Source organism: Triturus cristatus, chromosome 8 (genome assembly GCF_964204655.1).
Source record: "Triturus cristatus chromosome 8, aTriCri1.1, whole genome shotgun sequence".
Classification (NCBI taxonomy): domain Eukaryota; kingdom Metazoa; phylum Chordata; class Amphibia; order Caudata; family Salamandridae; genus Triturus; species Triturus cristatus.
In genome coordinates this window covers 1057796206-1058372921 of record NC_140591.1, presented here as the reverse complement: position 1 = coordinate 1058372921, position 576716 = coordinate 1057796206, and the positions used below count along the sequence as shown (strand labels likewise).

General features: G+C 45.2%; 1 protein-coding gene across 1 annotated transcript; it reads right to left on the bottom strand.

The window, feature by feature from the left end:
- Window positions 1-117320: 117320 nt before the first annotated feature.
- Window positions 117321-530552, bottom strand: SLC9A4 (solute carrier family 9 member A4). The gene is made up of 12 exons (XM_085622597.1): window positions 529992-530552; window positions 494055-494518; window positions 440433-440692; window positions 365574-365791; window positions 355386-355588; window positions 333431-333517; window positions 325255-325325; window positions 314789-314947; window positions 227314-227410; window positions 180209-180340; window positions 150950-151037; window positions 117321-119653 (listed from the first exon to the last, which is right to left on the bottom strand). Exons 1-12 carry the CDS (start codon window positions 530203-530205, stop codon window positions 119349-119351), a joined length of 2298 nt encoding a protein of 765 aa, XP_085478723.1. The 5' UTR covers window positions 530206-530552; the 3' UTR covers window positions 117321-119348.
- Between the last annotated feature and the right edge of the window lie 46164 nt (window positions 530553-576716).

The window sequence follows — 576716 nt, the reverse complement described above, 5'->3', positions numbered from 1 at the left end:
TCTCTGCCTGCTGTCACAGGGAGGGTTGCCCATGTTGTCGGCAATCCGACGGAGTGAATGGCTAATGTCCCTTTGCACCGCCAGGAGCTCAGCCAGTCTTGCCTCCATCTGTCCTTGGTGTTGTTGTTGACTGGCATGTTGCTCGGCCTGCATGTTCTTGACCTCGTTGAGGGTCCCCTGCATCTCTGTGAGTCTTGACACTACCTTGCTGATGCCCCTGGTGTCACGCCGGTATGTGTCCAGGATGTGGCGTATATGGGACATACCGGTTACCTCAGCTGGCTGGTCAGGTTCGCGCCTCCGCCTGCCTCCACTCCCACCACCCCTGCCCACTTGAGCCTGGCCTGCCGTTGTGGGCACATCGGGTCTACGGGACCCCTGAGGGATGGCATTTGCAGGGTTGCCTGCCTCCTCCTGGGTGCCCGAAGAACTTTGTCCCTCCTGGTCAGACTGGCTCTGTTGTTCAGTGCGAGCAGGGCTCCTGGGTGTCTCCTGGGATGTGGCAGGAATGGGGGTGGTGGTTGGCACAGATGTACCTTACGCAGGTGCTGCAGGGGCTTGGGCACCAGAAGGGCCAGGTTGGCCGGGGTCATCCACGGAGTGGTGAGAGTCGTCGCTGCCGGTGGGGTCATCTTCACGCCGAGCCGGGGACAGTGATTGTTCCCCCCAGTGTTGGGGGGAGTTCCGCGACGTTTCCCTGTGTGTGAGAGAGAGACAATGTTAATGCTGTTTCATGCAACATCCATGTTTCATACATATTCATGTTGTCACAGTTCCTCCAGGTAGTTGGATGTGCCTAGCATTCCTCTCAATGTCCACTTGGGGCTGGGTATGATGCAGGGGACAGATTGAGATGTTCTCCTGAGTGTTTGACCTGTAGAAATTAGGCTAGGATGCTTATTTGGCTATGGATTGGTCTTGTGTCACATGTCAATTGTGAGAGTGTGTAAATCCGTTGCCTGCCCCGGGGGTGTGTGCTTGTGTAAGGGGGGTGTGGGTGACCGGGCCTGCTGTTGGGTGTAGTGTGATTTGTCATTGGGTCTCCCAGGTGATGTGTCTGTCCCCTCATGGTGAATGCTGGCATGACAGTGAGTGTGAGTTCCTGTGCTAATTACCTGTGCTTGTGGAGTTGGTGTTTGAGTGTACAGTGGTCCCAGGAAGGCCTTGTGCTGCATACAGCAGGGCCAAGTGTCAGCTACCTTGTCAGTACTTTGCCAGTCCCTGTGCATTGTGCATGGGTATGTACCTATGCCATATGGGCTGAGGGCATTGGTGTCTGCTTCTCATTTTCACAATGTGTTGTGTGAGGCCCACCCTCCCAGCCTCCCGGACATCCAGTCTTGGGTTTGTGGTTGGTGTAGCCTGGGACATGGCATTGGCTTGATTTGTGAATGGTGCATGGAGACGTTGGTGGCATGAGCGTGGTTTTTGAGTGTGGTTGTGTGCGGTGAGGGCTTGGGGGTAGTAGCGTGCATTTAGTGTATTTGTGGTGTGGATGGCATTCCCCCCATGTTACGTGAGTTGTTTGTATACTCACCAGGCTCTGCGACTTCTTGGACTCCGTGTACTCCCACCGGCGGAAGCGTGGCCATCACCTTCCCCTCCCAGGGATGGTAGTGTACGGGTCTGCGGGGCAGCCCGCCTCCAGTGATGTGACTCTGGGCGTATTCCTCATTCATTTTCCTCTTGACTGCCCTGCGCAGATCGTACCACCTGGCTTGGCATTCATGCCTGGTCCTTCGGATGGGCGCAACAGCATTCACCTTATCGACGATCCTCTGCCACAGGCTGGTTTTTTGGGATATGCTGGTCTGTCTGACCAATGATCCAAACAGCTGTGGCTCGACTCTGATGACTTCATTGACAAGGATCTCCAGCTCCGCCGTTGTGAACTTTGGATTCTTGTCTGTGGGCATGGTGTGGGGTGTGGGTGTGGATGGTTGTGGGTGTGTGGGTGTGAATGTGAAGGTGTGTGTGTGAATGTGAGTGGGGGTGTTTGTGAAGGAGGTTGTGTGAAGGTGTGTGAATTAAGGTGTAGTTAAGGGCTCAGTAAGGTGCAGTTGTTTGTGTGTGGGGTCTGGCAGCAGTGGGTCTGTTGCAAAGGCTCATGGGTTGTGTGTGTGGGCCCTTTTTATTGGTCCATTTTTGGGTGTGGCTGTGTCTGAATTTTGGTGGGTGTGTTATAAGAGGTGGTTGTGAGTTTGGGCCTCTGTTTGCCTGTTTGGATGTGCCAGGTCAGTCTTTGAGAGGTATTTTGTCACATAGACGTGTTTTGTGGTGTTGTGCGAGTCGAATTGACCCTCCTTGTGCAGTTTTACAGTGTCCTGGTTCTGTGCGATTATTTTTCACGTAGGTACGGTCTGTACATACGCGATGCTGGGTGAGGGTGCTGGGGTACGGGGTTGGGGTGCTGCGCGTACATGCGGTGGGGGTATGGCGTGTACAGGTGCAGACCTGGGGTACCCACGTACATGTGGGGGGTACGGTGCGTACATGCGGGGGTACGGCGCGTACAGGTGCGGGCCTGGGGCGGTGGGGGTACGGCGCGTAAAGGTGCGGGCCTGGGGTACCCGCGTACATGGGGGGGTACGGCACGTACATGCGGGGGTACGGCGCGTACAGGTGCGGGCCTGGGGTACCCGCGTACATGGGGGGGGTACGGCACGTACTGGGGGGGTACGGCGTATACAGGTGTGGGCCTGGGGTACCCGTGTACATGGGGGGACGGCACGTACATGCGGGGGTATGGCGTGTACATGCGGGGGTACGGCGCGTACATGCGGGGATACGGCGCGTACAGGTGCAGGCCAGGGGTACCCACGTACATGGGGGTACAGCACGTACATGCGGTTGTGTATTCGGACGGGCGGTACGAATCATACTTGCGTGTTCGGACTTTGTTTTACGATTTGCACATAAAAATGTCCGGCTCCCTCTCGTACACTTTTCACGAGGCCATTCGGACGTAAAAAATTCCGACTACCTCTCGTAGACATTTCCCGATGCTATTTGTAGGTATTTTTCACGTCCGAATCGTACTTGCCCGTTTGTACGGTACTTGTACGATTCGTACGTAAAACAATACGGATACGAGTCGTACGGTAATTTTTTTTAACGGATCGGAATCGGCACCATAATGAGGACCTATATGTCAAAATTGCATTTGAATACATTATATGAAAAGATGCTAAATTAATACAAAGGTGTGATGTTCATATCATTTATTGAGACATAGTATAATAAAAAACTAAAATGTAAATAAATAGCAAATCATATAACGTATTTTATATAAATATTAAATAATATTTTTCTAACATGTAACATTTTTTTCCCTGGGTTTATTGTTCAGTTCAATGGCACATATTGTTCTGTTTCTGTTTTTACTTTTGTGGTTGATATGCAGGACGGTTCGTTGTTTTTCAAAGTTAGTGTAGGAAATTTAAAACATAACATTTAAATTTTTTTTTAAGTTATTTGAAATTAAAGCCACATTTTTACTTTTTTGGTTATGTGTTTTTAGAAGGTTTGGAGGCTTCTCAGAACGAAGGTCATGTGGCAGCAGGTTTAAGATGGATGTATTTAATCCAGTACTACAGCATTATTTTTGGAATTCATTTGGAAGCAGTGTAAATTTTTAGGTTTATGGTTTTTTTTAACAGAGTGTCTGATGTGGATGTTGCTTTTTGCCAATGCTTCCATTCACATTTGTGTATTTCTACTGGCTTTTTTTGGGAAACTATTTTGTTGTTGGAGAATAGATTTTTTTCTGGCTTAAATAACCAAAACATTTTTTTAAACTACTTGCGCTTTATGAAAGTGTTTTTTTAGACTTCAAATCCATACATTTGTAATAATTGAGTTTCAGGTGATGGTTTTACATGTAAAACCATGCCTTTTCTTGATTTGTTTCTGTAGATGCTAATTTGTACATATATGGATTATTGGAGTATTGTTGATTCTTGGTGACACATGGGGCTCATTAGGATGGCGAACGGAAGCGCCTCCATGGTGCTGGTCGTGGCGGAAAATGTTCTTGTACACACTCCAGCGGCGGTCCACGCGCCCGCCATATTACGATGGGCAAACATAGCCCATTTTCCATCCACTGCGGAGTTAAGTGGACCGGCAGAAATTTGCACCCGCCACCTGAGGGAGCCAATAGAGACAGACTGCAGTGTAAAATGACGTCCCGTCCGCCGTACAAATCACGATGCTGCAACCAGCCCATCACACTGCAGCGGAGAATCCACCCACCTGAAGATGGCAGAAGCACGACAGTGGAGAGCTAAACCCGACTCCCGGTCCCCTCCACCCGCTCCTGACCGCTATGGATCCAGCTCTTCAAGCCTGTCCGCTGCTGTACCTCATCCACTACCAGCAATTAATACACTGTCGTGGACAACGCAGCAGGTACGCAAATACACAACTCCGCACACAACAACAACACACAGCTCCTGTGCTAACATACGGTTCCTGTCCACATCAAAAACTCTGGTGGGGACAGGAACATATGCTCCAGTGTACCCACACATTTCCTACCTGTCAGAAACTCACCCCTCCGTATCTGGGTCACCCATCAAACATGAAATCCCTGCAATGTCCCAGGAAAATCATCGCAGCGGTGAAGACGCGGGAAAACCTGCGCACAATGTAGTAGGCAGGGCGAGTGCCAGGCATGTGCAGTCCGGACAGATTCACAGGGCTCCACCGTCACCCTTCTGGCAATAATTATCACACACCCATTTGGGCACATGCTGTGTGCTCTTCCTGTGCCCCCGTGCACAATTAATCAGCTAGGTGTAGCCAGACCTCACACATCAAAGGACAAGGGAGATTGACTGGGAAGTGGGGGGTGAGGAGGAACATCCTGCACAGAAGCACAGGGGCTGGACAACCCTCCTCCTCAAACCTACCTTCCACTCATGTGAAGCAAACTGAGCATAATTACAAAATGAAGACTCGCACAGCATATGAACATGCACTGTCCATGCTGCCTGTCAAGTCACCCAGAAGCACCTCACACTGACACACAGCCACATACTCATACCATAGGTCGGCACTAATGGAGGATAATAAATGGGCCAGCCACAAGTGAAGTGGACAGTGCTGGAAAACCATGGAGGAAGCCACATAGCATCTGTACATCACATGCAAGAAAAGGAACATATCACACAACCCTTAGGCCATCAAATCAGACATGGGTGGCACAGTGAGTGAAATGAAAGCAAAGTGACGTCTGTGCAACAACTTAGGGATACATCAACACAAGCAATACATAGGCACAGGAATGATAGAAAGTGTCTGAAGCCATACAGTGACCAGCCACACATCTATGTCAACTTGACATGTGTATTAGGCCTGGCCGAAAATTTCGTTCCGTTCGCGGAAATTGCGATAATTTGACATTTTCGCGTTCCGCGGAGAGCACAAAAATGTCAAAATTTCCGCATTCCGCAGCTTGGCGATAATTTGTTTCTTGCTCGCGCTGTAAAATAATACATTCTCGCGCGCGCGCGATCGCCTTACCTGAATCCCTGCGTCCGCCGGCAAGTTTTCTTGATCCGGTCGCGTTCTCCATGAGATTTTGTATTGTTTTTAGCCATTTGCGCTGTCTCGCGTCAGTTTGCGCCTGCAGTGACGTCATGCGTCGCGCGATCACGTCTTTCTTCTCGCGATCATGCACCGCGAGACAACTGAAAACAAGATGGCCGCGCCCACGAGCAACCACATGGGTAAGTTGGCGAGCCGCAACCATGCAGAAAATCTCGCGAACATGCGGGAAAAAAACTTCTGCATCTTCGCGATATTTCCGCGTGTTTGCGATCATTTTTAACATTTTCGCGATAATTTGCGAAAGTGGATTTCGCAAATTCCGCCCACCCCTAATGTGTATGTCTTCAACACAACACACATGGCTCATTGTCACACTCCCTGACTGTCAAACACAAGTAGGACCTTCACACATTCCCCTCCTCTATCCACCTCACACCTGCAACACTCAACACCTGTGAAAAACACACATAATAGTTAAATTGATGTCCTGTGAGTTCACTGACATCCAATCACACTCCCTGTGGTGCATCCACAAATATCAGACTCACTCTCAGGGATGCCTGAACCAATAGTGACAAAAAAACAATAGCCAAACACAAAGCTCACAAACAACATTCAGAGAAGTCCAACAAGCCCAGACATGTGCAGCCAAATGGTGGAAAGGCAATGTGGCCCTAGACAGAACAGGAGTACACAACATTGTCTCTCAGGATCAATGCACAAACACCATACCCCAACACAAACAAGAATGGCATCATCAAAATGAATCATGAACACTAACTGGGATCAATGGGACAAATCAGCTAACACAGACAGAGACACCACACCAGTCATTAAGTGAACATGGTGTCATAGTGTACCAAAAGCATGCACATGCAGAATCCTGACAAGTGACAGGTCAAAAATAGGAGGACAAACCACCATTGTGCACTCAAAACAAGCTCACGAAGAAGAAACCACCTTCCTGCGGGAACTAGTCATAATATCGAATTAAAAATATTGAATGGACAAAATATTGAGGTGCCGATTCGGATCCTGGAGAAACCGGGTACGAACCGTCGGTCGGAGCTTTTTCTCCGTCCGACTCGTACCCGGGAAATAAACATTACAAACATGCAACTACGATTCGTATGGAAACACCATTTCCGTACGAATCGTACCAAACACCGACCGATGATACATAAAGGTCACAGTGCATAGCCTGAAAAGCAACAAGAGTAACATCTACAACACAAGGTACATATGTAGTCCCTGCAACACACAGTTTGTTGACCCACCATGCCACTGTTAAAATATGGAGAGCATGACACTATAGCAAATAACTTGATATCAAATTGTACAGAGGAGCCAGGCTCTGGGGACAATCTAGCACAGCATCTGCGACACACAGCGTAGCCAAGAAAGGGATGAGCAGGAACCATGTCTATCAACTCTTGGGACATACTGCAAAGGTAATACTGAAAACCATGGCCAACATGACTTGGGCACTGCACCTTGAGTGTTTGGCCACACAAACATCACACACTGGCCAGACTGAGCAAAGAGACTTCAGGTTTGGACATGTAGGCCTTGCCCGCACCAACCCCCCCTACCTGAGACAATGTGATTGAGACAGAGGAAGTACTTACACCTCTTAGTCTGGGATGTCCTGCAATTAATCCTGATCGCACACAAACTACCCCTGGTGCGCCTGTCCACATATATCACTGACAAACAACCATCATCAGATAGTTGTACCAAGACACACAGGCACTGGCCCCTGTGAGTATGCACCAGCTAAATTAGGTCACCCTGTGCAGTGGACACATGTAGCACAGTATACGTGAATGCAGATGAGGCCAGGGTACTATGCCACAGGGCCCAAACTATGCTGAAGACACAGAGAATGTCCACATTGTCTGATGACACACATGATACCTAGGAAAAGGTGCCCCAGGGGACTGTAGTGGCCACACTACTCCATGGCCCTGGATGGATATGACTGGAACACAAGCCACCATCCCTGCACTATGCATATCTCACACTCAAGCACAACATTCGACATGCAGGCAGTAAGGCAGTACACATGAAACACACACTCCCATGTCGGGACTCAGCATCAGTGCCAACTAACATGGACCCCACAATGACAGAACTGGCCAGGGCACAGGCAACGTGCAAAAACCTGTTACACACCACCCCCACACATGATGCTGCAAGCATTGGGCACTTGGAGTAACTGCCAGCCTAGATGACCTTGTGCAAGAGTGACTACACACAGACCAGGGAACACATGGCAAGGAGGGGAAGGGAGGAAGAACAGCACCGCTTTACTTTGGGGAACAGGATATGCACTGCACATTTAAACCCTGGCAGTGTATCTATGCAACTGCGCACTTCCAAAAGCTGGTCACACACAACAAACACACATGTACCTACCCCCTTCCTGCTGCTTCTTCTCCAGTAAGCGCCTGTCCAAGTCGGTGAAGACCACCGCCAGCACACGCTTATGGATGTGGGTCAGACGCCGGAACCAACGGTTTTTGTGGCTCACAGGTGAGTCCCCCAGCAGGACCCGTGCGATCCTCCGTGTCCAGCACCGGATGTCCTGCCAGCGTTTCCTCACCTGGGCTAGGCGCTGCTTCCGACCCTCCGTCCTCCTCACGGCACTGACGGCTTGCTTCCAGATCTCCCCCTTGGCACAGACGCCTACCTGTGAGGATGCAAAAGTGACAATACATCAATCCACCTTATCAATGATACAGAGACACACATATTACAAATTATGCATGTTTGAACAGGCCATAGTATGCAGCCAACTCATTGCACCTTTGTCATAGTGACATCATCCTCCTGGGAATGGGCAAATGCAGTAGGTGCCATTGAAAGTACACAGGTGGCATGAGGGGTGCAACACAATCAATGATGCAGGCTCACACTGTGCATCCCAAGCTACAACAGGAATCTGAACAGTACCCCTAAGCAGTCACATGCCCCAGCCCAATTAAGCTACCTCAGCAGAGTACACAGACACACACAGGCACTGAACAATCACCTGGCATTGGCAACTGCTGCTACAAACCTCACTCTGCACATGTGCCACAAGACTGGGGGTGTCACAGATTTGGGGCTGTCTCAGCACGGCAGACATCCAGCACAGCTCCCTGCTCACATCAGATGGGCAGGGTGTATCCATCCCACATGCAACTGGGGTGCAACAATCCACATATGCACACACCCACATGACAGGGGACTCACACACACACACCAATGTCCAGGGGACGACCACATCATTTGGACACTCTCACCACAGGTACACTGAACAGACACACATCTGTGGGTACTGGCACCTGTCACCCTGGGGGAGCACAGACTCACATCAGGACTGTAGAAACAACATTTCCAGGAGGATTAGGCAGTCCGAAAGCGGCATGCACCATGCAGTGATCGTCACAGTAAGCACCATGCTAGTGCGTTGTGCACACAGGATCTACAGCATGCTCTGCATGGGAGACATGAGCCCTTCCCCTCGTGGGAACCACTATGAAGAACCCTGCATGTCTGTCACACCTGGACACAATGCCAGAAGTCACAGTCACAAAAAGGGGCACAGTTTAAGCTAGTGGAGTCTGCACTCACCTGCTCCCCTGGTCGACCATACAGCATGGTGTACTGTGGGAGGATCACATCCACCAACGCCATATTCTCCTTCATGGTGAATGGCTGGGCCCTCTCCACAGACCTGGACATGGTGCCAGAGGAATCACAAGCAGCAGCAGTGTTGTGGAATGAAAGGATGTGCAGGCAAGTGCTCTCTCAAGGGACCTGGCTGCCTTATATCTTCCTTGCTGGCCTGCTTCATTTACAGGAGTACAGCGTGATTGGCTCAGTCATATTTGTATCCTACGTGTCCTCCAATCATTTTAAAACTACCCCAGTGACAGGCTTTGCATGGTTTTAAAATTGAGCATGATGTAATGTCAACAACCACATTGCAACAAAGTATATTGTCTCCAACCGACTTCTGCTGGCCACATGATGCAAAATTCAAACCTGAAACTCGGTCTCCATGACAACCAGCATGCATTTAGGCCCCTATACTTGTCCCTCATGTGTCCCCTATGTCAATCCTATGTCACAACACAGGTACGGTGCGTTTCACAGCCCTAGGGCACCCCAAATGCATTGCAACGGACCGTGCACGCGTGTGTACGGTCCCCATCACTATGGGAGTGCTGGCGTATGCGTACGCCATAGTGATATGGACCGTACACGCGTGTGTAGGGTCCCTATCACTATGGTGGTGCTGGTGTATGCGTGTGCCATAGTGATACAGACCGACCCTACACACGCGTGTGTACGGTCCGAACTACTATGGCGTACACGTACGCGAGCACCCCCATAGTGATAGGGACCGTACACACGCGTGTGTACGGTCCGAACTACTATGGCGTACACGTACGCGACCACCCCCATAGTGTTAGGGACCGTACACACGCGTGTGTAGGGTCGGTCCGTATCACTATGGCGTACGCATACGCCAGCACCACCATAGTGATAGGGACCCCACACACGCCCTCAGAGCGTATGTATGGTGCGTTTCACACCTGACAGTGGTGACAGGCGGCACACAGGAAGGAATTGAGCTGTCATACATGGCCAAGGCTGGACATCAAGGCATTGTCTGTGCAGTACTACATGTGTCGGGCACAGGTGGGTCAGGCTGTGATGTGGCACCATACTCCTGAGGTGTGAAGCTAATTACAGTATGATGAGCTGTGTACACATGTCACGTGTGATGGTGCCCTATGTGCCACACATCCCCTTCACTCCTTTGACATGTGTTTATGTAGTACAGACTTGGTGGGCCATGCGTCACTGGCATGGCACAGTCACCGACACCCGCAAATGTCCCCTGATGCCAGGTACACGGAATGTTACCCCTGACAAGTGAATGCCCGCGTTGCACGCTGTAGCTATGTCATGTGTGTGTCATATGTTCCCATAGGTTTGCTGTAGGTGTTTGGTCAAATGCATCTGCAGTTGCTGCAACCAACATGTGTCTGTGTGTAGATGGGCATGGCACACTGTTACACACACCAGCACACATGTGTAATCCGACGTTAGGTGTGTCTGTATGCATCGACACGGAGATCCAAAACAAGGACATATCTGCATACTCTCAATGTATGTGTGATCAGTCTTGACATGTAATCCTTCATGGCAAGGTGTGTGGTCTGTCCTTATTCTATGACATGTGATCTGTGCCTCTAGTGTTCCGCAACCTGTCTGTACAATAAACATCCTTCTTCTGCACATATTTGGATGTCTGTAACTCCTGTAATGCATCTGCCTGCTCACTTACACTGGCCCACAGCTAGTTTCATGGCATGGCATATTGAGGTTGAGAATCAACGTTTGTAGCTGGCTCTTGGTAGGAATGTAACATGCCTGGCATATGTGTCTAGGGCATATTGCACAGACCTGACTCTGTATGTAGCATATGTGTATTGCCTGTTGAGCATGTGCTCTGTACATTGACATTGGTGGTGTACTGTACTCACTCTTCGTTGTCCCTTCTAATTCACTGTTGGGCTCCGCCTCTCCCTCGAGCAATTCCGGACTTGGCTGACCTGAGGGAACATGACTGTATACGCCGCTACCGCTTCCCCCAACGCTTGATTGAGGACTTGACGACACGGCTGGCAGCACACCTCCAACCGCTACACAGGTATCCTACTGCACTGACACCCAAGATGAAGGTGATGGCAGCCCTACATTTCTTGGCCACGGGTACCTTTCAACATACCATTGCCCATGTCGGTGGCATGTCCCAAACCATGTTCAGCCATGTTCTGCATGATTTTTTAGAGGCCATGTTGGAGCACCTGGATGAGTTCATTAAATTCCCAACTCCTGAGCAGTTGACAGCTGTCAAGCGTGAGTTCTATGCCCTGGGAGGGATGCCCCATGTCATTGGGTCCATAGATGGAACACATGTGGCTTTGGTACCACCACAGGCACAAGAGGTAGCCTTCCGTAACCGCAAGCATTACGACTCCATTAATGCCCTTGCGGTGTGTCTTGCCAACATGGTGATTTCACATGTCTGTGCTCGTTTTCCAGGATCAGCACACGATGCGTACATCATGAGGAGTAGCAGGGTGCCTGAAATGATGCTGCAGCTGCGCAACGAACGAGCATGTATTGTTGGTGGGTATACTCTGGCAGTCCTGTATTTAACGTCATCTTCCTGTCTTACTGCTTCTCCTGACCCACTCTTGTCCATGATGTTTCCATGTAGGGGACGCTGGCTATCTCAACATGCCATGGTTGATCACGCCTCTCCGCAACCCCAGCACGGCTGCCGATCACCGCTACAACAACGCCCATGGGCGGACCAGGCGAGTGATAGAGAGGATGTTTGGCCTCCTGAAGAGCCGATTCCGTTGCCTCCACAAGACCGGTGGTGCACTCCCATATGCACCGGTGAAGGTCTGCAAGATATTCCTCGTGTGCTGCATGCTGCACAACATGGCAGTGGAGAAAGCTGTGCCACTCATCCTGGATCAGGATGAGCAGGACCATCAACCCATGGAGGATGAAGGGCTTGGTCACGAGGCAAGTGATGTGGAGGAGGAGGAGGCGGTAGAGGACATGCGGAGTCGACTCATACGCAACTTCTTTGCTTAGTGGTGAGTTCCAGTGTCTGAGTGTGCACGCATTGGGCTGTGTGTGGCAAGTGTTGCAATGTGTGTGTCCATCTGCATGTCTTCCAAGTGAGTCAGAGGTGTGTTTGGATGTGTCACTCGAGTGATGGTGCAATAGAAGAATGTTTTTTCAGAGTCATCATTGTCACCTAGCATGTTGACAACCTAATACGTGTCGAGTACATGCACATGCATGCGGATGTGCTTCTTTTGGCTGACTTCTGGTGTGTCTCCCATCCACAGGTACTTGCGCATGCTGTCTGCTGGTGGCATTATTGTGCTCCTGCCATTCCTCATGAACACAGCAACATGTGCTGAATCAGCGTTACATGCACGGACAAGTTCGAACAACACCTTCGGGTAAGGGATGCCGCACTGCTTTTTGGGTGTGGTATTTGTTTTGAAAGTGTGTGCACTGCTCCTGTTCATGTTTGGATACTTTACATACATGTAGAATCACCATGGGGCACATGACATGGAGCAGAATTCACCTGAATTGATGGTCAGACTTGGTGGCAGTCATCTGTAATGGGATTGTGGATTGTGATGGAGCCATCAATGTGTGTAACACTGCCCTCGGAAACATACGGGTTGCACCGGGTTGACATGGTGTGTCAATTCCCCATTAGGGGCTCAATGGTGTATAGCAGCCTCTCTGTGAGCAGCAGGGGGTGTTTAGCTGTAACCCGTCACTTGTGTGCCAGTGCCATGGATTTCCAGCATCTGTGGTGGTAAGGGGGGTGCCAGTGTTGGTCCCACGTGTTCATCCACATGACCTGTGTATGTGTTGACAGAGTTGCATTAGCATTCCGACACACATGAGTAATAAAGGTGTCCCTCTGCCTCCAAGGTGCCTCATCTCTGTCAATGGTGGTCTGTTGCCACTGTGCATGCGGCATGTCTGGCATTGTTCTCAGAGATGGTGCATATGAGTCTATGTGTAGAGTAGCAAGATGCAAGCCGGTTGTCAAGGATTAGATTCTGTATTGTGCATGATGTCCATGGCTGTGTAGGTATTGTGGCATGTCAGTCTCCACGACGGCCACTGTGCTGCATGTGAATCCAGTGTGTGTGTGTGTGCCATGTTGAACCAGACATTCCTTCCTTGACATACACCTTTTGCATAGTTCCTTCCTGAGATCCTTGTCTTTGTGTGCTACTTGTGGCATTGTTTCCTTGACATGGCGCATGCTGCTACAGGCCCTGCAGCAAGGGCACCCAGTGTCCACGCAAACGAGCTGGTGTTCATCATGGATTGCTTGTTGACATGTGCTATGCTGATCAGCAGCATCTGTGCCTCATGCGGCAGCACACTCTGCATTATGCACAAGATCCCCAGTTTCATCCACCTCAAGGCAAGAGAGAGACCATCCCCCAGGTCAACTATGACATCCGTGTCTAATCCTACCCTGCACTCTACGGACATGTGCATTAGAAATCCCATGATACTTGTCCACATCCAGGGTGCATCTGCACAGCTCTGCTACTACATCCGGCGACCAGGCCACATCAACGTCAAACAGAGATGGGGGAGTGGATCACTGCCAGCTGCAGGATGACCTTCTCAATCCACGCACACACTCAGAATGCAGCCCACAACCACAACACAACCTTGTGGCACTGTGATCCAACACCCAATTGTGCCATCTCCATGCATCCAACCTTGGCCGGCCCACCATTCTCCACATCCACCTGACTCAAGCATGCAGGACATGGTTCTGCCACGTGTCTACACATACCTGGGACTCCCACCCCAGGACACTCCACATGATTCCTGACCTCTGCGCATGACTGTTGCTCTTCTAAATGGGTCTGTGGGCACAGTTGTGCGGGCACCCCCTCAGCTGGTTGGGCCCATCACTTGTGAGTATGGTGCTCCATGTCTGTCTTGGATGGTACATTGTGACCCATGTGTGTCCTGTGCCAGACTCAGACCCCAGGGTATGGATGTTTGGAGTTACTTCTGAAATCAGGCATGGTTTGACTTTACAACACACACATGCAGTGGAATAATGCAAACTGACGGCATCATCTTGTGATTGTGATGATTTTTATTGGTGCTGGGGTACGTGTTTGGGGGGGTGACAAGAGGTGCTTGGCGGGAGTGTAGAATCCAAAGTTCACAGGGGGAGTTGGTATCCTGCCATTGAAAGTCATCAGAGTCTGTGCCACAGTCTTTGTCAACATTGGTCAGACAGTGACCAGCAAGGCCATGTGGCAGAGAATGTCAGTTGCTGCTGTGCTGCTGTTGGGCCAGAGGGCCAGGTGCCAGGCCAGGTGACCTGGGAGATGGTGATGTTCCGCTGACTCTCACGGTCTTTTGCGTGGACGACCCACCTTCCTGCGGGGACCCTCAGAAGCTGGCCTTGACGATGCTAGGGACGCTCCGTCAGATGAATCCTCCTCCCTCCCTGTTTCTGGTGCTGGTCTACGCCTGGTGGCACAGGGAGGGTTTGCCAGGCTTTGGGCGATCTGACGGAGTGATTGGCTCACGTCCCTGTGCACCACCAGGAGCTCTGCCAGTCTTGCCTCCATCCATCCATGGTGTTGTAGATGACTGGCATGATGCTCGACCTGGAGGGTCTTTATCTCATTGAGGGTCTCCACTACCTGGTCGATGCCTCTGGAGTCACGCCGGTATGCGTCCAGGATGTTTCTGACGTGTGACATTGCCGGGTCCTGAGCCAACTGGTCAGGTTCGCGCCTCCGCCGTCCTCCACTCCCACCACCCCTGCTCACTTGCGCCTGGCCTGCCATTGTGGGCACATCGGGTCTCCGGGACGCCTGAGGGATGGCATTTGCGGTGTCGCCTGCCTCCTCCTGGGTGCCCGGAGAACCTTGTCCCTCCTGGACAGACTGGCTGTGTTTTTGTGTGCGGGCAGGGCTCCTGGGTGTCTCCTGGGATGTGGCAGGAATGGGGGTGGTGGTTGGCACAGTTGTACCTGACGCAGGTGCTGCAGGTGGTTGGACACCAGAGGGGCCAGGTTGGTCTGGGTCATCCACGGAGTGGTGAGAGTCGTCGCTGCCGGTGGGGTCCTCTTCACGCAGAGCCTGGTCCTGTGAGTCTTCCCCCCCAGTGTTGGGGGGAGATCGACGACGTTGACCTGTGTGTGAGAGAGACATCCATGTTTAATTCATTTTTGATTTGGCACAGTTCCTCTGGGTGGTTGGATTTGGCTAGCATTCCTCTCACAGTGCACTTGTGCATGGGTATGTCCCTTGGCCACAGCTTTCGACACTTTACCTATGTGTGACACAATCTTAGTTGATGCATCTTTTGGGAACGCAGTCAGCAGTGTAGTGAGCGGGCGTAGCAAGCCATGCAGAGCCGCCTTACGTGTTGCACTGTACGTGGCCAAATGTTGTTTTTCCATGCTATTTGAGAATGCAGGTAGGTAACTTAACAATTTGTGACAGGGTTCTGACAAACACAGTGGGTGGGTATACTGGGTGTAAGGTTGTGTTTGTGCCTGCAGCACGGATGTACTCGTGCACAGATTGACACATGGCCCAGTGTTTATCGAAAGTTGAAGGGGGGGTTCACGCAGTGCCAACCCTTGTCTACATGCACACAGTCCACCTGCTGACAAGCGGACATGGCCACACCACCCAAGGGTTATTTGGTCTCCCTCTGTCTCCCTTTCTCCCTCCCTCTGTCAGCCACCTCCCTCTGTCCGTCTCCCTCTATCTCCCTTTCTCCCTCCCTCTGTCATCCTCCTCCCTCTGTCCGTCTCCCTTTCTCCCTCCCTCTGTCAGCCTCCTCCCTCTGTCCGTCTCCCTCTGTCTCCTTTTCTCCCTCCATCTATCAGCCTCCTCCCTCTGTCCGTCTTCCTCTTATCTCCCTTTCTCCCTCCCTCTATCAGCCTCCTCCCTCTGTCCGTCTCCCCTTCTCCCTCGCTCTGTCAGCCTCCTCCCTCCTTCTGTCTGTCTCCCTGTGTCCACCTCTGTCTCTGTCCCTCTCTCTGTCCCTCTCTCTGCCCCTCTCCCTCCCTCTGTGTGTCACCCTCTGTCACCTCAGCCCAGCTTCCTGGGCACACACAGTTTGCAGGTCTTTCAAAGGCCATTGGCTTGTTCATGTGGGTTTGTTTCTTCTCTGCCGGCACCCATTGGCCGGAGTGTCTGAGTCTGCACTGCTGCTGTGGCGGTGTGTGCTGACACTCTTTCAGTGTGCTGCGTCTTCATTAGCTGCTGTTATGTGCAAATTGTGCCTTCATACCCATGTCGTCCTGCAACACGGCCACCATTAGCAGGCAAAACAGTACTGTGTGGGGACACAATGTTTGGATGGCTGTGCCCTAAGCCATATGGGCTGAGGGCATTGTTGTGTGCTTCAGAGTTGCTCTATGTTAGTTTTGAGGCCCACCCTCCCGGCATCGGGGACATCCTGTCTTGTGTTGGTGTTTTGTGTGGCCTGTGACTTGGCATGGCCTTGCTTGGGGCATGGGGCATGGAGGCGCTAGTGGCATGTGTGTGTTTTTGGAGTGTGGTTGTGTCCGGTGCTGGCTTTGGGGGGGTTGTGTGCATGATTGGTATTTGGGTTGTATATGGTGTTCCCCCCATATGAGGTGAGTTGTTTGTGTACTCACCAGGCTCTCGGACTCCTTCTAGTCCGTCTACTCCCAACGGCGGCAGCGTGGCCATCACCTTCTCCTCCCAGGGATGGTAGTGTACCGGTCTGCGGGACGGACCTCCTCCAGTGATGTTGGCCTGGTTGTGGTCGTCCGTCATTTTGCGGCAGACCGTTCTCCGCAGATTGTACCACCTGGCTTGGCACTCATGCCTGGTCCTTCTGGTGGCCCCAACAGCATTCACGGAATTGACTATCCTCTCCCACATGGCAGATTTTTCAGATATGCTGGTCCGTCTGACCAATGTTCCAAAGAGCTGTGGCTCGACTCTGATGATTTCGTCGACAAGGACCTCCAGTTCGTCCTTTGTGAACTTTGGATTCTTGTTAGTGGGCATGGTGTGGGGTGTGGGTGTGGATGGTTGTGGGGGTGTGGGTGTGGAGGGTTGTGGGGGTGTGGGTGTGGATGGTTGTGGGTGTGTGAGTGTGGTTGTGCAGGTGTGTGTGTGTGAATGTGATGAGGGTGTGTTTGTAATGGTGGTTGTGTGAAGGAGTGCAAGTGTAAGCTGTATTGATGGTTGAAGTATGGTGCAGTGCGTTGTCTCTGGGGTCTGGCAGCAGTGGATCTGTTGCAAAGGATCATGGTATGTGTGTGTTGGGCCTTTTTATTGGTCCATTTGTGGGTGTGGCTGTGTTTGAACTTTGGGTGGGTGTGTTATAAGGAGTGGTAGTGGTTTGGGCCTCTGTTTAGCTGTTTGTCAGTTGCAGGTCAGTGTATAGGATGTAGTGGCCTTGTTGGATATGTTTTGTGGTGTTGTGTGCCTCGAATTGACTCTCCTTGTGTTTTTTTGGTTTGTCCTGGTTCAGTAGGAGTGTTTTTAGCGTCTGTACGGTGCGTACATGGGCCATGTTGTTGTACAGCGCTGTCCTTTGCTATGGCTTAGTACGACTCGTACATGCGCGATGTTGGGTGAGGGTGCTGGTGTGTGGGCCTGGGGTAGAGTGCGTACGAACACGGGCAGGGTGTTGGTCCACACCGTCCATCGGTGGTGGTGTTTCTCACCGTACATACAGAGGGGGCTGGGTGTAGGGTCCGTACATACACGGATGGGGAGTTGGTACGCTCCATGCATACACGGGTGGGGGTACAGTTCGTACATACATGGGTGGGGGTACGGTCCGTACATGCACGGGTGGGGAGTTGGTACGCTCCATGCATACATGGGTGGGGGTATGGTTCGTACATACACGGGTGGGGGTACGGTCCGTACATACACTGGTGGGGTGTTGGTACGCTCCATTCATACACGGATGGGGTGTGGGTACGGTCCGTACATACACTGGTGGGGTGATGGTATGGTCCGTACATACACGGGTGGGGGTACGGTCCGTACATACACGGGTGGGGAGTTGGTACACTCCATGCATACACGGGTGGGGGTACGGTCCGTACGTACACGGGTGGGGGTACGGTCCGTACATACACTGGTGGGGTGTTGGTACGCTCCATTCATACACGGGTGGGGGTACGGTCCGTACATACACTGGTGGGGTGTTGGTATGCTCCATTCATACACGGGTGGGGTGGGGGTACGGTCCGTACATACACGGGTGGGGAGTTGGTACGCTCCATGCATACACGGGTAAGGGTACGGTCCGTGCGTACACGGGTGGGGGTACGGTCTGTACATACACTGGTGGGGTGTTGGTACACTCCAATCATACAAGGGTGGGGTGTTGGTACACTCCATTCAGACACGGGTGGGGTGTGGGTACGGTCCGTACATATACTGGTGGGGTGGGGGTACGGTCCGTACATACACGGGTGGGGTGGGGGTACGGTCCGGACGTACACGGGTGGGGTGGGGGTACGGTCCGTACATACACGGGTGGGGTGTGGGTACGGTCCGTACATACACGGGTGGGGAGTTGGTACGCTCCATGCATACATGGGTGGGGGTACGCTCCATGCATACACTGGTGGGGGTTCGGCGCGTACATCCGCGGCCGGGGGGCGTTTTGCGCGTACATGCGGGGTCTGTGGTGGGGTGTTCGGCGCGTATGCGGGCACGTGTCTCGATGGTTGCTAAGGGAGTTCGGTCCGTACGGTGTTTTTTCCATACAGTTGTGAAATCGAAAGGACGGGAGTGATCGTACTTGCGCGGTCGGACTTCATTTTTCCGATTCGTACTGTAATTCGTCCGGGGATGTGTCGGACACAATTTCCGACCTGAGGGCTTGTGGGGAAGTGTTCCGGATGTGATTCGTATGCAGTTTTTCCCATGCGAATCGTACTTGGCAGTTTGTACGCTACTTGTACGATTCGTACGGAAAAAATCCGGATCCAATTCGGACGGGGGACATTTTTCCAGGATCGGAATCGGCCCCTGAGTTTTTAATATCGAGTGGACAGGATATCGACTTCCAAACACATAGTGGTTAAGACTATCGACATGCAGGTAAGAAATATTGATTTTAATAATATCTAAGTTAGTAATATCGATTGTCAAGATATTGTTGTTAATAATAACAATTTGTTTTAGTGTTTTGTATGTTAGTATTTGTGTTAAAAGTATGGATATATTTTGTAATGTGTGTTTGAATTTTTTTAGAAGTAATGAATTTTATGTTAATTAATTTTTGCGTAATTTAATTCTGTAGCGGGTTGTGGGTTTATTGGGGAATAGAATGGGAAGTAATTTAATTATAATACATTTTTTAGGAATTATTTAGAATTAATTAATAATATGTTGATTACTTTTTGGGTAATTTAATTCTGTAATGGGTTGTGGGTTTATAGGGGAATATGGTGGGAAGTAATTTAACTGAACTACATTAAGTAATTATGGTATTAATTAATAATTTAGTATTTAATCATTTATATTTTTAATTAAGTTAATGAATTTATTATTAATTAATTATACGTTGATTATTAACAACTAATAATTAACTGGTAATTATGTTAATTGTGTTAATTTATTTATTAATTGGTAATTAATTAGATATTAATTATTAGTAATTAATTTGTAAATATTTTAATTGTTTACTTTTTTTATGAGCGGGTTGAGGGTTGATAGGGGAGTAGGGTCGGAAGTAATTTAATTTTAATGTAATATTTTTTTTATATAATATTTATTATAAATTATTTTATAGTGTTCATTGTGTAAATTAATTTAAATTTGATGGTTATTAATTTTATTGTTAATTGTTATTAGTTAATTAATTAATTGTTAACTAAATGTGTTGATTTATTAATATTTTACAATATTGTAGGTGACGTTTATAGGGGAAAATGGTGGGATGTAAATTAATTACGAAAAATTCCCACACGCTATCCAACACTTTCCCTACTGTTTCATTTGCTGGAGTGGAAATAGCAATTTTTACCCTCCCGCTATCCAAGTCTTTCCCTACCGTTGCACTCACTGGAGTGGGAATAGTAATTTTTACCCACCAGCTATGTTGCACTCACTGGAGTGGGAATACTAATTTTTACCCTCCCGCTATCCAACATTTTCCCTACTGTTGCACTCACTGGAGTGGAGTAGTACATTATTCCCACCCGCTATCCAACACTTTCCCTACTAATGCACTCCCTGGAGTGGGAATAGTAATTGTCACCCATCCGCTATCCAACACTTTCCCTACTGCTGCACTCACTGGAGTGGGAATAGTTATTTTTACCCACACACTATCCAACACTTTCTCTACTGTTCCACTCGCTGGAGTGGGAATAGTAATTTTTATCCACCAGCTATCCAACACTTTCCCTACTGTACCACTTGTTGGAGTGGAAATAGTAATGTTATCCTTCATGCTAAGTAACGTATTTAGGGGCATATCAGCAATGAGGCGATAAAAAATTAGCACCGCTTTTGCGTCTGTTTTCGGGCGAAAAGCGGCGATAATTTTATCATCTAATCAGCAAGGTCACGCTATCGCGTGAAAGCTTGCTTTAGCACCTGAATTCTGAACGCCCAGCTTTGCACCTCTAATGAGATGCAAAGTGGGCGTTCCTGCGCTGACATGACTGGAGAAATGTCGCTAAGCGACATTTCTCCTATCATCAAGCCCCACGCTATAAAGCATAGCGGCAAAAAAAGTAGCGATAACCCCTGTTATCGCTATTTTCATACGCCTGCTTCAGGACTGACTTAGCCATGATATCCTATGGAAGGTGGATATCATGGCTAAGTTTGCCTTGCACTATCATCAAGCTAACGCCAAACTTCGTGACATTATCGCTGACTTTCCAGCGATAATCTCACGTTTGGCAGTTTGCGCTAGGATTTTTATCGCTTTTGAGATAAGTGTTGCTAATAGCACGCTATCTCAGCGATAAAAATCCATGTTAGCTGGCGATAATTATCCTAGCGCTAAGTGCGCTCAGCGATAATTATCGCCGGTCCTTGATGATATGCCCCTTAGTATTGTTATATTTAATATCGATTAAACTATATTTTTTAAAATATTTATTTTAATGTTTTAACCTTCTCATATTTATTTATTTTTTATATTAATATTATACGATTATGTATATATATGTGTAATTATATTTTAAATGATGTTTGTTACATTTTATAATTAAACATGTTATTTATTTTTAATAATATGGAGTTATTATATAATTTAAAAAAATGCATGTTTATTTGTTTTTACATTACATTTATTATTTATACATTTTAACATATTTTAATTATTTGTAAGTATGTTTTACTTAATTATATTTAATATTTAATTAATTTTTTATAACTTTTAAGACATTTAAAAAAGTCGATATTTTAGCAAACTATATTATTTACAACGATATTTAGGATTCAACCTTTTTGTACTTTCCTGTTTGTAGATAGGAATTCGATATTATGTCACTTGATATTTTCTTATCGATATTCTGGCAGCTCGATATTTTGCTCCTCGATATTCAGTAAGTGATCCCCTTCCTGCATGTGACAGACCCACAAGTAATGCACACTACACTTGCAACACACATCTGAATATATCACAATGCACAAACTACTCACACCCAATGTCATGCAAATAGAACATCACACACAGATAGCATCTGTCAGTAGAAAGAGCCAATGCAGGCCAAACACTGCATACATCCACAACAAAAACACAACAGGTGCACACCAATTCATCACATTGCAAACTCAGCTGGAAATCAGGGAGATGCACACCAGGCAAGTACAAGACAACATACACTGACAGCACTGCATGCACACCAAGCAGTGTGTTCACACCATCCAAACCAGTAGCACACATATTTGAGTGCAACACCATGAACTTCCACAACACAAATCATCACAGCACACAGAGAACATCACACTCAGGAAGGGTAGAAGTACCTCAGCAAACACACATACAGCTTACCCATCACCCACAGATGCACAACTCAAGGAAACCCAGATGCACCCTACATGACTAGAGGACTGTGCTGCTCAAACATATGCACTGCACATGAGCAACCATGACTGCAAAAATAGGAGAAGAAAATAACACATAACTAATTAGGAAACTGTCCTGAGTGGCACATTGCTCCTGTACACAGATCAGCCTCACACAGCATAGTGCCACACTATGAAGTGGTGGGGAGACATGAGATTGAAGTGGTGTGTACTTCAGTAGTGGACAGGTGAGGAGTGTACAGTACACAAACACATAGACAGTACAAATAAAAAGTATGTACATATGTGCATGAGAAACTGCACAGGGAATGGGCATCCAAAGTGACAAACAGCAAGGTCATTGGCCAGCCCATAGTTGAAAGTATGTACATGTGTGCATGAGAATTTGCCCAGGGAATGAGCATCCAAAGTGTCAAACAGCAAGGCCATTGGTCAGTCCATAGTTCAAAGTATGTACTTGTGTGCATGAGATACTGCACAGGTAATGGGCATCCAAAGGGACAAACAGCAAGGCCATTGGCTTTTTTAAATTGGTGCCAATTACAGTGATTGCAGTGGTGGAGCACGCCTACCACGGGATTCAAACGTGTGTTTTACTACCACTTTTTACCCATTGGCAGAAGGGGCATGGGCATTGGCGGTGTCACACTGAGGGGCCCAGGCAGTCACTACCGCAATCGTGTATTTTTCATTGGAACCAATGACTGTGATTGCAGTGGCGGTGCACACTTACGGCACCTATGGACACATCATGCTGTAGCAATGGCAATGGCCAGTTCTCATCATTGAACAGTAGACATTTACTATGGATCATGCTACAAGATAGGCAAATTCCCCTCCATCCCCTGTTGTCCAGGTGAACCCCCCACATTGGTCTCCTGTCCCAGCTTCACAGGGGTGTGGGTGGAAGTTGAAGTTGTGGGTGAATCTGCCTTAGAGAGCTGTTTGTGCTGACTCTTTGCAGGCACCAGCTTCACAGCAGGCAGGGCAACTGTTTGTTTGTCTTTGGGTGCAGGTGTGGGGATAGGAGTGTCCTTGGATGGGGGTGATTTGGATGAATGTGACCCTGAGGCCTGATTCTTGGCCTGATGTCCCTGAATGTCACGTGAAGGGCCTTTGCCTTTGTGCTCCTGTGTGCCTGTTTTTTGTTTTGGGAATGCTGTCTGTGCTCTGGGCCGCTTGAAGGGCTGCTGTTGTGTGCTGCGTGTGGAGTACTTGGCGCCTGAGGGCTGTGGTGTGTGGTCACTCTCGTCAGGTGGTGCCACTGGCAGGGTGGTTGGTGAAGGGACTGGAGCTGGACTTTGAGCCTGTGACAGCTTAATGGCTGCCGTCACTGTAAGGACAAAGACTGGACAGTTCTGTGTAGCCAACCCATGTCAGAATGAATGCCCTCGATGAAGGCAACTACCTGTGCCAGCTTCTTGTCATGATCCTGGAAGGCATTCAGGAGAGTAGTCTGAACCACACACAGCTGGCGCAAAAGGTCCACTGCCTCCACACTGAGGGCAGCAAGGGAGACAGGGGCAGGGGCAGCAGTGCCTGGGGGAAGGACACTCTACCCTTCCTAGTGCTGTGGGCATGGACAGCACTAGTGGTAGTAGCCGGGAGGGTGGGCAAGAAGAGGCAGATTTCGCACTCCCTGTGGCTATCAACATCGAGGAGTCACCGCTGGAGTCAGATGATGTTGAGGATGGTGTTTCTGGGCATGATTCTTCCAGGGCACTCCTGTCCCCCTCCGAGGCGCTTGTCACATCAGTGTCAGTATGCTCATGTGTAGCAGTCATGCCACTGGTGTCCGTCCCCTGTCCTTCCGTGCCCTCGGTAGATGCTGCAATAGACAGAGACGTAGGTTCAGTATAGTGCCATACTCACAAACATCATATGCAAGCAAAGCACAAAACTAGAATATGATACCCCCATGTTGCACACCACCCTGTGCAGTCTGCATGTGCAAACTTACTGCAAAACTCAGAAGATGCATGGAAGCATGCATATTTGACATTAATGACCATGTGACGTTCACACAGCCAAATACCTGGTATGTGCCTCCTTGTAACCTGACATACTGATCTCTGTAAGCATACCTACGTGCCTTTAGGTGAGATAAATATACATCTCAACATTTTGTCTCAGTCACATATGGAGTCACTTTAAGGGGACAACACAGATACTGACTCCAAAATGTCCTTTTACAATGGCCATGAGCTACTGATGTCCACCATGTTGTGCTTTGAAGCACAACAACCGTTGCACATTGGTGTGAGATGTGTAGTTCTCACATTTCCAAGTCAGGCACTGCACACATCGACAAATGCACACTAAGATGATGCACACTGCTGTTCACTGCCCGGTGATGTCTATGACACCCATAATGCAGCAGATGTGATAAGGCCATATCTCATCTTGCAATGTCAAGGGTCATTGTATTAAACACATGAGAAAGTACATCTAGCGAAAATGCATGACAGCTGCACTAAACACAGAGGCCACTTAGAAGCCATTGCATCACACTAGAAACATCACAGAGTTCTTCGCTAGCTCAGGGTTGGGATACATGCAGTCACTCACACCCAAAGTCACCCTTCGCAGAATACTCACCTCCAACTTGCTGCTGATGGGGCCTCAAACGTCCATCCAGCTCTGGCTGTGTCACTGCCAAGATGCGGGCCATTAGTGGTGTCATGCTCATGCGCGCCAACCTTCCAGTCCGAGGGAGCAGCCCCAGCGTCATCTCTGCCACGTTTTTGGTCATCCAGCAGATGTCATCCCACCTCTTGTGACAGTGTGTGTGCCATCAGTTGGAGACACCCTGAGCCCACACCTTGCGTGCAGTGGCCCTCCATAAGGTCTTACGCTGGCAGACTTTAAGCTGCAGGCATGGGAGACAAGAAGAGGATGTTTCAGTGACACTGTGTTATGTACTATTGTGTCTCAGTACAGGAGCATGCAAAAACATAGCATACCTATACGGAAATGTTGAGCAGAGACCATACAGCATGACACGTAGTACATTTGCATCAGATAATCACATAGAAATGTATGCAGGTATGAGGATGGACACAGTACAATGCCATCTCATATACATGCAGAATGCCAGCACAGAAAGCAATGTGAAGAAGGCCCTTATCTGTGGTACAGTATGTGAGCGAGCAAGACATACAATACATTGGAAATGAAGTGTCGGGCAGACGCACTGTGTCCAACACAACACATCCCTCAATGTCCTTGGCCTCCGAATGGCTCACTGTGTCATGGAGGTCACTTTTAGGGACATAATCTTAAATTCTCACACCCTTCTGACAAGGTCTGTCTTTTGCAATCCTCAGGCCTAAAATAGCTCATTGAGAAATAGGGTGGCAGACAACACACATGTTTCACTCTGTCCATTTACTGACAGGTCCTTGTCAAATTGGGCAGTATCTGTGCAGGACAGGGGGGACTCACACTGAGGTTAAACGTGGGCAATCAGAACATTCACATGCATGTACAATGTGAGAGGGCAAACAGTGCCTACACATGCAAGTCAGTACACATAATGAAAACAATGGAAGGATGATGTTTCCGAAGTACATTAATCTGATGTGTCATAAGTGAATTTCCACTACGAGTGTCACCCTCAGGCATTTCAATCTTGTGCATAATGCACACATATCCATGGTGGCAATATGAAAATTGTACACACATCTTTCAGTACCCTCTGGACGAAACACATTTGTAATGTCACAAATGAGCATGTGAACACCTCATGGACCCTGACATCCATTAGCACAGGCAATGTTTGTTCTGACTTCCACTGTGCAAACCAACAGTGTTACTGTATGGCTGCAAAAACACTGCATGTCCCTCCCATCCTTAAATGCAGCCACGGATCTGTGGAAATAAGGCTACACACCTCAAGGACATGAAGCCAGCATGCTAGGCAGTGTATCACACAAACATACACTCACAGGCACATACTACAGCAGAGCAACATCATGTGAGCACTCTTTGCACTCTCCAACTTTCACTCTGAAACACTTACCATTACATCAGGAGCATCATATAGCCTCCCATACTGTGAAAGCACCTCGCCCACCAGGACCTCCAGCTCCTCTGTGGTGAAGGGACGGGCCCTGATGTTCTCAATTCTTGCCATCACGGGGACCAGGAGACAGGAACTGCAGCAGTTGTTGGTGAAGAATGACAGTCAGCAGTGCCTGGATGTAGTGGAAATGTGTGGCTCTCTCCCAGACATATATAGCTCCCGGGGGCTGTTTCAGTGGTACTCAGATGCTGCAATTGGTGTTCCAGATCAGCTTTTTTCAAATATAACCAATGACCGGCCCGCGGTGACGGTGCACGCCTAGCACGATTTTCAAATGTGTATTTCATGACCGCGATTGTGGTTCCCATTGGCTGAAATGGCATGGGCATTGGCGGTGTCACACTGTGAGGCCCAGGTGGTCGCTACAGCAATCGTGCATCTTTCAATTGTACCCAATTACTGGCCCCACGGCGGCGGAGCACGCCTACCGCGATTTTCAAATGTTTATTTCATGACCAGGATTGCGGTTCCCATTAGCTGAAAGGGCATGGACATTGACGGTGTCACACCGCAGGGGCCCAGGCGGTTGCTACAGCGAATTGGCTTTTTTAAATTGGTGCCAATTATAGTGATTGCAGTAGTGGAGCACGCCTACCACGGGATTCAAACGTGTGTTTTACTACCGCTTTTTATTCATTGGCAGAAGGGGCATGGGCATTGGCGGTGTCACACTGAGGGGCCCAGGCAGTCGCTACCGCAATCGTGTATTTTTCATTGGAACCAATGACCGTGATTGCAGTGGCGGTGCACGCTTACGGCACCTATGGACACATCATGCTGTAGCAATGGCAATGGCCAGTTCTCATCATTGAACAGTAGACATTTACTATGAATCATGCTACCAGATAGGCAAATTCAATGCTAGTGCGACGTTTAACTCACTGATGACTACACTTGCCATGTCAGTGCACAGGATTACATGCATTGGCATGTGCTCCCTCACATGTCACTTATGATGTTGCTGTGCATGTACACAGATCTGTAGTGTGATGGACTCTCGAATATGTAAACATGTCAATGTGTGAGATGGCTAAGCAACCCACAGTAATGATGGACTTACTACATAATATGCCTATTTCACTGTGTAGATTGCTGAGCTCATGTTGATACTTGTTATTTATGCACACACTGTGCTCATTGTGTTGTTAATGTGTGCCCTGTCCTACTCACACAAGAAGGTGTGGCAGGTACAGCAGCTACGTAGAAGCCAGCAGTGTTTCTGTTTCAGACGTGTGCTGTGTCAACTACTCTCAGGGCTGGTGAAACAAGATGTCGGATTGTACCATTTTCCCTTCACATAGTATGAATCTGTTTTGGGGGTACTCACTATGTACATACTGAACACATGTACACCTACTTTAGATCAAGGTGTCTCTGCATGTGACTTGTGCTGTAAGCTGTTGTTTCAGGCCAGTCATTGTTGGCGCTGTGTCAGTCAAAACGTAAGATGTTGGACACATCTCATAGGGGAATTGAATTGACATGTGTCCCCTTTTGTCTTATGTAGGAGGCGACCAAATGTGCATCGTCCATTCACATTGCTTGAGGACATGGAGGATGAGGACATCATAAGTAAATTCTGTTTGGATCGACCTACCCTTCAAGACCTATGTGGTCAGTTGAAGCCCCATCTGAGGCCTCACAGAACCTATCCGACTGCTTTGACACCAACATGCTCTTTGATGGCTGCCCTGCATTCCTGTGCAACTGGTTTATTGCAGTACACAGTGGCCAGCGAAGGTGAGATGTCTCAAACAATGTTCAGCATGGTACTACGTGATGTCCTGTCCGCTATGATGACATATAAGGACAGCTACATCCATTTTCCCACGAGGCATGAATTGGCAGCAGTGAAGGGTGAATTTTATGACCTTACTCACATCCCTAATGTTGTTGGCGCCATTGACTGCACACATGTTGGCCTGGTTCCACCACAGGCACGTGAGCACATATACAGGAACAGGAAGCATTTCCTTTCCATTAATGTGCAAGTGGTATGCCAAGCGGATATGATAATCTCCCATGTCTGTGCCAGATTTCCAGGATCAGCACATGACTCCTACGTACTGTGTAACAGCATCGTACCACAACTGATGGCAAATCTGCATCCGGAGCATGCATGGATTGTGGGTGAGTAAGCAGAGTCAAGAAGTGTGCTGTATGTGTGACAAATGCAAAAACAACAGTTGATGGACAGAATGCAGAACAAGTCATACATTCACCCCAGTGCAGAGATCTGGGCCTAAATCCATCGTTTTTTTGCACACCATGCCATTCCAGTTTGAACCCAGCCATATGCAAATCAGTCTTGACCCTGTGCCTCATGGGAATAGTCCAGCCCGAACTGCCAAGCCAGGTCCTCCCTGGACTGGAAACAAGCATCCTAGGACCGGTTTCAGGGTTTCACCCCTCTTCAGCCAGGATAGCTTGATTCCAGTGGCATGGAGAGCACGGGACTCACGTCTGACCATACCGGTCCCACTCGGGTGACAAATGCAAAAAAAAACAGTTGATGGACAGAATGCAGAACAATGTCATACATTCACCCCAGTACAGAGATCTGGGCCTAAATCCATTGTTTTTTTGCTCACCATACCATTCCAGTTGTCCTCAGCTACAGTTATATTACAAAATTGGTCTGTGTATCTCTCACCTAGGTGACTCTGCATATCCCAACCGGCCTTGGTTGCTGAGCCCACAGAGGAATCCTAGGACCCTGGGTGAAGTCCGCTACAATGATGCCCATAGGAGGACACATTGTGTGGTGGAGCGTACTTTTGGTCTTCTGAAGTCTAGATTCCGATGTCTGGACAAGATGCGGAGGTGCACTGCTCTACTCTTCCCAAAAGGTATGTCAGATCGTAGTTGCATGCTGCGTGCTTCACAACCTGGCCTTGCGCAAAGAGATCCCCCTGCTTCTGGACGATGATGAGCAGCAGATTCCCCAGCCTGCAAACCCACACGTGTCCAGTGATGAGGATAGTAGAGAGAAGGAAGGTGTCGACCTGCGTCAACAGCTCACCAACCGCTACTTCCCTTGAGTGTGAGTGACATAGTACAACAGTGCCATTGTCTGCGGTCTTTGATGGTAGTGAAAAGGCCTAGAGGAGCTTTTTGACTGCTGCCTGTTGTTGGCTCTGTGCTGATGGCTGATGTTTGTGGCACAGTGTAGTCATGACCAGCCACATGATGTCTATGTTGATATTGTTTCTCATTATAATGTGTGCTGGTTTGTGTACCTTGATGACTAGCGTTGTGTACTGGCTGTGATGCTTACTCTATACAAAACCAACTGATAAAAACAGCCTACTGCACTTTGGGAGCACTCACCCACGTGCCCTCAGGGAGAATCTTCCTGTAGGGCAGTTTGTGCAGATTCGCAGAAACTGCGCAGACATCAATGACTACAGAATAGAAGCAGATATTCTGTCAAGAAACTTAGAGGAGAGAGCATACCCTAGAAGGATTATTGAACGAGCAAAAAAGTGATCTCATAACACCCCAAGAGAGGCGCTGCTGGAGTCCAATCCAAAAGAAGAAAAAGAGACACTAATCTGTGTTACAATGTATAACACATCTTCAAACGCAATCAAAAAGATTATAAATAAAAAATGGTCCATCCTGACCTCTAACGAACTCAAGTTTTTGAAACCTATGTTTTCATTCAGAAGAAATAGAAGCATAAGAGATTCATTGATACACACAGACTTCAGAAAAACTTAAATAAATGAACAACCAACACTCTGGAACCAACAACTGGTCACAGGCCAGTGGATCGTGTGTGGTATGTTATTTGACCGAACATACCAAGGAGATAGATCTAGGTATGCACCACGCATGGGAACAATGAACACACACAAATGGCAACAGCGAAAGAGTAATTTACTTAATCAGGTGCCTGTGTAATCTCATGTACGTGGGGATGACAGGAAGGAAAGTAAAGGTCCGCATCAGCGAACACAGAAGCACCATAAGGCGTGCAATCACAGCGACAAGACTAACAGCCCACTCCGTTGACAAGCAACATACAGACATGGATCTATGGTGGACAGTGATTGAGAAAGTGAAGGGAGAGGGTGACATCACTAAACACTATTAGAACGCGAACAACGCTGGTTGTACAGGTTGAAAACCCATGTTACGGGATTAAATGATTCCATCCCGTGGAACCAATTTAACAGGAACAGATAATCTGGCATGAAACCACACACGCAGAATATGTCAGATTAGATCCCCATTCCTTTTTTACAAAACCAGATGCCCTATTACCTTACACTGATAAACCGATACATCTGTACCCACTCAAAATAATACTGGGTGGAGGGTGTCCCAGATGCCTCGATTAGAAAATACTAAATGAATCTGGTTGTTTGTCTCGAGCTGCTTCCCCATTACTTGCATTATAGTGATGAAGGAATAGGTGCATGGTTAAAAGGAAGAGACAACTAATACTTAAACATTGTTAATTGGGCTAACGGGGTGCCCCTCGTTTTGAAAATATCAGCCCCTACACAACAAATCATCTTATTTTAGAAACTCAATGAGCACGGGAATATAAGAACCCTTCCGACACCTATGGCTGTGCCTACATCTAGTTGATGGGCACTGGAGAATTGGAAAGTTTCTTCTCTTTTTTCACACATAAGGTTTTTTCTCACAAAAGGTTTTTAAATGGTCCCTGAGGAGTTTGCGCATGCTCATGCTCTAAAAACAACTACATTTCCCATCACTACCCATGTTAGGGTGCGACGCGTAATTCGGCTCAACTCCACTACGTTTTTTCCAGCATGCTACTTGCATGCGCTATGACGCAATCACGCTGAACCCGACGGTGGGCGGCTCAACGCACTGACAGAGAAATGGGTTCCTTTAAAAACAGCGCTGTCCGGTTCGTTGGTTCTCCAAGTGGCTGGGACCTTTTGCAAATAGGACTGACAGTGGGGCAGGACCCTTGATGGCGTGAGTAACCCTGACCACAGAGGTTTGATACAGGTACGAATCGGCCCGTTTTCGCCAAGGAGCAGGACGATCCGATTTCAAATCACTTGTTTTCTTTTCTTTTGTTCCCCTTTCCCTCCTTCTTTCCTCCATTACCTTGTCCCTCCCGTTGCTCTCCCACATCGATTGTGGCGCCATATACTGTACTGGGTGTATAATTTACGACATGCCTTGTGGAACCCGTGCACTATATTAACTCCAGGGTTTGACTACAGGGCTACCCCTCTAAGTGAGGTCCAGCGCAGAGTGGATCCTCTCCCAAATTGGGGTAAGAAACACCATCAGAGTGGAAGGGACGAGTTTCTGATATGGTGACTTTTGTTGGCAAGAGTGTATGTGAGCGGTTGACACGAGAGTTTCACCTAATGTTACACACACTAGTGTAATGCAAGATGACAGTATGCGTCAAAATGCCGCCACCACACGGCTATAACACAGACATGAGTGTTCATCAGAGATGTTATTCAACGGATACACGCAGTCATCAGACGTGTAATGTTGATGATTGTGTCACCTTAGGAATGTCTATTCACGGGGATTCTAGCACAAATGCATGACACACAACCCTATATACTATGAGTATATGATATTGAGGTGGTTATTATGTTGTTGCTGTTTTTTGTCATTCTACAGATGGAGTGACGGCAAAAATACATGCATAGATAAGGAGCAGCTCTCTGCCCCTATTAAATTGAGTGTAGGGAAATCCCCATACCTCTAAACTTCCAGGGGGTCACAGCCTTTGCCCTGAAGAAAGTCCAGTACCCTTTATGGGGCACCAGCGGACTGAAACATGTTGGCAGTAGGGTCTGTCGGAGGCATGCAGAGGCGCCAACTTGAAAAATTCAGGTTTCTAGTCACATTTTTGACGTACCAGGGCGCCTCTAGCACACCAGCTAGCACTACACATACATCTTGCTGCTGTGCTCCTAAGCGGGTAGAAACTTGAATTTTTCGAGTTGGCGCCTCTGCATGCCTCCGAACCCGAGTAAAAATATGTCTGTGATAGGTTCTGTGACACACCTGCGCTGTAGTTCTTGTAAAGTGAGATTGGTATCAATGATCCTCTTCCTAGCATTTATACCTTGTTCTTTACTAGGTTGTCTTTTATCTTTGTTTTTACAGAGCGCTGCTTCACGCCCTGAGTTGTCACCAGGAGCGTTGATACACAGTCCCGATCTTTGACGGGTAAGCTGTCCATTGGTATACCTTCTGGTACCCACTGCTGCAAGTCACAAATTTTCCTAAACCCTTATCCCTGTGCTGCATTGACGCTTGCTTGTGGTATGTTTTTTCTTGTGTTTCTCATAGGTACTGCATTTAGAACTCCTGCAGCCCCACTTCCCAATAACTGAGTGGTAGCATCTGTTGGAGGTATCGTTCTGATTACATGCAGTTGCATTGTGTTCTCATCTGGCATTGTTTAATGGTGCAGGAGTAGCACATGGTCCTGAAGAAAGCCCTGATCACAATTCTGTGATTTATAATGGCTGAAACATGTCGACCACCTTTGTTTTAATCTTTGACATCCAACGATACTGAATAAATATATTTTTCGTTGGATAGCCAATTTTAACTGTTTTTTTGCACTCACTCTGCACACTTTCCGTTAGTTCACCACACTTAGAGCAGCTTTAGTCTCTGTTACATTTAGCCTCATTAGGTTATTAAGATCCTTAAAACATCTGTGAGCTCCTCCTTCTCTAGTTCCCTCAGGAGTTGTAGCTCGTTAACCACACCAGGCTGTGGTTAACAGGAGGCCCCAGATGATGAAGCATGCCACCACGGTGGGTGATGGGACTGCGTCCTCTTTTTGAGGACTTTCGCAGGTGCCATTAGCATCTGATTTTGTGGTTCAGGAGAATTAGTTTGACATTTGTAGACCCACAGATTTTTTGTTGTTTTCACTTACACATAGCATTCATTGCTGTGCATGATTGTGCCCTGAATTTCTTCAACATGTGAATTGGTGAGTCAAACTTTAATTTCTGTGACAGTTACATACGTTTAGCTGTCTTCACACTGGAAGGGGCTCTTGGATCTATGCCAAGTTGGATGACATGTGAGGGCTGGTGTGGTCATATGGCTCCATGCTTTTTGAGGGGGGCAGAGTGCATGCCTACCTACCTCTTCTGTGACACTGTTGAGGGTAATTGCTGCCACATGGTTCTGGGTGTGGGGGGTGTACCATTCTGCTGAGCTTTGGGACAAAGTGGCCTGGTGGGAGCTGTAGTGCAGGCTTCCCACCCACAAGCACCCCTCCCTGTTAAGATGGCTACCTACCTGTGAGTTTAAAGTGAGCAATGCAATGGCTGACACATGGTTATGGGTGTGGGGTGGAGTACTCCATCCTGCTAAGCTTTGGTACAAGGTGGCCTGGTGGGAGTTGTACTGATGGCTTCCCACCAACAAACACCCCTCCCTGTTAAGATGGCTGCCTCCCTGTGAAGTGGAGCAGAGGAAGGGAATAGGCTACACATGGCTCTTGGATGGGGGAGTGTTCCATCCTTCAAAGGGATGGGACAAGAGAGCATAAGATGGCTTCCCACCCACAAACACACCTCCCTGTTAAGATGGCTACCTACCTGTTAGTTTGATGAGAGCAATGCAATGGCTGCCACATGCTTCTGAGTGGGGGGAGTTTTACATCCTGCTGACCTTTGGAACAAGATGGCCTGGTGGGAGTTGTAGTGCAGGCTTCCCATCCACAAACACACCTCCCTGTTAAGATGGCTACCTACCTGTGAGTATGATGTGAGCAGACCCCCCCCCCCCGTAAGGATGGCTACCTATCTGTGAGATTGAAGTGAGCAATGCAATGGGTAACACATGGCTGTGGGTGTGGGGTGGAGTAATTCATCCTGCTCAGCTGTGGGACAAGGTGGCCTGGTGGGAGTTGTAGTGATGGCTTCCCAACCACAAACAACCCTCCCTGTTAAGATGGCTACCTACCTGTGAGTTTGATGAGAGCAATGCAATTGCTGCCACATGCTTCTGGGTGGGGGGAGTGTTCAATCCTGCTGAGCTTTGGGACAAGGTGGCCTGGTAGGAGTTGCAGTGATTGCTTCCCACCCACAAACACCCCTACCTGTTAATAATGCTACCTACCTGTTAGTTTGATGAGAGCAATGCAATGGCTGCCACATGAGTCTGGGGGGGGGGGAGTGTTCCATCCGGCTGAGCTTTGGGACAAAGTGGCCTGGTGGGAGTTGTAGTGCAGGCTTCCCACCCACAAACACTCCTCCCTGTTAACATGGCTACCTACCTGTGAGTTTGATGTGAGCAGACACCCCTCCTTGTTAAGATGGCTAACTACCTGTGAGTTTGAAGTGAGCAATGCAATGGCTGACAAATGGTTGTGGATGTGGGGTGGAGTACTCCATCCTGCTCAGCTGTGGGACAAGGTGTCCTGGTGGGAGTTATAGTGATGGCTTCGCACCCACAAACACCCCTCCCTGTTAAGATGGCTACCTACCTGTGAGTTTGAAGTAAGCAATGCAATGGCTGACACATGGTTGTGGGTGTGGGGTGGAGTACTCCATCCTGCTCAGCTGTGAGACAAGGTGGCCTGGTGGGAGTTGTAGTGATGGCTAACCACCCACAAACACCCCTCCCTGTTAAGATGGCTGCCTCCCTGTGAAGTGGAGCAGAGGAAAGGTATAGGCTACACATGGCTCTTGGATGGGGGAGTGTTCCATCCTGCAAAGGGGTGGGACAAGAGAGCATAAGATGGCTACCAACCTGTTAGGTGAAGGTGAGCAATGCAATGGCTGCCACATGCTTCTGGCTGGGGGGAGTGCTCCATCCTGCTGAGCTTTGGGACAAGGGGGCCTGGTGGGAGTTGTAGTGCAGTCTTCCCACCCACATACACCCCTCCCTGTTAAGATGGCTACCTACCTGTGAGTTTAATTTGAGCAATGCAATGGCTGGCACATGGTTGTGGGTGTGGGGTGGAGTGTTACATCCTGCTCAGCTTTGGGACTAGGGTGCCTGGTGGGAGTTGTAGTGCTGGCTGCCTGTTCACATGCCCCCATGGAAATATTGCTAGCTACCTTTGGGGAACATCAGAGGGAGTAAATGTTGAATCTGTGAGACATGTGTTGGGGAGCATGTGGTCCACATGAGTGCATTTGGGCCTAGGATGTGTCTCTTTGTAGCTGTGCAAGACAGTACATGGCAGTGTAATGGGAGACATTTGTTGGTACTTACCAGCCTCCACTCCCCTGGGTATTTCTGTGAGACTCTCTGGATGCAGTATGGCAGGCACCTTTGCTGGAGCGAGGTTTTCCCTAAGATTCGTATACCTCCTCCATTTTGTCGTGTTTTAATTAAAATGAATAATTGATTAATATTAATAGTATTAAAAGTTTGCCGTGTTTGATTAATCAATATCACTGATTAGAAAATACACGTGGGAATCGCATTTGCATGGCCTGATTGATACGTAAACTAAATTTCGTACGCATATTAATGTCAGATATTTAGTATTGCATGTTATATGTTGCTTTTGTGATGTGGTTTGTGAATCGTGCTTTAAATTGTGAGTATAAACCGCAATGCGTGTTGCTTTTGCTAGATAGATACACACACATAAAGGGTTTAGTAAGGGAATAACATTTTAATAGTCATTTCCATGTATTAATTATGTTTCGTGTCTCTTTGCTTAAGTTGACCTTTCTGGAGTGGCCACAAGATGGCTGCCATCCCTATTTTGACGGACAGACGAGATACAGAAATCACTAAGTGAAGTGCGCCTGCGCTAAAAGATGAGCAACAATAACCTCGTCCTGACCCCAGGCAGACTGCAATTGTGAAGGACACACTGGGAGGAATGCCAATCCTCAAACAATGAACTTTTAAAACTACGAATTGTTATAATTGATGACACCATGGACACAAACCCGTGTGGGAATGAACATACCCTGAATGGATTGGAAACTGTTTCAAATTTACTAATTAATTGAGGATCACATTTAATGAAACATTGAGCGTATGTGAACTAGGAAGAATGATCCTGGTTCAACCAATCAAATTGGTTTTAAAAACATGTATTGTAACATTTTGTTGTTGATTTTACTATAAAAGAAGTAGATTAGAGAGGGCTAGAAGCTGCTACTACTACTGCTACTGCGGCTGCAACCTCTTGTCGTGCTTTACTATTTCCTGACGTTATGCTGACGGAGAGGACGGTGACACTGCTGGACAGCTGCTTACCAGAGACTCTGACGGACTGAGCAGATGCCCAATTGATTTACGAACTGATTGATTGCTTTATGGGCATAGAGACAATAGATCTGAATTTGACATAGAGGACGCCATTTAGCCAGATTAGGTAAATATGCGAACCAAATTATTGAATGCTTAAAGTTTTCCTTATGCATTATTTAGATAAATATTACAAAAACATTTAAACTGTGTTGGGTTATTATTATTTAGAAGTGTATCGATGCATATTTTGTAAAGATGTATTGATGTATATTGTTAGAAGAATTAAGTATCGCTCTACCCAGCAACTAAGCTGATCCATGGCCTATAGCATGGGAGGGACTGCTAGGTAGTAGGTTCGAGACCCTGGTGAGGTAGGGAGGAAAAAGGTGATTTTGTCATTACTCATCAGGTGATTGAATTGATTGCTTGTTTTTGCCCCTCCCATCTCCAGCGCATGGAGTAGAGAAAATAATTTCTCTCTCTCTCTCTCTCGGACCATTGATCTAAAGTAGAATGAATGATTGGTGTTATGGGCCCCACCAGTGAATGAATGAATGAATGAATGTGGTTGTTGGAGAAGATCGGTGGTCTGTGACGTAGAGAGGGGATTCTTGGTATTCAGCTCTGGAGCACCTTCTCCTCCCATTCGATGAATGTTCGTAGTGGAATGGGAGGGTCACTGCCAGTCATCTGAGCCAGTTTGCAGTTCTTGTTGTTCCGCTCTTTCACCTTGGTCTTGAGGTCATTCCTCCTCTTCCTGATCTCCTTCTGGGAGCGTGGGATGGTTCCTACTGCATTGACCTTGTTGACTATCCACATTTTATTTTTGGTGGCTAATGGTGTCTGTTGGACCAGGTTTCCAAACAAATGTGGCTCTACTCTGAATACCTCATCTACCATCACTGACATGTCATTGTCAGTAAATTTGGGCATTTTCTTCTGTGACATGGTGTGTGATGTGCAAATGGGTTAAAGGTGCAGGTGTTAGGGTGGTGGTGGTGATGTGTGTGGTGTGTGAGTGGTTGTGATGGTGTGAAGTGTGCAGATTTGCCTCCCCTTTGTGCTCTGGGGTTGGGCTCTTTAGTGGTGGAGTAGCGCAAAGGATTCTGGTCAGGGAAGGGGCTGGTTTTATACTCAGCTGTGTGGGTGGGTCAAAATGGAGTCTTCCTGTCAGGTGTGTTGTGTGAGTTGACCTGGGATTTGTATTTTTTTGTTGCCATGGGGATGTGTCATTGGGGCATGTTAGGTGTTTTTTGAGGCTGAGCCAGATTAATGGGCACACTTGGTAGCCTTATTGTGTGTTTGCTTTCGACCGCCATTACTCTTCCGGAGTGACCGCGGCGGTCGGAATACAACAGCCCTTCCACCGGCTCTCCCATTCATCAATAGTTGTGATTGCGGCGGTCGAAAACAGCTGATCATTCAGATGTCAGTGCAATCATATCCTAAATGCGGCAGTTTTGGGTCTTTCTGCAGCAAATCCGACCGCCGCTGACGGATTTTCACCTTCTCCGCACGCTCCCGGCAGACTTTCGTGGAATCTGCCAGCTGCGGTTGAATAACTCTGGCGGTTCATCCTAATCTGACTGCCGGTTTTCCCGCGGTACATGCGGGCGGTTAATTTCTGCTACCACAGCGGTCAGAATGGTTTTCCGACCGCCATCCTAATCGACCCCATAGTTTCAAAAAGTCTCTAAGAGTTGAAGGAAGAAGACAACTACAGGTAGAAATTCTAAATTATTTAAATTTGGTAAAACAAAAATTGAAAAATGCCAATTGAATTGTTTACTATTGTTAAAGCAGGCATGCAATTTAGGGAAATATTGGTGAGCATTTGTAATGTGATATGTATGCAATTCTGTCCAGGGAGTCTGAAGCCACCATCAATAAAAATGAATTTAACTCAACAGTCTCTCAAACATTTCTTTACACTTTTCTGATATATGTGGGTTCAAACTACCTGACAGTAATTGTGTTAGTCTCATTTCTTGGAAACATTGTTTCTTCTTCAAAATTTCCCAGAAATTATATCGGTTTGGGTGAAGTTTGCCAATGGATTTACTGAATGAATTGTGCCATCCCTCAATGGAACTGTTAGTCTGTGCATGTCCCTCTGAGCAGGTCGTGTAACAGTTCCACCATTCAATGGGAAATCTTGGCTTCCTCCTGTGACCCGACCTGCTTAGATGGCCAATTCATGCATCTTCAAAATAATTTAGTAGTAGTGCCAATTTTTCTTAATTTTGTGTACAATATTATGATTCAGGAATTGCTGAGTAGTGCGTGCCTACATCGTCAAGAGAAAGCAAAGCATAAGGCAGGAAGTTTTTTTTTAAATCAAAATGAAGTTTACTGTTTGATAAGTAATCTTCAACTAACATGCGTTTTAGGTTTTAGGCCAATATGCCTGCGAAAAGTGAAAAAAAAAATCATTGAAAATGGGTGGTGGGGTAAATTGTTGTAATTGTGTTAATCATTGATAATTCAAAGACGATTATTACACTTTTAGGACTTTTATTCATTGTTTTGGATTTTATAACTGATATTAATTTAATGTATGTTGAGGATTGCTTGTCAGGTAGTAAACTATAGACTAATGGGACGGTCGATTTATTCATGCTAGCATGAATAGTGTAAGTTTGGGTGAATGGATGGGGTGTTGATTTAAAGGAACCATTCATCTTCCAAAGTTTAATATTTTCAAATGTTATCAGGTTACGGTTTGTGCTAAATATCAGTATTCTTTTTTGAGGGTTTTCGTTGACATGCAGTAGAAAAGGTTCTTCAGAGAAAGTGATAGTTAATTCAGTGGGATGTTAATGTCAGAATAAGTCAGTGGTGTTATTCGTCGAGGATTACTTGCCCGTTTTTTTGTCTTTGTACCATTCTTCTAATATTGGAAATTTCGGGCCTACTACTGGCTACATGCAAGGGAATGGTTTCAGATATCTGTCTCAAAGCTGAGCCACAAGGCTCATTCGAGGTGGATGCAAGTTCTTAAATGTTTTTAATGTTTTCACTTCCTTCAATCTCCATTGCAGAGGCAGGTGTCTGTGCTCAGTTGTACTAACTACGGTGTTTTCCAGAGTAACCGCTCTGCCTGTGGAATGGGATGAAAAGTTCTGCATGCACCTCCAATGACACCTAGGCTAATTTAAACTGTGCTTACAATAAAAGTAGTCAGTATACTTTAATAGTCTGTTGCCTCTCTGGAATTTCACATACTTTTCCTGATTAGCTGATGTCATTGATATTGGTTCTGTTTAAAAAGAGAAATTGAAAAATGTATACATTTCTGTTTTTGCTGTATTATTATAGCTTTGTTTTTCTTTATTTGCCTGTTAACATTTTTTAAAATGTTCTTTTCATTTTTCTGTGGAGAAAAAAAAGAAAGTTTAGATACTCTGTTGAAAAGAAAATATTTATTGTTAGTTATTATTTTAACCTGGAAATTGTTTTTTGTTATGGATGAAAATTGTTTATTTTGTTTACCTGGACATTGGTGAGTTGTTTGTTTTTGAGGGACGTTATAGTTGGAGGTGTTTCTACTTTGAAGTTTTGTTTAGGTAAATATTTATTTCTTTAAGTCTGTTGTTATCTGTTCCATAAAGAACAATCTAATGTATTAACTATTGACTAACGTTGAGTTTTATGGTGTTTTTCTTACTATTTACTGTTGATATTCACAATACTTACATGACTATTTTTGTTTTTGTGGTTTAGGATATGTCTTATAGTTTGATGTATTTCAAGTTATTTTGTAGATAGCTATATCTGTTTTAATAGGAAACAAAATACATTTTGTTAATTTATTTGATAAAGTATTTATTTTATGAATTTGAGAGTCTTGTTTGAGTTAAATATTTGATGGTTTTACACTACAAAATGTATTCTTTAGTCACTGTCCAGCACCTGTCCTGAGGTAAGTACCGGGTGGAGTTAGAATAGTGATTTTGCCCCCCTAGTCACTGTCTAGCATCTTTCCTGAGGTAAGTATTTGGTGGAGTTAGAATAGTAATTTTGTCCCTTAGTCACTGTCCAGCAACTGCCCTGAGTAAACTGTACAGTGGAGTTAGAATAGTAAATTTGACCATAGTCACTATCCAACACCTGTCCTGAGGTAAGTACATATTGGGAGTTTGAATAGCTATTTTGAATACTAGTTTCTATCTAATACCTGCCCTTCGGTAAGTATGTGGTGGAGTTCAAATGGCAATTTTGCCTTTTAGTCACAATCTAACACCTGCCTTGCGATAAGTTGGTGGTGGAATTAGAATAGGAGTTTTGTGGTATAGTGACTGTTTTGCATGTATTAGAAGTGATGTATCTGCTGGTGTTAGAATAGTAGATTTTCTCCCAGTTACTGCCACCACTTTCTCTGAGGCAAGTAGGTGGTGAAGGAACAATAGTAATTTTTGGTCATACTAAATTATTAGTATTTGCTTCTAAGTGTACACCTAGTTATTTTTTATAGTTAATGTTTAGGAATTGTTATGTGGGAGAAAATATATTGCAACATTTTGTTAATTTCTTTCTTTCCTTAGTTACATAAAATATATATTATGTTGGAAAGATAATATTTTATAAATCTGTAATATTGTTTTATATAAAATAATTTAAAATATACAAACTCAGTGCGTGTTTGTCGAGCCAACTGTTGTAAAATCGATATGTCATATAACTAACTTGTACAAATACTGTTTTTTTCTTGTGAAAGTTCTACTCTCTTGGATGGGTAGATGCTCTAGTTTGTGGTAGTAAAGTCTCACTTCATTAACGATCTTTGTGTGGTAAAAACGCAATCAGTGTAGTAGTGAATGTAAAATGATGGGCAGCACTTTTGATGTGTTTGGTGTGGTTGATGAATACTTAAACAAATATATGTGTTGGAATGTACTTTTTAAGTTGTTTTTTATTGTGGCTGTGTAGTTTAATATTTTGTTTATATAAAGAAACATTTATTCCACTTCCTGTTTTACACCAAGAGCCATTTTTATTTGGGAAAGTTAAAAAGAAGGGGTTAAAATAAAGGTAGGACTAAGTAGCAAACGTTCCATTTGGGAACACATTTTTTCAATAATGGGTATATTGTGTTATGTTTGATTTATGATGTTGATTTGTAGAATGTGTTTTGGAAAATATTAGTTTGTAAATTTTTAGTTATTTTTAGAATTTGTTTTAATCTTTTAAAATGTTGTGACTGAAAGTACTTTTCTGCATTGGTTATAACGAGAATGTGATACATGGTAATGGTATGCGTGGGAATTACATGCTTAATGATACTCTATGTATATGACTAGTAGTTTGTTTTAAGGTGCAAATGTGATTTGAATTAGTAAGTGTGTTATAAATACTGCATTGTTGAGATGTGCATGGTAAAGGCACTAGTTGTTCCGTCATATATCGGTAGGGATACCTTGCCGCCTAGGCATGGTGGGGAGTGCTAGGGGGACAACCCCTGGGGCACAAAACCTTTTTTGTATTGCTGCTGCGGATCCACTGATAATCTGAGGTGACTTTAAAAAAAAAAACAACAGCTCCTGTGCTTTTTAAATATTATCCCACCAAGGTGGGCCAAGGCTTGGTGCTTATATTTTTCGGGGGAAGGAGGGCATGCAGTCCCCCTCACCAAGCCATTTTTAGGCTCTGGGTATGCCATCCCCAAGGGCTGCTGTTCAATAAATGGGAAGGGGCATGTGGCTCCCCTCCACGTGCCTTTTTTAGGCCCAGGGGACTCCATCCCTTGGGTTCACTTTTCTTAAAATTGGGAGGGCAGGGCTGCCATCCCCCCTCCCTGAACCATTTTTATGCTCAGGGAACTATATCCCTATGGGCAGATTGTTTTTTTTAGGGGAGGGGGTGTGCCATCCTCCTACCCTAGCCTCATTGAGGTTCCGAGATCTTCTGGGTCCAAGATTTTAATTTTGGAGAGGGGAGCTTGTAGCCCACATCTATGAGGTGTGGGGTGACCTTGCTGACCCCATACCCCAGGGCCCGTTGAATGATGTAATGTCCAGAAGACCCCATCCACACTTCTCCTGCTGTGTTCTCTGCCTGGTAGATTGCTGGCAGGAAATATAAACTTTATTCCCTGCCCACACTCTCAAGGGCAGGGAACACAAGTTTTCTCCAACCTGGCAAAGCAGAGAAAAAAGCTGCTCCAGACCAGATGGGAGCAAAGAGTTGGCTCCTGCTAGTACCCAGAGTCAGTGCTGGCAAGGGAGTTAGCAATGTCTACTAATTTTTATATTTTGCTGTTCTGACCCTTTGATAAAGCCTGTAGTTATGCTTCATTTAATATCACAGCAAACCCAAATGGGATGATGGACGGAGTGTTGAGCATTGCAAGCACTCAACCCCAGTCAACTGATCTGGGTTTAATCCATCATCATTCTTTAGCTCACTCCACCACCCCAGTTTAGACATGCGCAATATGCAAATAAGTCTGACCCTGTGCCTCATGTGAACAGTCCAGCCCGAACTGCCAAGCTATGTCTTCCCTGGACCGGAAACAAGCATCCTGGGACCGGTTTAGGGATTATAGTCCTCATCAGCCAGGCTATCTTGAATCCAGTGGCAAAGTGAGCAAGGGACCCACGTCTGGGCATACCCTGCCAACTTAGGGCGAACAAAGCAAAACCAAAAGGGATGATGGACGGAGTGTTGAGCATTGCAAGCACTCATCCCCAGTCAACTGATCTGGGTTTAATCCATCATCATTCTTTAGCTCACTCCGCCACCCCAGTTCAGACATGGCCATATGCAAATCAGTCTGACCCTGTGCCTCATGAGAACAGTCCAGCCCGAACTGCCAAGCCATGTCTTCCCTGGACCGGAAACAAGCATTCTGGGACCAGTTTCGGGTTCATAACCCTCATCAGCCAGGCTATCTTGAATCCAGTGGCAAAGTGAGAAAGGGACCCACGTCTGGGCATACCCTGCCAAGTTAGGGCGAACAAAGCAAAACCAAAGGGGATGATGGACGGAGTGTTGAGCTTTGCAAGCACTCACCCCCAGTCAACTAATCTGGGTTTAATCCATCATCATTCTTTAGCTCACTCCGCCACCGCAGTTCAGACATGGCCATATGGAAATCAGTCGGACCCTGTGACTCATGGAAACAGTCCGGCCCGAACTGCCAAGCCATGTCTTCCCTGGATTGGAAACAAGCATCCTGGGACCAGTTTCGGGTTTCAGGAGGACCTGGCTTGGCAGTTCGGGCTGGACTGTTCCCATGAGGCACAGGGTCAAGACTGATTTGCATATGGCTGGGTTCAAACTGGAAAGGCATGGTGAGCAAAATATCGATGGATTTAGGCCCAGATCTCTGTACTGGGGTGAATGTATGACATTGTTCTGCATTCTGTCCATCAACTGTTGTTTTTACTTAATATCACAGCCTTCATTGACAAAGCCAGTAGGTCTGACTTTCTTAAAATGACACTCTTTATATTGTTATATGACATAAATAGCAATTTGCTACTGTGGAGGGGTTGGGCCCTGCACCCAACCCCACACCATGCACAGCCAAAATCACACCCAAAGGCAGCAGGACTAAAGGTAGGGGGGTGTAGAAACTATAATGGTTGGGCTGGTACTTTAGTGTGCTACTACCTCCAGGGGATACAACGTAGGGTTTAGTTTTCCCCCAATGTGATATCATCCCCTTCTAGTTCTGTAGGTCAGACTGGGGTATAATGCATCAACATCACTTGCTTTCACCTGTTTTGAAATGTAAAATACACAATATTGCATTTTGCTCAAAATTATTTCTACAGGTTTTACATGTCAAACATGTATGATACTAAGGGCTTCATTATGATGGCAGTCGGATGAGTGTCTGACCACCATTGTTTCAGGCTCAACATCATCCGACAAGGACATGGCAGTCCCGACAGCCCAATTACGATACAACCACTGTGTAGGTGGTCGTAAACATCCCCTTTTTCATTGTGGCTTGTACTGCACCCAGAAAAGAACTGCAGATCCGTGCGCCAGGCACCAAGTAGTGCCTGGCACACAGTGCATGGATGTTTGAGGGAACACCACATGTGCCCCCCAGGCCACATCGCAGAGGCCTATCAGGGAAGGGGTCCTACTAGGGGCCCGAAAGTCCCTTTTGGACAGCCTTTCCATGGCAGTACGACCACCATTAAAAGACTGTCGGAAAGGGACACCGTAATCCCTATGGTGGTGTCTGCGCAGGCACTGCCCCCATTGTAGGGATTACGGTCCGACTGGTGCGCAGACAGGCTCCTTGAGCTTGTCTGAGGCATCGGTCTGACCCTCTGACCCCTGCGAGCAGACCAACCAGATTGTAGTGGGCCGGTTGGACCGCTATCCTGCCTGTTTGGCAGACCTTCACCGACTGCCTGTGAGTGGCAGTCCACCCGACATCCTAATTAGGCCCTTATAGCAATTTCGGCTGGTAGATTGTGCAATTGTAGGACATTTTGCAGAAAAAACCTAAACCAAATAGAAAGTAGAAAAGCACAGCATCAATGTACTAGACCTCTCCCAAAATGGAATAGGCACAAACAAGACTTTTACAGTTTTAAACCTCCTAGGAATAACAAGCCATTTGATAGTCCTACCTCTCTACAATTTCAGTCTATAATAATGTGGCCTAACGGCTGGAGCTGTCTATATCAAAGCCGGGGAACCAGGTTCAAGTCTCGGCAGGGCCGCTCAACATCCTGTGATTCTGGGCAAAGTGCTCAATCTCCCTGTGCCTAATACAAAACCATAAATAAATGAATGTGTCTGTCTGTAACGCAACTGGTGTTCATGTAAAGCGCTCTGATACCTTCGGGTCTAGTTCGTGCTATAATAACACTAAAAAACCAAAGTAACCTTGCTTTGAACAAACAACACAATGTTTTGGGATTTTTTATCCGATCTTTTTGGTAATTAGCTTTTGTGTTAGAGCGTATCCATGTTGAACTAACTTGTGTTCTCTAAACTTTTTAGATTTAAATTAACATAAATATTTCATACTATTGCTTCTGAAAAAAATGATTAGCCCATTTTTTAGCTCAGATTTATTTATCACCTAGACTTTTTCCTTTTAGAATCATCTTTTATTTTCATCATATTTTACTTGGATTCTAGCTGGAATAAGGATTGATTACCTTTGTTTAAAAACATATCTATTTGACACGTTCTCTAGTTATCATGCTGAATTGTCCTCCCCTTCTACCTAGGTTATTTGACTACTGTCTTCTTTATTGGAATTTTATTATGACATTAGGAGCTCATGTCAATCTGAATGAATTGCTATGTGTCATGAAAAGCACTCACTTTGCAAAACACTGCTCCCTATAGATCGTGTTCTAGCTGTAGTAACTTGGTGGGTGAATTCAACAATAGCTGCCAGAACTCAACCCCTTGACTATCTCAGTTTGGGACTGATGGTTGTAATTTGTAGTATTAAGTATGGATTAATGCAATACCAGAATATCGTAGCTAGAATATATTAAGGACCAAAATATTGAGGGGGTAAGTATATAGAGGTAAGTATAGGTTTCCTATTCTTCAAAACATATCTAAGTACCAAAAATATTTATATTTCATCAGGGAACATATAATATGGAGTTTAGTATAGGAAATGTTAAAGAGCAATTATTTGTGGTGTCAATAATATATACATGAAATTAAGGTTAATGTGATCTGAAAAGGCAATAACGCTATTGTTGATAGTTTCATTTCTGAAATCATCAGTGTGTGCAAAAAGGGACCTACAATTGCACCCACCAACAGTCACCATCTTTATAAACAGTACTTGTAACTCAAAACTGTACATCACTTTCAATACACCATATTCTTGCAAAGGAAACATTAGAAAAAAGGTTTAACTGCCAACAAAGACAAGCATTGGCATAGCCAATAGGTCTCGCCTTTGGGACCTTACAAGTGTTTAGCCATGCAACAGTTGCGTAACTAAATACTTATAAGGTCCCAAAAGCGAGACCTATTAACTATGCAAAAGTGAAAGTGATCGCGATCAGACATCAAAGTGGCCGTGCGGCCGAAAGTGAAAGTAATCGCGGTAAAACGCGGCGCGTGCGCCCGCGCACGTGCACTGTAGCTCTAGGTTGGCCTGGTAGCACTTTTTGGAGCCCTCTCAATAAGTCTCGCCAGACCAGCGCATGCGCTGGGTCAGGCGAGACCTAAAAAACACATGACGTTGGTGGCCCAGAAGGTGGAGACGGAGCAAGCCTGGCCACAGCTGTGATGAACACAAAGTGGGAGGGCAGCCAGAGGAGAGATGAGGAGAGGGCTGCTGCTGGAGCGTGCCGGGCAGGCTCTCCCCTAATGTGGAGACCAAAATAGTGTCTCTGATGGGCCGGAGTTGAGCAGGCGGGCCGTCTGGCCGTCCTCTGAGGTGGTAGGAGGCCAAGGGGGCAGCCGTGTCAGACCTGCCTGGTTTAATATTTAATCCCCCCACTCGAGGGGCTGCAATGGCCGCAGCAGCAACAGCGAGCCCTGGGGACACATGAATACTGGTTGACTGAGGACTGGAGAAGCTCATGCACTGGGTAACTTGCTGGGCACTATGGCACAGGCCATATTGCAGCGGTCTGAACTGCCCAGGCCAGACCAATTCTGCTCAGTACAGCTGCTGGCGAGTCAGGGCACAAAACATCTAAGTCCCTCCTTGCACTTTCTCCCCCCCCCCAGCCTGTAGATTGATGACAAGGGGTAAAAGATCCTGGAGCAATGGGGAAGGACCCGTGCACTAAAGAGAGGGGCTCAAGAAGAAATGGTGGAAGCGGAGAAAGCTGCATACACACAGGTGGAGGGTTTGGATGCCCTCATGGACTACACTACCATGGTCCCGAGATAGAGAGGGGGATTTGTACCGATCAAGAAAGATCTACACCAGCTGAACTTGATATACTCACTCATTTACTAGGCAAATTTGAGGGTTGTGCATGGGGACAAGGCCAATTTCCTTCTATGGGTGCAACAGGCATTGAACTGGTTGGAACAACAGGGCCTGTGGTCAGTCCTGCCACCCCGCACACAGGGGAACACAGGATGGTGACCAGCGCCTGCCAGATATCGGAAGGAAAAAAGAGCTAGGGATTTGTGCCTGACAAAAAAAAGACATGAACGTGTCCACATATGTAATGCAACTGGTGCTATGTAAAGCGCTCTGATACCCGATTCGGGTCAAGTTCGCGCTATATAAAACTCAGTAAAGTAAAATAAAAATAGGTAAATAAAGGAGCAAATGAGAGCAGAGCAAGAGAAGACGGTGCAAGAGGTCAAGAGCTATAGTTCCACTTGGCCAACAAGAAATGGAGAGCACTGGTCTCTGAGAAAGAGAGCAGCAGATGCAAACACAGAGACTGAGCCGGATTTGGAGTAAGAATGATTGCTGAAGTTCACCCCGATGACTGCAGCAGAGCTTGGGTAAGGGAATCTCAGCTGGTATTGGAATGCTCACCTTAAGCACTGTTGAACTGGGCATGCTGCTTAGGAGTGAGTCCGCAGGTGGGCGGATGCCCACCAGCTTTGGTAAGACTTTTAAGTCACACTTGGGCCCCGGTTGGCATAGACCTTACCAGATAGCAGCCCAGAACAAGGTCAAAACTGCATACATTGCCAGGCAAAGGTGCATTTACAGCAAAGGGGATAAGGCAGGCAAACTGCTGCAGTGGATAGGGAGCAAGGAGTGAGAGGGATAGCATGGGCCAGAACTTATTCTGCAGTTGGGGGAATTGGTGACACGAAGTGAGTGAGTAGCAGAGTCGTCCAATACTAAACTGCAGGCCTCGGACAAGGAGGTGCTAAGTAAGCAGAGATAATATATGTGACTCCTACACAGCCGACCAGCTGCAGCCCAGCCAAGGGCAATTAGAATTTGAAATGTTGTTTCTGTCAGAGGTTTAGACACAGCTAGACAGGTAGACCAGGGTACAAGGTGGGGATGGGAGGCAAGAGAGCTGAAACCACCATGACACCAACACAACACATGATGTTGCTCACTTGGAATGTTAATGGGCTCGGCAACAAGGTGAAGAGAGGCTTGGTTAATAAAGCACTCAACAGGTACAAAGCTGACATAGTGTTTTGGAGCAAACACATATGCTAGATAGCCAGCAACACAGCTTAGTGAAAGGACAATATAGTATGGCATGCTACGCACACTATACTTTGGTTCTAGGTGAATGGTAATTCTCCTTAAGAGATCAATACCATATCATGTGTCCGACACATGGATAGATACTAATGGTTGTTATGCAGCCCTGACGGGTGAATGGGAGGGAGATACCATATTGTTGCTAAATGTGTATGCCCCACCAGGACTGCAGGTAGCAATGCTAAAAAAGCTAGAGAGTATCCTAACAGAAGCACCACAGGCACTTATAATCCTCGGGAGGGATTTTTACTTAGTTATGGACACATATCTGGAAAGGCTGAGCACAAGATGTGAAAGAGTGGAGACACAGGGGAACCTGGAGGGGTTTATGCAGGCACTGGGGTTGTACAATATCTGGAGGGCCCAAAACAACCAGGAGAAGTGCTACCTGTCCCACTCACATGCACATGATAAGCAGTCTAGGTTTGAATACTCCCTTACCCCAGGAGATGCACTACACAGCTTTACAGAGGCCAAATACCTGGTGCAGGAGATGAGTGACCACTCCACTCTGCAAGTCACATACTGCACTGATAGGCTGAGGGCACCCCAGGACTGGCGGATGGAAACCTGCCTCCTCACCATTAAGCAGTACGTCCGGAGACTGGAAAAAGCCACAAAGCTTTTTTTAAGGAGAACAAGGGGACAGTGCAGAGCCTGATCACAATGTAGGCGGCATACAAGGCCACGATCAGGGGAGTTATTATCTTGAGTGAGGAAAGAGACAGAAGGGATTAACTCAGTACATTTACCTCCCTGGAGAGGGAGCTGATGCAACTAGAGAGAGACTATGTTGCCTGAAGTACTCCCCAGCTGAAGAGGGATATAGATTTGACATGGAAGGTGTACCAGATAGCGCCCCACAACAAGGTCAAAACGGCCTACATTGCCAGGCAAAGGTGCATTTACGACAAAGGGGACAAGGCAGGCAAACTGCTGGAGTTGATAGGGAGCAAGGAGTGGCAGGGATAGCACGTGCGAGAACTTATTCTGGAGTTGAGAGAATTGGTGACAGGAAGTGAGTGAGTAGCAGAGGCATGCACTACTAAACTGCAGGCCTCCGACAAGAAGGTGCTGGCTTTAGATAAGGACTGCCCAGAGTGGAATCTCAGGCCACATCACAGAAGGGGGCTGGAGGTAGACATGTCGGTGGAGGAAGGGGCACTGGCAGTGGGGCAAATGCAAACAGGGAAGGTCCTACCCCCAAATGGGATATCCATAGAGGTATTTCACAGAATGACCAGATGATAACGGCCCCCTTGCATGCAGCATATGTAGCTGTGCTTAATCTAGGGGAATTGTAGGGGGATCTGAGAACAGCAACAGCTGCACTAATCCCTAATGCCAGGAAGACCCGTGACAGGTGTGAATTGTACAGGCTGATATCTTCTGTTAAATACTGATACCAAAATCCTAGCAAAGGTGCGAGCGATGTGACTCCGAATGGTAATAAATGATCTAGTACACACGGATCAAAACGGGTTCATGCCGGGCAGTTCAAATAAACTGAATCTACGGTGGCTTAATAACAAGATTGCTGAGGTGGAGAGACTGAGGAAACCAAGAGTCATAGGGCCATATTACCAACAAAGGGGCATATCAGCAACAGACAGCGATAAATATCGCAAAGCGCGCTTAGCGCTTTGATATTTATCGCTGCCTATCGCTGTAATTTATCGCCTGGATAACGCGTTATTAACAACGCGTTACTCCAGGGCGATAAATTTCACATCAAAAGTGGCGTTATGCGGGAATATCGCTGGTAAACCAGCGATATTCCCACAGCGATAGAAGAAACCTTGATGATAGGGAGATGTGGATTCAGCCACTGAATCCACCTCCCATGTCATAGATAGGATAGTCATGAAAATTAGCAGACGTAAAATACCGGCGATAACAGTGGTTAACGCTGTATTTTACATCGCTAAGGGTGTCCTGGGCCGTATTGTAAATACGGAGTAGGGCAGTTACAGATAATTTTCCCTTAGTTTTTGCAGGGAACGCCTACTTTGCATCTCATTAGAGATGCAAAGTTAGGCGTGAACTAAACAGGAGCTGATTCAAGGAAACACGCGATAGCGTGCCCTTGTAAATAATGCGATAAAATTATCGCCGCTTTTCGGCCGAAAACGGCCGCAAAAGCGGCGATAATTTTGTATCGCCTCGTTGTTAATATGCCCCAAAATGCGATATATATAGCAAAACGCGCTTAGCGTTTCCTGTTATCGCTGTCTATCGCTGGATCACATCGCCCTCTTAGCGGTGTATTATCAATGCTTTCCTAAGAGGCGATGTGCAAACCAGCGATAGCAGTGAAAAACCTGAAATAGCGGGAGAAATCCTGCGATAATTTGACAGCGATAAGAAAAATGTTGCAAATACGCAAGTATGTACTTATGCCATCGATCCACCTTCCATTGACAAGACTTGTAAGTCAAGTTTTAATGAGGTGTTAGATTCCTGCGATATCCGCGGTAAGCGGGACTTTTTACATCGCTTCGCTGGTGTTGTTGATACTGCGAAGTTGTGTTTGCTACAGTTTCCATGTAGTTTAAGTCGGGTACGCCTGCTTTTCATGTCATTAGCGATAAATATCGCTGACATGCCAAGCAAGTAAAAAAACAGCTGCTATCTCAATAAAACAAGCGCTAAAGCATTTTAGCGATTGCTTGATAATAGGGCGATAAAAATATTGACGCTTTTTCGGCAAAAAGTGCCGCAAAAGCTACGATATTATCCTTGATAATATGCCCCATAGTGTTGTTGGATTCCAACAAGGCATTTGACTCGGTGGAGTGGCCCTACCAGTTTGGGATCTTAACTAAAATGGTGTTTGGTCCTAAATACATTAGGTGGACACAACTGTTGTATAATAGACCCAGAGCTAGGGTGAAACTTAACTGCCACATTTCTGGAGGCTTTCAGGTGGAGAGAGGCACCAGACAAGGGTGCCCATTGCGCCGATGCTCTTTGCTTTGGCGATAGTTGCACTGGTGGCGTAGGTGCGCAGAGATGCCCAGGTATAGGGATGGGATAGGAGGAGCGTATTACATTAGCAGTCGCCCGCCTGCCAAAGCAATATCTTCCAGATCTCTGGTAGGTACTCTGGCTTTGCTTTTAATTGGGAAAAGTCCCTACTGTACCTGGTGGGGGGAGCCTGGAAGGGCACTGCCTCTTCCACAACAGCCCCAAAGAATCAAATACTTTAGAATTTGTATCACTAGAGAAGCAGCTGCCCACTTTCAGGCAAATTTGCTGCCCATGGCTCAGCAATTGGATGGGGTCGCGAGGCACTGGCACACACTGCAGCAGTCTATTATGGGCAGGGCAGCTATGCTCAAGATGATTGAGCTGCCCCAGCTACTGTACATCCTCCAAAATTGCCCGCATTCTCCCCAATGCCTTTTTGCTAAGGTGGATGTGCTGGTCGGAACTCTGCTGTTGGTGGGGTCAACCCCAGATCGTAATGAAGGTCCTCCAGCAACCCAAGTACAAACGGGGTGTCACGATTCCAAATATTAGGAACCACTATGATGCGGCGCAGGTTGAAGTGTAGGATGATTGGGCTTGTTGAGTTTGGGATGACCCGCTGTTTCATCTAGACAGACAGGGAATAGGAAACCAGTGCTATCTTCATGCAATATATGGGGGTAGTTAGATCAATAGGGGGGACCAGCAACAAACATTGTGATGGTCATGTGATGCAGAATGCACAGGGAGATGAGGTGGGATATAGGGCTGACCCCTAAAAACCCAGTGTGAGAGGGGACCAGCCTGCGAACAGTGGCTGCACTATGGGGCTTTCAGTCTCACCGCACTTGCTGATATCTGGGAGGCAAATGGTGTTTTTCCATTTGATTACCTGCAGAAAGAATGTTATATCCTAGTAACGCAGTGGCTGAGGTACTGACAACACTGGCACGAGCTCCAGGAGTGTATATCTAGTGAGGAAGAAACTCAGGAGGACTCCCCTCTGGTGGGGAGTCTATTGGATGACAAAAATAGGAAAAACTCATATCACTGATGTAGTTCACACTAATGAGAAACACACAGGGCTCCCTCACGTAACTGCAGGGTAGATGGTAACAGGATGTGGGTGAGTTGGACGAAGAGAACTGTCAAACGAGACTAGTATTTCCTGCATAAGTTGTGACAAAGACAAGTTACCACCTGTTCCAAATCAAAATAGTCCACGGGCCATACTGCACAAGGGTCGTAGGGGCACGTGCATCAACTTAAATACCGATCACAAATGGGCCGATTCGCAGAATGGGCCCCATTGCGAACGGTATTTAGGCACTTGTGATGCATCAACCCAAAACCCATTCGTAATATAGGTAATCGCAAATTTAGCGATTACCTAAATTGTGAATGCTTTTAGGGAATCGCAAATTGTGATTCCCTATTTGGGATGCATCAAAGCCTTTCCTAAATGACACTTCGCATGTAGGAAACGCTAATTACCATCAAATGCACGTTGTTGGCAATTAGCAAAAACTTTGAAAAATGCACAAAAGTGCATTTTTCAAAGTGCCATGTGGCGCATATATGTGCGCCACATGAGCACAGATGCCAAATTTGGGGGTGCAGCAGGGTGGCCTTTAAGGCCCCCTAATACACTTTAAATTGTATTAGCAATTTGCGAATACCTATTTGGTACTCGCAAATTGCGAATGGCTTCCCATTCATTCCTATGGGCCTTTAGGCCCATAGGAATGAATGTGAAGGCATTCTTAAATTGTAAATCGCAATTTGCGGTTTGCAATTAAGGAATGTGTAGGAATCGCAAATATTTTTGCAAAACCTACATGGATAGGCAATTGCGATTCTTTAATAGCGATTCCTTAATAATAGCTATTTAGGAATCACAATTGCCTAGCTTGATGCATGTGCCCCTTAATGCACAAAATAGGGAGGGTGGAGAATGAGCTATGATTTCAGGAATGTGGAATAGAGGGCACACTGCTGTACACACTATGGAGCTGCTCAGACATGTGCTCCTTCTGGGAGGCAGTGAATGAATCTCTAGAGGATGCTACAGGGTACCCCTGGATTTGCAGGCCAACCTCACACTACTAAGAATATGGGATATTTCCGACAAATGCACGTTGTTGGCAATTAGCAAAAACTTTGAAAAATGCACAAAAGTGCATTTTTCAAAGTGCCATGTGGCGCATATATGTGGGCCACATGAGCACAGATTCCAAATTTGGTGGTGCAGCAGGGTGGCCTTTAAGGCCCCCTAATACACTTCAAATTGTATTCGCAATTTGCGAGTACCTATTTGGTACTCGCAAATTGCGAATGGCTTCCTATTCATTCCTATGGGCCTTTAGGCCCATAGGAATGAATGTGAAGGCATTCTTTAATTGTGAATCGCAATTTGCGGTTTGCAATTAAGGAATGTGTAGGAATCGCAAATATTTTTGCAAAACCTACATGGATAGGCAATTGCGATTCCTTAATAGCGATTCCTTAATAATCGCTATTTAGGAATCACAATTGCCTAGCTTGATGCATGTGCCCCTTACTGCACAAAATAGGGAGGGTGGAGAATGCGCTATGATTTCAGGAATGTGGAATAGAGGGCACACTGCTGTACACGCTATGGAGCTGCTCAGGCATGTGCTCCTTCTGGGAGGCAGTGAATGCATCTCTAGAGGATGCTACAGGGTACCCCTGGATTTGCAGGCCAACCTCACACTACTAAGAATATGGGATCTTTCGGACCTGACGCAGTATCGGAAGATCCTGGTTAACATGGGATGCATGGTGGCTCAGCGAGATAAAGTCCAAAAGTGGGGTGATGGGTCCCCCCGATATCGGTGCAGGTTGACTGGCATTGAGCATTGCATGCTGCTGGAAAGAGACATATACAATGGAAGGGGATGTCAGCAAAAGTTTAAGAAAATTTGGGGCACCTGGATAGTGGCCAGCACATAACAGACCTGATGAATGCAAGGGTGGGAGACATTCCAGTGTGGGGAGTTCATGGGATGGCTATCCTTACAAGCTGAGGGATCCGTGAATGACATGCATCAGTAAAGGGAAGAAAGGTGAGGCACAGTTGTCCGATGCGCAACAGAGATTAGGGATCAGACTCAGCCTGGTTGCTATAGGGTAATGGGGAGATGGTGCAGGATGGACTGAATCGTGTAGAAATATTACTATTCAGAGATTCATAACAATTGGTTACTTTAAGAATAGAGAGGAATAAAGATGGAGTTCAGCACCGGACAACAATGTACTGGCTGCTATGGCTTACGAGTGCTTTGGTCAACCAATGTGCAAATTAATGACTGTGATTTGTTGTTTGTTCTGATTAAAACCGAATTTGATAATGTACAAAGCCCTGATGTGCTTGGACTACGCTTTGATACTCTGTCAGGAAAGAAAAAACATATAAATGGGCCGATAACGGTGTCAGGTGGAAAGCCTTCGACCATCTGACAGAGGCTTTCCAGTTTCCACCCGACATCAATGGTTTCACTCAACCACCGTATTACAATTATGGCGGTTGGAGGGAAACCTGCGGGGGCATTCCTCTGAGCATTGAGCTTTGGAAACACTCATAATCCCATAATGGAAGTGACTTTGGGTGCCCCTAGCATGGCCCCCTTTCTCCCAGGCACTCTGGTGTGGTGCCTGCCACATGGTACAAGGATGTTTACATTTTTCAATGGCAGCTTGTGCTGCGAGCCTTTTCTGCTGACTGCACAAGCTTCCAATGAAAAATGGATGTTTCCGACTGCCATTTGTGCGGTCGCATCCAAATTGTGCGGTCGGAACCACCGACCTATGGTCGGGCGGTTCCAATCGGCAACAGTGTCCGTCCGCCCAACATCACAATCAGGCCCAAATTGTTAAATACAAATAAAGATTGCAAAAAAAACCTTTGGATTTAATATGAAAAATACAAAATGGAGAACTTAAGAGGTTCAATGTGAAAACAATATCTGGAAGATCGTGATATGATTTTTACTTATATATCTATATTTTACACTAACTATCGTTAATGCTAAGATTAGTTTACGCCTTGATTTTTTTCTCCTCAGTACTGATATGTAATTTGAAATTCACAAATCATTTACCGTCCATAACTTCTTAGCCAACCTGCCTCTCTTTGAGTATGCTCAAATATTTTTCAAACAAAAGCTTTCTTCAACCTATTAGCTCGGGCACAATGGAATTATGTGAAAAACATATGAATGCTCAATTTTTGTACAATACAGAGACTAAGTGTCGATACGCCCTTCAAAATACTAACATCTTTATACATCGCTTTAACTTCATTTTTAAATGTTCCCTTGGTTATTGCAACATTTAATCCTAAATCATTCAACTGATACTGGTACAGTGACCCCTCGATGATTTTTACATACAAATCCTTGTGGGAAGCTTTTGTAGAAGTTCCCAAAACGCAGCTGTCAAAGATTTTGAAGATGCAGATATTATTTTGCTGATAGTAAATGTGATGTATTGATCTTACAATTAACTTATCAAAATAAACCTTAACAAGATGCAATCCTGCTTTAGGAGATCAATGCCTTAAATCCAAGAGCTTGTGTTATTAATGGAATTCTAACATATCAAAACGGGGAAAGAAAAATCAACTGAAATACATTGTGTAGTGTACATTGTGCAGTATAATAATGTCTTGTTAGCCTTATTAGAAAATGCTTGCATTTGACGATCAAATTTGGATAGCCTCAACTTCTAAATGACTGTGAAGGTTTGGCATATTTTTATTGTTGATGAATTAAAATTGATACAAAATGGATAAAAAACATCTAAAAGCATGGGTTCACATTTCACTTTTCAGAGGTTAAGGAAGCTTTATGCCAAGAGTCCATACAAATGATTACTGGTAACCTGAACCTCCCTGAGCTTCTAGATGCCATGATGACTTGCAGCAAACCTGTGTAGGTTAATGTTGCAATGGAGTTAGTCTTCTAAAGCTATTTTCAGTGGGTTTGTTTGCTTGAACCAAACAGTTTGACAAACTAAAATAGCATGGTCACTGTCCAGGCAAAGGTCTACTGAGCTGCCATAGCTGTGCACCCCTTATTTGCAGGAAATGGGATGAAGCCAGAATTTGCATTGGTATGCTAATCCTGGGCAGGTACAGTTATTGCGTGTTAGGTTTTTGCTTTCTACCTTTCACATACTCTGCAATGACTACTACCACCCTTGGGGGCCCACAGACCTTTCTGAATTCTTGGATAGAAAACATAACCCAGATAATTTCTTGTCTGCTTCATCTTGCTAGAGGGGACAAGAAGTAGGGATATGGAGCCCATGTAACACTTTAGAAGTGTTGTCCTTTGAGACTTTGTTGGTGTTGAATTCTTTTAAGACTTCAATAAATGGTTAGATTCTAATATGCACTCTGAAGAGAGCTTCGGTTTCCCATCTTTTCCAGCAGTAGAGCATATCATTTTTTATAGTAGTCATTCTAAATGTTAATCTGATAAGGATAAGTCTTATATATTTACTTCTATACTGATGGACATTTTAGGTGAGCATACTGAGCAATAAATAGTTGAATTAAAACTCTATATCCAATCGCATATCATTAACCTACCACCTATACAGTCCTTTTTTTGATCAAAATGCCACTGTTTGCCTTTGATGGATTTATAGAATGGAAGTTCACCCAGTTATAGCAGGTTAATGCTTACGGCCTCATTACGATGTCAGTAGGAAAACAAACTGACAGACTCAATGTCGGAATCGGTTCCAACTGACTCGCGTTAGGTGAGTTCGGCTGACCTATTACAATGGTTCCAAACACTGTTCGCAAAGTCTCCCATCGACTTCAATGTGTTCTGACTGTCAACACAGGCTCCCATTGAAAAAATGGGTGGTTGCAGAAAACCTTGCACCCTGCGGCGGGCACCCCATGGTGTCTGCACGCTGTGAATGGTTTGAAAGGGGGTCCCTTGGTTACCACCACAGGCCCCAACTGTAGGCCTCAGGGTGAAGGGGGCTTGCTAGGACCCGTAAAGTCAGTTCCCGACAGCCAATACATGTCGGACAGACCGATTCGGAAAGGCTGTCCGAATCCAACATTATAATATGTCGATCGGAAACGTGGCCCGTTGAGCTGTACAATTTTGCTCCGACCGACTCGGAGTCCCCGAAAGCCGGTCAGAACCGATTGGGAATGACCGAACAGTTACCTTTCCATTGAAGTCGGTCAGTCAGAAATGTTTCTGAGTCGCTCTGAAACATAGTTTCCGACATGGGTTAGGAAAATCCAAATGCCGTTTGGAGCCTCTCCGACTGACATCGTAATCAGCCCCTTAGTGTTTTAAAACTAAATTATATTAAAAAAATTATTCAAGAGAAAATTTTGAATGGAAGGAATGCTCCACCATCGTAGGTTGAACTATGTCAAACAGATTATGGAATAACCAGGGCAGGGCTTTCACAAGGGGGGAAAGCTAGACTTTGTGGCCCAGGGCCACGCTTTTTAGGTGCCCTGAATTTTTGTTTCAATATATATATTTACATTTAAAAAGTGGACCTGTTAATTAGTGATGCATCTAGCAATGAAATACTCATAAGTGACTTTGAATACTGTGTTTCTCAACCCCAAGGTGTACTTCTTTCGTTACTTTCAAGCTTTTTCTTGGATGTTAAACAAAAGAGGCGCCCACAAAACCTTTGGGCTTCAACCTCACAAAAGCTTCTAATGTATCTGTATGAGGGTGAACATAAATAGATGTTTTAAGTCAGTACCTTTGCTTATTGTATGGATTTGAGAGCCATTGCTACTAAAGTGTACCTTAATGGACGTTAGTACGAAAAGTGTGAATCAAATTCAGCAGAAATATATTAACTCCCATAAGCATAGGCTGTCCAAAAATCAGATTCTTATCAATCATATCAAATACTTTTGTGTAGTCTTTGAAAGAGCTATAAAGTCTCGGTGCAAACTTGTCTATCATATTTTATCCATATCCAGTAATTTCTTTGGAATAATGCTGCCACGTAAATGTCCTATTTTAATTAAATATGTAACTATTTTGTGTGTTGATGTGTGTCTCTTCCTACATGAGACACAGAAATGGGAGGGACCAATACCAAATTCAATACTTTTTTCCACAGTAGGTTTTTGGGAGGAACTAGAAAAATTAAATGGTGCCTTGCTTTGGTTTGGGACAGAGCTACATGGGTCATCTCTCCATTTTGGAGCAATGGACTATGTAAGGCTGCTCTACTCTTCTGTGAACAGGTGTATGTGTTTGTAAGTCATTATTGGTTGGATGACCAAGTTCTTCGAGAGAGAAAAGGTACTGTTATTCTCTATTTTGAGTTTTTCAGGAATGTTAAATGCAGTGTTAGTTGGACAAGCACATTGAATTAGCTTAGCTGAATGATTCCAGTGGTTCACCTTAACTGAGTTCAGTTTTGTAAGCATCCAGCATTCTCAAAATATGTTGGTCCTTTTTCTAATGGATTCTTGTTAGGCCTGACATCATTGGCATGGTTTTCACCCTACTGTTTTGCCTTTAACCCTCCTGTTTGTTGACCTAGTTTTTGCTGGCTTTAGGACTCTGTACACTTTACCACTGCTAACCAGTCCTAAAGTGCTTGTGTTCTCTCCTTAAAACATGGTAGAATTGGCTTATATCCAAAAGGCATATTACATTTACTTGTTAGTCTCTAGTAAATTGGCACTACCTGTACACAGGGTCCGTAAATTAAATGCTACTAGTGGGCCTGCAGCACTAATTGTGCCAACCACATAAGTAGCACTTTAATCATGTCTAAGATCTGCCATGGCAGCCTGTGTGTGCAATTTTAAACTGCCATTTTAACCCGTCAAAACAGACCTTTTTCCAAGCCCAAGCCTTCCTTTTTATACATGTAATTCACCCCTTGGGTAGGCCCTGGACAGCCCAGAGAGCATGGTGCAGTGTATTTAAAAAGTTGGGCATGTACATTTTAGTTTTACATGTGCTGGTAGTAATAAACCCTTACTTTAATTTTTCAATTCTGCTAGGCTTACCTCTCTCATAGTCCACAGTGGCGGTGCGTCCATTAGGGCGCTGGGGCGTAGCCCCCCCGCCCGCAGCGTCGCCCGCAGCATCGGCGTCTTCTTTGAACTTAAGTAAACTGAATCAGTTTACTTAAGTTCAAAGAGGAGAACTGACAATCATGTCAGTCAGCATGACGTCGCCCGCCCACCCGGGGGTGGGCGGTCCGACGTCATGTTGACTGACATGATTGTCAAACAGACCAGGCAGGGGCAACAGGCAGCACAAGTGCGCATGATTGGGGAAGGTGAGCGAATTTTCGCTCCGTGCCCAGTCATGCGCACTTGTGTCTGCTCTGGCTGGCGCATGCCCATTAGGAGACCGAGGGTTGAGCAAATGCTCAAACCTCGGTCTCCTAATGGGCAGGCGGGCGAGCCGTAACCGTGCCCTAAGCCAATCCTGGTGCTGCTGGCAGTGCCAGGATTGGCTGAGAGCCTGAGAGGGGCTGTACCGCTGTAGGCGCCAACGGACGGACCCGAGGCGGCGCGGACGTGCTCAGGAGTCAGACCTCAGGTAGGATAAAGATTTTTTTTAATTTATTTACATCCCCCCACGTGCGATACCCCCCCCGCGCAACACATACCCCCGCGCGACACATACACCACCCCCCCGCCGCGAGCCGCAACTGGGTGCACTTAGTGATTGATGGTCGAGAAAACTCAACTCTACTTCTCTGCCTCAATTTAAATGGCTGTGGTAAGCAGTTTGAAATGAATGTTACCGAGTTTTCCTGATTAAAATAGCGGCACTTTTCCGCTCGTTCACACCTTTGTTTTGCTGAAGATAACAAGACCGAGAGTGGGCGTTAGTGGTCCTGTCCTCCCAAAGTTCAGCCCCTCTCTTGGGAGGGCAGCGCGTTAAAGATAGAAGCCCAGCTTGCATGGCTCTATCCAGGAACAATGGGCACCGACACGCGCTCCGGCACGCGCGCCTCCCGGCTGGCGCCTGCACGCAGGAAGCCCTCGGACGTGGAGAGCGGCTCAGCGGTCAGCATACATCACAGGCACCGTAGGTATCGGTGGAGAGCAGACTGCTGCAGTCTGACACGTTCACTACTGAGGAACACACGACGTAAACTGTGTAGGTAGGGAGGAAATGGGCCTTTTTGGTATGTTTAGCTCCTTAGCCTCTCGGATGTGGCTGAGAGGACTCTGGCTGTTGGCACCGCTTGGTCTGAGCATTATCATTGCTTGCGGTGGGTTACTTGGTGTTTTAATCTCAGGGTTTCAGAGCTGGCCGAAATACAGAGAGCGTGTGTTTATTTATATTGCCCTCCCCCCCTGTCTAGTCACTGATTCCCACTGGTGAGTAAATGTTGGTGGTAACTATATGAAAATCTATACTGATAGCACATATGCGAGAGTATGTTCAGTTAATGGCACACTGCTGTATATAACTGCCAGGTATAAGCAGTTTGTAATAGGCAGCGCAGCCCGATACACAACACTACACACCATGTGCAGACGGCGCTAGACCTACAATTCTGTGCCTATACTACTTAATAGCCCTTGCTGGGTAAAACGTTCTTCTGGGTACACACAGGTCAGCCCTTTACACGCTGCCGGTGCACAGCGCTGGATACACACACCTGTGGTAACAATTACTAATTAATCAGGATATTAATCATCTCTCCTGCTCAGCATCTCATACCTTGTTATAAATGACAGCGCTATATCAATAATCAGGAGTGCACGCACCTGGAGAGGCAGATGGACTGCGGTATTGTGTTTAAACAAAGCCTTCTGAGATTTGCTCTGCTTTATTTACTCCTGTTGGTGCTACTGGCGGCGGGCACGTTAAAAGCATAAATAGTTAAGCAATGCACATGGCTGGAAGTCATGAAGCGCTGCAGCTGACTGCTGCCTTAGCTATGATCCAAGCAGGATATCTATATTCGCTTTTATGATGTTGCACATGTAAATTAATTTTTGTCTGTTTCCTGTTTCACATAAGTTTATTTTTTTCAATAATTATTTTCCATAAAACCAACATTGGAATGACTGAATTTTTGCAGGACCGAATCAGAATGCTATAAGGGTGTTACCATTTCCACTGTTGTTTTAATGCTTTGTCTATATGGCACATTATGGTCACTGTGAGCAATGTAATTGAAGGAATTCTCTGTATATTGTTAAAAATTTTTTTTTTTTTAAATAGTATCACAAATACCTAGACTGTAATAATTTAAACCTATTGAGTGCAGTGCAGCGAAGGGTAAGTGATGTCTGTGTGAGTGCAGGTTGAGCAGTGTGCCTGTGAGAGTCCAGGGTGAGTGATGTGGATGGGTGAATGCAGGCTTAGTGATGTCAGGGAAGGGTGAGTAATGGGTCTATGAGTGTAGGGTGAGTAGTGTGCCTATGTGAATGCAGGGAGAGTGATGTATCTGTGCAAGTGCAAAGAGACTTGTCCGGCTACTCCCAGAGATGTGTTCACCAAGCCACCTCCTTCTCAAATTTGCTTTAGAATGCAACATTTGCCCCCCACTTTTTTCAATATTTTCTCGGGGGAGACCCCCTGAACCCCACCGTAGGTGGTTCGGGGTCGCTCGCCCGCCACAGTATTTACGCCCACCACTTTCAAATGTCAACAGCCGCCCCTGATAGTCCAACATTGGTGTTACATTATTACATCTAGTAAGTGATAATCTCCAAATGGAAGTCCAGTGACCAGTTCATGTTTGGTGTCTTTGGGAGTGTAATGAAAAATCCTGTGTTATGGTGAGGTCGAATTTTAAATTCCAGTTTTCAAAATGCTACTTTCAGAAAATTGGCAATTTCCTACCATAATCATTAAGTGTCTGCAACCTGTCTCTGGGTCACATGACTGGGTTAGCTGACAGTTGAGCTTTGTGAATTCCTCATAGACAGTCACACACAATGGAGATCTTAGTTGTACCTAGATGGGCCTCCCTGGCAGAATGGGAGGGTGGAGCTGGGCAATGTCCTACTTACACATGAATAGGCTGTCTTGCCTCCACAATAACGTCTGCATGCCCCTTGTAGTTAGTCTGGTATCAGGGCAGGGACAGTTAAATCAAAGAGAACCCTCTAGTAGGTTTTCCTACCTCAAAGGAAGGCAGAGGTGTAAATATTGGACCCCAGAAACCAACACTTAAGTACACTTCTGGATCTGTGGATACTTTGCCTGGAACAAGGACTGCTGTGGTGTCGAAAGCACTGCCACTCTGCTGGACGGCTGCTCTGAAGGACTGCTGCTCTGCTGTGCTGACCTGCTGCCTTCTGACCTCTTGCCTGGGTAAGAAGGACTGGACCTACATCTGTTGAACCCAGGACCCAAAAGTGACTGCAAAGGCTAGTTGGGTGGCCTCCAGTCCAGAGCCTCAACAACAGAAGACTCCAACAACCTTGACCCCAGCACTTGCATACTGTCATCTGTGAGTCCTACACTGTCTAATGGTACCAACCCAGTCCTGGGCCCTTGGAATTGTACCTAAAGGAGATTTGCCAGCCCATCTGTGGACTCAACAGAACAAATGCATCTCCTCTGCTTCAAGGTTCAAACTAGAGCAGAACCGATCATCACCTCTGTTGCGAGGGTTCTCCCAGCACCGGGCTTGCACATCGGCCTCACAGCGTGCATGGAGCTGATGCTGTGTGAAGCTTCACCAATGCAGGCACTCAAATGCAATTCCTTCGTCCACGGCATCCTCGACAGCGACGCAGGCTCTTGCATCGCAGACTCACTACTCTTCGGGACCAACACAGTGCCTCAACTGCATCATACATCCTCGACTCCAGACTTTGCATTGTATGTTCTCATCAACGGTATCCTCAACAATCACGAAGGTCCTTGCATCGCAGCTTTGCAGCTCCTCACACTGATGCATCGCCTAGGCTGTGCGACACATCCTCGTTGTGAGACCTCGCAACTCTCCACAACCGGGATTTGAGGTACTCTTGTTCAGCGAGCCTAACTGTATCCCTGTAGCTGTGCTTTATCGCAGTTGGCCTAAACTTGTGACTTTGTCCCAATTGGCGTGACCAGATATCCATAGTTGGCGCTTTGCTCTTTTGGCGCTATTTTTACTAAAATCTTTAAAATTGCATATCTACAGTTCTACTAATTGAGTTTTTGTTGTTTTGATCTTAAGTTCTTTATTAAAATGTACTTTATGTTTCTGAAGTGGTGTGGGATTTTTCTTGTGTTGTGTTTTAACTTTATTACTGTTTGAATTGCTGCATAAATACTTTACACATTGCCTCTAAGTTAAGCGTGTCTGCTCTGTTCCAAGCTACCAGAGGGTTGAGCACAGCGTAATTTGGGGTTTGCCTTTGCCTCACCCTGACAAGGATTGTGATTGTTGCTTGAGTATGGTTTCACCCCTTAACCAGTAACCACATTTCTTACATTGGGAATCAGTGGTGAAGTCTAGCACTTGTGTTTATGCAGTGCCGTACGTTAATTTTGTGTTACGCTAAAATCCAAGATAAATAATCTGAGACCAATTCAAGTTTTAAATTTACTCTGATTGGCCTTTAGCTTTATCCAAATTCACCCTTACTCTAACTGGCATTTTGTGCATGTGACTTCAGCTGTAAAGACAGAATTTGAGTTCCACGATCTGGAGAGCTACACAGTGGCTGAGGTCAAGGTGTTTTGCAAGGAGAGGGGGCTGCTCGTCAAAAGGAAAACCAAGAAGGTAAAGCTCCAAAAGGCTCTAAGGGACTGGCAAATGTTCACCAGTTGCCAGTCACAACGGAGGACCAGGATGTGGAGAATGATATGGAGGAGTCAGAGCACGGTCTGGATTCCAGCCCTGCAATGAAGCAGTCGGTTGAGGGGGGTGACTTAACCCCCAAATTGGAACTCCCTGCCAAAGCAGAGAGCAGAGTATCTTCTTAAGACCTATCCCAAGAGCAGCTGTCAGACAAAGCAGAGAGGGAGTTTAGGCTGCAGATGCCCCAGTTAAAGATGGAGAGAAAAAGACTGGCCATGGAGGCAGAGCACAAGAAATTGAGCATGGAAGAAAAGAAACTGGCCATGGACAAAAGAATTGCTTTTGAGGGGTTAGCTCATGAGAGGAGCCGCAGGCAGGCAGGCTCCAGCAGTGATGGTGCCAGTGTACCTACAGTGCCCTCTGGAGACAAGTGGGTCCATATTCTTGAAGCCCTGGTGCCTGACTTTGTGAGGGATGACATTGGCAAGTGGTTTGAGCCTAATGAGGAGGCTTTACAGATGCATAGGGTCTCTGAGGAGGATTGGGGGGATAGCCCTTGGAATCATATCCCTAGTGAGGAGAGAAACACCCAACTAGCCACTCAGAAGGGGGCAGGATGAAGTATCGAGTGAAAACAGAAGGTATGCAGTTCCTAGCGTTAACGTAAGGTGTGACAGAATAACAAGTGGGTCGCACAGTGGTGACAGGGAACTATAGTGAGAAGCAGGAGTAAAGGTTACTCCTTATTTGGAAAAGAAGACCCTCACACACCCAACAAGCGGGTGTCTTGCTTCATCACCGGGTCTTTGCTCCTTATCGGGCCGGCGAGTGCAATGCCCGATCAGGCACCTAGTAGGGCCTTCCTAGCGGAGATCTTTTATTCCAACGCCGGTGAGTGATGTGTGTGTGGGGTTGAAGAAACAGTATTAAGACATATGTGAGTGTAGGTGCAAATGGAGTTAAAGTGATTAAAACAGGGGTAGGTGATCCACTAAATAATTTTAATGCAGTGTGGTCACCATCCTGGTTAAAAAACCACGAGTCTTTACCGCAAACCCACCGACAGGAATAGCCTACTCCTCTTTAGCAGCTTTAATCCAAAAGCATTGAGGGAAAATCTGCCATTTGGGCAATTCTTGCGCATCAGGAGAAATTGCAGTTCTGTGACGGATTACCAGAAAGAATCAGGTATGCTCATGGAAGATCTGCTTAAACGAGACTATCCTCGCCATGTGGTAGCAAAGGCTCGCAAACGAGCCAGAAACAACAACAGGGAGAGCTTGTTGGACATTAACATCAAGGCACCTGATAAGTCCATCACATGTGTCACTACCTTCACCCCGGACTCCAACAGGATCAAATCCATCATTAAAAAACACTGGGGCATTCTTAACACCGGCGATTTGGATTTACAGACCCCCATATTTGCATTTAAGCGCACGAGCAACCTTAAGGATCTACTGATCCATACTAGACCTAGGAAACCTATCCACAGTTCGCAAAGAATGCTATGGGATCTTCCCCCAGTCAAAGGGCACTATCCCTGTGGGTCATGCTCCATGTGTGCCCAAACTCTCACCAACAAAGAAGTGACATTGCCTAACGGTCTTACATGGAACATTACCAAACACACAAACTGTAACTCTTCGAACTGTGTTTACATGATGCAATGCCCATGTGGCCTTCCCTATATAGGCATGACGACGCGCCCAGTGAAGACTCGTATGTTAGAACATAAGAGTAGCTTCCGATGCGCAAAAACCAATACTAAAATGACTACCCATTATCATCTTGAACGTCATCCTCCAAACTCTTTCAAATGGATTGTCCTTGAATCACACCCTCAAATGTCAAAGAGAAGCCTCTTCAGACTTGAACAACGTTGGGTCCTGAGATTGGCCGCGGACACTACGGGCCTTAATGAGGACATTCCGTGGAGTATGCTGACCTGATCTCACCAGTTTTCTTTCCTTGAGTTACTACTTCCTCTTGACTGTCACCCTCATAAAATAATACCTTCTTTTTTGCAAGTAAATAAGAGTATCCTGGTGTATGATGGGGCACTGTTAATATGAACTCCCCAGCTGCTTCATATAATTTCCCAGCGGGCCACTCTGACCCCTATGGAGTCCTTTTCTTAACCCGAGTGCCTCCTACACTTTGCCACGTTAGCCGGTGTTGGTGTGCGCCGTCCATTATTGACGGGGGTTTGCCTTCGTGCGTTGTCATATTGCCATGACAACGAGTAGGACGCGCAGCCCCGTACGTTCTTTTGCTGTTAGCGTTCTAGCTAACGCGGCGTCAGCACGCTCCCGTCTGACTCCTGCCTCTCGCGTGAGCTTGCCGGTGGGGGCTGTTATACGGGCAAGGCGCGTTTAGACACCACCAGTCTACAGCGGCTGGCGCATCACTAGGTGGACGGCGTGTATCGAGTAAACAGAACAGTGAGTACTGAACTATTGACCCTGAGAGCATCGTCTTTGTCGGTCACGCTTCCATTTTTCATCCTGTTTTGTATGGTTTCTGCAAGCGCATTCTATGTACAATTAGCGCACCACGCTGGCCACACGAATTCCATGATCAGACTCACTTCCTCTTGTTCCCTCGATCACTGGCGTGTTCATCCATTATAGCTCGCACAATGTTGGGAACTGGCTTGTTTAATTAGTAACACTCGGTAATTTGGCAGCCTCATTGCCATAGCTCCCCCTGATGGTGTCGAAGCGGTCACCACGGAGTCTATTGCCATGTGTTATTCGAGTAGCAAAGCTTGGAGTGACACTGGTATTTCCGCTTCACGGACTACTCCCAATGATGTTGGATACAATTGCTCTACTACCTGTGATTGTTCTATTTATTTTCTTTGTTTCCCTCATCCCAGGACGCTATAATTTAGTGTGTACTCCTCCCAGCCTTATATACAGCACAACCAAGGAGGGTGAGTTCCTTTGGATGAATTATTTATCATAATGTGATTTATCTAACATAAATTGATGGGTTCTGGCATCAGTTATTGGATATTGTGCCTCTTTTATATATTTTTATATACTTGCGTTTGGTTTCTTTACAAGTCCTCCATACATTGCTCACCATCTATGCATGCCACGGTTGGCTTGACACCACTATTTGTCCTAAGTAACCGCTGATGCAATGCATACATTGTTTTAACTTTATTTGTTGTTTATGCTTTCGTTGTTATTTTCTTTCTCTGCAGGTGTGCTTTTTAACTACGGTACCACACTTTTTTAGGGTGCTGTATGCGTGCTCACTACTCTGTCTCTTATAGACATTGGGCACCACCAAAGAGGTGTAGGTAGCCGCATTTATTCCCTGGTCCTGATGAATTGCCATTTACTATATACAAAGGCAAGAAACATGTTGACCTCTTGATCACGTCAGCACATACACTCACTTAACTATTGGTGTCACATGTGCAGACTGTATATTTTTTAACCAGGATGGTGACCACACTGCATTAAAATTATTTAGTGGATCACCTACCCCTGTTTTAATCACTTTAACTCCATTTGCACCTACACTCACATATGTCTTAATAATGTTTCTTCAACCCCACACACACATCACTCACCGGCGTTGGAATAAAAGATCTCCGCTAGGAAGGCCCTACTAGGTGCCTGATCGGGCATTGCACTCGCCGGCCCGATAAGGAGCAAAGACCCGGTGATGAAGCAAGACACCCGCTTGTTGGGTGTGTGAGGGTCTTCTTTTCCAAATAAGGAGTAACCTTTACTCCTGCTTCTCACTATAGTTCCCTGTCACCACTGTGCGACCCACTTGTTATTCTGTCACACCTTACGTTAACGCTAGGAACTGCATACCTTCTGTTTTCACTATTGCTTGGGCATGTATGCTGGACCTTGATAACAATAAAATTTATTGTTATTTTTTCAAGCCCTCTTCCCCCTCGATTTGTTTAATACAGGATGAAGTATCCCCATGAAGGAAACCCTTGTAAGGAAATATGGCATAATTCCTGAGAAGCACAGCCAGAAATGTAGGGACAGACAGAAGATGACCTGGCAGTCCAGGATGGATTGTGTGGATTCCTTTTTGCAAGGCACTGGATGGTTGGGTGAAAGGTAGTGAGGGGCAGGGTCTGTACAATTTGTTTGCAAGAGAGCACATGTTCAATTGTTGTTTTGCAGATCTGCGCCAACACCATTAAGTTATAGGTAGGACCATGTTTATATAGGAACAGCATTTTTAGACTTCCCTATATATTTGGCACAATTTCAAATATCTTCACAAAATGTTAAAAATAAGTGTACCATTGATACTAGTTGTGCATGGAAAATGGAAAAGTTCAAGGGTATTAGTGAAGTGAGGGCCAAGAAAAAGGGGGGTAAAAATAGTGTGGTTTTCATGTGAATTCCCATAGGGGTTTTGAACATGACTGCAGCCTGAACTTCTGGATTGAATTATACCAAATTTGACAGAAAGGTAGATTTTGTTCCAGAGGTAATCCTTTATGTTATTTGATGTAAATCTCTTCAGTGGTTTTGGAGATATTATAGGAAATCCGAATTTGAATATCTAGAGGTGAAAATCCTTTGCAAATTGTTTGTGAATTCACGTGCCAATAGCACAGCTGGGATTGGCTGGATGCAAACTAAGTATAATGTTGCGGCCACCATTTTACATGCAGATGAATGGTCCTCGCGGGTGAAAAAATAGATAATGTAGTGTAAGGGGGCAGGGTAGAGGAACCCTGACCCCCTGAGTGGTATATATGGGTCTGTAAGGGACCTCTAGTGGAAAGAACATGCCCAGAAATAGTTTTTTTATTCCACGTGACAATATTCACAAATCCAAAACCAAAGGGGATGATGGACGGAGGGTTGAACATTGCAAACACTCACCCTCAGTCAACTGATCTGGGTTTAATCCATCATCATTCTTTAGCTCACTCAGCCACCCCAGTTGAGACATGCCATATGCAAATCAGCCTGACCCTGTGCCTCATGGGAACAGTCCAGCCCAAACTGCCAAGCCATGTCTTTCCTGGACTAGAAGCAAGCATCCTGGGACTGGTTTCTGGCTAATCAGTCATCATCAGCCAGGCTAGCTTGAATCCAGTGGCAAAGTGAGCAAGGGTCCCATGTCTGGGCATACCCTGCCAACTTAGGGCTAACAAAGCAAAACCAAAGGAGATGATGGACGGAGTGTTGAACATTGCAAACACTCACCCCCAGTAAACTGATCTGGGTTTAATCCATCATCTTTCTTTAACTCACTCCACCACCCCAGTTCAGACATGGCCATATGCAAATCAGCCTGGCCCTGTGCCTCATGGGAACAGTCCAGCCCGAACTGCAAAGCCATGTCTTCCCTGGACCGGAAACAAGCATTCTGGGACCGGTTTCTGGCAAATCAGCTGTCATCAGCCAGGCTAGCTTGAATCCAGTGGCAAAGTGAGCAAAGTGCCCAGACGTGGGTCCTTAGGGCACGACTTATAGTTACTTGAGATATCTACAACTATAACTGGTGAATTTAAGTGTTGTTTAGAGTTTAAAACGTTTTTAAATACTGAAAATTTCACTGACCTATAATGTTACTTTAACCTTTGTTTCAATATATATATATCTATATATATACATATATATTCACTTAAAAAACCATAGGTTTCACACAAGTTATAGTTAGGTGGACATTTCACTCGTAAAAAACCAATGAAATTCCCCCATTATAGTTAGTTCAGATAACTATAACTCGCGCGCCCGCAATCCACTGCTCATGACGTCACATATTACATCACTCATGACATGGTCAGTGGCATCACTCATGACATCACTGATGACATCATCCTTGTGATAGAGTGGCGGTCGCGCGAGTTATAGTTATCTGAACTAACTATAACGGGGGAATTTCATTGGTTTTTTACGAGTGAAATGTCCACCTAACTATAACCTGTGTGAAACCTATGGTTTTTTAAGTGAATTTGCAAGGTTTTTTAAATGCTAATTCCTAACTATAACGTGTGTGAAACCTATGGTTTTTTAAGTGAATTTGTACGTTTTTTTAAATGCTAAGTTATGTATTTATTATTATATATATATTTTTTAAGGTTTTTCACCGTGCGCGCACCGTGCGCACACAGTGCGCTTCGTGCACCGTGCGCGCGCTTCGCGAATTTTATAAAAAAAAAAAATGTTTATTTCACCCTTGGGGGTCATTATGTGACCCCCTGACACAGGCTAGGGGCTCAGGAACTCTCTTCCCTGCCCCCTTTTCACGTTTTCACCTTTTTTCCACCTTTCCTTTTCAGTGCGACAGACAAGATGGCGGCCGAGACTTCCTGATTTCGACCGATTCGAATGTTGACTGACATCTAACAACCAATCAGAATTACGCTTGCGCACGTTAGGGTTTTCTCAGGAAATACTGAACAGATTGACTCCTGATATGCAAAAGGCACTTCCCTGACCTGAGGACTACCCCTTTGCCAAATTTCAAGTAATTCTGTTCAGCCGTTCGGGCTGTACCTTCGACTAAAGGTCCTATGGGAAAATGCATGGGGAAAACGCGTTTTGGGACCCCCCTTTTTTCTTGCCCCCGCTTGATGAATCAATCCGAGACTTTCAGGGTAGGAGCTGAGCGGAGCGCCCTATTCGTTTTGAAAATTTCGTGAGGATTCGTCAACCGGCGCCAAAGTTATTCAAAATAGAATTTTCAGATTTTCTATGGAAACACGATCCTAACTATAACTATCTACTGGCGACCGCCAGTAGATAATATATATATATATAAATTCACTGAAAAAACCATAGGTTTCACACATGTTATAGTTAGCGGAAATTTTACTGATAAAAAACCAATGAAATTCCCCCGTTATAGTTAGTGCAGGCAACTATAACTCACGCGACCGCAATCTTCTGCTGATGCTAATACTGTATTTAGACACTTATTTGCCCATGTCTTCTTCCATACATTTTTAGCTATACATATATTACAAATATTTTTTTTTCATAAAGACACATATGTCATCAGCAGAAGATTGCGGTCGCGTGAGTTATAGTTGCCTGCACTAACTATAACGGGGGAATTTCATTGGTTTTTTATCAGTAAAATTTCCGCTAACTATAACATGTGTGAAACCTATGGTTTTTTCAGTGAATTTGCAAGGTTTTTTAAATGCTAATTCCTAACTATAACGTGTGTGAAACCTATGGTTTTTTCAGTGAATTTGTACGTTTTTTTAAATGCTAAGTTACTTTACGCCATTCGTGGCGTGCGCGCCCACTTAACGCAGTTCGTTCCGTGCGCGCACGGTGAGCTAGATGGGCCATGTACGCACGATGCGCTTCGCGCACCGTGCGCACATGGAGGACATATGATGCACTTCGTTTTGAAAGGTAATATTTTAATTTTTCGTGTATGTTATAAGCCATGCACAAATGGTGCCCTTCGGGCACCATTTACACATGGGGTGGAGAGAGTGTGGATAATTTTTTTTTTTATTATTTTTTTTAAAATATTTTAGTTTAACTCATCTTTAATAAGCCATGCGCAATTAGTGCCCTTCGGGCACCAATTGCACACGGGGTGGGGAGAGTGTGGATAATTTTTTTTTGTTTATACTTTTTTACCGTACGCGTACGGTAAGTATAATCGGCGAAATTAGCGAAAAAATAATAATTCCGTTTTTGGCCTTGGGGGATCTTTGGGGACTCCGTCAACATTGCTATGTGTGTGGGAGCTGTCTAAACAGCCCCTTTACATGTTTTTGTGCTTTATATTTTAAACATCACTCTCAGTGCGAGAGAGAAAATGGCGGCCGCCGCTTCCTGGTTTCGGCCGATCCGAATGTTTACTAAGATCTAAGAGCCAATCAGAAACGCGCTCGCGCACGCCACCGTACGCGTACGGTAAGCGTACCATAAGCGCACCGTAAGCTGGCTCAGATATATATATTGATTTAAAGGCTATTTTCTCAGAATCTACTGAACAGATTTACACCAAACCTACAAAAGGCACTTCCTTGACCTGAGGACTACCTCTCTGCCAAATTTCTAGTAATTCTGTTCAGCCGTTCGGGCTGTAGCCCTGTCTAAAGGTCCTATGGAAAAATGCATGGGAAAAACGCGTTTCAGGGAAGGAGTGGAGCGTAGCGCCCCACCTATTTTGAAAAATTCGCGAGGATTCGTCGACCGGCGCAAAGGTATTCAAAATAGAATGTTGCGGATTTCCTATGGAAACGTGGTCCTAACTATAACTACCTACTGGCGACCGCCAGTAGGTAATATATATATATATATATATATATATATATATATATATATATATATATATATAAAACGCGTTTTGGGACCCCCCTATTTTCTCGGCCCCCGCTTGACGAATCACCACAAAACTTTCAGGGTAGGAGCGGAGCGGAGCTGGCCAAAAGTTTGGAGAATTTCGAGAGGATTCATCAACCGGCGCCAAAGATATTCCCAATAGAATGTTGCGGATTTCCTATGGAAAATAGGTCCTAACTCGCCAGTAGATAATATATATATATATGTTATCGACGTAATTGTCGATAACATGAAAAGTAATTGTTGAATTGTAGAAACATCAAAAAACGTAGTATCAATGTCAGGAAATGAATGTGTTAAAATGACAAAGTGAAATACCTCTTCTATGCCCATTGATTTGTGTGAACCAATCACGGAGCACGTTACAAGTTTAAAAGTGTCTTTGCCGCTAAACACCGTTACCATGTGAACAAGACTTGCAGGAGTTGAAACGCGTTATGGTGGCATCTAAATAAATAAAAAATGATTATTGGCACTATCCTGTGGTCCGTGTCCCTGTGTTGCTGCTGAGAAAGCTGAGACGCTGTGGAAATCGCGAGATATGTAAGCCGGGAGGTTTCACCCGGCTCTACACGGACCCCCGCTACATCGATTGGTCGACAACGGAAAGAGAAACCACATCCGGAGCTTTGGCAAAGGAAATACGAGGAGAGTCCGGAGGGACTAGGATTGTCTGACCCCCCTACAACGAGCGATTCAAGTCAAAACCGTTACCGAGCTGTGACCGGAAGAAGCCGAGTCGGAGGACGCGACGGAAACCGGTAAATGCAAGGTAGGCGAGACTACGAACGGAGTGCTAATAAGGGGTTAGCGGTTGTGTGCCACGAACGCGGATGGGACGGTATTAACCTGAACAAGCAAAAGGCTTAATCCCAGAACGCGTGATTAATATCACAAAAATCATGATGTCCGGTGACACGTTTAAGGACAGAGAAGCGGCGGCTTTTAACATGTTCACCGATGCAGTAACTACGGAAGCAATGCCACAAATCAACAATGCAGAAAACAGCAGAAGTGGCAATACTCTTAACGACAAATACAGACAGCTAGAAAAATGCATGCGCCAGGAGCAAAGTAAATGGTGGGAATCAAAATCTTTACAAGGCTACATCGATGTGGGTCGAATACCACGAGGCCTCAGAATATTCATTGCCCCAAGTTACGAGAATCCAAACCCAAAAATGATGCAGGAATGGGCACAATGCAATTTAGAATCATCCAGAAATTTGGTCCTAATCCTAATTAAATACGCTGAAATTGACCGCACCGCACTATTGGAACAGATTGACAAACTCAATGAGGAAATCTCAAATTATGAAAAAAATGAGGCAAACCGAACGCTAATTGAAAAACTACGAAAGGAAATGTTAACACGCTTGAAAAGAGAGGAGGATAAAATAAAGGAAAGGAAAGCCTATAAATTCATAAGAGATAAGAAAGACTATGAATTGGGTCAGATATTCACTTTCTCTAGAAAATACGATTCTCTGAGAAGAACCAGGGCAAACCAAAGGGAAAAACAAACAAAAGACACAACAACAAGAGATAACCTGGTTACCACTACATACAATTCCGATTTAAGCTCCGCAATAGACAAAACGGTGGGAATATCAGAACCGGTACCGGAGCCAGGTGATGAGATAAATTTTTTATGTATGGACAGAAGGCAAACCCTGCGCCCACGAATCCAACCGATGGAAAATCAAGAAACTATAAACGAAGGCAGAGGCGCAAGGCGAGAATACGGGCCATCAAATCCCAGAAGGAGAGGCAGGGGACGATGGATGAGAAAGTGAATTTAAACGATGAAACCAAGCAAACAATGTAAATGTAAATGTGCAGGAATTTATATAGCGCAAATCACCAAGCGGTCTCTAAGCGCTTGCTTAGGGAACCCGTCCTGGTATTCCCCTGTGAGATAACCCAGCAGGGCATCCGCAAGGTGAAAGCCAGGCATCCCGCCGCGAGGGGCCCATGTGGAGATTAAGCAAGCTATTGCCCAGAGTCGCAGAGTGTGAACCCATGAATTGAGTATGCACTGGAGCGAGAATTATCGAGTCCATGGACATTTATGGACTCAAGACCCAGCCGAGCCGGGAATTGAACCCTGGTCCCGGGCTGACCTCTGCTTCCAGGTCTGCCTCCTCTAACCAGTGAGCCACACTTCTCCACAATCATAAACTTATCTGACATTGACTTAACCAAAGCGGAGGAGCAAATTCTAAGTTTAGGCCTATCTTTCTGCCCGGAAAGTAACTTCAATTATTCGAGAACAAGGATGGATATTTACAGGAGCATTAGAAAACTAAAATTAAAAAAACATTTTCTACTACAAGAAAAAGAGAAAACAAAAACAAAAAAAGTAAATCCTGAAAATCCGACAAAGACAACAATAATCGGGGCAACTGAGGCCAATCAAGAAAATATACTACTGGATACCCTCAACGACCTATGGAGTGAGGGTAATGTACAACCCGACAATGATCTTATGGCAGGGCCGGACAGTAATATAGGAAGGGAAGGAGTGGAAATTCCATCACCTTTCAAACCCAAATCCACTTTTGTACCAATTAGTCAGAGAGACTCTATTGATGTTTTTAATGAACATTTAATTGGGGCCATCAAAAAATTACATCACAGGGTACGAAATGAAAAAATGAGATATAAAAAGAGTACAGCGGATTACAATAAACTAATGTCAAAATTGAGCAATGAACCCTCTATAGTTATACGAAACTCGGATAAGGGGGGCAACATTGTAATCTGGAAGAAAACGGAGTACCATAAGGAAGCACTATCACAACTCAATGATGGAAAATGTTACACTAAAATAAATGGAGCAGATCTGAAAACAATATACCAGCAGTACAATGTGAAACTATCAAATTGGAGAACTAAAGGCCTTATAACCAAGGATGAATACAACTTCCTAAAAAATGACAGCCCAATAACAGCAGCCATGTATTTTATTCCCAAGATCCACAAGAACAGAACTCAACCACCTGGCAGACCAATAATATCGGCACGTGGAAGTTTACTGGAACATACCTCACAATATGTGGACTATTACTTGCAAAGTCATGTACAAGGTTTAAAATCTTACGTAAGAGACACAAGTGATTTCCTTCACAAACTGAGAGATATACAATGGCAAGAGGACTATCTAATGATGGCATTAGATGTAACATCGCTCTACACGAGGATTAAACACTGTGATGGATTACAGGCACTCCGATATTACTTGAGTGGTGGGACGGCAAAATTAACTCACCACAGCAAAATGTTAATAGATATGGTTGAATTTTGTTTAAATAACAATGTTTTTATGTTTAACAACATGCATTACCAACAGTTAACAGGAGTAGCGATGGGAGCCAGCTTCTCCCCCAGCTACGCGTGTCTACACATGGGCTGGTGGGAGGAGCTGGTCCTGGCCAGCGAATTCAAGGAAAATATGAAAGATAACATTATCATCTGGTTAAGATTTATAGATGATTTGTTTATAATCTGGAAGGGTGAACAATGCGAGGCAGAAAGATTCCTTAATTCAATTAACAACAACAACCTAAATCTCGAATTTACTGGCACTATTAATAACTCAGCTGTTAATTTTCTTGATACTACCATTTACATTGATAAGAACAAAATTCAAACCAAACTTTATCGCAAAAAGACAGCAGGCAATTCAACTCTGCACAATTTTAGAGCCCATCCTCGACACTTAATTAACAGCATTCCCTATGGGGAAATGCTTAGATTGAGACGTATCAATAGTGACGAGACAATCCTCAGACAGGAACAAACACTTGCCAAAAAAAGATTCCTTGCCAGGGGATATTCCCACAAAACTATAGATGGGGCAATAGCAAAATCTATGAACAGTGATCGCCTAGACTTAATCAAGCCCAAAGCAAAGTCCTCAGTAGTAAATACTATGGAGGATAGTGACAAAGGTGAATTTCGTTTCATTGTGGACTATAACAACCAACATAAAGAGCTACGAAAAATCATAATGAACAATTGGCCACTCATTCTTAGCGACCCAGTCCTAGGTGATTCCTTGCCCACTAAAGCATCTATCACATACAGGAGAGGAATGTCTATGAGGGATAAACTTGTGAGTACAAGCCCAGAAGTAATTGAATCTTGTAGTTGGCTCAAAACACATTATGGTTTTTATAGATGTAAAACGTGCAAGGCATGCCAGTTAGGCATAAACAAAACTACATACACAACACCCTTTTGCAAGGAGGAGGTTAAAATAAAAAAGCTACTTACCTGCAAGACGGAATATGTTATTTATGTTCTAATATGTCCTTGTGGGCTACAGTATATCGGTAGCACCAAGCTACAAGCACACAAACGGATTCTTCAACATATTAGAGCCATTAACAATCATGACAATACATATCCGGTAGCCAGACATTTCCGTGAACACCACAACTCAAGAAGTCAGGATTTAAGATTTTTCTTAATTGACTGAATTCCACCAAGTAGACGGGGTGGTAACAGAGAGGTTAAATTAAGAAAATTAGAAACCCAATATATCTTAAACCTCGACACAAAGACCCCAGGTGGTCTTAATATCACGGAAGATCTTTATACTTGTATATGAATAACCTCCTACTGGTCCAGCACGAACTCCTATAAACCGATTAATGACTTCAACAATGTATAGAATTTTATGGAATTTTATGAGGAATTTTAACATATGTGAAATTTGGTCATTGTAAATATTGGTGTATATATATTGCTTATTTATGTATTTATATATTTATATATTTATATATTATATATTTATTATGTATTTATATATTTATGTTTATATTTACATGAGCGCGATTTTGCACCATATATTTGTGATGTATGTTCGGGTACCACACCAGTGTTTCTTATGTGAATCACATACATATTCACCCATGCATCTTTCTAACCTGTCAATATTAGACACTACTCAGGATAAGTTCCGAGTAAAATCAATTTGGAAATGTCACAATATCCAAAAGTAAAATACTTCCAATAGTGACATCGGTGAAACTAAGAATAATTTACATATACATATAAATTTGTAAACAAAGAAAAATTTAAATTCTTTATTTTATACATGCACTGACACATTTTACTTCTCACCAAAACAGCACTTTAAAGCACTATTTGCACAATTTTAAATCACTGGGCTTCTTTTTTCAAACTATTGGCATTGTATACGATGAATTAGTCTGATAAATTGCAGGTCTATTAGGATGATGTTTCAAAAATGAAAACCGCATTTATGCAATTATCAATCAACAATTTACAATGAAAAATAGACGTAATTGTCGATAACATGAAAAGTAATTGTTGAATTGTAGAAACATCAAAAAACGTAGTATCAATGTCAGGAAATGAATGTGTTAAAATGACAAAGTGAAATACCTCTTCTATGCCCATTGATTTGTGTGAACCAATCACGGAGCTCGTTACAAGTTTAAAAGTGTCTTTGCCGCTAAACACCGTTACCATGTGAACAAGACTCGCAGGAGTTGAAACGCGTTATGGTGGCATTTAAATAAATAAAAAATGATTATTGGCACTATCCTGTGGTCCGTGTCCCTGTGTTGCTGCTGAGAAAGCTGAGACGCTGTGGAAATCGCGAGATATATATATATATATATATATATATATATATATTCACTGAAAAAACATAGGTTTCAGGGGCGTTATACTTAGCTGGACTTTTCACTTGTACAAAACCATTGGTGGCCATCTTAGGAGATTTATTTGTTATGAAGTTTCCTAATTTCCTCATTTACTGCAGTCTCCTCAGTAGGAAATGCTTTCAGTTTTTTACTTTGATTCCATCAAGAAGGTATTCAGATATGTCACACATTTGCCATAAATTCTGAATGTTAGCACTGTAGTTGCTCATTAGATCACTGTAGTAAAGCTACTGCTCACCACGGAAGTCTGCTGCTGGTATTCAAAGTGCATGTTTCAGTCTGCATGTCAGAATTTTTTTATGAAATAGAAGAGGATTTGAGAAGTCAAAATGTGCCCTAATTTTTCTTTCTGCAGAACTAATCATAATTTCTATGGCAAAATGAACCCCCTCATTTGGTCCTTTGTAAATTAAATGTTTTAAGTGTTACCACTTTATTCCAATCAAGATGGCTTCAGGTGTGCCATACTTTTGTCATAAGTAAGACAGTTAGCGCTCTAGTTGTTCGTTAGAACACTCTAGGACATTCTGTCATTGGGCTATACTTGGGCTACATCTGGGTGATATTTGGGCTACATTTGGGCTCTTTTGTCTCTGGTGGCCATCTTGGGAGATTTATTTGTTATGAAGTTTCATAATTTCCTGCAGTCTCCTCAGTAGGAAATGCTTTCAGTTTTTTACTTTGGTTCCATCAAGAAGGCATTCAGATGTCTCACACATTTGCCATAAATTCTGAATGTTAGCACTCTAGTTGCTCATTAGATCACTGTAGTAAAGCTACTGCTCACCAGGGAAGTCTGCTGCTGGTATTCAAAGTACACGTTTCAGTCTGCATGTCAGACTTTTTTTATGAAATAGAAGAGAATTTGAGAAGTCAAAATGTGCCCTCATTTTTTTTTCTGCAGCACTAATCATAATTTCTATGGCAAAATGAACCCCCTCATTTTGTTTCTTTGTAAATTAAATGTTTTAAGTGTTACCACTTTATTCCAGGCAAGATGGCTTCAGGTGTGCCATACTTTTGTCATAAGTAAGACTGTTAGCGCTCTAGTTAGAACACTCTGGGACATTCTGTCATTGGGCTATACTTGGGCTACATCTGGGTGATATTTGGGCTACATTTGGGCTCTTTTGTCTCTGGTGGCCATTTTGGGAGACTTATTTGTGATGATGTTTCCTAATTTCCTCATTTACTACAGTCTCCTCAGTAGGAAATACTTTCAGTTTTTTACTCTGATTCCATCAAGAAGGCATTCAGATGTGTCACACATTTGCCATAAATTCAGAATGTTAGCACTCTAGTTGCTTATTAGATAACTGTAGTAAAGCTACGGCTCACCAGGGAAGTCTGCTGCTGGTATTGAAAGTGCATGTTTCAGTCTGCATTTCAGAATTTTTTAATGAAATAGAAGAGGATTTGAGAAGTCACTCAAAATGTGCCCTAATTTTTCTTTCTGCAGCACTAATCATACTTTCTATGGCAAAATGAACCCCCTCATTTTGTTCCTTTCTAAATTGAATGTTTTAAGAGTTACCACTTTGTTCCAACCAAGATGGCTTCAGGTGTGCCATACGTTTGTCATAAGTAGGACTGTTAGCGCTCTAGTTGTTCTTTAGAACACTCTGGGAAGCTGTAGTAGAACACAAAAGAATCAACTGACAGTCTCTGCCCTTGTTGGATGTACATGTTTTACTGAGAATGTCAGACTTCATTCTCACATGACTGAGAAAGATAATGTGAATTTACAGAAAATATGCTCTCAGTTTAACTTATAGATAACCTTCCAAACCTCTGTGGGAAAAGCATGAGAAAATAGTTTTCTCTCAAACATGATTCATGATATCACAGAAGAAGGCTTTTTCACATGGTAAAATCACCTTAGAACACACCACAATTCCTAAAATGAGTATGGTACCATTAACAAATGATTTATAATGTAACTAAAGTCTTCAAACCTTCTATTCACTGCAATGCTTTTTAATGAGGTGCTATCATGTATATTGGTCCCAAGATGGCTGCCAACACTTCTTGGATGAAGTGCTGACAGCCAATCAGATCTCACGATGAGATGTGTGGTTAGGCTCCGCCTAGATATATATGTGAATTTACTTTTGATTTTCTCAGGAACGACTGAACGGATTGACACCATATATGCAAAAGGCACATGCCTGACCTGAGGACTACCTCTTTGCCAAATTTGGTGTAATTCCGTTCAGCACTTCAGGCTGTACCTTCGACTAAAGGTCCTATGGGAAAATCAATGGGGAAAACGCATTTTGGTACCCCCCTTTTTTCTCAGCCCCCGCTTGACGAATCACAGCGAGACTTTCAGGGTAGGAGCTGAGCGGAGCCCCCCATTAGTTTTGAAAGTTTCACGAAGATAAGTCAACCGGAGCCAAAGTTATTCAAAATAGAACTTTCAGATTTCCTATGGGAACTCGGTCCTAACTATAACTATCTACTGGCGACTCCCAGTAGATAATATATATATATTTATATATATATATTACCTACTGGCGGTCGCCAGTAGGTAGTTATAGTTAGGACCTATTATCCATAGAAAATTCTTAACATTCTTTTCCCAATAACTTTGGCGCCGGATGACGATTCTTCGCGAAATTTTCAAAACTAGTGGGGTGCTCCGGTCAGCTACTATCCTGAAAGTTTCAGGGTGATTCGTCAAGCGGGAGGCCGAGAGAAAAGGGGGGACCCAAAACACGTTTTCCCCATGTTATTTCCTGTAGGAAATTTTAGACACAGCTACAGCCCGAACTGCTGAATGTAATTTCACCAACCTTGGCAAAAAGGTAGCCCTTGTTTCAGCAAGCACCCTGTTTTTTAAATGGTGTAAATCCGTTCAGTAGTTCCTGCGAAATTCAAAAAATAGAGGTCAAAAAATGAATTTCCCATAGGAAACTTTAGACACGGTTACAGGCAAAACTGCTGAACGGAATGACACTAAATTTGGCAAAAAGGTAGTGCTTGGTTCAGAAAGCGCCCTTTTTTTCAATGGTGTAAATCCGTTCAGTAGTTTTCAATACATCTATCCAGGAAGTGTTGGCAGCCATCTTGGTGCAATGCTTTTTAGGTCTCGCCTAGCGATGCAGCACATGCGTTGCTCACTACACAAACACCACTGCACTGCCCTAAACCCTAAAACACTACCCCAGCATGACCCCCTACACTGCATGAACACCACTGCACTGCCCTAAACCCTGAAACTCCAGCCCCGGCATGACCCCCTACACTGCCCGAACACCACTGCACTGCCCTAAACCCTGAAACACCAGCCCCGGCAGGCCCCCTACACTGCCCGAACACCACTGCCCTAAACCCTGAAACACCACCCCCGGCAAGACCCCCTACACTGACCGAACACCACTGCACTGCCCTACACCCTGAAACACCAGCCCCGTCACAACCCCCTACACTGTTTGAACACCACTGCTCTGCCCAAAACCCTGAAACACCAGCCCCGGCACGACCCCCTACACTGCCCGAACACCACTGCACTGCCCTAAACCCTGAAACACGACCCCCAGCACCACCCCCTACACTGCCCGAAAACCACTGCACTGCCCTAAACCCTGAAACACCACCACCAACCAGCAAGACCCCCTACACTGCCCGAACACCACTGCACTGCCCTAAAACCTGAAACACAACCCCCTGCATGACCCCCTACACTGCCCAAACACCACTGCGCTGCCTTAAACCCTGAAACACCACCCCGTGCACGACCCGCTACACTGCCAGAACACAACTGCACTGCCCTAAACCCTGAACCACCACTCCCTGCACGACCCCCTACACTGCCCGAACACTACTGCACTGCCCTAAACCCTGAAACACCACCCCCCACACGACCCCCTACACTGCCCAAACACCACTACACTGCCCTAAACCCTGAAACACCACCCCCAGCACGACCCCTTACACTGCCCGAACACCACTGCACTGCCCTAAAGCCAGAAACACGACCCCCAGCCCGATCCCCTACAGTGCCCGAACACCACTGCACTGCCCTAAACCCTGAAACACCAGCCCCAGCAAGACCCCCTACACTGCCCGAACACCACTGCACTGCCCTAAACCCTGAAACACAACCCCCTGCACGACCCCCTACACTGCCCAAACACCACTGCACTGCCCTAAAACCTGAAACACAACCCCCTGCATGACCCCCTACACTGCCCGAACACCACTGTGCTGCCCTAAACCCTGAAACACCACCCCATGCACGACCCACTACACTGCCCGAACACAACTGCACTGCCCTAAACCCTGAACCACCACTCCCTGCACGACCCCCTACACTGCCCGAACACTACTGCACTGCCCTAAACCCTGAAACACCACCCCCCACACGACCCCCTACACTGCCCAAACACCACTACACTGCCCTAAACCCTGAAACACCACCCCCAGCACGACCCCTTACACTGCCCGAACACCACTGCACTGCCCTAAACCCTGAAACACGACCCCCAGCCCGACCCCCTACACTGCCCGAATACCACTGCACTGCCCTAAACCCTGAAACACCACCCCCTACACGACCCCTACACTGCCCGAACACCATTGCACTGCCCTAAACCCTGAAACACCACCCCCTGCATGACCCCTACACTGCCCGAACACCACTGCACTGCCCTAAACCCTGAGACACCACCCCCTGCACGACCCCCTACACTGCCCGAACACCACTGCACTGCCCTAAACCCTGAAACACCAGACCCAGCACGACCCCCTACACTGCCCGAACACCACTGCACTGCCCTAAACCCTGAAACACCACCCCCTGCACAACCCCTACACTGCCCGAACACCACTGCACAGCCCTGAGACACCACCCCTTGCACGACCCCCTACACTGCCCGAACACCACTGCACTGCCCTAAACCCTGAAACACCAGACCCAGCACGATCCCCTACTCTGCCTGAACACCACTACACTGCCCTAAACCCTGAAACACCACCCCTAGCACAACCCCCTACACTGCCCGAACACCAATTCTCTGCCTAAAACCCTAAAACACTACCCCCTCCACTACACAAACGCCACTGCACTACCCTAAACACTAAAACACTACACCCAGCACAACCCCCTACACTACGCAAACACCACTGCACTGCCCTAAACCCTAAAACACTACCCCCAGCAGTACCCCCTACACTACCCAAACACCACTGCACTATCCCTAAACCACTAGCCCCAGCATGACCCCCTAACCTACCCAAACACCACTACACTACCCTAAACCCTAAAACACTCTCCTGGCACGTCTCCCTACACTACCCAAACACCATTGCACTACCCTAAATCTACCCCAGCACAACCCCCTACACTACCCAAACACCACTGCACTACCCTAAACCCTAAATCTACCCCCAGCACGACCCCCTACACTACCCCAACACCACTGCACTACCCTAAACCCTAAATCTACCCTCAGCACCACCCTCTACACTACCCAAACACCACTGCACTACCCTAAACCATAAAACACTACCCCACCACAACCTCCTATACTACACCAACACCACTGCACTACCCTAAACCCTAAAACACTACCCCAGCATGACCCCTACACTACCCAAACACCACTGCACTACCCTAAACCCTAAAACACTACCCCCAGCACAACCCCCTACACTATCCAAACACCACTGTACTACCCTAAACCCTAAAACACTACCCCCAGCATGACCCCCTACACTAAACAAACACCACTGCACTACCCTAAACCCTAAAACACAATCCCCAGCATGACCACCTACACTACACAAACGCTACTTCACTACCATAAACCCTAAAACACAACCCTCAGCACGATCCCCTACACTACCCAAATACCACTGCACTACCCTAAACCCTAGAAAAGTAACCCCCACCCCATGGCCAATCCCCCTCGTGGTTCCTCTCTCCTCATCGTTCCTGCTTCATGTCGTCTCTGAGGGGCGGTGCATGTCGTTGTGAGGAAACGGAACAGCCTCTGTTTCCTTACAACGACATGGATCGTCTACATTTTTTTAGAACTCATGGTCATTTACCATACATACCTTTACAACAAAATTTGTTGTAAAGGTATGCGTGGTAAATGACCATGCGTTCTAAAAAAATGCGTAGTAATGACTTTGCGATGTACAACACATGCATGGTAATACATGCGTTGTAATGGTATCAGGAAGTAAAAAAGTTGTTGTAACGGCTGTTTACTGATCGAAACTGGCCCCTGTTCTTCAGTGAGTCGTTTATTTGATAAATTAGGAGGAAGGAATGTGTTTTTTTTTTACTGAAATGTGCATTCCCGGCTGTTGTATTGTGAAAGTGTCCGCGTGGCCTGGTTTCACTTCCGGTGAGAGAGTGGAAGAGTCTGTTTGGACCTAAAGGGGTTCTGCTGTTGGACGGGGCCGGCGCGACTCGTCATCAGAACACACAGCTAATGGAAAGTATTGTCCCCGAAGTGTGGAGCAGTGCCATGAGAGGTCAACGAGTGTGCGTTCCACCGCAGTATGAACGTACTGCGTGACCCATGTGCTGCCTCCAGTGTACGGAAGGCAGAAGCGTCATCCATCGCAGGTCCTCTTGAAGACCGTTGTAGCACTAATTCTACATTTTGGAACTAGGGCATTTTAACCATGTTGTTCCTGCCAGATACAAAGAGAAGATCCTGTGTTATTCAGTGCCCTCGTTACCTTTTCTGTGAGTAGTGGTGCTTGTCACTTCGCTGCCCCGCCGGTGCATACGACTGGGCTCCCCACCTCATGTGCCATCTGCAGGGCCTCTGCCCTCGGATCACTGGTTTCGGTTTCTGGAACATAAACAGTTGCTCCCAAAGGCCTAGCCTGAACACTTAGGTGAATATCCCCTGAGCTAGCATTCCGCAGAAATTCTTTCCTAGCTCTCCCATGTCGACGACGATGTCATAATAGCACGGCCAGCTCGCGACACCGTATGACATCATAGGAGCCATAAGAGGACCTCGTCGGCGTGCTGACGTCAGTTCCACCCATTTTTTCCGTGCCACCGAGGTAAACAGGTGGACCGACACATTTTCACATGTATACATAAAAAAAAAATATATATATATATATATATATATATATATATATATATATATATATATTATCTACTGGCGGTCGCCAGTAGATAGTTATAGTTAGGACCTATTTTCCATAGGAAATCCGCAACATTCTATTGGGAATATCTTTGGCGCCGATTGGCGAATCTTCGCAAAACTTTCCAAACTTTTGCCCAGCTCCGCTCCGCTCCTACCCTGAAAGTTTCGCGTTGATTCGTCAAGCGGGGGCCGAGAAAAAAGGGGGGTCCCAAAACGCGTTTTCCCCATGCAATTTCCCATAGGATCTGTTGTCGCAGCTACAGCCCGAACCGCTGAACGGAATGACACCAAATTTGGCAAAGAGGTAGTCCTCAGTTCAGACTCGTGCCTTTTGCATAAATGGTGTGAATCTGTTCAGTAGTTCCTGAGAAAATTAAGGTAAAAAAGTTAGTGATATCTATGGCCGCGCAGGATCCGCGGATCCTCCACGCACCCTCCCCGAACCCTTCCGAGCACGAGCTGAATGCTAATTGGCTGCCAACACTCTGAATCAGGAAGTGTTGGCAGCCATCTTGTGCCTCGGTAGAACCGAAGTACAAGAAAGCACAAAAACAAAGACGCAAAACGCAACAAGGGGGCAGGGTAGAAACACCCTGACCTCCTAGGCCTGCTCAGGGGGTCCCACAAGGACCCCCAAGGCCCCAAAATCGCAGGATGCGCGTAGGGTCCGTGCATCCCGCTAACGGAAAAAAAAACGAAGCGTGGGCTCCCGCGCTTCGTTTAGATTTTTCCCCCGGGGGGGCCAAGTCCAGGTGGCAATATGGTTTTATGCTGGGGGGGCCACCGGGGACCACCACCACAACCCTGGGCTTATGTTAATGTATGAGGGGGGGCTCATGGCCCCCCGCAGCCCCGGGGACCACCACCCCCCGGGGCTTTTTTTTTTTTTTAAACCCTGTGTGGGGAGAAGCTCGAGCTCCCCCACATGCCCCGGGGACCGCCACCTCCCCGGGGCACTGAATATGTAAAATAGCGGGTCCATTACGGACCCCCAAGCCCCGGGGACCACCACCCCCCGGGGCTTTAACTTAACCCCCTGGAGCCAATGATGGCCCTGGGGACCGCCACCCCCCAGGGCCGGCTCCTGCAGTGTCCCGGGGTGCCCACCCCCCGGGACACTGCTGTTTGCTATGGCAGGGTGGGAGCCTCGCGGCTCCCGCCCTGCCATAGCAAACTGCTTTGGTATTTGGAAGAGACAGCAGGAAACCTGCTCTCTCTTCCAAATACCAAAGATGATTGCTTTTCCACACGGGGAGCAGCATGTTAGCTGCTCCCCATGTGGAAAAGCAATGCCGGCTTCCGCAGGACGCGGAGAGCTGGCGGGGCTGTGGGGGGATTGGGGCCCCAATGGAGGTCAGGCCCAGGGGAATGGGGTCCTCGGGGCCATAAGTGGCCCAGGAGGGGGGCCATGTGGCCCCCCTCCCCAAAATTGTTTTTAAAAAAATGGCCCCAGGGGATGGGGTCCCTGGGGCCATAGGTGGCACAGGAGGGGGGCTATGCAGCCCCCCTCCATAAAAAAATATATTTTTTAAAAAGGGCCATGCCCTGGAGGATGGGGTCCCCGGGGCAAATTATGGCCTGGGGAGGGAGGCCACCCGGCCCCCTTCCCGTTTAAAAAAAAAAAAAAAAAAATCAAAATTGGGGGCAGGCCCTGGGGGATGGCATCCCCAGGGCCAAAAAAAAAAAGAAAAAGAAGGGGGGCTACACAGCCCCCCTTCTTAAAAACAGAGGGGGGGAAAGGATCGGGCCGGAGGCCACGCCCCCTCCTTACACCACTCTGCAAATGCGCCCCCTGGCACGTTTGCAGAGGGGCAACGAATTCCCCTTCAATACTGGGGGTCCCTGGGGGCCAACTAGCCCACCAGGAACCTCCAGTATGCGCCAGGGGGCTGCGTTGCAGAGAGGTGTAATGAGGCCATGCCCCTTTTTACACATCTCTGCAACGCAGCTCCCTGGCGCTTACTGGAGGTACCTGGTGGGCTAGTTGGCCGCCAGGGGACCTCAGGATTCAAGGGGACTTAATCTCCCAACTTAAAACGCGCCACGGGGCGCGTTTGCACAGTGGTGAACGTAGGGGGCTGGGTCTGAGGTGATACTGTGCAAACGCGCTCTGTGGCGCGTTTTAAGTTGGGGAATTCATTCCTCTTCAATCCAGAGGTCCCCTAGGGGACAAATAGCCCACCAGGTTCCTCCACTAAGCACCACAGAGCTGCGTTTCAGAGTGTTGTAAAAAGGGGTGTGGCCTCTGAAGACCTCTCTGCAAGGCAGCTCCCTGGCGTATACTGGAGGTACCTGGTGGGCTAGTTGGCCACCAGGGGACCTCAGGATTCAAGGGGACTTAATCCCCCAACTTAAAACACCCCACGGGGCTCGTTTGCACAGTGGTGAAGGTAGGGGGCAGGGCCTGAGGTGAGATGTGTGCAAGCACGCACTGTGGCACTTTTTAAGTTGGGGAATTATTTCCGCTTCAATCCTGAGGGTCCCTGGGGACCAACTAGCCCACCAGGTACCTCCAGTAAGCGCCACGGAGCTGTGTTGCAGAGTGTTGTAAAAAGGGGCGTGGCCTCTGAATACCTCTCTGCAATGCAGCTCCCTGGCGCATACTGGAGGTACCTGGTGGGCTAGTTGGTCCCCAGGGGACCTCAGGATTGAAGAGGAATTAATTTCCCAACTTAAAACGCGCCACAGGGCGTGTTTGCACACGTCACCTCAGGCCCCTCCCCCTTCCTTCACCATTGTACAAATATTCCTCTAAAATAAGCCGAACTATGAATTCCGATTTACTCACCTGTAATCAGGAGAGAACCCAGTGCTGCATCTTTTAGCCCAGCACTGACCCTGAAAAGTAATTCTAAGCATACTTACCAGTAACTTGTATTTCCTTCCATAGGAATCCATTGTGTGGTTTTCACCAGAAAATTTTCTGTGTCCATTTTTGAAACATACAAATATTCCTCTAAATTCAGCCGAACCACGAATTCCGATTTACTCACCTGTTATCAGGAGAGAACCCAGGGCTGCATCTTTTATCCCAGCACTGACCCTGAAAAGTAATTCTAAGCGTACTTACCAGTAACTTGTATTTCCTTCCGTAGGAATCCATTGTGTGGTTTTCACCAGAACATTTTCAAAGTGTCCATTTTTGAAACGAACAAATATTCCTCTAAAATCAGCCGAACTACGAATTCTGATTTACTCACCTGTTATCAGGAGAGAACGCAGGGCTGCATCATTTAGCTCAGCACTGACCCTGAAAAGTAATTCTAAGCGTACTTACCAGTAACTTGTATTTCGTTCCATAGGAATCCATTCTGTGGTTTTCACCAGAAAAGTTTCTAAGTGTCTATTTTCACAAACTAAAAATATTCCTAAAAAATCGTCTGTATGACTTAAACACATTCTTTCAACTGTTTATAGGAGGTTGGCCAGTGCTGGATCCAGGATCCACCACTGAGTAAGAAAAAGTAACGATAACACTACTTACCTGCTAAGTGAATTTTCTGCCATAGGATAACATTGGTGATTCTATGGGAAAAAGTTTCTAAGTGTCAACTTTTAAAATACAATAATATTCCTTAAAAATCACTACTATAACCAAAGCGCTTTTATTCAACTGTTTACAGGAGATGTCTAAGGACTGAATCTAGGATCCAGTCTTGTGGTTGGAAAAGTAATCCATAAAGTAACTAATTGCATTGAACTAGAAATTCACATTGAGCTCAATGTTGCTTTGTGTTTGAAATTGTGTTGCCCATTGCAACAACTGTAACTATTGTACTTAAAAGTCTGTTGCCTATTTGCCAAGTATTTAAACTAAAGTAATTCATTCTGAGAAAGTATATTTTGTATTGTAATGTATAATGTAATTATAATGTAATTAAAAAATATATATCTAAAAATCAATAGTTTAAAAAATGTAGTAAATCAGTATAAAAAAAATCAGTATAACAATTAATACATTCAAAATTGTCATTTAGAAAACCTTTGAAATTCACTGAAAAAACCATAGGTTTCAGGCCTGATATAGTTAGGAATTTGCATTTAAAAAACCTTTGAAATTCACTGAAAAAACCATAGGTTTCAGGGGCGTTATAGTTAGGAATAGGCATTTAAAAAACCTTAGAAATTCACTGAAAAAACCATAGGTTTCAGAGGCGTTATAGTTAGCTGGACATTTCCCTCATACAAAACCCTAGAAATTCCCCTGTTATAGTTAGTTCAGCTAACTATAACTCGCGCCCCCGCAATGCACTGCTGATGACGTCACATATTACATCACTCATTACATGGTCAGTGACATCACTGATGACATTACTGATGACATCTGAAATGACATCATTGATGGCATCACTGATGACGTCATCCATGTGATAAATTAGTGCATCTTCTCACACCCTTTGATACACTCAATCAAAATTTCAGACGTCCATTCTCAAAACCATAGATACTCCAATACCAATAACTACATACCCACTCATTGACTCTTAGATCTACACACACATCCACTCACTCACCTGTACAGTCACTCATACTTACAGTCACTCAGTACAGGACTATCATATGCATTTATACACCTACATAGACACTCACACACCACCAATCATCCATAGAGGTACTCTCACACCTAGTCAGTCATGCAAATAATTAATCACACTCCCAGATACTCACCTATGCAGTTATACACACACAAGTTCACTTACTCATACAAATAGTACCACATTCTTACACTCTTATACAATCACTGATACAAGGACACACTCATCCATACAGCCACTCTCACAATCACACACGCTCACATATACCCACTTATATACTCTTACACACATATATACTGCCTTTAACATATGTAGTTACTCACACATGTACCACTGAGATATACATTCAATCACTAACACACCCATACATACACTCACCCAACCATACAGTCCATCGCAGATGCACTCTTAAAACCATGCACCCATAGAATCACCCACTCACACATGTATGCACAGAGTCACACACACCCCGCCCACACAAATGCTCAGGCACCCAAACAGATACTCAGACAACCAATCAATAACCCATAGAGACACTCATATAGCTATTCACTAAACCATGCAGCCGCTTATACACCAACAGACAGACAGATACAAACATTCACACAGTTTAGTCACTAGTCTGCAGTAAGATACGTTTAATGACTCACTTATACAGTCAGTCACGCACCTACTAAATCATCCATTCACACACTTATACACCCACTCATTCTTCCATAGCTTTTTCCCTATATATATATTAAACATATTTAAAATTTACAGAAACACACACTCACTGGATGACGTCATCAGTGATGTCATCAGTGATGTCATTTCAGATGTCATCAGTGATGTCATCAGTGATGTCACTGACCATGTCATGAGTGATGTAATATGTGACGTCATCAGCAGTGCATTGCGGGGGCGCGAGTTATAGTTAGCTGAACTAACTATAACAGGGGAATTTCTTGGGTTTTGTATGAGGGAAATGTCCAGCTAACTATAACGCCCCTAAAACCTATGGTTTTTTCAGTGAATTTCTAAGGTTTTTTAAATGCCAATTCCTAACTATAACGCCCCTGAAACCTATGGTTTTTTCAGTGAATATATATATATATATATATATATATATATATATATATATTCACTGAAAAAAACATAGATTTCAGGGGTGTTATAGTTAGCTGGACTTTTCACTTGTTCAAAACCATTGAAATTCCCCCGTTATAGTTAGTTCAGCTAACTATAACTCGCGCGCCCGTAATGCACTGCTGATGACGTTACATATTACATCACTCATGACATGGTCAGTGACATCACTCATGACATGACTGATGACATCTCAAATGACATCACTGATGACATCACTGATGACATCATCCAGTGAATGTGTGTTTTTCTGAAAATTAAATATGTTTTATATATGTATATCTCAAGGTCGATGGAAGAATAAATGGGTATATAAGTGTCTAAATGGATGATTTGTTTTTGAAAAATTGATTGTGTAACTGACTGATTAAGTGTATCATAGTGAATACATGGCTTAGTGAGTAATGTTTAAATATGTAAATATCTGTATCAGTCTCTCACTTTGTGTATAAGTGGCTGCATGGGTTGGTGAGTAGCTACATGGGTGTCTATATAGGTTATTAGTTGGTTTTTTGAGTATCAGTCTGAGTGTCTGCATGGTTCGGTGGGGGTTATTACGTAGTGCATAGGTGCATGAATGAGTGACTCACTGTTTGTATGTGTTGAACACAGCATGTGTGCAGGACTGTATGGGTGGATGAGTGTGTGTATGGGTGTGTTAGTGAGTGAATGACTGTCTCAATAGTGTTTTTATGAGTAACTACATATGTTTTAAACTAGTATATGTGACTATTGGTGTATATATGTGAGTATATGTGAGCGTGAGAGATTGAAAGAGTTCCTGTATGAATAAGTATGTGTTTCTATAAGTGATTGTTTAAAGGACTAAGTATGTGTAAGTTTCCGTAGAAGTAAGTGTGGTGGTGTGTGTATAACTGTATATGCAAGTAAATGTATGTTTGATTCTTTATTAGCATGAGTGACTATGTGTGTGAGTAACTCTATGGATGAGTGGCATTGTGTAACAGGATGTATAGGTGTATGAGTACATATGATGAGTGAGTACATGTATGAGTGACTGTATAGGACTGTTGGTGAATGAGTGGATGTGTATGTGGATCTTAGAATTACTGAAGAGGTTGTTGTAACTGGTATTGGTATGTCCATTGTTTTGAACATTTTAGTCTCTATTTTTGAATGTGTGTATCAAAGGTTATATTAGGGTGAGAGGAGGTCTGCCACTCTATCACAAGGATGATGTCATCAGTGATGTCATTAGTGATGTCATTTGAGATGTCCTCAGTGATGTCATGAGTGATGTCACTGACCATGTCATGAGTGATGTAATATGTGACGTCATCAGCAGTGCATTGCGGGCGCGCGAGTTATAGTTAGCTGAACTAACTATAACGGGGGAATTTCAATGGTTTTGTACAAGTGAAAAGTCCAGCTAACTATAACACCCCTGAAATCTATGGTTTTTTCAGTGAATTTCTTTGTTTTTTTAAATGCTAATTCCTAACTATAACGTGCCTGAAACCTATGGTTTTTTCTGTGAATTTCAAAGGTTTTTTAAATGCTAATTTCTAACTATGCCTACAGAGATAGGACATGTGAAGAAAGAAGAAAAAATGCACAGAAAGAAACAAAAGAAGTGCAGAAAGAAGCAACAGAAATCCTCAAATACGAAGATAAGTGCAGGAAGAAGGATAACGTGCAGAAAGAACAAAAAGAAGAGCAGAAAGAAGCCTTGTTGCAAAATCATCCTGTACCCTCAACTTTTTCAGACGGATACTGGTGGTAACTGAGTCTGACTAACCAGTCCTAGAGCCAGTGCTATGTTAAAAGACACTTAGAATACAGTGAAAACACCTACATACACTAGGGAACATTATGCGTTGGGGTCCCCCTGTGATTAGCATGACCTCCTCTGTAAGCCCCTAGTATATAATAGGGCATGGGGATTAAAACTACCTCTTAAAAAAGGCCACAGGGCGTTTTTGCACACGTTAACTCAGGCCCCGTCCCCTCCCTTCACCACTGTGTAAACACGCCCTGTGTCCATTTTTAGTTGGGAGATTAAGTTCATTTGAATCCTGAGGGTCCCTAGGGTCCAACTAGCCCACTAGGAACCTCCAGTAAGTGCCACAGAGCTGCGTTGCAGAGAGGTGTAAAAAGTGGCACGGCCTGGACCACCTCTCTGCAATGCAGCTCAGTGGCGCATACTGGAAGCACTTGGTGGGCTAGTTAGCCACCAGGGGCCCTCAGTATTGAAGGGAAATTATATCCCCAATTTAAAACGTGCCATAGTGCGTGTTTGCACACGTCACCTCAGGCCCCGTCCCCTCCCTTCACCACTGTGTAAACGCGCCCTGTGGCTGTTCTAAGTTGAGAGATTAAGTCCCCTTGAATCCTAAGGGTCCCTAGGGTCAAACTAGACCACTAGGTACCTCCAGTAAGCGCCACAGAGCTGCGTTGCAGAGAGGTGTAAAAATGGGCTTGGCCTCAAAACACCTGTCTGCAGCGCAGCTCCCTGGAGCATACTGGGGATGCCTGTTGGGGGCGCGTTTGCAGAGTGCACGATGCCAGTCTTTTATTTATTTTAATTTTTTAAGAAGGGGGGGCTGTGTGGTTCCCCTTCTTATTCTAATTTATTGGCCCTGATGACCCCATCCCCCAGGGCCTGTCTCCTAATTATATTTTTTTGACCCCAATCCCCAGGGCCGGCCACTGTTTTTTATTATTTTTAAAAAATACATATTTATAGACACACCTAGGACATGCTGGACAAACCGTATGTACCTATCACCATGACGATTTGCGAGATATTCATTAAAAGGCGACTATGCATGCAATGAATCCACGTGGAATGTATTTACACCACTAGTGAAGCTCTGACATGTCTGATGCCCTACCGTGCCTAATCCCGGTAGACACCCTTGTCGTTTATTTATACAAACATGGGTAGCTATTGACGGGCACATTTAATACACATGCACACCAAGCCATTCAAAGGGGATTCGACAAAAATTCGACCAAAACTATGCAAGAAACCCCCCTCACGGTTAATAAAACACACATCCACTGCCGGATGTGTAATACTTTTTATTTTACTCTCTGGAAAGGGGACGAACATCACTTGAGAGTCACAGCGCGCTCCTGACAGAGCCCAATGCTGTGTTACACCCACCATTGCCTGCCGAGTGCCACACACCTCTGTGTTGTATTCCACTAGCTAGTGCATATGCTATGACACTCTCTAGCCCATGTGCACTGTAACACCACCCCGTGAATATGTCATGCCACACTTGTCTTCGCACGGGTTATATTGCCCCATCTAACGTGCGTTCCTCGATGCCTATGTTATAACGCACATTGCTATGCCATACATATTACAATCTGGGATCCATATCTTTGTCAGAGTGCATATGCAACATTACACTCCCCAGCACAAATTTTATATTACAACTTTAGAGACTAGTTAGGTTACACAACACTGCCCTGTGCATATTACACTCCAAGGCGCATATCGCATAGCACGCGCTAGTGCCTGTGCTATCTCGCGCTCTCCTATGAATCTGTCATTGCGCACAATGTATTGCATATTATATTTCACGCCCGGTTCATCTTATATCACACTTTTTGGTGCATAGTTTATACCATACACTATATCTAGTTTTCATTTTCAATCGTGCTCTCAGGACTATGTTCTATATAACACTGTGTTCACCTACCCTTTTCACGGGCATTACATTTTGCGATAGGGGGTGGAGGGTCAGGGGGTGTTTCTGCCAAGTGAGCCCAGAGTCACAGTCACAAACGTCCTCTTCTTCCTGAATAAAAGTGAGATTATGCTGCATACTTGTTCATATTTTAAGTAGTTCGCACAGACTCAATGTTTTAAAAACAATAAAGTTCCTAATACCCGCCTTCTCTGAACAGTTAGCTTGCTGCCCCATCCCCCTCCTCCCTATCCTCTGTTGTGTGAATCCATGGACTAGCCTCCTCCCTCCTGCCATGCATGGTCTGATGTGCTGCCACTGCCTTCAATTTAGTATGATGTACCAGTCCACTCCTCCTGTCCTCTATTGCCCAATTCTATGCCCCATCATTGACCTCCTGCTTAAAATCTGTGCTTAGCTTGCTGCCCCTATTCACCTTCTCCCTGCCCTCCGATGTCTTTGTGCATGCCCCTGCTCCATCATTTTTGCCCACCATGTTCCATGGACCTGCCACTCCTATCTACTCTGAGTGTTCTGTTGAGCTGCCACTCCCCTCCCACCTGCCTAGCATTGTCAGATGACTGTAACCTGTCCCTGCCACCTCCACCCTGCCTGTCCACATGCCATGCCCCTATTCCCTTCCTCCTGTCCTCCATGGTCCATTTTACTTCTACACCCTTCTGCCCTCCCTGGACTGTTGTGCTGCAACTGTTCCTCCTGCCTGCCCCACGCGGTCTGTTGTGAGGCCCCTTCCCCTGAACTCTCTTGTCTGTGCCCAGGTCCTGACCCTCCCTTCTATCCTCCATGGTTCTTTGTGCATGCCCCTGCACCCTCCTTCTTTCCCATCATAGCCATTGTGCTGCCACTAACCCTCCTGCTTGTCATGCATGGTCTTCTGTGCTGCCACGGCCCCTCCCACCTTCCCTGTGTGGTCAGCTAGCTGCCCCTGACCCCCTCCCACCTTCCCTCCATGGTCTGTGTCTATGCCATCATAGTCTCACTGTTGCTCTCCATGGTGTGTCTTGCTTCTAGTGCCCATCCTGCCTGACCTCCATGGTCATCTTGCTGCTCCTGCCCTGCCCCCATGCCCCCAGCCCTCTGTTTCCATGTGCAGACCCCTATTCCATCCCTCCTGGCTTGTCTGTTCCATTGTAATGCCCCTGATCTGTCCCTCCTGCCCTTTATGGTATGTTATGCTGCAGCTTTCTCTCCTGTCTGTCCATTATGGTCAGCTAGCTACCATTGCCTCTTTCCGCTCTCTTCTCTGTTGTCCATGTGCATGCTCCTGTCCCCTCTCTATTGCTTTCTATGGATTGTTGTGCTGCACTCTCGTCCCGTATGCCCTGTGTGGTGTATGGTGCTGCTGCAAACCCTGATGCCTGCCCTGTAAGGTCAGTTTGGTGCTCCTCTCCATGTCCCTCCTGTCCTCTGTTATCCGAGTCCATGTCCCTACCCCAATTCCTCCTGCCTACCATGATCCAATGTACCATATTTGCAAACATTTTGAACTTGGTAAGAGGGAGATTTTGAAAAAAAACTTGGGTATTGATTTTCCCCTTTGAGTTACATTGAAAAAGAGGAGATTGTAGACAGTAGACAGATCAAATAAAGCCCATTTGAGCTTAAAAACATTGGACGTTTCCTGGCTGAATCGGGTCTGTTGGCATGTATGGTTGTACTACCACTGCCTCTTCCTTCTGCCCACAATGGTCTATTATATTGCCACAGCCTCTCTTGCCAGTCCTGTATTGTTGGTTTGTTGCCCCTGCCCCCCTTTCCACTGCCCTCCATAGTCTGCTGTGCTGCCACTGCCCTTCCTGCCTGCACAGTGTGCTCAAATTGTTGCCTCTGCACGCTCCTACCTGCCTTCAATTTTCAGAGTCCGTGCCCCTGGCCTGTGCCTCTCAACAGTATCCTAATGAACAACTAGATTGCTAACATTCTATATTTATTACAAAAGTGTGGAACGCATGACGTCATCTTGATGTAATCAAAACTGTAATACCTAGAGCATTTCCTTTAGAAATATATGAGAGGGTCTTATTTGCATAAAAATTATGGTTTGTGCTCTAAAAAACTAAAATGAGGACATATGTTCTGAGTTTTCCAATAGCGACAAAGCACTTTTAAATTATTTGTTATCTTTATGTTTTTGTATCCAGTTGACTACTTGATTAAATGTTGCACTTAGGGGAGAGGATGTGGTGTTACTTCCAGAGCTGCAGACTTTGCAACTGGGGAACCAGGTTGGAGTTTCTGCTTCAGCTCGACATTCTGTGATTCAGGTCAAATCACTTAATCTCCCCATGTCTACAACCAAAATGAATTTGTTCTTGTGTGATGTAACCAATGCTCATATAAAGCCCTCCAATACCTGACAAGTCTGCACTATATAAAACTGCAAAAAACACAAAAAATAAAGAGTGTTTTGCACACTTCTCTCATTGGGCTACATGTGGGCTACATCTGAGTGATATTTGTTCTGCATTTGGGCTCTTTTGTCTCTGGTGGTTATCTTGGGAGATTTATTTGTTATGAAGTTTCCAAATGTCCTCATTTACTGTAGTCTCCTCAGTAGGAAATGCTTTCAGTTTTTTACTTTGATTCCATCAAGAAGGTATTCAGATATGTCACACATTTGCCATAAATTCTGAATGTTAGCACTCTAGTTGCTCAATAGATCACTGTAGTAAAGCTACTGCTCACCACGGAAGTCTGCTGCTGGTATTAAAAGTGCATGTTTCAGTCTGCATGTCAGAATTTTTTCATGAAATAGAAGAGGATTTGAGAAGTCACTCAAAACGTTCCCTAATTTTCTTTTTGCAGCACTAATCATACTTTCTACGGCAAAATCAACCCCCTCATTTTGTTCCTTTTTAAATTAAATGTTTTAAGAGTTACCACTTTATTCCAATCAAGATGGCTTCAGGTGTGTAATACGTTTTTCATAAGTAGGACTGTTAGCGCTCTAGTTGTTCTTTAGAACACTCTGGGAAGCTGCAGTAGAACACAAAGGAATCAACTGACAGTCTCTGCCCTTGTTGGATGTACATGTACTGGAAAGGTGACCGTCACTGGGCATCTAGCGCTTGCAGCGCGCACACGCTCATCTGTTGGTTGCTCTTATTGATTTTAAGCTTCCTTGTAGTTTATTTTGGTTCATTCTCATTTTCGTTATTCCTTGCTTTTATCGCGGGGTTTCCCTTCCCTGGCCCTTACCTGCACTGTAAAATCATCAAAACATGCACCGCTGTTTTGGCGGGCCCGAGCTCAAGGGGCTCCCGCACGCACTTTGGCCGCCATCTTGGAGCGGGTTGGGACGCTCCTGCAACATCCAGGTGAGCGCTCTAGTGCTCCGACTGGAAAATCTATTTCAGGCGCCGAGTCCCTGTAGGTCAGCCTGGAAAGGTGACCGTCACTGGGCATCTAGCGCTTGCAGTGCACACACGCTCATCTGTTGGTTGCTCCTATTGATTTTAAGCTTCCTTGTAGTTTATTTTGCTCCATTCTCATTTTCGTTATTCCTTGCTTTTATCACGGGGTTTCCCTTCCCTGGCCCTTACCTGCACTGTAAAATCATCAAAACATGCACCGCTGTTTTGGCGGGCCCGGGCTCAAGGGGCTCCCGCACGCACTTTGGCCGCCATCTTGGAGCGGGTTGGGACGCTCCTGCAACATCCAGGTGAGCGCTCTAGTGCTCCGACTGGAAAATCTATTTCAGGCGCCGAGTCCCTGTAGGTCAGCCTGGAAAGGTGACCGTCACTGGGCATCTAGCGCTTGCAGTGCACACACGCTCATCTGTTGGTTGCTCCTATTGATTTTAAGCTTCCTTGTAGTTTATTTTGCTCCATTCTCATTTTCGTTATTCCTTGCTTTTATCACGGGGTTTCCCTTCCCTGGCCCTTACCTGCACTGTAAAATCATCAAAACACGCACCGCTGTTTTGGCGGGCCCGGGCTCACGGGTTTCCCGCGCGCACTTTGGCCGCCATCTTGGAGCGGGTTGGGACGCTCCTGCAACATCCAGGTGAGCGCTCTAGTACTCCGCCTGTCACTCCTTTATAACATCACTTCCGCAGCACAGCGGTCACGCGCAGCGGTGAAGCACCTTCACTACGCCTGAGTCTCGCCAGAGTCCTGCCCGTCTGCGTCCGTCAGCGACTCGGAGGCGACGGAGCGGCGGGAGACTCTGGCCAGACCTGGCGCCCCGCTAGGATGATTTGTTATTCTTCATCCATTCTTCATGCTATGCGGATTTCCTCTCGCTCCTGTCGGTCAACATTCCCGGGACGCTACAAGGGGAAACGATGTTGCCTGGGTTGTGGCTGGTCGCCTACTTGGGCTCCGGTGGCCGCCCGCCGACCAGATGAGGCTTGTGCTATCCATTATTGCCTTTTGCTTAACACCAGATCATTAGGCAGCCATGCCTTGGACATCTATGATCTGTTGGTCAGGGAAAGCCCTTTATGCCTTCTACTGACCGAAACTTGGTTGGGTGAGGCGTCTAACCCGGACATCTTCGCGGCCATCCCTCCGGCCTATAACATCTTCTGGCAGGATAGGGTCAAGGGTAGGGGAGGGGGAGTAGCGGTGGTGGTGAAGAAGAGTGTTTCCTGCTCTCTTCTCCCCCTGAATCCTCTCTGTGGTTCTGAGGCTCTTGCTTTCTCGCTTAGATTGTCCCCGCACCAAGCACTGAAAGGGCTACTGGTATACAGGCCTCCAGGTCCTGTGGGTTCCTTTTTCGAGGACCTGCAGATGGCCTTTTCCGAACTGGCCCTGTCCACACAGCACTGCTTGTTGGCGGGTGACTTTAATTTCCATCTGGATGTGGAGGATGACTCAGACGCAATCAGATTGATGGACATTACGTCTCCGCTGGGTCTCGCACCCTTTGTCACGGGCTCCACCCATGAGAGGGGTCACACTTTGGACCAAGTGTTTTCTTCGACTCCTCTTGTCGACATCGATACTGTGCCAGTGCTATGGACTGATCACAGGTTGATTAAGTTCTCTATACCGGAGGTGGTGTTCCCACATAGCGACACCCCTATACAACCTAGTTCAGTCTCAAGGGCACTGCACAAAGTGACGCCTGAGATGCTGGCGCAGGAGCTGGTGGACCATCCGTGCTCCCTCACGGGTGATCTGGAGCGGGACACCGAGGCCCTGCAGATCTGGCTGGCAGAAAGGCTGAACGATCTCGCCCCTGCAGTTGCCCCTCGGTCCACGGCCAAACGACTATCCGCGCCGCGGTTTACAGAGGCGCTTCGCCTGTCCCGCTGCCAGTGTAAGGTTGCGGAGAGGGCCTGGCGCTTCCAATATGACGAGGATGCTAAACTAGCCTATAGGGCGGGAGTGAAAGTGTACCATCGTGACATCTTGTGTGCGAAGAAGGAATACTTGGCCAGGGGATAGAGGCGTCTATGAACTCCTGTAAGGAGATCTTCACTGTGGTGAGGGAGTTCACGACCCTGAGATCCAACGCGCCCCTTCCAGCGTCATCTGACACATGGGTCTGTGATCTTTCTAGCTTCTTCACTGAGAAGATTAAGGCCATCCAGGCCTCTTTTCCGGAGAGGTCGGGTGAGGGGGGGTGCAGCATTGGGGTGGGATCTGTTTCATCGTCCATGCCAGCTGTAGTGCTGGAGGAGTTCCCCGCTATCTCCTACGAAGCTTCCCTGATGCTGCTAACCAATCTTAAATCTGGTTCGCCGTTGGACCCCTGCCCGGCCAAATTTTTGGCCAGGGTGGCATCGGTGGTGAACCCATTGGTTAATCCTCTCCTTAATGCCTCCTTGAGGGAGGGAAGGGTCCCATGCGCCTGGAAGAGAGCGATGGTGATCCCCCTCCTGAAGAAGCCTGGACTAGATGCCGAGGTGTTGGCCAATTATAGGCCAATCTCCCTTCTCCCGGCCCTAGCTAAGATCACTGAGAAGCATGTCCATGGCATCTTGTCTGGTTTCTTAGAAACCAACCATCTCCTGCATCCATCACAATCCGGGTTCCGTCCCAATTTAAGTACTGAGACGGCACTGTTGGAGGTCTCGGAGGTCATCCGGGAGATGCTGGATGTAGGCGGCAAGGCCATGCTTGTCATGCTAGACCTGTCGGCGGCCTTTGACACCGTCCCCCATGAGGCGCTTCTCGCCAGGCTTTATGACATCGGTCTTAGGGGGACGGTGTTCAAATGGTTTACATCTTTTCTCGAGGGCCGCCGCCAAACAGTCTGGGTTTCTCAAAGCACCGCAGAGATGCCGCCATTGGGAGTCGGAGTTCCACAGGGATCTGTGTTGAGCCCGACTCTTTTTAATATCTTTATGGCCCCTCTGGCGGCATTGGTGGAGGCTTTTGGGGCCCAGATTGTATCCTATGCAGATGACACTCAACTGCTCTTCACATGCGGGAAAGATCAGGCATTCGATGGAGAGTGTATTCGGGGCTGTCTGGGGATGGTCTTTGACTGGTTCCAGCGGAACAGCCTTAAGGCCAACTCCAGCAAGTCAGAGATCCTGTTCTTCGGATGCACCGCCGACCCTGAATGGCAGGTCTGGTGGCCTATGGATATGTGTCCCCCTGCTCAGTCTTCTTTGGTCGCCAAAAACCTGGGAGTTAAGCTGGACAACAAGCTTACATTAAGATCACATATCCTTGGTTTGGTCGGCACCTGTTTTGGCATTTTGAAGATGCTCCGCAAATTTCTACCATTGCTCTCTGAGGAGCACAGGCGGATCACCGTTCAGGCTCTAATAGGCTCTAGACTGGACTACGCCAATGCCCTCTTTCTGGGGCTCCCGGACTATTTGGTCCAGCGCCTGCAGGTGGCGCAGAACGCTGCGGCTCGCGCTATTTTTGGACTCCATAGGCGAGCGGGAGCTTCGGGGTTGGTGCAGGCGCTGCATTGGTTGCCTATCCGGAAACGGATCATGTTTAAAACCTTGACCCTGACGCATAAAGCTCTGTTTTGCACAGGGGCAAAGTACTTGCAGCGGAGGTTGACTTTTTATCGCCCAGCCCGCTCTCTATGATCAGAAGCTCTATACCTGGCCTTGGTGCCACGTGTAAGGAAAGCCCGTACTGGGGGGGCGTTCTTTTAGTTTGAAAGCTCCCCAGCTTTGGAACTCGCTGCCTCTGGTCCTACGGAGCACGTCTAATTTGCTTCTGTTTAGGAAGAGCCATAAGACCTGGCTTTTTAATCTTTAGGTCTTTCTCTTCTGACTTTTTTCGTTTTGTTTCCATGTTGTTATGTTATTCTCGCTGAGCTGCAAGTGAAAAGCGCCGGAACACTCTGTCGGAGTAGCCGTGCGCTATAGAAATTCTATATAACATAACATAACATAACATAACTATATAACATAACATGTTTTACTGAGAATGTCAGACTTCAGTCTCACATGACTGAGAAAGATAATGTGAATTTACAGAAAATATGCTCTCAGTTTAGCTGATAGATCACCTTCCAAACCTCTGTGGGAAAAGGGTGAGAAAACAGTTTTCTCTCAAACATGATTCATGATATCCCAGCAGAAGGCTTTTTTCACATAGTAAAATCACCTTAGAACACACCACAATTCCTAAAATGAGTATGGTACCATCAACAAATGATTTATAATGTAACTAGAGTCTTAAAACCTTCTATTAACTGCAATGCTTTTTAATGAGGTGCTATCATGTATATTGGTCCCAAGATGGCAGCCAACACTTCTTGGATGAAGATGCTGACAGCCAATCAGATCTCACGATGAGATGTGTGGTTAGGCTCCGCCCAGATATATATGTGATTTTACTTTTGATTTTCTCAGGAACTACTCAACGGATTTACACCATTTAACCAAAAGGCACAACTCTGAACCAAGGGCTACCTTTTTGACAAATTTGGTGTAATTCCGTTCAGCAGTTCGGGCTGTAGCTGCAATTAAAGGTTCCTATGGAAAATTTCATGGGGAAAACACGTTTTGGGACCCCCCTTTTTTCTTGGCCCCCGCTTGACGAATCACCCCGAGACTTCTAGGATAGGAGCGGACCGGAGCGCCCCACCAGTTTTGAAAATTTTGCGAAGATTCGTCTACCGGCGCCAAAGTTATTCCAAATAGAATGTTGCGGATTTCCTATTGGTCGTAGGTCCTAACTTTAACTACCTACTGGCGACCACCAGTAGGTAATATATATATATATATATATATATATATATATATATATATATATATATATATATAATATATTTGTAGAAAGCAATCCTCACAGATCAGTAGGGCAAGAGAAGTTCATACACAGCGTTCCACTTTTAGATTAATTTTATTCAGCATCGGATTTTAACCTGTTTACGTTAGGTGTTTAAACTGTGTATTTACATATGAATAGAGACTGCAGTAATTAGGTCCATGATTTCATTTTGTACCCCTTTCATAAATTAAAAGCAGTGAACATACAAAAGGATGTGTCTGGAAAAGGTGATAGAATTAGGCAAAATGATATCCTTGAGACCCAGAGCAGGCTCATTGTTCTGTTTGTTGTGGTTGAAAGAAAGAGATGCATTGCTCTCAATATGGTGTCTACTGTAACTTGAGTGTTAGCACAATTTGTACTCACAGGAGACAGGAGTGTCAAAAGATCATTGCAATGTAAGTGCCTTTGAACGCCCTTGAACACTGAAACTGATAATTAGGATTCAGAAACGGCTGATGAAATGCAAGTATCAAATCTCACTTATTTAAAGTTTGAAAGCTCTATTAATCATAATACATCCAGAACATTATAACAAAGCCTAACAATTTAAGAAATCTAAATACAAAGAGCCAGGAATAAAGAATAAATGGTTAGGTCCGATAAACTGACGTTATCAATGTGCCAAATTATGAATAGTGTAATATTGTACAGAGCTGTGTTTGTCCTCCTTTTAATTGTGAACACTGCTGAAGGGAAGGCAAACACTTTTACACGCAGGCTAATTTATACACTGGAAAAAGAAGTGAACTTCAACTGACCTAGCGCCATTCGAGTACTGAGAAAAACAAAAAAGTTATGGATGGCATTCTTAAATTCATCCCAGCATTTATGAGCATTCGGGCAGCCTTGTTGTTTACCTTATTTTGCTACCGTTGTCATTACAAACACCAGTCATTCAGTGGGGAAGCCTGGCCTGGGCTGCTAAACAAGACCTACTTTTCAGTTGAACCCTGGGCCAGTCAAATAGATGCAGGTCGTGGTCTTTGGCAAAATGACCTTCAGAATCCGCATGATATGGGCTGTCCAGCACCTAACTTCTAGACAATTTCCCCACAAGCATACCAGGTATGATTCTGCCATGCTGGGCGAATAGGTCGTCTCCTACGTCACTATTCCTGTCCAATATAATGGAGATTCATTCAAGCATTCCCTCTCTTTCCTTTACGCTTCAGGGGGCACGGAAGCCGGTTTATACTTGTGTAATTGATTTACGTTGTGTCCGTATCTTCAAATATAACAGGCCTTAACATATTACTAAAACAACTAATAACTTCTTCTTACCAATTTGCAAGCAAATACAGTTAGTATTCTCCCAAAGTACACAATGCCGTACTATGCCTAATCTTTGCAATGTACATCTACGTGACTTTGTTTCAAATGTCTGTATGTCGTTTTAAAAGTTAATCAGGGCTTCTGCTCTATCGTTCTATTCCTGCTTAAACACAGTTTGCTAAAGAAAATCTCCAGTTCTTTTATCTGCAGTCGACCTGATCTACATTTTTGCAAGTCAAAACGTTTTTGGACACTCATAAAATGTTGTTGACACTTCTTCATTGAGAAGCATTTAAAAGTAATCCAATGAAAGCAGGAGAGTGATTTTCTGAATGGGTGGAATGAAAAGATATACCAATATTACATGGGCCTGCAATGGTTTCTCTAAGGTGGGAAACTGTTGTGGTAAAATACATTCAAAGGAACACGCCCACCAATCATACGCTCGTAGATATTCTGACAAAACCTAGGAGTGTGCCTGGAAATGTTCATATATTTGTGTGCATGATTATTTATATAGCGTTTTGTGAATCACCGTCAATGTGTAAATTGTGTAGATTGATGCATTATAGTTTCACGAAGTATTTATCTCTGATATCAAAATGCTTGTTTCGTATTATATTCATGTCGAAAATGCCCAATTGTGACAAATCAAAGAGTTGGTTGCCATTTGTTTAGGTTTGAAAATGATAGCACTTCGCCGATGTACATGTTATGGCACATATTATGATGATATTTCCTAAACTTGCTAATTGGCAATCTTGAACAATATTTCCAAGGCAAATTAGTAATTCTTTCTCATTCAGGGGCTGGGAAAAAAAACATTTTGCCTGCATTGGAAATGCAAAAGGTTTCGAAATTGTTTGAGTTAGGACTGTTGGAATTAGAAATGGCAATGTCTTTTAGATATATGTGGGGTGAGGGAGGGATCACAGACATGGATAACTATGCATTCAACAATACAGCGATTAAATGATTCTGATCGTCCGGCAGTGGCAGTAATGCCTTCAGGAGGCTGTAAACTACAAGAGGCTGTAATAGATTTGCAACTCTGAGTTGTCATACTGGACTGTAGGAACATTTGAGAAACAAATCTAGTTCTCGAAGAGCAGTTTAGTCTAATTTCCAATATTTTATACAATACCAAGTGAAGGATGGGAACAAACTCCAGGTCTTCTGTAGAAAAGGCAGGCTCTTTTTTTCTTTGAAGAATGGCTTCCCTTAGACTGAGTCCACTAAAGGCCACATATTTTCTGCACCCTTTGATTTCCAGGTCATCAGTGGTGGTGAAGTATCTGGCTATAAACACATTCGAAGGGCACTGCTTCAAGCTTAATATTACAAGGTATTGGTAATAAGAAAGCCTGTTAAGGTATGGCATGCTGTTATGAATACAATTAAATAAATGTTGAAAGGAGGCAAGCTGCTCGTATGAAAACATGAAGGACATAATACCCACTGCCTGAAATGACATTGTTATAAGGGCACTGGGAACAAACTCCTCTCCTAGCCGTCTGGATGAAAATGATCTGATGTGGTGGAGGTGACAAGCTGGCATTCATTTATTGACACAGTGAGAAAAAAGGTGTCTACAAAGAAAGGGATGGAGGCAGGGAGGGAGAAAAATATGCTAACTACAGATGCAATTTTAGATGCCACTATCTCTAACTGAGAAGGAAGAACATGTAAAACCATTAGAAAATTGATTGATTTACAAAAGGAAATTCACACTTGCAATTCCCTACGCATGAATTTGCACTTCTAGGCTGATTTACCCACTCGTATTTAATAGAGTACCACAATTCTGAATTATTATAATATCACACACACACAAGGACTACTGCATCCATTCAAAAGAATGCAATGATTAAAACTCATGGGTGCCATCAAGGTAGTATAGTATCCCTGCATAGGTTCTTGACAGGGTAGGGACCAAATGGGGACAAGCAGTGAACACTTTACAGTGAACACCAGGGGCATGAGTTGCATCAGGACGAGGTGGAGGCAGGACAACAAAAAAGGTGGTGATGAGGGCTTGACGACACGTCATTGAGGCAGTTCTGGCTAACACTTGGCTCTGTTTCTATCCCTTGGACACGGAAAGCCCTAGCTGGTGGCGGTTTAGTGAAGTCAAACATATGTGTTTAGGTGAGAAGGCTGGTGTTCATACTTCGGTCTAGTGTCTTAGCTACTACTTAAAATAGCTACTAGTATCTACTCACAGAAAAGTGCACTTTGCATGCAAGATAAAGTAGTTCTGTTATAAAAAACAGAAGTGAACAATATGAACTTCGTTCTAGCAGGACCTGTTGAGATATTTTTTTCTTGAAACAGGTAGAAAGGCGTGCATATAGGAAGGTTTTATCCCAACTGCTCTGGCACCCACTAGCATCAACTGAGCACAAATTCTTTCTAGACGGTGGTTTCAAAGCACAGATCGCAATAACAACACTGACTGAAGTTGGAGGAAGGTCCAAATACTATGGGCCTTGGGAGCGACACGTGAAATTGGCATTGCACAAAGGATCACAAGCATATACCCGCATATAGACTCTGAGTATGCTGATTGCGGTAAAAGCTTTAGTTATGCAAATATAACCAGGCAATCTCTGCTTTTTATCGACTCGAAGTGAAGGCTTTCAACCCTTCAGTATGACTTTAAAAGTGAAGGTGTGTGTGCATGGAGCCACTCAAAACACTATCATGTGTGAAGAGCTGTTCAGAATTCCATTGCACGAGTAGCGGGAGGAGCCAGGGAAACTGGGCTTTAGCAAGACCAATGCAGACGGGAAGAGAGGCCATTTTGGTTGGCCATCACACTGTACACAGCTGTGATAAGTGTGTACAGTGTGATGGCCAACCAAAATGTTTGCTTAGTAGAATCGCTCGGGATGGAGCTAAGCACACAAAGGAGGGACATTGAGACCAACGCACCAATAACAACCCAGCATTTCTGAAGGGCACTGATGTCAACCAGTGGCAATCAGTGGGTGTGCCAAAAGCCCAGAGAAGAGAAACAACAGGTCTTACAGACAACGCAAGTGCTGTCGTGGCTCGACCTAAAAAAGAATGCTTTTGGCTGGCATACCAGCATGGGGGTAATGAAAATACCCCTCCCAGAGTCTAATGAGGAAAGGGAAACTGCTTGTAGAATTAAGAGGATTGTCGAGGCATAATGTATGCCCCTTGCCCCTTGCCCCTCTGCCCTACAGAGCATGAACTGACCGCCATGAATGTTTTGTAATGCTTTCACCCCTTTAGTATGATTTTGATGGAGACCCAGGACCAAAGACAACCTCACATCGCATCCAGTTTAGGAAAGAGCTGAAGACTAAGTTCTGTAACTGTTTAGCGATCTTCACGTCAACAGAGATCTAAGCTAGGCAGTGTTGATGTGTAGGTCTTGTCAAAGCAAAAGGCACCAGAACAGCTGCTTTTTCTTACTGCTCTGGTGCCCCCTTGCCCCTCCCCCTTTGGCCTGATCTGGCTGAGGGTAGTGGCATTCAGTAAATGATGAGATTGTGTCAGTGAAATGATGATGCCAGTTGCATGACTGGCCACCCATGAAACCAGTTCCAAGTTTCCTCACTAGCATGGAGGGGCAGGAAAGAGCCTTGTTATCCGTGTTCATAGAGAAGTGTCCCACAGGGACTTATCTATGGAAAGCTGAGGCTCTCTATTCCTCTCCTGTCGTATAATGCACCAGGCGATCACCTGTTGCTTCCATTAGACACCAGGGATGACTTGTTGGATCAAATAGTGAGGCGCAGTAAAAATTTGCATGACCTGGCACCCTACCAATAGAATTCCTCTGGGTTTCTGGCTGCACATTTTTTCCAGAATTATTCAAAAATAAATTAATTATATTTGATCAGTATTTACATTAAAAACGGTTGTGAAAACCTTTTATAATCAAAGAGAAATGTTTTACTTTATATATCCTTCAATATAAAATTATATGTATTTATTTGTTCAACTATTTTAAATGAATGAATGTAAATTAACATTATTTTATTAGGGGTTTAATTTAATTCTTTATCTCTATCATTTTTCATCGGATGTATAGTGAACTGCCATTAGTTGGCCATGTGTGCTGCTGGACTAACCACTGTTTTTTTTGTGGCAGTAGTACATTTACTCATTTGGCTCCACTCACTTTAGAGTAACTTTACACTTCAGTTTTATAAATAGCCAAAAGATGTCAATCAAAAGTGTTAGAGTAAATTACTCATACGTGTAATTTACCTTTGCGAATAGCTCCATCTATGGTTACTTGATTAGTAAACAGGTACATATTTGTCTTGCTTGTAACCTGCTTCCCATGTTCATCCTCCTACAAAATGTGGTGTATGTTATGTCCACAATATTTCAAGTGCGTGACAGTCAATGGATTGCACAATACAGTGGGCATGATGTATGGCGCATATTGACGGAGTGCCCTGTCTGCCAAACCTTATGGTCTTACGGCCCATGTCTAAATCAGGCCCTTAGTCTTTCAGGAAGTTCTCTTTAGTGAAATTAGGAGAGTGTACCCCAGCATATTTATTTCAGTGTTCAAAAGACCATATGCTCACGCTATCTGAGGAATGGATCACAGGTGCATCCTCAGACTCCCCAAACTTAGTTCCACACAGTGGAACAAGTTGGATTTTGCACACTGAGTGCACTTAAGGTGCATGGAAGACATGTGTTCCTCAGCCTAAGCAAGCTGCCACTGGGAGGCATTAGTAATGTTTCACCCGGCACCTGCACAGTATTATTCAGGACCCTGGGAAAGACAGACTTGAACAGATAGTCAAAGCTTAGCTTAGACTCATTGTCATTGGGATCTCTTGTAGGTAGAAAGCAGATGGTCAATTAGGAGTGACACACAGATATTGACACCAATAAATGCTGAAATCTTGTAGGTCGAAAGCAGATAGTCAGGTAGGTGTGACACACAGATATCGACACTAATAAATGCTGAAATTGGCTGGTAATACGTGTGTATTGCCAGAAAGTGTGGCTGTTGGCTGTGACATGTGTGGATTTTGGCTGGTGGGAGAAGTGCTTGTAGTTGATGGAATGTGTGAATGTTAGCTGGCAGTATGCATGGCTGTTGGCTTTTCGTATGTGTGTAGTGGTTTTCTGTAGGTGTGTTTTTATGCACATTGGTTGATGGCTTGGTGGGTGTCACTGTGATTAATATTTCACTCATGTGGGTGCAAGAATGCGATGAGCTCTTTAATGGCTGTAGTTTGTTGATATGTGTTGTGATGTTTGCTGTGTTGAGCCCTTAAATAGTGGTATGGTAGTGTCCTACCAGCGCAAGGACTCCCGAGTAATCATGCCCCACACAGGGAGTAGTTTTACACATATTTATTACACTGCATAAAAGTCAGAACTCAACATTCTAAGTCTGCCTTCAACGTATTATTCCAACTCCTACGTCACAGGCCTACAGTGTGCAGCGGGAACCAAAAGAGTTCTAGCATTCTTTTATTTGGGTAAACACTAAATCTCCTGCTTTGTTAAATAACACCTTTAAACTTTTCAAAAACAGATAAAGAAATAGATACACGAAGAAATGCATAAAAAAACACACAGATGATCATAAATATACCTGCATTCAATTCAACTAATCGTCATGGCGTGTGAATCACACGTCCTGATCAGGTCACTGAAAACCGAGAGCTGGCAGTAGAAGTAGAAGTGATCTGCACAGGGGAGGTCGAATCATCAGCAGACACAGAGTCATCAACAGTCTTATGGGACCCAGTCTTTACACTGACATCGATGCTTTGTGAGTGATGGACCACATGTCGCCATGAGAGGGATCTCTTGTACGTCGCTTCCCAGGGTGCTGGTCAGTTACCATGTGTCCTTTGGTGTTAGTGATGGTAAATGCTTCAGCCTCAAAAGGAGCATCAGACTTTCTTTTTCCGGGTTGTCTGACAAGCACACCATCTTCTCTTGTTAAGGTGACATCTTTTACATGGCGTCTTCTGTCAGCATATATTTTCATTTTCTGTTTGTGACTAAAGTCCGTAGTATGAATGTCTTTCTCATTCTTAGATCTGAGGTCAGTCCATAGGGCAGCTTGGTCGTCATGGCTCTTTTAAACATGAGAGTCCCAGGGGCCAAATGGGAATCTCGAAGGGTAGTGTTTAAAGCAACTTTGAGGTCGAGCTTCTATAATGCAGCGCGCTGAACAGCTTTCTTTACAGTCCTTATGAGCTGTTCAACCAGGCCATTGGCCTGGGGGCAAAGAGGAGTGCTTTTTTGATACTTTATGTTGGAGGGAGGACCACCGGGGAGTCGGGGAGACTACTCCAGGGCACCTTCCTACCGCAAAGTTATAGCCGAGCGCCGCTGAGAAGCCCCCTAGGGGAGGTCCTTCTCCTATGATCGTACTAGGCCCAGTAATACCACCACACAGGACTCTGTATCAGTTGCTTAACTTGGTTCTTTATCAATAGTAGTACGTTCAATATTTACAGTGGGATCGAGGGATCCAGTAAGAGTCTCAATGTCTTTAGAGGGATAGGGTAGCGGGACAGTCTTAGTACCAGCCAGGTACGGGAAGGCTCTGCGCCAGACCTTGAGTGCTGGTCTCAGAGCGGCTCGGACGTGGGGAGCCGCGACGGCGTCTGCAGGGCTCGGGTGGTAGTTCCGCTTGGGTCGAGCCGCGACACAGTCAGCAGGGCTCCGGTGGTAGGTCCGCTTCGGTCGAGCCGCGACGAGGTCAGCTGGGCTCTGATGGTAAGGTTCAACAAGGTCGGGCCGCGACAGCGTCAGCAGGGCCCCAAAGGTTCGTGAAGGTCTTTAAGCATGGTGGAGCCGCGATGTCGTCAGCAGGGCTCCGAGTGTGGGTTCAGGATGAGTCTTCTTCCGTAGGGTCAGCCGCGATCCGATCAGCAGGGCTCTTGACTCCAGGATACAACTGTTGTCCTGTTGTCGGGTCGCCCCAGATATAGGACTGGAGCCCTTTGATGTCCGGACCCTTGCGCCCGGGGGGGCGGAGAGGCCGGGTAGGGAGCGGCCAGACGCCCAGCAGGAGAGACGCCAGGCCCCAGAGAGCTGTGGGGCGATCGCACCTAGGTGTGGAAGGACGGTTGGGGGTCCCATCGATACTGCCCTCCGCCGGGAGTGGGAAGGGTTCACGTGGTATCCCCCTGGCCAGGGGTTGGCATCTCGATGTCGGGCCTCGCTGGGACCGAGGCCGGGTGAAGCGGGGTCACGTAGGTGGTTACGTAGAGTCACGTACAATCCAAAATGGAGGAGCCCAGAGGTGCATGGGACCTCGTGCGGCTTAGCGAGGGGGAACAGGACCACGCCACGAGGCCGGCTCCAACACTTTATATTGAGGTAATTTAGAAAATCTTTGAATTCTCGACTATTGAAAGGTGGGCCATTGTCAGATTTTAAGATTGCTGGTACACCCCATGTTGCAAAGATGCCATCTCATCTTTGAATAAACCTTTCACATGCTGTGGATGAAAGGTCTTCTACCAATGACAAATGGGAGTATTCATCAAAAAAGACTAGGCGATGATGTCCATTCTCAAGCGGACCAAAAAAGTCAACAGCAATTCTCTCCAAAGTATAATGTGGCAATTCATAACATGTTCAAAAGGTGCTGAATAACTTGAGATGAAAGTAAATTGCATATATGACAAGTCTGTAAGTCTTTTTTGACCCTTTTGTTGAGATAAGGAAACCTGGATAAGGATACCAGGCTCAAGGGCAACGTTGATCACTTGTTGTCGTATACTCTTGGGAATGACAATTTGTGTACCTCTCAGAATGAGACCTTCTTGAGTCACAGAAAGTTAATTACTTACATTTTTGAACTTCAAACTCACTGTCACTAGCAAGAGGTCTAGAGTGCTGGTTGCATGACTGATGAGCAATAATGTCTTTTAACTTTAACAAATCACTATCTTGGCTCATGGCAGTGACAATTTGTTCTAAAGGAAAGGCAGCTGGTGTACTCAATTTCACAATAAAATTGATGTAGGCCTCCACGGTCTTAGATGGAGTACCAGGGCATTGCAATGGCACTCTTGAAAAATAATCAGTAGGATTCTGATCTTTACCTGGATGAGGAAGAATTGCATAGTTGTATTCTTGTAACATCCAACCCCAACATTCAATTTGAGGAGGCACGTTAGCTTTGGCTTTGCCAATATCATCAACAGTGCATGATGATCAGTCACAACTGTGAAAGGTTTCCCGTACAAGAACACATGGAAATATTCGCAAGCCCACACCACTGCCAAAAGCTTCTTTCTCAGGTTGTGAGTAAGCAGGTTCTGTTTTTGACAGGCTTTTACTGGCATATGGCACAATATGTTTCTGGGCGTTTGGCTGTCCATTGTGTGGTGCAATGATTGCACCTAACCCGACAGGACTAGGGTCAACTACAACCTCTGTATGAAGTTTGGGATCAAAGTAGGCATTTTCAATGGCACCCTCCACAGCTTGCTTTTTTTGGAAGCTCTTCTCACATTCACATAACCAATAAAAAGACACATTTTGCTTCATCAGTTCTCATAACAGTGCACTGACCATAGCAAGGTCTTGTATGTATCTAGAACAGTAACTGGCTGTTCCAAGAAATGATAGTAACATAGAAATTTATTTTGGAGGATATGCAGAAGACAGTGCTCATGTTTCATACCCCGATCAGAAAAGACATGGCCAAAGAATTTCAAACTTTTCTTGTAGAAAACACATTTGTCAGCATTCAGAGTTAAGCCTGCATTATTCAGTAAATGATATACTTGAATGGGAGCTTTGTCATGCTCTTTCTGTGTGGCTCCAAAATCCACTATAGTTAAATGCATTTACTACAGGCTGTTGACACGTCAAATGACGTTTTGCAGCAAAGGATACACCAGAACTCAATCGCTTAAAGTAAAACCGATCAATATGAGTGAAAAACTTTGTAATTTACCTGGATTTTTCTTCAAGTTCCAATTGGTGATATCCTTTATTTAAGTCGAGTCTAGAGAAGAACTTCACACCATTCAATTGAGTTATCATATCAGAAATGTGTGGACCTGTATGTCTCTCTCACTCAATTGCCTTGTTGGCCTGATGCATTGCAACGCATATGCGTACAGTTCCTTCACTGTTTCTTTTAAACACTACTACAATGGAAGAAACCCATGGTGTTGGACCAGTAGAGCATTCAATGATGTCATGTTGAAGCAACAAATTAAGTTCCTTATCAAAAGCTTCTTGCAAGTGAAACGCAATTCGTCTGTGTCTTTGAGCAACAGGATGAACATCCTCATTGATATGTAACTTTACTTTCATTGTTTTGAGTTTTCCTAACCCATGAAATAATGAAGGGAATTTACTTACAGCTTCAAGATGAGCATTCATATTGTAGTTCACTGATATCAGTCCCATATCAGCAGCAGTGTTGCAACTCAACTTGAAGTACATAAATGAGCACTTGTGCCACAGTTGTTTCATGTCTCATCATGGCTACAAATGAACCTTGACTTTTTTAGCGCGTTGAGGCAGCCCATGTGTATACTTCAGTTTTTTACTTCGTAAGTTGTGGTAATGGAGATTACCCTTGATATTTTTCTTCAGGCATGATATTTACTGACACACTGCTGTCCGCTTGAATGTTTTTGGTGCTTTTTCATGTTGATTTTTCCCCATTTTGAGTATTTCCTCACATTCAACTAGCCCCACGTGTGCATGCCTAACTGCAGTAAACATAGTCATTGCACAATTGTCATTGTCACTTTCACTGGAGACTGATACTGAGGAGCTCTTTGTTGATGATTTAGATGACAAGCAACTTTGTTTGGTGTTGATTTGTCTCAGTTGATGTGACTACTTGGCCTGGTGGGAGTGTGTCGAACATTACTGAGGAAGCATTTGGCAGGTTATTTTTTATGTTTTGTCTTCGCCTTACAAGTCGTCCTGAAATGGTTCGCATTAGCACAGCGGATGTATAGCTGTCCAATGGTGGGACATTTACCTTTGTGTGGAAAAGACAGTCCACATGTGTAACACATTTTCTTTTCTGTGGAGACATCGCTTTGTGTACCTCTGCCTTGTATTTTGGCTTGCTTTTCATGGCTGACACAGTTTGGGCGCCTCCGGCCTCCATGTCCAGCTGAGTCGCTTGGCGATCAGCACACTCTTCAGTGTGGGCAGCCTTGGGGACTTGGTCTAAACTTGGAGTTTCCTTCAGCATTAGTCACTGAAAATAATCTGACAGCAATCCATTGATTAGTCTGAGTCGGGTAGCTTCCTCATCATTAAATTAATTGAATTTACAGTGCTTTACCAGACCATCTAATCTCTCAACAAACTCATCAATGGTGTCGCCTGGTCTCTGGCGTTCTTGACTGAATATGCACCTTTCATAATCCCTATTTATCACTGGATTAAACTTGACTTTCAAGGCTGTTTTGGTCATACATCACTTCACCTTCTTGTGGTATCTTTTTAATGGCTTTTCACTCCTTCCCCAGCCATGTTCCTCAGTTGCTTATAATCTTTTTATAATCAGTTGCATCTATAAAAATCTCCAAACGTCTCTATCCATGCATTGCATCTATTGCCAATATTGTGTTTTTTAGCAATATCAAATGCAGGTGTCAGTTTTAAGAATGCAGCAGCCGTATATACATTTGTGGACAGTGATGGTCTCTCAGATGTTTTGTGTGGAACTTGATCAGGCAGAGTTTCTCTAGCACCCTGTGATGCGCTGGGTTCGGGTCAGCCTTAATGACTTTTGCAGATTGGATTTTGCCCTGGCTCTCCCTCGAAGCTCCTTTCTTGATGGCAATCTAGGGAGTTGTTCTGAGCCCCTGTACAAAAGCTTTGGTGGTGGTCCGCTTTGTTTGGGGACAACTCTGCTAGCACAACCCCTACCCTCTTTTTTGGGGCCACTCTGTAGCACGCTATGTTATGACTCCTCTCTTTAGTTGCTTCAGTAAGTAGATTACTCTTGTACACCACTAGTCCATGAAAGCAGATAATGGTATTATATTTGGTTAGCTTTGTGTTCAAATGTTTCTTCACAAACACCTGGTTATCTCTGCTTCAAATACATTTCTGCTTCACATGAATTTTAGTTTGACTTGTTCTGAACAATTGCTGTACGCTCCTTTCGTAACTTGGTTGCATCTGCTTTAGCAATCTTACTCCATATAGTGTATGGCATTAATTAGCATAATGGCGCAGTTCCTTTTATTTTCAGCTGTTTCATTCAGTACCTGGCCGCTGACATATCACCTTTCAATGTTGCTCTCCTTATCTTTAAGCATTTTACACACACTGGGATTGCGGTGAGACTCCAATATTGTCAGTGTCAATCCGCACTTCGACAGTGGCACACATGCCACGCAAGAGCAGTTTGCTGGACCACAACAAACTCTCTGCAAGAGTGTTGTCAAGGTACGGGGTTTGTATCCCTTATCTCATCTCCAGTTGTAGCGTCCTACCAGCCCAGGTACTCCCCAATTACCTCGAAACACATGGAGAGTAGTTTTAAACATCTTTTTTTCCACTGCAGATAAGTCAGAACTCAACAATCTAAGCCTTCACTCTAAAGCTTATTGTCACAGGCCTACGGTGTACAATGGGAACCAAAAGAGTTTCAGCATTTTATTATCTGCAAGACACTAAGGGGCAGACGTACACCCATTTTTTGCAGTCGCAAACGGGAATTTGGCCCGTTTGTGACAGCAAAATCAGTCAGCCCATTGTACAAACCATATTTTGCGAGTCCCCAATCTATTAGCGACTCTTAAAATATGGTTTGCAACTCGCTATTAGGAAGGGGCGTGCCAAGGGCGTCCCTTCCTAATAGCGAGTCTAACTGCAATGTATGATTGTTTTGCGAACCCATTTGCAGTTGCAAAATACTCACAGCGTACCACCCTTTTCAAAAGGGTGATAAGCCACTCGAAAACGGGAAGGGGTCCCAAGGAGACCCCTTGCTCTTTGTGAATGGGTGCGAAAATATTTTTTAAGAGCAGGCAGTGGTCCCAGGGACCACTGCCTGCCCTTAAAAAATGAAACTGAAAAGTTTGCGAGTTGCAAATTAGAATGTTCGTACATCTGGCCCTAAAAGTATGACTGGCTCAATGTGTCTTTCAAGAAAGATGTGTGAATGGACTGTAAACTAGCTGTTGACATGGGTTTACAGTTCGCAAACTGTCAGTCAAGGGTTCATCTTTCTGATACTCAAATTATCTTATTAACAGTAATTTCTTCATTTTCATAAGATCATTTGTTTATGGAATTTTTTCACCGACCCTTTCACTATGCTAGATCCAACAAGTATGACTCTGTACTTGAGTAGTGTGTTTGTTTGCAATAATAATTAGAGTTGCGCCTCCTAAATGCCATTCCTACATTGATGCCAGTCTCACCTAGGGACACTGTGCTGCAGAGGTTTTCTCATCAGCTGGGCTTAAGAAGATTCTATGTTTATTAAAGTTCAGCATCTCCTAGAGTGTTTGTAAAATTCTGTTCCAAAGTGCGCTATGGGATGGCTATCGTATCTTGGCTCTGAGTCAGTCATCTCCAAGGGAACAATAACATCACTTGAAGCTTTTGAATACTAGTCTATTGTGGTGTGACTTGCGTGGATCCTACTATATTTTCTCACCCAGAATGCCCCGGCAATGTCCATCTTTGGTTGTTAAAATCACATATTTACCTCATATTTTTGAGAGGGAAAATTCTGTGGGTATCCACAAAATTTCTAACATCCAATGTTTCCACACTTTCTGTGAAAAGAATGGTACCCTACTTTAGTGGGTGGGTCTGGTGCTCTCAACAGGAAAGCCCCTCTAAACACGTTAGCTAACATTTTTTTAAATCAAAGTCAATATTTTTCATAGAAGTGGGTAGCTCAGGATTTTAGTCTCGGCCATCACCCAGAGAAGCCTAAAAACCAGACAATTCTGAAAATTAGACACCTATGGGAAACCAGTTTGGGGAAGCAAGAAGTGTGGGAACACAGAATGGTATAACATTTATTATTACGAACTGAATTTCTCACTATTATTGGCTTCCAAATTCAAGCCAGTGTTCAGAAAAGATTACATTTTGCAAATTGCCCTAGAAATCATATGATAGCATGGGTAACCCCAAATTAGGAGGTATGCAAATACTCGCTATACATAAACATTTCAAAATACCTAGGCTCCATTCATAAACATTTTTCATTCATTGGAATTTACCATATGAATTGCTGCATGGTCACAACAAAAACAAAAAATCATAACAAGCTGCAGCTCAGTTGTTTCTCTGGGTATCACATGTTTTTGGGCATCCAACAAACACTACATATCCTTGCAACCAGAAGTGCCTCATAATGGATTGTTACTTTTGTAAATCGACAATCAGGGCAAGAAATTACAAATGAAAAGTTTGTCACTAATTGTATTTTTTTCCTCCTCCTTTCCATTTTCATATTTCAATGATTAGTTTGCTTTGGAAAACTATTAACAATCTTCACAAATCAGGCAAGTAGGTTGACACTGGGAAAAATAGGAAACATGGAGTACCACTCAGAAAATGCAAAAACTGTAAGAAAAGGTTACAAAGGCTTATGAATTGTAAACTGTCACAAGCATCCAAAAAGGGCTCAAAACTGGGCTGGGGGATTTGGGGGGAAAGACCCCCAGAAAAATTATTAACACTACAACATGATGAATTAACAGCCCACATTACACTTTAAGAAACCAGCTAACTCTCTAATCAGTTTATGACTGTACACTGGACCCTGCACAGCACTTTGCTTCCTTTTGGCCTATTTCAAGCCATACAAATACCACATCCCATCATTGCCCTGAACTTTCCAGACTGAGGGTAGTGAAGGCCACTATCTTGCTTTGTTCTGGACTTCCATAGGGACAACTACCACTAGTACTAATCCACCAGGCTTTGTTCCTTTCACACAGACAGAACGCTCCAACCTGTTGGCCTACCTCTTCAGCCCCAATGTCTGTGTCCTTCTGGCAATTAGAGGAGGCGACACTATTCCTAGAATATTTAGCTATGTATGATTGTTTTTTTCCTTGAGTGAGCAGATGGCATCACAATACTTTATATAGTTATTGCTTGCTGGGAGCAAGTGGGAATTGTGGGCCCAGTTGCATTCCTCAAGGAAACATTATAAAATGGCAAATGTATCTCAACTAAATTCTTATTTCAGTATTAAGTGATCTGTACTCATTAAAAGTGGGAGAGCAAGCCATTTCTAGAGACGTTTTGGTACCTGTAACTCTCCTTTCAACCCATGATTCCGAACTATACCAGCCAGCTAATGCATATTAATGATCCAGTACGTTAATGATAAATCGTGACGTCATGCAGACTTCAGATGCAGAGCAAAATCAATACAAGTGTACTCTGCTTGCCTCCTGCTTCTTGACTACAAACATTACAAAATATGGTTCTGTTAAAGCTTAGAACTCTATCGAGACATTTGTCCATTCAGAAGTTCAAAGTTGCTTTTAGGGTTGTTTACCACTTTTACTTCATTTCTTCATTGTAGAATGTTCGCAAAAAACTGCAGAATAAAAGTTGAATTAAGTATTTATTACAAAACTGTGCAGAGCTCTGAAAGGGTTGGTTCCTCAAGTTAAAAATCTGTAAACAATTTTCTCAATGTATGCAACTCAGTGTTTCAAGAAACGCCTCCCAAAAATAAATTACTGGTGGCTATTTTTTTCTTATGAATATAATATTAAAATAGGTAGATGTTTATGTTCAGTCACCTGTCAACAAATAAAATAACACAAAAAAGCTTTTCGGAAAAATTCAAAATGGCAGATATCAAAAATTTCTATAATATATATTTCTTTAAGGTGACTCTTTGCATAGTATTTTAAAAAACATTTGGTTTGGAAAAGTACGGGGGTCTCAGATATGCCTTATTGGAATTCTGTCATCTGGGAAAGTCCTGTTTTCCTAGGCAAAGAAAGCTGCAACTAGCATGATCCATCTTTGAAACAACGGCTTCTTCAATCCTTACAAATCAATTTCCTCTGGTTGTTTCTTCATCATCACCTTCATCAGACTCAAATGGCTGTATGTCTTCCTCCTCCAGAGTGTCAATCCATTTTTTAGGCCTTAAGGCTTGGTGCCTTGATCTGGGACCCTGATTTTGATGATATAAATTTCTCCTTTTGGGGTCAGAGTTATATAACGGAGTTCTTTCTTGTTTCAACTCCATCTCTGATTGCTGTTGCCTCTGGTATGTTCCACGAAATGGCTTTAAACTTGCAGTCTTATTTCTTTTTACAGAATCAAATACTGAGCTTGAGTCACTGTCATTGTCACCTAGAAATGGAAAATTGACATTTGATTATAGTCAAATTTATCCACACATCCACGTATTTCGAAAAAAGAAAAAACGCATTTGTAATAAATAAGTAGACCAAGGAGATTAACATGAAAAGTATGCTACTTTTTTCATTTACAATGTCCCTTCCAATTTATAAAAACTTTCATGAATTACTGTTACACCACTGAATGAGTTAGATTTGCTTTCCAATGCTAAAAGATCTACATAATACGTAGTGGCCTATGGCATAGCATGAACAGTTTATTGGAGGTGATAGTGAGATATACAGTGGGCAGGCGCAGTCCGTGGAGGTAACAGCCGTGCGGCAATGGGGCCAGGTGGGGGGATTTCGAGGGACGATGTAGAGGGAAAATTAAATAAATAATTACTTTTGCCTCGTCATCGTGCGTCGGAATACCGATGTTACCTGCATGGGCCAGGGCTGACAGCGGGACATTTATTTTATTTTATTAAACATATTAAAACATGCAGACACCTATAGGTATCTCAGTACTAATCATTTGTCAATGGCTCAGTGACAAATAAGACAATATAAAACCAGACACTACATTGCAGGGCTAACTGTGAATAGCCAAATTTTCATTACTCCCTGAATTTCAAAAAGCACAGGCTCTGTTTGCCGGTGCCACAGAAAAGAGTGGCACATCGAAAACAGGGCATATTCACCAAATGTGCATTCTCTGAACTCAGGCAGCATCTGGGCACATAAAGTGAGGATTCTTTTGACAAGTGATTTGGCCTCTTATCATGCAGTGCACCAGACATAAGGATCTAAACATTATCCTTTCTCTAACTGGGAGCCACTTTAGCCTAATTAATGCAGGGGTGGTATTTTCATATTTCTTGATATCCAGAATCTGTATAACTGCTACATTTTGGACAAGGATTCTCATCAGTCAGAACCATGGATGTGGATTTATAGTAGTGCAGCCTGGCAGACACAAATGCATTTATGATTTGAAGTTTCTGAGGTAAGTTGAAGAGACAAATTATTATTTTCCAAACCCCCAAGAGGCAGGTTTATTTCTATGACTTTAATTTGGTCTTATATAATCAGACTTGACTACAATCTGAACCCAAGGCTCTTTGAGATGTGAGCTGGGGAGGGTTTTCGACCAATTGACGGAGGCCAGAATGCATGATTCTGGATTGACATCTAGCAAAATGGAAAATTGTGTCTTTTCCCGATTTAACTTCAAGTGATTTTGCATTATACAGCCTCTTACACATGCCACGTTTGTAGTTTTGTGGCACTCATACTAGGGTCCTTCTCCACTATGAATAAGCTTTGCATGTTGTCCGCAAAATAATGGATCAAATTTGCCAGTTACCGATTGAATACCACGGTGAAAACACTGGCCCCTCTGGTACTCTGTACAATAGGAGTTTTATTTTGGACACATAGGGTCCTACTTCTACTGGATGAATCGATTGGACAGAAAAGTCTGGAAACACGTAAGTGCATTACCACTGATGCCAAAAACTTCCAGTCCTTCTTATAGCATCTAGTCCTCAACAATGTCTTGTGCTGCTGATAGACCCTACAGAATCAGGGCAATTGAGATATCTCGAGCAGCGTGCTGATGTAGTTCATCTACCATGGATGTAACTACACTTTCTGTGCTATAGTCAACTCGAAAGCCAACCTGACCTGGATGGTCAGGTTCAGCAATTCACAAAAGAAAATGATAGCAAATTAAATACTGCAAGCTCTAGTGCCTTAGCAAAATATGTGGAGACAAGGTCCTATCATTTTCCAAGAGGTCAGGTACCAGAGTAAGTTTTTTTTAAATTAGTGGTAAGATTCTAGTCTTTTTTTAATTTACAAGGCACCAGACCTGTAGTCAAAGACAAGTTTATAATAGCCAGAGCAGCAGAATGTGATTTAATCATAAGTCTCTATGGAGCCTAGTGGGCAACAAATCAGCTCCCGAGCAGGAAGCCCAGCTGCCCTTGATGAGTGTCAGGCAACCCTTACCCTTTTAAGTCAGTATTTCCCAGAAGGTCACAAGTCAATTTTTTAAGGGGTCACCAACGTCCTGGCAATAAATAATGATGCCTTTTTATATTCTGTATTTATCTGTCACATTTGCTGCACTTCAGAGAAAGAGGTCAAATGTTAGGCTATTTTTTCTGCTGCTTATTTTTTCACAGGGAGAATGGTGTTTACAAACTCCCCCCACTTTGCAGTCAGAGAAAGAAAAGTGTTATAACCTCCCATACCTTCCTTTCTCTACCTTCCCTCCCTTTCCTTTTCCTCTCTCTTCTTTCGTTCCCTTCCCCTCTCCTTTTCTTACCTTGGTTTAGCCCGCTCTAGAGGGCACCTTAGAACGTTGGCATTGTTTGTCTGTGGAGAGCAGGGACCTGACTTGCAATAAACTGCACTGACTCGCACTGCGTGAGTGGAGTAATTCTTTACATTTTTGGCGACGATTTCAGCTGTGCAGGGGACAGCGTCAGTGTTCCTCCCCTGGCCTACCTGGCCCCTCATTCTCATACAAGCTCTCCGTTCTGCCTTCTTTGACCGTCGAGGACTTCCTTCTCATCGCTGCTTGCCTCCTCCCTCCAGCGACGAAAGTGCCTCCAGCGTATACCGAGCCTCCAGGGTAGTGTCCCGCCAGTGCTTCGGTTTCAGTCAGCAGCTCATTATGCGCTCCTCCTCAGCGCATAAGCAAGCGAGAGCACGGTGTTTTTTATCCTCGATCTTTCTTCCGGCAAGTGTCCTGCATGGCGCATGTTCAGCGGTGAGAGAACAACGTTTTTAAGCATTGTGTCCCGCGTCGCGCATGTGTATTGGTTGGAGGTTTGTTTCTCCTACGTCTTCGCATTTCTTTTCAACATTGGGTGAGCAGTGTCCTGTTTCATTGGTGTGGTGCTGCTGTACAAGGTATCGATCTGTGCCTATGCTGCCTGGAGGATCTTCTGGATGACGTGTGGTGTTTCTGGAGTGATTCTCTGTCAGATTCCAGCACCATTTGGGCTGCCCTCATGCGTATAGTGAAGTTAAAGGTGGAATTTCGATGCTACGCATTGGTGAGGTTGTTTTTTCCTTCTGCTAGACTGCAATTACCAGCGTTGGTGGCGTTTTTCTTCAATTTCTTCAATTTTCCAGTGTTTCCCTTTACTAGTCCAGTTCCTTGCTGGTGGTGTTTTTTTTTCTTTCTCGTTTTTCTGTGCCTGAGTTTTTGGTGCCTTAGGTTCAAATTTTTACCTCGAGTGCCTCCTTGCTCCATTTTCTAGCTCTGGTTTCAAAACAAGTTGGACTCTTACGTTTTCACGCTGATAGGCTCAGCTTGCCTACAGTTTCAAAGTACTATCAGTATACTTTTCATCAACATTGAAATTTCATTTGCATCTGTGCCATTGTTTTGTAGCTCCTCTACCCTGTATGCATATTACATTGCGTTTTCTTTAATTCAAATTTGGCAATTTTTTCTTGTAGTCATGTCTGTTACAAATATGAGCCAACCTCCTCCATTTTTAAATGACGAGGGTGAACCTGAAATTCCTTGGGACAGATGGGTTAAAATGCTACACTCCTATTTAATTGCAATTGGAGGGGAGAAATTTTCTTCGGTAAGAAAACAACATATTCTCCTGCACAATTTGGGTACTCAAGCGAGAAAAGTTTATGAAGATCTGGCAGATGAGGGAGATGGAGGTGAAGGGGATGATGATGTTTTTACCTTTACTTTAAGGAAATTGGGGTCCCATTTTAAGGACAAAATTAATGTGGTGTTAGAAAGACTCAAGTTTTTTAAAAGGGTACAAGGAAAAAATGAGAAAGTAACAGCATATATTGCAGCTTTGAGAGGTCTTTCAGCTACTTGTGACTTTGGGGCACTGACGGATTCCCTTATCAGGGATCAATTAGTTCGCTGCACCAATGACCACAAAGCGCAAGAGAGACTTCTAACCCAAAATCCTGATTTGGAGGAGGCTGTAAGCATTGCTAAAGGTATTGAGCATACTGCGTATTGTGTTAAAGAGATGAAAATTAGTAAAGATTCCTCCCACGATGAAAAACAAGTAAATGAAATTAAAGAAGAAGAGGATGTTTTAAAGGTATCAGATATTCACGCTGCAAACAAATCTAAAGTTAAGAAAGATAATTTTAAATGTTTTCGTTGTGGAAATGCTAATCATCTTGCCAATTTTCCAAGGTGCCCAGCAAGAGGTGTATGTTGCAGGAAGTGCAATAAAATTGGTCACTTTTCTAAAATGTGCAATTCCAAAGAGGTTTAGAGTGAAGTACATTTGGTACATGAGGAGCATGTTTCTGTCCCAAGGGTTAATAAGTATATTTTTCAAGTCCGTGACCGAGAGTTAGAGGGAATAATTAATTATCCCATTTGTGAGATTCCTTTGGATGGCAAGCGAATTAATGCATATGCGGATTCTTGTCCGCCGTATACTTTATTTGATGGAGAAACATTCAACACATTGTTCCATAATGGTGCGTATACACTTGAGAAACCAGATGTACACCCTGTGGGATATAATAAAGAACCCATACCTTTAAGAGGCATGGTGAATATGTGCATCAAATTCAAAGATAGATGTACTTATGGTAAAGTGTACATTACTGAAAAAGGGAGCAACCTACTGGGTTGGAAGCACCAAAAAGAATTAGGGATCATTCTTGACCCGAACAACAAAGAACAAGTTTTACTTGTGGACAGATCCTTAACGGGTTGGGGAATATGTGAGGAATTCCCTGAGGTATTTTCTGCCGAGTTAGGGGTACTAAAAAATTATGAACACAGGATAAGGCTAAAAAAAGATGCAGTTCCCATTGCTCATAAAACTAGATCAGTGCTTTTGCTTTTGCGAGAACCTCTTGAAAAAGAGCTTGAGAAATTGGTGAAGCAATGCATCATACAAGTGGTTGAAAGCTCTGAATGGTTGGCCCCCATTGTGATCACGTCAAAGAAAAATAGCCAAGACATCCGCATGTGTGTTGACCTTAGGAGTTTGAATTCTAGCATATGGGTGGATATATTCCCTCTCTCTAAAATTAATGAAATGTTATCGGTCATAAATGGTGCTAAATTTTTCTCAGTCCTAGATCTTACATCTGCTTATTATCAAGTACCTTTACAACCTGACTCTCAATCCCTAACAGCGTTCACCACTCCGTTTGGCACATACAAATTTCTGAGGTTGCCATTTGGCTTGGCTTCTGCCTCATCTGCCTTTCAGAGAATAATGCAACACATTTTGGCAGACATAGATAAGGCCGTATGTTTTCAAGACGACATTCTTATCCATGGTTCTAGCGCAATGGAACATGATGCCAATCTGAGAAAGGTGTGCAATAAACTGAGAGATGCTGGCCTTACTATAAAAAAACAAAAAACAAGTGCAAAATTGGGCTAGCCTCAGTTGATTTTCTAGGACATACACTCTCAAGCGAAGGAATTAAATCAAAAATGGATTTGGTTGAGGCCGTTGTAAAAGCTCCTGTTCCAACGAACAAGGAGGAAATCAAATTGTTCCTGGGTCTAGCAGAGTACATGTCTAAGTTTGTAAAAAAAATTCTCAGAAATAGTACAACCCATAAGAGATCTATTGAAAAAAGATGTTAAGTATGATTGGTTACCCATTCATGATCAAGCATTTTCTAATATTAAAAAAATGATTGTTTCAGCTCCTTGCATAGGTAGTTTTGATTGTACCAAAGACACTATTTTGACCACAGATGCCAGCAACAAGGGCATCGGTGCCACAATTTCACAACTTCAGAATGGCAAGGAAAAAATTATAGCCTTCGCCTCAAGAACTCTAAGAGAGGCAGAAAACAATTATTCTACCATTGAAAAAGAAGCCCTTTCCTGTTTTTGGGCCACTAATCACTTTAAATATTTTCTATGGGGTCTACCGTTCAAATTGAAGACTGATCACAAACCCTTAGTTTCATTGTTTTTTTCAAAAGACATGGAAAAGGCTACACCTAGAATTAGTAGGTGGTTAGTTTCTTTACAAAATTTCAATTACTCTATAGAGTATGTGCCTGGGAGTAAAAATCAGGTTGCGGATTTTCTCTCTCGCCTCCCCATTGACACGCCCAATGAGTGTAGCGTTGAGGATTTGGAGGTTCTGCAGGTATCCATTCCAGCAATTCTGGAGGATCAATGGAACTTTTCTTGTAAAGGAGATGTCACACTTAATGCTGTAAGTGAATTAATCAAGAAGGGTTGGCCCAGTAAATGTGGAAATCTTGCCAGTAGTTTGCAACCTTATTGGAATGTAAGGAATTAACTGTCTATTGTGGGTACTAATATTTATAAGGCTGAGAAAGTCATACCACCGGAGGTCCTCAGAAAACGCATTTGTGATTTAGCTCACGAAGGCCATTTGGGCAGGAGTTTAACTAAAAGCAAACTACGTTCAGGTTATTGGTTTCCTGGTATGGACACCCAGATTGAAGAACTAGTCAAGGGTTGTCATGCATGTGGCATAAGTGATAAAACCAAATGCACAAGAAGAACTCCACTTGTACCGGTTCAAGTTCCCATTAAAGCTTGGGAAAAATTGGGCCTAGATATTATAGGGCCATTACAGGTATCAGGTCTGCTAGAGAGATTTATTTTTGTTTTGGTGGATTATTTTTCAAAATGGATTACCCTCAAATGTGTTAATAAAATAGACACCAAGGCCATTAAAATGTTCCTATCTGACACATTTGCTAGTGAAGGTATACCACATACACTCATTACCGATAATGGAGTTCAGTTTGTTTCGGAAGAAATTAAAGAGTTTTTGGTTAGCTTAGCCATAAAGCATGTTTCCACCCCGTTGTATTGTCCACGCGCTAATGGGTTGGTTGAACGCTGCAACAGAATGATAAAGGATGCATTGCAGTTAGTCATAGCTTCTCACAAACCCATAATTCAATCCATAAAAGACATGATTTGGTCACGTGCCATTACTCCAAACAGTGTAACAGGCTATTCCCCTTTTTGTCTTTTGAGAGGACGAAAACCGGGATCCAAACTTACACCGAACTGGTTGTTCGAGGATAATTCTTTTGTCTGTAATAAGCAAATTACTCAAGAAAGGATACAGTGCCATCAGAATAGGTACAAACAACAGTATGATGAAAGGTGGGGAACCAAGTCATATGAGTGGAAGGTTGGCCAAGAAGCTTGGGTGAAGAAACCGATTTTGGGTGCTAATAAATACGACAAGTTCTATGGTCCGGAAAAGATTAGCGAAGTGGGTAAGAACACTGTTGTAATGGCAGATGGTAGGAAATGGAGCATGGACAGACTATTTCCTTATGCTGCGCAAGCCACCAGTAACAAGCCTACTAGCGTGTCATGTGATGGACCAAGAAGCATGGTTTCAAGACACAGTTACAGATCAGTAAAGGCACCAGGATGGCAGAAAGACTTTGTTTTGAAATGAACTGCAGTATTTTTTTCCTTCGGATATTTCCCTAAGGGAAGGATGAAGTTTCACCGGGATGGCAGGAAGACTTACTTTTGAAATGAACTGCAGTATTTTTTTTCTTCTGTTAATTTTCCTAAGGGAAGGATGAGGATTAGCAATCCATTGTGCTTTGCACGCGTGGGTTCGGATCCCATCCTCGTCGCCAAAAAAATGTAAAGAATTACTCCACTCACGCAGTGCGAGTCAGTGCAGTTTATTGCAAGTCAGGTCCCTGCTCTCCACAGACAAACAATGCCAACGTTCTAAGGTGCCCTCTAGAGCGGGCGAAACCAAGGTAAGAAAAGGAGAGGGGAAGGGAGGGCTATACCAAGGGAACGAAAGAAGTGAGAGGAAAAGGAAAGGGAGGGAAGGTAGAGAAAGGAAGGTATGGGAGGTTATAACACAAAGTAAAGTAAATTATGTGACAATCCTGCTGGGGTAAATGGAGTGTGGAAGGACAGCTAAACAATGTTTTTTTTTCCTAATATATATCGAAACTTGAATACCTGTAAATGAACTGTAGATTTTCAGCAGTTAGGCAAGCAAAATGAAATTTAAAAAAATTGTACATCAGTGTTATTGAAACAAAGGGGCTTATTTATGAGTCCCTCCGTCACTTTTGCAAAATATGCTCCAAGTTGCTCCCTATTTACAAAGTGATGCATCTAGGCAGATGTGTTACTTTATACCTTCCTCAGGTATAACGTATGCAGGGTGGGCGTTCCCCCGCAAGTAAGCCTTGTAGAAGTGGCGCAGTGAAATCTGGTTGGTCAGTCGGGTGGACCAGGGTACCCCACACGATCGATCTTGGTTCTCGCAGCTGCCCCGCCCATCTGATCGGGCGACTCCTCATCTAGTGGTCACCGGCTGGGGTCCTAAGAAGGCGAAACCTTGAAGTAAATCATTTTGTCCTAAGAGTCAGCAGTGGAGAATAACTTGACTCAACCTGTGTGCACCAGGTGAGTGATTTAATTCTTGAAAAAATTGTGCCATTCTTGAACAGCACGAGCCTATGGGCTGTGTCTCGGTACAGTCTCCGGAATGTCTTGGTGCAGTTTTCGAACTGTCTTGCTTGAATGGCACAGCCGACAGGCTGTGTCTTGGTACGGTTTTTGGGCTGTTTTGGTTTGAACTTGGTGGATTTGTGGACCCTTTTAAAAGACACAGAGAGTTTGTGAACAGTCTACCAGGCCAACTGGAAATTTGTCCCACCCTTGAAAAGGTCTGGGACTGTTTGCGAACAATCTGCCAGGCCAATTGGTAATTTGGTCTACTCTTGAAAAGGTCTGGGGCTAGAGCCTGTCTTCTTGAACTTGATACAGTCTCCGGACTGCAGGGAGCGGTTTCCGGACCGTTTTGGTTCGGTTCTTGAACAATTTCATATTATTTATCTTTTCTTTTACTATTTTTAGCTGGTGTTATATTTGTCCGTTGGGGACAGCGTATGTGTCTTATAGTAAGATTCCTTGTTTAAGTAAGTTAGGATATTTTGGATGTCGATGTTATTCCACTGATGCTCGACTGGAAGAGAGCCAGCCTGCGCCTTCAGAGGGTTTCCCAAATTTCGACGTATACGTCAAGCATGGTATTGGCCCTATTATGTTTAGCACATTGTGGAATAAATATAAGAGGGACAATGCTGAGTTACAATGGCCACTTACTGGCTTGTTTGATGAACAAAAATTGAATTTCTTGCAGGACAAATTGTTTGCCAAAAAGAGCAGGCAGTCAATGTTTGATTCTCTAAGAGTATGGCAGAAGGAAGCGAAGCAATGGTGCATGAGGGCAGAGAAAGAGGCCCGAAAGAGACAGACGCAAACTATAACGCAGAAAGCAGTGGCCTATGAAAGGGAAAAGATAGAGAAAGGCATAGAATGTGCAGATAGGAAGTTTGGATTGCAGACTGATAAATGTTATGTTACTAGAGAAGAAGGTGATGTTTTTGTTGAAGAGCTATTGGATTCTCGCCCTCCTCCACCTTATGCTCGTGAGCGAATATACCCACAGGTTCCAACATCTCAGACCCCGGCCCCTGGTGCTGCTCTCTCTAGTATTTCTGCTTCTAGCCAAACTGCTTCAGCCCTCACTGCTCACGCCGGTAACAGGGGCGGGGCCGTTAGGTCTCCTGTTCTGTCTATCTACCGCTACACCCCCTTTCACTCCTAAAACACTGTCGCCTTTCATGATGATACCTGTCTCCTCATCTGCCCTTTCTACCTCAAGTATGACACCCCAAGCATTGCGGAATGGCGAGGCCCCTGTACGTGGGATACATGAAGGGAATTGGGCGGCAGCACAAGACCGTATGGAGAAAGTGTTGGTGCGTTCTGTAGTGGGTGATGAGGAAAAGCAAATGGTGGTGAATCAAGCAGCTCAGTGGGCCCGGAATGCGATCAATAGTGTGGAAGATGTGTGGAGTGTGATGAAAGATTATGAGCCCTTCATTCAGCAGCATGCTCTAAAGCATATGTTGGCTGCGTTGATAGGACTGTGGGAGGAGTGTTTTCAGGGTATTGCACCGCAGATCATCTATGACATACGGGACAGGGTATATGCTGCTGGTGTGACTCCCAAGGAGTTTTTTAGTAATGTAACAACATTGGTGGGTTACCGGGGCAGATTGCTTCAAAAGGTTCCGACGATAGGGACACAGCATCCCATGAGGGAGATCTATCCCATTTACCATCTTGAAATACCAGAACTGCGCGACTCCACGGACACTGTCATTAGGCCAAGAGTCGACGCTCATTTTCCAGAACAGTGGATCTATACTCCTTGTAAGAGGAGTGAGGTCCTATCCCTAAAGAGCCAGCTGCTGGACCCTCGGAAAAACCCTACTGCATATTATAAAGAATTGACGGAGGCGGCCTCCTCCACAGTGATGACATTAGCTGATATTGAGTTATTTTTTGGTCTGCTGGTATCAGTAGATATATGGAGGCAGGTTCATATGCAGGACCATGCACTGGAGTTGGGTGGCACATGGGATGAGATCAAGGCTTGGGATAAGGAGTGTAAGCCCGGCGAGATGCCGAAAGCGGAGCTCCTAGCTTTGCCGAGGCATATTATCACTTACATGCACTCCCTTATCCCGCCACGACAAGTGGATTGAGATAAGTTGACTGTGTGTAATCAGAAGAAGGACAAAAGTGTGTTTGATTTCTTTACCAGATTTGAAGGGGTGTTTTTAGACTTTAGTGGTCAGGACCTGTCACAGGAGGGTGGTGTTTGTTTGTTTGTTAATAGGTTTGCTACTAACTTGCTTCCTGAGATTGCAACTAGGTTGCAGGCTTTGGAAAGTACTTGGACAACCTCATCCCCATCAGTGACTTTGAGCATGGTACAGTACTACGAGCATAGAGAGAATGAGGACAAAGAAAAGGTGGAGAAAAAGTCAAAGGATTTGAAGACAGGGTGTTGATGCAGCAAGTTGCAAGGGGAAGTGGAAGAGGTTCGGCTTTGGCCCAGCAGCTTCCCCAGTCTAACGGGGCGGTACTTCGAGTGCACCCATTGGGCTCACCCAGTGTGCAAATTGCAAGCTGGAGGGACATTGGCAGAATGAGTTCCCAAAGCTGTTGCGGAAAGGTGAGGCCCGAGAGGTCGGGGGGAGATGCAATCAGAGAACACATCGTCTAATAGACAGAGCGGGAACTATTTGGATGACCCCGAGGGAGGCAGTACTATCATGATGACTATGACATAGATGAAGTGACGGGGATGTCTCACAGCTAGGATAGCCAGGGAGAGGGCAAGGGACCAGTTCCGGTGCCTGTAGATCAGCGCGGACCCTATGTCACTGTGGATTTACAAGGTACAACAGAGAACATTTTTGTTGATACAGGGGCTATGAATAGCTCTGTTTCCCATTTACTGGTCCCAGGGGCAGCTCTGTCTGGCCAAAACAATGTTTAGGTGGGTGTCTCGGGCGTGCCAGTTGTTAGCCCCATCTCCAAACCACTTGCTTTGACTAATGGCCCCTTTACGGTTGATTCTCCATTATTGTTAACGTCAAATTGTGGGGAGAATTTGTTGGGATTGGATTTGTTAAAAAGGTTACATGCGACAATTTTTTGTGCTCCAGACGGTGTTTACATGACTATTGGACCGCAAATGGCCCGTGCCACAAAATGCCTCGCAAAGGATGCCTCCTCCCCGCTGACTTTAAAGATGTGCCACATACACCATGGGCTACAGGAGACGCAGATGTGGGGTTACTCCAGATCCCACCGGTCTCCATACAGATTAAGGACTATGCTGTATTGCCACGTATTCCCCAATACAAGATATCACAGGCAGTAGAAAAGGCCTTATTGCAAATAACATAGGATTTGATTAAGTCTGGTGTGGTTGAAGAGACAGTGGTGAATGTGTGTAAAAGCCCTATTCTTCCTAGACTTCAAAAGACACCCTTGGATTCTTCTGATGCTCACCCTGATGTTTACCGCTTTGTAATAGACCTTAGAGAGGTGAACAAGATAGTGGTTTCCCAGTACCCTGTAGTTTCAGACATTACCACGATCTTGACAATGATTCCCCCATCAGCAAAATTATTTTTCGTGATCGATTTAAAGAATGCTTTCTTCAGCATTCCAATCCATACAAATAGTAGATATCTGTTTGGATTTGCAATAGCCGGCAGGAACTTTACATTCTGCCCTGCTCCACAAGGCTATACAGAAAGTCCTAGTCTCTATAGCCAAGCTTTGAAAGCTCAATTGGATTCTTTGGAACTTCCCCCTGGTAATTTTTTTTTTTTTTTTTAATTTTTTTTTTATTGTTTGCAGTTTGAATACATCAATAGAAACGGCATCAGCATATATACATGAAAAAATACATGAAACAAAATCAGCACAGAGTACAAAAGGATAAAATACCATCCGATAAGACTTATAAAAGCAGATTTTTTAAGATTTATGAATCTAATTCGGGGGGCTACCCGTCATCTCCCTCCATGTTGTAATCGGGGCCCACAATTTCCTACCAAAATCTCTCTTTCTCTTGCCTTTCTGCTCATATATACGACTCTCTATATTATGGATACTCAGCAGTCTTGCGAGCCACATTTGGAAAGAGGGGGCCAAAGTATCTTTCCAGCCTGACGAGATTAAAATCCGTAAAACCGCCACCGAAATGAAAACCAGCGCTACCTCACTTTGAACCAGTTTCTGCTTGTGATCACAGCCCAATAACATCAAGGTAGGAGATAGATCGATCTTATGACCTAGCAGCCCCTCCCAAAACTTACAGATTTCTCTCTGTATTAAAGACAATGAGCTGCAGTAGAAAAACATATGCAGAAGGTCAGCTTGCCCAGCATTACATCTGGGGCATCTGTCGTCCCCCCTGACCCCCCAAACGAATAGTGTCGCAGGGGAATAATAAAGATTGAATACTGTTTTATAATGTTGGGCCCTCAAATTGGTGGATCTAAAAACTTCTTTATTCAGGGATATGGCTAAGTCTAGATCAACATCCGGATCTCCCAGTTTCAGAGCTAAGATTACCTCCATTTTTTCTAGATCGTCTTGTAATTCCAATACGAATTGCTTATAAACCCCTTTAATTTTTTTACACCCGGCCAATAACAGTTCTAATAATGGGGCCTTCTCCATTAACAATGGCTTTGGTCTCAATGCCTTTAAGCACCAAGTGACTTGACCATACAAAAACCAATGCGTGACCGGAATGCCAAACCTTTGTCGAATGGCTTCAAAACTCAATGGTTCATAAACACCCCATATATCCCCGAGGGTCCTAATGCCATAATTCTTCCAGATCGATAAATTCCTGTCGGCTCCGATATACGGGAGTAAACTTGAGTTACACAGGTGGAGATAACAGTTGACTTTTGGGATTTTGCAAAATTTGGAGGCAGCCTTCCAAACCTCCCAGACCCCTTCCAGAATCTTCAAGCGGGGCCTTTTATAATACCTACGGTCCACTTCCCGCCACAACAACCCCCTTGCCTTTTCCCCGATTAACACCTCAACAATGGACGGTAAATCCTGAGCTGGTGAAGTGATGACACCAGAATCACTCTCTTGTTGAAACAAAATAGACATTTGTGTCATGAGACATGACCAATGATATAATCTCAAATTAGGGAGAGCCAAACCTCCCCTTTCCCTAGGCAGTGACATAAGGTTAGTAGATCGTCTAATCCTACCATATTGCCAGATAAATTTTATAAAAATAGATTCCAATCCTTTAATTGTAGATTCATCCAAAAATAATGGTATAGCTCTAAACAGGTAAAGGACTCGAGGAAAAAAAGACATTTTTAAAACATTTACCCTCCCAATCAAGGAGAGGTGCAAGACATCTATCCTTTTTAACTCTTTCACTATAGATTTCATAAGAGGAGGGTAATTTTCGGCTATTATTTCCTTAACTGATGCGTTGATCTTAATCCCCAGATAAATTGCGGAGTCCACATATCTCGAATCACTTTTAGCTATATTCCTAGTACAGATTATTTGAGTTTTGGACTCATTTAAAATATAGCCCGACCGCTTACCAAACTCTTCTGCTATTTCGACCAGGACCATGAGCGCCTGCTGGGGATGAACTGTAATAATTGCCAAATCATCGGCGTAGGCCAAGATTTTGCTGGTACGGCCATTACAGACCACTGGACTGATCCTGGGAGACCCCAAAATTTTCTGGATTAGAGGGTCAATGTATAAGGCAAAGAGAATCGGGGAGCAGGGGCAGCCTTGCCGGGTACCTCTCCTGATATCTATCCTCTCCGAGCTCTCACCCATAACTACCACCCTTGCAACCGGATTCACATACATAGCTTTGAGAGCTCTAATAACTATCTCCCCAAATCCTCTACCTTCCAATAGACCCCAAAGGAAGTTCCATACAACCCTATCAAAGGCTTTTTCCGCATCTAGCAGGATCATGGCCATCTCCCCTCCCCCTGCAACCTGAGCGTCAAATAACGCTATAGCTCTTCTAATATGATCGGTAGTGCTACGACCCGGGATAAATCCATGTTGCCAGGGGGAGACGAGACCGCCAATGATCCTGCCGAGCCTCTTAGCCCAAACCTTTGAATAAAGCTTGGCGTCCGCGTTAATAAGCGAGATTGGGCGATAGGAGCCAAGTTTCTCCAGGGGTTTCCCCTTCTTATGAAAAACCACAATATTGGTTTCCTGCCAAGAGGCTGGGACCACTCCAGTAAACATTATTCTATTGAATAAATCAACTAATAATGGTGTAACCACTGATTCAAGACATTTACAGACCTCCAGGGGAATCCCATCAGGGCCGGCGGCTTTACCGGAGGCTAGCTCATGCAAAGCCTCTATAATCTCTCCCCCGCTGATATCTCTGTCCAATTCCTCCTTTTCTAGGGAATTAAGACGGGGGCCAATATCCACAACCTCACCCCCCTGATTACCATCCCGTGTTTCCTCGTCATACAGGTGTTGGTAAAAGTTTTTAAAAGCCTGTAAGATCTCCTCCGTCTGCGTGAGTTCCTGACCATTTACTTCAATCCTAGAGATGATATTCCTAGCCCTCCCCTGCCTTATTTGTAAGGCTAGAACTCTGCCAGCTAGCTCACCTGTCTCATAGCGCTTGGCCTTGGTAGTCAAGTACTCTCCTGAGGCTTTCTGGGAGATCAACTTGTGTATTTCTGCTCTATTTTTTAACAGTTCACACTGGCTCTTCCTACTGTTCCCTCCCCCAGCTATCTCTCTCATATGCTGTTCTTCTGTGTCAGACAAAATACCCACTAATCTTTCTTCTTCCTTCTTATCCTCCTTCCTTATCCTTGCACCAAAACTTATAGTTTCCCCCCTTAAGGCCGCTTTAAATGACTCCCAGACGATATTCCTGAATGCGCTAAATCTATTGGCAGCGAAAAACCCATCTGCCCAATTCAAAATGTGCCCTGTATATCTCGAGTCTCCCAGTAATTGTCTCTCAAAGGTCCATCTGGTCCTGACCCGTTCAAAACCAGGCATTTCATATGACAATATCAGCGGGTTATGATCTGACAATATTTTCGGAAATTTTGTTATTCCAACCCTGCTAATTTCACTAGCTGAAATGAAGAAATAGTCTAACTTGGTGTACTTCTGATAAGGATTTGAAAAATAAGTGTAGCCCGGTTTTAGAGGTTCCTTTGTATCCCAGACGTCTATCAAGCCATGAGAATTAATAAGGGCTTTTATTGCCCTATAAACTTTTAGTTTTCGACCCTGGTACAACCCCGAATCACTCCAGTCAGCTGAAATATTAAAATCACCACACATGATTATGGGGGTAGGCCAGGAAGCTAGTTCTAATTCCATTGAGTCAAAGAGATCCGGATCGTCTTCATTTGACCCATAGACTACACAGAGGGTGGGACCACTTACTAATTCGACCAAAACCCATCTACCACAGCCATCCAACTTGGTCCTTCTAACCCCTCCCAAATGTCTTTTGGTTAAGATCGCAACCCCCCTATTAATTGAAGTTTGAGTAGAACAGGCTGCTAACTTGAATCCACTGAGAAACAGCAAATTCCTCTTTGACCATGGAAGGTGGGTCTCCTGGAGACAGAGGATATCAATTCTATTACTCTTTATAAAATGAGCCAGCCTTGTGCGCTTCCTCCAGTCATTCAGCCCACCTATATTTAGAGAGCAAACTCTAACGCAAACCATCTTGACCCAATATTAGAACAACATAATTATCCTGCCTTTCGGACTGCTTGTGCTTCTGTATCATTGATGCCAGAATCTTACCACAAAAAAACCAAGATGAAACAAACTGCATTTTAAACCCTTATTCTCCCCCTCATTAACCGCCATACCCCCAACACCCTTCAACCCTCCCAAATCTCCCTCCCTTCCAAAGAGGATCCCGCCCCTTCTGCTGACCCTCCCCCGAACCCTCCTAAGTGAAGCGCTCAGAATAAGTCTGAGCATGTGATGATGCTGCAGTATGGGTATGTGAGGACATTCACTGAGAAACAAAGACAATGAACCCCTTATATGTCCTTACTTTGATAGTAGCTTCCTATTTTGTTAAATCAAGACAAACTACAACCCAAGCCTCCGCCTAAGTATTTCTCCCACAAGCTCAGTCCAGCGCCTAATCGACTTTCTTGTCCAAAGAAAGCAGAAACTCCTTTGCTTTAACTTCTGATGAGAAGAAAAAGGTTCTCCCATCAAATATCACCTTAAACTGAGCCGGATTGATAAGATAGGCTTGAATCTTCTTCTCCTGAAATGGTTTAATCATTTCCCTCAAGCGCCACCTTCTTTCCACAGTCGTGTGGCAGTAATCCGGGCGAACAAAGAAGGAGAATCCATTGCCACTCCGTCTAGCATCCGGTCTGGCTTTTTCTGCAATAGATTGCCTCAATATAAAGTTTCCGAAAAAAATTAATACTGCTCTGGGTTTGTGGCCTTCTTTAGCATTGGTCCGAGGCTTGAAAGGGGTGCGATGAACTCTTTGTATCTCATTAGCCCAGTTCCAGCTTGAAAGTTCTGGGAATGCTTGTTCAAAGAGTTTGATGATGAATGCCTTTATATCCGACCCTTCCAAACCCTCAGGGACCCCCAGGACCCTCAGGTTATTCCTACGGAGCCTGTTCTCCATCTTCTCAACTTTCCACTGGAGATCCGTAACCTGAGAACATTGGGCATTGACTTTACACGTTGCCTCCGCTGCCTCAGCCTCCGTAGATACCACCCTCTCCTCCAGATTCGAGACTCTGTCCGCCGTATTTGTACATGAACTTCCCCCTGGTAATGTGCTGTTGCAGTACATTGATGACCTCCTTGTGGCTTCGGACACCGAAGATGGTTGTAAAAAGGCCACAGTTAAATTACTTTTACATTTGGCACACCATGGACACAATGTGTCACTTTCAAAATTTCAATATTGTCGACAGGAGGTGACCCATTTAGGTCACCTACTGTTGAAGGAGGGTCACAGACTAACACCTTAACGCATAGCTGCTATTACTAATATTCCTGTTCCTACGACCCAACTCAAGGTGCGCGCATTCATCGGAATAACTTTGTATTGTCGTCACTGGATCCCTAACTATTCCTTACTAACGAAACCCCTTCTTTACCTGACCTCCAAAGAAGTGCATGAACCCTTGCCTTGGACATCTGCATGCCAGCAAGCTTTTGAGCAATTAAAGGTTGCGCTTTGCTTTGCTCCTGTACTTGGTACTCCTGATTACGAGAAGCCTTTGTGCTTTATGTACACGAGGCAGATGGTTGCGCGCTTTCTGTTCTAACACAGGGTTTCAGTGGTGAGTAGAGACCCTGCGCATATTTCTCTGCTATTCTTGACAACGTCGTCAGAGCTCTCGCGAGCTGCCTGAGAGTTGCAGTGGCGATGGCGGTTTCTATCAGACAATCGGCAGGGCTAGTCCTTGATACTGATCTCACAGTAATGGGACCTCATGTTGTGGACACGCTATTGAATAAGACAAAGACGCAGCACTTTACTAGTGCGCGTCTGACTCGATATTGTTTGAACCAGACATTACCATCAAACAATGTGCTACTCTGAACCCAGCCATATTACTACCCCTCCCTTTGGAAAAAAAGGACAATGATGTCAATGATTGTTCATTTCGGACTTAGGAAGAAGCGAAAGGAGGGGTCGACCTGACTGATGTTCCCTTACCTGACCCCCAAGGGAAACTATATGTCGATGGCTCTTGTTTCAAACTACCAGATGGGACTACCCCTGCAGCTTATGCAATCACAACATTACACACTGTAGTTGAGACATCCCGTATCCCATACCAATCGGCCCAAGCTACAGAGTTGGTTGCTCTCCTTAGGGCTTGTGAGTTGAGTGAGGGTCTGACTGTCAATGTCTACACCGACAGCCAGTATGTCTTTGGGGTGGCCCATAATTTCGGGCGCCTCTGGGCACAGAGAAAGGGTTCTTGACCTCACATGGATTGCGAATACAGAACGGCCATTGATACACAGATAGTTGTCAGCATTGACACTTCCTTATAAGTTGGCAATAATAAAATGTAGCGCTAATAAGTCAGTGACAGATGACGTTGAAAGTGGAAATGCGTTTGCAGATCAGACAGCTAAGGACACAGCTAGATCAAAGATGAAAAAGATGTTCGTGGCAGGTCCTGCTAGGTTGGTTCCAGACAATGGAATGTTCGAGGACACATTAGAAAATGTCAGGGAAATACAGAGTGATGCGATCGTAGATGAACTGGCAATATGGGAGGAGAGTACAAGGTGTTTGGATGAGGATGGGTGCTGGACTGACCTGTCTGGTTAACAGAGATGGTTGCTGCCCAACGCATACGTGCTCCCTGTTGTGACCATGGCCCACGGTCATGCACATATTAGCGACAAAGGAATCTGTAAACTACTGGACCCAGTATGGCAGAACGATAATTTCTCTAAGGTAGCCACACACCTAGTGAAGCACTGCATGGTTTGTCTGAAACATAATCCTGGAAAAGGCACTCCTACACCCACAGGTAACTTTGCACCCCGTTCCTTCCCTTTCGAGGTTCTCCAGATGGATTTCATCGAAATGGAACGAGTTAACAATTTGAAGTATGTGCTAGTAGTGATTTGCGCATTCAGTAAATGTATTGAGGCTTACCCCACTAAAGAGAATACAGCTGTGGCGACGGCGAAGGGACTCTTAAAGGAGTTCTTTCCGCGCTATGGATTGCCACATGTGATCTGGAATGATAACGAAAGTCACTTAAATTCAAAAGTCATTGAATTGGTGTGCAAAGGCTTGCATATTAAGCAGACGTTTCATGCAGCTAAGCACCACCAGTCAGCAGGCCTGGTTGAGAAGTACAATGGTACTCTCAAACTGAAGTTAGCAAAGATTCAAGAAAGCACAGGATTGCGATGGCCAGATGCTTTACCTTTGGCTTTGTTATCTATCAGGGTGACAGCGCATTCTAGAACAGGGTTGTCCCCATATGAGGTGGTCTTTGGGTGCCCTGCCAACGTCTGGGGTGTCCCAAGACCCAGCGAGTGCCCTGTTTCATTCCCTTCTCTGATGTCTGACTGAGATGGGCGCAGACAGACAAAGAAAGTGACGTGGCCTTGCTTGAGGCGATCCTCACAGAGATAAGGGCCGCCCAAGATACTCCTGCTTCTAGTGCACAAGGATCTGAGTTTCAATGCCCATCTGACCCTGAGTTTCAACCCCTTTTTGTTGACAAGACAGTGCCTGGAGTTACCAGGTATAAACTGCGGCCCGAAAGAAGTACGGTGCACCAGCAGAACAGTCCAGGAGTTAGGGAAAGACTTGAGCTTAGGGCATAGTTGCCGTGCCTAAGGTGCCTGTATTAGATTAGAGTGAGCTACACTGGTGCACTGCCCTCGACACTGGACAGGATTGTTAAGGGTACTTGCCCAGGAAGGAGGGTGCCCTATCCTGAAAGAGGAGGATTTGTTTTCCAGCAAGGGCTGCGATCGCGCAGCTTCCCCGTGGGAGTGCTTCATAGCACCGTCGTTGATGAACAATAGAAGCCTACCAGCGAGGCTCTAGACGGACGCTGGGTGACTTGTGCCCCTCTGGTCGGTTGTATTTTTGTGGCTCCAATTCCTAAGGTTTCTTTCTATGTATCCATTTGGCCATTCAGTCATGATGGAGGAACTGCCCCTGGTGGTTCCTCCATTACAGCAGAATGGTCCTGTGTGGTCTAGTTGGTCTACTGGGAGTAGGGTAGTAGTGGTAGTAGTCATCCTCATAGTAACGCTAACACTATTTGGGGTGGTCTGGTATTTAGAAGAGCAGAATCCTGTGCACACCTTGATAGGGACTACCCCGGCTGCACCTGAGCACCTCTTTGTTACACTGGCCCCGCATAAAGACAGACATAGATAGACCTATACCGAGAATGCTTTCCTGCAGATGCTTCATCAGGAACACAGTATCACTAATGCCCCTCAGTTATGCACAAGAATGATTTACTGGTGTCATTGCCCCTGTCATACTTGGGTAGCTGTGAGGCATGGTTCCAATTGCTTTCTATGGTATACATGCACTATCATGCTGACGCTATGAAAATGGTACAGTCTGATTACGAAGCAGTGTTGGAGCTTATAGTGATACATCAGGGATATACCCCTGAGGCAGATGGCAAGGAGCGTACCCTACATCCTGAAGCTTACATGAACATTTTCATAGCTAATGAGAATGTCACTTTGCTACAAAATGAAATGCTGGATTTCCAAGGATATAATGCTACTGAATACTTTAAATGTTTCCGGGAACAAAATATCACTGAAGACAAAGCCATGCCCCTCCCTGTGATCATTGCAACAGCTAGTTACTGTATTGAAGGCTCAGGTAGCATTCCAGTAGGACAGAGCAGTTGTAACTACACATACCGATTGAACACTACTAGTAGCCCACCTTTGCTTACACCTCCGAATGTATGCTTCATCTGTGGGGAACAGGCTTATACATGGGTTCCCAGGGGATGGTCTAGCCTGTGTTATGTCTCTTTCCTCTTACCTCCCATTTATTTTGCACCGTTTAATTATCACAAGGATCACAGCCTACAGCGTAGGGATCTCCATTTGCATCGAGTTAAAAGAGTTGTCAACCAAGACGATATTGATCAGACAGACACATCCCTACAGCAATTTACTGACATAATGACGAACATTCTGCCGTTTTGGGGTCCCATGTTCAATAGTTCTAATAATTGTCGCCTTGTCAGAGTAGTTGAGGGAGTTATTAATACTACTGCAGGTTTATTGACTAATTTTACAGTTGAGCTTCAGGCTACGAGCTCATTGCTCTTCAAAACCGGATGGTTTAGGTGTCATTCTTGCTGATAGGGGTGGAGCCTGCCACATCATCGGCAGCAGCTGCTGTGTGTACATTCCTGATAATGCCCCTAATGAGTACTCCTCAATACAGAAATTACACATACTTGCTTCAGATATCCATCAGGATAATGGTTCATGGTCCCTCACAGGGTGGCTTTGGGGTCTGCTGACATCATGGGATTGGAAGATACTACTAGTCCTACTATCTATCGCAGGTGTCATCTTTACATGTTGCTTATGTATTAATTGCCTTCCATCCTGTTGCACCTATTGTGGGAGTAAACTCACTCCTATCCCTAATTTGTCAAGACGTGATAGCAAGGTCTTTACTATGATGATGCAGGATATCCAAGACATGATGCTCATTGATGAGGGCATTTTTGAATACTAATTGGATTTTGATACTCATGTGTTGCTTTATTCTCCCTTGTAACTTGAGTGGCTATACATTTTCAGTCTCCCCACTTAGAATTGTAAAGACCCTAACGGATAGCCTCAATAAAGCATTTAGCCACCCATGCTAAAAGGAGGGTATGTTAGGTTTGAAAATCCCATTTCTGAAATGCACTTGTTTCATGCCATATTAGGTTAGCAGTGTGTGGCTAAATAGACACCATTTGTATTCACTTTATGAGACCCACTGAATTATCCACGTAATGTGCAGGCTTCAGTTAGCGAGTGTGACTCCATTTTGTATTTCGTAATCCCTGTTAGGCTGCTTAGGCTCTGCCCGAAGTAGGCCTCATTATTCCGTATTGCTTGCCTCAGCAGAACACTGTACGTATTATTTTCTCTTCTGTTCAAGGATGCTTCCCGACTTACTAATAAATAGGCCATTCTGTCCTCGCATACCTATCCGCGTGTGTAGTTCTGCTCCCACGTTAGGAGACGCTGAGACTCAGCACTGTAACCTTGAACTGCAGATAGCATGTACCCATCTGGCAGGTGGTAGCTCATCCTTCTGTGATGCCTTTGTTCATATTCGGCCCAGGTCAGTAACTTTCCACTGTGGGCGTGGTTGGGAGTTCTTGGGAAGAATCATTATTGTTGCAGACTGTTGGGGGGTCAGTCTCTCAGCAGACATCTTAGAGTGCAGGTCAGATTGGACTCCTCTGCAGAGTATTGCTAATACAACATGTTTGTACTCTCTACTGTCTGACCGACTCTTCATTCTGGGAAGGCATAGCAGGTGGTTGTAAGTAATCCGGGTGGCCACTTCCTTCAGAGAGAAAAACAACGGTACATGAATAAGGTATGCACATACAGTAATAATGCCTCCAGAATGAAATTAAAAACATGCTACAAACACATGCACAAGGGGTTAGTGCAACTCAAGAGATGCATGGCCAGACAAATATAATAAGCAGACTTGTGACACACGTGACATATACAAAACATACTGGTGTCATTGGTGGTAACCAGCCACCGTAGAAAATGGCGCAATCGAACTCACCTAATTCAGGTTCAAGTCACACCTCATCAATAGTTAGGCAGAGCAACGATTGTTACAAAACTTAATGTCATGCTGGTTTTGAGGAGAGAAAGGGGGAAGATAAAAAACCAGATGGGTATAAGCAAAGATGGAAGGCTGCACAAGGATGAGCATCCTGTCAAAGGGGCATAGGTCTCTGGTGCCAAAGGGGGGAAGTGGGAAGAACAGTGGGGACCACTTACTTACAGTTTTTCTGGAAAACAGTTGCCGGGAACCTACCCCTAATTCTGCCCCGTTGGGAGGAAGCAAGGTGTGTGAAGCAAGTAGGTTTAAGCAGCAGGGAAACAACCCAGAAGTCGAGGGACATGCGGTGGCCATCTTTGAAGGGGGTTGAAGCTACAAGGTCACATGTAAAACTGCGTCAGCCATCTTAGAACATGGAATGCATGTGGCATCCACAGGTCGATAAATAAACAGCAGCCAACTTTGAAGGGGTAGAAGCTTAAAGCTATTGATTAAACCTATGGCGGCCATCTTATAACGTGGAATGCGCATAGCATCCAAAAGGTGAGTACTGTATTGGATGGGTAACGCGTGGGCGTGTATGCGCTAAAGTGTGCCCACCCTTGTGGCATATCTTGAAGCTAACGCAAATGGCAATGTAAAAAGGGGTGAAGGAAGTACCCAATTGACCAACATTATCAGTCCGCAGGCCGAAGTCAGACAACCATAGTGGGACACACAGTTGATGCAGTGGAGTGATTTCAAGTGGGTGAAGTTTCGGCATTGGGATGTAAACACTGACATCTCTACATGTGATAAATACCGATGGGATGTCATGATAGTTATCACACCTAAGAGGTGAAGAAGGGAGTCAACATGGCCATGGTGATAGGGACTGTATGAAGCCAGGCTTGGTTATTGTGGCAAAGTAGATTGTGTTCAAGGGATACTAAGTCCCCACTGATGATGGCTAGTATCTGCAGTCAGTGAAATCATCTGCATGCAGTGGGAATCAAGAGGGCAGATAGCGGGGGGAGGAGGCTTTAATTATTTACCTCCCCTTGGAATATCCTCATTGAGCCCATCTCTGTCGCAGGATAGTCTGAAAATTCTGCGTTGCACTCTCCGGCAGAGACCCTGTTTGCTAAGATTAGGGTGGGCCTCAATCACTGTCCACCTTAAGCTATCAGGTGCATGTCTCTTATCTGTGAAATGTTGACAGAGTTTGGTAGTTAGTCTGTTGCAGCGTATGTTGCTTCGGTGCTATATAATCCTGACCTTCACTGCCCTGGTTGTCATACCAATGTACCTCTGTTTACAAGGGCAGGTGATGGTGTTCATACAATTGCTGATGTTACAATTGGTGTGAGATGTTTTGACCCATCTAAAATTAGGCGATAGCTGTAGTTCTTTGGTTCTCTCAGTAAGAGGGCACACACAACACGAGCCACACGCTGAGTTACCTATGACCAGCGGTAGACCCCATAAAGTTGGTTGGTTATTGTGGCGTGCACCAGGGTGGGGAGGTGTGTGGACCAAAAGGTCCTTTAAGTTGCTGGTACGTTTGAACGCAAACCTGGGAGGGGCCAGTGCCAGGTTCCCTGTCTGTGGAATACCTCAGTTCTTTCTAATGATCTGTTTAATCATGTTTGAATGTGGCGTGAAGGCCGTCACACAGGTCAGTATCTCCTCCTCAGTTTTGGGTATTTTCTCGAGTAAGGCCGCCCTGTTATTGTTCCTGGCCCTCTTCCTGGCAGTGTTAATGCTATGTACTGGGTAATCCCTTTGTATTAGGTTGTGTGTGAGTTGTGATGCCACATCGTCATAATCCCGGGTGGTACTGCAATTATGCCTAAGGTTGTCCCTAAGAGCCTTTGGATGATGGCTCCCATACAGTAACAAACTGTTACGGTCAGTTGGTTTTTTGTGGACCGTGGTGTGTAATCTACCCTCCGAGATGGTGTTTGTGAAGCGGAAGTACAGGTTAAGAGTGTTCACCCACCTACAGAAATCATTACATGTATGTACATCCCCTTCCCGAATACTAAGATGTTGTCTATGTACCTTCAACGTAGGAGTATGTTCTGGAAGAATGGGTTGGAGATGTCGAAAATTCACCTTGCCTCAAAAGCTGCCATGTACAGGCAGGCCTGGCTGGGTGCAAAGGTGCTCCCCATCAATGTGCCCTGTGTTTGGTGATAAAGTTACCTTTTGAATTGAAATACATTTTGGGTCAGTGCTAAAGAGGCACACTCCATAATGAAGCTGATCGGTGTGGGAGAGACCCAATCAACTGACCACAGTGCTGCTTCCACAACCTCAAGTGTAGCCCCCTGTTGAATGTTTCTATATAGGGACTCCACATCGAGTGTCACTAGTAGTTGGATCTCCTGGTCAGTATCAATAGTATTGATAAGTTGCAGGACGTCCATGGTGTCCTGCAAGAATGATGGGGTTTTCTGGACCACTGGTTGGAGGAAGTGGTCGCAGAACCTAGAGAGGGGTTTGAGTAAGGAATCAATCCCGGAGACAATTGACCGTCTGGGTGGGGGAATCCAATTTTTATGGATCTTAGGGAATACATAGAAGTAAGGTACCTTAGGTTCTTTCTTGACCAGGAAGTCCGCCTCATTCTTGCTGATCCAACCCTCAGTCTCAGCAGTGTGCACCATGGAGTTGATATAAGTGGTTAAAACCCCTGTTGGGTCATGATCAATGGGGGTATAATACTGGTGATTGGATATTTGCGCCAAGCACTCTCTATCATAATCGTCAGTGGATAAGATCTTGTTGGCTGATTTGATCGTGATAGAGGTGTCATTAGCTAAGGTGTTAACTACTTTTGTTTCAACATAGGAGAGATTGTAGAAAGGTCATTTCTTATTCCCCTGGGTTGTCTCCTTTAGGACTGCCTGCTCAAAAGTGAGGGTCTCGTGCGGAATTTGGCCGACATGAGGAGGGAATTTAGAAGGGTTATGTAAACCTGAGTCATACCTTGACTGTTCCGGTTTGCTCTGGAAGAAGGCCCTTAAGCGTATCTTCCTAAAGAACTGGTGTAACTCAGAGGACTCCCAGAAGTCGTCCTGTTTGGGGGTGGGGACAAGCCCACGTCCTTTTTCTAGGATTTCTGTCTCCGTCGTTGTCAGAGGCCTGGGGGATAGGTTCACTATTAATTTTGTTTGCCTGTCTGACTCGGTTGTTGAGGTGGGGCCTGCACTGTACCCTCTTGTTGCCTCTTCTTCGTGCTCTTCCTCTGCCCCAACCTCTGTCTAAAAAGGAAGGGGAATCAGAGGTTGTGGGGAGAATTGTTATGGTCCATGTGTAAACATGGGGTATTGCCTATAATGGGGGCCTGGAGGGCCTTGGAACTGTGGCCCCTCATAACTGAGGAACGGGGTTTGAGAATTGCATCTAAGCCCGCCACTCCCCCAACTGTCAGTACTGGAGTTGCAGTTAGATGAGCCCTGTCTGCGAGAGACCCGACTCTCATCTGATGAGATGACTCCCCCTGGCGGGGTGCAATCGTCCTTGAGGTAAGGGTACACTTTCTCTTTCTCAGATTTTTTTATGTTCTTTTGCAATTTTATGATTTTCTGTTTCATTAGAAACTCCTTGTGATTGGTTATGTCATTGTTGATCTTTGCCAGTTTATTTTCGTATGCCGATTTCTGGATACTGGTCTTTAATGCTTCCTCAGCGATTTGGATCCTCACTAGTAGGGCATGCCCCAAGCGTTTGGCGGTGTTGATTACCAGAATCAGCCAGTCCCTGGTTCATTTCCAAGCTACCAGGGACCATTCTTTTTTTAACGTTGCATTCTCTAGGAACAGCCTGGGGAAGTTGCTCACTAGTAGTCCATTGAGGCAATATTTGCTCTCAAATAATCAGTCATGATGGCACGATGAAGGGAGATCTTGACCCACTCTTTTTTCATAGCTGTGAGTGACAGCCAGTTGCCTCCCTGGGTACCCAAGGCACCACTATCTGTTCCTAATAAAGATGGTGTCTGAAGAATTTCTGCCATCATGTCATCTCCAAAGCTCAGGCTTTGGTTGTTTTCCATCGTGAGGAGGGGCTCTCAAAGGCAAAGGGGTCCGAGAGGAAGACTTCTCCTATGGGGGAAAGTGAATCCCACGGTTGTTACCGCGCTCAAGTACTCAATACAAATGAGGGAGAAGAGGTGCATATAGGTCCAGCATACAGGCCCCAATAAGTACAATGTAGCACCGAAGGAGTATGCAGTTCCTATAGGGTGGGGAAAGAAGAGAAGGAGGCTAGGTTGGTCAACATCCTTATTCAGTCGTGGAGTGTGGGTGTCTCCCAATTTGGGTAGTGGGGCCCTCACACAACCATTTGGGTGTCATGCTTCATCATAGGAATTGCTCTTCATCAGGCTGGCGCTGCAATGCCTGATGGGCACCCTTTGAGGTGCTCTTTGTCGGAGATCTTTTTTTCCCACCTGGATGGACAATTGTTTCCGGGATTGATTCTTTACTCGAACCCCTCTCCAAGTTCTGCAACCACTTCCTCTAACCAGTGGTCCAAAAGACCCCACAATTCTTGCAGGACACCAGGGATGTCCCGAGACTTATCAATACCATTGACACTGACCAGGAGATCCAACTACTAGTGACACTTGATGTGGAGTCCCTATATACAAACATTTTTGAGGTTGTGGAAGCAACACTGTGGTCAGTTGATTGGGTCTCTCCCACACCGATTAGCTTCATTATGGAGTGTGCCTCTTTAGCACTGACCCAAAGTTTCTTTCAATTCAAAAGGCAACTTTATCACCAAACACAGGGCACATGATGGGGAGCACCTTAGCACCAAGCCTAGCCTGCCTGTACATGGCAGCCTTTGAGGCAAGGTGCATTTTCAACATCTCCAACCCATTCTCCCAGAACATACTCCTATCGCGAAGGTACATAGATGACATCTTGGTATTCTGGAAGGGGGGTGTACAGACATGTAACGGGTTCTGTAGGTGGGTGAACACTCTCAACCCATACTTACGCTTCACAAACACCATCTCTGACACTCGTATACCATTTCTGGACTTGGAGATAACACTGACGGAGGGTATATTACACACCACGGTCCATATAAAACCAACTGATCATAACAGTTTGTTACTGTATGGAAGCCATCATCCAAAGGCTCTTAGGGACAACCTTCCGTTTGGGCAGTTCCTGCGCCTTAGGTGTAATTGCAGCACCACCCGGGATTATGACGATGTGGCATCACAACTCACACGTAACCTAATACAAAGGGATTACCTTGTACAAATCATTAAAACTGCCAGGAAGAGGGCCAGGAAAAATAACAGGGAGGCCTTACTAGAGAAAATGCCCAAAACTGAGGAGGACATACTGACCTGTGTGACGACATTCACCCCACATTCGAACAGGATTAAACAGATCATTAGTAAGAACTCGGGCATCCTACAGTCAGGGAACCTGGCACTGGCCCCTCCCAGGTTTGCGTTCATACATACCAGCAACTTGAAGGACCTTTTGGTCCACACACATCCCCGCCCTGATACACGCCATAATAACCAACCAACTTGATGGGGTCTACCTTCGGTCACAGGTCACTCAGTGTGTGGCTCGTGTTCTGTTTGCCCTCTTACTGAGAGAACCAAATAACTACAGCTTTCGCCCAAATTTAGATTGGTCCAAAGGTCTCACACCAATTGCATCACCAACAATTGTATTTACACCATTACCGGCCCTTGTAAACAGAGGTACATTGGCATGACAACCAGGACAGTGAAGGTCAGGATTATGGAGCACCGAAGCAACATACGCTGCAACAGACTAACTACCAAACTCTGTCAACATTTCACAGATAAGAGACATGCACCTGATAGCTTAAGGTGGACAGTGATTGAGACCCACCCTAATCTTAGCAAACAGGGTCTCTGCCGGAGAGTGCAATGCTGGATTTTCAGACTATCCTGCGACAGAAATGGGCTCAATGAGGATATTCCGTGGGGGGAAGTAAATAGTTAGAGCCATCTCCCCCCACTATCTGCCCTCTTGATTCCCACTGCATGCAGTTGATGTCACTGACTGTAGATACTGGCCATCACCAGCAGGGACTTAGTATCCCTTGAACATGATCTACTTTGCCACAATACCCAAGCCTGGCTTCAAACAGTCCCTGTCGCCATGGCCATGAGGACTCCCTTCTTCACCTCTTATGTCTGATAACTATCATGACATCTCATCTGGATTTTTCACATGTAGAAGTGTAAGTGTTTACATCCCAATGCTGGGACTTCACCCACTTGAAATCACTCCACTGCGTGACCTGTGTGTCCCACTATGGTTGTCTGACTTCAGCTTGCAGACCGATAATGTCGGTCAATTGGGTACTTCCTTCACCCCTTTTTACATTGCCAATGGCCTCAAGATGTCCCACAAGGGTTGGTCACACTTTAGCGCATACACATGCCCTCGTGACACATCCAATAGAGTATCCACCTTTTGGATGCTATGCGCTTTCCACGTTATAGGATGGCAGCCATAGCTTTAATCAATAGCTTTAAGCTTCTACCCCCTTCAAAGTTGGCTGCCATATATTTATCGAACTGTGGATGCCACATGCATTCCACGTTCAAGGATGGCAGACACCATTTTAACCGGGAGCTTGTAGCTTCAACCCCCTTCAAAGATGACTGCTGCATGTTCCTCTACCTTCCACTTCCGGGTTGATTCCCTGCTACTTAAAGTCACTGGCTTCACACAACTTGCTTCCTCTCAACTAGGCAGAAAGAGGGGTATGTTCCCGACACCTGTTTTCCAGGAAAACTGTAAGTAAGTGGTCCTCGCTGTTCTTCCCCCTCCCCCCTTGGCATCAGAGTCCTATGCCACTTTGACAGGATGCTCATCCTTTGGTAGCCTTCCATCTTTGCTTATACCCATTGTGTTTTTAACTTCCCCCTTTCTCTCCTCAAAACCAGCATGGCGTTAACTTTTGTAACAATCGTTGCTCTGTCTAACTATTGATGAGGCTTGACTTGAACCCGAATTAGGGGAGTTCCATCACGCAATTTCCTATGATGGCTGGTTACCACTAATGAGACCAGCATGTTTTGTATATGTCACGTCTACCACAAGTCTGCTTATTGTGTTTGCCTGGCCATGCACCTCTTGAGTTGCACTAACCCCTTGTGCATGTGTTTGTGGCATGTTTTTAATTTCATTTTGGAGGCATTATTACTGTATGTGCATACCTTATTCAAGTACCGTTGTTTTTCTCTCTCTGTTTTGTATCTCATTAGGTTGGTCCCATGATTTGTATTATTAAGGTACCTTATTGATAGCTCATCAGAGTGATTAGTTCATTTTCCATAACCAATCACATGTGTAGATAGTCCTTCAAGATAGGTTCTGAAGAATTGCCGAGTGATTTACACACATAGGGAAAGAAACATGTTGACCATGAATCGGCACATATAGACACCTCCGAACATTATAATCGGCTGTATCCCTATTCTGTTTTTAATTGAGACGAGTGGGCTCGCAGATTGAAATTTATTTTGGAGCACAACCTCGCCTGATTTTATTTCTTCTCACATCTACACCACTAGGCCCCTTCCACACACCTCACCTATAAGGCTGTGTGATGGCCCCTCTTCCCAAATTGGGAGACACCCACACTCCACTACTGAGTAAGGGTGTAGACCAACCTAGCCTCCTTCTCTTCTTTCCCCACCCTACAGGAACTGCATACTCCTTCAGTGCTATTAATTGGGGCCTGTATGCTGGACCTATATGTGTCCCTTCTCCCTCATTTGTATCGAGTACTTGTATTAATTGTAAAAAAGTTTTCAATCTTTGGTAATTGTTTGCATGCTTCTCAATATATCCTAAATATGCACTACTTCACTGCTCATTTGTCATCTATAGTCACTTGAGCTGTTATTTACATCTTTCTTCTGTCCACTTCATCATCAAATTTGGAGCAATGGGTCAGCTAAGTTGAGTCTCTGTCTATCGAGCACTGTCAGTGATGGCATTTTGCATGATCACATGTTCACATCCACCCACAAATAAGAGCACCTAAGTTTACTTTGCAATGTTTTTTTCTCTTTCTAATAGTTATCTATTTTTGATTTTTAAATGATCATTGTATATATAGACAATGCCTTCATAATGTTATGTAATGTTGTTTGGCATATTTAAACTGCTTGTTCACCTAAGTTTCTTGGTATTCTGCAAATAAAACTAGAAGCAAATGATTTAAACTTCACATGTTACAAATGATGGATTACAATTAAAGGTCCTGTGGTACCTTGGCTCATCAGGCATACCTGTGGACTGTGGTTCAGACTGGATAGAGGAGTTAAAATATTATTTTCATCAAAATTTTACAAATTCAAATTGTTAGTTTTTAAAAGTTCTGAGACATGGAAATGTTGTTATTAAGACTAAGCTTGTTTGAAAATTGTTTGTTTAAGCTATACTGCCCTGTTCTGGAGAGATATTGTCCCTAATGCCCATGGTGTCACACCTTCGTTACATCAATAGTATGTGCCTGGTCTAGGGAAAAATAGAGTTAGGTGTCATAAATTAACATATTACCTTTGAATGCAAATCTCATTGCCTCTTCTCTATGAGAAAATGATCTGTTATTAGGGAACGAGAGGTATCGCTCATTTTTGGCAGTCACCTGTAAAAAATATGAAAAACACAAGTATTACATTTATGACTATATCATTAAGACTTAGGCACATCAGGCTGTGGGGTTCAAAGTTAAATCCCCTTGAATGTAATTGAATATGTGACGCTTCGTGTGTGTGAGTTCCAAGAAATACACCTTTAAAACAGAAAATGGTTTCAGACTAAAGATGATGGTCATCAATAGACAAAGAAAAAGAAATATACTGAGGTGAGAAATATTTTGTTAAAGTACGGAGGAAAAATGTGGAGGAAGTATATTTAGATAATCTACTTTATAGCAAAGTTAGATATTTACATAAATGAAAACAATTTGGCAGTATTGCTTGATTGCTGAAATTTAAGATTTCAAGAAGAACTGGGGCTTGGATACCTCTGAGAGCATGTAACTACAATTAACCCCTTACAAAATCATAGGTTTGAAGGATTCACACAAACAATTTACAGGTATTTTGCCATTCCGGAAATACACATAATGCTAATCCTGCCAATGGTAGGAGCAAGTACCTTAGCAGGGGTGGGAAAATGGCCACCATCCGCATATTTCATGGGTATGCATTTGACGGATATTCTTCATAGCATAAAGTGATGATAATAAAATACCAGTTAAAAAAAATAGACAAATACACATTTCCACAATCTGTACTAAAATGAATTTTCCACAAGGCAGAGCATTCACATGATGCCAAATATAATGGAAAAATCATTTACTAGAGTTATTTCAGATCTACTTAATCCATACTCTTCTCTTAAATTGAGATGAGGTGTGAGTGTCACTTATTACCACCTAATTTATTTTTGCTTTGCAATCCTGTACACTTACAATAGAATAAGCACATCCATAGATTTAAGTTTATGATCAGTTTAAACTTTCAGTGTATGCCAATGATACTCTGATAACAGAACACTTGTCCACAATACCAGCCTTCTTTTCAGGTATTTGTTTTTAAATAAAGTTTAATTGATAAATGTTACCACTGCATAAACTGTGCCTCAGATTTCTGTTTGAAAGTTATAATTCACTTTAGAATGGTTAAAGTAACTTATCAGATGTTTGGTGCTCTGGTTCCCTTAAATAAACACATTAAACCTGAATGATATTGAAATAAAGTAAAACAAATCTGACAAACAAATGGGCTCTATGTGTATTTTCTTGTTGGGTAGACTGAACACAATTATGATGATGCTCACTGCTGCTGCTATTTATACATTATCAATGAGGACGAATAATTTCCCGTGATTCTTTATTTTTTAAAGCATCAATCAGTCGCTTCCTGAAGTTGTTTGGAAATTGAATGCAAGTGTTGCTTTTGAATGGCAAATGTTTTACACAGAAACGTGGTATACAATTCACAGATTTGTATATGAATCAATCTGCATTTACTCTTCAGTTAACCTGGTTTAGGTTATATTATACACAGGATTGGGTTTTGCCAACATGGGTTCATTTGTCGAAATCTTTATCTCCTTTTTTCCTATAAGGACATTCTCTTTGAGCCTCACAAGCCGAAATCAATTCAGTTCCTGCTACATGTAGGTTACTCCCATCAATTCTTCTGTTTCTTCTTTATGACAAAGATGAGTTTTAAGTTGAATCATAAGCTAGAAAAACAATATTAAATTTAATTATAGGAATGTGTATTTGTCTAAGTCACAGCGTAGGTGTACTTATGAGCTCATTAATTGTTGCAAAGTTAATATTTGCTGTCTTTTCTCTAAATAAAAGAGCCTCATAATCTTTGCAGTTCATTTCAAAGGGCATATGTTAAACTAATAGCAATTATGGTTAAAATTAAGGATTGACTAGAAAATGGTTAGAAATCACAGCACAGTGTTGGTTTATTAAAATGTGGGATTCTATCTAGTTAAAAATTGCTCCAAGGCAGAACATTTAAACATCTTCCCGAATGCAAGGAGAAAGGTAGCGTAATCATCCAGACATTAATCTGATGTATTAATTAATGGATGAATGGCCCAGTCTAAGGCAGTACTGACGTAGCTGGTAAGCAGAATCAATCAATCAATCAATCAAAGACATTTATAGAGCGCGCTACATACCCGTGGGGTCTCAAGGCGCTGGGGGGGGGGGGGGGTGCCGCTACTGCTCGAACAGCCAGGTCTTCAGCTTCTTCCTGAAGGAGAGGTGGTCTTGGGTCAGGCGCAGGTCGGTCGGGAGGGAGTTCCAGGTCTTGGCGGCCAGGTAGGAGAAGGACCTTCCTCCTGTAGTCGCTCTTCGGATGCGGGGGACGTCGGCGAGGGCGTGGTTGGCTAATCGGAGGAGGCGTTTGGGAGCGTAGAAGTTGACTCGGCTGTTGAGGTAGCTCGGGCCTTGGTCGTGTAGGGCTTTGTGTGCGTGGGTGAGGAGGCAGAAGGTGATTCTTTTGTTGACGGGGAGCCAGTGGAGGTCTCTCAGATGTCCGGAGATGTGGCTGGTTCGTGGGATGTCGAGGATGAGTCTGGCTGAGGCGTTCTGGATCTGCTGGAGTCTCTTTTGGAGCTTGGCGGTGGTACCGGCGTAGAGGGCGTTGCCGTAGTCCAGTCGGCTGGTGACGAGGGCCTGGGTGACGGTCTTCCTGGTCTCGGTGGGGATCCACCAGAAGATCTTCCGTAGCATGCGGAGGATGTTGAAGCATGCCGATGAGACGTTGTTGACTTGCCTGGTCATGGAGAGGGAGGAGTCCAGGATGAAGCCCAGGTTGCGTGCATGGTCTGTCGGTTTGGGTGCGGTGCCCAGGGCGGGAGGCCACCAGGAGTCGTCCCAGGCGGAGGGCGAGGAGCCCAGGATGAGGACCTCCGTCTTGTCCGAGTTCAGTTTCAGGCGGCTGGTCGTCATCCAGTCGGCTGCCTCTTTCATCCCTTCGTGCAGGTTGGCTCTGGCGGCGGCGGGGTCGTTGGTCAGGGAAAGGATCAGCTGGGTGTCGTCGGCGTAGGAGATTATGTTGAGGTTGTGCTGGCGTGCGATGGCCGCGAGGGGGCTCATGTAGACGTTGAAGAGGGTGGGGCTCAGCGAGGATCCTTGAGGGACGCCGCAGATGACTTCGGTGGCCTCTGACTTGTACGGTGATAGACGGACTCTCTGTGTTCTTCCGTCGAGGAAGGAGATAATCCATTCCAGTGCCTTGTCCTGGATTCCGATATTGCTGAGGCGCTGTACTAGGGTGCGGTGGCAGACAGTGTCGAAAGCCGCGGAGAGGTCTAGGAGGATGAGGGCCGCTGTTTCTCCGTTGTCCATCAGGGCTCGGATGTCATCGGTGGCGGCGATGAGGGCGGTCTCGGTGCTGTGATTGGCTCGGAAGCCGGACTGTGAGGGGTCGAGGGATCCATTCGTCTCGAGGAAGGCGGCCATCTGCTTGTTGACGGTCTTCTCGATGACTTTGGCTGGAAACGGGAGGAGCGAGATGGGGCGGTAGTTCTTGAGTTCGGTGGGGTCCGCTGTGGGTTTCTTGAGAAGAGCGCTGAGTGCTACCTTTGTTCCATCTTGTTTAAAATCTTTAGCAAAACGCACTGGATTCCCTGAACAAAATGGTGCCTAAAGGGACTATGGGCCACATGTATGGAAGTTTTTTGCATTCGCAAAAGGTGTGAGTAGGTAAAATCGGCTTTTGCAAATGCAAAATAGCCTTTCATGATGTATGATAGGCTTTGTAGTTGCAATTTTAGGTAATAACATAAAATGCGATATCTAAAATTGTGAGTACAAAAAGGGAATCGCAAATTGTGATTCCCTTAGCACATGTATGAAGCATTTTCATAAATGCACAGCTTGCATCTGGAAAATGCTTCAAGTCGACGGTAACCATGTGCAAACTTTGACAAATGCCCAAAACTTCATTTTCAAAGTGCCTTGTATCGCACACATGACCCTAGATTATGTGTTCACTTTACATGTGCACCTTTATTTTTTTGAAGGGTGCTTCGCGGGGAGCCTTAGGCCCATGGGCAACCTTGGTTTTGCATTAGCTATTTGTGATTACCAATTAGGTAATCACAAATAAGCTAATGCAAATCCGTTCGCACCTATGGCCCTTTCGGCCCATAGCAATTAATGGAGTAATATTACCTGATGGCGATTCGCTATTTACCGACTCGTTGTTAGGGAATATTAAGAAATCGCTAAATCTTTGGTAATTCCTTACATACATAGCATTTTCTGATTACTATATACCAATTCAGTAAAAATCGCTATTTGGTAATCGCAAAATGCTTATTTGATACTTGTGGCCCTATGTTAGTATAACAAGACCTTAATGCTAACATCTGTTTTAATACAAAACATTAGGGAAACCCAGAATTCAAGCGAACCTGGGCCTATAGTAATATAGGAAACAATTGGACCAACTGACCTATATTTACAAAATATCTTTGTACCACACCCACATTCAATAAATTACAAAAATAATGACAAATTATTGAACATTTATCATGAATTTTATATTGTCAATTCATTCATATTTAACAATGTCAACGGTTGCTCCAGTGAACGTGTAATGAAAATAGGTGCTCATGGAAGTACCCCTGGTGGGACGGGAATGGAAAGTTATAGGTACAGATATTTTCAATTTGTACAAGAATTGGAAAGACCTGTCTAACAATATAGAATTGCTGACTAATTAAAATCCCAAGTAGCAAGACGCTATCAATACGCTTTACATCATCCACATCTGGGCATCAATTAAAGTACAGCTCAAGTTGTAAAATAAATGTATGCCTTGAAATTACAAAACTTTGTGAATTTGTGGCAATATTAAAACAAGCATGGACTCCTGCACTTGTTTTAAAAAGGGCCCCCATATGGGCCAGTCCCAGGGGCATGCAGAGCTTCATAATAAAATGGAGGGGCCACAAAGGGCCCACTCCAAGGGCTTATTAATGCCCCGGGTAAAACCACCTTCCCGGGGTTAAGGTCAATATTAATGTAAGACTGCCTAGTGGTCACGCTGCAACCCACGCTCTCCAACTATTCACAGCACCTGCAGCCAGGCCCAGTGCGCTGCTCGGTGCTCAAAATAAGCGCCAGCACCTTCCAGTTGGATCAATGGCTGTGGGCCTCCATCGCCTGCATGATGCTGCGCAAGATGCCCACTTCAATTGTGAGTACCTCGTGAGGAAGGGGTAGAGTATACACTGTGTATACATAGAGTGTGACATGCATGCACTGTGTACACCCTAAATGTAACTCGGGGGCGAGGGACCTGCTCACTGCACAGCAAAGACAATGAAATGCAAGCAGAGTGGTAAGGCCTGCAGTGTGTGTATACTCCAAGAGTGAGACAGTAGATAATGTACTGTGTATACCCCTGAGAATGGTATGCATACACGGAGAACAAAGGGACTTCTGCTCTGTATGTATTATTATAGTGAGCCAAGGACATACATGAGGAAGGGGAAGACACTCACTGTGTACAAATTAAGGATACTGGGGTACTTGCACAGACAGGGATTTGTGTACACGTCAAGAGTGGGGCACAAGCCCAGTGGGGAAGAGAGATTTATAACATGTACATCAAGAGAGCTAGAGACATACTCGAGTGTGTCATGTAAGCACTCCAGGAGAATAGTGAGCATTTACATACAGGGACTTTTACCATGAATACCCAAAAAGTAAGGCATATGAGCTGATGGGAAATGATATTTATGCTAAGTACACAGAGAGACATGGGCAAAGATGAAGGTTGACAGGGAATATCATTTGGATTATTTAGAGAGTGAAGAATGAGCGTAAAGAGCAGGGGCGGTTCCTTTGTGTGGACGTTGGAGCATCGCTCACTGATTATTTTGTCCCTGGGCCCATCATGGTTTGAACTAAAACTAAAGGGTTGTTAGCGGCACTTAGTTTACAAAATGTAAACCTGCGGCACGGCGGCAGTCAGCAGTCTCAGCTGCGGGTGTTACCTGACATAACTCACTTTAGTCTGCCTGTGTGTGGCATGCTTATGGGGGTGGGGTTAGGAGCAGGACTCAGGCACATAGACAGAGCAGCAATGTACATGACGGGTTGGCCAGTGCCTCTCCCTGCCCAGCCTGACATGTGCAGTCTTGAGGGTCTCGCCTACACAATGAAAGAGCCAGGGGGATCGAAGCCACAGCCCCCTGGACTCCTAAGGAACGGCCAGTTTTCCTTGCCAGGCAAATCCAAGCCCTGCTTTAGCAGCGCCTGCATTAGCTGCTTTAGTGGCTGTGTCTCTAGGCAGAGAACATGGAGTCTGTGACTAGGCAAGACCAGGACCATGGGGAGCATGTTCACAAATCACTGCATGGCTTTATTGTGAAGCTGTGCAGTGATTGGTTTTTGCTGCCCTAAATCAGCCTCTCTCGCCTTCCCCTCCCCTCAGAGCATGCATGCCATTGCTGATTGCAACCAAGGAAGGGAGTGAGAGAGACTTGGGAGCACTCAGAGTCAGAGAGCTTTGCTTGACCTGACCTCGTTGCCCTAGGAGGCGTCTTGCACACTACTTCATTGGTCGCCTGCCCTGCAGGCAATGTGAGCTGCCGTCTTGAACCTGATAATACCGGCTGGTCGCAGACTAGAGTCAAACTCGTAAAAGAGGATTCAGTGAGTACTGACTACTAGTTGTATATCATTGTCTTCTTGTAAGTATCACACGTGTGCTGTGCAGTCATGGCCGTAATGGCCAGAGCAGAGTTGCCGACTTTGGTGTCTCCAAAGCCAGCAGCTCTGCTCTGGCCAGATTGCACTGTACACCAGATCGCACGATAAATGTTGAACCATCGACGCTGAGTCACCTGCAGTCTCCCTTTTCGGATTTATACCCACAATAATAAACCAGGTGTTGGAGGGTTTAAATCACCCTGAAACTGAGCCAGGTCGCAAACTTCCTGCATAAACGGGTCTTGCAATGGCTGGAAGGGCAGGATGATTTTCCATCATGTAGCAAAAAGGGCACTGTTCCACTCCTAACCTAATATACTGTCTCAACAATGCTGCGACTCGAACCTGGTTCACCTGAAGGTTTGGGTATTGACGTAATCGGCTCAACATCCTGTGATTCAGGTCAAATCACGTAATAAATAATCACCAGTCCCCGTGCCTAACAAAAACGTAATTTAAATTATGGACTTTGCTAAGTCCACTTTTGAAGTTTATGAACAGGACTGTGTAAGAGGACAAGAGGACACTACTGTATGCTCTGTACTAACTAGCGCACTTTTGTAATGCCGGCTGCAGTCGCACTCTTACGTGCCTTCGGGTTGTATTCCTGCTCTGTAAACACCAACACTCGTTGAAGTGTAGAGTGACTCTGCACTTCAAAGAGTGTTAGTGTTTATGGAGCGGCAACGCAGACTGGTGCAGACAGAAATGTTTCTGAAGCCAAGCCCTGCCAAGCACCGGCTCTGAGCAGTATACACGCTGCATGCCAGCAGGGTCTAGCTTAAGGGACATAACAATAGAAATGTTTCTGATGCTAGGCCCAGCTGGCACGCGGCATGTATACTGCTCAGAGGTACGTGGCAGTGCCTAGCTTCAGAAACATTTCTGTTTGCACCAGTCTGAGTTCTCGCTCTATAAACTCTAACAATCCTTGAAGTGCAGAGTCACTCTGCACTTCAAAGAGTATTCGTGTAAACTAGGTGGAAGGGCATCCCAAATTCTGTGATTATACTGAAAAAGCAGCTACCTATGTTCTTATATGACATTGCCTTCTCTTTATTAATGTAATACCTGTATTTTCACAATTGCTTTATTAACCTTCTTGCTTTTGCAAATGTGCTTGAAAATGCACCATTTGCCACCTCTTTTTTCAAAATTATTCTCAGGGGGAAAATCCCCTGGCCCTCCTTAGGTCATTTGGGCTCGCTTGCTGCGCTCACTTGCCGCGGTATGCTCCACCGCACATTTTGCGACACACTACTTTCAAATGGCACTAGCCACTGGTATAGAGAGGAGTTGGCATTTGCCACATATACCGAGAGAGATATGTGTACACAAGGGACTTTTGAGTGATGCACAGGCACAAAGAGGTACGTGAAGATGGACAGTGTTTCTAGAAAGGGCATGGTAAGTCCTTAGCAAGTGACAGGGCCATTATTGCCTGGATCTGCACATTCTTATCGAGGGCAAGTATATAGGCTGCACATATCCACCTGGACAGTTTCATCTGTTGTTTACATCAAGAGAGGTTGGCACACACACAAAGGTCATGTGTTCTGTATTTCCAGAGAATGAGGAACACACAGAAGTTCATATGTTGTGTATGTTGAGGCAAAGCGCCAATTCATAGGGAGTCGTTAGAGCGTTGAGTGTTTTCGGAGCGAGAGGAGGCAGGAAATTAAACACCTGGCAATTACACAGAGCAGTGAATACATGACAATGGGCACATACACAGCGGAGGGATGTGCTCTGTATACTTAGAGAAACACGTATATAAAATGGGGCAGGAATATGTGTTGCTCATCAAATCCATCACGTAAAACAGGCAGATATGGTACATTTGGTAGCTGAGTAAAACAGATTCCACTTGTACGTACACGTGTACAGTAAAGCAACTCGTAAATAAGCTACATTTCCCTCTAAAATATCTCATTCTACCACAGTATCCACAGCACTTACAAACCACATCAAATCACATCAGAACAAGATATGAAAATGTAATCAGCACAGCATGTGAAAAGAGGGCTTACTTTACCATATGTACACCAAAAGAGAACATGATTGTGATACATTGTGCTGACAGCCTGAAAATTCGATTTCCTTAAATATAATGTCCCTACAACCATGTTTTTTTAGTGAATTTCTACATGTGTTTAACTTTTCAATCCTAGTAGTAAATTGTCATCTTTGAGAGTGGCTGTGTGGGTCTGTGAGTGGTTCTGTGAGTACTTGTTTGGGTTTGTGAATAGGTGTGTGGGTGGTGCAAAGGATTTTGGGCATTTGCGAACTAAGGGTATTTAAAAGGTAGAACCATGGACTCTGCTCTCACAAGGAGACAACAAGAAAGAAACCACTTCTCACAGTGACTACACATCAGATTGTGCTCAACAATGAATTCATCCCCATTAAGGATTTCATATAATTTTTCAAAATGGAAAATAAGAGGAAACACACTAGCTGTGCCTTTGCCAAGCTCAAGAAGTTAACATTGTTTGTGGTTTACTGAAGAGGAGCTTCAACTGGGGCATCTGCTACGTTTATATTTGTAAGAGCTTCCCGTTGAGGTATAATTTCTGTGAAATCTGCACAAGGGCCCAATTCATACCACGTTTTTTCCTAGAATAGTCCCCGGTTTTGCTGAAAATGCCTACCCACCTAGAGTACTTTCATCTGGTAAGTGCTACCTCGTTGGGTAAATGTCTTGTGCATATTCTACATTACAGCTGCATAAGGGCCACAAGGTAATGCTTCAGTGACATTTGCCAAACCTTAGTGAACAGCGCAGAGCATGTAATGGAAGACTCCAATGTGTCTGCTGGCACAGCCAGGTTCTCACACATCTAGCCCAGCACCATAGCAAACCCCTTATACAATCAATCAGTCAGGGATTTATCAAGCGTGCTACTCACCCGTGAGGGTCTTGAGGCGCTGGGGGGGGGGGGGGTTGGGCGGCTCCGAGGTCATCCGAAAAGACAGGTCTTAAGGTCTTCTCTGAAGGCTTGCAGTGTAGGGCTTCATCTGATGCTGAGGGGTAGTTTGTTCCAAGTCTTGGCTGTGATGTAGGAGAAGGATCTGCCCCCTCTTCTGGCTCTGTGGATGCTGGGGATTTCAGAGAGGGCTAGGTCGGCGGAGCGGATGTTTCTCTTAGGGGCGTGGAAGGAGATTCTTTTGTTGAGGTACTGGGGTCCGGTGTTTTGGAGGGCATTCTAGGCATGTGTGAGCAGCTTGAAGGGAGGGTTTAGGAGGGCGGGGGGCCACCAGGTGTCATCCCACACGGCTGGGGTGGATCCGAGGGTGAGGACTTCCGTTTTCTTCGATTTGAGCTTCAGGCCGCTGCTGCTCATCCAGGATGCGACGTCCTTCATTCCTTCCTGGAAACTGTGCCTGGTGAAGTCAAGGTCCTTGGTTTAGGAGAGGATGAGCTGGGTGTCATCGGCGTATGATACTATACTGAATCTGTGTTTTCTGACGATGGTTGCCAGGTGGGCCATGTAGATGTTGAAGAGTATGGGGCCTTATTGTACACTAACCTACCTGTGTGGTCAGCGATAAAGGAGTCATGTGAATCCCTGTACGACTCGGTGGATGACATGATGATGGAAAGCACACGGGAGCCTCAAAAGGAACTTATCTCCCAGCATAGCACAAAGCTTCATGGATCCCAACAGTATAAAAAGCTGACTGTTTGACAAGACAGCACAGCCTCAGTTTACGCTATTCCACCTAGACGAGCATAGGCTTCAACAAACACATTCATTTGAGGGCAAAAACCATCCTCCATAAGAAGCCCCTTACCCCTCAGCGTGAGGATGCCACATGCAGCCAGAGATTATAAAAATCAGACATCACATCAGGAAAAATATGAGTGGCCCAATCCAAAATAACTGCCCTGTCTGCGAGTCAAGCGATTTTGGTGAGTCACAATATTACCTGCATTCTTCACTTGTGTGAGTCAGAAACCTGTTTCTTGAATCCAGAAAGAACACTATCTCCCCTATGCTTAGAGGAAACAAAGTACTGCTTTTACTATTTTGGTGATCAGAACTTCTGCTTTGTGTCAATGAGAGTACTGGAGACAAAAGATGGGAGGCATCATTTGGGGCACCATAGGAACAGATCCTCTACAACTTCCGGGGACCTAAGTCTCACTAAGTATAGCTTTGCAATAATGCAAAAATGGATCAAATCTATTTTGAACTATCTTAGCTGCTTGGATAAAAGGGAAAGGAGCAGCAGGTTTAATCCAAATAAAAAATTTGCACAAGGAAAATAAAGATGGAACAAACAGTTGTATTTCTATTTTGCTATGTTTACATAATGAGAAATGGGGCGAAATACTTTTTCTCCAATTTTAAATGTGAAACATAGCACTACATTTTATACAAATTCAGGTTTTCTCTGCTGCATTATGCCAAAAATCTATTAAATCAAAAACCCTATCAGGATAGCCGTATATTGATGCAAAATTATTTTGCCCTAAGTTTTACTACTGCCTAGTTCAGGTAATTCCATTCTGCGAAACTGCAGTGGCTTCATGCATGTTTTTATTCAACCCACTGATGGAGCAGGATTTCGCACAAAGAAACCTGCTCGGATTGACACCCCATAGACAATCATAAAAGTGCATATAAACAATTCATTCGTTAAAACCATAAAATATTATAAACAGTACATAATTATGTAAAATTTCCGTCATACAAACAATCACAATGGTCTCCATGGTTACAAAGTAATAGTTTTCCTGTGGCTAAATACTTTTTTTTAAAAACATGCCTATCCTCCAGGTTCTGTGTACATCGTCTAGGAGCTGCAGCGCAAGCAATGCAGGACGACATTGTGTCAGGCCCAGCTCCTTTAAAATCGGGGCAATCCAAACTTTCCTCAGGTTACTGTAAAACCTGCAGAATAAAACGACATGTATTGTCGATTGATCCGAGAAGTTGTCACACGGACACAGTCATAATGTTCGCAACCAATCATTCATACCTGGGAAGCTCACTAGCCTGTTGAAAATATTATATCTAAAACGGGTTAGTAAGAACCTGTCATAGCCACCAGGTACAAACAGTAATACTAAAAGAGGATAAAATCAGTTGATTATACTGAACAGTAGGCTTTAAGCTCTCGGTTGCTAGTCTAATAGAGTCCAGACAAAGTAGTCCCTGTTTTTTTAATTCCTCTCTACTGATCGTTTGCATAGAGCTCGGGTTAATGTAATATTCCGAATGGCTGAGATCAAGCATAAAATTTCTAATAAACCTCAGCCACGGGATCAGTGACGCTCCTTCAAGTTTTAATATGTCTGCTAAAACATCCTGCTTTAGCTTGGTCTCAGGTTTAGACCATATTCTGTGCCATAGGAGAATTGGCTCCATTTTTATCAAGTCTGAGATAAATGGCAAACCTAGCTCTGAGTGACAGACATATGCAGACGTGCTACTGGGGACAGCTAGGATATATCTCAAAAAGATGTTCTCCACCATTTGGAGTGACTGAGTCTCCGCAAAACCCCATACTGCCGCTCCATACATAGCTGCAGAGACGGATTTTGCTTTGTAAATCTGAATGAGTTCCCGCGGTGGTCTTCTCCCTAGTTTCCTCACAAAGTTTGCGAGGGCCATCGTTGATCTAGCCATTATACGTTTTTTTGTCGTGATGGCTCATGTCCAGGAATCATTACGATCAAACAATATTCCTAGGTATGCAAAGCTTATAGTATGCTCTATTTTCTGGCCCTCCAGGAACATGTCCCTACATCTGTGACTCCCGGGCCCACATCTCATAATGTAAGTCTTAGAGATATTCACCTTAAGATCAAGTTGGCCCATACACTTAGTAAAACTATTTAAAACCCTTTGTAGACCTACTTGCGTGCGGGGCATTAAAACTGCATCATCTGCGTAAAGAAGTGCAGGAATGGGATGTGCAGCTATTTGTGGGAAGTCGTGATTGTCCTCAATTAATGCCTCTCATAAACGATTAACATAAAGATTAAAATGAAAGGGGGCCAGGACAAAACCTTGCCTGATCCCTTCCAAATGGGGAATGAGGCCGTGCATTCTCCACCTGTGCCAAAGCGTACCCGCGCCTTGGCATCGCAATATAGGCATCTGAGGATATGGATAATTTGTGTATCTACCCCTAGCTGATCTAGGATAGCCCACAGATCCTCATGTCTCACAGAATCGAAGGCGGTGGTGAGATCGACAAAGGCTAAGAACAATCTACCTTTTTTCACTCGCGTGTACTTTCCTACTAAAATAGATACATTTAGACTCTGGGCCACTGACCCCAGTCCAGCCCGAAAGCCATATTGCATATCGGCCAGAATGTTGTTTTCCTCCGCCCATTCACTTAGACGTTCCAGTATTATGCGTCCGGTCACTTTAGTCAGAGCATCTAATAAAGAAATAGATCTATAACACTTCGGGTCCTGACGATCCCCCTTTTTAAAAATTGGAATGATGGTAGATTCCACCCATGTAGGTGGAAAGGGGGCGAGGCAACTAGCATTTAAAACCTGGGTGATAATTGGTCCCCATAGTTCAGTGTTAGATTTAAGAAGATCTATGGGGACCCCATCCGGGCCCAGGGCCTTCCCCCCTGAAGAGCACGGGTTACCTCCTCCAATGTAAACCCAAGATCAGAATACATGGTCACAGGATTAATAACAATTTCCCCAAGTGTACTCGCGAAGGAGGTAACACTATTTCCATCAGTATTGTACACCCTTGAGAAGTAGTCAATCCACTGGTTCTCAGCAATAGCAGCCTCTCAGATGCCCCCCCCTAGAATTCAAAAAGGGTGTTTTTATCACCCTCCAAAAAGCCGAGCTATGACCCCTTAAGGATGCTTCATGGAGGGATTCCCAAGCCTCATTTCTCACTGTGGCTTTTCGTTCCCTGAGGGCCACTCTATATTCCCCTCTTACCCTCCTTATATTTTCGACATTTTTGGGAATCTTATGTAGTTCCCTTTTCAAGTTAGAGTAAGCCCGAGAACACTTTGAATCAAACCACCCACAAGGGTTTTTTTTGTTTTTCAGTGTAACAAATAGTGAATCTCTTACTGCCTCAGATATTAACTCAAAAGATGAAAGAATGCCAGCTGGAGTTACTGCCTCCTCCAAACACAAATCGATGGCTGAGCTACACTTGCATATCACTTTTCTGGTAATAGCGACAGGGTCCACTTTCGACCATCGCAGATTATAGCCATTTATCTTATTAATAGTGATGTCTGATAAAATCTGGTCTGTTACATCATGCCTGTGTAGCTCGTTGGATGGTGTTAAAACTGAGAGACACAGTGGGTAATGGTCGCTCAGAGAATTATCATCCACATGAAATGAATTCAATCTATGAGCATGGCTATTTGATATAAGAATATAATCTATGGTAGTGTGACAACCCCTACCATTAAAAGTATGGGACATAGGTGCAGATTTGTACATTAATTCATTAGCAAAGCCCAGATTCATACTAAAAATCAAGTTATTATACAAATCCTCCAAAGGGAAATGATGGAAATGGGTAATGCCAATACCTTCCTCTGGCACAACGCCACAAGTTTTCCCTCCTTCGCTTGGGCAAAGTGCGCAATTAAAGTCACCTACCATAACCAACATCATGTCTCTGTGATGTTTCCTATATACAGATTGCAGGCTGTTATGTAATTGCATTAAGACATCTCTCACTAAGGCCAGAGGTATGTTATTGTAAAAATTGATCAGTAGTATGCAATAATAACATCAACATGGATTAACATTAGTTGGTAATAAGGTTCCCTGGTAATAAACTCTACCTTTTTCGTTTCCAGCCTATTTGATATATACATTCCAAGTCCCCTTTTTGCTCTACCGCTAAGCCCTTTGATAGCTGGATTGTGAAATGTCTTAAAACCATTAATATGGATTGGCTCCTTTGCCCACTTTTCTTGCAAGCATAAAATATTAAATGTCGTTATGAATTCCCCAAAAATGGGATTCAACTGTTTAGACAACAGACCAGCAACATTCCAGGGTACTATTTCACAACATACTTTCTCTATAATAATATTTTGGGATGGTGTGTCTGATAAGCTCACTAATTCACAATCTCTGCTAATTGGAAGCTGTTCTATCATGGCAATACTTCTAGGTTCATTAGTAGCCTTAGTACTTAAGTACATAGGGGCCATGTCCTGAGCCTCCATAGTATAAAGGGTTTGTTGGTCTTGGGCTACAGGACCCCCATAGTACCTACTAACAGTGCACGGAAAAGACTAACATGCATATCACATGAACACGAGGGGAAACAGCTTTTACGCATGAATACACTGACGTGAGAATAATGCATGAAAACTAAACCGTATTTACATTGTGCTTTGAAAGAATGGAGAAATAATGCATGATTAGGCAGCACTTTACATCTTGTTGCACCTTGCTTTTAAATTAATGAATAATGCCGCTTTCTGCTTTAGCTTCTGCTAGGAAAACAATAACAGGGAATAGTGCAAAGGTGGGTGGTATAACAGTGAAAAGTACATTTCTGTGTAATTAATGAATGTCTATGTTCAATGTGCTATAGTGAGCCGGATGGTTCTTCCATTATTCTTAAGTTGGCCTGATAGAGAAGGGGCTGGAGTGAGAGCAAAACATGTCATGACAGAGCAGCCAGAAGTGCTGAATGCTGCAAAGAAGGAACAAGAGTTCAAGAATAACCAGCACTGAATATATTGTTCGTGTGCCAAAGGATGTTACTAGCCGTGGGATCAAAGACCACTTCCGCAGACGTAGTAGAAGAGGCAACATGAGAATATTTGTGAACGTATCGGACATTATATTAAAAGAACGAGTCGAGTCAAAGTTGATGTAAGTGGAAGGGAGGTCGGACAATAGACATGTGCAAGTAATGGTGGTGTGACAGACCACGTCCTAAGTCCACCAATGAACTGTTGAGTTTCCTGAAATGTGTCAACTGATATGGGATGGAAATGAAGGTTTTAGGGTCTAACTGGGGTGCCTTTAGGGGTGTGGTTGGAAGCGCGTCTTTCCAGATAGCTGTTAGAGAGGATGGATGCGTCACTGTCCGTCGGTTTGCAGAGAGGCCTAGCTGTTCCTGTCTGTTAGACCTGTCAGCCCTTTGGGTGGTCCCTCCTCATCATTATTTATTTTGTCCCACTTTTGCCTCAAACCCTGTTAGTATTTTTCCTTTTTGGGAACCACCAGACTTTTTAGTGTTGATGCAGGGTCAGGGAGCCATTTTCCCTACCCCTGGAACTTCTGTCTGAGGGCCTGAAACACAAAATGGTGGCCACCCATTGTCACCTGTGACATCACTGGAACCTACTAGTACCTTCCAGAACATTCTAGAACCCTGTGACAGTGTGAGGCAGGTTTAGAATGTTGGGAAGCCAGCTCAGAGTTGGCAGTTGGAGTTGTCAGTTGGCACCTGACTGGTGAAGGGAGAGCAGCATAACACTGAGTGAGGAGTGAGGCAGCAGGGGTGGAAACTTGTGCCTGGAGTGGGGTCCAGAAACCCACCCTTGATACTAGTCCCTACTGACTGAGCCCAGCCTAGAGCCCTGTGTGGGATAAAGTCAAGAAGAACCAACTCAAGGACCTGAACAGCCGGAACAGGCCTTGAAAGTAAAGAACAGCAAGTTCCTGACCTGTCTATTGGTATCTTCCTGGAGTCCGACGCCGAGAAGCCTAGAGACCTGGGGCCGGAGGTGAAGAAGCGGCGCTGACTGGAAAGCAGACGTCGTACCCGGAGCCGCCAGAGGTCGAGAGAGGGCGCCGACGGAGGTCGTGGAGACACCAGAGGTCGAGGAGGAAGTCACCTGAGGTCGAGTGTGCGGCGTCGACGGGGGAGTGAAGTCCGCCCTCCGGAGTCGCCGGAGACCGAGGTGAATCGTGCCGGAGGTCGGGAGTGGAGATCGCACTCCGGAGTCGCCGGAACCTGAGGAAAGGAGCACCGGAGGTCGGGAGTGGAGATCGCACTCCGGAGTCGCCGGAACTTGAAGGGAAGAGCACCGGAGGTCGGGAGTGGAGGTCGCACTCCGGAGACACCCGGAAGTAGGGAGATCGTGTCCCTGTGACGCCGGAGACCGACATCGAATCGAGGCTGCCCAGCGACATCGAGCCGAGGCCGTCCGCCGACATCGATCCGGAACCACCTCACGGCGTCGACAGGAACTGACATCGAGCCGAGGCCGTCCACTGACATCGACCCGGAACCGCCTCCCGGTGTCGACCAGAACTGTCATTGAGCCGAGGCCGCCGACATCGAACCGGAACCGCCTCACGGCGTCGACACGACTCCAGCGGCGCCGGAACTTCATAAAAAGGGCAGTAAGTGGAATAGAGGGCGCCTAAGGCCCTGTGGAGCCCTAAGAGACCATCCTAGGGGCTAGAGAGGTGCTGGAACCAGCTTGATAGTTCCAGGGGTGAGCTGAGACTAATACAGAGGGGTTGTGTAGTGTGGGAGAGACAGATCTCTAGATTCCCCCTTGATCTACCTCAGTTTAGGCCTCAGCCTTGTTCAAGCCAAGTAGTACACCCCTCGGGTCATCCAAAACTCTACAAGCTGGGATTGGGCCAAATCATCCCATAGTACCTCAGGAATGTGAACTGATTTTCAAGTGTCACTGTTGGCTTTTATTATTTATTGAGAGCACTGTATTTATTGTATTCATCCTATTTATGGTCTCACAGTATTTATTGCCTCACAGTATTTATTGTTTCACAGTATTTATTGTCGCACAGTATTTATTGTCTCGCAGTACTTATTGCCTCATAATATTTAATTGCCCTATATGTAATGCACTTATATTTATGCCTTGATTATTTATGATCTACCTTATTTATTGAATCGTTGAAGTATTATTTATTTGACTCACCCTTCCACAGGAAAAGCCTTGTGTACTGTGATTGTATTATTATTTATTTAATCAGCAACTAAGAGAAAAGAAGATAAAGAGATATATTTTCAGTATAAATTTTAAGGTGTAGTGTCGTTTTTGGAACGGATGCACGCATGGTTATTGTGTGGGTATGACGTATGCTTAGCACGGTGCCTGACCCCCGACCACTCGAGCCAAGCTACCACAGTGTATGTCTGGGAGAACACCACCACCCTTCCAGTGTGGGGGTTGTATTTCCAACATAATTGGTGTTCAGTGGTGGGATAGAGCTGTGCTTGCGTCCACTCGACAATAACTGTGGGTAGTCCATAGGCCTACACCGGGAGTTTTCTCAAAGCGGACTTCCTAATTCTGAGTTTTGTTTTTTCCAAATTTACTCTGGTGGTGGGAGGAGGTGTTACAAAAGGTACCCCCCTGCATAGCTTCTGTAAACACCTGTCTTCTATTCTGAGTGGGCAAAATGGAGTTTGTGTTGGAAGATTTAGAAACTTACACTGTGGCCCAACTCAGAGAGTTTTGTCAGCGAGAGGGGGTGTATTGTCCCCCAGGTGCCAAGAAGGCTGAACTCCAGACCAGCTTGAGGGCTTGGGGGGAGGCACGACGGGAAAGTAAGGCTGAGCAGGAGGACAGGGATGGAGAGCCTGTTAGCGAGGGGGCTGGGTTGTACCAACCTGAGGTGGGGAACCTGTTAGCGGGGCCCAGAACACTTTCCAGGAAGGGCAGCACTGTCTCTAGCGGTGGCTTATCAGAAGTAGAATTAACTGACCGGAGGGAGAAAAGACAGCTCACATGGAAGTTGGCGGAGCTGGAGAAAGAGAAGGAGGGACAGAGGATGGCTCACGAGTTGAGGCTGAGGGAAATAGATCTCCAGATCCTACAAGTCGGGGCACACACTGTTCCTAATGGTGGCAGCAAAGACAAAGAAATCACCAGGGAACCCAAACCCTATCTGCCAAAAGACATAGTAGCTAGCTATAGTGCAGGGGATGATATTGCCAAGTGGCTAGCGGCCTATGAGGTCTCTTTAAGGGCCCATGGGGTGCCAGAGAAGTACTGGGGGGGGGGATTGTATAGATACATGCCTCCAGCTGGCAGGGATACACTATTGGCCCTGGAGCCGGATGAGCAGACCCACTACCCCACCATGAAAGTGGCGCTCGTAAGAAAGTTTGGACTAACACCCGAGAAGTACAGACAGAAGTTCCGGGGTAGCCACAAACTGGGCACACAGAATTGGGTGGATTTCCTGGACTATGCAAAGAAGGCATTAGAGGGTTGGATTCAAGGCAGTGAGGTGAGGGACTACGAGGGGTTGTTTGATTTAATGTTGAAGGAACACCTGCTCGAAAAATGTTTCCCTGAACTGCGTCAACACCTGGTGGATAGCAAGCTGACCAATCCCCGGAAGCTTGCTGAGGAGGCGGACATTTGGGCTAGTACCCGGGTGTCCACAAGGGGGACTGGAGGGGATACTCAAAAGGCCGGATAGGGCGCCCCCCAGAAGAAAGAGGGAGGGGAAAAGAAAAAGGAGTTCTCTAAAGGCCCCCAAAATAACTTCCAAGGAAAGGGAACAGGATTCACCCCTAGGGCTAACCCACCCAGAAACCATAATCCTGGCCAGAGTCAGCAGCCAAGGGTTGTCCATTGCTTCGAGTGTGGTGGCGTCGGACACTATAAGGGAGATGCGAAGTGCCCGAAAAGACCACCCCCTCCCATTGGAGGAAAGGCCCCCGGAGTAGCTAGTGTAGTGCTCGGGGAGGAAATGCCCTTCACTAAGGGAAGGGAGTGGGCGGGTGTCACTTTAGTGTCCCTGGGAGAACGGGAGATGGTTCCTAAGATCCAGGTGCCCGCAAATACCATAAAGTATGGGCAGTGGGTCACCATCAACGGCCAAAGAGGGGAGGCTCTGAGAGACACAGGAGCCAGTATGACTATGGTACGTAGCCAACTGGCGTCTCCAGAGCAGGTAATTCCCGATGTACTCCACCCAGCCGCGATGGCTGACGGCAGAACCGGCCACTATCCGGTGGCCGAGGTTCCCTTTGAATGGGAGGGGGTTGCAGGTTCACTTCGAGTTGCCGTAAGCCCTGCCGTGCCGGTCGATTGTCTACTGGTGAATGACATGGAGCACAATGCTTGGAAGGAGGTGGAATACCGGACTCATGCTGAGATTCTGGGTACACCTGACTGGGCCTGTGTTAGCACAGGGTCCGCGACTACCCGGAGAGGGAGTTTGTTTTGACTGGAGCCTGGAACAAAGGCACAGCCGGCTGCCGACCAAGGGAAGAGCCGAGGACAGGAGGAGCCTGCCTCGGCATCCGCGCCCCGTGTGACGGATAGGCCACCGGAGGTGGTGGACCAGGAGTCCGCGGTGGGGGATGTTACCAAACTGGAGGACCTGCCCATCCCGGCCGAGTGGCACGTGGAGGGAGGGCCGACCAGGGAGGAATTCTGCCAGGGCCAGAGGGAGTGCCCTACCCTTGAGGGACTGAGGCGACAGGCCGAAGCCCAGGCAGCAGGGAACGTTGAGGGGAACTACAACCTTTACTGGGAGGATGGCCTCCTCTACAGTGAACCCAAGGCACCCCTACATGGATCGTCACGAGCCTTAGTAGTCCCTCAACGTTACCGAGCCTTCCTACTGGAATTGGCTCACGAGATCCCCTTGGCAGGACACCTGGGGCTAGACAAGACCTTCGCCCGTCTTGTCCCACACTTTTATTGGCCTCAAATGAAAGTGTCGTCCGATACCTACTGCCGGACATGTGTGTCTTGCCAAGCCAGTGGGAAAACAGGGGTGAAGCTGAAAGCTCCCCTGGAACCACTTCCTGTCGTTAGCACCCCCTTTGAAAGGGTGGGCATCGACATTGTGGGTCCATTAGATCCGCCTACTACAGCTGGTCACAGGTTTATCCTGGTTCTGGTGGATCATGCCACACGGTACCCAGAGGCTATACCTCCAAGGACCATTACAGCACCTGTTGTGGCTAGGGCCCTGATGGGAATCTTTACCCGAGTGGGTTTTCCCAAGGAAGTTGTGTCCGACAGGGGGACCAACTTCATGTCAGCATACATGCGGGCCATGTGGAAGGAGTGTGGAGTGACCTACCGGTTCACAACTCCTTACCACCCCCAGACCAATGGTCTGGTGGAGAGGTTTAACAAAACCTTGAAAGGCATGATCAGAAGTCTGCCTGAAAGCCTGCGGAGGAAATGGGATGTCCTCCTACCCTGTCTATTGTTTTCCTACAGGGAAGTGCCACAGAAGGGAGTGGGCTTCAGCCCCTTCGAGCTTTTGTATGGGCACCCTGTGCGTGGACCTCTCAGCCTGGTGAGAGACGGATGGGAAAGAACTCCCAGAAAGCTTCCCCAGGACGTGGTGAGCTACATGCTGGCCTTCCGGAGCCAAATGGCTAAGTTATGGAAGCAAGCTTCTGACAACTTGGAGGCCAGCCAAGCAGTAATGAAGGCGTGGTATGACCACAACGCTCACCCGGTGGAATTGGAGCCTGGCCAGAAGGTGTGGGTGATCAAACCAGGAGAGCTTAGCGCTCTCCAGGATCGCTGGTCAGGACCCTTTGAGGTATTGGAGAAGAAGGGTAAGGCTACCTACTTGGTGGATCTTAAGACCCCTCGTCAGCCCCTACGGGTGCTGCATGCAACCGCCTCAAACCCCACCACGAGAGGCCCGAAGTCATTTTGATGATGGTGACTGACGGAGCAGAGGACGTGGAAAGCGAGCCTCTCCCCGATTTGTTTGCGTCTCAAGAGAAGGATGGGTCGGTGGAGGGAGTGATTCTCTCCCCATCCCTAACTCCTGAACAGCAGGAGGACTGCCGCCAGGTCCTGGGACAGTACTCTTCGTTGTTCTCCCTTGTTCCGGGTAGGACTCACCTGTGCATCCATGATGTGGACACAGGAGACAGCCCACCTGTGAAGTCCAAGATCTACCGGATGTCAGACAAGGTGAAGGCCAGCATTCACAGTGAAGTCACTAAGATGCTGGAGCTAGGAGGGATCGAACCTTCCAGCAGCCCCTGGTCCAGTCCGGTGTTGCTAGTACCAAAAGCCGCACCACCGGGTGCCCAACCAGAACTGAGGTTCTGTGTGGACTACCGGGGACTGAACTCAGTAACCAAGACTGATGCTCATCCGATCCCAAGGGCGGATGAATTGATTGACCGGCTGGGAGCTGCCCAATATCTAAGTACCTTTGACCTTACTTCTGGGTACTGGCAGATCTCTCTGACTGACGGAGCTAGGGAAAGGTCAGCCTTCTCCACGCCCAAAGGCCACTACCAGTTCTGTGTGATGCCCTTTGGGCTCAAGAACGCACCTGCCACGTTTCAGCGTCTGGTGAACCAGATCCTCACTGGAACGGAGAGTTTCTCTGCTGCTTATCTGGATGACATAGCCGTCTTCAGTAACAGCTGGGAGGATCACTTGCGTCACCTGCAAGCTGTTCTCCAGGCCCTGAGACAAGCTGGTTTAACGATCAAGGCCAGCAAGTGCCAGATCGGGCAGGGATCGGTAGTGTACCTTGGACACTTGGTGGGTAGGGGAGCGATGCAACCCCTCCAGGCGAAGATCGAGGCCATCATGGCCTGGGAACCCCCCAAGACTCAGACTGAGGTCCGAGCTTTTCTGGGCCTCACCGGATATTACCGCCGCTTCGTGAAGGGATACGGTACCATTGTGGCCCCCCTCACAGAGCTTACGTCCAAGAAACAACCTTGACGGGTAGTCTGGACGGAGGCTTGTCAGCAGGCCTTTGTAAAGCTGAAGCAAGCCATGTGCGAGGCCCCGGTCCTACGGGCCCCAGACTTTTCCAAGGAGTTCATTGTCCAGACGGATGCATCGGAACATGGCATTGGGGCAGTGTTATCGCAACTCAATGAAGAGGGTCTGGATCAACCCGTGGTCTTCCTATCCCGGAGACTACTTCCCAGGGAACAGAAGTGGAGTGCAATAGAACGTGAAGCCTTTGCAGTGGTATGGGCTCTGAAGAAGCTGCGGCCATACCTGTTTGGCTCGCACTTCCTAGTTCAGACCGACCACAGACCCCTTCGTTGGCTGATGCAGATGAAGGGGGAGAATCCCAAGTTGCTAAGGTGGTCTATCTCCCTACAGGGAATGGACTTTCAGGTGGAACATCGGCCTGGAGTGGACCACGCCAATGCAGACGGTCTCTCAAGGTATTTCCGCCTTAGTGATGAGAACTCCCAAGGGGTTGGGTAGCTCTCCCCACTTTCAGCTGGGGGGACGCGTGTTAGACCTGTCAGCCCTTTGGGTGGTCCCTCCTCATCATTATTTATTTTGTCCCACTTTTGCCTCAAACCCTGTTAGTATTTTTCCTTTTTGGGAACCACCAGACTTTTTAGTGTTGATGCAGGGTCAGGGAGCCATTTTCCCTACCCCTGGAACTTCTGTCTGAGGGCCTGAAACACAAAATGGTGGCCACCCATTGTCACCTGTGACATCACTGGAACCTACTAGTACCTTCCAGAACATTCTAGAACCCTGTGACAGTGTGAGGCAGGTTTAGAATGTTGGGAAGCCAGCTCAGAGTTGGCAGTTGGAGTTGGCAGTTGGCACCTGACTGGTGAAGGGAGAGCAGCATAACACTGAGTGAGGAGTGAGGCAGCAGGGGTGGAAACTTGTGCCTGGAGTGGGGTCCAGAAACCAACCCTTGATACTAGTCCCTACTGACTGAGCCCAGCCTAGAGCCCTGTGTGGGATAAAGTCAAGAAGAACCAACTCAAGGACCTGAACAGCCGGAACAGGCCTTGAAAGTAAAGAACAGCAAGTTCCTGACCTGTCTATTGGTATCTTCCTGGAGTCCGACGCCGAGAAGCCTAGAGACCTGGGGCCGGAGGTGAAGAAGCGGCGCTGACTGGAAAGCAGACGTCGTACCCGGACCCGCCAGAGGTCGAGAGAGGGCGCCGACGGAGGTCGTGGAGACACCAGAGGTCGAGGAGGAAGTCACCTGAGGTCGAGTGTGCGGCGTCGACGGGGGAGTGAAGTCCGCCCTCCGGAGTCACTGGAGACCGAGGTGAATCGTGCCGGAGGTCGGGAGTGGAGATCGCACTCCGGAGTCGCCGGAACCTGAGGAAAGGAGCACCGGAGGTCGGGAGTGGAGATCGCACTCCGGAGTCGCCGGAACCTGAAGGGAAGAGCACCGGAGGTCGGGAGTGGAGGTCGCACTCCGGAGACACCCGGAAGTAGGGAGATCGTGTCCCTGTGACGCCGGAGACCGACATCGAATCGAGGCTGCCCAGCGACATCGAGCCGAGGCCGTCCGCCGACATCGATCCGGAACCACCTCACGGCGTCGACAGGAACTGACATCGAGCCGAGGCCGTCCGCCGACATCGACCCGGAACCGCCTCCCGGCATCGACCAGAACTGTCATTGAGCCGAGGCCGCCGACATCGAACCGGAACCGCCTCACGGCGTCGACACGACTCCAGCGGCGCCGGAACTTCATAAAAAGGGCAGTAAGTGGAATAGAGGGCCCCTAAGGCCCTGTGGAGCCCTAAGAGACCATCCTAGGGGCTAGAGAGGTGCTGGAACCAGCTTGATAGTGCCAGGGGTGAGCTGAGACTAATACAGAGGGGTTGTGTAGTGTGGGAGAGACAGATCTCTAGATTCCCCCTTGATCTACCTCAGTTTAGGCCTCAGCCTTGTTCAAGCCAAGTAGTACACCCCTCAGGTCATCCAAAACTCTACAAGCTGGGATTGGGCCAAATCATCCCATAGTACCTCAGGAATGTGAACTGATTTTCAAGTGTCACTGTTGGCTTTTATTATTTATTGAGAGCACTGTATTTATTGTATTCATCCTATTTATGGTCTCACAGTATTTATTGCCTCACAGTATTTATTGTTTCACAGTATTTATTGTCGCACAGTATTTATTGTCTCGCAGTATTTATTGCCTCATAATATTTAATTGCCCTATATGTAATGCACTTATATTTATGCCTTGATTATTTATGATCCACCTTATTTATTGAATCGTTGAAGTATTATTTATTTGACTCACCCTTCCACAGGAAAAGCCTTGTGTACTGTGATTGTATTATTATTTATTTAATCAGCAACTAAGAGAAAAGAAGATAAAGAGATATATTTTCAGTATAATTTTTAAGGTGTAGTGTCGTTTTTGGAACGGATGCACGCATGGTTATTGTGTGGGTATGACGTATGCTTAGCACGGTGCCTGACCCCCGACCGCTCGAGCCAAGCTACCACAGTGTATGTCTGGGAGAACACCACCACCCTTCCAGTGTGGGGGTTGTATTTCCAACACTGTCCCTGTCCCGCTCCCGGTCCTGAATCTTTGTTCCCTGACTCTATTTCAGGGGACCCCCACTATCCCCATGGCCAAGGGAGTGGTATTTCACAGATCCATTCGGTTTGTATTGTTTGTATTATTCTGACTCGTTTCTTTACATAATTAATTTCAAATTTATTTTTGTCTCTGAAACTGATGTCTCTGGATCTATCCACTCCTTAATGCGCATTTTGAATTAATGATTAGACTGACCGTGTTTGCATATGCTGATGTTATTCTCTCTCACTCTTGTGGATTTCATTGTTTGCGCTGTGACTGTACTGTATGCAAATGAGCAAAATATTTTCAGTTGAATATGAGATAAATCTTTATTAATCTTACAGAGAGACTGTGATTATTTAGGTGACTAAATAGTTAGTTAGTTAATATACTATCATTAGCATCAACTATTCAACTAATTGGTCAATCAACTGAGAGGAAAGAAAGTTGATGTACAGGTTTAGTTACGAATCTAGTCATGTTATAATAATCCTGTGAAAGAAGCAAATCTTACGTCAATAAAACTTGACCCCCAGCGCATCAGGGATTTGTGTGAATGTGTATGGGCCATTTGAATGTTATCGAGTATTGATCCCTGATTAGGTATCGCGCTGGATTAGTTTTCTGGTAGCAGAGGATGGCTTAATTATTGATTAGTTTGGTAATGATTATTGATTATTGATTATATGTTCTTAACATGAAAAGTTAGTGTCCTGTTCTATGTTGTCAAGAAGTACAGGTACGGAGCTACCTGAGGAATCCCGGGAAAGTAATTAGCCTAAAATAGGCAGAAGAAGAGTGTGGATAAAGAAATCACACCGCAGAAGTACTTTGCCTGTTGTAATAATGCCGAAGCTATGGAGGGCTATAGGTGTTATATTTAGTTACAATTTCGTATGTGAGTAGGGTGTCTTGGATAGCAAAGGGTCCACTTCCGAAACTTTGGCCTTATCCCCAGGGAAGTACCAAGAGTGCTCCAGCATTGGTGAGTTCAATGGGTGGATGCGTATGCATATTTGATTGACTGTGAATAACTTTTATTAATGGATAAAGATAAGAATGAACATGGAGTGAGTTTTTTTTTTTTTAGTGGCATACCCCATTCGCTGGTAGTAACAGACTTTTCGAAATAGGGCTAGTCTAAGAAGCCACAATGGATTCTATATGCATGATAGGACATTTAAATTGCTGGAGGCTGATGGGCAGTTGCCACCTCCCTGACAGTTACTCATGTTCTGTTTCTTGATGGTAATGCATCATGCGGTATATTGGCATTTACATTTAAGATGTTTATTGGATGGATTTGAGTCATGGTTCAATGGAGTGGGTTCCTGACGTCTACTGGCATGAGGTTGGGTGGGGGAAGGGATATGGGAATGAATTACAGATTGGTTTCTCTTAGGTTGCATTGCGAAAAGTTGGTTGCTGTACTGTGCTACACTTCTCCACTATTGCTACATCGCTCCTTTACTTCTACCAAGGTAATGATAATGTCTTCTGACTTGGCTGACCACACCTGCCTCTCCCTAATCACATGGAATGTCAAGGGCCTCAACAACAATTAGAAAGGTAAACATGTACTTCAATACCTAAACAGGCATCACAGATGTTTCTGCAGGAAACCCACCTCCCGAAATCATCAGATAGTCATTTTGCAACAAGTTGGGCCACGCACCGTTTCTTTTCAAACTTCAGCTCGTACGCCCGCGGTACAGCGATATTTATACACAACCGGCTCCCCTTTCACTTACACAGCTCTGACTGCGATGCTGACGGCCGCCACATCATAGTGACAGGAAAATTGCTGGGTTACACCATCGTGCCGGTATGTATATATGCCCCCAACACTGACAGTCCTGACTACTTCCATGATCTTCAAGCTCTGATTTTCTGCTTGCACGCAGATCTCATATTGATGGATGGAGATAATAATCTCCTATTACACCCAACTTTAAACAGCTCCTCCGCCGCCCCAGGCACCAAGCCGCGAGCACGACATGCGCTAACAGAACTGTGCGACTCATTGCATTTGTTTGATATCTGGAGATGCAGCAACCCCACGGTTAGTTCTTACATGCACTACTCGGCCCAGCACAACACCTGGACCAGGCTTGACTATTGGTTATGCTCCCCAGGCCTGGCGACATTGTACACCTCTACCACGACGCTCCCTAAAACATACTCTGACCCCTCCCCAGTGGTATTATGGCTCCGTATCCCCAAACCTGAAGGTCACGAGCGGCAGTGGTGGTTTCCAGGTAGAGCCCCGAATGATGACCTATTCTTCAATGAGATAAGAGAGGCCATAGTTGAATATTTCAAAATAAACACAGAATCAGTAGACTCCTGTGCAGTACTTTGGGAGGAATGTAAAGCCTACATCAGGGGTGTTGGCATCTCGAACCATTCTGGGGTACTGAAGGATCTAAGGGGGACACTAGCTCACTTAGAGCAACAGCTCGATGCTATTGATCACACACAACTGCACTACCCCCAACCGGATGATACCAGACGGCGCCTGGTGCTACTCACAGAATTCTGTGAAATGGCAAACAGGCAAATCCATTTTCTGAGCAAATACGCAACCGCCCGACGATACGGCGAGGTGGAAAGACCCGGGCGCACTCTGGCGCAACTTTTGAAGCCCCCATATGGCAAATTATACATTACAGAACTAAAATCCCAGTCAGGGCAACTCCTCACGGATATGGTCAACATCAGAGATGAATTCTTTACGTATTATAACACATTATACACTTACAAAGTTACGCACGACTCAGCCGAGCAGGAAGACTATTTTTCAGAAATAGCCCTTGTGTACCTAGGAAAATAGATGCAAAACTTCTTAGCAGAGCCATTTTCCACTGATGAGAACATCAGCGCTATTGAAGCTCTCAATGGCTCTACCGCATCTGGCCTTGACGGCTTCACGGATAACTTTCACAAAGCTTACAGAGACCTACTGGCCCCCACGCTGCTCGAGGTCCACAATGAAGCCTTGGAGCGTGGTGAGCTCCCACCATCGCTCCATGAGGCTGTGATTGTCCTACTCCCTAAACCTGGGAAAGACACACTGCTTTGCAGCTCATACAGATCGCTATCGTTATTAAACTTAGATTACAAAATACTAGCCAAGTAGATAGCTTTGTGCCTCTACTTGCTGCTGAACAAAATCATCTCTCCCGCCCAATCGGGATTTGTACCTCATCGCTCCACTTCTCTAAATTTAAGGACGCTGTTGGCGGTTTTGCACCGAATTAACCCTGAGACCCCGGCAGCGGCAATCCTTCTGGACGCTGAGAAGGCCTTTGATTCCCTGGAGTGGGCGTTTTTTTTTACTATAATGCGTAGGATGGGTATGCCCAAGGGTTTTATTTTGAGGATGGTAGTAATGGAGACTCTGAGAGTCTCCACCCACAACGGTGGCCAATGGAAAGAATTTCTAGTTCCTTCAGTGGCAGATTTCCCACTAGCAGACTCTCCTTGACTTTCTCCATTGTATCTGCCTAGGTTGGTGTTCTGATACCATGGCTGATCCATGGAATGTGGTATGCTCTACAAAGTGTTTGTAACTATGTATGGGCTGCACCCCTGTGATTACAGACACCTGCAATGGATTTGTAATTTGTAAGTTACATATTTTTTTTATAATATTTTATATAGTACAATGTGTACTGCGACCTTATGGCTAGAGCGGTCACCCTCGAAGCTGGGGAACCATGTTCGAGTCTCGGCAATGATGCTCAACATCCTGTGATTCTGGGCAAATCACTTAATCTCCCTGTGCCTAACAAAAATAAATGTGTCCTTCTGTAACAAAACTAGTGCTATGTAAAGCGTTGTGATACCCGATGTCTCGGGTCTAGTTCACGCTATATAAATAACCCCCCCCCCCACAAAAAAAGTGTAATCATGCTTATCATTTCTCCTAGCTTGATGTGGATTCAGTATTTCAGCTAAGCCATACACAGTTACATGTAGCACATGCACATGTTATTCCTTTGAGTGCTGTCACTTCATGAAAATTGTATTGATTTTACAGCTGTATAGTTCTGATTGGCCACAATTGTATTTGTATGATAGTTTTGGGACTATGTGGTACAGTGCTGTGTTTGCATGTGGGTGCATGCGATTTCCAGGTGCTTTGCATGGCCTTTTGCAGTCAGGTACAGAGTGGAATTTGTCATGGAGTTACAGCTATGCGCATATACATTTATGTATTATTGGTCAGTTTGGTTATTGATGTATTCGCAGGAGGCGTGTTTGTAGGCAGACAGACCATCAACAGTGAATATTACTTATAACAAGTTACCAGTCTCTCCCTTGGAAGGCTCTGGGCTTTTCGCTTGCTCTCTCTCATGCTGTTGAAGCGACGCACGAGTATCTCCTTACTTTGCCTTTCACTTTCTTCATTAGGCAGATTGTATTTGCTGTACGAGAGATTCTGAAATGTAAAAACATAACTTTAAATTTTGAATTGTTTGATGAGAAGGAAGAAATTGACCAATAAATCTCAAAGCAGAGGACAAAAGATAACGCGACGTTGACATTTTCTCACCCTCGCTAAATAAGTTCCTGTCATTGTGAACCTGTTATGTTAACATTTCCATATATTTTTACAGCTGTAGCTTTATTGATTTTCATTATTTGCTTGCACTGTGTATTATGTCAATGTTGTTTAACAACAAAATCTATATTTATTTCTCCATAGGCGTTGGCTACCTTTGTCACCATTTGAACTTTAGAACGTTCTGAAAATATAACTATAGGGGAAATGTATTAGACTTTCCACTAAGTTTGCAGCACAAATGTGATGCAAACTCAGTGCAAAGTGTTGTGTAGGGATTTACTTTCCAATGCAAATCATGATTCGTATTGAAAAGTTACATAAAGTGACGCAAAGTAGTGCTTTGTGTTACATTGGTGTTCGCAGGCAACCACCCATTGGCAGGGGCGTAGCTCCAGGGGGAGGGGGGTATGGAGAGTTATACTCCCCTAAAAAATGTACTCTGCAGTTTTTAGTTGGGCAAAAATGCTTTCAGTCAGGTAATGTGAAGTGTCTGTCTAATTGCACCTGGGATTTATTAATAATCTTTATTGGTACATACATAAACAATAATTTGTACATACAAAAAGCAATTATAATGTGTCATCAATTTTATCATTCTAGATTCTCTGCATTATATGACTTGCTTCAATCTTAACTAACAGTGAAACTTGTTACATCACAGTATCCCTGCTACAAGCCCCGGTATGTCTGCCAGGCCCCCCAAATTTTCTCCCCTTTCTTGGGGCACCCTCTACTCTTGTATATCATAAGTTCCGCTTGCCAACACCAGTCTAGATAATTTTCCCATTCCTCCACTGTCAGAGTGGCGGCCACCCCCCATTTCTTTGCCACATTGCGCTTTGCCACTACTGAGGCCAGAGGCGACCATTGCTTTACGTGGCTTGGCCAATCATCATTTCCTGCGGTTATCAAAGGGAGCCATTTTGGTTCTAGCGGAACTTCCATGCCCACCACTTCTGTCATTACTTTGGCTATTTTCTGCCAATACACCTGCAGGACTGTTTATTCCCAGAGTAAATGACAGAAGGATCCCTCTGACTCACATCCCCTATGACACAGCGTAGTTTCGCTACGACCCATTCGGTGTAAAACTGACCTGGGATAATATACCCTACTTAGAACTTTAAGCTGTATCAGTCAGAACCATGCATGTATCGCAACTTCTCTTGGGCCTTGGAGCGCCTCTACTCATTCCTCGTCTACCACGGAGCCCACATCCCGCTCTCAGACCGTCCGGAGAGTACCCACGGGGTCCGGGGCATTAATAATTATATTTTTATAGAGTAAGGATAAAGTTTCATGCTGCAGTCACTCTATCAATATCCTGTCTTCTAATGGTGAGGCTGTTTCCAAGGTCTCTCTTTCCATGATATATCGTTGCAGGGTGTGTCCTAATTGGATGTATTTGAGCCACTCCCCTATCCCCATATCATACTCCACCTGTAAATCTGCAAACGTGACGTACGCCTGTCCTCTCCAAATGTCTCCTAATGTCTCTAGCCCCAACGGCTCCCATCTGGCAAAACCCCCCAGCATTCGTACTCCCCTCAGAAGGTCACCCACCCATTGGGGTATCATTCCTGTGAGTTTACCCTCCCAACCCAAGTATTTTTTCGCTGCAGACCATGACTTGACCACTATTTTAGTATGTGTTGGGAGGTTCCTACCTACTTGCTTGGCGTACAGTATTTCCTGTGGACCCTTCGCTCCCATTGCCAGCCTATCTGCACTATATGCTGGATCTGTATTATCCTCAAACATCCAACCATTCATATTCACTATCTGAGCTGCCCAATAGTAAATACGGATGTCAGGTACTGCTAGGCCACCGTCGTAGACCCCTCTTTGGAGTTTACTCAAGGCTAAACACGGGGCCGCCCCGCACCACAACGTACAGAGTTCCGAGTTGACTCGTTGGAAAAAGTAGGGGGGCACCTCATATGGAGTGTTTTGCAATGCATATAACAGATGCATGAGAGCCATCATTTTAAACATTTCCGTCCAGCTTATCAACGTCAGGGGGAGCGTGCGCCAATGTTTCGCATCTGCTATGAGTCTATCGAGCTGTAGCCCCGCATTCTGTCAATAAAACTATTGGGGATCCTGTGTTATGTGGATCCCAAGGTACTTGAAACCTTGCTTTTGGATGGGTACTACACAGTCAGGGTAGGGGCTTCACCTGCTAGGGGGTATAGGAGTGAAATGTCCCAGTTGATTTGGTATCCCGAATATTCTCCATATATGCGGAAGACTTGAAAGATGCTGTCAACTGAGTGTCTCAGCTTTCTCACTTATAGCAGAATATTGTCTGCGTAGAGCAATATTTGGTCTTCCCACACTTCCCCTATCAGTATCCCCCAAATCAAAGGGTCCTGCCTTACTCATGCAGCTAGTAGTCCCAGGGCGAGCCCCAACAGAATTGGGCATAGCGGACATGCCTGTCTAGTACCTCTCCGTAGGGTGAACACAGTGGCTTTAACCCGCACCCTGGACAGTGGCTGTGCATATAAGAGCTTAACCCATCCGATAAATTTGGGACCCACAGCAAACCATTCTAACACTGCGAAGAGGTATTTTCATTCCACGCTATCGAATATCATGCTGACATCAAGAGACACAAGGACTGATTGCTCCTTTGGGCATTTCTCCGTTATGTGGAGTATTCCAAACAACCATTGAAGATTTAACCTAGTGCTCCTATAGGGCATAAATCCAGATTGGTGTGGTTGGACAAGGGCAGTAATCACTTCAGCTAAGTGCATGGACAAGATCTTGGCGAGCACTTTCAACTCGTAGTTGAGTAGTGAGATTGGTCTATAAGACCCTCATTCTGTGGGTGGTTTACCTGGCTATGGGATTACCCTTATCACAGCTGTCCTTTGGTCTGGCGATAATAAACCCTCCTGCTTTGCTTGGTTGAACATATTCAGCAGGTGTTCAGCAGGTACATACAACATGACTTCATACGTTTCTACTGGCAGGCCATTTGGTCCTGCTGCTTTCCCGGATTGAAGGTCTTGAGATGCAGATCTAATTTCCTCGGCTGTCAGGTCTCCCTCCAACAACTCCCTGTCCTCCTCAGTTCATCGCAGCAGGAAGATGTCGCACAGGAGGTCTCTACAATCCTCCTCTGTGTTTTCCAAATGAGATGTGTAGATTCCCTCATAATATTTGGCAAACTCCTCGGCTATTTCCGCCCCGGTTTTTTACTTGCCCCTTGTTGCATCTTGCAGCCCTAGGACCCAACTTCATTTCGTCTGTCTCTTGTCCAACCAGGCCAACAGCTTATTGGGCTCTTCCCCTACGTCATAGAGTTTATGCTGTGTGGCCAATGGCTGTGCCCTTGCACTGTCTTCCGATAAGTCTCTTGGTTCTTGTTGTACCCGTAGGTGCTGCCTATTTCTGATTGCTTGAGGGTCGGTTCATAGTACTCGGACCTCCAGACTTAATGTTTCTTTTTCGAGGGCAAGACATTTAGGATATTTTTCATTCTTAATGGTGCCTATTAATTGCTTGTGCACGACCATTGAGGACTATTTTAAGTGCCTCCCAGAGGCTCACTGTGGATTTAATTGTTCCTATATTACCCTTGATGTATTGCTTTGCCCCCTTCCGTATGTCCTCTCTAAAGTCTTCATCCTTAAGGAACTAAGGGTCTATTCTCTGTGGCAATGTGTGGTCTCTTACTTTGCCTGCTAACTTTACCTCAACTGGGGATTGGTCGGATATCCCTCGTGCCACATGTGTGGCATCCCTAAGTTCCCCCAGTCCAGGACCCTGTGTGATAAGGTAGTCAAGCCTCGAAAGGTTTCCAGTCGCCAACGACAAGTGGGTATATTGTTTCATGCTTGGGTGCTGGTATCTCCAAATGTCTCCCAAACCCATCGCCTCCAGGAATCACTTCAACTAACCCCCCATCACTCAGTGCCCGTCCCCACAGGACTCCCACCGGCCACATCTAGTTCCGCTGACACAATATCATTCATATCACCTCCCAGGACCAGCCTCCCCTCTGGCAGCTGCAGTAACAGGGGGCCCAGTGCCTCAAGAGTGGTTGCCTGGAGCCCCTGGCGGAGTACACTGAACACCAGTTGAGTCTTTTCCACTCCCAAATATGCTCACAACTCTATATCTCCCCAGAACATCTGTCCATATCTTACTTTGGGTAAAGGGGAACACCCATCTGATCAAAATTCCCACTCCCCTGGAACCAGATGTGTACCCCGCAAGTGCCATCAGAATGTGTCCGTACCTATCCAATGCCCTGCAATAATTTCCTTTAAGATGTATCTCCTGTAAGAGAATCACATCTGGTGCGTGCCATTTAATAAATTGCAACACTTTCGACCTTTTTAATTTGCCGTTGAGGCTATTAACATTCCATGACCATATATTCACGGAGGACTGGGTCCATCTATGGACCGCCATCTATGTATATATTTTCTGACAGTGCCCTTTTCCCCATGCTGCCACTCCTTTCAGTTGCAGACTTACGCTTGCTCCTTTTATGTAAATCTGTGATTTTATGCCTAACTACAAAATCACCCCCCAACACCCCCACCCACCCTGCTACCCTGCTTTTTAGGTCATGGAAACCCCAACTCTCCAGCCCGAAGTGCGACTGTCGCCCCTGAACTTGCATAACAGTTCTAACTAATCAATTGGGGGGTGTTCGACCCAACAGGACCCACGGTCAATAAGCTCTGCTCTACATCCTTCCGCTCAGGCCCATTCCCGGCTGATAGCCTCTGTAAGTCTCAGTGGGGAGCTCGCCTATAGGCATCCCAGTCAGGTCTTGCTATTCCTGTGGGCCCCTCTGGAACTGTCATAGAGAGCAATGTCAAATTGTTTCAGTCTTACCTCTGCCCGTCTCACCCTTCACTATCCTTGTGCCGCTTCTGCACAGGACGGGCTCGCAGGCCCCGAGGTCGGGGTCTTCTGGCCCCACCCACCTCCTGTCTCGTCGCCTCCTTTATTGGGTCCACCTCTCCGATTCGGGTCTTTGCCTTGTCCCCTGAAACTCTACGCCAGCCCTCCAAACACTCCCAGGTGTCCTCTGGTCTTTCCTATGGCTATCACCCGCAGTCGGGCCAGAAAGAGCATCATGTATTTTAGGTCTCTGGATCGTAGTTCCTTTTTCACAGGCTCAAAGCTTTTGCTTTGTCGCTGTACTTGGTGAGCGGAATCCGGGAAGTACCTAATCACAGTTTTTTCATACGGTAAATCCCCGTGCCTTCTGGCAGCCTGTAGTATTGCATCTCTGACTCGATGATTGAATATTCTGGCGATAATTGTTTGTGGGGCTCCAGGTCTAGGAGGAGGTATCGGTGCCCTATGTGCTCTTTCTCATATTGAAAAGAACTTCGACAGGCGTGGGGGCTGTAGCTTGTTGGCGATGAGATCTTCTAGGAACAGATCAATGCTAGGTCCCTCTACTCCTTTGTGTACCCCGACAACTCGTATATTGTTCCTTCTCGCTCTCCCTACTTGAACCTCCAGCCGCGCAGCCATTTGAGTTGCCTGCTGTGTTAGGGAATGTACCTGTTCTTCAAGACGCTTCGACTTCAACTGAAGGTGGGCAATATGAGTCTCAGTCGTAGACACCTTCTCTGATAATTTGGAAAGGTCTACCCTGATAAGGGTGGCTTCTATAGATACTGAGTCTATTTTTGGCTCCATGGAGCCTTTGACGTCTTGAATCGCCACCATTATCGTGGTCAACGAAGGGTCTTCCACCCCTCCTTCCTCTTCCACATCCGTTGTGGGTCTTGTAACTGCATAATTATCCATTTTATTGGATTGAACTGGGCCTGTGCTCCTGGGCGTCCCCATCGTCCCTTTATCTGGTACCAGGGTTCGCAGTTGCCCTTTGTTTGGGAGGATCCTCCACGTTTGCTCACTTCCTGGTAATATTCTTTATGGTCCGGTGCCCCTTCAGAGCGCTCCCGCACCGTGGCACAGGTTGCCCCACCCACCGGGGATCCACACCTGAACCAAGTCCCTAGTACTGGTATAGGGGGCTTTCCTGATCCTATGGAGCTATTTGTGGGATTATAGTGACCTGGATATATGTCTGGGGTCCTTCCTGTGTGCCCTGTATATATACACAGCCCATACACTCCAGATCTCGGTCTGGGCTGTGTGCTCCTACCCCGATGTGTGGCAGACTGAGACTTAATCCCCAATGCTAGGGCCACTGTGGAGCCTCTTTAGTTCCTCCTTGGCTTCTCCTGTCTACGTACTCATTTAAGGGATATATATTAGCTGATCCCCGGTGTTTCAGCCCGCCTCCTCTATTCTGTTTTTCAGCAGTCTTTTATGTGCTTTTATGGTCCCTCACTGTAATCTTCCTGCTTGTTCACCACCCAGACTTTACTTTGCCAGCCCAGTCACGTAGTTTACACCCTCTTCCGCAGGTCCCTTTGGAGGCCGGCCAGGACCGAATCACACACGGAATCCTTTCCGGGTCCAACGCTAGAGTGGCCCACACTGCTGCGTGCCCCGGTGTGGGCCACAATTCCCGTAAGGGGTGAAGGACAACAGGCCACGATCCAGTGCTCTGGCCCCACTCCTCCTCCTCCAATGGGATTGGAAAGATCCTCAGCGGTCCGTTCGTCCCAGGGCCACCTACCAGGATGCGGATTGGTAAGCCCCCGGCACCACTACTCGCCGTCTCCACAGAGCCCCTCTCTACCCGCCTTCATGTAGAACGTTGCCGCTGCAGTACATTGCCGCCGCATTCCCACTTTAATGCCAGGCCACGGATGATCTGTACGATGGTAGGCAGGCGCGGCCACTTCACTTACCACTCACTTGACTCCAGCCTCCTCCAACCTCAGCTGCGGTTCGGTTGGCTTCCCGGAGCTCCCCGCCACCAAATGGTTCCAGCAATCTTACATTATTTTAGTGTAGCATCAGGTTGCGTCCCCCTCGGCCACCGCCCTAGGCCAAGCCATCCTTTTTTGCAGTTACACCAGATTTTATGGACAATCGGGTCAATGTCCGCGGCGCCGGGAGGACGCCCCTTCACCTGAAGTGGATCCCCAGCTAAAATGTTTTCTCTAGAGGCCAGGATAATTATGGATTATAAGGCCTGGACCGGAGCTCGCCTACTCTGCGGCCATCTTGGTCCGAGGTCAGGCCACGCTCCCCTTCACCTGGGAATTTTAAGTGCTCACACTGAAAAAAACATACACACCCACTCTCTCGTCTATGTTTTGAAGGCCTTCAAAAAATGCTGATTAGTTTGAAAGATTTTGCATTCAATTATCCTTAGCAATACGCACTCCTCTCTCTTACCACTGTCCCTTAAGCCCCCCATGTCTTGCTTCAGATATATTGTGATTTAATAAGTTGTCCCCACGTGGTTGTTGGGACATCTTAAGCTCTCACTCTCCCCCTCCCCCAATCATACTGCCCAAGCTACGCCCCTGCCCGTTGGATTTAGCAGAAATTCCTATCTTCTATCATTTGTAGACACGCATTAGCGCCAAAAACATGATGCCTCCTCGAGGCAGGCGTATTAGTGGAGCATGTTTTAAATGTCCCCACATTCTTCCAACTTTTCATGTGTGCTGCACTGGCATTTTTACATGGCAGTCTAAACTGCGCCAGCCGCTGTGGGAGAGAAAGCAGCACCATATCTTAGTAGACATGACACTGTTTTTCTCCCTCTCTTTGGTTTCTGTGCCGTTCTGCCAAAAGCTAGTACATTTCAGTCCTGTAAAAGGGAAAATTTGCATAGTCCCCATGACAATTATTTAATTACTTTGTTTTTAATGAAGACGGTTTTTTGTGCAAAATTACCCAAAATTGTTTGTATACAAATTCTTATTTACACAAAGTACTCGCAGACATTTTGGTGAAAGAATTATCTTTCTAAAAGTCTATAATAAAAACAAATAAACACGTTTAAAAAAAACTATTTTGGGTGCACCTATCAGAAGGTGTTAAGCAGCTGACAGTGTAATCCAAATAGCAAACATAATGTGGAAATATATTTTTGTAGGGGGTTCGGCAGTATCGTGTAAAGATCTTCACTTCAAAAGTATGACAGAAAGGAGAGCAGGAACTGTACTCTGCTGTACAGATCACACACCTGTTGCACATCGTGTGTGACTTCTTGATATCCATTGTTGAGTTAGACAACATTGTTCGAGGAAGGAAGGTTTCCTTTGATCTTCTGTGTACCCAAGCCCTTTTCACCTCCACAGATTTTTAATTGCATTTACTGTATTTGGGAATGAAAATATACAATATTTCTACATATATTTTTATTTTGGGTACTAGACCTAAGGAAGAAAGGAACAAAGAGAGGAGAAAGTAACCCGGGCAGAGCTGGAACTCATTATCCATTATTCTGAGTCAGGGCTAGGTCCAAGTTCAACAGTAATTTTATTTTCAGTTTCGTGAGGGACAAAAAATATGATTAATGTACTGGTGAACACTGGAGAAGAAGAAGAATAGAAGGACAAAGACAGATGTTGGATCTTGCCCTAAGTGAAATCTAGTACGCCTGAAGTTTGTTATGGCTAGAAATCTTTTATATTGGTTCATTATGTCACATCCTTAATTCCTGATATGGCTGAGGCAATTACTTTGTGAATGGTAGTCAATGGGTCACAAGCTGTGTGACACGTTTACACCCACAATGTTACATCTTTGCATATAGCCAGATTTCAAGGAATTCAGAAAGGTGTTTTTGCATACGCCGGAAAACATGTGACAAAGATACGTTTCTGGGTGTATTTCAGAAAGTTTTTGAGAATTCCTATTGCCAGCAAAGCAGGAGATTTCAACTTGGGCATCTAACGGTCCATTGTGAGCAAACATGCACGGGGTTAAGCTAGCATCTTTATGTATTGGCGCAATATCTTTTTTTGTTTCTTCCTCCCTCCCTCCCTCCCTCTCTTTTCCCCTCCCTCTCTCCCTCCCTCTCCTTCCTCCCTGTTGAGAAACACTCTCTCAGCATGCCCCATATTTTGTGTTGGTTCCCTTCCAATTCTCACAATGGAAAGTGATTTACTCCTGGCCTATGCAGGACTACATGTCCAGGCATTCTCAAAGGTGAGATAGGTCAGAAAAAGGAGAATACCCACACTTCTTCAAGTTTCCGTGTTCCTAAACTTTCTGAGACCTTTTCTTTGAACACTCACTTTGCAACCCTTGGGTGGGATTTACTCACATAAAATATGACACCATGCACAGTGGATGAATAAAACCATTTATGTTTGCATGGTAACCTTTTGAATACCTTGCACTCATAAATCCAGCCATTTTGCATGCAAGTCTGACTTACATACACAAGTGGCTTTGTGAATCATGCCCAATGTCTTAACATAAAATGCATGACAGGTAGTGCATGACTTGCTTGATTAAGCAGCAGTAGCTTCCTTGCCGCATTTACGCGCTCCTCAAATTAAGCAAAGTAGTTTTTGTATAACAATTCATTCATCAGTTAATTGGCTGTTACTTGGAGTTGTCCTCTCAAAATGGCGGTTTTGGCCATTCAGAGGACTCCATCTGTACTTTTCTTCTTGAAGCCTTCTTGTTTGGCAGCTGCTGTTTTTTGTTGTCTGAGTGAGAGTTGTGGTGATATCAGAAGAAGAGCTTGGTGAAGAATGTTTCACAAGTAGGGCTGAACAACTTGTATGCAATGGCAATTTGGTATGTTTGATGAGTACCCTCTTACCGTATATGACATACTATGCTAGGCCTACTTAAACCACATGTAAAAAGGTATCAAAACAGAAAATGCTCCTAAGGGAATGATGGAACTTGCAAACTTTCTTCCAAATACAAGCTGTGGCCTATTTGTCATGTGCATGGGAGACAGCGTTTACAACGCTGTCAGTACCACACGTGTTGATAATTACACGGATGTTACATAGTCCGAGTTGTTACCACGCATGGCATTACATCGCAAGTCGTTTCAACGACTTGCACTAGATGGCGTGCAACACCTGGGAATGTGTTGGATTTTAAGTCCAACACATTCCCTGCTGTTGCGCTAACTGGAGTAGGAATAGTAATTTATACTATTACTAAGTCCAGCGCGCCATCTAGTGCAAGTCGGAGAAACGACTTGCGATGTAATGCCATGCATGGTAACAATGATCCGCGTTGTAACCTACTGCGTGGTATTTGCCCGCGGTGTAACGTCATATATTCCATGTGCTTATATGGAGTTCACCTGTCGTCTTCCCAAGTGCATGTGTCTAGGCGCACATCTGTGGTTTAAGAGACTGTGGCCCTAATTGCCAATGGCCTGGATTTCGGAAAATCTGACTCCAAGGGGGTCAAGATTTATCAGGTACAATAAATAGCACTTTGAAACGTTTTTGGAGAAGAACGTAGATTTTGGTGCTTACTGAACCGAAGTGGCCATTTTTCCCCCAATATATTTCAGCAAGTTTGACATGCGGAAATTTAACTAGGAAACGTTTTGAGGGTGCATTGGTACCCGCAAAACCTATATTTCTGGTATGTGTGGCATTTACAGGAATTCTACAGGACACTAATAAGGATGGCCTATTTTTACTGTTGTAAATGTCTTCCTGAAATTATCTGAGTTTATGCCACAATTCTCACTGGCATGAAGTCAATTTCCTTCCTCTACCAGTGTGCCATCAGAGGTTTGGAGGTATAGGGTGAGTGGGTAGGGAAGGCAGATGGGCATAGTAGAGGTTGTGTAAGGGAAGGGTATTCTCTTAGTTAAAATGCCATGATATAGGCTGTTCAAAGCAATGTTTACAAGAACACGCTTGTAAAGAGTATCAGGATTTTTAGTACCTGAATTAATCATCATTATTGCAGAGAACTGATAGGATAATCTCACGCTATCCCTTTTTGGGTTAGTTCATTTAGAAAAAATGTGTTCTTTTTAGTGCGATCCTTTGTTGTTTCACCTCACAAACATTTCATAAACTGACTAAATAAGTGATACATTACCTTGGAAAAGGAAACAAATATTTACATCCACTTAATCTATCTTGCTTTTGTTAATTTAGGGTGAGATTTGCCATACTTCAAACGTGTTGTTCTACCTCACCAATGATATGCAATATACACCTTTTCATTTTTACCTCTTTGAACAACATATTCCTATAACTTTGATGACCTATGTGCATCTTATGCAAGGATTCCTACAAAGTCCAAATTTATTTATAAATAATATTTAGCTTTCTACAGAGTAAACGTAAGTTTCGGCGTGATGTCAGAGGGGGCTCCGGATACACCTTTCCACCATTTAAGCAAAATCCCCATCCCACATAAGGATAACGATGCAGAAAAGTGTAGGCTCCTCTTAAAAGAGTAGAATTTAGATGTCGATTATTTTAGTTTTTGGCTTTATCAAGAAATGTCACGTTCTCCAATGGGGAAACAGAATACAATTGTTAGAAGGCGACCTCAGAGGGGCCCCGAGGGGGCCCTGACTGCCCTGAGACCCACCCTCAAGGTATCGTAGCCAGGCACTGGCGGGAGACTCCTCAGGGGAGGAACTTCGTACCTAGGATCGCACACTCGGTGCCACACGACAGAGAGACACCACACAAGGAGTTCTTAAGAGCAAATCTTTTCAGATCGGAGTGGTAGGATCTTTATGATCAGCAAGGCAGATATATACAAGCAGAGCATGGGCTCCCAGAGTCTTGGAGGGGGTTAGGAGGTAGCGGGACAGTCTTTGGGGATATGGATCAAATGCAGGAGCGTACCCGGCGCACAGCTCACAATCCTCGAGCTGGGGGGTACGCTTGTTGTTGTGGGGTCCGGCGGGACCAAGAGAGTCTGTGGGAGCCGCGAGTCACTCAGCAGGGCTCGGATACAAGTTTGGTGGTCTTACGATCTTCGAGGAGCCGCGAGTCACTCAGCAGGGCTCAAGCACCAGTTCGGAGGTCTTACGATCTTCAGGGAGCCGCGAGTCACTCAGCAGGGCTCAAGCACAAGTTCGGAGGTCTTACGATCTTCAGGGAGCCGCGAGTCACTCAGCAGGGCTCAAGCACAAGTTCGGAGGTCTTACGATCTTCAGGGAGCCGCGAGTCACTCAGCAGGGCTCAAGCACAAGTTCGGAGGTCTTACGATCTTCAGGGAGCCACGAGTCACTCAGCAGGGCTCAGGTGTTCCAAGGCGAATCTGCCGGACAGTCCCAGAGCACCCCTTGTTATAGGGCGACTCCTCTTTGATGTCCGGAGTCTGTGCAGGCAGGGGTCTTGTCACCTGGGGGGACGCTTGTCGGGGTTTCCTGCCATTGTCTTTTGATCCTTTCAGGGCCGGGTCGGGAGGAGCCCCAGACACCCAGCAGGCATGGAGCCAGCCCTCGGGGAGGCCGGCAGGTCGATCGAAACCCACCGTCCCAGGGAAGCACAGAGGTGTGATAGAAACTGTTCCTCCCTCTCTCATCCCAAGGGGAGCGTGATGTCCTCCAGCCGGAGTGGCGCCTCTAGGCCAGGGTCGCGCTGGGGCCGGGCGGCCATCTTGGTGCATGAAGTGGGCACACGGGCCCGGTGTGGCCGAAGGGCGGAAGGCCACGGACGGGGAAGGCTGGGTTGGGTGCGTGCGGGTTCTGGTGGGAAGGATCGGCGAGGCCGTGGTTTTAGGGGCTGGTGTGAGGTGCAGGGGTCCTGTCTAGCTATGTTACGAGGGCCGGGTCTAACACGCGTCCCCCCCAGCTGAAAGCCGGAGAGAACTACCCATCTTCTTGGGGGTTCTCTTCGCTGAGGCGGAAGAACCGGGAGAGGCCATCGGCGTTGGCGTGGTCAGTCCCAGGGCGATGTTCCACGGTGAAATCCATCCCCTGGAGGGAGATTGACCACCGCAGTAGCTTGGGGTTTTCTCCTCGCATCTGCATGAGCCATCACAAGGGGCGATGGTCGGTTTGGACCTTAAAATGGGTGCCGAACAGGTAAGGGCGTAGTTTCTTGAGGGCCCAGACTACGGCGAATGCCTCTCGCTCGATGGTGCGCCATCTCTGTTCCCTGGGCAATAGCCTTCGGTTGAGGAAGGCTACGGGCTGGTCTAGGCCTTGGTCCTTTACCTGGGAGAGGACTGCCCCGATGCCATGCTCGGAGGCATCAGTTTGTACCACAAACTCTTTGGAGTAGTCGGGGGCCTGGAGGACGGGGGCAGTACACATGGCCGCTTTCAGGGCCTCGAACGCCTCTTGGCAGGCAGGGGACCATTGCACCTTCTTGGGCTGCTTTTTGGACGTGAGTCCCGTGAGGGGACCGACCAGGCTGCCGTAATTCCTTATGAATCTCCGGTAGTAGCCCGTGAGGCCCAGAAAGGCTCGGACCTCCGTTTGGGTAGTGGGGGGTTCCCAGGCTAGGATGGCATCGATTTTGGGCTGTAGAGGGGCGACCTGCCCGCTTCCGACCTGGTGCCCCAGGTAGGTTACCGAACCTTGCCCAATCTGGCATTTGCTGGCTTTCACGGTGAGGCCTGCCTGGTGCAGGGCGGTCAGCACCCTCCGAAGGTGCTGGAGGTGCTCACTTTACTCAGAGCTAAAAACTGCGATATCGTCGAGATATGCGGCACTGAATTTTTCCAGCCCGGCCAGGACTCTATTTACCAGTCGCTGGAAGGTGGCCGGGGCATTTTTCATCCCGAAGGGCATCACGCGAAAGCGATAGTGCCCATCCGGGGTGGAGAAGGCGGACCGCTCCTTGGCTCCTTCTGTGAGCGCAATTTGCCAGTAGCCGCAGGTGAGATCGAAGGTGCTGAGGAACCGAGCAGCCCCGAGCCGGTCAATGAGCTCGTCGGCTCGGGGAATGGGGTGGGCATCGGCTCGGGTGACTTTATTGAGTCCCCGGTAGTCCACGCAGAAGCGGAGTTCTGGTGCGACCCCGGGGGACGCTGCTTTTGGGACCAGGACCACGGGGCTGGCCCAGGGGCTGTCTGAGGGTTCGATTACGCCTAGGGTCAACATTTTCGAGACTTCGGCTTGGATACAGGACCGGACCCGATCAGGGACTCGGTAGGCCCGGTGTCTCACTGGCGGACTGTCCCCGGTATGCACGTCATGGACACACCAGTCGGTGACCTTAGGGACCAGGGAGAAGAGGTCCGTAAACTGCCCTAGGAGCTGGCGGCAATCTTCACGTTGCTGGGGAGTGAGAGACGGGGAGAGGTTCACTCCCTCTACGGAGCCATCCTTCTCTTTGGTGCACAGGAGATCGGGGAGAGGATCGGACTCCTCCTCGGACCCATCATCAGTGGCCAGTAGGAGGCTCAGCTCCGTTCGCGCAAAGTGGGGCTTGAGGCGGTTCACGTGGAGGACCCGGAGGGGGTCCCGGGACAACTGGACGTCCACCAAGTACGTGACCTGGCTCTTCCGCTCAACCACTTTGAAGGGCCCGGTCCATTTATCCTGGAGGGCGCAGGGTTTCACAGGGGCCATGACCCATACCTGCTGGCCTGCTGAAACTTGACCAGAGTGGCGTTCTGGTCGTACCAGCGCTTCATCTCCTCCTGACTCGCCTCCAGGTTGGCCTCGGCCATCTCTCGGAACCTTCTAGTCTGATTTCGGAGGGTCAGGACGTAACGGAACACATCTCGGGGGGGGCCTCGGGGCGCCGCCTCCCAGCCTTCCTTGACCAGGCTGAGGGACCCGTGACGGGGTGCCCGTAGAGTAACTCAAAGGGGCTGAACCCCAAGGATTTCTGGGGAACTTCGCGGTATGCGAATAGGAGGCAGGGGAGCAGGATGTCCCACTTACGCCGCAGGGGCTCTTCCAGGCCCGCGATCATCCCCTTCAGAGTCCGGTTAAACCGCTCTACCAGGCCGTTTCCTTGGGGGTGGTACGGGGTGGTGAACTTATAGGACACCCCGCATTGTTGCCATAAGGACTTCATATATCAGGAGATAAAGTTGGTACCGCGATTGCTCACGACCTCGCGTGGGAAACCCATGCGGGAGAAGATTCCCATCAACGCCCGGCCCACCACGGGGGCCGTGACGGTGCGCAGGGGGATGGCCTCAGGGTAACGGGTGGCATGGTCCACCAGGACGAGGATGAACCGGTGCCCTTGGGAAGTTGGGGGGTCCAGGGGCCCGACAATGTCGATCCCGACCCGCTCAAAAGGGGTACTGACGACAGGGAAGGGTTGGAGGGGAGCCTTGCTCTTCCCTCCGCTCTTCCCACTGGCCTGGCACGTGGGACAGGACTTGCAGTGGGCTCCTATATCTGCTTTCATTCTGGGCCAGTAGAAGTGGGTCACGAGGCGACTGTACGTTTTGTCCTGGCCCAAGTGGCCTGCGAGGGGAACATCGTGGGCCAGGCCCAGGAGGAGGTTTCGGAAGCGTAGGGGTACCACCAGCACCCGGCCGGACCCTAGCTCCACCAACTTCTGTTCGCTGTACAGGAGGTCATTCTCCCAATACACCCGGTGCGTCCCCGTCTGGTCGCCTGCGGCCTGGGCCTCTGCCTGTTGCCGGGGCCCGACCAGGGAGGGACAGGTAGCCTGCTCTCGGCAGAACTCTTCTCGGGAGGGGCCCCCCTCGTGGCGCCACTGGGCTAATTCGGGCAGATCGCCTAACTCGGTGACTGGGGTAGAGTCGGAAGGCGGGGGTTCGTCACTGGCGATCGACTCTTCTGGTGGGGGAATGGGGGGACCCTCGGCTGGGACCATCCTATCTTCAGGGGTCGGGGCGTCGTCGACTTCCCTCAGGGGGGTCAGTCGAGCCGCCATGGATCGAGTGGTGGCGCACACCCACTCAGGGAGGCCCATCATCCCTAGATGGGTCTTGCGCTCCACTTGTCCCCAGGGGGAACTTTCCAGGTCGTTCCCCAGGAGACAGTCGACGGGCTGGGGGGTTCTCACTGCAACCTTCAGTTTACCGACCACCCCTCCCCACTCAAAGGGCACCATGGCTACCTTACATAGGCTTTCTGTGTTGTCGGCTGAAATGACAGGGCAAAAGACGTTGGGGAGGACCTGGTCTTCGTGTACTAAATGGCTGAGGACACCGGTGATGCTGGCCCCGGTGTCACGGAGGGCTTCTACTTGGTGGCCATTGATCGTTACGAGCTGCCCATATTTCTTGGTGTTAGAGGGCAGGAGGATCCCAGGGACCATCTCTCTATCTCCTAATGATACTAGGGCCATAGCGGCGGGTTCCCATTCCTCGGCCTCCTCAACCTCCTCCCCCAGGGCTACATTGGCAATCTGTCTAGCGGGGGGTGCTGCCTGGGTGGTGAGGGGGGCCATGGGGCATTCAGGGTCGTTGGCGTAATGCCCGGGCTTCTGGCAACGGAAACAAGTGATGGTTACCCGTTGCCCCCGTCTAAGGGGGGGGCCGGATACAGCTGGTGTGGGTGCCGGGAAAGGTGGAGGTTGGGACTTTGGGGGACTAGTCTGGGACTCTCTCTGCCCTCCCTGGTTTCCCCCCCCTCTCTGGCGGGGTGGTCCCTGACTGGCTCGGGGGTACTCTCCTACAGGGCCCCGGGAGACCCGGGTATTGGTCCAGTGATCCGCCTCGACAGCCAGCTTCCTTGGGTCCGTGAGCTTGCTGTCAAGCAGATGCTGGCGTAGTTCCACAAAGCAGTTGGCCGCCAGGTGTTCCCACAACATAAGGTCGGTTAGTTCTTCCAGGGTGGTTACCTTGCTGCCCTTGATCCACCCATCGAAGGCTCGGCTGAAGAAATTCACATATTCCACCCAGGTGGTACCCGGGATCTTCCTGCAGTCCCGGAACCGCTGGCGGTACATCTCCGGGGTGAGGCTGTACCTTGTGAGGAGGGCCGCTTTCATGTGTTCATAGGAGGTTTGCATGGAGGTGGGTAGGTCGAGCAGGGTGTCTCTCCCTTCGCTCAGGAATCGTCCCCATAACCCAGCCCCCCAATCCTTCTGCGGGACCCGATGGGAGGTCATGGCGACCTCGTAGGCCCGGAACCACTGCTGAATGTCATCATTTTTGTAATATTCTTTGACCACATCCTTGGGGATGTGGACCTTCGGCTCCGTCGGGGCGGCCGCCTCCCGGTTCCCCGGGGGCCGCGTTTCTTCGCTTCTTGCTTTCAGTTCTATTTCTTTCAGGCTGCGTTCATGCTCCAGTTGAAGTCTCCTTCCTTCGTGTTCCCGTTGGAGTTTCTTCTCTTCTAGTTCTCCTTGCACTCGCATCTGTTCCACTGCTAGCTTTTTCTCGGCTAATTTCAACTCGCCTTCAATTTTGAGTTTGGCTAATTCGAGCTCGTGATGGCGACTTTTTTCTCTGTCTGCGAGTTCCTCCGGGGATAGCCCCCCGTCTGGAACGAAGCCTCGCACCTGGTTGCTGCTGCGTTCTCCTTGGGAGGGTCCCGCTTCTGGGCGGGAGGCTCCAGAATCCACCCAAGCTTTCAGTGCCTTTTGCATATCTTCTTTGGTGTTGAGACCAGTGGTAGCGATTCTGAGTTTCTTACAGAATTGTTTTAGTTCTTTGTGAGTGTACTCCTCCAGCTGTTCCACCTGGAACACGGTACTGGCGTCGTTTTCTATGAGAACCACGGCGTTTCCTTCTGCCATCTTTGTCGGTAGTGCGTCCGCCGTTCACGGTACGATCTCTAGATTATGGGCCCGAATCCCGTCGCTTGTCACCAATGTTAGAAGGCGACCTCAGAGGGGCCCCGAGGGGGCCCTGACTGCCCTGAGACCCACCCTCAAGGTATCGTAGCAGGGCACTGGCGGGAGACTCCTCAGGGGAGGAACCTCGTACCTAGGATCGCACACTCGGTGCCACACGACAGAGAGACACCACACAAGGAGTTCTTAAGAGCAAATCTTTATCAGATGGGAGTGGTAGGATCTTTATGATCAGCAAGGCAGATATATACAAGCAGAGCGTGGGCTCCCAGAGTCTTGGAGGGGGTTAGGAGGTAGCGGGACAGTCTTTGGGGATATGGATCAAATGCAGGAGCATACCCGGCGCACAGCTCACAATCCTCGAGCTGGGGGGTACGCTTGTTGTTGTGGGGTCCGGCGGGACCAAGAGAGTCTGTGGGAGCCGCGAGTCACTCAGCAGGGCTCGGATACAAGTTCGGTGGTCTTACGATCTTCGAGGAGCCGCGAGTCACTCAGCAGGGCTCAAGCACCAGTTCGGAGGTCTTACGATCTTCAGGGAGCCGCGAGTCACTCAGCAGGGCTCAAGCACAAGTTCGGAGGTCTTACGATCTTCAGGGAGCCGCGAGTCACTCAGCAGGGCTCAAGCACAAGTTCGGAGGTCTTACGATCTTCAGGGAGCCGCGAGTCACTCAGCAGGGCTCAAGCACAAGTTCGGAGGTCTTACGATCTTCAGGGAGCCGCGAGTCACTCAGCAGGGCTCAGGTGTTCCAAGGCGAATCTGCCGGACAGTCCCAGAGCACCCCTTGTTATAGGGCGACTCCTCTTTGATGTCCGGAGTCTGTGCAGGCAGGGGTCTTGTCACCTGGGGGGACGCTTGTCGGGGTTTCCTGCCATTGTCTTTTGATCCTTTCAGGGCCGGGTCGGGAGGAGCCCCAGACACCCAGCAGGCGTGGAGCCAGCCCTCGGGGAGGCCGGCAGGTCGATCGAAACCCACCGTCCCAGGGAAGCGCAGAGGTGTGATAGAAACTGCTCCTCCCTCTCTCATCCCAAGGGGAGCGTGATGTCCTCCAGCCGGAGTGGCGCCTCTAGGCCAGGGTCGCGCTGGGGCCGGGCGGCCATCTTGGTGCATGAAGTGGGCACGCGGGCCTGGTGTGGCCGAAGGGCGGAAGGCCACGGACGGGGAAGGCTGGGTTGGGTGCGTGCGGGTTCTGGTGGGAAGGATCGGCGAGGCCGTGGTTTTAGGGGCTGGTGTGAGGTGCAGGGGTCTTGTCTAGCTATGTTACGAGGGCCGGGTCTAACAACAATTTAGTGGCAGTTTTTGATATACCTTCCTTGATGCAAATTCCTTGAGAGTGGGGTGTTGTTCAATACATCTTATCTTATCATATCTTGACTTAGAAAGCACATAGCTACCCTACGGTTTCCCAGCGCTGTGAAACAGAAAGCATGCACCTACATGTGGGCCATGTGGATCTCATTAATTAGGATACAGCCAGGTTTTCAGTTGTTTTCTGAACTTTGCCTCATCTAACTCCGTTATTAAACTGACTGGCATTGAGTTTCACAGCTCAACTCGGAGACAACAGAAGTCCTCTTCCTTGCACCTACCTCCTCAGCTTGGAACAACACCTAGTGGCCCACTGCCCTCGGCAACCCCCCCACATCCACGGATCACAGCTGGAACCTCGGCATCATACTCGACTCTTGCCTCACCATGACTCGCCAGATCAACGCTGTTGCCTCCACCTGCTTCAACTCCCTCCGCATCCTCCGCAAAAACTTCAAGTAGATCACCCCACGAAGCCAGAAAGACTGTCACCCACGCACTCATAACTGGCCTACTGGACTACAGATATGCCCTCTATGCTGGAATCAACAAATCCCTTCTACACAAACTCCAGACCATCCAGAACTGGCCAGAACAGACAGACTCGTTCTCGGCATCCCACATCACCCAACACCTGCGAGACATCCACTGGCTCCCCGTCAAGCAGAGAGTAACCTTCATGCTACTCACCCACGCCTACAAATCCCTCCACAACACCAGACCCAAATACCTCAATGAAAGAGTCTCCTTCCACGTACGCCAAAGGAAACCTCCACTCTACAGACCTCGCCCCAGCAGAAACCCCCGCATACTGTTGCATCCCACCGGAGTGGAAAGCGGAAGAACACTGCCCTAACACGCTACGGCGCTACACCGCGGCCGTAGCAGATCAAACTATCATTCCCATGAGCCTCGGCGGTGCTGACGCCAGTGACGTCAGCTCGCGCATGAGGCGTTTCCTTCTTAGAGCACCCGGAACTTCAGAGAGATGCTGATTACTCGTTCGTAGGGAGCTACAGCAGAGACGGAGGCTGGTAAGGGTGCTTAGTGCACCAACATCTTTCTTGTTTGTTCTCTGGACATACGCTGTGGGCTCTTTTCCTTGTGGTGGCATTCGAAGGGGCATTTCGCTACTTCAGCAGGTTGCTCTGTTCGCAGAACGCTTGTTGGTTCCTTGTGGAGCAGCTCATTAGTTGCCTGTCTGAAGTCTCATTCGAAGGGGCACTTCGCTACTTTGGCGGGTTGCTCCATTGGCGGAACGCTTGTGGGTTCCTTGCAGAGCATCTCATTAGTTGCCTGCCTGAAGTCTAAGACAGGAACTCCCTGATCGGCATGTGGTACGGCGACTCTTACAGGTTGCTAGGGGTCTTGGTCAGCACGTCCTGAAACGTTTTTCCACGTTGGCGAACCGCCATCGGTTCATGCGGGGGAAAAGTGCATTCTAGAGCCTTGACAATACACACTGGCTCTTTAAGAAGAAGGATCCTCCAGTTTCCTTCAGTAACTCAGCCCATAGCAATTGGCGAGTTCTATGTGTCTGTGATACAGTTCAAGAGTGAGTGAGACTGTGGAGTACTCTCCTTGTGCGCTGTTGGGTCCTCAAACCTCTGTTCAAAACGTATTGCAACAGAGGGCCAATCCCTGATTCCTGATATAAGTTGGGGGACTTGTAGCTAAGGTTCATTACTCTTGTATGTTTCTGCACCAAAAAATGGCTCCCCCTTTCCATCTAATGCAACTGTGAAATCACCAGAGCAATACGCAATAAATCTCTGCCTGTAATTCCTATATGCACACAGAGTCATGTTTTCACATTAGTCACAAAACGAAATTTCTTTGCCATTTTGAAAGCACACTTACTACTCTTTTTTTTGGCAAGTGATAAACACTTTTACAGTCTGTCACATTATGAATCCACTTTTCAGATTCTTAAAAAAGCACATGTCCAAACTTCTTTTTCAGACCAGCACCATGTGTAACCTGGGTGACTGACTACACTCCAGTAAGGGCAACCAGCCTTAGTGATGCTGAATGTATTTGCATTACTGACTGAAACCTCAAACCCCACTCGCTTGTGAATACTGTGCATGATTCCACAGGGTAAGCAGCTGGGTGTGTGCTAAGAGTCTGCTTCTGCACCAAAAAATGGCTCCCCCTTTCCATCTAATGCAACTGTGAAATCACCAGAGCAATACGCAATAAATCTGTGCCTGTAATTCCTATTTGCACACAGAGTCATGTTTTCACATTAGTCACAAAACGAGATTTCTTTGCCAATTTGAAAGCACACTTACTACTCTTTTTTTTGGCAAGTGATAAACACTTTTACAGACTGACACATTATGAATCCACTTTTCAGATTCTTAAAAAAGCACATGTCCAAACTGCTTTTTCAGACCAGCACCATGTGTAACCTGGGTAACTGACTACACTCCAGCAAGGGCAACCAGCCTTAGTGATGCTGAATATATTTGCATTACTGACTGAAACCTCAAACCCCACTCGCTTGTGAATACTGTGCATGATTACACAGGGTAAGCAGCTGGGTGTGTGCTAAGAGTCTGCTTCTGCTCCCAAAAATGGCTCCCCCTTTCCATCTAATGCAACTGTGAAATCACCAGAGCAATACGCAATAAATCTCTGCCTGTAATTCCTATATGCACACAGAGTCATGTTTTCACATTAGTCACAAAACGAAATTTCTTTGCCATTTTGAAAGCACACTTACTACTCTTTTTTTTGGCAAGTGATAAACACTTTTACAGTCTGTCACATTTTGAATCCACTTTTCAGATTCTTAAAAAAGCACATGTCCAAACTGCTTTTTCAGACCAGCACCATGTGTAACCTGGGTAACTGACTACACTCCAGCAAGGGCAACCAGCCTTAGTGATGCTGAATGTATTTGCATTACTGACTGAAACCTCAAACCCCACTCGCTTGTGAATACTGTGCATGATTCCACAGGGTAAGCAGCTGGGTGTGTGCTAAGAGTCTGCTTCTGCACCAAAAAATGGCTCCCCCTTTCCATCTAATGCAACTGTGAAATCACCAGAGCAATACGCAATAAATCTCTGCCTGTAATTCCTATTTGCACACAGAGTCATGTTTTCACATTAGTCACAAAACGAAATTTCTTTGCCATTTTGAAAGCACACTTACTACTCTTTTTTTTGGCAAGTGATAAACACTTTAACAGTCTGTCACATTTTGAATCCACTTTTCAGATTCTTAAAAAAGCACATGTCCAAACTGCTTTTTCAGACCAGCACCATGTGTAACCTGGGTGACTGACTACACTCCAGCAAGGGCAACCAGCCTTAGTGATGCTGAATGTATTTGCATTACTGACTGAAACCTCAAACCCCACTCGCTTGTGAATACTGTGCATGATTCCACAGGGTAAGCAGCTGGGTGTGTGCTAAGAGTCTGCTTCTGCACCAAAAAATGGCTCCCCCTTTCCATCTAATGCAACTGTGAAATCACCAGAGCAATACGCAATAAATCTCTGCCTGTAATTCCTATTTGCACACAGAGTCATGTTTTCACATTAGTCACAAAACGAAATTTCTTTGCCAATTTGAAAGCACACTTACTACTCTTTTTTTTGGCAAGTGATAAACACTTTTACAGACTGACACATTATGAATCCACTTTTCAGATTCTTAAAAAAGCACATGTCCAAACTGCTTTTTCAGACCAGCACCATGTGTAACCTGGGTGACTGCCTACACTCCAACAAGGGCAACCAGCCTTACTGAAGCTGTATGTATTTGCATTACTGAGTCCAACCTCAAACCCTTAAAGTATTCTTTATTTTTACCAGTACACCTTAATTTATCGTGAAAACATAGTCCATATTATTTTACATGTTCCTCACATTGAAATTTCTCCCAAAACAGAAAATATTAAACACAACTTCAACAAAAGGAATTCCATTTCTATTATTCATTTCTTAATTTACCATATACATCCCCTCTCAAACTCTAAACTCACCTTTAAAATTAGTTAGCTGTGAAAGAAATGTGGCACTCAAACAGCAGATTATCAGAGCCAGGATCTCTGTTCTTTACACCTCTCTCCTCTCAGCAGAACCAGATAATGGCAAACTTTCCCTCTCTTTTTCCACACATATACATGTTAATTTCAAATCTCAGTGCTTCCCCCTTTTTTTCAAATGTAATCACACATTTCTATTGGTTGAAAACCAACCCTTTTCCAAAAGTACCCTTCCCCAACTTGACTTCTGCCTAGTACCCTTCCCCCAACTTGACTTCTGCCTGCTACCATAGCAACAGCTCATGGAACACTGCTGTGTGGAGTTAGGTCAGAAGTTCACCAAACAATGTTTCAATTCCACAGACCAAGAGTGCTTGACTTTTCAAACCTAACAGCAAATCCATAGTACTGTTCTTTGGTAACACATTTTTCTGTACCAATACAAAACATGCTTCTATTAATTTACACATACAGCCTAGTTTTTATTCTAGAATGGTATGAAACAGCCAATCAGTTCTTTTTTTTATGAAAAAAATATGTATGCCTCCATTTCCAAACTGTCTTTCATTTCTTTTTACCATTCTACTGAATTACACCTCCTGAGTGCATCCAGTTCTCCTTTGAAGATGTTCACAGTGTGGATTGTAGGGCACAGCTATGTCTTCTGGAGTGAAAAGTATGCAGAGAAAACAGATATGGTGAGAGACCTTGCTTTGCCAAATGTAGACATTAAATGGATTGGTCAGAGAGGGTTAAAGTGGCACCAATTGATGCCATTGGTGAAATCCTTCATGCAAATCCAACACCCTGACCTCATAATAGTGCACTGGGGTGGCAATGACCTAGGCACTTTGACTGGGTAGGTCTGGAAATGCTTATGAAGGACACCTTTGCACAACTGTTTTCACTTTTCCCTAAAACTGCTTTTGTGTTTTCTAACATATGCCAAAGGCAAAAATGGAACTGGTCCAATCATTTCTGTCCGCAGATTGACAAAGCAAGAAAGCACGTCAACAAATCTGTTTCTGCTTTCCTCCGTGACTATGGTATGGGTTCCATTTACCACAACAACTTGCGTTACGACATGCAAGACATTTATAGAGGAGATGGTGTGCACTTCAATGATGAAGGGAACAAAGTCTTCCTCTTGAACCTTAGACTCTGCATCGGTACTTACTTGTAGGTACCACTAAAAAATCACTTCATAAACACAACGGCTCTTTTTAGAGCCCCCTATTATCTAAACTCTTAAATCTGCATTTCATTTCTTTTATTTTTTTTTTCTACCGTACGCGTACGTTGAGCTTACCGTACGCGTACCCCGCGATTTTTTTAAAAATCAATACATTTTTTCTTTGTACTTTTCTGTCCTTCTTTGACCCCCTTACAAATGTTAGGGGGTCTGTAACTCTCCTCCTTGCCCCCTTTTCAAGATATCACTCTTTTTTTTCTGAGTGAAACACACGAAATGGCGGCCGCCGCTTCCTGGTTTCGACCGATTCGAATGTTTACTAAGATCTAAGAGCCATTCAGAATCGCGCTCGCGCACGCCACCGTACGCGTACGGTAAGCGCACCGTAAGCTGGCTCAGATATATATATTGATTTAAAGGATATTTTCTCAGAATCTACTGAACAGATTTACACCAAACCTACAAAAGGCACTTCCTTGACCTGAGGACTACCTCTCTGCCAAATTTCTAGTAATTCTGTTCAGCCGTTCGGGCTGTAGCTGTGTCTAAAGGTCCTATTGAAAAATGCATGGGAAAAACGCGTTTTGGGACCCCCCTTTTATCTCAGCCCCCGCTTGACGAATCCCCCCGAGACTTTCAGGGTAGGAGCGGAGCGTAGCGCCCCACCTATTTTGAAAAATTCACGAGGATTCGTCAACCGGCGCCAAAGTTATTCAAAATAGAATGTTGCGGATTTCCTATGGAAACGTGGTCCTAACTATAACTACCTACTGGCGACCGCCAGTAGGTAATATATATATATATATATATATATATATATATATATATATATATATATATATATATATATATATATATATTAGGTAGTTATAGTTAGGACCTTGTTTCTATTCAAAAAGCGTTTTTTCTTTTGCCAATATCTGAGGTGTAGTTTGACGAATCTTCGCAATCTTGCATTTTCAAAACTGATGTCCAGCTCACTTCATCTGCCATGTTGAAAGTTTTGGGGTGATTTGTCAAGCGGGGGCTGAGAAAAAGGGGGGGGGGTCCAAAATACTTTATCTCCATGTTGATTTCCATAGAAAACTTTAGACACAGCTACCGCCCGAACTGCTGAACGGAATTACACCAAGTTTGGCAAAACAATAGCTTTTGGTTCAGAAAGCACTCTTTTTGTTAAATGGTGGAAATCTGTTCAGTAGTTTCTAAGAATTTTAAACATTTCTCAGATATACAAATATCCCCAAGGAGGATCCGCGAACCCTCCCGATTTCAAGCCTGCAACCAGGAAGTGTTGGCAGCCATCTTGTGACTCGGTTGAACCGAGTCACAAAAAAAAGGTTACAAAACAATAAAAAACAAAGAAAGGGGACAGGGTAGAAACACCCTGACCCTCTAGGCCTACTCAGCCCAAAAAACCATTTTTGTTTACATTTTTGGTGGGATTCGCACTGGGCGCACAAATCCTGCCGAAAATGTTTATAAAAAAAGGAAGCGCGGTCTACCACGCTCGCTTCTTGTAATTCCACGGCTGGGCCAGGTCCCGGGGCAATGCCAGATTATGATGTACGCAATAAATGAGGGGTGGCCACACGGGATCCCCTCAGCCCCCGGGGACTGACAGCTACCTGGGGCTATGTTTAAAAATGAGGTGTGGGGGGCTCAAACCCCCCCACACAGCCCCGGGGACCACCACCTCCCCGGGGCACACATCACGTGAGATGTCATGAGTGATGTCATTGACCATCTCATGAGTGATGTAATATGTGAAGTCATCAGCAGTGCATTGCGGGGTGCGAGTTAGCTCAGCTAACTATAAGAGCTGAATTTCTCTGGTTTTGTACGAGTGAAATGTCATCCTAACTATAATGTTCCTGTAACCTGTGGTTTTTTCAGTGAATTTCTAAGGTTTTTTAAATGCTAACTTCTAACTATAATGTCCCTGTAGATGTACGGGCACACACGGACCTCCATGTTCGTTATTTTTCCCACTTTACTTTAGATTGGGACATCGGAAGAGCACCCCCCTGAGCCTCGATTAGCTGCCATAAATCTTAATATAGTGTAACTATGACTTTTGACATCACGCTTACGCTAATCTCCATACTATGTTTTTAACAGCGCACTATGTCACATGACCGCATGTTTGTACCTCACGTGTGGCCATTTTATGATAAGCATAGCGCGCTACCTGACCACATGTTATAATTACTTATGTGGCCAGCACTTGAAACACGGCGCGCCACTTGACAACATGTCAAAACTATACGTGTGACCACCACCGGCTGCACAGCGCGCCACTTGACCGCATGTATACACTCGCCATCATCTGCCCAGGCCAGCGCGCCCCGAGTTCTCCATGGCTTCACATGAAGCGATTTAAGCACCTCACTCTAAGGCGCAGCATGCCACGAACCTTTGCACAGCATGCCATTTGACCGCATACTCACATGTGGCCATCATATGCCTAGGCGAGCACGCCCCGAGTTCACCAAGGCTTCACTTGAAGCCAGCACAACTCATTTGAAGGTGCAGCATGCCACGAGTCATCACATTTCGCCGTCAGCATGCGCCGCCACTTTCTCTGGATGAAGTATAACAATCACTGTGGTAGTCACCAAGACAATGACTACAGCACCTTTTAAGATTGCATTTTATGTTGCTTTAATCCATGTGTCTTGTCTTGTCCTTTCTCTCCCCAACATGTTTTTTGACAAGTGTCAGTAAGTACGCCGACACTCAGACCACACAACTTAGCGTGTGTGTAGGTACTTCACTTTTTTCAGGTGGCTGTTCTCACCTTTGCCACTCACTAGTCTCACTAACCCGGTCTTGAAGAAAGCCCTTCCATACATTCTTTTACGGGCTGAAACATGTAGACCACAACACATAGTCAACTATAGGTAATAACCTCCTGATAGTTGCTCCACATATATATTTTTAACCATATCCTGATTCGCCAATATTAAAGTCTAGAGGCAAGGATTCTCAGAGATATTTTTAATTTAAATAATTCACGACACATCACTTTCGCACCACACCAGGTCCGCTGTATTCAGGCGTCATAGCACAACAGGGGGGCACTCGGCCACCCGGTTGGGACCCCAGTGATGAAGCATGACCAACCAGGTTGGTGTGTGAGGGGTCTTTTAAGTACACCTAATAGGTCCATGTACTTACCACACCTAGTGATTGTAACACATACTCATAGTGGGATCATCCTCATTGTTTAAGTCTAGCATTACATTGGGGATTAGGACGTACCCCCTCTTTCCCTTGCTCCCTCCTTGTTTCTCGAGTATGTCATCTATACATCAATCAAAGGAATGCAACACCCTGAGCCTAGGGGATTGAAACATAGAAATTCCAATTGAGATACATAATCAATTAGTGGTTGCGAAACATAGGTGTGTCTCTTTTCAGAGTGGGAAATGTTGTGAGTCATGTGCTCCATAGGAAGAATCTGCCTATGAAACCAAGACATCAGTGGAGGAGGCTCTGTCTTCTTCCCAAAAAGTGCATGAGTATTTTCCTGCTCCAGTCAAATAGTGTATCAGTGTCCAGTCCACATGGGTCATACTGTCTTAGTTGGTTGGTTTAATCCCAAGGATCAGGGTGGCAGGTGCAGCTGGAAGGAGGGAACCCAGGGTGCCTTTAATATGCCCTAGGATTTCCTTACAATACATTTGGATCACAGAGCTGGATACCAGATGTGACGTGTCTGTAGCTGAATGACAATGCCATCAGGTCTTGGGCATTTTTGGGAACAGGCAGTCAAGTCTAACAGGTGCCAAACACCATTGGAAAGTGTCCCCATTGGGATTATTCCTGTGCATTTTAAGGGTGCCCCTTCAGAGACTTTCTCATTGTTTATCTGGGATTAGTTGTTCTAGGTAACTCTCCCTCCATACCTGATATGGGTTACTAATGTGAGGCTTAGAGTCCAGAATAGTGGTGTAAGTTCAAGAAATCAGCCCATTCGTGTACTCAAATGACTGCGAGCGGAATAGGGAGTATGTGTCTGCAAGCACATTTGAGGGATGCAGTCTCCAGTGGCATAGCTGGCAGTACCAGGGAAGGAGGATGCATACCAGACTCAAAAGTCCGGTTTGCATTGCGCTAAGTATTTGAATGAGGTTGCCTGGAAAAGGTCATTCAGAGTCCTGCAGTCTCCTCAGGTCCAATTGGTAAACACTCTAGGGTCGAGGGCCAGGGAAAAGTCTTGGTTGCTTGCCAAAGGAGTGTTGGGCGAAGGGAAAGTTGTGAAGCCCCTCCTCATGGCAAGGTGGTCTCATATATCTTTTTTATATCTAGCATGGTTTTCGTGGGTTTAGCTAAGTGCGCACTCTTATGGCAACTACGTTTCAGAAGCCAAACTAGGTCCTAAAATTACCTGCATACCACTGCTCGGTCCATGTGTGACTATAATTTTCCTCTTTTCTGGACCATTCACTACAACACATATCAAGGAGGGGTCACCCAATAATACTCCACAAACTTGGGGCTAGCCAGCACTTCCCGCGATGTAGGCAGCATCAGCAGGAAATGCGGGACTTCACATGGCCCAGATATAGGTACGCAGTGTATTTTGGAGGTTTGTGATAACATTCTTAGGGATTGGGGTAGGCAGAGATTGTAACAGGTAAAGTACCGTAGGCAGCATGCTCATTTTGGCCACATTGATATGGTCCAACCATGAGATGTACAGGGGATCTCCATCTCTGTAGGTCCTCTGGGATGTTGTGGTGAAGCTGGCCACCTGACCTTGATCCAACTATCAGGTTTGGGAGTTATGTTATAGCCAAGATAGCAAATAGACTGGGGCGTCCAGCGGAAGGGGGGCAAAGACTGGTGGTGAGCAATAAGATCTTCTGGTACAATGAGACTGAGGGCCTGAGACTTATCTTTATTAACTTTGAAGCCTGAAACCCGTTCAAATGCATCTAGCAGTTTAACCACCTCTGGTAGGGATTCTAAGGGGTTTGCCAAGGAGAGGAAGAGGCCATATGGGAAAAGATTCACTTTATAAATGCAGTCGCCATAGGTAATCTCCAAAGTCCCAAGTGAAGCTCTAATCTGTTTAGCCTGCAGCACCACCACAAGAATCAAGGGGAGATGGAAAGGGGGTATCCCTACCTCTTACATCACTCAGTCTTAACGGGGAGGCACATTAGCAATTGAGATGTATAAAGAGTGATGGAGACTTGTAACCTGCGAGTATCCTACAGTCCCAATGCAATCTTACACAGTACCTCCTTTAGGAATGCCCAGTTCACCAATCAAAGGCATTCCCTGCATCCAAAGAAAGGAGCAGAGAAGGCATGCTATGCTTTTATGTCATTTCCACCATGTGGGCTAGGCTTCTCATGTTGTCAGCCCCGTGGCAGTTGAGGATGAAACCAGCTTGGTCAGGATCAATTAGGATCGGGAGTAAGACTTCCAGTCGATGAGTGAGAACTTTAAAACAGAGTTTGATGTCCAAGTGTATTAATAATACAATAGGGTGATAAGGACTTGCACAATTTCAGCTTCTCACATGATAGGGGTGAGGTTTGTAGCCAAGCTAAAGGTATTAAATATTAGAGTGAGTTGGTTCAAGAACAGCGTCAAGGAACCTTTATAAAAATGTAACAAGTAGGCCGTCAGGCCCTGGTGATTTCCCCATCAACATTGCATGGAGGATCTTTTAGACTTAAGCACACTAGATCAGAGCCTCAAGGAGCTCTCAGTGGGCAGAGAAGAGGGATTTCCAGTTGCACAAGTGCAATTAAGCCATTATGTCAGAGTGCGTTAATCAGAAGTGTGTTCATTACACTGTCTATGAAGGGATTGATAGAAGTCGTGAAACACCTATTGTTTCTCTGGTTCTCTCATAGCCCAGGAGCCATTTTGATGTTTGATACAAGAGATATAGGTCCCAACCTGATGGAGGCGCAATTTATGTGCCAATAGTGTCCCAACCCTATCCCACTTTTTGTAAAAGCTCTGCTTCAAATATAACAGTGAATGCTCAGCACGATTTATCCTACTGAATTTGAGTTGGCTTCGTAATAGCGTGAGGTGTCTAGGTGGAACCTTGGAAGGGGTCTGTTAGAAATGGGGGTCTCTAGATGGCAGAGGTAGGTGCCTTTGGCCAAATTGGGACCCTTGCTTCTAGTCAGGGTAAGGGGGATACATGCTGTAGATAACCCCTGCTCAATCAATCAATCAAAACATTTATAGCGTGCGCTACTCACCCGTGAGGGTCTCAAGGCGCTGAAAGGGGGGGGGTGCTGCTACTACTCGAAAAGCCAGGTCTTGAGGTGTTTCCTGAAGGTGAGATGGTCCTGGGTTGTTCGTAGGTGTGCGGGGAGGGAGTTCCATGTTTTGGCTGCCAGGTAGGAGAATGATCTTCCTCCGGCGGCGGTTCTGCGAATCCGTGGAACGGTGGCGAGAGCGAGGCTGGGGGAGCGGAGCTGGCGGGTGGGAGTGTAGAGCGAGAGGCGGTTGTTGAGGTATTCGGGGCCTATGTCATGGAGCGCTTTGTGTGCATGGGTGAGGAGCCTGAATGTGATCCTCTTGTTGACGGGGAGCCAGTGCAGTTTTGTCAGGTGGGCGGATATGTGGCTGTTGCGAGGGATGTAGAGGATGAGTCATGCGGAGGAGTTCTGTATGCGTTGTAGTCGTTTCTGAAGTTTAGCGGTGGTTCCTGCGTATAGGGCATTTCCGTAGTCCAGTCGGCTGGTGACGAGGGCCTGGGTGACCGTCTTTCTGGTTTCGGTGGGGAGCCACCGGAAGATCTTTCGGAGCATGCGCAGGTTGTTGAAACATGATGACGAGACGGCGTTGACTTGCTTGGTCATCGTGAAGGAGGAGTCCAGGATGAATCCCAGGTTGCGTGCGTGGTCTGAGGGTGTCGGTGCGGAGCCCAGTGCTGAGGGCCACCAGGAGTCGTCCCAGGCGGCTGGGGATTGTCCGAGAATGAGGACGTCCGTATTGTCTGAGTTCAGCATCAGGCGGCTGAGCTTCATCCATTCTGCGACGTCTTTCATTCCTTCCTGTAGGTTGGTTTTGGCGGTGGCTGAGTCTTTGGTGAGGGAGAGTATCAGCGGGTTGTTGTCGGCGTAGGAGATTATGTTGATGTTGTGTTTGCGTGCGATGGCGGCGAGGGGGCACATGTAGATATTGAAGAGGGTAGGGCTGAGCGATGAGTCTTGGGGTACGCCGCAGATGATCTTGGTGGCTTCTGAGCGGAAGGGAGGGAGGCGGACCTCTGGGTTCTGTCGGAGAGGAACGAGGTGATCCAGTCCAGGGTCTTTCCTTGGATCCCAGTGTTGCAGAGGTGGGTTATTAGGGTGCGATGGCATACGGTATCGAAGGCTGCCGAGAGGTCCAGGAGGATGAGGGCGGTTGTTTCTCCGTTGTCCATCAGGGTCCTGATGTCGTCGGTGGCTGCGATGAGGGCAGTCTCGGTGCTGTGGTTGGTTTGGAATCCGGACTGGGATGGGTCAAGTAAGTTGTTTGCCTCGAGGAAAGCAGTCAGCTGTTTATTGACGGTCATCTTGATGACTTTGGCCGGGAAGGGGAGAAGAGAAATGGGGCGGAAGTTCTTGAGGTCTTTGAGGTCCGCTGTGGGTTTCTTCAGAAGGGCGTTGAGTTCTGCGTGCTTCCAGCTCTCGGGGAAGGCGGCTGACGCGAGCGAGATGTTTATAACGTTTCGAAGATGGGGTGCAATGATGGTGCCCGCTTTGTTGAAGATATGATGGGGGCATGGGTCCGAGGGGGAGCCGGAGTGGATGGAGTTCATGACGTTGGTAGTGTCTTAAGTGCTGATGGGGGTCCAGGCGTTGAGGGTGGTGGTGGGGGTTGCTGGTTCGGTGACTATAGGCGGAGTCTGGGGTCCGAAGCTGTCGTGTATATCTGCAATCATTCGGTGGAAGAACGTGGCGAGGGAGTTGCAGAGTTCTTGTGACGGTGTGATGTCGTTGTTGCTGGCGCTGGGGTTGGAGAGCTCTTTGACGATGTTGAAGAGTTCCTTGCTGTTGTGGGTGTTGTTGTCTAGTCGCTCTTTGAATGATGTCCTTTTGGTGGTGCGGATCAGCTGGTGGTGTTTGCGGGTGGCGATCTTGAGGGCTGTCATGTTTTCTGTAGTTCGGTCGTGGCGCCAGCTTTTTTCGAGGGTTCGGCAGGATTTCTTTGATTCTTTGAGGGCATCGGTGAACCATGAAGTTTTCCTGTTGCCGGTCATGCCTGGGGGATTCTTCAGTGGTGCGAGGTCATTGGCGCAGTTGGTGATCCACTGTGCGAGGTTGTGGGCTGCGTCGTTGGTGTTGGCGGTGTTGGCTGGCGGGTTCTGGCTCAGCGATGAGTGGAGCTGGTCTGTGGTGATTTTGCTCCAGCATCTGCGGGGGATTTGTTGCGTGCGGTGGTGGGATGTATTCTTTTTGAAGGTGAAGTGGATGCATCTGTGGTCTGCTCACCTCCTTGGTAGCTTGGCACGAGCTGACAGGCTTATCCCCAAGGCAATGTGTGAAGTATTTGCACCAACACCCACAATACCACAGTGAAACACCACAAATTGACACCACACAGGTATTTATAAAAAAAAATAGGTATCTTTATATAAATTTAGGCAAGACCAAAAACAACAAAAGCGTCCACATACACAATTACTCTTCTTTAGAATGTTCTCTGTAATGTTCTTGTGATCAAAAAAAGCTTGTAGCAATAGCAGTCTCTTTAGGCAAATAGAATGCGATAAACCAATAGACTCCACAACCTATCGCAAGTCAGTTACCCTAAGCACCTGCACACGGTGCTCTTATGGCTGGGAAACTCTCCCTCATGAGCCTGCTAGCTACACGTTCGATGTGTACCACTGTTTGCCCTCCAACACTGCCTACGGTGTTAATTGCAGGGTTTTAAGCCCTGAAACGTGCCCAGCAAGAAATATTACACACACCGGCCCCAGTACAGCCACTAACAGTGGTGCGAGTATGGGCCGGCTAATGCAGACCCCGGCAAACAGGCTCACTTCTCAGAGCGCAGTAAACAACTCTGCCAGTCCATGCAGTAACAGGAACAGTCCTTTCAGCAGCAAGACAGCTCCCACAGACCCGCACCCCGCCCGCAGCACTCCCATCAGCAACAGTCTTGGTGCAGGCTCTGATCACTGACCGAAGCCTTTACCTGTGGTGATGACGTCTCGGCTGGGGTCCGTGCTTGGATTGATTTTTGGGGATGGGAGTCCTCTTCTGGTCGACACGGCACAGGCTTGAGCGCAGCTCCACTCTCGGTGCCAATGTCACACTGGGGGATTCCTTCTTATTGGCGATAAATACCTTGGTGCAGCCCCGGATACTAGGCAACGCCTCACGGCTGGGGGTGGCAGCACGCTTTTGTTTTCCTCCCGGAGAGCTCTCTCTCCGTACCCCTGGCCGGCGGCAGTGATTTGGCACTTGAGAGTCTCAGGCTGTGCACTGACCCGCACACGGGAGCGTAGAGACAATCCTCGGGGTAAATCACGCTTGAGGCAAGGCAGCCCTCCGAAGGGCACCAGCTGTGTGCCGACAAGCACACCGAGTTGGCAACCCACGCGCAGATAATGCGAAGGTCACAAAGGAAGAAATTACACACACACCGCAGCTTGAAGGATGTTGCCTGGAAACTTTTATCTCCCTGAGTTGCCTGAACAGGAGGTCAGCTCTCATCAGGCCCTTGGAGACTTCCTCACAGGGACACAGCTCACAGCAAAGTCCTTGTTGCAAGAAGGGGGGAGACACAGCACACAGCAAAGTCCCTTGTCCTCACCCTCAGTAGAAACAGCAGACTGCAGGCCAGCCCCAGAGCACACAGCAAGGGCAGTACTTCTCCTCAGTTTCTTCAGTTGATCTTCTTGTGCAGAGGTTCTTCTTGATTGCAGAAGTAGTCTAATTTTACTGGGGTTTCAGGTCTTACTTTTATACCCCAAAGGTCTTTGTCCTTTATGTGTTAGGGGTCCTGGACCCAGTTCAAACCAGTCCTGGGTGCACTCTGCCAGTGCACAACTTCTTCCTTTGTGAAGGTGGGCCAGGGTCTGCAGACGCACCCCAGGAGGTGGAACCACCATTGTGGAAGGCAGGCACAGCCCTATTCAGGCCCAAGGTGCTACTCCTCCCACCACTCCAAATGTAGATAGGTCTATTCAGCCTAGTGCTGACTCACCCAGACTCCTGGAGCCACACCAGCCCCTGTCACTCTCAAACCAGACAGTCAATCCACAACCAGGCAGAGGCACACAGGAAGATTGAGCAAGAAAATAGCCACTTTCTAAAAGTGCTATTTTCAAACACAGAATTTAAAAACCACCTTTACTAAAAGATGTGTTATTAAATTCTGAAGTCAGGGATACCAGACTCCAATGGGCTATCTCACTCCTATGGGAAGATATGCAGGTACACATGGTACACAGGATTCCCCATGCTATCCTATGGGCAAGATGGCTTCTCAATAGTGAAAAACGAATTTGGCAGTATTTCACTATCAGGACATAGTACACACATCAGTACATGTCCTACCTTCCACATACACTGCACCCTGTCGATAGGAGTACCTTGGGCCTGCTATAGGGGTGTCCTATGTGCACAGGAAGAGAGAGGTAGGGCCTGGCAAGCGGGTGCACTTTTCAGGTCAGGATGGCAGTTAGCAACTGTGTGCAGGCACTGCGGTGGCAGGCCTGAGACATCTCTTTTAGGGCTACCTAGTTGGGTGGCACAATCAGTGCTGCAGGCCCACTAGTAGCATTTGACTTACCAGCCCTGGCACACTTAGTGCACTTTACTAGGGACCTAGTGGTAAGGCAAATATGCCAATCATGGAAAACCAATCATCATAATAATGTATACAGGGAGCACTTGCACTTTGACACTGATCAGCAGTGGCAAAGTGCACAAAGCAGCTAAACCAGCAAAAACGAAATCCAGCATAGCATCAAAAATATAGGAGGTAAGGGTAAGAAGTCAGGGAAAACCATGCCAAGGATGCCAGGTCTAACAGGGTCTGGTTATCTTGTCACTCCAGTGCCTTTATTTCAGAGGGTAGGGTGCGATCTAGAAGGTGAAACTCTTGTGCTCTATCTACGTATCTCTAGCATGATGAGACAGGCCCTTATCATTGCCGTGAATACATACCGAGCTTTTGAAGAGCGAGATCGGGGTGGAGAATGGTCAGGAAATATCCCTTGATAGCAGTTGCTAGGATATCCCTATTTACCTGCTCCTCAGGATGTTAGGTGCCAACGTGAAGATTCAGGCAGAGGGAGGTCACCTCCAAAACAGGTAATTCTATGTGGGTGCAGCCAAAGATGACAATATGCGAAATCTCTGCTGAACGCTCCAGCCTAAGGAGTGAGTGAGTTACTAATAAATAGTAGATTCTACAGTAAGAGGAGTGGACATGCGAGTTAAAGGAGTCCTCCCTGAGATCTGGGTGTACGTGGCACCATACATCAACCAGGCCTATTTCTGCTATTTCCTTTTTGAGGAGGGCCAACATTGCCCCTGTTGCCTGGTAGGAGTTGTGGTTCCGCTACCGAGTCAAGACCCATTCCAGGTTGAAGTAGCCACACTTTATGATTTACCCCGTGGCATCTTTTAGTTGTTCTTTGCATAGAAGCATAAAAAAGTATCTTAGCACAGCTGAGTGCATGCATATACGTTTAGTAACGTTAAGGGAGTGCCCGACCTTTGGAAACGCAGCGTAATGACACATCTCTCCTTGTCCATTGATAGAAAGTGCTTTTCCTGGATTATGTTAAATTTGCATAAAATGACTACTCCTGCTCTCTTCGTCTTGGTAGAGGTCTAGTATTGGTGGGAGGTATCTTGGGTATTGCATGCGTAACTCATCCTTTGTGAGAAGATGCGTTTCCTGCAGGAAGAATGTTGGCATCATCTTAGGAAAGGTATCTCCAAATGTGGCGTTTATTAGGGGAGCTGAGCCCTTGTACGTTTATTGATAGGAGTAATTTAAAGGAGTGTGGGTCTCCGCTCTTCCAGACTAGATTCAGTCATGTGAGGCCACAAGAAGTTCCCCACCTCTACACCCTGGACCCATCTGCTTTCAAACCTCCCCCTGAGCAAAGCAAACCATGACAATAACAGGAAAGAGGTAAACAAATGGCTAACAGGGCCAACTTAGACATCTCGATTGACTCACGTGGGGCCGGAACCCATACCACCCATTCAGAGGTGCATCCCTCATAAGATGAGGTTGTTGTGTTGTTAAGCTGTTCCCATTAAGTTGTGAAGGAACAAGAATATAGGGAATGAGATCACAGAGCATAAAATAGACAATACTGTCCTGCACCCCCTGCCCTGCGACACAGCCTTATACATAGCCCAAATCGGAAATGCCACAGTGCAGCAACAGAAAGCTGCTTATGAGTCAGTTGGGGATTGTACAGACTGTGGCGATTGAGAGCGATGTGAGGATTCTGACTTTATGTTTTGTGGATGAGCAATGACACCGACTTAGGCCTTGTTCAACAACCTGGAAATGGCTCTGTAAAATCTGGAGGGGCAGCACTCAATATGGCATTCATGGTGCCCTTTCAGAGCAAGATGGCAGGATGCTTGAAGCATTATTGTTGGATCTCATCTCTAGGGTGATTCCAAACAGTTTAGTGGCCTCCACGAGAGAGCAAACTGGTCGGGTTTTACCATTCCAGGAAAAGAGTAGGCTGAAAGGATGACCCCACTGATAGTTCACTCTGTGTTTTCTAAGATAGTCAGTAACAAGTCTGAAGTCTCTTTTTGAGAGTCGCTGGTGACAGATTCTTGAATAGTTGGACAGTTGAGTCTCTGAAGCCAAGATACGCCTTAACCCTGCATTATGCATAGTTAATTCTTTATCTTCAAAGAAGTGTCCCCGGGTAAGTATATCTGGGGTGCTCTCGGTGCGGGGTGTGCTAAAAAATGGTTCTGTGTGCCCGATTTAGCCGTAGTGGGGTGCGTCTGGCTGACCTCTAATAGTCTGAAGCAGCTCCTGATTAAAGCTCATAATGTCACCCCCCTCTGCTCACTGTGATATTCCCCTACTGCGAATGTTATTACGTTGGCTCCTATTTTCGAGATCTTCTTGTTTCCCATGTTGGTCGCTTTGTTGGTCTTCCAGAGTTCGTATCGTTTGCCATATCATTTCCTATTCTCCCGACCGAGCATCCCGACCGAGCATCCGGGGAATAAGCAATGTTATCCACTGTGTTACCCAATTCAGTGACTTCTTTGTTAACTTTGTGGATTCAAGATTTGAATTCTGTTTTGAGCGAGCTGAACTTGGAGCGTACTTCCCTGAGGAAGCTGTACATGCACTGCTCATGGATGGACGCCTCAGAAAAGAAGGTGTGTCAGTGCCGCTGGCAAGCACCTTAGGCCCTCTTGCATGGCTCCAGGACTGAAGTGGAACCACTTAGCATGGTAGACTGACAGATGGCAGAGTCCAGGTGCAGATGCATGGTTATTGGAAGACTGTTATGTCTCTGAGGCTTCAGATCAGGAGGGCAGCCAACTATCACTTGGAGTCACTCTGCTGTGTTCTGATTTCAAGAGATGCAGGTCCAGTCCTACTCACTCAGGCAAGAGGGCAGCAGGTCAGCATTGCATTGCAGCAGTTCCTTTAGAGCAGCAGTCCAGCAGAATGTCATTCCCTTCAGCATCACAGCAGCCATTCTTCATGCAGCCTATCCACAAGTCCAGAGTCAACTGAAGAGTTGGTTTCTGATGTCTGCTTTTTATACCTTGGTGCCCTCATTTTGGAAGGTGGGAATAACTTCTACACAGTGTCTTTGAAGTGCATAGCATTCCCTACCTTCCCTGCTCTGGCTCCAATCTGGCTGAAGTGACAATGCAGGGCTACTAGGTCCTAGTTGCGAAGACAGGACACAGCCTATTCAAGTGTGCGTGAGGCTTGACCCAGGTCCTCCCTCCCATTTTGCCAGGGATTGCCCCACCAGTCACACCTGAGCTCCCATTTTGTGTGGTTTTCTAGGAGGAATACACAAAGCCCAATTGCCAACTACACCTTGTCATGTGACCAGAGACAGGCTGCAGGCACCAAATGACTAATGCAGGAAAATGCCAACTTTCGAAAATGGGCATTTTCAGACTTGTAATTTAATTTCAAGAGTTATTATTTTAAATTAGGATTCCAGAGACACCAAACATGATCCAGTTATTTATTCATATTTGAAAATTACACTTATAAAATGTAACATAGCAACTCCAATGCAGTCCTATGGGAGAGATAGGCCTTTCAGTAGTGAAAAACACATTTAAGAGTTTTTCACTTCTAGGACATGTGAAACTTAAACATACATGTCCTGCTTTTTAAATACATTGCACCCTCTGTGCTCTCCAGGGCCTATCCTATGGATGATTTATATGTATTACAAAGGATGGTATGGGCCTGGCAAAAGGTTTATTTTTCCAGGTCGAAATTGCAGTTTAAACTGAACACACAGGCTCTGCAATGCCAGGCCTTAGATATGTTTAAAGGGCTACTTAAGTGGGCGGCAAAATCAGTACTGCAGACCCACTGGTAGCATTTAATTTAAAGGCCTGGATATATATAGTACCACTTTACTAAAAGCGTATTCAGTAAATTAAATATGCCAATTGGGTATAGACCAATACTACTACAATGTTTGGAGGAGAGAGCGCATGCACTTTAGCACTAATAAGCAGTGGTAAAGTGCTCGGAGTCCTAGGACCAGCAAAAACGATGTAAAAAAAAAGGAGAAATATGGCAAAAGGTTTTGGGGAAGATCACCCTAAGGCTGACAGGTCTAACACCCCAGATGAATTGCGTCGCCAAATGTCAGCTACAAAGCTGTCCTTCTGCTATTTTCCCTTGACCAGCGTCCTGCATCAACTATAGATAATTAAACAAATGAACAATTCATCACTAAGAAGGACCTATAACTTTTTCAGGATTTGTCCCTCAATACAGTTTATTACAGGAACACACTCCTAATTGGTCTTCCAAATCAAGACAGACATCAGACAAAGTGGTTTTTCAGTCTAAAATCCCTAAAACAAAAGACCTTTAAACAAGCTTCCACCACAGCCAACCTTAAACTCTGCAATTCCCTACAGCCCTTCATGGGGAAAGTTCCAATGGCCCCAGTTTATTGCCAGAAATTGTCAAACCATTAAAGTATTTTAGAAACCAAACTATTTTCTAATAGTTCAGTTTGTAAAATTCTGATTTGGAATGGGACTTAATCTGACTTACCTCATAAATAGTAATGAAGTAGGTCGCAAATTGTGACTCACTCTGATTGGTGGTCATCACAGGATGGTGGCCTTCCAGGGTTAGACTCCACCCATGTCTGTGATCATCTAAAATATACTATTGATTTTAAATGCTGTCCCTTTCCAATAAAGGAAACAGGGTTGCATTTAATTATCGCCGCTTTAGTGGCAGAAAACTGCCGCTAAAGCGGCGATAATGTGCCTGATAATATGCCCGTGAGAATTCCCATAGAAGCCCATGTTCTGGTGTCAACATGGGCTTCTATTGGAATTCTCTGCGGCTTATTATCAAGCCCATTGTCGCCGCTTTAGCGGCAGTTTTCTGCCGCTAAAGCGGCGATAATTTTAATGCAGTGCTTGATAATATGCCACAATGTTTTCTTTCTTTAAAAGTTTATTTCAGAGTTTATTTCTCTCCAAATAATTTTTTTGTATTCCTTCACAAAAAGGCAGTGATCACAAGTGGGCCCCTTACCTTTTATGAATGGCTTCGCATCCCAACTCTGGAGTCAGTCATTTTTCAATGTTTCGCGGCAGGATTTCAGTGGGAAAAAATATAGATATGCATCATATCGATTCGGTATTTGGAGGGAATGCCTATAACATGCCCTTTCCAAATAACGAATCATTGAGGGGTTGCAGTCCCATTTTAGGGGCGGTAAATGTTTACTGACTCCTATAATGTGATTGTTACATAGCAAAAACCTAATTTGCAGTAACAAAGTCCGAATCAGAGTGTTCTCCAACATAAAATAGGTTTGTCTGTGTGGCAAGGACTCTGAACAAATATGGAGAAGAACTCATAAACATGTCACTGAAAGAGGTCCGTATGTGGTAAAAATAAGTAACTTAACCACGCCTGATACAATATCACCCTGTAAGATATATACAGTCCCGGGCATTACTTCATAAACTGGGCAATGAATTGTGATCTACTTTGTTCTTCAATACCTTTAATATTTTCAAAAAATCGATTTACTGTCTCAGTTCTATGCTGTATGAGTGCATGGCCTTTTTTCAGTACTTGATTTTGTTTAGTATTATTCCTTTACCGTCTGTTCGTAGAAGTCGGTCAGATCTATTGATTTCTATTCAATGTAACTATAACTAAGATGTGTAAAGAGACCTTGGGGTATATTCACAAGAACGTGTGATAACTACTGCAAGAGTAGCGTAACGCAACTTTCAATCTCGCAGCCCATCGTGGGAAAATAACCCGGTGACAAGGTGGGATTCACAACAAGGCGGTAGCATGCGATAGTCACCAGATAACGCGCCAAATGTCCATGTCAAAATCAACGCCACACCGCATAAATGCGATAAGCGAAGGCAAAAAAACATGCGATGAGGCCACCTGCGGTACAAAATGTTGCGAAAACCAGCCACAGGCCTGCAAATCCCACGCGTCTGGCAGAACTATGCCCTATAAAAACCACAGAAAAAATACACCAAAAACAATCCAAAGTGCGTAGCAACATGGATGCAGCCTGACACAGCACAGGGGCCAACCCGAACCCCGCAACCCCCACAGACTACCAGCCAGGAACAACGGGGTCGGGGAAGGCCAAGGAGAAGAGGGAGAGGAAGACGGGGTGCAGACCGCAGGAAAACTAGACCAGCGCCACAGAGGTGAAAGAACACTACCAGCAACTGACCCACTAGCAGACCACCTGGATTGCAGTCGGAGTGCCCAGGAGGCCAATCCAGGAGGCCAATAGGCACCGGCATGACGTGACTACCGAAACCAGTCAGAAACCCACTGCCAACAAAAAGGCAGCAACCGCGAAAGGAGGTGGCAGTCCAGCACCACCGGAGGAGCTGAAGGAAACCCAGGCCACAGTCATCAGTGTGGAGACAGTGCAAGGAGTAGGGAGTACGGACACAGCTCGAGAGGACTTGACACAACATCAACAGGGAATGGGCGGACGGGGGGATTGGGCACAATGGCATACAGGCACAACGAGGTGTAGCACACTGCACACCCACAATCACCCAGGTCCATGTGCCCGATCCCCTTGGCACACTGCAGCACTCACGCATAGCACGAACAGCACACCCACATTGACCAAAACGAGGAACAACACACATAGCCTACACTGCAGACCAGAGGACACAACTGGCTCCGCACATGCACAGAAACATGCCTACTACATCTGACGGTGCCTGAAACTGTGAAATGGAAATGTATGCGTACGACATCACATCCGTCATGTAGACCAAATGTACACTGTTCCGCAGAAGAATCCAGCACCCCCCAAACAGTAACAATGTACATTGCCATACAGTCAGCATGCAAACCTGCACAATGTGCTAACATATATGTCAACGCAAAGTCAATATGCACCTCCCCTTCACATCGCAGAGGGGCACACAACACCTTCAGCAGAGCACAGAATACAACACATCAGTGATGCTGGAGAGGACCACCACACCGTCGACACCGACGCCCTACAGCACATGGATATCCCACGCAACCCCCCACCAGGACCCGGACAACCAAGATACTCAGAGGATAACACCCAGCCTGCAACAGACCACACAGCAGGAAGCACCCACAAGCACAGCTGGCTCACGACACTGCACCCACCCACACATCGCACCCCAATGCCATGTTCCTGCACGTTAAAAGGAGGTGGCCCAACAGGTGTCGGTGGGGGCTGAACCCATGGAATGCGAACCAGGACACATATGTTGGTGTCCATCACCCTTCAGGGGCCACCAACACCCCACTAAGGAGACCCACACTGCCATAGCGACACATGCAGTTGCACATTCACAGTACAGAACCACAGGCAGGGGCGCTCAAATTCCAGTCACACATCCATTTTGGCTCTGTGTATGACGGCCCTACCACTCCCACTACGAACTGAGTGGGGGACGACAAAGCTACATGTCCAAGCTCCAACCCGCTGCCTGCGGTGACACGTCTGCATACGATGTACACAGCACAATGTAATGGCGTCAGCCCCAGGGCCCTCATGCATACAACAAGACCACAGGAACACACGCAGATACCATGTTGAACTGGCTAAGGGCACATGCGCCCGGCCCTTTTATTGGCAGGGCCACATGTACAGTGACGCCTGTGCTGGATGTGTGTGGGGTGGGTGTAAGCAATTCCGCACGGAATGCCTGGTGCTGGCAACCACTTGAACATTAGACACCAGTCCAACAGAAATAGAAAACACATGCATAAAAGAGTCAACTGATAAGCAACATGGAGGAAGCCGGGGAAAGTCCAGAGGACAGCCAACATGCAAATAGAAGTGTCCGTGAGTTGCAGTGCACTGGGGATGGGACACTAGAGATGAGCGCGCCCATGTGAAGAAAAAGTCTTGGATCGTGTCCCTCAGACAGACACCTGATGCAGATGCAGTGGGGTGTGTCATACCTACATCATCTTCCCCATCAACATCTCAGGGCCCCCACACTGTTTGAGGTGACATAGCTGCGCAACCTCTCTCCAGCTCATACCTCAATCAGTAACGGACAATGGCCTGCGGTGCACTGAGTCACTGGCCCCTGGACTGCTGAGCAGGGTATCATGCCAATGATGGCATCCACGACAGGTCTGAGCAACTCCGCAAGTCTGTCAGGACCACCGTTTCGACTCTGACAGATGGCTGTTGGATGTGGTCCTTGCGGCGGTGGCATGTGCCTCCTGCGGTGATGCCACGGCCGGGCCGGTCAGGACTCGATTTGGTGTGTGAGCCGTGGTGGAATGCTGTTGGGCCCGGAGGCTGCGTACAGTGCAGAGCCACAGAGAAATGGCGTTAATGACCCCAAGGCCAACGCTTCAGGGGCCATCCAATATCTCAGAAGAAGGGGTCCCGGACCTGACTAGCACAGAGTTAGATGCCCCGGATGCACAGCGGCCGGCACAGGCACCCAGCCATGGGACCGTGACTTGCGGCGCAGTCAGATGGCCCAAGCGATCTGAGCAGGTCACCCTCTATGTCCGAGGTGTATGTTGTGGAGGGTATCGGGGTACAGTGAAAGGTGTCCTCCAGGGCATGATGCCGAACGGTTTGATTTTATCCAGAAGCAGCAAATTGAGCAGTTGAATGCGACAACCTTGTTGCCACCACCAATTAGGTATCAGCTACATGAGGATGAAAACTGCCCCCTAGGCCATAGGCTCAGACGCCACCAAAGTTCGACCAGAGAGTGTTCATGATTGTCGGGGAAAAGACTTAGTGGCACCGAGGCTGAGAGGGGATGCTGTCTGCGATGATGCCAGTATGCTGATACGAGCTCTGCCATTGCAAAATGAAGACTGTGACCTACTGGACTGCAGTGTAGGCTGGAGGCAGCGGTCAGCAGTGGCCCGCAGCCATGTGCCGTTGGCTGGCGTGGCACAGAGTTAGTGACACAAGGGCAGTTGTCGGTAGTGTTCGAACACCTCCGTAACGATGATCTTGTTCCCTCCGGACTGCAACGCGTCATCCTCTTACGCCTCTCTGTGCGTGCGATGACATGTATTCTGCCTTTTGAATGACCGATGTTCAGTTCCAAATGTGTGACCTACCTGACCATGGTGAAGGCCTGAGGCAGCGGTCAGCACGGCCCATTCACCGAGTGTCACCGGCATAGGTTGGATGGCCCCACCGGCCTGCGTAGTTCAGGTTCAGTGGCACCATGTGTCGCCAGCTGGCATTTTACAGGGTTAGTGGCACCACGTGTCGCCAGCTGGTGTACAGGGTTAGTGGCACCACGTGTCGCCGGCTGGCATTGAACAGGGTTAGTGGCACCACGTGTCGCCGGCTGGCATTGAACAGGGTTAGTGACACCACGTGTCGCCGGCTGGCATTGAACAGGGTTAGTGGCACCACGTGTCACAAGAAGCCCATATGGAACTATGCCTCACTGATCGAAGGGAGTCTGGTTCTGTTGCCGTAGGCCCAGATTTGGGGTCACTGCCATTCATGACTCAGGACACAGTTTCACACATGGGACCTACTGGGCCGAGGAGTAGGCCTGAGGCGGCAGTGGAGTACGTCAACGAAAAAGGACTCAAGCGGGCCCGTGTCGTGGAGGTCGTGATGGTCTGAGGAGGCTGCTAAGGTCGTGGGACTTGGACCTGGAGCTTGAGCCGGAACGTGGTGGGCCCTCCTTGACACACGTCGGTGTCAGCAGGTGATCAGTGAGGCCTGGCTGCACAGGGGCAGGCCTGACGGGTTTGTGGTCCGGCAGGCGCACAGCTCCGCAGGCAACTCCACTCTAGAGGATGGCGTCGGCCTCGTGGTGGGGTGAGAGGCATCACCCTGGCAGAGACGTTGGGCTTTCCGGAAGAGGACCATACCCAGGGCTACATGCTACTTATTCACGCCCCTACGCTGGCGTGGCGTACGCCGGGCCATCCCACTCCGGTCACGCTTATGGGTGGGCGTAACAGGCAAGATTTCCTTCAGGTCCACCACTGGCTGTGGTGACATGGTTGCATCCACTGTCCACTACACTCCATACAGCAGAGGTATATTTTGCCATGGATATGGGTGTGTGTTGCAACCTGCGGGCTGTCCAGCACATCTCCGCCACTCTTGGCATTGTGTACTTTCAAAATCAAGGTACTACTGCATCCTTCACACATGCCTGTTTGCCAGCTCTCCCCACATTCGGCTGTTGTGTGACTGAGGTGCCATGCCGTTGATGCCTCATGTTCACGGCTTGGTCAGGTAACCATTGTGAGTTGTTCTGTCGTGTCTGGTGGGTGGGCATATTGTTGTGCATTTTGGTTGTGATTTTGTGACGTGTGCATTGCCAGAGTTGTCATTTGCATGGTTGTGCAGTTGAGGGGAGTGGGGTGTTCATTTGGAACTTGCCAAGGGGCTGTGCATTTCCCTTAGTGCTATCCTGGGAACGCTGGTTGCTGATGGACAGTCGGAGGATGGAGGAATCAGGCACACTGGCTGTGTATTTGAAGGCAAAAACAACAGTTGATAGACAGAATGCAGAACAATGTCATACATTCCCCCCAGTACAGAGATCTGGGCCTAAATCCATCGTTTTTTTGCTCACCATGCCGTTCCAATTTGAAGGCAACATTGTTGGAGGTTCCACGGTGTTCTGTTGTTGCCTACACATTGGGGTGGGACGTGTGCTTTCTGTTACAGTGATTGCGTGCTGTGTCACCAGGGATCACAGGTGGGACATGTGTGCTGTGGATTGCCCCCAACAAGTGCGTGCATTCTGCTATGGCGTATGATCCTTGCTTGGTCTCCAGCGTGACCTGCGCATTGTGTTGGAGGGTGTGAGGGACTTTGATGTGGCTGGCAGTGAGACTCCTCCGACTCTGGCGGGTGTTGGTTGGGGGTGCGAGGAGCCAACAGGTGCAGCCAAGTCCGCAGCTTGGTGTGGGGTGGGATGTTGGTTGTCTGCTGTGTTGGTGCCGTAGGCCTGTTGGGCAATGATGATCGGGATGCGTGGGGTGGTTGTCCCTTTCAGCCTGTGGTGGACGGTGACATTGTCAGAGGTTGGGTCTGGGCGGCTGGTACGCTTCCTGGGGTTCCACAGTCTTTGTCTGCGCTGCCTCTGTGGTTGTCCAGGGGGGTGTTCCGGGTGTGGGGTGGGGTCCTGGGGTGGGGTCGGTGGATGTTGTGGCCCTCTTGGGTGTCCGTTTTGCATGATGGGTGGCTCCATGACATCTGTTGCACTTCCGATGTGGCCCTGGGCTGGTCTCCCTTTTGTGGTGCTGGCTGCCATCCGACTTAACACCAGGTCAGAGCAGGTGTAGATTTCCTGGTTCTAACGCGCCTTCTCGCCTGTTTTGTGTTTTTATCGCAGATCTGTCTGGTCGTTGAGAATGTTGAGGAGTGGTGTGGTCGCGGCTTTTGGCATGGGAACGCCCACTCTGCATCTCATTAGCGATAGTTGCGGAGGGCTTCGGTGGCAATGTTTTTTTCAGCTGCTATCAGGAGTAAACTGGTGCTGTGGGCTGCTAACACCAGCTTGTGAATGAGGAGGTACATTTATCACGACTTTGGCTGTGATAAAGTGCCGTTAATTCGGCGATAGCTCCTTGTGAACATGGCCCCTTAACATCTGATCCATATTACATAAAATTATGAGATAAAAATTTACAAGAATCTAGGGAAAAAATAGTAAAGAATTTATAGACCGAATTTGTCTAGCTGAAAGATAAATGCAAGTGTACTTTCGTGAGGCACTGACTTTTCATTTCCTAGCAGCAGGTAAAAAGATTCTTATAAAATTAATTCAGAAAAAAGCATTCTGTTACACAAAGAATTTCGAAGGATTTCAATTTGAGTTACAAGAGAAATAAGGGTTTGAAGGATGATCTTGTTAATGAGAATGTTTTAACAAAAACATAGACTACTACGGCAATCCAGAACAAATGAATATGTCAGTCGCTTGCAAACATTTCCTGTTGCTACGGTGTTGAGAAGGACAAGCAAATACAGCGTGGTTTCCATTTGCAGCGCAGATATGGAGAGGAGCAGCGTGCAGCATGAAAGGCAAACACAACCACAAGCAATACACACAGCAGTCATTATTACTTAACATACCCTTTGCCGGATTTGATAGAGATTGTGGGTGAGTAGGTCTCTCATTGATTCTTCTTCTTCTGGTGAGAGCCTTTTAACTTTCTGATGTCTATAACTCCTGCAAATGCAGCAGAAAAGCAAATATTAGCTCACTGTCTCTGGACTGAATTGAAAATTGACTGTTATTGACGTCTAAAAGAAGAGCCAAGTGTGGTTGCGTCAGTGGAAAGAGAAAACACACCTACTACTGCTAGTATAGCACTACTACTAAAAATAAAACTAATATAAGCATTATTATTAAGGCTTCCAGTTTTCCGTTTTCACAGTTTTTTACAGATAAATACAGACAGAAAACAGTCTATTTCCTGTCTGTATTTAAATTAAGTGCAGAAAAAGACAGAAAATGTAACTTCTTGTAAGTGACTCTCCTTGTTGTCCTTCGTGAATTCCAGACCAACTGCTAAGCAGATAGGCCCCATGGGGGTTTAAAAACAGGATCAGATGTCCTTAAATACAGACATATGTTAACATACATTTGTATATAAATGCTATTGTTTACCTGTTTTGTAATATTTGGATGCTTGATTAACTAAAACGAGACAGGCATCAAAGTATGAGTGAATTTTGTATCAGTTAAATAAATGTGGAAATATACCACTCTACGACTCCATTTATGCTCACAACATAAAATAAATATGGATAAATACCAATAAAATGGCCAAAAAATAAATACAGATAGAAATGTTACAAAAATAAATACCATAAAACCGGGAGCACTAATTATTATTAACTACTGACATTACCAATTCCTCGACTACTTCGATTACAACTACCAAGAGTAATAAGAAAAAGAATGAAAAGAACAATCGAATGTGTTAAACAATAAAAGGAAAAACATAAATAAAAATACTAAAGGCAAATATATCAATGCTGCTACTAATACGATTTACTACTGATAGAAATGGTCAGATTCCTGATAAAGGGCTCATTTCTAAGAGTGTGTTTCTGTGCGACAATTACCAGTCACAAAGCTTGGTAAAGAATTACGCCTGTTTGAAACACCGTTCCGTATTCTAAATGTTGGCAGCAAATTAATTACATCAGTATTGAAGCATAAAGCATTTGACACCAAAATCAAAATATCACTATTAGAAACAGGGGCGTAACAGAGGCCCCCGCGAAGTGGCGGGCCCCCCAAGCTCCAGGCCCCCCCAAGCTCCAGGGGGCCCCCTTAGCACAGAACTCTGGCTGCAGTGCTCCTGATTGAGCGGGGGGGGGGGGGGCCCTCCACGTGCCTTGCAGGGAGGCCCCCTCGAGTTTCGTTACGCCAGTGATTAGAAATATGATTATGCAATTTAGTCTGTCACTGGTTGGATTAAAAAAAGGCCAAGCCAGCCCTTACAATGAAATTATACAACACAGATGAGATTTGTGACAAGAACAGTTTCATTAATTTTAACCTGGGCTCAATCCCTGGTAGCTATAATACAGAGAAGACAGGCTTCATTTAAGAAAAGCATGTAAAGAATAAGCAGCGTTGAAAAGTATTAAGTGTTAAAAAGTCAAAGCACAACACAATAGAAACCCAACACCTATTTCTAAAAATCCTAAAAACCTGAATATGAATAATGACACAAAAGCAATAAAATCGAACCAGAGGTACCAGAGATAGGATTTTTTTCAAGTTTTAGGGTGAAAAGCACCAAGAAAAGCTAAAGTGCCAATCGGATGTCACCGCTCACAGTTGAGCGGAACCCCGGTAAGCTGTGAAGAAACTGAGGTCCAATACACCACGCGGGAAATCATGGTCAACGTTTTAACCCTCTGACTTAGTGTACTCTTTGAAAGTTGAAATCCTCCAGCGGGACAAGGCAGCAGGCTGCATCCAATGATGTCCACTCAAAGTCAGATACCCATTGACAGAGATCACACTAAAGCAATTTGAATTGGCAGGAAAAGCTCACAATAGGAAAATACTAATTTCATGCCCAGCGAACAACACTCATAAGCCATATACTTTTCGTGCCTTCACCCAGTCAATATTTCTACATCGGGAATTCGGGCCTGATTTTGACTTTTCCGTGCAGAACATTATGTCCCCTAGCCTGGCCGGAAGCCACCTGTCATATTTAGAGATCATCATCAACCTAGAAGTGATCACTGTGCCTTCCTGGGGAAATGCTGTCACTGCTGAACCTCTGCAATTTTTAAGGTAGATTGTTACCAATATTTTGTTGTGTTTTTAAAAACAAAAGAGTAATAACCCTCACACCCTCAGACTTTTCTTCCAGAGTGTGGGGACCATTTTTTAGGTCTCGCCTGACCCAGCGCATGCGCTGGTCTGGCGAGACATTTTGTGAGGGCTCCAAAAAGTGCTACCAGGCCAGCCTAGAGCTACAGTGCATGGGCGCAGGCGCGCGCGCCGCGCTTGACCGAGGTTACTTTTGATTTGAGGTTTGATCGCCATCGCGATCACTTTCGCGGCCGCACGGCCGCTTGGCATAGCCAATAGGTCTCGCTTTTGGGACCTTATAAGTATTTAGTTATGCAACTGCTGCATGGCTAAACACTTATAAGGTCCCAACGGCGAGACCTATTGGCTATGCCAGTGCTTGTCTTTTTCTTTCTGGCACCACCAGGTTCTTCTTGGCATTTATGGACAAAAAAGAAATCAGACCATCTGTTATAGGTAGTGCATGTGGTGTAATGTCCTTATGCCAATTAATTCTTCTCCATCAGGCCATCTGAGCAAGCTTTCCAACTGTGTAGCCAGTGGGAGCACTGCTGCGGTAATGATATTGGTTTGTCCAATGCTAACTAGTCATTTTAGTGGACAAGATACCCTGCCACATTTGTGATGGAGTATTCTCTCCACCAAAGTCTACATTTTGGCCCCAACAGAGAGTACTCCATTGAGATGGTGGAGGATATTAGCCCTGCAATTCCAAGGGGCCTCATTTTGGCGAATCTGGAGTTGCCCACCAACCCTGCGGATAACTCTTAATATTGATAGGAACCGCCATCAAAGATCATGTGGCCTAACTGCTAGAGCGTCGACCTCAAATCTGGGCGCTCAACAGCCTGTGATTCTTGTCAAATCACTTCATCTCCCCATGGCTAACAAAATGAATTTGTCAGTCTGTAAAGCAACACATGCTCATGTAAAGCCCTATGATACCTAGGGCCATAGCCATGGGGGGGCTGAGCGGGGCCCGGCCAGTCTATATTTATGTCTTGCCCCCTAAAATATTTGGCTCAGGTTTGCTCAGCTTTTCTCTCCCTTTAATCAGGGTAACTTTTTTTCTATGTGCATTAGCCCAGTGCCTGGTTCGGTGGTCTGAGAGGCTGCAGCACTGCTCATATTTGAATGTGGTAGTGAGTGAGCAGAGTGGGGTCTATCTGTCGAACACTGCCCGGGTCGGGTCACACACAGGGCAGGGTGCTCCTTCCTGCCCCTCTGGGAAATAAATTGTCTCTGAAAGTTAGCTGCAGGTGCAGAGTGAGGCCAGGGTATGTAGTTTTGTGTTAAATATATTGAAACGTTATAAATACCAAAATTCAGTACAAGAGTGAATATATTATCTGCTCACAATTTTCATACAAAATCTGACGTAATGTTGCGACTGCTGAAGGTGCCCTATGACAGATTGATGTTTATTTTATTCTTTGAGGCTGTGACACTCATTATTGTGCAACAATAAAAAGTTCATTCTAAGCAGACACCCATCGGGATTTATTTTAACCCTATGTATCCAAATAGAGAGATCTCTACTTTTTTGTGTGTCAGGTCTGAAAAGTGCATCTAGTCCTGTTTGTTCAAATAGGGACGCTAAAAGGAAAACTGAAAATCTAGAGTGCAGACGTATACATTTTGTATTGGCTTTCAATCACAAACCTGCAGGCTGGCTCCTATCACCAGAGACCTGATAACATGGCAGACTCTCATCCAGGCCCCTGTTTCTCTCTCTAGTGGGGCATGATAGCATTGCTGCATTCAGTGGGTGCACTGTTTGTGTCACTGCCCTATGCACACTCTCAACTTCAAAGCCAGTGGAGCCTAAGCTAGTTTCAGCCTAAGGTCCTTCAACACCACCCTCTCTAATGGTGAAATGGTGTGTGAGACAGACTGCGGGGGGCACATCAAGCAGGAGATTGTATGTATGTGTACCTGGTTGGGGGAGTGTTTAAGTCTGTGTTTGCAAGTGTGCATGAGTGAGTTAGTGTGTATGCTTTAGCTAACTGGGATTTTATGCACTGATAACTTGTGGTAATTGCATTATATGTTGTCATTCGTTTTAGTATTGCACCTGAGAAGACATTTTTGGTGAAATAGGAGAAATGAGACAACTGAGAGTTTTTGTATATTGATAACACAATGCCATATAGAATGGTCAGAGAATCATGCTTCCTTCTGTCATTCACAGTGATCTGTAGCTCCCAAATCTGCATGATGGCAGCCCAGACTCGGCCTTCCATCTTTTCAAAGTTGATAAATGTGTTAATAGTCACATCTGTTATTTACAGTGCTTTGAAATTGGAGAGGAGCGGCATAGAGTGCTACAAAAAAATCTTTTCATACAATTCTTTGAATTAAAAGTTATATAGCTATGTCCGCGTATGTGTTTTGCCCTGTAGTTAGGGGGTCATTGGAAGAACGGCCTGATTGATTAGTGTGGGGTTTTGCTTAAGAAACTTGTCTTCGCTGTTTGGTACTGGCCCTGATCATGTAGTCTTCAGAGAGAAGCTGCCACTCAAATTTCCGGTTACAAACACATGTATACTTCCAACAAGTTGACAAACATTCCTTGTGACAAAATTAGAATGAGTCCCCACATTAAACTATTGGCCCAAGGCCCACAAAAGATTCTGATAGGCCTGCATGAGGAATACCAAGCACTCTTATTCAGGATGCTCTACCTATATTTTTAAAACTTTCCACCATTTCCCGCTATTCCCCTACTGCAATATTGAAGCAATCCCCAAAAGTTCCAGGCTGCTGAAGTTCTTTATCTTGCTTTTTTTGTGTTGACCTCCAGTCTAGCCTCTGCAGTCTAGGATCATCTACAACCTGATTCATTACTCTCGTCTTATGACAGAGTGTGTCTAAGGGTAAAGAAATAGGAGGCATGGTGTAGATGTCCTTGTTAAGTCAGCTTCTGGTGGTGCTGTCAAACTCGGGTCTCCGTGTGTAAAGTCTGAGCTCTGTTCAGGCCCTAGACCTACCAGAGATGCTAAGGGCAAGATTCAAAGGCTCCAAAGAATTAGATGAATTCCAACCCTCAGCATTGCTAATCCAGAGGGTAGTGAGCCTGTGAAACTTGAATTGAACATCATGATGATGGGTACCGTGAATTAAAGTATTGACCAAGGCAGAATTAATCTGCTTTATCCGTATGTCACTTTAGCAATTGGAAAATTGCAGTCTTAAATACACAGGTTACAAGCCATCAATGAGAACAAATTCAACAGAAGACATTTTGCCCCAGAACTTTATAATTCATCCCATATTTCAGCATACCCACCAGTCTCATGTATATTCTCCTTTCTATAGCAAGGTACTTCTTGAACCATTTTAAACATACTGTGGGTTGTGTAAGAATACACATCAACACTTCATGCACGTTTCATTTGCTGTTGCTTTTTATGGGAATCAGTGTCCCGGTGCTGGACCTTGCTGCATGAAGTCAGAGTGAGGCTGAATTAATCTTTCCCCATGTGCCTGGATGATTGTGGCGTTTTACTATTAAAACTGCAATGCGCAACCATGGTGCCAAGATTTGGTGACTCCAGGTTCAGAGGTTCCTAGTAGCAACCTGATCTGTGGCAGTGTAATGTCAAAACCTCAGTGAATGTTTTAATGTCACTTTCAATCTGGAACTACAGAACATTCCAAGCCTCCAGTACAATTTACAGCCCAAAATAATCTTCTTCTTTGACCTTTTCTCTTCCACCAGGCAGTGTCACAGGTGAATGGAGGTTTTGTGGGACACAGACTGGGATTAAAGGCCTATCTTTGGGTCTGTGTCTGTGACTGTGTACCTCTGTACAAGTTTACCTATTTGTTAGTGGGCCTGTGTTCTGCTGATAAACCTGCATGCCTGTATGATATTAGATATTAGGACTGCCTTTCTCTTTCCATCCCATATTTAGTCTCACTGAGAGAGGTGTGAGTGCTCATGGGGGAAAGGATAAGGATACTGAACAGGTTTTTAGAGAGGTTCTACATTCTCATTTCCTCTTCCTTGCATGTATGACAATGTGAGGGTGTGTGGCTCCTTCAAGCAAAAGAGAGCCTGCGCTGGTAATTATAGAGGATGTCTCCTTGCAAAAGATAGGGAGGTCTTAAAGTACTGTTTATGGGCACCATATTGCCATTCTGGAAACACTAAATATAAGGCCATCCTAGAATTGCTTTCCAAATATAAAAAGACAACATTGTGTAAATGTAGGGAATCCACGTTTTCTATGTTGTCACCACAGAATTTTATCTTTTGCTCAGCCTTATACAATTACTATGGTTTGCACTCAGCACGTAACCCCTACTAACCACCAGTTAAGTGTGGGTGTACCCCATTTAAGCATGTTTGAATTGTCATACTCATAATTGGTATATTTAACTTACATAGTTGTCTCTAGTATATGGTATGGGGTGTACCCAGGTCCTGGATGTTAATTGTCACTAGTGGACTGCATCACCAATTGTGCCATCCATTACAGTGGTAGTGCAAACTTGCCTTCAGCCCTGCAATGTGTAGCCTGACTGTAACAGTGTAAAAACTGCAATCCGACTTGCATAATAAATAGAGATGAAACATCCCTTTTAAATATTAATAAGCCACCTCTATATAGGCCGGTGGGTCTACAAGAAAGGGTTCATGGTATTTAAATGTAGAAATGCAATGTTAACATGTCCTTACAGTAACTAGTACCTAAAAGCTCTTTTTCACAATGGCCTACCTAGCTGTTCCATGGAGAAAACGAGGGTACATATTTAAATTCTAGTACTGTATCTCAGGAATAGGATAAAATAAACAGCAATTTTTAATAGTTAGTAAAATCCAATTAAATGGTGTGGTTGGATTTTTAATAAATATTAAGGAAAAGTAAATTCTAGGAAGTTACCTTTTCCCTGCCTGCAGTTCTTTGAGGCTAATTTGTATTTGCTGTCCAACTTCTCCTAGTAGGGGATTAGCATTTGAAAAGGTATGAAATACCTCCCAGAAGCTGCACAATAGGTTACTGTGATTGAAAATTCAACCTGAATGGGCAGGGATGACTCCTTTGAGCTCTGCAAAAGGCCAGTGGCTGTGAGCATCCCTTTTGACATTACAGTGTCAAATCCTGTTTATGTGTGAACTCCTGCATGACAGGTCTTCTGGGATAACATAGAAGACTGGGGTTCACTTGATGGGAAGGGAAACATAATGTCAAAGCAATTCTTATGTAAACACTATCTGGTTTCTGTAAAATGCTGCTTTGGTTCTACCAGACTTCTGTTTCTGGGTTTATTGGGGGTACAGTGGCTGCTGCAAGATGAATATTGGTGTTAGATATGGGAGGACACAAGGATTACTATAATGCACTCTCCTAACACACACCCAACCATCAGAGCCCATGTCTAGTTTGGCGGAAGACTTTTGAGATCTTGAAAATGGCCAAAGTGGGTATGGTTGACCCTGGAAACTTTTACTCCATTGGTTAGGGGATGCCCAGGAGCTATTCTCACCTACTAGCTCATGCCACCAATAAGTGTGGCACCTCCAGGCACCCACTTATAAGCACTTTCTGAACCTAAAGAAGAACAAAATAGGATTGGACTGTTGTCTGTGACCTGGGAGGAGCCCTGAAGGAATGGACCTGCTCCCTCATGTTCCCAGGACAAAGATAGTGGATGCCAATGGTCATAAGGCTGGCCTCTTGTTCAAGCTACAGGGATATAACAGCTACCTTTTCCTGGAAGTACTCATCTGACCAGTGCCACTTGGGCCTGAACTGGTCCCAGCTGTTGGCCTCATTTGTGAGTCTCTAAGTGCCTCCCTGAGATCCTGGGGGGCTTTAGAAGTATAGTACAGTTATGGATTGGGACTTAAGGGACTGAACTCAGAAGGTAAAATGTTTGACAAGCACAACCTGGTTGATGTACTTGACCTGCTTGCCATTGAGGTCACAAGCAAATGTCACCTCATTCTCGGTCTACTGCAACCATTTACTACCATTTGCAATTTGTACTTCTTAGTGGTATGCCTACTTGCACTTAAGTCTACGGCTCCCCTTGTTGGATTGTTTTCATTTTGTTGTCATTTTATTTATAACATTTTACTCTATTTTATAATTTGGTTTGGGATCTATATCGTTTTGGATTTTGACTTTATTACTGGTTTGGTACTGGCTAAATACCTTACACATTACCCTACGTTAAGCCTGCCTTCACTGTGCCATAGATACCAGGGGTTTGAGCTCTGGTTAACTTAGTGACTTTGATGGTTCACCCTGACAATGACTGTGATTATTCCTTGAAGTGGATAGTCACCCACCCCAAATAATAATCCAATTTCTTACTGTAAACATGTAGAAAATGTTGCTTTTATTTTCTATGATTGATACAAAATAGGTTTTTTGCTGTAAACTATTAATGGTAACTCAATAACGTAGCTCATTTGGGTGGTGGACCTAGATGACATCTGTGTGTAACTTGCAACCCACATTTTTTAATCCCTTCATGGCTATCTCAGACTTTCAGACTTCTGGAGTCAATACAATTGATACCATTAGGTTATCCGGCATTACTGTGTAGTTCTGAACAAGGCAAAGCAAAATATGAACAAGCAACATGTAAAATGCAAGTTATTTAATTTGTGAAAATTAAACAAATGCAAATGAGCTTCATGGGAATGTAGGAAGGTGTGTGAATCGAAGAGAAAAATATAACGTGCCCAGCAAAGTTGTGTTGAAAGCGCATCCTTTTTTCTTAACTGAATTTATCAATTATGTATGTTAAAAAAATGGTAGGATACTAGAGACCCCTCCCACCCACACCACAGTCGCTTGAATCTTTCCTTCATGTTATCATCACCGGGGGTCATTCCCCCCAAAGCAAATAATCCTGGCTACAGGCCTGCTGATACCTTTGGATGAAGTTTGCACTATATAAAAGAAAAAAAAAACAACTACAAAATGACAGTTCCGGTCAATGTAAATGTTTGACAGACAGCTCCATCAAACAGGACAGTCACCAATAAAACTTATACACATTTTTCTAATTCGTTTTTTAAAAACAAATTCCTAAAGCACGAGTTTGTGTTTGAAAAATTAAAAACTCATAACCCCCACACCAGTGATGTGGAACTCATAATGTATTTAATGTCTCTCACTCAAGGTTTCACCTGGTAGTCACAGACAGCTAAAAAAGCCATTGGATCACCCGCTCTAAATTAGGCAGGTGCTCGAATGGCTGACCTCCGTACTTCATTGGGTTGTTGGAAGACTATGTTGGCAACAGTCAGAGAAGGCTTGTTTGTCTCTAATTTGGATTGGTGGTCCGTGAGTTTGGTGGTGAAGTTACTCTGTTGCCGTTGTGATGGGGTACTCTCTCCACCAAACTCTAAATCAGTGTTTTAGTGTCTTTTTCGGGGCTCTAAAACTTCCAGAAGTACAAGCCTGGAAGCTATAGCTGGGCTGGTTGTGCATAAAGCTGAATACCTTCGGTTCAAGGGTCAAGTGGCAAAAAGGTTTGAGCAGGATCAAATTGATTTTCTTGTGTGCTTTGGGCAGATAGACTTTAGTGGTTATTCCCAGGTCTCCAGATGTTGAAAGTCAGAGCTTTTCCAGCTTTTTTAAACAACTCCTCTTGGTCACCTCTAAGGCACCCAGGATCTGAGGGACAGCATTTCAAGTCCAGGATTAAATAAAGCAAAGGCCACAAGCATAGTCCAGTCCATGCCCACTTGGCACTGGTCATCTGGGCACTCTATAAGAAGCACACTTGCAACTTTTTATGTCCCTCTAGTGACAAAGGAGGTCAGCTAACTTTCCCTTGGAGTCCACTTCTCAGTTCAAGTTGGAGCAAGTCAATCCCATTCAGGTCTCCACATAGGTCACAGAAAGCAGGCGTCATCGTCTACTGATCTTCCACTGGTACAGATGTGTTCTGTACTGGGGATGAGGTGCCACTTTTGCACAATTACCTAGCCTGTGACTGGGGGTAACTCATGGATGCTTCCTAACCAATAGGCAAAACGTTCATTGGGCAAAACTGTCCACTTTTTCAGCACATCTTGCTTGCCTTATTTCAGTGCACTATTCTCAGTGAAATCTAATTCTCTGAAATTTGTTGCTAGAGGATCTTCTTGGGTTGGGTAAGAGATGCTTCGGAGTTGGATGTATGGGGTGGGGGAGTTTGGGTTTGTTTGCAGTGTTTTGTTATTATATTGGTTGTTGGTCAGTTTTCCTGACAGCATTGCACTATGACCATTAACTTCAGTGATGTGCCTATTTTCAACCGCAATCCCAAACCATGGTGACACCACTTTGCAGCAACAGGGTGGCTACTGGCTGTAGTCCTCGAATTTCAATGGTTTGAATGACAAACTTAATTGTGGTGCAGTGATGCAGGGTATTGAGAGGCATGCACCTGATGTCCTTTTCCAGGAGAGACATCTGTTGCTATCCAGGTGTGCGATTCTGGGCTGTGGTGGATACAAGAGGATCTTTCATGCAGGACTAAGTTTGCGTTCAAGAGGATTGGCCATACATCTCTTGAAAATATTTACCCTGGTGGTCACAGGGACTGAGGTTGACTCGTTGGGGCATTAGCTTCCAGTAGCTAGGATACTAGAGACTGGGTCCTAATGTGTTTATTTACACTCTCTGTGTTTGGTAAAGATATATTGAGATAGGATACCTGGGTACTGACTGACTCCCATCAAGGGTTTATGATAGTTGGAGGTGGGGATTTCAATTCCATCATGATCTCCACCCTTGATGTTATTACCACCACCACTACTAATAGATCAAAAGTCCTTATGAAATGTGTGACAACGCTGGGCATGATAGACACCTGGCACAAATTGGATGATACACAGTCCTGATCACCTACAATTCTTTTTACTACTGCTCTGCGTCACAATTTGATGACAAATTTGGTACCTGCATTTGAGGCCATACAGATTGCTCAGGTGTAAATCCTTCCGCAGCCTTTATCAGACCATATCCTGGTCAAACTGGTGCTTTGCTAACTGACTGGGGTAACGGGGGAACTCTGTCATCTTAACGCTTTGTGACTCGGGAATAGCCAGTTTACAGATGTATTAAGGGAGGCAATCTCTGAATATTTTGCAAATCAGTTCACTCAGTTCTGATGGTATGGAAGGCTGACAAGATGGTAGCAAGGGTAGAGCCACCTCGTATATTAGGGGATAAGAAAAGGTTAGCTATCATCAAAAATTCTTTATTTCGGCCAATTTGGCCATAAAAGAGTACAGAGTAAAACACAAAAGGGAAGGAGGGGGAAAGGGAGGGCAAGTAACATTTAAAATTCACTTATATACACATGGCAATAATTTCGTACAGGCAAGAATACCCTCTCATCTATACAATATTTAAAAATACGTCAGGTTACAAACACTCATTTCATAAACATTAAAGCTAGCAATCGATATCAATTAATTTACGCCGCTTGCACCACATAGCTAGCACAAATTTAGAAAGTGCAAGAACAATAGGGCTCGATGTACTGGTTTTAAAAATTCTAAAAGCATTCAGACAATGTTTAAAACCCAGATTTCTGCACAATGGTATCAACCAATATTTTCTTGGTTTGGTATATGCTGGACAAAAGAAGAGAACATGAAGCTCATCCTCTAAGTCACAGCTGCAGCCCGGGCATGACTTATTAGAGAAGGCCGTCCACTTGCTTGTGACGGCCTTGAGGGGTAAAGTGCCATGTCGCCATTGGATAAAAAGTTTACGCGCTAAAATCGGGAAGACCACATCCATGAAGTCCTCGAAATAATAAGAATTTTTGAATTCTAAAAAAGAGTTAGTGAGGGAACCTGCATTAGGGGCCGTGATTAAAAGTTCCAGCTTTTGCCCTTTGTACATTTTAGTAAACATCTTTCGTGATATCCAGCCACATGCCCTCTCTGGATCTTCTCACATGGATTGTAGTCCTAGATTTAGAAGTTCACGCTTAATGAACGCAAGCCAGGGGATTTTGCTTACACAGTTAAAACTAAGGATCTGTTTAAGTTCGTCCCTATAGTTTAAAAGATCTGGAGTGGTCCATAGTCTGTGCCAGAACCTTAGGGGCTTTACTGCTAGCTCGTTTGCGATAGACGTCAGTCCCAGGTCTAGCCTCAGCGGTGTTGATGGAGTACTCTGAGGAAGCGATAATAATCGCCTTGCAAATTTGGACTCAACTTTAGTGATTTCAAGGGCAGCAGAGTGACCATAAAGCTCACCCCCATAGAGAGCAGCTGCCCTTGCTTGCGTCTTATAGACCTCCAGGGCAGGGCTCACTGGTCTAAAGCTTGATGAGTTGGAAACCTTCGAGATAGCACCCGACAGCTGTGAAATTCTCATGTGGGATTTGGCCTTTTGCAGACCCCATGACAAATTTTCATGAATAGTAACACCCAGGTACTGGAAGGTGGTAACCCTTTCCAGACATACATTGCCCAGTGATGGATTTGCGCAGGTATACACTGGCGGGTTAAAGATCATACATTTTGTCTTGTCAGTGTTGATCTCAAGGCCTCTGCTCCGACAGAAGTCCCCAAAGCCATTCAAAATCCTCTCGATCCCCATGGGAGATTTGGAGAGTAGGAGGGTGTCGTCCGCGAACATGATCGCCGGCACCCTCCTACCAGCCAGCCTTGGTGCATCATTATCGGGGACACTGTCCAGATGTGAGATTACCCCATTGACATAAAGGCAGAACAGGGTCGGTGCTAAGACACAACCCTGTCTCACCCCCCTGCCAACGGGGAACCTTGGTGACAGCGTCCCATTCTTGCCACAGCGAACCTGGGTGAAGTTCCCCTCATGCAATCTCATGAGTAGCACTAAAATCTGATGCGGGATGCCCAGGTCCTGAAGGACAGCCCACAGTTTCCCTCTAGTAACTAGGTCAAACGCGGACCGGAGGTCCACGAAGACCATGTAGAGGCTGCCACCCTCTACCTTTACCGTCTTCCAGTACAATAGGATCAGTCGGAAGATTTGGTCCATAGTGGACGTGTTCCTTCTGAATCCCGCCTGGAAGGGGCTCAGTACGTCGTGATCCTCCATCCACGTCAAAAAATGGTCCAGGACCAATCTTGTAAATATTTTTTGTTGAACATCAATTAAGCTGATTGGCCTGTAGTTGACTGGGAGCAGAGGTGACCCCTTCTTAAATATCGGGACTATTTCTGCCCCCAGCCAAGTACTGGGAATTTCCATGCCTCTCGAGATAGCATTAAATACAACAAGGAGATAGGGGCCCCAGATTCCAGGTTGATGTCTAAAAAGATCCCCCGGTAATTTATCAAGTCCCGGGGCCTTTCCCACTGAGAGTTTGCCTATTGCGCTTATCACCTCCCCCAAGGTAAACTCCAGGGGCTTCTGCTGATCTTCTGGGACTTGTGAGTCGAACAAACTACACAACGCGGCTTCCCCCCCATATAAACTTTTAAAATGGGCCTCCCATGCTGATGTCGCAATATTCGGTTCTATGGCAGATTTTGGGTCACCCGAACCATGGTTAACGAGTGACCAAAATCTGCGCGCATCTTTTGTGTCCAGGGCTAACTTTAGGTTCATCCACCTTTCCATGTCCCATTCTTTTCTTGCATGCCCCATAACCTCTTTGTACTGCAATCTGCGATCTCGAATCGCCATTTTTCTGTGCCCTGCCTTAATTGCTATAACAAGATTGCTCTTTGCTCTTCTGCATGCTGAGTTATACCAGGATGAGGCAGGTTGTCTGGGCCTTCTCGTGGGTGCCTGAGGGTAGAAGACTTCAGCCAGATTATTGGCCAGATCTGAATGGATTACACTAAGTTCTCCATTGAAGTCACTGGAAGCATCTTGGGAGATTAGAATTTCGACCTCCAGGAGTCGTGATAGAACTATGTTGTAGATTTTAGCTAAGTTCTCTTCCGAACCTACTATTCTCCCCCACTTTACCCTACGCCTGTTGCTTGATAAGATCAGAGCAGTACCCTCACCATCTCCTCCCACATTAAGTGAGTCTGTTTCTTGTTGCCCTGGATTCACCAACTCCAGGCGCAACGCGTTGTGGTCGCTATCAACCCTCTCAACTACCCTAAAATCAATGAGCATCGACCACATCCGGGTTTCCACCATGATGTAATCGATTCGGGACTCTTGCCCCTTCTTGTTATAGGTGCATACTGACGGGCTATCTGATGCTGAACGGCCATTACAAGCCCTAAGAGAATTATGAAAAGGTTAGCTATCAAGAGATTGCTGCCCTGGAAGAATGGGTCTCTGTGCGCGAGGCACGTTTTGCTGACTTGTCTACTGATGCTGCCCTTAAACAGGTTGAATTGACCCACAACACTCTGCAGCAGATACTGTTGGGTATATCTTATACGGTGTGGATGCTCACTCATCATTTAAGTGCTACTCGCTTCTTCTATCTCATTTAATTTTTTAACCGTTTTGAGGAGGACTACCGGGTGGAGTCCTTCCCACGAGACCTGCAAGAACTCACAGTATTGGTGATTCTGAAGGAGGGGAAAACCTCTCATGACTGCAACTGCTGTCAATCCATTTCCCTCATAAGTACCGAGGTGAAGATTTCAGCCCACGTATTAGCCATCAGATTCTCCAGGGTTAATCATGCAGAGGAGTTAAACACGGAGGAAGTCTTCCTTATAATGGACTTTGATATGGTGCACTGCCCGTATCTCAACATGTTACTGAGAGGATGGAGATGGTCCCCACTTTTGCAGATTTGTGCAAATGCTCTACACAGACCCAGTTGCAAGAGTGTGGGTTAATGGAGTCCTGTCTCCGCCCTTCATGGTGCAATGGGGTAAAGGCAGGGCTGTCCCCTATGCCCGGTCAGGAGGACAGGCTTTTGCTATATGCAGACAACCTGTTATTATATATTCAACAGCATAATGTCTATTTCCCAGAATAGTAAGGCTCCTCATGGTCTTTTGTGACAGCTTGGCTTTATGGATCAACTGAGATAAAAACAACCTACTTCCTGGTAAGGGCCTCTCCCTCAGGGGGTCTTTCACACTTTCCACTCATTTTTGCTGTAGATCATTTCAATACGTTAGGAGATGGAATGCTGCTCTACTCTGCCCTTAAATATTATGGACCCTAGCGCACATTTTAAAATCAACTCCCTCCCCAAATTTCTTTACATTTTCCAAAACTTGCCTTTCCAAATTTGTAATCAATTACAGGTGTTGGTGCACCCATACTTGTTGGATGTTGTAGGATAGGGCTGGAGGGGTTAAGGTCTCCATGGTAAAATTCACCCAACATCAATGAGGGGCCGACTGATCATTGGGCATGTTAGTGGGCTACACAGCTCCTCCAAAATAACAACTGGCTGTTCAGAGATATATAAGGATCAGTGATTTATCTTGAAATGCCCCTGTTGGAGTCCAAAGGTACATTCTCTATTGTATGACTCTCCAATTCCTCAAGCCCTTCTCTCTCTCACACCCCTGCCACTTCAGAGGTGGTGTGATGTGTTTTCAGTGCTTTTCCTACTGGATGTCTCCAAGGAATGGAACTGCCCTCTGGTGTCAGTCGTGGCTGCCTCAGGAATCCTGCTTGGAGATCTTCTGGTCCTTGGGCCTCATAGTGCTCCTTACACTATGGGACTGAGGAACATTTTAGATTCCACTCAACCTTTGATCAACTTTCACAGGAAATTGAACTTTCAAATACTCAGTCCAGTGTGTTATCCTCATAACGTGTTCCCAGGACTTTGTTCTAGTTCTAGCACTAGCTCTGGTCTGCTGATGAATGCTTGTGGGGCACTGTTCCAGAGTTGGTCCTGGTCAGGAACCACTGGAGCTGAGCAGGATGGCAGGATCTAAGCCCTGTACCAGAAGCGGCTGATGTCAGAAGGGGTAGAGATGTCTCCTAAGTGTGGGGTTGATGCAGTGACTGCATTGACCAAGATAAGCCCCTTTTTTCAAGCCCTGGAGTTAGCTGTGAGTAAAAGACTACAAACCCCATCAACGACTGTGTGGCAGAGACTGAGAGATTGAATTTTAAATTGGTATTTATGTGCAGGTTTGATTCCTTACACATGGGTGCCTTTCTGTTGTAGGCACCCATCATTGCAGAAAAATCTCCAGCAGCGTCATGTGCTGCAATGCTCTGGCCTATGAAGTGTGCTGACATTTGAAAAATTCATCAGCTTAACAGTCTGTTCATTGGGTGTTAATAATGTTAGCGTTTTAAACCCATTTCATTCTTCTGTGTGGATGCCTCATGACATGCTGAGGCTGTATCACACGTTTGAGGCCTATGACATCTTGTGTCATGTGCAGCTGAGCACCAACTGCATTTGTCCACCCAACACACTCACTAGGGGTGCTTCATTGCTACATTCACAGAAGCCTCAGGTAATAGCACAGCTTCTTTATAGGAAAGAGAATGCAGACACCTGCTGAAAGGACTGTGTACTCCTATGAAAGGAAGGAAAGGATTTTTGGTCATGTGAGGTGTCGGAGGACAGAGAAAGGTAAGTTCCCCATTGAAACAGGCTACACACCAGTAACAACTGAGCAACTATAACTGTGACCAGGAAAACTGCCATGAAAAAACGAAAGTAAAATTATGGTAAATTGGCAACTGTATAAGCAACATTGGAGCAATGTTTCCAGCTGAAGATGTTCATTGAAAATTGTATCTAATTAATTTGTGCAAGAAAATTGGGTTATCTTTTGAGAGGTGTGGGAGTCCTACTCCAATAAACACAGTTATTGTCAGGGCGAACCACAAAAGTTACTAAATAAACCAATGCTTAATCCTCTGGTAGCTTAGCGCAAAATCACTTAAGCTTAACATAGAGGCAAATTATTTATACAGCACTCAAACAGTGATAAAGTGAAAGCACAAAATAAGAAAAATCAAATATCAATTGAAAACATGGAGTAAAATCTAATAAATAAAATTACACAAAAATGGCACAAATCCAATAAGTTGAAACAGATTTTTTAAAGTTTTAGGTAAAAATAGTGTCAAAAAGCACAACACGCCACACACGGGTAACTGGTCACACTACACTGGATCAAAATGACAAGTTTAGGTGACCGTAATTTAATGCTGGTCGGATTCAGGGACCACGTTTGCCCCAGTGAAGAGTTTACCTTCCCACAGTCTAAGTCCATTTAAGGATCCTCAGCTGGATCTTCGTGTTGGTGGGGGCTGCGAGGAGTCCATTGTTGGCACGAGGACTCAACAATGGACTAGCGGTTGACGAGGATGTTTGCTGGTTTGCCATAAAGAGCAGGTCTTCACTGGAGCGTTGCATTGGTGAGCACTGGGGCAGTCATTTCTTAGCGTGAACAGTCCACTCATGAGGAGCCCATAACTTCTGGATATTCACTTGGAGTTCTGTTTAGAGGCAGGAGGAGTACACTCTGATGCCAGCCAAGGAGCCAGGACCTAGGGGCACCTCTTGGTGATCAGGAATTACTCCAGCAGAGGCTGGCAGCAGGACAAAGGCAGGACCAAGTGGTACTGGTCAGCTGGGCAGTTGCTGGTAGGCCTCTGGATGCATGGTGTGTCCCTTAGCTTGAACAGGAGATCATTCACCTGACACTTGGAGACACTTCTGGAGAGCCTGAGAACAAGGCAAGCAGGCCCAATCTTACTTCTTCAGACAAAAGGGCAGTCCTTCTTCTGAATCTTCCACAAGTCCAGGAGTTTTCTGATAATGGATTTTGAGCATGCTATTTTTATACCCAGTACCAGTCTGTGGATGAGGAATGCCTTCTTTGTTTAACATTCCCACTCCCAGGGTTTGGCTCTAATCATTCTAGGGAGCCAATGGCAGGCAAGCCTACGTGTGAGCTACATTTGTCAGTGGCTGGGTAGGCAGCCCTTAGAAGTAAGGACAGTTTGGGCACAGCCCTCAGGCTACCATTGAAGCTCAGGAAGGGCTGAGTACAAACACAGGCCATACTGCTCAGGAGAGGAACACTGTGCATCAAGGCCCTTTTGCTTTCTTGTCAGCAAGGAATACACATCCTACCACAGAAGGGCCAATCACAGTTATGTGATACTGGACACTGGCAAAAGGCACATTGGTTAAGGCAGAAAATGCCAACTTTTGCAAAATAGTAAATTATAGTCTGACTTTAATAATAAGAGGATTTTAAATTGCAATTCAAATGAGTGGAATAAGCATTTTTCTATCTGTTCCCAAACTTAAGTTAACACTTATTAAGTGTAATTAGGTTCCCAGTGTTAGGCTATGAGGAAGATATCCTATCCACTGTTAAAAAAACTATTTTAGGAGTTTTGTTTCTTTCAGGACACGTACAACTCAAGTCTAAGTACCATGAAAGCTGCTCTGGGAGCCTTTAAGGTCTACCTTAGGGGTTACTTATAAGTACTAAAAAGGAATGTTTAGGCCCGGCAAAAGGTTTATTTTACCAGGTCAAACTTCTAGTTTAAAACTGCACTACAGGCTGCAGTGGCAGACCTGATACATGTTGTTGAAGATATTTTAGTGGGTGGCAAAATTAGTTCTGAAGCCCATTAACAGAATTAAATTGACAGGCCCTGGGTACATGTAGTTCAAATTTACTAGGGATGTATAAGTAAATTAAATGGCAATTTTACCATATGTAGTGGAGTGTTGCATGCACTTTATTACTGGTTAGCAGGGGTAAAATGCATTGAGTCCTAAAGCCAACAAAAACAACTTCAGTAAAAGTAGGGGAGTAAAAGCAATAGGCAAAAAATCTGAGTGAATCTCACTCCTAGAATCTCAGGTCTAACAGTTTGTTATCGATCTTTCTATTGAAGGATCTTTTCTTAACCATATTAAGCCTGATCAGAGTGTTGCTTAGTCTATATGGGGAGATAGTTCACGTTAATAATTCTGTCTGCTTAAATTGCAGTTTGTCTCTCTTTAGTGACAGACCTCATAATTATGCAAAAGGCAATAGACCTTTTTTTACTTTTTCTTGTTATGATTAAGTTACACTCAGTAGGCAGTTTTGTAGGTTTGGAGTTAGCAAAGACCTTAAGTTTTTTCAAACATCTTTATAAAATACATTTCCTATACACATAGAAGGCCTTTCAGCCAGCCGTCTTCATCCTTCGATCTGCTCCATCCTCATTCACAAATTACGTTTGCCTACTGCAGTCTGGGACAATGTGCCAGCCCACTTCAGCCATTGGCTTCACTCTGTAACTGACAGATTTTCCCCGATGAATGGTTCCTTCCTCTTAGGGAAGGAGCTGCCACTGAGAAAAAAGTAATCCAAGTCCATTTGTGGTCACCACCACACTGCACTGACAGCAAGCAGCACTTCTAGGAGCTTGGAGCTCTTCTGTTTTATGTGGTTAAGGGACTGCGCTAGAAAGAGTTTTTCAGTTCAGAGAGTGATATATATTAAAAAAGGACTTCTGGTGCACTCTGGGGAGCCATATTTGAATTTCTATATCTTCCTAAAGTTTTTAAAAACTATTGCCAATGTTATGGTAAGTTATGTTATCAGTGTTTTTTATAGCTCACTGATCACAAGTAAGGATATTCATGTGCTCTGTAGCTGGTGTGTGAGGACATTCCTGGAGGGCTTACTTGAAAAGCCAGGTCATCAGCTTCTTGCCAAAATCGAGAAGAGAGGAGGCTGCTCTGACGGGTACTGGGAGTAAATTGCAGGCTTTATGCACCAAGTATGGGAAGGCGTGGCTCTGCTTTTGTGGGTGTGTGCTACTGAGAGACCCGCAGAGCAGAGGTGTCTGGAAGTTTGGTGGTCATTGATGCAGCTGTTCTGGTAGGCAGGGCCTGTGTTTTAGGTGTGAGGGAAGAGTTTGAAGTGTGCACGCTTGTGTATCGGGAGCCGTTAGAGTTTCCTAAAGTGTGGTGTGATGTGGGTTTGGTGTGGGAGGTTGAGGAATATTGTGGCCGCTGTGTTTTGAAAGGTATGCAGTCTTCTAGTGTCTGGTTGGTTATCCCTATGTATAGGACACTCTCATAGTGTAGTCTGCTGTTGATGAGAGTTTGAATTATCATGTTCCTGGTATTGTCTAGTAGCCAATTGAAGATTTTCTTCAGTATCCTTACGGTGTAAAAGCAGGTTGAGACTACTGTGATGACTTGTGCGGTCATGTCAAATTTGTTGTCTATGTTGATTCTGGGGTTTCTTGCTTGCGAGCAAGGCATGGGGTGGGTCCAAAGTCTGTGGGCCACCAGATGGAGTCCCATGGTGAGGCATCTTTCCCAAAGACCACCACTTTGGTCTTTGTGAGGTCACATTGAGGCAATTGCAATTGATCCAGGTTGTCGCTTCAATCATGCATGTGGCAAATGTTCCTTGTGTTAGGCGTTTTGTCCGAGCAGGACGGTATCAGTTGCGGGTCGTCAGCATATGTGGGGATGTTTATGTTGTGAGCCCATATAACATTGGCCAGCGGAGTGATGTAGATGTTGAAGAGCGTCGGGCAGAACGAGGATTCATGTGGGACTTCTCAGATTAGTAATCATGCTTCAGAGGAGTAGAGGGGCATATTGATGGTTTGTGTTCTTCTGGTGAAAAAGGGGCAGATCCATTTGAGGGTATGTCCCTGGTTGCCTGCTTCGTGGAGTCTTCAGATTAGAATGGGATGCAGATGGTGTTGAAAGCTGCTGATAGGTCTAGAAGGATGAGGGCTGTGGTCCCCCCGTACAGGATCATCTGGATCTAATCCGTTGCTGCTCTGAGGTTGGTTTACGTGCTGCGGTTGCGTTGAAATCCTGATTGTGTGCTATTGCAAGGTGGTGTTTGGTGAGGTGGTCGGAGAGGCCATTGTTGATGGCTTTTTCCAAGACTGTGGCCGGATATGGAAGGACAGAAATCGTCGGTAGTTGGTGAGCTTGGTCATGTTGGCTGAGGGTTTCTTTAGGAGGGTGTTGACAGCTGCGTGTTTCCATGGTTCTGGAAAAGTTGCTGTACTGATGGAGGTGTTGAGGATGGTAGTGAGTGAAGGTCTCTCTAATAGGTATTGCTGTTTTGTCAATGACATGATGGCGGTCAAGGGTCAACCAGGGCCCCGGAGTGTATTGTCTATATGATTTTTGTGGTTTCCTCTGTGCTAATGGTATTCACAGTGTTGAGTGTGGCAGACAAATATGTATTCAGACAAATAAATCATGTCACATTCATGGTAAATTAAAGAAATATTTCTCAATACATTTTAAACTTAAGCAGAAATAAAAGTGTTATGTAAAGAATCCTGATGTGACTTTAGGCTTTGGCTGCACACTTCTTTTCCATGAGCTAAAACAGCATTCTTGATATTCAGGCCCTGCACTGAATCTGTCTGTAATTCCCAGCTATTGTTTACTTTCCATGCTGCTTAGGCTTGGTTTACACTGTTACACAGAACTCCCTGCCTTGCAGACCTATGGATTAGTAAACAAAAGTGGGGTGTTCTTGGTTTTTATTATGCTACATGTGGCTTTGAGGGACTTCTTTTTGGCTGTTGTCCCAGCTTACCCCTAGGCTGCCCAATTGTCCAAGTTGACCCCCCACGCGAACCCTTGCACCAATTGCATTATTATATATAGGCCTCTCACTGTAAATGAATTCCTAACAGCTTCTGAGGTTCAGGGCCAACTTGCAGCAGGGGCATGTATTTGAGTGTGTCCTGGTTAGAATAGGTAATATGGTTTTAAAATGAAAGTAGTAAGTGCTTAACCAAACACCTGTATCACAGTTTTGCCACACCCATAAAAATGTGTAAAAGGCAAAGCACTGGTTTGGTGCATTTTGAGGGCACATTGTTTCCCTTCTGGTAGAAAATTGTAATGTGTATTGAACATAAGTGCTAATGCTCAGTGACATATCGAGATAAGTCGTATTCACTAAATGTTACAAAAAGCATGCCATAGGTCCTTCAAAGGCCAGAGCAGCAATCCAGTTAAGATTTAAAATACTTAGGGCCTCATTTACAAGGAATTAATGCAGCGCGGTGCCACAGGTCTTTTAGCTGTGCCACGCTGTGGTAATTCCGAAGCATAGGGATGCGTCATATCTACAACAATATGACGGATCCTTTGCTCACCCCTGCGCTGGTGCAAAATTTGCTGCCATGCGCCGACTCAGGCACCCTTGCACCATAGTGCAAGAGTGCCTGCATTGAGGGTAATGATTGTTTATGTGATGGCAGGGACACCTTCCTGAAACCCCATAGCAACACCCATGGCACGCCCTTTTCACGTGTGAAGGGGCCATATTTACAAGGACACGAAAAGCCACACATGGTGGCTTTACGTGCCCTTGTAAATATGGGGCAGCAGGTTGCACCGGCGATGCGTCACAATAAGTGACGCATCGATGGCGCAATGGGCTGGTAAGCCTCTTAATATTTATATATAGTTTATGTGCATTTTAATATTATTTAAAAATACTTTGTAAATTAAGGTTGTGACTCGAACCCAGGGGAAGGCTAATTCAGCTCTCTGCATATCACTAAAGGAAACATCTCGTTCTCAAGAGGACAGTGATGGCTTTACAGTTACCCCTTTTACCCACCCTATAGCAGCTCCGTCTGCCATGAGAACCCACTGGTCTTTGTACTTGCATGGGACCCACAATGGGCTTTCTACCAAATACGCACATCGTCTGCTGAATTATATTCATCATTTTAAAGGAACGTTACTACCAGCTTTCCACAGCACCTCAACTTACATGCCTTGGGGCAGATTTACAAGCCACTTTTGCGTCACTTTTCCCATGTTAAAAGTGACGCAAAAGCGGAGCAAGGGGCTTGTAAATTTGCCCCCCTTGTTTTTAGCGCTGCCAGGTTTGTTGTCCTGCCTCAATGTTACAATGCAAATGTGGGCTGTCCTATTTTTTGCCTGCTGTGCTGTATTGTTCATGTAATCCTGCTCGCTGCCAAACTGATCCATCTCAAATGTCACACTCCAGCTGCTCCTGGATTTTAGCCAGCAGCATTTGGCTATCAGGAATGGCAGTTTCCTTATATCCACAAATGCTACAGGTCTAAAATCTCAGCAAGCAAAGTACGACAGGCCAGGCAGCCAGGATCTGTTTAAGGAATCACATACAACATGGACCTACGTGGCCGCAATGCTCATGGGTCCAGCTACCTGTTGAATTGGTTTGTTGTCCAAGCATTCCTGCTCGCTGCCTTACTGACAGGCGTGAGGCTGAGCTACGTTCCTCATACTGGTGGGAGAAGTAAGGGGCATATTATCAAGAAACGGCGTTAAAAGTATCGCCGCTTTAGCGGCAGAAAACTGCCGCTATAGCGGCGATAATGGGCTTGATAATATGCAATTGAGAATTCTCATAGAAGCCCATGTTCTGGCGTCAACATGGGCCTTATTGTAATTCTCAAGGGCATATTATCAAGCCCATTATCGCCGCTTTAGCGGCAGTTTTTTGCCGCTAAAGCGGCGATAATTTTATCGCCTGTCTTGATAATATGCCCCTCAGATTTTAGAGAGCATTACTCCTGCCCTCGAGCATCAGCGACTGTCTGCCCCTCCCTCATTTGCAGGGTTTGCTGGTCCCTTCAGGCTGCTGCTCTGGTCTGCCCTCTACTGCCAGCACGTCAGGAGCTGAGCTCCTCTTTCCTAAGGAGAGGCAAGCTCTGTAAGATGGGGTGGAGTGGAACTGGCACAGCAAACCCCTACCAGAGCAACACGGATTAGCACAGAGAGTCTTAAAACAGACTGCAACGAACATCCCAACAAAATACCCAAAGCAGCCAGGATAAAAATGCCATTTTGTTCAGAGGCACTCAACGCCTTTCTACACATTGCGCTGGAATATGAATTTTAATTCTCAAAATGATGTTAAAGCTTAATATTAATAATAAATAAACATGCGAAGGCCATCAAAGAAGGGGCTAACTTTGGGGCATATCAACAAGGGCTTTATCTCTGCTTTTTTGGATTTTAAAGCCAAAAAAGCAGAGATAAAACTAGCGCCCTATCAACAACAGGGTGCTAACACGCAAATTTGCATGTTAGCACCCTTTTACTCTACGCTTCCCCTTGCATCTCTAATGAGATGCAAAGGGGGCGTTCCAGAGTAAAATAATAGGAGAAATGTCGCTAAGCGACATTTCTCCTATTATCAAGAATATCGCTAACCCTGTTAGAGACAAAAAAAGCAGCGCTAACTGCGGTTAACGCTGCTTTTTTACGTCTGCTAATTTTCAGACTTAGCCATGATATCCTATGGAAGGAGGATATCATGGCTAAGTTTTCCTGTCCCTATCAACAAGGTAACGTGTGATTATCGCTGGGTTTCCAGCGATAATCTCACGTTAGCCTGTTAGCGTGTAGATTTTTATCGCTATTGAGATAAGCGTTGCTAATAGCACGCTATCTCAGCGATAAAAATTCACGCTAGCCGGCGATAATTATCCTCACGCTAAGAGCGCTGAGCGATAATTATCGCCGGTTGTTGTTGATATGCCCCAATGTTGGGAGATTGAGATGAATGCGATTAAAGCAGCAATAATGGATTGGGGTTAACTCATTTTTATTGTGTTCAAGTTGCTACGTTTTACTCATTTCACTACTGAGGTCCACCCTCTGCACACGTGATATAGACAGTCCTTCCTGATACTTGTTTTAGATAGAATCTCCTTTGCTCTGCTGTGTCTTTTGCTTCCCCAATTTATGAAATAAGGATGATACCACTTACAGCATTTGGAGACTAACTGGCAAGGGTGAATGTGTCCACTCACCTTCTTGGAGAAAAATAAAAAGCAAACAAAATACTGGACGAAGATGCTGGGAAATCAATGGCCAAGGAGGGTGGGTGGCGTGGTGGGCTTAAGGGAAGGGGTGGATAATTTAGAGAGAGAGAGGTAGCAATATGACATCCAAAACCTGACAACCACAGTAGGGTATCAGCTGAACGTAATATCATGGGGCATATACAAAAGTTATAGCTTCGAATCACTGTTAAGTTCCAAAGCAATACTGCTTTTTGCAGCCTTCTTGAAGGGGTATACTATAGGCAACTGACCAACCAGGCGTACATTCTGTGCTCTTCAGTTCTCTACAGCTGTACTCTTTCTATTTTGCCTGGGTTCATATTTGTGACAGTCTGGCTTGTGACAGGCAGCTGCTGTATAAATCTGGTGAATATATAAGGCAGCTCTTAAGTTAACGAATCCCCTACCCGTAACATGAGAAACTTGGGGGCATATCAACAACAACCGGCGATAATTATCGCTCAGCGCTCTTAGCGTGAGGATAATTATCGCCGGCTAGCGTGAATTTTTATCGCTGAGATAGCGTGCTATTAGCAACGCTTATCTCAATAGCGATAAAAATCTACACGCTAACAGGCTAACGTGAGATTATCGCTGGAAACCCAGCGATAATCACACGTTACCTTGTTGATAGAGACAGGCAAACTTAGCCATGATATCCTCCTTCCATAGGATATCATGGCTAAGTCTGAAAATTAGCAGACGTAAAAAAGCAGCGTTAACCGCGGTTAGCGCTGCTTTTTTTGTCTCTAACAGGGTTAGCGACATTCTTGATAATAGGAGAAATGTCGCTTAGCGACATTTCTCCTATCATTTTACTCTGGAACGCCCCCTTTGCATCTCATTAGAGATGCAAGGTGAAGCGTAGAGTAAAAGGGTGCTAACATGCAAATTTGCGTGTTAGCACCCTGTTGTTGATAGGGTGCTAGTTTTATCTCTGCTTTTTTGGCTTTTAAAGCCAAAAAAGCTGAGATAAAGCCCTTGTTGATATGCCCCTTGGTGTGGCGCAGGATCAGATATTTATGACGCAGCAGGAAATCAAACTCAGAACTAGAGAAGCCAATGAATGAAGAGGCTCAATCAGTGGAGGTTTTGAGTGGTTTAGGGGCTCTGCAGTTCCGGATCATCATGTTATTGCCGCTTTGTGTCGCAGGACATGGGTGTCTGGAGCAGCAGCCTGGGTGCTAGCACCTTGTGGGGTCAAATCACAAAGAAAACTGACTGACTACAGCAAGTGGCAGACATCCACAAGCGAAGTCGGGAAAAAAGATCTGGAAGAAGCATTCCCAGAAACGAAAAAAGTAATAAAAGTCCATGAATCGTTAATATGATAATGAAACTGGAGTAGAGCTCATAGATATCGAATCATCAAAATGCCAGGAGTAGCAGAAGTGGCATTACACACTATTAGAGCTTAATGATATCACAGGAAGTGACATCATATGACCTTAGACCCCAAACGTCCCCAGGGAAATTGTGTCACATGACCTTAACCCTGAAGACATTGTGATAAGCGACATCACTGAAGTTCTGTGACAACTGCATGATTAGTATAACACAACAAACACAAATGGTCATTTTAGAAACCACCTATATTAAGGTGGTGACATGGGGCCATATGTAGGTAGGCTGTGTTTTGCGATTCTCTAATTGCAATTTTTAGGGAATCGCAATTAGAGAATAGCAAAACGCTATGTAGGTAGGATTAGCAATTTTGTTTGCGAATCCCACCTATTCCTTATTTGCGATTCTCTAATTGAGAATCGCAAATAAGGAATACCTTGCCATTCATTCCTATGGGCTAAAAGGCCCATAGGAATGAATAGGAAGACATTCTCAATTTGCGATTCTCAATTAGAGAATCGCAAATTGAGAATGCAATTTCAAGGGTGCAAGGGTGTCAACATGACACCCTTTTGCACCCCTGTAATGAGCATGGGTGCACATGTGGCGCACATACATGCCCTAAGGGCATGTATGTGTGCCACATGGCACTTTGACTAATGCAAAAAACTGCATTATTGAAAGAAATCGCAAATTACCATCAACCTGAAGTTGGTGGTAATTTGCGATTCCTTAAGCCAAAATAGCACAACTTGGGTGCTTTCTACATTGCATTTAAGGAATCGCTATTTGGGATTCCTTAAATGCATTTGCAAAATAAGGAATCGCAAATTTTGCGATTCCTTATTTTGCATGCAGATTTTCCTTCCTACATCCCACTTAGCAAAATTGCGATCGCAAACGCCGAAATTCGGCGAATTTCGGCGTTTGCGATCGCAATTTTGCTTTCTACATATGGCCCATGATCTTTGAAAGTGGTGGGATGTAATACTTACCCTGAATTGTAGTGAGCCAGACCACTGTCCAGTGGGCTCGAGGGGGATTCTCCCACTGAGAAATCTTTTTAACAGATGGGCGCAAATAATGTATTGAAAAGCACACTTTTTCACATAAGTTTGCTAAAAAGCCAAAGGTTCTAAAAGGGCACTCATTCACATGCAAGTGCTTTCAAGGTGTGCCAAGACAATGAAACCTGCCGCTCTTGAGGAGTTCAGCCTTTTGTTTTCAAAATGTGCTATGGATGCCCCCTTTGGTCAAAAATCACTCCTACTATGTCATGGCCAGCATTTTGACAGGGGAGCCACTCATATGCAATTTTTGCCCCCTTATGTCAAATATTGCCTGCAATATCCCAGAGTCTGAATTTTGCAACTAATTTCATAATATAGCTTAGGTTACACTTATGTCAAATTATCTCTAGTACACCAGGGCCAGGATTTTGTCATGGTTGCCCTCCATTATATGCCATGGTTTTCCTCCGTTATACCGAGATGTATCTCCAATGAGGTAGTGCCAGCATTTTGCCATGGGTGCTCCTATGCCAATAATTTCCTGAAGTGTGCCGTATATTTTCATGAGTGGCCATTATCCCTAAACCTATTTCCAGCATGCAAATGCCAGTATTTTTCACAGGTGACCTGCTAACAATTGCCTCCAGTGTGCCAGCGGCAGAATATTTCCATGGCTGCCTCTATAAGCCAAGAATTGCCTTCAGTATGTCAGGGTCAATGGCAGACTAGCAAGCATAACATCACATTCTCACTCACACTCACTTACATGCACTCACTCACACTTGTGTTCTCACTCACACTCCTTCATTCATTCTCACTAACATTCTTTTCTTTTCACTCGCTATCTGGCACTCACTCTAAATCACTCTCACTCATTCTTACTCCATCTCAATAATATTTACTCATAGTCACTTGCATTAACTCCGTCATTCTCATACACCCTCACTCATTCTCTATTCTTCATTCACACCCACTCACAATCACTCTAATTCTCACTCACTCATACTTTCTCACTCATGTGCCCTCACTGTTATTGTCAATCATTCCGACTCACTCATTTGCACTGACGCTGCATATCACTTATTCTCACTCACTATGTGTCACTGACTCTCATTCAGTACCTATTACTGATTGCCACTCACTTTCACTCATAGACACTCATGCCTGCACACTACATACATTTAAAAACATTGTATTACTTACAAAATATGCCACTGTAGGTCCCTGTGATCCCTGGTGACCCCTGAATGAGGTCCACTGTAGAGCCCAAAACTACTGTGTTTCAAAAGCTTTTTCTTTCAGTATTTAAAACAACTTGCATAATTTAACTTTCTCTATTAGACTTACCTCACACTATCAGTGCTGCTTAGGATTTACCCCCCCTGCAGATACCCCTCCCCTGCCCAAGTTGTTGAATTGCACATCACAGAAACAGATGTTAGAGGGTGATGTGGACCATTTCAAAGTTGCTCCATGGCCTCATGTCATGGGTCATAACTTAAGTTAATCTTGACTGCAGGGGTTGCTCTGTGTACGAAGTATGCACCTTGATGGCCCTATTGCATTTATTTTTTATGGGAAGAAAACATTTCCTGAAATGCTGGCTTTACCTGTTGCATGTTTCTTATGTAAGTTCAGGGTGCTACTTGGGATATGGAAACAAACATTCACTGCTGCCCTCGATTTTCTAACAGGACGTTAGTGTGTTCACAAGGACTGTTTTGACAACCAACATTTTTACTAGCTCATGGAAACGGCAAACCAAACCAGTTGATGAAAATAATGAATGAGTCTGTTTCATACGAGAACAGAAACAATTCCTAACATGGTCCTCACACCTGCGCCTTCGACTGGATATGAGGTCTTGAAGACTGTATTAGACATAGGATTAGCTGAGAAAATCGTGCCAGCTGTTCGGATTAGGATGAAAGACAAATTTACTGACAATGAAATAAAAAAGCTTCTATTGGCAAGTCAAACAAAGAATAGAGAGGAAAACTACCAAAAAGAGCAAGGCAACTGAGTTTGACACGAAAGCCATCCAATGTTTTCCAAGGATTGACTATGTGGACCCAATGCTGTCTGCAACAGACAACTTGAGCTATCTGTAGTGAGACCACATAAATGTGATGCAGAGTGTGAAAAAACATCAGTCTGAGGAATCCTATGCCTAGATCAGGTAAGGGAACAACAAAGGATGGGAATTAGTGTTGAAAACCATTCTACTGGCATCTCATGGGGTATAGCACCAGACTCATGATTGTTTTCTGCTATTTGCTGCAAACTCTCTTTAAAGAGTGGCTACATTTACGGGGGATTCAGAGCCTGCACCCCTTACTTTGGTGTTTTAAACAGGCTCTGATTGATTGGTTGTTGGGTTTAATGTGGGGGTGAACTTTGCATGTCTTCCATCCCCATGCAAGTGAGGGAACCTATACCGCAAAAAGCAGGCAACATTAGGCTTGAAAGCCAGAATCAGTGTTACATTGTACTCTGTAGTAAGTTGTCATTGTATCAGCAGTAGCTGTTATTTGTTTTTCATTTTCATTTCTACATATCGACCAGACCCACAACTTAGCAAAGAGCTACAATTCCAGGACTACACATTGTATAACATTTTTGCGTATTACAATGTAGTGTTGTACAGTGGATAGGTAAAAAGGTAACTCCCAGGATGTTCATTGGGTTAAGAAAATGACTTGTAGTTATGCCATTCTAAGGTGAAAAGGGCCAGGACTGACAGTCAGAGGAGAAAGTGAAGGAGGATAGTGTTGGGCTAAGGAAAAGGCAAACAGATGCACCAGCTTCTACACACTTCACTGTCATTAGCTTTCAGCGTCATATGCCCTGATTCACCTTGATCTCCCCATACACATCACCCAATCCTCTTCCCCCTGCCTCCTAATATAAGGGGTGTGTCAGCTGCACTGCCTACCTGAATGAGGGAGACAGCACTGGGGGAAGAGACTGTATGTTTATCTGCCTCTTCTGATGACTCAGAGCAGCAGGTGGCAAAAACAAAATGAATTCCACCACCTTCAGATCCCACACTTCCTCTTCAGTACAATCCATGGCTACTACCTCCACCTTCATATGGGTCAAAGGTATTTACTACATTTTGTTTCCCCTGTCGGATTCCTTTATAGTTACTGCATCACTCACCACTGAGAGCAGCGGTAGAGAAACTTGGACATGCAGCTTTCAATTAGTGGGAAAGGTTCAAGCCAGTTTGTGAACTTCACACAACTTTAGTTATGTATGAAGATCCTGATACACAATGGCTCAAATTAAAATAGATTTTTAATGGAACTTTTATCTGAAATACCTAATCCCCAAGCCTCAACAGATTTATTTTCAGCCGTATTTGTTTCAAAGTTTTGAAGAGCATTCCTGCAAAGTAATTTTTTCCTGCTGAATACAGTCAACAGATCTTTACAGCATATGAGCCACTCAGCCAATCAACCTGTAATGTTTTTGAAGCCCACAAACAATGATCATACTTAAAGCCTAGCAACTTAGTCAACTGTAACGCGAGGAGAAACACGTAATGAAGGTAGGTATGTATGTCTATTTCACTGAACCAAGCGACATTTCCTGCCATACAGGTTTGAGTTAAATACCACTGTTAGAAAATGCTTTTCTGGCTGAAATATTTTTCATGTCGAAGATCTCAAAAGAAAAGCAACTTGTTCATTGATTGCTATCATGTTTCTGAGCTGCTCGGCAACAACCCATCTTGTTGGAACTGGTGTACACAGAAATAAAAAGTTTATCTCATTTTAGGGAAACTTAGGGCCAGATTTAGAGGTTGGTGGACAATGCCCTCCATCCCAAAGTTGACAGAGTACCCTGTTTGCCAAACCCTCAGTCTACTTGCCTCATTTAGAGATAGGTTTTCTTGGAAATTTCCACCAGCGTAGTAGGTGTCCTCAGAGGAAGGACATTACACTGTTCACCCTATTTAGGGAAGGTGCTCTAATGTATTCTTCTCCCTGTCCATCACCAGGAAAAACCTGTTGATGAGGGACAGAAACAAACGAATTATGAACCCCGACACCCAGAGTCTGGGAGTCATTCATTTTCTGAAACAACTCCTGCACAACAAAAAAAAAAGTTTGCGTGAAGTGCCATGTAAACCGATGATGGCCATCCATCAAACGTTATTTACACTGAAAAGAACCACCGTGACGGTGGTTCCTTTCATTGTACTGAGATGACTACTGGGCCGGTGGTAATGTCTAAATTTGACAGATGGTAGACCATCAGGATGGCGGAGGGAATATTCTCCGCTACCCTAAAGTACTGTCCATTAAACACTAACTCAGGCCCTTAAAGTCACTAGCTTCACATTCCTCTTTCTCAGACACCACTCCACCCTGAATATTAATGTAAAAATTTGCAATGAAACATTTATGTTGCAACATTGTTCACAAGGACATTTCTGTGATTGCAGGAAAAACCATTGTTGTTCCTTCCTGACTTTGTTGCTTAGCATCTCATCATCTCCCACACAAGCTATTCTTTTGTAGATTTGGTGTATCTTTTAAAATATTCTCATGCTTTTTATTGGAATTCTGTTATTTCACTGGGTTGTACATTAAGTTGTGCTCTTCACCAGAATGAGTTACTCTATCATGTTGGTGGTCTTTCTGCTAATCATTTTTGCAAATTCATTCTTATGCACATTTTCTAGAAGTCTAGTCTCCTTGCTGGTAACTAAGCAACTGCTGGGCAGATTCCACCTCCCAGGGCTAATTTATTTGCAATTCCTACACCTAAATGTGATCTATTCAATGTCTGTCATTTAATTGAGGGTCAGAAAGCTACTTACTATGGATTTTTATGGGTTTCTTCGAAATCAATGTTTTGTACTTTTCACTTGGATCGTTTCTTTCTTAGTATTATTGGGTAGTAGTTAGAGGGCCACTTATGCTGAATCTTTGTCCACAGAGGAAGTGGATTAGAGAGGATAGTTTTTTGACTGACATATGCTAGTTTTTGCTATAAAACCACCCATCCCAAAATACATATTTGAATTATTCAGCTCTTTGTCCAATAACATTATTTCAAATGTATCTGTTGGCACCGACAATTCCATTATTTAGTCTTGGGAATTAGAAAACTTTCAGAATTTTTAATATTCAAATAATATCCCTTTTATAAAATCAGAGTACCCTTAAGTCTCTCACAAAAATGATACTGTAGATCAAAATGGAGCACAATTCTAGAACAGTAAAAGGAATGCCACAAATTAAGCATTCACACAAGGATGATTACTACAGAGATTTAGAAATTGAGAATGGATAAACTGTTCTCTGTTCTGATGAGGAAATTGTAAGAAATGCTGCCTGCGCTTTTGACCTGGGACACTATATGTATAGCACTTTGTCTGGGTGTAAGAGCACCCAAGATTACAGGACATAGAATGTACTGCACTCTGGAGCAATTTTCAAAAAAAACACAAAGAACCTGGTAACCACGGTTTCATGAATAGCACCCGCTCAGACATGCTCCAAAGTACCTCACCTAGTGCCCGCCCAAAATACTAAATAGATGTTTAAAATACACTTCCCCCTTTTTTCTGCTCAAAGGTTATACTGAATTCAAAGCAAGTGCAGTGTCAACATTTATTTGTGGGGGATCAGTAACACTCTCCCTAAGAGATATACAATCCTGATTTAGAGAACTATAAAAGAAGAGTTTTTCTTCTAGTCTCACTTGTTTTTCCCCTCCTAGATGTGCATTTGCTGCTAATTTGCAAGCCAGAAAGACAAGGTGTTCCTTAGCCTACAGAGTCTCAGTACGAGATGAGATTCAAGGTCATTCTTAGAAATGGAAATAACACAAATTCCTCAGAAAGTTCACAAGGTGTTCTGATTTAGGATAATCCTAAACAAACTAACCTTATTATGAAAAGACCTGGGCGCCTCTGTGCGTGTAATTAGCCTCAAAACCTAGCAACCAAGTCAATGGTAAAGTTAAGAGCACTCATCTACTACGGTGAGACAGTAACACGCAGCATTTCCTGCTATATAGGTTTTTGTCCAATGCCATTGCTAGAAATTGTTTATTGTGCAGATATTTGTTTTCCTCATGCAAGAGCTATTTGGCCATTGATTGCCATCACGTCTCAGGATCACTCAAGGACAAACTTTGTTACAATTTATGTACACATAAAGAACAGTGCTTATCTCCCGTTTGAAACTTCACGTCTCTGATTTCACATTCCTCTTTCTCACACAGCTCTCTGCCGTTGAGAGAAAATGTGACTTCTGATTATGGAACACTTGTCTTCTTTCTTTGGCATTCATAGTGTTATTGCTGTGATTCCAGGGAAGATTGTCGCTACCCCTTTGCCCGGTTTCATTGTGTGTGAACATTTCATCATCTGACCCACACATCTTGTCCATCTATGCATTTGTTTGAGATTTAAACTATATTTTGTGTCTTTAATGGGACTTCCTGTTATACTATAATATTCATTTATGCCTGACCATCATGCCTTCCATTTTCATTAGAATGCCCCATTTTTTATAAACCCTAGTGCCCCCTGTTGCAACTAAGTGTTTGAGGCTGGCAGATGTGTGCTTTAAAATGGAAATCCTATTGCCTTCATTTCATCATAGAAATTAGGCGTGGGCAGAACTTGTGGAGCTTTGCTCTGGGGAATTCCGCAGAGTTCCAAAAAAAACTGCGAGATTCTGCGGATCTCTGTGAAAGAATGCTTGGACGTCCATTGGTATGCTTTTTTTGAGCCTGTAGTTCATTCCGTGCTGAAAAGTCAGCGCGAACGACGACATCCGGTCCGCATGGGGGTGGCCATTTTGTATTACCTAATTTCTTTTCTCTGCATGGTGCTGGGCCTCATTTTTTATATACCTCTAATATCCTATTAATCCTCCCACATCCCACTCATCCGTCCCTTTATTTACTTTTTTTCATCAGTGGGTGTCTTTGTGTGTAAGTATTTTAAGCTTTTGTCTTTTTCCGTTACTTTTAGTACTTTGTTTTGTTTTTCCTTTCCACTTCCTTATTTCGTCCTTCATGCTTCTCTCTCTTGTCTTAAATCCTTCCTACTTTTCCTATTCCTTTCCTACCCAGCGCCGAGTTGGAGGAGCAGCACCAGGCAGGAAGCGGCGGTGCCAGTGCGGCTGCTAGTCACACATCTTGCAGTTGCCGGCGCCACCAAGGGGTGCAGCCCCACCCTATTTATTCTGAGGCAGAGGTGGCTGCACTTACTTTTTATGTGCAGCTCCACCTCCCCTCCATGCTGGCAGCAGGTGACAAGCCTGGGAGTGGGTATGCCCCTTGGGAACATTGGCTTCTGTGATGGAGAATGTGCCGGAGCACTGGGGTCCAACACATCTTGCACCAGATGATGCACCGCTGGGCCAACATACTTTATCGGGAACAGAACCTGCTCAAGCTGCTTGATGTCCAGGTGGTGGGGCTCAGTGATTAATTATTTATTTTGTGTTCTACGATGCTAATATTTTTTTCAAATAGAATGCTGCTCACACTCAGAGGTGAGTTAATTTTACTTTCCGAATATTATTTGATTCAGTTTCAGCTAGCCAAGTGCTCAGCGCTACCTAATTGTACTCATTGGCGCTCGCTTGGGCTGATTATTTAAGAAGTTCTGCAGACTCCTCAGTCCTGTCAGTACAAAAGTGGTAGTAGTAATATCAGCGAGTTAGCGTTCTCTGTGCCTTTCTTTATGTAGCTCATACAGTCCAGATCTCACCATGATGTGTAGTATCCATCTATGCATTGAAAAGAAAGACTAAGTTGGCCCATCAAAGGGGGTTGAGAAGCAAAGGTAATTTGTGGCAATGTATTAGCAGTTCCATAAGTAGTTTAGGTTTAGGAAATTAGGAATAGGGCTTAGGTTTAGGAAGTTAGAAATAGGTCAACTCAATACTAGTACTATAGATGATCTTATTTAGGAAAGTACAATGTTACTGCATTTGCCTGTCAAAATATCTTTTGGGAGATTATTTGTACCACAAATATATTTTTTAAATCTTTTATTATCTTCTTTATTTCTTACATCAGAACCCAAGGGCAAGAAGAGTGCATCGTCAAAAGCAGGTCAGGGTGAAGAGGCTGCCACAACCAGTGCTGCGGCGGGTGGAAGTACCATCGCCATCACCAGCACCACAGCCGATGGTTCAGTTGGCCCTACTAAGCCATGTTACCACACCCCACTTTTAGAATAATTTTACCTTTTTAATGTTTTATACAGTCTCCTTTTTTCAACTCCTCTTCCATCTAATGTTTGTTAAATTATTGATATCCCTGCATTATCTTTTTTTCTATATTTCATGTTTCTGCAGCAGACTTCCTCCTTTCTGTATTAGTCTGTTGCTTTCTTCAGCTTTGTTAGTAAGTTTTCCCTCTCCTCTTATATATCTTGTGGACTGGCACTGTAAGACTAAGACAACCGATTTTAGGTACTCTGGTATGAATATTGCAGGCCCAAGCAAGCTATTTTTCTCTATGCATGTTTTTGAGAAGGATTTATTTTTCTTGCTCATGCTCACACAGTAAAATCAGAGAACGACCATGCTCATAGTAAACCCCTCCAATGTTGTGCTGCGTTATCATTCATTTATACAGTATAACACCAGTTTTCATGATTAAGCAGCATGGCAACAAAGTAATATGGGGTCCCATTGCATTTGCCAACCAAGACCATATGTCATTCATTGACCAATTTATTAAACCCCTTCATTGTGCATCAATGACTCAGAGTTGTCATAATTCGGCCCCTTCATTACGAAAAAGTTTTGGTTGGCTTGACATCCTGGATTTTCTAAAATTGTTAACCAACAAAATTACTGAAGTGATATTTTTGATAGAAGATACTGCTAACTGAACTGTAGTGAGGTATTGTAGTTGTATTTTGTTAAACAAATAATAATAAGGGGAGGCGTATCTGGGATCTAAAATGTGTAATGTTTTTTCTAGCCACACAGACCACCAGTGCCAGCGCCAGCGCCCCAGACATGGTAGAGGAGGCAGTTGGAGGGGGAGTTCCAGCGGCTGAAGGGACAGGCGGTGGTAAAATACATTGCTTGCTTATTGAAAAATTAGTATACTCACTGTATTTGTTAAGTGAGGCATATATGTATCCTAAACATCATCAAAAAGAACAAATGATTGATGGAATGCTATACAAATTCAACATTCATGCCCAGTCACAGATCTGGGTTTGATCTATTTTGTTTGCATACCATGCCATTCTAGTTTAGACCCAGCCACAATCATTTTTTTCCTGCTCCCCATGGGAACAGTCCAGCCCAAACTGCCAGGCCAGGTCCTCCGTGGACCAGAAACATGCAACCTGGGACCAGTTTCGGATATCACCCCACATCAGCCAGGCTAGCTTGAATCCAGTGGCACAGTGAGCACGGAACCCATGTCTGGGCATACCCTTCCCGCTTAGGGCGACAAAAGCAAAAATAACAAATGATAGACAGAATGCTGAACAAATCAAACATTCACCCCAGTGACTGATTTGGGTGTAATCCATCGGTTTTTTGCTCACCACATCATCACAGTTTGGACCCTGCCATATCAAAATCAGTCTTGACCCTGCTCTCGATTAGAACAGGTTGGCTCCAACTGCCAGGCCAGGTAATCCCTGGACTAGAAAAAAGCATCCTGCGACCGGTTTTGGTGTATCATCCCCTCATCAGCCAGGCTAGCTTGAATCCAGTGGCACAGTGAACACAAAACACACAAGATGATGGACGGAATGTTGCACAATGGCAAAACATTCACCCCCAGTCACAGATCTGGGTTAAATCCATCGTTATTTTGCTCACCAAGCCACCCCAGTTCAGACATGGCCATATGCAAATCAGTCTTGACCCTGTGCCTCATGGGAACAGTCCAGCCCGAACTGCCAAGCCATGTCTTCCATGGACCGGAATCAAGCATCCTAGGACCGGTTTCTGGCTATCAGCCGTCATCAGCCAGGAAAGCTTGATTCCAGTGGCGTAGTGAGCACGGGACCCACGTCTGGGCATACCTTTCCCACATAGGGTGAACAGCAAAACACACAAGATGATGGACGGAATGTTGCACAATGGCAAAACATTCACCCCCAGTCACAGATCTGGGTTAAATCCATCGTTATTTTGCTCACCAAGCCACCCCAGTTCAGACATGGCCATATGCAAATCAGTCTTGACCCTGTGCCTCATGGGAACAGTCCAGCCCGAACTGCCAAGCCATGTCTTCCATGGACCGGAATCAAGCATCCTAGGACCGGTTTCTGGCTATCAGCCGTCATCAGCCAGGATAGCTTGATTCCAGTGGCGTAGTGAGCACGGGACCCACGTCTGGGCATACCCTTCCCACATAGGGTGAACAGCAAAACACACAAGATGATGGACGGAATGTTGCACAATGGCAAAACATTCACCCCCAGTCACAGATCTGGGTTAAATCCATCGTTATTTTGCTCACCAAGCCACCCCAGTTCAGACATGGCAGTGAACACAAAGCCATTGTAAATCAAATGATATTTATTGGGGCAGTCCTGCTACGGGATGAAAAAAAGAAGGAGATGCATGGGACAAAGGTAGGCATTGTCTCCAATGTCCTTGAAGGGCATGGGGAGGCTTCTTCACCGCACACTTGGCCAACTACAATCTGGTCATACATGTGACTAGATATGATGGAGCTGCATGAGCCCGACACAAACAAAATATATAATGTTCCCCTAGCTATATCCATTTTTTTGGGCAAAGCACTAAGCAGTTCGACGATAAATAAGTAAAAAGTTCTATGGTGGCCCACTCAGTCAGATAAGTAGAGTTTGTCTTCAAACTAAGGTGGTTCTCCCAGAAGTTGATAAGCTAACACACTTGAGTCCGACCAATTGCTCTCATCCTCCTCCTCCTCCTGTGGTATTTCAGCAACAGTGTAATTGTGTGGTAAAAAGTGTTGGTTCATTTTGATCATAGTCAATCTATTGTCATTTTGAGACAAAAGATTAGTTCTTCTCACTGTGACAACTGCACTAGCTGCAGCGAACACACGCTTAGCTGACACATTGGCTACCAGGCAAGCCGGATACGTTATTACCTGCCTGCTGAGCACTGGCCATTGGAGCATCTTCCCATACCAATAGACAAATGGGTTGTGATCCACGTAGACCTATTTTGGGTCATCCAGATAGTCCTGGAACATCCTCTTAATGGTCATTGGTGCTCCCACTTGCTCTTTGCCTCTGCACTTGACTTAAGCCCTGACACTATCTTACCCTTAGTAGATTCCATGCAATATACCCAGTGCGCTGGGGGTGCCGCAGGTGCAGAGGACAGGGAGCATTTTTTCTGTATATCTTCTGGGGTGTCCAAACTTAGATAAATACTCTGCGGCAGTTCTTACATCCCTAGTTGCGTCCTCGGGGTGGACGGTCCCAAGAGAGGTGGGTCACTGTTTGTTGTGGGGTATCCCCATTAAGTAAAAGAAGAAATTAAGTGGCATAGCGTAGAACTACTATAGGGTCATTGTCACTAATCACACCCAAACTCACTGATTGGCTAAGAGAAATGGCTGATCGGGTGAACGCTAATGAGTACCGTATGTGCAAAACACGCAGGGACAATAAACTGGCAGATGACCTGCAGGCATGGGCGGTGATGGTCTCCAATCTGTTGGCTCCTCCGGATGAGTTGCCCCCTTAGGAATGTGAGTGGCTGCGGATGAGGGGGTGGCATGATCACAGTAGGGATTGTAAGATGATTCCTAGCTTATGCCTTGCAAATACTATCCTTAAACTGTTGCTCTCTGTTCTGCCATGGGGAATCTTCAAGAGACTATGCTAGAGCAAGAAGGGCAGGGAGTTGCGAACAATGATTCTCTGTTGAAATTTTGTGCACATTCAAAGTATATTTTTTATTGGTATCGTGATTATGAAAATGGCAATAAAAATTTAAACATCAACAAAAATAAAAGTTGTCAGACAATAAGTCCCATGGTGCACTGTTTGAGTAACATACTCTTGAGTTCTGCATACTTTTGAAACATTCTGAATCCATTCTACATGCAAGTTAAACAAGCATTGGCATAGCCAATAGGTCTCGCCTTTGGGACCTTATAAGTGTTTAGCCACGCAACAGTTGATGTTGTTGCACCAAGGATATTGTGCTGCATAACTACATACTTAGAAGGTCCCAAAAGCGAGACCTATTGGCTATGCCAATGCTTGTTTAAGGTTCATGTGAGCCCCTGATGAATCTAACAATGAGATGCAGACCTCTGTCCTCCTGAGAGACTTGACACGTCCTTAATTTATTTCAGTAATGCCAAAGAGTGGATTTTTTTCTGGTGAAGGAAAACAGATGCGCGCTTTTTGATTTCAAAGATTAAAATAGCATGGAGCACTCCTAGAAATTCGCCTATATGAACTATTTGAAGAACATTCCTGCATGAGCCGCGGTTCCAGGTGTTACTTCCTGGGGATTTTATCCTTTAAAATGATTCCCTAAGGGAGAATATTCTGGATGTAAAAGAAGAGGAATGTTATCCATATGTTGGTCTTGAGATAACACCAGAAAGGATCAAGTGTTCAAGCTTATTTTGGAAGCCAGGATCCTTCAAACCAAAGATGTAAAAGCAACGTTCGAGTCTTTGCATAGCTAAATCACATATACAGAATGGTAAACAAAAACAAAAAAAACTTTAACCTGTTGTCAGAGTAATACTGAACGGGTAGTCCGTAGGTATAGAGGAAAGCATTATGCTCACGCCTCCTTCGTCACAAACCAGGACAAGAACATGATCTGCTATGCGGCCAGGGTGGCTGTGCCGATTCCCATTTGAAAATGATGCCTTCGGCAGTCAAAGAATGAACAAGGATTACTCTCTAAATAAAGATTTTAAGGTTTCTCTAATTTGATATTGTTTGTTAATTTTGCCCCCGATGCTTGTGAATTAAAGGTGCACGAAGCGCAATAGTCACATATCCTAGGAGGTCAAGCGTAAGTCCAGGATGGCCAGATCCACACCGGATTTTCTAGATTTTCACATACAATAAATGTAAATGCAATGAATCTGAAGGTAAACTCAGTTACAGGTTATTTTTGAAAACTGGGATGGATACAGTCCTCTTAGACCTATGCTGGACAACACTGATGTACTCACTCCATCCTATCATGACCCCTTTCCAGAAACCTGGGAAGTGTTCACCTGGAGGTGGCTTGGCAGAGAATTCACTGACACTAGTGGCTCTCCCACATATGGATTTAAATCGCCTGGTAAAAGTTGGCGCTGTAACAGAGGGATAACTACTTTCATCAGTGTCAGACTTCTGGAATATGGACGTATGGAGCGAGAATGAGATCTCGGCGCTTCCTTATTCTCATTACAGCTTGACTGGGTGAGAACAAGGCTTCCATCCAGTGTTAATCAAGCAGCTGACAGCATGTTAGAGGCATAAAACTCGAGAAATGTTCTCCATATTTCCTGTCTTTGCATGTGTTCCACGGTGCATACAGATGTCCTCATCAGACGCAGGCAGCAGCGAGAATGTCTTCCTCGTAGGTGACTTCGGGGGCTGGCATGCCAAGCAGCCATCTTCAAGACACAAAAACACAGCCCCCTCTTTAAAGAACACCCTCGGAGCTGGACCAGGGATGCGGGGGTGCTGCAGCACCCCAAGATAACTACGAAGGAAATCACTTTGAAAATGAATAGAGGACTTTGCACTTTGTCTTGCAACATATAGTGTTTTTCGAAGACAGGGTGTCAAATGTCAGAGGCTTCTTTTCATCCGCTGCTGATCATTCCTTTAACAGTGTTTGTTTTCCTTTCTCAGACACAAAAAGTACAGCATGTTGTATCTTGCACTCCTGCTGATGCACAGGAGGGCGAAAGCTAAAGGCTATATGCAGTGTTGCACTTTTTTTAAGCATCCATATAAATAAAAACATTTGTTTGGAAACCAAGCCGATCTTTTCAAACTATCTAAACAAGCCAAGCCACGAAAGTAAAGTTAAAGTGATCGGGCGGAGGCAGAGGAGAATGCAACTTAATGACCCGTGACGGAGGAGACAGATGGTGGCTGCGCGCGTGCACACGCACGTGCACTCAAGCTTCAGGCCAGCAAAACTCTGGTAGGTAGCACTTTTTTTTACCCTTTACAAAAAGTCGAGCAAGCAACGCATGCGTTGCTCTAGGCTCTACCTAAAAAGTACAGTGCCTTACATATCAAACAGCAAGTGGAACTGCTGTTTTTGACTGGATGTCACAACATTCATCCTCCAACTAGAAGCTACACCCTCCACTCACCCCATCCAGAATTAGCTCACCAACAACCAGCAAACACCGTTATGTCCATCCCCAATGTTAAAGCAACAATTCTGGTATTAGTACATGATGCTAAACAACACATTGTGTTCCACATCAAGAATACATACAATGAAGGAAAACAGTTTCAATTTGATCTTTTATGTAAGATAAAATGTAAGCAAATAGTGTTTCAGGAACATACTCTCTTTAGATTACTTTAATATTCAATTTGGAACCCTCAACCAAAGAGCAGGCTCACACAAAACAATATGTTAAATAGGTGTCTGCAACTTATAAAATCTATATCTATGTTGGAAATGGTTAGCTGCATATAGTCTTCCCACACTTCACTCATCTCATGGAGTGAAGGTCCTGATTTACCACTTAAACGTAAGTAATGCAAACCCGGCGCAGAGCGTTCTGTTGGGTTTACTTTCCAAAGCAAATTACAGCATAGCTTTTGTACCTGATGGATGGCTTTTCCATTAGACAGATTTTTTTCGCAATAGGAGGTGCACCGAACAAAGCACATTTCAGTCCATTTGTGTTTTCTTTATTTTTTTTCTTTATTTTGACATCAAAAAATGGTCATAAAAGACAGCCAACACGTTTTGTTCCTCTAAAGTAAAAGCCTTTGAAACTTCATCAGGGCTTTAAGGGCAGAATGCAAATATTTTGTTTATGATCCTTGATTAGAAAACCGGTAGTTCTTAATGGCGTACTGGTGTTCCAAGTAAGCCAGAAGTTATCCCACCTTATAGCGTCAGCGAGAAAATGAGTCTTTCGTAAACAATCAGAGGAAGATGTACTCCTAGTGGTGGAGATGATTTCCAAAAAGCAAGGTATACCGCCGTGATACGCGGTCCGAAACCTTCTGTTCCTCCTCCCTCGAAATGATCTCTGAGCTTTTACAATAGACAGATATGGTACTGTATTTCTCTTTACCTATCACGCCACGCAGTGCAGCAACTTTGGCTTATGTGCTGCATTGCATAAAACAGTTAAGACTCACCCACCTCACTAAAATCCTCATTCTGATTATAGAGGCATTTCAATTACTGTGCGTTAAATGGAATACCTTCGTGTAAATGTGCCTGATCACTTTACATGTGACCTGAAAATAGTGCATGCGGTTTTACCACAAGTGATACAGTGCCGCATGAAGCGAATTAAAACAACACCAAAGTCCGCGCCTGCGAGCGCGGACTTTGGTGTTGTTTTAATTCGCTTCATTTATTCTGCATGGAGAAGCTACCGGGAGACTTTCTGTAGCGCTATTTCATTCGGAGCCTGTTTTATCTGCTGGGACTGCGAGGTCCAGGGTGCGTAGCCACGAAATCAGTCCAGCGCACCTGGTCACTCTTCCCGGCCCCTCCTCCCATTGCCCTGCTACAAAACGCCTCGCGGCCCCCGCTTAGCGGGAGCCGCTCGCAAGCGCGGACTTTGGTGTTGTTTTAATTCGCTTCATTTATTCTGCATGGAGAAGCTACCGGGAGACTTTCTGTAGCGCTATTTAATTCGGAGCCTGTTTTATCTGCTGGGACTGCGAGGTCCAGGGTGCGTAGCCACGAAATCAGCCCAGCGCATCTGGTCACTCTTCCCGGCCCCTCCTACTCCCACTATTTGAAGCAAGGCCCTCAATCGCGTAAGCGGGACGCGTGCGGGGAGCAGCCCGGGACGAAGCCCGGGCAAAGGGCGGGCTCGTCTGAGCTCGTCCGAGCACGGTAGAGGACGGGATGGGGCCTAACTCTTGGTCCTAGGGGTACGTGGATACACATTTGTTTCCTGCTGTCATTGGTTGCCTGCATTGTTTTTGAAACACTGGTCTGTCGGGCCCCTAGATATACTGTTTATTTTGTTTGGCATCATCGCTGGGGTTTTGGCCATGGCAACTGGAGGTGTGGGGAAGGGGAGGATGTCCCTTACTGGGTCAGGAGTTGTTGGTACACTGGACAACTTCATCATCAGGGCCGCCTCTGTCTTACAGAGGGAAATCGAGTTAACTGAAAAAAGGCTCTCTTTGGACCAAGTGTTTACCAAACGGTCCTCATTGGGGAATATTGCTACAGTGCAGTCACCAACTAATCATTGCACTACCAGCCAAGCGCAAATTGTAAATTCCCATGACAGCCTATTTACATCTTCAGCCCTGATTCACAATACCAACAGCTCTGTCGAGTGTGAAGAGCCCACTGATCAAGCTCCTACCCTCCCTGCAACCTCTGTGGGGATAACCAGATCTGGCCTACCGATCCGCTCGGAAGCAACTAATGCTACTTTGACAAAGCAGACTGCTAGACGAAAGCGGAGTGGCACAGTTCTGCCCAACAAAAGACCAAAATATTCCAAACGGCCTAAATTTGGAGCTCTAGATTGTGCAGTCAATACCGAATCTGTCAATCTGGTGACACAAAGTACTGAGTGTGATCTGGGTACGGAACTTGGAGGAGAATTTTGGACTAAGCTGGAGCAGCTACTTACTGCAACATGCCTACCAATGTGTAATAGACTTGATTTAATTGAAAAAAAGTTATCCGCTTTTGAACTACGGTTCGCTGATGCCTTGGGGGTTACTGAGCCTAATATGCGGGAGGGCATTAACACCAATTCCTTTCTTTCTGCTAAAAACCCCGCTGGACCAACCGTCTCTGCACTCAAACCACCTAACCCGAGGCCAGAAGCTGCAGCTCATTCTACCCTGCAGTATGATAGGCCAGGAATTACTGCCCAAACAGCATTTGACGGCCCAGCCCTACTAACTGTAACTGAGAATGCTCCGAGTAGGGGTAATTTTGCCACCACAAATCCACCTGCTGATTTGAGCATTAACAATGCTCCACATGTGACACATAAGCTAACTTGTTTGGACCTCCCCCCTGAATCAGTTCCCTATGTGGTGGTACTCTCGGGGGTTCCTACTTTAGACAAGGGTACAAAGGAGGATTTTAGTAAGCTTAAGAATAAGTGCATCCATTGGCTGAATCGTCATAAACCCCTTCCCAATGGGTGTAGGAGCGAAATTCTTTTCGCAAGACGGCTAGATTGGGTGGGTCACAGACTTAAAGATGTGCAGGGAGACTGCGTTGTAATTAATTTCAGAAACCCTAGAACAGCCAGCTATATTTGTAATACGCAGTCACGCACCTCTGGCTGCTCTGAAACATCCATCAAAGCCCTTCCACTCACCTATTTCTACCCGGGTCCACCTCTAATAGGCTGTGAAGCTCCCGGGAGGGGCTGGGCGGCTGGTTCAGGTAGGGTCCAGGTGGGTTCCTCTTCCCATCGTCTCAATGTAACCCAAGCTGACACCCAATTTTGTCTACCTGCTCTTGAAACCTTCCACCACTTCAACAACTATAGTGTTCTAGATCTGGTGGATTGACGTTTGGACCCCGGTGTTTCTACCATCTTGACTGGGGCCCAGAAAGGGCTAAACAACTTCAAGGTAGCTAGGGGGGTTAATCATCTCTGGCCTGAGTCTTCTCCCCCCGTGTTTACATCTAACCCTAAGGCAGTCAGTTCTACGGAATGTTCTATTACACCTCTGGAAGATCTTCCCGTACTGCCATTGCCGGGGGGGTTGGTACATGAATACGGCCGGGTAAATCTGGACCAGGAAAATACCCTTCTCATTGACCTTCCCACCAAACGAGAGCCCAAGATCGATATCAACTTTATTTCTTGGAACGTAGCGGGTCTAAAGAATAAACAGATCTGCGAAGAGTGGGGTAATTTTATGGACACCTTCGATATCTGTCTATTGCAAGAGACCTGGGCCACGGAAAATTACCAACGGGAGGGGTTTGCCTCTTTTGATATCCTTGCCTTATCCAGTGGTAGGGGGAGACCTTCTGGAGGTCTTAGCACCTGGGTAGCAATTCACCTGGGTGCTACAGCCAGGCAACTCCAAACGGACTGTGATGATATTTTATGTGTTCTATTAGACCTGCCCGGGAATAAACACCTAGTTCTTCTGAATGTCTACTCAAGACCCTCCCCAGGCGGAAGAGAATCTAAGGTCATTACAGCTTTGAATGATTTCATTCTGACTTTAGATTCCGAATATTCTGTCATAGTAGGTGGCGATTTTAACTGTCAATACGAGCCACTCAGTCTGTCAGTTCAAAATGACCCTGTGGCGGAAGATACACATTCGAACATCCCCGAGCCTATGATTCCTATGGTCAAAGCCTGGACCCCACTAGTGTTACAAATGTTTTCTCTTACCCTTTCCTTATCCCTGAGGTCTTGCAATGGCAGATTTAAATCTGATCAGCCCGGACAAACTACCTTTAATAGAACTGGGCAATTGTCGATTTTGGATTATATCCTGATCGATATAAAATCCTGGGACAAGGTGCTAGATTTCAGGGTGGTCGCCCGCGATGATAGCGACCATAACGCTCTCACCATGGAATTAAAATCAGCCAGCTGGGGTTTTATAACTAATGGCACTGCGGTGCTTCCATCTCTCCAACCCTTAATTCTGCACAATAACAGACGTAGAGTTAGATGGCCAAGCATTCTTGTGTGCCCTGAGAAACTGACAGAAACATACAGATTGGCACTGCCCTGTCTTAATGAAATGGCCGGAGTTGTACTAAATTCCTCTTCCACAGAGAGTTTATCTAGTCCTGCTAATATTCATACTCAGCTATCCATGCAACTTTTAGACGTTTTCTCTCGGCCAGAGACCTTTAAGGCCCATATGGCCAATAAACAATCCTGGTACACTCCCGAGTGCAGGAAACTAAAAGCTGAACTGATCTTGGCAATCAAAGCCAAGGACAAATCCAGGACTAAACTACTTCGAGTCCAGTATAAACAACTGATCAATAGGGCAAGGAAGTCTTGGGAAGATGATAGGTGGGAGGAGCTAAGAATAGCATTGCAGAACAAGGATTTTAGGACCTTTTGGGCCATTGTTAGCAATGGCAAGAAAGATCCTAATACCATTACTGGTTCCAATATAGCTCCTGCAGTATGGGAAGGGCACTTTGGGGGTTTATATTCCACATCGAACTGCAATTCACCCTCATTGACTGATTCTACCCCTAATACAGCTTGTCGTGCTGAGTCCATCCCAACTATTAAGATCAAAGAGGTTGAAAATGCCATCTTCATGCTTATAACTAACAAAGCGCCGGGCCTGGACAAAATCCCAGGTGACCTTTTTAGGTCTGAACCCATGATATGGGTACCATATCTTTGTGTCCTGTTTAATTCCATCCTACTTGGCGCGGAACCACCAGTAACCTGGCGAGGTGCTGAGATAGTGCCAATCCACAAAAAAGGCTGTCCTTTACAGCCTTCGAATTACCGCCCGATAAGCTTAATTGATACAACCCAAAAGCTATTCGGGCATATAATCTTGAACAGACTACAGGCCTGGGAAGAAGAAAATAATGTGTTAAGCTCTTTACAGGCTGGCTTTAGGAAGGGTATCTCAACTCTTGACCAGATCTTTCGTCTCCAGCTTATATACTGGAAGTCAGTGAGTGTGGAGGGTGGCAGCCTCTACCTGGTCTTTGTTGATTTAAGATCAGCATTTGATCTGGTCCCGAGAGAAAAGCTCTGGGCAGTCCTGCAGATGCTTAATGTACCCACCTATCTCCTAGATGTTTTGAAGAGCCTTCACAAGGGCAATTTTGCTCAGGTCAGATGTGGAAAGCATGGCAAACTATCTGAACGCTTCCCTGTCAATCCAGGAGTCCGACAGGGATGTGTGCTAGCGCCCACATTGTTTTGCCTATACATCAATGGGCTTATAAAACACCTTTTAGCTATAAAAGATACTGATGTCCCTAGGCTTGCCTCGGGCAAGGTACCAGCCCTAATGTTTGCTGACGACACCCTGTTGTTGTCACGCACCCCTATGGGAATCCAGCGTATCCTAGATGGCTTTGTAGACTTCTGTAACGATAGGGGCCTTGAGATCAACTTAGCCAAAACGAAATATATGATTCTTAATCCTCCTAAACACACTCGCCCCAACCCAGTACTGAATGGTATCCCTCTCGAACGGGTGAAAACGTTTGGTTACTTGGGGATCACACTACAAGAAGATCTGGGATGGGGAGGTCAGGTTGTCAATTCCACCCTCAAGCTGACTCAAACCACAGGAGGCATGGCTAGATTGTCCAAAGGTTTGGCTTCCAAACCAGCTGCACCAGTGGTAGAAATTTTTAAAACCCAGGCCAGAGCTGCGTCAATCTATGGAGCGGAACTATGGGGTCACTCCAAAATCGACAGTCTATCAAGGGTAGAAAGCTCCTTCATAAGGAATCTGTTAAATTTACCCTCTAGTTCCCCGCTGGTCCCTATGAGGCTCGATCTGGGCCTGCTCCCCATTGAAGAGGTGGTGGCCGTGCGGCCCCTCCACTATTGGAAGAGACTTTGGTCCAACCCGGACCTGGAAACCTACAGAGATGAATTTCTGGGGCTCTGGCCCACAATCAAACACATGAATATCCCCTGGTTAATCTATGTTAGGGATACTTGTGCCAAGATTGGCTTCCGGGAACTCTGGGATACTCCAGAAAGCTCTTGTCTAGCTGTATCAAAAACTAATTTGGCTGAACAGTTTAGACACTTTCATCTATCACGCTTGCACATGAACCCAAATGTAGGTAGGTTGACTGCCCAGTTCCTTCAGATTAAACCGAACTACGGGAGGGAGCTATTTCTGGATTTGATCTTCCCTCCTGCTGCTAGGAAGTTATATGTCCAATTTAGAATGGGCAACCTACCAATTAGGTCTTTTACTTACAGATGGGACACTAACAAAAACATTTCATGTCCAGCATGTGGCTACAAACTGGAGGACGAAAACCATGTGTTCTTTTTTTGCCCAACGTACCTTACCCATAGGAAACGCTGGGTAAAGCCTATTTGTAGAAATCTTGGCTTTAGAGACTGTGTTAACGCCCTGCGAGTTTTAAAATATGACACCCACCCCCCAATTGTTTTTGCAGTTTCACGTTTTCTAAATGCTGCATGGTTGCAGCGTAGGAAATTTTCCACCAATTGCTAATTACTTGAATATTCTAATTTGACTATTCTATTCTATCTTGGTGCTCAAAATGTGTTCTGCTCTTTGATTTGGTATTGTTGTAATGTATTGTCGCTTTTATGGCCTTCGTGGCTGAAATAAAGTTTATGAATCAATGATACATTTCTGTCACAAAGCCAAACTATTAAACCCAATAGCCCAATAGCATAGCACGTGAAATTACCCCAAGAAGTATCATCCTACCAAATGCATGTGGTAAATGTTTAAATAATTCATGACTTCCCCAAAAATATACGACCTGGAAAATGCACAGTGTGTTCATCTAAAGAAAAATAAACAAGCAGGAGCATGAAATGAAAAATAATAAAAGAAAAAATTGAAATATAACATGAACCTATAACAGTGAGCCAAAATGACACAACATTCAAAACCTCAAAAACACAATACAAACAACCTGCACATAAGTGACAACACAAACCTGCCTAACCATTACAATGCTGGTGGATGTCATGGAGCATTTCCCGGCACTTTGCCAGATTTTCATTTGCATACCATATACTTGCTGGTAGGGGGGATAAATAGGCTGCAGAGCGTCACGGGGCAGTACAAGTCTGTAGATGAAGGCGATGGCCCATGACTGTCAGAACAAAGCTCCATCCGTTATATGTGAGAGAGTGACTGATACTGACAATGTATCATCTCAATATGCAGATGAAAGAGCACATTTTGTCTGTCATTGGTTATGTGCTACTGCCCAACAAAAGGATACAGATTTCCACCACTCCATAACTACTATGTGGTCTGAGCTGCGAGGGGCACCCTTGATAGTCACACATTCATCAAGAGGTGTTTTGAATTGGAAAACCTAAAGTTCCTCCGTCAGTCGCTGGGGCCCTTAGGTGTTCCCATTTAACACACCTCATGACAACTGTGTGACTACAGAGGGCATTTGGGTGCAGAATTGTGTAAGTTAAATCACCCTAACATGGTGGCCCTATTAAGCAAAGTAAACAAAGATGCTTAGGATTTTAAGAATTCCACTGATACCCACGGTTATGTTCCATCTACAGACAAATTTAATTGAGCAATGTCAACACTAAGAGCTTGCCTAAAGTACTGGGCCCTTATTTACAAGGAATTAACGCAGCGTGGTGCCGCAAGCCATTTGGCTGTGCCGCGCTGCTTAAATTCCGAAGCAAGGGGATGCGTCATATCTACAGCATTATGACGGATCCCTGTGCTCTCCCCCGGGGTTGCGCACAATTAGCTGCCATGCGCTTACGCAGGCACCCTTGCACCATGGTGAAAGGGGTGCCTGTGTCATGGGGATGATTGTTTTTGTGCAGGAAGGGACAACTTCCGGAACAAAAACAATCACAGGAGGTAATTTCCTCCTCTTATGTGTGCTGCAGAATGAAGCACGTATCAAAAGAGGAATAAAACGAGGAGAAAGGAAAACATTTCTCCTCTTTGCACCTCCCTATAGCATTCTGACCATTTCCTGGTTCACGATTTCTATTAAATCTTTAAATGCTGCAGAAGCCATGGGTGTTGCATGCAAACACCCACAGCAACACGGATGGCACGCTCCTTTCACGCAAAGTGTTGCATGTAAAGGGGTCATATTTACAAGGACATGAAAAGCCACACAGGGTGGCTTTACGTGTCCTTGTAAATATGGGGCCGCAGGTTGCGCCAACAGTGGTGCAAAGGGCTTGTAAATAAGCCCCTGGTGTATAGGCTGTGCAGGGTAATCCGAATTGTCATGCATCAGTCACAAGTAGGATACTGTTAGACCTGTCTGCCTTAGGGTGGTCTTCCCCCAATCTTTTTGCTTTTTTGCCTCCATATTTTGCTGAATCTTTTTGTTGGCCTTAGGACTCTGAACACTTTACTACTGTTAATCACTGCTAAAGTGCATGTGCTTTTTCCCCTAAACATGTGTGCAATTGGTGTGTACCTGATTGACCTAGCTATCTAATTTATTAGTAAGTCCCTTGTAAGGTGGTATACCATTTACCCAGGGGCTGTAAGATAAATGGTACTAGTGGGCGTCAGCACTGATTTTGCCACCCACAGAAGTAGTCCCCCACACCTGTGCACACTGCAGTGCCTATGTGTGCAGGTACTGCCACTTCAACTTGAAATTTAGTACAGCTTGATAAGCCTTGAACTCCCCTTTTATTACATATATGTCACCCTTAAGGTAGACCTAAGGGCAGTGTGCTCTGTACATAAAAGGTAGGACATGTACTATGTCCTGGCAGTGAGAAACAGCCTATTTAATTGTTCACTACTGTGAGGCCTACTCCTCTCATAGGTTAGCATTGGGAATTACTTAATACAATTTTAAGGTGTGATTCCTGATCATAGAGAAATACCGTTTTCATATTTACTGGTGAAGTTGGATTTAACATTGCTGTTTTTAAAATGCCTTTATAGAAAGTGGACATTTCTCTTCATTTACTGCTGTGGGTGCCTGACAGCCTGTCTCCCATAAACGTCTGGGGAGAGGGACTGTTACACTTTGTGCATTCCTTTTAGACAATCACAACACAGGAAGGATAGGTTTGTCTGAGTTCCCATCTACAAACAACTGTATTCTGATGGCCTTTCCTGGGCAGGATGGAAGGGAGAGGCTAACACTGCACTTGAATTGATAGTGCCCTACCCCCACACAAAGGGCAAATTTATCCCCATAGATAGCCTAGTAGACAGGACTTGGCTGAAAGTGGGGCCTTTGAAATTCAGAGAGCTGCTTTGAAATCACCCTCCACATCAAAGGAAGTTTTGGATATAAGTACTGGGTCTATGACCCCCTAAGATCAGACACTTCTATATCTTGAACTTAACCTCTGTCAGACGAATTGCTGTACTGCTTAAAGGCTTATCTTTGGACTGCACACTTTGGAGGCGTGAGTTCTCTTGTAATGCCCTGCTGCTGAAAAGCAAGGGCTTGTTGGCTTGCCTCCTGTTGCTTCAGCCTCAGGGATAACAATGTCTCTATACCTGCTCCTGTGCCTGGCTCACTGGAAGTGACCCAGAAACTTGCAACACGGATTTCAAATCATCCCTGGCCTGTGTGTAACAGAACCAATGCATTGACCAGTTGTGGGAGTAAAATCAGCACATTTCATAGGAACCAGAACTTTGCATCCAGAGATCGATGCATTGTACAGCGTATCAATGCCACTCCAGCTGGATTAGATCGATGAATCCCTTCAATCAATCAGGCGTTTGTTAAGCGCGACTACTCACCTGTAAGGGTCTCAAGGTGCTGGGGGTAGGAGGGGTGCATGTTCCAGTCCATCGAGGAGGGGGGTCTGTCGAAGAGCCAGGTTTTGAGGTTTCTTGCGAAGATAAGAAGCGATGTTGTCTGTCGGAGGTGGAGCGGAAGGGAGTTCCAGGCTCTGGCCATGAGAAAGGAGAAGGAGCGGCCTCCCGATCTGGTCTTTCTGGTGCGAGGGACCATGGCGTAGGAGAGCTGGGCTGATCGTATGGTCCTTTGGGGTGCGTGGAAATTGAGTTGGCTGTTCGGGTATGCTGGTCTGGTGTTGTGGAGGTCCTTGTGTGCGTTGGTGAGCATCTTGAAGGTGACTCTGGTCTCGATGGGGAGCCAGTGGAGTGTGCGCAGGTGCTGGGAGATGTGGCAGTGTCCTGGCAGGTTGAGGACGCATCTTGCGGCGACGTTCTGGATGTTCTGTAGCTTGCAGGTGATGTTTTTGTTTATTCCAGCGTACAGTGCTTTGCCGTAGTCGAGTCTGCTGGTGACCAGGGCATGAGTGACGATCTTTCTGTGTTCGAGGGGGATCTATTTGAAGGTCTTACATAGGAGGTGGAGGGTGTGGAAGCGGAGGTTGAGACGGAGTTGATCTGGCGGTCCATTTTGAGCTCGGAGTCCAGGATGATTCCCAGGTTGCGTGTGTGGTCTGTGGGGGTGGGCATGTTTCCGAGGGCAGGGGGCCACCAAGTGTCGTTCCAGGCATCAGGGTTTGGGCCCATGATGAGTACTTCTGTCTTGTTGGTGTTTAGTTGCAGGCAGCTGTTTTTCATCCATTTGGCGACGGCTTCCATGCCTTCTCGAAAGTTGTGTCTGGCGGTGTTGGGTTCGTTGGATAGAGAGAGGATGAGTTGGGTGTCGTCTGCGTATGAGACGATGTTGAGTCCTTAGGTTCTAGCGATAGGGGCGAGTGGAGCCATGTAGGCGTTGAAGAGCTTAGGGCTGAGGGAGGACCCCTGAGGGACTCCGCAGGTGGTTGTTGTAGGGTCTGAGAGGAAAGAGGGGAGTCTGACCTGCTGCGTTCTGCCGGAGAGGAAAAAGCGGATCCATTCGAGGGCCTTGTCCTGGATCCTTGAGTCAAGGAGTTTGCGTATTAGGTGCGTGTTTGATGTCCCTAAGTAAATATATCTTTATTGTTTATTGTTAGTTTTTTTTGAAACAGTTGAGAAACAATCTGTAACTGTCATGTAACATATTGTCAATATGAAAACCGGTTACAGCACCAACATGAGAAAAGTACATTTGCATACTCCCTGTTCTGTGCCCTTCAGTGCTTCTTGTGACTGCGTCAAGAATGAGATATGCCACCATGTTGAGGTGCAGGAATGCGATTGCTACTGCATCGCAGCACACGTGCATCTGTGGCAAAGATGCTGCTGATGCTGTACATATCCTCACTATCAGAAGGTTCTGAACCTACCCCACTTGCAATATGGGTGGTTTGTAGAGCTTTCACAGCTGTCGAAATCTGCCTTAAGCCTCTTCATACATCCCCACAGAAGTAGTCCATTTCTACCTGTAGCTTTACTGTCTGCCCTGATAAGGTCCCCAACTACTTATCTAAGAACCTTAACTATTATCTTCCAGTCAGAAACTTGAGATCTAAAGACAAATCCTTACATACAATTCCTCATATTCACCAGGCCAAATGCAGAGGCAGGTCTTTCTTTTACCTTGCCCCTCACTACTGGAATAAGTTACCATACCACATCTGCTCTGCACAGATCATACCAAATTCAGGAAACTTTTCAAGACAGCACAATTTTAAATCCCGGCTCACTAATGCACCTGTGTTAAGTGAAGAGCCAAGATACACTTTTGGGTGTAATTCGTGCGCTGTAGCAAATTAAGTTAACATAACAAGGTGACATGTGCTAACCTACCAATAGACCTTGTTAAGGCATCCACATGGGCTGCACTGCTCCTCTCTCTTTTCCTTTGATAGGCATTGTACTCTTCCATCTGGTAGCATAGTTCCTCTAGGGCACTTGTTAAATTGTCCATGTTAGTCTCCATCTGACATTGATTATCTGTAAATTGATTGGCCACAGTATTCAGTACCACAGAAATGGTTTGTTGTAAGTTCTGTAATTCTTTGTTTACAATTTTCATTTGTTTCTGCAGCAAACACTGAACTTGCAGCATGGAATCCTCAAGCCAACTAAACAGCAGTGGATTATCTGCAGTTGACTGAGACGCAGAAGGTTGGCTGCCATGAGATTTACAACAGTACTGGCGAGCACGCACTGTTAGACTCTGCTGTCATGCCCTGACAACTGGCTGCAGGATTGGAGTAGGTGGCTGACAATATACTCAATCACTTTTGGAAAATGTGTAGAGAAACATGCACTGATAGAGTGGCCATGATGTGTAGTAGGCTGGCTATCCAATACGATTAGATGTTCCACCACCATTTGTGACTGTTCTTCTTCAAAATCTGTACCATCATTGCACTGGAAATGTATTTCTCTTTAGTAATTATCATTTCTTGAATAAATCTCTGACATTGAGAACAGTTAGTAAGTTCATGACTACATGCCACATAATGCACTATAAATGGTGCTTTTGCTAAGGAAAATCCTATACTAATATGTCTGTATTAGATTAAATTATACATTTACGTAGAAGACAGTTTGAGAATAACAAGTGTTAACATTACAAACGAAGAACACTTACTTTGGAATGTTGTAAGTGCTGATGCATCAATATTGCCAAAATCAACAACCTCCTCCGGCTCCAAGGTTGTCTCCACCATTGCCTTCAGTGTAGTGGGTGGGGGTACAGTAGACAGACCACCTCCCATTGCCCTGGACTCACTCAGTTGTGTTGTTACCTTCTGTTTAGTGCTGTTCCTGAGGTCCTACTACCTTTTCCGTTTCGCTTCGATGGAGTGCTATGCCACATCTGTAGCATTTCTTTTCTGCCGCATCCCCAGCCAGATTTTATGCTTCTGTGCCTCCAACACAGTCATAGATGACTGCCCGAACAGGATGTCACAATTACCGCAGCAGTCCGCCTTAAGTATTTCCAATTCTTTTTCAGAAAACTTCAGTTTTATCTTTCTTCCCTCTGCCTCTTTCTCTGAGTCTTGGCTGCCCATGCCAGTTGTTGGAGCTCTCAGTCGCACTTTCCAAACAGAGCAGTTCTCCATCCCCACCCTGGCTGCTTTCCAGGCTTGAAATAAACACCACTTCCCGGATGTGGGGTCATCATCCTGAACCAGGAAGTAATTTTCCACATTTGTGACTGTGTTTGCTATGTGGAACTGTGTTTGCAATTCTTAAATTGCTAAATGCATTTTCCAAAATAAAGAAGCGACACATTTGTGGGTCGCTATTATTTCAGGTACAACATACGTACATTCTGATAATCGCCTGCCTAGTTGCGATATGCAAAAATACGTAATTAGGTAATCGCTAATCGGAACCTTTGTACATCTAACCTCTAATGCGGAGTTACATAATAGTAATTTCATTGTGTCCTTTTTGGTTTCTAGCCCTGATTAAGTCAATTATGATGAAGCACGTGTTGGCTGGAATAGCAGACAAATAAAGGAATACCTATGACTTAACAAAGATTATGAGCAAAAAAAAGATTATGATTTCTCTTTGGATGACTGAAGAGGAGTGCTCAAGAGACCAATGTTCAATAAATACAAACTTTTCCTCAAGTCAACAGGTGCAATCAGCTCCTTAATTAGAAACACACCATTCAATTTGGTCCCAAAAAAGCACAAACATCCTGGAGTACAAATTGTGAAAGAGAATAATTGACAACATTCACCCTCAACTAGTCTCTGAAAAGCACAAACTTTTTGAGCTTGTCTGTACTAAACATCTTCCTATGGAGTAGAGAACAAGCTGTGAAGATGGTAGACACCCCACAATTCAGATATGTCTTTACCCTGCTTTCTCTGAATATCCTGAATCACCTATTGAGGGAAATAGATAATATGATGAAAATGTAAATATAGGAAGGCTCAAACCCCAGAGTCTGAACAAATAAATAACATGCTACCATGACTTAAGGAAGCCTCCACTCCCAAACACAGAATTCCACTTGACTTATATTATTCTTCAATTGGCATATAATACACACAAATGGGCAGAGTGTGCGGCATCTAAAAGCTCCACTCTCACAAAATGCCAGATTGCCAGTGGGTCACAAACCATGCTACTGGCAAGACTGGCCTAACAGGGGGATACAGTTTATAAGTAAGATTACTGCCGCAGGAAGACTACAAAGGAACATAATTCTTGCTGTCTCCTTCCAAATGCTGTCTAGCATGCACCTTGGGTTTAGGACTATGCCTCTATAGGAAACGCAAAGTCTCATTTATCTCAAAACCTGGTGCAATTCAGAGGAGTCATGCCAGCTACATTTGGGTGTGTGATGCAGGTTGTCTTCGACAAACCCATAGAGGAATTCATGATCAAAAAATGAAAAGATAGACATACCAACATCACCATAGAGGAATGATCATCTAGTTTGTGACTACATTATTCAAAATAACTCTGATAATTAACTGAGTTTCGATTTTTTAAACATTCTCCATGACTGTCACTGGTTCCTGGAGAAACAATACTAGTATAATGTAATGTGAGGCCAGACTTTAGATGCTGGAAATGTCCAGCCGATGTCTGTGACATCCTTCACCATCTGTGGGCCTATGATCAACTGTCATGGTCTGATCATAAGAAGGAAATTATATATTGATGCCATGCTGTTTCAAAATTACCATCTCTGCATCTATGGTGCTTCTTCATGACATGACAGAGGTGCTGCATGCCACATCTTTAAACAAACACCGGCGAAGATGGTGGGCCATGTCATTAGTACTAGCTAAGTTGCATAGTATATTGATATGGAAGACCACAACTGTACTCAACCTTAAATGACTGGTGCAGAGAAATAATGTCTCTGGCCTCATATGAAAGACAGTTATACAGGCTCAATGACCAACTCCAAATCTCTGAATTAAATTGGGACCACTGTCTGCAAGATGTGGGAGACATTAATGACATTTGTTGGGAGTGCTGAGATGCAAAATATCCTAGAACTCCTTAATACCACATAGTCATCATACTTAAAATCTGCCTCAACATTGACAGGATGGATTATCCTTATTGAACAATTAACCTAATCTGGTCACATCCTCTGCCTCATTAGAGATGTTTACTCACCGCTATGCAAGATAGTGCACTCAAGAATGAGAAATGATCCATTTACCTAATACAGCTTTACAAACTACCTATAGAGCAATCTTTAGGTTAGTGTTTGAAAACTACATTGATATAGTAGAAATAATGCACCTGTGCCACCCACCTCACTCACACTGTCTCAATATTTCATTCACTACTTACTTTCCCCACAGCTTTTTCTTAGTTGCTCCCTGTGATCATGCTGAAGCAGAACTAAGTTATTAATATAGCATTATGGAATCATACATATACCCAGTGTCCACACAATGCTTTTGTCTGCCACCTGGGCACTATTAACACGGTGCCATTAGATTGCATTATTGTACTTTACTATATTTCACACAAGTAGCATGCTTAGTGCTTGTGTATTCTTTTGATAAATCCAATAAAATAAGTACAGAAGAGAGTTTTAGCTCCACTATCAAGGGGACAATGGTTAATCCGTGAGAGATACTTACATTTGATGTAAGAGGAGACAGCAGGGGTGGACAAAAAGAGAGATCATTCAATTCAGAAAGATACGATTTCAGCACAAGATGGTGCCTTGAATCCCTATTGATTTGAGTCTCCAGAATAAAGCAGGATGATTAACCATGTCAAAGGTGGCAGAAACATCCAAAAATATGGGTGTCACTAATGTATTACATTCCATTGAAGATTTCACGTAATCCCAAACTGCAATTAGTGCAGACTCAGTTCTCCTAAGAGGGGTGGAATTCTGTATTTGTGTCATAGAGAAGAACATTCTCTACTATGTAAGTTGGTAATTGCACATAGGCAGCTCTTAAAAGAGGCCTGCCAGGAGAGGTCATTCCAGATTGGGTGATAATTAGATAAGAGCTTTGTTCAAAGCTTTTTGTGATCTCGCACTGTAGGAAAGTGCCTTTTTCGACATGGTCACGCCCACTTTTTGCCTTGTTTTTTATGTGATTTTGAGTGGAAATGCATTGGCATTGCTAATCAGGCCCCCAGTGCCAGATCTGTTTCCCAAAACCAAACAATTGTTTCCCCCAACTGGCAATACATATATTACGCTCTGAAAGTCCCAGGTAAATGGTACCCCTGGTACCTAGGGCCTGAGGTACTAAAGGGCGTCAGCACGAATTGTGCCACCATATAGGCCCTTACTCCGAGCTCATGCAAACTGCCACTGTAGGCTGCGTGTCTTGGCGCAGAGAAAAGTGAAAACATGACATGGCACATGTGTGCCATGCATACCAACATTGCATGCAGTATAAGTCACCCCCACAGCAGGCCTTACAGCCCTATGGCTGGGTGCACTATACTACATGTGGGGGCATAACCGAATGAATAGGTATGCCCCTGTGCTGGTCAGTTCCATTGCTGCCAGTACAAGTGAACAGGGAAGCCATTTTACAAGCAAGTCTTGGACACTGGTAGAAACAGGTTTCCCAGCTACATGATGGATTCCCTGAAAAAAGGGATGCTGGTAGCAAACATCTCGTATTCATAAACCTGTGTTGATGCCAGTGTTGGATTGAGTAATACATGTACACAGAAGGCACCTGAGAGATGTCTCCTGAAAACTTACCAGCCACTGGTGTGCTGACTGACTGGTTCTAACCAGCCTTCCACCAGAGATGAGTTTCTAACCCCTAAGAGTGAGGTCCTTTGCTCTCCAGGAGCCATAAACCAAGCATGCTCGAGCAGGGGTTGCTGTGCACCATCGTGCACAGTATAACCTGCGGATTAGCATTTCAAGGCAGGGGAGCTCCAAAGAGGGTCACTGCCTTTGGTATGTGAATCTGGCTTCTCTCACAGGACAGGAAACCAACCCCTTTTGTCCATAGCCCTTTTGCACCTGTACAGGTGGGAAAATTAGGTAGGCAAGACAGGCGTGTCCACCCTCAGACGTGCCCCCATCCTGTGAACTGTGCTACCTGAAGTGGATGCGACTTTTCAGAAGTGACCATCTTGGTGATGGCAAATTGAGGATTTCTGGGACAGGGTTTATGCCCACTTCCCCCAGGAAGTGATCATATACAGAGTGTAGTGACCCTAGGGGCACTCCCCTAACACCCCAAAATTCACTACTTAGGGAAGCCCTGGCACCAGGATATCAGAGCCTGCCAAAAAGAAGGACAGAAGAGCGGCAAAAGCAAGAACTGCAGAAGAAGCATCTGACTGGGCACCAGCCCTGCCAGCCTGTTCGCCTATTCCTGACAATTGTGCCAAAGTAATCTCATCCTGCAAGCTGTTGATCATCCAAAGCCTGGGAGGACAGTCACCACATCTCCAGAGACTCGGGAGCTGTTTCCCTAAATCCTGCAGGCACCCCAAAGAAACCTGTGAGGGCTACGAACTGAAAAAACCCGACACTGTAAAACACCACTGCATCCCGTGCTTCCTAGCCTAAACTGAAGAGGGACAATGTTTCCAGCATGGTCCTCCGATCCTCCAGAGACAAAGCCTACTTTGAACTTGCCCATTGTGGACTTTCCGCCACCGCCTGCAGCCTCTGTTTGCAGGCCACCTCTACCGCAAGTGCTCAAGGAAACGAAAATCCAACGCTTAAAGAAACCTAAGCACCCATCACCTTTGGCACCTGGAGAAGAGGACCAAAGTTGTTCTCACGTCCCCTAGCATTGCAAGAGTTGAGCTCCCATGTTGGTTCAGCCTAACTGGTACCCCAGTTCGAGCATGCAGCCTCTTTAAAATACTGGGCACCCGGCTGAGGAAGAACCATTTCTTGGAGAAGGGGCTGAGGATCCTGAGGAGTGGCAGCCGCCAGAAACAAAAGGTGGTGAAGCAGGGGGGAGGGAATACCGGAGGGGAGTGCGCAGGGTGTGTAAGTAATTGTTCGAACCCAGATTTCCTGGTTGGCTAAGGTAGGTACTTTAGGCCAAGTAGGGACCCTCGCTTCTAAGTCAGGGAAAGGAAGGAAACCTTCTCAGATAGCCCCTGCTCACTCCCTTGGTAGCTTGGTATGAGCAGCCAGGCTTATCTTCAAGGCAAATGTGTAAAGTATTTGCAACCACACTCCCAGTGACCCAATGATGACACCACAAAAGGACTCCACACGAGTTTCATAGAAAATCAAGTGTATGTTTATTTAAAAGATATACGATGCGACCACACAATAATAATACAACATATGCGCATTTGTAATATTCCTCCTGGCCGGTTATTAGACCAGCTAGCCTTTGTAGATTCTGGCAGTATTAATGAGCAATTCTAGATGATCCAATGCAGTCCTAATGCAATGCTATGCAGTTCGTAATGCAAGAATCAGGCACTTTGCAATGTAAAAATAATGCAGTTCGTTATGCAACAAACCAGCAGTTCGTAATGCCAAAACAATGCAATGCGTAATGCAACAATCAGGTAGTTTGTTATGCAAAAATAATGCAATGCATAATGCAACAATCAAGCAGTTTGTTATGCAAACTAATGAAATGCGTAATGTAACAATCAGCAGTTCGTTATGCAAATTAATGCAATGCGTAATGCAACATTCAGGCAGTTCGTTATGCAAACTAATGCAATGCGTAATGCAACTATCAGGCAGTTCGTAATGCAAACCCAATGCAATGCGCAAGGCACAAATCAGGCAGTTTGTGATGCAGAAACAATGCAATGCGCAAGGCGGCGACACACGTTTCCTGGGGGGTGCGACCTCCCTCTCCTCTTCTCGCAACTTGGGCCTCCGATGCAACTTGGTTGAATCCGGGCAGTGGAACTCGGGCCCTCCCCCGACGGGGTTGGTTCGAGGTCCTGCTTCTGGCAATGGCAGGCTCGTGCCGGCGGGCCCGGTCCGATGGAGATAACGAAGATCTCAGGCCGCAACGGAGCACATGCACACAGCGTCGCTGAGACTCACTTGAGCTTCGGGTGTGCACGGTCACAGAGCAATCCTCAAGAAGGTCTCAGGCTGCACAAAGCACATGCACACAGCGTCGCTGAGACTCGCTTGGACTCCAGGTGCCAACGATCACAGGGCAATTCTTACGAAGGTCTCAGTCTGCACAAAGCACATGCACACAGCATCGCTGAGACACTTCTGGAAACTTTTGTGTTCCTGGGTTTCCACAACAGGGAGCCAGCTCTCCTCGGGCCCTTGGGGTTAAGTTACTTCAGGACACAGCACAGCAAAGTCCTGTCAAGCAGGGGGACCAGCACACAGCAAAGTCCCTTCAGTCTCTCCTTGGTTAAATCTTTAAACTGCAGGCCAGCCCCACAATACACAGCAAGGGTTAGTCTTTTCTTTCAGTCTATTCAGCTGTTTCTTCCTTGGCAGAGGTTCCTCTTGACCACAAAGTAGTTTCAATCCTTTACAGTCTTGAACATTTCCATTCCCACGTTTACGGGTTTCAGCTCACATAGTTATACCCCTAAATGTCTTTGAAGTCTTTGTGTTCAGGGGGGCACTGACCCCTGTCCAAACCAGTTCTGGGTGTCTCCCTGCCAGTGACACCTTCTACCTTTGATAGTGGGGGTCGGGGTCCTTAATCACTCATCAGGAGATGGAGCCATTGTTTTATGGCAGCAACCCAGGCATCTTCACCTCCAGGGGCTACTCCTCCACCCTACACTCCAGATGCAGGTCAGCCTGTTGCTGTCTCACCTCCTCCCCTGGGTCAAGAAATTCCCCTGAGCCGATGACATTCAAATCCAGACAGTCAATCCACAACCAGGCAGAGAGACACAGAAATGTTAAAACACAAAAACCCAGCCACTTCCAAAAAGAGTGGTTTCTAAACACACAAAGCACCAAACACCTTCACAAAAAGATGTGTAATTAAATTGTGAGTTCAGGCACACTAAACTTCAGCTCTCCATCTTAAGCCTATGGGAAGATAGGCTGGAAAAATATTACACAGCCTCCCTATTCTGTCCTATGGGCAAGATGGCCTTTCAACAGTAAAAAACGAAATGGAGAATATTTCACTGTCAGGACATGGAACACACCTTAGTACATGTCCTACCTTTCACATACACTGCACCCTGATCAGGGGGGTACCCTGGACCTACCATAGGGGTGTCTGATGTGAGGGTAAGGCCTGGCAAGTGGGTGCACTTGTCAGGACAACATGGCAGTTTAACAAACTGCGCACAGGCACTGTAGTGGCAGGCCTGAGTTCTCTCTTTAGGGATGCCTGTGTGGGTGGCACAATTAGTGCTGCAGGCCCACTAGTAGCATTTGCATTACTAGCCCTAGCACACATAGTGCACTTTACTAGGGACTTTACTAGTAAGGCAAACATACCAATTATCATTAAACTTTATACAGGGAGCACTTGCACTTTGACACTGATCAGCACTGGCAAAGTTCACAAAGAATCTAAGCGAATAAAATGCAATCCTTCACAGCATCAAAAATAGAGGAGGTAGAGGCAAAAGGGCAGGGGTAATCACACCTAGAAATGCCAGGTCTAACAGTAATATTATAAATTAAAAAACATAACTGAAGCAGTCGGACGCCTCACGCGTCGTGCCTCCTGTCCTCTTGCTGGTCCCAGCAGCCCCTGGGACAGACTCCCATCCAATACCTGTGCTGTGAGAGTAGCACAGGGTTTGGCCTGAGGGGGCTGAAAAGATGCTTTGCTCAGGACAGGGAGTCTGTGGGGACCTCTCCAGCCCAGCTGTTTGATGCAGCCGGGCTGGAGAAACCTAAGTGCGCATGTGTGTTTGGCCGGCCTGAGACGGCTGGCCAAACAGATATGCACAATTAGAGAGTGCACAATACACTCCTCCTCCAATGCCTCGACCCATCCATCCCTGTGCAAGCTGGCTCAGTGCCGGCAAATGAAAAATAACACAATACTAGAACATCGTTTTATTTTTCATCTGCTGGCTCTGAGCCAGGCAGTGGGGCGTCGCTCGCTATTGCGGAGGAGCCGCCACTAATGCTGAGGTGGATGACGTCGACAACGACTCCAACAGTAAACCTACTGAAAGCAACACTGGGAGTACTGACGGTACTTCGGGCGAAATAGACAGTGAAGGTGCAGATCATCAAAAACTAGCTAAGATGACTTCCTTAGAAGCTAAACCCCAAGCTATAGAGAAACAAAGAGCTGAGATGGGCGTAGGACCCATCTCTAATGGCAGCAAAATAATTGGGAGAAAAATGAAGCTTTCAACCCTACAATTTCCAAAAGGATGGTCCCCAAATTCACAGAGGGTGATGATATCACCAAATGGTTTACGGCCTATGAGAGGGCTTGTAAAATGAAGCAACTCAACCAAAATTATTGGGGCTCTCTTCTCTGGGAGCTGTTCTCAGGAAAGTGTAGAGATAGGCCTCTGACACTGAATGAGCCAGATTTTGAGTCTTATGACCTCATGAATGATACTTTGATTGAGGACACTGGACTCACTACTGAGGAGTACAAGATCAGATTCGGGGAGACTTGAAAAACCCCCGAGTCAGACCTGGGTGGATTTTTGTAGACTTTTCAGTTAAAACACTAGGTGGCTGGTTGAAAGGTAACAATGTGCAAGACTTTGATGGGCTTTATAATCTTATTAAGAAAGAGCACCTGTTGAGTAACTGTGTTCCTGAGAAATTACATCAGTATCTGGTAGACCTAGGTACATTTTTTCCTCAAGAGTTAGAGAAGAAGAAGGCAGACTACTGGGTCAAGACTAGGGTAACCAAGACAACCCATGGTGGGGTGACCAAAAGAAAGGAGTCGCTAAGCCCCACCAAAGGAAAAATAGTGGCCAATAATAATACCAATATAAAGAGTCTTATCCAGGCCCCCAAAAGCAGTTCAGGATGGTAGGCTTGATACAAAACACAGTCTAGGGGTGGGTACCAGGGTAAGAACTGGGAACCCAGAAAGGCTTGGTGCTTTAATTGCAAGGCCAACGGGCACCACACAAAAGATTCTAGCTGTCTCAATACAAAGAGTACCCTTAGTGCACCTGCAGTGAATTCAGAGATAAGTCTCCAGATGGGATCCCAAGTCAGCCCTGAATATGTCAGAGAGCTCACAGAAGCAACTTAAGTTTCTGAGGGTGGGGTGGATGTAGCTGCCCTGACTGCCTGGCCCATTAACATGGAAACTTACAGAAAACAACCTCCTATAAATGGGATCAGAGTTGAAGCACTGAAGAAATACAGGTGCAAGTGTCACTATGGTAAGTAAGAGCTGAAAGAGTGACGGTGTAATTAAGCTAAAAAGAGTATTTACATGGGAGGATACTGTGAATGCATGATGGTTGGGCAGAAGCAGTGAGGGAGCAGAGGAGAAGAAACTGAATGTAAGTGAAGTAAGGGTCTTAGGAAGTGGGACTATGGAAGCACCAGTGCTTAATTTGTGCCGGTGTTATGTGGTGATATTTCCAAATGCCGGCACATAACAATAACAGTCTACCACATAGTGGCACTGTCTGCGTTTTTCCAACAGAGCACATCAAAAGAGTGTTTAAAAAATAATAATGCCCTTGTAACAGCTCTGAGTGGCCTGGAATAGTCCAAAATTGCACATACGTAGCAGTAAGATGGTTAATATGTAGCTTTGGTTAAAGTATTTTGCAGTGCTGGCTTCGATAATGGGTAAAGAAACTGCGGTGGCCTCTTGCAAATTATATTGTATCCCGGCACCTATATTTTTTCCAAGATACGCACTGGGAAGTAGACATCAGGTGGATGGGTGTGTGTTAATTGGAGCCAGTCAGGTAGAAAAAAGAAGGGATTAATTGGGGATGTAAATAATGAGCCAGAAAAAATGGAGGGAAATGTGTGAAAGGTGGCAAGTGGGAATCAGTCTGAGAAAAGAGTTTGGGATAATAAAGCATCTCTTGTGAATCAAGCTCATCCTAGCAAACAGTGGACATAGCATGTTTAGCACAGCCCACATTTTCAAAAACAATTCACTCCAAAATATGCTTAAGCACCCTATCTTATTAACATGCACTCTGAGTATGTGACATAAAGGGAAGGTTTTCCTAAATGTGAAAGTGACAGAAGACTGTATGCACATTCCGCTGAGCTTTACTTATAAATGAAAGTAAATACACACCAACTACAGCATATCCTCAATGTCCATATAGTGTTTGGTTGGGTCTCTGCTTTGCCATTGCTGTGCAAAGGGCCAGAGTACCCATAGTGATCTCACAAAAGAGATGCATACCAAACAATATGTAGACGCTTCACCCTCTCAGTACTTGGCTCATTGCAGAGTGTGACAACACACTGGCGGCTCAGGCAACACTGGTAACTGACAAGAGTCAATTAATCTGTTAAAATGTTTATTGCCCTGTCATGCAAACAAACTACTCAACAACTTCAGATTTCTCTGTTGCATAAGTGGCTTGTGAACTTTATTCCAACAATTCCCCTTTCAACACTGCACAACCGAAAAATCATTCATGAATGCTTGTAGTGATTAGCTTGACTTCATTTGATTACTTGTGACATGTTTGGAGTCAAACATACACTTGGAAGCAAGGTCACTGATGGAAACATTTTATGTTAGAAATATCATATTTGCCTGTGTGGAGCTGGTACTAAGCAACATACATGTGGATAAATGAAGCAGTGACAATATTTATCCCCAGTTCTACAATCTGATCCAAAAATGACGTCAGGGCGCGACTTGGCTAGGTACTAGGATGGCCCTTGGCTCCAGTGCTTTGCAGCAGCCAGGCAATTTTTCATTACTTTATGGACTAACTGACTAACTCCATTAGGGGATAATAAACACATAAAAACAGTGCTATGGATACCGTACTAAAATGTGCTGGTGGCTGATTGCAGGATGAAGTTTCCCATCTCAATACCTCTTAACTCTCTGCTCTCGAGGCCATCAGAGAGAGCAAGACGCCATCGTCATGTGCCTCACCCTGAAGAATCTTTGGGTGAGACTGCTACTGAGACAGGTGAGAGAGACATTGCAGCAGCCACAGTGTTGAGAAGAAGAGGCTCCAGCAGGGCCGTACTGGGAACTCAAAGCAGCCCTGGCATTTTTCTCAGACTAGCCCCTGCCTGGCCAATGAAAGCTGGAAACGCTTGCTGCTTTTGTTACTGGGGCCGGTATTGTTGCACTGCTGCAAGACTGGCCCCCCAGTAAGAAAAACCGGCCCGTCCCCTGCATATCCGGCCCCCACCCTCCCAGCCAGGAGGGTGAGCATATGCAGCAGAAGAGCAGAGGCCAACCCACATAGAACCGACTCCCAGACCCCCAAACCCCTATCAATGCTCAGTTCTGGATTAACAAATAGGCTAAGTAGGCACCTGCCAAAGGACACCACTCCTTTTAGGGGCTCCGCGACAACGGATCAAAATATTCTTGATTTGATCTTGAAAGAAATTTGCAATCAAGCTTTCTTAAATATTGTTTCCAAAAGATAGGAAAATATGAATCAAATCAAAGAAACAAAAACTTCACATTAAAGACTCTATAGAAAAAATACTGTATTAATGTAATGTGCCCCTTAACAATCTAAAGTACATAAACCAGAGACATCAGATTCACAACAGTTTGGGGGAGAGTTACTAGGATTTTGCGCCGTGTTTGTGTAACAAACGTTACGCCAATAGGCAGAAAATCTTTTTTTCCCAATTTACTTTTCAGCACTAAATTTGTTACAGAAAAGTAATTTGAAGCATTTTGCATTACTTTGTGCCATGGGGCGTACCAAGGGTGGTGCATGGGTGTTCCCACGCAACCACCCAAGTTTTCTCACCCTAAACCTAATTTACTAAATAAAGTAGATTGGGTTTAGTGTGGGAAGGCTTTTCAAGTAGGCGCAAGGAAGGAGAAATGCTTTAATTTCTCCTTCCTTTTCCGACTTTGCATGTGTGCTGGACTTTACAGCACACATACAAAGTGGGAAAATTGTTAAAATTAGTCTGTGCATAGGATTTGTACTGGAAGGGTTCTTTCCAGTGCAAAATTTATGCTAGACTCGCGGAGACACCCTCACACCATAGTGCAGAGGTATTTCTGTGGCGCAGGGTAGCTTATTCCAGCACAAGTGAGAGGAGAGGAGAGTGCCTTTTTGAGTAAATAGAGCACTCTCTTCCCCTCTCTTTTTCACGTAGCACAGCACAGCAATTTGTGTGCTACATGAAAAAATTGTAAATCTGCCCCTTTGTCTCTTAAAAGCTCATCTACTGGCAGCTGTCAGTTTGTAAACAATTCCAGTGCATTGGGTATTAGGAGATAATTTGCTTAACTGTTGAGTACCTTGAGGCATATAGACGGTTTAATCCGGCACTGTCCATGCTCATTAGATCCCATGCCCTCAAACACTTCTCAACTTTCACCAAGGACTGGTGCAACAACAGGCGAGTCACTGCAACACAGTGGCAGTTTCACAGCAAGTACAATAAGCAAAGCACTTGCCTAATATAAAAAGGCTTTTGACCTGTTCTGCATTCAGCAAAAACCTAATTCAGGTAGAAGTCAACAGAAACAGTGTCCAGTGGGCTGCCATAGATGATTATGTGGATTAAAATGATTAAACACAAGTGAAAATTAGGATAACCTTGCCATGAATACAACTAAAACATATTATATCCATAAGTACACAACGTCACATTCGAGGCATTGCATTCTTTAAACTCAACCTTACTAATTTAATAGTGTATGATCCCTAAAAGGAATATGAAATAAAGGTCTCAGACAGCTTGCCAACAAGAACGTTCAACACAAGTGACTAATACACGATCACAAGGCAAGAAGATCAAAAAACACTCCAAATACAATGTAAACGTACAAAGCATGTGCTCAAAGAAATATAACAATGGCAACCGAGAATGCTAAAGGAAAATAAACATGGTTGCTAAGATACTTTAACAGCAATGACAAAGTTATATTCAAATTAATAAAAGTGCCAAAACAAAGCATATCTATGCAGTTTTACAGGAACTACTGAAATGGAGGTGGGCAAACTCTCTCATTATGTTATGTTACATATGTTATGTTACATACATTTGTAATGCGCTCTGCTGCCCCAGCAAAGGGGCGTCCAGGCGCACAGCAGGTAGAGATGCAACACCACAAAAAACACAACAGACCAAAGGGAAGAAAAAGTTAAAACAAAAAGGTTTTTAAGGCTCTGCGAAAAGCTACAAGATCATCTAACAGGCGCAGCTCTGCGGGAAGAGAATTCCAGAGCTCGGCAGCTCTGACCCGGAAGGAGCGGCCGCCAGCCCGGGACAGCCTGTATCTGGGGATCACAGTAAGTGCCTGACCCAAAGATCTCAAGGGCCGGGTAGGCACATACCAGGCCAGAAGATCCGCGAGGATAGGGGGGCCAACCCCCCTCAAAATCTTGAACGCCATACACAGCACTTTAAACTGAATTCTGGCCCGGATAGGCAGCCAGTGCAGTGATCTCAATGTGCTGGAGGCAGAACAAGAACGGGGTAGGCCGACAATGGCTCTCGCCGCAGCATTCTGGACACGTAGGAGGCGGGTAACCTCAGCCACATTGGACCCTACCAGAAGAGAGCTGGCATAGTCCAGGCGCGATAACACTGTCGCCTGGACAATTAGCTGCCTGGTGCGATGGTCAAAGAACTTCAACACAGGGCGAAGCGACCGTAAAATACCAAAGCAGCAGGCAGCAGTCCTCTTCGTATGGCCAACGTAGCTGAGGGAAGGATCCATCCAAACTCCTAAGTTCTTTAATTCCGTGACCGGAAGGGGGGCCGGCCCCAGCTCCATCGGCCACCACCTGTCCCCCCATAGCTCCGATCTCTTGCCCACGATCATGATCTCTGTTTTCATGGCGTTGAGCTGGAGACAGTTGTTCGTCATCCAGCTCGCCACCGCCCTAAGTCCGCTCTGAAACCTGGGGGCATCCCGATCGGTATCCCCGCTGATCGTAACCGCTAGCTGCGTGTCGTCAGCATATGAGACCATGGTCATGCCCCATTGCTTGACGACCTCAGCCAGCGGTCTCACGTAAAGATTGAACAACGTGGGACTCAGCGAGGATCCTTGCGGCACCCCCTGTTTCAAAGGATGAAATTGGGACTGGAACGGTGGAACGGCAACGCTAAAGAACCGATCGTTGAGAAAAGACCGGAACCACTGGAGAGCAGGTCCACCCAGCCCAATCTCCTCCAGGCGATGCAGCAGGATAGGATGCGAAACCGTATCAAACGCTGCGCTCAAGTCCAACAGGACGAGCGCTGCTGTCTGTCCCGCATCCATCACCGTGCGCAGATGTTCAGCCATGGAGAGAAGGGCGGTCTCCGTGCTGTGACCAGCACGGAACCCATTCTGGGTGGGATCCAAGATGTTAGCATGGATAAGGTGAGCAGAAAGAACTTTGTTGACATGGGCCTCCAACACTTTAGTCGGCCACGGGAGTAAGGAGATGGGCCTATAGTTTTCCGGTTTATCTGGATCCAGGGACGGCTTCTTCAAGATAGGGGAAACCACAGCCCGCTTCCAGCTGGCGGGTACCGTGCTTGATTCCAGCGAGATGTTAATGAGGGAATGAACCACTGCCCGCCCCACGAACGACTGCTCTCTAAAGAGAGTCGCTGTGAGGGGATCAGCGGGGGACCCTGATTTAACCTGGAGAGCCAAGAGGTCGAACTCCTCTAATGTCAGTGGGGGCAAAACGTGCAAAGTGGTACCACCGTAGATGTTGATCGGAGGCTCTGCCGGAGGCCCAGAACATGGGAACGTCCGATAAATTTTTTCGACCTTATCCAGAAAGAATCGAGCAAGAGCCTCACAATGAATGGTGGAACCAGCGGTCGTGGTACAAACACGCTTTGCCAAGAGGTCCTTCAATACTTTAAAGATGGTTTTAGAGGGGTTGGGGCTGTTGCCAAATTCAGTAGCGTAATAAGCTGCCCGAGCTTGGCAAACAGCCCGATGGTAAACTTTGACGGAGGCGAGATACAAAGCTTTCTTCCCGCTATCATACGCCTTCCGCCAAGCCCTCTCTGCTCGCCTACAACCACCCTTAAGTGCACGTAAGGCACCATCATACCACGGACTGGAGTCCCTGGAGCTAACTTTACAGGCGACAATGGGAATAAGGGCGTCAAGCGCCTTGGAGATCCAGGAGCAGAACTTCTCGTAACCTGAGTCAACCAATATCGCAGGTTCTAAAGACTCCTCGGCGAGGACACGATGTAAATCCTCCAGCCGTAATTTACTCCATTGCCGCTTAGTAACCAACTTTGCCGGGGGAACAGTAACCATTTCCGGCAGAGGGGTGCAGATGGTAACCAAAGAATGGTCCGTCCAGCCAAGAGGTATAACGGCGGAAACCACAGCGTCTGCCAAATTGGTGAAGAAAGGGTCAAGGGTGTGGCCGCCTAAGTGAGTGGACTGACGAACCATTTGCACCAGTTGAATGGCCTCCAGGTCAGCAAGAATACCGCTGACAGAGGAAGAGATAAGGTTCTCAAAATGCAAGTTGAGGTCTCCCAAAATCGAGAAATTAGAACAACCTACCACCAAAGAACTAACCACATCGGGGAAGGCCGCTCTAAACGCCACATCACTCCCAGGGGGGCGATAAACCACCATCCCTGAAAGTGTAAAATGTGGGGTGACCGAGATCTTAAACACCGCACTTTCACATCCCGGAATGGTCAGACCCAGGGAGAACAGAGCCAGAGCCGAGTGAATGGTCAGACTTGGTTCTTAGCGCCTGTGCACGAGCCAAACCCTGAAAATGTTTGCTATGTACAGGGTCAGCTGTAGGGTTGGGGGCACCTGGTGCGACAATCTTTTTTGACACCCCCTCATGACCTCCTCCTCGGATTTCCTCACTACCACCTAGCAAAAGTGCTCCTCATCTTTCCATTGCCTCTGCTCTCACTTACATTTCTTTTGTTTTAAAGGGCCGGTAAAGGCTGGCTTTACTGTACCATCCATCTAACCATAACAAAATACAGATCTATTCTTTGCAACAGGCATATTAACCCTCTGCACTACTTTATGGTGAGCTTAAACTGCTACCAAACACAACTCTGATCTCTCCCTCTAGCAGGAACATTAATTGCAAGAGTTATCTTGACATTTTATTGCTGCCTGAAAGCTGGATGCACAAGGAACTCTGCAGCAGGTGCTTTAAATCTTAATTTATTGCTAAACACAACCCCCCCCCCCGAGGTTAGTGCCCTCCCTCCAGGTCAGTCCATAGTGTGGAGGCACCAGTCGCATGTGGATCATACAACAAACATCCCGTAATATATAATAAAGTCTCTTTAAAAAAAAGTTAAAGAGATTTTGTCAAACATATTGAAGCTTTGACATTAAGATTGTAGCACTGCACTGAGAAGTACTTATTAAAAGTGATCATTTTTAAACATGAACCATTAATGAACTAAGAGGCAAGATAATTGTAATGTAAACCCTGTTTGTGGCCCATGCTCCTACAGAGCAACATTATAGTCCACTAAACCAAACACAATAGTTTTTGTACAACTGGTATTCCTAACTCACATATTTGAAAGTGTTTCATGTGCAATAATGAAAAAAAGAAGTTTTGGTAAAGTTAAATATTTGCCCAAGACCACATAATTTAAGCAGGAAAGCTGAGGGTTATCCAGGCATTCTAGTTCCACTTTGTACAAATCAGCCAGTAACAATCGTATCCAATTGTCTTTCCAAATATCAATGCTTTATTTGACCTCCTTGTATGTTTTTCACATTCGCGTACTCAACCGGAAGCTATTGGAGGTGCTTTACATGAGCACCAGCTACAATACACAAAGTCACATTCATTGTTTTTAGACATGGGGAAGTTAAGGACCTGATTTAGATCTTGGAGGATGGATTACTCCGTTGCAACGGTGAGTGATATCCCTCCCACCGAAATATAAATCCCATTATATCCTATGGGATTTATATTTCAGCGGACGGGATATCTGTCGCTGTTGTGATGTAGTAACCTATCAGCCAAGATCTAAATCAGGCCCTAAGTGATTTGTCCCAGAATCATATGATGTCTAGCCGATGCTGAGACTCGAACCTGGTTACCCAGTTCCAGGACACCCACACAACGCCCATGGAACATCTTCTCAGGGCAGAGAAATGCAACACAACCATTTGCACTGCATTGTGTTACTCCTGGTTTATGAAGCCTCTCGGACCTCGCAATGTGGCCTTGCATGGATTCATAAATTGCATTTTGACCTTGCCTCTCTCTTGCACCACATTGCGTGGTGCAAGAACGACGTAACGCCCTTCAAAAATGTGCCCCTAGCTCTCCCATTTCAGGATAGCTAAAAATATGGAGTGTACACTGTCTTGGCCTCAAGAACAGACTCTACAGTGACAGCAAGCCAAGAGGGAAACTTATATGCTTCCTTGAAAACATCCAAGCAACATGGTCATTGATGCAGCAAGAAATAAGAGCAAATCTGGGCAGGTCAACAGACATACGTATCACAGGACACAACAAAGGTCTCTGTTGCATGAAAAAATCCCTTTTGGGAGGCATGAGACAGCAGGTAAAACAGCAAATCACCAAATATGGAATGAAATCGAATGGAATCAAATTTCCATTGAAATGCAAGATCAACTTCCAGGACAGAATTAAAACTTTTGAAGACACTGATGAACTGAAACAGTTCTTAGACAGCTAAACAAATTTATAGCAAATTGAGTTTCCATCTGTAGAGATGCCTATGTCATAACACAATTGTCCCAACCTAACAGAAAGGTGAAGCATAAATGCTCAAAGCAAACTAAATCAACTAGCAACACTGGATAATCAGACTGCTAGTGCCTATGAGGACACTCTGAAGAGCGATGCGCCTTTACATTGGTTGTATGTCAGTGTAGCGTACATAGAAATATTGTCTACCATAAATGCAGTATCAATATGAAAATATCATCACACTGCTTGTATCAAATTCAAATCCAAAATACTTTATTTAGACAATGAAGTCTGTCAAAGTGCATACAAATACAAATAATAACTATTATCAAAATTCTTCTTAGATTTCCATAACTTAACAGGCAATTCAAAGTTCATCCTCAGTAGTACTCACTGGTGAAATAGTTAAAAAACATTTCAACTGAAAGCTAATGACTCAATAAAAGTGCATTTAGTTAAAAAGAGAAGAAGTGCTGTCTGTTCATTTGAGGCTAATTATTTTCAGACATCTAATGTTCAGAGATCCTCCCCTTCTTCATTTTGGGGTTCTTAATATATTTTCAGTTGCTTCTCCACACACCCTAACACTTTTACCAGTTTTGTGATCACTTGCGGCTGCTCATTGTTCAATAGGAAACTGACGGCAGATGGTAATGTCCATGTCCCCTCCTTAATCCATAGGAACTCGAGCAATCTTCTGCGGTCTACCAATAGTACAGGGCATATACAGAGCAAATGAGTTACTGACTCCTGAGATAGATTACAGAGACAGCACATTTTCGACTCTGGAGTATCCGTCCATGGTGGAGACAGATCTAAAGACGTAAAAGAGCCCATCCGAAGCTGCAGAAATTTCTTCTTATGGTAGGAGTAAAACGTTTCATTAATATATGTTTGTGGGTCTTTTCTGTTATAGCTAAAGAGGACCAGGTAAGCATGTTTTGTTTTAGCAAATGCTCTTTGATCAGTGTTCCGTGATATCATTTTTACATTTCCGTTCAGGGCTGTTTTAAACTGTAAATGAGTTAATTTTAAGTCCCATAGCTCCTTTGATCGAGTTTGCACCAGGGCTTCGTCTAGGGTTTGCGACCAGGCGTTTGTGTGATTTATGCTGTCGGACCTGCAACTTCCTGCCAAATGAGATGGTGTAATGATCCTTGCATAGCAGATCTTGTAGAATGCAGGTATTTTATTATGCAAACCATTTGTACAAGCAGTTGATCCTGTAGTGTAAATTCCAACCTCATTTGAGCTGGCAAGGTGTTGCCTGGCAGTTGAAATAAAGACCTAAACACTGCGCTCTGTGCTCTATTTAAAAAGGTGTGTAGATTTTCTATTAACTTGAATGAGGCAGTAATTTTGTAGAGGATCTTTGGTACATTATATTAATATGAAACAGTATTTTGATAACAATATTTTGGCCCTGTTCAGAGGATTGATGGCTTTCTGGCGTTCCTGAAGCGATTGCTGTGTCCTACGAGTGTGAGTGTAGATAGGGTTATGGGTATTGATTGTGGTGAGTTTGTGGATTTGCAGTGTTTGTGTGTTTTGATGATTTGCCACATTTTGAGTTGTCGTGTCCAATTGGTTCTAAGCTGGCTCTCTCCTGAAGTTGAGATTGAAGTTCTTTTTCACATATATTGCTTATGCTTATGAGGTTTATGTACTTGCTGCACAGAGTTGAAGTTTGGTTATCGGATTTGTTTCTTGAGATTGAAGTGTTAGACTATGAAGTGCTATAGGCCGCACCAAAAAAGGAAAGTTAATAAACTGGAATTTGTGTTCAGTTGATCCTTGTTTTACGACTCACTTCATGTGTTTGATAGTGCCAGGAATGTATTATTACCAATTTCCTCTGGAGCAGTGGTTCTTAACCTGTGATCCAGGGATCCTTGAGGGTTCACAAAGCCTGCTAAAGGGATCAGCGATGGCTTAGAAAATGAAATGCTTTTAACATATTTATAAAGATTTTATTAAAAACCCACTCCAAAGACAATAGCCTTGTTGGTTAGACTGTGGACCACATTTAATATTTTTTCAAGCAACGCAGCACAGCAAAGGAACTTGCTGTGATGCGTTGTATGAAAGGAAGAGGGAAGAAAATGCTCCTTATTTAAAAAGATATGGACCACTTATGTCTGCTCTCTCCTAGCAATGGCACACTTTGTGCTGCCTAGCGCCAATGCAGGCCCCCTGAGTTATGGATAGGATAGTTTTTGTGCATGAAGGGATACCATCCAGCAAAAAAAACAATCCAAAGAGGCATTTTTCTCTTTCTATGCATGATGCAGACATGCATCGCAAATAGAAAGAAGACATAACGAAGAGAAATAAAGATTTTTCTCCTTGCTAGACCATCATCTGGGAGGCATACTGACTTTTCGCAATCACTGGTTTGCAAACTTTGGTAAATCTGAACCTGTTCAAAACTTTGGGTAGATGCACAGGAACACCCATGCTCCACCCATGGAACACCTCCCAACTCTTAATGTAATACGGCTCAGTGAAAGCAACTGTGGTGCATTACATTTCTTTACAAAGTCGTGTAAGGCAGTACAAATTGCCCTGTGCATAACTTTGTAAATCAAAATTAGGGAATTGTGCTGCCTTGCATCACTTTGCATGATGCAAAAACTACACAACTCCTTAATAAATCAAGCCCAGAAATCTTTGCTCATAAAATCCTCCATATATATTTTAAACACCATATTCATGGTAACAGGGAATCCAAGGGAACACCAATGCTACTGTGTAAAGCTAAGCCACAAATTGGGGAAAATTAGAGAACTACATGATTGCCCAATGGAGATGTGAAGAGCAATATGTAAGCCATGAAGATCAAAGCACCTGTAAAAATTTAAGTGGAATATGTTAATTATGGCACCAAACCACCTACCTCAAGCATGAAAAAAATGGAAAGAGAAATCAATAATTGCAATAATTGGAACATAAAGGTAATTGATTACAAAATTAAGAGGCAAAAATCATCTTTCGCTACGGCAAACCGAAAGCACATATCGCTCAAGTGTAGAGACGCACATGGATGAAAAATAATCCATCAAACTCAGACAAGTGTAGGTGGTACATGCCACATTCTCAAAAGCCAAAAGGAATAAAAACAGTGTAACTGTCTTAATTTCCAAAAAGCTAAATGTCTTCATATCCCTGAAAGCCTTCAAAACCTTATCTTTTTCTGATCATCAAGATAAATGGGTGGAAGCTATAATCCAAATCAAGGGTATTAATTATGCCTTAACTGTTCATCATTCTTCAGAGATCACAGATTTAAGATACTAATTCAAGGACTTATCAAAAACATCTTGCAAATTTAATGGTGGTGACAGCAACACTTTCATCTACTCAATACCAGACAAGAAAGCCTGAATCAAGATAGATAGTAATCTGAGTGCAGAAACTTTGTCAATTACTTTCCTGTACTTAAAAAAGAAATGCTCAGTTCTGCTATCAATGCAGAAGTTGGATCTATTGTGTTCACGGACTAAGAACACCAATACAAAGAATTCAGGGAAGAGTTGTTTGAAGTTAATTGTTCCCCTGAGTTCTCTCCCACAAGCGTATGGTAAGTCTACACCGTCTCCCTACACTGTGACATTATTCATCTAATTTGGGCTAATAATAAAGACTTATGCAGAAAATAGGTGCACTCTAAAAATTAATCGAAAAGCTGGAAAAATTCATGCATCCAACATGAAGACCAGCGGACCTCCTAAGAACTTCTGAATCAAAACAACTATAAATATCCGACTATACAGAAAGTCCAACTACCACACTAAAGCAAGCATATTGGTAAAAGACTTCCACTCTTAACAAAGATGATCAAGTCAGAACTAAGCCTCCAACATTATTAACATATTCCAAGACATTTATAAATACCCATATCTCAGTTTAATTTCACGATCACTTAATGACATACCCTGGAAAGGTGTCTCCATAATTTAGATCAAGTCAAGGAATAATGGCTAAAAAGATACTAGTAGGGACTTTAAAGGTCTCAGAATAAGAAAAGCACCAGACCAGAAGGAGTTACCCCATAGGTCGACCAGCACTTTACAGAAGAACTAACACCAAGGTTTAGATCTCCATACGACCACCTCACAGATAACAAGGCAGTTGAAGAATCCTTTTATGAGACCTCATTCACTGTTATTCCAAGTTGATAACCTTAAATACAAATATGCAGAACATTTGAAAGAATATTGACATTCTGTTTAAAACTCTTCACAATACAACACTTCTAATCAATCATATCACCTCAGCCAAGGATGAGCATGACAAAACATGGGGCGAATTTACCCTTGAGGATGACAAGGCATTCAACCACGTTGAATGGAAATAGATTTTTGAGCCGCTGAAATGGCATAGTATTCCTATAAATGGTATTTAAAACAGTAAGTCTACTACATATACAGTCAGAAGCTCACAGACTTTTCAATGGAACAATGTCGCCAGTCTTCTACCTGCATTTTGGCCATAGAACCTCTACTGGAAAGAATAAACAGCAAGGATCAAACATATCAGAAAAAGTACAAACTGGCAGCGTAGGAATTCAATATGCTTACTCCCCTTTATTAGCCAAATAAAAACCTTGCACATCTGCTAAACAAAATTATGCATATGGCAATGAATCGAACTTAAGTTCTAATTGAAATAAACATAATTACTTTCCATAATGAAATTATGAATGAAATATCATATAGCATGATGCAAATTGAAATGGAATCCATCACACATCAGCTATTTAGGAATTCCATTTGCAAACCAAATGTCCACCATCTCTAAACAAATCCAATTTCAAACACTGAAAGAAATTTTATAAAAGGACACTAATTTTGTTGCCACTTTGCCTATCATAGTGGAGCAAACTAGAAACAATCACAAGTATTATCATGTCCAGGGGGGTGTAGCCAGGCAAGGTAACCACTTACAACGTTCTTTCGCGAGCTCCCACCGGTAAATTCTGCTTCTTACCTAATAGTGGGACTGCCTTTGCTGTATTGCACTCCCAATATTGTGGGATCCCCCCTGGCACTCACCGGAGAGTAGTGGCGCTATCGAGATCTATCTGGAGTGTGCGGAGACGGAAGCCTGAGACTAGATCTCGCCGGATTGCAGGGGCAAAGCGCATTCCGGTGAGGGGGCGCCCATGGAGGGCACAGGACACAACGCGTCTACGGATCAGTTGTCCGTTCAGTGAAACCAAAGTACTCAGACCCATGACGAAAGATTAACAGTTTATCAACCAATAAATTAAGTCCCCTGAAGAAGGGCAGAAAGCCTGAAATGCATTGGGCATACCACTGAGAAACATGAAGAATTGAATCATTATTTTGACAAAAGAATTTTGAAGAAAAGAAATGAAATCATCCAGAAAAATTTAAAAATTGTGGTTTAAATTTCTTCGCAGATTGCATCTAGGTGACATTGTCCACTGTTTGGGATAATGCAGTTTTGAGTTGACTCAACGATACTGACAGGTGACCGTGCTGGACCTATAACGGCGGTGTAGCAGCATCTGTGCATTGCTCTGGTGCCTCAGTCATCTAAGTGGAAATGTTTCGGCCAGTTAGGCAGGATTGTGAGGCCTGCCAAGTGGATTTTGATGGCCTCCAAGGTGCAACTGGCTGGTGTGCCTCCAACCCCTGCCTGAACAGCTCTATTAGGTTAGTGTGCTGCCAGACTTTTCAAGGTGGTCATAATATAACCCAATAGAGTGAGGGAGGTGGACTGATGTCCCTTGGGAGCCTCTGGGTTTAAATGTTGTGGCAGCGAAGTGCGTCTGAAGACCCCACAGTACTGATTCTGCAGGAGGAGGGGGAGCGGATCTCATCTTTGTGCCAGCGTGGACCCCACCTTCAATGGACATACATATCTAGTGCTGTTTCTGGTGGAAGGCACACTGGGAGGAGAGTTTCTGGGGATCCTTTCCCACTGTGTTGAACCAGAGAGTCCTGCTACACTTTTAGGGTTGAATATCAGCCAGTTGGTGGGTGCCTGGCTCTGGGCTGGGGCCTTGGTCAATGCTGGAAACCTGTGGTTGGGGATCACCATACTGTGCAGTTCCCTGCACATCTGAAACATGGCGAATAAAAAAAGCTCCCCAAGGGTGTACAGGCAAACAAAATGGACAATTACTCTCATCTTGTGCTGACTAAGGGCGCAGCAAGGGTCCCAGCCAACCAGGCTCTGTCTGTGGAACAGGGAGCCCCAGCCATGGCAGATATAATGGCAGCTTAAGGGAGGCCATGCTGGTGAAAATTGACACTGTGGCTCTTGAGTTGGACCTCCTTCATGCAGGCCTCCGGAATAGTTACCGAAGGGTTGCTGAGGCAGAAGGCAATGTCATGGAACTCCAATAGGAGGTAGTGACACTTAAGAAGATGGTTTCTTCACTCCAGTCACTCTCCACCCATATGGAAGAACGAAATGAGGATGCTGGTGGGTATTCCAGAAGGAATAACCTCAGATTTGTGGGATTCCTAAAGCAGGAGGAGGATCAATCCGTGGAGTTGTTCCTCGAGGGCTGGATCACAAATACTCTGAAGCCATTGAAACTTTCTAAGTTGTTCACAATAGAGTGTGCTCACAGCATGTTGGTACTCGTGCCCAAACCTGGAGCTCCTACCCTTGCCATTATTGTCATGCTTTTTAATTTCAGAGATCACGAGTTCACTCCAAAACTGAGGAGGCCAATAACTGGCTTGATATACTGGGAGGAGCGCAGAGGACGGCACTCTTGAATCGCAGAGTGGACAGCAGTGCTGGTAGCCATGGTCCACATGTGCAAGATGGAGCTCCATGGGCTTGGAGTCACAGACTAGCACTCAACAAACAAGAAGGATTGTGGTATGACTGAATGGAATACTAGAGGATTCCAATTGTGTGACTGACATGCGCAAATCATTCCAGCTCCACAGGGTGAATCCCAACTACTTGAGCAACAGAACAGACTTGGGTTGATGAGAGTAAAGGAAGGAACACCGGTGCTCTCTGATGTGAGGAGCACCACCATGGACTGTGGGAACATTCCTTGCGCTGGGACTTTCCATTTGGACTTGTGCCATATGCTGACTTAGCGCAGATGGGGACTATCGGAATCTTTGGCCTCATTGCTGCCTGGGGTCCTCTGTACAGAAATCTATACGCATGGTTTCTGTTATTGGACACTCTTGCACTGCTGGAGAGTGATATTGCCTAAATAGTGTGGATGGGAAATGTTTTTTCTCTGATGCTATTTAACAAACAGTGATTGCAGATTTTTGGTATTCGCCGGCGGGAAGCAATGAAGGGCTACGGTCTCACAGGGACAACTTGAGTGGCACTGGCCTTGCTGCGGCGGTGGGATGAGGAGCTCTTAGTGAGATCCATGTGGGGAGATTGAGGCATTGGCTTCTATGGGGTGAATAAGACCATGGATCCTGAGTGCTGGCTCGGATCTTATGAGCATGAGTGGTTTGGACACACTGCCATTGTGTGGGGGGGGTTGTTACTGAAATCTCTGTTATTGTTCGCATTGCGGTTATTAGAGTTGCTGTATGATGCGGAAGGATGGTTGCTGGTTGTAATTCTGGAGTGGTTGAAGAGATTGTGGAGGCAGAAGGGTAAGTGTGATACTGAATACTTAGGATGGATCAGACATAGACATTTTTTACTTGAAATGCCCGGGGACTCGGGCAGCCGGTTAAGAGAAAGAGGATGTATTCACAGCTGAGGATGTATGTGATCTCAGTGGCCTTCCTTCAGGAAACACATACTTGCTGGATTGCATAGGCAAGTTGCATAGTGTTAGATTTGGGGGTCTCTAGTTGGCACAGGTACGCACTTGTGACAAATAGGGACCCTTGCCTCTAGTCAGGGTAAGGGGGTACACTCCTAAAATAACCCCTTGGTAGCTTGGCACAAGCAGACAGGCTTATCTCAGAGGCAGTGTGTAAGCATTTGTGAACACATACAGTAATCCAGTGACAACACTACAGATGGACACCACACAGTTGTATATTAAAAATAAGTATTCTTTATATAGATTTAACACAAGACCATAAACGACAAAAATCCAGAAAACTGCACTTAAAATGGTAGAATTGGCTTAGTTTTTTTTAGATCTTAAAATGCGACACTTTGAGTCAATGTACCTTTAGATGCGACACGCAGGGCAACAAAATGGTTGCAAAGTTGGTGATGCGTTGATTCCTTACAGCGCTTCTGGGGCGATGCGGTGAGCAACGCCATGATGCGATGAAATTTTGGTGCAAAGAAATAAAGATGTTGTCTTCTTCTTGATGTGGCACGTTTCTCCGATGTTGCGAGAAGTCTCGACTCTGCGCCAGCTGCAACGGTGACACCCTTGCTCTGTGATGTGATGACAGCGGCTTTGGTGGCGACAATCTTCTCCGACGATGCGAGGCGCTTCTGCTCGATGCGACAACTGCAGAGGCGACACCCTTGTTCAGTGATGCGACGACAGCAGCTCTGACGGCGGCACGCTTCTCTGTGGATGCGAGGCGCTTCTATGGTGCAATGCGACAGCTACAGCAGCGACACCCTTGTTCCGTGATGCAATGGCAGTGGCTGTGACGGCGACATGCTTCTTCTTCGTTGCGAGACGCTTCTCGTGATGCGGTGCCATGCGACAGCTACAGCTGCGACATCGTTGATGCAACGGCAGCGGCTGCGACGGCGACACACTTCTTCTTCGTTGCGAGACACTTCCAGCTCCTTGCGACACGCAGTCCCTTAGAAGGCCCAAAACAACTGTAGGCACTTCCAAAGAACTCTTGGGGAGCTGGGGGTTGAAGTCTGTTGTCCCTGAGACTTCAGCAGGAGGCACGCTCTTTTCCAAGCCCTTGGAGATCCTTCACAAGTTGAATGAAAATGTACACAAAGTCCTTTCTCCTTTCTTTGGCAGTCAGGCAATCACTGCAGGCCAATCCCCCAAGCAGGACTTCAGCTTAGGGATAGTCTCTCCTCAGTTTCTTCTGGTTCCACTCCTCAGCAAAGGTTTCTTCTTGTTGTCCAAAAGTGATCTAATTCTCTGGTGTTTGGGACCCCTCTTTTATACTAATTTTCTCTTTGTTCTCTGAAGGCAGAGAGGCCTTTGCCTAGTCCAAACCAGTTCTGGTCAGTCCTGGAGCACTTTGTTTACATGACTCCTTCTTTCCTTTCAGAGAGCAGGGCAGAGACATCAGACACACCACAGGAGGTGGAGCTAGCATTGTAGAGGGAAGGCACAGCCCTATTCAGGTCCCAGGTGCAACTTCTCCCTCCCATCTAGATGCAGATCTCTCTATTAACCATTGGGCTGACTCACCCTGTCTCCTGGAATCCCCCAGCCCTGTCACTCAAACTCCAGATAAGGAATGTACAACCTAGCAGAGGCAGGTTTGGATGATTAGGCAAGAAAATACCTACTTTCTAAAAGTGGTATTTTCAAACCCAGAATATTTAAACCAACTTCACTAAAAGATGTATTTTATCGTTCTGAGTTCAGGCATACTAAATTGGAATTTCTACCATGTTCCCTGAGTCAGTTGGGATTATAAAATGTAATAATCAAACTGCCCATTCTGGCAGTGAAAAACGAAAATGGCTGTAATTCACTATTAGAACATGCCACACAAACCAGGGCATGTCCTACCTTATACTTACAATGCACCCTGCCCTAGGGCCTACCATAGGGGTGTCTGATATGAAGAAAAGGGAAGGTTTAGGGACTGGCAAGTGGGTGCACTTGCCCAGACAGCATGACAGTACCAGACTGCACGCAGGCTCTGAAATGGCAGGCCTTAGACACACTTTTACGGGCTGCTTCTGTGGGTGGCACAACCAGTGCTGCAAGTCCACCAGCAGTGTTTGGATTACCAGCCCTGGGCACTCTTGGTGCACTGTACTAGGGTCTGATAGGTAAACCAAACCAACCCATCAAGGAATCACTAATTCATACATCAATTTACAATAGGGAGCACTTGCACTGTGGCACTGGACAGCAGTGGCACAATGCCCAAAGCATCTAACACCAGCAAAAACACATGAGGCAACAGCAAAAATGGAAGGGAGACCCATGCCAAGGTGCCAGGTCTAACACATAGGCAATGGAGGGGGACATATTTCCAATCTCTTATTCCAGTTATGCAAGGGGACTCTGATCTGGGTGGTACCCGTGACACCTTTTCTGCCACAGGGGTGGCAATTTATTCAGAGAGTCTGTAAGATATCAACTAAGGGTTATTGGATGTCAGGTCCCTCTGCCTGTTAAATAATTAGACCCGACTATGGATGATGCTGCTTTTTATGGGGCTATTATGAGGGCTGTGATCGATTATGTTGGTCCCGAGGTGATATTCACAGGGGACCTTAATTGTGTGGTGAATGGTGTGTTGGACCTTGTCCCCCTAGAGTGGATATGAAACCGGTAACGACTGGAGCACTGTGGGAGGTCATGGAAGGACTTAGCTGGCAGGATGAATGGAGGGAGTGTAACCCTCAGAGCCATAACTATTTGTGTTTTACCCTTGTGACTGGGACATATAGACGTCTCATTTACTGTTCGATGTCTGGTAATCAAGCCTAGGATGGCGTTAGTATCTCCTAATTGGCTCCCTACCTCTCGTATCACTTCCTCTATTTCCATTTAAAACAAGTAGGAGGGCCCCAGGGGTACCTCTCTGTAAGTTGAGGGTGGAGGATTTGATGGACCCAGTCTTTGCGCGTACGGTATCCGAGGTATTGACCATTAGTTTTTGGAAAACTGGGATAGCACAAGTGCTAGGCCACAAAGCGGGATGGTATGAAAATGATCCTATGAGGAGATTATATGAAGATGATGTATGGGGTTAAGATGCAGCTCACCCATTTGTTGGATTTACAGGAGAAGCGGCTGGGTTTACTGGAAGAGTGTTTGACTGCTGAGCCACATAAGTTGAGGGAGTGAAAGGAATCAAAGGGAGAACTGCTAGAGACATGGGATAGGCTGAATATATTTGTTCATACTAACTATAGGCAGCACCTATGTGCTCAGGGAGAGAGGGCTGGTAGGATGTTAGCCATGCTACCTCGTAATAAAGCCAAGAGAATGCCTGTGGTCATGGCGTATGATGCACAGGGTAGGGAGGTACGCTCCGAGCCTGAAATTACAGACATCTTTGCGATGTACCTGCAGGGGGTCTATCCAGCACCAGATAATGACTCTCAGACAGAAGAGGTGGAGTACCTGACCGACCTGTGGATGGCCTGTCTGCTGGGGAAAGACAGGGAACAACTTGATGAGCCCGTTACCATGGAACAAATCGTAGCGGCCAGCTCTGAGGAGTGGATGGCTTATCCGCTGTACTGTACCAGAGGATAACTGGCTCCTTGGAAGATCATCTGCCAGTGTTGTACCAGGAGGCCTATGAGAGAAGGTAACTGCTGAATCCTATGAGAGAGGTTTCCATAGTTATGATACCTAAGTCACATAAAGGTGTCACGGAGGTCTCCTTATACCCCGCCCCCCCCCCTCCATGCTAAACGTTGATATTGAAATACTAGATTCTAGCCAATAGGTTGGTGGGCTACCTGCTCTCTTTGGTCCATGAGGAGCAATGTGGTTTCATTCCTTGCAGAAACACACTATGTAGTCTGAGGTGGCTTTCCCTGGTTATGCATGCACTGGAATTGAGGTATTATCCTCAACATAGAGCACACATGCAATTCCCTATTATGGGACTTCTTACGGTAAATACTGAGGAAGGTGGGCATGAGTGAGACGTTTAATAAATGGGTGCAGTTGCTCTACCAGGGCCCCATGTCAAGGGTCCATAATGGCAGGGGAGTGTTGTGTTGTTTTGCTCTTAACAGGTGGACCAGGAAAGGTTGTCTGTTGTCGCCATTGCTATCCTCACTGGCAATGGAGCCACTGGTGTGTAAACTGCATTCGGTTTTGCACGGATGGGGCATGACCCTTGGCAGACCACACACCTGGTCTCTCTGTGCCTCGATGACACCTTGGTATAATTAAGACAACTGGTGTTCTCGATCTCTATCATGTTAGCAGCCCTGGCGTAATTCGGAGAGGTCTCTGGGCTTCATGTAAATTGTCTAGAGTCCAAATTATTCCCACTGGGCTCTTTGGGGTGACTTCACCATAAAATCTCGCAGCGCTGGGCTCCTGTCAGTGGCTGCTGGACTTGAGATATCTCAGCATAAGAATAGCAAGAGAGGGGAAGACAATTGAGCCCCTGAACATCGGTAGGGTTTTGGAGGGTCTTAGACCTTCGGTGAGATTTTGGAACACTCTGTTTATCCTCAATGCGTAAAGTGACGCTCATGAAAATGATTGTTTTGCACCGCTGTCTTTCCATTTTTCAGAGCACCTTATTTGATATCCCCAGAAACTACTTTACTGAATTGGATGAAATTATTGTTGACCTTCTCTAGGAATCTGGTCAGAAAAAGGTCAGCCTAGCTACTTTGAAGCGAATCTGGCAGTGTGGTGGGCTGGAGTTACCCAGCTTGGAGCTTTACTATCTTGCTGCACAACTAAAATATGTGGTACACTGGCTAGACAACAGGGAGAATTGGGAAAACAACTGTTGCACAGCCCTAATGGTGAGATGCCACTGCCCGAACTCGTGATGCAGGGGTAGAGAGCGGCCACTACAGTTTCATATGTGGTGAGACAGGTGTGTAAGGCATGGGAAGGGGCGGTTTGGTAAATGTTGAATCGTGCTCCCTATGTTCTGGACTTGTCTGTGTGGTCCCTGTGCCCATTTGCACAAATAGCCCAAACAATGGTGTTTGATCGGTGGAGGGCATGAGGATAGATTTATAATGCTGCCGGATATGATAGAGACCTTTAATTTAAGTGGCAGACAATTCCTACAGTTCGCAAAAATGGCTGACATTGCCCGTGGCATATGGTCTTAATTCACAGATGTTCCTGAGGTGTCCCAAACATTGGTACCTTTACTCACTATGGCTGGGTGCCGCAGATTGATCTTCGTCATCTATAGGGCACTTAGGGAAGATATCCCACCGTGCTCTCTGCCGGTGCAGGACAGGTGGCAGGAGGCTCTGTGGGGACAGATTACGGATAAGGAATGGGAAAACATACATTTGGGGCTACAGAAAGCCTCTGCAAACTTGGGGTTTAAATTGATTCACTATAATTTTATCTACCAGGTTTTTCTCACTTCTGTCACGCTACTCACCATATAACGTGGAAGGGTGCCTATCTGCCCCCGCTGTTTAGTCGAGTGTGCAGTCTTTCTCCATATGATAAGGTGGTTCCCCGAGCTGGACACCTACAGGCAGACCATAGTTGATAGGTTGAATGCAGCTACAGAGTGGGGGCTTATAAGGGATCTCAGACAATGTCTGTTTGGGCAGAGACCGACATGCACAAAGTAGGTCCTGAATATGCAGTTTCTATTGTTGGTGTTAGTTCTTGCTAAAAGTAGAGAGACTATTCGTTAGCTGTCCCCTGCCCCTCTGGAGGGGCAGTACTGGGAGATAGATATGACTGAATGGGCGTTGGCTTAAGAAAGCCAGATGCATAAATGTCGGAGAGACAATAGGCTGGCTGATGACCTACAGGCCTGGGACGCAATTCTTGCAGAAATGCTCGAACTCCCAGATGCCTAGGCCCACTAGGTTCACAGACCTTTATGCTTGATTTGACTGTTCAGATTCTTCATGGCATTGGAGGCGGGGGGGGGTTGGGTGGGTGGATGGGGTTTTAATTAGGTGCCATCGGGCAAAGTACATGCAGGATCCCAAGAGTGCTACATCTGTGATAGACTGGCCGATCCAGCCCTATGGACTCCGCGGCTTCCTTCTTTGTTCCCTGGCTTTTGCTCCATGATCTGTTTTATGCAACTGTTCGGTAGAACACGGTGGGAGGGGGAGATTTGGGTTTGGTAACACTGTATCACAATCTGGTATGGACCATTTTGTTTTAACTGACAATAAAAATTCATACCCCCAAAAAAGTATTGTCATGTCAAACATTTTGAACCATTCACCAGGGCCAAACTTCGATGGTCTCAGAATGCTAAAAGAGATCCTGCCAAGATTTCTTTAGAATAGGACACAGCAGAGCATCCCTTTAAAAAAAAAATAAAGACCAAATCTGAAGAGTGTATTAATTTCCCAAACATTGAAGCATATCAGGATGCTATAAAACTATTGCAATTATTTCATGGTAGATCAACCCTAGAAACTATAATACAATACGACCACCATTTCCAAATGCCTGTTTATCTAGGCAACACAAATCATTTCTTTCACAGACAAAGATTTATGGAAATTGTTTATTTGCTTCTCTACCTTTCACATGTTTAGGCACGTAGGTGTTTTTTTCTGAATGTACGGGCACTACACGCTTCCTATGTATAGCTGCAGAGATGCCTCATGGCATGCATGAAATGTTGTGGAACTCTTGCGTTTTAGGCCTGCAGCATGTTGAATTCTGGTACATTTGGTTTTGAATTCAACATTGCTCTGGATTAGAAAGGCAGAAATGGTGGATGGGGTCATAAATGACATGACATTGTGCCATATATCAGCAAAGGAGGATGCATGAGTCTCAATTATTTTATGGAATAAAATGCCCCTCACTTTACATTATAAGGATATTGAAAGTCACCTTGGAATTCTATGAACAATAAAGGGACTTGGCCTATATGTTCATGGAACTTCTCAGTGACTTGCAATACCCTTAAGATGTACAGAAGTAGGAATTTCTTCCCATTTATAATAACTCAATTTCTAATATTTTCCTACATCTCCTTCTCTAGCTGCAGAGATGAACGTTAATCACCTTATTAAAAGGAACACTTACTGTAGAGAAGAAATTGATGAATCTCTGCTTACTCCAATTTCAGTCATCTCCATGGCTTGCTTTAATTCTAACTTTTTGTAGAGAGTCACAATGCTTGATTTGGGCTGGTTCTCCCGAATCAGAACCTTCCGCAAGTATTTGTTGTCAAATTTCTTATATCTGTTAAGAAAAAAAGCATTCCAAATGAAATGGTTTTACATATAGACATAAATAATATTAAGACAAGATGCATCTTAGGAAAATATTGTCTCAACAGTTAACAGAAATAACAATACCATGAACTATCACGTTTTTTTATTTCAAAGCTAATTATTGATGTGTTGGCATGTATAAAATAATACATAAAATAATACATAATGACAGAATAACATAGCAATCCATAAGGACAAATTAGCTTAGCATTCTTACTCAACTAGTAATTGACAGAAGTATATCTAAAGTAAAACTAAAGGATAGGAGGAGTTTGGGAGAGTAGTTGAGAGAGTAGATACAGGATTTTATTAACAAGATGATGAAGTGTAGGTGTCACCTGGCACTATGAGTTGTATCCCAAGGTTACGATAGTTTGATGTATAAGTGAGTTATACAAGTTAAGTATAAGGGTATGGCAGAAGTTTGCTGTATGTGTAATCTATGCAAAATGCTATAAAGAGCCAGGTGGTGGTCTCTGAGCAGGTTAAAAGTGTCACCACGGTGCAAAGATTTAAAATAAGTAGGGGTAACCTGGTGAATGATAGAGAGGATTGTTGACAGTGAGAGACGTGAGTCAAAGCACATTTTTATTGTTTAACCCTTGCATGCATTGAACCAAAAAGAAGTGAGTGAGAGATGTGAGCCTTACCCACTGTAGCATTATATGCTACTGTATGGCTGGATATAAATGATGTGAGTGCAGTAGGCCTATGTGGAAATGTTTTAGCGTTGAGCAGATATGTCAGAGACTGCCAAACCATGTTTCTGTAGATGCGGAGAACTGCTGATGCATGAATATAGCATGTGGATACCTTCCATCTTTGAAGCGATCAGTCTCATACAGTTTAGACCATTTTGAATAGTTAGCATAGAAAATTTGACCAGAGGTGAGGGTACTAACTTTGATAGGCGTAATATTTCCTGAACTATACAATATGCGCTGGAGTTCACACACAAATTGTAGAGGTGCAACAATGGGAATCAGTATTATGCAATAAGCAATGGTTTTTGATCTTTGGAGTCTTGCCAAAATGGCAGGGAGAAACCATTAGGAATGCTCATTATGCATCTGCGGTCCGTGCAGGTAAGTGCAGTGGGGCGGTGGGGCGGGGCAAAGCGGGGTGTGGAGATGCGACAGACGGCAGAATAGGAATTATTTACTTATTTAATTTTCCCTATTTCATCATCTGTCGACTCGCAACCTCCCGCCCAGCCACACCGCGCTTACCTGAAATGGACCGCTTCTGCTATTATATAATCACTACTCGAGGAGTAGACACAGGAGCAGCAGATGAATACCCATATGATTGGAATGAAGCCACCATCTATTGTATAATCTGATATGGGATCCACTTCAGTGACAGAGGCACAACAATTATTTGACAAGCCATGATATATGCCTGAGGAGCAAGTAAGAAGCAAATCATATGACTGGGATAGATACAGCCTGCCAAAGTACTAAATTTGAGTAATCCACTAAGGAAGAGCCCAGCAAGGACAGACTGGGAGCATATTCTAGAAATGGGTAATTATAAATAAACTATGACATATGCTCTGTGGTGTGCACCCAGGATTGACCAGTAACAAACTGAAGAAATAGTAAATAACACAACCAGTCATGGTACCGGCTCTCAGTAGTCCACCCAGGAGCAGCAAAGCCCCACCCCTAGAAATGCTAAAATATAAAAGGGCCACGGGTACACACAGGAACAGCAGAGGAGTAACCCCTAGGAATGGGGATTACACAGCCTGCCTTGCTGGAGATTGTGCACTGAGGGTTCCCATCTGGAGCGGCAGAAGGATGAGCGATCAAAATGATCACTGTGCAACTCACTGCCATTCTTATTTTGCTCTTGAAGGTTCTGTCAGAAGTACAAAGAGAGAAACCATTTAATATCCAGCCATAGTGAATGCCATAGAAGTCCAACCAGTTGCAGTGGAGGAGAAATCAATAGAAATTGGAATTTTACCTTAGGTCATGGTGTGTGCACTTGGGAGAGAAGCCAAAAGTGGCAGGGAGCCATCTATAGGAATAAATATTATAGCACAAACCATAGAAAATGCCTATGATATTCACTCAAAAGGAGCTTAGGAGCAACCCATACGAATGGCCCTTCTATAACCCTAACACATGTTATTGGGAGTGCACCCAGGAGAGGCAGATAGTCACCACATGCTAGACATTATGCAACCAGCCATAAAATATACTGAAACAGTCCAGCTGCTAACAGCATCGAAGCAGTCCATAGGAATAGGCTTTAAAAAACTCTACCATTTTATATGCTCTGATGGGTTCACTCAGCAACAGCTGGAATGGCATATATTGAACAGTTGTAGAATATGTCACTGGAGTCCACCCTGAAACTGCAGAGAAGCAACTCCAAGACTTCAAGGTAAGGCATTATACAGCCAGCCTTATGATATTGACTTAGTACTCCTCTTGCAGTGACATTGAAGGGCTCATCTTGCAGTGAAAGTGAAGCAGCCATTATATGACCATCCATGGTGTATGTCCGAGGAGCAACATGGAACTATCCTTAGGAATGGGCATTATACTTCCAGTCATGCAATTTGATCTGAGGGGTTCACCTACGAGCCGCCACAATAGCTCCTAGGAATGGTTACTTATGGACTAGTCAGTTTACAATCTCTGGGGAGTCATACCAGGAGTGGTTTTGCTCAACCGACAGGAGAGGGTGAGAGTAGGTCTGCATATACAAGAATTGGAAGACTTTTGAAAGCCCTTAATGCTACATCAAATAAAAGTGGGTGTACGGAAGTGAGACAGGGAACACTCCAGTCTACTTTGAAAGTAAACTTGTTGTATGTAGGAAAATTGAAGTTGGAATTGGATGAAATGATAAGTGGTTGTCTTGCATTGGATCAAATGGAAGCGTATCGGCAGAGTGAACTTTTGTTCAAGAGTAAAGATGTTACTAGGAGAGCAAGAGAAGCACATTACAAATTATCTGAATTGTCTCAGAAATATGAGATAGATTTAGAGTTGATGAAGATGTTACAGAAGAGCCATTAACTTACTTTTATTGATCAGGACATAGAGCCTATGAGAGTACAATGAAGATGCAAATTCAGGAATAAATCCATAGTATCCGAATTTGGAGTGAATTAGAGAAGTGGAAAGTTAAATCCTCAAAATAATGACTCCCAAGAAAATGACTGGAGAGCCACCTCCTCCTGGAGGGGTTGGGGTGTTGACAGGAGCTACAAGCTTTCCTCTACAGGACGTACCTAGCGGAGTTGATATATATATATATATGTGGTTCAGTGACTAAATATCGAAGAACATAATATAGAATGCCCAAAATATCGACTCCAAAATATAGAAGTACAGAATATAGAATCCCTATCTACAAACAGGTAAGTACTAAAATATTGATTCCAAATTATAGAATGTTAAAATATAGTTAGCTAAAATATCGATTTTTTTAAATGTATTAAAAATAATCTAAAAGTAATTAAATATTAAAAACAATTAAATAAAACATACTTAAAATAATATAAAAAAGCTTAAAATGTAAAAATAATAAAGGTAATGTAAAAAAAAGTAGAGATTTTGTTGGATAGTGAGAGCGTAAAAATTACTATTCCCCCTCCAGTGAGTGCAACAGTAGGGAAAACGTTGGATAGCGTAGGGGTAAAAATTACTATTCCCACTCCAAAGAGTGCAACAGTAGGGAAAGCGTTGGATAGCGGGAGGGTAAAAATTACTATTCCCACTCCAGGGAGTGCAACAGTAGGGAAAGCGTTGGATAGTGGGAAGGTAAAAATTACTATTCCCACTCCAGTGAGTGCAACAGTAGGGAAAGCATTGGATAGCGTAGGGGTAAAAATTACTATTCCCACTCCAGTGAGTGCAACAGTAGGGAAAACGTTGGATAGCGAAGTTTAAAACTTACTATTTCCACTCCAAAGAGTGCAACAGTAGGGAAAGCATTGGATAGCGGGAGGGTAAAAATTACTATTCCCACTCCAGTGAGCGCAACAGTAGGGAAAGCGTTGGATAGCGTGAGGGTAAAAATTACTATTCCCACTCCAGAGAGTGCAACAGTAGGGAAAGCGTTGGATAGCGGGAAGGTAAAAATTACTATTCCCACTCCTGAGAGTGCAACAGTAGGGAAAGTAATGATTTAATATTAAAATAAGATTAAATTAGTTATCAATACCAATAAAAAATTAATTAAAAATAATTGCCAATTGATAACAAATAATTACCAATTAATAATTAATTGTCAATTAATTATCAATACATATAAATAAAAAATAATATTTACTTTATTACAATTAATTTACTTCCCACCCAATTCCCATATAAACCCACAACCCACTACCAATAATAAAAAATACAATTAACATTATAAATTAATACAAATTAATTAGCAATTAATAATTAATTGTCAATTAATTATCAATACACATAAATAAAAATTAATATTTACTTTATTACTATTAAAATTACTTCCACCCAATTCCCCTAGAAACCCACAACCCGCTCCCAATAATAAAAAATACAATTAAAATAATTATCAATTAATCAATGAATACAAATTAATTACCAATGAATAAAAATTAATTACCAATGAATAAAAATTAATTACCAATTAATAATTAATTATCAATCAATTAATTATCAATACATATAAATAAAAATGTATATTTAATTTACTATAATTAAATTATTTCCCACCCTATTCCCCTATAAACCCACAACCCGCTACGGAATTAAATTACGCAAAAATTAAATTACATAACATTCATTACTTTAAAAAAATTAAACATACATTACAAAAATAATACATAATTTTAACACATATACTACCATACATAACACTAAAAAAAAAAAAAAATCGATATTATGGAAATCTATATTCTTAAATTCGATATTATGGAAATCGATATTTCATCCCCCAATTTCGATATTCTGTCCTATCTATTTTGGTAATTCGATATTCTATGCTATCTATATTTTAGAGTCGATATTCTGTCCTGTCTATATTTTGGTCGTTTACCTATATATGTACTCTAGAGTAGGAGTGATCTGGCATAATTTCCAAATGAATTCCCTAAACTAAGATAGAAGCTGTGGCGTGGTCCAAGCAAGTTGAGTAGTTTGTGAAAATTTTGAAGGTGTTGTGGACTGATATGAATACCTTGTTTGACTTTGTGGTCCTAAGTGATTTGTGGACGGTGTGCAAAATAGCCATAGAGTAAAGAGAGAGCTGACAAGAGATCCTGTGACTAATGGTCCTTCAGCTATAGTGATGAGGAAGTATAATCAGGTGATGATGGGGTTGAAGTCTAAGGTGTCACCCCAAGATATTGACTGGGTCAAGAGTGATCGAACGACCCTAGAACCGAAGTAGATAATTCATACATACTATGAGAGATTGTTACAGGCATTTGAACAGTATAGTTTAATGGAAACACAGGAGCCTAAAGTTACAGGATATTTTGTGTCCAGGTTTGTGACAGAATTGAGGCCAGAGAATAGTATGATTCAACAGCATCTGATTTGTTGACAGAATAAGTTGGTTGATGAGTTGTTGCGATATGCCAAATACTGTATTGATGAGATTGAAATGAGGCAGAAAAACTTAAAGGAAAAGATAATGGTGACACAAACAAAGGCTGCTTAGAGAGAAATTGAAAATCCACTGTTTCCAATGTAGGGAGTGTATCAACAGGGAGCTCCAGACATGCAGGGGGAGGTGCAACAGTAGGGAAAACGTTGGATAGCGAAGTTTAAAACTTACTATTTCCACTCCAAAGAGTGCAACAGTAGGGAAAGCATTGGATAGCGGGAGGGTAAAAATTACTATTCCCACTCCAGTGAGCGCAACAGTAGGGAAAGCGTTGGATAGCGTGAGGGTAAAAATTACTATTCCCACTCCAGAGAGTGCAACAGTAGGGAAAGCGTTGGATAGCGGGAAGGTAAAAATTACTATTCCCACTCCTGAGAGTGCAACAGTAGGGAAAGTAATGATTTAATATTAAAATAAGATTAAATTAGTTATCAATACCAATAAAAAATTAATTAAAAATAATTGCCAATTGATAACAAATAATTACCAATTAATAATTAATTGTCAATTAATTATCAATACATATAAATAAAAAATAATATTTACTTTATTACAATTAATTTACTTCCCACCCAATTCCCATATAAACCCACAACCCACTACCAATAATAAAAAATACAATTAACATTATAAATTAATACAAATTAATTAGCAATTAATAATTAATTGTCAATTAATTATCAATACACATAAATAAAAATTAATATTTACTTTATTACTATTAAAATTACTTCCCACCCAATTCCCCTATAAACCCACAACCCGCTCCCAATAATAAAAAATACAATTAAAATAATTATCAATTAATCAATGAATACAAATTAATTACCAATGAATAAAAATTAATTACCAATGAATAAAAATTAATTACCAATTAATAATTAATTATCAATCAATTAATTATCAATACATATAAATAAAAATGTATATTTAATTTACTATAATTAAATTATTTCCCACCCTATTCCCCTATAAACCCACAACCCGCTACGGAATTAAATTACGCAAAAATTAAATTACATAACATTCATTACTTTAAAAAAATTAAACATACATTACAAAAATAATACATAATTTTAACACATATACTACCATACATAACACTAAAAAAAAAAAAAAATCGATATTATGGAAATCTATATTCTTAAATTCGATATTATGGAAATCGATATTTCATCCCCCAATTTCGATATTCTGTCCTATCTATTTTGGTAATTCGATATTCTATGCTATCTATATTTTAGAGTCGATATTCTGTCCTGTCTATATTTTGGTCGTTTACCTATATATGTACTCTAGAGTAGGAGTGATCTGGCATAATTTCCAAATGAATTCCCTAAACTAAGATAGAAGCTGTGGCGTGGTCCAAGCAAGTTGAGTAGTTTGTGAAAATTTTGAAGGTGTTGTGGACTGATATGAATACCTTGTTTGACTTTGTGGTCCTAAGTGATTTGTGGACGGTGTGCAAAATAGCCATAGAGTAAAGAGAGAGCTGACAAGAGATCCTGTGACTAATGGTCCTTCAGCTATAGTGATGAGGAAGTATAATCAGGTGATGATGGGGTTGAAGTCTAAGGTGTCACCCCAAGATATTGACTGGGTCAAGAGTGATCGAACGACCCTAGAACCGAAGTAGATAATTCATACATACTATGAGAGATTGTTACAGGCATTTGAACAGTATAGTTTAATGGAAACACAGGAGCCTAAAGTTACAGGATATTTTGTGTCCAGGTTTGTGACAGAATTGAGGCCAGAGAATAGTATGATTCAACAGCATCTGATTTGTTGACAGAATAAGTTGGTTGATGAGTTGTTGCGATATGCCAAATACTGTATTGATGAGATTGAAATGAGGCAGAAAAACTTAAAGGAAAAGATAATGGTGACACAAACAAAGGCTGCTTAGAGAGAAATTGAAAATCCACTGTTTCCAATGTAGGGAGTGTATCAACAGGGAGCTCCAGACATGCAGGGGGAGGTGGATTTGAGTCAGAAGGTAGAGCTCAGGTGTCCCTATTGATTCTAGTATTGTAATTGATGTAGTTACATTGAAGAAGTCTTCGCCATGAAACTACTGCAATAGGTTGAGGGCATTGGAAGCGAGAAAGTCATCTTAATCCCACAAATCAGGGTCAAAATCCAGGGTTTGTACCAACTATGAACAGTAATCCCATGCAGCAACAAAATTTACCCAGACTTAGATCTCAGAATTTTTCTTTGCCACAAGCTCCAGTGATGCAGGTTCCTCAACCTCAGATTCCACAGCAAGCTACAAATGTACACAGATTCCCTTCAAACGAAGTCACAAATTTGAATCAGAATGCTTTCCAGAGTAATAATCCGTACCAACAATTTTCTATTCTATGAAACAAGTGAAAATCTTGCCATCGGTCAGTCCACCTGACGGTGCCTGAGGGGGGGAGGAAGAATGTGTGCTTGGCGTTGTCTTGGCGGTAGACCAGAGTGGCCCATTTATAGATGCTGAGGTAAATGGCAATGGTGATTCATTTTTGGTTGACAATGGTGCAACTTTTGTACTGTGAGATTATCCCAAACCTACCCCTCTCTGGAAGACCTCTCAAAGTCGGAGTTGCTCATCAACAAATGAAGAATCCCATTACTGAGGATGTCCTTGTAAATATAGGGAGTTTTGGGGATATTAATCAATTTGTGGTCTGTAGTTCATGTCCTGTGAGTTTGTTAGGACGTGATTTGTTGTGGAAACTGAATTGCACTATATATTGTATCCCGAAAGGAATAGAGATACAAACTCATGATGAGTACATTTCTTTTAAATCAGCTAATCAGAAACTGATTATAAGAATGTATCTGAGTTTAGTGTAGGGTTTAATAGATGCTGCAAAATCCTTTCCATGTATGGTGAGAAGCATCGAAACCATAAGTTGAGTCACTAAATAATTGTTCTTATTTTCTATATCACGGCTACTGAGATACTTATATGTTCTTTACTGTTGAGGACCAATATTGTAGGACACCTTGGTCTCTCTTTTCTTAGTCTTTACTTTTATGCTATATTTTTTAGACTGATTTATATTAGTCTGGCTTTGAGCTTGTAAAAAACCTTTTAACAACAAATTACTGACTCACACTGTTCTTTAAGATTTAAATTGTTGTTAACCCCTCTTCCTCTAAAGGCTACTACAAAGAGTTATGGCCCAGAGGCTCTCAAATGTATTGCACATGAAAAACTGTCAGCTAAAACAAGAGTTCGATATGTAAATAGGGCAGAGCATGAATGTGTAAATACATTACCTTCAATCATGTTTTTTAAATACTGGAAGAACTGCCTCTGGTTTTATCCAGGATGTCAATTTATACAATGGAATAATGAAGAAGGAACAAACCACAGTCCTGCTGACTATAAAAAGCATATTAAAGCAATACCGCTCAGATTTTAAATGCTTCTTTGCAAAACGAATCTAAAAAGAAATAAATTTGCAGCAGTGTCAGTTTCATTGTGCTTATTTCTAGTATCTTTGTAATTCATCAAACCCTTCAGGCAAGCTCCGACACGTGCTCTCAACAAATACAATAAAATTACTTAATTGCTGCAAGAGATTGAACAGGCAGTGCCAAAGTAAACTCGCCTAGGACATCAAATAATAAAGTTACAACACTTTTATTTCGGCAGTTTTGATGCTGCTTAGTGGAAGTGCTGTCTGATCTTGTAGCACGCCCTAACATATCTAGAGTCTCTCCTTCGTCTCTAACATATTGCTGTCTCTTTCTTTATTTGGCTTGCACTTTCTCCCTTTATTTTTTCATCCACTCCTTTCTTCACACTTACAAAGACTTTTGCTATTGCTTTTTGTGCCTCACTCAACTTTATTTTCTCTTTTCCTGAAGTTAATTATGTTATCTTTTTGAGACAACTCTGCCCAAACATCTTCAGCAAAAATTCCTCAATCCAAATGAATTAGTGAAGAATTAATTGGGGGCCGATTATGATGGTTGTGAAACCGCCACCGGCAGGCAGCTAGTGGTGGTTTCACCGCCAACGCGAATTACTTTTCCGCCCGCCATATAATGATGGTGGGCAGTGTGCTGGTGGATGGAAAGTGTGCCCGCCATGGACCCAGCCATCATGCGGATAATGGTGGCAGTCCTAGCAGGCACTGCCAGCCAAAGTACGATGCTACTGAAAGCCAGCCGTTCGATGGCGGTGAAACCGCCATGGAAAGGCTAGCGGGGATCGTGTTGAGGGGAGGTGGTTGTTCACTGGGGGGGTACCATTTCCCTGCACCAGGTGGCAGGCACCGCGTGGTGCCTGCCACGTAGTGCAGGGAAACGCACAACATGATTCTTTAGCAGTGCTGCGGCTGCTGCAGCCAGCAGCACCCACTGGAATGTTAAACGGGCTGGATGCGGCCGCCATGGTGGCGGTTGCATCGTGATTGGGGGTGCAGGACATGCCTCTTTACAGGTGGGCGGTTCCAGTCCCCACATCAATGGCGGGCAAACTTAAGTCTGCCAGCCCCTTGGTTTGGAATTTCGTGCAAGGGTGGTATACAAGCGTACAGACTATTAAAAAAGGTATGCGCAGGTTTGCTCGGGTTTAGGAAATTGTAAATCTGTAGTCAAGTAACAGTAATGTTCCACCATTTTGCAGATACATTCTTTTTTTCTTTACTAAATTCAGATACTACTCACTTTTCTTTTAATTGATTGTGTCCCCAGTGTCCACACACATCTTCAATTCCAGCTTTCAGGTGATCCATTAACTGTCAAAACAAATGCAAAATAATGTACACTTCATTGTTCTATGGAGAGTTGACAACACATATGACTGATCACAAATCTAATGTTTATTGTCCTGAGCTCCTATTTATGTTTACTACATGTGATAATGTTGATCAGTGGCAATCAGCTATTGAACGCCATGTGCTTACATTTTTCAGAAGGGTGCACAACACCACCAAATAAATTAATGTGGTGGCTCCACCACTTATATCGTTTTTGATAGATTCACTACCCAAGACTACATAGAGTGTCACAACCTGGGATCAGATTTTTTTTTATGGCCTAGTGAATGTCCATGACTTTTGTGTCACAATCAAGAAGCACAGAAACATGCTGAGTTTCGGAAATGTGGAGGAATCGAATGGAAACTTCGCAGTTTTTTTTATCATGTGTGAAGAGGAACATCATTAAAAATTTGTTTAGTCTAGCCTCACTTAGGGGCAGATTTATGTTAACTGGCGCATCCCTGCATATCAGCAGGGATGCGCCAATTATTATGCGCCACAGCTGCGCCACCATGGATGCGCCGCATTTATAATGCGGCGCACCATGGGGCAAAAACGGCACAGATGCGTGACGCATCTGTGCCGTAAAAGTGGCGCATTGCTGGAGTTGCGTCGCAAGCGCGACGCAGCTCCAGCAATGTTCTGGGGGGCCCTATCTGTACAATGCTGCGTCAATCCTTACGCCTGCTTCAAGCAGGCGCAGGGTTTTGACGCAGCATGGGCCTAAAAGTGACTGAGTGAAATCTTGTAGATTTCACTCAGCCACTTTTAGGAGGTGTTCCTTCGCCGGAACGCCCCCACCTGCCCTGGAACGCCTACATGTGGCGCAGGGCTTTACAACGTGACGCATCTCCCAGATGCGTCACGTTGTAAATACCCCGCACCATGGTGCAGGATTTGCACCGCTGCTGCGTCACAAAAGTGACGCAACGGCGGCGCAAAAGTGACGCAAGTGAAACATAAATCTACCCCTCATTTTTTATCTTTTTTTTATTTCAGTGACACTATGTTGACATAATTTAGTCAGGGGAGCATAACATAACTATCTTTGCGACTAAATGCTGGAAAGATACTCAGTGTGCTAGATGGAGTATCAGAGGAAGAATCATGACTCAATTTATGTATGAGGGTGTGTGTCCTCTGGAACAGAATTGTTAGGCCTGTCAGCCTTGGGGTGGTCTTCCCGCAAACCGTTTGCCATACTACCCCTGTCTTTGCTGAATTTGGTTTTATTGACTTTATGACTCTGTACACTTTATCACTGCTAACTAGTGGTAAAGAGCTTGTGCTCTCTCCTGTAAACATGGGGAAATGGCTTACACTCAATTGTCACATTAAATTTACTTGTAAGTCCCTAGTAAAATTGCACTACTTGTATTCAGGATCCGTATATTAAATGCTACTAGTGGGTGTGCAGCATTCATTGTGCCACCCACTTAAGCAGCCCTTTAAACATGTCTCAGGCCTACCATTGCAACCTGTGTGTGCAGTTCTCAACTGCCTTTTCGATCTGGCAAAATAAATCTTTTGCCAGGTCTACACCTTCTTTTTTAATATACATAAGTTTCTCCTAAGGTAGGCCCTAAACAGCCCATAGGCCAGGGTGCAGTGTATTAAAAAAGTTGAACATGAACTTTTCACTTTTACGTGTCCTAGTGGTGAAAAACTCTTAAATTTGTTTCTACTACTTTAAGGCCTACCTCTCCCATAGGATAGCTTTGGTTACCATATTACATTTAATAAGTGGTCATTTTCAATTGGGAGCAGGCTGGAATCTCCAGTTTGTCTCTAAAGATTTGTAATTTAAAACCCTCTTTAATGGTAAAGTTAGATTTTAAGTCATAATTCTGAAATTGCTGCTTTAAGAAAGATGGCATTTTCTGGTCCCAATCACTTGGTGCCTGCAGCCTGTATCTTGGACCACATGACTAGGTACAGCTGGAAGATGGTCTTTTTGTATTGCTTCCAGACAGTGAGACCAACGGGAAATAGGTGTTGGTAGGATGGGCCATTCATCTCTGACCTGACAGGGAGGGTTGAAGCTTTCATCCACCCCAGATGAACATTACAAAGACTCTGCCTCAGCACACTCACAAAGGGTTTCATGTAAGTCTTTTTGTGTCCCCAGAAAACTAGGGCCAGGGCAGGGAGGAAGAAAATTCCAAACACCTTTGGAGTGGAAACCTCTAGAAACGACTCTTGCTTCAAAGCTGGCACCAGCTATAAATATTGGGCCCCCAGACCTAACTATAAGTACTCATCTGGACCTGTGCATGACTCAGAAGAACTGATGTGCTGCTCTGCTGCAAGAAGAACTGCTATTCTGCTTCCCTCCTACTCTGTTGCCCTGCTGCCAAAGTGGGAGGGACTGAACCTGCATCGTGAACCCAGGGACACCAGGGTACGCTAGATGGCTGGTCTCCTGATCAGAGCTTCAGGCAAAGGAAAGGCTCCAGCCAACTTGAACAATGCACTTAAACACGGCCTGCTGTGAGTCCTGCACCCCAAGTGGTGCGACACGAGTCCTGGACCATTGGAGGTGGGCCTGAAGGTGCTCTGGCAGCACAGCTGTGGTCTTTTGCAGAATCGATGCAGCGTGATGCATCTTCTCACAGCTCCGCGTCGGAACCATAGTAGTGCGACAAATCCTTGGTGCATCACAGACTTTAGCTCATTGGAACCACTGTTGCATCACACATTCTTGGTACAGGACCCCGCTCACAGCCTGCTGATCATCATAACCGCCAATGCGCGATGCATCATCGATGAAGGGTTTGCAATGCTCTGCAACCAGGATTTAGGGTACTTTGTTTAGCGGGCCTAAGCCAGCCCACACTCCACCTCGGTTGGCCTGAACTTGTAATTTTGTACCTGTCTGGCATAACCAGGTAACCACAGGTGGCACTTTGTGCTTATAGGGGCTATTTGTCCCTAAGTATTTAAACTGTTATCTCTAGTTCTACTGATTGGATTTTTGTTGTTTTGGTGTACAATAATTCATCATATTTTACTCTATTTTTCGAAATTGATGTGGGATTTTCCTTGTGTTGTGTTTTCACTTTATTACTGTTTGAAGTGCTGCATCAATACATTGCACATTACCACTTAGTTAAGCCTGACTGCTTTTGTGCCAAGCTACCAGAGGGTTGAGCACAGGTGAAGTTGGGGTTTGCTTGTCTTTCCCCGCTGAATTAGAATTGTGATTGTTGTTTGATTAGGGTTTCACTCCCCTTAACCAGTAACCCAGTTTCCTACAAGATGCCTGATTTTAAATATCCAAGGCGATACCATATTTTAAAAGTTTTAAGACCATGTAAGTGGGTTGACATACATTGGTGTTGATAAATACAATTTAGGAGGCTGTATGGCAGTCCAATATAATTCTCTCTTCCCCTTTAGGAGTGGATTCATCCTTTCTCCTTAAAACATTGGTTTAGTAATAAAAAAACACTTTGATGGAAAATCTGGGCAAAACCTAGAAACTATGTTAATCTTGCCAGTAAAATGAGTCAATGAATTGTAAATAGAAGCAATAAAATGAATAGCTCTTCTCAAGAAGTGCTGTCATTGCAGTGCCAACACACAACCCTGAAGACCTCTCGATATTATGCAAAATATTTGATAGTCTTATGATACAAGCTGAAACAGAAGTACATACAGTAAATTTGTTTTCAGAAGTCTTCACCATAGTTGAACTATAAGTGTATGTACTGAGGCTTGCTCTCACCCCAATAACAAATGCACTTTTTTTTTCTGTATTAAAATTTGCAAAGATTTATACTTGTCATTCCTTTGAAACGTAAACGGAAAGTGAAAGGCATAGATGAAATAGAGGGTATTACAACCTTCAAATTCAGGGTAAGAATGCATTACGTGTAACAGGAGGAGTGTTATTGAAACCTTAAGAAAGCGTTTTAAAACCAGATGATTGAAGACAACTCGTCTGATGTAACGCCTTCTCTGTTTAACAATTGTGCACCAATGTCAGGAAACATTGCTAGCATATTATTTAGTAAATTCTGCAGGGTGCCTATTGAATTTTGTGACAAAAGGGATTGTTTAAAACAATAGACTTTGAAAGTAATGTTAAGAGAGTCTGTATTAGTTAGAGTAATGTATGGTAGTTTGGTGCCACTGTGGGTAATACACCAAAGTATAAGACAAAATAAAATAAAAAGGTGAGAAATAAATTATTATTACCCTAAATCCACAGCCCTCAATAGTAGATGCAGTTTTGTCTGCCTGATTATTTGTATTTCTTATATTTTTTCACAATCAATGTTTTGTATTGTTCCATCTGCACACATTTGTGTTTTTTATATGTGCTTTCTATGAAGTTTATGTTTTCTTAACCTAAAATAAGTTTGAATAATGAGACAAGTCTCAGTTTTGTAGAATAAATGAGATATTGAAAAATGTGGAATGGTAGTCGGGATATTGATAAGAAATATGTTAGTAGTCTGGAGGGAACAATATAGCAGCTTGGAACAACCTGAGGACTTTGGCCAACTACCTGTCCCTGTCATAAAGGTAAAAAACCTAGGTATTATTTATGATGAATAGCTGAATTTTTCAGAGCAGATAAACCGTATAACCTCTTCATGCTTGTATACACTCAAGCTGTTTAAAAAGTTTTATTTTATTTTATTCCCACTGACCTGCAAAAGATGGTTGTGTTTGCCCTTATCCTTTTGATGTTCAACTACTGTAATACCCTCTAATTAGGGATAAATAAATGTTCTCAATACAAGCTGAAAAGTTTGTAAAATGCAGTGGCATGTCTTCTTCTAAAGTTGCCCAAAGTCTGCTCTGTTTCTAAGAAAATTAAGGAACTGCATTGGCTGCCAGTGACCAAAATGGTCAGGTTCAAGGCACTTTGCATGATGCACAAAGCCTTGCATGGCACCGGACCCCTTTATCTTCAGAAACATTTTACGTGGTACTCTCCACGGCGAGTAAAAGGGTCCTCTCTTTCTTATCTGGTGACGACTTTCAAAATAAAAATGTCCAGTTGGGGGGAATGGGAGGGGGGTAAGGAGCTTCTCCTATCTCAGCAGCAAATTGTGGAATGCTCTGCCTTTACATTAAAGTTCCCAACAGAGCCTCATCCTTTTAAGGAAGTCTTTAAAAACTTGGCTCTTCACTCTGTCAAGTCGCTTTTCTCCAGCCATTTCAGAGGTTTGGTTAGTGCTAAGACATTCCAGTATTTGCGCGCTCTGGAAATTTCTTACTTAGTTATATTATATATAGATGATCAAAGACGTATGTGAATTGTAGAACATTTTAATCACGTCATACATGTATATGTTTTCATATGGGCACATTTTAAAAAATTTGAAATATTAGTAGGTGGATTATTTGAAATTTGTAATGACCTTTTACTGAGATAGCATAGGACATTAAAAGCCAGCTTAATGCACAGATTTGTCTGCCACAATTTAAAACAGACTAACAACATTCAAATGCGGGATAAAATGGAGCTGCACCTACAAATCCATAAATTATTCTGAAAAAGTGAAAAAGTCAGTTGTACACATAAAATTCCATTCGGGCAGAAATGGCTCGATCTCTGCCTGTAGTGCATTCCCAAAAGTGAATCAAAAGCGTAGATGCATTTACCCCTATGCGACGTTACTGCAGGAGAAGATCTCCTGCACAGAGATGGAAGTGGTGGTGGCTTGAGTTGCCTTGAAAGTGTGGGAATACTACTAATACATATGAAAGTTTGTGAGCAATCACAATCTCTATTGCAATCTTTTCATAACCAGAAAATGCTGAAGAATTTTACCAGCAAGGGATGAAAATAAAATATCCAAATTTCATGGGACAAGGGTCACACTGGCCGTACCACGCATCGGGCGTTTCCCCGGGAGGCTGGAAGGGTGGGGGTCGGTTTTACAGTGACGGGTGCCGATTTTGATGCTGGCGGCCAGTTTTGCAGCGGTGGTGCAATATTGGCCCCAGTAACAAAAAGCAACAAGCAAGCGTGTCCAGCCTCAGGGGGCCAAGCCTGCTTTGGGTTCCCAGTCAGGCCCTTCATGGGGCATAGCAGAAGGTGTTCCTCCAGAAAAAAAACCTGGTGTTTCATTAAACAGCAGCACTGCTATGCTATGATACGAAAGTGTACTGAGGATATGTGGGTAAAGGAGCTTTGTGCAAATTGCTTGTTAGCACATGCGAACATGCATGTGCACAAGTGCAGGTTGAGTGTGAGGGACTATTGTCAGACTCAGCCTGACACCTGAGCACAGGTAAAACTGACTGGAAGATGAATTATTGAATAATTTTTGATGTGCAGCTGAGATTCAAGTGCTGAGAGGGGCATTTGGTGCGCGAGCCCAAAGAGTGCAGACAGTGGTCTACCCTCATCCATCTGAAATAGTGGGGCATATTTGCAATAAAATGTAGGAGCGCAGAGCAGTGCCAAATTTGGCAGCGCCGTGCTCGAACACTTTCTAAACACAGGTATGAGCCATTTTCACAACAATACGGCACACCCCTGGGTTTCCCCTAGCGATGGGGCAAAAAAAAAAGCTACCTAGCGCCAGTGCAGGCATTCGTCAAAGATGCTACAAGGGTGCCTGTGCTGTAGGGACGATTATTCATGTGCAGGAAGGGATACCTTCCTGCACATAAACAATCAATAATGTCAATTTGCACCTTCTATGTGTGCTGCAGAAAGGAAAAAACAAGGAAAAAAAAATAATTTCTCCTCGTATCACCATTCTAACGCCCGGTATTCCATGGCGTTCATTTTTTGGCACTACTTCAGTCTTATAAATCTGGGGCACCATCAAAAAGCAATGAGTGTAGCTGTGGAATACCCACAGCAACACACATTGCTCGGACCTTTGCCGCAGAGGACTGTGTCGGAAAGGGGCATATTTACAAGGTGGCGTTAAGTCACGCAAAGTGACTTGGCACCACCTTGTAAATATGACAAATGGCACTGCGCCACCAGTGCATCACAAAAGTGATGCTCCAGTAGTGGTGAAGGCTTGTTAATATGCCTCAGAGTGCCAAGAGACAGGAGAAGTTGTGAGAGTACATGTCTCTAGCACCAGTTTGTAAATACGAAATATGGCGCTGCGCCACCGGAGCATCAATAAAAGTGATGCTCCAATGGCGGTGAAGGCTTGTAAATATGCCCCTGAGTGCCAAGAGACTGGGGAAGGTGTGAGAGTACGTGTCTCTAGTACTGCTGTGCAATCCCAGCAGTGAAGTGTGCTAGTCTACCAGAGGAGGGTGAGAAGCTGCATCAAAGGATTAAAAAACAGAAACATGGCAGAACAAGAGGGCCGCCTACGCATCCCATATGACTCCAGTTCTAAAATGTGTATGTTTTTTTGCAAGTATCTCCAGACAGAAAAGGGCACCCGAACAACACTAAAAGTTGATCCTGAGAGCTGCACACCCTTACCAGAGCTCCCAGCACTGGGAGAAATACATCCCTGAGTCCCCAAGAGAGGAGTGTAGGTGCATATGAACAGGTGGGCACTAGCTTCAAACTTCTGAGTGGGACTGAGATTGTGTGAGGGTACTGGAAGTGTGAGAGAGGCCCAGTAACTACTGATTGACTGGCGACCTACACATGTGGATTTTTCAAAGTGTACTATTCTTCTTTGGGTAAATAATTCTGCACAAACAAGTCACTTGACTATCTAGGCATAGCCTTGGAGAGTTTGTCTGTTCATGTATGTGCACATTTATGCAAATCTGACCCATAATTCTTTAGCTGCATATTGTCATCGGCCTAATGTGGGTTATTTTTACACTTACACTTACAACTTGAGCTGATAATATTTTTCATAGAGTTAAATGTTCAATCAAGATGGATTTTAACTTTCTTTGAACAAAAACAAAAAGGAATAAGTCACAGATGTAAGGCAAAACCTATATGTGCATAGACATTTTCTACTTTTGCTACTGAGATACTTTTTAGATGTCGAATTTTATTATGACACATTATAACTGTTGACAAATTTCACATATGTACATCATTTTGCCTACATATTAGTGATTAAACATTGACACTACACACGATGAGCAAAGAATTTGACAAATTCACAGAAGTCACGTACCCGAATGTGAATTTCTTCATTAACCGACTGTTTTTTGCTAGTCTTTCTAACGTCGAGATATTTAACAAGCGGTCCAATTGTCATGCCCTGCATTACAAAAGTGCAAGAAGCTGTTTAAATACAGAAAGTTCATCAAATAAAATGTAAAGATGGCTTTTAAATGATATATTGTCATCAGTGAAGTCAACAATACAGATACAGAACTGCTACTGTACATGCTGCCCAAAAGCGACTTCAATAACTGGACGCATTGTGTATAGAACTGAAAGTACATACACCACTGCTTTGAACAATCAATTTACCCATTGACCTGGAGTGAAACATGGCAACTATTCCTATGAAACCTGCACTCATTGTGACTAAGGGCCTGACTTAGATCTTGGAGGACGGGTTACTCTGTCACAACAGTGACGGATATCCTGTCCGCCGAAATAGAAATCGCATTATAGCCTATGGGATTTATATTGCAGGGGATGGGATGTCTGTCAGCGTTGTGATGGAGTAAGCTGTCCGCCAAGATCTAAATCAGACACTGTGTCAGGATCAATATCATAAATTGTGGTTTCATTTTCAGCAATAAAGTATGAAGGACACAATTCCTTTAAAATACATAGATTTTATAATTATAAGTAGAGTGATGTTTACAATAGTTATTTTAGACAATCTTATTAACCATCTGGAAGTATCAGTCTGTGAGATAAACTTCTAAACATTTGTCATTAGGGCCATCTTGGCAATTCAAAAACTAAGAGTAGGATGAAAAATGTACACTGCTGGCCTGGGTTGGATGTGGTGATTGAGAGGAAGGTCAGAGATTGTGCGCTTAACAATGAGTCAGATAAATCCAGAATAATTTGTATTCCACCCTGGTGTCCTATTGACAGTCCCAGCATGCCCAGGGAAAGAGTTGGCGTGGATATAATAGGACCTGTCATGGAGAAGGGTGAGTCAAAATATATCATTACTGTTGAGGATTTTTCCAAATTGCCAGAGATTGAAGTGGTAGCAAGGGCTAATTCCAAAGCAGTTGTTCAGTTTTTAGACAAAATCTTTTTAAGAGAAGGTCTTCCTAAAATCTTTGTAATTGACAATGGTTCACAATTTATAGTGGATATCTTTGGAGAATTCCTAAAGAGGAATGGCATTATACACAGAACTATATCAAAATATGTCATCCATCTGGTAAATGCCTAAATGAACAACTCAACAGACTGGTGAAAGGTACTATTCAGTTTGCCAATAATGGGAATATGAATTGGAGAATAGAACTGCTGCGTATTGTGTGGGCATATGGAATTACTGTATGTGTCTCTACTGGATAGCCCATTTGAATTGATATGGGGAAGAAGGCCTTTATCCAAGGGTACCTTGGGGTGAATGTCAGAATCCAAAATAGATTGGTCACGGTCAGTCATTAATGAGAAAATTAGTACATGCTCAAAAGATTTACAAAACGTATTATAACAAGCCGCATGGTTGTAAGAAAGGCCAACTTGCTGGTGGAGATATTGTTAAAGTCAAGTTACGTTGTTTTTCAAGCAAAGGTAAAAACAGGTATTCACACGCTTTACAAGTAAAAAACAATTTCATTCTGCACTTCTGAGTGATGGAAGGGTTTGGTGTATGGGACGCATCTCTATCTGTAACCATGGTAAGGTAATTAATGTTCCATGGTCAAATCAAGAATGATTGCTTGAAAAGAATGCAGGTATGATGGTGATATGAATATTTGGGGAAGAGAAGAGGGAAGAGATATGATGAGTGGTAATGAGAATTCATCAATGTTAGGTTATGAAAATGTGTCAAATCGACACAATTACTCAAATTGTGACGAGATTGGTTCTCCGGTAGATGCTGGATAAAAGAGATTGGCAGAGCCTATTAGGAGATATGGTAAAAAAAAAGAAAAAAAAAGAAACCCAGAGGATTTGAGGATTATTTCTGTAAATGAATCCAATGTATATATATCAGTGTTATAGCTAAGACCTTATTTTCTTTATTTTCTTTTCCACGCTCATGCATATATTCTCCTCTTATCAAAATACAAGGACCTCTTAAACTGTGATGGGTTCAGGTGCCAGGACAGGTGCTTGCTAAATTTGTAAAGGTGAATCCATGCATTGAGAGTCATTAAATCTTTATTTTCAATAAAATCCTGGCACCATACCCCAGAAAGCACAACGGCACAGCTACTCCTAGATGCTTCACCCTCCAACTGTCCCAGACTCCCCTTATAACACTCCATTACATTATAAATTCTAAATTTCACTAGTGGTAAGAAGCACATAGTGTACAAAGGTAGCAATAGTGACAAACATTGCAATGTTCTACAACACCACAGTTAGACATTATTTCGAGACCTAAACAAGAGTATGTCCTTCAAGCTGTGTTTCTGCTGCAAAACTGAAACAACCATATGCCAGTTCATTTGTGAAATTCTACACACCTTGATGTAGTAGCAATTAACCAATGACTGTTAACTGGCATTTACAACAGCCAATGGCTGAGGTAGACTGATCCTTTCATTTTCGCCCACTCACTGCACATATACTATGCATTTCATAAAACTCTTTCTAACCAGACCGGAAAAGGAGACCTAAATGATTGCAGTTGGTATTAATATAAACTGGGGGACATAACAGCCATTTAAGCATGTTTTAAGAAACTGAAGTTTAGCCTAATTATTTATGCCTGATGAATCGATGAAGATTTCCAGGAGTCTGAAACAGGTGGAGTTGGATTCACATTTTAGAAAGTGTAAGCATAGGTTTAGTTAAAAAAGTTATTTAACAGCATTAAAACAGGCGCACAGATTTATAAAGGTTAAGAAACATATGTCCACATATTATAGTTTAATGTCCCTGCTGAGAATACGTGTCCAGTCTACAATTCATATATTACAAATCTGTGTCTCTGAGACTAAGGCTTTCATCACTGTGAAGAAGAAAAATGAGTCCAGTTAATTAAAACATCAGCATGATTATTAAAAGCATCAACTACAGTGTTTTTGTCCTTCCATGATCGCAGTTTAATAACAGCCCCCTGCTGTGAGAGCTGAGATCACTGAACAACCTCAGGCTTCATGTTCTTGATAACTAAGGGGTTCCTGTTAGGGAAGTTTGAGAGGGCAAATAATAGGCACGATGGAATAATATGACAAAATGCTTTGTCGTGTGGTCCAATCCAGTTCACCAGTGGTATGTTTGCAGACAGTGGGAAATGGCCATGTTGCATTAATTCTTCTCACATTTTACCATACCCATAAAGCAGATTTTTAGGTCCATCATTTGAGACTCCAGTCTATTGCTTTTCCCAAAAAAACATACCTATTACACATAAAAAGAAGGGCTTTTGGTCAGTGGGCTTCATCCAATGGTCTGGTAAACTGTTAGCCACATTTTGCTTCTACCCACCATAGCATACAGAATGGGGCAATGGGGCAGCCCACTTTCCCAACTGACTCCCTTCACTTTGAGCGACAGCACAAAGCTTATGGACATTGTTCTATTTTTGCCCCCTTCAATAATAATAGTAATCACAACTAAAAGGCTTATTGTTGAACTCCCTAACCTAGTTGCCTAGAGCGGGTGATCTGCCCAAATCCCCTATTGGATGACCTGAGTACCCATTACCTGAGGGTAAGTGTCATCAGGGGCCCATCTTGGTCACAAGCGAGACATCCCACCTTGAAGGGGGAAACAGGAACACATGAAGTGGAATTCCGACAAGCAGCGACCTCGCAGTGACAGCAGAGTGCTCCTCTGTTTTGAACACGGAAGTGCTTGTGTTTATATAATAAACAGATCCATGCTACTGTGCTGAGATCACAGCCAGGATGTCATTGTTTATCCTCTTATGTAAGCTATGTCATCTACCAGATGATCAACAAACAACAAAATTTGCATAGTGAACTTTATCCCTGGTACTAAATGTTCAAGGCATCATGGTAATGTGCCTATGAAGTTGAAATGTAAGCAAATGTGGTTTCTAAGAGCCATATCCTGCACAGTCGCACAAGCAAATGTGTGTCAAAAGTTAACTTGTAGTAAAGAAGGCAACTTAAGAATTGTGTGCATGTAAAATGTCAGTGTTTTTCCCAGGGCCTAAACCAGCCACGTGACATCTCACCATCTATTTCTTACCCTAGAATTAGTTGGAGATTCACTCCAACAAAAGCCTAGTATAACTCCTCTTTCATGGTGAGAAGAAAAACAGATCCCCCCACATATGAGGCTATATGGGAAGGGACTTCCCCAGAGTTTTCCCCACAGTGAAATGTTTTTGCTTGTTTAACAGACTGCTCCATTCCTTCTGGGTACTTGTCTGCTTTGGAGAATACCGCACAGGGACAATAGACAATTTTTTTTTAAATCACATGATTTTCCCAGAAGAATGCCTGAAAAACAGGGCCTGGTGAAGCTTTAGAGGCATACTTCGAGGAATGTGTCTGAATTGGGGAAAAAAGTATGCTCAAGCGGATGCATAAAACTATGTCCATGCTTTTCCATTATGTTTGTAAATAGGACCCAGAGTGATTACCTTTCACTAATGCTGCTTTAAGTCTCCTTAGCAACAGTCACAATCCTGCTTTAAAAGCATATATAGACAATGTTTTGAAAATACAAATAGCAAAATGGCAGGTAAAGGAGTCCTAAGACTCAAAATAGCCCAAAAATATATTTTACAACTCTTACGTTTTTTTTTTTATTAGAAAGCCTGAGTTTTGCTAGGTATCATCAAAGGGTCTCCAACCTTTTCTGTACTGAGAGCTTCTTATCTTCAATGAAACGCATTTAGGGCTACTAATATTATTAGTGTTGTATGATTTCAATGTTGTTATATGTATATTTATTAAACCAAGCAAAAGCTTTCTAATTTAATAAGCTGGGCTGCACACAGGTGAACTACTGAGAGGTAGCTAGAGAGCTACAGTAGCTCACGAGCTAATGGTTGGAGATGTTCCTTCTACACCAAACAACAATGGCGGAGTTACAGATTTCCACATTTTGGGAAAGCTGCTACCCACAATCTACCCTAAGTGTTGAGCCATGATCACTCCCTTGAAGAATTTTCATGTGAGTTCAAGTACCATGGTTTCAGATTTCACTTATTTCCATCTAATGAAGAATCATAACTGCAAGAGAACACTTTAATTTAACAATCATTGGTTTAGTAACGTTTGTTACCGAGATCAAATATAATCTGATTTCCCTCATGTGGGAGCTAGATACAGCATTATTGACCCTGGGATGTTGCCAGCTGTGCACACTGATGTGTACTGATGTTATCTGGTGCTGAAACCCATTAATGTTTTAAAGATGCAGTGTCAGCCACAAACCGAGTGGCATATGGTGTGTTCTTTATCAAACCCTAATGGAAAAGCCAACAGGCCTGGGCTTTTTTGCTTGTTAATAGTTTGGGTGCTTTGTATTTTGTTGTCCCTAGCTTTCCTAGAACGAAATTCCAGTAAGGAAGTATCATATTGGACTAGAACAATATGGAAGATGGGAGAACAACCCCTCTGCTGGACAGACAACATTAGGGGAGGTAATCTGTACCCTTAAAACATAATGTTATAAAAGTGATCAGAAGATGAAGTCAGCATTGTAAGCAGTGGACATAAAGGGAACATAGCAAAATATTGTGGAGTAGATACTTTTGGCAAATGGCCCTGTTCTTTTATCGCATCATTAAGAAAGCCTATGTGTGTGTGTGCACGTCCTTATTTTGAAAACAATAAAAACTATCAATCAAGAAACATGCTATCAAGACAGAAAAGTAAAACAAATGAACACGGAAGGGTGTTTAATTGATGTCTTCATGACAGCTTAAGGCATCCAAACAGCACAAATGTGCTAAACAAAAAATAATGAATCAGAAATTTGTAAGCAGTTATATTAGCAAAGTAAATACATCAAGGAACACACACAGGCTTCTCAGTTACAAGCTACACATCATGTTACATCTGCATTCTAACAAAAGAACTACTTAATAGTCCAACACCAAAATGTAACTGGAACACAAATGAGACAATGTAACCATTCACAAAATGCATTGCCCTTGATGGGCTGCCCATCAAAACAATGGCAAAACCACTATTAACATATAAAAGACAATGTCTTAAGGAGGCAGACCCAAAGCTTAAGCTCTCCCTTTTCTACTTCTTATTGATCTCCTTCAAAGGTTGATGAATTGTGGTTTCCCAGATAGTTAAAGCAGCCTTTATCCAGGCCTAAGAAGGGAAAACCTTTAGCGGTATATTCACAAGAATGTGTGATAACTACCGCAAGAGTAGCATAACACAATTTTCAATATTGCAGCCCATTGGGGGAAAATAACCCTGTGACAACGTGGGATTCACAACAAGGCGGTAGCATGCGATAGTCTGCTGAAACTGCGGACAATGTCTGCTATAAAACCACCTCAACGGAGATAAAAACACAAACCACAGCACCCAAAAACCTGGGATGGGCCACAGCATGATGAGGAAATCAGCGATAAGCAGCGCAAGGCCTGCAACGCACACCTGGCAGGTGAGAAAATCTCCATAAAAGCAGAATAAACACCTACACACAAACTGACCTGCACCCAAGCACCATGGAGGCAGCCGGAGCAGGTGTAGAGGACGAGCGCAACCCCACAAGCACCCCGGACGACCAGCCTGGGACCTCGGGGACAGGGAAGGGCAAGGACAGGAAGACAAGGAAGAAAAAGTTCAGTCGGCAGCCGAACAGGATCATAGTCACGGAGGTGATGGAACACCATCAACAACTTTTCATCACCTCCAACGTGTCACTGGGCACCAAAACTGCAATATGGTGGGACATCGTCGACAAGGTGAATGCCGTCGGAGAGCACAAGCGGACAATGGACGAAGTCAAGAGGCGATGGAATGACATCAAGCGGAAGATCAAGGAGAAACTCTCCGCCAACCAGAACGCAGCAATGCAGACTGGAAGTGGGGGCCCAGCACCACAGCTGGAGCTGGATGACATGGAGGAGCTGGTGTCGACAATCATCAGTGTGGAGACTGTGACCGGAGTCGGGGGAACAGACACTGCTCGACAGGACACAACACAACCGCAACAGGGTGGGGGATGGGTGGAGATGGCCACAATGGCACACATGCACAATCAAGCAGAGCACAGTGCACACCCACAATGACCCTGGGTCATCGCCCAGATCTACAGACTGTCACAATGTAAAATGCTATGCTGTCTGAATGTCAACCATGCGTCTACACACATGTGGACACATTGTAATACACCATATTCCCTTCACATCGCAGGGGCACTGTCAACACCTCCTGCAGAGCAGTCACAGCCACTCTTCACGGATGACAAGGAACACAACGCAAGCATCAACACCCAAACCATCCAAGACATCATTGACCTCATCGGCCACTCACCTCCAGGCTCAGGGTGGCCCAGCTACATCGATGAGACCCCACCCACCACCCAAACCACCCAGCAGGAGGCACCCACAGCCTCAGCGCCATCCCAAGACCTCCAGGAACAACACCTGACCTTCCAACGCCTTGTGCTGGAGTGCCAGATGGAGACGGCTGAGCAGGTGCGGGTGGGCTTCTGCATCATGGCTGCCAAACTGGATGCCATCCTTGGGTGTCTATGTCCACCCCATGGTCTCCAATGAGCCCTGACTGACATGACTGACATGACGTTGAGAGAAGAACAGCTGTCTGCTCAGAGTGTGTCCAGCGATGTCAGCCGTGAGCTGGCACACATACGGAGGCTAATGAAGGACATGGTGCAGATGGAGGCGGAAAGGATGGCAGCCACCGCTACACATCATCAAAATGTAGCTGGGATCTATCATGCCCTACAGACCTGACCATTGGCATTGCAGCCACAAGGCGAGGGCGGTGATCAATGCTGCTGCCCCCACACCATCCACATCCCTGCCCCTTGGTGTGTCAGTACCTCCCAGTGCGGCAGCCGGATCCACTCAGGCCCCTGATGTGTCAGTGGCACACAGTGCGGCAGCCGGTTCTGCAAATCCCAAAGGTGGGAAAGGGCAAACACCCATGGATGAGGACATGGATGGGAATGTGGTCAGAAGGACCAGGCACTGGCATCTAGTACGCGACCTGGCCTGTGTCTGCTTGGTCCTGCACATGGCCTCATGACCTTCCACTGACCCACGATACACTCCGATTCACTAATCTTGGACAGCGACATGGACTGCCACTTCTGGATTGATGACCAATGACACGGTGACCAGGCTGCGGACTGTACCCTTCCCTTCAGCAGGACTTGCCATCCCTGGATGGACTCTGGCTGGCCCTCCACGGGCCCATATTGTGTAGTGTGCTGGGCATTGCCCTGAACCGCTCCAGCTGCATAACTGCACTGGATGAGCAATAAACATCCATTGAGGCAACCCAGGCCTACGTAAGGCATTAGCTGACCACCACGGTTGCATAGGGTTAGTCGCACCCGGCGCATTGCGGCAGGCACAGGCACCCCACCACTGAACGGTGACTTCGGGTGCACTGAGTCAGTGGCACCTTGAGCTGCTGAGCGGGTGGTCACTCTGCGATGATGCCCCATCCCGGTGGTCCAGGCAACTCAGGTTTCATGTGCCCTGCTGGACCGCAGTGTAGGCCGGAGCCAGCGGGCAGGGCAGGCCTACCGCCACGTGGCCTCGCTTCCGGATCACAGACTTAGTGGCACCCATTGGTCTGATCGGGTGTGCAAAAGACACACAATTGATGTACGTAATGCTGAACAAATCAAAACTGAGTGGGTGTGCAGCCTGCGATGTTGCCGGGTGCACTGGTATGTCCTCTGCCATGGAGTATTCAAGACCCAGCAACAAACGTGAGACCTGCTGGCCTGCGGAGCGTGGCTGCATGGTGCGGAGGGTGCCATGTCCGCGGGCCCCTGGCTTGTTGCTTGCAGTAGCACGTGGTGGGACCTCCCGTCTACGTGCCGTTTGGCTGAAGGTGAGCTGTGAGGCCTGGGTGTGCATGGTCGGGTAGGCGATGTAATCTTGTGCAAGTGTGTGTACTGTGCCAGTCATGTATCTGGACTCTGTTTCAGATGATGGCTCTGATTCAGATGTGTGTCCTGGCGTACTGCTATACATACCGGCACGTGGTTGGAGACACACCGGTGGCAGCAGGTGAGCAGTGTTGCCTGAGTGCGCATGGGCGTCTCTCTCTCTCTCTCTCTCTCTCTCTCTCTCTCTCTCTTCTACTTCTCTCTCTCTCTCCTTCGCTCTCTCCCTGTCCTTTGATGTGCGCAGGACACACCTTCTCATCATGTTTTTTGTCTTGCAGGCTGTGACCTACGGACTGTACCGCGGGGAGCCGCCATGTGTCCTCATTTAATTTCGGTGATCATTTTAATAAAGTTTCATTTGTTGCTTTGAAAGTAAATGTGTGATGCTCATTTCTGTGACGACACATGCATTTCAACTGTTGTGATTGTGAGACATCATGCAGAATATTTTGTACATGCTTTTGTGTAGCTGATGTGAGATGTCTTTGTTCGGGGGTGCCAGGGAGGGGTGGTCCAGGGGGTGGTGTCTTGGGTGTTGTGGTCCTCTTGGGTGTCGAGATCATATGATGTGTGGCTCCATGGCTTCTGTTGCCCTTCCGATGTGGCCCTGGGCTGGTCTCCCTTTTGTGGTGCTGGCTGCCGTCCGAATTAACACCAGGTCAGAGCAGATGTAGATTTCCTGCTGCTAACGCACCTTATTGCTGGTTTTGTGTTCTTATCGCCGATCTGGCTGGTCGTTGAGAATGTTGAGGTGTGGTGTTGTTGTGGCTTTTTGCATGGGAATGCTTACTCTGCATCTCATTAGCGATAGTTGCGGGGATCCTCTGTGGCGATGTTTTTCACGGCAGCTATAGCGGGTAAACTGGTGCTGTGGGCTGTTAGCACCAGCTTGTGAATGGGGAGGTAAATTTATCACGACTTTTGCTGCGCTAAAGTGCCATTAATTTGGCGATAGGTCCTTGTGAATATGGCCCTTAGTCTAGCCAAATGAATGAAACCCCAAAGCCTAGTGTCAAACAACGTAACATAAAATTTACATTACGCTCTATGTACATCTTTCCAATTCCACACATTATTTAAAAGTCAGATGCCCACTGTCTTCAAAAACTTATCCATGCTGAGTAGACTCACCCACAGCACCTATTACACATGCGCTACCTGCGTCTATATGGTGGAAGCTTCTATGACTTGTGCTTTTACAGTCCCTCTACCGTTGTATGAACTTCATTGTGCAATGTCACTTTCATTTAATTTGCTATGTTTCACTTGAGGGGGTTCAACTATATATTTATTTTAGGAATAGACTATTATACTTTAGATTTATACAGCACAAAACCTAGCCATTAAATCAATGTAGTGCTTTGCATTTTAAAAAATAACACAAGGCCAATGCAGACACATACAAAGGTGACAACTTTAGGTGACAAATAACAAAAGTCGTGTAGAGGAGAGGGTAAAAATGTCTAAGCCTGAAGGAAAAGTCCTCACATTACAAAGAAGATATGAAGATGCAAGAATTTTTTTTTTTCCCGAATGAGAGAACACTTGAATCCATCAGTCAGTGAAGAACGAGGTTAATATCTTGGCAGCAGTACAGTAAAAGAGTTGGCTTAGCCTTTTTTGTTTTTGATGCTTAACATTTTTACTTTTGTTGGCATGGCCATCACATCACCAGAACGGTGGGGGCAGCAGAAGGGAGAGTGAGCACTTTTGACTCCTAACAACATCAAAACAAAGCTGGATTCTGCTCCTGGTTTGGGACATTCTAACCCCTTCTGCTTCAATTTGTAATGCATTGCTTACATACATGTACATTTTCCCAATGATTTTGCTTATGAGGGCATTAGTTACTGATGTATCACTATTGTTTTTGCTTTTCATCACTTTATTTTCTAAAATATCGTTAAGCCTTCTTCTGTGAAGAGCTCATATACCTTCAGGCTGGGCTGGCTTTTGGCGCCCAGTGCAACAGTGTTTGTTGGTGCCCCCAAATGACCTCCTGCTCCACAAATTCCCTCACTACTACCCTCCAACTGTATCCCTCTAGTCACCATTACCAATCTATCTCACATGCATTTAATTTGCTCTGTGGCTCTACTCATACCAGTGTAGGGTGTCAGAGCCCTTTACACCACACAGACACACACAGACAATGAGTCATACGTGCATAAATCAGTGCATTGTAAATGTTACATAAGGCAAAGAGCACTACAAGGTGAAGGTGTCACATAGTATCCATACTAGTAGGCAGTGTAGTTTAAGAGTGCTTGGTCTGGAGGAGCACAACTCAGGATTTAAAACATAACACTGTGGTTCGGGGTTGGCTGTTCAAATATGCAAAATTCCAGTGGCCCTGCCTATATCTTTCAGTGTGCATGCAGCTCTTTGACTGTTAATAGCTCACTGTGCTATATTAGGATAGTAACTTATAAACTGCAAGTAACAAAAGCATCCTTCTACAAATGCAGTAACCCAATTAACTATCTACAATATACATATGCACTTTTGTGATCTGCATGTTACACATGCTTTGCAGCATGCATATTAACTCTCTCCTCTACTTAATGATGAGGTAAAACTTTCAGTACAAAAAACTTTGAACTCTCTCCAGCAGCAGCATCAATCACCAGAGTTATCTTGACATTTGTATGATTGCCTGAAGATTGCTGAAGGTGAGGAAATCTGCATCAGGTGCTTTTAAATCCAAAATAGATTTTAAAACTCGGCGCCCCCAGAGTTCAGCTCCTGGAGGGGTCAATCAATCATCCAGATTTGTATAGCTCACTAATTACCCAGTGGGTATCCAGGCGCTGGGTCCAGGCTGCTTAGGGATCTCAGTCAAAGAGCCAGGTCTTGATTCACCTTATGAATTTCTGGTAGGAGGGAGATATCCTCAGGTGGATGGGAAGGCTGTTTCAGGATTTTTCGGTGAGGTAGGAGAAGGAACGACCTCCACTGCTGCTGGGACAGATGCTGGAGACTATCTGGAGATTCGGTGGAAGTTCAGATAGGGGTTGGTGTATGCTGGTCCTTGCTTGCCCAGGGCTTTGCAGGTGTGCCTCAGGATCTCGAATTGACATCTTTTGTGTACGCAGAGCCAGTGGAGTTTCTTCAGGTGGGGTGTGATGTGGGACCATCTGGGGAGGCCGTGGGTGAGTCTGGCCGCTGAGTTCAGGATCGCCTGAAGTCTCTTCAAGAGGTGTGAAATGATTTTGCGCAGAGAGCATTGTAATAGTCCAGGTGGCTGGTTACGAGGGCTTTGTTGAAGGTACGTCTAGAGAATAGAGAGAGGCATTTGAAGATCTTACAAAGCATGCAGTGGGTGAGGAAGCAGGCTGAGTAGAATATGTTGATCTGGCTCTTGATAGTGAGTTGGCTCTTCATAGTGAGTTTTCTGTCCAGGATGAGTGTGAGGTTCCAGTCTTGGTCTGTGGAGGTGGGAGGGGGTGCAAGATCAGCGGGCCACCAGAAGTAGTCCAATGGTGAGGTGGTGCTCCCAAAGATTAGAATGTCCGTCTTATCTGTGTTGAGTTTGAGGAAGTTGTCTTGCATCCAGTTGGCGACACCGGTCATGCAGAGGTGGAGGTTTACCTTGATGGTGGAGGGGAATTCTGACAGCGAGAGGACAAGCTGGGTGTTTATTGATGCGGTTGTGGCACAATTTTATAGCTGAGCCAAGGAGCGTGGCTATGGTGATGTGGATTTGGGGAGATTAAAAATCATTTTATAAGTTCTGGTCATGATGTTATCCAGGCAGCTGCTTTGCTTGAACTATTCGGAGGAGTGGTGTAAGAGTTGGGCCAGACAGTCTCTTTTCTAAACTTTTAATGGTTATTGCCAATATGTTGCCTTTTCTTCTCGTATACTCTTTCTGGAGGACAAATGTCTGATCTTTGTCAATAATGACTCCAAGGTATTTGTATTCATCTACTGGATTAAGCTGCTTCCTGCCCAAGTGCCGGCTTGGAGAAATTCTTCTTCCGTTATCAATTGACATTGCTTTAGTTTTTGCTAGATTGATAGACAGGCTCTTCCTTTATGTAATACGTCACTGCTGTACTAATAAGGTTGGGGGCATATGTACAAGCCCCTAATGCCATGGGAGCATCACTTTTTGTGACATTTCCATGGCGATAGGAGCTTCGCCTTATTTATAAGGCAGGGTAAGACACTTAACATGGCATAATGCTACCTTGTATATAAGGCCCCCTTTCATGCTATGCTTAGGGTGAAAGGGGTGGGCAGTGAGTGTTGCAGTGGGCGTTCCACCCTAACACCCATTGATTTTGTCCCTGCCCCTTATTTACAAGGGCAGCATAAATAGGAGGCAGCGCCAAAATTAAGACCAGGGAAATCCTGGTCTTAAGTTGGCGAAATGAGTAGAAATGCTTTATTTCTCCTCATTTTTTTCTTTTTCCATGTGTGTTGCCTTGTGCAGCATACATGAAAATTGGATTGTTTATTTGTAGGGAGGTGACCCTTCCTGCACATAAACAATCCTTTAAAAAATGAAATGTTGTAACTTCCCTGTGTGCTGCATTAAGCAGAACATGTAGAAGTGACAAAATGGCATGTCAGAATTGTTCATCTGAAGGAAGGGACACCTTCCTACACATAAACAATACTCCCCTGCACGCAGACACCCTTGCACTATGGTGCAAGGGTGCCTGCATTGGCGCTACACTGCTAAGTGTAGCGCCAGTGCAGGGGGAAAGGTAATGCTGAACCATATCCTTGTTAAATATAGTGCAATCTTGCGTTTATGAAGTGGCGGAGTGAGGCGTTAAGCCATGATGGCGAACGCCTCTCTCTGCTACTTCTTTGTACATATGCCCCTTGGTTTCTTGGGCAGCTTGAACGAGGTTCTGGTTGAATTTGTTCCTCGCCCATATGCTGTAGGATGTCCGTCCCCTTTCATATATTTTTCAAAGTAGTATTATCTAGAGGTCAGCTCCTCCCTCTTAATGTTCATGCTAGGCACACATTGAAATACAGTCAAGAAAGGTTCTTGGGGTTACTTTAGCAAGTCTTGTTTTTTAGGTCTACTTATTTCTAGTAATTGTATTTGCCATTGTGAAGAGAGAGCATAGCAGCATGCCACACAAGCAGCTCTTGAGATGCCATAGCTGGGTGACTGATCACATTCAGCACTCCCACAAGCTCCTGTCATGATGCACTGGCTGATTTCATAAACTGAGCCCTCAAGTCCCTGCTTCTCCTTTTGTCTGCCACCTTTACAAGGCACTGCAGGCTGAAGCCAGCATTCTAACCTGGCATTCAGGAGCACTAATCCCCATCAAAAGTCTCCGCTCACTTGAGCTCTGTAAAATACCTTGTCTCACTCTTTTTGAGTTATAACGAAAGCTGGGCAGAGTATTTCAACTCAAGAGAAGGCACACCTGGTTACTTTTAATATCACTGTTCTGGACACAGGTGGAGACAGGGGGATGGCTACGGAGAACCACTCCTCCAAGTAGCCACAGGTGACCACTGCCCCACCCCCAGCAATGGTGGTCCGTTTCTGGCATCCTGCAGGCTGGCGTTCTCGGTAAACCCTGCCAAGTGATTGTGGTTTTCCTTATCGGGACTTAATAGCAGTTCTGGTCTGGTTACGGAGCGTTCTCTACCCAGAGGGGGCTTTTAATCCTGCTTGATGCCTCGGCGATTGTGACGGCAAGGCTCCCCAGGCGGCTGCAGTGGATTACCCGCTACGGGTTCAGACGGCATACGTGCAGGTGAGGAGAAGGAGTTTGGCTTGAGCGGTGACGGCCGCTTTGATCCACGAGTGCTGAGTGCCGGGTGCAAGTAGCAAGCTGTGAGTCTCCTGCTGGTGGCAAAATTCCCCTAAGGCTGTGAAGAGATCAGGGGAGGGAAAACAAAATCGACCTGCACAGCCCGTTGCTACTGGAGAGCAGGATAGATTTCTACTCCTTTTTCCCTTCCTCTACAATGAGTCTCCTTTGTGCATGTTAGACCAAATGGACGCTTCACCTGTGGCTTCCCTTTGTTAAGGGTGCTCTAGAGATTAGGGCGTGCAGAGACTTGTCTCGGGGAGAGAGCATACTAACAAAAGAAGTATAACATTGTAAGTGTCTCCAAAGTATAGTGGGAGAGCTGTAAAGTAACTGAAGCGGCCAAAAATGGGAAAACTTCTTAATGCAGCCCGTCTCAAAGTTGAAACTCGCTGAGCCCAGGCCAAGGAGGCAAAAGAGGCATCCCGTTTGGCTAGTAAAGAGAATGCCCCTAATCTGTTTGGACTTGACACCACTTTTGAGAGCTCAGAAGAGGAGGATCTACCCTCTGTTGCATCTTCGGAATGGGTGGATATGGCAAATAAGAATGTAACCACAGCTTTGCCAGCAACATCTCTACAGGATAACTCGGTGACAGAGGGTCCTAAAAAGGCGAAAGAGGCAAAACAATTTGCATAATTCTTGAAAAAAGCTACGTTGCATTCCACCTCTCCAGGCCCCAGCCCAGCCCCGAATCTTGCTAAGGGACCTCAGGAGTCGTAGCACCACCAGTACCAGTAATAGATTTGGCCCCTAATAGTCAGGAAAAATCACAATGTAACTAGAATGCTGATCTCCTTACAATCAGGGAGACATCTTTGGGACAAAATCTAAGCCAGGATGGGATGACCTCCTTAACTTCACCGACTTCTCAAAATGGGAGACAACTGGAGCAATCAAAAACATCAGAGATAATTGACCAGGCCACCTCCAGTGTCCCCGGAATTTCGATGATTCCCCAAGTTAAGACTCCGATACAACCTCGGGTGTTTCCGCAGGATCTGGTACCTCCATCTGGCATGATGTCTTCCGAAGGAATAAAAGTAGGAAATACTTTTTCCGCTGTTGACTCTCCTCATAATATCTCCAGTCCAAATATGGAGCTAGCAGGCGAATTTCAGATGAGTGTCACAGACAAGTTGAATTTAATTCTGGAGGAAGTCCGTTAGCTGAAGAGAACTCAGAAAACCGAACTTGCCTCTCTCCATCAACGATTAGGGAAAATTGGAGAGACAATGTCAAGTTTTCCAATCAAACTCCAGGAGGCAGAAGCCAGGATCTCAATTTTCGAGGACCAGATGACTATAGTATTGGGGGAAGCTAAAGCGGCGGCCAAAAGTAAGAATCTTCTGGAAAATGAAGTCGAGGACCTGGAAAACCACTCCCGGAGGTCTAATCTCCGGTTAGTTGGAATTCCGGAAGGCATTGAAGGCTCCCAAACCCTGCAGTGGGTTAACACGTTCATTAAACATAGGGTTCTTCCAGAGTTCGAGGGAGATCTCACCATCACCAGGGCTCATCGTGTTCCTGCCCGTCCATTTCCCAATTCTACAATGCCACGGACAATATAGCTAAATTTTTCAGATTATCGTGTAAAAGATAGAATACTGACAAAAGCAATCCAACAGAGACAATTTTTAGTGAATGAAACTGTAAAATGTCGTATTTTTTCCAATATGACTGCTGTGGCAGCACGCAGGAGAAAGGAATTTGTGAAGATTCTCCACTTGTTCAAAGCTAACGGGACTCAAGCATCTATCGCCCAACAGTCTAAATTGAGAGTTTTAGTTAAGGGCAAATTTTTTATGTTCTCTGACCTTGATGAATCCCAGGAATTATTAAAAGAGATTGCGCAGGGCTCCCGGGTTTAGAAGGAATAGTTTGATTTAATTTTATTTTCATAAATTGGGGGGTTAGATGGCCAAGGCTTTTCTTGCCTCTTTCACTGGAAGGCCAGGATGTTTGCTGAGCTGTTATATGATCACAATAGGGGGTCTTACCCTTATGGTGTGTGCTTGCTTGCATGTTTAATTAATAGTTGACAATATCAAGGATTGCTGGGGGGCAGGGGTAGGGTCACTCGGGTGTAATTACATGACACCCAGGTCAGATGGGGGGGGTGAAATGTGGTTAGCGTGGTCGGTTGGGGGTTTTCCACATTTTTGGGGGAGGGGACTTGAGGGGGGATGGGAGCATAAGGGAAAAAACAAAGTCCTTTTTTTCAAATACATTCAGGTTTTATACATCCATTCTTTAGTTTGACTCTGGTTCAGATAGTGCGTGGGAGGCTGTTTAGGTGGTTTAAGTTTTGGTTTGCTCTTTATTATGGCTAGTAAGGAACTGCTGAAGGTGTTTTTTTTTAACGTTAATGGTCTTAATAATAAAAAGAAAATGCGGGCAATTGAATTGTGGATTAAAACAGAAAATCCGGTGGTGATTCTATTACAAGAGACCCACATTCCGGCTGCAAAGCTGTCAGACTTTTCCATGTACAGGTATCGGGCAGCCTATAGGGGATTTTCTTCGTCCTCCGATTCTCATAGAGGGACAGCAATATTTTTAAGTAAAAGATTCCAGGTGGAGGTCGTCAATTTTGATAAAGACCATTATGGTCGTTGGTGCTGGGTTACCTGCACTTCTAGACAGAGACAGAGACCGATAGCCTTCGTCAGTATGTATGCCCCAGTAGAGGACAGTCCAAAAGTTTATGAGGATCTCTTTCAGTCCCTCATTCAAGCACCAGGTGAGTTGATTCTGGGGGAGAGATTTTAATGTTCTAATGAATCCTAAAATTGACTCCTCAGTGCTGGCTAAAAAAACGATTGAAACCCAAAACTTTAAGAATCATGCAACATTATGGAGTAACCTTGGACCTACAGGATCCATGGCGTGTGGCCTTTCCAACTAAAATAGCGTATAATTGTTGGTCAGGTAGATTTGATACCTCTTCACGCATTGACTTCTTTTTGGTCTCTCGGATATTATGCTTTAGCCAGCAGAGATTCCTATATAACCGATTCTCAGACCATGCTATGTTGGTGCTTGAACTACAATTAGGAGAGTGCGATAGAACCCCTAAAAGATGGACGCTGAATAGACAATATTTTAATGAAGAGGATTGGGTGGGTTTTATCGGGACGGAGATTAAGGAATTTCTATCACAAAACTATGGGTCCGCACCATTGAATTTTGGTTTGGGACACACTCAAGGCCCTCCATCCGGGGGTTAATTATTGGAAAAGATGCTGAAAATATAAAAAGAGTTAGGGAAGATAAGAGAATCCTAGAGCAGAAGGTTCAAAGGTCTTACTCTGTATTTCTCAACAACTCTTCTGTGTTTAATCAACGCCAGCTGGATCAAGCTAAACGTGAACTCAGTGCAAATTATTACACTCAAAGGGAATACTCAGTGCAAATTATTACACTCAAAGTGAATCCTCTTTTCAACAATATCGTCAAAAAACATATGAGGAAAGTAATTTTATGGGTAGGTTTTTGGCCTGGCAGGCTAGGGAGCAGGCTGCTTCTAATCAGATTAATGCGTTAAAATGCCCCTTAACCGCCTTTCGAAAGAGATGACCCAGTCAAAATCGGTGCTATAATGCTACAGCATTATGGGTCTATATATGTTCAACAACAGACTGTAGATATTACTTCTCTAAGAGGTTTTCTGCAGAATAACGGATTACCAACACTTTCGGATATGGAAAAAACATCTATGGCAAGCCCCTTTACAATGGAAGAGTTGGTCGGGGTTATTAAGAATTTGCCAAATGGTAAGGCCTGTGGCCCGGATGGGTTCCCGCCCGAGTTTTTCAAAGTTTTTTGTAGTTCAGTTGCAGACTTTTTTCTTCGTTTAGTAAATTCTATGTTGGGGGGGATTCCTGAGTCCTTTAGACAAGGCAACATAGTAAGTTTCTTGAAAAAAGGCAAGAATAGTGTGGGCCCGAACTCTTATCGCTCGATCACATTATTAAACTCTGATTATAAAATTGTTACTAAACTGTTATCTATTTGGTTTAATCAATATGCAGCGCATTTGATCCATCAGGACCAGAATGGTTTTATCGCTGGTAGGCATCTTGCCACCAATACGCATTATTTAACTGAGGGGTTGGATTATTTTCACACTCAGAGGATACCCGCATTAGTCCTTCTTTTAGATGCCGAGGAGGCTTTTGATATTTTTGTTTGGGAGACCTTGTTTATGATTTTACGTCACTTTGGTATTTCCTCAAAGATCACAGCTCTGAACCCTAATTTATATCTTAACCCTGAAGCCAATGTAATTAATAATACTGCGGTGGCCGGGCAGGTTAAAGTAAAACGAGGCACAAGGCAAGGGTGCCCTTTAGCACCGGTCCTATTGGCTTTTTTTATTGAACCATTGGCGATAGCAATAAGAAACTGCGCTGATATTCGACCACCAATTCCATCTATGGCGAAATTGAAATTATACGCTGACGATATTATGCTTATTATTAAACCAGAGATAGAGGTCAGGCTAAAGTTTTTCAGGTTTTTGAGGATTTTGAGGTTTTAGGTGGGTATCGAATTAATAAAAAGAAAACTGAGATTTTACAATGTGGTGGAGCAGGTTTGGATCTGCACCCCGATATTCTTTCCTGTGTTAACATCAAACCTAAGAGATATCTGGGGGTTTATTTTTCTGAAAGTGTCGGCGACTTATATCACCTGAATTTTGCACTGCTTCTAGGAAAAATTCAGGCCTTGTTTCTACGCTGGAACTCTCTTCCATTATCTATTTTGGGCCGGGTGGCCTTGATTAAAATGTTGGTTCTTCCTTTGTTTAATTTTTTGTTTTCGACTGTCCTCTGCATTTTGTCAGGCTCCTTTTTTTATCCACGTAGAGTCTATGTTTACAGCCTTTCTTTGGGCAAAGAAATCACCGCAAATTGCACTTAGCACTTTATATGAAGAGTCGGAACAGAGAGGCTTAGCTCTTCCGAATCTCAGGGACTATTACTATGCTTATTTTGCACAATATTTATCTAGATTCAAGTCTCAACAACAATAAAAGCTTTTTATCAATAGTTTTATGAATCTAATGTGTAAGGAAAGTCAGATCCACTCCCCTTTGTCAATCGTCAAGTCCCCTAAACTGGTTCGTTATAAGTGTCTTCAATGGTTTTTAAAAAAACTTCAGGCTCCCTATAAAAGATATTCCATCCCTGCAATTAATTCAGCCACTTCACTATCTGGCCTTCTGCCATTAGCAGGGATTAAACAATCCTCAGAACTCACATTAAAGTGGGCCTCGGCTGGATTTCGTAAAGTCTCAGATTTTCTGAGGAATGGAAGATGGTTGACTATGGCTGAAATGTCGAAATTGATTGGTAATGATTTTATTCTTTTGGGGTCATATAACATCTTCCATAAATTCCTTACTGAATTAAACGTATCCCAAATTGGCGAACAACATCCGCTAGTTCGTGAACTTTTAGAGGATACCTCTGGCAGAAAACCTGGGGCATGGAAAAAGCGTTTAGGCTTAGTTAGGAGCCTGGATCTTGGACAGAAGGCAATTAAAAAATGGATGAATCATGAAGAATTAGAAATTTCCGCTAGTATGTGGTCGGCTATTAATAAACCTAATTTCAGTACATTAAGAGGTGCGAATTGGCGAAGGATGCTGTTTTTTAGTAAATGGCAATTCTACCGAACCCCTCTCTCTCTCTCTCAAATGTATACTAATCAATCGGCGCACTGTTTTCGCTGTATCAATCATCCTACAGCTAACTGGTCACATATTATGCTGCAATGTCCTAGGATTCAGAGGTTCTGGGAAGATATCTTTTGTCACTTGGAAACTGAATGCAGTATTCAATTAGAAGTGAATGATTTGTTAATAATTATAGGTTTTGATCCAGATCTTCTCCTTCCTGATAAACTTGTTAAATTTGTATACATTTCCATGGCAGTAGCCAGATCACTTTTGCAGCAAAGGTGGCGTACTGATTTGATTCCCTCTGTCCATGAGTGGGCCCATAAGATGAAAATGGTTAAAAGAAGTGAACGCACCTATGCATTACGTGTGGGGGGTCTCCGGACGTTTGAAAAAATTTGGGCCACATACTTCGATTAAGATTGGAAGTGGTCACTGTTTTAGGCATGTTGTAAAAAGTTTAAAGTATTTTGGTCTGTCTGTTTTTTGCATTTGTTCTTGACTTTTCAGTGCTTTCTGTGCTATTTATTAATTCCTGTACATTTTATATTATGCCTAAAGGTAAATTCTTTTTATGGATGTATGGGTTTTAATGTATTGTAATTTTGGACTTCAATAAAAAAAAGAAGGCACACCTCACTGCAGCCACTTTACATGATTGGAATAGTTTGTATGGACAGTTTCCTTCACTACCTGGGAATAATATAATGTTACAATGTAATCTGGGTTGCTGCCCTTATTAGCCTTTCATTGCATCTGTACTACATACATTTATTTAAAATTGAGGTTCAATTCAAAATTTCATTTGTCGATTGTTGTCATTAACATCAAATGTTGAGTGACTTACTTCTTGTGACAGTGTCACATGTGCTAAATAGTACTCCCACTTAAAAATTATGACAACTTGAGATCTATGTTCTCCTTGTGGCAATAATACTTAACCCCCCCACCCCACCCCCATCCACACCATACTTCGACAAGGCATTGTGGACAGTGACCTAATGGCTAACCCAACCCTATCTGGAACCTCAGCCCATTTGCACCTTTGCATGCCCTGGCTTTGTCCCCTTCCTAGAACCTATGACGTGACGTTTAGGGTAGGGCTGCAGGTTGTAATGATCTACTGAGTGAGAGTGTACCACTAGGTGGATATCCTGAGGTAGAAAAACCACATGGGAAGGTTTCTACTATGCCCAAAGTGAATTAGGCAAAGTTGGAAAACTTTGACCAACTTTATGAAGGCATGAAATCTAAATTGCATCCATCTACATAAGCATAATGAAAACTTGTTGCTATATAGGCATATTGCACAGCTGCTGGTATCAGTCTTCAAGCAGAGCTTGTTTATATGAATATAATATCTAGCAAGGATATTCCTTTAGAGAGTAAGTCACTAATAGTAGGTGAGGTGATCAACAATCATATCAATTCTATTGACAATAGAATTCACTTACCTGAATGAACACTGTAAAATATATGATTACAATAGTGGAAGTGATGAACATGTTCTTTCTGGGAAAAAGAGATGCAGGAAGTAAAAATACAAGAGAAAAACTGCTGGCTCCTCTTAAACCACTATACGCAATTATAAATTGGTCCTTTAGTGTGAAGGGGAAGGTTCGATAATAGTTAATGATGGAAAATAGAAGAAAGACACCTGGGAGAAAAGAGAAAGCAGAATTACTAATGAAAAATGTTATGTGATCAAGTGTAATCAATTCTTCACTTTCAAGATGTCATCTTTTCCATAATTCTGCCTTTCAAAAACTATCTTTTGGCACTCTTAACAAAATGAGACTGAATATTCTCACATACGTGCAACACCCTTAAATCAGCAAAACTATATATTAAGTGAGCATTCTCCCAAACATATCATAATGCACTTATTACATTTGTTCATATATGTTGAACAAATTGATGGATTCTGGGGAGTTGTTTGAGGTATTGTTAAAATCTCTTACCAACTGTAGCACCAGATATCTAATAGGCATCACCCCTTGGTAGCCCCCCTAACTAGGGCTATTGCTGCAAAAACTGAGAGCAAATATGGGAGAAAAAGGATGAAATACCAGGTGATAATGCCTTTCCAAATTAATGGTCCAAAATGTAACTACTAACTACCTTACATTGCCCTTCTCTCATCTGTTTTTCATGATAGCCCTCCACGGTTATAGATCATTGTGGTGGCATAAAGCCATGAATCACTGGTCCTTAGAAGTAAGCTCTATTGGATTTTTGACCTTGGTGCTTTCTGAAATTGGCTTAGTGATCAAATAGAATTGAGGATTCTCACTTCAAAATCATTGATTATGATGCTACCTCACCACTTCGTAGGAACTAAAAAAAGCAGGCATAAATTATAATGACTGCTGACACCATGTCAGTGTGAGCCTTCTTTATATACACTTAGTATACATCTACTTAGTTCTAACAAATCTGATTAACCATATCTACCTCCAGTAACAGAACACATAGAATATATACAAGGTTTGATGGCCATCCCTATACCAAGTATACCTTAAGTGTTCACAAGATCATATTTATGTTGATGTTTTCACTATTGAGATGAACATTCACTAGTATGCAAGAAGTTCCTTAATTTCCCTTGTGAGGGAAAACGTTCTTCTTGAGCCATTTTGGTGCACTCCCACATTTAAACACATGAGAATAACTTGCTTTATATAGGGCTTCAAACCTCACTTAGGATATTTTTAAGCACTAGAAATATCAAAAGTTATTATTACTTAATTTATTGTTACTCAATTTACCCTACTTGAGAAAAGGAATACTTGAGTTGACCGTGCCAACATCAGATCTTGTGGTCTTGTGCTCTGTTTCCCTGCCTGCATCATGCCCCCACCCAGAGGGAGAAGCAAAAACAACTGCTACCTCAGGCGGGAGCAATGCTGGCTTCCACAGCATGCAGGGAGCGGGTTGAGGCCATTGGGAATCGAGGCTTCCCCCGCATCCCCCAACATGTGTATGGTGGGTGCCCTGGGTGGGCACCGGGGCACCGATGTATTATAAAGACAGATCCTCGGGAATGTGGTCCCGGAGCCAAAATAGGCTTGAGGATGGGGGGGAGGGTGGAGCTGCCATAGCCTTTAAAAAAAACTCAGCCCTGGAGAATAGGATCCCCAGGGCCTTTTAAGGATCAGGGAAGGGGGTTGCACTGCCTCTCTCTCTTTATTAAATTGATTGGGTCCCAATGGAAGGGGTCCCCAGGGCCAAATTCAGCTAGGGGATGGGACCGCAAACCCTCCTCCCATTATTAAATAGAATAGGCCTCGGAAGATAGGGTCCTGGTATGAAAATGGCTCAGGGAGGGGGGCCACATGCTCATGTTAAAAGCTATGTACAGTGTGGGCATCCTGCTGGGAGTTTGGCCACAGAGCCTGACTTCAGGCCAAGCCCTGTGACCAACCTCCCACTGCCCATGGCCAAATGCTGTACACAGCTTGGGGTTGGCTGCCTCTGGCATTTGACTACAGGCCTTGCGGCAAGTTTCTCAGGCCCATGAACCTCATCTCCCCTGTCTATCCATTTGTTAAAAGTAGAGGGGGCAGGGTGGTCCCGTCCCATAGCATTATTAGGCCTTGTGCCCCCCCCCCCTAATTTAACTCACTACCTTGGGATATGGAGTCCCAAGTGCCTTTTTAAGTATTTGTGAGGGGGGCCACATGGCCCCCCCTCCCCTTAATAAATACATTGGGCACTGGGGGATGGGGTTCCTAGGGCTGAAAACAACTTGTGGATGGGTGACCCCCCTCCCTTTAATAAATACATTGGGCCCAGAGTGTAAATGGCTCAGGGAGGGAGGGCACCCACCTCCTCCCCTAACATATATCCAGTTCCGGGTTGGGATCCCCGGGGCCTTAAATGGGCTACAGAGAAGGGCCCCACCGAAGCCCCCTCCCCATATATGTATATATATATATATATATATATATATATATATATTATCTACTGGCGGTCGCCAGTAGATAGTTATAGTTAGGACCATGTTTCCATAGGAAATCCGCAACATTCTATTTGGAATAACTTTGGCGCCGGTTGACGAATCCTCGTGAATTTTTCAAAACTAATGGGGCGCTACGCTCCGCTCCTACCCTGAAAGTCTCGGGGGGATTCGTCAAGCGGGGGCTGAGAAAAAAGGGGGGTCCCAAAATGCGTTTTCCCCATGCATTTTCCCATAGGACCTTTAGTCTGAGCTACAGCCCGAACGGCTGAACAGAATTACTTGAAATTGGGCAGAGAGGTAGTCCTCAGGTCAGGGATGTGCCTTTTGCAGGTCTGGTGTAAATCTGTTCAGTAGGTCCTGAGATAATAGCATTTAAATCAATATATATATCTGTAAGCGCGCTCCGTGCGCTTACGGTAAGCTTACCGTACGCGTACGGTGCCGTGCGCGAGCTCAATTCTGATTGGTGGTTACATGACTGTAAACATTCGAATCGGTCGAAATCAGAAAGTATCGGCCGCCATTTTCTGTCTCTCGCACTAAAAAACAAAGGTTGATTACATGAAAAGGGGGCAACGAAGAGAGTTGCAGACCCCCTAGCGTTCGTCAGGGGGTTCACGAAGGACCAAAAAGTATGAAAAATAAATTTAATAATTTTAAAAAAAAATCGCGGAGTGCGCGTACGGTAGGCTTACTGTACGCGTACGGTAAAAAAAAAAAAAAAATAGAATTAAAAATCACATTTAATATATAAATCTAAGGACCCCCAAGGGAGGAAAAAACAATTGATATTTTGTAAAAAATGGAGAGGCGTGCACGGTACGAAATGCGCAACGTGGGCGCTCTGTGCGCGAAGCGCACCGTGCGCGCAAAAATTAAAAATAAATACATAACTTAGCATTTAAAAAACCGTACAAATTCACTGAAAAAACCATAGGTTTCACACACGTTATAGTTAGGAATTAGCATTTAAAAAACCATGCAAATTCACTTAAAAAACCATAGGTTTCACACAAGTTATAGTTAGCTGTACATTTCACTCTTAAAAAAGCAATGAAATTCCACGTTATAGTTAGATCAGGTAACTATAACTTGCGCGACCGCAATGCACAATGTGTCATTTCAGATGTCATCATTGATGTCATGAGTGATGTCACTGACCATGTCAGAAGTGATGTAATATGTCACGTCATCAGCAGTTTATTGTGGTCGCGCAAGTTATAGTTACCTGATCTAACTATAACGTGGAATATATATATATATATATATTCAATGAAAAAACCATAGGTTTCACACATATTATAGTTAGCTGGAGATTTTACTCATAAAAAACCAATGAAATTCCCCCGTTATAGTTAGTGCAGGCAACTATAACTCACGCGACCGCCATCCTCTGCTGATGCTAATACTGTATTTAGACACTTATTTGCCCATGTCTTCTTCCATTAAATTTTAGCTATACATATATTATAAATATTTTTTTTTCATAAAGACACATATGTCATCAGCAGAGGATTGCGGTCGCGTGAGTTATAGTTGCCTGCACTAACTATAACGGGGGAATTTCATTTGTTTTTTATGAGTAAAATCTCCAGCTAACTATAATATGTGTGAAACCTATGGTTTTTTCATTGAATTTGCAAGGTTTTTTAAATGCTAATTCCTAACTATAACGTGTGTGAAACCTATGGTTTTTTCAGTGAATTTGTACGGTTTTTTAAATGCTAAGTTACTTTACGCCGTTCGTGGCGTGCGCGCCCACTTAACGCAGTTCGTTCTGTGCGCTTCGCGCACCGTGCACGCACAGTGAGCACGTGGTGCGCTTCGCGCACCGTGCGCCCCCTTTACGCAGTTAGTGCCGTGCACCGCGTGCCCACGTTACGCTGGATGGGCAATGTTCGCACGATGCGCTTCGCGCACTGTCTGCTCACGGAGGACATATTATGCGCTTTGTTAAGAAAGGTAATCTATTAAATGTTCAAATTGATAACATGCCGGGCATCTTATGCACACGGGGTGGGACATTGTGGATACTGTTTTTTTTTTCATTAATTTTTACCGTACGCGTACGGTAAGCGTAATTGGCGTTTTTTCAAAAAAAAATGAAATTAAATTTTTTGCCTTGGGGGTTCTTTTGGGACACCTTAATCAAGGCTAGGTGGTTGGGAGCTGTCTAACATGCCCCTTTACATGTTTTCACCCTTTGTTTTTCCTCCCCCTCTCAGAGTGCAAGAGAGAAAATGGCGGCCGCCGCTTCCTGGTTTCGACCGATTCGAATGTTTACTAAGATCTAACAGCCAATCAGAATCGCGCTCGCGCACGGCACCGTACGCGTACGGTAAGCTTACCGTAAGCGCACGGTAAGCGCACCGTAAGCTGCCACAGATATATATATTGATTTAAATGCTATTTTCACAGGAACTACTGAACAGATTTACACCAGACCTACAAAAGGCACTTCCTTGACCTGTAGACTACCTCTCTGCCAAATTTCAAGTAACTCTGTTCAGCCGTTCGGGCTGTAGCTGTGTCTAAAGGTCCTATGGAAAAATGCATGGGAAAAACGCGTTTTGGGACCCCCCTTTTTTCTCAGCCCCTGCTTGACAAATCCCCCCGAGACTTTCAGGGTAGGAGCGGAGCGTAGCGCCCCATTAGTTTTGAAAATTTCGCGAGGATTCGTCGACCGGCGCCAAAGTTATTCCAAATAGAATGTTGCGGTTTTCCTATGGAAACAGGGTCCTAACTATAACTACCTACTGGCGACCGCCAGTAGGTAATATATATATATATATATATATATATATATATATATATATATATATATATACATATATATATATAAAATTGGAAGCCACCTTTTTTTCTGGGCCACAATCCCACGGGACCATGGCAAATTTCTATGATTTTGTTTTTCATTTTGACCCCGGGGTCCCTCTGGGTCCCTTTCCATGGGGTTTAGTGGGCAGAGAATCCCTACCCGATTCACTTGTATAATGTTTTTTTAAACTTCAGGACAGGTGACTAAGTCCCCGAGTCCTCAATGGCTGCCAGCAATATTTTTATCATGTTGCTGGTAGCCCCTCAGAGTGCTTGCTTCCACAGGAATCTGACTCCCACAGTTATGGGATGGGCCAAGGGAATAAAAGTGCCCTTGACCAATCAGAACGCTCTATTTTTAAATTAACTCTTGAGAGCCTCTTGTGGACACAGCCATCCATATACAAACATATGTTTAACACTCAATTTCACAAAAACTAGTAAACGGATTTACACCAAATCAGAAAATGCACAATCTGCAGACCAATATCTAAACTCCTGACAAATTTGGTGTGATTCTGTTCAGCGGTTTTTGTGTTGGAGCTTCTTAAAAATGTCAATGAAAAATACATAGGGAAATTTGCTTTTTTGTCCCCCTTTTTACTCAGGCGTTCTTGATGGATCATCCTGAAACGTTCCAGGAAGAAGCTATGGTGAATTTGCTTTTTTGGGGGGGGAAAGTTTTGTGAAGATTCGTCAAACATCGCAAACATTTTTAGCAAAGCAAAAAACGCCTTGTCTATAGAAAAGCAATCTTAACTGGAACTAGAACTACCCAGTGGCGACCGCCACTGTGTATTATATTCATATAATTTGTTTTAGGTTTAAAGAGGGGGTGTAGGGGTATTGGGTGGTAAGGGTATTTTTATGGCTTAGAGATGGGTAAGGGTGGTAAGAGTATTTTTAGGGTTTAAGAGTGGGTAAGGGTATTGGGTGGTAAGGGTGTTATTTTGGGTTTAGGTTGGGAAAGGATATTGGTGGTAAGGGTGATTTTAAGGTTTAGGAGGTTTAGGAGGGTGTATGGGTATAGGGTAGTAAGGGTATTTTTAGGGTTTAAGGGTGGGTAGGGTCATGAGGTGATTAGGGTGATTATAGGGTGTGGAGGTTCATAAGAGTATTGGGAGATAAGGGTATTTTTAGGAATTAGGTGTGGGTAGGGGCATCAAGGTGTAAGGGAGTTTTTAGGGTTTGGGGTGAGTGAGAGTATTGGGTGGTAGGGATGTTTTTAGGGTTTAGGGGTGGGTTAAGGGTATAGGGTGGCAAGTGTGTTTTTATTGTTTAGGGTGGGTAAGAGCATAGGGTGGTAAGGGGATTTCTGGGGTTCAGGGGTGGGTAAGGGAATAGGGCAAAGGTGACTGTAGGGTTTAGGAATGGGTAATAGTATAGGGTGTTAAGGGTATTGTTACGGTTATAAGATGAGTAGGGGTTTAGGGTGGTAAGATCTCAAAATATCTGCTCAAGTGATAGAAGGTAATCATGAAAAGGGTTCAGGTAAGAGTCCAAGGGGGATCCTGCATAGGTTCGACAGAAGGGGTTCAGCAAAGAAGTCCACAAAGGTCAGCAAAGGAAAGTTCAGCAGTATTCCAAGAGAAATCTCCCAAGGGGTCTCAGGCAGATCTGCTAAATGTTTTGGCGGTCAATAGCTTATAGTCCACAAGTCAGTGGGTGACACCCATTTTGTCAACTCATCATCAGAATGTACATTGTTCCTGTTACGATTCGATGTTGCCGACTGCAACAGTAGAGAAATATCAGTCATTGGACATGGGAACGGCACATCTCTCCCACACTCATGTCAACATTGAATAGACCTTTGTTAATAATTCAATCTGTGTGTGCCCATCGTCAAAATGCCTTTCTCAGGCAATGTATTTATTGCTGTGACAAGAAATTTAATTTCAGGGTTTAGAGGTATGTAAGGGTATTGGGGTAAGGGTGTTTTTAGCATTTAGGGGTGGGTAAGGGTAGTATGCAAGGGTGTTTTTAGGGTTTAGAAGTGGATTAGGGTATAGGATGGTAAGAGTATTTTTAGGGATTAGGGGTGGGTAAGGGAATAGGGTGGTAGCAATAGGCCCCTCAAAAAGAAAACATTATATTTATGCATTTACTTACATTTAATTGTGAAGAGGTGCATGGTAAAGGCATATTCCTGGTAAAGGCATTGCGTGCTAAAGGATACATGGTAAAGGCATACATTGTAATGTCATACAACCTAGACCACAAAGAAAAAGCGGCCCCTCTCATGTGTATTCACCATTTGCCATTCAAAGGCGGCTTCCTCCTTGAAGCTCACTTTCTTGTCTCACCCTCTTTGGCCTTCATGCCAGGGAGAGTTAACACCTCTTCCAACAGGAGGCCTTTTGTATTCCTTTCTGAGACTTGTTCACACCCTCCCCCAAGAGGGCACAAGGATGTCTTGGGGCTGGCAACCATAAACGGCTGCTGAATATTTTTCTAATATTGCCATTTACTTAGAAGGTACATTAAATATGACATGAGCATCTGGTAGTGTTTAATGCAATGCTTCGTTTGATACCTTGAAGTACCACTTTTAGTAGTCCCATTCAGAAGTTAGCACAGCTTAGTGGTTACGTTTAACCCTCTATTCGCCAATGGGGCTACTAGCCTTTCTACAGAAAAAAAAAAACCATTTTGGGTTCTTGCTGTTTTAACATGTAAAAACACAGATTCCACTTTTTAATGTACAGCACCCTGCCTTAGGACTCGATAGCCCTGCTGGAGGGGTGACATACATATTAAAAAGGAAGATCTGAATTTTGAATTTATTATTAAATGGCAAAGTCATGTTAGCAGTTTGAAAGCTGCTCTGCTAGTCAGCAATGGCAGGCTAGGAGTCATGTTTTGCTTTGTCATACTAGTGGTGGCCCAATAAGTGCTGCAGGCAATGGGGGACACTTTAACATGCAGGCCCTGGGCACAGCTAGTAACATATACAGGTGACTCATAGGTCAGTTTCCTTATGCCAATTCGGATGAACCAATCAGAGATACATGTTTTAAGGGTCAGATCACTGGTACTGACGCCTGTTTTGCAGGACTCGTGCACCTTCAGAGTCAAAATATCAGCTGCATCAGTCCAAACCTTTGGGGATGATCATGCAAAAAGAGGCATTCCTTACAATGATGATACTCTAGGTTGGCTTTATTTAGCACAAAGTGCAATGCAACTTCTGTTTTAACCCTCTTCACCAATACTTGCCGTTTCATTAGGATCTCTTGGGGAAGCCTCCCCATGTCTCACAGGCAGCATGTGTCAGCCTAGCATAGCCTGGGAATTGGGCAGGTTGAACACCAAGCTATTCCCTGGCTTTGAAGGTGTCTACATTATAGAGGTCACCCATGAACTGACAACCACTCCCTCTTTCCATGTACATCACTCGTCTTTTGGCACAATTTTTATAAAAATGATAGGCCCCACAGTTCCGACTCTGCAACAAGCAGCACACTTTTTACCGTTGACTTTACAATGGAGTACAAGTCTGGGACATCAGCAAGCCCAAGTATGGTTATCAGAAATCTGATCCACTGGGGACAAGTTTGTAGTTTTCAGGGCCTTTCTATCTTGACAACCAGCTCACAACATCAGTTCTACATTAGGTGATTCTTCCAAACATTTAAATAGGCATTGCAGTTGCATTGCTAGATAATAACATTAAAAGCCTGAAACATTTCATAAGAACATTTAAGAGTATTCAGGGTTGGGAATACTCTAGGTCAGTAAGTTCAGGATTTGGTCAACATTTCCGAGTACCGATCTTTGAAGAAGGTACATCACTCACTGATACACAGGCAAGCATCTGGGGGAACCACCATCTTTACAAATGCAACCCTCTTCACAGGTGATGGGGGCAACACCTTTAGAAAGACACTGATCAGCACACTCCCCCCAACACATTGTCCAATGGTAACAATTGGGACTTGTCAGCTTTAAACCCTGTAATGTTTCCATTCTCCTCTAAGAATCTAAGTGTATCTGGAACTGCCCTCTCTAGATCTCTTAAATAACCCAGTGTATCATGAGTGTAGGACATAGTATGGGCTGTGTCTCCAACTTTAATGTTCCATTCTAACAAGTCAGCGCTCATAATCCCAGCTAAAAGTCTTCATAACATAAGCAAACAAAGGTGGTGACACTAGGCAACTGTGTATTGTCCTGAGACCCACCTCTCAATGGTCATCGATTATTCTCTCTGCCTTCACGCTTGCTCTCATATGTAAATACAATAGCTTGATCAGCTTCTCAAAGCTGGGTCAACATCAAAGCCCTCCACAATTCTAAACAAAATGTACCATCCTGCACTCTTGAAGATTTTCTCAATATTGAGTAAGGCCACGGATAGTCTGCCCCATCTAATTCTAAGAAAGTAATAAAGGAAGGCTCACAATAGACCTCCTGTGTTGTACAAAACCAGATTGATCTCTATGAATAAGTGATTTGACCTCCCCATCAAAGTGTTCATTGTAAACATGCTTAGAAACTTCATATCTGTATTAATAATTCCAGAAGAGTCTAAATGGGCTTTAGCGGATAAGTATACATAACAACAGACCTGATTCAGGCAGGAGATTCTCGATTTTTGAAGCCTAAAATGGCTTTATTTTACCTGTCTCCCACCTGAAATTGACACTGCTTCAATAGAAGTCAATAGGGAAAAATGCATTCTCTTGATTTGTTTTCATAATTGTCATAATCTTCCACGTTCTGGTCTAAAATATTGGGGTGTATCAATAAGCTCCATATCTGATTTAGGAAACAGTACTATCATAGCCCCAGTCGGCATAGTGTTCAGCCTATTTACTCCAGCAAATACACTTTTGTTGTGTTTGAAAAAAGGATGTCTTACTTATTGCACGCCAAATCAAGCAGAAGAGCAAGGAGAAGCAGACAAAAGCCCAGTTCCACTCATGGTTTCTTCCTACAGTGGACACACCCATGAAAATGAAAATCAGAGTCTCACTGACACTGCTCAGCATCTTCATAAAATACTTTATGGTGGTGTTGGATTTCTGGCTGACATTCTCTTGGACGTACTTCTTCATGGTCATAGCGCAGGCTGTAATTCTGTAAAATGAAAAAGAGAGGGGTTAGGCATCATGATAGTAGAATTTAAACACTGAGGCTGGAAATGGGAAACAGGAAGCTTTTTATGAAATGTGTAATTTAGAAAATATTGATTTGCATTTTTTGTTTGCTGGATGCATTTTGAATGGAGCTTATTGGAGAGTTCTGAACATTATGGGCCAGATTTATCAAAGGCTTGCATTGCCACGCAGTGGTGAAAGGACAGCAAAATACATTAGTCAGATTTACCAACCAACACAAGGCCAAAGCAGCTCTGCATTGCTTGGTAAATCTAGAGTAATACAAGGGAGCACACGCCTCTGCCCTGCATTACTCTGCCCTGGGAAAGCATTACATTGGTGGAGCATGTGTGTCCCCATGCAGTCACTGATGGATTTTGGTGTATTCCCAGATTTACCAAGACTTGTTAACCTGGGAATGTGTCATAATGCTACACCATCCCAGGAGATGCTAAACATGGAGATCTGTATTGCTCCTTGTAGTTTTGTCTTTCTAGATGTGCTGCATTCTGCAGGACACTTAGTTTGAGATAAATGTCTTTAAGGATTGTTTTTGTGCAGGAACGGTTCCCATTGTGCATGAAAATAATCCTAACTGCAACACAGGTAGCCTTGCACCATGGTGCAAGTTTCCCTGCATTGGCGCTAGGCAGAAGGTTGCATGCAAGAGAAGGCAGAGAGAGGAATGTGCCATATATTGGTAAATGTAGTGCATTCTTGCCATATCTCTTTCACGCAGTGCAGCACAGAAAGTCGTCTTGCGGCGTTGCATGAAATATTGAGAAATATGGTCCCAGATTTATCAGTGTCACGCAGCCCAGCAAGGAAACATGCTGCGCTATGCTGCATGACAGGGAGAGGGCAGGAATGCACCATATGTACCATGATATGGTGCATTCCTGTTCTCTACTTTCACTGGTGCATACACTGCAGCCTAGTGCCAATGCAGGGACCGTTGCGTCTTGGTGCATGTGCGTACCAGGATTTGGTAGCCAAGTTCATGGATGTTTATTACAAATTAGTAATCAAGTTCAAATAAATCACTCTTAAGACCATACTGTAGTGATAAGATTACAACAGGAAGACCAAGGGGTATATTCACAAGAATTTGTGTTAAACATCACCAAAAAATGATAACGCAACTTTACACATCGCAGCCTATCACGGGAAAATAACCCCGTGTCAATGTAGAATTCACAACAAGGCGGCCCCATGCGATAGTTTGCCAAAACCGCAGCCAATGTCCGCGATACAACCACCTCGACGGAGATAAAAACACAAATCCTAACCCGAAAAAACCTGCGATGGGCCAAACCGCGATGAGGAAATCAGCGCTAAGCAGTGCCAAGCCTGCAACACACACCTGGCACGTGGGAAAAATCACCATAAAAGTAGAAAAAACACCCAAACACAAACTGACCAACAACCAATTACTATGGAGGCAGCCGGAGCAGGCACAGAGGACGAGCGCAACCCCACAAGCAACCCAGATGACCAGCCCAGGACCTCGGGGACAGGGAAGGGCAAGGACAAGAAGAAGAGGAAGACGAAGTTCAGTCCGCAGGTGACCAGGGTCATAGTCCCAGAGGTGATGGAACACCATCAACAACTGTTCGTCACCTCCAATGTGTCATTGGGCACCAAAAATGGAATATGGCGGGACATCGTGGACAAGGTGAATGCCGTCGGAGAGCACAAGAGGACAATGGACGAGGTCAAGAGGCGATCAAATGACAAGCGAAAGACCAAGGAGAAACTCACAGCCAACCAGAAGGCAGTAATGCAGACTGGAGGTGGGGGCCCAGCGCCACAGCTCGTGCTGGATGACATGGAGGAGCTGGTGTCGACAGTCATCAGTGTGGATACTGTGGCCGGAGTCGGGGGACGGACACTGCTCGACAGGACACAACACAACTGCAACAGGGTGAGTGACCACCAGGTACCGGGGGGACTGGTGGAGATGGCCACGATGGCACACATGCACAATTAAGCAGAGCACAGTGCACACCCTCAATGACTCTGGGTCATCGCCCAGATCTATAGACTGTAACAATGTACAATGCCATGCTGTCTGAATGTCAACATGTACCATGCGGCTACATACATGTGGACACATTGCAAAACACCATCTCCACTTCACATTGCAGGGCCACTGTCAGCACCCCCTGCAGAGTAGTCCCAGCCTCTCTTCACTGATGACGAGGAGGACAACCCCAGCATCGACACACAAGCCCTCCTAGACATCATTGACATCATCCGCAATTCACCTCCAGGGTCAGGGCTGCACAGCTGCATCGAGGAGACCCCACCCACCAACCAAACCACCCAGCAGGAGGCACCCTTGGCCCCAGCAGTCTCCCAAGCCACCAGGAACAACACACAGCCTTCCAAAGCCGTGTGCTGGAGGGCTAGAGGGAGACGGCTGAGCAGGTGCGGGTGGGGTTCGGCCTCATGGCTACCAAACTAGACGCCATCCTTCGGTGTCTAGGCCCGCTTCATGGTCTCCAACGAGCCGTGACTGACATTGCTGGAGTCATGACGTGGAGAGAAGTACACCTGTCCGCTCAGAGGGGCTACAGCGATACCAGCCGTGAGCTGGCACACATGCGGAGGCTCATGGAGGACATGGTGCGGATGGAGGCAGAAAGGATGGCAGTCACCACTGCACACCTGCGAAATGTAGCTGGAATCAACCATGCCCTGCAGATCCTCATCATGGCATTGCTGCCACAAGGCGTGGCGATGATGAATGCTGCTGCCCCCACACCATCCACATATCCACCCCCTGGTGTGCCATTGCCTCACCGTGCGGCAGATGTATCCACTCCGGCACCTGATGTGCCAGTGGCACACAGTGCCTCAGCCGGTACTTCAACACCCACAGGTGGGGCAGAGCACACATCCGAGGACGTGGATGGGTTTGTGATCAGAAGGAGGCACTAGCATTCATTTCCGCCACCTGGCCTGTTTCTGCTTGGTGCCGCACATGGCCCCATGACCTTCCACTGACCCACGATACACTCCGATGCACTCACCTTGGACAGCGACATGGACTGCCATATCTTGTTTGATGACCAATGACACGGCGAGCAGACTGCGGACTGTACCCTTCCTCTCCCGCAGTACTTGTCATCCCTGGATGGACTCTGGCCGGCCCTCCACGGGCCCATATTGTGTAGTGTGCTTGGCATTGCCCTGTACTGCTCCAGCTGCAAAACTGCACTGGATGTGCAATAAACATCCAGCAATGCACTGCTGTGTTATGCCTTTCATTATTCATGTCTGAATGTGTGGATGAATGTAGGGACAGTGATTTCCCTTGCGTCAATGATGCTCATCCTGTGGGATGCCAGTCAGAGGGTGCTACATTTCCTATTGTGTTCCGGGTGCCGTGGACACTACAACAGGGACACACACATCAGTCACTTCCATGTCCGGACATGGACTGAACCACACCCAAAGCCCACGAGTCACTGTTGCAAGCCCTGCGCTGGTACTGCATACGGCACGCCAGACCATACTCCGCTTACGCTCCCAGGGGGGCCCTCATTACTATCCGTCGCAGGCGTACTCGCTGGTGGTGAGCAGGTCACTGGTCTAGTTGTCAGCATGTCACAGCCACTCCCTGAGAGCAGGTTTGCACACACACCACACCCATCCGGCACAGGCATCACAGGCCATGTGACTCCGCCAACATAAGGGGCCGACGACATCACATTCCCCTCTGCCGGTGGTGACTGGATGACGGACGATCCATGGTTCTCAATCATAAAGGACTCATGAGTTTTTGCGTACAGGGTAAGTGGCACCTGAGACCTTGCGGCCGTCACAGGCCTACCATCACGTGACGTGGACTGGGGTTGCACAGGGTTAGTGGCACCCGAGGCCTTGTGGCCGTCAAGGGCCTACCACCACGTGGCGCTGACTGGGGTTGCACAGGGTTAGTGGCATCCGAAGCTTTGGGGCCGGCACAGGCACCCCGCCAAGGGACGGTGACTTTGGGTGCACTGAGGTAGGGGCACCTTAAGTGCTGAGCGGGCGTGCAGCCTGCGATGATGCCCCGTCCCAGCAGTCTTGACAGCTCAGGTTTTGTGTGCCCTGCTGGACCGCAGTGTAGGCCAGAGCCAGCAGGCAGAGCGGGCCTACTGTCACCTGCCATCGCTTTCGGGATCACAGAGTTAGTGGCACTTATTGGGCTGAGCGGGTGTGCAGCCTGCGATGAGGCCGGGTGAACTGGTATGTCCTCTGCCATGGAGTAATCAAGACCCAGCACCAAACGTGAGACCTGTTGGCCTGCGGAGTGGGGCTGCATGATGTGGAAGGTGCCATGTCCGTGGGCCCCAGGCTTGTGGTTTGCAGTGGCACGTGGCTGGACCTCTTGTCTGCACACTGGTTTTCCGAAGGTGAGCAGTGAGGCCTGGTTGTGCATGGGCGGGCATGCTCCAATTGGCGGCGGGATTGGCTGGGGTGCCTCTGCCTGGGTGTGCATAGGCGGGCATGCTCCGATGGGCAGCGGGAGGGGCTGGGGTGCCTCTGCCTGGGTGTGCATGGGCGGGCATGCTCCAATGGGTGGCGGGAGGGGCTGGGTTGTCTCTGCCTAGGTGTGCCTGGGCGGGCATGCTCCGATGGGTGGCCGGAGGGGCTGGGGTGCTTCTGCCTGGGTGTGCATGGGCAGGCAGGCGATGTTGTCTTGTGCAATTGTGTGTACTGTGCCAATCATGTATCTGGACTCTTTTTCAGATGACGGGTCTGTCTCAGATGTGTGACCTGGTCAACTGCAATACATACTGGCAAGTGGTTGGAGACACACCAGTGGCAGTAGTTGAGCAGTGTAGCCTGGGTGCGCAGGGGCCGCACTCTCTCTCTCTCTCTCTCTCCCTCTCTTCTTCTCTCTCTCTCTCCCCCTCTCTTCTCTCTCTCTTCTTCTCTCTCTCTCTCTCTCCCCCTCTCTTCTTCTCCCTCTCTCCCCCTCTCTTCTTCTCTCTCTCTCTCCCCCTCCCTTCTTATCACTCTCTCCCCTCTCTTCTTTTCTCTCTCTACCCCTCTCTTCTAATCTCGATCCCTCCCTATCTTCCTCTATCTCTCCTTCACTCTCTCTCTGTCCTTTGATGTGCGCAGGACACACCTTCTCATCTTGATTTTTGTCTTGCAGGCTGTGACCTACGGATTGTCCCAAGGGGAGCCGCCATGTGTCTTCATTTCAGTTCAGGGTTCATTTTAATAAAGTTTCATTTGTTGCTTCGAAAGTGAATGTGTGATGCTCATTTTTGTGACGACACATGCATGTCACCAGTTGTGATTGTGCGACATCATGCAGATTATTTTGTACATGTTTAGGTGTAGCTGATGTGGCATGTCTTTGGTCGTGGGGGGGGTGGTGGCGGCGGGTGTTTTTACCCTTTCAGCCCTCCGGGCTGCATGTTCAGTTGCCCGGGTGCATCTGTTGTTCTTCAGGTGTGGGTCTGGGCTGGGCTCCCTTTTGTGGTGCAGGCTGTCGTCCGACTGCACCAGGTCAGAGCAGGTGTTAGTTTCCGGGTGCTAACGTGCCTTAGCGCCTGTTTTGTGTTCTTATCGCAGATCTGGCTGGTCGTTGAGAATGTTGCGGAGTGGTGTTGTCGCTGCTTTTCGCACGGGAACGCCTACTCTGCATCTCATTAGCGATAGTTGCGGGGGTCATCTGTGGCGATATTTTTTGCAGCTGCTATCACGGGTATACTGGTGCTGTAGGCTGTTAACACCAGCTTGTGACTGTGGCGATAAGTTTATCGCAACTTTGGCTGCGATAAAGTGCCGTTAACTCAGCGATAGATTCTTGTGAATATGCCTCAGAGTCTCCTAAGGAAATTTAGGCAAACTAGAATTACACATACAAGTAACGAATTGAGTGCAATACAAATTAAGGACATCAATATTTGATGTTCAGAAAACAATTAAAGTTATCATTTCAATGCATTAGCAATCTAAATAACACAAGCACACTGGTTCAGGATAAGATGGTTCAGATACTTCAGAGAGTATCAGAAATCAAAAAATTCTATATCAGAACAAGGGTCAGGGCAAAGTGGACCAACTAGAGTAATGATGAGCATATCAGTAGCTTGGCCAAGAGTCTTCAATAGTCAGGAATAAGTGCTAGTCTGAGCTACACTTGGGGCAAAGTCCAAAGGATAACTGAGGAACAGATCTCAAAATGTTTGCTCAAGCAATAGAACGGAAACAGGAAAAGGGTTCAGGTAAGAGTCCAAGGGGGAGTCTGCATAGGTTCGACAGAAGGGGTTCAGCAAAGAAGTCCACAAAGGGTTAGAATAGTAAGGTTCAGCAGTATTCCAAGAGAGCTCTCCCAAGGGGTCTCAGGCAGATATGCAAAATATTTTGGTTGTCGATAGGTTATAGTCCACAAGTCAGTAGGTGACATCCACTTTGTCACCTTGTCATCAGGATGTCCATTGTTCCTGTTACGATTCGATGTAGGGTGTCTAGGCCCGCTTCATGGTCTCAAACGAGCCCTGACTGACATTGCTGGAGTCATGACGTGGAGAGAAGTACACCTGTCCGCTCAGAGGGACTCCTGCGATACCAGCCGTGAGCTGGCACACATGCGGAGGCTCATGGAGGACATGGTGCGGATGGAGGCAGAAATGAAGGCAGTCACCACTGCACACCTGCGAAATATAGCTGGAATCTACCATGCGCTGCAGATCCTCATCATAGCATTGCTGCCACAAGGCATGGCGATGATGAATGCTGCTGCCCCCACACCATCCACATATCCACCCCCTGGTGTGCCATTGCCTCACCGTGCGGCAGATGTATCCACTCCGGCACCTGATGTGCCAGTAGCACACAGTGCCTCAGCCGGTACTTCAACACCCAAAGGTGGGGCAGAGCACACATCCGACGACGTGGATGGGTTTGTGATCAGAAGGAGGCACTAGCATTCATTTCCGCCACCTGGCCTGTTTCTGCTTGGTACCTCACATGGCCCCATGACCTTCCACTGACCCCCGATACACTCCGATGCACTCACCTTGGACAGCGACATGGACTGCCATATCCTGTTTGATGACCAATGACACGACGAGCAGACTGCGGACTGTACCCTTCCTCTCCCGCAGTACTTGTCATCCCTGGATGGACTCTGGCCGGCCCTCCACGGGCCCATATTGTGTAGTGTGCTTGGCATTGCCCTGTACTGCTCCAGCTGAAAAACTGCACTGGATGTGCAATAAACATCCAGTAATGCACTGCTGTGTTATGGCTTTCATTATTCATGTATGAATGTGTGGATGAATGTAGGGACAGTGATTTCCCTTGCGTCAATGATGCTCATCCTGTGGGATGCCAGCCAGAGGGTGCTACATTGCCTATTGTGTTCCGGGTGCCGTGGACACTACAACAGGGACACACACATCAGTCACTTCCATGTCCAGACATGGACTGAACCACACCCAGAGCCCACGAGTCACTGTTGCAAGCCCTGTGCTGGTACGGCATACGGCAGCCCAGGCCATACTCCGCTTACGCTCCCAGGGGGGCCCTCATTACTATCCGTCGTAGGCATACTCGCTGGTGGTGAGCAGGTCACTGGTCTAGTTGTCAGCATGTCACAGCCACTCCCTGAGAGCAGGTTTGCACACACACCACACCCATCCGGCACAGGCATCACAGGCCATGTGACTCCGCCAACATAAGGGGCCGACGACATCACATTCCCCTCTGCCGGTGGTGACTGGATGATGGACGATCCATGGTTCTCAATCTTAAAGGACTCATGAGTTGTTGCATACAGGGTAAGTGGCATCTGAGGCCTTGCGGCCGTCATGGGCCTACCATCACGTGATGCAGACTGGGGTTGCACAGGGTTAGTGGCACCCGAGGCCTTGTGGCCGTCATGGGCCTACCATCACGTGACGCAGACTGGGGTTGCACAGGGTTAGTGGCACCCGAGGCCTTGTGGCCGTCAAGGGCCTACCACCACGTGGCGCTGACTGGGGTTGCACAGGGTTAGTGGCACCCGATGCTTTGCGGCCGGCACAGGCACCCCGCCAAGGGACGGTGACTTTGGGTGCACGGAGGTAGGGGCACCTTAAGTGCTGAGCGGCGTGCAGCCTGCGATGATGCCCCGTCCCAGAGGTCCGGACAGCTCAGCTTTGGTGTGCCCTGCTGTATCGCAGTGTAGGCCAGAGCCAGCAGGCAGAGCAGGCCTACTGTCACCTGGCATCGCTTTCGGGATCACAGAGTTAGTGGCACCTATTGGGCTGAGCGGGTGTGCTGCCTACGATGAGGCCAGGTGAACTGGTATGTCCTCTGCCATGGAGTAATCAAGACCCAGCACCAAACGTGAGACCTGGTGGCCTGCGGAGTGGGGCTACATGATGTGGAGGGTGCCATGTCCGTGGGCCCCAGGCTTGTGGTTTGCAGTGGCACGTGGCTGGACCTCTTGTCTGCACACTGGTTTTCCGAAGGTGAGCAGTGAGGCCTGGTTGTGCATGGGCGGGTATGCTTCAATTGGCGGCGGGATTACCTGGGGTGCCTCTGCCTGGGTGTGCATAGGCGGGCATGCTCCGATGGGCGGCGGGAGGGGCTGGGGTGCCTCTGCCTGGGTGTGCATGGGTGGGCATGCTCCGATGGGCGGCGGGAGGGGCTGGGTTTCCTCTGCCTGGGTGTGCATGGGCGGGCATGCTCCGATGGGCGGCCGGAGGGGCTGGGGTGCTTCTGCCTGGGTGTGCATGGGCGGGCAGGCAATGTTGTCTTGTGCAATTGTGTGTACTGTGCCAATCATGTATCTGGACTCTTTTTCAGATGACGGGTCTGTCTCAGATGTGTGACCTGGTCAACTGCAATACATGCTGGCAAGTGGTTGGAGACACACCAGTGGCAGTAGTTGAGCAGTGTAGCCTGGGGGCGCAGGGGCCGCACTCTCTCTCTCTCTCTCTCCCTCTCTTCTTCTCTCTCTCTCTCCCCCTCTCTTCTCTCTCTCTCTCTCTCTCTCTCTCCCCCTCTCATCTCTCTCTCCCCCTCTCATCCCTCTCTCCCCCTCTCTTCTTCTCTCTCTCTCTCCCCCTCTCTTCTTCTCCCTCTCTCCCCCTCTCTTCTTCTCTCTCTGTCTCTCCCCCTCTCTTCTTCTCTCTCTCTCTCCCCCTCTCTTCTTATCACTCTCTCTACCCCTCTCTTCTTATCTCGATCTCTCCCTATCTTCCTCTATCTCTCCTTCGCTCTCTCTCTGTCCTTTGATGTGCGCAGGACACACCTTCTCATCTTGATTTTTGTCTTGCAGGCTGTGACCTACGGATTGTCCCAAGGGGAGCTGCCATGTGTCTTCATTTCAGTTCAGGGTTCATTTTAATAAAGTTTCATTTGTTGCTTCGAAAGTGAATGTGTGATGCTCATTTTTGTGACGACACTTGCATGTCACCAGTTGTGATAGTGCGACATCATGCAGATTATTTTGTACATGTTTAGGTGTAGCTGATGTGGCATGTCTTTGGTCGTGGGGGAATGGTGGCGGCGGGTGTTGTTACCCTTTCAGCCCTCCGGGCTGCATGTTCAGTTGCCCGGGTGCATCTGTTGTTCTTCAGGTGTGGGTCTGTGCTGGGCTCCCTTTTGTGGTGCAGGCTGTCGTCCGACTGCACCAGATCAGAGCAGGTGTTAGTTTCCGGGTGCTAACGTGCCTTATCGCCTGTTTTGTGTTCTTATCGCAGATCTGGCTGGTCGTTGAGAATGTTGCGGAGTGGTGTTGTTCCGGCTTTTCGCACAGGAACGCCTACTCTGCATCTCATTAGCGATAGTTGCGGGGGTCATCTGTGGCGATATTTTTTGTAGCTGCTATCACTGGTATACTGGTGCTGTAGGCTGTTAACACCAGCTTGTGATTGTGGCGATGAGTTTATCGCAACTTTGGCTGCGATAAAGTGCCGTTAACTCAGCGATAGATCCTTGTGAATATGCTTCAAATTCTCCTAAGGAAATTTAGGCAAACCAGAATTACACATACAAGTAACGGATTGAGTGCAATACAAATTAAGGACATCAATATTTGATGTTCAGAAAACAATTAAAGTTATCATTTCAATGCATTAGCAATCTAAATAACACAAGCACACTGGTTCAGGATAAGATGTTTCAGATACTTCAGAGAGTATCAGAAATCAAAAAATTCTATATCAGAACAAGGGTCAGGGCAAAGTGGACCAACTAGAGTAATGATGAGCATATCAGTAGCTTGGCCAAGAGTCTTCAATAGTCAGGAATAAGTGCTAGTCTGAGCCTCACTTGGGGCAAAGTTCAAAGGATAACTGAGGAACAGATCTCAAAATGTTTGCTCAAGCGATAGAACGGAAACAGGAAAAGGGTTCAGGTAAGAGTCCAAGGGGGAGTCTGCATAGGTTCGACAGAAGGGGTTCAGCAAAGAAGTCCACAAAGGGTTAGCAAAGTAAGGTTCAGCTGTATTCCAAGAGAGCTCTCCCAAGGGTTCTCAGGCAGATATGCAAAATGTTTTGGTTGTCGATAGGTTATAGTCCACAAGTCAGTAGGTGGCATCCACTTTGTCACCTTGTCAACAGGATGTCCATTGTTCCTGTTACAATTCGATGTTGCCGACTGCAACAGTAGAGAAAAATCCCACACTGGACATGGGAAAGGCACATCTCTCCCACACTCATGTCAACGTTGAATAGTCCTTTGTTAATAATTCAGTTCTTGTGTGCTCGTCGTCAAACTTTCATTCTCAGGCAATGTATTTATTGCAGTGACTATTTTTTTTTTAATCTATTCTGAACTAGCAATGTATGAGAACACCTGCAAGAAAATTCAGTCAGTAAAAATAACAGAACAATGGTCTCATGTAAAGGCAGCAAGTAGAAATGCAGGCCTTAAAAGAAAATACTAACTTAAGAAATTAACCCCTTCAGCGCGGCGCGGATTACCGCGCTGTGCTGAAGGGTTCGTGCGCGGGCGGGGCCGTGACGGAGCGGTTCCGTCATCCGCACAGCGTGACCGACGCGCATGACGGAACCACTCCGTCACGCGCATCGAAGGGGTTAAATCAATGGTGCACAGTTAATATGCATCTGCATATTTGAACATATATGAAAATAATGTTTATTTAGTACTTTTAGTTCATTTCGTATTGGTAAGCAGTGAATAATCAAACTGCACAATAATAAGAACTATCTTTGGAAGTACATACATGTAACATTAATGCATACATTTTCTTTCTCGTTTGACCTGTACTACTACACATTTAAGGATGTCTAGGAGCTATTAACAAAATATCTGAATTACACAGACATTATAGTACACATTTAGGAATCATGAATAAGGTTTCACCAGTCAAGTAAAGAGGATGATTTGAAACAACTCCACATTACTAATATTATCCTAGCAATATAGCACACTAAACTGTATATCTTTTTAGTTGCAATGAATTTTTATTATTACATGTCAGTCACTTTATTAATCAACACCAAATGATTATTTCTAGATCATTTCTATTAAATGCATTTCTATTTAGTGAAGACGATGTCTAGGACAAACATTTCAAAAGTATTTCTTTCAACATTAGTAAACATTCTATGTGAGAAACTATAAATTCTACTGTAAAGATTCTTCTGCAATGGTGTTGCCGGAAGTAAAGTGTGCATAATTCATGGTGTCATGTAAGAATCACGTGCAAAGCGCACATTCATTTTATACACCAGATATGATTCTCATTAGTTTCTGTGACGTGTAAACAGTGGGCAACTTTGCGCTGCACCAGATGTGTGGGAACACCCACATTCCACCCATGTAACTCCTTCACTGCTGCCTTGCGTTACATCAAATTTACACAGCCCTGCAGAGTGCATCTGTTTGGCATGGTATATCTTCTAGGTTTTGCGTTGTCCTGCGTCAAATTGCGTAGCACAAAGGCGATGCAAAACCAGGGCCGGACTGGGAACCAAAACCGGCCCTGGCAAAGTGCTCGGCCGGCCCCCCACCCGGGGGTGGGGGTGCCGCCGAGCTCATTGCGACGGCCGGTTTTCGGCCGATTTTGTTACAGGGCCGATTTTGCAACTATGCTGCAAAAACGACCCTGTAACGAAAACGGCCCCCAGGGGCCCAAAACCGGCCCCCAGGGGCCCAAAACCGGCCCCCACCCGTGCGGCAAACCGGGGATTGCCCGGTGCCCGCTTCGGCCAGTCCGGCCCTGTGCAAAACCTCGATAAATCTGGGCTCTGTCCTGAGCATTTAAAGTGCTACAGCGTCTCTTTTCAGAAAGCCATAATAAAATGGAATATATCACACACATTTGAGCAGCTGTACCAAAAAGGAGGGAAAACTGTCAATAAATGTGTGCTGAAAACATCATTAGCTAAGTGTTTTTCAGTTTTGAGAATATTTTAGAAAAGCCACAAGAGACTTCGGGGCATATCAACAAGGGCTTTATCTCTGCTTTTTTGGCTTTAAAAGCCAAAAAAGTAGAGATAAAACTAGCACCCTATCAACAATAGGGTGCTAACATGCAAATTCGCATGTTAGCACCCTTTTACTCTACGCTTCCCCTTGCATCTCTAATGAGATGCAAAGGGGGCGTTCCAGACTAAAATAATAGGAGAAATGTCGCTAAGCGACATTTCTCCTATTATCAAGAATATCGCTAACCCTGTTAGAGACAAAAAAAGCAGCGCTAACCGCGGTTAACGCTGCTTTTTTACGTCTGGTATTTTTCTGACTTAGCCATGATATCCTATGGAAGGAGGATATCATGGCTAAGTTTGTCTGTCCCTATCAACAAGCTAACGTGAGATTATCGCTGGGTTTCCAGCGATAATCTCACGTTAGCCACTTAGCGTGAGGATTTTTATCGCTATTGAGATAAGCGTTGCTAATAGCACGCTATCTCAGCGATAAAAATCAACGCTAGCCGGCGATAATTATCCTAGCGCTAAGTGCGCTTAGCGATAATTATCGCCGGTTGTTGTTGATATGCCCCTTCGTTCGACAACCTATCGTTTCTTTTTCAAAAATATAACAATATGGAAATCAATCACTAATCCCCAAGCCCCATTTTTTTGCTGTTGAAACTGGTGTTTTTGACCACTGCATTAGCTATTTTCTGCTAATCAGGAGTACTTCTGTGCGTTCTGTCGAAATGGAAAGATGCATGCTTTTAAATTCTAATTTGCCATTAAATGTAACTCACTGTACACAGCATATCTGTGATCCAACATTTAGGACATGCATAGGAAGCAGAAAAGAAAGTTATACACCATTTTGGAACCGAGGTGCAAGAAACACTGCAATAGAAGTGCAGCTAGAATCCATGCCTCCAAGTAGGGAAGCCTATTGTAGAGACGCAAAACTGTGAGTGAGGGGCCTGGGAATGTTCTTAGAAATGGTTTAGGCCTCATCACTAATGAATGACAGGTCTGGCCTTTAAAATTCCCAAAAAGACAACACAAGTCGCTGCTCGAAAGTTAAGCACGGTGGGGCAGGGTGGGGTGTGTTGGAAGACGACATACAATGGGATAGCGAAAAGTAAATAAATAAATAAAATCACTTACCTTGCGCTTGCCGCATCGCCGAGTTGGCAATGTGGCAAGCGCAAGGTAAGTGGTTTTATTTATTTATTCATTTACCTTTCACTATCCTGTCGTATGTCAGCTTCCAACAACCTCCACCCGCCCCGCCCCGCCCTGCCCTGCCTCACCGCACTTACCTGTGCGGGCCACCACTAGAAGTAAGTTTATTACGCATTTGTTATTAACTATATAGGCCTCACCTACAAACAAATGCTGCAGCGCCTCAAACCATTTTACTGCGCCAAGCTGTGTCATTTTGAAGGCACAGGGCTGCATTGTATTAATGACAATATGACACATCTGTGTGCTTTCCCCTGAGCTGGCACACAACTGGTTGCCATACGCCAGCGCAGGCACCCTTGTGTCATTTCGCATGGATGCCTGTGCTTTGGGGATGATTGTTTTTGTTTAGGAAGGGACACCTTCCAGCAGAACAACAATCATTGATGGCACTTCCCTCCTTCCCTGTGTACTGGAGAATGCAGCAACCATAGAAAGAGGAAAAACGAAGAGAAATTAAAGTATTTCTCCTTGTTGTGCCACTCCAACGCCTCCCCTGGGAACGCGTAGGACTCTGGCGCATTCCCAGCTTTACAAAACTTTGTGAATCTGGGAATGTGTCAGGCACCATGGATGCTGTGTGGGAACACCCACAGCAGTACCTGTGGAACGCCCCTTTCATGCAGAGTAATGTATGAAAGGGGCCCATATTTACAAGGCCATGAAAAGTCACGCAGGGTGAATTTACGTGGCCTTGTAAATATGGGCAGGCACACTGCGCCACCGGTGCATCAATAAAAGTCACGGACCTGCGGCACAATGGCCTTGTAAAAGAGGCTCTAGGTGTGTGATTTCCCCCAGTTGATTCGATGATGATGTAAATTATCACTCCTTCTTGGTGACATATTTAGGGGCAGATTTATAAGGCCCTTGCGCCTCATTTACGCCGCCGTTGCGTCACTTTAGTGATGCAGCGGCGGCGCAAATCCTGCGCCATGGTGCGGGGTATTTACAACGTGACGCATCTCGGAGATGCGTCACGTTGTAAAGCCCTGCGCCACATGTAGGTGTTCTGGCGCAGGGGGGGGCGTTCCGGCGCAGGAACGCCTCCTAAAAGTGGCTGAGTGAAATCTACTAGATTTCACTCAGTCACTTTTAAGGACATGCTGCGGCAAAACCCTGCGCCTGCTTGAAGCAGGCGTATGGATTGACGCAGCATGTTAGGGATAAGGCACCCCCGAGCCTTGCTGGAGCTGCGTCGCGCTTGCGACGCAACTCCAGCAATGCGCCGCCTTTCCGACGGGGGATGCGTCACGCATCTGCCCATCCGAGCGCCACGGTGCGCCGCATTGTAAATGCGGCGCATCAGTGGTGGCGCACGGGTGGGCAGATGCGTCGCAACTATTCTGGCGCATCTCTGCTGATTAGCAGAGATGCGCCAGTAGTCATAAATCTGCCCCACAGTATTTAACATGGGGTAGAAAATATAATTAAAGGAACACATGTTCGTCAAAAGAAACATGGGGCAAAATAAATCAATACATTTCAGTAGCAAAAATCTCAGACCTTTTATCATAATTGTTAAGAAAACGGCTTTGAAAATGCGGTATGGCACATACAAGTCGTTATACATGGGAGTTTAGAATGTAGCAACACAAATCAATGAACGTATAAGCATGTAGGGGCATATGCATCAACATTAGCATTTGCGATTCCTTATTAGCGAAAAATAAGGAATCGCTAATAAGGAATAGCAAAAGGCTATGCATGTAGGAATCGCTATTCAAATAGCGATTCCTTAACATTCCTTATTACCGAATCGGTAATACCGAATCGGTAATAAGGAATACCTACCCATTCATTCCTATGGGCTTGGAGGCCCATAGGAATGAATGTAAAGCCATTCTGTATTAGCGATTCGGTATTACCGAATCGCTAATAGCGGGAGCACTTTCAAGGGTGCCAGGGTGTCAAAAGGACACCCTGTTGCACCCCTGAAAATGATATGTGCACATATGTTGCACACACACATGCTCTAAGGGCATGTGTGTGCGCAACATGAAACTTTGAAAAATGCACAAAAGTGCATTTTTCAAAGTTTTTGCAAATTACCATGCAGTTCATCTTCATGGTAATTTGCTCCCCTTATTAGCGAAATCGCTAATTTTTTAACTTTGATGCATTGCATTTAAGGAATCTCACTTTGGGATTCCTTAAATGCAATCGCTATTTAAGGAATCGGTATTTAAGGATTCCTTAAATACCGATTTCTGCTTTTGGGTTGATGCATTGGGATTGGGTATTTTTTACTTAATACCGGGAGCTAATAAGGAATCGGTATTTTACCGACTGGATTTTGGCTTGATGCATAAGGGTGGTAGTTAATTAAAATGTTCAGGAAATTAGATACAATTCAAAGGTGGCTTGTGCAGAGGGAGTAATAGGACAACACACATAATTAGAGAAGGGGCTCTGCCCAGCTTCGAGCTACAGAAAAAAAACAATCTAACCAGGAGTTTCTCATTTCATGTTTTATTTCTGTAGGCTGTGCACTGATGGCCCAGAGCACACACGTCAGTAAATAAGCAGAGGGGGGTCAGAAAGTCTCTAAGGACCTGTTGTTTGTACATATGTGCCTCTAGCAAACAAACACAGGCAGCTGGCACCTCACACATGCGCAGGCTACCAGTAGTGGCTCAAGCAGATCCCCACATGCACGCACGCAAACTTCCTCCGTCACTCTAACTCACACTCTTACTCGCCCTCCTCTCACTCATATCCATACATCTCTCAGTCACACTCTTACATCTTTCATTCGCGTGGATGCATATTCGTTGTGCATTCACTCACACTCTCTTCTCGCTCTTACACACACACACACTTTCCCTTCCATTCACACTCCAGTCAGTCTCATTCACACCCATCTCCCCGTTATTCACAGTTGTAACCACCTTTCCTCACTAGTGAAAATGTTTCAGAAAACATGATACAATTCAGTGGTGGTTAGTGCATACAGGACACTCACCAGCACCCCACCTGTGTCAGCAAACAAACACATTCGTGGCTTATAGTCGAATTTCTTGAGAAAATGGTAGCTATGCCTAAAATAATAGTTGTCCATTCATGACATAATGTGGCCATTTTTGGTTACATTCTGACTTTCCTTTGAATTAAAGTGACTCATTAATGACACATTGTGAGCATTCTTGGCAATATTCTGGCTATTTATTTTTACAGAACAGTGTCACATTCTTGATTTATAGAATAACATTAGGGTTCCTCTGGCGTGATAGTGGGCTACTCATGACATATTGTGGAAACGTTGGCAACATTCTGGCTACCTCTATGGTTATAGTACCATTCAAGATTAATTGCTTGGTTTCATGGACACACTCTGGCTATCTCTGGTATATTTATTGGCACTTTTTTTACATACTACGATCATTATGTGCAACATGGCTATCCGAATCAGATTCGCGACCCATTCTTAATATATTGTGATAAATCTTTACAATTTTTTTTTCTACTCCTGGCAGTCATTAATTTGTGAAAGAGTGAGTCCTGGTGCCTGACACTATGTTCAGAAGCCCACAGCCGGTGCGATTAAATGTAGCGCGCCGAATACCAACACTGCGCAGTCGTGAATCCACCTCAAGCCTTTTTAATCAACTACCAATGCTGCCTGTCCTTTTATCTCACTGCTGCGAGTTCCTGCTTTCTTCCTTTGTGACGGGTTTTCCACATTTCTCTTTCTCTGTCCATCCCATTTTTGTGTTTTCCCTCTCATGCTCTTGTGACAATGTCTGATGAGGAAAAATAATTACTGGTCCCCAAAAATAAGTGAATGTGGCTTCCACCATCAACTCAAATTAAACACTGATCCCTAGCAGAATAAAGGATCAATTTCTGCAAATATTTTAGTGAAAAATCCACTGTCTGGCACCATTTTAATAATATTTCTCTGATGCCCAAACTTCTTTGTGGATGATTACACCCCAACAGTTTCAAAGTACACAATCACTTAATGACACATTTGATTTTGGAGGTATGTAAACACAACTCAAAGCAGTTCAATTACTCTTGAAATATTGCCACTAAGTAAATACAATTAACAGACCATGCAATGAATGGTGACGGGTGCAAACGTATAGCATACTAGTAAGTAAATACAATCTCAAGCACTGATTATATCAATGCCAGTTGCAGGCTTTGTGGTAGATAAACACATCCCAAAGAAGTTAAAATACCAGCTCAGCGCCTGTTGCAGGCTTGTCAGTAAAATAAATGCTGCTCAAAGCATTACATCCATAAATGTATTGCACAGTTGTTGCTAGTTTCATCGACTAACTTATTCGAATGTGTAAAAACATCAATATCTTGAGCACTTCAAGAACCTTCATAGAAAAGTATAACCTGGCAAAAATATTGTAGGTTTGCGCAGGTGAAAGTATGCACACTGAATGTCTGGGAGAATACACTTTTAAATCCAAACAGCACAACCTTTAGTTTAAAAAGGCTCTTTGACTGTTCAACCTGATGAATTAATCGCTCTCAGTAGAAGTGTGGCTAGGGGAAGACACACTGGAGCTCCCCAAGACCATCAACCCGGATAGTAAATTCTAAATCAGAAATAGAACAATAATTATTTATCCAGCTTTGCTCAAATCCCTACCTGCTGCTTTGTGAAATACACATGACCTGCTTAGCTTTAAAAAAACAGAATGCAAGACGATTGAAATAAGTGCACTGTGGACATTTTAGCAACAGAGTGGAAATCTTAAATGCTAAAATGCTCCTTATCTCCTAAAATCACCTACCCATCTCGTGTAATCAGCAGCACCCACATCCCTGCAAAACTCAGCATCCACTGTAGACTTTCTTGGCTCTATTACTACCATCATCCTATTTTATGTTATGTTAACAATTATTTATAGAGCGCACGTTCACCAATTGGTTTCTTGGCGCTAGGTTTAGGATAACTGAGGTCGGGTTAATCTGTCCTACACCTGAATTAACCATAGGCTTGAGCAAATAGCCAGGTCAGGAAGCCTCCTGAATTTCATGAGTTCCGTGCAAGGAGTTCCAGAGGCCCGGAGCCAACACTGCAAATCTGCAACCACCTTGTCGCTTCCACTTATTGGCGGGTGCGGTTAGCAGGTTCATGTGTGACGAACGCAAGTTGCGCACGGGTACGTGCCATTGAATGAGGTTGGAGATGAATTTGGGGCTTGGGCCATGTAGGGACGTAAAAATCAAGCAGCCCACTTTGAAAGCAGAGCGTTGTAGAATGGGTAGCCAATGCAACTTCCTCATAAGGGGGGAGACATGTTCCCACCTGGGTTTCTAAAAGATTAGCCTAGCTGTTTGATTTTGAACCAACTGCAGTCTCTTCATGAGATACAGTGGTATGCCAAAATAAAGTGAGTTGGCATAGTCTAAGTGGGAGATCACAATGGCAAGAACAGCCTGTATTAGTGCTTCTCATGTGAGCAACCTGCTGATTTTCCTACTTTTCCTAAGTTGTTGATGGCAGGTCGAGGTTACTGATGTGATCTGGGTTTTCATTGATAGGTCGTTGTTTATTATCACCCCAAAACTTTTTGCAGAGGAAGACAGAGTGGGGGAAGCACCAAGCTCCCTTGGCCAGAACCGAGGACTCCAAAGTTGGTGGTGGCTTCTAACAGGATCAATTCTGTTTTATCTGGGTTGTATTTCAGCTAATTGCTATTCATCCAATCCCGGATATGTAACACAGGGCCCGATTCACAGAACTAACTTAAGACAAAATCCTAAATTTACTACTTTTGGTATTCACAGAAGGCATTTAGTAGTAGTAAAGTTAGGATTGTGTCTTAAGTCTGTCTTAAGTCTGTCTTAAGTCTGTCTTAAGTCTGTCTTAAGTCTGTCCTAAGTCTGTCCTAAGTCTGTCTTAAGTCTGTCTTAAGTTTGTCTTAAGTTTGTCTCAAGTCTGTCCTAAGTTTGTCTTAAGTCTGTCTTAAGTCTGTCCTAAGTCTGTCTTAAGTCTGTCCTAAGTCTGTCCTAAGACTGTCTTAAGTCTGTCCTAAGTCTGTCTTAAGTTTGTCTTAAGTCTGTCTTAAGTCTGTCTTAAGTCTGTCTTAAATCTGTCCTACTACTTTTGGTATTCACAGAAGTTATTTAGTAGTAGTAAAGTTAGGATTTTGTCTTGAGTTTGACTTAAGACAGACTTAAGACAGACTTAAGACAAAATCCTAACTTTACTACTACTAAATGCCTTCTGTGAAAACCAAAGGGAGTAAGTTTAGGATTTTGTCTTAAGTTAGTTCTGTGAATCGGGCCGATTGTGGCTTGAAATTCTGATGCCATGTCAGGGGTATTATTGATGGTGAATATGAGCTGTAAGTCATGCTCATTGTTAAAGGTGCACACCTTCCTGTTTTTTATGGACTGAATCAATGGGAGGAGGTAAAGATTAATTAGTTGGGAGGATAATGAAGAGCCCTGGGCAACTCCACAAGTAACACACTTTGTTGGCGCAGTGAAGTCACCTAGACAGACTGATTGCAAGGGGCCCTCCAGAAAAGACCGTATCCATCTGAGGGCTGAACCCTGAAGACCAGCGGCGCTGACACGGTCGATTAGGATTTCATGATCGACCGTGTGAAATGCCGCAGACATGTCCAGCAGTACCAGAGCCTGAGGAGACCCGTTGTCTATTTTGTTCCGAAGAGTGTCCAGGACAGTCAGTATGACTGTCTCGGTGGAGTGATGTGGCGAAATCCTGCTTGGCGGGGATTGAGATATTCTTAAATGTTCGATGAAGGCACATAGACATCTGGCTACATGAGATTCGAGTACCTTGGCCAAATACGGAAGCAGCGAAATTGGCCGGTAGTTAGTCAGTATCTCAGGGTCAGACCCTGGTTTCTTCAAGAGGGTAACAATAATTGCCTCTTTAAAGGCACTAGGAACAATGCCCTCACTCAATGACTCAATTACAAGAGAGAGTGCAGGCATAGGAAGTAAAGAGAAAACCTCTTTTAGAACATAGGTGGCAGCTGTCCATTGGAGATCCTGATTTTACTTTAGACAAGAGGTCTGGGAAGTCCAGCCTGTCAATCACTAGAAACTGCTCCGAGAAATGGGGGTTTTCCAATATCGTTAATGATGCCCTAGACATAGTGTTCTTTAAAATGCTGTCCTTGATGCAGAGATTTGATCAATAAAAAAAAAGTGTTGAGAGAATCACACAGCGCTTGGGATGGTGAAGGTTTCACTGTGACTCGATCAGGGTTCAAAAGTTCATTCATGATGGAGAAAATGTCTTTCGAGTTGTAAGAGGAGTTCATGATTTTGGCTGAAAAGTATGTGGTCTTAGCTGTGCAAATAGCTTTTTTATAAAGTTTAAGTTTGACTAGAAAGCGCGAACAATTTGAAAAACCTGCCAGAGTGACCTGCTTCTCGACGGGGCTGCTGTCCTTGCCCTCCTTCCCTCGCCGCTGACTCTGTTGGTGCTCCCTCGCTGGGTGTAGGCTTGCCATTTCGTCGCGCTGCCCGGAGCGGGGAAAAACCACAACTCCCAGGTGCCCCGGCGCTCCTTGACGACATCTAAGCGCCCGGAGGCGCACAAAAGATCGCTGCTTCCTCCGCGTCGCGGGACGCGCGCGGACGGGCGCCGGGCTAAGCCCGGGCAAAGGGCGGGCCGTCTGAGGCCGTCAGAGGACGAAGGAGGTCGGGTTGGGACTAACCCCTTACATCTTGTCAGAACTGTCATCGTCATCTGTTCTGGGGTGAGTTCTACAAAGCACTCCTTGCGACATTATTCATCACCTGTATGAGTCATGACGAAGGGGCATTCTAAATCATGCACGAGGGCTGCAGACATGGGGACATTGGACAATTATTTAAAACAGGCTGAAACTGCCGTAGTGAATGAAATCGCCCTGGTTGAACGCCGACTATCTCTTGAGCCCACTGGACATTTAAGTATCCCGTTACCCTCAGACGATATTCCCTTTCCTAGTGCCACACCGGCTGTATTGTATCCCCGTGTGATTTCCTGTGAGTCAATTGTGGAAGACTGTCATCCTACTGCTATTACACCTTTAAGCACAGATAGTATCGCCCCTTCACCTGTGGCTATTCATACTCGACAGTCTAGGATTAAAAGCGATATTATGATTAATGGGGGGAAAATTGTCACGGGTAAAAGAAAAGCTAATAAAAACCCAGTGGGAAATCGAAAGCAGGCAAAGCAACCAAGGACTATTACCACTGTTTCTGGGTCGGAGCGAGTTAATCCTAGCTCTCTTCACTTACACAGTGTGGATCCTGGGGAGAGCAGGCATGTCAGTCCCAATTTAGGTGCGGACCAGAGTAGGGAGACACTTATGTCTAGTATTGTTACAACCATGGAAGCACATCTCACGTCACTTATTCAGCCCTTAATAGCTACTCTGAAGCGTATTGAGGACCGTATTAGTATTATGGAATCTCACCTCAGTAGTAAAGTGCTCAAAACAGGCTCAAAAACTGCGGTAGGGGATACACTGAGCACAATTACGGCTTCTGTGGATAACTTGTTGAGTTCCATGATCACCCCTTCACAACAACCAGTCCCTCCTGTAGTGCCCAACTGCTTAGGATCTAATATCTCCCAATCAGCCAAAGATAATTTAGGTAAGACCCTAGGAAAGGAAGGGCAAATGCAGACTAAGGAGGGGGGCCCATATTTCCCTGTACCACAACAAGGAGGGGATGTCTCCTTACATTTACCGGCTGAGGCATGCCCCTACACTATAATTCTAGCCAACGTGCCCAAATTGGAGTGTGATAAAAAGGAACACTGGACCTCCCTGAAAAACAAGGCTCTTCACCACTTGTCTAATAAAACGGTTTTGGGTCACCACCTCCATAAGCATTTCATGATGATCAGAAGGGTACCATGGGTAGGAAAGACTGTTAAACACCTAGAGGGAGACTGTATCGTTGTAAGCTTCAGATCCCCAGGGTTGGTAAATGATATTTTAAGACAGGCAGGGTCGGTGAGAATCCATAAAGACTACGTGAACATTCTCCCCTTGGGTTTCTTTTATCCTCCATCCCACATTAGATCAACGTTTTCTGTCCAACCTAATAGACTCAGTCCTATTAATAACTTTGCTGTCCCAGTCTCTAATAGATTTGATGTCTTTTCCAACCTGGAAGAAATCGAGTGACTAAGGACTCGTGATCAAATTATTACCCCTGACACACGAGTTCCTGTCCCTCTAGCCGTGAAATCACCAAATCATGTTTCCACCACAGTAGGATCAAATCAGGAATCACTGGGTCTTTTATCTAAATTGATTTCCTGGAATATAGCAGGTCTAAAAAGTAAATTAGATGATCCTGCTTGGAGAAAACTAATCAGCTCGGGTGATATTATCGGTTTGCAAGAGACATGGGACACAGAGGATATGTTGTATATCGATGGGTATGTGAGCTTTTTCGCATCTGCCACCCCGACTAGTTCTGGGAGGGCGAAGGGTGGGTTGGTTACTCTAATTTCAGTCACCATACCCGGGTCATTTTCTCAACTAGAAACTGGCTCGTCAAATTGTCTGGCTATTTTTATTTTGATGAATGAGGGACCTGATTTCTTGGTAGTTAATTTTTACAATTCATATGACAGAGTTGCCACGACCGATCACCTGGCCGCGTTAAACAGCTTTTTAGCTGATCACAAGGAGACTAATAAACTTAACAGTAAGAATTGCCTCACCATAATGATGGGTGATTTTAACATCCATGGTTGTCCACTTCAATGCTTCCCCTCGGATCCTTTGGGACCGATTGAATCAGGGGTTGCACATTTTGAACACACAGTGGCGGGAGATCTTCTCGAATCTATTTTGGCAGACCATGGTTTGTTTCTCCCGTCTACGGCGGGCGAAATTATCCCCACCTTTAAAGGAACTGGGAAAGACTCAGTCATTGATTATATTTTTGTTAGCTCTGCTCTTGGGGTTAATATTAAAAGTTATATGACGACCTGGACCCATTTTAGTGACCATAATCCCGTGATCCTTAGTCTTTGGCACCTTCTTAAAAAACCTGTTAAACCTCAAGCAACCGTGGATAAATCCGATATTCGCCCATCAGATCAGGATCGTAGAATCAGATGGAGCAAAGTAATCCCAGGCGACTTTTAAAACAACTTAAAAAGAAAGGTTGGATCTGAGTTAAATACGTGCCTGGACCTCGAAGCAGGGGATGATGAGGTTCTAGTGGCATATTCTGCTATTTGTACTCAGATCTTAGTAGATTTGAGCTGCCCAGGTAAACATAAGGATAAGGCTGAGCTAGGCTGGTTTGATAAACGCTGTTCAACTGCAAACAGAAAGCTGAAGGCCGCCTTGAAATCCAAGCCAGTGAACAGGACCATGGTTTCGGGGCTGAGGAAAGAATATAAGAAAACTTTGGATGCCAGGAAAAAGAAGATCAGGGAGGAAGCATGGGAAGAACTTTCCTGTGTGGATGTTATAAGAAATAGTGCAAAGTTTTGGTCAGTGGTTAATAAACCCTTCTTTTGTGATACAGTTAATGATCAATTAGATTGCGGCATTGGGAAACAATCTTGGCACTCTCATTTTAAATCAGTCTATGAAATGGGCACTTGTGGTGAATCGAGTATTTCTTCCACTATTGTGAACCAATATACTTTATTAGTCTCTAAGACAGAAGTGGTTGAGGCCATCGGTAAAATGACAAGTAATAAGGCTCCAGGCCCCGATGGCGTCCCAGCAGATTTCTTTAAATCTGATCCTGAGACTTGGTCCATAGTACTAACCAATGTTTTTAACCGGGTATGCGTCGCTGGGATTCCGGACACTTGGTCCGAATCAGTGATCATACCCACTTTTAAGAAAGGTAACAGGGGGGACCCCAGCTGCTATCGGCCTATCTCCCTTATTGATTCAGCTGTGAAGGTTCTGGGGCGTGTGGTCCTGGGCAGACTAACTGATTGGCTAGAAGACACAGCTACTCTTTCGTGTCTACAATATGGGTTTTGCAAGGGCCGCGGGACCATAGACCAGAGCCTGAACCTTCAACTTTTAATAGACAAGTATACCATTGCTAAAAAAGGGGCCTTGTATCTGGCCTTTATGGACTTGTCCTCGGCGTTTGATCGAGTAAATCGTTCAAAACTGTGGGGGTTACTACTTAAATGTGGAATAGATGCTAATATTGTTTATTTCCTAGCGGATTTGCATAGAGATCTCACTGCCACGGTCAGATACGATCGTCTTGGTAATTCCATGGATAAGATAGGAATCACTAACGGCGATAGGCAAGGATGCATTTTAGCCCCCCTGCTTTTTACACTTTATATCAACGATTTGGGTTCTACACTAATTAAGTCATGCAAGGATATTCCCAGGGCAGGCAAATTTGCCATTCCAGCATTATTGTATGCTGATGATGCCGCGCTCTTAGCACGCACGGCTGTAGGGCTCCAAAATCTTTTAGATTCTTTTGCAAAATTCATGATTGCACTTGATCTTGGAGTGAATTTCTCCAAATCCCATGTGATGATTGTGGGCACCAAATCAAAGAGAGTAAAGACTATGTTTTGTGAAGGTCATGTTTTATCACGGGTTACGAGATTCCCTTATCTGGGGGTAATTTTTGATGACAAGTCCACCTGTGCCCGACAATTAGCTGCCAAACGTAATGCTTTTGCTAGGGCCACACTTGCTGTCTTGGAGTTTGGACGCAAATTGGGGGTGAAGACCATGCAAGCTATGTTGAATATTTACGTAGCCAAATGCACCTCCATTGCATTGTATGGTGCTGATTTGTGGGGATTTAAAAATATCTCTGATCTGCAGGTTGTAGAAGATAGATTCTTAAAATCTTTATTATCCCTCCCCTGCTCAACATCGGGCTATATCGTCCACCAAGAGTGTGGGATAGACTACTTAACGGACCGCATAGCTATTGCCCCACTCATGAAATGGATTTCAATTTGGCTAAATCCTGAACTAGAACTGAATCACACAATTTTAAAAGATTGCCTATCTTTAGAGTATGGTAAAACTATCCTGTGGTTGAATTATATTAAGTATCTAGCTAGGTACCTGGGTCGACCTGATTTATTTGAAAATCCAAGTATTATAATAAAGGGGGATCTAAAATGGGTTAAAGTCACCCATAAACAGAGGGCAATGCTAATAAGGGAAGAAAATGAGTTACTCAAACCCACTGTAAGGGCTCATCAGTTGATTATTACATCTAACAGTTTAGAGCCTTACCTGGGTATTGTTAATAATATGAACCACCGTTTTTTATTAACTAGGTTCAGAATGAACAAATTCCATCTTTTACTTACTGACTCCCCTGGTTGGACGAAGGAGAGGGATCTGGGGATCTGTTCATGCGACAGATTTTCCATTAAAGATACCACGCACTTTATCTTCTTTTGTAGCCACCTGTCTTCAATCCGTAAAAGATACATTATTCCTCTTATAAAAAATAAAGGTTTTAGACAGGTAAAACCAGCACTCATGTATCTTCAGATGTTGGGTTCTCCTTGGGAGATATTTAACATAGCTACTTTTTTAGTAATCTCAATGAGATTGAGGAAAAAGATCACATGGTTATAGTGTATATCACCTCTGAATTTTGACTAAAAATTAATTTCTTTTATCAGTATGTCTGTAATTGTATGTCAAATGTTTTTATAATGGTTGAATTGTTTTATGTACGTCGTACTTTTATGGTTTTTGCTATGAACCGAATAAAGTAACTTTGACTGACTGGCTGACTAGAAAGATCTCTCTCAAAGCCGAGGAACAGCTACTTCTCCACTTTCTTTCCGCTTGGCGGCGGGCTAGTTTTTGAATTTTTATGTCTGCTGAAAATCATTATTGTGTTTCATGGCGCCTGACTGAATTCACCCTCCTAAGAGGGGCGTGATCGCTGCAGACTGCCATGAGCCAAGCATTGAGATTATCAGCACTGGCTGTAACAGAGGACTAAATGTCAGGAGCTGCGTTGCTCAGTGTGGCCATAAAGGAAGTTTTATACAGATTCTTCAAATTCCTGGCCCTAGTCCCTCTGGCAACTGGTGGAGTGAACTTCGTTATATTGTTGATAGTGAACTGTATTAAATGATGGTCAGACCATGTGCAGGGGGAGACTGGCAAGGCAGAAACTGGGGTATTAACCAACCAGACATGGTCCAAGATGTGTCCTTCGTTGTGCGTGGCCAGAGTTACCCACTGGGTAAAATTCAGCCCATTGAGTAGGTCATTCAGTTCTTCCACGTGTGGCCCTCCCAGAACATCGTTGGCCCAGTAGTAAAATATGCCAATCAGTAATATATTAACATGGTTCATTGTAAGGTGAGCCATCTGTTCGCCCAGAGAGTGGGGGAACAGGGGCATACTCTGGGGAGGTCTATATAATAAGACGCAAATCAGTGGAGACGATGCAGACTCTAGTTTGATAACTAAGGTATCCACCTTGTTTAAAGCTAATGGTATTAGTGAGGTAGATTTAAACTCCAGACGTATGATGGCAGCTACTCGCCCGCTCACCTTTCCTAAGGGGTGGTTCACCTGCAGGATATAATAGTTGTTTGGGAGTGCCTCCAAAATGTCAGGGGCAGAGTATAGGGATAATCTAGTTTCTGTTGCTAGGAGAATGTCTGGGTGTGTTGAATCAAGTAGGAGGAAGATATCCAAATTGTGTTTAGGCAAGGAGTGAGTATTCAAATAGATGATGCTTAGCTCAGATGTTTTTGCATGATCTAAGTGCCGATGGGATCTATTCTGGTTGAGTTCTGTCTTATGTTGTTTATCTGTAATTTCTGAAAAGACTGAACTAGCTGCCAGGATTCCCAGCTCGGTCAGTCTACAACTGACAGAAGGCTCAAGTGGGTGGTCTTCAGATCGAAGAGATTTTAAACAGGCCTGAGTATAGAACAGACAACGGGCATAATGACTAGCCCCTATATCATACTGATCTATCACTCTTAGGTATCTTCTACACCTGGTTAGTAAAACTTGATTTTTCTCTTCCTATATCATTATATGGAACCTGGGCAAACTATTGTCTGGCTCCAATGACTTGGTCGGGCATACCCTGATGTAATCTTGACTTTATGACAATGCATCATTACCTTAGAAAAGTCTCCCTCACCCAGAGTTACAATGACACCATCAGGTTCCACTTTATTCATCCCACCAACACTAATCAGTCAACCATCAAGACCCATGTATAACTTTGGAACTATTTTAAACTCCTACTCTTCTATTCCCTGCTAAGCACACCTAGAAAGTTCGTAGAGTAGTTCGGCCTATGACTCACCTCAGCTACTGAGCTGAGGTGAGAGCTCAGCTACTGATTTCATGAAGCCTCTCCTGACTGCCACTTACTTTGAAACCAGTGGAAGATATGCAGCTGCTCAAAAGATCTCACAGAAGTCAAAGCTGTAAACAGGACCTTCAAAAGGGCATGAAAGAAGTAATACCAGAAACATCTGTTTTACTTGGCCCTCTCCGCAGCACCATCCCCAAAGTTTTTGCATTAATCCTCCTGTGTTCTGAACCCGTTTTTGTTGATTTTTAGGACTCTGTGCATTTACCATTTGTTTACCAGTGCTAAAGTGTTTGTGCTCTCTCCTCTAAACATGGTGAAATAGGCTTCCACCCAATTGGAACACTTCATTTACTTGTAAGTCCCTAGTAAAGTGGTACTAAATGTACACAGGGCCTGTAAATTAAATGTTGCTTGTAGCTCTGCAGCATTCATTGTGACACCCACTTAAACATATTTTTAAACATGTCTCAGGACTGTCATTACAGCCTGTGTGTGCAGTTTTAAACTGGCATTTTACCTAGCAAAATAAACCCTAAACAGCCCTTGGGGCACGGTACATTGTTTTTAAAACATTGGACATATAGTTCTAAGGTTTACATGTCCTGGTAGTGAAAAACTCATAAATTTATGTTTTACTACTGCAAGGCCTGTCTCCCCATAGGTTAACATAGGGTTACCTTATTACATATAAAAAGTGATAATTTTTGACTGATAGCAGGTAGGAAAGTCCTGTTTGGTGTTTGAGGAATTGAATCTTAAAACCCTCTTTAATGGAAAAATCAGATTTAAAGTCACATTTGTGAAAATTCCACTTTAAAAAAGTTTACATTTTCTTTTCTTAACCATTTGGTGCCTGTGGCCTGTTCCTGGGTCACATGATTAGGTGTTGTTGGCAGTTGGCCTTTGGGTCTTCCTCAAGACAGAATCGCAATAGAGGGTCTGGATATTGTCAGGATGGCCTACTCTGGTAGGATGGGGTGGTGGAGCTGTCACTTACCACAATTGCACTTTATAAGCACTGGCCTAGGACTTTACATTAGTCTATTGTGCCCCCAAACAGACTGGAACCAGGGCAGGGATGCAGGAAATTCCAGACACCTCTTGTTAGAAATGGGATCTCTGGTTGGCTAAGGCTTGCGCCAAAGCCAGGCAGAGACCACCACTCTAGTCAGGGCAAGGGAGTTACACGCCAAAGATAACCCCTTTTCCCCCCATTGGTAGCTTGGCACAAGCAGTCAGGCTTATACCGGAGGCCATGTGTAAAGCGTTTGCGCACGCACACAGCAACAACATACCAGGCACACCACAAAAGGAACTCCATACAAGGTTAGCTCAAAAATATCCTTTGTATTCTCATAACACATTAGAATAGTAATCAAATAATACACATTGAGCCATCTGGCACTAGGTAATATCTACACGGGATTATGTACACCTGACAGGGCCAACTGGACCACTGTCAGAACAGTCACAAAGTGAACTTAGTAAAAGTAGAACATCACATAAACATACAATCAGTAATCACTGGTAACCACTGTACTCAGCATCATCCTGTAACATAAACCACATTATGCACAGTATCACAATTAGGCGTGAATTACATTCTGCGCCAACCTCACCAGCATAAACACATTATGCAATCATCTCATAAATCTAAACGCATTAGACCCTAACCTCCTAAGCATAACTCACATTAGGGGTAAAATTCACAATAGGAAATAACCTCACCAGCATAATCACATTACGCACATAATCTCATCCCCAAACGCATTTAGAGGCATGAATCACAGTAGAGAATCACATTTCCTAATATCACATACATCACTGTCCCCCCCTCCTGGCCAACTGGCCTTCTCAAAGGGGCTCAGACGCCCTGTGTCCAAAATGTCAGGGCGCGCTGCCAATGCAACAATATCCAAAAGCGCGTCATTGCGCTGGGGCAGAGGAGTGCATCTCACTCCTATATCTCAAAACATGCCCACAAAGAATAGCGGCCTAAACGTAGCAGATGTCCACTACTTTCTGGGCAGCTGTGAACATCACTGGCGCCACTGCGCCCTCCGCATTACAGCTGTCCACCCTCAGGCGGGGCAGCTGTAAAAAGCAGCACATAGCTATTAGGCATGGGCACCACTGGCCCGCGGCACCCCCCTCTGGGGCCCTACAACTACGGTGCCCCTCGTTGGAGCCACCCAGGCACTGAAAACAGAACATGCCCAACTTTGGAGCGGCCCTCTCAGGCAGGGCTGCTCATGGCATAGGCACTGACAATGTGCCCCGAAGCGGGCACCAAAAAGGCCAGTGTAAGCCCCGCGGGGCTCTTTAACCAAAAGCAGACTCACGTTCGACCCCACTCACAGGAGTCCCAATGCGGCTTTCTGCCTCCTCCGGTCACCGGTGATCTCTGCTCATATCAGGGCAGCAACACGCGGGGCTCTCACTGCGCCACGAGAGCCCCACCGACCAGTGCCAGCATATCTCTGCACGTGGGGCTTCCCTCGTCCATGGGAGCCCCACACTGCCATCGGCAGCCTTGGCCACCTCTTCGCACTTCACCCGGGCACCCTCCTGGACCCGAGACTAGGATATGGAGCCCGCAAGGCTCCCTACTCTCCTTTTTTGGCTGCACTCCACGGCATGCAGTAAGGCGGGGTGGGCTCCCGCTGGAATTCTCTGGCCTCCCCTGGACTTGGAGCAGATGCCGGGGATCCTCTACGACACATGCGGGGCTTCCCTCACCTCTTCCTTCGGCCGCACTGCCATTGGCGGTCGCTGCAGCCTCCTCATCTCGGTCCCGCCCAGAGTTAGGCACCTCACCTAGCTTCCTGGTCGCTGTGGCTCACTCGGGCTGCAGAGAGGAAATGCGGGGTGGGCTCCCGCATCAATTAAAAGGAATGGCGGGGTGGGCACCCGCCATAAATAAAATGAATCACGAGTGGGGTGGGCACCCGCAAATAGACACCACGATGTGGGGTGGGCACCCACTTGGAAGGACATCATGGGGGAATCCCTCACGTCGAGATTCCCTCTCCAAGGGCAGCAGCCCAGCGCTGCGCAGCCCACGCTCCCCTCCCTAAAAATATAGCACTCACGAGGCGCTAGAGCAGCATAAAGTCCAAAGCACAGACCAAGGTCTATGGGGCATAGCTGGGCCCAGGGAGGCCAGTACACGGGGCCCTCCAGCAGGGAGGCAAGCCCCGTGGCGGTTCCTCCTGGGCCCCAGCTGCAACAAGCCCCCAGCACAGAACAGGACAGAAAAGAGAACCACCTCATGGGGTCACAGCCCCTATATTTATATCCCAAAATCCCTTTGTCTGTAGTGCAGGGCATGGGGGAACCAGATGCAACTGGTTCAAGGGGGATTTGGAGCACTTTGTTTTGGAAGCTCCTCTTCCCCTTTGTCAGGTGGGGGCTCGTCATCAGACACACCACAGGGGGGCGGAGCCAGCATTCAATAGGGCAGGCACCATCCTATTCAGAAGTATGGGATTACCCCTCCCACTACTCTTAGCCCAGGTGTCCCATTCAGCCTAGCGCTGACTCATCCTGCCCCTCCTGGAGCCACACACCTCTCAGCTCCTGTCACTCACAAGCCAGACATGCAATTCACATCAGGCAGACAGACATATAGCACACAGAAATGCAAACTTCTAAAAGTGGTATTTCTCCACCAGTCATCATAAATCTGCGCACACCATTGCACAGCATTTATTCTCACGAGTTCATACATACTAAACTCAACCTTGTGCTCCTCTCATACCAGGAATTACCATGGACACACTTATCCCCAATGCATTCCTATGGTAGGGCAGGCCAACTTCACCAAATGTGCACAGAGAGCGCACACACTTTACACTGGAACACAGTGCTAAAGTTCCCAGAGGCCTAAAAGCACCAACACTATGTCAGACTTTAAGGCAAAAAAGGTTAGGTGTGAACCTGCCAAAAAGGCCAAGTCCAACACAACCCCCTTCCAGCCAAAACGCAGGGTAGATCAATCACTCCCTTGATGGGCTTCCCTGCTTTGGGTAATAGAACACGGACGCGGGCCCGCAACAGCAGGGACACCCTCCGGTTCTACACCACTCTGAACCCACATGGTTCCCTCTGAAAAAGAACTCTCAGGCCCAACTAGGCTACCCCACTGGTACTCCCTAGTTGTCCATGGCAAGGACCAGGCCCAAGGCCACCCAGACGTCACTGGCCCTTGCCAATCCACAGAGTGGGGGGGAGTAACGCCTGGCATACAATAGCCACTCTCCACTCTGTCTCTCAGTGTAGTTCCAAAGTACCACTGATCCTTCAACCTAGGGTCCGCACCCTCAGACTAACCAGAGGTCACGGGCAAAGCGTCTCCTCACCCTACCTCTTCTTCTGGGGTTCCGCGCTCTCCCAGGAGAAGCATTCACCAGAACACAACTCTCCCACCAGTTCAGGACTTCTCTCCATCAACGGGACTACCATGTGGGATCTACATTCGCCGGCTGCACCGGGGTCAGAGGCGAAGACTCCGTCCCTCTGCACCCACTTCCAGAGTTCAGCACCCTCCCTTCTGAAGCGCAGGGTCCCTTCACTTAAGATGGGCGCCACCTGCCTTCAGGGTAGTACTGCCACACTCAGCCAGGGACCCTAAAGATCCGGGCTAGACCTGCACCACCCCTTCAGGGAAACACAGGGTCCCTTCACTTAAGATGGGCCCCACCTGTGTTTAGAGTGGTACTCCTAGAAGGCAAACTGGTCAGGACACTGATTACAGTTGCCCTGCCGTCTAGGTCAGAAAACACCTGCTCCTGGTCCCCAACCCAGAGACGGTACCCTTTGGTCAGATGCCCGGCGAACCAGGACTTCACGGGGAGCCCGCATGCCCCCCCTGGGTGTAACACATTTCTCATGTGCTCATGTGTCGTGTGACAGTCTGCCTGGCGCAGATCTCCCGACTCCTGTCTATCTGACAGTGCGCAAAGATCCCCCAGGACAGAAGTGGCGTCACCATAGTCACTCATTGGCGACTCAGCCCTTCTGGCTGGCCCCTAACCCACTGGTTCTTCCACTAGGGACTCTTTCCCCCTCTCACCCCTCACTATGGACTTCTGCACCCTCCCAACTGGAGCACTACTGCCAGACACCAGGACCACTGGAGCTCTGGTTACAGACACTCCAGATCCTCTAGACACTGGGAGATCCCCCACAAAGGGCCTATCAGTACAGCCTAGGACCCCAACCTGATGTTCCCCCGGGAACCATCCAGGTCCTGAGACGGGGTTTCGGACACCTTGAGACACGCAGCCCCACACTCACTCCTTCTCCGCTGAGACAGGACGTGAGTCCCTACACCTCCCACTACACCGGGACAGAGCTGGGCTACTCTGAACCTCTTCCACCACTCTGGGCTGGAAGACACCTCAGCCGCTCCATGTAAGCTCACTCTCAGCTCACCTACTACGGGGAGACCCCCACCAAGAACAGTCCAACAGGACAGACTAGGCTCCTTACCTGGTGTTCCCTCTAAGAACCATCCAGTACTGGAGACTGAGGTTGAGGCTCGGAATACGGCCCAGTCTCACACCTTCCACTAAGGACATGATGTGAGGCCTTGCAACCTTCTCACTATAAGGGCACCTAGTTGGTTTCCTCTGAACCATTTACGCCACGTGGGTTGGGAGACACCTGCTCCATTACTCTAGGGTCACTCCCCAATGCAAGCTCCTTATTCAGATAACTCACGCCCAATCATCCAGTGCAACACACCCCTCATCCACATACGCCCCCCAGACTGGTGAGACAGCTCCTCACTGCCCCTGAATCTCAACCTGACCCCCTCTTAACCGGGAACCAGGTACCATACTCTGGGACGGGACTTCCTGCACTGGACTACATATTGCTGCCACCACTGGATCCCACCCTTACTGGTGAATCCAGACAACTCACACTGCACTTAGGGGATAATCTACCCTCCCGAGCCAGTTACTCCATGCAAATTAAGTTACCACTGTAGGACAACCCTAGAACCAGCAGACAGCACGGGGCAGTCACTCCTTTAGCGTCAGGCATACCCAAGAAATAGCACGATGGCACAAGGGCAGTCCCTCCTTCAGCTTCAGGCCAACCCAAGAAATAGCAGTCTGCACAAGGGCAGTCACTCCTTCAGATTCTCTGGTTTCTGTCCTTGGCAGGACCCCCAATTAATAGTGCAACAAGAACACACATTTCAAAAGAAATGATACTAAAACCAAACTCAGAACCAACAAACCCCATCCATGTGACTATCTAAAATGCATAGCTTGTAGTGTAACCAGTTGTCGCTGTGGTACTGCAAGTCCTATCCTCACCGCTGACAACCAATGTTAGAAATGGGATCTCTGGTTGGCTAAGGCTTGCGCCAAAGCCAGGCAGAGACCACCACTCTAGTCAGGGCAACGGAGTTAAAACCCAAAGATAACCCCTGCTCACCCCCTTGGTAGCTTGGCACGAGCAGTCAGGTTTATACCGGAGGCCATGTATAAAGCGTTTGCGCACACACACAGCAACAACATACCAGGCACACCACAAAAGGAACTTCACACAAGGTTATATCAAAAATAGCCTTTGTATTCTCATAACATATTAGAATAGTAATCACATAATATACATTGTGCCACCTGGCACTTGGTAATATCCACAAGGGATTATGTACACCTGACAGGGCCAACTGGACCACTGTCAGAACCATCACAAAGTGAACTTAGTAAAAGTAGGACATCACATAAACATACAATCAGTAATCACTGGTAACCACTGTACTCAGCATCATCCTGTAACATAAACCACATTATGCACAGTATCACATTTAGGCGTGAATTAAATTCTGCGCCAACCTCACCAGCATAAACACATTATGCAATCATCTCAGAAGTCTAAATGCATTAGACCCAAACCTCCTAAGCATAACTCACGTTAGGGGTAAAATTCACACTCGGAAATAACCTCACCAGCATAATCACATTACGCACATAATCTCATCCCCAAACGCATTTAGAGGCATGAATCAGAGTAGAGAATCACATTTCCTAATATCACATAAATTACTGTCCCCCCCTCCTGGCCAACTGGCCTTCTCAAAGTTGTTCAGACGCCCTGTGTCCAAAATGTCAGGGTGCGCTGCCAAGCAATATCCAAAAGCGCATAATTGCGCTGGGGCAAAGGAGTTTCATCTCACTCCTATCTCTCAAAACATGCCCCCAAAGAACTGCTGCCTAAAAGTAGCAGCTGCCCACTACTTGCTGGGCAACTGTGAACATCACTGGCGCCACTGTGCCCTCCGTGTTGCAGCTGTCCACCCTCAGGTGGGGCAGCTGTAAAAAGCACCACATGGCTATTAGTCATGGGCACCATTGGCCCTCGGGACCCCCCTGTGGGGCCCTACAATTACGGTGCCCCTAGTTGGAGCCACCCAGGCTCTGAAAAAAGAACATGCCCCACGTTGGAGTGGTCCTCGATCAGGCGTGGCCGCTCATGGCATGGGCACCGACAATGTGCCCTAAAGCGTGCACCAACAAGGCCCGTGCAAGCCCTGCGTGGTTCTTTAACCAAAAGCAGGCTCCCGTTTGACCCCACTCACCGGAGTCCCAACGCGGCTACCTGCCTCATCTGGTCACTGGCGATCTCTGCTCACATCAGAGCGGCAACACGCGGGGCTCTCTCTGCACCACGACAGCCCCGCTGACCTGTGCCAACATTTCTCTGCATGCAGGGCTTCCCTCATACATGGGAGCCCCGTGCTGCCATCCGCACTTCACCCGGGCCGCCTCCTGGGACCCGGGACTTGGATATGGAGCCTGCAAGGCTCCCTACTCTCCTTTTTTGGCCGCACTCCACGGAATCCAGGAAGGTGGGGTGGGCTCCCGCCAGACATCCCTGGCCTCCCCTTGACATGGGGCAGATTCCGGGGATCCTCTATGACGTGTGCAGAGCTTCCCTCAGCTCTCAGTACCCCCGTGCACTTCCGGGTCATCTCTTCCTTCGGCCACGCTGCCATTGGCGCCGCGGCAGCCTCCTCATCTCGGCCCCGCCCAGCGTCAGGCACCTCGCCTAGCTTCCTGGTCGCTGTGGCTCGCTCGGGCTGCGGTGCTGAAACACGGGGTGGGCTCCCGCATCAATTAAAGGGAATGGCGGGGTGGGCACCCGCCATAAATAAAATAAATCACAAGCGGGGTGGGCACCCACAAATAGACACCACGATGTGAAGTGGGCACCCACTTGGAAGGACATCACAGGGGAATCCCTCACGCCGAGATTCCCTCTCCAAGGGCTGCAGCCCAGCGCTGCGCAGCCCACGCTCCCCTCCCTAAAAATATAGCACTCACGAGGCGCTAGAGCAGCATAAAGTCCAAAGCACAGACCAAGGTCTATGGGGCATAGCTTCAGCCACACCATCCAGCCCCTCTGGACGGACCACCATTGTGTCCACTTCACCTTCAACACCACAACCGCACCCAAGCCCACCCTGCGCCTGCCATGACTTAATTGGAGCAAGGTCGCATAGGAACTCCTCATCACCACCCTCCATCAAAACCACCCCCAGCGCCTCGACCGACACCAACTCCGCAGCCAGGAAATTTCACTACTGGGTCTCCTGGTGCGCCGACAAGCTTGCCTCCCTCCGCCTCCCCGCCAAACAATGCCCTCTGAAGGCCGCCTGTTTCACCACTGAACTTCAGGAAGCCAGACGCTCCTGCAGATGCCTAAAGAAACAAACACAGGAGCGCCCTGAAGGCATACCACCAGCGCATAAGAGACACGAAACAGACCTTCACAAGAGACAAAGACAAGACCAACGTGACCATCACCAAGGAACTGTTCAGCGTCATACAGCAGTTGGCCAAACCCACCTGTGAAGCCACGGACGTCACACCCTCCCAGGAACTCTGCGACAAGCTCAGCTCCTATTTCCATCTGAAGATCAAGGCCCTCTATGACAACTTCAGTGAACCAGTGCCGGACACCACCACCCTACCCACCGCCATCGATAATCCAACCATCACGTCCTGAAACCCAGCTACTGTCAAACTCATCACCGCAATCATGAAGAAAACTCACTCAGGATCCCCAACGGACCCCTGCCCACCTCATATATTCCACAGGGCCACCACCACCATCGCACCCGAACTAGGACGTACCATCAACGCCTCCCTCAAATCTGGCATCTGCCAAGACGACTGGAAACGGGCCGAGGTTAAAACCCTCCTCAAGAAACCAACAGCCTACCCAACGGACCTGAAAAACTACGAGCTCATCTCTCTCCTCCCCTTTGCGACCAAAGTCACAGAGAGACTCGTAAACGCCCAGCTAACTGCCTTCATCTAAGAGAACTCCATCCTAGACACCTCCCAGTCTGCATTCTGCAGCAACCACAGCACGGAGATCGCCCTCCTCGCCGACACTGAGACCCTCATCCTTCTAGACCTCTCCGCAGCCTTCGAGACCGTCTCACATCATACGCTCACAGCCAGACTTCACTACGTGGGGATACAAGGAGCCGCCCTCAAATGGATTAGATCCTTCCTCTCCGGCAGAACCCAGAGGATTCGACTCCTGCCCTTCCTCTCCGAACCCATGGAAATCAGCTACGGAGTACCCCAGGGATCGTCACTCAGCCCCACGCTCTTCAACATCTACATGGCCCGACTCGCCACCATCATCAGACAGCATGGGCTCCGCATCGTATCCTACGCCAATGACACCGAGCTCATCATCTCACTCACGAAGAATCCAGAAGACACCAGACTCCGCTTCCAGGAAGGAATGAAGAACGAGGCAGCCTGCATGAAAGACAGCTGCTTGAAGCTCAACTCAGAGAAGACCGAGATCCTCATCCTCGGACCCTGCACCTCCGTCTGGGACAACACCTGGCACCCTCCGCCCTCGGGAGCCCACACCCCCTACTGACCACGCTCGGAACCTCAGCATCATCCTCGACTCCTCCCTCTCCATGAACTGCCAGATCAACACCTTTGCTTCCACTAGTTTCAACTGCCTTTGCATCTTCTGGAAGACCTTCAAATGGATCACCCCCGACTGCAGAAGGACTGCCACCCACGCACTCACTACCAGCAGACTAGACTACAGCAACGCCCTCTACGCCAGAATAAACAGAACTCTTCTACACAAACTCCAAACCATCCAGAATGCCACAGCCAGACTCGTCTTCAGGACACCGCGTCATGAGCACATGACCCAACACCTACGAGGACTCCACTGGTTTCCCGTCGAGAAAAGGGTCACCTTCAAACTCCTCACCCATGCCAACAAATCCCTCAACAACATCGGACCCAAATACCTCAAAAAGAGAGTATCCTTCCACGTATCCAAGAGGAATCTCCGCTCTGCCAATGTCACCCTGGTACAGGTCCCCTGCATCCGCAGAAACAGAACCGGTGGGAGAGCTTTCTCCTACATCGCAGCCAAGACCTGGAACGAGCTCCCTGTGAACATCAGATGCTCCCCGAACCTGCACACGTTCAGGAAGGACCTCAAGTACTGGCTCTTTGACTGATACGGAGCCGCCCCCCCCCTCCAGCGCCTTGAGACCCTCATGGGTGAGTAACGCGCTTTATAAACCCCTGATTGATTGAGAATAAATATCATTGAATTCATGAAAGCTAGTGGCATTGAAGTGTCCTAGTTCATCCTTATCTCCTACACATTTTCAAGTACATTTTCCTCAGCACAGCATTCACAATCTCTGCTAGAGCATTCATAAACCTCTCCCTCTCCCCCAATTTCTAGCAATTTTTTTTTTGCCACTGCTGCCGCTAGCATCAGCCATGGTTTGGTGTTTGCGGGCCATCTAATTTCGCCAATTACTCCCAGTAAGAGCCATCTTGCATCTGTCGGAACCTGCTGCCAAACCACGCTCGCCATTGTCTGAGTCACTCCAGCCCAGTAACGCTGTATCACAGGACAGGCCAAAACTATGTGAAAGAAGGAACCCTCCTTTCTGCACCCCCTTATGCAGTGGTCTGAGTTGCTCTTGCCCAGTCTATGCTGTGGTGTTCTAGGAGTGTAGGACCAGTGCAGGATACAAAGTTGCACCAGCCTAAACCTTGATCTTATGGCAATCTCTCTAGGGCTTTGGATGGCTTCCCTCCAGTCCTCTTCCTCCAGGAGCCGTAGGTCTGATTCACATGCCTCCCTCAGGGAAACCAAAGGATCTGGGGAATTGTTCATAATCTTCCGGTAGGTGAGTGACACTGCTTTATCTATCATTGGATCTAACAGTAATCTATCCTCCAATGGACAGTATTCCGGTAATGTATCCCCCTCTGCCATGCATTTCCTCAGGGCATGTCTCAGCTGGAAATATTGAAGCCCCTCTGACTCTGTTAGTCAATATTCAGCCTGCAGCTCCTCAAATGTAATCATTGAGCCCCTCTTCCATATATCCCTCTGACGTTCCACCCCTATGAGGCGCCAATTCTGGAATCCATGTAATTTTCCAACTTCCCTCAGCATATAACTACCCCATAGTGGGGTCTGTTCAGTCAGCCTCGCCTTCCACTCTAATTTTCCGGTACCCTCCCACCAGGCAAGTGCCACTGTCTGTGTATGTGGTGGATATAATTGGCGGGACTTTTTGCAGTATAGGGCCCTGAGATAGTTCCCACTGCCCATGGCGTGTCTGTCCACTCGATAGGCCGGTTCCGTCAGTGGTACGAAGGCCCAGTCATTAACATTTATCAGTTGGGATGCCAAGTAGTAACTTTTAATGTGAGAGATCGCCAACCCGCCCTCATGGACCCCTTGTTGTAATTTTTTCAGTGCTGCGTGGAACCCCTCCGTCCCACTGCAGATTTCAGAGCTCACCACCTACTGCTTTGAATGTTGAGTTAGGGATTTGATAAGGCATATTTTGCAACACATATAGGAGGCGGGGGAGTGCCATCATCTTGAATAGTACCACCCAGCCCATTAATGAAATCGGAATCCATCGCCTGTGGGAGACGTCGTCTTGTAGTCTCACCATCTGTGGGTTTAGATTTTTCATCAAGAAGGCGCCTCTGAGTTGGAGATATTTATTCCTAAATATCTAAATTCGTCTCTGCGCTTCAGCGCTACACACGCCGACATAAATGTTGGTTATTCTGGCATCAGCGGAAATACCAGTGATTTATCCCAGTTTATCTGGAAGCCTTAATAGCTGCCAAATAATTGTAGTATATGCATTAGTCTGTGAACTGTCTGGCACAGCTTATGAGCGTAGAGCAGCACATCATCCGCATATAGGGAAATAAATTCCTCCCAACCCCTCCCACGTCGATCCCATACACCAGAGGGTCATTGCGCACCCATGCAGTGATTGGCTCCATTTCCTTTTCAAAAATTAATGGAGAAAGTGGGCACCCTTGTCATGTCTCTCTATGTATCTTAAACGGACTGGATACAGTCCCATTTACCCTTACCTGCGCTAATGGGTTGCCGTATAAGAGGGCTGTGGTCCAAAACCGAGCCTGATCAGGACCTCAAACAGGTATGGCCATTTAATACTATTGAATGCCATATGGGCATCTAGTGCCAGCACTGCTGCTGCCTCACCTAGACTTGATGTCTTTGTGCATTACTCCAAAGAGTCTCCTAAGGTTCAGCCTTTTATTTCTGTGTGGTTTAAAACCTGACTGGTCTGGATGAATTATAGCAGAGAATACTGGTAGTATTATATTTGCTAAGGCTTTAGCTAGTACCTTCACCTCAAAATTAATCAAGGATATAGGCCTGAATGAACTGGACCGCTCCATAGGCTTCCCTTCCTTAGGTATGACTACTATTGTGGCTGCTCTGATATCATCAGACAGTCTGCCCCTTTCTAGCGCTGACTGGAATATATTTAGCATCGGCTGTGCAACCTTATCAGCGACACATGTGAATAACTCCGTGGGTAGCCCGTTTGGCCCTGCCGTCTTCCCAGACTGCAGATCTCGTGTGGGGCCTGTAATTTCTTCCACCATCAAGTCCCTATCGATATCTTCCCTTTCTTCTGCTGGGAGCTCAGTTAAAGGGAGGTCTTTTAGAAATTCTGCGCAGTCCTCGGCCGTTCTAGTTGTTTCAGACTGGTATATCATTGCATAATAAGTTTCAAAGGCCTCAGATATTTCTCCATTTGATTTACTAAATAGGCCGTCAGCTCTTTGGATTCTTAACATCCAGTTGCGAGCTTTATATCTCCTCTTTAGCCATGCTATTAGTTTACTTGTTTTATCTCCTATATCGTAAACTCGCCACTGTGTGGCAATTATATGCGCTCTGGCTGCTCTCTTCTCCAGGTCTTTAAGATCCGACTGCCTTAGCCACAATTTGTGTTTGATGGTGGGTTCTACTGTGCCCCCTCACTCAAATTCGAGTATTTCTTGTTCCAGGTACTCACATCTTGCCCTGCTTTCTTTCCTTTTGCCCCCTATGAGTGCCTGTGCATGACCCCTTGCTACTGCTTTTTATGCTTCCCGAAGCATAGCTGGAGAACTAACCGTCCCAGTATTTTCCTCAAACTATTGCTCTGTCCGTTCCCTAAATTGGTCCACAAATTCTTCATCTCTAAAGAGACAGGATTGCACCCGTGGTGGTAGTGTCCATTCCCTCACCTGTCCTTGAAGCGTTTCTTCTACCGGTGAGTTACCTGATGTCCCTCTGGCTTTATATTGCGCTTCTCTAAAGAATCCTGCATGCATATTTTGTATGAATATGTAATCTACACGGGACCCGCTGGTGTGTGCTGTGGAAATGTGTGTGTATTGTCTGGTACTTGGGTTGTGTGCTCTCCATAAATCTGTAAGGCCCATTGCTTTTGTGAACGATTGAAGCAGTCGCGGCCCAGTTGCCGCCTCTGGTCTTGTGCTCCTATCTATCTGAATTAAATGAGACACTTCATGTAAATCCTCCTAGGAAGGTCCATAACATAAACAGCCTGGCGGAAGCCACTGATAAATGGCTCCGCGATGCTGTAGATCACTGTTTATCCACCACCTCTATTAAAGGAAATAGACACCGTCATCCTGCCCCATGGTTTAATGATCTTTTAAAAATTGAAAAATGAAGATGTAAGGCACTGGAGCGCAAATGGCGTAAAGATTACGCCCCTGACGCTAAAAACATCTATCACAAGGCCAGGAATTTATATCACGCTGCCTGTGTAAAAACGCGTGCTTCTTTTGTCTCCCTTTCTATTATGGAAGCAACTAACAAGTCGAAGACATTGTTTAATCTAGTCAAGGACCTAGCCGGAGCCCACACCACAGCTTTGGCTCCCCCTCTAAATTCGCAACAATGCCAAGATCTTGGTTGTTTCTTCTCTGAGAAAATTAACAATACTGTATCACCCCCTTCTACCGACTTGGAACATGTCTCCTTGGGCGAAAATACCTTGGAAGCCTGGCCCCTCATTACGGTAGATACAATGAAAATCATACTTAAAAATACTAAGTCTGGTTCTCCCAGGGATCCCATACCGATTAAAATCATTAAACAACTTGATGACCAGTCCTTGGGGGTCATTGTTGATACGCTTAATGCGTCATTTGAACTCTCTTCAGTCCCGACTCTTTGGAAACACGCCATGGTTACGCCATTGTTAAAAAAGCCTTCAGCTGATCCGGAATGTTTGGCAAACTACAGACCCATTTCCTTGCTCCCTGCCTTTTCTAAGTGCGTGGAAAGACATGTCCACACGACTTTAACCACCTTTGTCGAAAATAACTCACTTTTGCACCCCTCACAATCTGGTTTCCGTGGTGGTTTCTCGACTGAAACCACTCTCCTCGGAGTCACAGAACACATTCGAAACCTGCTTGATAAAAGTCAGACGGTTGTGCTCGTGCTCCTTGATCAGAGCGGCCTTTGACACTATATCCCATGAAATCCTCATCAAGGCACTGTTTAGGAATGGGGGCCGAGGTAAAGCGCTTGATTGGATTCGTTCCTTTCTGGGTGACAGGACCTTTCAAATAACATCTTCTACAGCCTGCTCTGACTTTTTCAAAGCCCCTCACGGCGTGCCTCAGGGATCCATACTGAGTCCACTGTTTTTTAATATCTATCTCAGACCCCTAGCAGATTTAGCTGAAAAATCCGGACTCTCCCTTATGACTTACGCCGATGACTCCCAAATTATTTTCTCCCTATCCGAACCTAGTCCGTCTTCTTCTTCTCCCCTCAAATTGGAGTTACAAAACATCCTGAATTGGATGACTAGTAACCATTTAAAACTTAATGGAGACAAGACAGAGGTTCTTCTTTTAGGAAAACGGCAAGAACTTTGGAATCCCTCTCACTGGCCTGACCAGTTGGCCACTTTTCCTACCCCAGTGACGCAAGTTCGCAACCTGGGTTTTATTTTGGACAGTACCCTTTCCATGAGTAAACAGGCCAACAAAGTTGTTGGTCTTTGCCTCACCATTATCAAATGGTTGAGGAAAATTATATGGATGCTGCCCCCTTCTACTCAGAAGACTGTAGTCAATGCTCTCATTACATCTCGGCTTGACTACGGTAACATTCTGTATCTCGGGTCAAATAAAGCGGTAATCAGTCGACTGCAACTTGTTCAGAACGCCGCAGTCCGATTACTTTGTAAAATCCCGAAAAATTCCGGGGTCTCAAGCCACCGCAGGGAACTCCACTGGCTCAAGGTTGAAAGCAGAATCCACTTTAAAGCTTTGACCTATATGTTCAGAATCAAGGTTGGCACGGCGCCAAATTATCTTTTATCTTTGGCCCAGCCTTACATCCCCAAGTGTAGTCTTCGCTCACAATCACTTTCCAATTTTTGTATCCCTAGATTTAAACTGGCAAGAATGGGAGGCAGATCATTTGCCTACCTTGGTCCATCCCTCTGGAACGCGCTCCCTCCTTTCATTCGAAAAGAGGAAAATTATGACAGGTTTCGAAGAAATGTTAAGACCTGGTTATTCGAGCAATAACTAGAGTAGCTAGCATTCGCCCCTGACATTTTTCTTGCTGTATCTCGGCGCCGGGAAACCCTTTTTGGGTAGCTGTTGCGCCTTACAAGTTCAAATAAATAAAATAAATAAATAAAATAAAAAATATGTCCGGGGACATTACAGCATTTATGTCACCTCCTAGCATCTGAAGCCCCTGGGGCATTTCAAGGAGTGCTTTTTTAAGCTTTGGGAAGGTTTCTTAGTGAAGCCTTGGTGGTATATGTAGGGAGCATTTGTTAATGGTTCTGCCCTCCCACTTCCCAGTTAATGCTACATATTTGCCCTCAGTGTCTCGCCAGATATGGCCTACCACAAAGGGGGTTGTGTTTTTGCTAAGTATTGCTGTTCCCCTTGAACATGTCTTGTATCTCGCATGTGCTATGAGAGAGTAACCTCATCGATTCAATGTCAGGTAGCAGTTGCCTTTTAGGTAGGTTTCCTGGAGTAGCACCAGGTCTGGGGAGTGCCTATGTGGCCTGGCTCCCTCTGTCAGTGCACTCCGGGGTACCGCATACTTGTCCATTTTATTGCTCTGGGTTGCCGGTGCACCCTTGGGCTTCTTAATGGCTGCCTTGTGTGGCGTCCCCTGCTTTGTTATTCCCTGATGAGCGGCCTCTCCTTCTAAGCCAGTTCACCTCAAGATAGTACTTGTCTTTTGGCTGCTGTCCACTTTGCCTCTGGGTGTCGTACCCTCACCTACTTAGTGCCCCACTGCCCTGCTTGAAGCTGTACTGGTCAGTGCCCTTCCTTGCATCTGTTTGCCAATAGGCCCCTAGTGTAGTGGACTGTCTGCTGTATTTTGCACTTTCCCCTTCAGCATACTAATGTCTTCTACCCAGCTTTGGTGCACTGTGTCTTGCTTCCCAGCTGCCACTGAGCCCTGAGTGTACTGATTGTTTCTTCTTGGGCTTACCGGCATTCCGATGGAATGTAGCCCCCTGCCAAGATGTTCCCAGGCTAGGCGGTGGTCCGCTTCCCAGTCCCAGTCGTGTGCCCCACCATATGGCAAAAGGGGGGAACGGAGACTCTCAGCTCTGCTCCAGTCGCGCCCGGGGCTTTGGATCGTTGGTCGTGGGTAGTTCGGGATCTCCCCTGGCACTTCAGCTCCCGGCCTGCGCAGCGCTGGATCACCGCGGACGGACCGTCTCCTCTCGCCTGTACCTCGGTCGAGCGATCTCCGCCTTCTGATGTCGCAGTCACGCAGCTGTTGCTGAGCCAGATATTACTCCTGGTTGGGGGCTTTCCGGTGTGATTTCTGCACCGGATACAGGCGGATAAATCCCGGATTTCAGTCAGATATTCGGTGAACGGCGCGGAGCTCGAGTCTTACGTGGCCATCTTGGCTGGGGCAAGACCACGCCCCTCCTGAGTCTTTATTTTTAACCAGAGTTCTAGGTATTCTTCTTTATTTCTTCAAAACATAAATTAACACATCTTAATACAGGTATACTGTATCGAAAGCAGCCTTGGCCATTAATTTCAGGTTTCTGTTCCAACCATTTGATGCTTATAGATTATTGTCATTCTATATTTATGCGAAGCTAAGCTTAAATCAATTTTTGCTATAACAGTGAACAACATTTCCAATATTAAATGTGAAAAAGTGCCTTTTTTCCATAGTCCCCAATTTTCTTTGTGCTGATGTTGCTGGTTTTTAAACTTTGAAACCTGGGGCACTGCTGTTCAGTCCCCAGTGTATGTACTTTCACTACTAAAACATGTTCAAATTGGCTAACCCCATAACTAGCATATTTTACTTCCCAGTACAGCCATATTATATGGTACAGAAAATACACCAATTGCATGGAAAAGTAAAATGTCACCCGTGGACTGCACCACATGTTGTGCAATCCCCTAGGCTGACAAAGGAAACATGACTTCAGGCCTACCTTTGTAGCCTGACTCCTGCAGCTATTAAACCTGCACATGAACCTGTCAGACTAAACATTTTTGACAGCAAAAGCACTACTTTTAAATACTAAATAATTTACCCTAAGTAGGCTTTGTATCCCACTAGGGGGTCGATTCCGATCCTGGTAATTTCTTTCCCGTACGACTCGTATCCGTATTTTGTTACGTACGAATCGTACAAGTCCCGTACAAACGGCGAAGTACGATTCGTACGTGGAAAATACATACGAATCGCCTCGGGAAAAGTCTACGAGACGTCCCCGGACAGTTTTACTTACAAATCGTAGAACTGAAGTCTGAGCGCGCAAGTACGATCCGTACCGCCCGTCCGAAAACACAAGCGCATGGAAAAGGCTCCGTGCGGAGCGAACTTTGTACGAGCCCTACCCCGAGTACACTTGTGCTCGGTGTACGAGTCGTATGGCCCCCCATACTCCCACCCCTCCTGCGTATGTACGGCACGTACCCCCACCCGTGTATGTACGGCGCGTACCCCTCACCCGCGAATGTCCACACCGTACCCCAGGCATACCCCAATCCTCGCGTATGTACGGACCGTACATACGCAAGGATTGGGGTGCGCCTGCGGTACGGTGCGTACATTCGCGGGTGGGGAACGCGCCGTACATACGCGGGTGGGGGTACGCACCGTACATGATGACACGTACGATGTGGGTGATGGCGTGTATGTCACGTAGTGGGCCCCCTTTTCCTCGTGCATCGCAGCGTACCTCTTTTTTCCAGGACTTTTTGGCTCCCGTAAAAATATAGCCGTGCGGAGTGCTGTGGGTACGAATCGTACTTGCTGGTCCGTAAAACGCTGCCTGACTCCGTGCGGATGTCGCGTACGTGCTGTCCAGGATCGGAATTGTATGTATTTTTTAGCCGTACGGTGTTTTTTATGGTTCGTACGGAAATGGTATTTCTGTACGAATCGTAATTGCTGGTTTGTACGGTGGAATTCCCGGGTACGAGTCATACGGAGAAAACGCTCCGTACGACCATTTGTACCCGGGTTTTACAGGATCGGAATCGGCACCTAGGTAGGGTGCCCAGTATTTAAAGGTTGTATATGCAAGAATTTAATATTGGCAAGTTGTTGAATTTATTGTAGCTTTCATTTTGATGCTTTGAAGTATATGTTATCTCATGTCATTCAATAGTTATACTTTATTAAAGTATTCTGATGTTAGCCTATGGAGCCATTGTGCTACAGTGGGGAAAACTACATTGGCAGTTTTTCCCTCACCATGACATATAAAATATATTTTATAATGTCCCTGCTTATAGTTACAAGACACCCTACTCCTGGGGCACCTAGAGGAGAACATAGGGTGTCTTATATGTAAAGAAATAAGGTAGTTGGGGGACTTTGGAAGTACCTTTAATTCCAAAGTTGGATTTGCAGATAACATTATTTTAAAAGCAGTCTGCAAGGCAGGGTTGGCTTTTAAAATGACAGCAGGCACCACAGAAGTGCACACCTAAGTGCATTAAATCTATTGAGCTCTACACCTACATGCCCTACCATATACTAGGGACATACAGGTAGGTTGCCAGTACCAATTGTAATTATACCTAATTACTATGTATTTTTAATCAGAGACCACAGCCCTGGGTCTGATTAGCTGCAGAGCCCAGGGCACAATCAGAGTCAGAAAACCAGCATCTAGTAGTAAAAATGTAGGCAACAAGTGGGGGGATGCTGCAAAAAGGCCTGGTTTCTCACACAACCCCCCACCCCCCTGGCAGCAGCCCAGGAGTCTCAGCCCAACCCTGGGAGAGTTTCCATGGTCTGTCGGGGGAGGAAGAAAGTAAAAAAAGTAGGCTGTACAGTTGAAGGGCCTACTCTGCCTTACATCTTCCTGTCACAGCCACTTCCTCTGGGAAGAGGACTCATCTCTACAGTAACAGGACCCATTTTAAACTGAAACCTCGCTTTCCCTACTGTTGCACTCACTGGAGTGGGAATAGTAAATTTTACCCTCCCGCTATCCAACGCTTTCCCTACTGTTTCACTCACTGGAGTGGGAATAGTAAATTTTACCCTCCCGCTATCCAACGCTTTCCCTACTGTTGCACTCTCGGGAGTGGGAATAGTAATTTTTACCCCTACGCTATCCAATGCTTTCCCTATTATTGCACTCTCTGGAGTGGGAATAGTAATTTTTACCCTCCCGCTATCCAACGCTTTCCCTACTGTTGCACTCTCTGGAGTGGGAATAGTAATTTTTACCCTCCCGCTCTCCAACGCTTTCCCTACTATTGCACTTACTGGAGTGGTAATAGTAAATTTTACCCGGCCGCTATCCTACGCAAAAAATATTGAATATTTTTAATTAATATTACGTTAATATATGTTTTTTTTTTTTTACTTACATAAATTATTTATTAATGTTAAAGTTTTTTTAAGCAGGTTTCAGTTAATTATATGTATTATTTCATTAATTTTACTTTACTTTTAAGACATTTAAAAAATTCGATATTTTGACTAACTATATTTTTTACAACGATATTTTGAATTCAATATTATTGAACTTACCTGTTTGGAGCTAGGCATTCGATATTTTGGCATTCTATATTTTTCCTTCTATATTTTGGTAGTTCGATATTCTCCTTCTCGATATTTTGTCAGTGATCCCTGTCAGAATCCAAAACCACACCCTAAGCTCTCCACTGGCAGGTGTCTAAGCTGCTTTGGGGCAACTGTGGGTTCCTGGAACCTCTTCTACTTTTCAGAGTGGGGGGATACCACATCCTGAAGCAGACACCCTTCTTCCACTCTCCCTTTTGTCAGTTTAGGGGCAGCACCCTGCTGTTATGACAGCTGCCTGATTGCTCAGGTATTCCTGGTGGTCAGGTGTAGCCTCTCATCAGCGCCAAACTATGGGTTTCTCCTTTATGGGGACAGAAGACTCTTGGCTCACTGGAACTCTCTTTAAGAGCGGCCTACATTTCCTCTTCTTTTTCCCTTCCTGTTGGACCCCAGACTTTTAAATGTAGGGACTGGCTCCCCAGAAACTTTGGATTGGGAGGTGCCCTGGGCGACTGCCCTACTTGGTATCAGACTAACCTTCTGCAAGGTCATTGCCCGAGAGACAATCTAAGAGGGTGTCTGCACTGACTATAACCTTATACTAGCAAAGGGTACCCATCCCCTCTATGGGGCACTATGGCTACCGGTTTGATTGTGACCTCACCTGGGCCTACCCTTACTCTTCCTGTCCCTCCTGGCACATGCATGTCTGTGGACACCAACTTGTTACTCAATATAGTGTGACTAGCATATGTGTCTCGCAGGCCAATGGCAGGGTTCCCATTCATCTAAATGGAGTGGAGGTAGCTACTCACACCCTCACAGATTACCAGCTTACCATCTGGAACTATCTCCCAAAAGAATTCTAAGAGGTCCTCCTCGTCTGACGAATCCTTCTCTGTGGCTGCACTGGACAGCCCAATGCTAACCACCTTCTTGGAAAAGACGGTGTCATCCCTGAAGCGATCTGACTGCTGACAGTCAAAGCACACCCTGTTGCCCAAGTATCTTTTCAGCCCTGGGTCTCCCTGACTCTGCTTATCAGAGTTAGGAAGGTATCTGCTCATCTCCTTTTTAGAGTTTTGGGGTACTGAGGCAGTCTCGGTGGTGGCCTTGCCACCTCCCTCAGAAGCAAACCCACCACCCCTGGATATCTCAACATGTTTTTCATTTTCAATGCCACCATTTCCCTTGCTCACTTCTTCTTAGTTGGCTTCAGGTTCTCCTTCACTATAGCTATGGAAACTAACTGAGCCTGAAGCTGTCTCTTCTGAAGGGACAGCCCTGGTTTCTATGTGTGTAGGAGCCTCCCCTCCCTTCACTAGCTGGCAATATGAACCTAGTACTAGAGGTTATGGACAGGTTGTCCTCCCCCTCCTCCTGGAGCTTGTTGAAGGGGTCGTCATCCCTTTCCCCTTCATTCCCTGGAGCTATCACTACCCGGGCCTTAAGGGACCTAATCATTTCTGCTTTCCTAATTCTATTAGCAGCAGGTAGCTCCCTAGCCCTACACTGTACTCTAAGCTCAGCTACTGTGAGTTTAGAAAGGTTAGCCAGAGCAAGCTCCATCGTATCCCTAGTTTTGGGTCACTTAAAAAACGTTGGCATCAATTGATCACTAAAACAATTTAGAAAAATCAAAAGATTTTTCTAACTACAAAATGTGTCCAAATTAAGGAAAATTCCAAAATCACTCTAAAGTGTAGTTTAACCACAGGTACTATCCTCACTGCTGAACACCAAGGTGCCGATTCCGATCGGGTAAAAAAAATTCCCGTACGACTCGTATCCGTATTTTTTTACGTACGAATCATACAAGTCCCGTACAAACGTCGAAGTACGATTCGTACGTGAAAAATACATACGAATGACCTCGGGAAAAGTCTATGAGACATCCCCGGACAGTTTTACTTACGAGTCGTAAAACTGAAGTCCGAGCGCACAAGTCCGATCCGTACTGGCGTCCCGAAGACACGAGCGTATGGAAAACGTCCCGTACGGAGCAAACTTTGTACGAGCCCTACCCCGGGTACACTTGGGCCCGGGGTACGAGTCGTATGGCCCCCCCACCTCACCCGCGCATGTCAGCGCCGTTCACCCCCGTAAGTATGGCGCGAACCCCCAGCCCCCCGTATGTACGCGTCGTACCCCCAGCCCCGTATGTACGCACCGTACCCCCCACCCCAGCACCTGCGTATGTACGCGCCGTACCCCAGCACCCGCGTATGTACGCGCCGTACTCCCCACCCCAGCACCTGCGTATGTACGCACCGTAGCCCCCCACCCCAGCACCCGCGTTTGTACGCGCCATACCACCACCCCAGCACCCGCGTATATATGCGCCGTACCCCCCCACCCAGCACACGCGCATGTACGCGCCGTACTCCAGCACATGCATATGTAAGCGCCGTACGCCCCACCCCAGCACCCGCGTATGTACCATACCCCCACCCCAGCCCGTACCCCAGCATCGCCCATGTACGAATCGTACAACACCATTGCATATGTGATGACTGTACAGCCACATAGCTATGGACACACCTTACATACGCGAACACGACTCGTACTGAACCAGGACCCTGTAAAACAGCACAAGGAGGGTCAAATCGACTCGCACAACACCACAAAACACGTCTACAGGACAAAAAACATCTAAAAGACTGACCTGGCACATCCAAACCGGCAAACAGAGGCCCAAACTCACAACCACCTCTTATAACACACCCACCCAAAGTTCAAACCCAGCCACACCCACAAATGGACCAATAAAAAGGGCCCACAATCACAAACCATGAGCCTTTGCAACAGACCCACTGCTGACAGACATCACACACAAACAACTGCACCCATACACCTTAACTTACACACCTTCACCCAACATCCTACACACATACCCCCTCTACACATACACACACACCTACACATTCACACCCACAACCATCCACACCCACACCCCACACCATGCCCACAGACAAGAATCCAAAGTTCACAAGGGAGGAGCTGGACATCCTTGTCAACAAAGTCATCAGAGTCGAGCCACAGCTCTTTGGAACATTGGTCAGACAGACCAGCATAGCCGAAAAATACACGCCTGTGGCAGAGGATCGTCGATCGGGTGAATGCTGTTGCGCCCATCAGAAGGACCAGGAATGAATGCAAAGCCAGGTGGTACGATCTGCGGAGGGCAGTCAAGAGAAAAATGAACGAGGACTACGCCCAGAGTAACATTACAGGAGGTGGGCTGCCCCGCAGACCGGTACATTACCATCCCTGGGAGGAGAAGGTGATGGCCCTGCTTCCGCCGGTGGGAGTACACGGAGCCGAAGGAGTTCGAGAGCCTGGTGAGTACACAAACAACTTACGTAACATGGAGGGAATGGCATCCACACCCCAAATACAACAAATGCACTCACCCACCCCCAAGTCCTCACCTCACACAACAACACTAAACAACGCTCATGCCACTAACATGGGTATGCCAGATTCACAAAGCAAGGCCATGCCATGTCCCAGCCTACACAAACCACAAACCCAAGACAGAATGTCCGGGATGCTGGGAGGGTGGGGATCACCAAACATATTGTACAACTCACAAACAGACACCATTGCCCTCAGCCCATATGGCCCAGGTACATACCCATGCACCATGCGCAATGCACAGGGCCTGCCAAAGTACTGACAAGGTAGCTGACACATGGCCCTGCTGTAGGCAGCACAAGGCCCTCCTGTGACAACTACAAACTCGAACACAAACACAACAAGCTCAGAAATCTAGGACAGGAACTCACACTCACTGACATGGCAGCATGCGCCATGGTGGGACTGATACATCACCTGGGAGACCTACAGCCAAATCACACTACACCAACCAGCAGGCACCGTCAATCAATCAACAATCGATCAGGGTACTTGTAAGGCACGCTACTTACCTGTGAGGGTCTCAAGGCGCTGAGGGGGGGGTGGGTTCCACCACTGCTCGAAGAGCCAGGTCTTGAGGAGTCTCCTGAAGGCAAGTAGGTCTTGGGTCAGTTGTAGGTCGGTTGGGAGGGTCTTCCAGGTCTATGCGGCGAGGTACGAGAAGGATCTGCCGCAGGCGGGCGTACGTTGAATGCAGGGGACAGCTGCGAGGGCGAGGCTGCTGGAGCGGATCTGGCGGGTGGGGGTGTAGAAGCTGAGTCTGATGTGCAGGTAGGCCTGTCCGGCGGTGTGGAGTGCCTTGTGTGCGTGGGTGAGGAGCTTACAGGTGATCCTCTTGTCGATGTTGAGCCAGTGCAGGTCTCTCAGGAGGAGGGTGATGTGGCTGTGGCGGGGGGCGTTGACGATCAGTTGCGCCGAGGCGTTTCCGAAGCGTTGTATCCGCCGTTGGTGTGTGGATGGGAGTCCTGCGTAGAGTGCAGTGGCGTTGTACAGTCAGCTGCTGACGAGGGCCTGCGTCACTGTTCTACTTGTTTAGGCCAGGATCCACCTGTAGATCTGGCGGAGCCTGCGTAGGGTGCTCCTAGCAGGAGGAGGAGGCGGCATTCACCTGCTTGGACATGGAGAGGGAAAATGCGAGGATCAATCCTAGGTTGCGTGCATGTTTGGTGGGTGTCGGTGATGTCCCCAGAGCGATCGTCCACCAGGAGTTGTCCCAGGCTGAGGTTGTGGGTCCGAGGATGAGGACCACCGTCTTGTCCGAGTTCTGTTTCAGATGGCGGGTCCCCATACAGTCGACGATGGCCCTCAGACCCTCGTGGATGTTTGTCTTGGCGGTGTGAGGGTCCTTGGTGAGGGAGAGGATGAGCTGGGTGTCGTCGACGTAGGAGATGTTTTGAGGTTGTGGTGGTGGGCCACTTGTGTGAGGGGGGCCATTTGGATGTTGAACAGCATCGGGCTGAGGGATGATCACTCACCCCTTACACAAGCACAAAACCCCCGGGGCAGCCAATGGAGTCACACAGACTCCCAATGGACATGTGACACGACAAGGGCAAGCCACAGCCAAAAAAGCATCCTAGGCCAAATGCGACATGTCAAAGACCCTGGATAACATTTCAATCAGTCCCCTGCAACATACCCAGCCACAAGTGAACATTGATGTGAATGCTAGGCACATACAGCTACCTGGAGGAACTGTGCCAACTAGAACATGTATGAAACATGGATGTCGCATGAAACATCATTAACATTGTCTCTCTCTCACACACAGGGCAATGTCATGGATCTCCCCCCAACACTGGAGGGGAACAATCACAGGCCCAGGCTCGGCAGGAAGATGATCCCACCGGCAGCGACGACTCTCAGCACTCTGTGGATGACCCCAACCATCCTGGACCCTCTGGTGCCCAAGCCCCTGCAGCACCTGCGTCAGGTACATCTGTGCCAACCACCAGCCCCATTCTTGCCAAATCCCAGGAGACACCCAGGAGCCCTGCCCGCACAGAACAACTGAGCCTGTCTGACCTAGAGGGACAAGGTTCTCCGGCCACCCAGGAGGAGGCAGACAACCCTGCTAATGCCATCCCTCAGGGGTCCGGTAGACCTGATGTGCCCACAACGGCAGGCCAGGCTCGTGTGGGCAGGGGTGGTGGGAGTGGAGGCAGGCGGAGGCGCAAACCTGACCAGCCAGCTGAGAGAACCGGTATGTCACACATACGCAACATCTTGGACACATACCGGCGTGACACCAGGGCCATCAGCCAGGTAGTGGCGACCCTCAACGACATAAAGAACCAGCAGGCCGAGCAACACGCCAGTCAACTACAACACCAATGACGGATGGAGGCAAGACTGGCTGAGCTCCTGGCGGTGCAAAGGGACATGAGCCATTCACTCCGTCGGATCGCCGACAACATGGGCAACCCTCCCTGTGACACCAGGCGCAGACCAGCACCAGCCACAGGGAGGGAGGAGGAGGAGGAGGATTCGTCCGATGGAGCCTCCCAAACATCGTCAAGGCCTGCATCTGAGGGTCCCCGGAGGAAGGTGGGTCGTCCACGCAAAAGACCGTGAGAGGCAGCAGACCATCCCCATCTCCCAGGTCACCTGGCCTGGCACCTGGCCTTCATGCGCAACAGCAGCACATCATTCACTGACATTCTCTGCCACATGGACTTGCTGGTCACAGTCTGACCAATGATGACCAACACTGTGGTCTGGACTCTGATGACTTCCAATGCAAAGGATCCCATCTCCCCCTGTGAACTTTGGATTCCACGCACACTGTAAAGCACCTATTTGTCCACACTAAACTGGCCCCACACCGAGAATAAATCCTAATTTCTTCAATGAGATGTTGCATTCATTTAGCATGAGTACACAACCTACGTGTGGGGAAATGTCCAACTATGCCTGAGTGTTGAACTGACTCCAGCCATCCATACCCTGGAATCTGAGTCTGGTACAGGACACACATGGGTCACAATGTATCATACAATACAGACATGGAGCACAATACTCACCCATGATGGCCTCAAGCTGCTGAGGGGGGGCATGCCAAACTGTGCATACAGACCAATTGGGAAGAGTATCATGAGGGCGTAGAGGTCATGGCTCATGTGGATGTTGCCGGGGAGGGAGTAGCAGATATGTCTTGCCAGGTGGGAGAACTATGTCCTGCATGCTGGAGTATGGTGGATGTGAAGAATGGTGGCCAGGTCAAGGTTGGATGCATGGAGTTGGCACAATGGGGTCTTGGATGACAGACGTGCAAGGTTGGTGTCGGGTCTGGGGTTGTGGCCTGCCTCCTGAGTGTGGGTGAGGAGTCTGAAGGTCATCCTGCAGCAGACAGTGATCCATTGCAGCTATCTCTGGTGGACGGAGATGTGGCTGGGGCGCGGGATGTTGAAGCTGAGGTGTGCACATGCAGCCTGGATGTGGACAAGTTTCCCGGGAGTGTGGATGTACTTGCTCTGTAGAGGGTGGGGCAGTAGTTGACATGGCTGGTGTGGTGGGCCTGGGGGATGGTCTGTCTTTCCTTGGAGTGGATATATCTGTGGATCATGTGCATCATGCAGAGGGTGTTGCACCCTGAGGTACAGATGCTGGTGATTGGCATGGCAAATGTGAGTGACGAATCCATGATGCACCTCATCCTGTGTGTGTGGGCACTGGGTGCATGTGCAGGGCTCTTGCGGGTGAGACACAAGGAGTTGACCCAGCTGTAAGGGGACAATGCTCAGATGATTACCTCAGTCCTGTACAAGTCCAGCCTCAGCTGGCTGATGTTCAGCCATTCATCAATGGATCTCATGCCTTCTTGAATGTTGGAACTGGCAATGGCTGCGTATTTGGTGAGGGTGAGGAGAACCTGGCTGTCAATGGCATACGAGCTGATGATGAGATGTTGTGCGCATGTGATGCCGGAGAGGGGGACCGGGACACATTGAAGATTGACCCGCTGAGAGATCCTACCTTGGCCATGTGCCAGATGATGCCACTATACTACATGCTGAAGGCTTGAGTCCCACTCCCATGGCCTTGCTGGTGTACGGAGCCAGTGGGGAGTAGGAGGGACATGACCTGGTTGGTGTGGCAGGGCCTGGAAGGTGGGGCAGCGCTGTGTAGGCATTTGGAGTTGCACACTCATCATGCAAAGGTGTCGTGTGTGTGCCTAGGGTATGGCTGAGAGCAGGCGGTAGATTATCGGATGGACAATGCTTAGAGGGTGGCTGCAACATCAGACTGTAGTGTGATGTGGGTCATGCAAGGAAATGAGGGTCATGCAATGTGCACGTTGCATGCGCTGACGGCCCAGCCTTTGGCACCGCGTGGTCGAAACAGTGGCACAGACAAGCTGATGACAGCCAAATGAATGGGTGGAGGGAGGAAGGGAGGAGCATCTTTGAGGTGTGTGTGTTGCCAAATCCGGAACTTTGTTGGCCCTTGCTGCAGGGTCAGCAGCAGCAGGTGGCATGTCCTGGAAACTATTCCACAAGTTGCACACAAAGACAAGGATGTCAGAAAGGACAACTGCAACAGGAGTATGTAAAGGAAGGAGTGTCGGGTCCCCATGGCACACCCAGAGACAATGGATGCACAATCACCAAAGATGACTGACACAGGATCAGGAAACTGAAGGATGAGCTGCGCACAGGATACACACCCTCAGCAGGTGTTGACGGCCCGTTGTGGTGACCAACATGGCCAAATACATACACAACCATGGACATCATGTGCAATAGAGATCCTAATCCCTGGATAACTGCATGCATGTTGCCAAACTACACATGGACTCATATGCACAATCTTTGACAACTATGCCAGAGCTGTCGCATGCAAAGTGGCAAGAGACCTGCATTGACAGAGATGAGGCACCTTGGAGGGTGAGGAACACCTTTATTACTCAGGTTCACACCTAGGGAAATGCATCAATATGAACAGACTCACAGGTCATTAGGCTGAACATGTGGGACCTACACTGGACACCCCCTTCACAACACAGATGCTGTAAATTCATTGTACTGGCACACAAGTTAAGGGTGTGAACCACCCCCCCCCTGCTGCACATGGAGGGTCTGCAATTCCCCATTGATCCTCTCATGGGGATGTCCCACGCCATGTCCACCCGTAGCATCCCGTATGTTTCAGAGGGGAGTTGTACACACATTGATGCCTTCCTCAGAATCCACAGTCCCATTACAGATTACTGTTACGAAGGGTGACTATTAATTCATGGGAGTCATGCAACATGTCATGTGCCCCATGGTGAGTCGACATGTATGTATAGTAACACAACATGCACAGGAGCAGTGCCCACACATTCCAAACACCTACCAACACCAAAATGCCTTGCAGCAATCCTTAACCAAAAAGACTTTTCACCATGTCCGTGCATGGGACGCTGATTCAGCACACGTTGCAATACTCGTGAGGAATAGCGGGAGGCCAAGGATGCCACGAGCAGACAGTATGCACAACTACCTGGGGATGACAGACACACAAGAAGTCAGGGAAAAGATTGACATTCGCATGCATGGTCATTTACTGTACAGGAATAAGTGTGACAACATGCTATTTTCCAAATGAGTGTCTAAGCTAATATGTGTGGAAGGCCATCATCCCTCAAGTGACACATCTGAACACCCCTTCAAGTCACTTAGCATACAGTCAGCTGGACACACACATTGCAGCACATGCCACACAAGGCTCCAAGAGTGCACATACAGACCCATGGACTCACCATTATGAGAAGAAGTTGCGTATGAGCTGACTCCGGATGTCCTCCTCCTCCTCCTCCTCCTCCTCACTTGCCTCGTGACCATGCCCTTTATCCTCCACGGGTGGTGTTCCTGCTCATCCGGATCCAGGATGAGTGGCACAGCCTTCTCCACTGCCATGTTGTGCAGCATGCAGCACACGAGGAAGATATTGCAGACCTTCACCGGTGCATATGGGAGGGACCCGCCTGTCTTGTGAAGGCACCGGAATCGGCTCTTCAGGAGGCCAAACGTCCTCTCGATCACTCGCCTGGTCTGCCCATGTGCGTTGTTGTCGGTGATCTGCAGATGTTCTGGGGTTGCGGAGAGGTGTCATCAGCCATGGAATGTTGGGATAGCCAGAGTCCCCTACATGGAAACATCATGTAAAGAAGTGGGTCAGGAGATGCCGTAAGATACAAAGATAGCGCTAAACAAAGGACAAACAGAGTATACCCACCAACAAGACATGCTCGTTCGTTGTGCAGCCGCAGCATGATTTCTGGCACCCTGCTACACCTCATGATGTAGGCATCATGTGCTGAACCTGGAAAACGTGCACAGACATGGGAAATCAGCATGTTAGCAAGACACACCACAAGGGCATTTATAGAGTGGTAATGTTTACGGTTGCGATAGGCGACCTCCTGTGCCTGTGGTGGTACAAAAGCCACATGTCCCATCAATGGACCCAATCACATGGGGCATCCCTCCCAGGGCATAGAAATCACCCTTGACACCTGTCAACTCCTCAGCAGCAGGAAAATGGATGAAGTCATCCAGGTGCTCCAACATGGCTTCTAAAACATCATGCAGGACACAGCTGAACATGGTCTGTGACATGCCACCCATATCAGCTATGGTGAATTGAAACGTACCGGTGGCAAAAAAATGTAGGGCTGCCATCACCTTCATCTTGGGGGTCAGCGCAGTAGGATACGTGTGTCGCGGTTGGAGGTGTGGTTCCAGCTTTGCGGTCAAGTCCTCAATCAACTGTTGCGAGAAGCGGTAACGTCTTATGCAGTCACGTTCCCTCATGGCACCCAAGTCTGGCATTGGTCGGGGGAGAGGCGGTGCCCTGTAGAATATTGGAAGGAATAACGAAGAGTGAGTACATAACATCAATGTCAATGAACTGAGCACATGCTCAACGGTTACTACACATCTGCTAAATACAGAGTCTGGTCTGTGCAATACATCCAGGACACGTATGGCAGCCAGGTGATACTCCTACGAAAAGCCAGCTACACCCGTTGATTGCCAAGTACTACATGACATGCCCCAAAACTAGCTGTGGCCCAGTGTAAGTGAACAGCCAGAGACATCACAGGAGTGACATACATCCACATATCTGAATTTGAAGGATGTCATCTCATACAGACAGCTGGCGACAAGCTAGACGCACAGGTCACATGTCATTGAAAATGAACAGATCACACACATTGCCATGAAGGGGTACATGTGAAAACACGAACCCACAGACATGGATACGGCGCAGATAGGTCCTTATGTCAAAAAACCATCTTCGAAGCATCCAGACACACGTAACGTGTGGCAAGGTGTGCGTTTATGTGTGCCATGCCCATCTACACACAGACACATGTTGGATGCAGCAACAGCAGATGCAGTTGACGGAACACCAACAGCAAGCTCATGGGAACACATGACACACACAGGACATAGTCACATCGGGGCACGCGGGTACTTAGATGTCAGGTGTTAGTGTCCCTGTCCCTGGCATCAGGGGACAGTTGCAGGTGTTGGTGACTGTGCCATAACAGTGATGCAGTGCTTGACATGTTTGTACTACATGCACACATGTGCAGAGTGGGAAGGGGAAGTGTGCCACATACTGCCCCATCACACATGACATGTGTACACAGGTCATCACACATCTATTGTGGTAAGACATGAGGAGACATGTGCCATATCACTGCCTGACACACCTAGGCCCTGCACATGAAGGACTGCAATGACAAGGACTTGATGTACAGCCGTGCACGAGTCTGACACCTCCATTCCTTTAGTGTGCGCCTCCTATTACCAGTGTAAGCTGTGAAATGCCCCGTACACATGCTCTGAGGGCGTGTGAACGGTCCGTATCATTATATTGGTGTTGCCGTGGGAGTACGGGTGTGTGTACGGACCCTACACACATACGTCTACTACCAGTGTGTACACGTACGTGTACTATGAGCGTACACGTACGTGTACTACCTGTGTGTACACGTACGTGTACTACGAGCGTACACGTACGTGTACGACCAGTGTGTACACGTACGTGTACGACCAGTGTATACACGTACTTGTACACGTACATGTACGACCAGTGTGTACATGTACCTGTACTACTACGACCAGTGTGTACACATACCTGTACTACGAGCGTACACGTACATGTACGACCAGTGTGTACACGTACCTGTACTACGAGCGTACACGTACGTGTACGATCGTAGTACAGGTACGTGTACACACTGGCTGTACACGTACGTGTCAAACGCACTGTGCAACTGGTGCCTTAGGGGTACTTGTGAAACGCACCGTACCTGTGTGTGGATTGCTAAATTTCATAGGGACACATGAGGGACAAGTATTAGGGCCTAAATGCATGCTGGTTGTCATGGATACCGAGTTTCCAGTTCTAATGTTTCTATCAAGTGGGCTGGAAAAGTCAGTTGGCAACTAAATACAATGTTGCAAAGTGGTTGTTGACTCCACATGATGCACACATTTGGAACCATGCAAAGGCACTCACTGGTGTATGTTTAAAGGGATTGGAGGAAACGTAGGATGCAAATGAGTCTGACCAATCACTCTGTACTCCTGTAAATGAAACAGCACAGCAATGCAGATATAAGTCAGCCAGGACCCATGAGAGGGCACTTGCCTGCACAACCTTTCAGTCGACACCACTTCTGCTGCTTGTGCTTCCTCTGGCACCATGTCAAGGTCTGTGGAGAGGGCCCAGCCATTCACCCAGGAGGAGAATGAGGCATTGCTGGATGTTATCCTCCCACAGTACCCCAGCCTGTATGGGAGACCAAGGGAGCAGGTGAGTGCTGACTCCACTAGCTTTGACTGAGCACCTTTTTTGTGACTGTCACTTCTGGCATTTTGTCCAGGTGTGACAGACATGCAATGTTGTTTGGAGTGGGTCCCAGGGGGAGGAAAGGCTTATGTCTCTCATGCAGAGCATGATGTAGTTCATGTGTGCACTCCTCACTTGCATTGTGCTTACTGTGACATACACTGCATAGTGCATGGCACAATCAGCCTGCCCAATCCTTTGGGCCATTTTTGTTCTATAGTCCTGAGGTGATTCAGTGCCCCCCCCGTGTGACAGGTGACTGTACCCACAGATGTGTGTGAGTTGAGTGGAGCTGTGGTGAGTGTGGTGAGAGTGTCCAAATGATGTGTACGCCCCCTGGACATTGATGTGTGTGAATGTTCCTTGTCATGTGGGTGAGTGTCTATGTGGAGTGTTGCACCACAGCTGCATGGAGATGGCAACAGCTCCACCCATCTGATGTGAGATGTAAACCGTGCGGAGTGTCTGACCTGCTGAGCTAGCACCACACCTGTGACACCCCACAGTCAAGTGGCACATGTGCAGAGTGATGTTTGTATCCGCTGTTGCCAATGGCAGGTGATTGATCTGTGCCTGTGTGTGTCTGTGTACTCTGCTGAGGTTGCGTCAGTGTCCTGGGGCATGTAACTGCTTGGAGGTGCTGTCCATCAGCCTGGTGTTGCATGTGATGCACAGTGTGTGCCATGATCAGGGAGTGTGTTGCACCCCTCATGCCACCTGTGTACTTTCAATGCCATGTAGTGCATTGGGGCTTCCACAGAGGCTAATGTCCCTATGACAGAGGTGCTATTTGTTGCCAGCATACTATGCCCTGTTCAACATATCAAAGATGTTCAAATGTTTGTCTCTGTGACATGGAGCAGGTGTAGTGATGTTGTCTCACTTTGTCATCCTCACAGGTAACTGCCTACGAGAAGGGGAAGATATGGAAGCGGGCCGTCAGGGCCGTGAGATCGGTGGAGGGTCGCAGTCGGTGCCTAGCCCAGGTGAGGAAACGCTGGCAGGACATCCGGTGCTGGACCCGGAGGATCGCCCGGTGGCAGCTGAAGGACTCACCTCCACGCAAGCATGGTGGGTGCCGACTCCTGACCCACCAGATGAAGCGTGTCCTGGCGGTGGTCTTCCCTGACATGGATAGGCGGTTACAGGAGTTGCAGCAGCAGCAAGGGGGTAGGTACATGTGTGTTTGTTGTGTGTCACCAGCTTATTGAAGTGCTCAGTCGCCTGGATACACTGCGAGGGTTAATATGTGCAGTGCATATCCTGTTCCCCAAAGTCAACCGGTGCTGTTCTTCCTCCCTTCCCCTCCTTGACATGTGTTCCCTGGTCTGTGTGTAATCACTATTGCACATGGTCATCTAGGCTGCCAGTTAATCCAAGTGCACATTGCTTTCTGCATCAAGGGGGGGGCGGGGTCTGAGACATGTGTTGTTACCTTGCCTGTGCCCTGTCCTGTTCAGTCATTTGGGGTCCATATTAGTTGGCACTGATGCAGAGTCTCAACATAGGAGTGTGATTTTTCAAATGTACAGACTTGCAGCATGCATGACCGAGGTTGTGGCCTCAGACATGATGTGCATGAGTGGGAGATATGCATAGTGCTGGGACGGTAGCTCATGTTACAGTCAGATCATTCCAGGACCATGGAGCAGTGTGCCCACTAGAGTCCCCTAAGACACCCTTGTCTCGGAATCATGTGTGTCATCCAACACTGTGCCCATTCTCTGTGTGTCCAGCATAGGTTGGCCTCTGTGGCATTGTTCCCTGGCCTCATTTGTATTTATCTAAAGTGTGCTATATGTGCCCATTGTACAGGCTGACCCCATTTGGCTTGTGCATCCTCACACTGGGCAGTGCCTGTGTGTCTATGTACAACTATCTGTTGATGGTTGTTTGTCACAAATATGTGTTGGCAGCCTCACAGGGTGATGTGGAGTACATTTAGGAATTCTTGATGCACATTTTAGTAAACCCAGATTGAGAGGTGTCACTTCTTGATCTGTCTCAATCACATTGTGTCAGGTATGGTGGGTTTGTGCGGGCAAGGCCTACATGTCCAAACCTTATGTCTCCTTGCCAGGTCTGACCTGTGTGTGATGATTGTCTGGACAGACACTCAACATGCAGTGACCCTGTCATGTTGTGCAGGGTTTAATGTTTGGGCTTTGCAGCATGTGGCAAATGTTTGAATACATGGTTCATGCTCATACATTTTTGCCACCAGTGTGTGGTCGAGATGCTACGTATATTGGTCTGTGTGTGCTGACATCTGTGTGGACATTCTTGGTTCCCATGAGGGTCTCTCCTCAGTGCAGGTGCTCCTTATCCCGACACAATTGCAGGCTCATTAGCTAATGCATTGTCCTGTGTTTGGACATTTGTGCCACTCCACATGACAGGCAGTGGGTCAGATGTGTTGCCAACTGTGTCATCATGGTACGGATGGCCATGTGACAGGTGGCATGATTCAAGTTGTCACTCAAGGAGTATTGTACCTTGGCACTCACTACACCTGTCAACATGTCTCAATTTTTCTGAAGATTGACTTTTATGTTTTGTTGTGAAGGACAATAATGTGCCTGCATGACAGATGTCTCCCAAGGAAGTGCAAAATTAAGTAGCTTTACAATTACCGGGGACACGCTGGCACATTTCAAAGAAAGGCACAGTTCGATTACCACTTGTTTTCTGATTATACATATCCATGTTCCCACAGTATTTTGGCATTTGGGTAAGTCCTTGGTTGTTGCTGATACCAACTTACGAGTGTCAAGTCATCCAGACCACCATGGTGCCATGTATATGTACTTACTGATACCCCATTTATTCTTTACAGTGGCTTATTTGAATTCGGCTGCCAGCTCATACAATGACAGTGTAAATGTAGTTTAGTGTGCACCTCCTTGTGTGGATTCTGTTATACAGGCGCATGTGTGTTCTGTTCACAAAGTGGCACATTCACACATTCTAAACATGTATATTGTGTAAAGTGTTGTGAGTCCCAAGGGATCGCAATGTTTTTGGTTTGTGTTTCAAAAGTACTCACCGGCCTCTGAGTATGGGGACACCTTCAGCATTGAGGCCTGTTATTTGGCCTTGGGTGCGCCAATACTGTTTCGTTCACAGTGAAAAAGAGGTGGCATGCCTTCATAATCTTGCTGTGCTCAACTGTTCCCAGACACTATCTTCTCAGTATAATTTGATATCAAGTTATTTGCTGTTGTGTCATCTTCTCCATTGTTTCCAAGTGGCATGGTGTGTCAACCAACTGGGGACTGCAGGGTTACATATGTGTGGAGTATTCTAGCTGTTACTCATGATACATTTCCTGATATGCATTGTGACATTTTTTGTTTGGACTCATGTGTCAGATGTATACAGGTGACTGATAATTTTCTGTATCTTCACCTTGCCCACAGTATCATTGGAGGACACTGAGGGAGACACCTGAATGGACCAGGAGGAGGGATCCAGCACCGCTGACACCACTGGTGGCGAGTCTGCGGGAGCAAGTGGCACAGAGGGCGAGGGGAGTCAGGTGGAGGACCTGTCTAGTGGCAACACTTACTCCGAAGCTGACAGGTCCGAGGCTGAACTCCTCGAGGGGGCGGAGGCTGCTACAACACCTGGCAGCAGCACTACATCTGTCACCACCCTCTCCATTCCCATCACCGCCCTCCCAGTTGCTCCTGTCCGTGCAAGGCAACACCATGCCTCCTTCGTGCCAGGCACCACACCCCTTGCCCCTGTCCCCCCTGCTGCCCTCACTGCAGAGTCTGTGGACATTCAGCGACAGTTGCAGGTTGGCCAGACATCGATGCTGAATGTCCTCCATGGCCACACCAGACTGCTGACACAGATGGTGTCGTACATGGAGGGCATGTCAGCAGCGATGTCTGACCAACGGATGTTGCTGAGGTCCATGGACTCTTCACTGACAGCAGCAGTGAGTCTCCTGCAGCGCTGTGTCCCCCCCTTCCCCTGCACCATCCACACTTCCCACTCCCATGCCTGTCCAAAGCACACCCAGGCATTCCCAAGCACGCACCCCACCAGACACAGGCAGCACACCAACATGTAAGGGCAAGCGCACACCTCCTGGCACGCACACTCTGGGGGATGAAGGCACACCCTCTGGGTCTGGGGCACACAGGCATACACGCAGCCACAGTCCGAGTCCGCATGCCGCACTACCCAGTCCCTCCAATGGCACTCCTCTCGGCTCCCCTATCACACACTCTGACAAGGAGGCCTACTTGGCTGTGCAGGGCCTCAGCCCCTCTGGCTCACCAGCCCGCAAATGGGCACGGCACTCCACAGGTAGGGGAGTTGAGTCCCCCCCCCTGTCCACCCCCTCCCCCAGTGGCGCTGCACCCCATCCCTCTGACCCCCCCCTCCTTTGAGCCTATGTTATATTTGGATGCAGGGGATACGCTGGACGAGCTGGCAGCAGTGTGCAGTGCCGAGCTGACCTCTACCTTTGGCGCTGCCCCACCCCCTGTGGTGGAGGCGTCCGTCCCTGCACCCACCACACCTACCCTTACGCCTCCTGTCCCTGCGGTGCCTGGTCCTTCCCCACATTATGGCCCCCCCCCAGTCGACGAACCTGAAGGTTCTAATGTGCAGGCAAGCTAGGGGAGACGCGTGGCCATGTGTCTCCCCCAAGGACTTCTGATCTGGACTGGCCATGTGCCTTTGTAAATAGTGTCCTTTTGTGATTTTGGTTTTCATGTTTTCACTTTGAACACTATTGCATTTCAGGTATTGATGTGGGTGCTGATGCTCCAGGAGTTGGGGTTGTGGTAATGTGTTATGTTTCAGGGTATTGTTGTAGTCTGATGCTCATGTGGTGGACCATGGGATCTGTGTGCCATCACAAGGTCTCTGCGAAGAATCATTGGTGGTGTGTGCTATTTGTGTTTGAAGACATTGTCCCAAGGAGTGTTCCTTCCTCTGTGGCACATGACATCTCCCCTGCAAGGAGTTGCACAATTGCGGTGCTGACCTCTGTCTACATTTCCTTTGTTGGTGACAGATCCCTTCAACTATGGGCATGCCTGCTCAGCAATGTCTCCGGCTGCATCGTCTGTGCCATCCTTGCTAGTCACTGTACTTGTGTTTTGAGTATGTTGTAATGCCCTAATGGCTAAATTATGCATTTTCCGCACTATGCATGTGTGTAATCCCAGCCTAGCACACAATTGGTACTTGTTCTGCAGGGTATTTGGGCACCTGCCTGACATTTGTGGGCATTGTATCTGTGGCAACTCTCCCCTATTCCTTCCATGAGAAGCAACATCTTTGTGGCTGTCCCAGCACAGGACATTCCTATCAGTCCTGGGATGTGCGTGACAGTGTGTGTTCCCTTTGGCTCTCTCAATTTAGTAGGCATTGACATGAATATACAGTCTTGTGGCATGATCTCTGTGTGTGCATTGTGCTGCATCCGCCAGGGGTGGGTATGCATGTGTCATTTGTCATGACACCCACATGTGGTGTGTCATGCAGTGGGGGTAAGACATCCATTCTCATGGGAGTGGGATACTGCTGTCAGTGATGTGTTGTTATGGCACTATCAACATAGTAGAACATTAGGGATGTGTACATACACCCATGGAAGTGTGATCATCTCATCATGCTGTACACACCCCCATGTCTCTGTCCACTGCTGGGAGTGATGAGCACCCACCCCATGTCTCTGTCCACTCCTGGGAGTCCTCTGCAACCACCCCTCACATGTCTCTGTCCACTGCTGGGAGTGATAGGCACCCACCCCTCACATATCTCTGTCCACGTCCACTGCTGGGAGTCCTCGGCACCCACCCCTCACATGTCTCTGTCCACTGCTGGGAGTGATAGGCACCCACCCCCATGTCTCTGTCCACTGCTGGGAGTGATAGGCACCCACCCCCATGTCTCTGTCCACGGCTGGGACTCCTAAGCAGACACCCACCCACCCACCCACCCGCACCCTTGGTGCTGTACACTGCTGTCCTGGCCATGTACACGCCCCAATATACTGGTTATATGCTGCACCAGGCCCTGAGCCAACAGTCGTGGCGTGTGTACGCCTTGTATCACATATGTACTGGTGCCCTAGGGGTACGAGTGACGCGGTCTGTACCCCCGCATTTATAGGTTGGGTACGGCCCGTACCACGCGTAGCCCTACATCACCACTACAATGGTGGTACTGGCCGTACCCATGCTTTGAGGGCGTGGGTACGGCCCGTACCACCATTGTAGTGGTGATATAGGTGTACATGCTGTACCCACGCCCTCAGAGCATGTGTACAGCCCGTACCACGCATACCCCTACATCACCACTACGATGGTGGTACGGGCCGTACCCACGCTTTGAGGGCGTTGGTATGGCGCGCACACCTACATCCCCACTACAATGGTGGTACGGGCCATACCCACGCTTTGGGTACTTTTTCGCCGCGCGTAGTTTTTTACTATTCGTACGGAAATTGTATTTCTGTACGAATCGTACTTGCGGCTTTGGAAGGTGGATTTCCTGGGTACAAGTCGTACGGAGAATATGCTTCGTACGACCATTCGTACCCGGGTTTTACAGGATCGGAATCGGCCCCCAAATGTTGGTTTATTAGTAGGTGTAAGTTGGGACCTACAACTACTAACAAGGCCACAATCACAATATAAGGTCCAGTCAAGGTCTCAATCAGTGGCGTAGCTAGACCTTTGGCTGCCCGTGGCGGTCCCTGACATTTGCGGCCGCTGCATTGAAGAGCAGGGGGGGCACTGGCCAGTCCCCCAATTGCCGCAGGAGTGCTGCCCGAGACGGCTGGTAAGAGTGGAGGGTAGACTGACACCCCCAAAACTTGTGCCACCCGGGGGGGACTTCCCCACACTGCCCCTTGCTATGCCACTGGTCTCAATAAATGATTAGCTTGCTCAAATCTTGGTACCTGGCAATAGGCAGACAAGCGTAACTTAGGAGACAGGTGTGTAAAGCATTTTGAAAACACCAATACTTTCAATAAGTAAGAAACAACACTCAATAACATTTATAAAAATAGGAATAAAAACGTTTCCTTTAAATGATACCATAAACAACAAAAATTCTATACAGGGAACAGGAGACATGAATTTATGAAGAATAAGCACTTTCTAGTCCCTAAAAAACAAAAGCGCCAACTTGGGACATCTGGTTGCACTTGACAGAGACAAGGGGTCATATTATCAAGTAACGGCGCTAAAATTATCGCCGCTTTAGCGGCAGAAAACTGCTGCTAAAGCGGCGATAATGGGCTTGATAATATGCCGCAGAGAATTCCCATAGAAGTCCATGTTCTGGTGTTAGCATGGGCATCTATGGGAATTCTCTGTGGCATATTATCAAGCCCATTATCGCTGCTTTAGCAGAAGTTTTCTGCCGCAAAAGCGGCGATAATTTTAACGCCGTGCTTGATAATATGCCCCAAAGTCAAGGTTTAAAGCCAACTGCGATGGACCCTTGGTCAGATATACTAAGCGGGAGGCCCTGGTCAACTTTTTACCTTCACACTTAGTCGTTTTTCTGGAGCTTTTTCTCTCGACGTCAGATGAGGCTCCTCATCAGGCCGTGTTTTGAGGTGATGATTGTGGCTTAGCTCAGTGCGAGGCCTCAGTGAAATTCTGGAAATCTTCAGCTCCGGAGCTTTCAGTGGGCCAAACCTGAAATCCAGGCAAGGTAGCGGTTTGACATCGCGGCTTAATTTCCGTTTTTTACAAAATTTTCTCCAAAGTTCTCCAAACTTCTGGAACTTCTTCCTGGAGTTCCTCTTGTGGGTTTTACAGTGTCTAAAACACAAATCCAAGGATCCAGAAGCTCTGAGATGGCCCTTAGGATGTTGGGACTCCGTCTCCCAGAATGCAACTGGCCAACTCCTTCCAGTTGGGTTCTTCATGGTGGAGTTGATGCAGGTGGAGCTCTTTTAACCTCCTTATTTCAGGGAGTCCACTCCTTCAGTTCTTGAAGCAAGACAAAGTCCTCAGGTCTGTAGTTCTACAGTCTGCAGCAGGTGCAGTCTTACAGAGTGCAGTCTTTTGGGGTGCAGACCAGTGTTCCAGCGGGGCAGTCCTTCTTCTCCTTGTAGATTCAGGCAGGATCTGAGTTGCTGGGCAATGCTTCCATATTCATTTACAGTTCCTTGCTGACAAGCAGTAGGGCACCATGGACCAATGGTATGCAGGGTGCCTCCCTCAGGTATGACCACTTCCTGCAAAATGTAGCATATTCTTCACCCAGAAAGAACTATTCTTCCAATATCCAAAACGGTGAAACTCTCTCCTGGAAGTTACGATCTGGCTAAGCCATCCCACAGATTTGGCTATGTTTCTCTAAAGCCCACCTTCCAGCCCCTTTGCTAATCTAATTACAGGGACTACTGTCTGGCTGGGGGGTTCAACATGTGAGGGTGAGCCTGTGATGTCCTAAACTGTCATTCTCTCTTTGACCCACCCACATCCTGCCTTTTGCTTTGCAGCTACAGTTCTCCTCCCACCGGATGTCCTTTGTCTCTAGAGAGTCCACTTCACACCTCATTAAGACAGCTTAGCTCAACCTGGCAGAGTCTGGCCAATCAGAGAAGTGCTGATGGAAGGCTGGACATTGCTTATCAGAAAAACAGGTTCTATAACTTCTTTTCTGTGATAGTTATAATAAATCTAACAGTGGCAAGTTGTTGAGTTTATTCTATCATTTCGATACCTTGAAGTATTTTTAGCTCCTTTCATTTACTAGTTATACTAATTAAGTATTTCCATGTTAGCCTACGGGGCTATTGTGCTACAGTGGGGAAAAAAAGAAATTGACAGCTTTTCCCTCACCAGGGAATATAAACCATATGTTATAATGTCCCTGCTTATTGTTACAAGACACCCTATCCCTGGGGCACCAAGGGGAGACTTTAGGGTAGCATATGTGTAAACATAAGGTGGTTTGAGACTTTGAAAGTACCTTTAATTACAAAGTCAAATTTGCATATAACTTTATTTTTAAAGCAGCCTACAATGCAGGACTGGCTTTTAAAATGACAGCAGGCACCAAAGTAGTGAACAATTAAGTGCAATAAATTTACTGGGCCTCTAAACCTACATGCCCTACCATATATAAGGGACTTACAGGTAGGTTTTCAGTACCAATTGTAATGATACCTATTTACCATGTACTGTTAATCAGAGCACAGGTTTTGGGTCTGGTTAGCAGACCCCAGGGCACAATCAGATTCATAAAACCAGTATGTAGTATTCAAAATGGGGGTAAAAAGTGGGGGGGCTGCAAAAAGCCCTGGTTTCTCACATTGGCACATACCTACAGTGAATAACCACCCAAAGCAACTTTCACTATAAAGGACTGTAGTTGTATTAGGAGAAACATTTGAATTCCCTGCTATCTCTGATTTGAGATACCCTGCTGGAATAAAGCAAACACTATTTGTAATGGTTAATAATAGTCCTATTCAATGGTAACATTAGATTTTGAATAGATATTTTTAAAAACTGACTTTTAAAAAGTTAGACTTTACCTGACTTAGCTTCCAGTAGGTTAATTAGTATTAGACTGCAGACAGGTTGTCCTACCGAGCTTACCCCTAAATGAGGTGTTAAAACCTCTCCCAGAGCAGGAACGATGACTCATACCTTTCACAGCACGACTTGATGTGCGGTATGTGAGAGATATGTCATCTGTGGAGTGTCCAGGAACTTCCTTAACTTGAAAGGGACCAGAGTGAGGCTTGTCCACTCATTAGTTAAGTGGAAATGGAGACCTGCAGAAGAGAAGCCTTTTGTTCCACAGCCACTCTATAGCCAGCTTGGCACTAGCTCATTGTGAGGGAGGTGGAGCTGGTCCCAAAACCAGTTTGGTGTGTATTGCTCATTTCTCTAAGTTCACCCCTGACTGGCCCACAAGTGCCTTTGAAGGGCACAGAGATTCAGCCATGTTGGATTTGCCACAGAATAGTGCACTGTAGGAAGGTTTGCAATAAGGCAAACCAAATGTTTTGCTAAAGTGAAAAGAGGTGCCCCTGGGAAATGTTTTCTCATTGGTTAAGCAGTTTCCATGAGCCACCCACACCCACTAGCTAATCAATCATACAAAGCTGGAACCGGTCATCAGAACACTGTCTGGACCACCTGAAGAACAGAAGAGGACTGTACCTTCTGTTTAAGACCTGTTTTGAGATCTGAAGGGCTGGGCCTGCTCCTACCTGTATACCCAGGACTATGGCTTGAATTCCAAGGCTAAATTGCCCAATCTCCTGTGTGGCCTCGGGAGCACCAAAAGCTTTTCCTGAAATGTCCCTCTGATCATTAGCAATAGAAACAGGACTAGACCCTGTGGATGGCCTTTTCTGGAGTAAGTCATAGCCCAAAAATGCTGTCCCTGAGGTCCTGAGCACATAAGAAGTGACCAAGAGGGTCTGCTCTAGTAGCTCTGAAACGTTGGAACGTAGAACATTTTTGGACTTCCAATCCCTCCAGAGTGTCGGTGGGACCTCATGGGACATTGCAGCAAATGTGTCCAATTTCAAAGCAAATTCATTGGATGCAACTTTAGACTTTACCCGCTTGAGGATTTTGAGGCTTCATAAATACGACTAAGCTCAAAGGTAGAAATCCTAACAAGGAGAAGGGATAAAAAGTGGCTGTTCGATGCGAGAAATAGGTCAGGAGTTTCTTTCCTGGCAGTTCAGACTGGACTGTTCCTATTGGAACATGGGCAAGCCTGATTAGCCTATAGCAAAGTCCAAACTGAAGTGGCATGGTGTGAAAAATAATGATGGACTGAGATTAGCAGCGGCCCGTGGAGGTGTGAGAGGTGGTTCCTGGTTGGGGGGATTCGACAGACGACCACGAGGGAAAATGAAATAAAGAATTCATTTTCTATTGTTGTCGTCTGTCGAAATCCACCCCCACCTGGCGCCACCGCCCATCACTCTTACCTGCATGGACCACTGCTGACTGGGATGTGGAACTGAGTAACTACCAGTGGCTGAGATTAATTCAAGCATTGTATCCATCACCTCTTTTGTACTATTTAGTGCCTTTCTTATTTCACATGCTTTACGTAATCTTGAATTCCCCAAGAGTTAGCTATTTTATAATGTTGTTGTTTGTCAGTATTTTTTTCTGTGCATACTTTGAGGCTTGAGCCACGTCAGGTGTTTATGAGGAGCTTTGACTGAGCGTGCAGGCGCTAAGGCTGAGGCCAAACGAATGTTAACAATGTTAATTATTTATAAGAAATCCTAGTTTTTACTCATTTATCTTAAATAGCTAACACCCAGTGACACAGCCAATCATATGGATAGGTTTTAGATGTGTGTCAGTTGTTGTCTCATTTATCTGGATAAACTTACACCTCAGAGAGAAACCAAATTACCGGTCAGGTGGCACACTATGGGAATCACAGAAATGTATTTGACATGTTCCTTTATAGAGAGCCCCCCACTTTTTGCATCTCACTTAAAGACCTGCCTGCACATATTTCTATATGACTGATTACAGCCAGCCTCTATGGGTGCTTCTCGAAGTCTGGTTAAAGCATATTTTTCAAAAGAAAATGCTGCATGCAGTGCAAGACACTGGGCAAGCATACATTTTAAAGGGCTAAAGTTGTCATGCTGTACAATTTACACATTACAGTAACTGTTGAACATATTAACGCAGAAAAATATGGGGCATATTTTAATATGTTTCATATTTGAAGACTATATGTTCCCACTGCTTAATAAGCCTTGCTTTATCGCTACATTAATTTCCTTTAAAATGCACCATTTGTCAATCTTTTTTTATTTCTTTCTTAGGAGAGGGACTCACCCTGGACCCCAGGTTTGTCTATTGAACTTGTTCACATTGCTCACTATATAAAAGTCATGCCCAACGTTTACACCTCACCACTTTCAATTGTCACCAGCCACCACAGACAAAATGAGCTTGCATATTAATGCTAGGAAGATGCTCATGGGGAATATGATTCGGGTGCATGCAGTGTAATAGTCCTATTGAGAGGCATGAGGTAATGGTCTCTTGCCATTACATTGTTTTCCACCCTAGTTATTAAGCCAATTTTAAAGTTGTGTAGCAAATATTGTTTTTATCTAAGGATACAGTGCCTCTCTGGTAATTATCGCCACTAAGCTGTTTTAAAAAAGTGTTATCATCTAACATGTTTTTGTGCTGAAGAACGTAATAGAAGTTTCATTTGAAAAGTCTGCTCAGTTTATAAATAGAAAGCTCATCTCACATTTTGAAATTATATTTTCGGAAAGAGAAAATTGCTTTTTCATAGCGAGTTGCAGGGGCATGTATCAATGTTTTGTGACCGGAATGCAGTTGCATAACATTCATACTTTACCGTCTCCGTGAAGGAGGTGATAAACCATTCACAAATGGGATGGAGGTCCCTGGGGGACCTCTTCCCCTATTTGAATGTGGGGGTCAACATTTTTTCAGAGCAGGCAGTGGTCCCATGGAGCATTGCCTACTCTTAAAGACTGAGACAGAAACTCTTCATTTTTTTCTTTAAATGCATCTCGTTTTCCTCTAAGGAAAATGTGCTGCATTTAAAAAACAAAATAGTTTTATTTGCAAAGCAATCACAGGCATGGTAGTCTGCTGTCCCCAGCAAGTCACCATCCATGTGATAACAGGCCATTGGCAATGGGTAGTAAATTGCGACCTACCTCATGAATATTAATGAGGTAGGTCATTTGCAACCCCATTGGGAATCGCTAAATGTGTCTGAAACACATCAGTACATTTGATTTTGCGACTTGCTAATTGTGACTCGCTAAAAATGAAAATCGCAATTTGTGCGTCACAAAATGAAATGGTGGTACATGTGGCCCTTAGTTCTATAGGTTTTCTCATAGTTTTGGAGTAGATTTCTAACTGCTATGGAATTCACAACTATCATAGCAGATTCACAGATGATGTGGAGCTCTTTCAGAATTCCATGTTACTTATTTCGATTCGTATTTATGCATAGGTACAAGTAATACAATAGTCTAATTGCACTTCAAAACTTTTTATTGTGCACAAAAAACACCATTGCCTACACCCCCACTCACCCTCCCCCATTTTGTGTTTTTTCCATACAATTCTCACCTTAAATACATATTTTGTCCTGCCCTTGATTGGATTAAGTCAAAATGATAAATACTCTCAAACATGCAATTTTGCGGATGACAGGCATGGCCAGCACAGGTAAGAGCGGTGGGGTGGCGGAACAGGGGTGGAACGGGGCAGTGGGGGGGGCGAGTCAACAGATGGCGGGATAGGTAAAATTAAATAAAACAATTATTAAAACCACTTACAGAGGTACATGGTTTTCTTCATTTTTAATTTAAATCTACCTGCCCGGTCGCCTGTCGACCCCCCACCAACCCACCCCGTCCCTGCCCCGCCCCACTGCTCTTACCCGTCACTTATGTTCCAAGGCTTCTCTGCTCTGAAATGCCCACACCCCTTCTCTTTTGATCAGAAATGTTCGCAGGTGATATTACTCCAAAATAATGTGATATCATATGTCTCCATGTTGCTTAACACGTGTGAATTCCCATTTTGTGAATGCAACTTATGTGCGCAGAGTCAATGGTCCTCATTACGATTGGCCCAGTAATTGCTGTGACAATTACCATACCTCATAAAATCCAACTCCATTCGGTCAGAATTTATCAGGTGTAATAAGTGCCACCCAATTATTTGTTCTGGGGGAATAGCATGGGGATTATAGTGCCTATCACACCAAAATCTGTTTATATTGGTAAATACCAATAATTTTTCCTCTGATAAATATAGGCAAGTTTTGAGCATCTGATAAATATCTCAAAGCTCATAATTGTGATATGTTGCGGTATCAGCAGTCACTGCAAATATCGCAGTTAACCATGCTGCGTGTAGTAACAGTCTTGTTCAATTGGGGCCATTAATTTCAAATCACATTAATAAATAACAGGATGCACCAATTAAGGCAGCCATTTTCCCCTGCAGTGTTCAGAAGCTTCATTAGTTTAATACTCACGAAAGGATGCCGGAGAGGTAGAGCATCTCAGCAGAAAGGTAAGACAGATAGCTGAACATGAAGACAAGCAGAGGTTCAATTGAAGTAATGTTTCGGGTATATCGAGTGACGAATGCAGAGCAGAATCCAAAAACAATTCCGAAGAACACGCCACCGATCCCGACCAACATGAAACGAGCCATCCCAGCAAAGATGTCAACAGGTTTAATCGGTTCAAAGGTGTGCATGTGGTTTAAAGAGATGAAGACGTTATATAAAACCTGAAGGGAAAAATACTCTTGTTAGAAGTGTGGTTTTTCTAAAACACAAGCCATCACATCATCATTTCAATTCTGGTAGCTAAAAATGGTACTTGTCACCTGCCAATAATAAAGCAAGCTGCATGGCATTGCCACTTACACTGAAACAACAAATACTTCTAACACTTTTTCAGATACTAATGGTTTTGGGATTGCAGGGGTGACAAAAAAAGAAGATTGAAATGGTTATAATTGCATAGGGATTCCAACATGGAGGAGTTGTTGGCAAATTTACTTGTAAAGAGAGGTGAAATAACTGTGGGACCGATTACAAGTCTGGCAGTCTTCCACTGTTGGATTCGAGGTGGCGTAGCGGTTGTGGTCCTTCGGCCGCCCTATCCCGGAGTGGCCATTTCGACCGCCACCGCTGCGCCGGCTGCACAAGGGAACCACCGTTCCTTGGCTCTGGGGCAGCAGACAGGACTATCTAATATGCAAGGCGGGACAGTCAGGTCTGCCAAACATAATCATGAGTTTCCCCACCGCCAGCCTTTTCATGGCCCCCATGCCTCTGCTGCCATGGGGATGCATTCAGAGAACACAGCATGTGCCCCCCCGTTTGAATGCACCACAAATTCCAGCATGGCATGGACTTCACAGTCCGTGCCGTTCTGGACCTTCTTTTGCATTCCCATTACAGTGCCCGTTTTCAGGGCACCACCTGGGAACAGCAACAGAAAAGCCCACCAGACACGAGTTGGACCATGTACGGCTTTGGCAGTGCTGTGCAACCGCAAAGCTGGCACAGCATTGCCAAAGTCGTAATCAGGCCCTGAGTTTCCAGTGCAGACATAGTTAGGCCCACCTCCAATTTCATGAGACCGACGGCAAGAGTATTTTTCCACGGGAAAAACTTTTTTAATTATGGAGAAGAAAACAAAAAGTTAAATGTGTCAACACATAATTCTGCCATACTCAGGAGGACTGCCTGCATAAAGACATTTTGCTTGACCAAGCAAAGTGGAAGAGAAATACACCTCTAAATCTACTAATATGGAAGATTTCAAGGGGTGTTTCCTTTGATTTTATGGCTTAATCTTCTACACTGTGTTTGTAGACGAGAATACTTGAACGAAGTGCACTGGAGTGGGACATGTTGGGTGTACCACACTCTAATACATTTGCACAGTTTTCCAAAAATGATCAGACTATACAGCCCCAACAGCCCCATTGGCAATAACAGTGGTATTTCAAAAATTCTCACCCTTCTGGTAAACATGGCTTAAATCTCTGAACTATGCAGAGTGGCAAATACCGCAGTTTAGAATTGCTTTGCAAATTAAGATTAACGCAGCCATTTGAGGAAAAATTTGGAATTTAATGCTGAAACTACATACTGCTGCCTTTAACATTCATACATAGAAAATAGCATATGTCCCAAGGAGACCATTGGAAGTCCAAAGTCAGAATAAATACGGAAAGCAATTAACACAAGCCAAAGGAAGGCAATAATTCAATTAAATGCACTCTGAAAGGAACCGACATTCACCCTACAGTCTTACCACTAATGAATAGGCGTCTGCACACTTCCTGGCCTGGGACTAATAACCCACATGGCTACCGAATGTGGGGCAGCAAGAACATTAACAAAGTCAACACAACATAGAAACTATAAGGATACTGAGACTAAATTCACAATATGTCGATCTGACTGCAGAACATATTGCTCTGATGGAGCTCATCCGCTATGTTATGACTCTTTTAGAAGACATCACATCCAGCAACTAAAAGAAAAGAGCAATAAGACGAATGCTGAATTTGATTTTGATCCCTGCACTGCTGTTCTACTGGATTATTTATGCAATTGGATTATTTATTATGTCACATTACTTCATAGAGGTCCAGATGTAAGGGACTTTTTTCTGCCCGCAAACCACGCGATTTGCCGTTTGCGACCAGAAGAAGCATTTTCTGAAATACCAAACCCTATTTGTGATCTGGCAATCTATTACCAAATCGCAAATAGTGTTTGCAATTCGGTGTTAGTGTGCCCTTCCTAATACAGAATCGCAGCAGTATGTAAGAATGTTTTGCGACTTAAACATTCACATTTTACCCCGATTGGAACGCAAATTACAACCTACCTCATTAATATTCATGAGGTAGGTCGACTTGCAACCCACTAGGAAACGCTAGATGAAATTCATGGAGTTTCATACATTAGAAATAGTGATTACCTAATTGCGATTCGCAGAAAATAGCAATTAGATCATTTCTATTTCCAATATTGATACATGTGGCCCAAAATCTCTCAACCATGCTTTTGAAGTAATCTAACTCTGGTGATGGAAGCTCTATTGCTACAGATATTCATCCATATCTACTTCCAAATGCACCGACAGTCCTTAAATACACCTAAAGCATACTTCTAAGACATAGCACAATTCCTCAGTGCCATTGGTATAATTAAATACATGTGTTTTAGAGTAGTGATAGAGCGCCATGTTGTTTTGAAATTTGTAGGGGTGCATCATAATCACTGTTAGTCCGCACTCATATAATAAGTGGAATTGTATTAATGTGTGACTTAGAATGTAGTACTAAAAGCAGCATATAATAGTGCAAATAGAAATGTAATCATGTCATTTATGAAGCTCAATGTAGTGCCTAATTGAAAATGCATTTTAGACAACGAATAATGATTGGTTCCTGTATAATGTGATGCATTAGGTTTAACCGTGCACCATATTAAAGTCTGCACGTGTAGTTCTGCTTATTCATATATGTAGTGTAATGAAATCAATGCTTATAGAGTGATTATAGAAATGTGTGTTTAAATTGTGCAAAGGCCTGATCGCATATACTTTAAGAGAAGGCCTGTTTGTTTCTTATGTTAGCTAAATATTGTAGGCCGAAAATGGTCTCCCTTGGTAAGGCTTTTGGTTTCAGAGATGTTAGAAAATCTAAGAGGAATGGAAAGTTTCTCGTTCCCAGGTTTCTGTTGCAGGTGCAAGGACACCTAGCTCGTTAGTGAACTAACCCTTTGTTTCAGGAGTTAGGATGGCATGAGAAGCCAATATGGGAGTATACTGGAGCAGGGATGATACTTTCGGCAGAGAAGGTTCCTGGGATCCAAGGACAAACAAACCATCGTAGGAAGGGATACCGGATTCAGTTGAAAAATACTGGAAGAAGACCTGTTTGGAGAGGTGTGCCGGAGGGCGTGTTCTACGGTTTTGGGATTTTGAGTTAGGGACAGTGCCCCATGGGTTGAGCAGTTGAGGTTTAGATGGGAAGCTAGAAGGAGCATCTTAGAACGAGCTCTTGACAAAGTGAGTGTACTTCTAAGGAAGTCTTCACTTCTGACACCTTTTTTTCCTATTGCTTTGGAAAATGCTAAGTAGGGATGTCATCTTAGATATAGAGTAGGGATAGACTAACTGATTTTGTCTTTAGGTTAATGACTTCTAATATAGAGATTGGAACCGTTATTGTCGGTCTAATGCTTTTGGAACTGACTATTCTTCTTATTCTGAGTCGGATGAGACTCCTGCGTAGACTCTTCTCTGTAGTAGTGCCCATTTATTTCCTTAACCTCGTGCTGTTGGGCTTGTACGTGCAATTATTTTTGGCTTTGTAATAAATCCTCAAATTTTGAGATTTGGAGTCGGTGGTCCTTTAGAGTTCAGATCCGATTCGGTTGGTTATGTGTTAAATTTTGGATTTCCTCCCCTCTACACTATTTAGCAGATAAAAAGGTCCTGGCGACCCGAGAGGATTCTTGGTGATGGTAAGACAAATAAGAATCCGGCTTTCTCAGTAGTACCATCCAAGATATGCGAGCCTGCCTTCCAGAACAGAAATACCCAGGACACAATGTAAGTGCACATGATATGTGATGCAGATGTGTTGTTTGCAAGTTTGCGCATGCTACAGGGTGCCACATCTACATTTCCTATATGAGGAGGACACAAAATCCATGGATGACATGGATCTTGGGGAATTTACCATAGTCACACACAGTGACATATATGTATGAGATACCTACAAATAGGCCACAATGCAAGAAATGATATGTCTATTCGCAGGTAATTTCCTGTATAGGCCACACACATCAAAAAGACACAAGAATGTGTGCCTATAGATATATCCCTGGCAATGCACTGATGAATGTTGTCTCCGTATTACAGTGACTACCCACTCCTCCAAACATCAACCAAGCACGAGAATCACTACTATGAGGCACAAATGCAAAAGATAAATATTGTAAAGACTACACAATGGGTGTTAATATATCAGATGTCAGGCCATGGAGAATGTAACTGATAAGGTCTGCAAGACTTAAGTACTGGTAAGCAAAGTATACCCTTCCAGATGTTGATGGTGATGTCCCTGGTGTCCACAAAGAGAAAGATCACTGCTATCCACACACCACCTGGACAAGATTTACATTTCATGGCCTTCAGACTGTGCTTGATTAGGCTACATTACTGGGTATAATTTGGTATCTGTTTTTTTAAATTGTGATACTGACCAGTGGTGTTCTGAGTTGCCTGAGGCAAGTCCACTAGTCTGACTTATCCAATGTCACGTAAATGCACATCAGTCATGGAATAATGTGGCCATAGGACTGGGTATAATTAGGGTGCATATTTCTTAAACTTTCACGCAATGCAATGCAGCAATGTAACTTGCTGCACTGTATTGTATGAAAGGGAGAGAGCAGAAATGTGTCATATTTACTAAGATATGGTACACTTCTGCTCTCTTCTTCCGCTGGTGTACTTGTGGCAGCAGCGCACCAATGCAGGCACCAATGTGCCATGACACAAGGGAGCCTGCACTGTAGTCAGAGGAGGAGGAGGAGGTACCTTCCTGCTCAAAACTATTCTTAGAGGCTTATACCGTCAAAGAGGATGTAACAAGGAGAAATAAAGATATTTCTCCTTTTTACGCTGCTTTCATTCTGAAATAAACCCATGTTTACAGAATTGAGTAAATCTGGGTTTGTGTCCAAACACCTGCGTTGATGCACTTTTCAACCATGTTATGCCCCTCCAATGTAAAGTATCAAAGCTACGCAAAGTCATGAAGATTGAGCATTGCACGGCTTTGTAAATACCAAAATACATTTTGCGTCACAGCACACTCTTGATGAAAAATGTTAGCAAATTGGAGCCTCAGTGTCTGTGTTTCAGACTGTGATACTTGCTGGTGAGGTTGTGAGTTACCTATGGTTTATGTACTTTTAAAACTCAATAAATGTCAGGGAAGTGCACCTTATCCTTGGAATTATAAGCTACACTTTATCCACACTCCCTCTATATAGCAGGCGACCTGTATGCAAGTGTTGCATTACCTGGATAGGAAGTATGGAATGAAGTATTGGTACTGTATCATCACTCTACTAATTGCTGGGTCCTGTATTTTTGGGAAGGCATGTTCCTCTGAACAGAAAGAATTGATCTTGAAGCTGAGCCAGCCTCTGGGTCCATGACATATTTTCCCTTTGTGTACCCTATAATGTTGAAATTGTAAGGTGCTTCCCTAGTTGCAGTATTATCCTATTTGTTATGCCTTAATATTTCATTATAAATGTGAGAATAGCATATCAGGCACATAAATACATGCCCAATCACAACAAATGAAACATTTCTGGTAACTGCACAAATGTACTAAAGGTTGTTAGCACAGTATTTCTGTTAGTGTTTCAAATATTTGCCGGCAATAAAAATCAGTGGTAAAAGAGCACTAACACTATTACGCTTTCAGCAATATTGCCCCCTGGTTTTGCAGGAACATGCATGAGGGGCTTTCATAACTGATCTGCTATGCTAGATGGTTTTCAGTGATACAATCACTGGTTTTTGGCCCTGCTCCTCCCCTTTGCAACCACCTACTTACACAACATAGAAGTGCGACTTTCACTTTCGGCCAATGTCTTTCAGGGGCTTAAGGACAGGTGCTTGTCCTCCATATGAGGTAAGTGATTGTGATGATGGTCACTTATTAGGCTCTTACCTCTCCTAACAAGGTCACCCATTTTCTTAAACAGATACCTCACAGAAGGTATGATCACTGATACTGAATTTTGTCTGTCAAGGATTGCCTGCTGCATGGTGGAAACCAGATGCCAATACAGCCTTTTAAGTTTCCTGCACTGAGGTTCAATCAACCTTGGCGCTGCTCTACCGTCCGTTTGTGGAACTCATTCAAGACTGTTGAGCTGGCAGAGGCCTTGTGTAATACAGTGCCTTCATTGCCAGGAACCACTGACCTGTACCCTGTAGCTCCATCAAGCTTCTGATTTATTGGCTCTACTGCAGATTCGGCAGGACCATTATGCGATCAATCTGCTCTGTGGTTTTCATAAAGTTTTGTTGCAGAAGAAAAGCGTGTAAACATCTCGAACAAGCGTGGTGCAAAGATTACTCCCTGGTTAGCAAGGGCATTTACAAAGTGGTGATGAATAAGTATCAAAATTAAAGCAGTGCATGCGTCTTATTCAGAATCTATTAATAGACAGCTCCTAATGGTCCACAAGAAATTCTTAATACTACAATTAATTTCTTGTCACCTAATCATGTATCAGGGAAATCCACCCAACTCAGGTTCTCTGGGACAACCTTGCTGTATTTTCTGAGGTTAAAATCGCAAAAAAGTGTTTAATGTTCAATTGACCCGGTAGGCTCCATGGAGAAGATATCATCTGCTACTGCTACCTCGGAACAGAATGCACTTTCACACTTCATTTCTATTTCCCTTTAGGAGGCAGAATCAGCCATTCTGAATTGTAAATCCGGCCCTACCATGGATCCCTGTCCTCCTTGGATTCTGGGGCCAGTAGCAAAAGTAGGTAATCCTGTTTTAAATGTGAGTTTTAATTCCTCGTCATCCTCAGCTACTGTGTCACAAAGCTGCATGCAGGCAATGAACATGCCTTTATTAAAAAAACATTCTTTGCAGACCTGGGGCAGTTGTCTCATTTCAGACCAATATCACTTATTCCCCTATTGGTCAATGTTCAGCTGTCCAATTTCTGGGAACATCATGGGCTATTACACTGCAGCAAATCAGGCTTCTGCCCCCGTCATTGTACTGAAACAGCCTTTCACAAAGTATCTGACTACATCAAACTTACCTTGGATCAAGGTAAGAATTCTGTCTTAATATTACTTGATCTTTCAGCAGCATTCAGTACTGCGTCCCATGTTATTCTAGTCCAGAGTCTGGTTGACATTGGTGTTGGCTGCCAGGCCCCTAATTGGATTAAGTCTTTTTTGGAAATCAGAAGGCAGGCTGTTTGGTTAGCACCTTTAACATCAACCACAAAGCCTTTACTTTGAGGGGGGCCCCAGGGGTCCTCCCTAAGCCCTAGCTAGTTCAATGTTTATATGTCCCCTCTGACTTCTTTGGCTGAATCTTTTGGTTTTAAAGTGATTTCCTATGCTGATAACACTCAGTTTCTCTTTGCTTCAGAACATAACTAGTCCTCTATGCAGCAACACTTTACAGCTTGTCACTTGAAGAGTACTTTTGAGAAATTAGAAATCAATTTGGTTAGTAAGGCCCATTCAAAATGGCGGGCGTACTGTTAGCCCTCTTCTCTACCAGCCCCTTCCCAGTCTACTTCTGTGGTTAAGAATTTGGGTGTCAAGGTTGGACTGTCAGCTTTTGTTTACCGTCAGGTTTCTTCAGTAGTAGGATAAGTTGTTGTGCTATTGCAGGCTCCAAATAAATATATATATCTCCTCTCCCTTCACTCATGGAAAATTGTGGCACATGCACATTTCACTTCTAGATTGAACTATGCCAATGCCTTTTACTTAGGCCTTCTAGAGCAAGTTATCAGATGGCTGCAATTGGTTCATAATGCTGCCCCAATGAGACTCATTCCCCCATCTCAAAACTCTTCATTGGCTGCCATTTGGTAAGAGGATTCTCTTTAAGCATTGCTTTTTAGTCATAGGGCCTTACACTCCTCTGGACCACACTATTTAGAGTATAGGATTGAGTTTTACCATCCATCTAGAGCACTCTGCCTCTCTCATGCTACCTTAGCCATGATTTCCAAAATCTAATGGTCTCAGAGAGGGGAGTCACTTTTTTAGCTTTTGGGCTCCTAGGACATAGAACAGTCAGCTGAACTCTGCATGTGGAGACAGATTAATTGTTCTTGAAAAAATCAAAAACCTGGTTATTTGGCCAAATCTAATTCATAGCCTGTCGGGTACTGTTTCTCCTTAGCACTGGGACTCTCCGTGATGCAGGCATGCGCTCTATAACATGCCTCATTCACTCATTTATTCATTCTTAATAATACTCTCAGCTAGCATCTGCAGCTTGTTCTTGCTGAATTTGTTAGTCTAGCATTTTTGGAACTCATCTGTGGAATGCTTGGCAGGGTAAGTATATGCTATATAGATCTACCCGAGTAGCATCGGAACTAGGAGTGTTAAAGCTGCTGCACCCAATTGATCTGGTCTCTATGCTTTTTTATTCAGGGAGCCTTCCACTTCAACAGCAAGAATTCCTGCCACCTCAATAAATGTGCAGGGAGGCACTGTATGTGTGAAGGAAGCTCCCCATCATGCTTGCATTAACGTAGCCAGTAAATTCCAGTCTATTGTGTGATAATTTAAAGGCATAAATAAAGTGGTAATAGCCTCAATGGCCTATAATGAGCGTTTTATCCTAGACAGGAATTGTGCTCCTTATAAGTAGAGATAGCACTTGGTACTTACCATGTGCGCAATTTGCCCTGCAATCCCATTTATGTACCTTAGAATGGAGGACAGTGTGCAAATCGGGCATGATATTCCCCATTCTGAGGAGCACAGCCCCTGAAAGTGTGCTATTTAACTGTGAAATTGGCACAAGGTTTAACCCAGGGAAAATCAGACATTCAGAAACCACCAAGGTGCAGAACTTTCATTTGCACTATAAAACTGATGGAAACGGAAATTTGTCCATGGATAAGGATTCAGAAGTTTTATTGACAAATCAGGTGGAAATGCTAATACTGCTGACCTGTGCTTGAGTGGTCTAACTTGGTTGTTAACTTTAATTAGTAATCAAGTGACATTTATTTCTAGGTTTGCAAATCATAGTCTCATTACTGGTCCCTGTACATTCTGATACGGCTGGTAACAGCCATTGACTGAGCTCCCAGGAGTTACCAGCACCCCTTATATCTGTTCCTCTGGGGCAGGGGGGACTTAACAAGGATAAAACCCAGGTTAATTCCACAGTAAGGAGATCATTTCATACAGCACTTTTGTTGATCCCACCCGCTTTGGCGGGAAGGTGCACAACGCAGCACACATGGAAACAGCAAAAACAAGGAGAAATCAAACATTTCTTCTTCTTGCGCCATCCCTGGTCTTAATTTGGGTGATGCACCCTATTTACGCCACCCCTGTAAATATTGAGTAGCGTCAAAATCAATGGGTGTTGCAGTGTAACGCCCTGAGCAAAACCCATTGCCCTCCCCTTTCATGCTAAGTATAGCGTGAAAGGGTGCCTTATTTACAAGGGAGCATTAAGCCACATTAAGTGCATTAACACTGCCTTGTAAATAAGGTGAAGCCCCTATTGCCGCCACAACGTCCTGAAAAGTGACATTGAGGTAGCGATAGGGGCTTGTAAATATGCCCCAAAATGTCTCATCACAGCACATATATATAGAGTAGACTATTTAAATGTCCCAAATATAATCTTTACATCGAGTTTAATGTCCCAACTATAATCTTTAGGCCCTGACAGGAACTCTCATTTTCTACCAAACCTATGTTAAGTAACCTTTTCGGAAAAGAAGGCTACATTTAAAACAGTGTGATGAGGTGAAGTGCACTACAAGTATTGTTAAATTGTATCACAGCAGCCAGGGCTCATTTGGAAAATTAGAAACTGCAATTACAGTATTTAATAGCCCTGCTAATGGGTGCTGAAATCATTCCTTTGGGATTTGAGAGTCCAAATGTTGTTTTGTTCCAGCATCCAGATATCCAATGTCGAGATGGAAAATGAGAAACTGTGACAGTAAATCCCCGCTGCGGCTCTAAAAGACCTAATTGCAATATGCTGAAAGCCAAGAGTGACTTAATTACTTTTCATGTATCAGAAAATGAAGGAGATGCAAGATAAACTGCTCCTGGACGGAAATATGGTACCAAAGATGGAAACTGCGACCATTTTCTCTAAAATAATACTGCAATGTATAACTAGATTTTGTCTGTTACTGATAGCAAATGTATTAACAAGTAACAATAGCCCTGAACTCATTACCAAGCAACCACCTTGTTGTGACAGGTAGACGTTGGGAGACAGAACAGACAGATAACTACTGGAAAGTACAGACTTTTGCCAAGTATTCATTTTAATATATGGAGCTGGACACATATCCAATATCACAATGCTACGAAGAAAGTTGAAGAAGAAAATACCTTGATTACATAGTGGCATACACTCCAAATTGATGCTCCTTAAACGGGGAATAGTCAGTAGATTTTGGGAGGGCGGCCTTAGCCATCTTGTCAGATGGTAAAGTCGGGGAGCTTTAGAAAGGTAGCAGCGTGACAAGCTATGCAGACGTGTGTGACTTAGACAAACACATCTTGAAGTTAATTGTTTTTATGTTTGACATCTCAATTTAAGAATTTCATGACGTGATTGAAATAGTCTAACCACAATAAGCCAAGACGAAAAAGACACTAAACCTTAGGACTTCTGCAGCAAGGTGATCAGAATTATAGCAAGATTGATATCATGACATTATTTGAGTCAGGACATAAGCACTGGGAGTACTAGCGCATCTCAATAAGCGTCTTAATGAATGGGAGACTCCTATGCAGTGGCGGCCAACACAAACAAAGGGTGGTGAGGCGGGTGAAGGGAACGTGGGAGGGGGTTATTTATAATAGATATGAAAAAAAGAACTTACCTGAAGCCACCTCCCGCCACCCGTGTTGAGTTGCGCATCCTGTCCTCTTCCTGGTCCCATCAGCCCCTGGTACAGACTTCCATCCAATCCCTGTGCTTCTCTCATGCTATGAGAGCAGCACAAGCATTGACCTGAGCGGGCTGAAAAGATGCTACTCTCAGGACAGGAAGTCTCTGCGATTTTTCTAACCTGGATTTTCGATGCAGCCGGGCTGGAGAAACCAAAGTGCGTGTGTGTGTTTGGCTGGCCTGAGATGGCCGGCCGGCCAAACACACATGCTTACTTAAAGAGTGCACATAGCACTCCTCCTCCCATGCCCTGTCCCTCCCCGCACAAGCTGGCTCAGAGCCTGCAAATGATAAAATAAATGATGCTAGAACATTGTTTTATTTTTCATTTGCAGGCTCAGAGCCAGGCAGTGGGGTGAAACTCCTGTGGAAGAGCCACCACTGCTCCTATGCAGGAGTTTCAGACAAAAAAGAAGACTTTTCTGCCTCATTCACTTGCTGCACAAAGGACAGGCTAGCATCTTAGTTAACTATCAGAATGTGGACTTAATGGCCATGTTCATGCCTGGTCATGGTGGTTGGGTAAACTGGTCCAAGGAGCGACACCTTCATCTTGGAGATGTTTAGACAGAGATGATTTTTATTAAATGAGTTCTTCAAATGCACTAGTTAACAGCAACACTTTGACGGGCATCAACATTCTTTTGAATATCAAGTCAGCGCACATCCGGTAGGTACATTTAAAACTGCTGAGAATTTTCACAAACCGCACTTTTCTGCTCTCAACAGGATCAGAAATACAAGAGAGTTCTTTGGATGTCCAGGACATGAATGGCTCTTGTTTAAACTCTTAAGGGAAACTGGTGAGTAAGGAAAAGACCAATTAAAGAGCTGTGTTGACAATGCACATTGATTCCTTTAAACAGCAATAGCCACGCCTTCAAAGGCCACTGAAAAAAAGAAACTATGAATAGATGAATGATTGAATTATTAAATGAATTTGAATTAAAAAGCACTAAAAGGATAGAAACCCAGCTTCTATCTGCCGGATACACATTACAAAAAATATATAAAATATATAAAAATTACATTCCATAAAAACAAATGTGCATCATTAAAAAAATAACAGTTAAGGGTAGGACAGCTGAGCTTCTAGTCTTTAATGATGTTAGCAGCTGTTTATATCCAAGTTAGAAGGTGGGCAGGTCTTTTATATGTTTGATGTTTAGCGGTACGTAATTCCATATCTTAGTATCTGGCACTTTCAGCATTTTAGCCCAAATAAGAGCACTGTTTTTGGTGATTAACAAATTCCGAAAGATATGTAGGAATGTAGGAATTTACAGTTAATGACTTTCAAAATCAGGGAGGGACATCTGTGCTAAATTGTCAGCCAGGAAAGTTCAGATCGTCTCTGAGTTACACAGTCGTTCTTTTTGAGGCAACAGAAATCTGCACTGCTTTAATTTGAACTCCTTGTAGTTTAAGGACTTTCTTTTTGGAGCACCAGGAGCCATATTATAGAAAGTGCCCCAGGGATGCAATGGGCTTGTGCACTTGCTTTGCGCGCCCCCGTGCACTTTGGTATTACAGAAAGGGCTGCAGATGCTTGTGCAGCCCTTTCTGTAATACAGATAGTGCTGGCGCTGTCAATGGTGGGTGTTCCCTCATTTGCATGACAATCCCAGGTGGTGGCAGTTCCGTGGGAGAGCCAGCCATCGGCCAACAGTTATCGGGTAGTCTGGGCCCCCCATTTAACCCCCCTGCCTCTGCTGCCTTCCTGCCGCTTAACAGTGGAACTGAGCTGAACTGAGCAGAGAGGCTGAGCAGTGTAGTGAAGGAGAAGATCTCAGCGGAGAAAAGTGGCTTGGTGCACGAGCGGCAGGAACAGCAGGACCAACCAGCATGTTCAATGTGAGTGCTGGGATTGGAGTGGAGAGGAATGAAAGTAAGGGACACTGCGGATACTTCTGAACCACACTGCAGAGCGCCCCACAAAGCTTCCCCAACTCCACCCAGTCACAATCAGCCTCTCAAAAGGACTACCTGCACAATTCCTGCAACTACTGCAACCAAACTGAATTATTCCAAAGCTGTGCATAAGCTGTATCCCCTCTGCTACATTTCTGCTTATTGCAGTCTCAGCAAGTTGCACAGAGCCACCCAAATAGGACCAAACTGGAAGCCTCCAACTCAGCATCTTGCCAGTCTACTAGCGGCATTCCATTGTACTGACACATTGCCAATCCTGACCCAATACTGCTGTAGCACTGGTATAATACTGTGACTTGAGGACATCTTAAAACCCCTAAATAACTGCATTGCACTGTGAGCATAAATACTCCCAGGAGCGGCCTACAGAACCAGTTGGGCGACTGTTACCTTGTTCCCTTGCGCCTGGAGGCGCCTTCATAATCTCGCTGGGGCTCTCACTGCACCCATCCGTGGCCGGTCGAGGCTGGGCTGGGCCACCCTTCTGGGTCCACATTTGCAAACTTTACCCATCTGTAGGGATGAGCTCTATTGGAGATTTTTAAATTTACCTGGCAAAAATCACTCCCTGCTTAATGGGGAAACGTATGTGTGTGTGGGGGGGATCCTTCGACTTAACAACCAGCAAAAGTAACTATCATTGACAAAATGCTACAAAGGGCAATAGGCGTTATAACCACCGAGATAGAACTCAACAAAAGAAGACTCTCCTTGTAAGGTGGAAGGGAGTCCTCCCCGAGTATAACACCTCTCAAACTTTAGCTGTTATTCAATCTGATATTGCCTGCAACCTAAATGCCACGCCATCTAGGGTACAAGTAGTAACTGCCTCGGGAGGGGCAAATTCCAAGGATCAACAACATACAGCACCTAAAGCCAAGCGGGTTGCCCTTAGCAAGCATGCCACTGGATGTGATCAATCAACACCCACATTGTCTGTCAAACCCAATGCTAAAGCCCGCAGTACTACTCAGTCAAAAGAATGGGAAAGACTGGTTGTATCGTAACCTGACAGGCTAGATGATTTTGTGGGTGCCGTGATGAATCAATTTCAAGGGTTGATATACTCAGAACTTGCCTCACTCATGGATTAATAGAACTCGAATCCTGGGTGAATTCTATCTCTAAAGTTAGCCCACATCTAAAGTGTTTCCAGCCCCAAGCTAAAACCACCTCTCTGGAGTCATCTACAGGAGATGGTAAGCATGGATCCTCGAAACCCTTGATCCCTGGTAGCGACGTAGGCAACTTCCTGGGGCGGTGTGGGTATGAAGTGTACCAACCCCAATAAAAAAATACCCAACAAGACACTCAAAGACCCAGTGCAATAAATCATATTGTCAACACACTCCCCCAGGAAACAAGGAATCTTGTGATAATCGAACTGCCCCCGGAGGCTTGCCCATATGTGACCGTGATGACTGGGTTTCTAGGTCTAAGGGACAGGCAGAGGGAATATTACACTAAACTGACATACAAGTGCCTCAGCAGGTTGGGGAAATTTATGAACTTTAAATCCACAATGGCTAATAAAGTTCTGCTTACACGTCGTGTGGGGTGGCTTGGGAAGGGGGCAAAGGACCACCCTGGAGATGATCAATTTTAGTGAACTTGCAGTAGTTCATAAACTACTATCTAACGGCGGTCTTGAATAGATGGGGGGCTCTGTGGTGAGTCTATTACCCCTGGGGTACTGTTATAAGCCACACTGGGTTTTTGACAGAGGAAACCTCAAATCACTGTGAATTTAGCTAACCTGTGTCCCTGGTTCCCAAGGTCTAAACAGTCTCAGTCAGGTGACCTGTAAAATGTCCCAACATTTCCTCTGGAAAATGTTGATTGACTTGAGCTAGACAGTAGACCTAACAATGATATGCCTATCAGGGAACTTAATGGGGTAGTTCACCAGAAGGAGGTGATTGACTGTTTTAAAGTGTTTAACTTTGTAGAGATTTTAAGCCCCGGACCATTAGTGTCTTCACAGTACGAAGGGACTCCAGTAGCAATGAGGCTCCTTACAGCCATGGATACTGAGGATAAGGTGTGTATTGACTCATCACTGGAGAACAGAACATCCTTTAGTGCTATCTCTGCGGTTTTAACATGGTCACTCCCCTAATAACTGATAAGACATTAGCTCAAGTAAGAGGGAGCCACATAGTAAAACCTGGGGCTGCGGACACCAGTAGGTATGTGTCCATTGTAGGGAATTGTAGAAAATAAAGGTTAGTTCATGGAACATAACTGGCTTGGGATCCAAGCTGGGGGATCTAAACTGGGCATTTTACATCAACATGTTTGTTATTTGGTTTTTCCAAGAAACATGGCTAAACCAGGAAATTTGTCGTCTGGACTTTGCCACATATGGTGTTAATGCTAAGTCCCAGGTAAAGGAAAGACCATCTGGGGATTCAATTATGTGGATTGGGACACGTGTAGGTGTGTTATGATAGTGGTGGAAACAGTAACTGAAGACATCTTGTGTATAACCATTAATCTCCCCAATCGCTGTCTGGCTAGCATTTATAACATCTATTTCAGACCATCCGGCACACGACAGGAATTTGCTACCATTGAAGTGTTAGCTGCACATAAACCAGGACTCCATCCACATACCATAAAAATACTGGGGGTGAATTTAATTGCCAGTTTGAATCGCTAAACTTGGCTAAACACCATCCCCTGTCGGGGGAACACAGGATTTGGTTAATGCCTGCTCTTACTCCCCCAATGAAGAAGTAGTCTCCCCTGGCGGTGCAACAAAATGCTCTATCCCTGAACAGCAGTATTTGAGCGTGCAATGGAAGAACACAATCTGATAGAGAAGGGAAGTACACTTTTAACAGGTTAGGAAGTACTAGCCTAATTGATTACTTCTTTTAAGATATCAAAATCTGGCCATTCTTAGTGGATATGATTGTGGTGTCTAAGCACGACAGTGACCACAACGTCCTCGAAATGGACCTAGAATTTCCTACTGCCCAAAACACAGATAACGCTACCCCAGCCGTTAGATGGCAGGTGTAAGCTCACCCACAACAGATGTAGGATTCACTGGTATGCTGTGGCTAGGTCACAGACGTCATTATGATCTATATATGCTAAGGTGGGACCAGCACTGGAGGAATTTTGCAGTCCTAACTTAATGTCAAACCAAAAGTTAGTCTTACAAAAGGTCGAAGATGTACATAACTCCCTCTTCAATAACTAAAAGATGGACTTCTTTGGAGAAACTAGTAGCCAAGGGCCAAGAAGTAGTGTACCATCCTGGCTCAACAAACAATGTAGTTTGGCTAAAAGTGTCCTAATTAGCTCTATCAAGAGCAATAGGTGGGGTGAGATCCAAGAAAAACGAGCTGAATACAAAACAGCACTTGCAAGTGCAAAAAGGGATTGGGACCACAACAACTGGGGACTTCCTCTAGCAGCAGCAAGGGAAAACAATCAAACCCTTTTCTGGAATTTAATTGCTACTGGTAACAGGGAAAGGAAATCTAAAATCGACAATAATGTTGCCGCGGAGGCATTGATAGCTTATTTCTCTAATCTATATAAAAACCCAAGTGAGGTTATACCCCTTGAGTTACCAGATATTGCATTGCATGTTGAACTAGTGAGGGATTTAGAAGGATGTCCCCGATATCGTGGACAGAGGTCTAAGACGCCATTCGGAAGATAGCGCCAAGTAAAGCCCCTGCTATTGACCCGTTCCCAGGAGATCTTTTTTTTTCAGCACTAGATATTTGGACACCTTATCATACAGTTGTATTCAATGCTATTTTAAATGGAGCAAGTATCCCTAAAACCTGGGCCTTCCAATTTATAAGAAAGGTTGTCCCATGGACCCTGCCAACTACAGGCCTGTCAGTTTACTAAACACGGCACAAAAACTTTTTAGCAGGGTTATAGCTAGTAGGTTTCAGTATTGGCTTGAAGAGAATGACATACTTTGCCCCCTCCAAATGGGCTTTCAAACCAAGACCAGGTTTTTAGAATGCAGATGATACACTGGAAGACCATCAGTATAGAGAAGGGAAGATTATACGCTGTTTTTGTTAATCTTAGAGCAGCGCTTGACTTGGTCCCAAGAACCCTCCTGTGGAAATGTTTTGCCGAAATGGGCCTCCCAGCCTTCCTTTGCAGTATAATCATAAGACTGCTCTAGAATAACTTTGCGCAAGTTAGATGCTGCAAGCTGAGTGAAGTAACTGAACCCTTTCCAGTACAGCGAGGTGCAAGATAGGGCCGTGTACTGACCCCCAGTCTTTTTACTTTGTTTTTAAATGATCCAGTTGATTTTTGAAACAGCTATAATAATGACACGCCTAAATTAGCAGGCATGAGTGCTCCTGTTCTCATGTTTGATGACTACACTCTTTTATTGACAAAGTCACCAAGGGAGCTCCAGAAACTGCTTGATCATTTTAGCTGTTTTTGTCAATTGAGGGGTTAGAAATCAATATAAAGAAAGATAAATACATTGGTTTTAACCGTTACCATACCACACATCCGAACCCCACCTTAGATGGTGTTCCTTTAGAACAAGTACACCTTTTTGACTACCTGGGGATTGCCCTAGATGAAAAACAGGATTGGACTCATCATGCTATGAAGAGAAGTTCAAACTGGAGCAGCAAAGCAGGGGGTTGCTGAAGCTACACAAGGGGTCCCACTGCTGGTTTGTATGGCCAGTTCTCCAATTATATACATATCAGGCTCTTGTGGTGCCCTTTATGGTGTGGAGATTTGGGGGCCTAAAAAACTATAAATGTTGGCAATGGTAGAAAATAGGTTTAGGAGCTAGCTCTTGTGTTTCCCGACTTGCACCCTTCTAGTACCTCTGAGGTTAGATCTGGGCCTTAGGTCGATTTCTGACAAGCTCGAACTTGCACGCTAACCTTCTTGCTGAGCTCCTTTTCAATATAAGTGATATGATTTGAATGGTTTAGGGTACTGAACCGCTGCAGATTAACCTTCTGGGGATGCCTTTGGGCTACTGACAAACCTTTGCTCTATCCAAGTGGGCTGAAGGAAATCCTTAGACACCAGTCTACAATAAAACTTCCTTGGATTTAATTTGTCAAAGATTCCCTAATGGGGATGGGTCTAGCTAACCTTTGACATGATCCTGCGGGCGTTGCACTTTAATTAAAGGAGCTAAAAAATCAATTTAAAGACTACAAATATAATAATTTCTTAATGCATTCACACAACACTTTATCTATCTACATGTTTGTGACAAAGGACAAATACCAGTTTGAAAACTTTGTGATGTGATAGAACCCAATCTAGCAAAAAATGATATGTTCAGGTTGGATATGGAAACTTACCCCTAAATGGTTTTATGTCAAAATGGTCAAGACTTCTTATTAACAGTGTACAGGGGTGCCTGATGTGTGGTTACAAGAAAGAGGATGTACCCCATTTGTTATATTTTTGGTCCAGCGTAAAGAGGGGTTCGGGTAAAATGGTTGATTCCTGTTTGTAGAAAGCTTGATACAACTAGGAATCAATCAATCAGGCAATTTATATAGCGCGCTGCTCACCCGCGAGGGTCTCAAGGCGCTGGGGGGGGGGGTCCGTTACTGCTCGAAAAGCCAGGTCTTGAGTTGCTTCCTGAAGGAGAGATGGTCCTGGGTCATCTGGAGGTGGATGGGGAGGGAGATCCATGTCTTGGCTGCCAGGTAGGAGAAGGATCTTCCTCCGGCGGCGGCTCTGCAGATGCGTGAGACGGTGGCGAGGGCGAGGCTGGTCGAGCGCAGCTGGCGAGTGGGCATGTAGAAAGTGAGGCGGTCGTTGAGGTACTTGGGGCCCAGGTCGTGGAGAGCCTTGTGTGCGTGGGTGAGGAGTCTGAACGTGTTCCTCTTGCTGACTGGGAGCCAGTGCAGGTCTCTCAGGTGGGCGGCGATGTGGTTGTGGCGAGGGATGTCCAGGACGAGTCGTGCGGAGGTGTTCTGTATGCGCTGGAGTCTTTTCTGGAGATTGGCTGTGGTTCCCGCGTAGAGGGTGTTTCCGTAGTCCAGTCGGCCGGTGACGAGTGCCTGGGTAACCGTTTTCCTGGTTTCGGTGGGGATCCATCGAAAGATCTTTGGGAGCATGCGCAGGATGTTGAAGCAGGATGACGAGACGGCGTTGACTTGCTTGGTCATCGAGAGGGAGGAGTCCAGGATGAAGCCCAGGTTACGTGTGTGGTCTGTTGGCTTGGGGGTGGTGCCCAGGGCAGGGGGCCACCAGGAGTCATCCCAGGCGGAGGGGGACGGTCCCAGGATGAGGACTTCCGTCTTGTCTGAGTCCAGTTTCAGGCGCTGTTCTTCATCCACTCGGCGACGTCTTTCATTCCTTCGTGTAGGTTGGCTCTGGGAATGAGGAAGCCTACAGGATCCTCCTGTGTGGCTGATAAGGAATAGACAGATAGCAGAAACTTAACTGAAGCTACTTCTTTTAACTGATTTATAAAATATGTTGGTACTCCTTATCTTACACTTATTTTAACTCTTAGTTTTATCTTATCTATGATTAGGAAAGGACTATTCCCTGATTACAGATTGTGTATTTTTTTGTATCATAAATGAGGCTGATGTCCATCCTTATTTTTTAAACATGCTGAATATGTTAAACTATGATAATTAATATATTCTTGTACTGTGCACCTCTTGTATGCTATATTATCGAAATTAAGAGTATCATTAACATACTATTTGCATGGAGGTGTGGCCACATGCAAATGAGGGAATCTCTTTGCCTCTGCGTCTGTGCAGTATTATAAATGCGGGTGCAGAGGCAGACCTAAGGACCCCTCCAGACATCTCCTTGCAGGAGGGTGCAGTCACTCACTACCAGTGGCGGCTCCTCGAGGGAGTGCTGCAGGGCTGTTGGGCGGGGTGGGGGGTAGTAAACTCGCGGATACAGCTGACTGGAGTTGAGTAAATAAATAAAACAAATTTTATTGCGTGCGCTGCATCGCCATTTGGCGTTTCATCTCGCGCAATGTAATTTGTTTTATTAATTTATATATTTACCTAACTCCCTTCAGCCATATGCCGGAGTTTACTAACCCCACCCTGCCCCTCCCCCGTCTCACCTACCCGCAGCACTCTCTCAAGGAGCCACCACTGCTCACTGTACCCACCTGCAAGGGGATCTCTAATCTCCCTTAAAAGTGCAGGCGGGTTGCCACCTGCACAGTGAAAAACAGAGTGGCTTTGAAGCAGCTGCTCCGGGTTTTACTTGAATGCACTTCCCCCCGGTCAGCATGAGTTTATGGATGCCCTGGGGACAGCACATTCAATGTAATACAGCGCACTCTACTTGTTAGCTCCGAGTGCACCTTTTGAAACGTGCGCCTGGCGCTAACAATGAAAATACACCGCATTGCATAATAGGACCCCAGGAAAACTCTGATGTAGTACTGCATTTGGGACAGCACAACACATCTACATTTTGAGGACCAAATTAACTCAAAAACAGAGCTAATGTTGTCGCTCAGTAATAACATTTCTTATGGTTTGTCTCTTAGAACTATTTAAACAGAGGCCCATTTGTGTGCACCCAGAATTTTATGACCATGAGGCAGGCAGTTATCTTGATAGAATGACCCAGCTCGATGCCAAGATCAATCAATAGTTGGATGTTATCTGCCTATCGTACCCACAGGATTCTTCTTTCTTTAATGGGAGTACATTGGAATGACACAAAAAGGCAACAGAGCCAAACCCCGGACTCCACCCTCTAACAATGAAGGTTGTAAACAGTGGTTATCACATTTTACATATTGTTTGCGATCCTTCAGGAATGATTTTAGCCAGGTCCAGACCAATCCTGAAATGTTAAAAAACTCTAGCAGTCTTACAAGAAGAATCGCGTGTTCAAGGCTACTGGCAGCTGCAACAGATTTAATAAAACAGCTGCAGTTAAGTAGCACTGATTTCTAAGCTCCAATGTCTTTCTTCTGAGTATCCACATTGGCCTATTCTGTTCCTTGCAGGGGGTGGAAGGCAGATTAAGATCATCCAGAAATGTATGTGTTTCTACATAAGCTTGTGTAATTCAGCCTCAATTATTTTAGACAAGAATGGCAGAGTAGAAATTGGTCAAAAGTGGTCTGGGTTGGTATGGTCCAGCTTAGATTTTTTTCACTAGAGGCATACCTTTTTCTCTTTTTACATCTTTGAGGTAGATACCTCTCTGAAAGTAGGAGTCGATAAGGTAAGCAATAGCTTCAGCTAATGCTTCCTTGCAGTCTTTAACCAGTCTGTTAGAAAAGGCATCAATCAAAGAACTCAATGGTTTGAGGAGAACTACATGTGTAACTGTACCATCTGTAAAAACACATTTAGAAGCTACCATTTCATGAGAAGAGCAGGCAGGAGCGTTTGATAGGGGTCTATTTTTAAGAATTGATGTTATTTGTTTTGAAAGGAAAATACTTTGCCAGTGAGCTGCAGAAGGTCTATTAGGAGACTGGTCCTTTATCATCTTTTTTACTGATAGTTCACTGTAAAACAGTTGAGTGGAGGAGTTGGCAGGGGAGGAGATTCTCTTATTGTAGTGATTAGCTTTACCTTTTGGGATTTCCCATTTATCGGGCCTATTGTATTTTTTACACTTGAGTTTATCCATTGGGACTCGTGATTTGTCCTCTAGCTGTCTCTCTTTTTACTTTAATGCAGCTAATTGCACATAGCACCATTCTTGGTGAGTTTTTTTTTTCGAAAAGATTTTTCTACTTTTCAGTGGGCCTACCTCAAGCTCAATGGAGCACTTTTGGGCAAGCTAACTGGTCATGCATTCAATATCCTTTCTAATATTAATGATGGTGGTGATGATAAGTATGTTTAGTCATGGGACATTCTACACTATAATGTGGAAACTTGGGTCAATTGTTGTATTTGGTGTTTGTAAGTGAAGCATTCAAAAACATTAAATCACGGCCTGGTCTGACCGTAAGACTGAAGTAACAGAGGGATTGAAAATAGTGAGGTTACAACCAAGGACTGAATCAAGCAGATTTCAAGCCTCATTTGTGGATGCATTTGCTAGTTAGAGAAAAAAAATATTATATAAAAGCTGTATGATTTTTTTGGCAATGATGCTGTTGGAATCTATATGAATGTTGAAGTCTACAAAAATAGTCTATTGCCTATAGAAAGATGAGAATACTGGCATTATAGATGGACTGTGCTTTACCAAGGAGGGTAGTGCCACAGCTTCAACCTCCAGCTTTAGACTAAAGCTGGAGGTTGAAGCTGTGGCACTACCCTCCTTGGCTAATCCCGTAGTTGATGATGTTCTGCCCCCACAGGCAGAGGCGCAACTAGAGCCAATGGTCAAACATAGTTCTTTATGAGGATGACGGAATGAAATATACATTTTTATAGAAAATGCTTTTGTGAAGCCCAGACTGAAGTAGCTGGTTTTCGGGTTGCCAGCTCGCTTACTAATTCTTATTTAAGGTCCCTCTCAACTTTGATCTGTGACTGGCAGCTCTCCAAACACAAACTAATAAATGGTACTGAAATGGAATCCTATGAGAAAGTTCTGGGAAGAGGAGAGTAGAGTTGCATCAGTGCTTATCAGAGTGAAGAGAAAAAGAGAAATTACGAGAATTTCAAAGAGAAAAGATGAGAGCTGCAATTGGAAAGAGAACTTGGAAGGAAAGAGATTAAATTAAAGTCCATAATGTAAGAAAAGATGGAAGAGAGGAAGGAAATTAGAACAAATGGAAGAAATGATGGAAGGAAAGATGGCTGGAGAGGTAAAATAATGGAAGAATAGGAGGAAAGATGGAAGAATAGAAGGAAATATGGAAGATAGGAAAGAACAATGAAAGGAAATAAGAAAGGTTAGATCTAGAATAAACAGACCAATGCAAAGAATGACGGAAGGAAAGGAGGAAGATGACATGGAAGAAGAATGAATGGTGGAAGGAAAGATGCGAGGGCAGATGGAGCACTGGAGTAATGAAGGAAAGATAAGAGGAATTACTGAACAATGGAAAAAAGAACAGAAAATGAGTGGATGGACGAGAAGATGTAAGTAGGGACGCAGTGATGAACAAATAATGGAAAGAAGGGACGAAGGATGAAGTGACAAGGAAGGATAAAAAATTTGAAGGATTGAATTCTGGATAGACGGGTTTAGGGAAAGATGAAACAATGGAATGATGAAAGAAAGATGGAGGAGGGGAGGAAAGATGACAGGTGTATATTAAACTAAACAGGAAATGAAAAGAAGAGGAAATGAAAGTAGACAAACAGCAAAGAAAATAGTGGATAAATGAAGACCTAGGAGAGAGAAAGAGAAAGAAAGACAATGAGGGAAGCCAGAAGATGAAAAGAACGAGAAGGACTTAAGGATCAAAGAAAGATGAAGGTGGGAGGAAAGAAAGTGAAAGTATGAACTTGTTATGCTATGCAATGATTGCACTGCACGAGGGCGCTGCCACTGAGGGTGCAGGGCACTGATCGCTAATTGCTAATCTCCAGTTTACCCAGTGTGATAGATGCAGTGATTGCAAGCCACCATTTCAGATTGTAACAAGATGCCTTTCCATCAGTTAGGCACATCGCATGTATAAGGCGTGTGGAAGTAAAAGTCAGTGGTATCAATTTCAGGCAATGCTACTATGCCTCTGTTGCACCTCAGTTATGTAGAGCCAAAGTTATTGCCATTACTCTAATGTGGGTTTTAAGATCATTCAAGCAAAGTCATTCAGATGCACAGATTCAGTATTCCAAATGGTGTAGGGTTATTTCACTCAGATGTTTCACTCAGGCATTCTAAAATCTCAATTCCGTTTTCAGTTCAGAAATTAAAATCCTATAGGCCCCATTAGATGTTTCCCTCCGCTGTTTATGCTACTGGTGCTTCAATGCGGTACCCGGCTGGGGAGCCTTAGTGTGGTTTGTGCTGGTTTGTGATTACGTTTCAGCTGATTAAAGAATCTCAGAACGACAATGTAGAATTGATAATTTGAGTTTGTAAGCTTCTGAACATTTCTGATAAGCTATCATCATTTCGTTATTCGCATAGAGACATTGACATGGAATTTGGACAAAGACGCCATTTTAACTTAATCCGATCGCAGGATCGTGTCACCTGTAAGTGTGTAAGTTGCTTTCTTTTTGGGCACACAAGGCACGTGGCGGGCCCTGGGGGGCATAATATTTTTTTAATCACATATATATAGCCTTGAAGCCAAACAAAGTCTCTACATTGTAAATAAACCAAATATACATAGCTTCATGTTGTTAAATACTTCAAAAAACTAAGATATCTGTGTTTGTTGTAGGAAAAACTGCAAACTAAAATGCCGCAAAATTGCCGCTAAATTTCCATATTTGTGCCGCTAAATTTGCTAATCCATGCCGCTATATCCTGTGGCAATCATATTGAACTTCGGATCTTGCCTATATTATTACCAAGAAATCATTGTCGTAAACCAACAAGCATAGCAGGCATAGCAATGCCAACAAGTTCAAAGCAATTGTGCATTAAGGACTGTTTTTCAGTTATTAACACCCAGTTAGTAGGTCCAGTGAGCTTTAACACAGTACCTAAAGTTGTCCAAGGTGAAAATGTAGCAGATTCTACCTCCAAACTAGACATATTCATTCCAAGTCAAAAGATTCTACGTACTCCCCCACCAAACTATTGTGCTCCCATAATCACAATAACAACAGGGGGCCGTGGCTACGGCGCCGGTAAAGATGGCCGCCTGATGGAGTTGCTCCGCCGCACCGGGTCCTGTCTGTGTTCTGCAGATGCGCTCTCCGCATCAACAGACTCCCGAAACTCCTTCATCTGGCATCGGAACATGTCAGGCCTTCGGTGAGGTGCCTCACAAGATTAAGCTTGCTGCGCTTCTTTTCATTTTCGCCGCGGACGCGCTCACCTCAGCGCGTCCGCCATTTTAGATAACTGCTGACTGCCGCGTTTTCACGAGGATGGAAGCATAACGCCCTTTAAGTTTTCTTCTTGACTAAAACTTATAATCAGTTTTTCTCCATGCAATGCGTATTATATAAAAAGAGGAATTTGTTTCTACTGAAACGCGGTATATTGGGAACTGTCTCTGCTTACTAATATACCTCTGAATGCCCGCCATTTTAGCTTCTTTGTACTTTCAGGAAAATTACCGGTTATCTACGCAACAATTACATCTTTTAAATCTTGCCTCAAATATTTGTGACCTGTATGGAGTCTTCATGTCCTCCTAGAGCGAAGTGGATACTGTTGCATATTCTTTTTGCCATGATATCGAGTTTATTTTAATTGCTGATTCCTCAGTTATGATGCTACAAATGCCAGTGTTATTTCAGTCTTTCTCTCATTCTACTCAGTGAACTTTATTTTTTATGCTATGAGACTGGCTGCTCCTGACTAATTTTTGTTTCTTACCAAGAGTCCTTTTGTCACTCTAAGCAGTAGCTCTACTTTGCTTTCTCTGGAACATTTAGAAACCACGACTTTCATCTAGTTAGTGCAACGGTCACTGTGCTACTTGGATAACAGCTCTCTATGGAAAAACTGAACAAACCACAATTTGTCTTTGTGCCTAAGAATCATATTGCGTCGACAACTTCATCCTCCCCTCTGCTATCAAATTCCTCTCTCAACGTGGAAACAATGGCTGAAATTGCTTCTAATCGCAATCCTTCATCTCAATCTACTACAAGTAAGTCTTCTCCAGCTTCTTCATCTTCCAAACGTTTGAAGCAAGATCCTCCTTCTCCAGACAAATCGTCATCTCCCATTTCTAAGGAGCTGATGTTGGAGGAAATGCGAGCATTGCGCCCTTTAGTAGAGGAAACAAATAGTAAAATGCAAGTCCTTGAGGATAAGTGGTCCACAATGGAAAACAGAGTATCTTCAATGGAACAGCAAATTTCAGAAGTCCAAGAGCATTCTCAGAGAATCTCTACTTTAGAAAAAGAGGTTTGCAGCCTTCATCAGCACACTGAGGACTTATAAAACAGAAATAGGAGGAATAATCTACGTATTTATGGTTGCCTGAAGCTTTGGAAGGTGATGATCCTGTCTCCTTCTTTTCCTCCTTTTTGCCGAAACTGTTGGATATGCCTACTTCAACCTCCCTAAGTATCCAGAGAGCTCACAGACGTGGTCCTCGTCCTTCACTCTCTACATCTCCGGTCAAACCAAGGGGAGTGATCATTCTCTTTTTGAAGTTTACTGACTTGTTATCAGTTCTCTCCGCAGTAAGAGCCAAATGACAAATTTCCTGGCTAGGTCAAAAGGTGTTTCTCTCTCAACATGTCTCTAATGCCACGGCGACCAGAAGGAAAGAGTTGCTTAATCTTCGTGCACCTCTCCGCTCTCTTGGTGCTCAATATGGCCTTTTTCACCCCTGCATTTTTAAGGTGACTTACCAAAACCAAACTTGGTCCTTTCAAGATCCTGCGGAACTCAAGAACTTTATTCATATCCACAATACCAATGTTATGGATACTGATGGTTCATATAATGCTAATGCTTGACTTAATGGTTGACTGTTTAGTGTAGTAATCCCTAAGAGGTTTCTAACTTTAGCATAGTTTTTGTTAATTCCTCCAATGGTTCAGTATTTATTTATTTATTTAATGTTCTCTTGTTCTGTTGTTGATTCCTCTTCTCTCTTTTTCTCTATCTGTTAGTCTAATATTGTTCAAGTATAGAGTTCATTTGTTGCTCATGAATATATTCTTTGTTTGTATTTTGTTTGGCGAATATGTAACTTTTCTTGTTTTCTTTGATGTTTAACATTTCTTCTCTTTTGTACATTTCTACAGGTTTGTCCATTTATTCTCCCTACATTTGGTCCGCTTCCCTTTCCTAATCTGTCCCTGTGTGGCCGGACGCCTTGCGTATAGATGGTTCGTCTTTTCGTGTGTTGTCCTTGCATCAGTTGTTTCTCTGTTTGTCCCCCTCAGGTATGTTGTTTCAGTCATCTTTTTTGGATTTGTACTGTCTCTTCTTGATTTTCTTCTTCCCTTTCCTCTTCCCTCTTCCCTCTCCTCCCTTTTTTCTTTTTTGTATTGCATATATTACTCTTTCATTATTCTCATTTGAGTGTTTTCCCTGTCTTATGCTCTTCTCTTCTTTTCTTTTTTCTCACCTACTTCTTCCCTTTTTTCTGTCTGTTGTTTTGGCAGCTCTCATTTCCTCGCTCCTTTCTACACATCTCCTCTACTATATCTATTTTTTACTTCGTATGGTTCCATCTCTATCATTTTTCTTCTTTACCATTTCTAAAACTTAATATTGCTATTCTGCTCATATGTATTTTCAAATTGTATTATTGTATATATAATGTGATTCATTTCTATTCAGAGTTATTACATAGAATGTAAAAGGTTTTAATAATCCTATAAAGAGGCAAAGAATCATTTCACATTTAGCCTCCTACACACCTGATTTAGTTTCATTACAAGAAACTCATCTCTCTGAGGCTGAAGCTCTCAAACTTAAGCGTAATTGGGTTGGCTCGGTACTGATTTCTTCTACAAATACAAAGAAAAATGGGGTTGTTATTTTGTCATAAAAAGTGCTCTTTTGTACCACAAGAGACCGATTCCGATGGTAGGTGGATTTTGGTCAAGTTATTAGTTAATAATATCCCCCTTACTGTATTTAATCTTTATGGTCCTACTCAACCCGATCCCACTTTTTGGCCCACCATCATAGACACATTTTTTCAATATAAGGATGAATTTGTTATACTTGGTGGAGACTGTAATCAAATTATGGATCCATTTATTGATCGCAAATCCCAGGTTCGTTTCATCCCCCATAAAACCCACAAACAATTTCTCAGTACTATCACACAAACTCATTTAGCTTGGAGACTATGTAATCCAGACCAAACAGAATTTTCTTTCTTTTCCACTCCACATGGTTCCTTATCCAGGATTGATTATATCTTCCTGTCTAAATCCTTGGCCCAGAATATGGTTTCCTCCTCGATCAAGCCTATTCTCATTTCTGACCATGCTCCGGTAGTTGTTGATTTAGATTTACTCACTCCTTGCTCTAAGTCTTCCAGATGGAGCTTTAACAATTATCTTTACAAGATCCAGTACTTTCTTCTTCCTTCAAATCTTTCTCTTCAATACATGAAGAAGCTACAGTGTCCCCAGTCTCGGTGTGGGATAGCTTTAAAGCCACCGCTCAAGGTTTTATTATAGATTTTGTCTCTGAGAAAAAGAAACAAAATGTTGCTAAACATAAGGCTTCATTAAATTCCATTAAACGTTTGGAACACTGGTTCTATACTTCTGCATCAGATTCTACCCTTCAAGAACTTATTTGAGCAAAAATGGATTTCAAAAAAATGTCAACAGATATTGCATCCTTTACTCTCTTTCATAGCAGTGCTAGATTTTATGAAGGTCGTAATAAAGCTGGAACACTTCTTGCTAAATATTTAAAATCTATAAAGGAGAGAACTCTCATTGACTCTATTCAATCGTCGGATGGTAAATGTCTTTTTAAGAACAAAGATATTTTAGATGAGTTTACTAAATATTACAGTGATTTATACACTCCTGAGACACCCCCATCCGATTCACTCATCAATGAATATCTTAACAATATCCCTCCCCCTTCTTTTTCAGATTTAGATTTTTCCTCTTTGGATACAGATCTTTCACTCCAAGAAACCTCTACTTCTTTGGAGTCTCTAAAGAAATGCAAATCCCCTGGTCCAGATGGTTTTTCAGTAGAATTTTATCTTCATTTCTCCAATCAGTTGCTTCCAAAACTTTTTAATCTTTTTCAAAATGTTTGCTCTACGGGCTCAGCTAATTGTACTTTTCTGGAGGCTTCTATATGTCTTAGTGCGATGTTACCTAGCTTTATATTATGTTTTATACAAATTTTTTTAGTGTGGCTTTTTGATACATTGAACCTATGATATTGGTTATATGCCTATTTGTGTCTTCTCCTAATAGTTATGTATATTTTATCGTTGAATTTTGGATGAACACGAGTGATCCCAGACATAAAAAAATGGAACCGAGTATAGCTCTTACCTACTGTGTGACGTATTACCTGTGCAATATGAGATTTGGTGAGTGATATGAATATCGTTCAGATATACAAAATTCAGACTCTCTATGCTTATAAGTCTGTATTTCCTCTATATGATTTTCATTACTTGATGAACACGGGTGCACTTTTGATTCTTTCTTGGTGTTTTACTATTTAACAATAGTTGTTTGCGTCTTTGGTGTTTATATATTTGTTAAGTAGGATAGCCTATCTGGGTCTGAATATTTATATTGGACCTCACATATGCAGAGCTTGATTCTGGTTTTATCTCATTATTTGTTATTGGTCTTCTGCTTCACGTCCTTTGGCTTTTTATTATCTTATCTTCTTGACTTTTGGTAGCACTGTTCACAGTGGCTTTTGTTGCCCATTATCACTGAGTGTTATTTGTTCTACTTGGTATTTCTTTGGATTTCTTTTTTTAAAAATTCCTTATGTTGGATATATATATATATATTGTTGTATATGTTATAACGATATATTGTCTGAATAGAACTTTTATCATTTTTGTAGCCCTGAGGAAGTCGTTGGGCTATTAACCCAAGACAAAACACGTGTTGGCTGCAACCTTTGTACTCACCTGGTATTGTGAACCTTCATGCAATGGCCTCAAGGAGAGACTTTGGGAAATAAGAATATAAAGAAGACTGTTCCTTGATTATATGGACTGAATTTTCTCTTGAGACTCTGATATTATTGATTTGAATACTTACTTGTCTGTGCTCGGGAACGATATTTTGTTCTAGGTTTATCCTCTGCATACCTCTGGTAACGGAGGATCATTGGGACGCAGGTGGCCGTTTCCATTTCTGTTCCCTTGAGCAACCGTTTTTCTGTATTTTATATACAAATATTGGTTGCGCGCAAGAATAACCCAGACACTTTTCTATGTTTGTCTGTCTTATTCATAAAGATGGTAAAGATCCCAAATATTGTAAGAACTACCATCCCATCTCCTTGGTAAATGTTGATTACTAAAATTTCCAACCCACTTGAATTCCTTCCTCTTTATTCTACCCTTCTTCTTTTAAATCTTGCAGATTTTACTTAAAACAGTTATCTTGTTCATTATTTCTCATGTTTTATGGAGCATAATATTATTATATATTATTACATTTTATTCTTATTTATAGTGTTTAAGCATACTTTCTTCCCCCTCTCTCCCCTCCCTTCTTTCCCCCCTTTTTCCTTTCTTTTCTTCTTTTTCCTTCCTCCCATAATATCCCTAAAAATGTAAACAGCTTTCTACTATGTTTTGCTGCCTGCTATATCTTGTAAACATGGTACTCTGTATATTATTATGTTTTAGGCCTTTGTTTCGTTATATTGATTCTTTGTTTCAATAAAGCATATCAATCTTAAAAAAAATAACAATAACAACAGTGGTGATAAATATGGACTAGCAGTCAAATATTGCTTCATTTACCAATCATTCAGAAACAGACTCCATCTACGCTGTAGACCCCACGTTTGGGGGGGGATCAATATGGAACAAGATTCGGACTCAACATCTGCAACTCAATATGCAGAATGCAGATGATTCACTTGCAAGTTCCTTGAACAATACAGCCCCACTTGAGGAACTTATTGATGTGAATGGCCCTTTCACTTCTGAATTTCACCTCAGTCCATGACTTTATGATGAGCCATATAGCACAGCCCCATTTGACACCTCTACCAGTATATCCAGCCTTGCAGTGGATTGGGAGCAATTACTGCAACACTCGGCAAAAAGGCTGAAACCATGTGAACACAGTCAACCGCTGTGGCGGACTTATCTCTCTATGGAGAGAAATCAAGGAAGAATTAATCGTATTTAGATCCGGTCAGTGAGAAGTGCAAAAAGGTAATGCAATGCTAGATGGACTTTCACTTAAGTAATTTGGCAAGGCTTGATGATATTGTCTGTCTTTTTCCTATAAAATTCTCGACAATGAGACTGCACAATACAATGGATACTTTACCATTGCTAAGACCCACTTTGGCGAATTTCACCTCTGAAGTCTTTAATTCTGTTACCAACCAACAGATAGTTGCCAGGAAATTGTCCACCAGGCTACCTCTTCAAAAGATGCAATCAAACTCAGTTTATACGTTGGCAGCACAAGATAATCCTGATAGGGTATTTGTTTTGGCCAATACCGACAAAACTGATTGTCCAAGGGAAGTGCAATCTACTACTACCAAAGATGAATGTCAGCCTTATGTCAGTAAGTGATGTATAAAAAAAACTAAGAAAACTAAATAGGAAAAATATGAGAAAAGATTCCAAGTCCAGTAATTAATTAACTATCTCAACCAAGACCTTTTTCAATCTTTTTCCTATATTTAACAAAGACACTTACATCAGCACCAATAAGCCCCATGAATTCCAATCTGCCATAACCAAGGGTACTTCCGTAGACATCCTTGGTACATTTGGTACAATGTTAAAACTCACGCCTATATGTTCTTCACTAATCTCAAGGGAAGGTAGTAAGTAAGGGCCTCCAATCAATCAACTGCCTCTATGGATACACATAAACTTATTGGAACACAAAATTCTGTGACCTCTGATTCTATCAATCCCCCTAACAATACCTGTGATCGCTTAAGTTGTAATACTGGTGGTCAATCAAATCTTCTGAAGCCCAGGTGATTAGTGTGCTCACTTGATTTAATAAACCCTGATTCACAAAGCCTTGTAAAAGCAATTGCTGAAGGGTTCTTACTTTTGATAAAAGAATTCATCAACTCAAATGAATCTAAAATGATATCATCTGCTCTGTACCCTCTTCATCAGGTTTATCAAAATCCATCACACAATACACGACAAACTGCCTTTCTTCCTCCATTAAGCATTGTTCATTCACCAATTGTCCCATGGTTACAAACAAGTACTCAACATCCAACAACTAATAATAATAACACAACCTTAATGAGGATCCTAGTTGATACACTCTTGACTTTACTCCTGACTGTGTCCCAAGGGCCTTATTACATCTTAAATTGACAAAATATATTGAAATTATTAACTTATTTCCTGGAGGTCAAACACATTGACACATTGAACTTAATTAGCGCAAGGTTCCTTTGGGAACACATGATGAAGACAGAGTTGACCAGGACTTCCTAGACATCAGAACTAATAACAGCCAATTCTGTCCAAGATAGGTGAATTTGCTGACTGGGGGATACTTATATTGGTCCCAATCAAGCCGAAATACCAGTGCATACTGCTATGTGCTAAGAGGAAGAAGGATCAAAGTCCTGATTTAACTCAAGCAATAAAAGATTGTTCTGGCCCAAGTTACTTGTATCTATATATTTGAAGACATGGCCACAGGATACTGGGAGATTAAGACCAAATCCTAAACGGTTGAAATAAACCAAGCAACAAAAACCATGCCACATACCTAGTCAATTATTAGATATACAGGATCTGCCAAATACCAAGTTCAAAATGTGTTCTTGGAGTATGGCTGGCCTAAAACATCATTTAGCCTAGCAATGGCACTGATTTTGCTGCATTTCTCTCCAAACATCATATAATAAGCCTTCAGTAAACATGGCACACAAATCCTGTTTCTTTGCGGGACTTTCATATGTATGAAATCAGTGCAAACAATAGTAAGATAGGGTGGCAAAAGAGACAAATGATGGACGGAATGCTGAACAATGCAGCATTCATCCCCAGTCACAAAGATCTGTGTTTAATCCATTGTCCTTTTGCTCACCACGCCACCGCAGCTTGGACCCAGCCATATGCAAATCAGTATTGACCCTGCTCCTCATGGGAACAGTCCAGCCCGAACTGCCAAGCCAGGTCCTTTCTGGACCAGAAACAAGCATCCTAAGCATCCTAGGACTGGTTTTAGGGCATCACTCCTCATCAAGGCTAGCTTGAATCCAGTGGCGCAGTGAGCATGGGATCTATGTCACATCATTTTTATAGGGTTAGGCATGCACTGCACGAGCTTCTTGGGGATGATATGCACGAGCCCCTGGTGCTGCTATCACTCTCTTTCCAACTACACTTCACCTCCCCCTCTAAGAGAGTGGCCACCATTTATAATTTGACACAGGAAACTAGAAGAATGCACGTAATTAAGGCTAGACTAGATTGGCAAAGCGATCTGGGCATAATTATAGATGACTGCACTTGGCGGTATTGTTGTGAGATGACCAAACACATTGCATTAAATGGGAGACACCGCCTCATCCTTATAAGTTCCTCAATAGGGTCTACTACACACCTGAGAGAAAGCGAGGCAGGCTTCCTACATGTTGCCTGGCATTACCCCAAGATTGCGGAGTTTTGGGATAAGGTTTTTCACACACTAAATGAGGTCACAGGACTTTGGCTAACTCCAGAACATCTTCTTGCTGTGCTGGAATATAACAAAAGACTCAGCAAGGAGGGCAGACATTTAGTTGCAATGAGTTTATTTATAGCCAAGTGCAGAATAGCAATACGTTTGGCCAGGGGCCCAGTGCTGACCATAGTCAACTGGACTAAAGACATGCTATATTGTAACACGCATTCAGAAATGTACAATTAGCTTCTACCACCCCAGAATCAACACTAAGGGCTTTTGGGGGCTATATCAGCAATATCTAGTGGGGAAGGAAACTGGGGAGTCGGAAGCAAGTAACGATAACTAGATTTGCTTATCCTTAACTTGCATTACACTCCGATGGATGATGTTATTTTTGGGAGGCAGTTTGATGTGCCCTTAGCAATTCAATAGCAGGTATCCTAAATATGCCTGCTCCTGTTGCCTATAATCACAAGTCTCTGATGCTTTAGCTCTCTAGTTGTGATAGCTTATGCGCTTCATGATCCGGTTGTGGGACTGTACGATATCCAGCCAATGTATTTGTGTATTTTAACATGTTGATGTAATACTGTAAAAGGTTTAAATAAAACAATATAAGATATTGTCCCAAAAAAACAACACAATGGTAAACACTAGAGTCTTCACAAAGAGGTTATCTTAGACCTGTTTCTGTCTGGCATCACAGTAATTACTGGGGATTTTTATAAGAATTTATTATTCAACTACTGGAAAAACACCTGGAGGGGATTTGCCAGACTCTCGCTTTGATAGATTATGCGCTTCATGATCCAGTTGTGGGACTGTACGATATCCAGCCAATGTATTTGTGTATTGTAACATGTTTGTTTAATACTGTAAAAGGTTTAAATAAAACAATATAAGATATTGTCCCAAAAAAACAACTCAATGGTAAACACTAGAGTCTTCACAAAGAGGTTATCTTAGACCTGTTTCTGTCTGGCATCACAGTAATTACTGGGGATTTTTATAAGAATTTATTATTCAACTACTGGAAAAAACACCTCAAGGGGATTTGCCAGACTCTCGCTTTGATATACGTTTACCTATAATAAACCAACTGGTTGACATCTAGGCAGTCCAAAAATCAATTTATGTGCAAACATTTCTTTGATCCTGGCTTCCCGTTGCTCAATGGGAGATCGCCCTCTGATCAGCCTGCTCAACCCACGTTTGTGTCGCATCATGCAAAGTCTATGGTTGATTATATGTTACTGCATTACATCACTTTCTCAACTTGTAAAAGCTATGAAATCATTTCAAGGCTGGAAGACAAATGTGATCCACAAATAATTCTACTACAATTCATCTATAAACCTTGGTCGTGGACAAATCTTGTCTAAAGAAATCCCCTGGTATCCATCACTCAGTGTACAATTAGATGGAATAATGCGCTATATACTAAGATAAAAACACTCAAAGCACAGGATTTCATGGGTAGGCTATTGAGTCACAGGGACAGTAAGGAAGGTGCAAGGAAGCAAGCTTTTTGCAGATTTACCCCAACTTTTTGTCTCCATTTGAACTACTAGCGGCAGTTTTTTTGACTCTGAGAGCATACTGAGGCCTACTAACCAGACCTCAGTGTCATTGTTCTTATCCAAGGTAAAGTATCGAATTAGCAATCCCTAGTTGGCAAGTGCTGAGTTAGTTATAAGTCTCTAGTATATGGTACCTAGGATACCAAGGGCATGTAAGGTAGAGGGTCGACCCAGGGCTGCAGCACTGTTTGTGCCATCCTGTGTGTGACAAATTACATAATGGCTTACAGTCTGACACTGCAGACTATCAGAAACTTACTTGGATGGACAGCTCCGGAGCAGAAAGACGCTTATTCCCAATGCCCCTCCAGGAATCCAACCACCCAGAGTTAAGCTTGAGTTAGTTAAGTTTCCGGGGAGGGAAAGGGGATGGGAAGATAAGAAGAGACAGCCTGGTTGTCGTGGTTCCTCTCAGATAGGTTCTTCTCTTCCACTTGAACCATTGGTACACCCTTCGGATAAGTAAGGACTAGAAGAAGAAAACAGAACAAGTATAATTCTACTCTAATATCTACATTCTAACATTCTATCTATTTTCCTTTAACAAAGTTGTGGTACCCAAAACTATCTAGGCTATTGCTCCTCTTCTGATTTTTAATATAAATGTTCAGTTTTTTATTCTTGAGTTTTAATTGCTTATTTAGAAAAACAATGTAAGAATTAACAGTTCCACAATATCAATCTTTCTATTTGTTTTTTTACAGCTTCTACTTGCGTGTAAGGAATCGTGAAGCTGGTTCGAGTCTTCATTTAGACAGTAACTGGCAGTTGTTTTACTTCTGTAGTTGCTTGGTCTTGAAGTGCAGGTTCTATGGCATACACAATAATTTCACCTTTCTGCAACGCGGGAACTTGGAATTAGCTTAATTTTAGTTTGAGATACTTCTTTCCAAAAGTAATTATTTTGGTCTCTTAGTGACTCAGGACCGCAAATGCGCAGAGAGGCAATGGGAATATTGTGTGCGCATGCTTCAACTGGTATGAAGGGCGGTACTAATCTCTGCCAAGCAAAACCTAATTATCCTTCTGGAGTCACTAGTTGCGATTGAGCAGACCTTACGGAGGGGAAACGCTACAAGCATGTAACAAGACGGGACTAAAGTGGCAGACTCCGCGCAATGACACTACTCTAATGAGTCGCGCAGACTCAGAAGGGAATATGAAGGGTCTGGAAGTGATTTACTCACAAGGAAACCGAAGAAGCTAAACTACGCCAGACGCCACTATCATAACTATCTAGCGCGTCAAAAAAGGGTCTGCGAACACAGGAATCTCTTCAGGTGAAGTGCGGGTTTGTTTGCTTGTGCGAGCTTCACAATCCATCATGATTAGATAAGAACTAGACCGGTTCAAGAGGAGCTTAGTTAGCAGACATCTTGAGTTGCCAGTGCTGCCAGCATGTTTCCATCTTCCATTAGTTTTGCCCCCTGATACACTGGCAATGGTTGTAGGAATCCTCCAAAGGATCCTTTCACAGACTGGAAAGGTAGTTGTCACACTGCCAGTTCAACTTTGCCTTTACCAATAATGGCAAATCCACCACTTCAATTAATGATACATATAAGTCTCCCCTAATGGAGGTCTATAGAGCATAAATCAGGGAGCTGTATATTAGTAACAGGGACATGTATGTTTATATATGTCCCTACAGCAAAACCCCTCAGATTGTTTGTTTTGCTGTGGAAAAGGTAGTACCCCCATAAGCTAGTCCAGGGATACAGACCAGCACCGCAGTCTGGCAAACTTCTGAATGGGACTACCTAACTGGGTACTGCAAGGTATCGCATTAATCGTGGTATTGAACCCGAACTGATGCCCAGGTCGAATTTAATGTCACTATTAAAGTAAAGGAAATTCTAGAAAGTTAGCACTCTGTGATCTAGCTGGTCCAATGGCCTCACATGGGCACTGGCACAAAGACAGCTTTCTGACCACCTAGGGAGTAGTGTGAATGACTTTGATGGGCGACAGGTGATAACACTCCTTAGGGGCTGTTCTTTGTTCTACTAGATTAGCTGGAGACGAGGCCAGAGAGGGAATATGAGTCCCCAAACTGGTTTTCCCATGGGTGTGTAGAGCCCAGGTGCCCACACTCCTAGGGTGGGCTACTGAGTTCCTAACAACCAAAGAATGGTCCCGACTTCTTGAAAGTGGCCAAAGGGGTGCACCCTGGGATTGCCAGATGCCGTACATTGCTCGAAAGTCATCACCCCGAAACAGGGGATTTGGTCGCCTATTGGCTAGTGACCACAGGGTCACATCAAGACACCTTAGCGGGATAAATAGGGCACCCCTGGCAACCTGAACCCTTAGATCACCCTGGATTTGGAAAGAGGACAGAGGAAGGACTGCCCTGCCGCCCTTTAAACTGCACAAAGAGAGGCTGCACTATCTGCTTGACTGCACCTGCTGCCCTTTGGGCTAGTGAAGTTTGGACTGTGCTTGTTGCTCCTAGCTTGGGAAAAAGCTGTTCTCCAGCACCAGATCGGCGAAGTGACTCAAAGTATCAGGTGGGTGATGTCCTGGAACCAGCTCCAGAGATAAAAGAGTGAAAAAAGTCCAAACCGGCAAGTTGCTACCCCCCCAGAGAAGATTCGCTGCTAACTGCCACCCATGAAACTGATCTTCAACAACCCAAAGTAGCATTCGAGTCAGTCTTACCTGTGAGAGCCATTACAGTCTGGATTAGTCATCCGAGGGGAACACTAGCCCCCACTAAAGGCTCTACCTGGAGATCCGAAGGCCAGCTGTGGCAGCCCTTCCACCCCTGGAAAGAGAACATTTGGGCCCCTACCTCTGTGGACCAAGTTGCCCCACATCACCCGTGGACAGAGGAACCACCACAAAGGCACCTCCATCGACCGTACCGCAACCAGAGCATTTTTGAGCATCTTATATCCTGCATTCACAGCAACACGACCACTCCATTGTCGTAAATGGCAGTCGTGCTGAAAAGGCTGGAACAGGACTGGAAAATGCTCTAGTGGCCAGGTAACTGTCTAAAGTATTTTTACTTGCCTCCTAGACCTTCATCCTGTTGGATTGTGTTGTCCAAGCTGGGCTGGAGTAACTGACCTAACTGTTTTAAACTACTGAAAAGTTTGCAAGGTTTTTGTTGACCAATGCTTGCTTGTGGTCTAAATTAAAACCAATAAAAGCTGTAAAACTGTGCATCTCCCGAATTCTGAGGAGGATTTTGCTCATCAAGGATGATACAAATTAATTAAAAATACACTCTATTTTTCTAATTTGATGTTTTGTTTCTTTCCAGTTGTGTGTATTACTTATTTCCCTGTCTGGTGCTGTTAATGCTTTACATTATGTTCCTTTGTCTAAGCCTTGCTACTCGAAGTCACAGCTACCCAGGATTGAGCTTAAGGTTTATAAACAAGCCTAATTGGACACAATAAAGGTTTTTGCGACTGTATTCCCCAATATGGCTATGGGGCCATATCAGATAATACACTCAGATCCTCACGGCAACTAATCTTCAAATTGGTTAAACGATTGGGATACATTTTTATCTAAGGCAGGGCACTTTTTGGCATGAAAAACACCTCACCCAGCATCAAAGCATAAGGCCCACACTGGTAACAACAGGTTGGTCTCCAAAAGAGAATATATGAACATTTACATTGTCTTTTAGAGGAATGACCATCTTCATCTCGAGACCAGTGACTAAAAGAGTTAAAAAAGGGATATAAGAAGAAAACACAAGAAACCTGTCGACCTCTCCAAGATAAAGCATGGCCAGTATTACATCTTGCAATCAAAATGTACAACTCGCAACCCGTTTGGTCCTTGATCACCTATAGGCTGGGCTCCTATTGCTCTGCAAAGACCACTTGTTCTATTTGATAAATAGGCAATGTTTATCAATGATAAGTATGACAATAAATTATTAGCTTTAGATTAATGGCCTGCACTCTATATCCTGTATCTGGGTGTTACAACATCAGTTTTAGCAAACCTATTAAAAAAGGCACGACCATCAAAAGTAGCAGGAGTCATTATTGTAGTCCTAGGACCAAGAAGCAAGGCAGGTCTCAATTCACAAGGCAGTCTTCAGAGAATAAAAGACAGGTTTCATGCAGTAGGGAGTGCTCTGGCAGCAGCAGTGCTGCCCCTTGAAGTACAAGACAGTCGTTCTGGGGGCTCCTCCCTAGAGCCAGTAGTGATCTGAAGATGACCTGTGCCAGTCTCCAAAGTGAGAGAAAAGTCTAGTTTACCCCACATCTGGTTCTGGAATTTCCTTCTTCTCCTGCCCAAGCTCTAAAAGGTCCAGGGAGACAAAGGACTAGTTTCAAGTTCTTTATGAGTGTGCTAAGGCAAACTCTTTGAAATGTAAGTAGGACAGGCAGCAACTCCTGCACTCCCATCCTGGCAGGATGGTCCATCATACCAACATCTACCCCCCTTTGTCTCACACTCTGGGAGGAATATACAAATTCCAACTGCCAACTACTCACTGTCATGTGACCAAGGATAAAGGATGTAAGAACCAGATGGTTAGGACAAGAAAATGCCAACTTTCTGAAAGTGAAATTTTCAGAATTGTGGCTTAAAATCCTACTTTACCATTAAGCTTTTTTTAATCGCCAAATTTACAAGTTGCCACAAAGCCCAGTTAGCATCATTTTTCCAGCATTAACGTGAATTTTTCACAGCACCATTTCTGTTACTGTGACTTACCGAAAATGAGATGCAAGGTAGGGGTTCCCCACACAATTTCCTTGCACATTGCTAAAAAAGACAAACTGCCACTAAGTCACATTAGTGGCAGTCGCTTACCGCTAGGAATTACCTAGTCTTAAAAATGACGATAATACACTAGTGTAATAGGGGCCTCATTTATGAGGTTTTGATGCAGGATAGCACCGCAGAGAATCTTGCTGCTCTGCCCTACATCAAAGGAAAACGGCAGGAGTTCACCATATTTATAAGATACAGCACATTCCTGCCCTTTTCCCGAGTGCTGGCGCACAATGGGCTGCCATGCACCAATACAGGGACCCTTGCACTGTCGTGCAAGGTTGCCTGCGTTGCCGGGCTGATTGATTTTGTGCAGGTGTTTATATAGCGTGGCTACTCACTAGTGAGAGTCTCAAGGGGCTGAAGGGCTGCTGATACGTCTGGGTGTGGAGGTTTCACTTGAAGAGCCAGGCCTTGAGGTCCTTCATGAATTGGGTCAACGACATTGATTGAATGAGGTGGATGGACAAGATGTTCCTGTTCTTGACAGCGAGGTAAGAGAAGGGTCTTCCTCCAGTTCTGGTCTTGTCGATCCATGGGAAGGAGGCCAGGGCAAGTTGGGCAGAGTGAAGTTTTCTGGTGGGTGTGCAAAAAGTGAGCTGGTGGTTCAGATATGCTGGTCCTGCGTTGTGAAGATCCTTGTAGGCATGTGTGAGGATCTTGAAGGTGATTCTGTTGTTTATTGGGAGCCAGTTGAGTAGTCGGAGGTGGTGTGTCATGTGGCTATGGCGGGGGATGTCAAGGACCAGTATGGTTGCAGCGTTTTGGAGGTTCAGTAGTTTCCTGAGCTGTTTCTGGGTGACGCCGGCGTAGAGTGCATTGCCATAGTTGAGTCTGACAGTGATGAGTGCGTGGGTGACCGTCTTTCTCGATTCTATCTGAATGTCTTTCAAAGCAGGAGGAGCGTGTGGAATCAGGATGAGGATACTGCGTTGATTTGGCAGTTCATAGTGAGCGAGGAGTCCAGTATAATGCAGAGGTTACGTTCATGGTCTGTGGGGGTGGGTGGGTTTTCTAGTATGGTGAGCCACCAACAGTCATCCCAGGCTGAGGGAGTGGGTCTCAGGATGAATACCTTGTTGAGCTTGAGGCAGCTATCTTTTATCCAGGTAGTGACTGCATCCATTCCATTGTGAAAGTTTATTGTGGCAGCCTTGGGTTAGTTGGTGAGGGAGATGATCAGCTGGGTGTCGTCTGTGTATGAGACAATTTTGAGTCTGTGCTTCTGATGATGGCTGCGAGGGGGGCCTTCTAGATGTTGAAGAGTGTTTGGCTCAGGGAGGAGCCATGGGGCACTTTTACGTTGATCTCTGTAGATTCTGAGAGGAACAGGGGCAGTCTGATTCACTGTGTTTGTCCGTTCAGGAAGGAGTGGATCCAGTGCACTGCCTTGTTGCAGATGCCAGAGTTGTGGAGTCTCTTGATTAGGGTGCGGTGGGAGACAGTGTTGAATGCAGCCGACATGAGGGCTGCGGTTTTGCCCCGGTTGAGGAGGGAGCAGATGTCATCAGTGGAGTCGAAGAGTGTGGTCTCTATGCAGTAGTTGCTTCAGAAGCTGGATTGGAAGGTGTCCAGTACGTGGTTCTCTTTGATGAACTCAGAGAGTTGGGCGCTGATGGTCTTCTTGATGACCTTGGCTGGAAAAGGAAGGAGGAAGATGGGTCTGAAGTTGTTCTTTTTTTTTTTTTTTGCAATAAATCAACAAAGAACATAACAATTCAAAAGTATCTCAATGCCCCCCCACCCCCCAGTGGCTCAGTTGGACAGTCAATTTGCCACTTATTAGAGATCGTTCATAAACACCAAAAGCATGATCACGATCTTTAGGCTGCTGTCTGTTCCACAATTTTAAATAATTGAATAAAATTCAAGCCGAGAAGCAGAAAGGTACATAAAGTGCAAGTGCATGAAAATTAAAGCCACAGACATAGTAAACGTTATCTCAAAAAACAAAAATACAACCACTAAAGTGCCCTGTGCTCAATGTAGAACAAAGTGCATAATAAGCAAGATAATACAACTGACGTTGCAGAACTATTTTTGAAAAATCCAGAATTTTATTAAGTAAAATCCTCAGATATACACAAGAGGCAAACATGTGGATGGAATCAGCTCCGAATTCCGCACATCTGGGGCATAACGTTCCCCTGCCTGTCCCCCACTTGCCGATTCTGCTGGGTGTGAAATAAAGGAAGAAGACAGTTTTGTAAAACTGTGCCTGAAGCTTAGCTGATAGCAGGTCACTCTGAGCAGCAGGTAGTGCAAAGTTAACAACATTGTCAGTAGTGTCTAATTTTTGTTTCCATTTACAATAAATTCCAGCTATATCGTCCGGCATAAGATCGTTCAGAGATGAATAAATGTGCCTGATACGAGGCATAGAGGACCCGCATAGTTTATTAATTAAGTCATTTGGGGTAAGCCCCAAGGGCCAGAAAATCACTGATCGCTAGGTATTTGAAAGCGTCAAAAAAGATCTTATAAAATTCCACTGGAATATAGTCAGGCCCGGACACTTTACCATCAGGCAGATTAAATAAAACCGTTGTGACTTCTTCCCGAGAAGGGGAGTGTTCCAATACATCATAGTCTCCAGGACTAAGTTGTTTGAAAGAAATTGCATATAATAATTATCCGTTTCTTCCCAGCTCATTTCCTGGGGGCTAGCCTCCAATTCAGAATTTAATTTCTGGTAGAATTCCTGACAGGCTAATCGAATTTTATTAGGATCCCTAGTAATTTCCCCTGATAAAGACTGTATTGACTGTATTTTATTAAGGGTTACCAATAAGTTCACTAAGTTCATAGATTTTTTCCTTTGAGGCGGCCTATTTAGCAGCAGCTTTCTCGGCCAATATTATCCCAATTTTAGCCCTTATAACGGATGTGGATAATCATGCGGGTTCAATTTCAGCACCTTTTTTGAATGCTCTGGAGCTCCAAAATATGTGTTTTATTCAGCTTATTTTTCCTTAAAGAAAAATGTAAGTTTTCCCCTCTGACACCTACTTTTAATGTGTCCCAAACAACCATTGTGGAGGCAGACCCAATATTATCGGCCAGAAATTCTTGAATCCATTTCCTCATATGGATCTGATACCCATTATCGCAGAGGAGCGCTCTCTCGAAGCTCCAGGACCAGACTTCCTTGCGAGACGTTGATCTGGTTATGTTTAGTATGAGTGAGTTATGGTCACATAAAAACTGGGGAGCAATATCAATGTCACAGTTGCCAATCAAGGAGGATAAAACAAAGAAATAGTCCAACCTTGCTAAAGAAACATGGGGAGCAAAGTAATAAGTAAAGCCTGGCTGGCTCGGTTTTAATTTGGCCCAGACATCAATGAATCCATGTGTACCCATTAGATGACTTCCTGCTTGAAACACCTTAGGTTTCCGGCCTGTGTATCTCCACTGGTTCGCCCCCCCCACAAATCACTTGGTAAATTGATGTTAAAATCAATGCTTAGGATTAAGGGAAGGGGCCAATGTGCTAATTCGCCATTGACCCAGTTGATTACCCCAGGATCATCAGCTGTACATCCATAGATAGAGCATAGGGTAAATGAGGAGCCTGATGTTAGCCGGCATTCTGCCAAGACCCATCTTCCAAGGGGATCAGCTGTGGAACTGATAAGCTGTAGTGGAGTTCTCTTCTGTACTAAGATCCCAACACCTTTCACCCGTGCCCCTTGGGATGTCCCCATAATTACCTTATATCCAAGTGGATCTAAAAGGGAAAGCTGTAAACCCTTGATATACGTTTCTTGGAGGGAGACAACGTCAGCCACCAGTAGGCGCAGCCCCTGGGCGACCTTCTGCCTCTTCCAGGTGTCATTTAAGCTGCAGATGTTGACACTGACAAAGCTAAGATTATTAACCATAATCAAGCAAAGCTATTATACAGAGCTGAAAATAAGAGGCAAAGAATAAGCAAAAATTGGCTCCCTAACGTACATATTTTCCTATGAGAAACTACACTAAAATGCCACAGCGTATAACTAACTGTAACATTGTCTACATTCAAGCAATCAAGCAAAAGTATGTATTTTCTTTTTTTTAACCATTCTTTGAACCCCCCCAAAACCCCTCCCCTTCAAGTCTCAGAGCAATCATGAAAAACCTGAGTGATGGCTACCCGTAATAAATCCCCGCCACCCGGCCCCGCCGTATTTACACAAACCAAAATTTCAAAAAATAAAAAGATAGTCTTTAGGCCAAAATAATAGCCTGCAAGCAGCAAACAAAGAACACGTGGGAGCTATATTACAACACTACTTGTTTTAACCCTAACAGGCCAATACCCTCCAAGGCGGAATAGGCGTCAACTTGAAAAGAGCCATTTCTATCAAGGCATCTGAAGGGGCCTTAGGGTTTTATGCGCCCCACTTATGTTGCTATCAATCTAGTTTCATGGTCTTTTTCTGGATTTTATTTCTTCAAGATACTCTTAGGCTTTGATTCCAGAGGTGAAGGTACAAGTTTACCCATTTACAATGATTTTCAATCTAGCAGGGTTCATTAAAAACTTGAGCCCCCAGCTGCTGAAAAGGTATGAAGAGCTGACGAAGGCGCCACCTCCGCTCCACCGTGGAGTAGCAGAAATCAGGTTTTGCAAAAAAAGATACCCATTCTAAAGCCCTTATGAGAGTTAGGTCGGGCCTGATCATAGACCAACTGTCTCAGAAGAAAATTTCCCAAAAAAACAAGGAAGGCCCTGGGTTTTTCTCCACTGTTATTGCTGCCCTCAAATCGCTTTTTAAAGTTGAGGGGAAAACAATGGGCACGCTGCACTTTGTGGTCCCAGTTCCATTCAGGACAATCCGGGAAGGCCCCCCGGAGGAGTTTTACTATGTAGCACCGTGGGTCTTCACCTTCTACCCCTTCAGGAATCCCAAGGAGGTGGAGGTTGTTCCGGCACTGGCTGTTTTACTGGTCTTCCAGCTTCTGGTGTGAACATGGGCTTCTATTGGAATTCTCAAGGGGATACTATCAAGCCCATTATCGCCGCTTTAGCGACAGTTTCCTGCCACTCAAGTGGTGATTATTTTAACGCCGTTCTTGATAATATGCCCCAACATGTTTCCACTACCGATGTAGCAGATGTGGTTTCACCGCTTGGGCCGGGGGTTTAGCCGTAAAAAACAGTTTAGCAATTAAAGGTTGATGATTCAAACTTTCCTTAGGAGCGCCGCTTCCTCCCAATCTTCCTGTTGTTTTTTTAATCGCACCATCCTCCTTTTTACCTTTCTGGGTTGGCTCCTGTGCTGGCCCTTCCATATCTCCATGTCCGGCAGTGAGGGGAGTACTGGCTTTGACAGCAGTGGCTTTCGCTTTTAATCCCCAAGCTCCATGGGAGGCCATAATCTGCTTACGGTGGGGACAGGTCTCCGCAGGCTCTTGAACAATCGCAGCCGGTGGGAAGATGGACATCAGAACAGCAGCTGCAGCAAACAGCACAAGTGTGTCCCAGTTTCTCCCCATTACAAAGCAGGATCACAACTAGCCCGTAAGGTTATGGGCAGCACCATCGTGACAGCAGTAGTAGCGACGTCCTCCAGTCAACTTCACAACCAAGTGAAGCTGCGTTCGCAATCCAGGCAATCCATGCGGCATAATCGAAGGTCGAGTTTCCCTTACAGCGTGGGCGGCGGTATGGCAGAGTGTTACACAAGTGCCATCTTGCTCTTACGGGTCTGAAGTTCTTGAGGTCTGTCAGGTAGGTGTATGGTTTCTTTAGCATGGGGTTGATGTCAGCATGTTTCCAGTCATCTGGGAAGGTGGTATTTCGATACAGCAGTTGAAGGTGCAGCGAAGCTGTGGGGAGATGGAGGTGCCAGCTCTATGGAGGATGTGGGCAGAGATCTGATGGGGCTCCTTAATGGATGCTCTTCATAGTCTTGAGTGTGTCATCTGTGGTGAGCGGATGGCAGTTGAGTACGATCTGTTGGGGTGCGGCATGGTTGTGTGCAGTGTTGGTGGGCATAGTGGCTGCGTTTTGGTCATCAAAGCTGTTGTACATCTGCATGACCTTGTGGTGGAAGAAGGTGCCGAGTTTATTTCAGAGGTCTTGGGAGGGTGGTATGTCTGTGGTCTCGCTGTTGGGCCTGGCGAACTCCTTAATGATGGCAAAGTGTTCTTTGCTGTTGTGTGCATTGGCATTCATTCTTTCTTGGAACGCCATTTTCTTTGTGGTTTTGAGGAGAAGGTGGTGTCCAATGACGGCAGATGTGAAGGTTGCATTGCTTTCCGGGGTTTTGTTGTTCCTCCATCTCTTTTCGAGTCATCTGCAGGTGTGTATGGAGTTGTAGAAGACAGGAGTGAATCAGCTGGCTTTCTTGTAGAGTTGCTTGCCTGGTGTCTTCTTGAGGGGTGCCAGAGTGTTGGCGCAGTTGGAGATCCATCGGTGAACGTTGCATGAGGTCAGTGTTTGTGTCTGTTCGTGTTGGAGGAGTGGTCGTGCTGAGAATGTTGACAAAATATTCTTCGGTGGCCTCGTTCCAGCTCTGATGGCGGGGGCGATGAGAGCGGTGGTGGGTAGTGAGCTAGGCGAATGCAAGATGTATGCAGTGGTGGTCAGTCCAGAGGAATTTTGTGGTGTGGCTGTAGGTGAAGTTTCTGCTGGTGGTGAAAATGGGGTTGAGCGTGTGTCCAGCTGTGTGGGTCGGTGAGGTGACTAGCTGCTTTAGTCCGATGTTGTCAAGATTCTCCAGTAGGGATGCGGTGTTCACATCACTGGGGTTGTCCAGGTAAAAACTGAGGTCTCTGAGTAGGATGTAATTGGTGGATGTGAGAGCGTGGGGTGTGATGAGGTCTACGTTTGCATTGGTAAAGGGTGGGTGGTGACCGGGGGGCCTGTAGACGAGGAAGGGACACCTTCTTGCACATAAACAATCATTCCCCACAACGCAGGCACCCTTGCACTATGGTGTATGGGTGCCTGCATTGGTGCTAGGCAGCTGAAATTAGCACTAACTCAAGGGGAGATGCAGGGCTCCACCATATTGTTGAAAAACGGTGCATTCATGGTGTTATACAAGGATGGTGCAATGCAAAGTGAATCATCACTGTTTTCCCCTAGCGATGCGCTACTTTTCATAAATGAGGACCTGAATCTGCATTTGCTCTTCACCTGGGACTCTGGCTGGTCATCCTGGCTGTTGGAGGGTTTGGGGAGGTGTTGTTGACCTGTGCTAAGCTTGCTCCTGGCTGCTCCATTCTGCTTTCCGCTGTTTTTCTTTATTTTTTCCATAGAGGGGTAATTGTAAGCTCTTTTTGCCGCTAGACGCAGAAAAGTGAAGTTGGGCTGACTAGCATGAATATTTTTGCTGCTAATTGGCCGGCGGTCACTTTTTTCACATTAGTGTGTATTTTTCTATTGCCTTGATGCTGGTTTTAGCATAATTTTTCTCAGGCACTAGCTGATCCTAATGCCATGTAGCAACATATTGTAAATACGTCGCTAACATAGGGTAAGTGTTTGGCAATCGGCAGCATTAAAAAAAATACGCTTAGCAGCGTGAAAACTGCTTAGTGGCAATTTTTGTAAATATACCCCTTTGTACCTAAGACTCTGCTATTCTAGTTCAAGTACTATGATACGAACTCTACCTAGCACTCATACAAGAAATTCAATGGCTCTACTTCTTACCTCATGCTCCAAAAGGAGTTTCAGAGAATGTTCAAATCAAGAAATATCTATTATTACAAGCAATCAAGGCACTTTTTCACTTAACTTTCAATATACACTGGAAAGGGTTGGCTATACAACTGAACTGTTTCAAACCTGGCCTCAAGGGCAGTTCTGGTTATTTAAACACTCCTTTATTAAGCTACCCACTTGATGTTGACTATATTGAAAACTTAAGCCATTGACAATCACAAATCTAAGATATTCACTTCTTCTATGATACGATTCAGGAAAAACAAGTTTCACATCAAAGTGCAGAAAACCTCAAGTGCCTCAGGAACATTGCCTTTTCAAAAATAAATACAAGCTATTAGGATTTGTTTATGTAAAAAAAGTGGCTTGCCAAAGGTGCTTCAATCATATCAGCTGAAGTAGTACTGGCAAAGAAAGGACACTGACCGTGAAGAAATAAAAACCTTCTCAGGGGTTTCACTGATACACCTGGTCCTTTTAAACCAACAAAGAAGAGATTTGCACAGAAGCTGTAATATAAAAGACATATTTTCTATTAACCTCAGATGAGGGAGACTATGTCACACAGTACCCTCAGGAACTGTAGGAGGCATTCTAAGGAGTAGAGAGAACAGGCGCCTTATATATGCTTAGGTTACATCAGTCAGCATAAAACCAAGGAGAGGTTCTGGCTCATACCAGCATGCAAAATGACTAATATGGGTATACAAGATTTGCTTGCTCAACAAAGTGGGAGGAGAGTCCAAACTGAGCACATTAGTAAGAATAGCCTGACAGTTCTATACTAGGAGCAGGTGCATTCTACTAGCTAGGCCCCTCTGAGCATGTGCAAGGCTCTGGAAGAGGGAAACAGCACATGGCGAGCACATGACTAACTAAAATGGCTGCCAAGTACAAAATGGCTTTCAGCTCATGCTAACAGATCCCTGCAATTTTTAACAACCGGGCAGCTAAGTCTAGCTCTTGTGAGCCGGCTGTGGGGGTGTTGAGACAGAATATTGAGTCGGAAATGTCGACATACACAAATAGCTAGTTGGATATATCATGATTCAGAAATATCAACAGCAAGAATATCGCGGTCAAGAATATCGAATTAAAGGTAAGAAATATCGTTTTGAAAAATGTAGAAGTCATTAATATTGTTAGCAAAAATATAGTTGTTTAAAATATTGATTTTTTAATTAGTGTTATGTATTTTAGTTTATATTTTAAATGTATGTGATGTATGTTTTTTGTATCAGTATTGTATATGTTTTTTTAATATATGTGTTACATTTTTAGTAGTTATAAATTTTATTTTAGATAAATTTTGTGTTTTTTAGTCCCGTAGCGGGTTGTGGGTTTATAGGGGAATAGGGTGGGAAGTAAGTTAATTATAATAAATGAATTTTTAAATTTTATTTATTTAATTTAGATTTTATGGTGCTATTTGTGGGAATTAATGTGTTAATAATTAATTCATAACTGGTTGTTAATTAATATTAATTAATTAATTGATCATTAATTGTGGTAATTGTCTAATTTGTTTTCAGGTGCGGCTTGTGGGGGTTATGTAGATAAAGGGTGGGAAGTAATTTATTTTTGATTAATTAATAATTAGTTGTTAATTTAAATTAATGAAGTGATTGAAACTAATTGAAGAAATTGTGTAATTAAAATTAGGCGCGGGTTGTGGGGTTTATAAGGTTAAAGGGTGGGAAGTAATTTATATTTAATTAATTAATATTTAGTTGTTAATTTACATTAACTAATTAATTGATAAGCAATTATGGTAATTGTGTGATTTTTTTAGGTGTGTGTTGTGGGGTTTATGGGGTAAAAGGTGGTAAGTAATTTATTTTTAATTAATGAATAATTAGCTCCTAATTAATATTGATTAATTAATTGAAAACTAAATATGGAATTTGTGTATTTGATTTGAGGTGTGGGTTATGGGGTTTATAGGAGTTAAGTGTGGTAAGTAGTTTATGTTCAAATAATTAATTAATAATTGGCTGATCATTAATGTCAATTAATTTATGTTTAATTAGGGTAGTTGTTTATTTTTTTATGTGTGGGTTTTACTTTTTTAGGCATAAAGGGTGAGGAGTAAATGAATTTTACTTACTTTATAAAAAGTTTTTATATACTATTCGTTTTTTAATTGAAAATAAGTGTTAATTGTGTAATTAATTTTTTACAGTTTAATTTTACCAGTGGTTTGTGGGGATTTGCAATCCAACATATTCCATATTGCTGTGCCAATTGGAGTGGGAAAAATACATTTTATCCTGCCACTCTATATATACATATTATATATTACCTACTGGCAGTCGCCAGTAGGTAGTTATAGTTAGGACCTATTTTCCATAGGAAATCCACAACATTCTTTTTGGAATAACGTTGGCGTCAATTGATGAATCTTCGCGAAAGTTTCCAAACTTTAGGCCAGCTCCAGTCCGCTCCTATCCTGAAAATTTCACGGTGATTCGTTAAGCGGGGGCCGAGAAAAAAGGGGGGTCCCAAAACACGTTTTCCCCATGCATTTTCCCATAGGACCTGTTGACGCAGCTACAGCCCGAAGTGCTAAACGGAATTACACCAAATTTGTCAAAGAGGTAGTCCTCAGTTCAGACTCGTGCCTTTTGCTTAAATGGTGTAAATCCGTTCAGTAGTTCCTGAGAAAATCAAAAGTAAAGTCACATCTGGGCGGAGCCTAACCACACATCTCATGGTGAGATCTGATTGGCTGTCAGCACTTCATCCAAGGAGTGTTGGCAGCCATCTTGGGACCAATATACATGATAGCACCTCATTAAAAAGCATTGCAGTTAATAGAAGGTTTTAAGACTTTAGTTACATTATAAATCATTTATTGATGGTACCATACTCATTTTAGGACTTGTGGTGTGTTCTAAGGTGATTTTACCATGTGAAAAAGCCTTCTGCTGTGATATCATGAATCATGTTTGAGAGAAAACTATTTTTTCATGCTTTTCCCACAGAGGTTTGGAAGGTGATCTATAAGCTAAACTGAGAGCATATTTTCTGTAAATTCACATTATCTTTCTCAGTCCTGTGAGAATAAAGTCTGACATTCTCAGTGAAACATGAACATCCAACAAGGGCAGAGACTGTTAGTTGATTCCTTTGTGTTCTACTGCAGCTTCCCAGAGTGTTCTAAAGAACAACTAGAGCGCTAACAGTCCTACTTATGACAAACGTATGGCACACCTGAAGCCATCTTGGTTGGAATAAAGTGGTAACTCTTAAAACATTTAATTTAAAAAGGAACAAAATGAGGGGGTCCATTTTGCCATAGAAAGTATGATTAGTGCTGCAGAAAGAAAAATTGGGGAACATTTTGACTTCTCAAATCCTCTTCTAGTTCATAAAAAAATTCTGACATGCAGACTGAAACATGCACTTTGAATACCAGCAGCAGACTTCCCTGGTGAGCAGTAGTTTTACTACAGTGATCTAATGAGCAACTAGAGTGCTAACATTCAGAATTTATGGCAAATGTGTGACACATCTGAATGCCTTCTTGATGGAACCAAAATAAAAAAACTGAAAGTATTCCCACTGAGGAGACTTCAGTAAATAAGGAAATTAGGAAACTTCATAACAAATAAATCTCCCAAGATGGCCACCAGAGACAAAAGAGCCCAAATGTAGCCCAAATATCACCCAGATGTAGCCCAAGTATAGCCCAATGACAGAATGTCACAGAGTGTTCTTAAGAACAACTAGAGCGCTTACTGTCTTACTTATGACAAAAGTATGGCACAGCTGAAGCCATCTTGATTGGAATAAACTGGTAACACTTAAAACATTTAATTAAAAAAGGAACACAATGAGGGGGTTCATTTTGCCATAGAAATTATGATTAGTGCTGAAGAAAGAAAAATTATGGCACATTTTGAGTGACTTCTCAAATCCTCTTCTATTTCATTAAACAATTCAGACATACAGACTGAAAAATGCACTTTCAATACCAGCAGCAGACTTCCGTGGTGAACAGTAGCTTTACTATAGTGATCTAATGAGCAACTAGAGTGCTAACATTCAGAATTTATGGCAAATGTGTGACATATCTGAATGCCTTCTTGATGGAATCAAAGTAAAAACCTGAAAGCATTTCTTACAGAGGAGACTGCAGTAAATGAGGAAATTAGGAAACTTCATAACAAATAAATCTCCCAAGATGGCCAACAGAGACAAAAGAGCCGAAATTCAGCACAAATATCACCCAGATGTAGCCCACATGTAGCCCATTGACAGAAGTGTGCAAAACACTTATTTTTTGTGTATTTGCCGTTTTATATAGTGCAGACTTGTCAGGTGCTTTACATGAGCATTGGTTACATCACACAAGATCAAATTCATTTTGGTTGTAGACATGGGGAGATTAAGTGATTTGACCAGAATCACAGAATGTTGAGCTGAAGCAGAAACTCCAACCTGGTTCCCCAGTTGCAAAGTCTACAGCTCTGGAAGTAACACCACATCCTCTCCCCTAGGTGCAACATTTAAATAAGTGGTCAACTGGATAAAAAAACATAAAGATTACAAATAATTTAAAAGTTCTTTGTCGCTATTTGAAAACTCAGAAAATATGTCCTCATTTTAGTTTTTTAGAGCACAAACCATAATTTTGATGCAATAAGACCCTTTCATATATGTGATTTCTAAAGGAAATACTCTAGGTATTACAGTTTTGATTACATCAAGATGACGTCAGGCGTTCCACACTATTGTAATGAATATAGAATGTTAGCAATCTAGTTGTTCACTGGGATACTGTTGAGAGGCAGAGGCCAGGGGCACGGACTCTGAAAATTGAAGGCAGGTAGGAGAGTGCAGAGGCACCAATTTGACCACACTGGGCAGGCAGGAAGGGCAGTGGCAGCACAACAGACTATGGAGGGCAGTAGAAAGGGGGCAGGGGCAACAAACCAACAATACAGGACTGGCAAGAGAGGCTGTGGCAATATAATAGACCATTGTGGGCAGAAGGAAGAGGCAGTGGTAGTACAACTATACATGCCAACAGACCCGTTTCAGCCAGGAAACGTCCAATGTTTTTAAGCTCAAATGGGCTTTATTTGATCTGTCTCCTGTCTACAATCTCCTCTTTTTCAATGTAACTCAAAGGGGAAAATCAATACCCCAGTTTTTTTTCAAAATCTCCCTCTTACCAAGTTCAAAATGTTCGCAAGTATGGTAAATTGGATCATGGTAGGCAGGAGGAATTGGGGTAGGGACATGGACTCGGATAACAGAATACGGCAATTCCTCAAAAGTAGGGACTCTGTACCCCATTAAAGTACTCCTATGAGTAAGTGCAGACTTACTTCTACTTTAGAATTCCAAGCATCTTCAACATGCTTAGACATCTCCTCCAGGCGTGAGTTTCCAAGTTTACTACTGAGTGGGTTAATGTGACACATTCCCAATGATCACTTCTCCGAATGGCATAATTCTGCAATGCCTAGGCTTCAACGGGAAATTGCACCCGATGAGCCAATGCAATGTTTTAATTTTTTTATTCTCTATGGCAAAAACATTTTTCGTTGTTGAGAAACCTTTTCCCATCCATCTCCTCCAAGTACGGAGGTGTTTTGTTTTCCTTTCGATCCTGAAAGGTAAAGCTCCAATAATTTCCAGGGTCTGAAAGCGTAAGAATGGAGTTTGTGAATGCCCACATACGTGCACGTTTGCAGCTATTCACAAAGTTATATGACTAATCATGCCTTGTCACACTCACTTCCCACACTCTGCACAGGAGTGACTATTTCATATTTCTCTGCACTGTTGGTGGAAAAAATATGTACAAAGAAACCCATTTACAACTGGCAAGATTCCTTTCATGAATTAGTAGCAGGAATAAATAAACACATTTTGGGACATAATTATACATTTTCAGCCAAAAATGCCTATGTGGATTGCCCTCAAATACCTTTGTTGAGAAACATGGAAAATAGCTTCCAATACATATATTTCACATCTGGATTAATCGGAAGTAAAGCAAATTGTGCTTCAGGTTCCATTATCATTCATGCAGCATAATTTGAAAACTTTGAAAAAGGCAGAAAAGGAATTTGCAATGGATATCTTACCACAGTAATTCCATCATTCAAAAGTGATTCTCCAAATATCATCATGTAAAGTTGTTCATTGACGCTGGCTTCTTCAAAAACAGCTAATACTGCCACAGGGTCCACTGCAGCAATCAGGCTGCCAAAAAGCAAGTTCTGCAGTAAATCAATGTCACTGAGTCCAAATACTTCTATCTGACATATAGCAAAGAGTGAGAGACCGATGCCAAATGCGTTCATCAGAGTTCCAGCCACAGCCCACCAAGTAATAGTCCCGATGTTTTCAAAGAATGGACGAGTAGGTAAAAAGTATCCTCCTTCAATGATAATTGGAGGAAGCAGATATAAAAAGTATATGTCTGTCCTCATGGCTGGTGGTGCTTTGTGGTCAGTTCCAAAAATAATTCCTCCGAGTAATGCTCCTATTGCAATGAGAATGCAGCTCTCTGGCATGATGGATGGCAGTTTGTGATACAGGTGAAAACCTTGAAATAAAACAAAAAATGTTTATTGAAGAAATATAAATGTTAATCAACACACTGGATATCACAAGGGACAGTATAGTGTTTTGCCCATAACAATTCTGGGAAATCTGAAGATGCCAATTGAATAAATAATATTAATTTTGTGCACTATCTCATCCAATCTCTCTGTACCCACAGTGACTAAAGGCATAATTCAATTTTTTTTGCATGCATAGGTTTAGGTTAGGCTTCCAAAACAATCAATTTGTGATACACAATTCTACATCCTTATTTGTGGTTTGAGGAGTAAAGTTTCATAGCACAGAGAATATTTTGAAAACAATTAAAATTAATCCACCATGATAATTTTTCTGTCAACTGCGGGAATAGAAGTCCAAAAAGACGTTTTACAGTTAACTAGTCCATGGAAAAAGCAGTAAGCACCAACTTAGAGACTCATACGTTTATGGGTACCGGGAAAGGAGTTCTTTAGCTGGAAAAATATTTTATTTTTGAGAATTAAATAAAAGAAGTTACATGAACAAATATCCATTTACCTATAAAGGTTTCCCATCTGTTGAAATCATCATTACATTTGCCCTGGTGGAATACTCTTAGAAATATACAACAATCATAAATTTCCATGAGGACTTCTGAGATTCTTTGCAAATCATCGATAATAAATAATCTAATTCAAACATATGAAGAGAATTGTTGAAGTATATATGATATATGTAGAGGTAATGTCACCTTTAGGAAGATGCTTAAAGGGTTTCTGTAATTAAAAGCCCTCCAAATCATCCAAAATAAATCATACTATTTTATTGATATGAGTTTCAGGCAATGTGGCTGCTCCAAAGAAAAGAAGGTCTCGGCAATTCTGATCACCTCATCTAAGTACATAGGTTAAAAAGTAAATTGTAGAGATCGTTACTCAATGACAAGAAATTTCTGGTTAGGAATGCATCAATTTATATCTCATGGTCGCATTCAGTAAAAATAGATAGAATTAGTGATGAGGGTAATGACAAGAGTACAACATTTTAGTTGCTACTGAATACAACCTGATTTGGTGAATTTCGTGGGGCACACTAAAGGTGATTCTGAACAGATAACAGCAGATGTATTGTCCGCAATTTTGCTAGCATAGCCGCTGAATTCTGAGTTGGGCAGAATGAGAATATTCCAAAGGAATATATTTCTTCAGCTGTCACCTAAACTTTGTCAAGGAAACTCTGCCAAAGATTATGATGAATCATCTGCCCATTTTAGATTAATTGATGTGCCAGTGTATCTAGTAAAGATACCTTCTTAAACGTGTGCCTGTTAAAGGGTGGGAGAATTCCATGTAAAGGAAATCTATAAGATGGAAATCAACCACCCAACTCCAGCAGGCCAGAAGCCTAATATGTGGGCAATGATAATGCACAAACACTTGACGAGGTACACTTTCAGTGCTAACATTTGCTGGCACAATTTAAACCTGCTTTGATGTAGATTGTTGGATTACAGAACGGCATCTCTTTCTACCAAATAGATTTTTTTAAGGTGGACACAGCACAGAACAGTCTACGTCTATATTGGGAGAGGATATACACATTTATGGCTAATGGAAACCTAGCTGGTTTCCTAACTAAATAAACATTATATCTTTGTTTTATGAATAGGGTTCCTTCTAAGAGCCTTACGACCAGGGAACATCTTACATCCAAATATCCTGAATATTAACATCACAGTAACCACTTAAATACAATTGATACAATTGGATCATGATAGGGGAAAAGGCACAAAAACTATAATGAGGTAACAGAGCTGTTGTGTAGAAGATTATTGGTATTTCATTTAGCAATTACCATCCTATCTCTTTCCCTCACACAGTAATCAGTAGAGATCTTGGGTGACTTTAATTTCCAAGATACACTGAGAGAATTAAATGCACAGATAATACACTTTTAAAACATTTCAAATGACAGAATGCCAACATAATACAGCATTCAAAACCCAACTCTGATAAAACTCCAAGAAGGGTTCCCGGGACATCATATAACAGTTGACAAATGTAAGTGCAAAGACTCAAGCCCAAGCAAGGCAATTGTCCACAAATGATATCCTCTGTAAGCCTGCCTACGAGGAAGAGTATATAAATGTCTTTGCACATAGGTTTCCGTAGAAGTAGTAGCAGAATACCTCATATCATTGTGGCTTGGACAAAAATTAACAAACAGAAAGTCAGATTTTCAAAATGAAGCTGCATCATATAATTACTCTTCATTCTTACATTTTTGAGAAAGGAGTTACCGAAAAAATGCACTAACTGTTTGGGCACAAATACAGTCAACTAAGACATCTATGCACTCAGAACCTTTTGACTTGAACTGCAATACTGGATGTCTAATAACTCTCAGGATAAACCCGCAAACAAAGAGTTCATCCTGATCAGTTCAAAATCAAACAACAACACTGAATCTTCTCTTCTGATTAAACTTAATCTTGAAACCTTCTTCCCCTTGCTTACCTTCTTTCCTTTATCCATAAAACCCTGGAATTCATATGGACAACACATAATGGCTAGCACCATGTATAAACAAAGTTGCTAACTTGTTCCTTTATTCAGTGGAGAAAATTAAGCACCTCCTCACATTTGATCATTTGAAAATGAGTGCTCATGCCCTGATCATCTAATTGCCAGATGGAAGTAATGACTCTCAGGCAGATGTTCCACATTCATTTTCATGCCAATGAAGGTCAATCTCCATGCAGCAATCTACCATGTATCAATAGACATTCCCTGTACTTTTTCAAATTTCTCATGTTGAGGAGACAATGTGGTCTGAGGTGCAGAGACACCATACTGTTGGAATGCAAAACAATTGAAAAAATGATGGCACTAAACCAATCTTTCAATGGGGTGGTTCCAATTAGTTGCATTCTCTACCCGGTTCATCAAACACTCAGCAACTCTTCCTGTCCTCCAGAAGAATGTGGGAAACACATCTAATCCCATGCCCCATGTGATGAGAATATATAAATAATTCTCCTTACCTCCTAGTTCCTCATAATGTACAATTAACCTCTTCTGTGCCCATGACGAGATGGTCTCGTCATGGAGCACAGTCGCGCTGTGCCCATGACGAGACTATCTCGTCATGAAACCCACCCACTAGGGAAGCGCCAGGCACAGGAGGGGGAAAAGGCCTGGCACCCAAGGGGTTAATTTTATAATGTTTGCTGTAATGCTTCCTATTGTCATTTGGAAAGAGAGTGCTTCAGTAGCTAACTACTGGTTATCTCCACGAGGCATGTCCTGAGTACTCACAGTGTGATCATTATTTATGTATCAGATATTTCACATAAATAAATAATGAACACACTATGAGGACTCAGGACATGCCTCAAGGAGATAAACAGTACTTAGTTCCAATTATATTGTCAGCAACTATCCACGCTCTTCTAACCTATGCGTGGAAATGGCGGCCACTGAAAAATGAGCCTTGGCAGACAGAAATGTCTGAGGAATATATATTTGCTCAAAGAGTTGGGACTGACAGTACCATAGTACCAAAGGCAACTGTCAATCTTGAGACACTGATCTATGGAGAGGAGTAGCCATTGTGAAAAAGTGCATAATCTGCCATATGCTGGATATTGATTCTTAATCCCCAGGCACAAACCTTGACGTTGCATTCCTGACTGCTAAGCTTCCAATCAAAAAGTTAATTCGATGAAATACAGTAATAATATTAGAGATATATCTGAATGACTATGAGAATGTCCCACTACAGCACTACGGCAGTCAGATACAGAAATGGAAACCATTGCAGTCCAGTACAATTTAGAACAGTCAGGCTTATCTGCGTAGTCTCTTTCCTGGTGTTCCTTTTACAAGCAGGCCTAGTGCAATGTAGGGCAGGGCAAAAGTAGGCCTCAGATTTAATGAACTGATATTTGGTTCATGTGAGAAATTGGGGTATTTATTGGTTGAGGGGGTGAAACTCTACTCAAGTAGCAACCACAATCCCTGTCATGGTAAACCACAAAAAGTCACTAAATTAAACTGTGCATAACTCTCTGGTAGCTTGGAACAAAAGCACACATGATTAAATTAGAGGTGAGGTGTAAAGTATTTATGCAGCTCCCAAAACAGTAATAAAGTGAAAACACAACACAAGAAAAATACCACACCAATTTAGAAAACTATAGTAACATTTAATACATTATTTGACACCAAAACTACAAAAATCCAATATTTAAATCCGGAGATATGCAATTTAAAAGACTTTGCTAAATATGCGCTTAAAAGCACAAAGGGCCAAAAGCTGTTATCTGGGTGGGCAAGACTGGGACAACGTCACAGGTTCCAGTTAACTGCGATGGAGAACTAGGTGCTGTGACGCAAGTTCCTGCATCAAACTGCTTTGAGCTGCATCAGTTCCAAGGGAGCCCACAGTTGGGTTAGGAGGAGTGCAGTCTGATGCCAGTAAAGGGCAATGATCTGGGGGGCACTTCTTGGGGATTAGACCTCAGTCCAGCAAAGGCCAGCAGCATGGCACAAGCAGGTTCAAAAAGGGCTTGGAGAGCTGACCAGATACCAGTGAGGTCTCTAGACCTTGTTCTGTCCCTGTACCTCAGAACAGTAGGCCAGTTAGCTAGCCCTTGGAGTCACTCTGGTGGTTCTGGGTTCAAGGAGCAGGTCCAGCATTACTTCCTTAGACAGCAAGGCAGTGACTCTTGCCACATGGCTGTTAGGCAGTCCTTCAAGCAGCAGGGCAGCAGAGAAGTCTTTCACCTGAGTCTTCCACAGGGCCAGAAGTTATCTCAAGAGTTGGTCTCAGGGTCCAATATTGTATACCTGGTGACAGCTTTTTTTTTTGTTTCAAATCAGTTTATTGAATATATGACAGACAAAGAAACCAAGCAGGTTGAAGATATACATCCCTGTCAAAAAAGCATAGGGTTAAGACCACGATCCATTTTAGATAGCTAAGTACTTGAGTAAAACTTGTAAGACAGAGCCAGCACCTTTCAACACAAACCAAAATCTACAAACGAAAGAAAAACTGAAATGAGAAGAGAAGCAATATGGTACAATCCTTTCAAAGGCTTTCTTGGTACACTTCTCTCATTAAGAAAAGCTAAAGTAAAATACCCAGTAATACAAGAGATATATCGGAATCTATCCTTGTCACAGAGATGAATGGTAAGTGTCCGGCTATGTTTATATGATCCTATTTACATGTACTTTCCTCTAAACGTTCTAATATTCTGGACCAGATAACAACAGGGGTATATCACAAACGTTTGAAAAAATAAGGGGGAAAACAAGCTCCCATCGGGGAGGGAGGGAGAAGGGAAGATGCGTTGAAAATACCTTAGTGTTAGGGGGAGCGGGGCATCATAAGGGAGGAAGAGGCAAAGCCTCTTCTACTAGGTCGATGGCGCTGGGGATTCCGGCTGCCGACCACTAAAGTAAGGTTCAAGGGGATCGTCAAATAGCTGCAAAGGGGGAACCAGTCAAGAATGTTCGATCCTGGAAAAATAGTGTATTAGTGACTGCCAGATGCGGGTGAACTTAGCATCCGTGTGATGGATACAGGCAGTGAGTAGTTTGATGGCTAAAACATGCCATAGGAGGAGAAACCATATGGCTACAGGAGGGGGGTGAGGTTTTTTCCAGAAAAAGGCTATGGTATGTAGAGCAGCTCCTAACATTTGTAAGATCAGACGCCAGTCCGTGTATGTCGTAGCAGTCAATGTCGAGGGTCTAATGCCTAATAGAGTAACAGTCGGAGAGGAAGGAATAGGGAACCCCACTGTATCCTTGATGTGACTAAGAATCTCTTTCCAAAACACAGTGAGGCTCGGGCAAGACCACCAGATATAAATAAAGTCACCTCTGTCACCCTCCAACAAGTCGGGGGGATGTTTGGTAGCATCTGTTGTAGACGGGTAGGGGTAAAGTACAATTGCGTCATAAGTTTATATATCGATTCGCGTTGTGGAGTGCTATGATATACATTTACATTGTGTTTGATATGTGTGGTATGAGGGCTGTTGCAAATGCTGTAAAATGGTGTATGTGTGAGAAATCAAGCCCTTCGACTCCTCAAATTTGCGTACTAAGGATTCAAAGGCCGTGAGTTGTCTAGTTGTGCCTTGGGTGTAAGCCTGAGAAAGTAGCCAGTGACAAATCTGATAATATTGCATCTGAACCTCCTCCGTAAGGTGAAAAGCTTTTTTACATTGATCAAAGGTAAGGAGTTTTTCACTTTGAAACAGATCTTGAATAACACAACATTTGCCATCAGACTATGCACTAAATGCTCAAGGTTGCAGTGCACGAGGGAACATGGGATTGCAAACTATAGGTGTGTTAGGGGAAGGGAACATAGTCTGATTGCGAAAGATCGCCAATTCATCCCATATCTCTAGGACCGTTTTTGTGTGGGTGGCTATGTATGCACTACGGGGGCGGGCCCCGTGAGGGAGCCAAGCCAGGTCCCACAAGGGTCTGCAGGAAACCGCCCGGTCCATGTGGAACCAATGCATTTTGCTTTCGTGGACTACCCATTCAGATATGTACTGGAGATGACAGGCCCAATGTACTCCAAGAGATTATGGCACTTAAGTCTGCCTCGGTCCCGCGGTAGTATGAGATTCTTATTTCAGAGAAGCGTGGACGGGACTGTCCCCATATAAAATTGGTAAAATCACGTTGAAGAGACAGGATGTCAGTTTGTGGTATAGGGGTGGGAAGGGATTGAAATAAAAATAATATCTTTTGGGAGAAGCAACATTTTTATAGTGTTAATACTTCCTAGCCGTATAAGAAGAAGGACTCTCCACCTACGCAACTCTTCCTGAATGGTGCCTCTATACCTAGGCCAATTGGTTGAAGACCAGGATGAAAGCGAGGGAGTCAAATCAAAACCCAAATATCTTATCAACTTGTTGGATCAATTCAACGGGATCAGATTTTGCAAATCCTGGACCTCTGAGGCCGGAAGAGTAAGATTAAGGGCATGAGATTTAGCAAGATTGATCCGGAATCCTAACGCTCCCTCAAAAGACTGCAAAAGCATAGCTAACGCTGGGAAAGAAGTGGATGGGGAGGAGAGAGAGAAGGAGGTCATCTGCAAAGAGGGATTTTTCATGGTCGTAACCCCCCAAAGGAATGCCCTGAATTGCAGGATCGCGTCAGATGGTTATGTTATGTTATGTTATGTTATTTATTCATTTCTATAGCGCACGGCTACTCAAAAAGAGTGTCCCGGCGCTTTAATGGAGAAAGAGATAATACTGCAACATAAAAAACATAACACCAAATAGAACTAACAGAAGAATGGGCCAAAGATTCACGGAGAACCAGCTACTGAGAAAACAACCAGGTTTTAAGGCCTTTCCTAAAAGCTAATAGGCTGCTGGCTCCCCGCAGGGCCAGTGGTAAAGAGTTCCACAGCTGAGAAGCCAGCAATCCAAACGAGCGGCCTCCGAGGCGCGCTTTCTTGACCCGGGGGACGACAGCAAAATGCAGGGCTTCCGACCTCAGAGACCTGGTTGGATGGTAAAAAACCAGTCTCTTTTGGAGGTACTTGGCTCCCTCCTTGTGAAGAGCTTTATAGGCCAAGGTCAGCGCCTTAAAAGCGATCCTCTTACGAATAGGAAGCCAGTGTAAAGTTGCCAGCAGGCCCGAGGCCCTGGATCGCCTGCTAAGGCCAAAGATTGCCCTTGCAGCGGCATTCTGTACCACTTGAAGCCGCTGCAACAAGTACTCTGGAAGGCCCAGGTAGAGAGCGTTGGAATAATCCAACCTGGACCCAATCAGAGCCTGGACAGTCAGCGTCCTGTGTTCCATGGATAACAGAGGAAGAAACCTCCGCAGCATCCTGAGGACGCCAAAGCAAATGCCCGACACCCCCAGGATCTGGGATTTCAAGGTAAGCCTGTTATCCATCTTCACCCCCAGATTCTTAGCAACCTGAGAGGAACAGGACGGAGGGAACATATCCCGTGGCCACCAGGCCTGCCAGTCTGGTTCTGTATCACACCCAAAGAAAAGTACTTCGGACTTGTCGGAATTGCACTTAAGGCTGTTTAGATGGAACCAATGAAAAACAGCCCCAAGGCAATCCCGAATGCTCTCCCCATCAAAGTCGCCTCCTCTCTTACAAGAGAAGAGGAGCTGGGTGTCGTCCGCATAGGATACGATCTGGGCACCATGCGACTCCACCAACGCCGCCAATGGGGTCATAATGATGTTAAAGAGGGTCGGGCTTAAAATAGAGCCCTGAGGGACCCCGACTCCCAGAGGCGGCATCACGGCGGAATCCGGCGGGGCCCAGATCGACTGCCGGCGGCCGGCTAGAAAAGAAGAAAACCAGTCGAACACCGTCCCCCGCAGGCCTATCTCGAAAAGTCTAGCGAGAAGACCAACATGGGGAACGGTGTCGAATGCCGCCGACAGATCTAACATCACCAGCATGACTTTGCCCCCGGAGTCCAGAACCCCTTTAATGGTTTCCGAGACCTCCAGGAGCGCAGTCTCAGTACTGTGATGGGGACGAAAGCCCGATTGGGTGGCGTGCAGGATCCCATTAGATTCAACAAAGTTGGAAAGCACGCCATGGACGTGCTTTTCCAGCATCTTCGTAAGGGCCGGCAGCAAAGAGATGGGCCTATAATTAACCGGGGCCTTCGGATCCAAACCAGATTTTTTGAGCAATGGAATCACCATCGCCTGCTTCCAGGACTGCGGGACGACACCAAGCCTCAGTGAAAGATTTAAAAGCGGATTGGCCAACGGGTTGATCACCTCCGCCACTTTCGCCAAAAATTTAGCAGGGCATGGGTCAAGAGGAGAACCCGATTTTAAATTGCCCATAAGAGCCAGGGAGTCCGGAGCAGAGATGGAGGGAAACACACTCAACGTCGCCCCTGGCCCGGCCTGTGGCAGTATGGTGATGTCAAGTTCAGCCTGGCCGGCAGACACTGGTGCAAGGAATGACTCCTGAATGCGTAGGATCTTGCTCGTAAAAAAATCTGCAAGGTCCGTGGCCCAGGTACCAGATGGTTTTTGGTCCGAGGCGTTAGACCAAGAGGAGGTGAATTCTCTCACAATAGAGAAAATCTCTTTGCAAGAGTTTGAAGCCGCATCGATTCTCCTGGCTAAATAAGCTTTTTTTCCTAAACGGATGTCCCGGTGGTAAGCCTTAACCACCGTTTTGTATGCCAACTTGGCAACAGTGTCATAATGTGCCCGCCAGGCTCTTTCGGCTACCTTGCACTGCTGCCGCGTAGCCGACAGTGCAGCGGTAAACCAAGGCGCAGAGACCCGTTTTGGTGTCGAGCGTGATGTTACTTCCGGGGCAAGATCATTGAGCCTATCCAGTAACCAATCATGCAAGGTCTGCGGATCCCTGTCTAGATCACCTGAAAGAAGACAGGGATGGGCCTCAGCTGCCTGGGCCAGCATCTCCAGGGTAACGCAATGGAGAGGCCTATAGACACGACCCTGATGATGTACCGGAATAGCCGCAGATTTAACTATGCCCTTGATCACAAATTTTGCAAGGAAGTGGTCAGACCATAAGACAGGAGTGATCTCAATACCCTCGAGAGGCACAGACGAAAAGACCTGATCGAGGGTATGCCCCTTCTCATGCGTAGGCTCCTGAAAATAGGGAATGAGCCCCAGCGGGGTCAGTGCCTCCGAAAGTTTGGCGGCCGCCGGGTCGGATGAATCATCCATCCGGAAGTTGAAATCGCCAGCCACGATGAAATGTTCGGCTTTCAGGGCCAGCTCCACCAGCACCATATCCAGATCTTCAAAAAAGGTGCCGGGGGAGCCAGGCGGTCTATAAACAAGCAATCCCTTAAAGGATTGGTGGGGGGACAGAGTGATAGAAAAGGCTAGGCTTTCCGAGCCACGAATGTCAATAGCTGGCAGGATCTCGCAAGGAGTTCCTTTCCGGACCACTAGCGCTACTCCGCCTCCCCTACCCATGGCTCTATCCTTTCTGAAGATGTTATATTCAGGCGGGATTGCCAGGACGACATCAGGGTTAGAGAAGTCGCCCCACCATGTCTCAGTGAGCATGAGACATAGTGGTTTATCTACATCCAGAAGCTCATAGATGTCCTGCGCATGTTTGCAGGCTGACCTGGTGTTCAGTAGCATACACCCGAAGCCCATACTAGAGCCATTGGTGCTCGGCCGTGAGAAGAGCGAGCGGGTCGGGCGCCAGCCACAAGCCGGGCAGCGGGTTTTCCCATGATAACGGCCCGGGAATACTGTATGACAACCATTGCCGAGAGGACGGAATGAGCGAAGATCGCCAGAGGAATAGCGCAGAAGAGACCCCGGGGAAATCATCCCTGATGGTAGAGTCCCACCCGCGACGGCCAGAGGTTCCACTACTAAGGCAAATATCAAAGGGGATAGCGGGCATCCTTGCCTGGTGCAGCGATAAATCGGGATGAGAGCAGTGAGACGTATGTTAAGGCGAATGCGAGTAGTGGGCTGCGTATAGGAAGCCATCAATCTGGAAACCATCACTGGGCCCAACCCCACCCTCTGTAGGACCTCCCTGAGAAGGTACCAATCCACCCGATCAAAGGCTTTCTTAGCGTTAAGGGACACCAAGTAGGCAGGTATACTTCTATACTGTGCTTTTTCCACAAGATGGGCGATCCGACAAATGTCCGCCCCTTGGCGATGGTGAATAAACCCAACCTGATCAGGATCAATAAGGCCCAAAAGATGAAGCTCCAGGCAGTTAGCTAGGATCTTAGTAAAGATCCAAGCATCAGTATTTAAAAGGGCGATGGGGTGGTACGAGGTAGGCAGGAATGGTCCTTTCCTGGTTTTGGTACAAGGACTATCTCCGCTTCAGTCATGGTTGGAGTAAGGCCTGAGACGTCTGTGAAACTATTAAAAAGCTGCAGCAGGTGACCTCGAAGTTACGGATAAAAAACCCAATAGAAAGCTACAAGACCTTCGAGACCCTGCGTCTTCCCCATTGGGAGCTGTTTCAGAGCCTCCACTATTTCTTCATGTGAGATGGGTTCCTCCATCAGTCTCCTATGATGAGAGCCGATAGAGTCCCAAGGACAACAATCGAAAAGTCCTTAACTGCCTCGAGAGGGCAAGGTGTATCTGCATACAGTTCCCTGTAAAATTCGACAGAACCAAGCACTTATCGGGCTCCGAAATAGCCCATGTACCATCCGGACATTTAAGTTTAGCAACATGTGCCCTCGTAGTCCGAGCCTGAAGGCGTCGCCCCAACCTTGTCCCCCCATGTAGAAATTCTGTTTAAGGGCAAGCCTTATTAGTGCAGTGCAGACGCAGTTGACCACAAAGCTCAGCGAGTTGTCGTTTATTGTGAAGAGATGGTTGTAAGTGATGGTTGTAAGTGATCTTTTCATTCTAGAGTTTCAATGTCCGCAGAGAGGGAGGTCTCTAGTAAACAGGATTCACAGATTCTTGCTATCGATATAGATATAGATGAAATAGCACCACAGATGATGGCTTTAAAGGGGTACCACCGGACATCTTCATAGGTATCAGTAAGGTCATTTACAACAAAGAAGGCCTCAATCTCTTTTTGGATATCCGCCACATCAACAGGATCCTGGAGGACCTGGGGTGGTAATCTCCATCTAGGTTTAGTCTTTGTATGAGTTTTGGGGGGTTGTAAAGATATCGAGAAGTGCGCATGATCTGATAAAGAAATATCAGATATCTCCGCGGCGACTAGTGCGTGTAGTAAAGGTAGAGAAAGAGAATAGTTGTCAATGCGAGAGTATGATCGGTGTGCGTGAGAAAAGAAGGAGTAGTCCTTGGAGTCAGGCTGCAAGTGTCTCCATGCATCAACTAATCCTAAATCCGGAATGATATTTTTTTGAGTTGCGGACATGGCCCCAGTGTTTTTATAGGCTTGAGCTGTGCGATACCATTCCGGGCTCCATACCACATTAAAGTCCCCCCAAGAATAATCGGCGTTGTGACTGAATGTAAGAGGTCACCAAGGTGTAAGCCTAAAAATGTATCCTGATTTTGATTAGGAGTGTATATGTTTATGAGAGTCAGGGGTAGCCTACCCCAGGGCATTTGGATTTTTAAGAACCTCCAGTCTTTATCTTTTATAGCTATAGAAGATGTCACAGTCCAGCCAGCTTTAAGGAGCATGGCCACCCCTCCAGTTTTAGAAGAGGAGCAGGCCCAATATGGAGTAAGATATTTGTGGTGGGACATAAGGTGAGTGTCAGAGGGAAGCAAATGAGTCTCTTGAAGAAAAATGAAATCAGGGTCCTGTCGGATGAGGTATCACCAAACTTGATGTCTCTTATTGGGAGAGTTAAGCCCCTTAACGTTTAGCATTAGAAATGTAATGGGGTTGGTCATAATAATAAGTCTAAAAAAGATGATTCGCCCACAATAACCTTTAAACCAACACTGTGGGTGCACATCCTCCCATGCCAGGACCTCATAACAAAGCAGCATGACCGGAAGCTCTTTTGAAACTATTGAGCGAGCAAAGTACTTCCCAGCAAGCCCCCAAGATCCAAGGCTGGATCCACCCAGGCCCCATCCCCCCAGCAGCAGCGCATCTAGGAAAGGGGAACAAAGGGATAGAAAAGGAAGAAAGGTAAAAAACTCAACAGTAGGTGGCCAACTGGGCCAAGCAATGTCAGAGTCAACCAGGAACAGCCCAATGTCCATGGGACAGGCCATTCTGGAGAAGTCACTCTTCAAAGGGACCTTGAAAGAGGGAGGTGCGGCAGGTGCATCCAACGGCCTGTGGCAATACAAGATGAGCGAAAGATGTATCCTCCACCGGGGCATCACTGAAGAAGCCAGAGCCAAATCTAGCGATAGCAGTGTCCAAATGCTCACCCCCCATAGTGACTGAGTTCTTGGGAATGGATTTGCCCTCTCAAAGTTGATCAGCCCTTGTCCGGACACAAGAGAAACAGGAACGATTGTGTAGGAAGATTGCGTCAGATTGTCCCAATGTCTAATCGCAGAGTTAGATGTGAAAAGCATAAGAGATTGGATTAGTCCTTATGATCGAGATTGTGGAGAGGAGTCACTCAAGGACCGGATGTGACTGCTGATCTCCTGTTTGGCCTGTGAGGATTCCCGCTCCTGGAGGTGTTGCTTGTACCCTCAGAGGACAGTGGGAGCTGCAAGAGCTGTTTTGCATATTTCAATGAATGAAGAGCGTGTCGCTTACCCTCCCAGGTAAACATCAGGGCAAAGGGGTGACCCCACTGATATTTAATGTTGAGGTTTCTGAGCTTATCCGTGACTGGTTTGAAGTCTTTTCTCCTTCGCAGCGTAGCCGGTTCTAGGTCTTGAAATATCTGGATCGAAAGACCATTGTTGGAAAGAGCTTTGACCCCCTGAATCTTTTTCAGAAGAGCTTCTTTTTCAGCAAAGAAGTGAACCAGTGTGAGTATGTCCGGGATGAAGTTGCACCGGTTGGGATGGTCCGGGACTCAATGGGCTCTATTAAGCATAGGGGGAGATGCTTCTTCATTCTCTCTAATGGCCTGTAAAATATCTGCTGTGTAGGCCATGATGTCCTTGCCTTCCGCTCCTAAGGGGACTCCTCTAATACGCAGGTTGTTTCGCCTACTGAGATTTTCGAGGTCCCTCACTTCAGCTGTAGGCTAATGTTTTGATCCTCCAATTCGGCCATCCTTCTCCACAGGTTCTCGTGGTCCTCTGACCTAGCATCTATGGTGTGCTCGAGGTCATCCAGCCTTTTGCCAATCTCTGTGACTTCCCATTGAATGTCCTGTAACCCAGCGTTGAAATCTTGCAGAAGGGACCCAATTTCTTCCCTAATCTCTTGGAGGAATGACTCCATGAAGGCCTGAGTGATCGGCGTTTCTGTGCTGGCCTTTTCCGGTGCAGAGACTAAAGGAACAGAGGCGTCCTGTGTCTGTAAATTGGTTTTAGACCATAAGGACGTTACTGGGTTGTCTCGGGACGAGTCTGAGTCTGAGTCTGAGTCTTTGTTTGCTTTAATTTTATGAGGCATGGCTAGATAGCAAACTGTGTCAGCGTCCAAGGTAGTTGAAATATACCTTCCCTCAGTTTTTGGAGAAATCACAGTGGGTAGTACAACAAGATCGATTGTTACTCAAGTTACAAAGTTCAGCCCTAACTGTAGACAAGGAGAACGACATGGGGGCATGGATGTGACCACCAGACCAGCCGTCCCCGACCAGGCCTCGCTTAAGGGGAGTCACACTATCCCCAGCGATGTTAAGCGCTTTCCAATGCCTCAGGACATTTTATCTTAAGCCATTCAATCCCCTGGGAGCACCGCCGCAGTACTAGCCCCCACCGTTTTCCCACAATATTTGCAGCTTGCTAAGTGGGGCCGTAGACACCAGGTGAGGCTGATTAGAGGGCCGTTGTTTGATTCACTCTGCTCTCAAAACGTTCCCTGGATAAGTTCTATGGGGGGCAGTCTCAAAATGCGACTCTCACGGAGCAGGTCCAACAACGACAGACGGCGTAGAAATATCCCGCCTCCACTACCTCTCACAGCATGTCTCAGAGCCCCAAAGAGCAGAGGGAGCTCCCTTCTATTAGTGGAGCTCCCTCCAGTCTACCCCGATCCACGCAAGGCCCCCAGCTCCGGCCACGATGTAAAGGTGGGTCCCAGGAACCAAACAGCAGGGAGGGCAGCTGGCTCAAACCCCAGCCCTATGGGGAACAGCTCCAGGGGGGAAAGAGGCAGCGGTATTGGTAATGATCCCACAGTGTGGGGGGGGCTATTCTGCTTTCATCTCATCCTCCGCAAGGGCAGCGGCAGGCGCACACCAACACTTACTGCGCTAGAGCTCCGGAGGTACGTGGACCACCTTGCCGCAGGAATATTACCGGCTCAGAGTGCAGCGACACGGCAGATCAATCGGCACTCATTACCCAGGGTGCCCCCCCTATCCAACTGCATAATATCTACCACCCCCCAGGTGAACATTTTCTATTCGCCAACACATTTTCAGATTTTCTCTCACAATCTGCTCCATCTGCCACAAATAACCTCTTCCTCTGTGATTTTAACATTCACTGGAATAATGCTGTGGATCCCACAGTCATGCTCCTCCTAAACCTCCAAGAGATTAACGATCTCAAACAAATATGCCAAAGTACCACCCATATAAAAGGAGCCACTCTCGACGCCATTATTTCCAATCAGGACACTTCCTCCCCATCTCACATCATCCCCATTGACTGGTCCGACCATCACCTCATTCTGTCAAATTCCTTCAGACTTTCTTGAGTCTAGACTCCAATCCCTTCTCCTTCTCAACCCCCCTCTCACATAATGCCAATGAACTCACTGAGCATTTCAACAAGACCGTCAAAGATGTTTTGGACAACTTAGCCCCCCCCAAACTAATGAAACGACAAAATATTCCATCTAAATCGTGGTTTAACACAGATCTCAACAAAGAACGACGCTCCCTCAGACTGAGTGAAAGAACTTGGAGACAACACCCCTCCCATCTTGCACTCCTTAAATCTGCCAGAGCCACTTACAAGAAGCACATCTTCAATGAAAAGGCAACCTTCTTTCGATCACAACTTGCCAAAAATAGGCCCAGAGAACTGTTTAATACATAATGTTATGAAACAAACATCGTCCTCTCCCCCTGAACTGATGGCCTCAACCGAGAGATGTGAAGAAATTGCTAACTTCTTCTCGGATAAGATTCCAAAATCGATCAATCTTTCCTTCTCACCTTTCCCCCTCCACCCCCCCCGGACTTACTGATGACGTTCCCTTTATCTTACCTCCACCGCTGACCCTGCCCCTTCCTCCTAATTTTCCAACTCACCGACCCTCTTCTATTGTTCCCGATTTCAACATATCAAATATACAACCGAAAAACAAGGCCTCCTGGCAAAATTTCAACCCTGTGACCGAACGCGAAGTCTTGAACATCATTTCTAAACTCAAGCCAACCTCCCACACCAATGGCCCTCTCCCCTCCAACCTTATCCATGATCTTAAGCCCATCATTGCCCCGCACTGGACTACTATCGTCAACACCTCCTTTACCACGGGTTGTGTCCATCTCTCTTTACAATTAGGTCAAATCACTCCCATTCTGAAAAACCCCTCGGCTGACCCAAATGACCTTAACAATCTCCGCCCTATCTCCAACCTAACACTTCCATCCAAAGTCCTTGAAAAATGTGCGCTCCGACAACTGGACAATCACAGCTGCAATTTTAGCCTCCTCGACTCCTTACAATCTGGCTTCAGGACGGGATTCAGCATGGAATCCACCATGCTCAATATTATTGATGACCTCTACCGGTCACTCGACAATGGTGAGTCCTGACTACGTATTCTCCTTGACCTCTCTGTTGCATTTGATACTGTCAACCATTTTACCTTACTTAAAAGCTTGATTCGGCTTTAAAGACCTTGTTCTCAAATGGTTGTCTTCTTATCTACAACACAGAACTCAGCAAATTAAAATCCTCGACTGCCTCTCGAAACCTACACTGGTCTCCCTAGGCGTCCCTCAGGGCTCCATTCTCTCCCCCTCTCTCTTCAACCTCTTCATGGAACTCCTTACCCTTATTCTGAAACAAGCAGGAGTCTCCTACCACCTCTATGCCGATGACACGCAAATTTACTACAAGATTAGATCCCACTCGGATGTGCTCAGATGTGCTCCATCTTAATAACCTTGAAGAAGATCCAATCCTGGTTTTTCTCTAACCACCTTAAACTGAACCCCAAAAAAATAGAAATCATTCTCTTCTCTCCCAACAAAAGCCAGCTCCCCATCCAAAGCTGGCTCTCTGACCTCAATGCTCTTAACTGCATGATCTCCTTATCAAACTCAGCAAAATCTCTTGGTTTAACTATTGACAACAAACTTACTCTAAATGAACACATAAAAAACTTGTCGAAAAGTGTTCTCTTCACGCTCCGACATTTTACAAAAATCAAACCCTTCATTCCAGCTGATGACTTCAAAGGGGTGGTACAATCACTTAGTCTCTCCAAAATTGACTATGGCAACGCTATCCTCTCCGGTACACCTAAAGTACATCTTGCCCCCCTCAGAGCTGTACTCAACCTAGCTGCCAGGCTAATCATGGACTGCAAACGTTTTGACCACATCTCCCCATCCCTAAAAGCCCTAAATTGGCTTCCTGTAGAAGGAAGAGCCTCGTATAAGACTGCATGCATTACACACAAAGCTCTTCACCAACAAACTCCCCTGTACCTTACAAACAAACTCAAAAAAGCAGGCTGCTCCCGTATGATGAGAAGCACTAATGCCCTACTCCTTGTCCCCTCTCTGTTAAAAAAAGAAATCCACACAATTTCGATCTTTCTCTGGAAATACCCCAGTGATCTGGAATGCTCTTCCCAGGGATCTGAGCTGCAACCCTTCCTACCTCAGCTTTAAAAAAGACCTTAAATTGCACCTTCTCAACAAATATTGAGGACTGTAATCCCCTGCCTCGGCCCTCTCTTCCCCTCCGCCCCCCTGAATCTCACCTCGTACTTCACTTCCTCCCCTCCCAAACTGTCCCGCCCTCCTCTACTCATCAATCTTTTCTTCCTTCTCCCTTGCCAAACAACCGCATATCTTGTTGCCTCCCTTGCACTCTACGAAGAGCTGTATACTGTGATTTTTTTGTCAATGCTCCACTACAGCTATCGCTGGAGAACCTTTGACTCATGTAATTTATCTCCTATCAGTTTTACTATATTCCTTGGCCAAAAGCATTTCTTGATAACCCTACCCCTATGTAAATAGCTCTCTTACACTCATGTTAATTTATATTGTCTTGTTTTTCTCTTTGACATCTAGGTCTGTAGCCTATTGTAAAACTGTTTATTCTGTAACAATTTACACTTTTTTTCTTATGTGGAATCTTTTTCTGTTTTTAGCCTCAAGTCTAAGTTCTGGTTCTACCAAATAACTGTATTCTCTGTAATCAAGCAACACTCTTGTAAAGCTCTCTGATACCCACGGGTCCAGCCAGCGCTATATAAAACCTCTCAAATAAATAAATAACATAATAAATCCAATCCTTCAACATCCTGATCTAACAACCATATTTGTTTTCTGGTTCCTTGTTGCTACTGTTGCATCTAACGATAAAGCACCTGAGCTGATTGCTTGAACTGAAGCAGTTGAAGTTAAATCATAGCACTATGATGTTCTTTTGGGCCCATTGATTCCAACACAGATAACAATTCTGGATGGCCTCTAATGATATGCAAAAGCCCCTTTTGAGGGAATATCCTCCATATGGTGTATAGACATTCAAATACATGGCTAGATTTTTACGTGCCCTAGTTTTGTTTAGAGAACCTCCCTCCTTCTATACTCGAAGTCTGAAGAGGCAGAACTCTCCAGTCCACGTATAGGTATAACAGCATATTTTGAGAGACTCAAATTCGCTCCGAAAATGTTTGTGAAATCACTTTCATCCTACACATATACAACACACTCTTAGGAATATTTAGTACTGCAGAATCATGTAATTCCCTGAAGAAAACTGCTCTGCATGCAAGGGTGAACAGGAAGAACGACATCTGTGGTTTGTTCATAATATCCTAATAACTCAAGACCATCTCCAGTAGATGTTGAATAGCATGTAAGAAGGAGAATGTAGTTGAATCAGTGGAAAAATATATCCAATGTTTTTTTTCCAGGAGTATGACATCTTTTTTTCAAAGGTCATCCTCCTGAGAAAATCATGGTGGAAGAGGAAGCAAGGCAGAGGAGGTAGAAGTAGGAGTGTGGTATTCGTATTTCTCTGCTGTACTAGATCAAGCTAAAGGGTGTGTTGAGGGGGGAGGATGCTCAAATCATCAGAGACAGGGTGGCAGCCAAACAGCTAGCGAAGAAGGTTTTGTATGATGGTAGGTCCAACATCAAAGATGCTCACTTTTCTGTCAATGATTGGGTGCTTATTAAAAAATGGTACAGAGACAGCAAGGGGCAGCCCAAGTTCTCACTTCCTGTGCGTATTATCAGAGTCAGAAAGCCCTCTGTTTTGCTCGATGGGAAAGGATGGTGGAATAAGGATAGTGGAGTCTGCTTAACTGATAAGCAAGTGGATATCTTTAAGCATTTTTATGCTGACAGAACAGGGGTTGATGACTCTGCTCTGACCTATGATGTTGAGGTTTTGTCTGTATATGTACCCCAAAGGCCATGCAGTACTGTTATTGCTAATGGAGGTGGTTCTGTGACCAATTGTCAAGGCAATGGAAATAGCAGAGAACTTCCCGATGTTCAGGATACATTGGACAGCACATTCTCAAGTAGCCAGCGTTCAATCAAATTGCCTTCATAATCGCATGACTATATTCTCACATCATTTGTTTTGTATATAAGGAAGGGGGTTGTTGGACTTGGCCCTTTTTACAGAGTCATCCCTGAACTTTTTGCCATCCTCCTGTATTTTGTCTGACCTGTTTTTGTTGGTTTTATTACTCTAGGCACTTTACCACTGCTGATCAGTGCTAAAGTGCATATGCTCTCCCTATGGTAAATTGATGTATGGATTAGTGACTCCATGATTGGCTGGTTTGGTCTACCTGTCAGACCCTAGTACAGTGCACTCAGTGTGCCCAGGGCTTGTAAATAAAATGCTGCTGGTGGGCTTGCAGCACTGGTTGTGCCACCCACAGAGCAGCGTGTAAAAGTGTGTCTCAGATCTGCCATTGCAGAGCTTATGTGCAGTCTGGTACTGCCATGTTGACTGGCCAAGTGCACACCCACTTGCCAGTCCCTAAACCTTTTCTTTTCTGCATATTAGTCACCCCTATGGTAGGCCCAAGGGCAGGTTGCATTGTAGGTAAAAGGTAGGACAAGCCCTGTTGTATGTGGCATGTCCTAATAATGAATTACAGCCATTTTTCGTTTTTCACCATTGCAAGGCTACCTGTTCCCCATAGGCTAGGATGGGCAGTTTGATTATTACATCCTATAATCCTAACTGACTCAGGGAACTAGGTAGAAATTCGCGTTTAATATGCCTGAACTCAGAATGATAATATATATCTTTTTGTGAAGTTGGTTTTAACATTCTGTTTGAAAATACCACTTTTAGAAAGTAGGTATTTTCTTGTCTAACTATCCAAGCCTGCCTCTGCTAGGTTGTGTATTCCTTGTCTGGAGTTTGAGTGACAGGGACTGGGACTGGGGGATTCCAGGAGACAGGGTGAGTCAGCACAGGGCTGAAAAGAGAGATCTGCATGTAGATGGGTGGGAGGAGTTGCACCTGGAACCTGAATAGTGCTGTGCCTTTCCTCCACAATGCTGGCTCCGCCTCCTGTGGTTCGTCTGATGTCCCTGCCCTGCACTGTGAAAGGAAAGAAGGAAACATGTAAACAGAGTGCTTCAGGACTGACCAGAACTGGTTTGGACTAGGCAAAGGCCTCTCTGCCTTCAGAGACCAAAAAGAAACTGTGTATAAAAAGGGGGACCCAGACCCCAGAACTTCAGATCAATTTGGGAAACAAGAAGAAACCTTTGCTGAAGAGAAGAACTAGAGAGACTGAGGAGAGACTATCCCTAAGCTTGGAGGATTGGCCTAGAGTGGTTGTCTGACTGCCAAAGAGAGGAGAAAGGAACTTTGTGTGTACTTTGTTCAACTTGTGAAGGATCTCCAAGGGGGCTTGAGAAAAGAAATTGCCTCCTGCTGAAGTCTCAGGGACAACAGACTTCACCCACCAGCTCCCCAAGAGTTCTTTGGAAGTGTCTGCAGTTGTGTTGAGCTTTCTGAGGGACCGCGTGTCGCTAGGAGCTGGAAGCGCAACTCACGAGCAAGAAGCATGACGCTGAACTGCCGCTGTCGCTTCACAACGCGAAAGCGCCTCACTTCACCGGAGAAGAGGATTGACGTCGCATTAGACGCCGCCGCATCACCAGGAAGCATGTCGCAGGGCCTGTCGCGGCTCAGAAGAATCATTGAGTTATCGCAGGGCCGTCGAAGCGCCTCGCATCACCGGAGAAGAGGATCGATGTCGCATCAGACGCCGCTGCATCACCGGGAAGCGTGTCGCCGGGCCTGTCACGGCTCAGAAGAATTGTTGATTCATCACATGGCCATCGCATCGTTGCCGAAGCGTCTCGCATTGCCAGAGAAGAGGATCGACGTTGCATCAGACGCGGCTAAATCACCGGGAAGCGTGTCACAGGGCCTGTCACGGCTCAGAAGTATCGTTGAGTTGCCGCAAGGCCGTCGGGGCGTGCACGCATTGTGTCGCATCAAAAAGAAGACGCCATCTTTGTCGCATTGTACCAGATCTTCATCGCATGGCGACATTGCAGGCTGCATCACCACGGAAGCGCAGTAAGAAACCGACACATCACCTCCCCTCGCAGCGAAGAACCAACGCATCCCCTACGCATCAGTAGGGACCCGACGCATCACCGTTCTTGCGTGTAAGGAACCGACGCATCACCTTCCCTGCAACATTTTCGCTGTACAGCGTTACGCATCCTAAGGTACATTGAACTCAAAGTGTCGCATTTTACATCTTAAGAGAACTAAGCTATTTCTACCATTTTTAAAGTACAGTATTGTGGATTTTTGTCGTTTATGGTCTTGTGTTAAGTCTATATAAAAAAACTTATTTTTAATATACAACTTGTGTGGTGTCCATCTGTAGTGATGTCACATGATTACTGTATGTGTTCACAAATGCTTTACACACTGCCTCTGTGATAAGCCTGTCTGCTCGAGCCAAGCTACCAAGGGAGTGAGCAGGGGTTATTTTAGGAGTGTACCCCCTTTCCCTGACTAGACGCAAGGGCCCCTATTTGGACAAAAGTACCTAACACTGCCAACTAGAGACCCCCAAATCTAATATTGGTGGTCAGTGGTGATTCTGGACTTGCATTTGCGACTCATATACAGTGATTGGTGAACATTGTGCAGATCGCCAAAGTACTTGGTTTCTGTAGCAGAATTTAGTCCAGGTAAAATCTAAAGTCCTGTAGTCAGGGGTTCTGATTCTTTACACCCAAGGAAGGGGTGGGACAAATTCTGGGGACCCAGCTATGGGAGGGTCAGGACAGAGGGGTGGCTACAGACATGTCCTTTGTCCAGTTTTGTGCCAGAGCAGGAGCAAATGGCTCCTGCAACCGGTTTGAGCTGGACTATGCAGAGGGTCACCAAATGTGCCCACAGTGCAGACATCAAAGCACTCTCAGAGTGCACCCGCCCAGCCCCAATACACTAAAGCCTGTCTGGGAGGTGGTCACACCTCCCTGTGAGAGGAAACCTATTGTCCAGCCTTCCCCTGCCGGAGTTTCGTCCAGCAACAGGAGGGCAGACTCGTGTCTGTGGCTGCAGCATCCATTTTGTGATGCCAGGGTCAAGAAAGCTGGTACCAGGTGTACCGGTGTTGTCATATTTCTCCCTCTAGGAGGGTGGGATCTTACCTTCCAAACCAGTTACTGGTGTGGAGGTATGATTCCAGGTTGTTTGACACCAAACACAACATGTTTCCATGCAGCCGTTTTAAAGTTAGCATTTACCGCGAGGTTATAATGCACTTAATAGTATATACTTGGCTGCATCACAAACAACCCCGGAATAGAGGTTCCGAAGGCTGTAGGGGGCCTCTGCTCATGCAGGAGCACCCTCTCACATAAAACCCAGCACCCTGCCTTTAGGATTGATAAGGCCTGCTATAGGGGTCACTGATAGGTTTATATGTGCAGTGATATGGAGTAGATATAGTGAACCTATATCTAAGTAAGTGGTGCATGCTCCACCTTACACAGGCTGCTGTAGCAGACCTGTGGTGTCATTTTGAATGGTCTCCCAGGGGTGGCATAATACATGCTGCAGCTCCTGAGAGGCCTCTGGGGTACCTATGCCCTGGGTATATAGTATACCATATACTAGGGACTTATAAGGTACCCCAGAATCAAATCTGGAGTGTACCTAAAGTACATGTAATCAATTTAGAGGAGAAAGCAGCTAGGCTGGGGTCCTGGATAGCAGGATCCCAGCCAGTCTAAGTCAAAAACAGTGAAACATCAGCAAAATTTGGGGGTAACTATGAGAAGCAGTTCCTACACTTCTACGGTGAGAACCTGCTTAAGGGCATTGATAAGGAGGCTTTCTTGGTGCTCATTTGGTACATCCAAAGAGGCCACCATGAACTGCATGCGTCCCCATTGAAGCCTTACTACCAGCACTCTGCCTCTAATTTTAGCCATCTTGGTAGTGACCTTGCCATGGAACCTCTGAGCAAGAAGTATTGCTACCTCATTCCTTTTAGTTGTATATGATGACCAGTATTGTCTTAGAAACTGAGGAGATCGCATGCGGTGAGTGTCCCTGGCTAGCAAGTGAGTCACTTGCAGTTCTAAGAAAGACAAAATCGCTTTGCGCTTTACTGGGCTATTGAGGCCTTGCACATTAAGGCTTAGTATAGAAATGGATTGTATCATTTAACTCCAGTGGACCCTGCTGTAGCTAACTTACAATGCCTATGTCTTTCCAGGAAGGTGGGAAAATAATGCATTAGCATGTAGTTCCTATTGCGCTTGCTGCCTACATATTGTAACAGCTGGTGCGGAGGAGAAAGAAGTAAGAGAAGACAGAAAGAACCCCACAACAAAAAAAAAGGATACTGCAAGAAGAACAGCAGGTGACCAAAGTTCGCCAACTCCAAAGGATTGGGGTGGAAAGTGGCCACACATGGGGTGTCTGTGCCTATGAGAGGTCTTTCGTGACCAAGTAGGGCCGACCCAAGGGCGATCAGACGGCTGGGCGTCTCCAATGTCTTCAATCCTCATGTCCCTCTGCTACCGCTGCTAGGACCACTCCTCTCCCCCCATGCACCCCCAGGATGGGGTTGCCACTAACTCAGGATGCTTCAGAGAGGGCAGATTCTTCAGAGAGGGCCTGCAACACTGCCTGTCTTTCTTTATTGATACTGGCTGGGTCAGGCTTAATCCTGTGGTGAGTGGTCTTCACCTGCTGCCATGCTGAACGCTGTCGTTTGGGGGTTTGGGGGGGGCAAGTGGCCCTCTATTGCCTTCAGGCATGTCGATATGTAATAGTGTTTGTGTCAAAATGTACCACAAAAAAGCAATAAAATCAAACAAGCCATTCGTAAATATTGACCATTACTCCAAGCAGAAATGGATTTCAGGGGAATATTTCAACAATTTCCTCTCTTTGCCTACCAACGCACAAATAATTTGAAGCAATTGTTCAATAAGACCATGAACACATCAAATCAAAAGTATACAGGTACTAGTCTTTGTCACAATTGTGGAAATTGTAACAACATCATAAGAGATACTACTATAATGCATCCTACTCAAGGTACTCAAATCAAATTGAGAGTAACAGCAACCTGTGACACCAGTAACATTGTGTACCTTTTAAAGTGCCCGTGTGGACTACCTTATGTAGGAAAGACTGGACGAAAAATTAAAACACGTTTGATTGAACACAAAAGCAACATACGGACAAGAAATCAGAATATCAACAGTAGCTGTGCACTTTTCCAATATCAATCATACCATCAGCCAACTTAGATATATGGTGTTGGAACAGATCAAAGTGAAGGAAGGAAGAGATAATAAGAAATTTCTCCTACAGCGTGAAACCTATTTGATTAACAGTCTTAATACTTTACACCCGAAGGGGTTAAATGAACGTTTAGAATTTAGCTGCTTTTTGTAATTTACTGAATTGTACTGAGATCAAGTTTACTTTGCTGTTTTATATGTTGGTTTTAGTGTATTTTCTTTAATTAGTTTATTTTACTCTCACAAGACACCTATGCTTGAATGTGTTAAGATTTTAAGTCAGCAAGCGGGTCTTGCCTCCCACTTCTGATTTCAATAATTTTTGGTACATTGTTTCTATGTTTAGGTAAAAATAAATGTTGGGGTATCGGACACCTTGATCTGCACTTGTATATTTGAGTCAGGAATTCACTTTTCACCACAAGGCTAGCTCGCAGCAGCAACTTTTCTATTTTGGTATTCTTTTCGTGCCACTAAAGCAGACTTGGTTTCTTTTCAGTTTTTTCAGTATTTTCAACACGCACCCACCTCATCATCATGGCAACATGGCGTCTGCTGTCGCTGACCAGTGCTCGCCGTATGGAAGCATTTTCAAATGAATCCCACAGTGGCTTTCACCGCTACTTCACAGGTATGTGGCGTAAGTATGCCCCTCACGGGATCACCATTTGGCATTTTTTAGATTTCTCACAATGCGTTTGTACTACAGATTTTATATTTTAAATCACCCTTTTGTCACGTGGAATATTGGCATATAAAAGCAGGCGTACGCACTTCGGCGTTCACTTTTTTCGCTAAAAGTTATACGAGCACGAAATGGCGGGTGTACGCACTTTGGTTAATTCTTTTCTAATGTATCACTATTGTTTTTCTCTCGCGCACTATATTACCAATAGTATGTTTAGACTCGTATATCACAGGACACTCTCTCAGTCACAATGCATGCATTGTGCACAACCCCATGTTGACAGAAGTATTTTTCTGAAATAGGCATTCGCTAGTTCTTGGATTACAGAGTATGCATTATTTTCCCTGCAGGAATTATCCCCTGATGAAGGGCAGTGCCCGAAATGCATTGGGGTCCCTGGAGTTTCTGTGATTGATTACAGTTACATTGATGCACATATGAGATGAATCATATGAAGAATGAAAATTAATGAAATATTACCATCAAAATACGTCATGAATAAATCAGTTTTGAAAATCACTAAGTGAACGACAATTTTTTGAAGCGACTCGTTCGCAAGGAGTGCTATTTGAGAAAGTCCTTGCCTTGTTAGAGGACGCTTCACAGGATATGTAATAGGGTGCAGGCCTCTTTGAGGGATCTGATTTGGCAGAGTGCCCCCTCATATCTGAAGATAATGCGAAATTTCAGTCTTCATCATCTGTAAGTCTATATATAATGAGGGGAATACCGATTCCAAAAAGGAATTGGTTATCAGGCACTCCCCATCTTCAGGATCCGATTTGGTGTCTGCCCCGGTGTTTGCGATGTATCCTCCTCACTGGTGCTTCATGACTTGCCAAACATTTCTTTAATGGAACGTTCTTTCTTTGTTATTTTCCCTGACATGTTGTCGTATTTAATGTGGCAAATGTCGCTTTCCCAACAATTCACTTTGCACTGCAAGGCAAGAAGTTCCTTCTCTTTATTTAAAGTCAGGGAGAGTCCACCGCACTTCACCCTTTTTCTAACCTTAGGTTTGCTAGGGCGGCCATAAGTTGTATGGGCCAAGTACGATCTGATGTTGTTGGAGCCTGTCAGTGGTGGCTTGATCTGAGGCCAATGAGAACAGGCTTCCTATTGGGGTGTCATAGTTCAACTCGACTCTTCTAGCCACAGTCTGCAGGTAGGTGTCTCGCACCCAAGCCATAGAAAGTGTTTCTCCTCTCCCCCTCAAGGCTTCAGTATGGAGTGCTGATCTTTGGCAGTGGCGAGGCAGTTGTGGGGGGGGGGGGATAAAGGGGATCAAAGCCGCCGGGGCAATGCAGACAATAAAGTAGGGGGGCACAAATAGAAGGGTGTTGCATTGTGGGGCCTAGTGATGGTCAATCAGGCCTCCCAAAGAGGATCGAAGCACAAGGGCCTTAAGCTCCATCCTAGTCCTCAACACGCCTCCACCTCCTAATTCACTTTGTGGGGGGCAGGGAGCAGCAAAGTGCAGCCAGATTCTCTGCAGCTAGGTTTGCCACAGTTGCCTCTTCCCCTTCCTTAATGAATGACCCGGCCCGGCCCGGGCCGCAGACCCTCTACAGCTTCCATCTCGTCCCAGAGCCCCGAGGTCTCAATCCCATCTGGGGCAGGACAGGACAGGTCAGGTCAACTCGAAGCACCATCCAGCACTATGTTGTCCTAACAACTTGACCGCTTCATACCCCCTCATTGTGTTTGGTAAGGAAAAAAGGGGGGCAATCACCCCCTCGTGCCTTAATTCTCCCTAGGGGACTCTAGCTGCACCCATCGCATTTTCCACAGCCCCACCTTCGCCCTGGCAAGCACCTCGGGCCCAGCAGTGATCCAATACCAAGTCAATCCTCCCCAGAGGCCAAAGGCCCAATGCGTCGGGACCCATGCACACAGGACCAGCAGTGGCTATGCCCGGCCCTCCTCTGCCACAGCAGCGCTCACCGGCCTCTTATCTCTGTGTTTATGAAGGTCAAAGGTGGGGGGACTCACCCCTGAAACTGTAGGAGTTATCCGGTCCCTTTTGCGGGAGTGTTATGTAGCCCGGGTCCACCTCTAGCTCCAGAACCCATCGCAAGATGCGCAAACACCCCATGTATCTAACGCTCCTCTCAATCAGCCCCCTCATGCCTCGATTTCCCCTGAGGCCCTTCTGCCACAGCCGCCGTGTTCTCCACAACTCTACTTCCAAGCCCCTCAAGCCTAATGGTGATCCGGGGCTATGGCAGTCTATCCCGCAGGCTGAGGACTCTGTGCATTGGGCCTGTGTGCATAGGTCTGACAATGGCTCTGCTCAGTCCTCCTCCACCATGGCAGTGCTCACCGGTCTCTTGTCACCATGATCATTGGAGGTCCACAGTGGAGGGGATTTGCCACTCAACATGCGGGAGTTGTCTTACCCCATTTACCAGGGGTGCTACGCCCTCCACTGCGGTGGTTTACAAGTGGGTCCTCCTCCTTCTCCGGAGCACTCCGCAGGCACGTCCCAGGCAATGGCAGCTCCGCTCGATCAGCCAGAGCTCCGATTCTACGGACCCATTCAATCCTCACGGGCCCCCATCCATGCCCACTGCTCTCTGCAGCCCGTATGTACTCCTGGAAGGCACAGGAGGGAGCCGGCATACTTTTATTGATGCTTTTGTCGGTAGCAGCTCGGAGCAAACAAAGAGAACGACCTAGCAGTCCGCCATCTTGGCCAAACCTCTAATGATGCATTTTAAAGTTTTTCTCAGGGATCTTTATTATCTAGAATAAAGATGTTACACTCACAGTTTTCACCAATACATTTTACTAATAATTTATTGGTTGCACCCATAAACACCGTCTGATCTGGACCCGCTGGGCAACATATCGTGGGATTGAGATCCCTCCTCTACCATCCCGGGACCCCTAACCGAAATCACCACATAAGTATATTCCTCTAGACATATTTACTCCACACTATGTAATTGTTTGTCATTCTGTGAACGTATCTTGGATATGAAAACGTGAGTCTGGAATTCTCTGCATATTGCTTTTGATGTGTTTCCATGCATGTTTGCAGGCATTGCCACTGTATAAGGATGGTATTCCTGTCCAATTTGCTTTCTTACAGGTATTTGTAGGGCTTTGCCCAAACCTCACCTGGAATAACTAAATAAAATATGTTTAAAAAAAATATATATCAATAATTCATAAACAGATATTAGAACTGTACTATAAGAAACAGATAAAAACAGTAGTAGTTTGACATTTAATATTTCCATATTGAATGTAACTATGATAAGGAAGAAAATCATTGTTATCGGATTTTCTACATTAATCCTCTGACAAAACATACTGAATAGCTTACAATGGCACTATTACTGTCAAAGAGTTTTAATTGTATATTATGTTGTTTTATATAGTCATATTTGATTGATGTATTGGTTTTAACATACATATATTTTTATGCTGCAATGCTTTTTATGCTTTTATGATTTCAATTGAAATCGAATAAAGCTTAATAATGATAAATTATATGGAAAGCTGTATATAGTTTTCAACAGATGCTACTGTTGCAGAAGTTCAAAAAGGTGAGCAGTTCAACACAACATTGCATCAAGTGATGTAAGTAGGGTTAGTTGGAAATAGTCTTGTTTTTATAGTCATTTGAAATGAGACTGTGGTCTTGACATATCCAGAATTAGATTGACAAAGACTTCAACAGTTTAGTGTTTTATACTAAGAGAGAAATGTAACATACATGGATTTTATGGGGCCCATTAGGATGGCGGGCGGTCTTTAGTCCGCCTGCCACCTTAGCAGTGCAGGGACCGGCCGCCAGTGGTGCAGCGGTCCCGCACCTGCAATTAGGAAGTCACCGCCACCGTGGCGGTGGCATCCTCCATTCCCAGCATTGTGGTGGGCGGTGCTCACAGCACCGCCCGCCACAGTACTGGGAATGCACTGTGTGCATTGTCATGCACTAGGTGACAGGCAACGCGAGGTGCCTGCCACCATGTCCATGACAATACAGTGGGTTACAATGGTTACCCCCTGTGTATCCCCCACCCCCACGAACACCCCAGGGGCCTGCAACGGGCCCCCAAAGACAAAATCGTCTGCCTTTCCATGGCAGAGTTTCCGCCATGGAAAGGCAGTTCAACGCCACAATGGTAATATGGATGGCGGTGCCTGCAAGGCACCGCCACCATATTCCTGGGCTTTTCCGCCCGGTAGGCTGTCAGGCAGATTGCCTACCGGCGGTAAACCGGCAGACAGTCTTCCCGTCCACCGGGGTCCCCCCGCCATCGTAATGTGACGGGGGGGAAGTCATGCGGGTGGTGGATTTTAGCCTGCTATCATAATGACTCCCTAAGGGTCAAAAGGAACTCAAGTCTGAGCTACATTGCTCAGCTAAGGCTACATCGAAGGAAATAAGGGTGTAACTTGCATTATAGTTACAGTGGCCAGAGAACTTGATGTGAATCATATGGGAACTTGAAAGAAACTTACAGGAAAATTGACAAGTAGTGGAAAATTTCATGGCAGGACTAATTTGATTCCAATGGTGTATGTGGAAAAAGTGTTTAGAAGCAGATTTCTGGACCCCCTGTGTTGTGCATAGAAAGATCCCAGGAGCACAAAGGTGCAGACCATTAGAACAAACCAAATGAAAGGATACACATTTGTTAGTGGGTTGCACTCTATGTAGAAGTCCAAGGAAAGGGAATATCTTCCTGAGGCATCTCAGATGCTGAAAGGAGAGCATGGCAAATGAGTTGTCCGTGGCATCAAGGAGAGGTCAGTGCCCATGTTTTGCCTGAGGTTTTTTACTGACTTTGAAGAAGAAGGAAAAGAGCCTAGTTTGGTCAGCTGATGCAACATTCCTTGAGCCTACAGGTGTCTCCTGCATGCCAGGCTACAGTCTTACTTTAAAATTATGTTTATTCATTCATTGAGGAACTGCACAAACGCAAGGTCTCATCATGCAAACACCCAAATTTCCATTTCACAATAAAAAGGGTGTTACTATGTAGTTTCACCAAATATGATCGTTGAACTTAATTAGGGAAGGAAGAAAGATAAGTTGGAGAATAAAATACATAGGGTCTGTATTGAGTCCAGAGACCCCTAATCAAAAAAGTAAAAAGGGAGGTGGAAGAAAAATGACTTGAAAGAACATACAAAATCCGCTCAAGGGCTTACCTCGAATTCCCATTTCTAAGAGATGTAGGAGGAGAGCTGAATTTGTGCCACAGTGAATGCCACAGATAGGTCCAGCAGAATATGTATGATTACTCCGTTTCCATCTGCTAGAATACCTAGATCAATCATTTTAACTGTGAGAGATGATTTAGCCTCACTGTAAGGATAGAACTGACTTGGGAATGTGCAAGAAGGTGTTTGGATTTGATTAGCTGATCACTATTTTAATTCATCTTATCATGAAATGTCCCTTTGCGATACGTCTATAGTACTCAGAGCTCTTGCTATCAAGCCATCTGTAGTAAATATAATTATATATAGAATTTTTTGAGGAATTATTGTGGAAAAATCCATCTTTTAAAGGAGTATTAGGAGTAATTTGGGTGCAGGCCATGAATTCCGTACAAATGGCAGGTGGCATTGGCCAGCCAGGGAAGGTATACTTTGGGACAAAGGAATGAGATTATGGGGTTCAAAGATGGACACTAGGTAAGCATCACTGAGGATAGACTGTAAACAGGGTCAATTGAAGAGGCTAGTAAAATGTGGCTGGGTCTGAAACAACCAATTTAACAATAAGGTAGGGATTCAGATCCTAGACCTTTTTTATATGGTCAGACAAGAAGTCACAAAAGCGAAGAAATGGGACAGCCTACATAAAACATGATACTAGGTTTGGGATTCTGTGGTGATCATGGTTCTTAAGAGTTCCTTTAAAGAACATTGTGTTGACCTGAGATGGATGGAATTGGAGGTGCTTTTGGTTTTTATTGTGCCCCACGTGTAGTGAAACTCATGATAATATAACCAATAATATTTTTGAGTCTGATTTGTCTTAATAATGTTGGGCCAGCAAATGGTAGTTTCTTTTTTTTAGTGTATGTGCGTCACAGAAAAATACAAATGGCCAGCTTCTACTGGAGAGCCGTGATTGTGCTCGAAATACCTTGAGGAACATGTCATTGAGAGGGGAATACCTTGTTGAGAACCACTAAAAATGTACAATGATGTTGGCGCAAATTCAAATAGTATCAAAATATGGTGAATAGAGATTTGTTTTAATGGCTATATGCAACAATAAAAATAAATATAAGAAAAAAGTGACTTGTTTATTATCTAGCAAATACAAGATTATTACCTATAAAAGTAGAATAGCTATCATTATATACCATCAACATGTGCACAAGGAAACACAACATGGGGTGTGCAAGAAGTGTGCAAAGATGAGGGTTCTGTGACCAGTAGAACTTACCCTAGAGTGCAATCAAAGAAAATAATGAAAGATGAATGGGATCAAACCAGAGATAAGAAGGAGGTGCCCACAAACAAGATCTCATGTTGGGATGATAAGGTTATAAATGTCAGCTTCATATTTGGAAATGGAACCAGCGCTAATATGCATTGCAGTCATCAAGTGGTGCAAACATAAGGAGACCAGATGTTAGAATAAAAATACCAGCTGATACAGTTACACAGGAGGAGTCAATGGTCAAAGGACAGAAGAGCCTTGGCCGTGGGTAAAAATCACCAGACAATTCCATCTGCATCTCAGAATTAATGAAGAGGCACAAATTTGTTTGCCTTCAGTCTGCCCACTGTATACCTCCACTAGTGACAGGGGCATCCTGAAGTGAACAAAGTAGCATAAATTGACAGAATGTTGCCCTCCATATGGATAGAAGGATCAGTGACCCGCATTAACAGGAGAATAAGTAAAAACAATTGGAGCCCAAGTGTCCTACAATGAATCGCGGTGTCTCGGAAACAAAATTACATTGAAACGAAAAGTAACAGCAACACAAGGAATCTAAATCAGATCAACATAGCAACTTACATACACATCCGTATTAAAATAATAACACAAAATTAAAGAGTGGCACCAATATCCAAGACACAAAATATACAGGAACTAATATAGACCGAGCGAAAAGTAGGGTGCCAACAAAGCAGGTTTGTCTGGTACCGTGTGTGGGATTAGCCAAGTGTCATTATTACCTGCAAGTTAATATTAGGGGGCCGATTCCGATCCGGGTCGGAAAGCAATCCGACCAAGCCGGATCCGAAGTGTTTTCCGGCCGAGCCGGAGTCCTGCAGTCCAACCGAGTGAGTACGATGCGGCCGTATGCTGCCGGACTCGGTTCGGTCGGACTCCCATAGAAGCCGATGGGAGCCGGTCGTACGACGCGTACATGGGCTCCCATTGACTGAATGGGTACGTCGCGGGCGAGTGCGCCCCCTACAGTGGGTATGCGTCAGTGCCATCCACACCGTACATGCCTGTGTTGGGGAGACCCATGGGTCTCCCCCTGTGTCTGAGTCGTAGAGCTGCGTGAGACAGGAGGTCCGACGCGGACCCCCAAAGGCAACCACCCGGACAATTTGCGAGCCGGACACTCCGGCTCGCACAGGCTGTCTGACGCGTGCATCGTACTGGCTCGGTCGTGAATCGCATCCATTGCACGCCACGGTTAGCTTACGATGGAGACGTACGGAGCGGTTCGGACCCGGAACCGACTTGGTCGGTAAATTTCATGTAGCTTGCATCGTACTTGCTCGCTCGTATAGCTGTTCGAGTCGGCCGGAAAACACGCGTACGGCTCATAGTTTTTCCGGCCGGATCGAGTACGGTGCCCTTCCGACCCGGATCGGAATCGGTCCCTAGGTGTTATGGTCACCCAACACATTGGTACTTATTGTATCCACCCTTGATAATGAAAGGATGAGTCGCCCTTGCAAGCATATCATATCATTCTAAGACATGCAGTTTAATAATGGACGTAAAAAGGTTAAGTTGCATTTTTATCCTGTGACTGTTTAGCATACACACCGATCTCCACAAAGGTGGATTAAAATGTACCCTCTCATGGCAAAAAATAAGGCTACAGTCGGTATGTTCTAAATGTCTTAACAGTTACCAGGCAGTTGGAGTTTCATATTAATCACTATATATCTATTAATTTTGAAAAAATGGGTATGTTTCTTTACAAATGTATAAAAAATATATTTTACAATTCAGCAAGCATTTAGGAAGTTTTAACTCTCGTGAATGATGCTAACTGCGATTTCTGTAGTAAAATGCCAGTCAATTACGGTTGCACCTTGTGGCGAACTCAGATGCAATTGATGAGTTTTTTAAATACTTTTTTTCCATTCTGCCAGTGCTATAGTAGATACTTCTTGAAAAACCTTATAATGTCAAAAGTTGTGGTTCGAAACCACACCCAAACTCCTGCTCAGTAGGATATTGTCTGCAATGATGGGTGGTGGGGGATTCCTGGACAGAAAGACCATTATGGTGGGAGGTTCCTGTATTATACATGACATTTGGCACTGGGACCTAGGTGAGGTGTTGACAATCCTTTTAAAGTGCTAATGTTTCTATGTCTACACTCTGAGCTGAGCTCCAGCAGTCTGTGTTGGCTTCATCACTCCTATGTATTCCCCAACATGCTCTGCTATGTTTCAGCTCATTGTACCGTGTTCCTACAGCCTATCCTTTCCTGTATCCACACGGTCCCCACATGGCTACAGCGGCCCGTGCTGTGGACCGGCAGTCTCTTTTAAGCTTCTGCTGTGAGTGCAGGGCTCCTAAGGTCTATGTAATGGAAACACTCCTTAGCTTAACTGAAAGAACTGCTGGGCAACTAAATGCAGAGGGCCTTATTTATGAGCCCTTGCGTCACATTTATGCTGCATCACTTCTTGGGACCTTGCGACAGCATAAATAATGCGCATTGTTGCGCCATATTTATGAAGTGACTCATCTAGGCAGATGCGTCACTTCGTAAACCCTTGCGCTACATTATACCAGCGTCAGGTATAATGTATGCAGGGTGGGTGTTCCCCGGCATCAAAGCCTCGTAGAAGTTGCGCATTGAAATCTATAACATTTCAGTGCGCCACTTTTAGGACGCCATTGCGTCAAAACTTTACGCCTGCCTCATGGCTTGCCCCATGTGAATGGATACATTGCTGGAGTTGCGTCTGTTTTTCAATATGCCACTTTTGCGCCTACAGATACGTCAGTAATACTGACGTATCTGTAACTCCTTGCAACATGATGCGCTGTACTGTAAATACGGCGCATCCTTGGTGTCGCAAGGAGAGCGCACTAAGTGTTGCATCGCTGCTTTGTCGCAGCGATGCAACACTTCTCATAAATGAGGCCCAGAGTTTCCATAAAGAGACTGATCAACAATGGGTGGAGCTGGACCACTCTACAAACCATTTTTTTCTCTGTTCGTAGTATGGCATGGGATCTGGTTGAAAGCTAAAAATGTCTCTAGCAAGGCCTAAAAACATCAGAAACATAAAAAAGATTTTCAAATAATCTATTCAATGAAGATATGGTTCGAAAGGCATTATACAAAGGCCACTTCTGCCCCACCTTACTTGGCAAAACAGAGAAAGAGAAAAGTAGGAGGAAGCACATGGAGGAGAGGGGACAAATGAAAGATTCAAAGAAGTAGAACAAAGAGCACGAGGGTGGGTATCTCAAGAACCGAGAGAACAGTAGTCGGTGGGCAGTGAATGAGCTAGCATATTAAAACACAAGACAAAGTAAAATAAACCATAAAGCAAATATAAGACAACGAAAGGCAGATAAGTTGTAATAGATACGGATACATGTGTGAGTCACACAGATGTGAAAATAAATATAAGATGAACAGTGGAATTTCACTCAGTCTGAAGTGAAGTTTTTTAATATATTAGTGCTATTTGGAAAGAGTAGCAGTAACTAAGGTACGAAAGCACAGGTGTGTTAAACAACAGTTTCATAGAGGGACAAGGAAAAATGAGGTCTGATTTTACAGACATTGTACAGAAGGAAACACCAGACTTTAGAGAACAGGGAATCTGGTCCCCAAAATTAAGCGAGGAGTTGAATTCACACACTCGTTTGAGAGGTACGTACATGGATAGATATAATTTATATTTTTTCATGTTAAATTGTGAACTTTGAGCTTGCTCAATACTGATAGCGATAAAGCGCCAACATTCTGAAAACAGAAACATAACATACACCAACAATGTGACAATAATAAAATCCTACCCAATACTCACCAATCTTTGCATAGGAGGCTAGAATAATCCAAAGTGTGATTTCGTATGGGATTTGCACGTAATTGTAGTCCACGGTGAAGGCATGGTACCTTTCGTCCCGCCCAGAGTCACCGGGAGCCGGGGGACTAGATGAAGATGCATTTCCGAAGCGAGCAGCAGCTGTACACTCCAAGGAGACGAGCAAAGGGAGCAAACCAAAAACACTTAACTCCATGACCGACGAGTTAATTTACCAAACGCTGCCTCAGCGTTTTCCTTTCGCGCTCCGGTCCAGTAAGTCAAACCTCACCCAGCTGCATTCCTCACTTTCAGAACAGATACTACTTTTAGAAATAGCATTTCACAAAAAGTGCAGCACTTTTGCTCAGCTTTTTGGCCTGCGACAGAAACAAAACATCAGAAAGGCAAAATCAAAGCACACACCCAGCCTTCGACGGCCAATGTCAAACAAACCCCTGGTGACAGCGAGCCTTGTTCCGCACAAGAGTTTGCTTAAGATATGACTCAGGTTGCTCTAACAAAAAAAAAAAAAGACATAGTCTCTCTTATTATCAGAAGGTAAATACTGTTACTATGACGTCTGGTAACGCTGCCTTCCCACTATCGGCTTCCCCATTTAACACGGCTGCAGTGGTTAGTTCAGAGTGGTCGAAAACACGGACTTCAATAAACAGGTAAAGAAAGGAAAGATGCGTGCGAATCGTTCTTGAGGTTTCCTCACGTGCGCGCAAAGCTTAGTTGGCAACGAGGACACCTAGTGGCCAGCGTTCATAACATTAAGAGAAAGTCGGCTTTGAAAGCACACTGGAGGGACAACTCCAAATGAAGCGGTTCCTACCCAGGACCAAACTCGATGAGAATGGGGTTGAGTTGCCTGTTAAGATATTTATTCCAGAATGTCCCCTCTTCCCGTGCTGAAAACATTGGTTGATGTGAACCCCGTCAGAAATATTGCTAAATTTCATAAACATAAATCGTGAAATAACATCACAATAAAAACCTAATCAGATCTAGTTTTATTGTAGGGTTGGGCATAACTTGTATAATTAATTCAGTGTAGCATAAACATCCAGAATGACCATAAAATCCCGCTAGACTCTGCACAATTATGCCAGAAGAGAAATTCTGCGATGACAGTTTTTTTTAACCGTAAAAATTCCCCTTGATCCAAAATGGGACAGATAATGTATTTTTCACTAAGAAATAGTCCTAAATTTAATAAAACAAAAATAGCAAATGTGAGTGGCCACTTGCACCTGCTAAATGTTCTGTTCAAGTAGGTTTTTCTCCCAACTTACCCCGGTCATTTAGCACTATTTTGTTTTCGTAAAATGCAGTGGCGGCTCACCGAGGGAGTGCTGCAGGGTGGTGAGGCGGGGCAGAGACGCAGGCTGGGGGTAGTAAACTCTGGCATATGGTGAAACGGAGTTAAGTAGATAAATCAATAAATAAAACAATTTACATTGTGCACGCTACATCACCGATTTGGCGTCGCAGAGCGCGCGATGTAAATTGTTTTATTTATTGATTTATCTACTTAACTCCATTTCACCATATGCCGGAGTCAGAGGCGTAGCTAGAGCTTGTGGCGCCTGGGGCTATCCCTCAGATTGCTGCCCCTGGGGGGGGGGGGGGGGGGTTTGCTGGGGTAAAAAGGATGGCAAGCACTTGAAAGAGGACCGAGAGACACGTAGTATCGCAGCTAATAGTTACCTCGATCATGCAAGTTGCATGCACATACATGACACGGTCCAAGGCTACACAGTTGAATACACCGGTGACTGGCAGTGACTGGCAGTACAAAAGAGAACACACAGACTGCATGATCTATCTGGGGACTCAGAAAAACTGCATGTGACATCCATCAAAGAGCTGTGTGAACAATTACCTGGTAATTCCCTCAGCACAATGCAAACATGTGCATACATGACACTGTTCAGGGATCCATCATCTACAGCTGACATTAAATGACCATTCATCATGGTCCCCCCATTAAAGCAGTGCACTTTGTGATCTGCATGGTACATGTTCTTTGCAGCAGGCATATTAACCCTCTGTGCTACCTTTCCAGGAGTCAACCCTTCCACTAGACAAAACTGGGATCTCTCTCTAAGAAGAACATTAATCACCGAAGTTATCATGACATTTTTATTGTTTCTAAAAATTGCTGGAGGCCAGGAAGGTGGCAGCAAGTTTTTTAAAAACCATAATATACTTGCAAACACTACGCACCCACCCGAAATAGGTACCCAGTGAAGTCACACCGTTTGCACCGCCCTAACCTGCTCAAGGTTCATGTGACCTCAGTGACAGAGTCACAGTGACTGGATTACTGTTGCTCTAGGGTGTGCTGCTTCGTAGGCCTTCCCGCAAGACTGGAGATGAACTTCAGTATGGATTGTGGTGGACAGGCCTTCAAGGTTAACTCACAATTGACACCACTAGGGTACACCTGCTTGTGCTAAGACATCAAGCCTTCTAAGGTCTAGTGGGGCCTTGTAAGGTCTAGCATGGGAATATGCTCCCTCAGTAGAGTGGTCTGGTTGACTGGTCATGACGGCTGAACCCAGTTCCCCAGTTCCAAATTCGACAGCTCTGGCCATAGTGCCACATCCTCTCCCCCACTGAACACTATACTGCCCTACTGAGAGAAACTCGCACTGCCCTCAGCTACAACCTAATTGTGCCTGCTATAAGCACTTGGATGTGGCTCAATTCAAATTATGCACTTGATAAGAGTAATATTCTGCCTAAAAAAAAAAAGTAAAAGCAAACACTCATAGGGAATGTAAGATTAAGTAAAGCATGTGAAATGTAAGCAGAAACAACATGGTTACCTTAACGATCTCTCACTCACTATTCAGAAATCAGCGAGTGGTTTTACCTGAAAAGTTAAGGACATGACTACAGGGCCCTGAAGAGAACCGTTTCAATGTCCATTGGTTATATCCTTAATAAACGTAAGCAGTATTGTTTAAAAAGACCACATCCATAAACAGAGCCATCGTACACATTTTGTTTTCCAATCCATCCATCAACCAGGTATTGCCGTCCCTCCAGGAATGGTACACTTCCCCACCTGGGGACAACAATGCTGTTCAAAGAAAGACTAGAAAACAAAAATAGCGCTTCACTGCAAAGTCTGTAAAGTGAGGCTGATGTGTTTGGATGTGGATAAAACCAATCTGGCCACTATGCAACCACTCTGTCTTACTTTATTTAGTTATGTATTTATTTTCATATTTAAAACCTTCTATTTCTCTCCATCCCGCTGCACTTTGAAATAGAAAAATGTCAGAAAAAGGGCATTTCCAGCAAGAGTGTTTTTCTTTTTTGGATTCATTTCACAGGGAAGCAAATAAATGAAAGAAGGAAAGAGGCTGTGAACCGTTTCTTCAAGTTACGGTTTTCAGTAAGTGTAGAGCAAGACAGAAAGAGAGGGAATAATAGGAAGAGAGGTAGGGACAGCTGCCAGCACGAAAAAGAAGAGGACATTGCCCGGGTCCTATTCCTTCTCTGCCTGTCCCCGAACGTCCACGAAAGCAAGCCGAGCCTTATCTGAATGCCTTTGTCCGCCCCCAAAATAGTGCCGCCTGGGGCGGACCGCCCCCACCGCCCCCCCTAGCTACGCCACTGGCCGGAGTTTACTACCCCCCACCTTGCCCCTTTCCAAGCCCCTCCCCACCGTCCTGCAGCACTCCCTCGGGGAGCCGCCACTGATAAAATGCCCCCCTCGTGTCAAGATGGGCGTGAGAAAGCATTTTGCACAGAGATCTAGTGCTGAATATGCAGTTGGGGTAAAATATTCCCCCAACTTACTCTCGGCATATAGCACTATGTTTTTAGTGCAAAATGCACTCTTGTGTCCAAAATAGCGCTAAATGTAGTGTAACAGTAGCCGCTCCTCTGCTAAGGCAGCAGAACATTGTCTCACTGCTTTTTAGCAGTGTATATAAAGGTAAAATAAAATTATAATAAGTTGATTCTATTATCATTGATTTTTTTCCTGCTGCAGCAACTTTGCGGGGCGGGCTGCTCTGATCACAGAGCAGGGGAGTGGTGGTGGGCACTCTGTAAGTGTGCATGAATGTTTGGCCGGCCGTTTTGGGTCGGCCAAACAGTCATGCACACTTTGCATTTTCTCTACCCAGAGCATATTACATCCTGAGTTTAGAACTTGCCCAGGCTTCTAATCCCCATCTGAGCACCGAACCATGGCGCTCAGACCAATCACAATGTTGCCTTGCAGCATTGTGATTGGCTTTGAGGAGTATGGGTGCCTGTTCCTTTTGACACAGAGGAGAGACGGAGGAGAGATGCAGCAATAAGGTAAGTTGTTTTTTTTACGCCCCCTTACACCCTGCCTTACCATCCCCGATCCATGCCATCCGCCACTGAGTAGAAAAGAAATAGCGAGTTAAAGCGGCCACTAAATATGCTCTTGCTGTAGGATTGTTTTCCACTAAATTACTAGTAATTACGTAAGCAGGCATAATCACATTATTATATCAGTAATTCTGAATCAAAGAGTAACATGGATTTATGGAAATTACTCCGATTACTACAGCGTAATTAAAATTAAGCCTGGGCCTACTTCATTGTCAGGAACATCTATTGCCTACTCTTGAAAGGTTATCATTTCTTACTGTGTGCACTGGACACGGACATTTAGATGAGCAATGAATTTAATGTTACACGAATGAACTACATATGAGGAGATCTCACGTTTGACTCAACATACAATAATGCACACCCAGCATGCACAAATTGTTATAGGTTCAGGATATTGAGTACAGCGTAACTTTAAAGTTAAATTCATCAGGTGTGCTTCCTTGCTGAATGAAAGCAAATGCACTGAAGCAAACATTTGAGATGATGATATCTAGATGCTCGATACTAACCGGTGGCCAGAACAACACATTCCTAAAGCTCAGTTAAGCAGCACTAACGATTCCTGCCCACTCAAATGTAATTCTTAAGTGCAGTCAATAACAGATGTTAGTATTACTCCATTTACAGGGCACAATTTATTGACCTTGGTCGGATGAAAAGCTGAGTCTACCTGTGCGGGATTCAAAGATGTGATCTTCAGAACACAACAGCACAACGAATGATGTAAGTAGTAGAAATCCTAAGACTATAGTCCAACCCTAATAGGGGCCCATTGTTCCCCACCACCTGAAACCCAAACCAAAAAATAAATGCACAGTCTGGGGATCTGAGAATATCAGACCAAAGTGGCAGGATTGGGAATGCGTTCTGCCCAAGCTTCCCCATCCCAAATCTCAGCTATTGAAACAACAAAGTTCAACCAAAGCCCTTCTAAGGTTACAACGTCCAAGCTTACACACCTTATTATATGTAGGATGAAATACCCCCTTCTGTACAATATAAAGATATTGTAAGTCAAAACGGAGTTCCATGACCCTTTAGAGGGACGAGGGCGAAGGTCAAGTTTCTTATAAGGTCATGGAACTCTAAGGTGACTTACAAAATATCCTTAGTATGTATGGCAGGGGGTACTTTATTCCTTATACTGCATGGTCTCACCATTCCAATAAACCACTTAAATCCTTGGTGCACAGCTCTTTCATATGAAAGAAAGAGCAAGTTTGTACACATGAAGAATAACAACTTGAATCTCTAGTGCAAAATTTAAGACATCAATAATACTTTTAGATATTTGTTACAAAGAGATATTAGAATCAGTGAGATATTAGAATCAGTGTAATAGGTCATTAAAAAAAATGTGCTAGAGTTTGAAATATGTACAAACATGAGAAACATGCAGAAGAGTCTACCGTTTCTATCATTACCTATGGAGTGCAAAAAGAAACTTGTTCCCATAGATATCTCCCTTCTGCCAGTTGCTATACAGCTAGAAAAACAGAGCAGAAGAAAGTAAAGCAACGCTTTGCTTTGTTCCTTAAACAGCTGCTTTAATTATGCTTCGTAACCTGACATGCCTTTTCCCTCGGTTGCTGTCCCTGGAAGCAGGCATTGTGATGTCAAAACTCAACTGTAATAAGATATTACATTTGAGTTCTGATGTCATTTCTTTATAACAGGCAAATCGGTGCATCACAAGCCACCTATTATAAAGAAATTAGCGACAGATTTTTATACAGGGATTGCAGAATCTCATGTATTATAAAACTTATTTTCCATCTCTAAATGCTGTCTGTGTAAACCAGTGATACCATAGTAGGTTTTGGTACCTACTTTACTTGCAATAACAGGGTGAAATTCATCTTATGATGGAGTTCTAAGGTATTTAGGAAACAAAGACAGCTAAAAATTAACACACCTTCAAAAAACATAGAGGCATATTCTCAAGGACTTATCGCCGAGTTATCGACACTTTAGCGCAGCAAAAGTGGCAATAGATTTATCGCCCCATTCTCAAGCTGGTGCAAACTGCCTATATCACCAGTTTTCCAGCGATAGCTGCCACAAAAAAAATCGCCACGGATGAGAGCTACAACTAACGCTAATGATATGCAGAGTAGGAGCTCCCGTGCAAAAACACACTAAAACTCCCCTTTGCGATATTCTCAATGACAAGCAAGATCTGCAATGCGATCCAAAAACAGGTGATAAGGTGTGTTAGCAGCAGGGATTTAACACCTACCTTTTACTGGTGTAAAGCAGGACGACTACCTGCAGTATGAAAGGGAGCCCAGCCCAGAGCCACATCTGAAGACCAACACATGTCATAGAGGCACTGATCATGCAGCTTGGAGACCCAAGAGGTCCACAACACCCACCACCACCAACCCCATGCCCCCCCCCCCGGACCTACTCCTGGACTACCACGAGGCAGCACAGAACAGGACAGCGGACGTTCCTAACACGCACCAGCCTCATAGACTCAACCCCAGAGGAAGTCATTGCCCACTACAGGCACAAAAGGACAACCATCCTCCGCATCCCGACCCACATTTCCCACAGGCTGATTGTACCAACACAGCAGACAACCAACATCCCTCCGCTGGCAAAGCTGCTGTCTGTGCTGCACCTGTTGGCCCCTGGTACCTCTCAACCAACAACTGCCAGAGTCAGAGGAGTCTCATGGCCAACCCTATCAAAATTCCTCACACATGTCTTGGATGCATGTCCACAATAGCAACGGCGGGCTCCTGTATCCGCACCATACGACAGTTCCAATTCGTAGTGTTCTTGCGCAACCAACCCCAATGGCAGCCATTGCCAGATGCCTCTGTGCCCCAGATCTAACATTGTAGTAACTGAAATGGGGGTGCGCACGGTCATGAAGTCCAGTAGTCAACAGTAGTGCCAAAACAGTCCTTTATTACAGATACACAAAAAAGCAATTCAAAAAGCACAGCCAACTAACAACAGGGAACGTCATCAGGGCAACGTGTGGATTCAAGTAACTGCATATGCTGCGGGAACTCCTCAATACAATTCCATACTCCGGAAGTCAGTATTCAGAAACCTGTTGGACAAATGGTGACAATAGCCAAGCGTCCGTATAGTCACAAACCTAATCTGGTACAGTGTATAGCACATGGACAAACCGGAATGCTTACAGGAAAGACAAATCCTGCTAAAAAAGACTGTAACAGAAGTACGTGTGGTCGTAACCTTCGTAGGAAAGAAAAGGAAGGTTACGGTCACACGAACTTCTGTTACGGTCTCATTATGCAGGATTTCTCATACCTGTAAGCATCATGGTTTGTATCAGCTTGATACCCATGCAACTTCACTCCTCCCAGCCAGCCACGAGGGCGCCGCCGTGACCGGTGGTGCCTACGCGATCCTGTGTGCCTGCAGAACCCCAGCCCTGGTCCCCAGACTGGTCCACCGCCCAGCGATGACTGCCCGCCCCTGCGCACCCAGGCCTCAATGCTCCCCTGCCGCCACCGGCGTGTCTCAAAGAGGACCCACCACGTGCCGGTGCAAACTCCTCAGTGAATCGCTGGATTTCGCACCACAGGCCCCCAGCGCACCCTGCTGCAACGTGCTGCGGAGTCATTTCTGTGCAGCCTGCTGCCTTCAGCGTACAATGCGGTCCAGCTGGGCTCACAATTCAAATCGAATCTTGATTAGCAGGACAGCGTATCGAGGCCTACGCATCATCGCAGGCTGCACACCCGCTCAGCTCTGGTGCCACTAACTCAGTGCACCGCAAGTCAACACCACGTGGCGGTAGGCCCATGCCGGCCAAAGTGCCTCGGCTGCCACCAACTCTGTGCACCGCAAGTCACTGTCTTGTGGCAGTAGGCCCGTGTCGGCCAAAGTTCCTTGGCTGCCACAAACTCTGTGCACCGCAAGTCATGGGCCCTTTATGATTGAGTCTCGTGGTGCGGACACCATCATGTCACCTCTGGCAGTGGGGAATGTGATGTGGTAGGGCCCCAGGCTCTCATGCATATATAATGACCACAAGGACACACTCAGATAGATAGTGGAAATGGCCTCGAGCACGTGCGCCTGGCCTGTTTTATTGGCAGGGTCACATGTCCTGTGATGCCTGTGCTGGATGGGTGTGCTGTGGGTGTAAACCAGCCCTCGGGGAGTGGCTGTGGCATGCTGACAACTAGACCTGTGATCAGCAGATCACTAAAAGGAAGACCTGGGACATGTAGCGTTGTCAACCCCCCCTGTAAGAGTAATCGGAGTGGGCTGGCCTGGCGTATGTCAGTCCAGCGTAGGGTTGTGAACAATGACCCCAGGGCTCTGGGCGTGGTTCTGTTCTGGGCTGGACAAGAAAGTAACTAATGCGTGTGTCTCTGTTGTAGTGTCGGCGCCACCCGGACCGCAATAGGTAATGTTGCACCCTGTGACTCAAGTCCCACAACCTGAGCAATATGGATGTATGGGGTAATCACTGACCCTACATTCATCCATACTTTCACACTTGAATGATCATAGACATGACACATCTCTGTGATTTTGAATGTTTAATGCACATTAAGTGGAGTGTTGCAGCTGGAGCAGTACAGGGCCATGCAAAGCCCACTTTACATTGTTGGCCTGTGGAGGGCCAGCCAGAGTCTTCAGGAAACGACAAGTACATCGGAAGAGGAAGAGTTCAGCATGCAGTCTGATACCTGTGTCCTTGGTGACAAACAGAATATGGTAGTCCATGTTGAGGTCCAAGGTGAGTGTCGCAGAGTGCATCAGGGACAGTAGAAGGTGATGATGCAGGTGGCAGAACCAAGCAGAAACAGGCCATATGGCAGAGATAAATACTACTGCTTCCTTCTTACCAGTAAGGCAGAATCATCCGCATGTTCGTCCTCTGATGTTTCATGCGCCTCACATGTGGGTGGTGGTTTTCTGTCTCCAGCACTGTGAGGCACTGACACATCACAGGGCGGAGATGTGGATGTCGAAGCAGCAGCAGCATTCATCTGCGCCAGGCCTTGTGGCGGCAATGCCATGATGATGATCTGCTGGGCATGGTAGATCCCAGCTACATCACGCTGGTTTGCAGCCATGGCAGCCATTCTTTCTGCCTGCACCCACTCCATGTTCTCCATGGTCCTCCGGATGTGTCCCAACTCCCGGATGACACAGCTGGAGCCACTCTGACTAGACAGTTGTCCTTGTCTCAGAGTCAGGACTCCAGCGATGTCATCCATGGATCGTTGGAGAGCATGGAGCAGACTGTGGGTGTCCGTTAGGGATTTTAAGTGGTCCCTGATAGGATTTAGACACCCACGTATGGCATCTAGTTTGGCTGCCATGAGGTCGAACCCAACCCGCACCTTATCAGCCATCCTCTCCTGGCACCCTAACACACGTCGTTGGAAGGCCATATGTTGTTTAGGTGGGTCCTGGGAGACAGCCGTGGTGGTTGGTGCTTCCTGCTGTGTGGTCTGTGCAGGGGGTGAGGTCTTCTCGATGCAGCTGGGCTGCCCTGCTCCTGGGGGTGGGGTGCTGAGGGTGTCCATGAGCTGTTGGAGGGCGTCGATGTCGAAGGTGGGGAGGTCCTCTTTGTCATCAGTGAAGAGTTGTTGGATCTGCTCTGCAGGAGGTGTTGATTCTACCTCTGCAATGTGAAGGGGAGATGCAGTTTAACATTGTGTTCACATGTATGTTGAGGCATTGTACAAGTTTACATACAGACTGCATGACAATGTACATTGTGACTGTTTGGGAGGAGCTGCCTATTTGATGCAGGACAGTGGACATTTCGACAACATCACTGATGTGTGTTTGTATTCGTACATCATCATCTCACATTTCCCTGCTATGCCAATTGTGATTGGCCAGTTTCTACACACAAGCGGCAGCAGTTGTGTCCTCTGTTCTGTTGTGAACGTGTTGCAGTTAGTACCACATTGTTGTCAATGTTGATGTGCTCTGCTTCTTATGTGTGTGTGCTGCATTGTGGGAGAGTCACCCCTGCAGCTCTGATTTTGCTGGCCCTTATCCCTTTCAGGCAGTGTGCCTTTCAATTCTGTGCTTATACAGTGCTGAGATGTTGCAGACTTGGGTAAATTGGGCTCTTGGTGGGAGTTGTGACTCTTGGGCATGGTTTGTCCGCAGATGTCTTGTTGACGTCAGGGGTTGTTTGTGCACGTGGCTGTGTCAGAGTTTGACCTGCTCCTTTACGAATGTGGTCCACACTCAGCCACCTCAGTGTTGTGGCGTGCACCATGTCATGATAATTAGACTTCAGCTATGCTAATAGCATGCATTGGCACTTGCATTGTCAGTGTGGGTCATGGACTCGCAGTTCTGCTGGGTTCAGCACATGTGCATGGGTTTGTTGTGAGATTAGTGATGTGTGGGGAGGGCCCCCTCTTGGCACGTAGTTGACGGGGGCCTACTTGCAGTTTCTAGGTGTGTTGTAGTGTGCAAAGGGGATGAGGGACATGCTCCAGAGTCATTGTGGGTGTGCACTGTGCTATGCTAAATTGTGCATGTGTGCCATTGTGCCCATCTCCCCCATCCCCCCAGTCACTGGTCATTACTCACCCTCTTGCTGTTGTGTAGGCTCCTGTCAAGCAGTGTCCTGTGCCCCAACTCCTGCCACCGTCTCCACACTGATGAATGCGGACACCATTTCCTCCATCTTGTCAAGCTCCTCCTGTGGCGCTGGACTCCCATCTCCAGTCTGCATTGCTGCCTTCTGGTTGTTGCCTAGTTTCTGCTTGGTTTTGCGCTTCACATCATTCCAGCGCCTCTTGACCTCCTCCATTGTCCTCCTCAGCACTCCGAATGCATTCACCTTGTCTATGATGGACTGTCATATTCCATTTTTTGTTGCCAATGACACATTGGAGGTGAAAAACAGTTGTTGATGGTATTTTATCACCTCCGTTATCAGGATCCTGTTTTCATGCGGACTGAACCACTCTTCATCTTCTTTTTGTGCTTGCCCTTCCATGACCCCGAGGTCCCGGCCTGGTCCTCTGAGGAGCTTGTGGGGTTCTGGTCGTCCTCTGTTCCTGCTCCGGCTGCCTCCATTGTGCTTCGCAGTTGTTTTGTTTGTGTTTGTGTTTTTTCTGCTTTTATGGTGATTTTACCCGCCTGACGTGTGTGAATTGCAGGCCTGGCACAGCTTATCACTGATTGTGTCATCGCGATTGGGCCCATCACCACTTTTTTCGCGTTCGGGTTTTGATTTTTATTGCCGTCCCGGCAATGTTTTCGTGGACATTTGGCGCATTGTCGGTAAACTATCATATGTTACCGCCGTGTTAAGAATACGAGGTTGACACGGAGTTATTTTCCCGCGATAGGCGGCGATATGTGAAATTGCGTTAACCTATTTTGGCGATAATTATCGCACGTTCTTGAGAATATCCCCCATAGACTAGGCTAATACTCTACAGATTAAAATTGTATAAATTATTTCAAATATCTACACCTCTCCATTGTGATTATGGACATCAGTGTGAACATGTTAACTAGTATATAGAAACCACCTTGTATATGCTATTCAACAAAGTTACCCATTTTACGAGTTTCACGAATCCACAAAACTACGCACCGGACTTGCGAATTTGCTTGAAACACACTCAAACCTCATCTTTTGATTGGTTATATGAGGACCCCACCCATGTACAAGGGAAACCACACCCTAAAACAGTTAGATGTCCAGTGAAGTCTCTAGAAGGAGGAGTGAGAACCAGTGGTTCTCCGCTTTTACAGAATGTCTGAAGCTACATTTTCTGTGCAGGATGAACATCCACAACTTGATGAAGAGGAAGATGCTGCCTCACAGAAAAGAAAGTGATGTCTGGAAGTACCTTATAATACTTTCAATGGAAAATAAGGTAACAGCAAAATATGTACATTGCAATATTTGCAGCAAGCAGTTATCCAGAGGCACTGCCACAAAGTATTCATATGGGACAAGTTCCATGTGGAAGCACCTAAAAACAATTTTGGATAGGGTCTACAACCGGATGATGTAGGAGAAAGCAGGGTGCAGCACGATAGCCTGCCTCTATAGTACCCTTGGGAGGACCATCATCAGCTGCAGTGATTACAAAAATACCAGCTGTCTGCAAAGAACTGAGCGAGATGGTTATTCACTGTGCGAAATGCCACATATTGTTTTCAGAGCAAACACAAACACCACTTTCAGCAAGCGAGAGCTGTGAAACTGCTCCCGCTTGCTGAGAGCGGAGCTTTCGTTTATTTCCCTGCCTGCTGCTAAGCGGGCAGGGAAACAGATGAAAGGAGTGCTCTCACAGACAGGAAGCTGCATATTTAGCTCCCTGACTGGCTCAGACTGCTGGAGCCCTGAGGTTCCCCCGTGGTCCTCATGCTGCACACTGGGTGCCCTAGGGAGCACCCAGGAGACACGGAGGGGCACTGGCTGTAATTGGCCTGGGGTGGGGGGTCATGCGGCTCCCCTCCCACATTAAGTTAAAACCGGGCCTTGAAGGATGGGGTCCTTGTGGCCGTATGTGGCCAGGGAGGTAGGCTGCATGGTCCTCCCACTTTAATTAATGTTTATTACCACAGAGAGATTGTGGTCCCCAGGGGTCCGTGCAGCCCCTGCTAATTTTTATGGTAGCCCCAGGGAGGTGGTAGTCCCCGGGGCATATGGAAGCCTTAGGAGGGGGGTCCTCCTTTGCTTAAAAAAAAGCCCTGAGGACGTGGTGGTCCCGGGGGATCTTGGGGCTCAATGGAGGGGGGTCCCTGTGCCCCTCTCATTAAAATCAGTAAAGTCCAGGGAGGAGGTGGTCGCCGGGGTTAATAAAACGGAAAATAGAGGGCATAAAAATAAGCAGGAAAGACTAAACAGAGGGCAGAAAAATTAGCAGAAAAGGCAAAACAGAGCAGAAAATTGAGAAGAAGAGGCAAAACAGAGGATAAAACAATGAGCAGGAAAAGAAAAACAGAGCAGAAGAAGGCAAAACAGAAAGCACTGAGACACTGATGCACCCATTCACAGACCCATCCACACTCATGCACCCACTCACAGATCCACTCAGAGAGTCATGCAGTCACTTACAGACACACTAACAGACTCATGCATTCACACACCGACTCACTGAGAAACTCATGCAGTCACTTACAGACCCACGCATAGACTCATGCACTCACTCACAGATCCACTCAGAGAAATGAACTCACTCACAGACCCACTGAGACACAGGCATCTACTCATAGACCCAATGAGACACTCATACACCCACCCTCAAACCCACTCAGAGACTCATACATCTACTCACAGACCACTAATGCACTTATGGACCCACTCACAGACCCACTCAGACTCACACACCCACTCACAGACACACTCAGACACTCATGCACTTACTCACACCTGGGTGAAACACTTATGCCTACTCAGACACACGCACACACACATTGAGGCACTCACACATTCACTCACACACCCATTGAGACACTAATGCACTCACTTACACACTCACTCTCAAAGGTTACAGGTTACAGTTAGGAAATAAAAGTTAAAAAAACATTGCAAATTCACTTGCAAAACCAAAGGTTATAGGAACATTATATTTAGTAAATAGGATTGAAATTTTTTTATAAATTCCCCTGCAAAACAAAAGCTACAGGGACGCTATAGTTAGGCTCAGATTTCACCCAATCAAAACCAGTGAAATTCAGCGGTTACAGTTACCTGAGATAACTATAACTTATGCCTCTGCAAAGCACTGCTTATGACCTCACATATTATATCACTGATGACATGGCCACTGACATGACTGATAACATCTCTAATGACATCACTGATGACATCATCCACTGAGTGTTGGAGTGTCGAAAACATTTTTGAGCCTTAACACACTAAGCTACTGCATAGGTTAAATCACTGTTCTTTCTGTACTACTGAGTGATAATACACAACTCAATAGAAAACTAACCCTGGGTGTAGTTTACGAAGTAGCACTACGCGAAGCTACGCAAAGTGCACTTCGCACTACGCGAGCTACGCGTAGCACTTTGCGAACTGCGTAGTACCCTGTTCGCACTGTGCAAGATGCCGTTTTCAATGATTGCACAGTGCGGACAAGCATCCGGCACTGTGCAATCATTGAAAACAGCATCTTGCACAGTACGAGCTGTAGTTTTCTGCCGCTCGAGTAGATTTTTACTCAAGCGGCAGCTTTCTCAATGCGGACTGGTAGTTTCTCATCATGAGCGGTCGCGAGCATACGCAACCACTCGCAATGAGAAACCTGACCTCCTCGTGTTGAGAATCTCGCCGGGACGTTTATTTTCCACGCTCGCGATCGGCAACTTGATGTTGCTGATCACGAACAAGGAAAAAGTCTCGCCGGGATGTCATTTTGCTTGCTCGCAGTCGCCAACTTGATGTTGAGGACCGTGAGCAAGCAAAAAATTACCGCTGCACTACGCAACGCTATGCTACGCATGTTTGCACTGTGCTACGTGCAATTCGCGTAGTGCTAAGTAGCGCAAACTTCGCAAATAACGCGAGCGTATCGTAGTGCTTTGCCAAGGCTTATAGAAAACACAATTTGTGGGGGCCGCATGGAACCCCCAGATCCCGGGGACCACCACATCCCGGGGCCTTCTAAATAAATACTACTGGGAGGGGGGCCATGCATCTCCCCTCCCGGGACAGATGCCACCATGGAACCTCCACACCCCAGGACCTGCTGTTAAAATGTCTTCTGTGGGTTCATTTTTTAATACAGTGAAGAAGCATCATTGTTAGGTGTTTTTGTGCTTCCAGTTACCACATAATATTTTTTGAAGACCGAAGCGAGTTGCTGTTTGCATTCCTGCATCCTTACCCTTTTACTACCATGTTCAGTTTTTGTTCCAAAAATAAAAAAGACGAAATAAATAAAAAAAAACTGTTTAAATCCCTCTGGTACAAAAATGGGTCTTGTTAGAACCACCATTTGGTCAAACAAAGAGCTAATTCTGTGTTTTAATGTGTCAGTGACTGTATCGGTGTAAGAATGGGTATGTCACTGTGTGCATCGGTGTATGCCTGGGTGTGCTTTTGGATAAATTAGTGTTTGGCCTGGTGTGTCAGTGTCTGCATTGCTGTATGCCTGGGTGTGTCAGTCTATGCACTGGTGCATGCCTGAGTGTGTCAGTGTCTGCATCAGTGTGTGCCTGGGTGTCTTATTGGATGCATTAGTGTGTGGCTGGATGTGTTAATATGTCCTTTGGTGTATGCCTGGCTGTTTTAGTGTTCGCACCGAGGTAGGCCTGGCTGTGCAAGTATTTGCACTGATGTATGCCTGGGTGTGTCAGAATATGCATAAGTATGTCCCTGGCTGTGTCAGTGTGTGTTTGGTGTGTTATTGGTTGCATTAGTGTTTGGCTGGGTGTGTCAGTGTCTGCATTGGTGTATGCCTGGCTGTGCCAGTTTATGCAAGACTATGTGCCTAAGTATGTTATTGGATGCATTAGTGTTTGGCTGGGTGAGCCAGTGTATGCCTGTGTGTGTCAGTGTCTGCATTGGTGTATACCTGCATGTGTCAGTGTATGTATCAATGTGTGCCTGGGTGTCTTATTGTATGCACTGGTGTTTGGCTGGGTGTGTTATTCTCTGTATTAGTGTGTGGTTGTATCAGTATGCATATGGGTGTTTGGCTCAATGTCTAAATTGCTGTATCAAAATGTGAGTGCATGTGTCATTGTCTGTATGAGTATGCGCCTGGGTGGGTCGGTGTCTGTATCAGAGTGTGTATGGGTGTGTCTCTAGTTGAATCAGTGTGTGTCTATGTATGTCAGTAGCTGCACTGGTGTGTCCCTTGGTGTATCAGTGGTTGTATCAGGGTGAGCCTGGTTCTGTCAGTGGCTGTATCAATGAGTGCCGTGGTGTGTCAGTGACTGTATTGGTCTGTGCATGGATGTGTCAGTCTCTGTGTGGCTTCAAAATTGTATGGGTGGGTGCATGAGTAGTCGTATTAATGAGTGGGTGTGTGATTGGGTGAATGAGTCACTGTATCAGTGTGGGCCTTGGTGTATGAGTGACTATGAGGGTATAAATGGGTGTGCGAATGGCTGTATAACTCCATCTAAGTAGCAGGTTGCAGGTGTAAAGGAGTGTGTTACTGACTATATGGTAGTTTGAGTGGCTGTATGAGTGTACATGTGAGAGTGTCAGTACCCATGTAAGTGACTCTGTAGCTGTGCGAGTTCATTTATGAGTACATGTATGGGTGTGTTTGTGACCCATAAGTTAACTTACTAATATACATTTGTATAACTTTGAAATACATTTTATTAACACATTACGAAATTATTTAAACAAAATAGTGAACAAATAAACATAACATAAGTTTTTTAACCATTTACAAATACACTTTTGTATAAAAGCACTTTAGGAAGGACAAACAAAGTGATGCTTTGAAGCCTCTTACAATATTGTCAAGAGAAAAAAAAAGGTTAGAGATAAAAATCTGTACTGCAATACTTGCATCAAGATATCATCCAAGGGCAGTACACATTTTTTTTTACATGGGGCAGCTTTTACGTGAAAGCACTTAAAAACAATTCCAAAAAGGAGCCACAGCTAAATGATGTGGAACAAACTAGGGGGCACATTAGGAGGTCAGTCGGAAAGGCCATCCGACTGACCGACTCGTCATTGGGAACATTCCTACCGACCTCTCCGCACGCAGTATTATGATGGAAAGCAGGTGAAACTCCGACCGCATCGGTCAGAAACCATTCCACCTGACCTCGTCAGTCGGAAACAAGACCCAAGGGACTAAGTCGGTTGGAAAGGTTGGCGCATAGGCATTCCAGTTACGAACAGTCATTGGTTGTCACGTTGAACAGATTAGGATGCATCCGATGCGGTTATGAAACTGTGTCGGTTTGTCTTCCAATTGGCAAGTGGAAAATACAAAAAAACACACACAACAACAAGCATGGGCAGCGCCCCAAAAAACATACCTTTAAATATTAGGCACGCCCACCAATCCACCTATATAAAGACCAAAGAAATGAACATGATCCTTTTCTCACATACTACTGTTGCTAGCCTAAAAGGAGTCCTTGTCCATTACCTGCTCTCAGCCTTGCACACACCACGCACTGCATTCACCCCACTACTTTCACATTTCACCTATTTTTCAAATACCTTTTCTTGAACATACCCTCTATTTCACATTCACACTCACCCTCACACTCACCACACACTCACACTCACCCTCACCATCACCATGCCCCATAGAAAGCAGCCACGTTTTAAAGATGATGAGTTGATAGTGCACAGACCCCCATCACCTAGAAAAATAGGATGTGGGACAGGATAGTCAACAAGGTGAATGCTGTAGCACCTGTCCCGCGCTTGCTGGATGATATCAAGTGAAAGGGGTACGAAGTGAGAAGGAGGGTCAACAAACAGTGCGCATAATAACATCAGAACGCACAACGGGCTGGTGGTGGACCTCCTGCACCACCTCTGCGCTTTACTTCCTAGGAGGAGAAGGCGCCTGCCATCATTCCACCGGAAAGCGTGTATGGAATCACAGAAAGAAGGTAGGCTATTTGGGATGGGTGGGAAGGTGTGTGAAGGACAGGGCCTGATGGGCGATGTAGTCAGTCCAAACATTCCTCCTCCCACTCAGCCAAACAAATCCACCAGGAACAATGCTTTCCTGACATTGAGTGGAAATGTACTGCCAAAATGGTTGACACTGGGGAAGGGTCTTTGGAGCACAAGTCCATGATGAGAGTTGCGGTCAAGTCAGGCACCAGGCAACATTGTCAGCAGCTATCTTGATAGTATTTTTCCCCTCACTCACAGGCATCTATGGTTCCTGTTGGGCTGTTGAGCTGGGTGGGAAGAGTGTGTGGAGGACAGAGCCTGATGGGAGTTTGAGTGATGGCAACCACTCCTCCCCCACCCAGTACAACTAGTTCAGATGGGCCTTTGGCTACATGACAGTGAGTGGAAATGTACCGCCAAAATGGTTGACATTGGGGACTGGTCTTTGGAGCACAATACGACGATGGGAGTTGTGGGCAAGTCAGACACCAGGGGTCAGTGTCAGAAATCATGTGTTTTCTAATGGGGAGCCATTGTAAGGCCTCTAGTCCCCTGGTGGCTGACTGGCATTTAGCAATATCAATGATCAATCTGGCCAGAGTATGGTGTACCACCTGGAGTTTGTACTGGGTGACATGTTTGCATCTAAAATAGTGTTTTCCTAAAATCTAGTCTGGACATGACTAGGGCACAAGCAACTTGCCTACTTGCTGACTACTGAAGAAGTGGGAAAAGTTTCCTGAGCATCCTAATAATCCATATGCAGGTTGCCACAGTACAATTAGCCCGTACCTTAAGATTGAGTTCCATATCTAAAAGAAGTCAGTGAGTTTTGACCTTATTCTCCAGAATGGGACAGGTACCTAGTGTGTCTGGCCACCAGCTGCTGTTTCAGCTCAATGGTCCTGTGCCAAAGAGCAGCACCCCAGTTATTTTCCTCATTCAGTTAAAAAAAGTTGTGGCACATCCAGTCTGCTACTGCTGGCATGCATAATGAGAAATTATCTGCTGTAGAGTGTGAAATCTTGGGAATTGTATCTGTGTATCATCAGCATAAAAGAATACCTTTAGCCCAAATGCCTGAGTTAGGCCACCAAAGGGGCCACCTACAGGTTGAAGAACATGGGGCTGAACAACAAGCCCTGGGGCACATCACATGGCAGAGCAGAAACCTCTGTGTAGAAATGTTGAAATTGTATCCTTTATGTATGATTCAAAAGGAAGGAGGACTAAAGGGCCAGAGCTTGATGAGTGATACCCAGGTCTTGAAAACGCAACATCAGCAGCAAAGACAAGATGGTATCAAAGGCTGCTTATAGATCAAGGAGTATCAATGCTACCCCCTGTCCTTCATCCACTGGACGCCCAATGCAGTCTGTTGCTGAAATCAGCACGGTTTCCATACCATGATGTTTCCTGAACCTGAACTGAGGATTATCCAGGCAGCCCTGCTGTTCTACAAATTCCATCAGGTGGATACTGAGGTGTTTCTAAAAAATCTTTGCTGGACAGAGAAGCAGTGAGATGGGATGATTTTTGCAGTCCATATTATGCAGGTTAGTTTATTTTAAAAAGGGCCTAATGATTGCCTCATTCCATCTCGGAGGGTAATACCTGGAGATAATCTACTGGTTCATTGATTTGGAGAGCAGAAGGGTTATGGTACTGGCTGCCAGGTGGAGAACCAAAGGTGGGCAGGCTCCAAGGGGAAACCCTAAATTTGTGTAAAGAAGGTATTGTGCCACCATCTTAGGAGTAATTGATGGAAAGACAGACAATAATTTTGCCTTCTGGTCTGTTTGAACAAATGTCTTCCGAGATGCCAGAAGTGGCCTTCTGGTTGGATTTGGCTGCATGGGTACGTTAGAGTTTATTTTGAAACCTCTATGAATATCTACAATCTTAGATTGAAAGTAGTTTGCTAGCTGGTTACAACATGGTTGAGAGCCTTCAGGTTCTCACATGCCCAGCGGGGTACATACATATACACTGTCTACATGCAACACAACAAACAATTGTGGTTACTTTCCTCCTCTCATTGCAGACTTACAGTTATGTGAAAAAGTTGTGGATAAGCTGTTGTCTCACTTCAACTCCATCATCATCATCACCATCATTGTCATCATGGCCCAGTCCTGGATCCTCCATCGGTGACACCTGCTGGCCCCCATCGTTCACTATCAAAGGGAAGCCACAAATATCTGGCACTCCTTGGCTGGGCATATTGGAAAGCTCCTCCGGTCCTATCCAAACACTGGAATCTGGACTTCAGGAGGTCAAAACTCAGCTCCACGATCTGCCTGGTCTGGCCATGGGCCTCATTTAAGCGCACTTCAGCTGGGGTGACTGGGTTGCGCAGTGGTGTCAGTAGCCATGGCTGGTTGGGGTATCCAGAGTCTCCTATATTTAACACAGAAAATACTTAAATTGCCTAATATAATATCACTATCTGACATACAAACAACACACACTACAACATCCACATATATACAACATCACCTACCAACAAGCTAGACCCGGTCAAGTTGCAGTTGAGTCATCAAATGGGGTATGATGCTGTTATGCAGGATAAAAGCGCCATGTTCAGAGCCAGGGAAACTGGCACAAACGTGTGAGATGCACATGTCTGCCACACATACCACCTGGACATTGATGGAGTGGTAATATTTGCGGCTGCAATAGACTTGTTTACTGGCCTGTGGTGCTATCAACGTGACATGGGTGCCAAAAATAGATTCAATGACATGGGGTATCCGTCCTAAGGCATTAAAATCACCCTTGATTTCAGACAACTCTCCTGTTTTCAGAAACTTCATGTAGTGGTCCAGGTAACAGATCAATGCCTTACACACATCCCAAAGGACATTGCTGAACATTGGCTGGGTCATTCCACCTGATGTTGCCACTGTGTACTAGAATGTCCCTGTGGCAAAGAAATGCAATGCTGCCATCACCTTCACCTTGGGGTTTAGTGCTGTGGGATAAGTGCAACGAGCCCGCAAATGAGGTGACAACTGCTGGCACAGCTCCTCAATTGTTGCCCTTGTGAAACGATATTTCCTGATGATCTTTCATTCTTTCAATGTTAGTAGGTCTGGAAAGGGCCTGTACACAGGAGGCTGTCTGCCATACCTATGTGTAGAGTGGAAACACAGTTGGTGTTCATTCACAATGTACCAAGCAACATGCACTTAGACCAACAGCCAAGAAAAAAAGACCACACCTTAAACTAGATGTCGATGAAAATACACATTTCAATGAATAAGGTTGACCTTAGATACACATCACAGCATTCAGATCATTGCTCGACATATTTTAAAGGTTTGGTGACACAGAAATTATAGTGCACTAGTGTAAACTTCACTACTGTCTGAGATTGTTCATGTAAAGCAGGCATGACATAGTTCACTACTCATAAGCCTAGATTTAGGTTTGGGAGAACAATCATATGGTTCATATGTACACATAATAGGTTCATGTAGTGCATGATATTCTCGGCTGTGGCTGGTGGAGACGGCTGGAGGCAGCGGAGGCCTGACGCACAAGGGAGAATGGGAAAGAGACTGGAATTTGTATCATCACTGTAATTTGTACCCTGCGAAGAAGGTGAGCACCATGGCAAACAGCGGCCCGGTAGGGGGACATTCCGTTGGGACTTCAGCTGCCACCTGGGGGCCATTGCAGGGGCTCAAAAGAGGCGCATTATTGCGGGCACAGGCAGACCCACACCAAGGCTTTGGAGCGCAAGTGGCAGATCGCCGGTGGCGGGGCCACCCTTCCTCCTCCCCCAAGGTCGTGCAGAAAGCTACTCTCGCTGGCATTGAAGTCTGCATAGGTGCACAGCACGAGTCTGCCCCTGTGGGTAGGGTAAGACGGCCACCCGGGACAAACCTGTTAGACCCACAGCGACGCCTCGCGGCAGAGGCCTACATCGGAGAGGGCGCATAAGCATGAAGGGGCCGGAGTGTGGCGGTAGAACACCCTAAGGACAGTACACTGGAGGCGCAAACTGAGGAGCGATAGTCAACAGAGGAGGACAGTCTAAATACCCCCACCCATCGGGCGCTGGTGGCTCCAGGTTGGCGCAAGACTACGATAACATGGCTTCTAATAAAATCTCGAAGGCCACTCAGCAAAACAATCTTGACCGTTACACTTGTCTAAAAACAGCGATCGAGCAGCAACTTCCCAAAGATAAATCAGCTGCAGGAACGGAGAGTGAAGGCCCGGAGCTCTCATTGAAGGATGTCATGGCTGCCATATCCGGGTCCGAACATCAATGGAGCAATGGATGGATGCCATTTCCTCGGAGGTGATTCTCATTAGGGCTGACCTGGCCACCAATAGAGAAAAGGTTACACAGCTTGAGATAACAACAGCCAGTCTCGTGAGCGACACCTCAGAACTACAACGTGAAATCCAAGAGCTGAAGGCCTTCTGCAAATTCGCCGAAAATAAACTAGATGACTACGAAGGGCGCTCGAGACGCAAAAACGTGCGCATCCTGGGAGTGCCGGAGAGGGCGGAGGGGCAGGCCACTGACCTCTTCGTGGAAACTCTCATCACTACTCACCTGCAACCCAAGAGCCTGTCGAATCTCTTCGTAGTTGAAAGGGCACACAGAGTACCGGGAGGGCGGCCAAAACCAGGTGCACCTCCACGCCCGATCCTAGCTCGCCTACTAAATTATCGGGACAGGGACACAATCCTACAGACATCGGGAGTGGCTCCTCCACTGAAATACGAAAACTCTGTCATAACTTTCTTCCCAGACTTTACTCAGGCAGTGCAGCGACAGCGGCGAACTTTCCTGGCAGTGAAGAAGGGACTCCGTGACAAAGGCCTGAAATATGCAATGCTGTTTCCGGCCAGACTTCATGTGGAAGCCGAGGGACGGTCTCGGTGGTTTGACTCACCAGAGGATGCATCGGAGTGGTCAGACGGCTGGAGGGCGACGACGAAACAGAATGGCCAGGGACATTGAAACCGTTGTGGCAGAGCCGCTGTTGTGCGGCACAGGAGAGTCAGACGACGACAAGAGACTGTTGCCTGAAAATGATGGCTGGATCGCTCGTGGTTGGTCCCACTACAACACTGTTTGAAGATCAGTAATGGGGGGAGGAGGAGGTTGTGGCAAACTCCCCTCAACTTTTTTTGTTTAAGCCAAGTTCGGGGCGACAGGCACTCTGCATTAAGTAAGATAGGCAGTTCAAAGCCCAGAGTGCAGGGCAGCAGGGTGGTGGGAGTTGAGTGGGATTTGAGAAGTTCATGTTGGTTATCATAATCAATCAAGGTACTGTCATTTCATCACATGTGGGACTGGGCATAACGTAAGGAACGATGCATAAGGACTGGGAGAAAAGCATTGGGGTGATGAGTTGGAATGTGAACGGATTAGGGGACAAAGTCAAGAGGAGTGTGGTACTACAACATATTAGGAGGCACGCCCCTGACGTGGTGATGCTTCAAGAAACACACTTAATAGGTAATGAGTGCAAAGCCCTCAACAGATGGGGGTATAAGCTGGTGGCACACTCCAGCTTCACTACGGGATCGAGGGGAACAGGAATCCTGCTAAAAACCTCTTTCCCCATGCTAATCGATACCGTACTGACAGACTCGGAAGGCAGGTACTCGGGAATCACAGGGTGGTGGGAAGGGCAACCAATGACTTCGATCTCAGTATATGTGCCCCCAGGTCTCCAGAACATGGCGTTTAGAGACCTGAGCTCGTTATTACTATTAATGCCGGATGGCTTGCTTTTTGTGGGTGGCGATTTCAATTCTGTGAGCTCTGGTGCACTAGACCGGCACCCACCACGGGAACTGGGTCCCTCCAACAGCTGGCTCCAGGATTTCTTGGACACAATGGGCCTGGTAGATGCGTGGCGGTCCTATCACCCTGCCAGCATCCAACATACATACCACTCTGGGGCCCACAACAGCCTATCGAGGATTGACTATCTGCTTATTCCGGCATCACAAGTAATACACATACAAGAGATAAGGCACGGGGTAAGAGGTATTTCAGATCACTCTCCGGGGCAGTCCTTGGTCAGTCTAGGGTGGGTAGGGTCGCTCCCATCAGCCCCTGGCACCTATGGAATCTGCTGATCCGTAAAGAGTTGCACAAAGGGATGGAATTATACTTCCTATAAAAGAAAAAAGGTCGGTCCAATCCCCTCAAGTATTGTGGGAGGCCTTTAAAATGGTGATACGGGGACAAGCCCTCTCCCAAATAGCTGGAATGCGGAATTTAAAAATAAAAGACGTAGCAGAGGCGGAGGACAAGATACTCAGGCTTCAGGAGGAATTAGAGGGTAACATCACACCAGAGAAACTCCACATTCTGAAGCTCAAACGCGACAATTACAGAGCCATAGTTACAGACAGGGCCAAAGAGATGGGTAGGGAAAAGCAAGGGTGCATATATGAACACGGAGACAAAGCTGGGAAACTAATAGCGTGGCTTGACAAGAAGAAGCTAGCTTGCAGACTGGTCCCAGAGCTGACGTACGACGCAGGGTGAACTATCACAGACTCACAGGAGATAGCTACCATGTTTGCAACCCACTATTGCACTATCTACAGTGCCCAAACTACATGTACAGCTGAGGACTCTAAACGACTACTGACAGATATCACGCTCCCCACCCTCTCGGCGGAGGAGCTCAAACAGCTAGACAGTGACCTAACTAATGACGAAGTAGCCCAGGCTATTAGAAGTTTGCGGTCGGGTAAGGCTACGGGCCCAAACGGCCTGCCCATTGAGCTGTACAAGCTCCGGCCAGACAAGCTAGCCCCTTACATCAGAGCAATGCTGAAAGAATGTAGGGATCAGGGGGAACTCCCTAATGACCAAAGAGTTGCTACGTTGGTCAAATTTCACAAGGAAGGGAAGCCCAAAACAGAATGTGCTTCGTACAGGCCGATCTCCTTGTTAAAAGCGGAGCCCAAAATTCTGACAAAGCTCCTTGCTAATAGACTGGTTCAGGTTATAACCGGCTTGGTCCACCCCAACCACTCAAGCTTCATGCCACAACGAAACACAGTGCTAAACCTGCAGAGAGTTCATGGGGTAATGGCCGGGGGGAAACAATTCAGGAGGAGGCGATAATAGTATCCCTAGATGCCACAATGGCCTTCGATACACGCGAATGGCCATACCTCTTCGCAGTCCTCGCAAAGATGGGCTTCGGGCAGCAATTCATTCGCTGGGTGCAGCTCATCTATTTAGCCCCACTGGCCCAAGTAGTAGTGAACAATAAGAAGGCGGAGACCTTCCAACTAGGTAGAGGGACATTGCAAGGCTGCCTGCTCTCTCCACTGCGGTTTGCGCTGGCCGCATGGATCCGTCAAGATCCGATGCTGCGGGGCCTGAAATGAGCAGCGGGCCGGGAAGATAGCATCTATTTATATGTGGATGATATTCTCCTCTTCCTGGCCTCCCCAAAGTAGTCCCTAACCGTAGTACTTGACATATTCGCCTCCTTTGGCCGCCATTCTGGTAACTTGATCAACTGGCAGAAATCAGCTCTATATCCTTAGGGGACCCCAGCCTGCCCTCCCGCGGAGCTGCCCAATCCAAGTCACCCCGATGGGGTTTCAATACCTAGGAATATACATCACAGCAGATTCCAAAAGTAGGTTCAACCGAAATCTCGTCCCTCCTCTCCAGCGACTCAAAAGGGATGTTGGTGGCTGGGGTGCCCTCCCGCTCTCGATGTTAGGTAGGGCAGCATTGTTTAAAATGATGGCGCTGCCCAGATTTTTATATGTATTACAAAATACCCAGGTTCCAGTCCCAGCGAGCTACTTCCGAGAAATTGAAAGTCTGCAGAGAAGCCTGCTGTGGGAGTGCAGGGCCCGTATAGCATTTGCGAAGCTCACTCTCTCCTGGTATGACGGGGGAATCGGCCTACTAGACTTGAAGCGCTATTACTGGGCGGCTTATCTAGCAGCAATAAACCAAGGAACCTACAGTCGAGCAGAGGACCCCGGATATGCCATGGACCGCTGGCTACTTCCGGGCGGGAACTACAATAGTGCACTATACTCCAAGAGCGACATGGGGTTGCTCACAGGGCCGACCAGACACTCGGTGCAGGTGTGGCGGACGGTCACCTGTAGCCTTGGATGGGAACACAAAGTCACACTAGCAAAGTACTGGTCAATTTATGGCAGTACAATGGTTTCGATCGTTGGGACCTCATTGGAATCTCTAAAATAGGTGACCTCTGGGTGAGGGGAGAGGTTAAAGCCTTTGCGTCCCTCCAACAGGAGTTTGAACTAGCAAACACAGAGTATTTCCACTACTTACAGGTCCGCCATGCATTGCAGATGCACATACCACGTGGCGGTTCGCCCCGACTCCTCCCCCTTGGAAGATAGGCTGTTACATGGTTACCTACCCACAAAAACAATCTCACTAACATATAAGAAATGTATCAATCACACTGGGGATCCGCTCCGTCCTACGAGAGTCAAATGGGAACAGGGCGGGATAATCTTGGGTGACGAAGACTGGACAGAGGCAGTGGCTTCCCCAAGGGAGGTGGCCATTTCAGCTAGGCTACATCTCGTCCAGCTCAAGATACTCCATAGAGTGTATATAACAGGACACTGCCTGGTGAAAATGTGAAGAGCAGAGGGGAGCGATTGTAAGAGGGTTGTGGCCAGATGGGTACGTTCTTACACATACTATGGGAATGTGACCACATACAGTGCTATTGGGGAAAGATCCACACTGTTATGAGTGAAGTACTGACAAGGGTAATTCATTTAGAGGCAAAGAGATGCCTGTTAAATGTGTGGGAACCCACGGACCTGAAAGGGGCACAGAAGACATGGGTGACACTTGGCCTCGTGATAGCCAAACAAAATATCGCACAACTCTGGGGAGCCGACCACAACCCTACTGAGGAGGCCTGGATAAAGGACATGGATTGGTGTATGTTTAGGGAGAAAATGGTGTATGTAGTGAGAGGCTGTCCCCGCAAATGGGTTTCCATCTGGAACACATGGAATATATATATCGAGCATCCATCTGTGCCCCCCCAACTGCCAGTCATAGATGTCCATGAATCACCATAAATGCTATATGATAACAAAGTACCAACCATATATGTATTAACCCACATGTGTAACTATGAATAACTTAAGATGTGATGTACCGCAGTGATTGACTTTTACCTGTTAATAAAAAGAATTATAAAAAAACCAAAATGCCGTATCCAGGACTTGAATCCCACACCACCTTTCCAGTCACACTTCACACAGATTGCACACTGGGTCACACTGTACTGTAATGCAATGACTGGGCAAAGACTGTACTTGGAATGCCACAAAAACGCATTTTGACTGTGATCAAGCCTAAGAGGCAAAATGGAGTTGTATGTTTTCCTGATGGTATTAGCCTCCCAATCAGTGTGTCACATGCCCTTCAATGTTAGGTCATTGTGGGAGTGGGAGTGTTTCAGTTAGATGTCCCTTTCACCAGGAAAATGTTGCATCCAGCCATGGAATATCACAAAATCACAACATTTACAAAAGTATCTGCCCTGCCGACCGATTTTTCAGAGGACACGGTAGGCACATCATAACAGAATTGGACACAGCTATAGGCTGTTAGTTGTTATGGTAACATTTGCGGGTTTTGGATTGTGTCCGCATTGTGTGGAAACTGACGCGGGCAACTCCCATTGGCAATGTATCAAAGTCACTCGTGGTACATATGATATTTTTTGAAGCGCGTGGTAGGCATGTCGTCTGTAAGCAATGGAAAGCATTGGACGGATTCGAAAAATACGACTGATGTGGACCCATCGCTTTGGCCGCATGGACTGAAGACCACCTATGTGGTTTAGATATAAGCCTGTTGGTTCCCTAGAGACTTCACTTTCCTTCACTAACTGCATGATTCATGGAGCTCCCAATCTCTCTGCTGCTGTCCACATCCTCTGGGAGTTACAATGGCACGCTGTGGAGGGCTCAGGGCCCCAGCATTCTCAGCTGAGGAGAACCAAATGCTGCTGGACATGCTTCTGCCTCTCCACATACAGCTCTATGGCACACCAGAGGAAAAGGTAAGTGATGAACAGACAGCATTATCATTTTACATGTGCAATTCCCATGCACTAATGGCATTAGGAATCCTAAAGACTAGCATGCTAACTGTAATTTTTTAAGTTTCACAGTGTGTTTATAACTGTTATGGGCATGTACATTGCTTCAGAAATGTATGTGCTGGTGTAAACATCATATCACTGTTCTCATGGGAGAGAGTCGCCATTGAACACAGGAGAACTGCAAAGAATGCCACTTTACTACCCTTCAGACATTGTTGCCAATCAGACCATGACCTATATGTACCAGTATTTGTCTTCGTACATGTTGCATGTGAACTAAGGGCCCTTCACCATGTCACCCTTGCAGGTCAACTCCCATCAGAAGGCCAAGCTGTGGAGGACCATCGCCCTGAAGGCACACTCCGTGGGGGTCGCCCAACAGCTCAGTCACTATTGCAGGAAACGGTGGAAGGACCTGAGAGGCTGGACCAAGAAGCTTGCAAGAGTACAGCTGGGCCTGTCACCTCCAGGCAAGAGAGGTGCATGCCGAACCCTGATCCCCCGCATGCTCCGCATCCTAGAGGCGGTCTTCCCTGACCTGGATGAGAAGTTGAGAGGCAGACAGCATCAAGGAGGGGGTGACTATGTGCCTTTTTGCATAACATGTTAACCCATGCATGTTCATGTAGCTTAGCCAGCTGGCCCCTTTTCAGGTTGTAAGACACAAAAATCCACTGTGCAGTGTTAAAATATGCATAGGCACAAGGATAAGCAGATGCATGTTCATGTTCCTTTATTGTGGAACATGTGAGGATAATATGGTCAGGGTATTGACAGTAGTGCCATGCTCACGTAATCTGAACGCAGATAACCTTCAGGAATGTTGTAATTGCTCAACATTTGTCTGCACATTGAGTAATGTCTGAACTCTTCTCTGTGTGGTCACACCAACTCTGAAGTACGTTGTTGTTGGAGCACTCAAGTGTTAAAGGCCATTGTGTACTTCCAGGGAGCAGGTGTTGTCTATGTTGCAGACTTGGTGAGTATTGATTGGTCAGTGTGTCAATTTTAGGTCTCAGCACTGGTGCCCAGTCTATTCCAATGTATTCCATGGACAAACTACAAGTTTGCCAACTCATGTAATCTGTCACACTGGTCTTTAACATGAATGAGTGTAAGATACCATCCTCTCCATTCCAAAGAGTGAGTCTGTGTTTCTGATTCTGTAATAGTGAAAACACACTCCAATCAGTGGCAGACAAAGTAGGTCACTGATGGAAAAAGGGTTTAGATTGCAAAGGAAGATGTCAGATACACATCCACAACAGTACCCATGTGTGTAAATGCTCTTGACAGGTCATACTTGATGCCCTTTTAGATTCAGAAAAGTTACATGAGCATCATTTGGAAGTAAGATGACAAAATTAAATGGTAAGCAATATCATTTAAGCTGTACGAAGTGTGCACGATGGCAAAAAGAAGTGAGGGACATTCTGACTTGGCATTTACAAATGTGAACTTCTGCAGTCTTGACCACATTGTAGAAAGTGTTGAATAAGACTTTACAAGTAAGATGTTCAGGACTAATGGTCTGTACAGATGATGCATCCAGATGGCCCAGTGGCATGGTGATCCACTTAAAGCATGGGTAAGATGCAGTCATTGGACTTGACAGTGTGCTGACCTTTGTTTACCTAGTAAACTGGTGAAATGTTTCCAATGTGGACAACAATCTGATTCATCTTCTTAACACTGTGCATAAATGAAACAGGACTGTGGACCACATACCTCTCACCCTAGCTTTGCCTACTACCTTGGTGTCTCCACGATAAGAGTTAGATGTGTGAACTGACAAACAACTACTTAAGCTACAGGCTACAGGACAGATGAGCACAATCAATATGATCTGTGTGATATGGCCTATGCAATGACTACACCAGGTTGATGTATAACAATAAAGGTATGTGACCTGTAACACTAGTCCTAATGGTTCCCAAATGGATGAATAGGGATTGCAGAATGGATGTCATGGCTCAAAACAATTGTGTGATTCATATTCCAATTATGAGGTCTAAACTCACTTGCATTAGATGTGACAGGTATGTTATGACACAAAGCTGCCACTACCGAAATACAATATATCAGCTGGTACATATTGATGTAGTAGACATTGTGGATATGGAAATTGTTTTCGCTACACACAATATATGTGACATCATCATGTGTGAGGGTGCATAGGTCTACTTGCGTACTAACATGTGGTATTATATTATCAGATATGTATCCCACAAGTCCGATTGAGGTAGTTGTGTAATCTTGGTAGAGTAGTGATGAAACCCATGTGTCAAGTATATATGGATGACTCATGTGATTCATATTACATCTTGTTCCCAGCACTAGAACTGGCCAGTGGAGGAGACAGTCCCACAGGATTCGGGGAAGCGGCTTGCCAGACTGGTTCTAGTGCTGAGTCAGAGCAAGAGGGAACCAGTGGCACAGAATGGTGAGGGGAGCCTCACTGAGGGCACGTTGGACATTGCATCTGTCGGCTCCATGATAAGCTCAAGGTCCAATGAGGACTCCCATGTGGTGGTGGATGATGCAGAAACTGGACCCACTACATCTGAGTCCACCGCCACCACTACCATCTCCACCGTCCTAGATGCTCTCCAGCCCACTGTCTGTGGCCGCTCCCCTAGAATGGGAGGCATCTCCTTTGTGCCAGGCATCTCACCCCCTGTCCCTGTCTCCCCTGCTTCCCTGAGTGTGGAAGCCATTGACATCCTGAGGCAGATGCCTGTGGGGCAGACAGAAAAGCTGAATGTCCTCCAGGTGCATGCCAATCATCTTAAACAAATGGTATAATTCCTGGAAGGCATTCACTTGGACATGTCTGCCCTACAGAGATCCAATCAGGCTTTGGCCTCCACACTGATGGCAGCATTATCCCAGATCCAGCTGTCCAACTCTCCTCCTGGCTCTTCCTCATCCACAGTATTCCCAACTACCCTCCCTGATCCAAGCACATGCAAACATTAGCATGCATCCACATCAACATCCACATGCAGCACACAAACACACAGAGATAAGGGCAAACACACACACTCACAAGACAGGTGACACACTCACCACCACAGACATGCCACGAGACACCACACCAGCATCCACAGACATGCCGCCGAAATCACAACCCTCTCCCTCCACAACCCCTAACCTTGCTTCTTCTCATACCCACTCTTCCCAGAAACTCCACCTCTTTGCCCTTGACTTCTTTCCTACCCAAACCAACCAGCTCACTCCCAAAAAGAAAAAAATCCACCCTGATGCCCCTGCCATTCAACTCGGGCCCTCCCACCCACCCAAAAATCATCTTCCCCCAAAGCTTCACCCAAAACAAAATCCCCCAGGTCAAAAAAGTCCCAACCTCCTCCTGAAACCCAAACTTCTACATCCCAGCCCAGGACCTCCACACCCAAGAAATCCCGCCCCAGGAAAGAACCTGCCCTCCCTATTCCCTTTCAGACCCTTGCCCTTTACAAGATCCCCAAACTTGTGAAGCCCAGCCCATCCCCCCTCCATCTAGCCCTCCCACCGCAGTTGACCCACCCCCGCCATCTGACTCTCCCACTGCAGTTGACCCACCCCCTTCCATCTGACCCTCCCACAGCAGTTGACCAGCCCCCCATCTGGCCCTCCGGGTGCAGTTGACCCACCCCGTCCATCTGACCCCACCACTGCAGTTGACCCACCCCCTCCTGATTCCATCCCTCACAAAACCCAAACCACTCCTTTTTAGTCTTGTCCCCTTGGTGCCTGGCATGCCCCCTAGATGCCCCTCCCGTGTGAGGTGTCCCTTTGCAGGAGTAGTGCACAAACTTTGCGGGCCATGAGCAGCACTCATTTGGACTGGCCATTGGCCTTTCATTATTTATTTTCAGAATACTTGTTTGCTGAATAAAGCATTTACTTTTTTCATTTCATATTTTATTTCTGTGTCACAAAATGGATTTTTTTTTAATTGTAATTTATGTGTAACTAGTGTAATGTAGTAAGTATACAATGATGTCAGGATGGCATGGATTGCATGTGGTCCATGGAGTAAAAGCACTTGGTTAGTATGTAACCTAGATTTTTTTCGCCTCCTTTGGCTGGCTTTCACTGTTGACATTGGTTTTGTCTATGAGAAGTCACATACCTTTGTTTATGAAAACACACTTCCACAGTGTTAATGCTTTCAGATTTCAACATACTGCAAGTATGACAAAGAGCAACAGTTTAGAAAATGCATGCTGCTTATGTTTGTAATGTGCGGAAAGACAACTGTCTCATCAATACTCCTGGATATATAGACATGGTAGTGACTTTTGGCACACAGATGTACACAAAGTAATGGTACATTTGTTATATGTGACTTGATAATGTTGGACCCATGTCTGTGCCTTCTATAGATCTGGTAAACTAGTGACCCTTTGAGGCTGTGGACCTACCTGACATATTTCCTGTTCCCATGGTGAATGCAAGGTAGGCATTGTCCTGACTGTGTTCCATACCTGTTGCCTTCCTTGACTCCTCTTTCTGTAGATATTCCTGTTTGGCAAGGTGGAAGTGGTCTGTATTGTCCAGAGTCTTTACAATCAGATGTCAGTCATGACATCCTAATTTATTTTGTGTACATCTTGTGGATGGTGTGTGTTTCCAGGACATGTCTCAAGAAGTTACATTGTTATACTGCCTTTACAGGGACACACTTGTTGTATGTGTTAGTTGGATGTGATTGTGTACATAGCATATGGTACATGAATGGTTGTCACACAATTAGAATGCTAGTGATGACATGCTGTGATCGAAGAGTTGTACAGTACCTGGCATTGTAATGTGCATATCATTGTGACTTTATGCCACAGTTAGAGTGTGAGAGTCTGGCCATTTCCAAATTCTGACAAATGGACTTAGGCCTCATCATGCTCATGTGATTCTCAATTTGATTCTTTATTTGGGCATAGATAGCCATGGGTTTGCTCCTACATCCACAAATATGATGCACCAGAGCAGAGTTTGCTAAGCAGAAGGACGTGGATGTATGGTCTATACCTGTATGATGTCATCAGCAGTATGTTCTTCTGGATTTTCAAAGAGTATTTATGTGATACGTGAATTTAAGAGTGTCTACATAGACAAGTTAACTGTGACCAAGACAGAATGTGTGGTACTTCAGGCTTGTATTGTTCCTGTTTATAGTACTTGTTTTTTGCATTGTGACAAGCTTTATGCTGTTCCTTTGATGAAACCTATTGTGTATTCTGGTTTGACAAGGGGTTGTTTGTGTGTCGTCATGGGGATGTGTTTAATGAGTATGTATATACCTTTTCAACCCAACTGAGCAACTTGCTAGTGCATTTCACATAAGGTCACTATTTATGAATGTTGTTTCAGGCATATGGAGATTCTGAGATCGGATATGACACGGCTAACATTGTACCTAAGATGTCAGACAGTTTGTATTGGAATGGTCTGTGATAGTCATATCAGTTAGGTGAGACACATGTGATGTAGCTACATATGGATTAGGAGTTATCACAATACTGTCAGAATGGATTGTACTTGTTGTGTCCAAGATATTTCATCAACTTGTTCAGGGAAAATGTTGGTTGCTGAATTGTTTTTGTGTGTCACTTATGTTCCTGAAATTTAGGCAAACTCTATTCATTTAAAAGGGTATTTTTTTTAAAACATAAAATTGACCTGTTGTTAATGGTAGGCTATGTCATGTCACATTAGAACATTCTTAGTGAACAACATTTGTCTGTGCTTGGCCATTACATGCCCCTTCCAGCCTCCTCATGTGACACAGCTGCAGGTATAACTATTCAGCATGACAATTATGGCAACAATCTCCTTCTTGGCTCAGTTCATGAAAGCAGTCTGAAACTCAGTTGTTAGTAACAGGAGTGGCATAGAGTGGATTTAGTTCAGGATGAATGCTGAGTGCCAGTCCGGGCTGACAATGCCCCTGGACAGATGCCCAGGGACTCACAAATGCTAATGACTATAGTAGCCAGCTACAGAGCACTGACTTTAGTGGCCTGTCACTGTTACGAGCAACAGGTGGACAGACACCTCCATTGTGTTTATATCCATAGTGTATCAGGGTGTTGCTCAATCAATGCACCACACCCCTCACCAGGGACTCTTAGGAATGGGCTGAGATGTCAATGTGTTTGGCACAAACAGCCCTTCAGTTTACAGACTGGAAAGAGAATGTTTAATCTGAGTTTCTTTTCATGCCACACTTGCCTTGCTCCCACCTCTCAGTCAGCGTACACAATGCATCTGCATCATCACGGCATCTGGCCAGTTCACTTGAGGGTGCTAAGGATGTGACTGCAACCTGCCCCTGCCTGGATGAACATTGGGGAAACCTATGGTACCCCCACACAACTGAAGTCTGACAGACATAATGGCATTGTAGCACAATGGGCACTGCTCAACAGGGATGAGGGCAGAGGGAGAAGAATGGGGAATGGATGAGATTTTGGACGTTTGCACACTTTAATACTGAAAATTGTTTTGTCTTTACAACCTAGGTCCATACAATCATCTGTAGTTGAGGATATGATATGTGTGTAAGTAGTCATTTCAGGGCCGGCTCTAGGGCGGTGTGATCAGTACCACCGCACCGGGCACTGACTTGGGGTGGGGGTGTCATTTTTGCAAGTATATTATTTAAAAAGCACCTACTGCTTGTTTCCTGGCCTCCATCAATTTTCAGGCATCAATGTAAATGTCAAGATAACTCCGGTGACTAATCTTCTTCCTGGAGATAGAGGGAGCTTTGTCTAGTGGAAGTTTTGATTCACCCGAAGGTAGCGCAGTGGGTTAAAATGCCTGCTGCAAAGAACTTGTACCATGCAGATAACAAAGTGCCTGTAATGTAATTAGGTCAGTGGGTTTCTGCTTCTGTAAGAGAGCTCCTTTTGTTACTTGTCGTTTGTAAGTCAAAATCCTAATGCAGAACAATGAGCTATTAACTGTCATCAAAGAGCTGCATGTAAACTGCAAATATTATGTTAGAGCTATATGTTTTTTGTCCGTTCTTTCATTCCTCTAATCTTGCCAAAAGGGTTCATTTGGGTAGAAAACAATTTGTGTTATTAAAGAGAACCCCTAACAATGGTTTTACATTTTAAATTAAGAATTTGTGCTTTTCCAGAATAAGGACTCTTAAACTATATTGCCTACCAGTATCGACGATATGGTACTCCTACACTACACCTTGTAGTCCTGTCTGATGTAACATATCCTATACACTGATTTACACACCTATGTTTGTCTCTGTGCGATGTGTGTGTGATGTAAAGTGCTCTGACAGCTTACACTGGTATGAGTGGTGCTATAAAACTAAGTGAATCAGAGAGACAGTGGTTCTGGAGACTTGAGGGTTACTGTTAAAGCGTGGGGGTGAGGGAATCCATGGCAGATGTAGTCATTGGGGGGGCACCAACAAACATTGTCGCACAGAGCGCCACCAGTGTTAAAGTTGGCCCTGAGTCATTTGTATATAGATGGCATTGGAGTACTTTTGAGCTATGCTTGATGCTGGTCAAGATCACACAGAGATTAGCTTGGAGGGCTGTTATGTGTAGTGGATTGCTACATGTGCTAAGCCAAGTGGACTGTGAGTGCACAGAAGGCTTGTGGACCCGACTGCTGTGCAGGTGCCACAGAAGCCTGCGCTACACCCATGCAATAAATTGACCAGCAGGGGAGGAGGTGGATGTTGGATGTGAGGTATAGCTGGACATGTGTTTTGCAAGGTTAAAGTTGCATGGGCTGGGCTTGCTTGACAAGAGTAGAGGTGAGAGAGACTTGTGTTTCCATTATTATATTGGAGTGTAGACTCCGACATAATAGGGGCAGAACAAGTGAGATATTTTATGAGAGTGGAAGGGAGGAGTTATGGTCAAATGCAGTTTTTGTATGGGATATGTGAATCTTCCTCATTGTTTCAAGGTGTAATTTGGTAAATGCAGGGTGTGTGAATCAGATTGTGTGACCTTGTTTGAGAAGCTGGCCTGGTATAGGATGTCCACTGATGTAAGTGGGCACCTTGCACCAGTCCAGACAGCCCTTATGGTGATTTCAGAGGTCTCAGACGACCTTAGAAAGCTATCCAAGTGGTAGCTGTGGAGAGCAGCCTTTAGGCTTAGTCTTGGATGAGTGTAAAGCAGCTTGTTTTACCAGAATGCAGCCTTATAGTATAGATTAAATGAAAGAGAACCACACAAGGTATTCATAAAAATATGTATTTATTATGTAATACTCTTCAGTACATTCCAGTATCTCCCACACGGAGATATACACAAAGCACACAATTTTATAGCAAAGAAATCACAGTAAATAGCACTAATACACAGTGGGCCCTAGGTGCGGTTCAAACCATATACTAAAAAAGCGGTATAAGAATCACAACTGGAGTCAGGACAATGTCAGGAGGATGTAGAATTGCTGGAACCCCAAGGAACCACCCAAGGTGAGTAGATAGGGACCCCATGAAGAGCGTGTAAAGTGTGAGTACATGACCGCGTGCTCCGTACAAGTCTATGTGCAAGTCACGGTTGGATTTTTAAAGATTAAGGACCCTTCCCAGTGGACCCTGAAGAAACCTGGTGGAAGACAGAAGGTTGGAGAGCCACCCCACCTGTGGATACTGTGGTACCCAAGTTACCTATCCCAGGGAAGCCGGGTGCCTAGGTGTGAAGTGGCGTCGGAAACCACTGTCGAACCCAATGGAGGACTTCAGGAAAGTGCCGCTGCTGGAAGAGGAGAAAGTGCCAGTGGGAATCCAAAAGTGGAGTCATGGTGAAGAGTACCTGACGGCAGAGGGGACAGAGTCTGGGTCACTGGAGAGTGGCCATGGGCTCGGTAGATGAATGCACACCGATGTTGGGTGCTTCAGGATGGATGTTGGTGACCTTGACTCTGCAGCTGCGGGGACCAGGTGATGCTGAGGACAATCAGGAGCTGGATACCAGCTGTCCCACAAAGGATGTAGAGTGTTGAGGGGTCGGTGTCTGGCGGGAGCACCAACAAGCCTTAGCAAAAGCAACCCACGAAGGTGGTCAAGAAGTTGCAGGAAGAGGACCAGCAAGGTCCAGGAGACTCACCACAAGCAGGGGAGTCAGGGTAAGCTCAGAGTAATCATGGGAGCCCAAATAAGTCATAGTTCACCCTCCACAGGATCCACAGGTCGAAGACACTGGAGTTGCAGGAGGACCTTGAGCAGCTTTACAAAATGACAGGCCACGGAGCACATAGTGTGAAATGGTCAAAGATCTTTGTAGGAGGAGTTGCCAGAGATAGGGGCTACTTGGAGCCCAATGCATGTGCTGTTAAATTGCCAACAAGCCTTTGCACTTGCAAAAGTACGCAGTGCACAGGGTTTAGGTATTGCAGCCCCCACAAGGAATTCTGACCTCAAACTGGGTGAGAAGGAAGCTCGCACCTTGAGGGACGTAAAAACCCACCTCTTGTGTTATTGAACCCTTTGGAGTCTGTAGGAGCTTGGGGTCAGCAGACCAGTCAGCAGTGTTGTGGTGCCTGCAAATGCAGGGGAGTAACTCCTTCACTCCAAAGGAGATTATCTTCAGGTGTCTTGGATGCTCCAGAGGCCCTACACAGATCCTTTATGGCGCAGGGCATAGACAAGGTAGCAAACTGAGAGGGAGACAAAGTCAGGTTCAAACAAAGTCCAGCGAAGTCCAGAGTGCCAAGACAGTCGAAGTGCAGTGGTTTCAGTTCTGAATCTTGTCCACTAAAAATCTAGGGACCTACACCCAGGTAAGTCCTTAAGTACCCTAAGGAAGGGTTGGGAAGATTCAGGGGACCCTCTCAAGGGAGGGTTTGGACCGGGGGGAGGTTACTCCCATGTCCTTTGTCAAATTTCACACCACAGCTGGAGCTAACGGCTCCCAGGACTGGTTTGAACAGGACTATGCACAGGGACACCAAATGTGCCCCTCCTGCAGGTTTTCAGGTGCTGCCAAGCGCACCCACCTAGCCCTAATACACTAAATCCTGTCTGGGAGGCCTATTGTTCTGACTCCTCCTGTTTGAGCTTAGCTCTGCAGCAGGAGGGCAGGAATGTGTCTCTGGTCGGCAGCAACCATTTTGTTTTGTTTGGGACTAGAAGGCTGGTACCGGGAACAACAAGAGCCTAACGAAGGGCTCTACCGATAGGTGGAATCATACCTCCCACACCGGTTACCGGTGTGGGGGTATCATTCCAACATGTTTGACACAAAACATGATAGGGTTTTTTGCAGCTGTTTTCGAGATGGTCATCGCATGGTCACGTAATGCCCCTTTATATTAGTATATGGCTGCTTCCCTGCCAACCTGGGAGAATGGACTCCGTAGGCTGCAGGGGTGTCCTGCTCATGCAGGGGCAGCCTCTCACTTAGAACCAAGCAGCCTGCCCTAAGGATTTTTAAAGCCTGCTAGAGGGTGACTTATAGGTTTGAAGTGCAGCGACCCTTAGATATAGTAAACCTATATCTTAAGTAAGTTGTGCATGCACCAACTTATACAGGCTGCAATGGCAGGCCTGTAGGTCCATTTTGAATTGTCTCTCATGGGTGGTACAATACATGCTGCAGCCCATGGGAGACTTCTGGGGTACCTATGCGCTGGGTATATGGGTACCATATACTAAGGACTGACAAGGGCACCCCAGTATCCATTCTGGCGTATACCTAAGTACATAGCAAAACAGTTTAGGGAGACAGGAGATAGACTGGAGTCCTGATTAGCAGGATCCCAGTCAGACTAGTCAAAAACAGCATTACATCCAGCAAAAAGTGTGGGTAACCATAAGAACCAGATCCTACTTCCCTTCACCTTGTAAAACTGGTTGAAGCCTGGATGAGGTATGCTAGAAATAGGTAGGTGTGATTGAGGTTGAACCAGCTAGACAAGGTTAGAGGCTGGCAGGCGATGAGCGCTGTAGTCTTTGAGACTATGGTGAGAGATGACCATGATAGGGCAGTGTCATTAGTTAAGGTATTTGTTACTGTGCAGAAGTCAATGGGGTATGGAGCATGGAACTGAGATGTGGATGTGACAGAGCCCCAGTGAGACAAGCTTAAAGTGTTTAGGTGAAAGGAAGTGGATAGGTGTATGTGAATGGTGAACATCAGTTTTGTAAGTTAGTGTGCTGGATGGGGAGATGAGATGTGTGGGCCTGTAGGTGGATGTTTTGTCAGGTTCTGTGGATGCACTAGCTTGTCAAAGAACTATCATTTGTACATACGCAGAGTAGGGTGAGTGAATGGTGAGAGGCAAAAGAATGAGGACACATTCATTGAGCAATGTAAGTGTCTGGATGAGAGATGTGATGAGATGTTAAGTGTGAATGTTAGGGTTGGATGTGATGCTGCACCTTGTGACAAAAGTGCAGTCAAAGTCATTCTTGAAGGTTCAAATGGAGATGAGACATGTCTATTTGACATGATATGGTTATCGTATGCTGAGGAGGTGATGAATACAGTACATTGTGTACATAGTATGAATGGGAGAGGTGTTGTGTACATAGTGATGAAGAGTTGTTCTGGGAATGTAGATGTGGATGTAAGAGGTGCAGCACCACATTGTGAAAGTGTAAGTCTGGATGGAAGAGTTTGAGTACAAGGGTGGAGCTTGGAGTAAAGAAATGGTTTTAAGGATGTCAGGAGCAGAGGATGATTGGGAAGGACTTGGGTGTGATGGTAGGTTGAGAGATGAGCATGTCCTTTTAGATGGATGTGAGAGATGTCAGACCAGCACAAGTAGATATTATGCAGGCCAAGAGGTAATGTTGAAATGTTAACATGGAGAGGACAGGTGGCTGTGTAATGCTAAAACATTTGCCATATGAAAGTTTAGGATGTAGAATGTGCTAGGTGCAGCTTGCTGCCTGTCACAGATTGTCCATGACAGATTGTTGACATGGCCACTAGCAGAACACTGGCATATGCAATGCATATTGGCATCGCAGGACTGGTCCCTCCAGCTAGCATTGCCTTGGCTGAGCTGTGTGTGGGCATAACTGCCAAGTTACCCTTTGTATGTAGATGTTGAATCTTATTGCTCCGTTTTCCACTTGGATACTGCCCTGGGATGGAGGAGTTGTGAGTTCATGTTGACTTTCATGGTGCAGAACCATTGAATGGCAGTCCATTGATTGGAGGTCAATAGCCCACCTAAGGGCAAATTCATGGATGTGTGTTGGTGGGCCACCTGGGGGCAGACTACGCCTGTAATGCCTTCCCACACTTCCCAGTACACTACACACACATGGTCATTTTGAAATTGAATTCCAAAGGTATGGGGACACCTAGGGAGAGACACGCATTGTGATGATATCTCTGAATGTCCTGGGATATAATTATTGCACTGTTACAAGAGACTCGTGTGGCACCGGGACATTAGACACAGTTCCAGAAGTGATGGCACTGACAATGTTTTTGCCTCCTATCCTCTAGTTTGACAAGGGTAGCCCTTGTATGAGTCCATAAGAGGGTCCTATTTTGACCATTAGGCCCTTCCATGTAGCCAGAGGGAAAAATGTCTTTTTAGAGGGTCTCCTTGATGTTTTCCAAGATTAAGGGGCAGTGTTTCCGTACCGAATGTGGACAAACCAGACTTCATTCTGTACCTATACCTTATCCTCACAAGGTGTATCCATATCCCTGCGTTAAGGATGGCAATCTCAATTGTGTCCAAAAACCACAGAATAACAGCCCCTCGCAATCCTCTCCAGTGCTGGCAGCGTGTCTTACACAATGGTCTGCGCACTGATCCCTCTGACACTGTCAGTGTATCCTATGCACTGAGACTCGTGAGTACCTCTACCACTCTGCAGTACACAATTCCACATGGAATTATATGTTAGCAGCTCACACTACAGCCTGAGAAGCAAAATGCTGAATATCTGTGAAGTACATTCTCAGAACATAACCCAAAACACATACATATTGGGTGTAGCGTGCAGCGCTACCCACGGAAAACATGGTAACTGCATCCTACGTTGTTGTCCACCCATGCATTTAGCTCATTACTGATAGATTCCATCTCAAAATCTTTCAATGACAGTTGGGACTCAACCACTTCAAGGTTGTTGTAATGTGAAGCACTGAAAGCAGTACTGAGTGTTGTATGCATGCGGCTTGTGTGTTTTCTAGGGCCAATATCCACAGGTCTTGGCTGTTAACAGAGGCACCACTAGGTCAGAGTGTTATCCTGGTGCAGGCTGTGATGTTACCCACGCTGACAGATGCTCAAACACACCACACCCATCTAATTGAGCAACTGCAATGCTTTTACTTAGCAACATGACAAACTGCAATGCACACGGATGGGGATTTATTTGTTTGTCTTGTTAAGTGCCCAAATCACCCCCGAAGGGGTATCTCCTCGCTATGGGAGTGCTACAGAGTCACGACGGGGTTCAGAAGAGTTTGGGTTTAAGAAACTTTTGGAATTGCAGATAGTTAGTGCATTCGCGGAGGTATAAGGGAAGTTGATTCCAGTAAGAGGGGACCAAATGATGGAAGGCTTTCCCACCTATGCAAAATTTCTTTACACATGGCACCAGAGGGAGCGATTTAGAGCTAGATCAAAGGGTCCTGGAAGGGTGGTATTGTATGAGTCTATCTGCAAGATAGCTGGGGGCATTGCCGTGTAGTGCCTTGTGCACTATGCAGCAGATCTTAAAACGGACCCGCATGCGGATGGGCAGCCAGTGTAGTCCAAGGAGTAGCGGCAAGGAGGCGGTCCTGGCAGGAGCATTGGAAACTAGGTGGGCCGCAGTGTTTTGGACCACCTGCAGTCTGTTAAGAGAGGATTCATTGGCTGAGATCAGGAGGGCATTACAATAGTCAAGACGACTTATTACTATTGCCTGAAGGAGTGTTTTTCGGACTGTCATAGGGAGGAAAGGGAATACATTCCTCAAAAAGACTTAATGTGTTGAAGCAGGAGCTCACGGTGGTTGTGACTTGCTCTTTCATTTTGAGTTTCTGTTCTAGATGTACTCCAAAGTTTTTTACTTCTGCTTTCTTGACCGGTGCAGCACCCAGGTCAGTGGGCCACTACTCTGGGGACCAGAGTAGAGGCGCATCTCCAAAAAGCAGAATTTCAGTTTTACTAGCATTTAGCTGAAGGAAGTTGTTCCTCACATAGTCCGAGATGGCTGTCATACCTTCAGAGACGGTTGACTGGGTATTGGTGGAGATTTTGTCAAATGCCATTAGGAGCTGGGTGTCATCGGCGTATGAAATTGGGATGAAGCCCAGTTCCCTAAGTAGATTTGCAAGGGGAGCCACATGAATATTAAATAGAGTGGGACTGAGGCAGGATCCCTGTGGTACACCTTTAGTCAGCTCTGATGTTGGAGAGCGGAAGGTGCCGAGATTGACAGTTTGGGTACGATGGGTTAGGAAGCTTGATAGCCACTGAAAGGAAAGACTATGGATTCCAACATTTCTTAATCTATTTAGTAGGACGGAATGGGATATCATGTCAAACGTTGCTGACAGATCCAGCAGGACCAATAATGCTGCCTTTCCATTGTCCAGGGAGTGCCTGAAGTTGTCTGTGACTGCAATAAGTGCTGACTCCGTACTAACTCTGGGACGAAGCCCAGACTGCGAGGGGTCAAGGCCTCCTGTTCCTTCCATATACTCTGAGAGATATTTATTAACATGTTTCTCCAAAAGGTTTGCTCAGGTATGGTAGCAGGGAGATAGGACAATAGTTTGACAAGTCTTCCTGAGGGGCATTAGGTTTCTTTCTGATAGGGATTATTTGGGCAGCCTTCCATTCGGAAGGTAATTTGCCCTTGTTCAAGGAGGAGTTGAGAATGGGGCAGATCGTGGGTGCCAGCTGTTTGTGAAATAGGGGGATACTTTAGCAGGTAGGATATCCTGAAGGGAGCCAGATTTTACTGTTTTCTTTAGGGACTCCACTGTGTCAGTTATAAGTGGGAGGAAGCAGTCCAAGGAATGTGCAGTGTGAGAGTGTGAGGGGTAGAGGGTGCTGATATATTTATGAGGGTCCTTATCTTCTGTGATACTGTCGTAAATACTCTCAATCTTCTGAGCACAGTGGTTAGCCAGCTTGTCACAAAGGTCTTGTGTAGGAGTTACTTTATTATGACAGGCCTTAGGGTTTGTGAAAGAGTTAAGAATGCGGTAGTGTTCTTTAGTAGATTTTCCTGACTGATTAAGTTGTGACTCAATGTGAATTTTGCATGCCTTCTTTAGATTTTTATGGTATAGGGCCAGAAGGCTCTTGTAGGCTTCTTTATCAGTTGTATCATGGGAAAGACGCCAACGCCTTTCTAGCTTCTTGCATAGGCTTTTAGGATTAGTCAGGGCAACTCCTGTCCTGCCTCCTCTGTTGCTAAACAACAACCCAGCAGAAATTGATGATCAGGGATAACCTTCCCAAGATCCAGAATAGTCAGTCAGCTATCCGTGAATCCTTCACAGTGTATTGTTGTGGCCTGTACCTTCCCCCCCTAATCTGAACACAAGGTAGATATTTCTGTATCCCAGACTGGATTGGATCTACCTGTAGTTGATCTGGCAGTCCGTGCAGTGATCAACAACCCATTGGCTTGTACAAGAGAAGCCCAAAGTTAATACGTGCACTGCCACGTTGACAACTCATGCTTTGGACAGCCTCCCGTACAAGTCCGACAAGACTTTGAGCCTGTACTTTCCCAGAGGTGACTGTAGCTCTCTCCGACCACCTTGACTGATTGGAGACACCCACAATCCATGTGGAGATCTTTTTTGTGTTCATAGTTAAAACCCAACACTGACTGAGCTGAACTGACGTCCTAAAAACACATTGTCCATGCTTAATTCTTAGCACAGTAGTGGTGCCTCACCTGGTGGTACACATACAGCATCTGGTGCATGTTGTCCAAAAGGTATGTATCGCTGATAGATCCACAACTCTTAACATTCATATTCAAAAAAGTGTGCTGTAGCTGTTACACGGGACATGTCCATACCTGGCCTGCTTAGTGCTGGAATTGGTGAAGCCATTCAAGGCCATCGATTGTGTATACATGTTTAACACTCTGTCAAAAGTGGACATTGCAGGGCAGTTGCAACAACACATATGTCTTTTTCACAACAAGCCAACTGCCCAAGTCAAGTTTTTTTTATAGACATGTCACCCTCTTTTAGATCGTGCATGGGGACTCGCCAGGGCTGTCCCCTTTCCACACTGCTCTTTGCCCTGACATTGTAGCCGGTAGCGCAGCTACTTTTTAGGGGTGTTAATCATGGTGAGTTCCACTAAGCGATGAGGTACATGTAGTATTCATTGATGCAGACGACATGCTGCTCGATATTCAGTCTATCTGCAGGGACATTCCAAATATTTCTGTGAGGCTATCAGAATTGCAGAGTGTGTCGAGTTTGGATGTTAACTGGCCCAAGTGTTGTGTTTTTGCCCTCTGTGTGGAGGATCCTCCACAAGAGGTGATCTAGGGTGAGCCGAGGGTGATGCGTGAGCTTCGTGTGTATTCGTACTTAGGAATCTGTTACCATCATGATGCAAACTATCTCATTGTGTAAATCTTAGCAGGGCCATATCCTCCTAACGCCTACAGATGGCTTTTACTTTTTTTCTTTATTTTTTGTCCTCACTTAACATCAATATAGGTATTTGGAAGCTTGGATCTAACAGAGTAAGTAGATAATTCTGCTAACCTTCTCCCCCACCTTGGTAAGAGAGTCGCAGAATACACTCCTTTTCCAGCTCCGTAGTCAGCTAGCTAAATCCTTCTTAGAGTGAGACCTTCACTCTACTGACTTAGCTATTGATATTTTGAATCACAGGACCAATTTTATCCAGACCACTTTATATACCTATAACAGTTGCTAATATTTTAGACCTTCCCATCTCTCCCAGATCTCCCAAAATATGACCTTTTTACTTCCCCCCCATCGAGCTCTTACAGTCCAGCAACCTTGTTCTCTGAATTGATGATACCAATTCTAGTTTGTGTGGCACTATTGGCAACACCCATTTAACACAGATCTCCCTCCTTGCCAATAATATAAGTATAAATAACAAGGATTTTTGATTTCTGGATAGTTTGCTTCCATCTTCTTCCACCCGAAATATAATCGTTTGGAGGCTTACCTTGATGTCTTGATTTATAACCTCTTTAACCATCTTACCACTTCCAACCAGAAGGGCGCTATCAGAGGGCACCGCCAGAACATATGGACATCGTCCGCCCTTTCTTCTCCGCACTTTGGACACTTCTTCGGATCTTGTTTCCCAAGTTTAGACAGCTTTCACGGCGTCTAGTATGCCCTGTGCACTGTAAAGAAATGATTTTTCTTGTGAGGTGTGGATTTCACAGTAGACCAGAGTGTCGTCATCGATACTTGCCATATATCTTCTAGCTTCGAATTCGGGAGGTCCCTCTTCCAGATCCCTTTCAGCTTTAAGTAGGGTTCTTCTCCTGTCTCAATCATTACCCAGTCCCATTTTTAAACCTCCTTTTTCTGAGGGGGTGTTAATTGGTATTCTTTTTCAGAGTCTACATTATATTCTCTTCTTTTCTTCAGGCTATTCACCCAACTCATCAATTAGTAATACTTAAATTTAGATAGGTGTCCATCTGTAACCCGTTCTAGTACTTCCTATGGAACCACTCTGTTGTCTTGCAAAAGTTGATTCCATTTGTTGATTCCAGCTTGCTTTAATGGGATGGCCAGTTTGTCTTTAAGGCATGGAGGAGTCCCCGGAAATTCCCAAACTGGGGCAGAAGCACAATAATAGGGGATCCCCAGTAAACATCTGAACTGGTACCATATGATACTTACTGCTTTCAGTACCTTTAGTCTCACTTTTTTGTAGTATTTGGGATGACCAAATTTATGAAGGAAGAAGTTTGCCATAATTTCCTCCTCCATTGTTAGTGCTTTTAAAAGCGGGCTATAATTCTCATTTTCCAGGAGTAGTGATCCAAAAGTTTTAAATTGGAAGGCTCGACAATAATCTATTAGGTCAGGACTAGCAATTTCTCCATAGATCTTCCTCCTATGAAGTTTTTGCCATGCAATCCTGACCCCTTTGTTTGCCCAAATGAAACTGTTCGGTGTTCCTTGTAGTTTTTTAAGTGCACTCAGATCAATACCCAGCAGAATTGTATCGAAAATAAACGTAAACTTGGCAGGATGGACATTTTCAATAAGTTTGATCTGCCTATAAAGGATAATGGGAGACATGCCAGGCCTTCAAAAGATTTTCCGATCCCTTTTTAACCTTTATAAAATTCATATTGTAACGCCCTGAACGTCTCAGGATCGTTTAACAGACACGACAATGAGGACGCAACCACTTGTGAAGGGTTAGTTCTTTTAATGAAGGCAAATAAAATACAAAGAACAAACAAAAGTTATAGTCACTGGAATCCTCCAGGCTAAGTACGTTACCAGCCCACAGCACGGATGGTCCTAACCGTCCTCTGCATATACGCCGATCCCGGCGTATGCCAACAGAGGGCAGAAATGAAATGGCCGACAATGCCAATCGGTAGGCTGTGAGGGGCACGAAGAGTGTTGGGGAGAATCGAGGAGTCAGGGAAACACCCAGCCGGGGTCTCTACCTGAAGGGAGCAGCCGCTCAACCTCTTCCTCAGAC

Bases quoted from the DNA above. Each gene is read 5' to 3' on its own strand.
- SLC9A4 (XM_085622597.1), bottom strand. From the start codon at position 530,205: ATGGAGTTAAGTGTTTTTGGTTTGCTCCCTTTGCTCGTCTCCTTGGAG. The intron at 180,341-227,313 runs GTATGTTAAGTA...TTTACATTTCAG, and splicing joins TCTATCAAATCCGGCAAAGG to AATCTCTCGTACAGCAAATA. The intron at 119,654-150,949 runs GTAATATGTTAA...TTCCATTTCTAG, and splicing joins AATGAGATTTGCATTCAAAG to GTGACAATGACAGTGACTCA.